This window comes from Bufo gargarizans, chromosome 4 (assembly GCF_014858855.1).
Source record: "Bufo gargarizans isolate SCDJY-AF-19 chromosome 4, ASM1485885v1, whole genome shotgun sequence".
NCBI lineage: Eukaryota > Metazoa > Chordata > Amphibia > Anura > Bufonidae > Bufo > Bufo gargarizans.
In genome coordinates this window covers 365657025-366094378 of record NC_058083.1, presented here as the reverse complement: position 1 = coordinate 366094378, position 437354 = coordinate 365657025, and the positions used below count along the sequence as shown (strand labels likewise).

Sequence of the window (437354 nt, the reverse complement as noted above, 5' to 3'; positions counted from 1 at the left end):
ATATCAGAAGAGATATTAAATTTAGTAATAAAAACTGCGAAATTAATAGTATAAAGGATAGTTCATATATTTCATCTGAGACATTAATTATGAATAACAGTATTAAAATGAGATCAGGTAAATACAAAATTAAATAACCAATGATGTATGAATCAGAACATGACTATTGATTTAAAATAAATTAAGGTGGTTAATTTACAAACATGATGAAATAATATATGATGAAATAGTGTCAAATAATAACAATTCATGATCTATTGGTAAAGTAGTTTATTTTATTTCTATTTAACTATGGGCATATAATATGGAAAATCATGAAAATCGATCCAATCATGATTAAAAAAATAGGGGAACAAGACATACTGTATATATGAGAATTTCCATCTAAGAAGAGAAGTAAGGAATGAAGTATTAAGACATGCACAAAGAACATGGCTGAATCGTGGGGAAAAGAGACTAAGTCCCCTGACATGTGCAGTGAACACAGGCTTGAGTTTTGTAGACCAAGTCTGTGTTCATGCGCAGGAGCTGATAGAGGGAGAAGGGCCGTGCACAAAGTGGCTGTCCGGTAAAAAGATGAGGGGAAAGGATGGGCTTTCTCTAATTAGAGCCCTCATAACTGAAGTCTAAAGGCCATATGGGAACATTGAGACTAGCGATATCGGTGATGTCACCAGCAGAAGGTTAATAGGGCTGTCCCTCTCAAGCAAACTGCCCAATTCCCCTGAGGACGCCAGTTTAGCTGGTGAAACATGTCGGGATGCAGTGTTTGAGCGATTTTAAAACACCAAGTGCACATAGGAAAGAAAGTAGCAACTTAAGGCATAGGAAAATTACTATAGCATAGGGATTGAACAGTAGTGAGCCGGTAGTAGTGCGCAGTAACCGGCTCCCTACTCCCTAGCTAGTGAAAGTACACTGTGAGTAAAACAGTATTTAAAAGAGCTATAAATACAAAGCAACTATGTGACACAGCTGATAGTTTTAAACATATTTATTTTGTTTATGGATATTTTAGTTTATGGATCCAATAAATGTTATGTTTTAATAATTGCCACATAAAATAAAAAGGTGTTTTTGATCTTATTGATCATTTGTAAATAGACAGTTTTTGTGCTTTTCGGCACTTTTCTAAGTGGTGATGAAAGGGGTGGGGCTTATTGGAAAGGGAGGAGTCCCCTGGATTTACCATAATGTACATTAGAAACTGGTGTAAACTATAGCTCAAGAATATGCCAGCTTTTCACTGGCTTGGATTTCAGTTTATTGTGCATATAGGACAGAGATATGCCTAATTTATTAAGAGGCATGCCTCTTAAGAAAATAGGGGCATCTCACTCCAGCGCACGGAAGATTAAGACTGGTGTAATAAACATCAGTCTTGATAAATCTCCCCCATTGTTTCAGTGAGATGGGAGACATTACTGTATATTTAGTGTGTCAATATATTAACTCCTTAACGTCCCAGGACGAGAACGCTCGTCCTAAATGGCAGGTAATTTGTGCCCCAGGACGCGCATTCTCGTCCTGCGGTCCTTCCTCCCCCCCATGTGCGCTGCTGCGATCAGCAGCACTGATACAGCTGTTACTGACAGCCGGATCAGTGCTGCATCCACCAGCATCAGTGATAATGCCGATGGATTAACCCCTCATATGCCACAGTCAGCGCTGACCACGGCATATGGGAGGTTTGCGCCCCCTCTCCTTAGCCATCGGGTCCTGCACTGCGGTGGCGGGGACCCGATGGTTGCCACAGGCATCGGGGCCTGCCAGCTACAGAAGCCCAGGAGATCCATCCTGAGGGCTGGGTCTCCTAGGCAGCTGTCAATGTGTTACTGTGTAAGACGCTGACAGTTCAATTCAGTACAATACAGAATGTATTGTACTGAATTGAAACAGGGATCAAACACTGAAAAGGTGAACAGTGGTACAAATATAAAATGTGAAAAAAAAGTGTTTTTAAAAAGTAGACATATTAAGTATCGCCGCGATCGGCTCTATAAAAATATCACGTGACCTAAACCCTCAACCAAAAATCATATGTACCCTAAAGTAACAACAAAACTGCCACCTTATCCTGTAGTTTCGAAAATGGGGTCATTTTTTGTGGCAGCTTAAAAAATACACCAGTTTAATCTGCCTTCCAAAAACCATATGGCATTCCTTTCCTTCTGCGCCCTGTCGTGTGCCTGTACAGCTGTTTACGACCACATATGGGGTGTTTCTGTAAACTACAGAATCAGGGCCATAAATATTGAGTTTTGTTTGGCTGTTAACGCTTGCTTTGTTACTGGGAAAAATGGATTAAAATGAAAAATTTGCCAAAAAAGGGAAATTCTGACATTTCATCTCCATTTTCCAATAACTCTTGTGGAACACCTAAAGGGTTAACGACGTTTGTAAAACTGTTTTAAAATACCTTGAGGGGTGTAGTTTCTTAGATGGGGTCACTTTTATGGAGTTTCTACTCTAGGGTTGCATCAGGGGGCTTCAAATGGGATATGGTGTCAAAAAAAACAGTCCAGCAAAATCTACCTTCCAAAAACCGTATGGCTTTCCTTTCCTTCTGCGCCCTGTTGTGTGCCCGTACAGTAGTTTAAAATCTGCCAAAAAAGTGAAATTTTGAAATTGTATCTCTATTTTCCATTAATTCTTGTGGAACACCTAAAGGGTTAACAAAGTTTGTAAAATCAGTTTTGAATACCTTGAGGGGGGTAGTTTATAGAATGGGGTCATTTTTGGGTGAAAAGGAATAAGGGGCAGTAACGTATTATAAAAAAACCAAGGTTTATTAGAATTAATTAAGATCCCAAATGGGGAAGACAAGCCCCTACCAGACAAACAAAACAGACAACAGTATGGGGCCCACGTGGATGAGTCCCCAAAAGGTAGGTCACTCAAGCAGAGCTGACCAACAGTTAAACACAAAAATTGGGTCTTTGGCGGATGCCGTAGACCTGAGATTATGCCATAAGGCAGAATAAAGGATAGATCTTACGGGAATGCCAGTCAGGACAGGTATAGTCCAATGCACAGGAGGTGGAGGGGCTTCTCGTGTTCTGAAAAACGTCCTCTTGTCAGTGGTACCTGGGTTCCAAGGGGCTACAGGGAAAACCTATCCCTGTTAATGCCCTACTTGGCCTGTGAGTCCCTATGGTATCCTCCTAACACAGGGTCCTGTCCCCGCAAGAGGTGGCCACGTCCGGAACCTAGCCCTATTAAGTCGCCCTAAGTAGCCCTAAGGGGACAAGAGGATGGTCCTGATGATGATAAGGGCTATCGGGGTAGGGTAGGGGAAATGGGTATAAAGGATATATTTATATAGAAGTCCCTACGTGTTTCGTTATTTCGGGAATATATCAGAGTATGAGAGATACCTCCACTTTACTAAAAGAGACCCCCTAACTCTTCAGGGGACAGGGATCAAAAGTGGAGGATAATGTCTCCGCTCCTGCCACCGTATGATAATATATCTAGATCAGAGAAAAGGGAAGGGCCTGTTGGTTACGCAGACCTCACTAGACCGGTATGGTCCAAATCAGCCCGAATACATGTGAATAACAGAATGACAAAGGGAAATCCGTTCAAGTACCAAACCTGACAACAGTCTTTACAAAGGTATCATGTAGTTGGTTGGTTTACTCACAGTTATGATCATGGAGCGCGTGTGGCATATGGCATAAGAAGCGGCGCTCCCAGCCCAATGTGATAATTATCTAGGTTGGAAGGAGGGATAAAGCAGGGGAAGCTCTGGGGGTTGCGCAGACCTGATTGGACTGATATAGTCCAGATCAGCCCAGATACCTATAGAAGTTAAGTGACAGAAAAATAATCCGTTCAGGACCTGTGTCTAACAACAACCCTCACAGATATGTCATAAGAATGGTGGGTTTACTTACAATTTCCAACATGGAGCGCGTGTGGCGAATACCATGTGAAGCGGCAGTGCAGATAGACTTGCCGCTTGTGTATCGGCGTCTGTCGGCGCTGCTGTGGGCGCCAATCGGTTTAAATGAGAGAAGCAGGCTAGCTGTGCGCCTGCGTGAGGAGTGCGGCCGGCGTCATGTGACTATGCGTATGTCAGATGACGCGACGGTCCGCCTCCATCCCAACACATGCGCAGTCGTCCAGTAAGCAGCCTGGCTGCCGCGTGGCTTCAGTAACGTGATGATAGGCGTCATTGCCTAGACGCGTCATCCTATACGGGGCGCGGCATCGGCTGTAAGGTGAGGATAGCGGCGGTGGGAGGAGTCGCTTAATAGATACAGCCAACTCCTACTACTTCACCTGTGTTGGTGACATTAGAATCACCGACAACATGGGACCTCAAAGAGGGGCATTAGATGGCAAGCCGCCCCCTTAGACCTAGGCAAGGTGTGATTGCCACATGAAGGCAATAAGACAATATAGAACTGTAAATCGTTTAGACCATAAAAAAATGGTAACATCTGGGTGGTGCCAACAGCATATGAATAGACCAAGATGGAGTGTAGTGGCCACTGAGAGACATTTAGACCATGTAAAACTCTAAATGATTGAGAACATCCGAGGCCATTTACATCTGGTGGTGCAGTCATACAATTAGCAATGTATAGTACAATCATAAGGCCAAGCGGCCCCTGTTGTATAGGGACAGGAGCAAGGTCTTAAGGTCGTGAAGACCACGACCACAACCGGAACAATAACAAAAAGTAACAAAGAGTGCAGATGGTGGAAAGTAAAAGGCAAGAGTCACCATGCGGTCCAACATCCATAGCACATGCTGGTGGGGGGGGGGGGGGTTTGACCCAGTCACAAAAAGCAACGAATTGCAACTGGTCGTTAAGACCAAGGGGGTTGGTGGTCTTCAGCCTGAAAATCCACCAACACTCTCTCTGGAGAATCCTCTTGTCCCAGTCCCCTCCGCGTGGTGGCTTCCTGATCACCTCCAGTACCACAAACCTGATCCCCGATGAACGCCCGTCGTGGGCAGAATGGATGTGTCTCGCTACTGGGGTATCCCTATTGTTGCGGATGTCGCCCAGATGCTCACCCATGTGTACCCGTAGCTTCCTACGGGTCTTACCAACATACCTAATGCCGCACTCACAGGTGAGGAGGTAAACCACGCCTGCGGTGCGGCAATTGATGAAATCCCGTATGCGATGGTCGGGGTCCGCAGGGCCAACTGCAACCACTTTGCCCTGGGTAACATACTTGCAGAAACTACATCTACCGCATTTGAAACATCCATTCACCGGTTGATCCAGCCACGTCTTCTTTTTGGGAGGATTGTAGTGACTATGTACAAATTGATCCCTCAAATTGGTCCCTCTCCTGAAGGTCACTGATGGATAAGGACTTACAACAGCAGTCAGATCTGGATCCATCAGGAGAGTGTCCCAGTTACGTGCTAGGATCTCCTTAATTTGTCTAGCCGCCGAATCAAATGTACCGATGATGCGTAGCTTATTTTGTTGTGGACCGATTATGGGGCCACCCGTGGGATATAGGAGTGTGGTACGTGTCTCCTGTCGGGCCCTTTGATAGGCCTTTCTCAGCGTGTTATCCGGATAACCCTGTGCCTGGAAACGCTGTCTGAGCTCGTTTGCCTGTCTTGTAAATTCCCGGGGTTCCGAACAGTTGCGCCTGAGTCTCAGATATTGGCCAACAGGGATCCCACGTTTCAATGGGACAGGATGACAACTGTCCCACCGAAGGAATGAATTTTTGGATGTCTTCTTGCGGAAAATAGTGGTCTGTAGACCCCCCTTGGTGTCTCTCGAGATGCAGATGTCTAGAAAGGGAAAGTTGTTATGTACGATCACTGACGTAAATCAGAGATTGATGGTGTTGATGTTAAGCTCATCCACCAGCCTCTTGAACTCGTCCTCTGGCCCGCTCCACAGATTAGCGTAGGACGAGATTAGCGTAGCACAAGAACTGCTCATCGCAGTGCCCCTGAGTTGGTGGTATATACGACCGTCAAAGAGAAAACAGTTGCTGGTCAAAACAAAGTTCAAAAGTTGAAGAACTAGTTCGTTATGAGCAGCAAACTGAAGTCCCCTTGCTTTCAGGAAGTATGCTGTGGCAGCAAGGCCTTTGTCATGGGGGATTGAGGAGTACAATGCCTGCCCAAGGTCCCTTGTGGACCTTGGGCAGGCATTAGAAGGTTGCCATGACCGGGTATGTTGGAAGGAGGAACTCAAGCTCGTTACTACTAATGAGGCCATCCCCCTTGGCTTTAGTCAGGATATCTATCAGTTCTTGCTGGAGTCTAGGTGTGGGATCAGATGGTAGTGTCTCATAACTTTGTTTATCACTTAATAGTGTGAGACACATAGCGCGATACGCGGAGATATCCAGGACGACCACATTACCCCCTTTGTCGGAGGGTTTGATCACAATGCTGGCCAAGGGGGATGGCCTCATTAGTAGTAACGAGCTTGAGTTCCTCCTTCCAACATACCCGGTCATGGCAACCTTCTACTGCCTGCCCAAGGTCCACAAGGGCACAGTGCCCCTCAAAGGCCGGCCAATTGTATCAGGGGTAGGTAGCTTGCCACAGAACAGCGGGGTGTATGTTGACCATATACTAGGTCCATTTGTGCAATCTCTCCCATCCTATGTAAGAGACACGGGGGACCTTCTACGGAAAACATCAATCTGGAACCCAACTGGTTCCTAGCATCGATTGATGTCGTTGGCATTGTACTCCTCAATCCCCCATGATAAAGGCCTTGCTGCCACAGCATACTTCCTGAAAGCAAGGGGACTTCAGTTTGCTGCTCATAACAAATTAGTTCTTCAACTTTTGAACTTTGTTTTGACCAGCAACTGTTTTCTCTTTGACGGTTGTATATACCACCAGCTCAGGGGCACTGCGATGGGCAGTTCTTGTGCACCATCCTATGCTAATCTGCTCCTGGGCTGGTGGGAAGAGACCATAGTTTTTGGTGGCACACCCAATTGGTATACGGAGTACATCGTCCTCTGGGCCCGCTACATAGATGACATCTTCATCCTGTGAAGCGGGCCAGTGGACGAGTTCAAGAGGCTGGTGGATGAGCTTAACATCAACACCATCAATCTCCGATTTACGTCAGTGATCGTACATAACAACTTTCCCTTTCTAGACATCTGCATCTCGAGAGACACCAAGGGGTGTCTACAGACCACTATTTTCCGCAAGGAGACATCCACAAATTCACTCCCAGTTGTCATCCTGTCCCATTGAAACGTGGGATCCCTGTTGGCCAATATCTGAGACTCAGGCGCAACTGTTCGGAACCCCGGGAATTTACACGACAGGCAAACGAGCTCAGACAGCGTTTCCGGGCACAGGGTGATCCGGATAACACGCTGAGAAAGGCCTATCAAAGGGCCCGACAGGAGACACGTACCACACTCCTATATCCCACGGGTGGCCCCATAATCGGTCCACAACAAAATAAGCTACGCATCATCGGTACATTTGATTCGGCGGCTAGACAAATTAAGGAGATCCTAGCACGTAACTGGGACACTCTCCTGATGGATCCAGATCTGACTGCTGTTGTAAGTCCTTATCCATCAGTGACCTTCAGGAGAGGGACCAATTTGAGGGATCAATTTGTACATAGCCACTACAATCCTCCCAAAAAGAAGACGTGGCTGGATCAACCGGTGAATGGATGTTTCAAATGCGGTAGATGTAGTTTCTGCAAGTATGTCACCCAGGGCAAAGTGGTTGCAGTTGGCCCTGCGGACCCCGGCGATCGCATGCAGGATTTCATCAATTGCCGCACCGCAGGCGTGGTTTACCTCCTCACCTGTGAGTGCGGCATTAGGTATGTTGGTAAGACCCGTAGGGAGCTACGGGTGCGCATGGGTGAGCATCTGGGCGACATCCGCAACAATAGGGATACCCCAGTAGCGAGACACATCCATTCTGCCCACGACGGGCGTTCATCGGGGATCAGGTTTGTGGGACTGGAGGTGATCAGGAAGCCACCACGCGGAGGGGACTGGGACAAGAGGATTCTCCAGAGAGAGTGTTGGTGGATTTTCAGGCTGAAGACCACCAACCCCCTTGGTCTTAACGACCAGTTGCAATTCGGTTGCTTTTTGTGACTGGGTCAAACCCCCCCCACCAGCATGTGCTATGGATGTTGGACCGCATGGTTACTCTTGCCTTTTACTTCCCGCCATCTGCACTCTTTGTTACTTTTTGTTATTGTTCCGGTTGTGGTCGTGGTCTTCACGACCTTAAGACCTTGCTCCTGTCCCTATACAACAGGGGCCGCTTGGCCTTATGATCGTACTATACATTGCTAATTGTATGACTGCACCACCAGATATAAATGGCCTCGGATGTTCTCAATCATTTAGAGTTTTACATGGTCTAAATGTCTCTCAGTGGCCACTACACTCCATCTGGGTCTATTCATATGCTGTTGGCACCACCCAGATGTTACCATTTTTTAATGGTCTAAACGATTTACAGTTCTATATTGTCTTATTGCCTTCATGTGGCAATCACACCTTGCCTAGGTCTAAGGGGGCGGCTTGCCATCTAATACCCCTCTTTGAGGTCCCATGTTGTCGGTGATTCTATTGTCACCAACACAGGTGAAGTAGTAGGAGTTGGCTGTATCTATTAAGCGACTCCTCCCACCGCCGCTATCCTCACCTTACAGCCGATGCCGCGCCCCGTATAGGATGAGGCGTCCAGGCAATGACGCCTATCATCACGTCACTGAAGCCGCGCGTCAGCCGGGCTGCTTACTGGACGACTGCGCATGCGTTGGGATGGAGGCGGACCGTCGCGTCATCTGACATACGCATAGTCACATGACGCCGGCCGCACTCCTCACGCAGGCGCACAGCTAGCCTGCTTCTCTCATTTAAACCGATTGGCGCCCACAGCAGCGCTGACAGATGCCGATACACAAGCGGCAAGTCTATCTGCACTGCCGCTTCACATGGTATTCACCACACACGCTCCATGTTGGAAATTGTAAGTAAACCCACCATTCTTATGCCATATCTGTGAGGGTTGTTGTTAGACACATGTCCTGAACGGATTATTTTTCTGTCATTTAACTTCTATAGGTATCTGGGCTGATCTGGACTATATCAGTCCAATCAGGTCTGCGCAACCCCCAGGGCTTCCCCTGCTTATCCCTCCTTCCAACCTAGATAATTATCACATTGGGCTGGGAGCGCCGCTTCTTATGCCATATGCCACACGCGCTCCATGATCATAACTGTGAGTAAACCAACGAACTACATGATACATTTATAAAGACTGTTGTCAGGTTTGGTACTTGAACGGATTTCCCTTTGTCATTCTGCTATTCACATGTATTCGGGCTGATTTGGACCATACCGGTCTAGTCAGGTCTGCGTAACCAACAGGCCCTTCCCTTTTCTCTGATCTAGATATATTATCATACGGTGGCAGGAGCGGAGACATTATCCTCCACTTTTGATCCCTGTCCCCTGAAGAGTTAGGGGGTCTCTTTTAGTAAAGTGGAGGTATCTCTCATACTCTGATATATTCCCGAAATAACGAAACGCGTAGGGACTTCTATATAAATATATCCTTTATACCCATTTCCCCTACCCTACCCCGATAGCCTTATCATCATCAGGACCATCCTCTTGTCCCCTTAGGGCTACTTAGGGCGACTTAATAGGGCTAGGTTCCGGACGTGGCCACCCCTTTGGGGGACAGGACCCCGTGTTAGGGGGATACCATAGGGACTTACAGGCCAAGTAGGGCATTAACAGGGATAGGTTTTCCCTGTAGCCCCTTGGAACCCAGGTACCACTGACAAGAGGACGTTTTTCAGAACACGAGAAGCCCCTCCACCTCCTGTGCATTGGACTAAACCTGTCCTGACTGGCATTCCCGGTAAGATCTATCCTTTATTCTGCCTTATGGCATAATCTCAGGTCTACGGCATCCGCCAAAGACCCAATTTTTGTGTTTAACTGTTGGTCAACTCTGCTTGAGTGACCTACCTTTTGGGGACTCACTCACGTGGGCCCCATACTGTTGTCTGTTTTGTTTGTCTGGTAGGGGCTTGTCTTCCCCATTTGGGATCTTAATTAATTCTAATAAACCTTAGTTTTTTATAATACGTTACTGCCCCTTACTCCTTTTCACACTTTCTGTTACAGAGCAGTACATCCCGGGAGAGTGCTTTTGCACCATCTCCCCCTAGGGACCACCCTCATTTTTTCTTGGTCATTTTTGGGTGGTTTCTATTATGTAAGCCTCGCAAAGTGGCTTCAGACCTGAACTGGTCCCTAAAAATTTGGTTTTTGAAAATTTCTGAAAAATATCAAGGTTTGATTCTAAATTTCTAAGCCTTGTAGCATCCCCAAATAATAAAATATCATTCCCCAAATGATCCAAATATGAAGTAGACATATGGGGAATGTAAAGTAATAACTATTTTTGTAGGTATTACTATGTATTATAGAAGTAGAGAAATTGAAATTTGTAAATTTTCTAATTTTTACAAGTTTTTGGTAAATTTGGTATTTTTTTGTAAATAAAAATATATATTTTTTACTTCATTTTACCAGTGTCATGAAGTACAATATGTGACGAAAAAACAGAATGGCCTGGATAAGTCAAAGCGTTTTAAAGTTATCAGCACTTAAAGTGACACTGCTCAGATTTGCAAAAAATGGCCAAGTCCGTAAGGTGAAATAGGGCCGAGTCCATAAGGGGTTAAGGTGAAAAATGGCTGGGTCCTTAAGGTGTCAAAATACGGTATAATTAATGGTGCAGATTTGAAGATGTACAATATTACCTAACATTTCTTTGTATTATTCACATTCTGTATCGTATGTTTTTGTAATATGGTACACTTATTCCATTTTATGACGTGGGACTGCAATACCAAAAAACACCTGCAGTGGTGAGCTACTAAGTGTAAGCAATAGAGATGAACCTTAAATACGTATTTGTTATCGATGGTTGAGTTTAAAAAAATAATGAAAATGCCAAGGAAGGTATAAAAATAATAAAAAATATATATATATATACTCTCCATCCTAAACATCCTTTGTTCCAGCATCACCGCTCTGATCCTACCCACCATGCTTTGTTTTCCTGATTGCAGTAGTGATGTGCCTGTCTGTTACTGTATACACCTGAAACCAATGGGCATTTGATAGAATTTAGAAACACGCATTAGCCCTAAATTTTGGAAATTATACCTGTCAAGGAATTTTTCAAGGGGCGTAGTGAACATTTTCACCTCACAGGTGTTTCCAGAAATAATGTGTAAGTGGATGGTGACAAGAGAATACGTAAGCTATGCGGAAAATATAAAAAGGTGGTTAAATTAAAGGATACATAAAGGATAAAATTAAGACTCTACGGATGTTTGGTATGCTTTGATGCAATAGAGAGGCTACATTGTTCAGGGCAGGTTTCACAGTAATAAATTGTGCCTTATTGCATCCCCATTTTGGACCATATTGTGTTTCTTTTCCTTTCATTTTGGGGGATTTCACTGGGGAAATGTTGCCATAGTGCAAAACGTCACCATCATTTTCAGAAGTCCTGGGGCCCTTCCTGGGTTTGAAAATTTAGGGCCACCTATTAAAAATGAAGGAATTTTCCTGTCTGGCCTACAGATAAAAACCTGTAACAGGTATACAGTGCCGTCTGTACAATGTGCTTGGCCAGCTTTTTGTACCACACCTTTGTTTTGGCTCTATGCGGCTTTAGCACTTGAAACCCATTCCATGTTTGTATTGTAGTCCAGGATGCAGTCTAGCTTGGTACCGTCTTAGTGGTATCTCTTACAGGGGCAGGGAAGTTGCCGTTACTGTGAACTGCGGTCAGTACAAGAACATCCCTCTTGTCCTTGTACTTAACCACCAACCACTCATTTCAGAGAGCCTTGCTGTTGTCCTTTTTTTAATGGTTGCATGAGTGGAGTGTCATGGTCTTACCTTCTTGCTGTTCTCCTTCGTTTGACATGTGCTGGCGGCCATCTTGGTTTCTGGGTTTCTTGTAGCCTCCCACCCTGCGGCTTCTCCTTCCCACTGGGAGGAGCTGGATGCCTAGCTCATATATATAGGAGGTCTGTGGCTTCAGTTCCTTGCTTGGTCCTCCTGTGTTCACATGCTTCTAAGACTGCTGCTGCTTCTGGTTCCTGATCCTGGCTTCGTCTGACTACCCTGCTGGTTCCTGATCCAGGCTTCGTCTGACTACCCTTCTGGTTCCTGACCTCTGGCTTCGCAAGACCCTGCTTCGGTTTAGCCATCCGTTTGGACTTTTGCCTTACAGCTTGATTTTCAATAAAGCCTTCTTATTTCCACTTATCTCTTGTTGTACGTCTGGTTCATGGTTCCATGACATTAGGACCAAGCCATGAATTCTGACGTACAGGGCCATCCTCGCTACCTACGCTGGTTGCCAGACTTGATCAGCAGGATCACCTGTTGGGTCGGTTCGCTGTGGCGTTGCAAACCCTGCTTGAACGCACGGCTCATTTAGCTTCCGTTACCAATGGGTCGGTTGTCGCTCCTGGGTCCGCTCCTACTGCCGCTCCGGTTGTTGCGCCAGAGTCTACCCCGACACCTGTTGCTGCGCCTGCGGTGTTTCGGGGTATGACCGGTTCTGCCCCCCTTCCACAGCGCTTTGGGGGAGAGCCAACTCAGTGCCGAGGTTTCCTTAACCAGGTGGGCATTTATTTCGAGTTGCTGCCACATGCCTTTCCTACTGAGAGATCAAAGGTGGGCTTCTTGATCTCGCTGCTCTCGGACAAGGCCTTGGCCTGGGCCAGCCCTTTATGGGAGAACAACAATCCGGTGGTTGCCGAGTTTTCCGGTTTTGTTGCTTCTCTTCGGAAGGTATTCAATGTGCCGGCTCGTGCTGCCTCTGCTGCGAAGCTCCTTATGTCCATCAGACAGGGTTCACGATCCGTAGCTGAATACGCCATTGAGTTTCGTACCCTGGCAGCAGAGGTGGGCTGGAATAATGAGGCTCTGGTCGCTGCTTTCTCTCATGGTCTCTCGGATGCCTTGAAGGATGAGGTTGCAGCTAAGGACCTACCAGTGGAGCTCGAGTCTCTTATTTCTTTCCTGATTTTGATTGACACCAGACTCAGGGAGAGACCTTCCTTTAAGGAGAGCCTGCGGAGGCCTTCTAACAGATTGGCGCCTACGTTTGCTGTCCCACCCGTGCCTCCCTCTCCTCCCACGCCTCCTGGGGATGACTTGTCTGGGGGTGAACCCATGCAGCTGGGGTTTGCTCGCCTGTCCGAGGGGGAGAGGGCACTCCGGAGACGCGAGGGCCGATGCATGTACTGTGGTCTCGGTGGGCATTTTCGGTTGGCATGCCCGAACCGTCCAGGAAACGCTCGCACCTGAGATCCTGTCGGGGGCAGATCTTGGGTGGAGTCTCCTCGTCCCCGGTTTCCCGTGTTGACAAACCACTGATTACTGTTGTCCTCTCCTGGGTCGGGGGCTCGGTGACGACCCAGGCGTTGGTGGACTCTGGTGCTGGTGGTTTGTTCATTGATAGTGTGTTCGCTGCCGCCAATTCCATTCCTCTGCAGCCTCGAGGTTCCCCACTGGCTCTTGAGGCGATAGACGGCAGACCCCTTCTGCCGCCACACGTGACTCATGAGACCCTTCCAGTGGGGATGGCCATTGGTGCCGTTCACAGAGAGTCGGTCTGTTTCCAGGTTATTTCGTCTCCACACTACTCGGTGGTCTTGGGGTACCCCTGGCTCCAGAAGCATAATCCGACTTTCGATTGGAGATCGGCCGAGATCCTCTCGTGGTCACCGCAGTGTGGGGCTAGTTGCATCCATGGGTCTGTCAAGTTGCTGTGTACTTCCTCGGACTCTCTGTTGCCTCCTGAATACGAGGAGTACCGGGATGTATTCGATAAGGTGCGTGCGGTTGCCCTACCTCCGCACCGCCCATACGATTGTGCCATAGAGTTACAATCTGGTGCCGTTCCTCCTCGTGGCAAAGTCTATCCACTGTCGGTAGCGGAGAATGAGGCCATGGAGGAGTACGTGAGGGAGGCGCTTTCACGCGGACACATTCGCAAATCCTCGTCCCCGGCAGGGGCTGGATTTTTCTTTGTGAAAAATAAGGGCGGTGAGTTGAGGCCTTGCATCGATTACAGGTGTCTCAATCGCATCAATATCAAGAACGCTTACCTGATACCCTTGATTTCCGAGCTGTTCGATCGCCTCAAAGGGGCCACGGTCTTTACCAAACTCGACCTGAGGGCGGCATATAACCTGGTAAGGATCAAGGCGGGCGATGAGTGGAAGACCGCGTTTAACACCAGGACCGGTCATTATGAATCCTTGGTTATGCCCTTTGGGTTGTGCAATGCGCCCGCAGTCTTCCAGGAATTCATCAACGATGTTTTCCGTGACCTGTTACAGCAGTGTGTGGTGGTCTATTTGGATGACATCTTGGTATATTCTGAATCCATGGAGGCCCACATTCTGGATGTCAGACGAGTGTTGCAACGGTTACGAGAGAACAAGCTGTTCGGTAAGCTTGAGAAATGCGAATTTCACCGATCCCAGGTAACCTTCTTAGGTTACATCATTTCCGCTGAGGGGTTCTCCATGGATCCTGAGAAGGTTTCGGCTGTCTTACAGTGGCCCCAGCCCAGTGGTCTTCGTGCCCTGCAGCGCTTTTTGGGCTTCGCCAATTATTATCGGAAGTTCATCAGGGACTTTTCCATGCTAGCCAAGCCTCTCACGGATCTGACCAGGAAGGGCAGTAATCCCCAGGTCTGGCCGCTCGAGGCCATCCGAGCTTTTGAGGCTCTAAAGTCCGCCTTTGTGTCGGCTCCGATTCTGTCGCATCCCAACCCTGGGTTGCCTTTTGTCCTCGAGGTGGACGCGTCTGAGACGGGAGTAGGCGCCCTTCTGTCTCAGCGTAGAACACCAGAGGGTCCTCTGCTTCCTTGTGGGTTTTACTCCCGGAAACTGTCTTCCGCGGAGTGCAACTATCAGATTGGTGACAGGGAGTTATTGGCCATCGTGCAGGCCCTTAAAGAATGGAGGCACTTGCTCGAGGGCTCGGTGGTTCCGGTTCTCATCCTGACGGACCACAAGAATCTGACCTACCTCTCTGAGGCCAAAAGATTGACACCACGTCAGGCCAGATGGGCTCTGTTCTTGTCACGTTTTAATTACATGGTCTCCTACCTACCCGGTTCCAAGAACATCAGAGCGGATGCCTTATCACGGCAGTACTCCGAGCTGTCCGGGGAGGAGTCGATTCCGACTTCGGTCATACCTCCGAATCAGATCCTGGCCGCCATTCGCACCAGCCTGACCTCTCCCCTGGGTGAGCAGATTTTGGCGGCTCAATCTGGTGCTCCCTCTGGGAGACCCAACGGCAGATGTTTTGTGCCTGAGGAGTTGCGCACTCGGTTGTTGCGAACCTACCATAACTCCAAGGCCGCGGGGCATCCTGGAAAGAATCAGCTGTCCTGGGCTGTTTCACATCTGTTCTGGTGGCCTTCTCTACGTTCCGACATCGCCGCATATGTAGTGGCATGCTCCGTTTGTGCCCAGAGTAAGTCCCCTCGGCACCGTCCGTTGGGCCTTTTGCAACCCATAGCCACCGGGGAGCGTCCATGGTCACACCTGGGGATGGATTTCATTGTGGACCTCCCTGCATCCCGAGGCCATACGGTCATTCTCATGATTGTGGATCGGTTTTCCAAAATGTGCCACTGTGTTCCTCTCAAGAAGTTACCCTCTGCACAAGAGTTGGCCACGATTTTTGCCAGGGAGGTCTTCCGGTTGCACGGTTTGCCCAAGGAGATTGTGTCGGATCGGGGGAGTCAGTTTGTGTCCAGGTTCTGGCGCTCCTTTTGCTCCCAGTTGGGGATTCATCTCTCTTTCTCCTCGGCCTACCACCCTCAGTCCAATGGGGCCGCAGAACGATCCAATCAGGCCTTGGAGCAATTCCTTCGTTGCTATGTCTCCGATCACCAAGACAATTGGGTTGACCTCCTGCCTTGGGCTGAGTTTGCCAGGAACACGGCGGTGAACTCTTCCTCTGGGACGTCTCCCTTCATGGCCAATTATGGGTTTCAACCTGCCGTGTTACCGGAGGTATTCTCTCCCCAGGATATTCCGGCTGTGGAGGATCACCTTTCCGTCCTACGTGCTTCTTGGGTACAGATCCAGAGGTCCCTTGAGGTCTCTGCGCAGCGCCAGAGACTCCAGGCTGATCGCAGACGAGCGCCCGCTCCTTCCTACCAGGTCGGAGACCGCGTATGGTTGTCCACCCGCAACCTCAACCTTCGAGTGCCCACTCCCAAGCTGGCGCCTCGCTTTGTTGGTCCCTTCCGAGTGCTTCGCAGGGTAAACCCGGTAGCCTATGCCCTTGCGCTTCCTCCTGGCATGCGGATCTCCAACGTGTTTCATGTCTCCCTGTTGAAGGCACTGGTGTGTAATCGTTTCACTTCCTTGGTTCCTCGGCCTCGTCCGGTCCAAGTGGGCAATCGTGAGGAGTATGAGGTGAGCAATATCCTGGACTCACGCCTGGTCCGCGGTCGGGTGCAGTTTTTGGTCCATTGGCGTGGTTATGGTCCAGAGGAGCGTTCCTGGGTTCCCTCTGCAGATGTCCATGCTCCTGCCTTGCTCCGAGCCTTCCACGCACGCTTCCCTCAGAAACCGTTCTTTACTCCGCGGAGGAGGGGCCCTTGAGGGGGAGGTACTGTCATGGTCTTACCTTCTTGCTGTTCTCCTTCGTTTGACATGTGCTGGCGGCCATCTTGGTTTCTGGGTTTCTTGTAGCCTCCCACCCTGCGGCTTCTCCTTCCCACTGGGAGGAGCTGGATGCCTAGCTCATATATATAGGAGGTCTGTGGCTTCAGTTCCTTGCTTGGTCCTCCTGTGTTCACATGCTTCTAAGACTGCTGCTGCTTCTGGTTCCTGATCCTGGCTTCGTCTGACTACCCTGCTGGTTCCTGATCCAGGCTTCGTCTGACTACCCTGCTGGTTCCTGATCCAGGCTTCGTCTGACTACCCTTCTGGTTCCTGACCTCTGGCTTCGCAAGACCCTGCTTCGGTTTAGCCATCCGTTTGGACTTTTGCCTTACAGCTTGATTTTCAATAAAGCCTTCTTATTTCCACTTATCTCTTGTTGTACGTCTGGTTCATGGTTCCATGACAGGATCATTACTGGTATGGCCTATGTTTACTAGCACATTAGGGTCACCAGTATTTTTTAGGTACAGAAAGATGAGTGCCTTGAGGACAACTTATTAGAAGATAAGGAATTTCAATGAGTTGCCTGCGCTCTTGGACAGCACCCAAAAACATTTCAAAAAGGCTACCTGTACCAAGTAGCCAGGAAATTTTAACTACCATGCCTTCGTTCGGAACATAGATATATATTGTTTGAGGAATTCAACACAGCGATCAACTCCTCACATATGACGATAGTTGTCAACAAGAAAATTGTACTTCATGACTATTGTTGCCGTACTTCGCACAAGTGGATCGTACAAGGGCATCCCTCTTGTTATTATATCTGACCAGCAACAGGATTCCACTGTTAATGGCACGGATCTCACCCCTGGGGATAGGTACCTGTAGGAGGTTAGGTGGGAGGCCGCATGTATTTTCACAAACGTTAACCAAAATTTACATGGATCTGGCGTAGAGGGACCTGAACAAGGATATACTATTATAAAAGTTATTCAACTACAGGTGTTTACATTTCTTTTAGAATAGGGTACATATGGTCCCAAAAAACGCTAACAACTAGATTGGGTTTAAATTCTGACTCTAATATACGTTAATCTCAACCCTTGTAGAAACTAAAATTGAAAGTGGAATCAAGTTACTCACACAAAGTTTTTACAGCATCAGCGCTTAACTTTCACAATTAGAATGAAAATACTGATTGAAAATGATTCTCAACTTGAACATTGGACAAAAAAAAATTGGACCGCAAAGTTTTTTTTAGATAGGACAATAAGTTTTACTGCCGATCATATGCATCATCACTTTTGGTAATACATGCTGCATTATCTGCATAATACTGCTATTTCCAAGTGGACTCTAACAGGGTACGTGTCAGGGCCTTACTGTAAAGTCTGTTCTGATAGAGGACGCAAAACACCATAAAATCATGACCATAACTATCTTACTTGGAATCATCTTTGAAGCTCCTATTAGGCTTTAAAAGCTAACACTCAATTTATAATTTTTAATAATTAAATTGAAAATAAACATTTAATTACACCTCAATTTTTTGTATAAAATACATAAAGCAGCATACATGATAAAAAAAATGGTGTGACAATTGAAAGGTGCTCAAGATGTCAAGGACTATTATAGTTACAGATAGCAGCATAATCACATAAGGATCAATGTTGCAAAAATGCGTATATATAATGCAATTCAACAATGAACAATAAAATCGTGAAGGGGGTTGACATATATCTGCATAGCCTAGTCAAATGATGCTAACAATAATCTCAACAATCAAAGTTACTGACCCAGCCTTGAGCTTGATGACCGAAAATCATTTATCTATGCCGTTACAAATGCAACGTGAGGAAGAGCATAGTGAACTGCTCGTCGTGCTTAATGCTTCAAGTTTTGTCCTAAAACTTTGATTGTTCCTATTATTATTATAAGCATTGTAAAAGGCTATGCAGATGTATCTCACAGAACTTCACAATTTAATATTTTTATACATACAACCTTATGTTATTATGCCACTATCTGTAACTATAATATTAATTGACATATGGAACTCATTAGAATTTCGCCACTTTATTTTTTCTCATAAGTTCTAATTTAAGTATTTTATAATGAATACTTCATTTCACCATATTTTTTTCGCCTATAAGAGACACAGGCCCATAAGATGCACCTAGGTTTTTCAGGAGAAAAAAAAATGTTTTTTTTTTTTTATCCAAAGGTGTGCTTTTGGTAGGGTTTTAAACTAATGGTAGCCAGTGAATGACACTGTTATAGGGGCGTCTATGGATTGCATGACACTGCTATGTGGTGGATCTGTGGATGCAAGATAAATAGCATCTTATTATATTTGACATCCACAGATCTCCCACCATAAAAGTGTCAGCCACTGTGAATGACCACCAATACAGGGGGTAGTGGCTGGCATCTACACTAGTTTTTAAATGGCAACGTGGGCCCAGTGCAGTCATTGTATTCTATTGCACCGGGCCCCGCTCACTGTACTAATCGTATGTACTGTAATTGCAGGCAGGCAATTTTTAACTATAGATATGTTCAATCCAGCACTGAGCATCCTGTACTTACGATCGTAGCAGGCTGGGCGGGCGGTCGGGCTTTACTGGCACCATGACTCACTACGTCACGTGCCTGCGCAGCTTCATTCATAAAGTGGGCGGAGCAGAAACATGACGTTGGAAGTTAGGCTGCCAGTGACCACCCGCCCACACATCCTCCTGCCTCCAGCTTGATTTTTTCTATTTCCTTTTTTCGGTAACCTCACGCCTTGCTGTGTTGATTGAAAATAAAAATGGCCTAATTACATACAGGGACATCGGTTCATACCTCAATTTCATGTGAAAATATTATTAGCTTATTTTAAATTACAAAATTTACAATATTAAAATAAAATAAGCAAGGTATAAATCATACTGTTCTGTACTGTTGATATAAACAAATCCTTACTTTTACACATCTACATAAATAATTATATCAATGATCGATATTTTTTAAAATAAAACAAAACAAACTTTTTTTTAACATTAGTTTTAATTCACAATATTTTGTATTAACTGGACAATAACAATAACACATTTAATAACAAAACAATAAATTTAAAACCATCGAAAAAATGAATAAATTGTTAAGCAGTTCATTTGAAATACAAAATGTTATTCAAAATTGGTGTCTTTTCTGCAATTGCCAGAGCCCTAAACCGAGTTAATTTTTTTTTTTTTTTTATGTCCTCCTTACATGGTCTCTCAGCATTCAGAAGATTTGGTGGTAAATTTGCCTTTTGCAATTGTTAAAGTTGTGCGAAGAGTTCCCTTTGGCTCTGTATTTTCTTTTTGACACTTGGACAACAGCTCTGTCACGACCAACGTTGTTATTGTGTGTCATTGCAGCCAGTTTTGTCTGTGCTTCCATCCCATCAATTCCAAAGTGAATCCGTTTACTGCGGTATTTAAAAGCTAGACTTAAAAAGTTCCCCTGTGTGGCAGTTATGTGCCAGATGAGGTAAATCAGTCAACATCTGCTTGCTATTTACTATTTCCTCAATCTTGGTGTAAGGTGGAGTTCCCAATTGTAACCAGAGTACTTCACGGTCAATGTCTTCAATTGGTTGGTGTGTGCGCATGATGAATACAAATCTCCTTCCCATGTGTGTACATTTTTTATATGATTCAATAGCGATAGCCATTTTTTTTTTTAAACAAATTTTATTGGCAGAAAATGACAATACAATATATGGCATGCCATGTCCCACCAAACAGATTATGTGGGAATAGATTGCATATCAGTAGATACAATAAACTACATCTGATCAAGAATCAATTACATTTCCATTTTTACGATTAATTGAGGGACAAGCCATCGAAAACAATGTATAATCATTTTCTCAATTTTTTGTTTTTTATATGCTAAACACCCCCCATGTATCCCAAACTAACAAAATTCGCTCCTTGTGGCTTACCATGTGTGTCACCTACTATCTGAACCTGAGTTTCACAGTCTAAGACATATCTCCTCCCTCAGGGCAATCGCTGTCCAGTTGTAACAGTCACGCACACACACACACACACAGGGGGGAGGCTAGTGACCACTGCGCTCCACCCTCACCCCTGGCCCTGCCTACTTGCCTCACGAGTCCTGATGACAGGGGACAACTGGACGGCAGTCCCTAACTTAGAATACTTGCGGGAAGGACAGACAAGACAAATAACAGATAGTGAACGGACCGGGTCAAAACCAAGAGGACAACGCAGTACAGAGGGATAAGCAAAGAAAGGTCAGGAGAAGCCGGGGTCATAAATACTAGGAGAGTCGAGAAGTACTAAAGGAGTCCGCAAAGAATAGTCAGGTGGAAGCCGAGGTCAATATACCAGGAAGGATGCACAGTACAGGAGGAGCAAAGGATCGTCAGGGAACAGGATCAGGTAAGTACACAGGTATCCAACAACTGCCAGGAACCTAAATTAACAGGCAACCTGTGACCAGCAGGCTGCCTGTATTTATAGTGGGGAGTGAGGATCATGTGACGTAGGAGCAAAGAGCCTCCCAGCTAGCAAAGCTGCCCTGGGAACAAGGTCAAACACAGATCCTCGCTCCCGAAGCTAAGCAGCAGGTCTGCAGCTGATGAGAAACCGAGTGCGCCTTCGGCACCCCGCTACGGTACCCCCCCTTTTATGAGGGGCCACTGGACCCAAGACTTCAGGCGATGGCCTTTCAGGGTGTTCTAAATGAAATTTTCAAACAAGTCTAGGAGCATGAACCTCCCTGGCTGGATCTCTCTTCAGGTCCATACCCCTTCCAGTGAATCAGGTACTGCAAGGAATTACGCACCTTCCTGATATCCACTATTAAAGAGACCACATACTCAACTGCATCATTAACAAGAACTGGCAGAGGCGAGGCTTTCGATGGTACTACCGGTTCAAAATATTTTTTAAGTAGAGATTTATGGAACACATTATGAATGTGGAATGACTCGGGCAGCTCCAACCTAAATGATACCGGGTTAATCACCTCCGTGATCTTATATGGTCGAATAAAACGAGGAGCAAACTTTTTAGAATCTACCTTAAGAGAGAGATTCTTGGAAGACAACCATACCTTATCCCTAACCTGAAAATTCACCCCCCTTGAACGTCTCCTATCGGCCTTGAGTTTCTGAGAACTTTGAGCCTTTTCTAAGTTCGATTGAACCCGGGCCCAAACTGTGCACAGTTCAGAGGAGAGCCTATCCGCCTCAGGGTTAGAGGAGGAGACGGATGACCCAGAATGAAAACGGGGATGGAAACCATGGTTACAAAAGAAAGGTGAAACCCCAGCAGAAGAATTGACACGGTTTTTTAAAGCAAATTCAGCCAATGGAAGAAATTTCACCCATAATTGTTGGTCATCAGCAACATACAACCTCAAGAATTGTTCCACAGACTGATTATGGCGTTCAGTCTGCCCATTACTCTCAGGGTGGTAGGCAGAGGAAAAAGACTATGAAATTTGACATTTTTGACAGAAAGCCCTCCAGAATTTAGACACAAACTGCACACCCCTGTCAGAAACAATATTTTCCGTGATACCATGCAATCGAACAATTTCTTTCACAAAAATAGATGCCAGGGTTTTGGCATTCGGGAGTTTAGACAGGGGAATGAAATGGACCATCTTGCTAAACCTATCGACACTACCCAAACTACAGTCTTACCCTCCGCCGGCAGTAGGTCAGTTATAAAGTCCATCGAGATATGGGACCAGGGTCTACTGGGAATGGGTAGAGGTCGTAGGTTACCAGCAGGGCAAGTCCTAGGTGTCTTGGACCTGGCACAAACCTAAATTAACAGGCAACCTGTGGCCAGCAGGCTGCCTGTATTTATAGTGGGGAATGAGGATCATGTGACGTGGCCAGCGTCACATGACCGACAGACCGACCAGTCGAGCACCGAGTGATCAGCTCGGCGCTCAAGGCAGACCTAGGAGCAGGGAGCCTCCCAGCTAGCAAAGCTGCCCTGGGAACGAGGTCAAACACAGATTCATCGCTCCCAAAGCTAAGCAGCAGGTCTGCGGCTGATGGGAGACCAAGTGCGCCTTCGGCACCCTGTTACACCAGTCTTCCAAGCGTGCCCTTTGTTTTCTCCAGGAGATACCACTGAGGACCTAGGAACGGGGCTACCAGCTCCTTTATCTCATCCTGGGGCAGTACCTTTACTATGAATCTTCTTCATTTATTGAAAAAATTATCCGTGGCTCTACCCTTACACTGTTCTGTATCTAATCTTTCCATATACAATATCTGTTTTACTATGCCCAAAACCTCCTCAATATTGGGCACCGAGGGGTACAGCCAATGTCTCAGTATACTCTTCTTTGCGGACAATAACATTACATGTATCCCCTTGATGCTGATCACCTGCGAAGTGTTCCCCTCCAGGTCTATCGGGATATAGTGAAAAATACATTGTTGGGGAGAGATCCAATCCAATGTCCCATATCTCCCTGATCTGGTCGACCACTTCTCTCCATAGTTGGGATATGGAAGGACACTCCCAGAGACCATGGAGAAGGTTGGCTTTAGGTGACTCACATTTTGGACAGGCTCTGATATAATGTGCCGGGGCATCCTTGTAGGATAAATCGAAAGCATATGTCGCCTTATGAAGGATTTTGAATTGCATCTCTCTCCAGTTCTCACAGCTCACATCCTGTCTCACTCTCTCCAGTCCCGCCCTTAGCTTTGTTGTCAGCAAGTCATCCTTAAGTTCTCTCTCCCAGTGTCTAAATACCTTGTTACCCAGCCCTATAGAGTGAGTACTTTGTAGTCTACCGTACATATCGGACAGTGTACCAGCCGGGTTGTCCCGGCCTATCAAGCCCTCAAACCAAGCAAGTCTGTCCAAGTCTCCCAAAACTTTTGCTTGGTCCATGCAATATGAACTAACTTGGGCGTATGCTAGAAAATGTGATGATGGTAGCTGATATTGAGTCTGGAGTTGGGTCCAGGGGATCAATTTGTGTCCCGTAGGGGTTAGAATATGTTTTAAAGTATAGATTCCTTTCTCCTTCCATTTATGGAATAGCAAGGATTGTCTCCCAACTTGGAAAGCAGGAAGCGTCCACAGGGGCATGAAAGGGGTGATATACATAGGTAATTTATACATTCTCCTGATTGCTCTCCAAGCAGCTGATGTATCTCTTATCAGGGTATAACGTTTTACTACTGGGGGCATATCTCAAACTCTAGAGTGCAAAAGAGCCACCAAGTCCTCCGGGGCTACCAGCTCTGCTTCCAGAGCCCTATTAGAAAAAGAAGGAGGTATGCCATATCCAGTCCTTTATATGTCTTGTCAGGGCTGCCAGATTATATCTTCTAATATCCGGTAAATGGATCCCACCCTCCCATTTTGTCAGACAAAGTTTTTTGCAACTAATTCTGGGGCGTTTTTTTTTTTCCACAGAAATTGTATGAAGGCTCTTCTAATTTTGCTTACATCTTGATGTTTTCTAAGTAAGGGGTATAGTTTGCATCGAGTACAAAAGTCTAGCAAAACTGATCATCTTCAAGAGGTGCGCCCTTCCGAATAGGGATAGTGGGAGATTAGACCATTTCTCCAGCTCCACTTCTATTTTCCTAATCAAAGGGTCATAATTTAGTGAGTAAAGAGAAATTGGATGCCTCCCTATTTCAACCCCAAGATATGTCAGATAGTTTGAAACTATCTCCACTCTAGGATTGGAGTCTGGTCGTGAATTGTGCCCCTGCAAGTAGAGGAGCTGGTTTTTGCTCACGTTTATTTTGTAACCTGTGGCCTCTTCATAGTAAAGGAAAGTGGTCTCTTGGGGAGTCAAGGAAAATTTTTATATCATCAGCAAAGCATATTAACTTTACCTCTTTCTTTCGTATTTTAATTCCCCTGAAAACATTTGTCTGTATTAGATATCGAACCAACAGTTCCAGAGCCAAATTAACAAGAAGTGGGGAAAGAGGGCACCCCTGTCTGGTACCTCTCATAAGTCGGAAAGTCTCAGATAGAAAACCCGGGAAGCTGACTCTTGCCTGTGGTCTTCGGTACAAAGCTTCCAGTGCATAGCGGATCTGGCCTTTAAAACCAAATGCGTCCGGGAACCATCGCAGCCACTGCCAGTTGACATTGTCGAAAGCCTTTTCTGCATCTAATGACAGAAGGGCCGGATGGTCCCCGGTGGCACCGCTCTGACCGAGATAGTCCTGGACAGCGAGCACCGTTCTTATATTCATAACTGCTGCTCTGCCCTTGGTAAATCCAACCTGATGACGTCCTATCACAACCGGCATATAGTCAGCTAATCTATTAGCTAAGATCTTCGAAAAGATTTTCAGATCTTGATTAATTAATGATATCGGCCTATAAGAGCCCATTAGGCTGGGGTCTTTGCCTGGCTTTAATATTACCTTAATATGGTCCGTGTTTCCCATAGGCATGACTTCCCCTCCTTGCATTATCGAGTTAAAGATGGAATTAAGGGGTAAGGTGATCTCTGAGATCAACATCTTATAAAATTCGCTCGGAAAGCCATCCGGCCCTGGTGCTTTCCCATTTGACAATTTTTTAATTGTTCTTTTTATTTCGTCTTCTGTGATCTGGGCATTAATATTAGTTAGAGCCTCCTCTGAGATCTGGGGGAGTCTAAGTTTGGATAATAACTTTTTGGCTTTATTGCTATCCCATGGGCTTTGTGAGTATAGTTTGGCATAAAATCACGTGAAGCAATCTATTATACTTTTCATATCCTGCAATTTCCCCCCTGACTCATCTAAGATATTGGTTAAATTTAATGTACCTCTATGTGACTTTGCCAAGGATGCCAGCAGCTTGCCAGCTTTATCACCAAATGTATAAAAAGTGGCAGCTTTTTGGTTTAGGAATAGCCTGGATTCCGCCTCTACATAATGTTCATATGTATGCTTGGCTGTCACCCAACCTGTTTTGTTTTGTTCCGAGGGGTCCTCCATGAAAAGCGTATAAGCTTTCTGTACATTTTCTGACTAGTTTATATTGCGCCTTGATCTTCTTCCTTTTGGCGGAAACGTGGGAAATGACGCTGCCTCTCAGCACTGACTTTGCCGTTTCCCAGAAGAGGACATGTTATTATCCTCCGAAAATTCCCACCACCACCCTTTTAGTCTATCTAAGAAATCCTCATCAGTAAATAGGTGGCTAGGGCATCGTCATGTGATATCTTGACCTCTGGGGATGGCATCTGCCAAAAAAATCATCACTGGGGAATGATCAGATATGACCATGTCTAATATCTCGGCCCTCTCCACCTTGCGCATTAGTTGCTATGAGGATAAAATGTAATCAATCCTGGACCATGAATTCTGTGCATGAGAGAAATGTGTGAATTCTCTCTCGATGGGGTTGAAAAATCTCCATACATCTGTCAGGTCTGTAGCCTGTAGAAATGGTTCTATCGAAAAGCCGCCTCTCGAAGTGAGTGGCTGTTCATTCTGCGTCTGCCTGCGATCTTCTCTTGCATCCCTGACTGCATTTAAATCTCCAGCCACCAGCAGTTGACCATCTCCCTCATGCAGTACCATCGGGGTTAGTTCTTTAAAATACGTTGCATGAGCTGTGTTAGGGCCGTACACATTAATGATCTTTAGCTTCCCCACATCCGCCTCTAGTGTAACAGATAGTAAGCGCCCAGAGTCATTGCTATGACTTTCAATAATATTATGCCGTACACGTCTATGTATAAGGGTTAAAACCCTGCCTTTCTTCCTACGGACAAGGATCCCAGGACCTGGCCTACCCACATGCGTCTTATACGCCAGAAGTCCGGTTCCTCCAGGTGGGTCTCCTGCAGGAGGGCAACATCTACATCCAACCGCCTAAGATGTCTGTCTCAATATACAACCCGTTTTTGAGGGGCTCTCAACCCCTTGACATTCCATGTCACTATTGGCATAATTTGATAAAAGCACGCGAATATGTCAAAATCCTAGCAGTAAACCCACCCGGAGGGAGTATATAATGGTTCATCAGGTTTTTTATCAATTGGACAGAATATCGGCGGAGCGAAACAGAACAATATAATAACATTAACCCTTCCCCCCAACAACCCATCATTTTACTCCTAGTAGGAGTTAACCAATACCAGCGAACCTTCTTTCTGAACTTCACTTTTTTCGCCCATCTCTGTCTAAACTGGCTGACAGCTAGAACAGCAGAATAACACATCCTTATAAAAAACATTTACCATACTATAGCCCCCTGTGCCCCTTGTTATTTAACTGGCACATCGCCCCTCAGCAATAACAAATATCTCACTTACGGACCGCCTTGGGTGCCGAACTTAACATTGATCTGTCCACTGGGTCAACCAACATTTAAAATCAGTCAAATTTCATGGCAAGCAAGAGTCATCAGTCCCAGGTAGGGCTCGAAGCTTGGCTCGGGCTCCGTCGTGGGGTGTGGGACGATGGACTCGGGGGGTTGGATCGCACCAGGCCTTGATGATGATTGCCTCTTTGAGATGCTCTGTGGCCGATCCTGTCTTGTTTCTCTCCCAACGCCTCCTTTGCATCCGACAGCGTGAGGTAGGTGTCGATGGATCCATCCTGTCTGAAGACTCTTAAAGTCGCCGGATATATCAGAGCAAACTTGATCTTCTCTTGGGCTAATTGAGAGCAAATCTCAGAAAAGGCCCTTCTTTTTCTGGCTACATCTGCAGAATAGTCACTGAACAGAAGGATTTTATGGCCCCGGATCTTTACGGCATTTCCAGTTTTCCTATATTTTGCTATGAGGGATTCCTTCTCTGCATAATTCAAGAATCTTGTGATCGTAGCCCTCGGCCTCTGTTTGGGGTCTGTCGCTGATGTCTCTCTCGTCGGGCCAATACGGTGAGCCCTTTCCACCGTCATGGGACCCGGCAGTCCCAGGGCTTGAGGGAGATCTACTGCACATATTTGGTCCGGAGGGATCGCTTCAGGGAGGCCCACTATCCTGAGGTTGTTCCTTCTGGAACGGTTTTCCAAGTCATCCAGCTTGTTCCTCAGGTACTGATTTGACTGGAGGGTTTCCTTCAGCAAAGATTGTGCTCGCTCCAGCTCATCCTCTATTAATCCCACTCGCTGTTCAATTTCTTGTATTTGGAGGGTATGCTGGGCAACCTCGCCTTGAATCTGTTTCAGGCAAGAGGCGACTGTGGCTTCCAAGGAGGCCTTGATATCCGGCGCCAAGAGTGTTGCTACCTCTATAGCTAATGCCTTGCAGGATATTCCTGCACCCTGTGATTGAGGTAGGGCTTGGTGGAGGGAGATTGCGGGTACCTCATTAACTGGCAAAGCAGGAGGCTGCGACGAGGATCGTGTGGGCCGTCTTCTCTTGTCTGCCATATTTGGCTCCAGCCGTGCTGCGCCGTTGTCACGCTGTGGGAGCGGTGAATTAGGAGCTGGGGAGCCGCTTCGTACCAGAAACTTCTCTATCCGTGGTCTCCCGATCACGGGTTCTAATTCTGGAGCTTAGTTGCCCCGATTAAGCGGTGAAACCCCTCCGTCTTCACATCGGTGCGCCGGAACCGGAAGTTGCCATTTTGCTTTTAGATGTTCTGGTGAGTTTTCACATGTTTGAAGGTAAAAATATCCTTTTCAACCATTCGGTTCACTCAAACACACTCAAAACCAAACTTCTCCATGGCCACAGAGAATGAGCTTTGAGTCCGCTGTACAACTTCGAAATCAACAATTTTTTTTTTGTCACAAAGTCCATGATTGTATAAATGCAGTACTTAGCACTATGGCCAGGACTGTCGCATTGACCATCACCGGAAATATATATAGTAAATTTATAATTTCTTAAAAATTAAAAATCATTTAAAATAAATTAAAAAATTGCTAGTTTGAAAAAAAAATTTGATTTCATTAAATTTAATTTATAATTTTTTATTTAAATTGTAAATAATTAAAAATTGTGTATTTAGCATATTATATATTTTTGTATATCTTAAAAAAATGTAATCACCATTAAGATATTTTTTATAAAATATATACAAATTTAAATGTATTAGTAATTTTTTATATTATTACCATATAATAATATTTACTATTGAAATTGTGTATATTTAGAAGGTTAGTAAAATATTTTTTACATTTTTTTAAATGTTTAATTCATTAAATTATATTTAAATAAAGTTAAAAACAATTAAAATATAAATATTTGTAAACTAATTTTAAAATATATAAAAAATAGAGACATAAATATATATATAAATTTTATTTGAAATATATATTTTTTACAAAATTTTTTAACTTTAAGTAATATGTAAAAGTGACTATAACTTTTATTATGTTTTTTATTTTAAAATCCCATTTTAAATAATATTAATTTGTTAAATATTTTTTAAAAATTAAATACAATAATTCTATATTTTTATTTTAGTGTTATAGATAAAAAAGGAAATTAAAATTAATTAAATTAAGTAAATATTTTTTCAATAATTTGATAACATAACTTGACCAATTTACAATATTTTATTTTATCTATCTGGTTTGGAATAGCTATTTTAAATACTAATAAAAAAATCTAGAATAAAATACATATCTAACTGACCTCCTTATCAGTGACATAAATAAAATTATATAGTGATATCAACATCACCAACATATAAGATACATAAAAGTGTTTCACATACAAGCATCAACAACTGTCGCATCATTTATTTCATGTCCAATTATTTCACACAAAAAAAAAGATATTACGTTTTTCAATTTATTTATAAATAGTTATAATATTAAAAATAAAGTTATTAGGGGTATTGCATATTATATCATAGAATAAAAAATAAAAATTACATATACTATTTTAATTTCATATTGCTTTAATATATATTTTAACAATCTATTACATATAATTATTTTTTATATACTATTTATATTTTTAATTTTTAAGCAATTTTTTCTAAATCTAAATATGATTTTAATATTTTAGATATCAAATTATTTATTTGTTGATTTATAAAATAAAATTGACTTTGATATGTGTATACATTTTTTTAGAAATAAAATTTGGTTTATTTTTATGTAAAATATAAAAAAAATTATATTTATATATTTAGTTTTTTAAATAAATAAGTATCTTTACTTCATAATTTTTTTTAAATAATCAATTAAATTGAAAAATTTATAAAAATATATTTGAAATTATTTTAATTTTGAAAGATTATGATTTTAAGAAACATTTGTTAAACACACATATATATATATATATATATTATAATGAAATTTTTAAATTTATTAATTACATTAAAAAAAGTTAGGTTATTAAGGTTATTTATAAGTTTAAATTAATTATAAAATTAAACATTTTAAACGATATTTTTTTATAAAGAAAAGAATTAGCATTTTGCCATTAAAATAAAATTATATAGTAGATAAGTATATATATATATATATATATAAATATATATATATATATATATATATATATATATATATATAAATAAAATTGTCCTTATTTTAAACATATATGTTTTTGTTTTATATAGATCCATAACCACTGTTGTGGATTTATTAATATATATATATTTATAATATCTTATATATAGCCCTTTGCCATTGACTTTGTTGGTGATACAGTGTTAATATAATAAAATATATTTTTTTTGTTTAAAATTTTTATAATATTATAGTAAGTGCCCCCTTTCAATCGGTGGTATAAGTGGTATTTTTAATTTTTTTTTGCTCTTATGAACTAAATACTTACCTAGTAAGAAGATCCAGCGACGATCGTCCACGCTGCTGCTTCCACTGCTTGAGGCCGGGCGTCGTCTGTTCCTGGGAGCACTCTGACATCATCGGCGCAGGCACAGTGGAGATGCCGGCGCAGGGAGCAGTCCGACAGTTACTGCGCCTGCGTCGAATACAGATGCATACGGCGCAGGCGCGAGAATTTGGCCGCGATGGAGGCTGTCAATCTACAGAGATGGGTGGCCTGGAGGGACGAGCTGGGCGGCAGACATGGTGAGTAGACGAAGCATCTAGGTGCTGAAAAGACGCCCCCATAGCACCTAGAGGCTCATTTGCATAGCAATAAAAGTTCGTTTTTTTAGGGTAATCACTGCAGAGAAAGGTATTACAATAGCATGGTTAGGTACAGCAGACACTAGCAGATCGCTAGTGTCAGACAGCTAATTAGGTCAAAATGTGGTGTTAGAAACCCTTTAAGCCACTCTTGACCAAGAGGCAAAGTCAGAAGTGTCTAAGGAGAAAAAGGACTGGACTGTTGCTCAGAGGCCCAAAGTCCTGTTTTCAGATGAAACTAACTATTGCGTTTCATTTGGAAATCAAGGTCCCCGAGTCTGGAGGGAGAGTGGAGAGGCACACAGTCCAAGTTGGTTGAGGTCCAGCGTTAAGTTTCCACAGTCAGTGATGGTTTGGGGAGCCACGTCATCTGCTGGTGTTGGTCCACTGTGTTATATCAAGTCCAAGGTCAGTGCAGCCGTCTACCAGAAAATTTGAGAGCATCATGCTTCCCTCTACTGTTTTCCAGCATGCTGTCTCACCCCCACTGATAAACAGGGCTGGTGCAAGGATTTTTGCCACCCTAGGCAAAAGCTAATTTTGCCGCCCCTTGACTTTGCCCATTGATCCACCCCTTTTTTGTCACTTATTTAATGATTGTAGCATGCAACATTTTACTCGACCAGCTAATTTTAGATATTCTACAGCAGTCCCCAATCAGCCTTTCGACCAAATAAAAATAGTAAAATAGAACATTTAAAGGGATTCTGTCACCTCCCCTAAGGCAAAAAACGATTTAAAACCAGCCATGCAGCACAGCTTACCTGGATTAGGCTGTGCTGTTCAATCTTGAAATCCGTCCAGCAGTTAGTTCAAAAAACGAGTTTGATCAATGAGGAAATGCGTCCTGAAGGTGCCCAGAGGGGCGTTTTTTTCTTCTGAGAGAGCCCAGTCCCGCCCCTTTTTCAGTGCCCAGCCCGCCTTCCTTTTACTTCCTAACTGCCGCCTCCAGCCTGCCACAGCCTCCCCTTCCTCTCCTCCCCCTCCCTCTTGCCGAACGAAGTCTCGCACAGGCGCAGTACCCACTGAGGGCTGCGCCTGTGCGATCATCAGGAGACTGAGGGCGGCAGCTTCATCTTCGTCACTGGGCATGCGCCGAGCCCAGTGACGTCCGATGCTCGCTCTTCCCTCAGCAGGGAAGAGCGAGCATCGGACGTCACTGGGCTCGGCGCATGCCCAGTGACGAAGATGAAGCTGCCGCCCTCAGTCTCCTGATGATCGCACAGGCGCAGCCCTCAGTGGGTACTGCGCCTGTGCGAGACTTCGTTCGGCAAGAGGGAGGGGGAGGAGAGGAAGGGGAGGCTGTGGCAGGCTGGAGGCGGCAGTTAGGAAGTAAAAGGAAGGCGGGCTGGGCACTGAAAAAGGGGCGGGACTGGGCTCTCTCAGAAGAAAAAAACGCCCCTCTGGGCACCTTCAGGACGCATTTCCTCATTGATCAAACTCGTTTTTTGAACTAACTGCTGGACGGATTTCAAGATTGAACAGCACAGCCTAATCCAGGTAAGCTGTGCTGCATGGCTGGTTTTAAATCGTTTTTTGCCTTAGGGGAGGTGACAGAATCCCTTTAAATAAAACATTTTAATTGTAAAGATTTTCTCATATGCAAAACATAAAATAGCAGCATTGCACATATACAGCAGCACGTACCTCTCACATCCAGGGCCTCCAGGTGACGTCTCCTCCAATGTAGATCTTCTCTGTCATCATCTTCTCCATTTGGTCCAGACACTTCTCTCAGCCACCTAGTCTCTGCAGAGTGTGACACACAGACATCTTAGTGTCCTCACTTTTCTATCATCCCCCAACCTGGAGTCCCCACAGTGTTATCCTGCTGCTCACTGTGCCCCGCCCCCAATACCACAAATACTATCCTGAAGAAATAATAGTGCCCCATAATAATAGTGCTCCTCATAGTCCCATCAATAGTAATTCCCTTCTAGAATGCCCTCATTATTAATACTGCCTCCCACTATGTAATTTCCCCCCCACACTGCCCCACATTATGTTGTTTTCCCCCACACTGCCCTCCATGATGTAATTTGCCCCCACACTAAGTAATTTTGCCCACACACTGCCCTCCATTATGTAATTGCAGCACACCAGACCTGCAGAGTATTGCAAAGTGAAGTCACGGTTATGGGCAATCAAGGGTTACTCACTGTTTGTAGGAGAACCCTGGGCAGACATGCGGCAGTGAAGGAGATGCTGACACAAAGTTCCTCTGGGGCACACTCTGTATGTAGGGACCAGGCCTGATGGTGGATGAGGTGCCCTGGATGTTGCAGGTGTTTTGAGTGCCTGGGGCAAGGTCCCTTTAAGGATCGTGACGCCAGTGCCTGTAACGGTGGCACACCGGTTCCAGTAGCAATAAGTGAGGTACACAGATGGTATGGTGAACCAAACGTTGCTTTACTTATAACAGTCCAACTTTGTACATCAATATGGTAATACAGTCCCTTATGTCATATGCTTCACAAGCAGGCTTATTTAAATAATGGCAGGTATAATCTTGCAAGATACTCGGAGGGTAATAATAATGCACACACTCAGACCAGGCTGTACATTCTCCTCAGAAATAGTGTGCACTGTTCCTGGCTGGCTTTCTATCCCAAGGCCCGGACGCCTAAATGTTGGCTTTTATCCTTGGCAAATAATCTTCCTCCCGTATTGACCCTTGCACTGTGTTTATAGGTCCTCTGCCCATCAGCTTACTTATCTTAGCTGGATACTCTGGCTCTGCTTGGCTGGAGGGTACTGCAGGTTTCTCCCAGGAGGCTCATCTCTTCTACTGGGGTTGATTCTTCTGAGCTAACATAGGCTCATTAACTGCAGGCAGGCTAGGATCCTTCCACTAGCCTCCTGGTGGCAACTAGAAGCCTGGACTATCTAGCTGCATGTCGGGAGGAGACCCTCAGCATATCTCTGGCTGGTGCCTTCTCACTTCTGTCTCCACAGACTCCTGACTACAGACCAACCCCTCCCTGCCTGGGCCTGAACATTTATACTAGGGCAGTGGTGGCGAACCTATGGCACGGGTGCCAAAGGCGTCACTCAGGCCCCTCTTTGTGGGCACTCGAACCTTGGAAAAAGTCTATGGTTTATGCTGTAGTATTCAGGTGCTGGCACTTTATGATAAATAAGTGGGTTTTGGGTGGCAGTTTGGGCACTCTGTCTGTAAAAGGTTCACCATCACTGTACTAGGGGCTCCCTATCTCCCTCTAATGTCTAGGATGCTACACTACACCCCAATAGGCCTGTTGTGCATGTCACAGGGGAACAATACATACCAAAATACATTGAAAATACATTAAAATGCATAGTTAAATAGAATGCCACTGTCCCTTAGGAGTAAGAGTAACACGTGACCCAATTGATCCTTGTGTAGTGCCCACCCCCACCTAGTGGGACACTACATAATTTGCCCTCCACATTACGTAATTTTGCCCCCACATTACGTAATTTTGCCCCCAGACTGCCCTCCATTATGTATTTTGCCCCCACTAAGTAATTCTACCCACACACGGCCCTCTATTATGTCATTTGCCCCCCAGTGCCCCCACTAGGTCATTGTGCCCCCCACAGTGCACACTGCCCTCCATTATGTAATTTGCCCCCACTAAGTAATTTTGCCCCCACAGTGCACACTGCCCTCTGTTATATAATTTTCCCCCTACTAAGTAATTTTGCCCCCACAGTGCACACTGCCCTTCATTATATAATTTGCCCCCCACTAAGTCATTTTGCCCCCACAGTGCACACTGCCCTCCATTATGTAATTTGTCCCCTCCCCGACCTTACTTGTTTCGCTGATGATCCTGTACTGTCTAGTCTGTACTTGCCGGCTGGCTGCGCGAGCCTGAGTTCACTAAGTTCAGTGTCTTCGGCACGTGATCCTGCGAGACCCACCTCGAGAGGTCACGGGTTTTGCGGGATTGCGTGCCAAAGTGACTGAACAAACTCATGCCTGCGCAGGCTCGCAGCCGGCAAGTACAGGAAGGATCAGATGTCAGATCAGCGACACAAGTAGGTGGTGACTGGGTGCTAGGTGGTGTTGGGATTCGGAACTTGGGTCCGGCGGTGCGGCCTGTCCCACCTCGCAATGCCACTAATGGGCGGCAGCCAGACTCCAGAGTGCTGGTGCCCCCAGAGTGCGCTCTGCGCGGTGGCCAACTCTGTTTATGGGTGGCGCCAGCCCTGCTGATAAAGGTCTTAAAACCTGGTTTAATAACCTCGTTATCACTGTGCTTGGTTGGCCAGCAAACTCATCTGACCTAAACCCTATAGAGAATCTATGGCAGGCATGTCCAAAGTGCGGCCCTCCAGCTGTTGCAAAACTACAACTCCCAGCATGCCTGGATAGCTTACAGCTATTTGGGCATGCTGGGAGTTGTAGTTTTGCAATAGCTGGAGGGCCGCACTTTGGACATGCCTGAGACACCAGACCCAAAAATGCAGATGAGCTGAAGACCACTATCAAAGCAACCTGGGCTTCCATACCACCTCAGCAGTGCCACAGGCTGATCTCCATACCATGCCACGTTGATGCAGTAATTCATGTAGGAGACCCAAGTATTGAGTGCACATACTGTATATACGGCTCAGTAGGCCGACATTTCTGTATTTAAATTATTTTTTAAATTGTTCTTATATAATATTCTAGTTTTCTGAGAGACTGGCTTGTATTTTCATTAGCTGTAAGCCATATTCATCAACATTAAAATAAATAAACACTTGAAATAGAGTTTCCCTTTTTGAATCAAATTACTTCTAATAATTTATTGAGCTGCACCTGTAAGGGGAGCAGATCTGCTGTTCCTTCACTGTATGGGACACCCTGTATCACTACAGTACCCTTGTTCCTGCTCTTTATTGCACTTTAGTTACTAACTTTATTGGACCTTCGGCACAGGGTGATCCCCATGGATCATTGACATCCCAGAATCCCCCCATTTCAGAACACAGCTTAGTTATAACCAATCACAGAATACATTTTTCTGTGCAGTTTACAATATGAAATCTCAGCTCTCCACGGTTGCCAGGGGTAACAAAGCCTATTTTCCCCCCAATCTTGATATAAATCCCATCATATCTCTTCCTGTGGGATGGTGACTGAGAGGGGAGTGCAGACAGCCCTCCCAACAGCCAGCTAAGGGCCAGCACAGCGTTGGCATCACGTCTCTCTAATTCCAGTCACACACGACCAGAGCTGGCAGAGGAGGAAGCGGGGAAGTGACAGACAGCCTAGAGCAGGGGGCAGGAGTGGGAGCAGAGTCATGTGACACGGATCACGTGTGCTGCGAGCTGAAGGAGGAGGTGAGGGAGGGGGAGGCGGTGGAGAGATAGGCCCTGTATAGAAGACACAAGACAGGCAGAGGAGAACCGCTTGTGCACTGAGGTAAGGTGCAAACATGTCTGTGTCCGTGCCTGACCCTCCCAGTGACTCCTCCGTCCCCGTCGCCTTCCTGCGGGGTAGTAATGGGCTGTCTAGCCGAGCATTGTGTGTGCGTGTTCTGGTGCGGTTAATGGGAGCTCGGCTGGCTGTAGCGCTTTGCTGGCATTACCCGGGGAAGTTGTTGGAGCAGCGGCCTCCTGGGGATTCATTCATCCAGTGCATGGACCTACCTGTGTGTGAGGTATGTACCTGCACCACCATGTCTGCCCCGTGCCAGGGACTAGGGCGTCTTTCTGCAGAGCAGGGGCTGCTGGCACACAATGCAGTGTATGCTGTGCCCTCCAGTCAGGCAGGTACAGTAGAACTGTCATCTGGCTCTGGCAGCGACCCCTGACTGTGCCCTACCTGAGTTCTAGACCTGTGCTCTGTGTATTACTATGTATTGATAAACATTTTAGCACGGCTGGCACTTGACCTTTTTTCTTTGTTCTCGGCTGCTTGTTGCTTTTTGCCATTGTCAATGAGCATTTTTTTTTTCAAGAACAGACAATCCGCTGGCTTTAACGGCTAGTGAAATCTATTGTCCTTTTAAGTACTGCGTAGAAAAGAAAGCTTGTTGCTTCTAACAATATTGCTATACTACAATATATACTGTACACACATTATGTAATCTTACCCATGCACCGGTTACCTGGACTTCGTAAACTCTGTCTGCGCCTTGTGTTCATGTTGTCCTGAATGATGTCATCCATTGTCTTCTGCATCTTGTAGTACCATCATAGTAGACCTGTGAGTCCAGCACAATGCCAGGGACGCTCGGGTAGCATGGTTTTCTGCCGTGTCTGCTTTGCTTGTTTTATTGTACTATATATAACATTTTCACTAGCCAACCTGGTGCACCACCAATGAGGCGAGGCGAGGTGATTGCCTCAGGCAGCATGAGGTAGGGGCAGCGGAAGGGGAATTATCTGTTTCTGCAGTAAAGTATTGGGAAGCTCAGTATGTAGTGCTGTATTAACCTGTATGTAATGTTTTCTAAGTATGACTTAACAGTAGGGGCTGGAGGGAAGGGGTTAGATTAGGAAATTGGCATTGGGGGGTTGGGGCGCCATTTCAGTTTTTGCCTCAGGCAACAGAAAGGCTAGGTGCACCCCTGTGGCCAACCATGTGTGCGTATTCCGCTCCGGGCTCCAAGTGTCCTGTAATGCATTTACCACCAGCCCTTGGGCAGCCTGGAAAGTGACACGTTCATGTTACCCTCTTTTCGATTCAAGGGTGGACAAAATGTAGACTTTGGGCTTCGTTGTGACTTTATTTTATTTCTTTTACCATTAACATCAATGGAAACCAATCTAAAACAAAGGAGTTTTTTTAGGCACATGAGTTACCTCCTGGGATTAGTCCACCTCTGTATTACTAAGGAGTATTCCAGACATAATCCATTTGAAAGGGTGACTCCGGTCCTCGGGACCCACCTACCGGTCAGGATTTGAGAGTATCCCACAGAATGAATACCTGAGGTAAGTCCAGATGCATGGACACTAATTCAATCACCTGCTCAATACTAAGGAAATCCTGAAAACATGACAGGTAGGTGGGTCCCGAGGACCGGAGTTGAGAAAGCTAGGGCTGCTCGGTGACATGTCACACAAGCTAATTTAATGGTGATGCAATGACTGTGACACAAATCCATCCAAGTCATTATTATTATTTTTTTGCAACTGTCACATCGTAGTAGCAGCATGCCGCCTTGTGACACCATTGAAATACATTACATGAAATGTCCCATGATCTCTGTCAGTGTCATATTAATTATGCAAGTCATTTGTACCTGAAGAAGGGGTATATCCCCGAAACACGTTGTACCGCTTGCTCAATAAAGAACCCTGCATCCCAATTGAACCATCGGGTGGTTTTTGCGCCGTGGGACACCTTTCCTCGCTGATCTACTGGCTTTCTGAGGGATTCCAGGTAGGGCTGAAACAATTACTCGATTTAATCGAGTAATTCGACACAAAATAATCCTCGAGGCAAATTTTTTGCATCAAGCATTCGTTTGTGTCATGTGACCATGGAGCGGGAGTGAAGCGCTTGCTTTTGCTCACCGCTCCCTGGTCACCCGCCGGCCCGCAAAGCGCTGTACTGTATCCTGACACATCGTCAGGTCATAGTGCACGTAAGCGCGCACTATGACCCGACGCTGTGTGCTGAGTGGCTGGCAGCGGAGGAGGCGGGGCGCGAGTGGCGGTACAGATTAGAACTGCTGGTTATCGGCGGAAGGCTGGTAAGTGGCTGCATGTGTGGAGGGGCATGTGTGATTAGTGCTCACCATGTGTGTCCCAGCACAGAGAACCCCTATGATAACACGTTTACCACCGTACTCCTGTAGTCTGTTCCCACAGAGGAGCAGACTACCAGAGTACACTGTATGCCGGAAACCCGCCGGATCCCATTGTAGTGAACAGGAGATGTGAATCTAGCCTTACTCACTCTCACAATCTCCCCACCTCTGCTGTTCTGATGCATCGGTCCCATCTGGTCCCTAGTCCCAGCTCAACAAACAGGAAATTCCCACTAAGGCAATCACTGGCTAAGGCGGTCGACGGTTGCGTCGCTGTGTGTCAAGCCAGAACCAGGAAGTGGAGAGCAGCGGGCACCAGAACAGCAGTGTCTGGGAATTGGTGAAGGCGAGCAATGCTTATTTTTCATTTCTAGCCTATGGTATTCTGGACCTTTTTTTTTTTCTCCACCTTTTTTTTTCTCCACCTTATTTCTTAGGTTTATAGATACTGTATGCCTCTTATGTAGCAACACAACTTCACACTGCTAGACACCAAAGCATACAATTTGTAACAGACCACCGCTTATCATGTGCTTTTTTAATTTTGTTTTCTTCTCATGTGACAGTGGGAATGTTGGGTGGAGCATGGACTTGTAGTTAGAGCTGTGTCACCTGTGCCGGAATGGCCAGAGGATGATAGGGGTAGTAGTGCTCACTGGTCTTGTTTAGAGGGGCTGATGATTGGCAGCATAGGGTGTTAGGCTGAGTTCACACGGGCGAGATTTCCGCGCGGGTGCAATGCGGTAGGTGAACGTATTGCACCCGCACTGAATCCGGCACCATTCATTTCTATGGGGCTGTGCACATGAGCGATTTTTTTCACGCATCACTTCTGCAATGCTTTAAAATCGCAGCATGCTCTATATTCTGCGTTTGTAACGCAGGACAGGCCCCATAGAAATGAATGGGGCTGAGTGAAAATCGCAAGCAAGTGCGGATGCGGTGCGATTTTCACTCATGGTTGCTAGGTGACAGTCTATTCACTGTATTATTTTCTCTTATAACATGGTTATAAGGGAAAATAATAGCATTCTGAATACAGAATGCTTAGTACAAGGGCAATTGAGGGTTAAAAAAATAAAAAATAAATTAACTCACCTTGTCCTCTTCATCGCGCAGTTCCCGGTCTCTTCTGATGAGCTGTCGGCTAAAGGACCTTTGGTGACGTCAGATCACATGCTCCAATCACATGGTACATCACCACGGTGATGTACCATGTGATTGGAGCATGTGATCTGACGTCACCAAAGGTCCTTTAGCCGACAGCTCATCAGAAGAGACCGGGAACTGCGCGATGAAGAGGACAAGGTGAGTTAATTTATTTTTTATTTTTTTAACCCTAAATTGCCCTTGTACTAAGCATTCTGTATTCAGAATGCTATTATTTTCCCTTATAACCATGTTATAAGGGAAAATAATACAATCTACACTACAACTAACCCAAACCTGAACTTCTGTGAAGAAGTTCGGGTCTGGGTACCACAGTCGGTTTTTTATCACGCGAGTGCAAAACACATTGCACCCGCGTGATAAACACTGAACATCGGAACGCAATCGCAGTCAAAACTGACTGCAATTGCGTACCCAATCGCGCGGGTTTGCCGCAATACACCGGGACGCATCCGGACCTAATCCGGACACGCCCGTGTGAACTCAGCCTTAGAGCACTCCCTGTCGTCAGTGGCTGGTTCAGCGTGGTTTTGGTTTTGTTTCCTTTTTAGTTTCTGATGTGGGTATATCCCTGCACTGTGACATCACCGTGCGCACTATCCCTGCACTGTGACATCACCGTGCGCACTATCCCTGCACTGTGACATCACCGTGCGCACTATCCCTGCAGAGCTGATGGCACAAGGGGAGAGAGCTGATGGCACTGGGGGAGAACGAAGGGCGTTGGGGACTGATGGCAGGGGGTCTGGTGAGTTTTTATAAAGGAAAACAGTCTATTAATTCATTTTTTCTTATTAGAATACTCGTTTAATCGTAAAAAATAATCGATAGAATACTCAATTTCTAAAATAATCATTTACTGCAGCCCTAATTCCAGGTATCCCTGACCAGAAGTACTTGCATCCCGGGCTGCATACCATCTGTTTTAAGGGGCTCTCCTTAACCCAGCATCTGCCTACACTAGAGTTGTCTACGTCTAGCACAATTTTGTAAGGTGAGCCTCCATTTTTGGAGATACTATTCCTTTTGCTTATCAGACGTTATTACCCTATGGCAGTGATGGTGAACCTTTTAGAGACCGAGTGCCCAAACTGCAACCAAATACCCACTTATTTATCGCAAAGTGCCAGCACGGCAATTTAACCTGAATACCAATATAGTATATCTTCCATGTACTTTATCATTTAGCTATAATAGCTTAATAGCCTACATTCAGTGCGCTGCCTGTGCTGTTCATAGTGTGTCCTGTGCTGATGAATGGCAGGAAAAGTCTAAAGCATATTGGTACACCATAGACTTTTTCCAAGGCGCAGGTGCCCACAGAGAGGGCTCTGAGTGCCGCCTCTGGCACCCGTGCCATAGGTTCGCCATCACTGCCCTATGGTGAGCCATTTTTTGTTCTACAGCTGAACAAAGCCTGTTATAACCAGTGTCATATTAATGGCCCCTCCAGAGAGAAGGCAGTCAGTATTCTGAGCTGGTTTACAGTGACTTATATACTGATAACCTATCCTCAGGATAGGTCATCATTATCTGATCAATGGGGGTCTGACACGTGGGACCCCTGTGGATCATCCCTTTTAGTGGACATTGGTGCTCGCAGTGACACAGCTTTTCCTAGTCCAGTGGCTAAATGTTTATCGGACACATGGCCTAGGCGCAGCTCAGACCCATAGAAGTGAATGGGGCGCGATACCAAGCACCACTGCTATACAATGTACGGAGCTCACAGGAGCGCCAGTGCCTTTTCAAACAGCTGATCATTGGGGTCCCAGGTGTCAGACCCCCACCAGAGGACAGGTCATCAGTATTTAAGTCCCGGAAAACCCTTTTAATAATGAGATCATTTCAAGGTTTCAGCATAGTTTCAAATTATTTAGCAGCCCAGAATTTTGTGTCTGGGTCCAGCTGAGTTGATAAAAGAGCTGGCGTCACAGCCAGAAAATTAGATAGAAAGTATTTTTTTGGACAGACTGGACATAAATTGTGGAGATCTGCAGCGGACGCTGTCGCTCTGATTTTGTAATTTAAAATAGTGCAGTATTCCAGACAATCTGCTAATGTGTATGATGCTTTTTTTTTTTTCTTCTTACAAAGTCTCATATTCCACTAACTTGTGACAAAAAATAAAAACTTCCATGAACTCACTATGCCCATCACGAAATACCTTGGGGTGTTTTCTTTCCAAAATGGGGTCACTTGTGGGGTAGTTATACTGCCTTGGCATTTTAGGGGCCCTAATGCGTGAGAAGTAGTTTGAAATCCAAATGTGTAAAAAATGCCCTGTGACATCCTAAAGGTGCTCTTTAGAATTTGTGCCCCTTTGCCCACCTAGGCTGCAAAAAAAGTGTCACCTGTGGTATCGCTGCTCTCAGAAGAAGTAGGGCAACGTGTTTTGGGGTGTATTTTTACATATACCCATGAGAAATATCTCTCTAAAAGTCAACTTTTCACATATAATTTTTATTTTATTTTTTATACAAAGTTGTCATTTTAGAGAGATATATTTCGCTCACCCAGCATGGGTATATGTAAAAAGACACCTCAAAACACATTGCCCAACTTCTTCTGAGTACGGCGATACCACATGTGAAACTTTTTTGCAGCCTAGATGCGCAAAGGGGCACAAATTCCTTTTAGGAGGGCATTTTTAGACATTTTGGATTCCAGACTTCTTCTCACGCTTTAGGGCCCTAAAATGCCAGGGCAGTATAAATACCCCATTTTGGAAAGAAGACACCCTAAGGTATTTCGTGATGGGCATAGTGAGTTCATGGAAGTTTTCATTTTTTGTCACAAGTTAGAGGAATATGAGAGTTTGTAAGAGGGGGGGGGGAAACATCATTTTCCGCTAACTTGTGACAAAAAATAAAAACTTCTATGAACTCACTATGCCCATCAATGAATACCTTAGGGTGTCTTCTTTCCAAAATGGAGTCATTTGTGGGGTGTTTGTACTATGAATACTAATCCCGTAGGACAGAGGGATAAAACTTAACATTTAATTTTTGGTCAATCTAAAATTATAGACACCAGAGGAGGAGCCTCTATACAAAACAAAATTTAACAAGACAGCCCAGCGGGCAAAATGGTACATATAAAGACAGTGTGACCAGAGGTTTGGAAAAAGCAGGAATGTTCTCACCCGGTTGTGGATCAGAATGTCTCATGAGGAAGACTGGAGGTGGAAACGGTCCCTTGATGCTTCTCGTTCACACAAAAAGGATAGGTGTGCCCCTTCGGATTGGGTGGGTAACGGGGTGGTTAGCCCTAGGCAACCCTAAGAAGGGGGGCAGGGGCTAGTATGCCCTACCTATCTACACGGGGACTTACCCCGCAAGGAGCGTCCCCGTCCGGATACCTGTCCCTGTGGGGACAGAAACCCTAGTAGTCCCTAAAAAAATGCTCCCTACGTGTCACGTTTCAGTTCGTCACAGAAAATCATCAGGGGAGATCAATGGTACACACAGGGCTATGGATTGGGCCCGTGCGACCAGAGAGACAGAGTAGTACGAAAAAAAGGGTTTTTAAAGTGGGTCAGAGGCCTGAAAACATGTGTAGCCAGTCAGGCTAAAACACACAGGGCATGACCGCATTAAAGAATATGTTAATCAATATAGATGCACCAGTGGGTGCCAGCTATAGGGTAACACTAGGCCACAGGATGGTTAATCCAAGGGCAGGCTGTCAGGTGTTTGTACTACCCTGGCATTTGAGGGTCTCCGCAATCATTACATGTATGGCCAGCATTAGGAGTTTCTGCTATTCTCCTTATATTGAGCATACAGGTAATGAGATATTTTTATTTTTTTTCCATTCAGCCTCTGGGCTGAAAGAAAAAATGAACGGCACAGATTTCTTCATTCGCATCGATCAATGTGGATGAAAAAATCTCTGCCCAAAAAAAAAAGAGGGGAAAGGCGTCTGCCAGGACATAGGAGCTCCGCCCAACATCCATACCCACTCAGCTCGTATGCCCTGGCAAACCCGATTTCTCCAGTCACATCAATCGATGTGGATGAATAAATCATTGCCCGTTTTTTTTTTTATATACAAAGTGTTTGCCAAAGCATATGAACACCTCCCCTCAGCTCATAAGCCTCGGCAAACATATCTTTTTTTTTACTGCAGAGGAGAAATCTCGTCTTGCAGTGCCGCATACACCGACTTTTGTGTAGTCTGACAGCAGCGCAATGCTTGTCAGAATGCACATCAGTGGTGCAGCTGGTTCATCGGTTGGTCCACCTAGAAGGTGAAAAAAACAGGCTGCAACGCAATAAATTTATTAACATGAACTTTATAATAACATTTGAACAGAACATTAACTTTTTTTTTTTTTTTTTTTTACCATTTATAGGACAAACCTCTCCTTCCCCATGGGACAATGTGCAAAGCGCAAATCGCCCAGAGATGTGGCGAAGTACATTATGCACTTTGTCCCAGGTGAAAGGAGAGGTTTGCAGCAGCTGTGAGTGAAATGGCCCTAAGAGCCCTGTGTGCCTGTCCTGTGAGATGCAATCCCTATGCTAATAGTGTACCTGTGTGTGGTACTTCTGGAAACACTCCCCTAAGCATAGGGCAGGGTGGTCAGGGCAGTCAGGACAGAAATAGCGGGTGTCACACCTTATTCCACTCCTGCTACAGACACAACATTTTTTTCGGGGTGGCGGTCGTTTTGAGGTACCAGCAACGACACTGGGGAAATGTCGCTCGTGTAAACGGCTCACTACACTGGTGGTTGGGGCCACAGAACCTCCTGAATACAGGAGGTTCTCGATGATCTCTTCCTGAAATTTGAGGAAGGATCGTGTTCTCCCAGCCTTACTGTAGAGAACAAAACTATTATACAGAGCCAATTGAATTAAATATACAGACACCTTCTTATACCAGCGTCTGGTTCTGTGGGAAAGTAAATAGGGAGCCAACATCTGGTCATTGAAATCCACCCCTCCCATGAGCAAATTATAGTCGTGGACTAAGAGGGGCTTTTCAATGACTCCGGTTGCTCGTTCAATTTGGATTGTCGTGTCTGCGTGAATGGAGGAGAGCATGTAAACGTCACGCTTGTCTCTCCATTTCACCGCGAGCGGTTCTTCATTACACAAGGCAGCCCTCTTCCCCCCCCCCCCCTTGCAAGACGGGTGGTAACGCGCCGTTTGGGGGAAGCCCCGGCGACTAGGTTGCTCGGTGCCACAGCAGCCAATCTGTTCTAAAAACAAATGCCTGAAGAGGGGCACACTTGTGTAGAAATTGTCCACATAAAGATGGTACCCCTTGCCAAATAAGGGTGACACCAAGTCCCAGACTGTATTCCCACTGCTCCCCAGGTAGTCAGGGCAACCGACCGGCTCCAGGGTCTGATCTTTTCCCTCAGACATGAAATTTGTGGGTATAGCCTGTGGCCCTTTCACAGAGCTTATACAATTTGACCCCATACTGGGCGCGCTTGCTTTGGATGTATTGTTTGAAGCCAAGGTGCCCGGTAAAATGTATTAGGGACTCGTCTACGCAGATGTTTTGCTCTGGGGTATACAAATCTGCAAATTTCTGGTTGAAGTGGTCTATGAGGGGCCGAATTTTGTGGAGCCGGTCAAAAGCTGGGTGGCCTCTGGGACGGGAGTGTCACTACCAGAGCTTTGAGACGTTCTCACAGCTCTGTTTCTCCACCCCTGTGATGATGTCACTACTAGAGCTTGGAGGAGTTTCCTCTGCCCTGTTTCTCCACCCCTGTGATGAGGTCTTTACTCTGTTTCCTTCCTTCCAGCTGTCCCTCCTGTGTTTGATTTCGTTGCCTTTAAATCACCCCTCCTCCTTTGTAGAGGTGCGGATTATACTTTTCATTTGAGCTGTATCTCTCGCTTGAGTATCTTCACCTGTGTGATATCTTTTCACTGGATCTGTGTTCGGCTGAAGCAAGTACTTCGGATATTGTCTGCTGACTTTGGATCTGTTTTCACTGCAGCTGCAGCACCTCCAGTTAAGTGTACATTCATTTGTGATTTTCTGTTTGCTGGATCCCAGGTGACCCTGACTCCCTCCGTGTCTAGTGTAGGGAGCCGGTGGTCGTGTCCCCTCACTATTGTAGGGTGTTCAGGTGTTATATAGTTGAGGTTCGAGGATATGCGATCATCCACCATTGGGGTGTTCGCATAGGCTGAGCAGCTTAGCGAGCGCTTTTAGGGTCTGACAGGGGTCACCCTTTATCCTCCCTAGTTTGGGTCCGATCAGTTGCTTTTCACTGTGTAGGCTCTTGTTGCTCGCTTACAGCCGTGACAGGGAGGTGGTGTTGTCGCTAAAGTGCAGGAAACGCGGGATGGCCTCAAAACGTGCCCTTGGCATGTGATGAATTGGGTTCGTGGACCAATATGACCGCAATTCATGCTTTTTGGTTAGACCCATGTTGAGGAGAAGGCCCAAAAAAGATTAAATTTTGGAAACTTGGACTGGTTTCCACCGGAAAGGCTGGGCATAATAGCTTCCCGGCTTGGCGGTTATAAATTGTGTGGCATACCGGTTTGTTTCGGCCATGACTATGTCCAAGAGCTCCGCAGTCAAGAACAGCTCAAAAGATCCCAGGGCCGAACCGATCTGAGCCGTCTCAACACGAACTCCAGACTGGGCGGTGAAAGGGGGAACTACAGGTGCGGCTGAAGTTGGGGACTGCCAATCAGGATTTGCCAGCACCTCAGGGATTCTAGATGGTCTACGGGCCTGTCTGTGCGGTGGCTGCGACGAGGTAACTACTGGACGTGTCACCGTACCAGCTTCAACTGCCCTTCTGGTGCTCGCCACTTCACCAGGTTGTACGGCAGTGCTGGTACTAGGTCCAGGGAGGGCTGCGCTGCTGGTGTATGCCTCACCACGTAATCCAACAGCGACAGCCCCACTCTGCTGCCCTTGAAGCGGATCCTGCGCAACCGGTGGTCTAGCGACACAGGGCCGGGTACGCCTGGTGCTATCGGTCACCTCAACCTCCTCGTCCGAACTTTGAGTCAGACTGCCACTGCTTTCTACAGGTTCATATTCTGACCCGCTAGATTCGTCAGATGAGGGTTCCCATTCCTCATCCGACTGGGTCAGAAGCCTGTAGGCCTCTTCAGAAGAATACCCCCTGTTTGACATTTGGGCAACTAAATTTAGGGGTATTCCCTGAGACTACCCAAGAAAAAAAGCAAGCCTGTCTTACAAATGGGAGGCTAGCGAAGTACCGGAGGCCGCTGCGGTTGATAAAAAATATCAAAGCTGATTTTTTTTTTTATCGCCACAGCGCGTGTAAAGTGAGTGTGCAGTGATCAAAAAAAAATATTTTTGGGTCACTGGGGCAGGTGTGGGTGAACGCACGTGTGGGCGACCGATCAGGCCTGATCGGGCAAACACTGCGTTTTGGGTGGAGGGCGAACTAAGGTGACACTAATACAATTATACATCTGACTGTGATCAGTTTTGATCACTTACAGATACTATAAAAGTACAAATGCTGATTAGCGATACGCTAATCTGTGAATAAGGGACTGCGGTGCGGTGGGCCGGGCGCTAACTGATCCCTAAACTACCTAACCAAGGGGCCTAAACTATCCTAAAACCTAACGGTCAATACCAGTGAAAAAAAAAAAGTGACAGTTTACACTGATCACTTTTTTCCTTTCACTAGTGATTGACAGGGGCGATCAAAGGGTTAATTGGGGTGCAGGGGGTGATCTGGGGCTAAAATGTAGTGTTGGTGCTACTCACTGTGAAGCCTGCTTGATCCAACCGACCAAAAGGACCAGCAGAGGAGCAGGGAAGCCATATAACACATCATATTTACTAATATGATGTGTTATCTGGCTTCTCATTGGATTTTTTTTAAATCATCAGCTTGCCAGCCACGATCATTGGCTGGCAAGCTGATGACGCGATCCCCCTGGAAGAAATGACGGCCCGCGAGATGACGCGTATATGCGTCACTCTGCCTGCAGCTGCCGCCTCCGGACCGCGGATCTGCGTTAGGCGGTCCGGAGGCGGTTAACCAGCTCAGCTCCCCTAGCTTAAACCCCCTTAATGGTCGATCCTTTTTACAATTCTGCACTACACTACTTTCACGGTTTATTGCTCAGTCATACAACTTACCACCCAAATGAATTTTACCTCCTTTTCTTCTCACTAATAGAGCTTTCATTTGGTGGTATTTCATTGCTGCTGACATTTTTACTTTTTTATATATTAATCGAAATTGACCGAAATGTTTGCAAAAAAAAGTCATTTTTCACTTTCGGTTGTAAAATTTTTCAATAAAAACTACATTTCTATATACATTTTTCTCAAAATTTATTGTTCTACATGTCTTTAAAAAAAAATGCAATAAGTGTATATTTATTGGTTTGGGTAAAAGTTATAGCGTTTACAAACTATGGTGCAAAAATGTGAACTTACGCACTTTGACTTTCTGAGCACCTGTCATGTTTCCTGAGGTTCTACAATGCCCAGACAGTAGAAATACCCCACAAATGACCCCATTTCGGAAAGTAGACACTCTAAGGTATTCGCTGATGGGCATAGTGAGTTCATAGAACTTTTTATTTTTTGTCACAAGTTAGCGGAAAATTATTTTTATTTTTTTCTTACAAAGTCTCATATTCCACTAACTTGTGACAAAAAATAAAATTTCACATGAACTAACCATACCCCTCATGGAATACCTTGGGGTGTTTTCTTTCCAAAATGGGGTCACATGTGGGGTATTTATACTGCCCTGGCATTTTAGGGTCCCTAAAGCGTGAGAAGTAGTTTGGAATCCAAATTCATAAAAATGCCCTGTGAAATCCTGAAAGTACTCATTGGAAATTGGGCCCCTTTGCGCATCTTGGCTGCAAAAAAGTGTCACACGTGGTATCGCCGTACTCGGAAGAAGTAGGGCAATATGTTTTGGGGTGTATTTTTACATATACCCATGCTGGGTGAGAGAAATATCTCTCTAAAAGTCAACTTTTTCCTTTGTATTAAAAAAAAAAAAAAGTTATCATTATAGAGAGATTTCTCTCACCCAGCATGGTTATATGTAAAAAGATACCCCAAAACACATTGCCCTACTTCTGAGTACGGCGATACCACATGTGCGCCACTTTTTTGCAGCCAAGATGCGCAAAGGGGCCCAATTTCCTTTTAGGAGGGCATTTTTAAACATTTGGATTCCAGACTTCTCACACTTTAGGGCCCCTAAAATGCCAGGGCAGTTTAAATACCCCGCATGTGACCCCATTTTGGAAAGAAGACACCCCAAGGTATTCCGTGAGGGGCATGGCAAGTTCACAGAAATTATTATAATTGTTTTTTTCTTCTTCTTTTTTTTTTTTTTTGCACAAGTTAGCGGAAATTAAATTTTTTTTTTTTTTTTTTTTTTTTTATTTACTCAGTCTCCCTTTCCGCTAACTTGGGGTGTCTTCTTTCCAAAATGGGGTCATTTGTGGGGTACGCATTTGGATTCTGTGAGGGGTATGGTGAGTTCATGTGAGTTTTTTTTTTTTTTTTTTTTTTTTTTTTTTTTTCTTTTTTTTTCTTTTTTTGTCACAAGTTAGTGGAATATGAGACTTTGTAAGAAGAAGGAAAAAAATAAATAAAAAATGGCCGCTAACTTGTACCAAACAAAAACTATGAACTCACTATGCCCCTCAAAAGTGATCTTTTTATAGCTCTGCAGCGATTTTTGCGGTGTTTTTGCAGTGATCAGAAAAAAACAATTCTGTCTCTGCGGTGGGGCGGACTGAACGCAAGATCAGGCCTGATCGGGCGAACACTGCGTTTTTTGTAGAGCCTATAGAACATGTCCTATTCTTGTCCGCAATTGCAGACAAGAAAAGGCATTTTCTATATAGTTCTGGCAATGTGCAAAATGTGGAAAGCACATTGCCGGTGTCTGTGTTTTGCGGATCCGCAAAACACATACGGACGTCTGAATGGAGCCTTACAGGGGGGTGATCAGGGGTTAATAAGTGACTGGGGGGGGGGGGGGTGTAGTGGTACTTGGTGCTACTTTACAGAGCTGCCTGTGTCCTCTGGTGGTCGATCCAAGCAAAAGGGACCACCAGAGGACCGGGTAGCAGGTATATTAGACACTGTTATCAAAACGGCGTCTAATATACCTTTTAGGGGTTAAAAAAAAAATCGCATCTACAGCCTGCTAGCGATTGATCGCCGCTGGCAGGCTGTAGATGCACTAGTTTACCTTTCCATCCTGTGAACGCGAGAGGACGCACCGGCGAGTCCAGGAGGGTTAACAGGGCCGCCTCCAGGATGCCATCCTGCATGTGGCGGTCCTGTAGTGGTTAAGCCAGAGGTGGCTTTTACTTGTCTAGTTAGAACCCTTAATCTATGGCTAGAACAATTTGAGATTCATCTAATCAATAAAACTCAGATCAGATTCTAGAGAGCATTCAGTTACTGAAAATGGCAACTAGTTTCCTAGCAGATGCTGCGGCTGAATCCGTAAAAAATCGGACACAGCCAGACGGGTTCTTTGGCTCAAGGCATGAGCGAAGGATATTGCATCCAAAAAAAGCTAATTTCCCTTTACTTTCACGGCCAATAAGTTTTAGGTCCAGATCTAGTAAAGATCTTGAAAAATGCCACCGACAGGAAGGAAAGGGTTTCCAGAAGATATAGATCAAAAAGACAGAATTTTCTTGGCTGTCAGTACCAATCTGAACAGAGGAGAGATGAAGGAAAAACGGGAAGGTGGAGTTATGCAAAAGGTTGTAGGGTTGAAAAAGAATTTTTATTTTTTCCCCAACAGAGGGGAAACCACCTCATCCTCTAATCCAAAACAATTAGCTCATCTCCTTTTTAAGCACTTGGGAGCAAGTAACATCAAATTCGTGGATTCTAAACATCAGAAGAGTGGGTTACCGTATACAATTAATATTCCCCACCAGAAAAATGTATTGTGTTCTGCAGCAGAATGCCATCCACCCATGCACAGCCGTATATAGGTATAGGCTGTACATGGGTATATCTATCTATCTATCTATCTATCCCACAGGGGTATATTGTCAGGCATAGTGTGACTTCCATACATTTTCTGTACAGTATACATTATAACCCCTGTACCATGCCGTTCAATATACAGTATAACACCTACACTGTGGGATTATATTGTATATTGTATGGATTATAATGTATATTGTACAGCATGGTGTAGGGATTATAATGTATATTATACAGCATGGTGCAGGGATCATACTGTATTGTACGGGATGGTGCACAGGTTACACTGTATGCTCTTTGATGTGACAATTATCTTAGGTTTTCCTATCGCCCACCTATGGTAACACTTCTTGTTACCATATCCTGATACACAAAACATCAACAAAATTCCTAAGATTTGCAATCCAGGTGAAGCATTTTTAATTCATGTCTCGCTTTCGGAATTTCCCCAGCGCCAAGAATCTTTACCGATATCATGGCAGAGGTGGTAGCAGCACTGAGACAAGAGGCAATCAGTGTCGCCCCGTATCTGGACAATCTTTTAGTGGTAGCAGAAAACGAATTACAGATAGTATCAGGCAAACACACGATATTAAGTATCCACGCTAAACTTTAGAATTGTACATAAAAACTACAATAACAAATGCAATTTAAAACACATACAAAAATATGTAAATATAAACCGCTAGATCCCAATATCTGTAAGTGCTATGACCGTAATGGGGGATTGGGTGTCCCAAATAACAATGCCGTCCAGATTAATTCAAACTGATGTTTGGGGCTGAAACAAGATCATTCTTCCATTTGCACTCTTTAAGAATAGCTAACAGGGAGTGCTATTGGTTATTAGTTCGTTGTACGTTACCGCGTCTTCATCCGGTAGTCGCCGGTGTGGTATTCGTACCAATTTTTCGGTTCGGTGAAGTCTCCCGCTCCTCTATGCAAAGCACAGTGGTGTAGTACAGCGATGTAGCAGGACCTTACGGCTTTGACCTTCCAGGACCTACTTGGCGTCCCACGTGGTTCACTGCTCGGTCATGTGGTGCTGACGTCTTCTGCGCGGAGATTCAAATCACCTGTATCCGAATATTTGATGAGTTCATGCGTAAATAGAGTTCATAGTAATATGAAAAGCGCCTGCTTCAATAATCCCTCACTGTTATGAGGGATTATCGAAGCAGGAGCTTTTTATATTACTATGAACTCTATTTACGTCTTCAAAATGCTTTCAGTGTTACTATGGCAGCCAGAACGCTATTAAAGTCCTGGTTGCCATAGTAGTAGTGGGGGGGGGGGGGGACAGTATACTTAGTCCGTGCGGCTCCCGGGGCGCTCCAGAATGACGTCGGCCATGTGATCACGTCATCCATGCGCGTGGGCCGCCCTGACGTCACTCTGGAGCGCCCCGGGAGCCGCACGGATGGTAAGTATACTGCTCTCCCGCTCCCCACTACACTTTACCATGGCTGCCAGGACTTTAGCTTTTTCTGAATGGTTACCATGGCTGCCGGGATGCTAAACGGCAGATCCGGCAATGTGCCGAAACAACGTTTAGCTTAAGGCCGGATCCGGATTAATGCTTTTCAATGGGCATTAATTCCGGATCCGGCCTTACGGCAAGTCTTGAGGATTTTTGGCCGGAGCAAAAAGCGCAGCATGCTGCGGTATTTTCTCCGGCCAAAAAACGTTCCGGTCCGGAACTGAAGACATCCTGATGCATTCTGAACGGATTTCTCTCTATTCAGAATGCATTAGGATAAAGCTGATCAGGATTCTTCCGGCATAGAGCCCCGACGACGGAACTCTATGCCGGTAGAAAAGAACGCAAGTGTGAAAGAGCCCTTAGATGGCTTTAGGAGATTTATTTATAATCTTTTAAAAAAGTCTATCAATAAATGTTAAATTTTAGTAAATAAACAAGCAGCACGTGTCAATCAAGGGACATTATTGGTCAAAGTGGCCATTTGTTAATAATAAAATATAGAAGTCTCAACACGTGCGAGTGGGTCTAATGTAAATGTAGTGTATTTCAAAATTTACACAAGTTTAGATGCTAATTGCGGTATATCTGGTTGCTCCCTCACTTCCAGGGCACTAAAGAGTCTAAATCTAAAGTGAGACTCCTAAAATGCAATGAGTGCTCCAAAAGGCTCCCTGAAAATTACAGAAAAAGGCTGTGTAGATTCTGCACGGCAGAGATCTGGAAAGAAGAACAACCAGATATTCTAACAGAAATGAATTCTTTCATTTTGGACGAGATTAAACCTTCTTTGGCCACTATGTCAGCTCCCGCCAGTAACCCCAACCCTCCCAAGAAACGCAAAGTGTCATTTCCTCCTCTGATGCCGAGGATGTAGAAGATGCCTCTGTCACTTCTAGACAGATACCTAACGAGGATCCCCTATCAGAAGCGGAGATCATGGAGGAAGATAAAAAATATTTATTCTCAGAATGGAGGAATTACTGAGGGCTGTTAGGTCCACAATGGGAATTGAGGATACCCCTAAGCCCCGTACTGTCCAAGACGAAATGTTCGGTGGTCTTAAATCAAAAACTTCCATTGTTCTTCCTATTAACGAAAACATACGGGAAATGATCATGGAAGAGTGGTCGGATCCAGAGAAGAGGCTAGGGGTCCCCAACGAGTTTAGAAATAGACTCTGCTTTGACCCAACGGAATGCAAATTTAATGAGACCCCTAAGGTTGATATACAAGTAGCCAAGGTGGTAAAGAGAACCGCTTTACCTTTTGAGCACTCCTCTCAGCTGGGTGATCCGATGGATCGAAAAGCGGATGGGCTCCTGAAAAGATCCTGGGAGTCTGCGATGTTCGGAGTTAAAACAAATAAATATTGCAGCAACATCTGTAGCCAGGGCCGTGTATATCTGGCTAGGAGAACTCGACGAACACCTAAAAAATAAAACTTCTAGAGAAGAGATTAGGGATTCTATCCCACTCCTCCGATCCACCACAGCATTCTTAGCAGATGCTTCAGCGGAATCCATCCGTTTTTCAGCTAAACATGCTGCTCTCTAATGCAGCCTGGCGGGCACTATGGATGAAAGCCTGGTCAGGGGACAAAACATTCAAAGTGAAGCTCTGCTCTATCCCATTTTTTAGTGAAATTTGTTTTTCGGGCCGACTTTAGATAAAATTCTAGAAAGAGCAGCTGATAAGAAAAAGGTTTTCCAGAGCATAAGGAAACTAAAAAGAAGCCCTTTCGTCAGTTTCAGCCTCAACAAAGATCTTACAGGGGTAAAGGAAAAAACGGCAGATGGAGCTACCCTAAAGGGGAAGAGGGAGAGGCTTCATCCTCAATCCCCAAAAGAGACAGACCAAACAACAATGACACCAGAGTAGGGGACAGACTGTTTTTCTATCCTCATGGGAACAAATCGCCTCAAATCCCTGGGTTCTAAACATAATCTCCCAGGGTTACAAGATAGAATTCACATCAGTTTCCCCCAAGAAGATTCTGTATCTCGGCCCAGAACAGAACTTCCAAAGATATGGCAGGGTGTCCGAGACCTTCTAGATCTAGGTGTAATTCAAAAGGTCCCAGTACTAGAAGAGAGGAGAGGATTCTATTCCAACCTCTTTCTAGTAAAAAAAACAGTCTTTTCGAACCATAATAAATTTAAAGCCTTTAAACAGATCCATTCTGTACAGGGAATTCAGGATGGAAACCATCCCATCCACAATTCCTCTGATCCAAAAAGGGGCATTTATGTCATCGATCGACCTCAAAGACGCATATTACCATTTCCCTATTCATCATCTCTCTCAAAAATATTTACGGTCCGCTCTAAAGGGTGTCCACCACTTTCAGTACTTTGCCTTTCCTTTCGGCATCTTCTCGGCACCCAGAATTTTTGCAAAAATCATGGTAGAGATAGTGGCGTATCTTCGCCGAGAAGGTATAACAATTATCCCATACCTCAACGATTTCCTAATTCTGGGCAGAACAGAAGTAGAAAACCTATCGACAACTCAAAGGTTTTCAGAGATTCTAAAAGTTCTCGGTTAGATTATAAACATAAAAAAAATCCACACTTACTCCATCCAGAAGAATAAGGTTCCTAGGTGTAGAACGGGACTCAACCTTACTAAAAACCTTTCTTCCTCAGGACAAAACAGCGGTGCTGATAGAGAAAATCAGGATGTTTCAGAGTTCTCACAGATGCTCCATCAGGAAAGCCATGAGCTTACTAGGAAGCCTAACCGCCTGCATACCCTCGGTCCCCTGGTTCCAAAGCCACACGAGGATAAACCAGAGTTGGATTCTAAGAGAATGGAAAACAGGTAGACCTAGACAGAAGTATATGGATACCACAGTCTGTGAATACAGATCTCAACTGGTGGAAGGAAAAAAGACTACTTGGAGGTCTACAGTGGCGGATCCATCCGGTTGTTCAGGTAATAACGGATGCAAGTCTTGAGGGCTGGGGAGCCAAAATAGAAGACCATCTGCTTCAGGATACTTGACCAGAAGACATCAAAAGGTCATCCAAATACAGAGAACTGTATGCTGTCCTCGAGGCGATAACAAAAGGAGAAGACCTGTTAAAGGGTCAACACTTAAAGATACTGTCCGACAACACCACAATGGTAGCATATTTGAGGCACCAAGGAGGGACAAAGTCACGCTTACTTGGAGGAGTGGCAAAAAGAATCTTTTCTTGGGCAGAAAAGAACACCTTATCGTTCCCCGCTGTCCCCTTAAAAGGATGCGAAAATACAGTGGCAGACTACCTGAGCAGAGAAAGAGTAGATCCAGGAGAATGGTCCCTGAACAGGGAAATCTTTCAGAAGATATCCGAAAGATGGGGTCAGCCTGAAATAGATTTATTCGTTTCCAGATGAAATACTCAGGTAGAGCTCTTCTGCTCCCTAAATCTAGAGGACGTACCTTGAGCAATAGACGCCCTGTCAATACACTGGAGATGGAAACTATCATACGCATTTCCTCTAATACCTTGAGTCATCCAGAAGTTCCTAGGAGAACCAACCACTCTCATCCTGATAGCCCCCTTATGGCCAAAGAGGAGTTGGTTTTCTACTCTGAAACAACTGTCGCTGGAAGATCCTTGGGAGATGCCTTTTCAGAGAGACATGCTAGTCCAGGGCCCTCTTCTACATTCCGACCCAAAAATATTCAGACTAGCCGTTTGGATCCTGAGAGCGAGACCTTAAGAAGTAAAGGCCTTTCAGATTCGGGGATCTTCACACTCAGCGCCAGTAGAAAAAGTTACATCTTCCATCTACCTAAAAATCTGGAAAAAAATACTGCTCTTGGTTAGGGGTGGATCACCCAGACACCCAGTGTTCCTTCAGAATGGCTTGGAATTAGGATTGAGACCTAGTACCCAGAAAGTACAAATATTGGCCCTTCTACAACTGCAGCCTAGCCAATCACAGATGGGTCAGGAGATTCATCAGAGCAGCAACCAGATTAACCCCATAGGGACACAGCCTTATTTCACCTTAAGGACCAGGCCATTTTTTGCAAATCTGACCACTGTCAATTTAAGTGCTGATAACTTTAAAACGCTTTGACTTATCCAGGCCGTTCTGAGATTGTTTTTTCGTCACATATTGTACTTCATGACAGTGGTAAAATGAAGTAAAAAAAATATATTTTTTTTGCACAAAATAATACCTAATTTACCCCAAAATTGCAAAAATTTGCAAATTTCAAAGTTTCAGTTTCTCTACTTCTGTAATACATAGTAATACCCCCAAAAATTGTGATGACTTTACATTCCCCATATGTCTACTTCATGTTTGTAGCATTTTGGGAATGATATTTTATTTTTTGGGGATGTTACAAGGCTTAGAAGTTTAGAAGCAAATTTAGAAATTTTTCAGAAATCTTCAAAATCCCACTTTTTATGGACCAGTTCAGGTTTGAAGTCATATTGTGAGGCTTAGATAATAGAAACCTCCCAAAAATGACCCCATCTAAGAACCTACACCCCTCAAGGTATTCAAAACTGATTTTACATATGTCGTTAACCCTTTAGGTGTTGCACAAGAGTTATTGGCAAATGGGGAAGAAATTTGAGAATTTCATTTTTTTGTCTAATTTTCCATATTAACCCATTTTTTCCACTAACAAAGCAAGGGTTAACAGCCAAACAAGACAGTATCTTTATTGCCCTGACTCTGCCGTTTACAGAAACACCCAATATGTGGCCGTAAACTACTGTACGGCCACACAGCGGGGCGTAGAGTGAAAGGTGCGCCGTTTGGTTTTTGGAAGGCTGATTTTTATGGACTGGTTTATTTACACCATGTCCCATTTGAAGCCCCCTGATGCACCCCTAGAGCAGAAACTCCCTAAAAGTGACCCCATCTAAGAAAGTACACCCCTCAAGGTATTCAAAACTGATTTTACATACGTCGTTAACCCTTTAGGTGTTGTGCAAGAGTTATTGACAAATGGGGATGAAATTGGAGAATTAGATTTTTTTTGTCTAATTTTCCATTTTAACCCATTTTTTCCACTAACAAAGCAAGGGTTAACAGCCAAACAAGACTGTATCTTTATTGCCCTGACTCTGCCGTGTACAGAAACGCCCAATATGTGGCCGTAAACTACTGTACGGCCACACAGCGGGGCGTAAAGTGAAAGGTGCTTGGAGGGCTGATTTTTATGGACCGGTTTATTTACACCGTGTCCTGTTTCAACCCCCCTGATGCACCCCTGGAGTAGAAACTCCCTAAAAGTGACCCCATTTTGGAAACTATGGGATAAGGTGGCATTATTTGGGGGACTATTTTTAGGGTACATATGATTTTTGGTTGCTCTATATTACATTTTTGTGAGGCAAGGTTACCAAAAATTGAGATTCTGAAATTTCATCTCCATTTGCCATTAACTGTTGAGGAACACCTAAAGGGTTAATAAAGTTTGTATAATCAGTTTTAAATACCTTGAGGGGTGTAGTTTCTTAGATGGGGTCACTTTTAGGGAGTTTTTACTCTAGGGGGGCATCAGGGGGGCTTCAAAAGGGACATGGTGTCAATAAAAAAGGCCATCAAAATCGGCCTTCCAGAAACCATGTCGGTCCTTTCCTTTTGCGGCCTCCCTTTTACTGATAAAGCAGTTTACGACCACAAATATGACATTTCTGTAAACTGCAGTATCAGGGTAATAAATATTAACTTTTGTTTGGTTGTTAACCCTTGTTTTGTTACCGGAAAAAACGGATTGAAATGAAAAAGTGCCAAAAATTGAGTTTTTGGCACCGTTTTATTTTTATTTTTTTAACCGTGTTAATCTGGGGGGTTAGGTCATGGTATATTTTTATAGAGGAGATTCTTACGGACGCGGCGATACCTAATAAGTCTACTTTTTTTTTATAATTATTTAGGTTTTTGACTCTATTATCCTTTTTGATACCCAAACATTTTTTGGTATCTCTAAAGTCTAGGTGTCATTTTTTTATTTATTTTTTATCTGATTATCTTATGTGGGGGCTCATTTTTTGCGGGACGAGCGGACAGTTTTTCTGGCACTATTTTGGGGGCTATATGACTTTTTGATCGCTTGCTATTAAATTTTTCGTTATGTTTCGTGACCAAAAAAATCTTTTTTTGCACTTTTTTTTTTTTTTTTGGACCGTGTTAATCTGGGGGGGTTGGATCATGGGGTATTTTTATAGAGGAGATTCTTACGGACGCGACGATACCTAATAAGTCTACTTTTTTTACATTTATTTGGGTTTTAGACTATATTATCCTTTTTGATACAAAAAATAATTTTGTATCTCTAAAGTCTAAGTGTCATTTTTTATTTTTTTTCTTATCCGATTATCTTATGTGGGGGCTCATTTTTTGCGGGACGAGCGGACGGTTTTATTGGCACTATTTTGGGGGCTATATGATTTTTTTGATCGCTTGCTATTAAACTTTTTGTTATGTAAGGTGACAAAAAAAAACTTTTTTTGCACCTTTTTTTTTTTTTTTTCCTTGACCGTGTTAATCTGGGGGGTTAGGTCATGGGGTATTTTTATAGAGGAGATTATTACCGACACGGCAATACCTAATATGTATACTTTTAATAAATTATTTTAGTTTTTTTTGGGTGTCAAGTCTGAGAACCAGTTTTTTTTTTTTTTTTTTTTTTTTTTTTTTTATCCGATGTCAGTCCTAAATTGGGATATAAATTTAGTACTCCATGGAAGTGTGATACTCCCTGAAGCAACCAATAATGCAGAGACCCGGATGATCGGGGCACGTGTCACATTGAGTTGTGGTGTCCTTCCGTATCCCCCTCCTGTGACACACTCTGCACCTTTTTTGGGTTCGTCCCTTCTTTCCAGTATGGGGGACCACACCTGGAAAGTGTTGGCCAGGGATGATCCGGGCGCCTACAGTTCCCGAGGTACTCCGGCCTGCTCTTTCCCGGTCCGAAAAGATCAGGGCCTTGAGGACTGCCTCATAGAACTGGAGGAATGTCCCTGTGCTGCCAGCGCTTCGGGATAGTACAAAAGAGTACATGGCAACCTGCACCAAGTAGACCGCAACTTTTTTGTACCATGCCCGGGATTGCGCATGGCGTTATATGGCTTGAGGACTTGATCAGAGAGATCAACTCCTCCCATATACTGATTGTAGGCGACGATACAATCGGGCTTGAGGACCGTTGCCACGGTACCTCGCACAGGGACAGGGGTGATGCCGTTACCATGAATTGTGGACAGCATAAGGACATCCCTCTTGTCCTTATACCTGACCAGCAACAGGTTTCCAGTGGTAAGGGCACGGGTCTCACCCCTGGGGATAGGTACCTAGAGGGGGAGGGCAGGGAGGCCGCGTTGATTTTTCCGCACGGTCCCACAAGCGAACGTGGATCTGGCGGCAAGGGACTGGAACAAGGGGATACTGGTATAAAAGTTATCCACGTAAAGGTGGTAACCCTTATCCAGCAGTGGGAACATAAGGTCCCACACAAGTTTCCCGGTAACACCCAGAGTGGGGGGACATTCTGGGGGTTGAATCCGGGAATCTCGCCCCTCGTATATACGAAATTTGTAAGTGTACCCTGAGGTACTCTCACAAATTTTGTATAGCTTCACGCCATACCTCGCCCGCTTGGTGGGCACATACTGGCGGAAAATGAGTCTCCCCTTGAACACAATGAGAGACTCATCAACCGCAACCTCTCTTCCAGGTACATAGGCCTCCATGAATTTGGCCCCAAAGTGATCGATGACCGGCCGTATCTTGTACAGACGGTCATGGGCAGGATCACCTCGGGGGGGACATGCTGCATTATCGGAATAATGCAGACATTTCCGGATGGCCTCGAACCGGGAGCGTGTCATGGCCGTACTGTAAAGTGGGGTCTGGTATAGGACGTCCCCACTCCAGTACAGCCTGACACTGGGTTTCTTGACCAGGCCCATATGCAGCACGAGGCCCCAAAATGTCCTCATTTCGGCTGCACTGACCGGCGTCCAGCCACCGGGCCTGGCCAAAAAGGAGCCCGGGTGTTGAGCGACGAACTGTTGGGCGTACAGATTCGTCTGCTCCACCATCAGATTTACCAGTGGGTCACTGAAAAAATGACGAAAAAAGTCATATTCAGTGTAGCCCACTGTGGAAATCTGGATTCCTGATTGGCCTACAAAATCAGGAATCACGGGCTCGTATCGCTCTGGGCTACACCAGACAAATTCACCGGCAGGGTGCTCCGGTGGATTTAACTGGTGGGCCGGGAAACCAGTACGAGCCCCAGAGCTGCTCGTACTAGGCTGGGCCACAGGGTCCCTAACATGGCGGTCCCCTTGCTCCGCCTGGCGGCGTCTCCGCCGCCTTGGGGGCTCATCATCATCATCATCGCTAGATGATGAGGAGGATGCGAATGACAACAGGAATGTGGGGTCATCCTCATCCTCACTGGGACTCTCGGATTCGGAGGCAAGCTGGGCGTATGCCTCCTCGGCTGAGAACGTCCAGCGGGCCATAGGGGAGTGTGTGTCTGCGTGTGTGTAACTCTTTATTTTGTGTGCGTGTGTGTGGGGGCACGGGTGTTCACGAACTCACCCTAAAACTAACAAAAAAAAAAAAACTGACAAAAAAAAAAAAGGCCAAAAAATGGGAATTTTTTTTTTCAAAACCGCTGATCAACCGTCCGAAGTTGATCAGCGGTGGGGTGTCCGATGCGCTAACAGTGGCCGGACGCTAAGAGTGCCGGCCACAGTCAGCGTACACAAAATAAAAAATAAAAAATCCTGCACCCCAAAAAAGTGGGGGTGGGGGGGGCAAGTGGCAGCACCCCTGGGGGGTCTAGGGTCACACAGCTGTGCTGTGGACCCCAGACACCCTAACTAGGGTGATGCAATGAAAAGTAAAAAAACTAACTTTCCCTTTTTTTCCCTGCCTAACCCAAACTTTCCCTAGCTGTCCCTATGTACCTGATGGGGGGGTGCTGGTGGCAGAGATCGGGTCCTGGGGGCACAGATCGGGTGCAGGCAGCGGTGCAGCAGTGGCAGACACGTGCAGGCAGCTCCTCTCTCCTCCCGCTCCGGAACACAAAAGGAGGAGGAGAGGAGCGCCTGCCTCTTTTGAATCTGCCGCCGGACCGCCCACTGACCAATCAGAAAGCGATCCTGAGTGGTGATGTCAGCATCACCACTCAGGATCGCTGGATGGTGATTGGTGGAGTGAAATCACACCACCATCACCATCCTGTTCCGGGTTATCGGGTCTTCAGAGACCCGAATAACCCGGAAACGCAGAAAACCGCAGGTCTGAATTGACCTGCGGTTTTCTGCGATCGCCGACATGGGGGGGTCACAGGACCCCCCCGGCGCATTTGCCCCAGGTGCCTGCTCAATGATTTGAGCAGGCACCCGGTTCCGATCACCGCCCGCCGAGCGGCGGTGATCGGAACCATTCATGACGTACCGGTACGTCATGTGTCCTTAAGTACCAGGACATCATGACGTACCGGTACGTCATGTGTCCTTAAGAGGTTAAGACCCACTCTAAGATCTTAGGCTCCAACTTGGGACCTAAACATTGTTCTAGAGGGTTTAACAAAACCTCCCTTTGTACCGCTGTCAGATATTTCTTTAAAGCACCTTTCCCTAAAAACTGCTTTGCTGATAGCAATAACCTCAGCCAAACGTATTGGAGAACTTCAAGCCCTTTCCTGCAAGGAACCGTATCTCCAAATCAATTGCAAATACCTTTTGTAAGACACTATCGTCTTAATCTTCCGGACTCGAATAAAGCTCTTTTTGGCCGGAAGGTTTTACAGGCGATATCCCCACCCACTTAGCCACTTGTTACATCTCATTGTGGGCCGTCATGGTGGATGAAATGGAAAAACCGCAACTAGACTTACCGGTAATTGATTCCCTGAATCCACCATGACGGCCCGTACTATTCCCATCCCAAAAAATAAATAAAATAAATAAGATAGATCTATCTATCTATCTATCTATCTATCTATATTCTCCTTTTAATTTTTGTTCCACCTTTCGGGTAATTTGTAAAGCACTGTGGATGGGGGGGGGGGGGGGAGGAATTTAAACACTCTTCTTGTGTTCCTGCCCCTACAGAGGTCAAGGGTCAATCTCATTGTGGGCCGTCATGGTAGAGTCAAGGAAACGGAATTACCGGTAAGTCTAATTGCGTTTTTTTTTTGTTCTTTTTTGTAGCAATAACATCAGCCACACAAGACTGTAAAACTCTAGGCCTTATCTATTCAGGATTCTTTCCTTTAGTATTTTTTAGGACAAATTACTGTTTAACCCCTTCCTGACCGCAATCGGTATATATACGTGATAGCTGCACATACCCCGTGCAGCTACCACGTATATAAACGTTCTGGCAGCTCTTTAATCCAAGCGCTGCAAAGCGCTTGGATTAAAACTTCTGCCCCTGCCCTGCTACTGTCACTGACGGCATACAGTGCAGTAATGCCGGCAAGGCACCAATCAGAGTGGCCCCTTGCCGGCAATCGATCCGATTGGTTAGTCTGTGCAGACTAACCAATCGGATTGCGGCAGTGAAAAAATGCCGGTTTCAGGCTCTGATCTGCACTCTGCAGATCAGAGCCTGAAATCACATGGAGTCTCTGTGCCCCTGCACCTGAAGCTGTCTGCACTGTGCACATTGAATCAGCCTGCCTGCCCAGTGCACTGATTCACCCGCCCCATACATTCAGTAACACCCCCCTCCCTTTCCAGCGCTGCCCCCTGCCCCCCAATACGGTTTGGTCCCCCTGCTGTGTGTGATGGCGGCGGCTCCATTCCTGAGCCGCCGCCATCATCAGAGTGTCAGGTCTATGTTAATAGAGGGAGGGGACTCCCTCTCTCCACCATCGGGGCTGCTGCGCTGCGTCCGCTGTTGCCACCTACAGGGCATCTGATTGTATTACACTTTGCAAAGTATAGTACAGCCCCACTGGATCTTCAAGATCCAAGAGGGACTTGATAAAAAAAAATAAAAAAATGTGAAAAAAATAAGTAAAAATAAATAAATAAAAATGTAAAAAATTAAAAAACTACACATATTAGGTATCGCCGCGTCCATAACGACCGTCTATCTCATGATAGACCCCGTCCGATAAACACCATAAAAAAAGTGTAAAAAAAAAAGGCATTTTTGTCACCTTACATCACAAAAAGTGCAACAGCAAGCAATCAAAAAGGTGTATCACCCCCAAAATAGTACCAATCAAACCGTCACCTCGTCCCGCAAAAAATGATACCCTATTTAAAGAGGACCTTTCACTACTGTACAAACTAAAAACTAACTAGATCAGTGGGCAGAGCGGCGCCCAGGGGTCCCCCTGCACTTACTAGTATGCCTGGGCGCCGCTCCGTTCACCCGGTATAGGCTACGGTGTCTGCGCTCCCTCTGACTGATTTTTTTTTTGTAGGAGGCGTGTCCCTTGCTGCAGTGATGGCCAATCGCAGCGCACAGCTCATAGTCCTCTTTAAGACAATCGCTCCAAAAATTTAAAAGCTATGGCTCTCAGACTATAGAGACACTAAAACATAATTTTTTCAGAAATGCTATTATTGTGTAAAACTTAAATAAATAAGAAAAAGTATACATATTAGGTATTGCCACGTCCGTAACAATCTTCCCTATAAAACTATCACATGACCTAACTCCTCAGATTTAAAAATAAATAAATGAAAACTGTTCCAAAACAGCCAATTTTTGGGTCACCTTGCCCCTTAAAGTGTTATAATGAATGATCAAAAAATCCTATGTAGCCCAAAATGGTACCAATGAAAACCTCAACACTTTCTGCAAAAAACGAGCCCCTGCACAAGACGATCGGCAGAAAAATAAAAAAACTATGGCGTTCAGAAAACCAGTCCAGCAAAATCTGCCTTCCAAAAACCGTATGGCATTCCTTTCCTTCTGCGCCCTGCCGTGTGCCCGTACAGCAGTTTACGACCACATGTGGGGTGTTTATGTAAACCGCAGAATCAGGGTAATAAATATTGAGTTTTGTTTGGCTGTTAACCCTCAATGTGTTAAAGAAAAAAAAATGTATAAAATGGAAAATCTGCCATTTTCCTTTATTTCTTGTGGAACGCCTAAATGGTTAACAAAGTTTGTAAAGTTTGTAAAATCTGTTTTGAGTAACTTGAGGGGTGTAGTTTCTACAATGGGGTCATTTATGGGGGGTTTCCACTATGTAATCCCCACAAAGTGACTTCAGACCTGAACTGATCCTTAAAAAGTGGGCTTTGGAAATTTTCTTACAAATTGTAAGAATTGCTTCTAAACTTCTAATCCTTCTAACGTCCTAAAAAAATAATAATTACATTTTCAAAATGATGCCAACGTAAAGTAGACATATGGGGAATGTTAAGTAATAAATATTTTATTAGGTATGACTTTCTGTTTTAGAAGCAGAGAAATAGAAAATTGTGAATTTTTTCAAATTTTGGGTAAATTTGGGATTTTTTTCATAAATAAAGGTGAAATATATTGACTCAAATATATGACTATCATGAAGTACAATGTGTCACGAGAAAACAATCTCAGAATGGCGTGGATAAGTAAAAGTGTTCCAAAGCTATTACCACAGCAAGTGACGCATGTCAGATTGGTAAATTTTGACCTGGACACTGGGGCATCAATGACCCTTGGTCATGAAAGGGTTAAGCTAGATCCCAGTTTTTTGCCATAATTTTTTATTTTTTTTCCCAACCCCAAAAAAAATTATTATTATTATTTTTTTTCATACCTCCTACTTACACACTAGCGTTTTAGTTTTCCGGTATTGCCATCTGCCAAGGTCAGCACTTACCGCGGCATGTAACCGTCCCCATCGGGTCCCCACAGTGCAGTGACTGGGACCCGATGGCTGGGAAGGCAGCCCAATGCCTTCCATAGGCATTGTGGCTGCGTTCTACGGAAGCCTGAAAGACCCAGGCCCCTGGGTCTCACAGGCAAGCAGGCTGTCAGTGAATTACAATGGTAATACAATGACAGCCACTGCATTACAATACACATGTATGTTAATGCATTGCAGAGGGGATCAGACCCCAAAAGTTGAAGACCCATAGTGGAACAAAAGAAGTTAAAAATAAATAAAATAAAAAATAAAATTCCAAGTATAAAGAGAAAAAAGCTCCCTTTTTCCATAATTAAGTTCTTTCAAATTGGAAAAAAAAGACAAGTAGACATTAGGAATTGCTCTATAAAAGTATTACATGATCAACCCAATCGGGTGAACGGTGTAAGGCTACTTTCACACTTGCATTCAGGGCGGATTCATCTGGGGTCTGCACAGATGGATCCCCTCATATAATGCAGACGATGGGATCCGTTCAGAATAGATCCGTCTGCATTGTATTTTAGAAAAAATTCTAAGTGTGAAAGTAGCTCAGATGGATCCGTCCAGACTTTACATTGAAAGTCAATGGGGGACGGATCGGTTTGAAAATTGAGCCATGTTGTGTCAACTTCAAACTGATCCATCCCCATTGACTTACATTGTAAGTCTGGACCGATCCGTTTGCCTCCGCCTGCTGAGCGGAGCGGAGGCCAAACGCTGCCAGACTGATGCATTCTGAGCGGATCCGCATCCACTCAGAATGCATTAGGGCAGTACGGATGCTTTCGGGTCCGCTTGCGAGAGCCTTCAAACGGAACTCGCAAGCGGAGCCCCGAACGCTAATGTGAAAGTAGCCTAAAAAATAAAAATAAAAACAGTGCCAAAACAACTTTTTGGTCATCTTGTCTCAGTCTAATACCAAGGTATCAAAAATGTGTTTGGTACAATTTTGGGGTACAATCAGTCAATCTTATCTTGTAAAAAAAATTAGACCCTATGTAAGGCAAAAAAATGACTCTTGGAAAATGGCAACACAAAAAGATGTAATTCTTTTCAAAAATCCTTTTACTGTGTAACAACACTAAAAAAAAGACGTGTTGGGTATTGCCGCCTCCGTAATAACCTGCTCTGTAAAATACAGTATCACATGATATACTCTGTCAAGTGAATGCTGTTAAAATAAATAACTAGAAACTTTGCCAGAACATAAAATTTTTTATTTTTTTTTTGTCACCTCACCTCACCAAAATATGGCGGCCCTTCCCTTCTCAGTCCTGCCATGGGAGTAGGGAGTGTTGCTGTAAGTGGAACCATGGAACCATATGTTTTGATATGCAGGGTCAAGCTTGCTGGTACCCATTTTACAAAATATTGAAGTTTACGTTTTTCTGTTGCATTTTTGGATTGTCTTCCTCCAATTCCCAGCGCCATAACATTTTAAAACCTTTCTTTTCACATAGACACATGAGGGCTTATTTTTTGAGGCACAGGTTGTATTTTGTTATGCCACCGTTTAATTTAACATATCTTGTACTGGATAAATGGGGAAAAAATTATACCACATAAGATAAAAAAATATCAAACGCAGTTCTGCCATAGTTTAGAACACCTTGATTTTGCAGCAGGAGCTCCAATCAGAGGACTGAGGCAACCGTCCCTCTCCGAGTCGTATCTGATCCTGGACATTTCGGCTTGGTTTCAACTGAGTTGCACAGACAGTATCCCCAGTGTGCGGAACAGGCTCTGCTTGTGATGCCTTTTGAGGCCTAGATCAGTCATGCATGACTATTTGGAGATTGTCCTGGTAAACCAAATAAAGTAGTGTATATTTTAAAGAGTAACTACACTCCATAGGGACATATCAGAATTGTTGATTGGTTAGGGTCCCAGCTCTTGCTAGAATGAGTGCTTCTGACACCACGTTCTAGCGACCCCCACGATCAACACTTCTGATATGTCCATATGGTTTATCATTATTATTATTATTATTATTATTATTATTATTATTAATAATAATAATAATAATAATAATAATAATTTTTTATTTTTTTTTATAAGCTTAGTTACTCTTTAAGTATATTGTGTAGTGATCGGAATACAACATATTCTCACTATTACTTCTGAGTTTGGCTTTAAAGACAATATCCCTATTTAAGAATATTTAATTGTGTATTGTCTATTTCTTCCTTTTCCATTTTTTGGCTCCCTTAGGTTGAATTGTGTCCTGATTGCTTACTCCCTGGGGGACAAAATTATGCTTGAAAACTTGCTTTGATCATTCGAAGCGCTATCTGTTCTCTGTAAGGGTTGTGTTACTGCTGTGTTATGTTTAGTTTGCGTTCTGGACCATATTATGCAAAGGCTTTCTTGTTCTTCAAAGATAAACTGGATTTTTTTGGGTAGTTTTTAAGTGGCTTTTAAATCTACATCCCTTTTCCAAAGTTCCATGCATTATTACAGGGCTGGCCATAAACGTAAGATCCCCTCATACACATACTTGCTTGGCTGAGCAATCATGTATTCTTGGTAAGAAGAAAGTGAGGAAGCTGCTGCCAGACTGCTCTGGCAATGGCTTCTCTCCAGGAGGTTGAAAGCCAACTTCCCTAATGCTTATGTCCCTCAATATCTATCTGCTGTTGGGGGAGAGTGGAAAGACAGCCATAAATATTTGATGGTCTGTCAATCCTGTCAGATTCAGCGATTTTTAGCCATCTAATGTGTGTGTGGCCTACTTAATGTTAATATAGCGTTTAGGAACTCAAAACATTTTACAGAAGCTTTGGCTTTTAAAGCTGCTCAGTTGGGATTCCTTATAAGTTATTTCTGTATTACTGCAGATTTTATTTCAGATGAAATGTTTAATTTGATTCACTCATGTTTGAGTCCCAAAGGTGGTGATAGTGGGCATATCTCTGAGCTACCAGATGTCATTCATCATGTCCTAATATGAACAGTCTATGCCATGTCTCTTAAATATTATGTCAATATCTCACTGTACAAACTGATCTTAGTCTACCTCTGTGACAGTAAATTTTGTTGCATATTTTAGGACCGTGTGTGCAGCTATGAATCTTCTAAATCCATTTCAAAGATCTTTAACCTCCTCAGGACCGCTGTACGCAGGATTACGTCCTGGCGGCGGCCCTGTTATTCCAGGTGGACGCGCCGGTGCGAGAAGCGAAATTTCGGGCAAAGCCGGCCCGTGCATGCGCATTGCAGGCCGGCAAAAGTTAGAGTTGTATTTCGTCACCAGCCTGCCAGCCAATGATCGTGGCTGGCAGGCTGGCGATTTTCAAAAAATCTAATCAGAAGCCAGTTAACACTTTATATTTGTAAATATAAGGTGTTAAATGGCTTCTCTGCTCCTCTGCTGGTCCTTTTGGTCGGTTGGTCTCAGCAGAGGTACAGGCATCACATTGAGTAGCCACCAAACGCTACACTTAGCCCCAGATCACACCCCCCCCCCCAGCACCCCAATTAACCCCTTGAGCACCCCTTGGGAAAAAAAGTGATCGGTGTAAACGTCACTTTTTTTTCCCACTGCTATTGAATGATAGTTTTAAAATAGTTTAGGCCCCTTGGTTAGGTAGTTTAGTGCCCAGCCCACCGCACCGCAGTCACTGATTCGCTGATTAGTGTATCGCTAATCAGCATTTGTACTTTTATAGTATCTGTAAGTGATCAGAACTGATCACAGTCAGATCTATAATTAGTATTAGTGTCACCTTAGCTCGCCCTCCACCCAAAACGCAGTGTTTGCCCGATCAGGCCTGATCGGTTGCCCACACGTGCGTTCACCCACGCCCGCCCCGCCGCAGTGACAAATCACTGCACAATCACTTTACAAGCGCTGCGGCGATAAAAATATCAAAACAGATTTTTTTTTTTTTTTTATCAATCGCAGCGGCCTCCGGTACTTCGCTAGCCTCCCATTTTTAAGACAGGATTGCTTTTTTTTTTTTCTTGGGTAGTCTCAGGGATTGCTCCCTAAATTTAGTTGACCAAATGGCAAACAGAGGGTATTCTTCTGAAGAGGCCTACAGGCTTCTGACCCAGTCGAATGAGGAATGGGAACCCTCATCTGACGAATCTAGAGGGTCAGAATATGAACCTGTAGAAAGCAGTGGCAGTCTGACCCAAAGTTCGGACGAGGAGGTTGAGGTCCCTGATGACACCAGGCGTATCCGGCCATGTGTTGCTAGACCACAGGTTGCGCAGGATCCGCTTCAAGGGCAGCAGAGTGGGGCTGTCGCTGTCAGATTACATGGTGAGGCATACACCAGCAGTGCAGCCCATCCTGGACCTAGTACCAGCACTGCCGTACAACATGGTGAAGTGGCGAGCACCAGAAGGGCAGTTGAAGCTGGTACGGTGGCACGTGCAATAGTTACCCCGTCGCAGCCACCGCATAGACAGGCCTGTAGACCCCCTAGAGTCCCTGAGGTGCTGGCAAACCCTGATTGGCAGTCCCCCAACTTCAGCCGCACCATTAGTTCCCCCTTTCACCGCCCAGTCTGGAGTTCGGGTTGAGACAGCTCAGATCGGTTCGGCCCTGGGATTTTTTTTTAGCTGTTCTTGACTGCGGTGCTCTTGGACTTGGTTGTGGCAGAAACAAACCAATATGCCACTGAATTTATAGCCGCCAACCTGGGAAGCTATTATGCCCAGTCTTTCCGGTGAAAACCCGTCCAAGTTTCCGAATTTAAAATTTTTCGGGGCCTTCTCCTCAACATGGGTCTAACCAAAAAGCATGAATTGCGGTCATATTGGTCCACAAACCCAATTCATCACATGCCCATGTTCTCTGCTGCCATGTCCAGGACACGATTTGAGACCATCCTGCGTTTCCTGCACTTTAGTGATAACAGCACCTCCCGTCCCAGAGGCCACCCAGCTTTTGACCGGCTCCACAAAATTCGGCCCCTCATAGACCATTTCAACCAGAAATTTGCAGATTTGTATACCCCTGAGCAAAAGATCTGCGTAGACGAGTCCCTTATACATTTTACCGGGCGCCTTGGCTTCAAACAATACATCCCAAGCAAGCGCGCCTGGTATGGAGTCAAATTGTATGAGCTCTGTGAAAGGGCCACAGGCTATACCCACAAATTTCAGATCTATGAAGGTAAAGATCAGACCCTGGAGACGGTCAGTTGCCCTGACTACCTGGGGAGCAGTGTGAAGACAGTCTGGGACTTGGTGTCACCCTTATTTGGCAAGGGGTATCATCTTTATGTGGACAATTTCTACACAAGTGTGCCCCTCTTCAGGCATTTGTTCCTAGAACAGATTGGCTGCTGTGGCACAGCGCGACCTAGTCGCAGGGCCTTCCCCCAACGGCTCGTTACCACCCATCTTGCAAGGGGGGAGGAGGGCTGCCCTGTGTAATCAAGAACTGCTCGCGGTGAAGTGGAGAGACAAGCGTGACGTTTACATGCTCTCCTCCATTCACGCAGACACGGCAATCCAAATTGAACGAGCAACCGGAGTCATTAAAAAGCCCCTCTGTGTCCACGACTATAATTTGCTCATGGCAGGGGTGGACTTCAATGACCAGATGTTGGCTCCCTATTTACTTTCCCGCAGAACCAGACGCTGGTATAAGAAGGTGTCTGTATATTTAATTCAATTGGCTGTATATAATAGTTTTGTTCTGTACAGGAAGGCTGGGAGAACAGGATCCTTTCTCAAACTTCAGGAAGAGATCATCGAGAACCTCCTGTATCCAGGAGGTTCCGTGGCCCCATCCACCAGTGTAGTGAGCCGTCTACATGAGCGACATTTCCCCAGTGTCGTTGCTGGTACCTCAAACCGACCGCCACCCCGAAAAAGATGTGTCTGTCTATTTCTGTCCTGACTGCCCTGACCACCCTGCCCTATGCTTAGGGGAGGGTTTCTGGAAGTACCACACACAGGTACACTTAGCATAGGGATTGCATCTCACAGGACAGGCACACAGGGCTATTAGGGCCCATTCACACACAGCTGCTGCAAACCTCTCCTTTCACCTGGGACAAAGTGCATAATGTACTTCGCCACATCTTTGGGGCAATTTGCGCTTTGCACATTGTCCCATGGGGAAGGAGAGGTTTGTCCTATAAGGTAAAAAAAAAAATCACCAGTAAGCAAAAAAGTTAACGTTCAGTTCAAAAATTTAATAAAGTTTATATGTTCTGTTCAAATGTTATTATAAAGTTAATAAAATTTATTGCGTTGCGGCCTGGTTTTTTCTTTGGCAAACACTTTGTATATATATAAAAAAAAAAATCCTGGCAATGATTTATTCATCCACATCGATTGATGTGAATGGAGAAATCGGGTTTGCCAGGGCATACGAGCTAAGTGGGTATGGATGTTGGGCGGAGCGCCTATGTCCTGGCAGACGCATTTCCCCCTCCTTTTTTTTTTGGGCAGAGATTTTTTCATCCACATTGATCGATGTGAATGAAGAAATCTGTGCCGTTCATTTTTTCTTTCAGCCCAGAGGCTGAACGGAAAAAAATTAATCTCATTACCTCTATGCTCAATATAAGGAGAATAGCAGAAACTCCTAATGCTGGCCATACATGTAATAATTGCGGAGACCCTCAAATGCCAGGGCAGTACAAACACCCCACAAATGACACCATTTTGGAAAGAAGACACCCCAAGGTATTCGCTGATGGGCATATTGAGTCCATGAAAGATTGAAATTTTTGTCCCAAGTTAGCGGAAAGTGAGACTGTGAGAAAAAACTTGTGCCAAAAAAAAAAAAAAAAAAAAATCTATGAACTCGCTATGCCCCTCATTGAATACCTTGGGGTGTCTTCTTTCCAAAATGGGGTCACATGTGGGGTATTTATACTGCCCTGTCTTTTTAGGGGCCCTAAAGCGTGAGAAGAAGTCTTGGATCCAAATGTCTAGAAATGCCCTCCTAAAAGGAATTTGGGCACCTTTTGCGCATCTAGGCTGCAAAAAAGTGTCACACGTGGTATCGCCATACTCTGGAGAAGTTGGGGAATGTGTTTTGGGGTGTCATTTTACATATACCCATGCTGGGTGAGATAAATATCTTGGTCAAATGCCAACTTTGTATTAAAAAAAAAGCTCTATGAACTCACTATGCCCATTAGCGAATACCTTAGGGTGTCTACTTTCCGAAATGGGGTCATTTGTGGGGTTTTTCTACTGTCTGGGCATTGTAGAACCTCGGGAAACATGACAGGTGCTCAGAAAGTCAGAGCTGCTTCAAAAAGCGGAAATTCACATTTTTAGTTTGTAAACGCTATAACTTTTACCCAAAGACATGTAGAACAATAAATTTAGCGAAAAATTTATATATGGATGTTTTTGTTTGTTTTTTTTTTTTGGAAAAATTTTACAACTGAAAGTGAAAAATTTCGTTAAATTTCGATTAATAACAAAAAAAGTAAAAAGTCAGCAGCAATGAAATACCACCAAATGAAAGCTCTATTAGTGAGAAGAAAAGGAGGTAAAATTCATTTGGGTGGTAAGTTGCATGACCGAGCAATAAACGGTGAAAGTAGTGTAACATAGTACATAAGGCCGAAAAAAGACATTTGTCCATCCAGTTCGACCTGTCATCCTGCAAGTTGATCCAGAGGAAAGCAAAAAAACCCTGTGAGGTAGAAGCCAATTTTCCTCACTTTAGGGGAATAAAAATTCCTTCCCGACTCCAATCAGGCAATCAGAATAAATCCCTGGATCAACGATATCTCTCTAGTAGCTATAGCCTGTAATATTATTACGCTCCAGAAATACATCCAGGCCCCTCTTGAATTCCTTTATTGTACTCACCATCACCACCTCCTCAGGCAGAGAGTTCCATAGTCTAACTGCTCTTACCGTAAAGAATCCTCTTCTATGTTTGTGTACAAACCTTCTTTCCTCCAGACGCAGAGGATGTCCCCTTGTCACAGTCACCGTCCTGGGAATAAATAGATGATGGGATAGATCTCTGTACTGACCCCTGATATATTTATACATATTAATTAGATCTCCTCTCAGTCGCCTTTTTTCTAAAGTGAATAACCCTAATTTTGATAATCTTTCAGGGTACTGTAGTTGCCCCATTCCACTTATTACTTTAGTTGCCCTCCTCTGGACCCTCTCCAGCTCTGCTATGTCTGCTTTGTTCACTGGAGCCCAGAACTGTACACAGTACTCCATGTGTGGTCTGACTAATGATTTGTAAAGTGGTAGGACTATGTTCTCATCACGGGCATCTATGCCCCTTTTGATGCAACCCATTATCTTATTGGCCTTGGCAGCAGCTGCCTGACACTGTTTTTTGCAGCTTAGAGTGCTGTTTATTAAAATTCCTAGATCCTTTTCCATGTCAGTGTTACCGAGTACAAGTACGGGTGACTTGCATTATTCCTTCCCATGTGCATGACTTTACATTTGTCAATGTTAAACCTCATCTGCCACTTATCTGCCCAAGCCTCCAATCTATCCAGATCGCTCTGTAGTAGTATACTGTCCTCTTCAGTGTTAATTACTTTACACAGTTTAGTGTCATCTGCGAAAATTGATATTTTACTCTGCAAGCCTTTTACAAGATCATTAATAAATATATTGAAGAGAATAGGGCCCAATACTGACCCCTGAGGTACTCCACTAGTGACAGTGACCCAATCTGAGTATGTACCATTAATAACCACCCTCTGTTTTCTATCACTGAGCCAGTTACTTACCCACATACAGACGTTTTCTCCCAGTCCGAGCATTCTCATTTTATATACTAACCTTTTATGTGGTACAGTGTCAAATGCTTTGGAGAAGTCAAGATACACGACATCCATTGATTCGCCGCTGTCAAGTCTAGAACTTACCTCCTCATAGAAACTGATTAAATTAGTTTGACATGACTGATCCCTCATGAAGCCATGCTGATATGGCGTTATTTGCTTATTTCCGTTAAGATGCTCTAACATAGCATCTCTCAGAAAACCTTCAAACAGTTTACCCACAACAGATGTTAAACTTACCGGCCTATAGTTTCCAGGCTCTGTTTTTGGACCCTTTTTGAATATTGGCACCACATTTGCCATGCGCCAATCCTGTGGGACATTCCCTGTCAATATAGAATCTGCAAATATCAGAAATAAGGGTCTGGCTATGACATTACTTAATTCCCTTAGGATACGAGGGTGTATGCCATCCGGTCCTGGCGATTTGTCTATTTTAATCTTTTTAAGTCGCTGTTGTACTTCTTCCTGGGTCAGACAGGACACTTTTAATGGGGAATTTATTTCAACATTCGGCATGTCATCTGACAGTTTATTTTCCTCAGTGAATACATTGGAGAAAAAAATATTTAACAGCTTTGCTTTCTCCTCGTCGCTCTCTGCGACTCCCCCCTCATTACTCTTTAACGGGCCGACACCTTCAGATTTATACTTTTTAACATTTATATAATTGAACATTTTAGGGTTAGTTTTACTCTCTTTGGCAATTAATCTCTCAGTCTCTAGTTTGGCCGCTTTTATTTGTTTTTTACATGTTCTATTTTTTTCCTTATAGCAGAATTATAAAAAGTGGTCTGGTCATTAAGGGTGTTTAAGCTAGCGGTGCTAAGGTGGTTACATTTTCACAACTACAATTTTGATAGATCCAACACTGCTAGGATTAAAAGGATTTTCCCAAATAGGGTTATGCATGCATTTATGCATTATTGCCCCATCTCCAGAATTGGGCCCGAGGGTCAAGGGAGTGAAATCCCATAGCAGTGAATGGAGAGCAAGCTGCACAAAGGTGGCCACTCCTCATTTACTTTGGGACCCCGTTTACAATATGCCATAAATGTTCCAGATGGAAATACAAGCAGATGGCATTATGGTTACAGCCTTTGCATAAAGTTTCACAAGAAACGCTGTTAATGGGGCATAATGCCTGGCAGACACTGCAGAGAGAGATCAAGTACCCTGGACTTGGCAGAAATACTTTTTTTATTTTATTTATTTTTTACATATCATCATTTTTCTACCCAGTGGTATGCAAAATGTCTAATTTATACTTTACGTGTTATAGAGATCATTGTAGTATAGAAAATGTAGATGGGTATACAGTTGAATCTCTCAAATGCTGTAGAGGATAAGTGATGATGCAATCTGTAGTGCATATACTGTATAATAGCATCAGCCATAAAATGTATACAGTAGCAAACCAAATGCATACGTTCAGCCTGCTAAAATACCAACATAATAAAAACCTTATTGACCCCCTCTATTATGTGTCACCCTAATAAAAGAAATGGTGCACGCAACCACAGTCGGGACATACACTACTCACAAAAAGTTAGAGATATTTGGCCTTCAGGTGAAATTTATGGAAAACGTAAAAAGTTCATGCTACAGTGATATATCATGAAAGTAGGGCATTTAAGTAGAAGTATGCAATGGTGATTTCCTCATCTCCAAACAATTTATTGAAGCAAAAGCCAACAACAGTGGTGTGTATACCCCCACAAAAAATGGCAATGTCTCACTTAAAACTTGCCATGTGGCCTTGAGCATCAATGACGTCTCATGCTGTTCACATGTTGACTTATTGTCTACTGAGGCATGGCATCCCACTCTTGAAGGGCGGTCCTCGGATCATTAAGGTTCTGGGGTACAGAGCTGCGAGCCTCTACATGGTGACTTAGCTGATCCCAAAGGTTTTAAATGGGATTCAGGTCTGGAGAAAGTTAAGGCCACTCCATTTGAGGTACCTTTTGATGAGCTGGCGCATTGTCTTCCATGAAATTAGGCCTGTGTTGTTCATACAGAGGCACAATGGCTGGATTTATTATGTTATTCAAGTAGTATGGGCTTGTCACTGTACCTACTACAAAGTGTAGAACAGTTCTGTATTGACTAGACACACCTGCCCACACTGTAACACCACCACCACCAAAGGCTAGTTTGGTAACAAGGAGAGGCTGGTGTATAGCGCTTTCACCAATATATTCTTATATCAAGAACATACCGGAGCCCGCGCACCCCGTCAAGGTCTCTTAATGTGCCACGGTACCTAATGCTAACCCAGGCATCCTCAAACTGCGGCCCTCCAGCTGTTGCAAAACTACAACTCCCAGCATGCCCGAACAGCTTACAGGTATCGGCCTACAGCAAGGCATTGTGGAAGTTGTAGTTTTACAACAGCTGGAGGGCCGCAGTTTCAGGATGCCTGTGCTAACCTATCTATGCCATATGAGCAATTACAGATAGGGGCCCCTATCCGTAATTTCTCATATGGCATAGATAGTTTAGCGCTTGGTCCCGTGTTACTTTGAGAGACCTTGACGGGGTGCGCGGGCTCGGATATGTTCTTGATATTAGAATATATTGGCGAAAGTCTCATTTTGATATCAGTGTGAAAGTTTTGCCATATATTGTCAATTGCATTTTCCATTGCAGTGCACAATTTTTTTTCTTCAAAAGGGTAGTGAAACCCTGAACAGTTTGAACATGTGCATTCAGAAGTTTAGGCTGGGTTCACACCTGAGCGTATTCGATAAGCGCTTTTTACAGGCGTTTTTGAGGTGTATTTTGGGGCGTTTTTATATTTTGGAAACTCGCGTAGTACACGTATTTGTGTGATTAATCACAGAGGCATCCAATGAAAAACTGCCACAGTACGCATGACAATATGCCCCAAAGAAGCTCCTGTACTTATAGGTGCGTAGGGCCTTTTACAGCGCGTAGGTGTGAACCCAGCGTTAGAGAAGGTCACATTAAGTTCACCTGTAAAGTGTAGAGTGCATTTTAGGTTCATCCTGAAATTTCACCCACAAGCCAAATGTCCCTAACTTTTTGTGAGTAGTGTACCATTTTGATATCAAACCTTATCCATAAATCCATTGATAAGTGCCCTTGGCCATACTTACCAGTGTTCGTTTTTGGGGACATTTATGCCCTGCCTCGAGGGAATGCCCCAATCCTTTCAGGAGTGCCCACTTATTGGTGAGGCTTATATTGGCCTCGCCCATTTTCATGCGACATTAAAAGAAGACTGTGTGAGGTGGTAGGTTTTTCAAGTCTTTAGATAAATATATGGTATGGAGGTCCTTTGTACTACACACAAGTGTTTACACCATTCTCGTTAAAAGGTGGCTGACGGTGTGGGCGTCTGGACATGCTGACCAGTGTGGTAAGCAGCAGTGGTGATGCTGAGTGTCTCTCATTGTCTTGTGGTATTCCTCTGGTTGTTTGTCGACAGTCTTCCGGAGTATCTGAATAAAAAATGGCATCAGCTGCACTGACTACTCCATTCTGATCAAATAAACCTACAATACCACTGCACCAACCACTGTAATATAGGTGAGTACATTATATATCCCTGCGGTGACTGAGATGTCTTACCCCATGAGTGCCTTTCTCTCAATTCTATTCACATTTTCAGGCCAGGGCAACCTGAATTTGCTGGGACTGTCTCTGAAAATCGGGCATTTCCAGCAGATTTGGGACAGTTGGTAACTATGCAAGTCCACTAAATAATAGTCCAATGATTACCACTTGCAGTTCCTTTTGTGACGAGGACCCGATGGCTGGAACGGCAGCCCGATGCCTTCCTTAGGCATCGTGGCTGCCTTCCTGTAAGCCTGTGAGATCAAGCCCCCCTGGTTCTCACAGGAACTGACCTGTTAGTGTGTTACACTGGTAATACACTTAAACCAATCCATTACAATACAGAAGTATTGTAATGCATTGTAAAGGGCATCAGACCCCCAAAGGTTGAATTCCCAGAGTGGGACAAAAAATTTAAGTTTTGCAAAATAAAAAAACTAATGTTTCAATAAAAAAAAAAAAAAAAAAAAAAAGTGAAGAAGAGAAAAGTACACATATTGGGTATCGCCGCGTCAGTATCGGCTCTATAAAAATACTACATGATCATCAGGTGAATGCCGTAAGAAAAGAAAAAAGCATTGCCAAAGCAGCCATTTTCTGGTCACCTTGCCTCACAAAAAGTGCAATTCCAAGCAATGAAAAAGGCCTAATTAGCCCAAAATGGTGCCGATCAAACCGTCATCCCATCCTGCAAAAAATAAAATGCTAACTTAGGGTTCATTCATACGTCCGTGGTGTGTTGCGGACCCGCAACGCACCCGGCCGGCAGCTGCTATAGAAATGCCTATTCTTGTCCGCAGCTGCTTTTTGCGGAGCTGCAGACCGGAAGTTCGGCACCGAAACCCGGAAGTTCGGGGCCGCGCTACGCAAATGCGGAAGCGAAGAGCACATGGTGTGCTCTCCGCTTGACGTCCGGGCCCATAGAGAATGAATGGGCCCGCACCCGTTCTGCAAAATTGCGGAACAGGTGCGGACCCATTTGCGGACGTGTGAATGGACCCTAAGACAATTGTCCAAAAAATAAAAATAAACTATGGCTCATAACACAAAAACAAACAAGATTTTATTCTGTTCAAAAAGGCTTTCACTGTGTAAAACTTAATAAAAATAATAGACCTATTAGGTATCGCTGCGTCCGTAACAACCTTCCCTATAACATTATCACATTATATGCCCACTCGGGTGAATGCTGTAAAACAACATAAAAAGAACTATGCCAAAACAGCCATTTATTTTTCTCCTTGCCTCACAAAAAGTGTAACACTAAGCAATCAAAAAGTCTTATGTACCCCAAAATAGAATTAATGAAAACGTCACTTCATCCCGCAAAAAAATTAGCCCCCCCACTTAAGACAATTGCCCAAGAAATAAAAACCAATGGCACCTGTAAACCAATCCATCAAAATCTGCGCTGCAAAAGCCATATGGTGCTCCCTTTGTTGTGAATTGTGCCATGTGCCCCACAGCAGTTTACCACCACATATGGGGTGTTGCCATATGCAGGAGAAAGTGGGTAGAAAATAATGGGGTGCTTTTTCTCCTGTTATTCCTTGTGAAAAATGGGGCCTAAAACAACATTTTATTGCGAGAAATGAAACTTTTTGTTTTTACAGCCAAGTGTTTCCAAATTCTGTAAAACGCTTAGGGTCAAAGTGCTCAGTAACCCCCTTACTATATTTTATAATTCAAGAAAAGAAAAAGAATACCGAGATAAAAGCCGCACATCTAAAAAAATGTATCAAATTTATTTAAAGCAACAGACACAAGAAGAAACGAGTTAAAATTATTGTATACAATATATCAGGGCCATGTGGACCAATTGCACATGCCACACTGACTCTCCACAAAAGCATGAACATACCCCCACATGAATAGATGTATAACAGTTTAAAGTGCATGAAATCCATCAACAAAATAGAAAGCTGTAATACTTATCATTCAAAGTAGCATAGTGGGGGTGTGCATGGTGGTCAGGAAAGAAGCCCAACTATATTTAAGGGGGTAGTTTCCAAAATGGGGTCACTATTTGAGGGTTTCCGCTGTAGGAGTACGTCAGGGGTTTCTTCAAATACAAAATGGTGCCTAAAAACAATTTTGGCAAAATCTGCCTCCAAAAGCCATATGGCGCTCCTTTCCTTTAGACCACTGCCACATGCCCATTGAGCAGTTTACCGTCACATATGGGGTATTTCTGTAAACTGCATAGAGTACTGTATATTGAGGTTTATTTTGCTTTTAACCCTTGCTGTGTTGCAAGAAAAAATGAACATACATTTTGAAATTTCACCTCCATTTTCCTGGAGAATTAACTTGTGGAAAACGGTTAACAAAGTTTATAACATCAGTTTTGAATAATTTTGAGGGGTGCAGTTTCTAAAATGGGGTCATTTATTGGTGGTTTCCATGATGTAAATCACTTTATAACTGAATTGGTGCTTAAAAAAATGGTTTTGGAAATTTTGTTAAATTTTAAAATTGCTTCTAAAAATCCTAATGCCCTAAAAAAAATTACATTTTCAAAATGATGCCAACATAAAGTAGACATATGGGAAATGTAAAGTAATGCCTATTTTATGAGGTATCACTATGTGCCTTAAAAATAGAAATTCAAATTCTAAAAATTGAGAACGATTTACCACCCCTCTGTTACCCTCATGCTGACTGCTAGCAATTTATAGCTTCTAGTACAAATAATAGAGGAATGGCACAACATAGTCATAAGAATAGATGTTCCAGAATTGTTATTACATGGGGAATGCATGAAGCTATTAAAACGGGCACAGTAGGAGAGCGAATTGAGCTTTGAATCATAGATCTGAAATGGATTAGTTCAAACACTGTGGAGACCTGTCTCTGTAAAGCATTAAAATGTATTGCCTCTGTGGAGACTAAATCTGTTTCGCCCGAAGTGGTGCGAGACTTCATTGAATTAATTTGGTATACGTTATTTTTTTTATTTTTTTTAATCTTTTGATACCGGATTGCTAATTTGAAATATCTGATCAGATTGCTAATTTGGAATATTGTAAACGGGGTCCCAAAGTGAATGAGGAGTGGCCACCTTTGTGCAGCTTGCTCTCCATTCACTGCTATGGGATTTCACTCCCTTGACCCTCGGGCCCAATTCTGGAGATGGGGCAATAATGCATAAATGCATGCATAACCCTATTTGGGAAAATCCTTTTAATCCTAGCAGTGTTGGATCTATCAAAATTGTAGTTGTGAAAATGTAACCACCTTAGCACCGCTAGCTTAAACACCCTTAATGACCAGACCACTTTTTATAATTCTGCACTACACTACTTTCACCGTTTATTGCTCGGTCATGCAACTTACCACCCAAATAAATTTTACCTCCTTTTCTTCTCACTAATAGAGCTTTCATTGGGTGGTATTTCATTGCTGCTGACTTTTTACTTTTTTGTTATTAATCGAAATTTAACAAAATTTTTCACTTTCAGTTGTAAAATTTTTCCAAAAAAAACCAAAAACATCCATATATAAATTTTTCGCTAAATTTATTGTTCTACATGTCTTTGGGTAAAAGTTATAGCGTTTACAAACTAAAAATGTGAATTTCCGCTTTTTGAAGCAGCTCTGACTTTCTGAGCACCTGTCATGTTTCCCAAGGTTCTACAATGCCCAGACAGTAGAAAAACCCCACAAATGACCCCATTTCGGAAAGTAGACACCCTAAGGTATTCGCTAATGGGCATAGTGAGTTCATAGAGCTTTTTTTTTTCCCCTTTTTTTTTTAATACAAAGTTGGCATTTGACCAAGATATTTTTCTCACCCAGCATGGGTGGCGATACCACATGTGTGACACTTTTTTGCAGCCTAGATGCGCAAAAGGTGCCCAAATTCCTTTTAGGAGGGCATTTCTAGACATTTGGATCTAAGACTTCTTCTCACGCTTTAGGGCCCCTAAAAAGACAGGGCAGTATAAATACCCCACATGTGACCCCATTTTGGAAAGAAGACACCCCAAGGTATTCAATGAGGGGCATGGCGAGTTCATAGATGTTCCAGAATTGTTTATTACATGGGGAATGCATGAAGCTATTAAAACGGGCACAGTAGGAGAGCGAATTGAGCTTCGAATCATAGATCTGAAATGGATTAGTTCAAACACTGTGGAGACCTGTCTCTGTAAAGCATTAAAATGTATTGCCTCTGTGGAGACTAAATCTGTTTCGCCCGAAGTGGTGCGAGACTTCATTGAATTAATTTGGTATACGTTATTTTTTTTATTTTTTTTAATCTTTTGATACCGGATTGCTAATTTGAAATATCTGATCAGATTGCTAATTTGGAATATTTTTTAAAGATGTACACATGAATACAGAATTCATTTCACCGAAGTTTAGTGTGACTCTGGAAAACAAAGTGCCCTTCTCTCCTCCTACATCTGCCATCCGAGGAGTGTTGGGTACAGAATAGATCTGCAGATTCGGATGACATATGTCGGGTATGGCCAGCTTTAGACCATTTCGGCATCTGCTAAAATTTAGATGTACACAGGTACTGCTAAATGTGAAGTGATGTAGTGATGGTACATGTTAAATGTTTCATATGACTGTTATGTGTAATAAAAATCACTCAAAACAGTGTAAAAAAATGTAAAAAAGATCTAGCAGCAGGCTCAGGATAAAATCCAATTTCTTTACTGCAATTTACTGTACGTCTTATTCATGGTGGACGTACAGGAGAAACGTGCAGACCATGCCTGTCTGGTTAACCTATGAAATATGTAATGAAGAAATAAAGAAATTGAATTTATCCTGAGCCTGCTTCTGTATTAATTTTTTTCCCTACTGTTTTGATTGATTCCTGGTCAAGGATCCGTGCACGGCGAAGGAGGACGGTGGGTGAGCTGAAATCCCCCCCCCCTTTTTTTTTTTTTATAAGAAAAATCACTGTTATACAGTATACCTCTCCCTTTTTGTTTGTATAAGTGTACTTTCATCTAAGGTGTTACATAGTTAATACGGTTGAAAAAAAGACATAAGTCCATCAATTTTGAGGAATGGAATTGCGGACCTATTCATTTCTATGGGGCAGCACATTGTGCTGCCCGGATACGGAATTGCGTACCCGCACTTCCGGGTCCGCAATTCTGTACCTGAAAAAAAAGGAACATGTCCTATTCTTGTCCGCAATCGCCGATGTCCGTGTTTTGCGGATCCGTGGAGCCACAAAACACACTCGGACGTGTGAATGGACCCTTAATGTTTTATTTTTAAGAATTCATGTAAACCCTTTTTAAAACTGTCCACTGTTCCTGCTGTGGCCACGTCCTGAGGAAGTCTATTCCATAGATTCAAAGTTCTTACAGTAAAGAAGCTTTAACGCTTTTGAAGATTTAACTTTTTCCTCTTGAATCGGAGGCAGTTCCCCCTTGTCTTTCGAGCGCATTTTACATATTTTTTTTGTATGGCCCATTTATATATTTGTATGGCCCATTTATATATTTGTATAGGTTAATCATGTCCTACCTTAGATGTCTATTCTCAAGACTAAATAACTTCAATTATTTAAATCTTTCATCATAACCAAGACCCTCCATGCCCCTTATCAGTTTAGTTGCTCTCCTCTGTCCTTTTTACTGCTGTATTGCGTCCTTTCTATGGACTGGTGCCCAGAACTGGACTGCGTATTCCAGATGAGGCCACACCAACGCTTTGTAAAGTGGTAATATTACATCCCTGCCCCACAAGTCCATGCCTAGTTTAATGCACGACAGTATCCTGGTCGCCTTAACATTGATTAACATTGTATGCTGTGATTTAATCTACCATCCACAAGGACACCCAAATCCTTCTCTATATGTGACTCTCCCAGTACTACATCAGCTAGGACATATGAAGCACAGAGATTATTACTACCAAGATACATAACTTTACATTTGTCCACATTGAACCTCATTTGCCAAGTCGATACCCAATCGCTCAGCATGTTCAAGTCAGCTTGTAGTTTATGGACATCTTCTGTAGACTGTACAGTACTACACAGCTTAGTATCTGCAAAAATAGAATATAGTGCTATTAATCTCGTCCTCGATATCCTTAATAAATACATTAAATAATAAAGGGCCCAGCACTAAACCTTGGGGTACACCACTTATAACCTGGGCCCATTCTGAATAGGAATCGTTGACCACAACTCTCTGGACATGGTCCTTCAGCCAGTTTTCAATCCAATTACAAACTATACTTTCCAAGCCTATAGACCTTACTTTACCTATTAAACGTCTGAGGGACTGTATCAAAAGCCTTTGCAAAATCCAGAAACACTACATCCACAGCTGCCCCTCTGTCCAGGCTACTACTCGCTTCCTCATAAAAACCAGGTTAGTCTGACAACTTCTGTCCTTGGTAAACCAATGTTGGTTATCGCTTATTTACAGTCACATACTCCTGTATACAGTCCCTTAAGAGCTCTTTAACCTCCTCACGACCGCCGTACGCAGGATTGCGTCTTCGCGGCGGTCGTGCTGTTCTGGCTGGACGCGCCGGTGCGTCCTCTCGCGAGACGCGAGATTTCCGGGTATGCCGGCCCGCGCATGCGCATCGCGGGCCGGCAAAATTCAAAGAAGAACTTCGTCATCAACCTGCCGGCCACGATCATTGGCTGGCAGGTTGATGATTTTCAAAAAAACGAATCAGCAGCCAGATAACCCATCATATTAGTAAATATGATGGGGTTATATGGCTGCTGTGCTCCTCTGCTCCTTCTTTTGGTCGGTTGGTTCCAGGAGAGGAGCAGAGGAGCACATCATTACTGTGAGTACCCACTACAGTACACTTAGCCCCCAGATCACCTCCCAGCACCCAATTAACCCTTTGATCACCCTGTCAATCACTAGTGAAAAGGAAAAAAAGTGATCAGTGCAAACTGTCACATTTTTTTTTTTTCACTGGTATTGACCGTTAGGTTTTAGGTATAGTTTAGGTCCCTTGGTTAGGTAGTTAGCGATCAGTTAGCGCCCAGCCCACCGCACCGCAGTCCGTTATTCGCTGATTAGCGTATCGCTAATCAGCATTTGTACTTTTATAGTATCTGAAAGTGATCAAAACTGATCACGGTCAGATCTATAATAGTACTAGTGTCACTTTAGTTCGCCCTCCACCCAAAACGCAGTGTTTGCCCGATCAGGCCTGATCGGTCGCCCACACGTGCGTTTGCCCACGCCCGCCCCACCGCAGTGACAAAAAAATTATTTTTTTTTGATCACTGCACATTCACTTTACACGCACTGCGGCGATAAAAAAAAATCTGTTTTGATATTTTTTATCAACCGCAGCGGCCTCCGGTACTTCGCTAGGCTCCCCTTTGTAAGACAGGCTTGCTTTTTTTTTCTTGGGTAGTCTCAGGGAATACCCCGAAATTTAGTTGCCCACATGTCTAACAGGGGGTATTCTTCTGAAGAGGCCTACAGGCTTCTGACCCAGTCGGATGAGGAGTGGGAACCCTCATCTGATGAATCCAGCGGGTCATAATACGAACCTGTAGAAAGCAGTGGCTCTCTGACCCAAAGTTCGGACGAGGAGGCTGAGGTCCCTGATAGCACCAGGCGTACCCGGCCCCGTGTCGCTAGACCGCAGGTTGCGCAGGATCCGCTTCAAGAGCAGCAGAGTGGGGCTGGTGCTGTCGGATTACGTGGTGAGGCATACACCAGCAGCCCAGCCCTTCCTGGACCTAGTACCAGCACTGCCGTACAACCTGATGAAGTAGCGAGCACCAGAAGGGCAGTTGAAGCTGGTACGGTGGCACGTGCAGTAGTGACCCCGTCGCAGCCACCGCAAAGACGTGCCCGTAGAGCCCCTAGAATCCCAGAGGTGCTGGCAAACCCTGATTGGCAGTCCCCAACTTCCGCCGCACACGTAGTTTTCCCTTTCACTGCCCAGTCTGGAGTTCGGGTTGAGACAGCTCAGATCGGTTCGGCCCTGGGATTTTTTGAGCTGTTTTTGACTGCGGAGCTTTTAGACTTAGTTGTGGCCGAAACAAACAGATATGCCACACAATTTATAACCGCTAACCCGGGAAGCTCTTATGCCCAGTCTTTCCGGTGGAAACCAGTCCAAGTTTCCGAAATTAAAACTTTTCTGGGCCTCCTCCTCAACATGGGCCTGACAAAAAAGCATAAATTGCGGTCATATTGGTCCACGAACCCAATTCATCACATGCCCATGTTCTCTGCTGCTATGTCCAGGACACGATTTGAGACCATCCTGCGTCTCATGCACTTTAGTGATAACAGCACCTCCCGTCCCAGAGGCCACCCTGCTTTTGACCGGCTCCACAAAATTCGGCCCCTCATAGACCATTTCAACCTGAAATTTGCAGATATTTATACCCCAGAGCAAAACATCTGCATAGACGAGTCCCTAATACATTTTACCAGGCGCCTTGGCTTCAAACAATACATCCCAAGCAAGCGCGCCCGGTATAGGGTCAAATTGTATAAGCTCTGTGAAAGGGCCACAGGCTATACCCACAAATTTCGGGTCCATGAGGGAAAAGATCAGACCCTGGAGCCGGTCGGTTGCCCTGACTACCTGGGGAGCAGTGGGAAGACAGTTTGGGACTTGGTGTCACCATTATTCGGCAAGGGGTACCATCTTTATGTGGACAATTTTTACACAAGTGTGGCCCTCTTTAGGCATTTGTTTCTAGAACGGATTGGCGCCTGTGGTACCGCGCGAACTAGTCGCGCGGGCTTCCCCCAACGGCTCGTTACCACCCGTCTTGCAAGGGGGCAGAGGGCCGCACTGTGTAACGAAGAACTGCTCGCGGTGAAATGGAGAGACAAGCGTGACGTTTACATGCTCTCCTCCATTCACGCAGACACGACAATCCAAATTGAGCGAGCAACCCGTGTCATTGAAAAGCCCCTCTCAGTCCACGACTATAACCTCCACATGGGAGGGGTGGACTTCAATGACCAGATGTTGGCTCCGTATTTAGTTTCCCGACGCACCAGACGCTGGTATAAGAAGGTGTCTGTATATTTAATTCAATTGGCTCTGTACAATAGTTTTGTTCTCTACAGTAAGGCTGGGAGAACTGGATCCTTCCTCAAATTTCAGGAAGAGATCATCGCGAACCTCCTGTATCCAGGAGGTTCCGTGGCCCCATCCACCAGTGTAGTTAGCCGTCTACACGAGCGACACTTCCCCAGTGTCGTTGCTGGTACCTCAAACCGACCGCCACCCCGAAAAAAATGTCGTGTCTGTAGCAGGAGTGGAATAAGGCGTGACACCCGCTATTTCTGTCCTGACTGTCCGGACCACCCTGCCCTATGCTTTGGAGAGTGTTTCCGGAAGTACCACTCACAGGTACACTATTAGCATAGGGATCATCTCACCAGGATAGGCACACAGGGCTATTAGGGCCCATTCACTCACAGCTGCTGCAAACGTCTCCTTTCACATGGGACAAAGTGCATAACGCACTTCGCCACATCTTTGGGCGATTTGCGCTTTGCACATTGACCCATGGGGAAGGAGAGGTTTGTTCTATAAAGGTAAAAAAAAACAAAAAAAAAAAACAGGTAAGCAAACAGGTTAATGTTTAGTTCCAAAAGTTAAAGTTACATGTTCTGTTCCAAAGTTAATAAAATTATTGCGTTGTGGCCTGGTTTTTTCTTTTCTTTTTTTTTTTTTTTTTGTCTTTTTACTAGGGCTGCAGCTAACGATTATTTGAATAATCGATTAGTTGCCGATTAATTTCTACGATTAATCGATTAATCGGGAAAAACGACAATTACAAAACAGAGAGGTTTATATGATCTTACTTGAAAAATTATGTTCAAAGGCCATATTAAAACAAATTGTGGACGACACTATTATGGGGATCTGTGGACGACACTATTATGGGGGATCTGTGGACGACACTATTATGGGGGATCTGTGGACGACACTATTATGGGGGATCTGTGGACGACACTATTATGGGGGATCTGTGGACGACACTATTATGGGGATCTGTGGACGACACTATTATGGGGGATCTGTGGACGACACTATTATGGGGGATCTGTGGACGACACTATTATGGGGGATCTGTGGACGACACTATTATGGGGGATCTGTGGACGACACTATTATGGGGGATCTGTGGACGACACTATTATGGGGGATCTGTGGACGACACTATTATGGGGGATCTGTGGACGACACTATTATGGGGGATCTGTGGACGACACTATTATGGGGGATCTGTGGACGACACTATTATGGGGGATCTGTGGACGACACTATTATGGGGGATCTGTGGACGACACTATTATGGGGGATCTGTGGACGACACTATTATGGGGGATCTGTGGACGACACTATTATGGGGGATCTGTGGACGACACTATTATGGGGGATCTGTGGACGACACTATTATGGGGGATCTGTGGACGACACTATTATGGGGGATCTGTGGACGACACTATTATGGGGGATCTGTGGACGACACTATTATGGGGGATCTGTGGACGACACTATTATGGGGGATCTGTGGACGACACTATTATGGGGGATCTGTGGACGACACTATTATGGGGGATCTGTGGACGACACTATTATGGGGGATCTGTGGACGGCGTAGTTATGGAGAGGGGGATATGTGCACTGTTATGGGCATAACAGTGCACAGATCCCTTTCCTCATAACAGTGCACAGACCCCCCTTCCCATAGCAGTGCCATACACAGACCCCCCCCTCCTCCCCATAGCAGTGCTATACACAGACCCCCCTCCCCATAGCAGTGCCATAGACAGATCCTCCCCCCTCCCCATAGCAGTGCTATACACAGACCCCCCTTCCCATAGCAGTGCCATAGACAGATCCCCCCTCCCCCTTCCCCCTAACAGCCCCGGCCCCGATGCTTGCATCTTTATTTTACCTTTTTACAATGACGCTCCCGCTCCTGTAACAGCCAGGCAGAGTGGACGGCGGCGTAACGTCACTCAATCACGTGACGCGCCTGCTCCGCCCACTTCATGAATGAAGGAGGCGGAGCAGGCGTGTCACGTGAGTGAGTGACGTTACGCCGCCGTCCGCTCTGCCTGGCTGTTACAGGAGCGGGAGCGTCATTGTAAAAAGGTAAAATAAAGATGCAGCGACCGCCCGCCCGCCCGAATAGCAACGAATCGGCGATTATTCGATAACTGGATTCGTCGACAACGAATCCAGTTATCGAATATAATCGATTACATCGATTAATCGTTGCAGCCCTACTTTTTACCTTCCAGGTGGACCAACCGATCTACTAGCTGCAGCACCGATGTGCATTCTGACAGAAGCATTGCGCTGCTGTCAGATTACACGCAAGTCGGTGTATGCGGCGCTGCAAGACGGGATTTTCTCCTCTGCAGTGACAGATACGTTTGCCGAGGCATACGAGCTTTGTGTGTGTGTGTGTATGTATGTATGTATGTATGTATATATATATATATATATATATATATATATATATATATATATATATATATATATATATATTAAAAATCCCGGCAATGATTTATTCATCCACATCGATTGATGTGAATGGAGAAATCTGGTTTGCCAGGGCATACGAGCTAAGTGGGTATGGATGTAGGGCGGAGCTCCTATGTCCTGGCAGACGCCTTTCCCCTCAATTTTTTTTTTTTGGGAGAGATTTTTTCATCCACATTGATCGATGCGAATGAAGAAATCTGTGCCGTTCATTTTTTTTCTTTCAGCCCAGAGGCTGAACGGAAAAAAAAATCTCATTACCTGTATGCTCAATATAAGGAGAATAGCAGAAACTCCTAATGCTGGCCATACATGTAATGATTGCGGAGACCCTCAAATGCCGGGGCAGTACAAACACCCCACAACTGACCCCATTTTGGAAAGAAGACACCCCAAGGTATTTGCTGAGGGGCATATTGAGTCCATGAAAGATTGAATTTTTTTTCCTAAGTTAGCGGAAAGTGAGACTTTGTGAGAAAAAACAAAAAAAAATCAATTTCCGCTAACTTATGCGGAAAAAAAAAAAATTTTCTATGAACTTGCCAGGCCCCTCATTGGATACCTTGGGGTGTCTTCTTTCCAAAGTGGGGTCACATGTGGGGTATTTATACTGCCCTGGCTTTTTAGGGGCCCTAAAGCGTGAGAAGAAGTCTGGGATCCAAATGTCTAAAAATGCCCTCCTAAAAGGAATTTGGGCACCTTTGCGCATCTAGGCTGCAAAAAAGTGTGACACATCTGGTATCGCCGTACTCAGAAGAAGTTGGGGAATGTGTTTTGGGGTGTCATTTTACATATACCCATACTGGGTGAGATAAATATCTTGGTCAAATGCCAACTTTGTATAAAAAAATGGGAAAAGTTGTCTTTTGCCAACATATTTCTCTCACCCAGCATGGGTATATGTAAAATGGCACCCCAAAACACATTCCCCAACTTCTCCTGAGTATGGCGATACCAGATGTGTGACACTTTTTTGATGCCAAGGTGGGCAAAGGGGCACATATTCCAAAGTGCACCTTTCGGATTTTGCAGGCCATTTTTTACACATTTTGATTGCAAAGTACTTCTCACACATATGGGCCCCTAAATTGCCAGGGCAGTATAACTACCCCACAAGTGACCCCATTTTGGAAAGAAGACACCCCAAGGTATTCTGTGAGGGGCATGGTGAGTTCCTAGAATTTTTTATTTTTTGTCGCAAGTTAGTGGAATATGAGACTTTGTAAGAAAAAAATAAAAAATCATCATTTTCCGCTAACTTGTTACAAAAAATAAAAAATTCTAGGAACTCGCAGTGCCCCTCACGGAATACCTTGGGATGTCTTCTTTCCAAAATGGGGTCACTTGTGGCGTAGTTATACTGCCCTGGCAATTTAGGGGCCCATATGTGTGAGAAGTACTTTGCAATCAAAATCTGTAAAAAATGACCGGTGAAATCCGAAAGGTGCACTTTGGAATATGCGCCCCTTTGCCCACCTTGGCATCAAAAAAGTGTCACACATGTGGTATCGCCGTACTCAGGAGAAGTTGGGGAATGTGTTTTGGGGTGTCATTTTACATATACCCATGCTGGGTGAGAAAAATATCTTGGTCAAATGCCAACTTTGTATAAAAAAATGGGAAAAGTTGTCTTTTGCCAAGATATTTCTCTCACCCAGCATGGGTATATGTAAAATGACACCCCAAAACACATTCCCCAACTTCTCCGGAGTACGGCGATACCACATGTGTGACACTTTTTTGCAGCCAAGGTGGGCAAAGGGGCGCATATTCCAAAGTGCACCTTTCGGATTTCACCGGTCATTTTTTACACATTTTGATTGCAAAGTTCTTCTCACACATTTGGGCCTCTAAATTGCCAGGGCAGTATAACTACCCCACAAGTGACCCCATTTTGGAAAGAAGACACCCCAAGGTATTCTGTGAGAGGCATGGTGAGTTCCTAGAATTTTTTATTTTTTGTCGCAAGTTAGTGCAATATGAGACTTTGTAAGAAAAAAAAAATAATAATAAATCATCACCATTTTCCGCTAACTTGTGACAAAAAATAAAAAGTTCTATGAACTCACTATGCCCATCAGCGAATACCTTAGGGTGTCTACTTTCCGAAATGGGGTCATTTGTGGGGGTTTTCTACTGTCTGGGCATTGTAGAACCTCAGGAAACATGACAGGTGCTCAGAAAATCAGAGCCGTTTCAAAAAGCGGAAATTCACATTTTTGTACCATAGTTTGTAAATGCTATAACTTTTACCCAAACCATTTTTTTTTGCCCAAACATTTTTTTTTTATCAAAGACATGTAGAACTATAAATTTAGCGAAAAATTTATATATGGATGTCGTTTTTTTTTGCAAAATTTCACAGCTGAAAGTGAAAAATGTCATTTTTTTGCAAAAAAATCGTTACATTTTGATTAATAACAAAAAAAGTAAAAATGTCAGCAGCAATAAAATACCACCAAATGAAAGCTCTATTAGTGAGAAGAAAAGGAGGTAAAATTCATTTGGGTGGTAAGTTGCATGACCGAGCGATAAACGGTGAAAGGAGTGTAGTGCCGAAGTGTAAAAAGTGGCCTGGTCATGAAGGGGGTTTCACCTAGCGGGGCTGAAGTGGTTAAAGGGCTTCTGTCACCCCCCAAAACTCATTTTTCATTTTTGGGCATATTAACCTCCCTGGCGGTATGATTATGTCAGGAATTTTGTTCCAAAAGCGGTACCATTTTTTTGCATGGAAATTTGGTTTTATGTATTGTAGGCCTGCAATTCTTAGTAATTACTTACTTAAACCTGACCAAAGAAGACTCTAGTAGACCTCTCAGATGTGATAAAGTTCGAAAAAATAAAATCATGAGTTATAATCTAATAAATAATATAATTTTATTCAGTAATGTAATAAATAATGAAATTTGTCAAACAAAAGAAAATTCAGTAAACATCCTGGGTGTGGTAAATTTTGAAACATGGGACTTGCGTCACAATCACGGCAATGGAACCTGGTTTCCTTTCGGATTTTTTTTCCATATGTCCTCCTTACTCACCGGTTCCCATTTTCTGGTTCTGGAAAACTTGCTGTGCAGAGTAGTGGATTGCTGCTCTTTGTAGCGGTTTGTCTCCGTGACAATCTTTTCAATGACGTCATCCGTCAGAAATAATTTTAGGTACGCCAAAGGATCATTGTGATCAACGTCTACCTTCATCCCAGGCGATCCTGTAAACGGGAATCTTGGCGGTGGTACTGCATCCATACCGCAATCAATAGGGCACCAAGTGCGCACCTCACTGAGCTCAAGTGCAGATTCGTCGCTGTCGCCACTTCTCTGGTCAGTGTCAGAGTCGGATGACGAATCTTTCCACGAATCGCTATCGCTGTCACTCAATTCTGCGAGGGGCTCTGTGTCACTGTCACTTATCTGATCCAAACCCGCTTTGGTGATGCTTTGATGCCATGGTAAAAAATATATATTTTTTAAATAATTTTTTTTTTTGCTTAGAAAAAACAGCTAAAAGGGCAGCCAGGGCAGTGTAGAATGATCGGGTGTCAAATCTGTCAAATCTGAGGTGATACAGTGTAATCTGACAGGATTCCACTGTATCACCTAACTTTATGTGTGTGTTTGACTTTTATACAATGTATCTTTTTTAAATCTCCCGCCCAGTTCCGCCTCTGTGAGGCGCTGCGGCTCACAGAGACGGAACCAGGAAGAGAGATGAGACATCCGCCGGGGCTCTCACCGGCGATTACAGCGGGGAACATCGCTGGATCGCCGGGATTAGGTAAGGACACCCGCTGCTCCCTCTGCAATGTACCCAGAGCGTGACTCGGGGTTACCGCTTCTGGCAGCGAAAATTAACCCTGAGTCACGCTCGGGGATACCGCTAGGCAGGTTAAAATCCTTATTGGACGACTATTCCCTATATAGGGCTCTTACCTTGTTCTGTGGCTTGGTTTCACTAAACATCAATCTTTTAAAATATGCAAATGACCTCACTACCAGCAAGTAGGACATCTACTTCCTGGTAGCCGCCGCATCCTCCTTTAAAAAAAAAAAAAAAAACCCTCCTCCTGCTGATTGACAGGGCCAGGGAGCACTCTCCTCTTCCGGCTGGCCCTGTCTGCAATTCAAATCTCGCGCCTGCAGCTCATTCTGAGCAGGCGCTCTGAGAGAAGGACGCTCTCTTCCTCAGCACTTCCTCAGTGCGCCTGCACCGATGACTTCTTCTCTTTCGGGTTTAGAGGTGATGTCATCGGCGCAGGTGCACTGAGGAAGTGCTGAATGAGGTGCAGGCGCGGGATTTGAATTGCAGACTGGGCCAGCCGGAGGAGGAGAGCGCTCCCTGGCCCTATCAATCCGCAGGAGGAGGGGGCATTTTTTTTAAAGGAGGATGCGGCGGCTACCAGCAAGTAGATGCCCTACTTGCTGGTAGTGAATTCATTTTCATATTTTAAAAGCTAGATTTTTAGTGAAACCAAGCCACAGAACAAGGTAATAGTCATCCAATAAGGATTTTAATACGCCCAAAAATGAAAAATGAGTTTTGGGGGGTGACGGAAGCCCTTTAAACATTTTTTTTCCTCAACAGACGTTAAACTAACTGGTCTATAATTACCTGTGAAGGACCTTTTTTGATCCTTTTTTGAATATGTGCACCACATTTGTCTTGCGCCAATCACTTGGAACTAGGGCTGCAATGATTAATTGAAGTTATCGATAATATTCGATAACTGGATTCGTTGTCGACGAATCACGTTATCGAATAATCGGCTGATTTGTAGCTATGTGGGCGGGAGCCGGCAGTTTACTTTAACGTTAAATCAGCGCATCTTTATTACCTTACAATCAAGCTCCAGTAACAGGCAGAGCGGACGGCGACGTAACGTCACTTACTCACGTGACGCGCCTGCTTCATTCATGGCGCGTCACGTGAGTAAGTGACGTTACGTCGCCGCCCGCTCTGCCTGTTACTGGAGCTTTATTGTAAGGTAATAAAGATGCACTGAACCTGATTTAAAGTAAAAGTTACTGCCGGGCTGGGGCTGTTATGGGGAGGGGGATCTGTGGATGGCGCTGTTATGGGGGGGGGTGGAAATCTGTAGATGACACACATGGCGTAAGATGCTGTATGGGGTCAGCCATAGATTCCCCCCCCCCCATAACTGTGTCATCCACAGATTTCCCCCCCCATAACTGTGTCATCCACAGATTTCCCCCCCATAACTGTGTCATCCACAGATTTCCCCCCCATAACTGTGTCATCCACAGATTTCCCCCCCATAACTGTGTCATCCACAGATTTCCCCCCCCTAACTGTGTCATCCACAGATTCCCCCCCCCCTAACTGTGTCATCCACAGATTTCCCCCCCATAACTGTGTCATCCACAGATTCCCCCCCCTAACTGTGTCATCCACAGATTCCCCCCCCCCTAACTGTGTCATCCACAGATTCCCCCCCCCCCCCATAAGTGTCATCCACAATTTTTAATCTTGCCTTTGAACATAATTTTTCAAGTAAAATCATATGAACCCTTTTTTATTTTTTTTTCATTTTGGTGTTTTTTCCCGATTAATCGATTGACATTATCGACAACTACCGTATTTTTCGCCCTATAAGACGCACCGGCCCATAAGACGCACCTAGGTTTTTAAGGAGGAAAAAAATAAATTAAAAAATTTTAACCAAAAGGTGTGCCTAATGGTGTTATGTGGGATCTGGGGATGGCACTGTTATGGGGGGGGGGGGTCGGTGGATGGCACTGTTATGGGGGGGGTCGGTGGATGGCACTGTTATGGGGGGGGTCGGTGGATGGCACTGTTATGGGGGGGGTCGGTGGATGGCACTGTTATGGGGGGATCTGTGGATGGCACTGTTATGGGGGGGATCTGTGGATGGCACTGTTATGGGGGGGTCTGTGGATGGCATTGTTATGGGGGTCTGTGGATGGCACGGTTATGGGGATCCGTGGATGGCACGGTTATGGGGGGGGGGGGGATCTGTGGATGGCACAGTTATGGGGGGGGGGGATCTGTGGATGGCACGGTTATGGGGGGGATCTGTGGATGGCACGGTTATGGGGGGGGGGATCTGTGGATGGCACGGTTATGGGGGGGGGGGATCTGTGGATGGCACGGTTATGGGGGGGGGATCTGTGGATGGCACGGTTATGGGGGGGGATCTGTGGATGGCACGGTTATGGGGGGGATCTGTGTGGCACGGTTATGGGGGGATCTGTGTGGCACGGTTATGGGGGGGATCTGTGGATGGCACGGTTATGGGGGGGGATCTGTGGATGGCACGGTTATGGGGGGGGATCTGTGGATGGCACGGTTATGGGGGGGGTCTGTGGATGGCACGGTTATGGGGGGGGGTCTGTGGATGGCACGGTTATGGGGGGGGGGTCTGTGGATGGCACGGTTATGGGGGGGGGTCTGTGGATGGCACGGTTATGGGGGGGGGTCTGTGGATGGCACGGTTATGGGGGGGGTCTGTGGATGGCACGGTTATGGGGGGGGATCTGTGGATGGCACGGTTAGGGGGGGGATCTGTGGATGGCACGGTTAGGGGGGGGATCTGTGGATGGCACGGTTAGGGGGGGGATCTGTGGATGGCACGGTTAGGGGGGGGATCTGTGGATGGCACGGTTATGGGGGGGATCTGTGGATGGCACGGTTATGGGGGCACTGTGGACGGCACATAAATAGCATTTTACGCTATGTGTCATCCACAGACCCCCATAACAGTGCCATCCACAAATCCCCATAACAGTGCTATCCATAGAATGACCCCCAATAGGGAGGAGGGGCCGGCATCTAGCTCTGTAATTACAGAGGGCCTGGTGCAGTCACTGTATTCTGCTACACCGGGCCCGCTCACTGTAGGAATCCTAACAGCAGGCAATGCTAACAGTAGTCTTTTATGCAGCCTGTACTTACGATACTAAATTTCCGGCAGGCAGGAGGCTGGGCGGGGGGGCGCGCGCTGACAACGTAACTCACTATGTCACACGCCGGCTCTCCCTTCTTCATTCATAAAGTGGGCGGAGCCGGCGCGTGACATAGTGAGTTACGTTGTCAGCGCCGCCGCCCGCCAGCTCAGCCTCCTGCCTGCCGGAAAGTTAGTATCGTAAGTACAGGCTGCATAAAAGACTACTGTTAGCATTGCCTGCAGTTAGGATTCCTACAGTGAGCGGGCCCAGTGTAGCAGAATACAGTGACTGCACCGGGCCCGCTGTAGTTACAGAGCTGGGTGCCGGCCCCTCCTCCCTCATCCATGCCTACTAATACACCCGCCACCGCGCTGCGCAGCATGCGGTCGGCGGTATACAAACTGAAGTATTCGCCACATAAGACGCACTGCCCCCCCCCCCCAATTTTTTTGGGGGGGAAAGTGCGTCTTATAGGGCGAAAAATACGGTAATCGATTATTCAAATAATCGTTAGCTGCAGCCCTAATTGGCACTGTACCAGTACCTAGAGAATCTTAAAAAATTATAAATGGGGGCATAGCAATGACTGAACTGAGTTCTTTAACCCCTTAAGGACACAGGGCGTACAGGTACGCCCTTGTGCCCTGGTACTTAAGGACACAGGGCGTACATGTACGCCCTGTGCATTTTCGATCACTGCCGTGCGGCTGGCAGTGATCGGAACCCGGTGCCTGCTCAAATCATTGAGCAGGCACCTAGGCTAAATGCGCGGGGGGGTCCCGTGACCCCCCCATGTCAGCGATCGCGGCAAACCGCAGGTCAATTCAGACCTGCGGTTTGCTGCGATTTCTGCAGTTTCTGATCCCCGCGGTCCCTGACCGCGGGGATCAGAAGCTTTAGGATTCAAATTTTTTTCCAGTATCCCTCCCCCTGCACCCCTGAGTTATTTTTCACACGGTGGGAGGTGCAAGGGGAGGGTTGCGGACGGTGCGGGAGGCGGGCGGTGTGGTAGGCGGGATCGCGATCCCCCGCCCGCCTCCCATTGCGTCATCGTTGGCGTCTAGTGGGTATACCAGGGTGCCAGCACATTGCTGGCACCCTGGTATAAACGGCTGACATCGGTGATGCGATGTCAGCCGTTTAACCCTTTCCATACAGCGGTCCGTACGGACCGCTGTATGGAAAAGGTTAACAGCGCAGGGAGCTCCCTCCCTCTCCCATCGGGGGGCTGCTGTGCCTTTGCAGCCCCTCCGAATGGAGAGGGAGAGAGCTCCCAGGCAGCCCCCCAAGCCCCGTCCTTACCCTTCCCCGTCTGCGCAGTTCTGAACACTACTGAGCAGACGGGGAAGGTTCCCATGGCAACAGGACGCCTTCTCAGGCGTCCTGCTGTCCATGGTTCTGAACAGATCTGTGCTGAAAGCATAGATCTGTTCAGACAAAGTGTAAGTAAAATACAGTACAGTACAATATATATTGTACTGTACTGTATTATGCAGACATCAGACCCACTGGATCTTCAAGAACCAAGTGGGTCTGGGTCAAAAAAAAAGTGAAAAAAGTGAAAATAAAGTAAAAATCAAAAAACACATTTATCACTGATTAAAAATGGAAAAAAATAAAATTCCCTACACATGTTTGGTATCGCCGCGTCCGTAACGACCTGATCTATAAAACGGTAATGTTAATTTACCCGAACGGTGAACGCCATAAAAATAAAAAATTAAAAACTATGATGAAATTGGAATTTTGCCCACCTTACTTCCCAAAAAAGGTAATAAAAGTGATCAAAAAAGTCGCATCTACGCCAAAATTGTAACAATCAAACCGTTATCTCATCCCGCAAAAATCATACCCTACCCAAGATAATCGCCCAAAAACTGAAAAAGTTATGGCTCTTAGACTATGGAAACACTAAAACATGAGTATACATATTAGGTATCGCCGCGTCCGTATTGACCGGCTCTATAAAAATATCACATGACCTAACCCCTCAGATGACCACCGTAAAAAAATAAAAATAAAAACGGTGTAAAAAATGCCATTGTTTGTCATCTTCCGTCACAAAAAGTGTAATAGCAAGCAATCAAAAAGTCATGTGCACCCCAAAATAGTGCCAATCAAACCGTCATCTCATCCCACTAAAAATGAGACCCTACTTAAGATAATCGCCCAAAAATTGAAAAAACTATGGCTCTTAGACTATGGAGACACTAAAACATTTTTTTTGTTTTAAAAATGAAATTATTGTGTAAAACGTACATAAATAAAAAAAAATGTATACATATTGGGTATCACCGCGTCCGTGACAACCTGCTCTATAAAATTACCACATGATCTAACCTGTCAGATGAATGGTGTAAATAACAAAAAGAAAAAACGGTGCCAAAAAAGCAATTTCTTGTTACCTTGCCGCACAAAAAGTATAATATAGAGCAACCAAAAATCATATGTACCCTAAACTTGTACTAACAAAACTGCCACCTTATCCCGTAGTTTCTAAAATGGGCTCACTGTTTTGGAGTTTCTACTCTAGGGGTGCATCAAGGGGGCTTCAAATGGGACATGGTGTCAAAAAAACCAGTCCAGCAAAATCTGCCTTCCAAAAACCGTATGGCATTCCTTTCCTTCTGCGCCCTGCTGTGTGCCCGTACAGCAGTTTATGACCACATATGAGGTGTTTCTGTAAACTACAGATTCAGGGCCATAAATAATGAGTTTTGTTTGGCTGTTAACCCTTGCTTTGTAACTGGAAAAAAAATATTAAAATGGAAAATCTGCCAAAAAAGTGAAATTTTGAAATTGTATCTCTATTTTCCATTAAATCTTGTGCAACACCTAAAGGGTTAACAAAGTTTGTAAAATCAGTTTTGTATACCTTGAGGGGTGTAGTTTCTTAGATGGGGTCACTTTTATGGAGTTTCTACTCTAGGGGTGCATCAGGGGGGCTTCAAATGGGACATGGTGTCAAAAAACCAGTCCAGCAAAACATGCCTTCCAAAAACCAAACGGCGCACCTTTCACTCTACGCCCCGCTGTGTGGCCGTACAGTAGTTTACGGCCACATATGGGGTGTTTCTGTAAACGGCAGAGTCAGAGCAATAAAGATACAGTCTTGTTTGGCTGTTAACCCTTGCTTTGTTAGTGGAAATAATGGGTTAAAATGGAAAATTAGGCAAAAAAATGAAATTCTCAAATTTCATCCCCATTTGCCAATAACTCTTGCCAATAAAGGGTTAACAAAGTTTGTAAAATCAGTTTTGAATACCTTGAGGGGTGTAGTTTATAGAATGGGGTCATTTTTGGGTGGTTTCTATTATGTAAGCCTCGCAAAGTGACTTCAGAGCTGTAGTGGTCCCTAAAAATTGGGTTTTTGTAAATTTCTGAAAAATTTCAAGATTTGCTTCTAAACTTCTAAGCCTTGTAACATCCCCCCAAAAAAATATCATTCCCAAAATAATTCAAACATGAAGTAGACATATGGGGAATGTAAAGTCATCACAATTTTTAGGGGTATTACTATGTATTACAGAAGTAGAGAAACTGAAACTTTGAAATTTGCTAATTTTTCCAAATTTTTGGTAAATTTGACATTTTTTTATGCAAAAAAAAATTATTTTTTTGAACTTTTTTTTACCAGTGTCATGAAGTACAATATGTGACGAAAAAGTCTCAGAATGGCCTGGATAAGTCAAAGCAATTTAAAGTTATCACATAAAGTGACACTGGTCAGATTTGCAAAAAATGGCCTGGTCCTAAGGTGTAAAAAGGCTGTGTCCCTAAGGGGTTAAAGGGAACCTGTCTCCTGGATTTTGGGTATAGAGCTGAGGACATGGGTTGCTAGATGGCCACTAGCACATCCGCAATACCCAGTCCCCATAGCGCTGTGTGCTTTTATGGTGTAAAAAAACGATTTGATGCATATGCAAATTAATTTGAGATGAGTCCTGTCCCTGATATGAGTCAGAGCTTGATAAAAGCTTGAAAATATGACTCTTCTCTGGTCACACAAGTAAGATATGACTTTTTTTTATGTTAATTTGCATAAAAGACAGGAAGTACAAAAATGCATAATACTTATTGAATTCGTCTGCAAATTAAATTAAAAGTGTAATCTATATGTTTAGGGTAACACAATGAATATTTAGAAACGCTCAGTGAGGGTAGCATAGTAGAGGTGACAGGTTCCCTTTAAGCACTCTTGGGTTTACTTCATCTGGACCTGGAGCCTTGTTCACATTTACGCTATTTAACTTGTTTTGGACCATATCTACAGTTAGTACATCCAGTGATATACTCAATTGGCTAACAGCCCCAGCACCACAAATATCCGCTCCTTTCTCTTCTTTTGTATATACAGAGCTAAAAAAAACTATTTAGTAACTCTGCCTTTACCTTCCCTTCAGTGACTACCCCCCCCCTTCCTTTACAATTATTTAGTGGAACTACCTGCTCAGACCTAGGTTTTTTTAGCATTTATATATTTAAAGAATTTTTGAAGATTTGTTTTGCTACCAGCTGCTCGTTTTTGTATTTTTGCTAGTTTTATCTCCTATTTACAAGTTTTATTAAGCCCTTTGTAATCTTCAAATGCTACAGCTGACCCCTCAGATTTGTATTTTTTTAAATGCCCTTTATTTGTCTTTTATTGCCTTTTTTACAGTAGCTGTAAACCATGGGGGGTTTAATTTTAGCCGTTTATACTTGTTACCTAGATTAATACATTTGTTTGTGCAATTACTCAATGTAGATTTAAAGCTCTCCCATTTGTCCTCCGTATTTTTATGACAGTAGTTGCACCCAGTCTATGCCCTGAAATGCTGCCCTCAACCAGGGATATTGGCCTTTTTGAAATATAGTGTCTTTGCTCTGCCTGACAGTTTGCTTCTTATAGTTTAGGGCGAATATATGATATTGTGGTCACTATTACCTAGTGTTTCTCGAACAGTAACATTTTCCAACAAGCTCTGCATCATTAGAAATTACCAGATCCAACAGAGCATTGCTCCTAGTGGGAGCTTCTGGAAATTGGCCCATAAAGTGGTCCTACAGCAAGTTGAGGAATTTATTTTCCCCTTTGGGGTTGAGGCAGAACGATGACCCCAATGTTTGGGAAGTTAAAATCTCCCATTATGACCACTGTACCAGCCTGTGCAGCCCCCTCTATTTGGTTATACAGTTACGTTTCTATCTCTTTTGTGATGTTGGGGGTTCTATAGATTATACCAAGTATTTTTTTCTGTGTTTTTTTTATTTATTTATTTATTTATTTATTTTGGTATCCCTTTGAACTTCCACCTATAAGGTTTCCACATCCTCACCCACCATTGCCTCTTTCACACTTGTCTTCAGATCACTCCTCACATACAGGCACACACCACCACCTTTTCTATTTACCTTTATCTTTCCTAAATAGTGTAAAACCCTCAATTACAGCCCAGTCATGTGAAGAATCCAAGCATGTCTGAGCCACACCAACTACATCTATGTGTTCTTCTAGTACCATAGCCGCCAGCTCCCCCATTTTGCTAGCTAGACTTCTGGCATTTGTGAAAATACATTTTAAATTACTATTACCTGTAAAGTGAATATCCAGGATTTTTGGGTTACCTTGGTTGATGTTTGTATGTAACAGTTTCTGGTTACCAGCAATTCAATTTTTTTCATAAGTGTATAGTTATGCCCACTTTTCTCGCTAACCGCAGCCCCCCACTAAATCCACACCTTCCCGTCTTATATCCCACTCTCTATCTACATTATCTCTATCTACCCCAGATCCTAGTTTACAAGCTCCTCCAGCCGTCTAACCATTTTTCCCCCAGGGCAGTTGCACCCTCCCCACTAAGGTGCAGCCTGTCCCTACTGTAGAGCCTGTAACTGACCAAGAATTCGGCCCAGTTCTCTATGAACCCAAACTCTTTCTTCCTGCACCAGCTTCTGAGCCACTTATTTAACTCCCTAAGCTCCTGTTGTCTCTTTGGCAAAGCTCGTGGCTCTGGTAGTATTTCTGAAAATACTACCTTTTGAGATCCTGGACTTGAGCTTATCTCCTAGTTCCCTAAAATCATTTTTAAGGACAATCCATCTCCCCCTGACTTTGTCATTGGTGCCATTGTGTACCATGACCGCCAGGTCTTCCCCCAGCCCCACCCAGCAATCTGTCAATTCGATCTGCTATATGACAAACCCGAGCACCCGGCAGACAATACACTGTTCGGCATTCATGGTCTCGGCGACAGATGACCCTGTCTGTCCTCCTAATAATAATAGTTACATTTTTGTTAGGCTACATTCACACGATCCGTATTTTTTGAGGATTGCACGCGGACCCATTCATTTTCTATCTGGCCGTAAAAAAAATGCAGATGGCACACGGTTGTTACCCGGGATGCAAATTATAGATTGTTTTATGTCCGTTTTGCAGACGAGTAGCTATTTTTTCAATTGCGCCTGCGGAAAATGCAGGATGCACACAGACCACATCCATATTTTATGGATCCACGACTTGTAGACTGCAAAACATAAGACAGTTTCTGCCTTCCCAGTCATCTTATGAGTACCTTTATAAGGTTTGGCTAGTTATGTTGGAACCGAGGAGCCATATCTGTTTTCTTGCTGTTAATATTCAAGGTGGGTATACAGGGAGTGCAGAATTATTAGGCAAGTTGTATTTTTGAGGATTAATTTTATTATTGAACAACAACCATGTTCTCAATGAACCCCAAAAACTAATTAATATCAAAGCTGAATATTTTTGGAAGTAGTTTTTAGTTTGTTTTTAGTTTTAGCTATTTTAGGGGGATATCTGTGTGTGCATGTGACTATTACTGTGCATAATTATTAGGCAACTTAACAAAAAACAAATATATACCCATTTAAATTATTTATTTTTACCAGTGAAACCAATATAACATCTCAACATTCACAAATATACATTTCTGACATTCAAAAACAAAAACAAATCAGTGACCAATATAGCCACCTTTCTTTGCAAGGACACTCAAAAGCCTGCCATCCATGGATTCGGTCAGTGTTTTGATCTGTTCACCATCAACATTGCGTGCAGCAGCAACCACAGCCTCCCAGACACTGTTCAGAGAGGTGTACTGTTTTCCCTCCTTGTAAATCTCACATTTGATGATGGACCACAGGTTCTCAATGGGGTTCAGATCAGGTGAACAAGGAGGCCATGTCATTAGATTTTCTTTTTATACCCTTTCTTGCCAGCCACGCTGTGGAGTACTTGGACGCGTGTGATGGAGCATTGTCCTGCATGAAAATCATGTTTTTCTTGAAGGATGCAGACTTCTTCCTGTACCACTGCTTGAAGAAGGTGTCTTCCAGAAACTGGCAGTAGGACTGGGAGTTGAGCTTGACTCCATCCTGAACCCGAAAAGGCCCCACAAGCTCATCTTTGATGATACCAGCCCAAACCAGTACTCCACCTCCACCTTGCTGGCGTCTGAGTCGGACTGGAGCTCTCTGCCCTTTACCAATCCAGCCACGGGCCCATCCATCTGGCCCATCAAGACTCACTCTCATTTCATCAGTCCATAAAACCTTAGAAAAATCAGAGATATTTCTTGGCCCAGTCTTGACGTTTCAGCTTGTGTGTCTTGTTCAGTGGTGGTAGTCTTTCAGCCTTTCTTACCTTGGCCATGTCTCTGAGTATTGCACACCTTGTGCTTTTGGGCACTCCAGTGATGTTGCAGCTCTGAAATATGTCCAAACTGGTGGCAAGTGGCATCTTGGCAGCTGCATGCTTGACTTCAGCATCATGGGCAGTTATTTTGCGCCTTGGTTTTTCCACACGCTTCTTGCGACCCTGTTGACTATTTTGAATGAAACGCTTGATTGTTCGATGATCACGCTTCAGAAGCTTTGCAATTTTAAGAGTGCTGCATCCCTCTGCAAGATATCTCACTATTTTTAACTTTTCTGAGACTGTCAAGTCCTTCTTTTGACCCATTTTGCCAAAGGAAAGGAAGTTGCCTAATAATTATGCACACCTGATATAGGGTGTTGATGTCATTAGACCACACCCCTTCTCATTACAGAGATGCACATCACCTAATATGTTTAATTGGTAGTAGGCTTTCGAGCCTATACATCTTGGAGTAAGACAACATGCATAAAGAGGATGATGTGGTCAAAATACTCATTTGCCTAATAATTCTGCACTCCCTGTATATAATGCATTGTCATTCAGTAGGGTTCTGGTTGCAGCGCCTTCAGCTTGCTGTTCGCCATCTGCCTTTTATATTGTTGGAGCATAAACCATATTATTTATGATAAAAGCTACTGTAGGTGCATTTTATAAAGCAAAAAACTATTTTGTGTACATGAGAATAAATATAGCAAAAGAATGCAAATCAATAGAATCATTCACCGATGATCCCAAGCAATATGCATGTCTGGTGTGGTTCAGAAGTCAGACATGCATATTGCTTGGGATCATCGGTGAATGATTCTATTGATTTGCATTCTTTTGCTATATTTATTCTCATGTACACAAAATAGTTTTTTGCTTTATAAAATGCACCTACAGTAGCTTTTATCAGACCCCAATCTTTATCAGCCAACAACCCTTAGGCCCCCTTCACACGGGCGAGTTTACCGTGCGGGTGCGATGCGTGCGGTGAACGCACTGCACCCGCACTGAATCCTGACCCATTCATTTCTATGGGACTGTGCACACGAGCGGTGATTTTCACGCATCACTTGTGCGTTGCGTGAAAATCGCAGCATGCTCCTCTTTGTGCGTTTTTCACGTAACGCAGGCCCTATAGAAATGAATGGGGTTGCGTGAAAATCGCATGCATCCGCAAGCAAGTGCGGATGCGATGCGATTTTCACGCATGGGTTCTAGGTGACAGTCTATTCACTGTATTATTTTCCCTTATAACATGGTTATAAGGGAAAATAATAGCATTCTGAATACAGAATGCTTAGTATAATAGTGCTGGAAGGGTTAAAAATAATAAAAAAGTTAACTCACCTTCTCCTCTTGTTCGCGTAGATGCCGGTCTGTTCTTTAGCTGTGGGCTGAAGGACCTGTGGTGATGTCAGATCACATGCTCCATCACCACGGTGATGGACCATGTGATTGGAGCATGTGATCTGACGTCACCTCAGGTCATTCAGCCCACAGCTAAAGAACAGACCGGCATCTACCCGAACAAGAGGAGAAGGTGAGTTAACTTTTTTATTATTTTTAACCCTTCCAGCACTATTATACTAAGCATTCTGTATTCAGAATGCTATTATTTTCCCTTATAACCATGTTATAAGGGAAAATAATACAATCTTCAGAACATCAATCCCAAGCCCGAACTTCTGTGAAGAAGTTCGGGTTTGGGTACCAAACATGCGCGATTTTTCTCACGCGAGTGCAAAACGCATGACAATGTTTTGCACTCGCGCGGAAAAATCGCGCATTTTCCCGCAACGCACCCGCCTCTTATCCGGGCAAAAAACATGACGCCCGTGTGAAAGAGGCCTTAGACTTCAGATCAGCCCTCCATGTGAGACCTCAGATCAGATGCAGATCAGAGATAAAATAAATTCACTTACCTTTCCTGCTCCGTCGCTACTCACTAGGTCCAGCGGTGTTTGCTGCTGCCGCGCTCCCTGATCTTTCCCTGGGGCCACGCTGTACCTAGTTAGGACAATACAGTGTGGTGCCCAGAGAAGATCAGGCAGGGAGAAATGAATGTAGACAGCATTTCGCTCTTTTGACTTGCTTACTAATGAGCGCTTCCATAATGGAAGCGCCCACTAATATTTACTTTATAGGATGCACTGACCATTTCCAATTTTTTTGTGGAAAACTTGCGTCTTCGGCAACATTCACACAAATGTATTTTGTTTCCTTGTCCCTTTTTTGTTTTATTTTTTAGGGATTGTATGAGGACTTATTGATTTTAATGGGTCAGCAAAAAATGTGCTGTCCACATTAATATGTCTGTTCCGCAGCCCCGCAAAAAAGATCATGTTCTATCTTTGTCCATTTTGCAGACAAGGATAGGTATGGTTACAATGGATCCACAAAAAAAACTGATGCAACACGGATGTCACACGGACCGTATTTTTATTCCGGATCCACATTTGTGGACCGCAAAATACATACGGTCATGTGACTGTAGCCTTATAAAGCAGAAAAGACGGCAGTTTTTCAAATGTTTTCCATGCTGTTTACACATTTCTTACTAATGATCTTCTAGTAGTGAATATCAAACCATAGGATAACGCTCAGCATCAGTTAGACAAGAAAAGTAAAATCTCTCTACATCTCTCTGGTTAGGTTACAGTTTGTTTCGACCTTAGCCTACTTTCACACTGTCGGCAGCACGGTCCAGCAGGCAGTTCCGATGGGGGAAGAGCCTGCCAGATCCATGCTCACACTAGCCCACGTGCCGCCCATTCACTATAAAGCCCCTTTCACATGAGTGAGTTTTCTGCCCGGGTGCAATGCGTGACTTGAACGTATAGCACCTGCACTGAATCCTGACCCATTCATTTTAATGGGATTGGTGCTGTTGGGTGGTAAACATGAGCGTTTTTTTTCACGCCTTAGTTCTGTGTTGCGTTAAAAACGCATGTTCTATAATCTGTGTTTTTCAGGCAGGCCTGGCCCCATAGAAGTGAATGCGGATGCAATGCGTTTTTCACTGATTGTTGCTAAGAGATGTTGTTTGTAAACCTTCCATTTTTTTATCACGCGCGTGAAAAATGCATCAAAGTGCATTGCACCCGCACGGAAACAATTGAACGCAATCGCAGATAAAACTGACTGAACTTGCTTGCAAAATGGTGAGTTTCACTGAACGCATCCAGACCTAATCCGTCACGCTCGTGTGAAAGAGGCCTAATGACGGCAGGCTGGAGGTCCGGCCGCAGCATGCCAAGAGTCAGACGAACAAAAACTACAGCATGCTCCGGCCCGCCCCTATTATCGTGAAAGGGGCCAGAGCGGACTTCTGGCGGCACGGTGGGCTAGCGTTAGCACGAATCCGGCAGGCTGTTCCAAATGGGTTCCACCAGCCGTACCTGGAAAATCGTGTGACGTTTGGTAGCTGAGGATGAGCGGAGTTTCATCTTCATATAGCCTCTGGAGCGTGTAAGTGTGACTTTAAGCGTATAAACACCTGAACACCATTTTGCACAATATTACCAGTTAAGTGTACTGTAAGGGAACGGGTTACTGCATGGCCATTAATAATTAAAACTGATTCAGCCATTCGGTTCTAATTAATTAAAGGGGTTTTCCAGGCTTTTAATATTGATGACCTATCCAATCAGGTGTACGAAGGGGAGGCATATGTGTCTCCTGTCCGTCTTCCTGCTTCCCATAAACATAGCAGCGAGCAGGAAGAGAGACAGGAGACGGCACACGCGCATTAGGGTCCCCTCCTGACCATAGTGTCTATGGACCATGGGGTTGCTGTAAAGCAGTTTTCTTAATGCTTTCTAAACGCTGTTAAGAACGGCTCAGGCAAGATGGAGGCCCCCATAATCATATTCAAGAAATAGAGTAAAAAAAAGTATACAATCAGAAAATAAAAAATGGGTTAGAAAAAAAGGTGTTCATATTAGTAAGTGCCTTATATTAACTTTCTTTACATGATAAATGCTATTTGCTGATGTGAGACAACCCCTTTAAGAAGAGACCCTAGTGTAATTTTAAATTTTTCATGGATTTCAGGTGATGCGTGACTGACGGGATGCTCAAAGGAGGCTTTTTTAATATTTCATTTCAAGCAGGATAGTGAGAAATATCTGGTAAAAGGTTTTCTATGGAAGTTGAAGATTCAAGAGAACCTGTCTGCTCTCTTACCATGTTTAAAAAAAAAATAAACAGGGGACGTGGCCTGACTATGGCGGTGTGAGGACGCACTAGTGTGGAGCTCCCACCGCAGGTCTGAGAAGCCGAGAGCTACCTGCTTTCTGATGCACCTGAACCAGCTCATATTGTGCTCACACGCAAAGGGTCACTAACGGGTGATCCCTCATCCAGATCCCCCGGAGAAAGGAGTGGGCTGCTGAAGTATTTTGCAGCGGAGACTGAGGGAGACAAAACAGGCCGCAACCCAAACGCGGCTCCCTTCACGCCGGTGCACTGGAGCAACTCCTCGGAAACAGAGGTACCGCTGAGCTCGCAGGGGTCTCGAAATCAGACCCAGAGTCGTAACGCGGCAAGTCGCTCACCTGACTCGCTCCGGTCCAAGCAGAATCATCTGCGTGGCGGCACCACAAGGCAGAAGCCATCTTGGGACGAGGCCTCATCTCCTCAGCACTGCTATGCGACAGCAAAATCCCCTGGTCCAGTGGAAATGGCAGATGGAGAGAATTCCAGGGAAAGCTGGGACATAAGGGAGTATATTAAACTCCTCCCCACCAAGCAAGAAATTGAAAAATATGTGGAGCGCCTAGAAAACTCATACAAGCAGGGGTTGTCCACGATCAAGTCTAATGTGAAAGCTGTTGAAAAAAAGCTGGAGGAGGTGGCGTCCCTGCATGATCACACAGCTGCTCAGGTGGATGAGCTTATGATTCAAGGGGAAGTTAGAGATCGTCACATTGGTCACCTTTACCATCTTCACGATGATATTGAAAACCGTAACAGATGGAATAACATCAAGGTTAGAGGCCACTAAGACGGAGGACTTGATACCCACCTTGCAAGGTCTCTTTAGCATCATCCTGGGGGAACCTGTCACAGACCGGTTGGAAATGGACAGAGAGCACAGGGCTTTAGCCCCCATCAGTTCAGACCCCTCTAGGCCCAGAGACGTGCTCTGCGGTCTACACTATTATTCGGTGAATGAAGAAGGCGCGCAACCTTTCTACAATTGATTTCGACGGTGCCACGCTGACTATTCTTCAGGACTTATCCAGGAACACCTTAGCCCAGAGGAGGGCACTTAAGCCCTTACTGGACCTCTTGAGGTCTAAGGATATTCCATATTCCTGGGGGTTCCCATTTCAACTAGTGGTCTGTAAGAATGGTCACCGTGTGGAACTGCGGGATCCTGACGACCTGGACATGTTCCTGTCTGCATTGAACTTACCACCAGTTCATCTACCTGACTGGCAGGTCATTCCAGCTCTGCTATCTCGGTCCTCAAGCGGGCACCTTAGAAGAGCGGCTTCAGGTAGGATGCATCCTCTGCAGCCAGCGTCAACGTAAAACCTGAGGCTGAGTCGTATAAGTATTCGTCTCTCATGCTATTCCAGGGACACCCTCAGAAATAAGTGTTTATTTGGGGAGATTGAAATGTGCACTTATGCTTTCTTCTCTTCGATTGTGTTACTCTCATGCCTACGGCCAACTTTCCTATATTTTTTTTTCTTAGGTTTACAGAGTTTAGTTTACCTGAAGCTTAGTGTTACAGAAATGCTTTGCTAGATAATGAAAGTTGTATGTGATTGTTTTCATGTTCATCTATTAGTTGGGGCTCTCAGGGCTCCTCAGCCCTGTGGCGGCTTCCTTGGTCCGTCATTGGAAGTCCGTCTCCTATTGTAACCTTCGTTCTATTTGGTATAGGACGAGTCTGTCCCTCTACTTGGGACAGTTACCTGATATTGCAACTCACCCCTTTCTATCTCTTTCCTTTTTCCTTCCTTCCCTTTTACTTTTACCTTCCTGCCTGGATAGTCGGTGACTGCCAGACCTCCTCATTACGCAAGGTACTCTTGGGGTGGTTTGTGCGAACCCTTGACTATCCCCCTCTGCTGCACTTTTGAATATAGCCTAGGGTACAATCTGAGTTTCTCAATATGGTGGGGCCGCCTAACATGAAATTGACCTCTCTAAACGTTCGAGGTTTCAATACCCCGGAAAAGCGCTCAGGGGTTTTATACGGCATGCACAGGGAGAGGGTGCAAATTCTGCTGCTGCAGGAAACACATTTCAAAAGAGAGCAGGTTCCAAAGATCCTGTCAAAACATTACACTTTTTGGGTCCATAGCACTAATCCGGATTCTAAGTCTAAAGGCGTTTCAGTTGCTCTTCATAAATCACTGCCTTATACCTTTTTAGAGTCGCAATTGGATCCTCTGGGTCGGTTCCTGTTCCTGAAGCTGCGAATCCATGAGAGTGTGCACCATTGGGAATCTCTACCTGCCAAATACCAGACAAAGCAGAGCTCTATCAGGTATTCTCACTAAGTTGGATGCCTTTGCTGAGGGATTGGTGCTGTTGGGTGGTAACTTCAACATGATCATGGAGCCCGCTCTGGACTCCTCTTCGGGCAGAACTTTGGTTCCCTATTCGACAATTAACAGATCTAAACAACTGCTACATGCCAGACAGTTAGTTGATGTTTGGAGGATACTCTATCCTAAGGATAAAGATTTTTAAAGACTTTTCCCCGGCGCACCAATCCTACAGCAGATTAGATAGATTCCTGAAATCTCATCATGCGTTGTCCCTTTCTTCTAACCCACACATAGGCACCCGACTTTGGTCAGATCACGCACCAATATTTCTGTCTCTAGAATTACCGGACCTGGTAGCTAAAGAGTGGACATGGAGGCTAAATGAGACCCTTTTGAGGGATAGTGTATGTAGGGCTGATCTAGAGTCAGACAATTTATTGAGAATCACTCACTAGATGACACGGCCCTCCCCTTACAGTGGGAAGCGTTGAAATGTGTGTTGCGGGGCGTTTTGGTAAGCCATGGTGCCAGACTCAAAAGAGAGACGGGAGCAAAGATTCGGCAACTTTTGCGGCAGATAGCCGATCTGGAGCAATCACACAAGCAATCACTGGATCCACACGTTCTTTCTGAACTTACGGCGGCTAGAGACCAACTTAAGGTGTTACTCTCTGCCTCTGTTTTCAGGAACACTGAGCGGTTTTGCAGCTATTTATTTGCGCATTCCAATAAACCCGGGAAGGCGCTAGCGCATTATATACACCCTCGACAACAGGCTAGCTTCATTCCAAATATATTGGATGCTAGTGGTGCTCTGATGCATCATCCAAGACAAATAGCGGAAACCTTCAAAGGGTACTACGAGGGTCTATATAATATCCGGGGACAATTTGCGGACATGCCTGCAGAGGCGTTTGCTGACCGAATAAATACAAATATGGAGGATACAGCTCTTCCCACGATACCCATAGAAAAGGGAACAGAAATTGAAGAAGATTTTTTGGAACAGGAGATGGGAGAAGTTTTGAAGTCACTAAAAGGGGGTAAAAGCCCTGGTCCAGATGGTTTTACTGCACCCTTTTTTAAGGACTTTAAAGAACTATTATCGCCTTTTCTTTTAAGGGTATTCAATAGCATCTCTCCTCCTTGTCCATTTCCTAGACAGTCCCTGGTGGCTCATATAGTCGTAATACCGAAACCTAATGAAGACCCAAAAGTTTGCACTAATTATCATCCCATATCCCTGATCAACTGCGACATTAAAATATATTCCAAACTTTTAGTGAATCGTCTTAATAGAATTCTCCCTGGTGTTATCCACGGCGATCAAGTAGGGTTTGTACCTGGTAGAGAAGCCAGGGATAATACTATTTGCACGATTAACCTCATCTCTAGGGCTAAAAGTAGGGGGGTTCCTCTCTGTTTATTCTCAGTCGACGCTGAAAAAGCGTTCGACCGAGTTAATTGGGAATTTATGATTGCAGCGCTGAAACAAATTGGCTTAGGCCCTATGTCATCGCAATTCATGCGCTTTCCTTCTTCTTTGTGTGGTGCCAAATCAATGAGAAGTATTAGTATGTGTATGCCATACTGCTTTATAATGAGACCAGACACACTAGGTGGTTTCATGAAAGCATCTTCTCTCTTCCCTCAGCCATGGTAGAAGAGACGCGCCCCTTTATTCACATTACATTGATTTAAATAGCAGACATGACATCACAAAGGGGTGTTCCTTAAGAAGAGACTATTGGCTCCTTAACCTGATAGGAGTGGTTTCAGCAACTACAACTGTGTTCATAGGTATATTTGGAAACTGTAATGTAATCCCCCTCTTCCCCCAACCTTATTTACCTTAAACAAAAGAATGCACACATGGCTCAAACATCTGGCTTTCGGCCATCTTGTGGACAAAAATGTGTACTACAGCAATAATGTTTCAAACCAGATCCACGTCTCTCACAAATCCCTCCTTTTGCGGGAAATAGACCAAAGGTGAACAGGCAAAGTGAGGTACTCTCCCAACGCCCTAAACAGCGAAGAGCTGGACTTTCCTTATTGCTTCACCAGGTCCCCTCAACTCCCTTTCGGGTTTGCCTTCACCTTGTCCTATTTACCCCGCAACCATCAACAAGGTTTTATTTACTTCAGGATGGAATCATTTTTGTCTTTGACAGGGGCACAGCACACATACAGAGTATGGGCATGGATGTATTTTACGTTTTTAAAAACAATTTTCCTAAAATGTAGAACTATATGGCAGCCTGTTAAAACCAAATTCTAAACGCATTGTAGTTGCTGAATCAGTTTCCAAAACATTATTCGGCCATGATATTAATTTCATAAGTTTTTCCATCAGTTCATTTGATAAAGTCCATCAATTCCCTCAGATCCTTGGTGATCCTTCCATCAGAGGCAATGTTGTCCGGGATGTAGATGCAGCAGTTCCTGTAGACCCCTCCTTTTTCTGCTGTCAAGGACCAGTCGGTTCTGTAGAGTCATCACCGGAAAAGAGCTCAGTTGTTCCACCATTCCCTTCACAGCATCACAGGTGTAATTCACAAATCTGTTGATGACAATAGATATGTTAACCCAATCCAATTTTTTTTTTTTTTTTTACTAATCATGGGAGTTAATGACTCAAATCCTGCAACTATCTGACTTTTTGCTTTAAATTAGTCAGAAACTCTACTACAGACTCCTATGGCATCCATGTATACACGTGAGTCAAAGGATGTAGGAGTGACCTCTTTTGTCTTGACCGGACATTGTTTTCTGATTTGATCCCACTCAGGAGGTGAGAATAGAACAAATGGCATCAGTACTTGATCAGGGTACATTGGCCACTTCATTCCACCTGCATCCTGGGTCGGAGTTTCAAATCTCCACACAATCACCAGATATCTGCGTTCATAAACCAACTGTCAGAGTAAACTCATTCAGCTAAATTATGTAAGAACAATATCCTGGAGGGAAAACACCAAAGGGCTTTCCTGTATAAAATCCTGTTTCTAAGGCCAGTTTGTCATATTTTTAAATAGGCCAAATATTTAATTGTCAATTATAGGTAAGGACGTAGGAGCCACAGATACGACTGAACTTTGAGGTTTCTCCCTCACCAACATTCTAGATTTGCCTAGGGGATCTTTGTCACTTACACAGGCTCCTAACACATATATCCCCAAATCCTGTTGGATAGGATTTGTAATGGACAGGAACAGAGGATTACACTCATCATGTTTACAACTGTTTGGTGGTGTTCCCTTCAGGACAGTCATCCTTTGCAATATCCACAGTTGGTATGGTCATATCTAAACACAATTACCATAGACTGGGTCAGTTCCAGTCACACAGATGTACTTATCAGACCAAAACCAAGTGTCCTATCTGTCATCTGTCTTACAGTCCACTATACTGCAAAAGTCAACCTAGTTGTTCCTGACTCATCTTGACAATATAACTGTTGGAATTTGATTTGACTGTGATTTCCCTTTTGTACAATATGAAACAAACAATATGACATGAAACAAAACATTATGGCTCTTATAGTCCTGGCACTTGATTGCAATACGACCGGTTTCTCCTTGCAATTCGACAGCAGTTGCGGTTATCAGGACTTGATGTAGATCTTCAAACCGTAGCTCTGACCTTCCACCCGTCTCTCGTTTCACCACTACCCAATCTCCTGATTGTAAATAATGAATCGCTTCTATACAGTCTGGATTCTAGGAAACTACAAAAACTTGGAAATATACATTAGACAATTCATTTGTGCAACAGACAACATAATTTTGGAAAACTACTATGCTGCATCTGGAATTATTGGGGAAATAGACATCTAATCCAGGAGCATTCTCAAAGAGTACTTCATAAGGACTTAGACATATCTTCCGGTTAGATGTGTACCGGATGGAGAAAAGCCCCAGGGGTAGGTACTCTCACCTCAGTCAATATCTTTTAGCTGTAGCCTTTGCTACAGGCCAAATCTCTGAATATCCTGGAAAGAGATCAATATAGACACAGACGTATTCACACTGTTCCACCTTTGTTCTGAATGTAGTCAATCCGCAGTCTCTGAAATGGGTAAGATGACCTGGGCATATGCCTTCCTGGAACTCCCATAGTTCTCCCATCATTATTACAGTATTCATCAACTAACCTAGTGGCAGCATTGTTGAACCCAGGAGCCATCCACCACAGAACCCAATCACACCTCCTTGATTTGCCCATGTTCTAAATCCATCCTCTTTAGGTAGAGTGCCCTCTGAAGGAAGAGTTTATTACCAACTCTCCAGAGTCCAATCATCACTTCTACCTTTATCCTTTGATGTTTCCTTTCAGCCTTTGTAACCTGTATCTGAAAAAGGCAAACTTTTTGGAAGTCCACTGGCCCTAAGCCATCCTGTATCACACAGACTTCCACTCAGCGTGGACTTCAGGTAATAGCTTAGCCTCTACCTTCTCAGGCAGCATCAGGGCATTCATACACTCAGCATTCATTATTGATGGGTTTACCCATGGATCCAACAAAATCTCTGCTTCACCAGATTAGACCATAATAATGAGTGATACTGAAGGCATACCTGGATGTTAGTAGTCTTACCCTCAGCCATCTTACCAACCTCAGTGAGTGTCTTCAGCTCTGTCTCCTGCACTAACATTGCTGGAGCGAGTGGTTCTTTCTTGACAACATCAGATTAAGTAGGAACAGCATATCCTGTCCGAAATGATCCATCTTCCAAGAACCTGAAATTATCTACCAGAAACTCAAAAATGTGGTTATTAATTGGAGGCAGTTATTTGAATTTTTATTTACAGAGGTGGGAAAGTATTTTATTTATTACTCCCAGAAGGCCCTACTACTACTACTCCCCCTCCAGATGCAGCAGAATAGTTGGATCTAATTTTGCACACCCTTAAGATGGCAATTAATTGGTGAGAGCAGTAGGAATTGCATTAGTATATTGTATAGAATACTAAATCCAGTATTTGATTCTGGGTTGTTAATTCTCTATGGGCAGCATAAGTAAGTCCTATAAATTGGGAATTCTATTCATCATGACAAAATTGATGTTACTACTGGGTGTGGGAGATGTCAGACATCATACAATGATGCAGAGATCCCTACACTTTCACTCATATCTGAATAAGGACTAAGAATGGGTGCAACCTTAGATTGATAGGATTGGACACTTCCAATTGGCATCATAGGAATTATCTCTGCAGGCACATTTGTAACTGTTGGGACATACAATCTGGAAAGGTTATTGGCAGACATCACCAGATCTAATCCAGTGCTGGGAACTATGATAGGAATTGTGTCCTGTCTTTGAGATCCACAAACAACACACTTTATTATCTTCACAGTCTGCAGATGCATTACTAATTACCAGCCCCCCCCCCCCCCCAACCCCCATATGGAGGGGAGTTGAATTACTGAGCACAGAGGGGGATGTGAATACAGATGGGAGGAGTTCTTTTTGAGAGCACATTCCAGTACATGGTGTAGAGGAGGGCTGACAGAAGAAGACCCAGGATTACTTTTTAAAGTTACAACAGATGTGGTGGGGGAAGGGATGCCTCATGGCAACTTCTTTGTTCTCTGTATGATTCAAAATCCTCCATCTTGCAATAAGAAATGCTCATCATTTCTCCAACTTACTTCAATTTCTCTCAGTCACTTCCATAGACACTTTCCACCATAACTCAGTATGCACCAGCCTATTATAATCCTTCAACCAACGTCTGTTTTCCTTCAATACACTTATCCACAAACTTTCATTTAATCTACCGGTTTCTGGCATCTCAATTGCACACATGAACGATTTTAACTTCATAACTGCAACTTTAGTTTCGATATGCAGCCTCTAGGGGGAACTCTTACACAATACTACGTATTTCCGGTTAATACCGGAAATCGCTGCTACTTAGTATGACCGAATGCTTTCAACTTTTATTCCTAACTGAAACGTTTCCTTTATTTCTTTCATCAACTGAGCTGCTGTTTTCACTCTGTCCTGCAACATTAGAATTTCCCATTATTGTAGTTACACAAAGCTCAAACAATTGCTACTTATCAAACCCGCAAACTTAGCGTAGTTGCACAAAGCTCAAACGGTATCCGATTACTATAAGTAATCGCCACCGAACCCACTAACTTAAGTGCAGTTGCACAAAGCTCAAATGATATAATAGTATTGAACCCACAATCTCTCAAAGTGAAGACCCCTAGTCAATTCACCGGGATACAAAACCTTAATAACTGCCAATTGCCCATGACAATTGGTGTTAACCCTTTCCTCCAGATTCTCGTCAGAATCTGGGCTGGGATCCAATTCTACGTCACAGGATATCCGACTCAGCTGTCTAACAACTTCCGTTTAGTTTCAGTATGTTCCACCACACAAAGAAGGAATATTTCAACAGGTTCTTTCTAACGGACAGATCAGCTATAATTTGAACCCTTATATCGCGATAACACCAATTCAACTCTTGAGAAAACACCTGGGCAAAAGACTCAGAGGAGGTTGTAAGAATAAAAGCTTCTTACCTTTACTGCAGTTTATGCCTCGTCTGATGGTTTTGCGCAAGTCCTCTCCTGGCGTTTGAATCGGAAGTTACGCAAGCTGTCTGCCCCACGTTGGGCGCCAATTTGTCATCGCAATTCATGCGCTTTCCTTCTTCTTTGTGTGGTGCCAAATCAATGAGAAGTATTAGTATGTGTATGCCATACTGCTTTATAATGAGACCAGACACACTAGGTGGTTTCATGAAAGCATCTTCTCTCTTCCCTCAGCCATGGTAGAAGAGACGCGCCCCTTTATTCACATTACATTGATTTAAATAGCAGACATGACATCACAAAGGGGTGTTCCTTAAGAAGAGACTATTGGCTCCTTAACCTGATAGGAGTGGTTTCAGCAACTACAACTGTGTTCATAGGTATATTTGGAAACTGTAATGTAATCCCCCTCTTCCCCCAACCTTATTTACCTTAAACAAAAGAATGCACACATGGCTCAAACATCTGGCTTTCGGCCATCTTGTGGACAAAAATGTGTACTACAGCAATAATGTTTCAAACCAGATCCACGTCTCTCACACCTACGGTAATAGGGAAAATTGGTGCTTTATATACAATTCCCACTGCCAGAGTGAGAACCAATGGTATACTAGCCTCCTCTTTCTACATAAAAAATGGGATTCGGCAAGGTTGTCCGCTCTCTCCCTTATTGTATGTGATAGTAATGGAGCATCTGTCTAATGCATTACGAGCTAACCCAGATGTTACAGGCATACAATTGGGGAGTGCGCACCATAAATTGGCACTGTACGCTGACGACCTCTTTATGTATGTTTCAAATCCTCACGTCGCTGTCCCATCTATCCTACAAGAATTCCAAAGGTTCGGCCTACTGAGTAATTTTCAAATGAATCCCACTAAAAGTGAGATGCTCAATATTTCACTCCCGACGGAGGTAGCTTCCCAAATTCAAAGCAATTTTCCCTTTCAATGCAGAGCGTTAGTATAACATATTTAGGATTACAGATCCCAAAACAGCTCCATCTACTCTATCCTCTTAATTACTTACCCTTACAGAAGAAAGTATTGGAAGATTTTATTGGAAGATTTACAGAAATTCTCTTTGAAGCACATCTCGGGGTCGTTAAGATGGACATTCTTCCGAGATTTCTGTATCTTTTTCAAACTGTCCCAATAAGTGTACCAAGGGGATATTTTGTGGTTCTTCAGAGGGCCATTAATCGATTCGTTTGGAATTCAGGTAGGGTTAGGATTGGTTCTGGGGTGCTGACTAAACATAGGGATAGGGGAGGGCTGGGTCTACCAGATCTTAAGGTATATCATGCATCAGCATTGGTGATGAGGATCATAAACTGGTCAGATAGAGACTCCCCGAAACTTTGGATTAAGATGGAGATGGAGCTCTCCCCAATAGATTTATCGGTAGCACCATGGCTTACCAACCGCCCAGCCCAAGAGGGTTGGCCTTTCTTGGTGAGACACGCCTTGGCCTGCTGGGATTATTGGACCTCGAAGTTTCAGATTTCGCACAAAATAGGTCCTATGACCCCAATCATCAAGTAACCCTGGTTTCATGGTAGGAGAAAGGGCACTTAATTTTCTGATTTGGCACAAATCCCAATGTCCTAGGATCCGGGACGCTATGATACAAAAACGCTTGCAAAATTATGGTGCTCTTGTACCTGATGATAGGCGGAATGGCTCCACGTGGCTTGCATATGCCCAGATAAAGTCTTTCATACACAGCTTATTCGACCAAGGGTCATGTCCAGATATGACAGCTTTTGACAATATCTATGTGAAGCCTGATGTTCATTACAAGCTCATTTCACAGTTGTATGGGCCTCTAATGGACTGTAGTAGTCCTGATTTAGCCCCGTTCTTTAAAAAGTGGGAGTCTGACCTACGGCTATCCTTATCAACGGAGGATGTCCTGAAGGTGTGTACACTCTCTCTCATGGATTGTCTATAGCTGCACATGCGAAGGAGAAGAACTATAAGATTCTATCCAGATGGTATTATTGCCCCTCGACTCTAAGGGCTCTTTCACACCTGCGTTATAGTCTTCCGGCATAGAGTTCCGTCGTCGGGGCTCTATGCCGGAAGAATACTGATCAGGATTTTCCTAATGCATTCTGAATGGACAGTCCGTCCTTCAGGATGCATCAGGATGTCTTCCGTTCCGGAACGGAACGTTTTTTGGCCGCAGCAAATAGCGCAGCATGCTGCGCTTTTTGCTCCGGCCAAAAATCCGGAACACTTGCCGCAAGGCCGGATCCGGAATGAATGCCCATTGAAAGGCATTGATCCGGATCCGGCCTTAAGCTAAACGTCGTTTCGGCGCATTGCCGGATGCGACGTTTAGCTTTTTCTCAATGGTTACCATGGCTGCCGGGACGCTAAAGTCCTGGCAGCCATGGTAAACTGTAGTGGGGAGCGGGGAGCAGCATACTTACCATCCGTGCGGCTCCCGGGGCGCTCCAGAGTGACGTCAGGGCGCCCCAAGCGCATGGATCACGTGATCGCATGGACACGTCATCCATGCGCATGGGGCGCTCTGACGTCATTCTGGAGCGCCCCGGGAGCCGCACGGATGGTAAGTATGCTGCTCCCCCGCTCCCCACTACTACTATGGCAACCAGGACTTTAATAGCGTCCTGGGTGCCATAGTAACACTGAAAGCATTTTGAAGACGGATCCGTCTTCAAATGCTTTCAGTACACTTGCGTTTTTCCGGATCCGGCGTGTAATTCCGGCAAGTGGAGTACACGCCGGATCCGGACAACACAAGTGTGAAAGAGGCCTAAGCAAGATGTTCCCGAATGTCTCTAATCTGTGCTGGAGATGCAATTCGGAGGTGGGTTCAATGCTACATATATGGTGGCAGTGTCCAATAATAAAAAAAAATTGGGACCAGGTGTTCCTCATTTGCAACAAATTCACAGGTAAAACTGTTCCCAACTCCCCTAAGATTGCTCTTCTATCACTATCGATAGCTAGTATTAAGAAAAATCCGATACGGTTCTTTCTGATAGCAGCACGTATGGTAATTCCGCGCCAGTGGAAGAAGGTGGAGGCTTCCTCTCTCTGTGCATGGGCGTCCGAACTCAGATGTTTAAGAATAAAAGAAATTACAGCACTTTCGCAGGGCACGGAGAGTCTTTTCTATGGTAGATGGAATTCTTTGGTGGATTTTATCCACTCTTCTGATTTCTCAAGGCTATTAGGGGAACTCGGTAACACAGGGGAGGGGACGAGACCTGGGGAATAATAGTTTTGCAGCTTGCTTCTTATATTCCATTCTTTTACGCTAGCCATTTGATTACCAATACATCATATATAGATTACTTCCCGTTCACAGATCTGTTTGCTCTTCTTCTTTTTTTTTCTCCCCCCCCCCCCCCCCAAGGCTCTTTACAGGGAGGTATATCATCTATGAATGTTACATGCGTTTTGTCTTTCCTTGATTTCTGTAGGGTTTCTAGGGGTGAGGTACTAGATTCCTAATTTTGATGTATGGTATGTACAATGCCGTTTGAGTATATTCTCTACATTTTTATAGTGTTGTATGCTTACTTGTACCATTTTGTTTATACTGATTGTCACTGACATTGTGGATCCTGCGTGATCCTTTATTGGTATAATGTAATTTTGTCGATTTAATGCTCGTGTGCTTCTTGCGCAAGATTGACACTTTTTGAAAATAATAAAGTGAAGTAAACATAAAAAAAACTAAACAAAAAAAAACAAATTTTTCTTATATTTTATACCACATATAACCTTTTCAGATGCACTGATTGCATAGTGGCAGACATAGGAGGTAATTTATCATCAGGGGGATACTTGAAGTCCATTTTACTCGAGTCTGCTTTAGCATGCTTTGTGCCAGACGTATCAAATGTTGCACACTGTTAAATTTGTCATTTCTATAGAGGTTGCATCACTTCAGCAAATGACACTTATGTTGTAGACAAGGTTAATAGAAGGCACTTACAAATGTATTGTGATTGACCATATTGCCTCCTTTGCTCGCTTGATTCTTTTTTCGTATTATACGCTGCTCTTATACAGGGGTTATGCCCACTGCTTCAGCGCAGATACGAAATGACCAGGACAGGAGCTGCTGTGCATGCGTGCCTATGTGTGCTCCCACTGTCCTGGCTGGCAGAGAGATCGGTGCTTTTTCCTACAGTGTGCAATCATGGCCACTGCTACTGGATTGAAGGGTGGTCATAACCCCCTGATACAAGCAGTGTATAATGAATCAAGGCTGGAAAGGAGGCAATATGGACCAATAAATACTACAGTTTTTTTTATTTCTATTTTTTGCCACTCCCAATTGAAGTGAGTTTGCAAAAAAAAATTGAACTTTTTAAACCTCACCACACACATGATTTTGGTGTCGGCTTTTTTGTGAGTGGGAAAAAAGGAAGTGGAGTTTTTCTGGAATCTTTTGCATAATTTTGGCTTACCACTAGCGTTTTCTTCATGGCATTTTTTTTCCTATAGAGAAGGTATTTGCAAAACACCTGGAAAAATACCAAGTTCTACAGCGTGCTGCATTTTTGAAAAGAAGTAAGAAGAAAAATTGGCACTTAATGAACAAAAATGCCTGGAGCAAAAAAATGTTTGTGTCCTGTATTTCATATATCCCATAAACCTTCATCTGAAGCTAGAGTTTTTACTGCACAAAAAGCTGCAAAATGCCACTAAAAGTGCAGAAAACTGCTAGTAAAAAGCACCCCAAAGACTGGAAGTGATAATTCTAAATGAAACAAATGAACATAGATAACCACATTCTTTCCTTCTCTCTTTTCAAAACTGGAGTGAGGGATGTGAAAATGCAAAACTCCACAAATGTTTGTGCAAGTGTCCCCAAAAAGTCACAAAAGCCCTATTTTGGGATTTTTTTATGCCAGAATTCTGAAGAGCAGGGCTTGATACATTTTTCACAGTGAGATATGTCCCAGGAAGAACAAGAGAGGAACAACCAAACTGTGTACAGTTTTACAAACTGCGCTCCAGAATTCTTAATTCTAAGCATGTACGGTGGGCTCAGTGGTTAGCACTGGTGCCTTGCAGCGCTGGGGTTCTAGGTTCGAATCAGACCAAGGACAACATCTGCATGGAGTTTGTATGTTCTCCCCATGTTTGCGTGAGTTCCCTCCGGGTACGCCGGTTTCCTCCCACACTCCAAAGACATACTGATAGGGACCTTAGATTGTGAGCCCCATTGGGGACAGTTGGTTGCTAATGTCTGTAAAGCGCTACGGAATATAGTAGCGCTATATAAGTGTATAAAATAAATAAATAATAAATTCTATACAGACCTATGAGCGATAACCTGTCTTATTTGAAACCCAACTTTAATTATTTTATACTACAAGGGAAGAAAGTTTCTGTGCACATAAAAGTGGGCTGTCATGTATGACACTGATATATGGGTACGTAGACCATACTATGTTCCTGGATATAACTGTAGTTCGTGTAGAGCTAGCAGCTGTTACACAGAGCTTTTGTTGGCTTGCCACAGGCTCCAGCAGCCATAAGATGTCAGAAGTCATAATTTAGCTGAAGCCTAGCGTACCCTTATTTCCATGTTGGCACAGTAGTAATAATGCAGCAGAGATGATAATTGTAAATTATAATTTTTATTGCTTTTCCCTGCCCTGTGTTTGTGTGAATATAATGAACAAGGTTCTTTTCATACTAGTATCATCACTTCGGTTGAATGAAACCATGATCACTGTGTTCAAATGGACACTAATGTGACCCCATTGATTTTAGTTGCATCTGTTTAGGCTCTGGTATTTTTTATGACAGATATAGTGCTGCAGACCGCACCGTTCTTCTCATCCTGAATACTGTACTCCCTGATGGGAGCCACCCGAATAAACAGAACCTTACAGATATACCAGTGTTTAGTTGTAGAAGCTAATAAATATGCCAGTGATACAAGGTTCCTAGTTAACCAGGCGATGCAGGACAATCTGCACTTGATTAAAGGAAATGTGTTCTCAGAAAATTACTCGTTTAATAGTTTTTATGTTAAACATATTTTTTTAAGCATTATTGATGTCGTTTTTAATTTTCCATGTCAATATCTATTTAAACAAAACCCATAAAATCCTGCAGTTTTTGCAATGGCCACTAAGCCACAATAATTGGCGCATCTTCTTGGTCTGTACAGATCACCTTACTGCAGTTACCTGCTAATCTGTCATTCTGATCCTGCCTGTAATGATATCACCTCCATGTATAGATAAGACAGATGTATCATTCACAGTGGGCGACTGTCAAAGCTTATCTATTCTTTCCTTGTGCAATGACCTCTGCACAGGTCACAGAGCATGGCTAGAAAATTCTCCCATAGAAGTCAATAGGGTCCTGACCATTGTGTCTATGGACTATGTGGCGGCCGTAAAGTACTTTTCTTACAGCTTAATAAATGCTGTTAAGAATAGCTTATGCAAGATGGCCACCCCCATTATCGTATTCAGGAAATACAATGAAAAAAAATCTGAAAATAAAGGATATTTGTTGCTATATAGTTTTAAGTGGCAGATTAAAGTTTTGGTAACACATTTTAAAAGGACCTTTCACACAGTCTGCAAACTGAATGGAGGAAGAATGATTGGTTCACCCTCCTTTCAGTTTGAATATTGTCTACACAGGGTGATGTGGTCTGGCAAACGAGGAGTTTTGGTACCCTGTAAAACATGTAGTACTCAAAAAAGCAAGCATTTGCCCATTTTTGGGGTGAATGGTGGCATGCTTTCACGGGGCAGTGACTGGGTGTGAGCTTTTTACATTCCCGATCCTCAACCCATGTAAAAGGCCAGTTGAATACCGAAGAAAATACTTAGTGTGATTTTAATATTTATCTAGAGCCAACATCCTGAGGTATAGTCTTTTGCTTTCCATGTGCTTTTGCTGTTTGACTAATCCTTTTTATTTTTTGATAAATGTAAATATATAAGCACGATCTGGGTGGTTGAGCTGTTCCATTATGCATCATAAATGTCTCCGCTATTATGGTAAAAAGACCTTGGTCAACTATATAATATAGTTTTTTCGAGCTGTTGGGCCTAATCCTTGGGCCACATCTGCAGCAGAATACTGAATGTAATTTCACATTTGCATGCAAATCCAACACACTTAATATCAGGTTGCTTTATAAGTATGAGGGTTTAATAAGCATATGATAACTGGGTCCTATCTGAAGTTGGTGAATTCATGGTAGAAGATTGTTTATCCTACAAATAATTGACTTTTTGTAACACTTTTTTTTGTGTGTTTTTTTTGCAGGCAGCCACAAGGTTGCACCCTGTCGAACACGACTCCTCAAAATTCCCTACAACGCAACACTGTCAAAGCCAACTTTATTACATCCTATTGTTGACGCTGTGTGGGCAGCCATGCACACCTTCAACTTCATCAGGCCATTTCCACCGTCATTCCCAACTGCTAGACTGGAGTGCCATTTCCAAAATAACTTGAAGAACTGAAGCAGAATAACAGAAACATAGCTGGATTGTGATAAAACTGTTCCAGAAGTAAAATATTAAATTAAAATCACCCCCCCCCCCCCCAGTAGGATTATCCTAGCTGAATGTGCAAAGCATCAGTGAATAATACAGACCCCAAAACATATATACTTAAGAAATAGGAAATGTCCATGCGTCAAGAGACCAGAGGGCAGTAAATAACGATGCCTAATGTGTATTGATGGTGTGGAAGAGAACACGTTAGAAATAAGGCGAGGCAAGCCGGGCCATTCTTTTGACAAATAGACTTCACAGCACACTGTGTGAACTGGGTCGTGAAATTAATTTACTTTTTTTTTCCCCCCTCCATGTCTTTTGCTCGCCTCTTCTCGCTTCCTCAAATGGCTTAAATAGCATTTTAATCATAAGTTGGAGGTTGACTGGTTCTTGAAAGGGAGAGACATGCCTACTTTCTCCTGCTTCAACCTTGTGAATGACCAGAGGCTTTAAGCAGCAAGTTGCTTGTGCCAGTAACTAGTTTTAATGCCTGCGAGATCACTCATAAGATATAACAATTTTTTTTTTCTTTTTTCTTTTTTTTTTCTCAGTCTGCAGATTTATTTATGACTTTTTTATTTTTAATTTTTTTTATTGGCAGTAACACATTGCACTTCAGTCTGGGATTAAATTTTTTTCTTGGACAGAATATAGTAGGGAAATTGAACTGGCAAGGATAATGAATGCATTGTTCATGCATCAGTGTGTTAGGAAGAGTAGGAAAATTCTTAGCTAGTGGCAACATCTGAGCGGACATGGGAGAGTCTCTACCTGTACACAAATGTCTTGTTGGACCTAGTAAGGATCACTGCTTTTGGACTGTCGACATTTCTGATCGCTCGGCTTGAATGTTCTTATGAGGTCAGCTGCAGTCGCTGTACTGTAAAGACATAGCAGTGTAACATTTTCATTTCATTCTTTTTACACAACTGCTGATTAAAGCTGTTTGGGGGGAAAAAGGATTGGCCTGGAAATAATTTTGCACAGTTTGTGTGCCTTTTTTTCTTTCTGCTTTTTATGCAAACATGTCTTGGCTGCAAAAGCCTGCCCGAAAGTGAATTACTGTTAGAAGACGGAGTTATAGCAGTTTTGCTGTGCAACCAGAGGAATCTGGTGTCTGTACTTTAAGCCTTAATTACTTGAAACCTTTACAATCCTCTAATTTATGGAATAATGTCTGTGATGTTGTTGGACAGCTCTATCGCTATCCTGAAACTGGAATTTCAGGCTGCATACATTTTTGCATAGTAACGTGATGACTAGTCACATTGTGGAAGAAAGCGAAAAGAGGGGCAAGAAACCACGATTGTCCAAAGGGAAAACAACCACACAACCTTCATGACAAGAATCCAGACTGCTGGTTAATTTTATAAGCCAAATTTACATTATTGTGTTGTACATGAATAACTGTTACTATGCATTAAGAGGATCTTAATAGGCACTGACCGCTTCATGTACTCAAGGTCAGCTTTAACACTTTGAGAACTCTTAGGTCTTATTTAAATGCACCCAACTTTTGGAACTTGGTTTATTGACTTAATTTATTTTTAAAAAATTTTGCAAGGAGGACTGAAATCCCAACTTTGTAAAAGCATGTATGCATCCGTGGAGCACGGGCCTGTTCTTTGCAGTGATTCCAACATTTTATGCCTTTCATGGAAAGGAAGGGTTCCAAAAAGTGAAAAGGAGAAACCAGTGTGTCGCAGGCGCTACTATGAGGAAGGATGGCTAGCTACAGGCAATGGAAGAGGAGTTGTAGGCGTCACGTTCACCCTGAGCCATTGTCGAAGAGACCGAAACACCCCTCAGAGAACCAACTTCAACCTTCGAGGTCACAACAGTGAGGTAGGTGTTTTTGTTCTCCTATTCTGAATGTTATTATATTGCACAAGAGTCTTATAAAACCCTCTGTGAGGATCTCTCCGCTCTCCAGCCATGTCTGGCATAGTAAATACCATTTTGGGACCAATGAAACTCATGGCTATGGCTAGATATTTTTGAGACCAACAAATGAATGGGATCACTGATACTCTGCCATCGTGGCCACAAGACGAGCAGTGGAACCAGTGTCGCCATTTAGCTGTACCCTTGCTCTGCGTTGTGGCAGTTTTCCTTTTGCCAAGTTGTCCATTTGTTCATAAATTTGTATTGCTATTCATCTTGTGGAAGGGTGTGCCTCTACATATTCTGACACTGTCGGCACTAGTAAAAGAACTCATTTAGACAAGTGATGTTCACATAACCAACAGACTGAACACCGACACGCTAAAATCGATGAGCCAATTCACATGTCCTACTTTATTCATGGACCATTCGTCCGTGCACAGAAATGCTATTGGTATTGATTATCTTATGCAAATTTTTTCACTAGATTTGACCATTAAAATCATTGGATCAGTTAAGAAAAAAAAACAGTACACAGATCTCCTAGTGTGTGTGTGTGTATGTATATGTGTGTGTGTGTGTGTGTGTGTGTGTGTGTGTGTGTATATATATATATATATATGTGTATATGTATATATATATATATATATATATATATATATATATATATATATAAATGTATATGTGGTATTTTTTTTATTTTTTTTCCAAAAATGATGACTATACTGATTCCACATTGCAGTTTGTACTGCAAGTTTTTTTGTTGCAGAAAATACTTTATTTGTTATTTTTTACAAGCCACTTCACGTGTGAAAACTCTACATACATACCCCTCACACTAAATGCATCTTGGACTCCTAGGTCGCTGCTGGGTACAATGTTGTCCGAGTTGTACGCCACTTTCAGGCCTCTTTCACACGGGCGTCATTTTTTTTGCCCGGATAAGAGGTGGGTGCGTTGCGGGAAAATGCGCGATTTTTCCGCGCGAGTGCAAAACATTGTCATGCGTTTTGCACTCGCGTGAGAAAAATCGCGCATGTTTGGTACCCAAACCCGAACTTCTTCATAGAAGTTCGGGCTTGGGATTGATGTTCTGAAGATTGTATTATTTTCCCTTATAACATGGTTATAAGGGAAAATAATAGCATTCTGAATACAGAATGCTTAGTATAATAGTGCTGGAAGGGTTAAAAATAATAAAAAAGTTAACTCACCTTCTCCTCTTGTTCGCGTAAGATGCCGGTCTGTTCTTTAGCTGTGGGCTGAATGACCTGAGGTGATGTCAGATCACATGCTCCAATCACATGGTCCATCACCATGGTGATGGAGCATGTGATCTGACGTCACCACAGGTCCTTCAGCCCACAGCTAAAGAACAGACCGGCATCTACATGAACAAGAGGAGAAGGTGAGTTAACTTTTTATTATTTTTAACCCTTCCAGCACTATTATACTAAGCATTCTGTATTCAGAATGCTATTATTTTCCCTTATAACCATGTTATAAGGGAAAATAATACAGTGAATAGACTGTCACCTAGAACCCTTGCGTGAAAATCGCACCGCATCCGCACTTGCTTGCGGATGCTATGCGATTTTCACGCTTCCCATTCATTTCTATAGGGCCTGCGTTACGTGAAAAACGCACAAAGAGGAGCATGCTGCGATTTTCACGCAACGCACAAGTGATGCGTGAAAATCACCGCTCGTGTGCACAGTCCCATAGAAATGAATGGGTCAGGATTCAGTGCGGGTGCAGTGCGTTCACCGCACGCATCGCACCCACACGGAAAACTCGCCCGTGTGAAAGGGGCCTTACAGACTGACAATACTACGCACAAAACCGAAGTTAAAATCTATTTTAGAGGAACGATTGTTAGGAAACATTCTTTCCTGTATATTTACTTGTATATAAAGTGCAAGTGCTGCCATCTTCCGGCCACTTCACCGTCCCTTACTGCTCGCCTTCTTCATTTTAAATGTGATATATGCTTGAAAGTATGTCAGATGTACAGTGGCGTAGGATTTTGCAAAAAAATTTTGCATGTGGAAACGTCACACAGGAAATATCCCGCAGATGATGTCAATGCTGTCACCAGCGGCTAGTAAAAAATTACAGGGCATGTCACAGGTGTTTGGGATGAGGAAACGTTATACAGGAGAGGTACCACCGGTAATGTCACTGTCCGAAGCGTCTACTTAAAAAGTACCGTATAAGACGCACCTAGGTTTTTGGGGAGGAAAATAAGAAAAAAATTTTTTTTTACCAAAAGGTGTGCTGTGGGTTTGGTGGTCTGTGGATGACGGACACTGTTATGGGGGAGATCTGTGGATGACGGACACTGTTATGGGGGAGATCTGTGGATGACGGACACTGTTATGGGGGAGATCTGTGGATGACGGACACTGTTATGGGGGAGATCTGTGGATGACGGACACTGTTATGGGGGAGATCTGTCGTTGACGGTCACTGTTATGGGGGAGATCTGTCGTTGACGGTCACTGTTATGGGGGAGATCTGTGGATGACGGTCACTGTTATGGGGGGGATCTGTGGCTGGCACTGTTACAGGGGGGATCTGTGGCTGGCACTGTTACAGGGGGGATCTGTGGCTGGCACTGTTACAGGGGGGGATCTGTGGCTGGCACTGTTGTATATGTGCCATCCACAGACCCCCAGCCCATAACAGTGCCATCCACAGACCCCCCAGCCCATAACTGTGCCATCCACAGATCGCAGCCGCACCCCCCCCCCCCCCTGCCGCCGCCGCCACCATACAAATATAAGATGTGATATTCAATTAATAATTATCAAACATGCCCCCTCACTGTCTCCTATTACTACCTTACATCCTAATCGCTGCTGTTTTCAGGCAGGACGGTCGGGCGGCCGGCGCGTCTCACTGACGTCACTTGCCTGCGCCGCCTGCTTCATTCATAAAGTAGGCGGCGCAGGCACGTGACAAGAGTTACGCTGCCGCCTGCCCGCCTGGCCTGCATGAATTCAACAGCAGTGATTAGATGTAAGTTAGTAGTAGGAGTGAGGGGGCATGTTTGATAATTATTAATTGAATATGACATCGTATATTAGTATACTGGAGCGGCAGGGCGGTGCTATACTACACTGACTGCACCGCCCCGCCGCTATTGCCAGCCCCCAGACCCTCCTCCCAGTCCCTCCCCGAGTCCCCGCTCTCGCATACATCGCTGCCAGCGATGTAAAACTGCAAGTATTCGCCCCATAAGACGCAGGGGCATTTCTCCCCCATTTTGGGGGAAGAAAAAGTGCGTCTTATGGGGCGAAAAATACGGTACACTGTATGTCACAGATAAAAATTTAAGGCACACACTTTACACTGCAGATGTGGCTCTGGTAATGTCACTGTCCGCAGCAGACACAGTCTATTGAAAAAGTACACTGGATGTCAGATATTTTTGGGATGCACACTCTCTTTCAACTGGAGATGTGGTGCAGCTAATATCACTGTCTGCAGAGGACCCAGTCTACGGAAAAAGTACACTGGATGTCACTGATATTTTAGGGATGCGCAGAATTTGCACAGGAGATGTGGCACGGATAATTTACCTTCCTCCCAGGTCCTCAAAGACTTGGGCAGAGTGAACAATAATTGTATTTATTTTTATTTTTTTAATCCTTCCACCCCTAATTTACTAAGCATTCTGTATGAATAATGCTATTATTTTCCCTTATAACCATGTTCTAAGAGAAAATAATAATCTACACAACACCGATCCCAAACATGCCGATTTTTCTCACGCGTGTGCAAAACGCATTAAAATCACGCATTTTCCCGCAACGCCCGTGTGAAAGAGGCCTCATTCACACGTCAGTGTTTGGCCTCATGCACACGGCCGTTGTTTTGGTCCGCATTCGAGCCGCAGTTTTGGTGGCTCGGATGCGGACCTATTCACTTCAATAGGGCCGCAAAAGATGTGCACAACACTCTGTGTGCTGTCCGCATCCGTTGCTCCGTTCGGTGGCCCCGCAAAAAAAAATAAAAAAAAAATAACCTGTCTTATTCTTGTCTGCACTTTGCGGACAAGAATAGGCAGTTATATTAAAGGCTGTCCGTGCCGTTCCGCAAATTGCGGACCGCGCACGGATGCCATCCTTGTTTTGCAGTTCTGCGACTTGCGGACCGCAAAACGCACCACGGTCGTGTTCAATGTAGCCTTTTGGTCAGTGATTTCCATTAGTGATTGTGAGCCCAAACCAGGAGTGGAGCCTCCACAGACATTAGGGATAGGGGAAAGACCTGCACCTGTTCTGTGTCTAGGGCTGCACCTGGTTTTAGCTCAAAATCACTGACCGAACACTGACATGTGAATGAGGCATAACATGCTAGTTATGCTGCACTGTTAACATCATAAATTTAAAATGCAAAAAACAATGCCAGAACTGCTTTTTTTCCGTTTATCACCCTCCAAATAATTATAAACGTTAATAGATGTCATATATATCCCAAAATAATCTTACTAAAGAGATGGAATCCGACCTTCAAAAAGTTAGCTCTAAGGCTCTAAGTTATTGCTAGAATAAAATAGAGAAAAATCGTTAATCGTATGATGGGTTTTCTTTCATATTTATTTTTTAAATACCTTTTTATTGCCCAGACAAACCCTTTTAGCATGCTCCTATACAATTATGACCTGATATGTCTTTTTCTTTTCTACATTTTGTATAGCGTGGTCCTTGTGCTGCTGCTTTTGTGTATTATTCTTGTAATGGTGAAACAGTTGGTACATTTTCTGTCTTTGGATAAGGGTATGATGCACACTGCACCTAATCAGGAGTATCTTTCCGGTCAGAAATATATTGCTGACGTTTGAGGGTCTTTTTTTTTTCTTTCTTTTTTTTTCTCATGCCTTTTGATCAAGACTAATCTTGTTTTGTTGTGGAGTGAATAAATGTTCTGCACCTTGGTGCTTGCAGTGAATTTTTCCATACATATTCTAAGTGGGAGGATAAAGGAAGCTTTGCAGGAGAAAAAATACGAAATCCACAGCTATTTATGGCTTCTGCTCCTGAGGGCATTGAATGTCTGTGAAGAGGGATGCCCAAGGTTTGAAACCTGCTTGATTTTGAAGGCTGAAGTACAGTGATTCATTATGGTTCCAGCAAACAAACGATCAGTTTTACCCTAAGGCCCCTTGCAGACGAGTGTGTCCTGATGCGTCCCGATGCATTACGGCAAACCCGTGCGAGTAGGTACGCAATTGCAGTCAGTTCTGACTGCGATTGCGTTCCGTTTTTATCGCGCGAGTGCAATGCGTTTTGCACGCCAGTGATAAAAAACTGATTGTGGTACCCAGACCCGAACGTCTTCACAGAAGTTCAAGTTTGGGTTCAAGGTTGTGTAGATTGTATTATTTTCCCTTATAACACAGTTATAAGGGAAAATAATAGCATTCTGAATATAGAATGCCATAGTACAATAGGGCTGGAGGGGTTAAAAAAAAACAACAAAAAACAAAAAAAAACATGGTGATGGATCATGTGACGGACCATGTGATGAGCGTAAGTATGCTGACATGTAGAGAGGCGCCCGGCGATCTCACTGCACTTACTATTATCCCCGTGCGCCGCTCCGTTCTCCCGTTATGCCCTCCGGTATCTCCGCTCTGTAAGTTATAGTAGGCGGTGTCTGCCATTGTCCTGTGGGCGTCTCCTTCTCCTAGGCTGCAGCGCTGGCCAATCGCAGCACACAGCTCACAGCCTGGGAGAAAAAAACCTCCCAGGCTGTGACCTGTGCGCTGCGATTGGCCAGAGCTGCAGCCTAGGAGAAGGAGACGGCATTACGTTACAATTCAATGTAACGTAATGCCGTCTCCTGATACAATTCAATGTAACGTAATGCCGCCTCCTGATACAATTCAATGTAACGTAATGCCGCCTCCTGATACAATTCAATGTAACGTAATGCCGCCTCCTGATACTATCAGTAGACTGCATTACGTTACATTGAATTGTATCAGGAGGCGGCATTACGTTACATTGAATTGTATCAGGAGGCGGCATTACGTTACATTGAATTGTATCAGGAGGCGGCATTACGTTACATTGAATTGTATCAGGAGGCGGCATTACGTTACATTGAATTGTATCAGGAGGCGGCATTACGTTACATTGAATTGTATCAGGAGGCGGCATTACGTTACATTGAATTGTATCAGGAGGCGGCATTACGTTACATTGAATTGTATCAGGAGGCGGCATTACGTTACATTGAATTGTATCAGGAGGCGGCATTACGTTACATTGAATTGTATCAGGAGGCGGCATTACGTTACATTGAATTGTATCAGGAGGCGGCATTACGTTACATTGAATTGTATCAGGAGGCGGCATTACGTTACATTGAATTGTATCAGGAGGCGGCATTACGTTACATTGAATTGTATCAGGAGGCGGCATTACGTTACATTGAATTGTATCAGGAGGCGGCATTACGTTACATTGAATTGTATCAGGAGGCGGCATTACGTTACATTGAATTGTATCAGGAGGCGGCATTGTGTTACATTGAATTGTATCAGGAGGCGGCATTGTGTTACATTGAATTGTATTAGGAGATGGCATTGTGTTCCGGACAAACTGATCCGGCTTTCCGGTCTGCGCATGCGCAGACCTTTTAAAAATGCAAGAAAAATTAAAACCGGATCCTTTTTTCCGGATGACACTGGAGAGACTGATCCAGAATTTCAATGCATTTGTCAGATGGATCCGCACCTGGATCCGTCTGATAAATGCTATCAGTTTGCGTCCAGATTTCTGGATCCGCCAGGCAGTTCAGGTGACGGAACTGCCTGCCGGAATTCTCTGATGCAAGTGTGAACGTAGCCTAAGTGTCTTTCCATTTTAAAAATAATTTCCCTGTGTGCTCGGGTCATGTCAGTTCCTCAGTTTCTTTCCTCTTGGTTACTTCTGTTTTGGTTAGTTAGGGATCTCCTAGGTTGCAAAACCTAGACCTGTATAATCAAAAATGGAGTAGCTGACATGCAAGCTAGCCAAGGGATGCCATCCACAATGTATTCATTCTCCTTGGTTGCGATAAAGTGGTTCCCCAGACTTTTACAAATGTCTGTTCAGTACCTGTATTTTTCGCCCCATAAGACGCACTTATTACTTGTTTAGTGACTGTTTATAGCAGTAACTTCTAATCTAGGGTTTTTGATTATATAGAAGAGCACGTGTATGGATGAAGGGGGACATTTACTAAGACTGGTGATTTAGACACTGGCGCTTGATGTGCCTGTTTATGCAAAGGCGCTGGCTGTACGACTGCTCCCTTGCTGGTGTAGAAAAGGGCGTAGAAAATGATAAATGAGACCGGTCAGCCAGCACGCTCCCCCCTTTTTTCTGTCCGCTTGGAAAAGTTGCAGATTTGGCCGCAAATTCCCTTTGTGACCGAATCATTAATGACTGCCTTAGTTCCTTGAAAACTTCGCTCCCTGTGGTTAACAGCATACAGGTGATAATATGTTCTGGTCTGTCGGTGGAGACAAAATGAATGTCATAATAGTCTGCGGATCTCACTTTCTCCTAGAACAGTGACTGACTGGATTCTGCATGCCGAAAAATCAGATTATTGGCTGATTATCTAAAACATGATGTTATTATGTATATCGGTGAGATTGCTGTGCCCGTACACATTTAGTAGCTGTAAGTTTCCCCCTACTCTTCATACACATGCAGCATCTATATTTTTTCATTGGCAAGAGTTCAGGCACTTCTGCCTATAAAAAAGGATGGGGCGTTGATGTTTCATTTGCTAGAGCCTCCTTTCTTCCTGACCTCATCTGTCAGGTCGGTAGGCCCCCATACACATTAGTTAGTCGGCAGGTTTGGCCTATGATAATGTAGCTCTCATGTCACTGTGACCTCCTGCTGGTAAGAGCACTACCATATACTGTACGTGGTGGCCAGAGATCTTCTGATTCACCTCTAAGGCTACTTTCACACTAGCGTTCGATCGGATCCGTTCTGAACGGATCCGATCATAATAATGCAGACGGAGGCTCCGTTCAGAACGGATCCGTCTGCATTATATTGGCATATAAAAGCGAAGTGTGAAAATAGCCTCGGTCGTATCCGTCCAGACTTTCAATGTAAAGTCAATGGGGGACGGATCCGCTTGAAGATTGAGCCATATTGTGGCATCTTCAAACGGATCCGTCCCCATTGACTTACATTGTAAGTCTGGACGGATCCGCACGGCCAGGCGGACACCCGAACGCTGCAAGCAGCGTTCAGCTGTCCGCCTGTCCGTGCGGAGGCGAGCGGAGGCTGAACGCCGCCAGACTGATGCAGTCTGAGCGGATCTGCATCCATTCAGACTGCATCAGGGCTGGACGGAAGCGTTCGGGTCCGCTCGTGAGCCCCTTCAAACGGAGCTCACGAGCGGACAGCCGAACGCTAGTGTGAAAGTAGCCTAACACCAATCGGGTGCTTTCAAGTCAATCAGGAAATGGGGCTTGAAATATTGTGGAATGATCTATTACTGTATTGTCTCCAAGGTGATCTCCTAAAAGGCTCTGTATGTACAGGCAGTGATGTGACAATTAGCAGAATTCAATGTATTATCATTCACCGTATATGAACTACAAACGTTGGTCATATATAGCCTTTCTAAAGGAGTAAAATTTGTTCTTATGCTTTGCTTCGAGTCAATGTTCTGTAACTGTAGAAGCTTCCTTCAGATTATAAAATATCTCTGCATAGCCATAGATACCGCTATTAGGAATAGACAGAAATTTTTCGTTTCTACTATTTTATTTTTTGAGAACTAATCGGCATTCCGTGCCACTTCCAATTGTAGACATATTTAAAGAGAAAGTGAATGCCTTGTACAGATGTGCAAAGACTGATACTTTTCAATAATTTAATTAAATCTCAGCAGGCTAATGTGAAATTCATGCTGGTATAATATGCAGATCAGAGGGCAGCTCAGCATGCTCATGAAGAGCAACTGCATTAGTTATTAGCCAGGGTTTTCCATGATGTGGTGGTTCTTGTTTAGATACCATGCATAGACTTTTAGGGGGAGATTCCGCCTTAAATTTTCCAAAGGTGCTGTGAAAAGTGGAATCTGGTTGCTATGGGCAACTAAGCCAGTTCTACTTTACACCTCTTTGATAAATCTCCCCCTTAGTGTTTCATTTTCTCTGCATTCCCTTTTAAAGAAGCACTCCCACAAAAATTTAAATTCTTTGGCCCATTAGAAAGGTACATGATATAAACTGTAGTGAAGGTAATCTTAACAGTGACTTTTATAACCTCCCTTCTGATCCTCAGCTGTGTCATGTGGTCAGGGCCGGTTTTAGACAAAATGTGGCCCTGGGGGCGGAATTAAAAGTGGGGCCCCAAATTCTGAAGTACGTTTACATTTATTCTTTTGGCGCAAGGGGAGAAGTCACTGCAGTCGCCCACGATTGGTTGCAGGCAGCGTCAAAATGGGACCTGAGCAGAGGTCAGAGAGCATCGGAGCCGAGAGCCAGTGTCAGGAAGCAGGTAAGGCCCAGTTAACACTTCAGTTGTTTGGTCAGTTATTTCCATCAGTCTTTGTGAGCCCAAACCAGTAGTGAAGACTACTCAGAGATATGGTATAAGGGTCCATTCAGGGTCCATAAACATATCACATGAACTAACCCCTCAGATGAACACCGTAAAAAATAAAAACCGTGCTAAATAAACCACTTTTTATCACCTTACATCACAAAAAGTGTAATAGCAAGCGATCAAAAAGTCACACGCACCCCAAAATAGTGCCAATAAAACCGTCCTGTCATCCCGCAAAAATCATACCCTACCCAAGGTAATCGCCCAAAAACTGAAAAAATTATGGCTCTCAGACTATGGAAACACTAAAACATGATATATTTTGTTTGTTTTTTTTTTTGCTTCAAAAATGAAATCATTATGTAAAACTTACATTAAAAAAAAGTATACATATTAGGTATCGCAGCATCAGTGACAACCTGGTCTATAAAAATATCACATGATCTAACCTGTCAGACGAATGTTGTAAATAACAAAAAATAAAAACTGTGCCAAAACAGCCATTTCTTGTTACCTTGCCTCACAAAAAGTGTAATATACACTCGCCTAAAGAATTATTGGGAACACCATACTAATACGGTGTTGGACCCCCTTTTGCCTTCAGAACTGCCTTAATTCTACGTGGCATTGATTCAACAAGGTGCTGATAGCATTCTTTAGAAATGTTGACCCATATTGATAGGATAGCATCTTGCAGTTGATGGAGATTTGAGGGATGCACACCCAGGGCACGAAGCTCCCGTTCCACCACATCCCAAAGATGCTCTATTGGGTTGAGATCTGGTGACTGTGGGGGCCATTTTAGTACAGTAAACTCATTGTCATGTTCAAGAAACCAATTTGAAATGATTCGAGCTTTGTGACATGGTGCATTATCCTGCTGGAAGTAGCCTTCAGAGGATGGGTACATGGTGGTCATGAAGGGATGGACATGGTCAGAAACAATGCTTAGGTTGCCCGTGGCATTTAAACGATGGCCAATTGGCACTAAGGGCCTAAAGTGTGCCCAGAAAACATCCCCCAAACTATTACACCACCACCACCACCACCAGCCTGCACAGTGGTAACAAGGCATGATGGATACATGTTCTCATTCTGTTTACGCCAAATTCAGACTCTACCATTTGAATGTCTCAACAGAAATCGAGACTCATCAGACCAGGCAACATTTTTCTAGTCTTCAACAGTCCAATTTTGGTGAGCTCGTGCAAATTGTAGCCTCTTTTTCCTATTTGTAGTGGAGATGCGTGGTACCCGGTGGTGTCTTCTGCTGTTGTAGCCCACCTTTCTTTCCCATTCTGACATTCAGTTTGGAGTTCATGAGATTGTCTTAACCAGGACCACAACCCTACATGCATTGAAGCAACTGCCATGTGATTGGTTGACTAGATAATCGTATTAGAGAGAAATAGAACAGGTGTTCCTAATAATTCTTTAGGTGCGTGTAGAGCAACCAAAAATCATATGTACCCTAAACTAGTACCAACAATGCTGCTACCCTATCCCGTAGTTTCTAAAATGGGTCACTTTTATGGAGTTTCTACTCTAGGGGTGCATCAGGGGGGCTTCAAATGGGACATGGTGTCAAAAAAAAACAGTCCAGCAAAACCTGCCTTCCAGAAACCGTATGGCATTCCTTTCCTTCTGCACCCTGCCATGTGCCCATACAGCAGTTTACAACCACACATGGGGTGTTTCTGTAAACTACAGAATCGGGGCCATAAATATTGAATTTGGTTTGGCTGTTAACCCTTGCTTTGTAACTGGAAAAAAAAATATTAAGATGGAAAATCTGCCAAAAATGTGAACTTTTGAAATTCTGTCTCTATTTTCCATTAATTTTCCATTAATTCCATTAATTAAACCTAAAGGGTTAACAACGTTTGTAAAATCAGTTTTGAATACCTTGAGGGGTGTAATTTATAGAATGTGGTCATTTTTGGGTGGGTTCTATTGTGTAAGCCTCGCAAAGTGACTTCATACCGGAACTGGTCCCTAAAAATTGTTTGTTTTTACATTTGCTTCTAAACTTCTAAGCCTTGTAACACCCCCAAAAAATAAAATGTCATTCCAAAAATGATCCAAACATTAAGTAGAATGTAAAGTAATAACTATTTTTGGAGGTATTACTATGTGTTATAGAAGTAGAGAAATTGAAACTTGGAAACTAACAATTCTTTTATTTTTTATTTATTTTTTATAAATAAAAATTCAGTTATTAGACTTCATTTTACTAGTGTCATGAAGTACAATATGTGACAAAAAACTGTCTCGGAATGGCCTGGATAAGTCAAAGCGTTTTAAAGTTATGAGCACTTAAAGTGACACTGGTCAGATTTGCAAAAAATGGCCAAGTCCTTATGGTGAAATAGGGCTGAGTCCTTAAGGGGTTAAAATAGCTGTTTCAGCTAGGGCTAATGTCTAATTTTGTGTAATGGCTTTCTTCTACTTTTGTAATTTTTTTGTGCAATGAAACTGATAAGAGCTATGTGTTCCCTGTGAGTTACCATTATTATAGCATTTGCAATACAAAGTGTGCAGGATGTTGTTCATATGTGTTTTTTTTTTTTTTTTAGTTAACTTTGAATTAGTCAAATGGTCTCCCATTCATCGTTTTTACAAGCCATATAGAAGTTTGAGGAAATAATTCATGCATTCCCACCTTAGCTGTTTTACCTGGGTATGGTGCCATAATTTTTTCCTCAAAGCTGCACGGTATTGCTTATTCTGCTATGACTGTATAGTATGTATTTCCATTTATTGCACCCTCTTCTTCCGATGGACCTTGCCTCTGTGTTACCATAAAGAGCACCAAAATGTATTGGGTTCTAAGTAAAGAACAGGGATAAGAACTTGGGGGGGAGAGACACAAAACGGCACTATGATCAGGGGGCCAGTGGGAATCGTGGTCATTAAGCCAATTTGAATCCATAAAAGGTCCTCTCTAAGGCAGGGAAACCAGCAAAGCACAAATGTCCAACAGCGGGAGTTCTAAAAGGCCACGTGTGGTGCTACAGGTTACAGAAAAACCTGGATATTGGGCTTGTAGGGAAAAGATACAGAAGGGATGAGGAAAGAGTGTGGGAGAACACAGACAAGGAGCAAAATGTGAGGGGGGAAAAAAAATAACAAGACAGCAACATAGACAATAACTAAATATAGTTATATAAGTCACTACAGCTGTATCACCATCAAAAAGGGGTAGCCTTTAAATCAAGTCAGATAAAGGGCGATCAAATTTATTTCCAGTCCATAGACTATCAGGCTTGTGTCTTTGTCCTTTATCGCAAATAATCTGCATAGATAACCTCATACTGCATGTTTTGATTTACTAAACCCACAAGATTCTAGAGCGCCGGTGTGTTTTGTTTTAATGCCTTTAAAAATAAAGGCATCTTCATATTCTGAAATCCATAATGTTTTTACTTTTCGGTCTATGTTGCTTGGATCAATATAAAAACGACAGCTCCCCTCACACGGCTCCAAAGTGTTAACCCAGCACCAGGATAAAAACTCTTCTTATTGAAAAATGACCTTAAACATTTCCTGTACTACATTGTAATGCGTTTCTATCATACAGTTGATCTTACTCATGGTATGTTATAGTGCCATGTCTAAAACTCCAACTGTTGCTGGAGGGTCAAAATGTGCACTGTAGGTCAATTTATGCTGTGAATTCTGAATTCCACTGTAAAACGTAGCAGATTGCTTGTAAACCCACAATGACAAATTGACTAAAAGAAAAACGTATTTGCTGTAGCAACCAAATACAGTTCAACCTTTTTTTGAAGCGCAAGTAAGAAGTGAAAGCTGCACTTTGATTGTTTGCTACAGGCAATAAAGGTAATTTTAGACATAAATTTCCCCCTATTGGACATCTTCCAATCACTAGAAAGTAGCTGCCTGTGTGAATGATTGTCCTATACCGGTCTAACCTTTCTAAACCATAGCAACTAAAAAATATAGTCTTCCTTCTCAGTACACTAGTCAAAGTTAATATGAGTGTTTGTTAAAGCCCGCCCATTAGTGACGGTGACGTCACCGGCAACACTGCTATGCAGAAGCCTCTGCCTAACACTGTTAATAAAAGATTAAAAAATAAAAAATTTGCCCTGAACCTGGACAATCCCTTTAATGTCACCCCCTAAATGCCCCTTTACACAAGTAGATAATTGATTCGATTGAGTCATTATTCGAGTCATTAACGTTCTAGTGACAGCCCTTTCGATGCACAGATTATGGTGTTAGTGTGATTCTTTAATACATAGTTTGTCAAGCAAACAGTTCCCACCGTGGAATCGTCAAATGAACAACCACTAACCGATTTTCGCTTGTCTTTCGATCGATCTTTTACACTACTCTATAATTAATGACTAGCTTGTTTTTGCAATAAAAAAAAAAGATGATTAATCATGTAAACAGGCCTTAAAGGGAATCGGTTACCCAGATTTTTGACCATTATCTACAGCAGTACATGAGTAGTATTGCAGATGAGGAGTCCAGATCACTGTTTGTTTTTTGTTTTCCTAATGTCCTCTGTTCCCCTGCTGTCAGTGCTCGGAGATGCATTCAAATGCATTATCAGGACTGCCCTGAATGTGTGGTATTGCCGGGGACAGTAGATAAGCAAAACATAAAAAACACAACAGATAAATGGGCTCTTTATCTGCAGTACTTCTCATTTACTACTGTAGATAATAGTCCAAAATCAGAGTGACAGATTCCCTTTAAGTGGGACTGCAACTTACTGCTTGTTATATCTGCATTACTGCTTGTTATATCTGCAGGTTACAGCTGACTGGGTAGTCTCACTAGCAGTGGTGAAAAGAAAGACAGACCATGAATTGGAATTGAAGATGAATGCAGAAAATTAAGGGGTACATTGATTAGGACCAGCGTTTTAGACGCCGGACTTAATAAAGGCCCTGCGCTAGTGGTGGTTCCACCGAAGTTATGAAGAGGCGCATGCCTCTCCATAACTTCGGCACATCCAGCGCCAGTTCTAAATGTAACAGCTTCCTAGCTGGTTTACATTTAGACCATTTTCTACGCCTAAAATAGGCGCAGAAAATTATGAATGAAACGGGACTGCCAGCCTCTCCCCACCCACGCCACCCCACAACTTTAGACTTTCCGTGAGCGGCGTGAAGTTGCACATAGCACCTGAAATATACCTAATTTAGTCTACTTTCACACTCTCGTTTTGGCTTTCCGTTTGTGAGATCCATTCAGTGCTCTCACAAGCGGTCCAGAACGCATCAGTTTGCATTCTAAATGGAAAAGGATCCGCTCAGAATGCATCAGTTCAGTCTCCATTCCGCTTTGGAGATGGACACCAAAACACTGCTTGCAGCGTTTTGGTGACCATCTGATGACCAAACTGATCCGCCCTGGCACACAATGTAAGTCAGTGGGACAGATCCGTTTTGTATTACACAATCTGGCACAATCTTGGCTATGTTAAAGATAATACAAACGGATCCGTTCTGAACGGATGCAGACGGTTGCAATATCTAAACGGATCTGTCCATAACTGATCTGCACAAAAGTAGCCTTAGGCGTATTTCATAATAGTAAATGACTTTTTTTTTTTCCAAACACTGTCAGGTCCATAAGCCTTGAACATTGACACAATTCTAAATTTTTTGGCTCTATACACCACCACAATGGATTTGAAATGAAACTAACAAGATGTGCTTTAACTGCAGACTGTCAGCTTTATTTTGAGGGTATTTACAACCAAATAAGGTGAACGGTGTAGGAATTACAACAGTTTGCATATGTGCCTCCTACTTGTTAAGGAATCAAAAGTAATGGGACAGAATAATAATGATAAATCAATATCTCTGTAAAAGACAACTTTTCCCTTTTTTTTTTTTTTTTTTTTTTCTTTTCTTTCTTTTCTCTTTCTTTTATACAAAGTTGTTATTTTACAGAGATATTTCTCTCACCCAGCGTGGGTATATGTAAAAAGACACCCCAAAACACATTGCCCTACTTCTCCTGAGTACGGCGATGCCACATGTGTGACACTTTTTTGCAGCCTAGGTACGCAAAGGGGCCCAAATTCCAATGAGTACCTTTTAGGAGGGCATTTTTAGACATTTGGATTCCAGACTTCTCACGCTTTAAGGCCCCTAAAATGCTTGGGCAGTATAAATATCCCACATGTGAGCCCATTTTGGAAAGAAAACACCCCAAGGTATTCCGTGAGTGGCATGGCAAGTTCATAGAAGATTTTTTATTTATTTTTTTGGCACAAGTTAGCAGAAATTTTTATTTTATTTTTCTCACAAAGTCTCCCTTTCCGCTAACTTGGGACAAAAAGTTCAATTTTTCATGGACTCAATATGCCACTCGGTGAATACCTTGGGGTGTCTTGTACCTGGCCTGTTTGTACTGCCTTGGCATTTGAGGGTCTCTGCAATCATTCCATGTATGGCCAGCATTAGGAGTTTCTGCTTTATATTGGGCATACGGGTAATGAGAATTTTTTTTTTTCCCGTTCAGTCTCTGTGTTGAAAGAAAAAATGAACAGCACAGATTTCTTCATTCGCATCAATCAATGTGGATGAAAAAAATCTCTGCCAAAAAATGTGCAAAAAAAAAAGAGGGGAAAGGCGTCTGCCAGGACATAGGAGCTCCGCCCAACATCCAAACCCACTCAGCTCGTATGCCCTGGCAAACCTGATTTCTCCATTCACATCAATCGATGTGGATGAATAAATCATTGCCGGAAATTTTTTTATTTTTATTTTTTTATATATACAAAGTGTTTGCCAAAGCATATGAACACCGCCGCCCCCTCAGCTCATAAGCCTCGGCAAACGTATCTTTTTTACTGCAGAGGATAAAACTTGTCTAGCACTGCCGCATACACCGACCTTTGTGTAATCTGACAGCAGCCCAATTCTTCTGTCAGAATGCACATCAGTGCTGCAGCTGGTTGATTGCGTGGTCCACCTAGAAGGTTAAAAAAAAAAAAAAAAAACAACAAAAAAAAGGGAAGTACGGGAAGCCGCTGCGATTGTGCAGTGATAAAAAATAAAAATAAATTGTCACTGCGGCGGGGCAGGCATGGGTGGACGACCGATCAGGCCTGATTGGGCAAACACTGCCTTTTTGGGTGGAGGGAGAGCTAAGGTGACACTAATACTATTATAGCTCTGACTGTGATCAGTTCTGATCACTTACAGATACTATCTACCAAAGGGGCCTAAACTAACCTAAACCTAACAGTCAGTCAATACTGGTGAAAAAATAAAAAGTGACAGTTACTCTAATCACTTTTTTCCCTTTCACTAGTGATTGACGGGGGTGATCAAGGGATTAATCCATTGTGGTGGTGTATAGAGCCAAAAATGTTAGAATCGTGTCGATGTGCCAATATTTATGGACCTGACTGTAGAAACAACTTCAGAACAAGGCAGTGATTAGACCCAGGTATCAAAAGCTGTTGGGAGTAATGTCTAAATAGTCTGTGTGTGAGGAAGCAGGAGTCAGGATGTTAATCTGCAGTACCGCATCAGGAACAGAAGTTAAATGATACTGTACAAAATCTAGGTAACAGGTCACCAGGGATAGGACCAGACTAGACTACACAACAGGATGCAGTGCCCAGAACTGACGCCTTGGCTCAATATCTGAAACAAAAGTGGAATCCAAACAGGAATACAGCAGGTCATTGTAAAGTATGGGGACTAATTACAGTATTTACTGAGACAAATAACCTGAAAAACCAGGACCACTGACTAATATATATTTCTTTCACCTCTATGGTAAGGAAAGGTCTCTTGATTTTTGGCTTTTTTTTTTTTTTTGCAGTATTTTAGATTGTTGTTTTTCTGGCCCTATGTCTTCCAGCTAGGCCCTAGTGTATGTTCACGGTAACCATGGTGATGTTTATAGCAAGATGGAACAAAAAGTAATAAATCAAGAAGATAGAGCAAGAAGAATGAATATAACATGTGTAGGGATCCCAGAACGGGCAAAAGGGGATCATTGTACTGAATTTATGGAGAGATGGATAAAGGAGAATTGTAGAGAAGGCACCCTTTCCCCTTTGTTCGCTATTGAGAGAGCACACAGGGTTCCCACAAAAAAAGGGCCACCAGAGGGATACCCTAGACACATGTTGATTAAATGCTTACTGGCTAAGGATCGTGATACAATATTGTCGGATGCTCGAACTTCTGAAAAATATCAGATACATGGCGAAAAGATAAGACTCTTCCCGGATTATTCAGCTGATACTAATGCCTGTAGAAAAGAGTTTAAAAAGTGTTAGGGCTCTTTCACACTTGCGTTCTTTTCTTCCGGCATAGAGTTCCGTCGTCGGGGCTCTATGCCGGAAGAATCCTGATCAGTTTTATCCTAATGCATTCTGAATGGAGAGAATTCCATTCAGGATGCATCAGGATGTCTTCAGTTTTGGCCGGAGAAAATACCGCAGCATGCTGCGCTTTTTGCTCCGGCCAAAAATCCTGAACACTTGCCGCAAGGCCGCATCCGGAATTAATGCCCATTGAAGGCATTAATCCGGATCCGGCCTACAGCTAAATGTTGTTTCTGCGCATTGCCGGATCCGACGTTTAGCTTTTTCTGAATGGTAACCATGACTGCCGGGACGCTAAAGTCCTGGCAGCCATGGTAAAGTGTAGTGAGGAGCGGGGGAGCAGTATACTGACTGTCCGTGCGGCTCCCGGGGCGCTCCAGAGTGACGTCAGGGCGCCCCAAGCGCATGGATCACGTGATCGCATGGCACGTCATCCATGCGCATGGGGCGCTCTGACGTCATTCTGAAGCACCCCGGGAGCCGCACGGACGGTAAGTATACCGCTCCCCACTACTACTATGGCAACCAGGACTTTAATAGTGTCCTGGCTGCAATAGTAACACTGAACGCATTTTGAAGACGGATCCATCTTCAAAGGCTTTCAGTTCACTTGCGTTTTTCCGGATCCGGCGTGCAATTCCGGCAAGTTTTTCCGGATCCGGACAACGCAAGTGTGAAAGAGGCCTTAAAAAGAGATTAAGGGAGGCAGGCCTGAAGTATAGTTTTTATTTTTTCCAGCAAAATTAAGGGTGGAACATAACGGAAGGGTAGAATTCTTTCAGACGCCACTGAAAGAAGATGGATAGTGGGAGGGTACCACTCGGTATACTTATTCAAGAGGGGTCTCAATTCTGATACACGATAAGATTAAGTTTGAGTGTGTCGCATATGAGGCTGACGACTGTGGCAGGTACCTCTTTTTGCAATGTAATATAGAAGGGGTTAAAATGGTAACTGCAAATATTTATATTCTACCACCATATAATCCAGATGTTTTGTATGCAGTGCATAGATTCATGTTGAACAGGCAAGAATGTATAATGGTAGCGATAGGAGACTATAATGCCGTAATGGATCCACTCAAGGATAGAATGTCTAGCAGAGGGAGAAGAATACAAAATCCAGATTTGTTTAAATTGGCCTTGGAATTCAACTGGATAGATGTTTGGCGCTATCAGAACCCGGAAGAAACCATGTATTCTTGCTATTCTAAAACTCATCAAACATGGTCAAGAATAGATATGGTCTTGGGAAATATAAATCTAATGTCTCAAAACAGGATTAAAATAAAGTATTCACCCATGGCTCTGTCTGATCATAGTGCAGTGGTAATGGAACTGGATTGGAATAGAAATAAAAATCTTCCATTGTTTAAGTTTAACGCTCATTGGTTATCATTGATTTCAGATAAAAGTATAATGGAGGAATAAATTTTTTTTTTTTCCAGGAGAATAATAATTCCGCTAACAGATTGATAGTCTGGGATACCGCTAAAGCATACTTCAGAGGACTCTTGTTTAAAAAGGTGAATTACTGGAAAAAAAAGTAATAAGGAAAGAGGTAATCTATTGGAAAAGAAATTAGAAGAAGCAAGAATAGCATGCATGATGAATCCTACTGAACATAATAGGAAGGAGTGGGAGGAGGAACAAGAAAAGCTAAAAACATATCGGCTAGAGAAAAGTAGGAAAGATGTGTTCTTTGAAGGGTTTCGGTTAGCTTCAGAGGGAGAAAAAGTTGGAAAAATGTTGGCAAGTATTGTAAAAAAAAAAAAAGGAAATCCTGGATAGGGGCAATTAGAGATAATAGGGACAAAATAATTAGTTCACTGGAAGGAGTTAAAAATGATTTTATGGAGTATTTCCAGGAACTCTATAAATCTAGGGTACAATATTCAAGAACAGAGTTGGACCAGATTGTCTGGAGAAAGATATCCCAGGTTCAAATGGAATATTTGGATAGAGAAATATTAATTGGGGGAAATCCCATATGATGTTATTGGGAAATGGGCAATTACAGAGGGACTCAAGGGTGCATGTGCTTGAGAAACACGAGAGTTTCAAATATTTAGGTATACAAATCTCCGGCAATATAGAAGAACATGAAAAATTAAACGTACTTCCCGTAATAAAAGAACTCAGAACTAAAATACATATTTGGAAAAGATTACCACTCTCAATTCAAGGTAGGGTAAATCTCATAAAAAATATTTTTCTCCCAAAAATGCTTTGTTTTGCAAAATGCCCCAATAAGACTGCCACAGAAGATTTTCAGATTATTGAATCGCCTAATGGGGGAATTTATTTGGAAAGGTGCTATCCCTAGGATAAATTGGTGAAAGACCCCTAGATCAACCACATGAACTTTCCTCCAATATATGCTGGAACTATCCAAGGCTGATTTCCACTAAAAATACGAACACCCTGTGAGTAATCAAGTCCTGACACGCCGGTGGCTAAAGTATGCAGCACGAGGATACATAGTATCGTGTTTGAGTAAAGTCAACGTGGGAGAAGGCGTTTTGAGTCTCAGGGAATACCGGCTTTCAGGAACCACGGAGCGGTACCCAGAGCACTTGAGAGTGACGGTAGTGGAAGCCTGTGAGTTTAACAACTACAGCATGATTTGTGACCGCAAGCACATCAGTAGAAGATTTTCAGCGCTGCGCAGTGAGTATAGCGGGACACCGCGATAATACACTCACCAAGTGATAGCTATCAAAACTGCAGTATCTTAAATCCTCAAGAGGGAACTTTAATTGTGGGCAACAAAGGACTTTCAGAGAAGATAATCATTATCCACAAGGTTCATTTCAGCGGCTAGTCTGGTTACAAACCCCACTGTTCACCTACTTTTATATGGACTTGTCAGTCCTATAGCCATATTGTGTTATTTATCATTTAGCGATTTATTGTACGATTTTAGTCAGTTTTTTTTTAGTGTTTTATACAATCGTATTAGCGTTAAGATATTATGTTTTTATATAAGTCATGATTTTATGTCTATATGTCTAATAAATTGCGTGGTTCTACATAAAGAGTGAGTGCCCAGTATTTTTTACCTTCATTTTGCATATTTGTCAGAGGAGGGGCGAATCCTCTTTACTGTGAGCACCTCCACCTGATTTTATTCACTCCTGTGCGTCACACGAGCTAGCTCTTTGGTGTCAGATAGGGGTTCACATAAAATATCACAGTTTTTTTTTATAGTACATAGATTATATCGATCTCCTATGATGCTAAAGAAAATGGGTGTGAGAACTTCAGATAAGTGCCCAAAATGTAGGGGAGAGAATGCAGATCTAATACACAGTTTGGAGATGCCCCAGACTTTTTAGATAGCAGAGATTGTACTGGTATTCCTGGATGTTCAGGTGCTTGAAGATCCAGTAGTTTGTATATTGGGAGCAACTGAACATTTGAAATTAAAGAAAAAAATACGATTGGTTCTGAGTAAAGTAATATTTCAAGCTAGACTTCTTATACTTAGGAAATGGGTAAAGGAAGACCTGCCTACAGTGGGACAGTGGCGCGAATCAGTTGTTAATCTTATTAAAATTGAACGGGTTACTGAGTGCTATACTAAAAATTCAGAAGAAATGGAGGAGATATGGAAAAAATGGCCATATTTAGGTTGAGATTTTTTTTTTTTTTTGTTTCGCTCTCTCGCTCTCGTCTCCATTAAAAACAGGATCCATGAAGTTAAAGGGGTTATCCAAGAGTAATGCAGACCTCTCCAAGTGAATGACCCGCGGTATAGATTATACTTGCCTGGTTCCCGCCACTGGGTTCAGTCTGTCACGCTCCCAGACCGGCTCTTCCTCTCCCTGCTGTGCTGAGATCAACTTCCGTCGGTGGAGGGGAGGGGGGACAAATGACGTGATCCACTCTCCATGCGTCATGATAGCTGGTCATGTGACATAAGTAGAGCAGGCTGCTGTTGCGGTCTGTGATTGGCTGCAGTGCTCACATGTCCCCCCATCAGTGGCTGTTGCTTTCAGCACGACAGGGAGAGTTTTATAGTTAAACAGAATGTCGTCAGATTTATGCTGCTGCAGAGTCACTTACTTTTTTTTGGTGCACCCTAAGTGGGAGGTCTAGGGTCCATTCACACGTCTGTATGTGTTTTGCAGATCCGCAAAACACGGACACCGGCAACGTGCATTCCGCATTTTGCGGACAAGAATAGGAAATGTTCTATATTTTTTATTTTTTTGGCGGATCCGGAAGTGCACATTCTGGCCCCATTAAAAATGAACGGGTCCGCACCTGTTCCGCAAAATTGCAGAACGGTTGCGGACTCGTTTTGTGGACATGTGAATTGACCCTTATTTCCTTTTTTGATGGAAAAAAGTATTTTTTATTTTTTAACCACTACAGGACCACCGTACGCAGGATTGCGTCCTGGCGGCGGCCCTGTTCTTCCTCCTGGACGCGCCGGCGCGTCCTCTCGCAAGGATATATTTATAAATATAAGGTGTTAAATGGCTTCTGTACGCCTCTGCTGGTCCTTTTCGTCGGTTGGTCCCAGCAGAGGAGCACACATCAGTGAGTACACCAAACAGTACACTTGGCCCCCAGATCACCCCCCATCACCCCAATTCACCCCTTGATCGCCCCTGTCAATCACCTAGTGCAGGGATCAGCAACCTGCGGCTCTCCAGCTGTTGTGAAACTACAATTCCCAGCATGCTCCATTCATTTCTATGAGAGTTCTTAGAAGAGCAGAGCAAGTATGCATACTGGGAGTTGTAGTTTCACAACAGCTGGAGAGCCGGAGGTTGCCTACCCCTGACCTAGTGAAAGGGAAAAAAGTGATCAGTGTAAACTGTCACTTTTTTTTCCACTAGTGTTGACTGTTAGGTTTTAGGATAGTTTAGGCCCCTTTGTTAGTTAGCGCCCAGCCCACCGCACCGCAGTCACTGATTCGCTGATTAGCGTATCGCTAATCAGCATTTATACTTTTATAGTATCTGTAAGTGATCAGAGTCAGATCTATAATAGTATTAGTGTCACCTTAGCTCGCCCTCCACCCAAAACGCAGTGTTTGCCCGATCAGGCCTGATCGGTTGCCCACACGTGCGTTCACCCACGCCTGCCCCGCCGCAGTGACAAATTTTTTTAATTTTTTTATTATCACTTTACAAGCGCTGCGGCGATAAACAAATCAGTTTTGATATTTATCAATCGCAGCAGCCTCCGGTATTTCGCTAGCCTCCCATTTGTAAGACAGGCTTGCTTTTTTTTCTTGTGTAGTCTCAGGGAATACCCCCTAAATTTAGTTGACCAAATGGAAAATAAGGGGTATTCTTCTGAAGAGACCTACAGGCTTCTGACCCAGTCGGATGAGGAATGGGAACCCTCATCTGACGAATCCAGCAGGTCAGAATACGAACCTGTAGAAAGCAGTGGCAGTTTGACCCAAAGTTCGGACGAGGAGGTGGAGGTCCCCAATACCACTAGGCGTACCCGGCCCCGTGTTGCTAGACCACAGGTTGCGCAGGATCCGCTTCAAGGGCAGCAGAGTGGGGCTGGCGCTGTCGGATTACGTGGTGAGGCATACACCAGCAGCGCAGCCCATCCTGGACCTAGTACCAGCACTGCTGTACAACATGGTGAAGTGCCGAGCACCAGAAGGGCAGTTGAAGCTTGTACGGTGGCACGTGCATTAGTTCCCCCATCGAAGCCACCGCACTGACAGGCCCCTAGAGTCCCTGAGGTGCTGGCAAACCCTGATTGGCACCCCCAACTTCAGCCGCACCAGTAGTTCCCCCTTTCACCGCCCAGTCTGGAGTTCGGGTTGAGACAGCTTGGATCGGCACTGTTTTTTTTTTTTTTTTTAAGCTGTTCTTGACTGCGGAGCAGTTGGACGTAGTCGTGACAGAAACAAATCGATATCCCACTCAATTTATAGCCGCCAACCCGGGAAGCTTTTATGCCCAGTCTTTCCGGTTGGAAACCCGTCCAAGTTTCCGAAATTAAAACTTTTCTGGGCCTAACAAAAAAGTATGAGTTGCGGTCATATTGGTTCACGAACCCAATTCATCACATGCCCATGTTCTCTGCTGCCATGTCAAGGACACGATTTGAGACCATCCTGTGTTTCCTGCACTTTAGTGACAACAGCACCTCTCGTCCCAGAGGCCACCCAGCTTTTGACCGGCTCCACAAAATTCGGCCCCTCATAGACCACTTTAACACCAAATTTGCAGATTTGTATACCCCTGAGCAAAACATCTGCGTAGACGAGTCCCTTATACATTTTATTAGGCGCCTTGGCTTCAAACAATACATCCCAAGCAAGCGCGCCCGGTATAGGGTCAATAAGCTCTGTGAAAGGGTCACAGGCTATACGCACAAATTTTGAGTCTGAGAGTAAAGATGAGAACCTGGAGCCGGTCGGTTGCCCTGACTACCTGGGGAGCAGTGGGAAGACAGTCTGGGACTTGGTGTCACCCTTATTTGGCAAGGGGTACCATCTTTATATGGACCATTTTTACACAAGTGTGCCCCTCTTCAGGCATTTGTTTTTAGAACAGATTGGCTGCTGTGGCACCGCACGACCTAGTCGCCGGGGCTTCCCCCAACTGCTCGTTACCACCCATCTTGCAAGGGGGAGAGGGCTGCCTTGTGTAACAAAGAACTGCTCGCGGTGAAATGGAGAGACAAGCGTGACGTTTACATGCTCTCCTCCATTCACGCAGACATGACAATCGAAATTGAAAGAGCAACTGGAGTCATTGAAAAGCCTCTCTGTGTCCACAACTATAATTCGCTCATGGGAGGGGTGGACTTCAATGACCAGATGTTGGCTCCCTATTTACTTTCCCGCAGGACCAGAAGGTGGTGTCTGTATATTTAATTCAATTGGGTGTATATAATAGTTTTGTTCTCTACAGTTAGGCTGGGAGAACAGGATCCTTCCTCAAATTTCAGGAAGAGATCATCGAGAACCTCCTGTATCCATGAGGTTCCGTGGCCCCAACCACCAGTGTAGTGAGCCGTCTACACGAGCGACATTTCGCCAGTGTCTTTGCTGGTACCTCAAACCAACCGCCACCCTGAACAAAATGTTGTGTCTGTAGCAGGAGTGGAATAAGGCGTGACATCCGCTATTTCTGTCCTGACTTCCCTGACCACCCTGCCCTATGCTTAGGGGAGTGTTTCCGGAAGTACCACACACAGGTACACTATTAGCATAGGGATTGCATCTCACAGGACAGGCACACAGGGCTCTTAGGGCCATTTCACTCACAGCTGCTGCAAACCTCTCCTTTCACCTGGGACAAAGTGCATATTGTACTTTCCCTCATCTCTGGGCGATTTGCTCTTTGCACATTGTCCCATGGGGAAGGAGAGGTTTGTCCTATACAGGTAAAAAAAAAGCAAAAAAACTTTTTTTAAAAATCACCGGTAAGCAAAAAAGTTAATGTTCTGTTCAAATGTTATTATAAAGTTCATGTTAATAAATGTATTGTGTTGCGGCCTGTTTTTTTTTTTTTTGTTTTTTTTACCTTCTAGGTGGACCAACCGATGAACCAGCTGCTGCACTGATGTGCATTCTGACAGAAGCATTGCGCTGCTGTCAGATTACACAAATGTCGTTGTATGCGGCGCTGCAAGACGAGATTTCTCCTCTGCAGTAAAAAAGATATGTTTGCCAAGGCTTATGAGCTGAGGGGCGGTGGTGTTCATATGCTTTGGCAAACACTGGTTATTTTTTTTATATACAAAAAAACTTGGTAATGATTTTTTCATCCACATCGATTGATGCGAATGGAGAAATCGGGTTTGCCAGGGCATACGAGCTAAGTGGGTATGGATGTTTGGTGGAGCTCCTATGTCCTGGCAGACGCCTTTGCCCTCTCTTCTCCTTTTTTTTTTTTTTTTTTTTTTTTTCTTTTTTTTTGGGCAGAGATTTTTTTCATCCACATTGATCGATGCGAATGAAGAAATCTGTGCCCAGAGTCTGAACGAAAAAAAAAAATCTCATTTACCTGTATGCTCAATATAAGGAGAATAGCAGAAACTCCTAATGCTGGCCATACATGTAATGATTGCGGAGACCCTCAAATGCCAGGGCAGTACAAACACCCCACAAATGACCCTATTTTGGAAAGAAGACACCCTAAGGTATTCGCTGATGGGCATAGTGAGTTCATAGAAGTTTTTATTTTTTGTCACAAGTTGGTGGAATTTTTTATTTTTATCTTTTCTTACAAAGTCTCATATTCCACTAACCTGTGACAAAAAATAAAAACTTCCATGAACTCACTATGCCAATCACGAAATACCTTGGGGTGTCTTCTTTCCAAAATGGGGTCACATGTGGGGTATTGTACTGCCCTGGCATTTTAGGTACCCTAAAGCATGAGAAGAAGTCTGGAATCCAAATGTCTAAAAATGCCCTCCTAAAAGGAATTTGTGTCCCTTTGCGCACCTAGGCTGCAAAAAAGTGTCACACGTGTGGTATCGCCGTACTCAGGAGAAGTTGGGCAATGTGTTTTGGGGTGTCTTTTTACATATACCCATGCTGGGTGAGAGAAATATCTCTCTAAAATGACAACTTTGTATAAAAAAAAAAAAAGTGAAAAGTTGACTTTTAGAGATATTTCTCTCACCCAGCATGGGTATATGTAAAAATACACCCCAAAACACGTTACCCTACTTCTTCTGAGTAAGACGATACCACGTGTGACACTTTTTTGCAGCCTAGGTGGGCAAAGGGGCACAAATTCTAAAGAGCACCCCACAAGTGACCCCATTTTGGAAAGAAGACACCCCAAGGTATTTTGTGATGGGCATAGTGAGTTTATGGAAGTTTTTATTTCTTGTCACAAGTTAGTGGAATATGAGACTTTGTAAGAAATAAAAATCATCATTTTCCGCTAACTTGTGACAAAAAATAAAAACTTCTATGAACTCACTATGCCCATAAGTGAATACCTTAGGATGTCTACTTTCCGAAATGGGGTCATTTGTGGCGTGTTTCTAGTGTCTGGGCATTGTAGAACCTCAGGAAACATGACAGGTGCTCAGAAAGTCAGAGCTGCTTCAAAATGCGGAAATTCACATTTTTGTACCATAGTTTGTAAAAGCTATAACTTTTGCGCAAACCAATAAATATACACTTATTGCATACATTTTTATCAAAGACATGTAGAACAATACATTTAGAGAAAAATGTATATAGAAATGTTGTTTTATTTGAAAAAATTTGCAACTGAAAGTGAAAAAATTTCATTTTTTGCAAAAAAATCTGTAAATTTCGATTAATAACAAAAAAAAGTAAAAATGTCAGCAGCAATGAAATACCACCAAATAAAAGCTCTATTAGTCAGAGGAAAAGGAGGTAAAATTAATTTGGGTGGTAAGTTGCATGACCGAGCAATAAACCGTGAAAGTAGTGTAGTGCAGAATTGTAAAGTGGTCTGGTCATTAAGGTGTTTAAGCTAGGGGGGCTGAGGTGGTTAAACAGCACTTGTGACAAATTTTGCTGAAAATGCAGTTTCTACACCACCCTCTCAAAAAAAGGGCCGTGGGTAGAGGTCTCTGCACATTTATCTTCATTTACGTCAGTTTTCTGTTGTAAATGAAGACAGAAATCTATGACCTCTCAGAGTTGCAGTAAACTTCTGTTTAGGCGCATTCACTTGCAGGGATATCGTAGACTGGTGTACAATGCTGATTTACAGTATGATACATCTCTCCCTACGTTCTCTGATGGTAGCCCCAAGTTACTTGCTGCCCCTTGGTACCTCCCCTTTCCAGAGCTGGACACTCACACCTCAACTTGCATGTCCCTGTTGGGCATTATAAGAATCATCTCGCCTCGCACTATAATTATGCTCCTACAGTGTACAAAACACCATCAGCACATGTGCAGTAGTCTGTAGACCCGGCCACCCCGTATCTGCACTGTAGTGGTGGTATGGAAACGAGCAGTGTATAATGTGATTGAAAAATTAATTAAGCCAGCAAAGGACACAATATGGACAACCACAATACATTAGTAAGTGCCTTGTATTAACGTTGTCTACATGCTAAATGCCCATTGCAGAAGTGAGACATCCCCTTTAAGGGGATTTCAGAGAGATTTTCCTCTGAGCGCCGTGGCCTTCTCACTACTTTTACTATACTATATATGCCACTGTGCTTGGAGAGCTGTCAGAAAGCAGTGCCGCCGCAGATACTAATGATCTATCCTGAGGATAGGTCATCAGTATTAAAATGTTGGAAGACCCATTTAAAGTTCATTCTGTAAATTCGAACTGTAAACGATTGGGGAACTTGACTGTAGCTCTAGGGCTAAGCTAAGGCTAAGGTCACACTCATTTTATGCTCCATATAAAAGGGTTTTCTATGAGTAGAAAATTGATGACCTATTTCTGAATAGGTCATCAGTATCTGATTGGTACTGGCCTGACTCACACCCCCAACAATCAGCAGTTTAAAGAGGCCACAGGGCTCCTGTTCGTGCTACCACCTCTTCCTTTCATAGGCCAGTGACATCACATTCATTGGTCACATAGCCTATGTACAGCTCAGTCTCGTTTAAGTAGGTGGGCTGGGCTGAAAAATCATGCACATCGATTATACATTATATGGTTCAGTATGGTATGAACAGGAGCGGCACAGTCTCTGCAAACAATTGATCAATGGCGGTGCTGGGTGTCTGTACCCACCGATCACACATTGATGGCGTATCCTGAGGATAAGTAATTAGGATTTCACTCCTGTCATAGGCACAGAACAGCGAAAATAATGTAAGTACTGGATCCGGCACATCTTGGACACCAACAACAACGCCTAAAGCCCCTTTCACACGGGCGTTGCGGGAAAATGTGTGGGTGCATTGCGGGAACACCCATGATTTTTCCGCGTGAGTGCAAAACATTCTCATGCGTTTTGCACTCGCGTGAGAAAAATCGCGCATGTTTGGTACCCAAACCTGAACTTCTTCACAGAATTCAGGCTTGGGATCGTTATTCTGTAGATTGTATTATTTTCCCTTATATCATGGTTATAAGGGAAAATAATAGCATTCTGGATACAGAATGCATAGTAAAATAGCGCTGGAGGGGTTAAAAAAATAATAATAATTTAACTCACCTTAGTCCACTTGTTCGCGTAGCCGGCATCTCCTTCTGTCTTCATCTTAGCTTTGTGTAGCAACAAGGACTTTTTGGTGATGTCACAGTCATCACATGATCCATCACCATGGTAAAAGATCATGTGATGACTGTGATGTCACCAAAGGTCCTTGTTGCTACACAAAGCTAAGATGAAGACAGAAGGAGATGCCGGCTACGCGAACAAGTGGACTAAGGCGAGTTAAACTATATTTTTTATTTATTTTTTAACCCCTCCAGCGCTACTTTACTATGCATTCTGTATTCAGAATGCTATTATTTTCCCTTTATAACCATGTTGTAAGTGAAAATAATAATGATCAGGTCTCCATCCCGATCGTCTCCTAGCAACCGTGCGTGAATGGGTCGGTATTCAGTGCAGGTGCAATGCGTTCAACTCGCACATCGCATCCGTGCGGAATACTCGCCCTTGTGAAAGGGGCCTTATTGAATGTAATGGGGTCTATTATGTTTCCATCATTTTACTAGAAAAAATAGTGCAACATTCTGTGCAATTGATTCTGGCATTTCTGAGCAGATCTCTGATGGAGGCTTCTAACAGAGCCTCCAAGGCAGATGAGAATAAAGCCTGACAGCATCTGCTCAGCCTCATGCTGTGGGACAGCTATGTTTCTAATTATCTGCTATCCGACTACTCTGACAGTTATCCCCACTGATTTGGCAATTGTCATTTTTCATTGTGGGAGTCATTTTTGTGAACCTTTCTGAGCTCCTCCCTAGCCTTTGCCTTCCTGAAAATTGATCTCTGAATGATCCATTAAAATATTTGATAAAAGTAGTAAGAAAGGGTCTCCATTAGGCATCCCTCATTAATATTCTGAGGCCATACTGTTGCTCTGAGCCAAGTGACTAAGCTGAAAGCAGAGCTTTTTAACATTCTTTGTTTTAAAAAAAAACAACCTGTTTACTCACAGGTAAAACCTGGCACGTGAGCCCTAAGAGTGTATATAGAGAGTTGTCAGTCACTGATAGCTGTACAGAAAGAGCAGAGATAAATGTATGAATCACAAGTTTTAGTGAATTTTCCCCACACAACTATATATTAATCTGCTTGGCTCCTGCTGCTCTATAACCTGCTGCATTTGAGTGGTGGCAGCACCAATACTTGTGAATCAAGCAGTAAAGAACTTTTATCTATAATCAGCATATATGAATTAAAGTACTTTACTGCTTGATTCAGAAGTATCAGTGCTGTCTTTTCTACTATTTGGATTGTGAAGGTGATTTGGACATGGCTACAGTGTAGGTGGGCACTGGCATTTCCATGTCTGTATTGGAGTGCCGTGCAAACTTCGGGGGTCATTTATCAAACTGGTGTAGAGTAGAACTGGCTTAGTTAGTTAGAAAATGAAAATACTCATCAAAAATTGTTTTAACATAAAATCATGAGCTAAATAAGTTTTTTTCTGCTGACAAATTTCCTTTAAAGGGAATATGCACATATGAATTAACTCATTACGGGAAGTAAAACCAGAGCATAGTAGCTATTTCTATAGAACACTCCATAGGTTTATGCTACACAAAAAACTGTGCTGTTAAAGATAACAAAATATAACTACTTGGCACACAAGGTGTGTTCCATTATCAACAGTAGTGTCAAAAGAATAATTTCAATTTTAGAAACTTAAACATAGTATCACATGTACAGTGGAGCCTGAAAGTTTGTGAACCCTTCAGTATTTTCTATTTTTCTTCATAAGATTAACCTAAAACAAATTTTCACAGAAGGCGTAAAAGTAGACAAAGATAACAAAATCAAACAAATGCATCAAAAATATTAACTTGGTAATTTATGTCTGTGAGTGGTAAAAGTATGTGAACCTTTCATTTCAGTATCTAGCGTGACCTCCTTGTGCAGTAATAGCTTCAAGTAAATGTTTTTTAGTCCTGCACATTGGCTTTGAGAAATTTTGATCCATTCCTCCGTACAAAACAGCTTGAACTCTGTTATGTTGGTGGGTTTCCTCCCATGAACAGCTCACTTCAGTTCATTCCACAAAATTTCTGATGGATTAAGGGCAGGACTTTGACTTGGCCATTCCAAAACTTTAACTTTTATTCTTTTTTTTAACCATTATTTGGTAGAACAACTTTGTGCCTTAGGTCATTGTCTTGCTGCATGACACACATTCTCTTGCGATTCAGCTCATGGACTGATGTCCATAAATTTTCCTTTAGAATTTGCTGGTATAATTCAGAATTATTTCATCATGTTCACAAGTTATCTTAGCTTAGATGCAGCAAAATAGGCCCAAACCATAATACTACCACCGATTTATAAAAAATTCTGAATGTTTCTCAAACTTTTAAGTATACACTGTATGAATAAATGACCAAAATTAGTATAATCCAAAACCTTAATAATGGTAGATGATAATCCGTTTTAAATTACAACCCTTCATCTGTCGAGTAAAGAATTTGGCACCCATGTTCATTCCTCATAGTAAAGGAAATAATCTTCAATAAACAAAAAATAACTTGCAAATGAAAATCCACTGATGAGGTCTTCCAGGGGCGGGGCATTCAGCATGGCAGCATTTTAGCAGGGTTCCTCCGCACCGCCAAGGAAAACTAAAATACATGGGCACCTGCCCCAGGAGACACCGGAGAGACTGCAACTTCATCCCTGAAGCCCGGAACAGCTCCTGTTCGGCCACGCCGCGGCTGCCTGTGCTGGGCGGCAGCGGCCTGCAACGCGCCGTTGTGAACCCTGGAGAAGTGTCGGTCTGGCTCTACTGGGGAAACAGCCGAAGATCTCCTAGCAGAGAGGCGTACAGGGTCGGTGGTGCCCCAAACCCCTGGACCCACGGAAAGGACATGTTGCCCTGCCATACACTTCCTGCCCCCCTCCCCTGACCCACTGAAATTCACTGCAGCCAGGGTGCCTAGCCTCTGAGCAATTAAGGCTGCAAACACCAGTGCTGAGGCAACCTCGTGGGGGATAAGCTGTGAAAGCCATCTTGTGGCTTGTGTATTCGGCAGGAAACTGACCATGGCAGCAGCAGCAGAGTGGGCTGAAGTGTTAAAAGGATACACCCCTGAAAACGCAGTACTCCACACAATACGGATAGATATTATTAACCCCCACCTGTCCACCGACTTCATGCTGCCGTGTAAATTTTTTTTAAAACAGTGGACATATGCTGCAGACACCATAACCGGGGTGATGATTAGCACCCCTATGTAAACGATGAACTCAGTGACTGCCCCCCCCCCCTATTACTCCAGCCCCCTTTGTCTTGCTGCGGGAATGGACAAATACCTTATGGGACCCCGACCACAATGACTGCTACGTAAAACGCTACCAACCCAATCCATATCCAGATCCAAAATGCCTAAATCTCAGCAAAAAAACCCAATGAAGAACAAAAATGTGCACTCTGCCACCCCAGCAGATGAATCAGTTCTGGACTCGCCGGAGTTGCGGTCAAAAGACATCACGCCTTCGAATCTCTCACCTCCACACAGTCTGTAACCCCCACCCCCGTCGTCTCCAGACAACCTGCAAGCCATGGCGGTAGCACAAGAGGTCTCTCGTCTTTGGTTACCGCTTTTTCACAAAAGACTGGACAACTCTGCGTTGGCCCAGATTACTTCTAATGCACAAAAGATTACAGAACTGGAAATTGGCTGCTAGAGAAGTGAACATGCTGATGGTAATGACCTCACTGCGTCAACAAGAGACAACAGAAGCACTGCTTAGAGAGAAATTTGAGGGTCTGGAAAACGGAGATTGACAAAACAATCTGAGGTTTGTGGGAATCCCAGAGTCAGTGACTCGTGAAGCCCTGACGTCCTTCCTGGCTGTCCAAATGCTACAGGCCCTGAACCTTGAGGTGCCAGCGGATCCTATGATAGAGAGGGCACACCGAATAGGACCATCTAGAGATCAAGGGGGAGGCCGCCACAGGCTTACTTTTGCTAAATATGTTCATTAGGCCGCGAAGGAGAGGATTCTGCGAGCGTATCGCAACCAACGTCAACTTGTGGTAGATGGACATGAAATACTCCTTTTCCAGTGCTTTTCTGTTTATGGTGGCACAGAAGCGCAAATCCTTTTGTAGGTATATGTAGTTATTTGCACAACCAGAATATACACCTCCAGCTACTATACCCAGCTAAACTAGAAGTGCAACATGAAGGTTTCAGTCACTTCTTTGAAGACCCAGTAGACGCCAGAAGATTCTTTGGCCAACACGATGCAGGCTGACCGTGTACAGTGATCTGATGGAGCGAACTATCACCCGCAAATTGTTCTTTTCCCTTTCATCTCTTATTTTCTTGATTTCCTTGATTGTTATATTGTAGGGATGCCAATTGGTATCTACTGATGTCTTACTTTTTATATGTTACATGTTATGTTCCATGTTACAGGTTGATAGCTGTAATTCTCGGATCCTGGGACCCCCTCTTTGCTACTAAGGATCGCTCGCTTGCTGGGATGGGTGGGAGAGGTTAAAAAATATATGTGGTAACCCTTTAAAACATAACGTTTATTTAAATCAATCAATAAAATAAGCCCCACCACTGTGAATGGTGAGTATGAATACCAGTAGCATGCAAGGCGCGTATACATTGTTAATTAGAGACCAAGGGAGGCATAAGAGGTGAAAATGGAAAAAATACAGGATCGGGTCTCTGACATGTAGCTTCTCTGCATCTACCTCATAAACAACCCTCTCAATCTCTCCCTCAGACTATCCCTGAGTGCGGCGCCAAGGTGGGCTGCCCGATCATTCGCCCAAAGCGAATTAACAGTGTATACGCACCTTATATGCTACTGGTATTCATATTCACCATTCACAGTGGTGGGGCTTATTTTATTGATTTAATAAACATTGTTTTAAAGGGTTACCACATATATTGTTGTATCCTAGGTACCTCGCTTTGCAAGGTTAGATCCCCTTATACGGGGTCAATTCTCTTCCTTGCGTGATATATATATATATATATATATATATATATATATATATATATATATATAATATATACAGGGAGTGCAGAATTATTAGGCAAGTTGTATTTTTGAGGATTAATTTTATTATTGAGCAACAACCATGTTCTCAATGAACCCAAAAAACTCATTAATATCAAAGCTGAATATTTTTGGAAGTAGTTTTTAGTTTGTTTTTAGTTTTAGCTATTTTAGGGGGATATCTGTGTGTGCAGGTGACTATTACTGTGCATAATTATTAGGCAACTTAACAAAAAACAAATATATACCCATTTCAATTATTTATTTTTACCAGTGAAACCAATATAACATCTCAACATTCACAAATATACATTTCTGACATTCAAAAACAAATCAGTGACCAATATAGCCACCTTTCTTTGCAAGGACACTCAAAAGCCTGCCATCCATGGATTCTGTCAGTGTTTTGATCTGTTCACCATCAACATTGTGTGCAGCAGCAACCACAGCCTCCCAGACACTGTTCAGAGAGGTGTACTGTTTTCCCTCCTTGTAAATCTCACATTTGATGATGGACCACAGGTTCTCAATGGGGTTCAGATTAGGTGAACAAGGAGGCCATGTCATTAGATTTTCTTCTTTTATACCCTTTCTTGCCAGCCACGCTGTGGAGTACTTGGACGCGTGTGATGGAGCATTGTTCTGCATGAAAATCATGTTTTTCTTGAAGGATGCAGACTTCTTCCTGTACCACTGCTTGAAGAAGGTGTCTTCCAGAAACTGGCAGTAGGACTGGGAGTTGAGCTTGACTCCATCCTCAACCCGAAAAGGCCCCACAAGCTCATCTTTGATGATACCAGCCCAAACCAGTACTCCACCTCCACCTTGCTGGCGTCTGAGTCGGACTGGAGCTCTCTGCCCTTTACCAATCCAGCCACGGGCCCATCCATCTGGCCCATCAAGACTCACTCTCATTTCATCAGTCAATAAAACCTTAGAAAAATCAGTCTTGAGATATTTCTTGGCCCAGTCTTGACGTTTCAGCTTGTGTGTCTTGTTCAGTGGTGGTCGTCTTTCAGCCTTTCTTACCTTGGCCATGTCTCTGAGTATTGCACACCTTGTGCTTTTGGGCACTCTAGTGATGTTGCAGCTCTGAAATATGGCCAAACTGGTGGCAAGTGGCATCTTGGCAGCTGCACGCTTGACTTTTCTCAGTTCATGGGCAGTTATTTTGCGCCTTGGTTTTTCCACACGCTTCTTGCGACCCTGTTGACTATTTTGAATGAAACGCTTGATTGTTCGATGATCATGCCTCAGAAGCTTTGCAATTTTAAGAGTGCTGCATCCCTCTGCAAGATATCTCACTATTTTTGACTTTTCTGAGCCTGTCAAGTCCTTCTTTTGACCCATTTTGCCAAAGGAAAGGAAGTTGCCTAATAATTATGCACACCTGATATAGGGTGTTGATGTCATTAGACCACACCCCTTCTCATTACAGAGATGCACATCACCTAATATGCTTAATTGGTAGTAGGCTTTCGAGCCTATACAGCTTGGAGTAAGACAACATACATAAAGAGGATGATGTGGTCAAAATACTAATTTGCCTAATAATTCTGCACTCCGTGTGTGTGTGTGTGTATGTATGTGTATATATATATATATATATATATATATATATATATATATATTATTATTATTATTATTATTATTATTATTATTATTATTTTATTTTTTTTTTATTTTTTTTTATATATATATTTTTTTTTTTGTTATCGGTGGGAGAGAATTTCCATGTGATTTGATCTTTCTGTTGACTACCATACACCCCTTTGGCCAGATGAGTGCTCTAATTAATGACGCTATGTCCACCTACGACACCACATCACACCTAGAACTGCTAACTTGGAAAGTAGCTAAACGATTCAAACCAGACATTGTGTTCCTCCAGGAAACACACTGGAAGACATCCTCACAGTCCACTCTTAAAGCTGCTTGTATCTCTGAGTGCTTAGTGGTCTCGCACATTTTCTAAATCAAGAGGAGTAGCGACATTGTTCAAGAAAGGCCTGCGCTACGAGATACAGGACTCATTAGCGGATCCTGCAGGTCGTTGCCTCCTCATAGATATTTTCATAGAGCAAATACCATACACTTTAATGAACATATATGCACCTAATGCTACAGACTCTGCCTTCTTCACTAAAATATCAGAGACTCTCGCCAACCGTGTAACACGAAAACTTGTACTACTGTAGCAGGAAATTTCAACACCATGCTTGATCCACAATTAGACAGATCCCATGCTAGAACACAATGATCCCCAGCTTCTTGGGCGGTGATGCGGTTATGGAAAGATTACATCCATGTGGCATATGTAGAACAATACCCGTGAATACAGCTGCTAAGGTACTCTATTCATTCTCACGCATAGATTTAATACTTTCCTCCATAGTATGGTAGATGTTACTCTGCATCCCATAGCAATATCGGACCATGCCCCAGTTAGTCAAAATCCAAGCACTACAGGCGCAAACACGCTCCAGTCTGTAGAGATTCTGCACATATTTATTCAAATCAGAGGACTTTAGGACATATCTTAAAGTCAATTGGATTAATTATCTAGATGATAATGATGTGCACCTAAATGATACTCTACTTTTATGGGTGTCCTCCAAGGCATGTAATGGCTTATGCAATCAAAGTGGGTGGTTGGCTCTCACCTGGTGGACTATGATGGGTGCTACTAACTCACAGCTTGGGTGCCCGACCCAAAAGAGAATTAAATGGAAAAAGGAAGGGATTGAGCACTCAGGTCCTATTCTAATAAATTTACTGTATATCCTACGGTCCAGGTGCTGTGAGTGCTCACTCCCTTCCTTTTTCCATTTAATTCTCTTTAGGGTCGGGCACCCAAGCTGTGAGTTAGTAGCACCCATCATAGTCCACCAGGTGAGAGCCAACCACCCACTTTGATTGGATTTTGTGTTACGGCCCGTAATTGCGGTTGAGCTCCCCGAAGTGGACTATGGACATTTGGCACCATATGGATAGTAAGAGGCAGAAAGCTGAGAGATTTAAGTTTATTGATTTTAATTATAATGAAATCCCAGAGAACAATACAATGACGGAGAGCTTCAGGAATCTGGAAATTTTGTTACAAAAGCAACTAAGACAGCATTGGGAGATCCGTTCCCTACAATATTATATAGAAAAAACCAAAAGGTCTACTAATTAATAAGAGCCCAGCACAGGATCTTGTTAATGATGAATTCACCAGGGAATGGAACAATCTGTTGACCAACCAGTCCATTGCCTTGATGAATTTAATCATTAAAAGAAGAATAGAGATTTTGGGAGATTTGAATTAAAAAATTGGGACCTTAAAAGATCATATTGAAAAATTCCCAAAAAATTCAGAATTTAATCTATGGCAAGATAGACTATGTAAAAGTTTGGATAAATTGGAGGTGGATATAATTAAAAAGAAAAGTAAAAAACATACAGAATTTTATAAAAAAAACAGCAAGAAAGACCCATAGAGACCCAGGAGGATGCTAATAACTCCCAACAAGGACTGATAGATATAGAACCAAGGAGCGAAGAAAGAATAAACCCCTATAATGTACCTGTTAATAATAGGTACGAGGAATTGGCAGGACAACATTTTTTAGATCTTACCCCGGCACATCACAGGACACGCACGAGATACAGAGACCGAACACCACCAAAACACAGGTCACCATACAATTTGAGGCACAAGAATACCAGGTACCCACACCCAATAGGAAAGGACTTTCAAACAAATTACCAAGCACGGAATCCACACACATATTATCACAACGACACAAAGCACTATCAACAACACTACCCAGTAAGAGAAAGACAAGGAGGAGTAAGAGAAAGGGAGCCACATCACCGGAGACACTCACAAACCCAGAGGTGGGATCAATAAGTAATTTAAGTTAAAAAAAACTCTCACTATTCCACAAATTAATTCATTAAATAAGGGGTTGAAGTTTGCCCCATCCAATACTTTAAATAAATTTTCAACATATAGGTGTCCAAAAATTTATTAGGAATCTTTGCCTTAGGAAATACTATATAAAAAATCCCATAATCAGAGAATCCCCAAATGGGAATTTAATGGAGTCATTTAAACACACCTCCTTAAAAAAGAAATCCAAAATGTTTCCACGAAATGAAATTAGTAGAGAAATTGCAACATTTCAAAAAATGCGTGGAAGATGATCTTAGGAAGATTGCAGAAAGGCCCCCTAATAATAACAATTTAACTAAACGAGAGATAGAGGCCATTAAGTCACTACAAAAAGATAATAAAATAACGATACGCCCGGCCGATAAAGGCGGAGCAACGGTGATTTTGGACACTGAACAATATAATAGGGAATGCCTGAGGCTGTTGATGGATCAAAAGACATATACAAAACTTAAAGGGGACCCAATACAAGGATTTAGTCATGGTTTTAAGGACCTCTGTGAGAAAGGGTTGGAGAGGGGAATCTTTTATTAAAACAGGAGGCTGAATTCATCTTGGGCACAGAGGGAAGGTTACCCACCTTCTACTGTCTGCCCAAGGTGCATAAAAGTCTGACGGATCCTCCAGGACGCCCTATAGTGTCCGGGATAGGATCCATCACCTCCAACTTATCTAGATATATAGATACACAGCTCCAACCCTTGGTGAAAAATACTAGATCCTATTTGAGGGACACCACACAAATTATCCGGATCCTAGAAGATCTGGTCATTGAACCAGGTTGGATTATAGGGACTTTGGACATCCAGTCCTTATACACAGTTATAGACCACCAACAAGGAATAGAGACTGTCAAAGAACAATTAAGAAAAAGTGGTGTATTTGAAGATTCCCAAATCCAACTAATACTGGAAGGGATCCAGTATATTTTACAACACAATTATTTTTATTTTGAAGGGGAATATTTTTTGCAGAAATGTGGCACCACCTTGGGGACCAGATTTGCCCCAAGCTACGCCAACTTGTTTTTGGCAGAATGGGAATCAATTACCATCGGGCCCAGACTTGGGGCCGATCTGGTCCTATGGCGGCGCTACATTGATGATGTGATATTTATTTGGAGGAAGGGGGAGTCCGAACTGTTGTAATTTCTAGAAGAGATTAATAATAATAATTTAAATCTAGTTTTTACATCTAACATTAAGGAAGAAACCGAATTTCTGGACCTACTAATAAAAAAAGGAGGATGATCGCTATTCCTGCAGTACCTACTAAAAACCGACTGCTAGGAATGGCTTCATCCTCTTCAACAGCTGCCACCTACCTAGGTGGCTACTGAATGTCCCCCTAGGACAATTTCGCTGAATCAAAAGGAATTGTACAGAACCAGATAAATTTGAAGAAGAGGCAGCGAAAATGAAACTCCAGTTTTTAGAGAAAAAATACCCAGTCACTGTTTTGGACGAATCACTAACCAGAGTGAGAGAACTAGAAAGAAAGTCCTTTTTTGATGATAAAAGGATAATTGAGACATCAAAAGAGTCCAAAATGGACATTAAAATGATTCTGCCTTTCAATAGCAACTACAAAAAAATTAATAATATTATATCAAAACATTGGTATCATATATTAAGTGACAAGGTAATTGGTTCACAATTGCCGAATATACCCAAGATTGTGTATACAAAGGCCCCCAGTTTGAAACTTAAAGTAGCACCATCAGTAAAGGAATTAAGACCCATAAAAACACATTTGGGCTCTTTTTTGAATCTAAAGGGTTTCTTTAAATGTGCGCGTTGTATGGGATGTAAAGTGAGCTTGCAAGAAAAGAAAATAACAACAATACATTCAGCTCACAATTCTTTTACTTGGGAAATCAATGATTGCCTTACATGTAATTCATCTGGAGTCATTTATTTGATACAATGCCCATGTAAACGCCAATACATTGGCAGGACAAAAAGGCTATTGAAAACCAGAATCAGTGAACATGTCTCAAATATAAAAAAGGGATATGCAAAACATTCACTCTCTAAACATTTTGATGAGGTTCACAATAGGGATCCGTCCAAATTATTTTTTGTGGCGTTGGAAAAAATCAATAAACACTGGAGAGGAGGTGATTTTATCAAGAGGATGTCCAGAGCCGAATCCAAACATATTTATGAATTTGGCTGTTTACTTCCAGCAGGCCTAAATTCGGACCTGGAGATTTTTGGCTTCTTGTAGGGCGGCGGTCCCTACTCTGACGGTGGGTCCCAGGTTGGTCGCCTATCGACCCTGGGACCCCCCTCGGAGTGGGGATCACCGCTCCTTAAACCTCTGAAACCCCAATATGTATTGCTGGTAGAAATTCAGCTCCTCTTCATTCATTTTTATATATATCTATTTCTGCGATGTCTCCCATTTAGGATAGGATTTTCTCAGCTTATTTTAAAATATATAAGATGTATTTATATTTTTACATTGTGAATCCCATGTTTTTAATAATTTTTTAATAATGTTTGTACATTGTTTATTAAAATGTGATGTATATACTTAATTTGGCACATTTTTGCAATATGTCAGTTGCATAAATATGAGAAACGCATATGAACCGTAACTATACTGCACTATAATTGCACCTAAACCACAATGAAAATCTAGTACTCAAATGATCCGGAATCCAGGATTTTTGGGATACCAAATACGCTATAAAAGGTGGAGTGAGATGTTGAGCGCTTCAGCCACTGAGGAAGGGGTGCAGACACCTCGAAACGCGTCTGGTGACAGGAGGAAGCGCTCACTCAACCAACGGAACCTCTACTTGTAAACCACATGGCCATGTGAGATTTAAATCTTCAGCTTTATACAGCAAACATTCGCCACTGCTAAGGGACCTATCCCGCTTATCCAGCCCAGCAAGCGTGACGTCATCAAGCCGAGACATATGTGACAGGACGCCGAAGGAATCGGCATCTCGTGCACCTCGTGGAGAGATTGGCTGGCTGATACGGCAGTGAGACGCGGTGTCGGGATTCAGGTAGGAACCTGTATTACTGTTTGAAACAGTGGCGATATAGAACTATCGGCTGGAGCGGTTAAATTCATAGCTGCATGAGGAGAACCATTGGAGGGTTTTCATTGTGTTTTACATTGGAACTTTATATGCGCTGCAGAGAAGCGATCTAATTAACACCTGCGGAGACTGATCACAGACCTTTTTTGGGACATTTTCAATCGATCTGTGAATTGTTACTACCAACAGTAACTCTTTGAAATTACCATTGAACTGTGGAAGGACGTGCCATTAAGGGATTTACCCCACCAACAGGTTTTTATTGGTACCAATTTGTATTTTATGTCAATCATATTTTAGTGTTATGTATTTTATCTATTGGACAACTTAGGTCCTATTCTAATAAATTTACTGTATATCCTACGGTCCAGGTGCTGCGAGTGCTCACTCCCTTCCTTTTTCCATGTAATGGCTTATGTAGCACATAACAGGCACCCTCAAACTGTGGCCCTCCATCTGTTGTAAAACTACAACTCACACAATGCCCTGCTGTAGGCTGTTCAGCCATGCTGGGAGTTGTAGTTTTGCAACAGCTGGAGGGCCGCAGTTTGAGGATGCCTGACATAAAGCAAAACAAAGTAAAGATCGCTTTGACTTGTTGCACTCTGGCCTTTTGTCGCCCAACCAGCCCATGCAGAGGCTCCTACACCCCTTACACAACAAGCGTATTTAGTCGCAAAATCAATATTTAAATTATAATTATATTTTCATCCGTACAATGCTCAGTTTTGTGTAGGATGCCTTTGTGGTGCATGTGGACCGCGCCAGCATCCTCTATTGTACGCATTTTTGCTGGGATTGTCGTTTGCTGCGGTCCACATGCGGTGGGACTGCTCTCCCAATGAGAAACACGCTACAGTGTTTGGGGTTTGAGCAGTTAACCCCCCCCCATTTGCCACTATATTTCTGTGATTTTGCTAAATCAATATTGGACACATTTATTCAGGGACAGACACACTGGTTCACTCGCTGTATGCGGGCGTGGACCGCTTCAGAGTCTAGGGTCATTGTGATCCAGATTACAACCTACCGCAATCCTATAGGCCAGTAATCCTTATCTAATCAAGACTATAAATTCCTAGCCAAAATTGTAACCAACTGATTTCAATCCTTCCTCCCAACCCTAATCCACCCTACTTCATTGGGCTTTACCCAGGGTAGACACGCTGTCAGTAATGTTTGGCAAGCTGTGGCATCCACAGTTGTGGCCCAGGACCCCTTGCAACCCCAAACACTTCTCCTTAGACTAGATGCTGAAAAAGCATTCGACAAGGTGTCATGGCCCTGCCTTCACACAGCCTTAGCCCCATGCAGTTTTGGAACTTTAGAGAGAATAAATTCGATGATATCCCAAAGGAAAAATTGAAAAAAATTGGATAAGGATGATCTCCTTTGGGAGATGTAGAGATCTACTTTAGTCCCAGATATAACCTTCAGTTAGTCAATAGTCCAGTGTGAGTGATGGTCACTTATATCTCAGATATATAGCATCTTTACCTCCGATTTCCTTAATAGAAAGTGGTCCAACAGTCATAGATTAAATGAAAAATACTGCTGGTTGAGCAGGTACATTACCCTCCCGAGGTAGGCTGATGAGCGGCTCCCGATCGGCGTGTGGCGTCCACGTGTGTAGTTCCCGCTTGCGGGGCTGAATGCTCTGCCTATTGGTTCCTGAAGGTGTTCGTCACTTCCGGTGACGTCACTTGTACTCACTGGCTTTCCCGCTCAATTGTCGTCGGCGTTCCACGTGGGACCCGGTGGCGGGAAAGCCGCTGAAGTTTTCAAATAGATACTTTGCTCCGGAGCTGTGTAGTTTTTAGGATCCTTCTGGTGCTAGCTAGCTTGACTCGAGTATGGCTGCCTCAAAAAAAAAAAACATACGCGTTTCGGGGGTCTTGACTGTATCCAATTTTACATTTTTTCTTATATTATAACTATATAATTTCCATTTTTTCCAATTTTATATGCAGTATTTTATATGCACTACTACTATATATGCACTACTACTATATATGCCAGATTCTTCCTAGGAGTATCTAACCGAAGACCTACCAGTTACATTCTATTGCACTGTTTATTGCAAATTTTATACTTTTAATTGTCGCAATCAGCCATTTATAACAACTAATAAATATTCTGTTTCCATACACTACCTATGACCAGAGTCATCCCTCTACTTTATTCCACATTTCCTACTACAAGTGTTGGGTACGCTTTGTTTTGATTGAGCACCTTACTCCATTTTTTGGGCCGTAGTGAGCCGCCCCACTACAATTATCTCAGTTTTGGAACTTTGTTTAGACATTTTATTGACAACCTGTACACTGAAGTAATGACTGCTATAAACACTAACTGGAAAAACTCCAGATGTTTAGGGATGCCCTCTCTCCCTGATTCTATGTAATCTGTCCTTGGACCCACTCCTGTACCACCTCCATACAACAGTTGGCTTTAGAGGGGTGACAATTGGTAACTGAAATGAGAGCAGCACATTTGTGGACGATGTTCTACTGATTATCACTGATCCTAGGAACTCTCTTGAGACATTGCTAGCCGAACTTCAGGATATTGGTTCCTTATCGGGATATACCATTAATTTAGATAAAACAGAGGCGCTGCTTTTGAGGGGACCTAAAAGACTGATTTGGACTAGGGTCTTTCCTTTTTCGTGGAAGGACACAGCCATAACATATTTGGTGGTCTCTATAACAAAAAGCCTATCTCAATTATATAGCCATAACACAAGACCTTATCTCTTTTCTCTGGAGTCTACACTGGCAGTCTGGAAACTTCTTTTTTTTTTTTTTTCACTATCCTATGTGGGACGAGCAAACTTGTTGAAAATGACTGAGTTCCCCAGGCTTCTGTATATCCTCCAAATGTTACCTATATAACTCAAGCCCAAAGATGAAAAACACACACAAACTGCCTCTACGGGAAATTTATCTGGAACAGAAGACTCCCTAGAACAGCTTGGCAGATACTACAACAACCTAAAATAAATGGGGGTTTTAACTTCCCTAACATTAGAATGTGTAACATGGGGAACTTTGCGTAAATCGCAGAGTTTGTTCAAATTGCACCCTTCATTCTCGATACATCTAATATTAGTGTTGAATGCCTCCTTCCTAAATGGGTCTTCACATTTTTTTAGACACTGGCAAACACAATATAGATACATTTATAAACAAACAATCTAAATCGGTTAAAACGCTACAAGAACTTCATGGCGAATATCCAGGCATTGCTTTTCTCCTTCTTTCCATACTTACAAGCTAAGAGTTTTATATATTACTAAAGATATCGTTGATCCAGGGATTTATTCTGATTGCCTGATTGGAGTCAGGAAGGAATTTTTATTCCCCTAAAGTGAGGAAAATTGGCTTCTACCTCACAGGGGTTTTTTGCCTTCCTCTGGATCAACTTGCAGGATGACAGGCCGAACTGGATGGACAAATGTCTTTTTTCGGCCTTATGTACTATGTTACTATGTTACTAAGGTAATTTCTTCTATGCTAGACAATGACTGGAATTCATACCTAAGAGTGTTACTTGAGCTCCAATGGGGTGAAATAGTACCCATTGACTATGCTGAGACCCAGACTTGCCTAACTAAATGGAAACAAGAGGTACCGCAGGCCACCCCATCAGTAATACTTAAGGCGCTGGCGCTCTCCTATAAACACCTGCCCTCAATACGCTATGTAGAAATGGACTTACAAACCTGTCGCAGATCTTATTTAACCCCGAGAAGAGGACACAAAATGGGTACCGTATTTTCCGTGTATAAATACGACCCCTAACTTTTCCAATTAAAATATAGGGTTTGGGCTATACTTGCCGTATGAGACTACCCCTCCAACGCTATTTACTTTCGCATCAAGATCTGCAGGTAATTGTGTAATTTTCGTCTTTTACCTCAGTACCATATTATGCCTTTCCAAGAATCTAATACACCAGGATACAGTGGCCTTAAATCTGTTGCTGTGACCTGGGTTAGATTTGGCCCACTGAAGTGCAAACAACTTATTTTATTTCGTGTAACTACATAACCATTTTGGTGATGCTCATTCACCATGTCTGCTGCCTCTTCTTAATGCACACTTACCCCTTGGCATGCTTTTTAATTTGCTTTCCAGTTCCGAACCATCTTTTCTGTTGCTCCATGTTGTCTTGCAGCAGCGCAGTTATGTTCCATGGCAAAGTTTACAACTGGCTTCATATTTCTTTATTCTTGCTGTAGAGCCATGATGGGGTCTTGACTGTTAGCCATTTGTATACTGTACTGTATGTAGTGGTGCTGTACTGTACGTATTCACCACATATATCTGCTCCCAAGATGGACTGTTTTTTCACCACAGATAAGATGCACACCAAACTTCATTAGAGATCGCCATTCCAACATTAGAATTGGCTGAAGTGCAGATGCTCCTAATTCCCCTTGCCTTCCCTCAGAATCGCCAATCCAACCCAGTATACAACAATTATATACAAAAATTATCTCCATGCACCAGGTGCGTATGTGCAGAGATATGTCACACCTCTTATAAACTTATTTACCACGTGTGGACTGAGTATATATAAAATTTAACTTTTACTATAATTTCAATTAAAAACGTTGGTGGTAGCAGTGAGACAAAGATGAAAAACATACATACATATAAACACTTATTTTACCACCATATAAGACCGCGGTATGGTAATACTGGGTGGGTCTTACCCCGTCCTGTAGGTGCACGGCCAGGGTTGGTGGGTGGCGTCAATGCTCCAGTGTGGTTATAGGCACTGGTGTCCAATTGTTCCGTTGATATGGCAATTTGGATACTCCTATAATGCCCGGGTCTAGAGCCCTCCCTATATGGATGGTCAGGGGCTATCCTCATAGACCTGCCTCAACGACACTGAGCACCCGCCCCCCACAGGGGCGACCCCATACGGAACCTGTCCCTGAATGGGGCCTATTCCCTGTAAATCCCTTACTGTATGGCCCTACATGCCATGTTTCGTTCCATGAAAAAATGGAGCTCATCAGGGGCTGATTGGAATCAGAAGGTTTCTATAAAAAACGCACAAGGAAAAATATGCAAAGCGTGGTCACTATAATGTGCCTATTTTGATGTACATTTAGACAGCATTAGGTATGTAGTCTCAACTTACTGTTTTAGTAGAGAGTTTCTTGTAAATACAAGGTGGTGTGGACGGTCAGTGGTACACGTCCCTGCCGGGGTATGGAGAAGTGTCCCCAACAATACCCTTGTCTCACCTCACTGCTGAATGTCAGCGATGTGGGAACACAGCCCATTCAACCTCCTAACCTTTTAAAGATCAGCGCCTCCAGCTGTTTCTGCCCTCTTGTTCCGCCCTCCTATGGTGGAACACACATGGAGCGCACGCCATTTCCATGTGCTTCATTCCACCGGAAGTCAGTATCACGTGATCGCTCGGGCTGCCGGAAGTTATGTGCCGATGTGTCTAAGTGTCGCCCAGCAACCGGATGATGCGCAGACACTGCACGCTGATCGACAGTCTCAGATGCCGGACGGCAAATTTAAAGAATACAATCATTTGAAGATGGATTTCTTTGGTGGGTTCTCATCCATACATGTTCCCACATGCAGTTGACCATGTGGTGCGGATAAGAAGAGTATATTAGACACAACAATCTATTCCTATACCGGAACAAGGATTATCAGTTTGTCATTATTCTATCGTCAGATACATATGACTAGAAAGGGTATTTTTTACGCTATCCTGATCTTTACTATAGCTAGGGGGAGTGTTTTGGCTTTACACCATTATATCATCCGATAGGACGATTTCTCGCACCTATATTAGATCTTAAACCTACGTTTAAATGAACAATAGTGTTATAGTTGTCGTAGTAGCTGGCCATTCAAATAAAGCATGTATAGCTCTGTTGTTCATTAAGGCCATTGGGATATAGTGTAACATAGTAACATAGTACATAAGGCCGAAAAAATACATTTGTCCATCCAGTTCGGCCTGTCATCCTGCAAGTTGATCCAGAGGAAGGCAAAAAAAAACTGTGAGGTAGAATCCAATTTTCCTCACTTTAGGGGAATAAAAATTCCTTCCCGACTCCAATCAGGCAATCAGAATAAATCCCTGGATCAACGATCTCTCTCTAGTAGCTATAGCCTGTAATATTATTACGCTCCAGAAACACATCCAGGCCCCTCTTGAATTCCTTTATTGTACTCGCCATCACCACCTCCTCAGGCAGAGAGTTCCATAGTCTCACTACTCTTACCATAAAGAATCCTTTTCTATGTTTGTGTACAAACCTTCTTTCCTCCAGACGCAGAGGCTGTCCCCTCGTCACAGTCACCGTCCTGGGAATGAATAGATGATGGGATAGATCTCTGTACTGACCCCTGATATATTTATACATATTAATTAGATCTCCTCTGTCGTCTTTTTTCTAAAGTGAATAACCCTAATTTTGATAATCTTTCAGGGTACTGTAGTTGCCCCATTCCAGTTATTGCTTTAGTTGCCCTCCTCTGGACCCTCTCCAGCTCTGCTATGTCTTCAAATAGAAGATCCACCTTGCCTCACATTGGAGGATTCTCTTATCCCAATCGCCACCTCTTAGAGGTGGCCTCACTTTTTCGATTCCCATAAAAGAAAGGCACCTTGGGTCCCCGCCGTGCTCAGCACATACATGGTGTGAGACCGCGGTGTCCCTGCTGTTCTCGACATCATTTATGTGCTCACCAACTCTTCTTCTCAACTCCCTTTTTGTTTTGCCGACATATTCCTTATTACAGGTGCACGTAATTTTATAGACAACCCCCGTATTTTTACAGTTTATCAGATCCCTGATAAGGTTTTTCCTGTATTACAGCTCCTAAATGATTTTCCGCACTGCATGTACTTACAGGCTATGCACCCCCCACATCTGTAGTTACCATGAACACCTTTTTACAACCAGGTTTTTTGTGCCGGTTTAGGGGAGAAATGGCTATTCACCGTCCAATCTCGTACACTCTTCCCCCTCCTATATGTTATACTTGGGTGTTCTTTTATGGTGGTACAGAGGTCCAGGTCCATCCTGAGTACATGCCAGTGTTTGGCAATTATTTCTCTTATGCCTGCGGAGGCCTCATTGAATGTGCTAATTAAGCGTGTCTCCTGGATTCCTGCTGTGGGAACATTATCGGTATTGCTTATCTTGTTAGGGGTAAGGAGCGAGCTGCGGGAGCGGGCTTTTGCAGACTTGTAAGCTGGTGTTAATGTGCCAACGGGGTAACCCCGATCCATAAAACGTTTTTTTTTTAGGTTTGTTGCCTGTCTCTGGAATGCCATCTCCTTGGAGCAATTTCTCCTAATTCTCAGATATTGGCCGCAAGGAATTCCCCTCCTGAGGGGGAAAGGGTGGCAACTGTCCCACCTCAGGAGAGAATTCGTCGAGGTTGGCTTGCGGAAAATTGTGGTTTCAAGACAGCCGTCCTGATTTTTGGTAATAAGGATGTCTAGGAATGGCAACCGCTTCTCGTCACACTCTGACGTGAAGCGTAAGCCAATCTGGTTATTGTTTAGGCTTAATGCCCAATCTGAAAAGGACTTACGGCCACCTTTCCAGACAACCAAAAAAATAATTCCTGCATAATACAAACTCCAATAGTTAAAGGACAAAGCTGTTATGTTTTATGAATTTGAATAAAAACACAATCTCTGTATAGGAAATTAGTCCCCTCAGGCCCTGCACATCCTAGGACAATGTGGGAAAAAGTCCATTGAATATAGTGATAAGAGAAAGGATTGCGCTGCAAGAGAAGATTCTTTTAAATGTTCTATTTTTCTTATTACATTCGGAAAAATCTTCAGTTAGATGGACCACATTCAGTCATTAATTCTCAACAGTTGCATGGAAACCTGAAATGCAGTAACAAAAACGCACTATGGTGTAGTATGTTCTGGACACCTGTCGCATCGAGTGCATGCAATATACTCACAAAATTCCACTCCTAACGCGCATACAGAGAGACCTGTATATCTTCAATATAGAAGCTCTAGTTGTGGAGCAGGCAGGAACCGTCGATTCAGTAGATCTTAATCCGAACCACAATCCCACCAGCAGAGTGTCACTCGAGATATCACCCGTCTCACACTTCCATGGAACTCGGAGAGGAAGGAAGGCGCAGGAATAATGAAGTACGTACCAATTGTTGCGGATAAAAATGGTTTAATATACTCACAAAATTGCAGGAATAAAATCGTGTTAAGAACAATCTATGTTGCCCGGCCCGGGTTTTGCCATAATGCTTCATGGCAAAACCACAAAGCATTATGGCAAAACCCGGGTCGGGCAACATAGATTGTTGATAAGAGAATCCTCCAATTGAGGCAAGGTGGATCTTCTATTTGAAGTCACTTTATCCCAATGGCCTTAATGAACAACAGAGCTATACATGCTTTATTTGAATGGCCAGCTACTACGACGGCTATAACACTATTGTTCATTTAAACGTAGGTTTAAGATCTAATATAGGTGCGGGAAATCGTCCTATCGGATGATATAATGGTGTAAAGCCAAAACACTCCCCCTAGCTATAGTAAAGATCAGGATAGCGTAAAAAATACCCTTTCTAGTCATATGTATCTGACGATAGAATAATGACATAAACTGATAATCCTCGTTCCGGTATAGGAATAGATTGTTGTCTGATATACTCTTCTTATCCGCACCCCATGGTCAACTGCATGTGGGAACATGTATGGATGAGAACCCACCAAAGAAATCCATCTTCAAATGAATGTATTCTTTAAATTTGCCGTCCGGCATCTGAGACGGTCGATCAGCGTGCAGTGTCTGCGCATCATCCGGTTGCTGGGCGATGGGTGACGCTTAGACACATCGGCACATAACTTCCGGCAGCACGAGCGATCACGTGATACCGATTTCCGCTGGAATGGAGCGCATGGAAATGGTGTGCGCTCCATGTGTGTTCCACTATAGGAGGGCGGAACAAGAGGGCAGAAACAGCTGGAGGCGCTGACCTTTAAAAGGTTAGGAGGTTGAATGGGCTGTGTTCCCACATCGCTGACATTCAGCAGTGAGGTGAGACGAGGGTATTGTTGGGGACACTTCTCCATACCCCCGCAGGGACGTGTACCACTGACCGTCCACACCACCTTGTATTTACAAGAAACTCTCTACTAAAACAGTAAGTTGAGACTACATACCTAATGCTGTCTAAACGTATATCAAAAAAGGCAAATTATAGTGACCACGATTTGCATATTTTTCCTTTTGCGTTTTTTATAGAAACCTTCTGATTCAAATGAGCCCCTGATGAGCTCCATTTTTCATGGAACGAAACATGGCATGTAGGACCATACAGTAAGGGATTTACAGGGAATAGGCTCCATTCAGGGACAGGTTCCGTATGGGGTCACCCATGTCGGGGCAGGTGCTCCGTGTCATTGAGGCAGGTCTATGAGGATAGCCCCTGACCATCCATATAGGGAGGGCTCTAGACCCGGGCATTATAGGAGTATCCAAATTGCCATATCAACTGAACAATTGGACACCAGTGCCTATAACCACACTGGAACATTGACGCCACCCACCAACCCTGGCTGTGCACCTACAGGACGGGGTAAGACCCACCCAGTGTTACCATACTGCGGTCTTATATGGTGATAAAATAAGTGTTTATATGTATATGTTTTTCGTCTTTGTCTCACTGCTACCACCAACGTTTTTAATTAAAATTATAGTAAAAGTAAATTTTTTATATATACTCGGTCCACACGTGGTAAACCAGCATACAACAACCAGCCAATCCCGGCAAGGATGTACCGGTATTTTCTGTGCACACTGCATACAAAGCCTGCTTGGATTGGTGGGTCAGCTGTCCCTGCCTGCCCAGCCTTCCCTGTCTTTAAGACGATCTGAGCGGTAGTACGCAATGTGATACTGCCGGCATGAGAGAACCACTGAGAGCAGGGAGAGGGGGCTGCTTTAGGAGCGGCTGGCCCGGGATGCAGCGCTCGGTGGCTCAGCTAGCTAGCTAGTTTCAGCACGCCGTATACCGGCATATAAGACGACACCCGGCGTATAAGATGACCCTAGACTTTTGAGAAGATTTTCATGTCTTGTACGCAGGAAAATACAGTATACAGGTCCTTCTAAAAAAAATAGCATATTGTGATAAAGTTCATTATTTTCTGTAATGTACTGATAAACATTAGACTTTCATATATTTTAGATTCATTACACACCAACTGAAGTAGTTCAAGCCTTTTATTGTTTTAATATTGATGATTTTGGCATTCAGCTCATGAAAACCCAAAATTCCTATCTAAAAAAATTAGCATATCATGAAAAGGTTCTCTAAACAAGCTATTAACCTAATCATCTGAATCAACTAATTAACTCTAAACACCTGCAAAAGATTCCTGAGGCTTTTAAAAACTCCCAGCCTGGTTCATTACTCCAAACCGCAATCATGGGTAAGACTGCCGACCTGACTTCTGTCCAGAAGGCCATCATTGACACCCTCAAGCAAGAGGGTAAGACACAGAAAGAAATTTCTGAACGAATAGGCTGTTCCCAGAGTGCTGTATCAAGGCATCTCAGTGGGAAGTCTGTGGGAAGGAAAAAGTGTGGCAGAAAACGCTGCACAACGAGAAGAGGTGACCGGACCCTGAGGAAGATTGTGGAGAAGGACCGATTCCAGACCTTGGGGGACCTGCGGAAGCAGTGGACTGAGTCTGGAGTAGAAACATCCAGAGCCATGGTGTACAGGCCTGTGCAGGAAATGGGCTACAGGTGCCGCATTCCCCAGGTCAAGCCACTTTTGAACCAGAAACAGCGGCAGAAGCGCCTGACCTGGGCTACAGAGAAGCAGCACTGGACTGTTGCATGTCATTCGGAAATCAAGGTGCCAGAGTCTGGAGGAAGACTGGGGAGAGGGAAATGCCAAAATGCCTGAAGTCCAGTGTCAAGTACCCACAGTCAGTGATGGTCTGGGGTGCCATGTCAGCTGCTGGTGTTGGTCCACTGTGTTTTATCAAGGGCAGGGTCAATGCAGCTAGCTATCAGGAGATTTTGGAGCACTTCATGCTTCCATCTGCTGAAAAGCTTTATGGAGATGAAGATTTCATTTTTCAGCACGACCTGGCACCTGCTCACAGTGCCAAAACCACTGGTAAATGGTTTACTGACCATGGTATTACTGTGCTCAATTGGCCTGCCAACTCTCCTGACCTGAACCCCATAGAGAATCTGTGGGATATTGGGAAGAGAAAGTTGAGAGACGCAAGACCCAACACTCTGGATGAGCTTAAGGCTGCTATTGAAGCATCCTGGGCCTCCATAACACCTCAGCAGTGCCACAGGCTGATTGCCTCCATGCCACGCCGCATTGAAGCAGTCATTTCTGCAAAAGGATTCCCGACCAAGTATTGAGTGCATAACTGAACATAATTATTTGAAAGTTGACTTTTTTTTGTATTAAAACACTTTTCTTTTATTGGTCGGATGAAATATGCTAATTTTTTGAGATGGGAAATTTGGGTTTTCATGAGCTGTATGCCAAAATCATCAATATTAAAACAATAAAAGGCTTGAACTACTTCAGTTGGTGTGTAATGAATCTAAAATATATGAAAGTCTAATGTTTATCAGTACATTACAGAAAATAATGAACTTTATCACAATATGCAAATTTTTTTTAGAAGGACCTGTACAGGTCCTTTTTTTTTCTTCAGTTTTTTTGCGGATCGTAAAAAAAAGGAAGACATACGGAACACCAACGGAAGTAATTTGTCCGCAAAATGCAGAGACATGGTTATTTGCGGATCACAAAACGGAAAGGATTACACACGGTTGTTGTTTTACTTTGCCCAATGCTATGTATATGTTTCTATGGAATACACCTGGATAGATTGTCTGTCATTGAAAGATCGTGAGTTTTTTAGATACCTTGGCGTCACCAAGGACAGGCGATGTGTACTGCTTTCTCAAGATTGTTGCTTGTTCTTCTTCTTGAAAATGTTATAAAGTTTATAATAAAAAAATGAGAATCCACTGACCTCACAATAAATTCCTTGAAGAAAATGTGTCCTCTGTAAATGACCTGTTTTAATATATTTTTAAAGAATCTTTTATGTTTTTAATTTTCCATGTTAATATATTTAAACTAAAACCATAAAATCCTGCAGTTTATGCACTGCAGGGCTCCAGATGGCGACCAATGCGACTTAGAATTTACAAATGGCGACAAGCCTTTTTAGTCTTGTCACCATTTGCGAATAGACCCGCCGCCGCAGCTCTGCCGTTGAACAGCGGCGGGCACAGAAGATGATAGTTCTCTGTCCCGCCGCCGATGTTCTTCTCAGTAGCATGCTGCGGTTTTCTCTTTTGCCTGATCAGTCAAAATGACTGAACTGAAGACATCCTGATGCATCCTGAACGGATTGCTCTCCATTCAGAATGCATGGTAATATACCTGATCAGTTATTTTCTTGTATGGAGCCCCTAGGACGGAACTCTATGCCAGAAAAGAAAAACGCTAGTGTGAAAGTACTCTAAAATATTAAGTTTAAATCCCCCCCTTTCCCAATTTTACATATAAAATATATAAACAATAAATAAATAAACATATTACACAGCGCTTTCCAAACTATTACATTATTAAAAAATATCTCTTATGCGGTGAGCATTCGCCATTTTTTAGTCACCTTGTCACCCCAAAAAATAGGATAGGACTGTTCTATTATGGGCCAAATGTTTTATAAAATGCAAAATGCACGCGACTTTTTTTTGGTGGTTTTGCGCGGTATTGAGTATCGCAATACTTTTTTATGGTGTGAATCAAAATTTTGGGATCAAAACAACCCTACGCCGATCTGATCGGCGTAGCGTTGTCACGATACCAAAATTTTGATTCGGTTTTGATTTGGCGACTTAAAATTTGATTTGGCTTCAAAATTTTCGTCTGGAGCACTGCACTGGCCACTAAGCCTAATAATAGGCGCCTATTTTTAGTCTGTACAGGCCGCTTTACATCAGTTACTGGCCTATATGTAACATTAAAGGCAAGGACCTCTTCCAGGGTATGAGGAGGAGCGATCGATATTGCCATCTCTCAACCCCATACTGACTAGTTCTTTGCCGGCAGCAGATCGTGATTACAGAGCACGATTGGCTGATGGCAAACAATGTGTTTTTTTAAGCCTGCTTAAAAATCACAATTGCCCATTGAACGAGCGTTTGCTTGTTCATTGGGTAATCGGCAGGATTACACTGCCAGATCATTGCTAACGAGCGTTCATATCAATGCTCATTAGTGATGATACACTCTCTATACAGGAAAGACAGAGAAGGCAAGAAGGGGGAGGGGTGGCCCTGTATGTGAAAGACCGCATAAAATCTAATTTGATACAAGTTAGCGAGAACAATTTAGAGTCAGTTTGGGTTACCTTGCTGCTTGATAATCATAAGGTAACTTGTGTGTGTGCGTTATATAGACCACCTAGCCAAGTCAAAGAATTAGATGATCTACTAGTTGAGGAAATAGCTAAAATGACATTGAAGGGGGAAGTTATCATTATGGGAGACTTCAATCTTCCTGATGTAAACTGGAAAGCCAAAATAGCTAGTTCTGCCAGGAGTACAGATATTTTAAATTCCCTACTGGGATTATCTCTACAACAAGTAGTTGAGGAGCCAACCCGGAAGGAGGCCATTTTAGATTTAGTATTCACAAATGGGAATTTGGTGTATGATATTACTGTAGGGGAAAGCTTGGGATCTAGTGATCACCAGTCAGTGTGGTTTACTATAAGTACAGTGACTTAGTCACACCACACAAAAGCAAAAGTTTTAGATTTTAGAAAAACTGACTTTTCTAAAATTAGATTAGTGGTATACGAGTCCCTATCAGATTGGAACAGTTTCATTGGAGTCTAGGAGAAATGGGACTACTTAAAAGAGGCACTATTGAAGCCAACAGAAAATTGCATTAGGCTTGTCAGTAAAAGCAAAAAAGGAAAAGACCACTGTGGTTCTCAGCAGAAGTGGCAAAAATCATTAAAAACAAAAAGATAGCATTTAGGAATTATAAAAAAAACAAAAAACGAGGATGACAGGCTAATTTACAAGATTAGGCAGAGAGAGGCCAAACAAGTTATAAGAGCTTCTAAAGCACAGGCAGAAGATACATTAGCTCAGTCAGGGAAAAAAGGCGATAAGGCATTCTTCAGATACATAAATGAAAAAAGGAAACTAAAACAAGGAATTACAAAATTAAAAACAAAAGAAGGAAGGTATATGGAAGAAGATAAAGAACTAGCTGACTGCCTCAATGAAGGAAAATGAAGGAAAAGGACCTCAGTTAGGAAAGAAGACTAATGAATCTTTTGATGCATGTGTCTTTACAGAGGAAGAAGTTCTAAGTCAGCTGTCTAAAATCAATACAAATAAGTCACAGGGGCCTGATGGGATACACCCAAAGCTATTAAAAGAGCTCAGCGGTGAACTAGCAAAACCATTAACAGATTTATTTAACCAATCACTGGCAACAGGAGTCGTCCCAGAAGATTGGAAATTAGCAAATGTTGTGCCGATTCACAAGAAAGGTAGTAGGGAGGAATCGGGCAACTATAGGCCCATAAGCCTGACATCAATAGTGGGGAAATTAATGGAAACCATACTTAAGGAGAGGATTGTGGAACATCTAAAATCCAATGGGTTGAAAGATGAAAAACAGCATGGGTTTACTTCAGGGAGATCATGTCAAACTAATCTTATCGATTTTTTTGATTTTTTTTTTTTTGATTGGGTGACTAAAACAATAGATGGCGGAGGTGCAGTAGACATCGCTTATCTAGACTTCAGTAAGGCTTTCGATACTGTCCCACACAGAAGGCTTATCAATAAATTGCAGTCTTTGGGCTTGGACTCCCATATTGTTGAATGGATTAGGCAGTGGCTGAGGGACAGGCAACAGAGGGTTGTAGTCAATGGAGTATATTCAGACCAAGGTCTTGTTACCAGTGGGGTACCTCAGGGATCTGTTCTGGGACCCATATTGTTTAATATCTTTATCAGCGAAATTGCAGAAGGCCTTGATGGTAAGGTGTGTCTTTTTGCTGATGACACAAAGATTTGTAACAGGGTTGATGTTCCTGGAGGGATACACCAAATGGAAAAGGATTTAGGAAAACTAGAGGAATGGTCAAAAATCTGGCAACTAAAATTTTATGTGGATAAGTGCAAAATAATGCACCTGGGGCGTAAAAACCCAAGAGCAGAATATAAAATCAGTGATACAGTCCTAACCTCAGTATCTGAGGAAAGGGGTTTAGGGGTCATTATTTCAGAAGACTTAAAGGTAGGCAGACAATGTCATAGAGCAGCAGGAAATGCTAGCAGAATGCTTGGGTGTATAGGGAGAGGCATTACTAGTAGAAAGAGGGAGATGCTCATGCCGCTCTACAGAGCACTAGTGAGACCTCATTTGGAGTATTGTGCTCAGTACTGGAGACCATATCTCCAGAAGGATATTGATACTTTGGAGAGAGTTCAGAGAAGAGCTACTAAACTGGTACATGGATTGCAGGATAAAACTTACCAGGAAAGATTAAAGGACCTTAACATGTATAGCTTGGAAGAAAGACGAGACAGAGGGGATATGATAGAAACTTTTAAATACATAAAGGGAATCAACAAGGTGAAAGAGGAGAGAATATTTAAAAGAAGAAAAACTGCTACAAGAGGACATACTTTTAAACCTTTCCCCCGCTAATTTAAAACTAACATCAGGAAGTATTACTTTACTGAGAGAGTAGTGGATGCATGGAATAGCCTTCCTGCAGAAGTGGCAGCTGCAAATACAGTGAAGGCGTTTAAGCATGCATGGGATAGGCATAAGGCCATCCTTCATATAAGATAGGGCCAGGGGCTATCCATAGTACTCAGTATATTGGGCAGACTAGATGGGCCAAATGGTTCTTATCTGCCGTCACATTCTATGATCTGGCAAACAATCTGCCAGTGTAATAAAAGCTTAATGCTGCCTGTAATAATATCACCTCTATGTATAGATAAGACAGAAACCACCAATCACAATAGGGGATTTTCAAAACTTATCTATTCTTCCTTTGTACAATGATCTCTGTACAGGTCACAGAGCATGCCTAGAAAACTCTCCCATAGAAGTCAGTGAGGTTCCTTCAGTCCATTGTGTCTATGGCCATATTGCTGCCGTAAAGCAATTTTCTTAATACTTAATAATGAGTGCTGTTAAGAACATCTCAGTCAAGATCGCCCCCATAATCCTGTTCAGGAAATAGAATAAAAAAGTCTGCAATCAGAAAATAAAGACTAGAAAGAAGGATATGTGTTACTATCGGGTTTTAACTAGCAGAAAAAATATATTAGCGACACAATCCCTTTACATTCACTGCATGGTATAGGTATTCAGAAAATGAGACCATGCAGTTGTGGACAGATATTGTGGAATAGAAAAATATAAGGATGAGACCTCACATGTAAACCATAGAAAAAAATCTTCCCTCCAGTGTGTCATTTGTAAGGTCTGTAATGCGTGTTTACTGTCCTTGAACTATCCTGACAATTTTCTTTAGGTTTGAAGGAAGGAATCTACACATTCTCCAAGTCTTACATTGAAAGGAGGGAATCCTTTTTTTGTGTGTTTTTGTAGCTATGGAATGTTCTATAGAAACTTTTATCATCCTCTGAGTCAATTCATATGTGTTTTTTCTTTAATTATTATTACTTATTTATTAGTTAATTATTATTACTGATGTCCTGGGATTGGACGGTAATTTTCATAGCCTTTTTCAACCTGTGTAGTGGCACGTTATTCTATGATTAAGACCTTTTTACAGCAAGAAACATGTAAGAACATGATCTCCCTCATCTGTATGCAGTTTTTAAAGGCTTTTTTCAACAAAGACTAATGTGAGATGCAGATTTTTGGTGTCTTTTTAAAAAAAATTCTGCACTGTAATGACCTATCCATATCCAAGACACACTTTTTTCCTCGGCAAGGCAGACAATAGGGTTATGGTTATTACTAGTATCTGACCACAGTTACTGCATTGGCTCCTTTTTACTGTCCTACTGATATTGGAGTCAACTCTGAAATAGAAGTTACATTGTTTGAATGGTCATAACTTTTGCATCCTGAAGGACGGACTGTCCATTCAGAATGCATTAGGAAAATCCTGATCAGTATTCTTCCGGCATAGAGCCCCGACGACGGAACTCTATGCCGGAAGACTATAACGCAGGTGTGAAAGAGCCCTAACTATATGTTCAACCATATCTCTCCACACCAAATAAGTAAAGTGCCTAGTGCAATATGGATACAAAAGTAGCAATGGAGGACTGTAATAGGCAAAAAAGTGCAAACTGGATTCCAAAAAAGTTGGGACACTATACAAATAGTGAATAAAAACTGAATGCAATGATGTGGAGGTGCCAACTTCTAATATTTTATTCAGAATAGAACATAAATCACGGAACAAAAGTTTAAACTGAGAAAATGTACCATTTTAAGGGAAAAATATGTTGAATCAGAATTTCATGGTGTCAACAAATCCCCAAAAAGTTAGGACAAGGCCATTTTCACCACTGTGTGGCATCTCCCCTTCTTGCAACACTCAACAGACGTCTGGGGACCGAGGAGACCAGTTTCTCAAGTTTAAAAATAGGAATGCTCTCCCATTCTTGTCTAATACAGGCCTCTAACTGTTCAATCGTCTTGGGCCTTCTTTGTTGCACCTTCCTCTTTATGATGCGCCAAATGTTCTCTATAGGTGAAAGATCTGGACTGCAGACTGGCCATTTCAGTACTCGGATCCTTCTCCTACGCAGCCATGATGTTGTGATTGATGCAGAATGTGGTCTGGCATTATCTTGTTGAAAAATGCAGGGTCTTCCCTGAAAGAGATGACGTCTGGATGGGAGCATATGTTGTTCTAGAACCTGAATATATTTTTCTGCATTGATGGTGCATTTCCAGACATGCGAGCTGCCCATGCCACACGCACTCATGCAACCCCATACCATCAGAGATGCAGGCTTCTGAACTGAGCGTTGATAACAACTTGGGTTGTCCTTGTCCTCTTTGGTCCGGATGACATGGCGTCCCAGATTTCCAAAAAGAACTTTGAATCGTGACTCGTCTGACCACAGAACAGTCTTCCATTTTGCCACACTCCATTTTAAATAATCACTGGCCCAGTGAAAACGCCTGAGCTTGTGGATCTTGCTTAGAAATGGCTTCTTTTTTGCACTGTAGAGTTTCAGCTGGCAACGGCGGATGGCACGGTGGATTGTGTTCACTGACAATGGTTTCTGGAAGTATTCCTGAGCCCATTCTGTGATTTACTGTAGCATTCCTGTTTGTGGTGCAGTGTCGTTTAAGGGCCCGGAGATCACGGCATCCAGTATGGTTTTACGGCCTTGACCCTTACGCACAGAGATTGTTCCAGATTCTCTGAATCTTCGGATAATGTTATGCACAGTTGATGATAGATGATAGAAGTCTTTGCAATTTTTCGCTAGGTAACACCTTTCTGATATTGCTCCACTATCTTTCTGCGCAACATTGGGGGAATTGGTGATCCTCTACCCATCTTGGCTTCTGAGAGACACTGCCACTCTGAGAAGCTCTTTTTATACCCAATCATGTTGCCAATTGACCTAATTAGTGTTAATTGGTCTTCCAGCTCTTCGTTATGCTCAAATTTACTTTTTCCAGCCTCTTATTGCTACTTGTCCCAACTTTTTGGGGATTTGTTGACACTGTGAAAATTTGAATCAACTTATTTTTCCTTTAAAATGATCCATTTACTCTGATTAAACGTTTGATCTGTCATCTACGTTCTATTACAAATAAAATATTGACATTTGCCATCTTCACATCATTGCATTCAGTTTTTTTTCACAATTTATTTAGTGTCCCAACTTTTTTGGAATCCGGTTTGTAAGAGACCACTTAGAGGTGCAAGTAAAATGTAATCAGACAATACACAGTCCAAACATAGCCCATATGGGAATACATAATAGTATTGAAACACTGACCAGTAGCTCCAACCCTGACGTACGTTTCACCTCAAGCTTCCTCAGAGCTTCGAGGTTGGAGCTATACCGGTCGATATTTCATTACTATTATGTATTCCCATAAGCTTTTCTTAACGTTGATTTAGACTGGACAATTCTCCAGCTGATGGTCGGGAAGGAGGTGTTCCTTCTCGACAGTTGGCTGCTCATTCAGGGAGCAGTTGTAGAGCTGACAGCCTGCAAGAGAAGAGAAAAAAATAGTAAAAATATATACATAGAAATGTGGTATTATCACTGTACGGACCCACCTAATAAAATTATTTTTACCACTCCCTTAAAACCATTAAAAAAAATCCACAAAATAAAGTACATTTTTTTTTAAAATCTTTCCCTTAAAAATAAAATAAGTTATTTAATACACTATATATACCCCAAAATGGTTCCTAAAAAAGCTACAACTAAGCCTGCAAAATAGAATAAAAAATTAAGAAGAAACAATTAAAAAGTTATGACTGCTAGAACACAAAAGGGGGAAAATGTTATTGGTCTTTAAGGCAAAAATGTATGATGTCACTAAGGTGCTAAAAATGCAGTAGTGTCCCCTGAGTTGTGCACCAACAGGATTTACGGCCCACACACACTAAAAATGTACACTAAAAAAGTGACATTTTTGGGAGGGTTTTTCCAATTTTAACATGACTGTTAGGCCCCCCGGGGCATTTAGGGAAAATTGTGTGAGTAGGCATGTTTTGTCTGCGATAGCGTTCTGTTCAGTTTTTTTTCAGCACTGGTGCAATGCGTTTTGCATGCGCATGAGAAAAAAATGAATGTGGTACACAGACCCGAACCCGGACTTTACTGAAATTCGGGTTTGGTGTAGATTTTATTATTTTCCATCATTATAATGGAAAAATAATAGCATTGTTTAATACAGAATGCTAAGTATAATGTCAATTGAGAGTTAAAAAATAATTAAAACATAACTCGCCTCATCCACTTGATTACGCAGCCGGGATCCTCTTCCTTGTTCTTATTGAAGGATCTGCAAAAGGATCTTCGCTAACGTCATCGCGTTCACCACGTGGTGAGCACAATGACATCAGCGCAGGTCCTGCTGAATAAAGATAGAAGGACCTTCTATCTTCATTCAGCAGGACCTACTGGACGTTAGCGAAGGTCCTTTTGCAGGTCCTTCAGCAATGCAATGGTTTTTTGGGGTTTTCTGTTAAGTGTTCACATACCACATTCTTTGTGGTATCCTCAATCCTGCTAGAGGTTAACAGGTTTATCAGAGATATTCCTATACCATTTGTATCAAATTTCCCACAGTAATGGTAATTGATTGCAGTCTATGGCAAAAGTGATCAAACAAACACATGTTCAAGTGAAATAAGTAAAAAAATAAAATAAATATATATATATATATATATATATATATATATATACGTAAGGTATCATTGTATCCCCAAATGCCTGAACTATTTAAATAAAAAAATATTTTACATGCACTGTGAATGCTGTAAATAAAACTACACAATTTTTCTTTTGTCACCTTATCCTCCCCCAAAAATGTATAAAAATGATCAAAAGTGGGAATAACACACACCTGGCCATGGAACAGCTGAAAAGCCAATTGTCCCATTACTTTTTGCCCCTTAACAAGTGGGAGGCACATATGCAAACTGTTGTAATTCCTACACCGTTCACCTGATTTGGATGTAAATACCCTCAAACTAAAGCTGACAGTCTTCAGTTAAAGCACATATTGTTTAATTTCAAATCCATTGTGGTGGTGTATAGAGCAAAAATGACTGTAACTGTGCAGATTTGCTTTTCCGCAGCTTTGGACAGCTGGGCAGCATAGATGCATAGATTGTATATGACATATTTTGCACTTGGTACCAACACCAATACCCTTGTCCCATGTATTTCAGGATGGAGGATGGTATTGGGTTAGCCTTCATCTTGAAGAACCCCTTCGGTTAGACACTGGTGTCTAAACACCCGATCATAACTGCCTTGACAGAGGATAGCATTCTCTTTTCTCCAACATCCATCTGTGTCAAACAGATAAGAATGGTTGCCCTCATAGGTTAGGACGTCCGAGGGGAGCTATGGATGAAACACCGATCTGTTATTCATTACAATCCCTTATGTTAATGGAACTGTGTCCATGTCTGAGGTTACCGGATATGGTTCCGAGGACGATTCGGTACAGATGAGATTTTGACTACCATGCCACTTAATCTCCCACCAGTTAGCATGGCTGGCTGCCAAAGGAGAGATCAGGAGACTTACTCATTGTCTGAGGTTGAATGGATAGTGGCCACTGTACAAAGAGGACACTGTTTCAGTTTATCAGCGTTGACTTTGGACTTGTGTACATGCTAGGGGCAAGCTGAACTAGCTCCTCCATAAGACCCATAACTAACCTTCTAAACTGCTCTCGTAGAGCAGAAGATAGAGAGGTAGTGGCCTCTATGAGCAAATGTTGTAAGCCCTCTAAAACGTGGTTTACATCAGGTTGGATTTTAAATCCTTCCCTGGCATATCTTGCAAAATCCCCAAGTTTATTTCTCAGGACTTCCAGATCCATAGTGTTAAGGGCTCCCATTCCCAATGCACCTCTGCCCAATCCCATAGCAATCAATGTCTTTTCCCCCTGTATTTCCTGTGCCTGGAATAATCTTTTCTTACCGCTTGCCTCGCCTCTACCCAAGCTTTAATTATATCAGTTTGGTTTTTCACAAACTCCTCACATCTGATATCCCAGTAGTCTTCTCTAAAGTTATCCATGGAAATTCTCTATGTATATAGGACAAATTTAGTTCCTGTAATGATTTTCCAAGGAGATGACAGTTGAGGAATTAGGATCCGCTAGATAATGGGTATGGGCGGAGCAAGAATTCAAGTACGTTTTGACTGGCTGGAGTCCTTCAGTTTCATTAGAGACCCTTACCACTGTCACACATACTTGGCCTCTACCTCTGAACTGGTACCACTGATCGCTGTCTCCAGCTTATATCACAAAGTTCCAGGATGAGTTTTGATTTGAATATATGGACACTCTATATAAATGTCCGGCACACTTCATCAATTGCCTCACAAAAAGGCCACTTAAACGGACCATCTATATTTTTATTAAAGTTAATAACCCTGCCTCTGTATTTTTTTTCCTATCGGGAAACGCACATCTGTGCTGGTATTCTTCTGTCATGGGGTACCAACTAATCATACATAAATTGTAGGGGTATCCACCCCGTTACATGCGCCAAGGATTAGTATCTAACATCAGAATCTGTGTATCTGGGTCCCAGTGGGTATAGTTAATTAACTAGTAATCCTTGACTTCCAATACACAGTTGTGTTTCATATTCGTAATCATGAAAGACCATATGAATGGAGACTCCTCTACCTGAGTAAATTTGTTAAATATCATTCCGTACATTTTAGAATGGTCTCACTATATAAGCCTTCCAGTGTCACCAGACCACTCTGATCATTCCATAATGCATGCACACAGTTACTGCAGTCTAACTTTAACATTGAGATGCTTGTTCATTGTCCGTGGACATACTGTATTTTAATTTCCTGGTGAATAATCATCTGGGAATCCCTTAAAGGGGTATTCTCATCACGCACTTTCATACTTACCTGCTCCCGGTGCACGTCGCTGCGCATGCGCCCTTGGTGACTTCTTCCTAGCAATTATACTATACTGTCCAGGAAGAAATCACCGTAGCGCATGCACGGCCTCGACGTGCGCTTTCGGGACTGCACGCGGCCGGCCGGGAGAAGAGAAGTTGTCGTCTGCGCAATCGCGGCCACCGCGATTCCCGAGAAGAGCAGTGGCCGTAACCAGGGGAGACGGAAGACAACAGTCAGGTTTATTTTCTTCTAAGGGGTGGGAATTAATTAAATATATTTAGAAAAATGATCACTGTTAAATCATTAACAGATTTAACAGTGATCATTAAGATGGGAATGCCCCTTTAAGCTTTTAGGATGCCGTTTACATGTACGGGTCTATCTAAAATACATCCTTGCTCTCGTGACCAACTTAAAAAAAAACTAAAACATAACATGGACATGACTGACAGTAACAAATGGTACAGGGGCATTAAGCATTCTCATTCTTCTCTAGTCTTAATTGGACATTTTGACGCACAGGGAGTCCTTTTATGGCCAAGCTCTCTAGACCACAATGTACAATTTGTTACTTTGTTTCTATTACCGGACACATTACAATTACTTGCACAGTGCCAATTCCTTGCAATGTTACTGCATCTAAAACATCTAACCTGGTGGCATACCTTGTGTGATTACTGACTGATTTGCAGTGCTTAGCTATATAACTTAAGCCAGCACATGCAAAACATCTGATGCCTGCCATGTATGGCCTAGGTCTGTCTATACTGCAATAGTGCTCACCAGGGATGCACATTTAACAATGTTTGATTAACCCCTTAACGACCCAGGACGAGAATGCTCGTCCTAAATCGCGGGCACTTATCGCTAGAGGACGAGCGTTCTCGTCCTGCAGTCGAGCAGTTCTCGTCCTCTGTGCGGTGCCGCGATCAGCGGCATATGGGAGGTTTGCGCTCCCTCACTTCATCCATCGATCCCAATGCTGCTGTGGCGGGGACTGTTAGTGTCTTACACTGTAAGATGCTAAGGCCCATTTCACACGGGCGAGTATTCCATGCGGATGCGATGCGCGAGTTGAATGCATTGCACCCGCACTGAATCCCGACCCATTCATTTCTATGGGGCTGTTCACATGAGCGGTGATTTTCACGCATCCCGCGTTGCGGGAAAATGTGCAGGTGCGGGGACACGCGCGATTTTTCTGCGCGAGTGCAAAACATTGTAATGCGTTTTGCACTCGCTTGAGAAAAATCACGCATGTTTGGTACCCAAACCCGAACTTCTTCACAGAGGTTCGGGCTTGGGATCGGTGTTCTGTAGATTGTATTATTTTCCCTTATAACATGGTTGAATACAGAATGCATAGTAAAATAGCGCTGGAGGGGTTAAAATAATAATAATAATATAACTCTCCTTATTCCACTTGATCGCGAAGCCGGCATCTCCTTCTGTCTTCATCTTAGCTGTGTGCAGTAACAGGACCTGTGGTGACGTCACTCTGGTCATCACATGATCTTTTACCATGGTGATGGATCATGTGATGACCGGAGTGACGTCACCACAGGTCCTGTTCCTCCACACAGCACAGAAGACAGAAGAGATGCTGGGTTGAGCGATCCAGTGGATTAAGGTGAATTAAATTATTTTTTATTTTTTTAACCCCTTCAGCGCTATTTTACTATGCATTCTGTATTCAGAATGCTATTATTTTCCCTTTATAACCCTGTTATAAGGGAAAATAGTAATGATCGGGTCTCCATCCCGATCGTCTTCTAGCAACCGCACGTGAAAATCGCACTGCATCCGCACTTGCTTGCGAATGCTTGCGATTTTCACGCAACCCCATTCATTTCTATGGGGCCTGCGTTACGTGAAAAACGCACAAAATACAGCATGCTGCGATTTTCACGCAACGCGTAAGTGATGCGGGAAAATTACCGCTCATGTGAACAGCCCCATAGAAATGAATGGGTTGGGATTCAGTGCGGGTGCAATGCATTCAACTCGCGCATCGCATCCGCGTGGAATACTCGCCCGTGTGAAATGGGCCTTAGCATCTTACAGTGTAAGACACTAACAGTTCAATACAGATGTATCGTGCTGCATTGAAACAGGGATCAAGCCCTGTAATGTTGAGGTCCCAGAGTGGGATAAATAATAAAGTGAAAAAAAAAAAGTTTTACAAAAAATAAAATACATTTCAAATATTTAAAAAAGCGTACTTTTCCAAAAATAAAGTACAAAAATAGGGAAAAGACATATAGACATATTGGGTATTGCCGCGTCTGTATCAACCAGCTCTATAAACATATAACATGACCTAACCCCTCAGATGAACACCGTAAAAAAAAAAAAAACTGTGCTAAATAAATAATTTTTTGTCACCTTACATCACAAATAGTACAACAGCAAGCGATCAAAAAGGCGTACGCCCACCAAAATAGTACCTTTCTAGCAGTCACCTCATCCCGCAAAAAATGAGCCCCTAACTGAGACAATCGCCCAAAAAAATAAAAAAAACTATGGCTCAGAATATGGAGACACTAAAACATCATTTTTTTTGCTTTAAAAAAGCTGTTATTGTGTAAAACTTAAATAAAAAAAGTATACATATTAGGTATTGCTGCGTCTGTATCAACCGGCTCTATAAAAATATCACATGACCTAACCCCTCAGATGAACACCGTAAAAAATAAAAACCGTGCTAAATAAACAATTTTTGGTCACAAAAAAAAATCACAAAAAGTGTAATAGCAAGCGATCAAAAAGTTATATGCACCCCAAAATCAAACGGTCTTCTCATCCCGCAAAAAATTAGACCCTACCAAAGATAATAGCCCAAAAACTGAAAAAACTATGGCTCTCAGACTATGGAGACCCTAAAATATGTTTTTTTTTTTTTTTTTGTTTCAAAAATGAAATTATTGTGTAAAACTTGCATAAATAAAAAAAAAGTATACATATTGGGTATCTCTGCGTCCGTGACAACCTGCTATATAAAAATACCACATGCTCTAACCTGTCAGATGAATGTTGTAAATAACAAAGAAAGTAAAATAAAAAAAATAAAAACTGTGCCAAAACAGCTATTTCTTGTTACCTTGCCTCACAAAAAGTGTAATATAGAGCAACCAAAAATCATATGTACCCTAAACTAGTACCAATAAAACTTACACCCTATCCCGTAGTTTCTAAAATGGGGTCACTTTTATGGAGTTTCTACTCTAGGGGTGCTTCAGGGGGGCTTCAAATGGGACATGGTGTAAAAAAAAAAAACAGTCCAGCAAAATCTGCCTTCCAAAAACTGGATGGCATTCCTTTCCTTCTGTGCCCTGCCGTGTGCCCGTACAGCAGTTTACGACCACATATGGGGAGTTTCTGTAAACGACCAGAATCGGGGCCATAAATATGAGTTTGGTATGGCTGTTAACCCTTGCTTTGTAACTGGAAAAAAAATATTAAAATGGAAAATCTGCCAAAAAAGTGAAATTTTTAAATTGTATCTCTATTTTCCATTAATTCTTGTGGAACACCTAAATGGTTAACGACGTTTGTAAAATCAGTTTTGAATACCTTGAGGGGTGTAGTTTGTAGAATGGGTCCATTTTTGGGTGGTTTCTGTAAAGGGGGAATATTAATCACCAATATTTATGCAAATATCGATCATTAATATTCATTCTATTGATGACTCCGCCCATTTATACCTTTATATAACAATAACACAATACTTTCACTATACTTTACGCTAACTACTATGCTAGCTGCATGCGCCTTACTAAACGATTGCTAATAACTACACGTTACACAGATAGTTGTACATAAAACACAGTATTTAATAATACCTAATACACTAAGCACGCAATGTACTAACAACACAACACTAAATATACAGTACTAAACTACACTACACGTTCCAAAATTCCACCCGTAAACTAACTATACAGTTCACACATGCAAGTATTAGCAGCCCACCCCCCTGGCTACTTTCTGTCCCTATGGGGTACAATAAGGGTTAACAGTGGCGTTGCAGGGGCGAGTGCAGGCCACAGACAGACGGCGTAGTGGACAGCGATGCAAGGGTTAATGCTCTGCAACAGAAGGTTCAGCACTGCAAGGGTTAATACCCTGCAAGTGAGTGCTGAGGTACACAATGATGGGGGTGGAGAACTGGGAATCAGGGGTGAATGTTGGTGGGACAGGGTAGGTAAGGGTTAATCAAAGGGGAAATCGTTGGTGGGATAGGGTAGGTAAGTGGGTGATACTTAGTGCTCGTTCCAGGGGTCTTGCTTGTTCGTCCAGGGGTAGTCTCCTTCTAAGGGGGGGGGGGGGGGGGCGGCGGCACGGCACGGCTCTTCTTCCTAGTGCTGGGGCCGCTGGATATTTATGTCCGGCGGCCCGCACTGCCGCACCGCCCACAAGGTGGCGCGCGCGCCCGCCACCATCTGAGACCCGTGACCCGTGGGCCGGCACAGAGATGGCGTCACTGCGCCGGCCCGAGCGTCTCCTGGACGAGCGCATCGGGGCTGCGCTATATGCCAACAGGCGGGACAAGCTTTTGATCTCCCGCCTGTGGCACTCTGCATTCCAGCCAGCGAGATGTTAATTTCGCTGCCGGAATGCGCATAATAGAACGAGGGGAGGCTTCTCCCTTCCTTCTATCATGCGTAATTATCTTCAGCAGCGCTGGAGATAATTTCAACAAAGGACTCGGATTCCGTTGAATCTGAGTTCTTTGTAGTCTTCAGGATGGTCCGGTCATTCTGATGTAATCATCCAGATTGCATCTGTGTGAATGCTTGGGGCACATTCACACCGATGCACCTGGTTTCAGGTATAGGGAGGGGTAAATACATACATATTATATATATATATATATATATAATCAGGAGGATCTATATTATAAGGGGCACAGTTACCGTATATACTCGAGTATAAGCCGACCCGAATATAAGCCGAGGCCCCTAATTTTACCCCCAAAAATTGGGAAAAATTGACTCGAGTATAAGACTAGGGTGGGAAATGCAGCATATGTGGGGGATCTGTGGAGGACGCTGTTACAGACGTGGACAAAATTGTTGGTACCCTTTGGTCAATGAAAGAAAAAGTCACAATGGTCACAGAAATAACTTTAATCTGACAAAAGTAATAATAAATTAAAATTCTATAAATGTTAACCAATGAAAGTCAGACATTGTTTTTCAACCATGCTTCAACAGAATTATGTAAAAAAATAAACTCATGAAACAGGCATGGACAAAAATGATGGTACCCCTAGAAAACACAGAACATAATGTGACCAAAGGGACATGTTAATTCAAGGTGTGTCCACTAATTAGCATCACAGGTGTCTACAACCTTGTAATCAGCCATTGGGCCTATATATATGGCTCCAGGTAATCACTGTGTTGTTTGGTGATATGGTGTGTACCACACTCGACATGGACCAGAGGAAGCAAAGGAAAGAGCTGTCTCAAGAGATCAGAAAGAAAATTATAGACAAGCATGTTAAAGGTAAAGGCTATAAGACCATCTCCAAGCAACTAGATGTTCCTGTGAGTACAGTTGCACATATTATTCATAAGTTTAAGATCCATGGGACTGTAGCCAACCTCCCTGGACGTGGCCGCAGGAGGAAAATTGATGACAAATCTAAGAGACGGATAATCCGAATGGTAACAAAAGAGCCTAGAAAGACTTCTAAAGAGATTCAAGGTGAACTTCATGCTCAAGGAACATCAGTGTCAGATCGCACCATCCGTCGTTGTTTGAGCCAAAGTGGACTACATGGGAGACGACCAAGGAGGACACCATTGTTGAAAACGAATCATAAAAAAGCAAGACTGGAATATGCCAAACTACATGTTGACAAGCCACAAAGCTTCTGGGAGAATGTCCTGTGGACAGATGAGACAAAAATCGAAGTTTTTGCCAAGGCACATCAGCTGTATGTTCACAGACGAAAAAATGAAGCATATCAAGAAAAGAACACTGTCCCTACTGTGAAACATGGAGGAGGCTCTGTTATGTTCTGGGGCTGCTTTGCTGCGTCTGGCACAGGGTGTCTTGAATCTGTGCAGGGTACAATGAAATCTCAAGACTATCAAGGAATTCTAGAGAGAAATGTACTAGCCAGTGTCAGAAAGCTTGGTCTCAGTCGCAGGTCATGGGTCTTGCAACAGGACAATGACCCAAAACACACCGCTAAAAACACCCAAGAATGGCTAAGAGGAAAAAATTGGACTATTCTAAAGTGGCCTTCTATGAGCCCTGACCTCAATCCTATTGAGCATCTTTGGAAGGAGCTGAAACATGCAGTCTGGAAAAGGCACCCTTCAAACCGGACACAACTGGAGCAGTTTGCTCATGAGGAGTGGGCCAAAATACCTGCTGAGAGGTGCAGATGTCTCATTGACAGTTACAGGAAGCGTTTGATTGCAGTGATTGCCTCAAAAGGTTGCGCAACAAAATATTAAGTTAGGGGTACCATCATTTTTGTCCATGCCTGTTTCATGAGTTTATTTTTTTACATAATTCTGTTGAAGCATGGTTGAAAAACAATGTCTGACTTTCATTGGTTAACATTTATAGAATTTTAATTTATTATTACTTTTGTCAGATTAAAGTTATTTCTGTGACCATTGTGACTTTTTCTTTCATTGACCAAAGGGTACCAACAATTTTGTCCACGTCTGTATGTGGGGGATCTGTGGAGGACAGTGTTATGAGGGATTTGTGGAGGACACTTATGGGGACCTGTGGATGGCACTGTTATGGGGTGGATCTGTGGAGGACGCTGTTATAGGGGATATGTGCTATGACACATAGGGCCATGAGAGGGGGGGCAGCATAAGACATATAGCATCTTATGCTGGTCCCCCTCATGGCCCTATGTGTCCCCTCATGTGTCCTAAACTGCGCACATAACTGGCTTTGTGTGTAAAGTAATTTTACTAGTGTGTAAAACAATCTCTCTCCTATTGATAACAGATCCGGCCTCTGTACTCACGGTCACGATGAATGCACTACAGCGAGTGGGAGCTGGCTCGCCGGCGCGTGACTGACATCACTTAGTAATGCTCCTCCCACTTCAGGAAGCAGGAGCGTTACTAAGTGACGTCAGTCACGCGCCGGCCGGGCCGCTCGCTGCAGTGGCATTTTCGGGTCGGCCAAATCGAGACTCTAGTATAAGACGAGGGGGCTTTTTGAGCACAAAAATATGTGCCAAAAAACTCGTCTTATACTAGAGTATATATGGTATATATATTCTAAAGGGGGATTATAGGTATATATTATGATAAGGGGTCACAGCAATATATATATATTATATAAGGGGGCACAGTCTAAAGGAGGCACATATTTCCCACAGGGGCCACCATGAGCCCCTGTGGGTCACCATGGGCAGACGTCCGCAGATGCTGGGCACATCTGCGCACATCATCTCATAATGCGGTGGTCAATGTATGCATATATACCATACATGCCAGCACGTGTTTGCATGCATGCATGCATGCATGCATGGATATATATGCATACGTCTCAACGCTTCCTCAACAGTTTCTATTATGTAAGCTTCACAAAGTGACTTCAGACATGAACTGGTCCTTTAAAAAGTTGTTTTTTGAAAATTTCTGAGAAATTTCAAGGTTTACTTCTAAACTTCTAAGCCTTGTAACGTCACCCAAAAATAAAATGTCATTCCCAAAATGATCCTAACATGAAGTAGACATATGGGGAATGTAAATTAATAACATTTTTTGTAGGTATTACTATGTATTATAGAAGTAGAGAAATGGAAACTTGCTAATTTTTTGAATTTTTGGGCAAGTTTGGTATTTTTTTTATAAATAAAAATGATTTTTTTTACTCCGTTTTACCAGTGTCATGAAGTACAATATGTGACGAAAAAACTCTTAGAATGGCCTGGATAAGTCAAAGCGTTTTTAAAGTTATCACCACATAAAGTGACACTGGTCAGATTTGCAAAAAATGGCCTGTCCTGAAGGTGAAAATGAGCCCGGTCCTTAAGGGGTTAAAACTATTTCTAGATTTCTGGGTAGGATCATATTTTGGGAAATTTGGCCTATCAGTGACTGAACTCTCCTTTTATGCCCTGGACAGGGCAAATTTTCTAGGGATTGTTTTACTTTATAGTAACACAGAAGGCCAGAAAAATTGTTGATGTTTTGCATGCTTGATATCGGCTGATACCTAGCAGCAATTTCATCATTCAGCTTGGCTATTTTCGTATCGGATGCTGCCTGATCTTTGAAGGCCTTGATCTCAGCATATGACTGAGTCAACGGAGTCTCAATTTCAGCATTATGTTTCAGCATCTTTATTAATTGTGATTCAATTAAACCCATCTACCTGACATGTCACTTTATGTGGAAATAACTCTGGAATGCTTTTACTTATCCAAGCAATTCTAAGATTGTGTTCTGGTGACAGATTGAAATTCTGAAATCTCATCTTTATTTTCCATTATTCTTGTGGAACATCTAAAGGATAACAAAGTTTGTAAAATCGACTATAATCGCTGATCTCACATGTTGGGGAGTAAGAAGATGATACCCTACTCATCCAATCACCACTTAAGTTTTTGAACAAAACGATTACACCACAAACATACACAATAAAGTTCATATTTTACACTTTTTCCTAGTCTGTCCATTCCCGATCTTCAGGGTAAAAATTTGCAGATCTCTTCTCTAGTGATTTATTTTACATGCAACAGTGATAGCAATAAGACATTTTCACCCCACCGTTTGCAGCCAATGGCAGGCAGTGACCGGAACGAGCCTCCCTAGTGTCACCCGAGATGCTCCGACTCCGGATGTTTTCATCTGTGAATGGAGAGAAGCAGCAGCGGCGGTGCGGGGGACCAGGTGAGTATATTCAGTGTGAGGGGAGCATTTGTGAGTGTCAGATAACCCCTCTAATGCCTATGTTTTTTGTGCCAATATAATGAAAGGCACATCTAAATCTTTTTCTGAGGAAGTTCAGATGTTGTGTCCAAAATACGACAACTATAAAGCATCTACATTACGCCTGTCTGAAAGCGGTCTTAGTTAACGCATTACATTAGGTTTAGCGGTTCATAACTTTCTATCAGGATTGCTGTTTTTGACGTTCCGTTCTTGCACAAATAATTACTGAGGCCTGTGTGTGACCTCGGTGGAAACAAAGGGCCTACACGACTTTCGGTCTGTCTGGGACAGCCAGCAGCCATGGCTCTGGATTTGTAAGGTGTAAGGGATTTTTGTTTTTAGCTTTGAACACAGTGCGCTTGCCCATTTAGTTTTTAAATTAGGCCGGATAACTTATTTAATAAGTTACTTTGTAATAACTAAAATAAATTATTTGCATAACTATTTATTTATTTTCTCCGTTTTCTTTTAGTGTTTTTTTTCAGTCTTATAAATCATATACTTGCAGAAAGTAACCCAATCTTTCAGTGGCAAGTGCATGATGCAGTTGAAATCTTCTGTAAAAAGTCTCTTTCTTACTCAGATTATTTAATTTCTTTTGTGTGAATCACGGCAGAAGTGTTGTGGCAGTATTAGATTGTTGGCGAACCCCATTTGTGGTGTCTGAGGTCCAGACTGGACACTAACCTCTCTGGCCTTCTGCCTGTAATCTTCAAGTGATAATGGTTTATACCGCAAAGTAATAGTTGTTCCTTCAAAGCATATCCAGTTCACTTCTATGGGGAATAACAAAAGATGATGAAAAGTCATCTCATTTTTTTTCTGCCATGGTTGATCAGATGTTTTATACTTTGAGTTACTTATTAATGCTATCTGACTTTTCTTTATTATACTTTGATGTAGGGATGGACAAAAATATTGAAGAAGTTAGGGTTAGTCCAATCCAGGGAACAGTTGAGCTCTCTTAGCTCTGTTCACACTTGCAATAATTATTTTCTATTAGGCTGCAGTTGCTGTATGATGGGCAGAATAGTGAGGTATGCTACAGTTATAAATCCAGCACAAAAAAATAAAAAATGCTTTTACAGTCACTGTCCCACATTTGACAGCAACCACAGAAGAACCTAAAGGAACCAATCGATCAATTAGGTCCATTGAGTATTGTGACGCTTTGCGATCCACAGCGATACTAGGAAATCGCAAATGCGCCATATCAACATAGAAATATAGAAACATAGAATGTGTCGGCAGATAAGAACCATTTGGCCCATCTAGTCTGCCCAATATACTAAATACTATGGATAGCCCCTATCCTATCTTATTTCACAATCACAAAGACAAAAGAGCCTTTACTAAGAATCTTCTCTTTTGACTAAAGGAGTAATTCACAGAGCAGAGGTGCCATTATCACCACCTTGTGACAAACCTTTCCTGCCCATGCCAAGTTGAGTAGCCATCAATCTAGTTCTCTGCACCACTGAGAGAGTGCCTAGTGAAATAGAAATCTGTAATAATCTGTTGTAAAAAAAAATCATAGTATAATCAGCTCGCATCAAAGTTTGTGTAAGGAAAAAGGTAAATCCATTCTTATCAGCTGCAGTCAGAGACACTCAGTCGTTACCATCTTGATTGAATACTCCTGAGCATCTCCTCCCGCCTTGCTCAGTGTATTCACTTTTATTAACTAAACAAAAGGTGTAAAAGGGGCTGGCCCAAGACAAGGATGCAGGAAGTGATGACATACAGGAAGTGATGACATAGGAAGGCAAGAATAACAGCTAACAAACACATGTATACAATACCACTGGAGCGAACTTTATCCAGCCTTGCTCAGTGATCAATGCCAGATAAAGTTACCATGATCCACATGCATGTTTATTTACAGGACAGCGTCATTATCTCCAGCGGCTGATCAGGCGCATTAGAAACAACAAACGCACGTTCCTTTTGTTTATATTGTTCTCTTAACAAATGCATCCACGCCAAGCCAATAAATCCACGTTTTGCGCGGGGGCCCTAGCCGGCGGCAATACATGAGACAACAAAACCCTGCTCTGAACACATCAGTCTCCCCCGGCCCACAGCCCAGTGCTTAGCACATAGACCATTCGGCCATGGAGACCCCTGCGCCCAGCAGCTGTGACAGGACATACACGGGAAGATATCCACTCCAATGGTTTACCCTGACACTGAGAGACATGATGGCAATACACAATATATCAAATACACATCCTAATAAAATTTCCACAACAGTCCCTCCTCTTTGTCATATGCTCCCCAGTGTCCCTTGACGAATCTCGATCGTCTTCTTTGGAAAAAAAAAACAGTCTTGTCTACGAAAAGTCCTGAATCCATAAAACAAAACAGATGATGGAAAACAGAAAGTCAATCTTGACACGTAGCTTCTTTTCTTCGGGAGCTGACTCAGGATGTGGTGTTTCGCGCTGGTCGCCGGCTGGTTTGGAATCCTCTGCATCTGGTCCTTGGTCTTCAGGGTATCTTGTCTGTTCGGGATTAGACATCAGGAACATCTCACTCCGGCGTATAGAAGGAATGGAAACAAAAAACATAAGTACATGTCCTATTTCCTTTTGCCCGGATCCAATGGAAAACCAGTGAGCCCCAAGACCTCCCAAAGCTTTAAAAAGGATTCCAACCCTCACTAGTCATAGCTCTGCCCTGCTCCTGTCATTTTGGGCCTGACCCTTGTCAATGGTGTCTGCCAGCCAGGCATAACTGTCATCTAATTTACAGAAACCCTCCTCTGGACGCTTTACTGATGTTTCTCGGGGATCTCTCTCACTGCCTCAACAGTTTCTTTGAACATCTCATCCACTATGGACGAGGAATTGTTCAATTGCTTCATAATTCCAACTCCCCATCCCGTCCAGCCACAAAACAAATCCCTTCCAGCTCTCCCTGCCCTTCTTACCTCCTTCCACACCATCAGTTTCTCCCAATCGGCTGCAAAGTAAGATGCAGGGACAAGCTTCACCAGGACACATGAACCTCTGGCATTAGGGGGAATTGCCTTATAAGTGGCTAAACCGCATAGGAAATAGTACGGACCCGTCAACTCCACACAAGAACTTATGACTGTCACGGGCTTCCAGTAATAACTGAATAGACTGAGGGATCGCTCCCTGAGTCTGAACATCACACCCTTCTTTCCAGCAGATATAATCTGGTCTATGGGTGTTATTAAAGAGATCGGGGGTTTCATTAGTAAGCTTGTCCGTTATACCTTCCTCACAACTGGAGGATCCCACAAACGTATGCCCTTTACCACATCTACGGGCCGCCTAGCTGCCCGGACACCCATACAGGATTAACAAGCGAGGAGCAGGAGCCAGAGCTATTATTAAACCTATAGCTGATATTACCCTATAGGAATCTAAAACCAGTGCTATCAAAAAACATTAAACTAAACAAATAAACAAAAGTGATACTCTGCATTCTTTGACTTAGTTGAGCAGCTTCTTGCAGTGACCGGTGTGGATCCAGTTGTCTTGTCCCTCGAACTTCAGAGAGGTTGTCGTCATCAACAGCACCTGGAATGGCCCAAGATATTTCTGCTCTAGTCCCGTCCTCGGATGTTTCTTTAGCACGACCCAATCACCTGGTTGACTAAAAATGAACACTGGTTATTGAGTCTGGGTCCGGGATAGAGTCCCGAACCCGGTGGTGGACATCGGGTGATAACCCGTGGGGCTGCCTGGGGGCATACCTGATGGAATAAAGGGGTTACAGCGGAACATTCAGGCCATGGATCTGTAGTGATTTTTACCTTCTTTGCAAACATCTGACCCAAGTCCCAGCAAAGAAAAGGCAGTTGTGATGGTTTAGAAATTGATTGACATTTGAGAGGTTAGAAAGTTTGAAGATTGTTGTTTTCTGTACCACTTTTCCCCCTTCTCATCGTCCTTAAAACCAGGATGAAGAGAGGCTGGATTAAACAAAACATGGTGCATGGTCTCAAGGTTAGATAGAGGGATGAGAGAGGGATGAGAGAGAGAGAGAGAGAGAGAGAGAGAGAAAGAGAAAGAGAAAAGCAACCCTTTCAGTAGTGGAGGTGGAAGTGACAGTTAGGGACTCACTTACCTCGGGTACTGGTTGTTTCAGTAGGCCCGGGTTTAGTGGATCCGGCCTGTTTCGGCAAAGTCAGCCCAGATAGAGCCTCCTCTGCTTCCTGTATCGGATCCCTAAACTCAGTTTACCCCTCAGGCCAGGCGTACATCACTCGGTTCTTCCGGATTAAAACTGGGTTCTGTACGTCCTGCTTAATTACCATGATTGACTTTTGCAGCCACAATTGCGCTACCTAACGTCCAGAGGGATACTCCAATTAGTTCCCTTGGACCACCTACTCTATTCTTTAAGGGGCTTTGTGGCCTTCACCCCATAACTAGATCTCATGTACTGAGCAGCCGTCTGACCCCACGAGGGGAACTATGTTTTCCCCCCCGAAAATGGATCTACCACAACCCATCCTTGGTTAACCAAGCCTTACCACTGTTGCCTGCGTCCAGGGACACGCTTTTGACCGTACATGGAGGGTACCACCCGGCTCATTCTTACGGTACGTCTGCCCGACCCCGACTTTTACACAGCCTATGTCGGACAGCTAGAAATCTCCTGCACTGAGGACAGCCTATTGCTACTCTCAATGCTATTTCCACTCCCACAGGGCATTTAAGCCAGAGCTCCTTTTGCTGGATTCCCAGTATGCCTCTTAAAGGGCTATACACACAGCTGAGCTACGCCTGCGTTCGGCTAGCATGACTAGCCAATAATTGAGACCCGCTTTACTCCAGCTCAATGTGGCACCTCCAGTCAATCTCCTGCTGATAAAGTAAAAATAAATACGGGGTTAATCTTTGGTTGTTAAAGAGAGGAGTCCTGGAGTGGAGAACCGTCACTTGGAAAAGAGTAATAGAAGGAAAAAAGTATGTTAAGATTGAATATAGAACTGCAGAAAAATGTCAATGTAAATTAATCAAAGCAATACCCAAACAAAAATAGACAAAAATTACTGTAAAATAAAAAAGGAAAAAAAAAACACTTGATTACATACATTGAGCTTCAGTAAAAAGTTAATTTTAACATAAAACCCAACACTCAAATACAAAACCTAAACCCTTAGGAACACATGCAATTGTATAGGACTGAATTAACAAATCAATGTCCTGGAGGGTTCCCCTGAAACCGTACAAGAGAAATTCCTACCCACCCAGTAATTGAAATGTTAATTTGCCCAGCTCCAAACAGCTTCAGATTCATTTGACCAGAGAAGCAGGATTTAACATCACAAGGTCCCAAAACCGGTTTCTTTCACATTTTAACCGTTCATATTGTGATTTAAAATCCGCTTCATTGATCCAAGACCTTGTCTGTCCCTGGGTTCTCTGCCTTTGCAAAGAAGAATATCTGGGACCATTACCCCATCTCGCCGAATAAGCCACTTTACTTCTAGGTGTGGTTCTGGGGTACTTAACATACCTGTGTCTGTTGCCATTAGTAACATTACAATATCGTGCAATGTGACAGTATTCCCTGCATGCGAAACAAAGGATAGCTCGCCTCCCTCCACAATAACTTGCACATGGCGATTTGAACTGGCGCACAACATTAACCATCCTAGCATGAGTAGCTCCCACATTACGATCTGTATTGAGTCCACTTACCACGGACTCATCTGAGGAATCTTCTGGCATTGTGTTAACACTTCCAACTCCAGGGTCAGACAAATTGCCCATCTCCATCCCTGAATCTGTTCCACTATCTGAACCACAGACTTCTCCATGCCCACAGCCCATACATTGCCTCTAATCCCAGACACATTACTCTCCAACGGTTGTTTCAATAACTCTGGCATCAGTCTTTCAGATAAACTTTCATTCTCCTTGCACAGCTCAGTATTACACCTCACAGTACATTCATACTCAGCGCTAGCTTCAGCTGCCTGCTGGACAAGAGTTCTCAATTTAAGAATTTCCACTTTTAAATCTTCCACTTCTCCTTCCAAACTCAGCTTCAGTCTACAAGACTCCTGATATTTATCCGCTATCCACCCAGCAGCAAAAATCAGAGCATACTTGCCTTTCCTTTTGCACCATTTTTTTGTACTGATCAGGTTTTCTACACAATTCTGGGCCTGCAGCCATGGATCAGTAGATCCCTGCATAGCCTGAAGAATGGACGCCGTGTCCTTCAACTTTGCTACTTCTTTAAAAATACTTTCCATTGTTACCAGAAAACAAACACCACAATGGTTGCTACAAAAAACAAAACACTAGTGCCAATTTCTAGGAGTTGTCCCAATACTTTTGACACAGAACCTTTCTACACTGTAGTACCCGTATTAATTATGCCAAACAAGTCTACAATTCAGTGTAACAGCCACAGATATACAAACATTAAGCAGAATCATCAACTATAGGACTATTTCACCACTAAACTGCCACTAATGCTCACACAATGGTTCCTGTATCAGACTGGTCACTGCGCTATACTATAACCAAACACTAAACCGATATCACAAAACTTATCAAAACAAAATCAAACTGTACATAGAAAGGTTACAAAAAAAAAAGATAACTATTCAACAAAACTAACACTTCCGGCAAAAACAATCAAATCGCTTCCCATAGCAAAATAATTAAGATGGCCGACAAACTTAAAGATGGCCAACAAGCATGGTCAAGATGGCCGACAAGCACATGGTCAAGATGGCCGACAAGCACATGGTCACGCAAAGGAAATCAAGATAGTGTCTACAATATCCAGCAATAAAAACAGTTTTTATATTTCCCTATGTTTAAACCAGAGCAAAACCTCCACTCTATGGGTGATTTACAGGCTAACAATACAAAAACCACTCTGAACGCTGTCTCTAATGTACAGACACTAAAACCAATTGCTGCCTCTATAAAATCGCCTCTTACAAAATCACAGTAACATAAAAGTTAAGAAGTTACAAGAAAACACAATACCCTGTCCTGCTCATCATGCAATCCCTGTACAATCAACACAATGGAAAAACACTTACCTTATCCCCACACCCCTTGATGCGGCAGACAACAACCACATAGGTTGTTTGAACAGATTTTTCTTTCCTCTGATAGCAGCAGATTGGAGTACACCGATTTCAGTTCTCAAAGAGCAAAACTTTCTCAAAAATGAGAGTAAAGAAAAGGATATTACCTTATGCCGGCCTTTTTTGCTTTTTGAAAATTAAATTGTGTCTCCTTTTAAGTTCTGCTGATAACAGGAAAAAAAATATATTTCCTTCCTGAGCTCGCCATCTGTTGTGGTAAAAATATTAATAGTTGTAATCAGCTTGCATCAAAGTTGTGCAAGGAAAAAGGCAAGTCCATCTTCCATCAGCTACAGCCAGAGAACCACCCAAATGCTACCATCTTGATTCAATTCTCCTGTGCATCTCCTCCCGCCTTGCTCAGTGTATTCACTTTTATTAACTAAACAAAAGGTGTAAAAGCGGCTGGCCCTAGACAAGGATACAGGAAGTGATGACATACAGGAAGTGATGACATAGGAAGGCAAGAATAACAGCTAACAAACACATGTATACAATACCACTGGAGCGAACTTTATCCAGCCTTGCTCAGTGATCAATGCCAGATAAAGTTACCATGATCCACATGCATGTTTATTTACAGGACAGCGTCATTATCTCCAGCGGCTGATCAGGCGCACTAGAAACAACAAACGCACGTTCCTTTTGTTTATATTGTTCTCTTAACAAATGCATCCACGCCAAGCCAATAAATCCACGTCTTGCGCGGGGGCCCTAGCCGGCGGCAATACATGAGACAACAAAACCCTGCTCTGCTGAACACATCAGTCTCCCCCGGCCCACAGCCCAGTGCTTAGCACATAGACCATTCGCTGATGGAGACCCCCTGCGCCCAGCAGCTGTGACAGGACATACACGGGAAGATATCCACTCCAATGGTTTACCCTGACACTGAGAGACATGATGACAATACACAATATATCAAATACACATCCTAATAAAATTTCCACAACACTAGCGATCGTATGGGCCCTACAGAAACTACAATCGTACCTATATGGATGATCCTTCATGGTCATCACAGATCACAACCCTCTCAGCTGGCTGAAACATACTTCTGGTACCAACGGAAAACTTCTCTGCTGGAGCTTAGCGCTCCAACAGTACGATTTCATGATTCAGCACAAATCGGGAAGTCGCCATCAGAATGCCGATGGACTTTCTGTTCTTTGCTAGCTGTGGGCTTGGGCTAAAGGACCTGTGGTGATGTCAGATCACGTGCTCCATCACCATGGTGATGGACCATGTGATTGTAGCATGTGATCTGACGTCACCACAGGTCATTCAGCCCAAGCCCACAGCTAGCAAAGAACAGACCGGGAACGAACTACGCGAACAAGAGGATAAGGTGAGTTAACTTTTTTATTTTTTTAACCCTTCCAGCACTATTATACTATGCATTCTGTAGTCAGAATGCTATTATTTTCCCTTATAACCACGTTATAAGGGAAAATAATACAATCTTCAGAACATCAATCCCAAGCCCTGATTTTTCTCACGCAAGTGCAAAACGCATGACAATGTTTTGCACTCGCGCGGAAAAATCGTGCATTTTCCCGCAACGCACCCGCCTCTTATCCGGGCAAAAAACATGACGCCCGTGTGAAAGAGGCCTTAGTGCCCCCTGTAGAGCCAATGTCCCCATAGTACCCTCATAATGTGTGCCAATGCCCCCTATTGTTTGCCCAAAAAACCCTCTAAGTGCCCCCAGTTGAGCCAAGGTCCCCATAGTGCCCTATAATTTGTGCCAGTATAAAATACTCCTATATCGTGCGCCTCCCCTTGTCCCCATGGTGCCTGACAATGTGCCAGTATAAAATGCCCCCATAATGTGTGCCAGTAGATGCCCCCATAGTGCTCCCCATGTGTGCTAGCATATAGGATAGGGTCCCCATATTGCTACTCTCCCTCCATAGTGCCCCCCCATGTCTGCCAATATATAAGATAGAGCCCCAGAAGATAAGGTCCCCATAGTGCTCCTCCCCCTCCAGAGTGCTCCCATGTGTGCCAGTATATAAAATAGGGCCCCAATAGTACTCGCCCCCCTATGAGAGGACTGGGGAAGGGAGACGCCTCTCCCCTGCCCCGCCGCAGCATCCATCCGTATCGCCGTCCTAAGGACAGAGAAACAGATGAATAGAGATGAGCGCTTCAACAATGGAAGCACTTATCTTCCCCTGCTGCCAGTAAGAAGGGGCCCCCTCCTGCTCTGGGCCCCTGTGCAGCCGCATCGGCTGCACAGGCGGTATGTCCGGCCCTGAACGGTAGGTAGTATGAGCTGATCTGACAGAGCATTGGCTCTTCTACAACAAACGGAAGCCAGAATGTAAGCAAGAACAGAGGCTTATTCAATGGAGTAATAAAAATGTATCTGTCAAATGGATCATTACAGATCATAACGGATCTGTCATGTTCGTAATGGCTTCTCTTCGTTTTTTTTATTAAAAGAGAAAATACCTGTTGTTCTATTCATTTTATTAGAAGAACAGACTTATAAAAATATACTTAAAAAGAACCATGCACACTTATGTGTGTCAATACCTCTTTTTAAAGGTTTTGTCCAATATTGGAAAAGATGGCTGCTTCCGTCCCCTCACCTGTCCATGTTTGGTATTGCAGTTCAGCTCCAATGTAATACCACACAGCCTATGGACAGTTTTTGATAGAAAGTAACTACGTTTTTGTACTCCCTTTAAGTATATTTTTATAACTATGTATTTATTATAATAAAGATGAATTGATATTTTCTACTATTATCTGTGTATATTGTTTGATAGGAGGGCTTAACTGCAGGTTCTCACAGAACACCCCATGTACAATTTACAAGCCTGTTTTGTAGATCTGTGTATTGTTCTTTTAAGTAAGGATTAGTGTTGAGCGAACTTGTGTTTTAGGTTCGGCGTCTAAAGTTCAGGTTATCGAAGTATACCGTTATGGATTCTAAATTCCGTTATGGTCCATGGTAGCGGAATCCATAACTGGATACTTTGATAACCCGAATTTTAGACACCGAAGTTATAACACAAGTTCGCTCAACACTAGTAAGGATGCCTTCACGGAAAATTCTGGCACAAAATCTGCAGGATATTATTATTTTTTTTTTGGTGTGATGTATAGTGCAGATTTTCTGTATGCGAATCTCTCCATTCAATTCAATTGCAAACTGATTTTGCAGTAGAAAACACTGTGGAAGAATCTGTCATAAAATCTGTGTGGATTTTGTGCACATTTTTCCAGTGCAGAATCGGTTTGCCATAGGATAACATGGTGGAAGTCTTAATGTGTCAAATTTTCTTGAAGAATTTTCCACAACCTATGAAGACACCCTAACACTCCAGACAAAACAATCCATACAGTCGTTGACAAAAAATAAATAAAAATGCTTCCAGATACAAATGTCAGACTTCTACAAAATGCTGCATGCAGTTATACCTCAGGCAGATATGTAAATGACTACAGGTGGGTAGTGTACCTTTTTGGTGAGAGATGGACTATTAGACTGCCTCTACGACGCATTCAAACTCATTTTGTCCAGTTAACAGACTTTGAAAGGTGGACGAATCACTGAACTGAGAAAGGCAGGATGGTCATTTAAACAAATTTGTTGTCATATACATTTTCTGTCTGACCTTAGCTGTTAGACCACCAGTGGAGAGGATCGTTGACAAGTACAAGCAGCTCGTAATAGTATCATTGTCCACTGTCCAGACACGTCACCTTTATTGCACGTCTCTGCCTGGACCATTTCCAGGTGTTTAGCAGAAGGAACTATAGTGTCACAGCACCCATTATGTGTCCTGCCATTGACAGCCAGACACTGTTGCCTTCATTACCAGTGGTGTAGTAAACAAGAAAAGTGGACTGCTAAGGACTGGAACTTATCGTGTTTCGCAGCCAATCTGGTTTCTGTTTGGGATCCCACAACAATCAGTTTTGAGTATGGAAACCTTGTGGTAAGCGCTTCAATCCTGCCTTTGCTGTGGAGTGACACACTGCCCCATCTGCTGGAGTGATAATCTAGGGAGCCATAGCATACTACAGTTGGTCAGCCCTAGTAGAGATATGAGGGACACCAACAGTTCAGTGATATGTGCAGGACATCTTGTGGACATATATTGCCTCTCATTGCAGGGCTTCCAACTGGCATTTCTCAGCAGGATAATGTCCAACCACACAAAGCAAGGGTTTCCCAGGAATGTCTCTGCCAGATTGCAACGCTTCTTTGACCTGCCTGGTGACCAGATTTATTTCAAATCTAGCATTTATTGGACCAGCTGGGATGCCATATTTGTCAACCTATGAGTATGCAGGATCTACAGGCCCAGCTGCAAGATCCGTGGGCAAATGTGCCCACGTACAGCATACTATACGGAACATGTATGCCTCCATGCCCCAACCATACCTCATCTTGTATCCAGGCTTGAGGAGGCCCAACAGGGTACTAAAGCTTCCTGTCAAGTGTACAGTTTTTCCCAATAAAATTATACTTTCGCTTAAACATTGTAATCACTTACTTATGTTTATCATTACTTTTACACCAGCTCCTTGTAAATTGTAGAGCAAAAGAACCCATCAAATACAGCAAAAGCACTCTCTATACCCACATATATATATTTTTTTTACTTATGTTATGTTACTCCATCTTTATTTTCTGGACAGGATTTCACACTTGCGTCAAACTTTTCCGGTATTGTGTTCCGTCCTAGGGGCTCAATATCCGAAAAGAACTGATCAGTTTGACCTAATGCATACTGAACGGATTGCTCTCCATTCAGAATGCATCAGGATGTCTTCAGTTCAGTCACTGTATGTTTTTTGGACGGAGAAAATACCGCAGCATGCTGTAGTATTTTCTTCATCCAAAATTCCGGAGCAAATTCTGGATCCAGCATTATTTTCCATTTAAATGCATTAATGGCGGATCAGGCCCCAAGTGTTCCGGAAAAACTGATCCGTTTCTGCGGTCTATGCATGCGCAGACCTTTAAAAATGTGAAAAAGATAAATACCAGATCTGTTTTGAGAAACGGATCCGGTATTGCAGTGCATTTGTGATGTGGATCTGTCGACAAATGGTATCAGTTTGCATACAGATTGCCGAATCTGGCTGGCAGTTCCGGCGACGGAACTGCCTGCCAGAATCCAACAACGCAAGTGTGAAAGTACCCTAAGTCTACCATGGTCTTCTGAATGACGACAAAGAGGGAAATGAACAGTAAGGAGGTCAAGTGGAGTCCAAAGATAAATCCTTTGGTGTCTGACTTATTGAAGTGAATATAATTGTTGCACTATACATGTGAATAAAGTTTTGGGCTATTAAACGTATACTCCAATGAAAAAGCCCAGCAGGATGCTCACATTCAGCATTTTATAGTAAACGGGTTGAATGAGGCATTGTCCCAAAAATTTCCCCAAATGCAGCAATTGTCATAAAATAAGAAAAGTATGTAAACTCGCCTTTTCATCCCCCACCACTTCCAGTGCCACTGCTCAGATCATTCCAACTGCTTCAGCCATGACCTCATTACAAGGAGTGTAAGGGCATGTCATCACTGCAGCCAAACAAACAAAACCAAGTGGGAAGGATCATCGCTTGTAGAGATGGGGAATTAAATTGATGAGTATACATTCTTATATTATGACAGTTGTTGCCTTTGAGAAAATGTTTAACACTTTGGGCAACCCCTTTAATATTGTCCTTCAGTGTTTTACACTGTGCATTTCTAGGAATTAAAATTTGCAAAACCGTTGATTGCACTTTAGATCTGAATCACTTGTTTGACTGTTTTTTATAGAATCTTATTAGTAGGTTTGGCATTTTACAGTACTTAAAGGAAACCTGTCATCACTTTCTAAGCCTATTTATACGCTCATTTTTCTATAAATATGTTTTAATACATTAATAATGATATTAAAATCAATTCTGAACGAACTATCAGTTCAGAGAAAAACCTAAAATAAAAACCTTAGATGAGTCCTGTCTCCTCCATGCTTCAGAGAGGAGTCCAGCGTTCTGACTCTTGGAGTCCAGCCGTGCTCACAAACGAATAAGACACACCCTCTACGATTGCTCATCTTCACTTCTTCTTCTCCAAGTCTTGCAGCTGTGTAGTATACATTATATGATCTGTAGTAATGTTGATCACTAATATTCTAATCATGAATTTTTATCGTGAATATCGACATTTTGTAATAGCGAATATTCTAGATTTTTTCATCAGTGAGTGAGGTGACTGGTTCTTCCCATGCGCAGGATTTAGGACGGGAATTCGGGAGGAGGGTAGGATCTTTAGAATCTGTCACTCTTATAACGAGAGGTGGGGTTAGGAATGGGAAGTGATGAGGTAAGCATTTAATTTGCATAACTTGGAAAAAGCAAAGTGGACTTTAAAAGAAGTACTTGGAGGTGTTTAAAAAAAATCGCTAGGATGATTAGGGTGGGGGAGAACTATCTCAGGATGCCAATGATTCTTGGTTAAAAACCGGTGACAGGTTCCCTTTAACAGAACAAATGTGTTGTCTTCCCAGAATTGTAAATGCATCAGATTAAATCTTAAAATGCTCAACCACTCTGTTTATTTGCCCACCTTTTAAAGCTCACTCTGAATATCGTTATTAATGGTTGACAGCTCCAACGTCAAGAGACAAATTAGAAGTTAATGAATCATAGCAAGGGAAGATGTGCTAAACTCATGCACAGAGTCCTTGGTAATGTTGATTGATCTTGTTTTTGTTGTTTTTCAGGTGGTGCTAGTGAGATGGAACGAACCTTTCCAAAAGTTGGCAACTTGTGATGCAGATGGAGGAATATTTGTGTGGATCCAGTATGAAGGCAGATGGTCTGTAGAACTGGTCAATGATCGCGGGGCACAGGTGGGCAGTAAATCTGGTCTCCATTATGAATTCATGAGTTTTGGTATATGGAATTAAATTTTCCTTTAAAGACGTAAAACTTTTAGGGATGACAGCTAATTGTGTGCAGATGTCGGTTCAGTAGTGTCAAAAAAAAAAAAAAATAAATCACCTTTAAGGCATAGTTTTACCATTATGTCTAGGTAAACACCACATATTATGTTGATAAATTTACAGTTACTTTAATTACAGTTTCTTGAAATTCTTTTGAGCTACTGATGCTGCAGAAGTCGGTCATTATCAGATACCCTTCTTACAGCTCTGCTGAGATCCTCGGGCCTAGGAAAAATGTATAGGAATAGTGAGGATAACACTGTGACCATTATCTGAAACCTGGCACTATTGAGACCTTGGATGTCCCTATCTGGGGGGGGGGGAGGGGGAAGACAGAATGATATACTGTAGGACTATTGTCAGCTATTAGCTACATTATATCTCTTGGGGTTCTCTCAAAAAGTACATCACATACACTGAGCAAAAATATAAATGCAACACTTTTGGTTTTGCTCCCATTTTGCATGAGCTGAACTCAAAGTTCTGAAACACTTTCTACATATACAGAAGACTCATTACTCTCAAATATTGTCCACAAATCTGTCTAAATCTGTGTTAGTGAGCACTTCTCCTTTGCCGAGATAATCCATCCCACCTCACAGGTGTGGCATATCAAGGTGGTGATTAGACTTCTTAGTCGTACTGACACCTCAGCACACGTCTTGAGTGGCTTTTGTGGGTGCTCGTCTCCTGGTACCTCCTTCCACCCGCGGAGTGAGATTATGGCTTTAAATGAGTTTTTCAGAGACAGCACACCAATGTAGTTTGCAATTCAATCTTTATTTTACCAGTGGTATATTCTCAAGTTATTTCATGACATTTATTGCTGTTTGCAACGTTTCGGGCCCATTTGGTGCCCTTTGTCAAGCTATAAATGCAAGAAATAAACACAAGACAATATTAAAAACAAAAGGAAGAAAAATTCATATCTTCATAATTCAGAATTAATATACACATATATATACGTATACATAAACGTACACACACGTATACATATATATATACACATACATCTCAATTCACTTGAACCATATTGTGTCATTACTCTTTAGTAGATGGGAATTTCATTCATGATATAACTATTTTCTCAATGAATCGTTCATAATTCATATCCTTCAAAGGACTATAGTTCATATTTAAGTACTAGGTTACTAGCATGATAAAACAACTGTATGGGAATTGCCCGCATACATCAATTCATAAAGAGGAGTTGCGGGGGAGGGGGTTAATTCCCTGCACGTATGTGCATCAGAATCAAAAACAAGCATGATTCAAGCAAAATTCATGAGAAATCACAGTTCATAATTCATAACAAAATTCATGAGAAATCACAGTTCATAATTCATAACAGATAAGACATGATTGGACAACAGCACGTGATACATGATTCGACGGCAACCTGGTTGAGGCACAATTTAAGTAGTACATGATTAGGGTAGAATATATACAAAGAAAGGTTCCATGGGAGGCAGTAATAGTGGCTGATTAGATTCATAATTAAACACATGGTGACAGTGTCGGATAGCAGGTTGTGTCCTTACACATTATATTCCTATGAGCACTTCAGTAGGGGAGAGAGGGGCGGGCATACATGATCCAATAAGGTGCAATGCAATGTGGGACAGCAGAGACATGTGGCACAAGCGAAGGCCGTAAGAACACCAGTTATGTGTGTCATCTATCTGCAGCGCAGGGTAAGTGAGAGTGGGGCTGGCGTACTCTGAGGCAGAGTTACATACCTGATTGACCGGTCCTCATGTTTCCACGGCGTGCGGTAGCTGCAGTGCACGCCGTGGTGTGTTTTATTCAGAGGTCCCGGCGGATATCCGGCAATTGCCGGCACATAAGGGGCGGGTCCAAGGTAGTGAGATCGGCCCCAGGGGGGAGGAGTGAAAAGGCTTCAGGTTCGGAGGTGCCTGGCGCATGCGCAATGTTGTCCTGTGTGCGCCGCGCCATTTTAGTTACTGGCACTAGAATGGGAGAGGGCATAGCATATTTCAAGCGCTGCCATAAGGTTCCCTATTATGATTTAGGATAAAAAGGGGCTGGATCCACTATTGGATTATGACTTCACATAGGTGTATGTGGTAATCCTAAAACAATCATTAAGGTGCACGATTTTCTGTGGTGCCACAGGTCTCTGTGTATCGAACATGTACATTTTCATTTCAATCTATAACTACAGGCATACTATACCCAGAGTGAGTGATGTATAAGTAAGGACTAAGGAGGTCTAAAGTAGACGTTCTATATGGGCCCCAAGGGGATTTGTAGTAAGTGATGATCCTATTAAAAAGAAAAAGGCACATGGGTTAATCATTCACGAAGATAAACTGGTTTACGCATATTTATAATCCTTATTTAAACCTCCAGAGCCCAATGTCCCCAGACGGCGGATCCATTGCATCTCCCTCAAGTGCAGCATTTCATCACGATTCCCCCCTCTCCTGGGAGTCGGGACCCAATCTATAACCTGGAAACGTAGTTGACTGGGCGTATGCTTGTGTTCCTGGAAATGGTGTACTAAAGGGGCATCCTTTTTGTTAGTACGGATATTGGATTTATGTTGACTGATTCTGTCTTTTATTTTTTGTGTGGTCTCGCCCACATATCCCAGGCCACAAGGGCATTTAATCAAATAAATGACATAGTTTGTCATGCATGAAAAGTGGCCCTTGATGTAGTACTTTTTACCTGACGAGGGATGGGTAAAGGAGTTACCTTTTGTGACATTGCCACACTGCGCACATCCCAAACACGGGTAGGTGCCCAGGTTGGGGGATCCCGTGATGGTGCGTTGTGCATCCATTTTTGCGGACCCAAAATCGGATCTCACTAGTTGATCACAAATTATTGGTGGGCGTTTGTAAGACATCAGGGGTTTGGAATGGAAAATGCTGGGAATACTCCTTTGTAGGATCTGCCAGTGTTTGTATATGATTTTTTTAATGGAGGTACTCCAAGTGGAGTAGGTTGTTACACAAGGAATTCTACCATCCTGTTTTGTACCAACTCTAGTTTTAGATCTTAGTAGATCTTCTCTTTTTACATCATTAATTCGTTCTGCGTGACCCTTCAGTATTTGTGCTGGAAAGCCACGAGCTGCGAATTTCTGATTCATTTCTGTGAGTCTTTTTTCCGCCATTGTGGGGTTGGAGACAATTCTTTTTACCCTCATTAATTGTGAGAGTGGGAGTGAGTTAATTAAACCTGGTGGGTGGTAGCTTTCATATAGTAAAAGGGAATTTCTGTCTGTGGGTTTTGTGAACAGATCGTAATGTAGGTGACTATCTTCTACCTGAAGGAGGACGTCTAGGAACGGGATTCCAGTTTGGCTGGTCTCAAGGGAGAGGGCAATGGATCCCACCGCTGCGTTCAGGTCCCCGTGGAAAATCTGTAGATCTTCTAGTGATCCCTGCCACAAACAGAAGATGTCATCAATATAACGTAACCAAATCTTAACACATTTGTCGAATAGTGGATGGGTGTAAACAAATTGTTCCTCAAAAGCATTCATATAAATGACCGCGAATGTCGGTGCCACATTGCATCCCATTGCGGTCCCTGCTATCTGTAGAAAAAAGTCATCTTCAAACAGAAAATAATTATTTTTCAAGACAAAATTCAATAGGTCCTGAATGAACCGGTTTTCCCTAGGTGAGTATTCCTGGTGTTGTACCAGGACCTCCATAACCGTCCGAATGCCATCTTCCGTGGGGATGTTTGTATATAAACTGGAGACATCCATGGTAACCAGAGTAAAGTCAGTTCCGTGGATATCTAGGCCTTTGGTCTTATTAATGAAGTCTGTGGTGTCCAGAATAAAAGATTTCCCTAATTGGGCATAAGGGCGTAACAGTTTATCTAAAAGGATGGCCGCTGGTTGGAAAACGGAGTCGCACCCTGATACTATGGGACGGCCAGGTTTTTTTTTGAGATTTAGGTAAGATGTAAAATACAGGGGTTCTCGGGTGTTCAAGCACAAGGAATTTGGCTAGTTTGTCTGAAATTATTTTTTCTTCCTTTGCTTGTGATATTAAATTACTTAGAATTGTTTTTATTTCGATTATTGGATCATAGTTGATCCGTCGGTAGGTCTTTCTATCATCGAGTTGTCTAAGAATCTCTCCCCTATAATCCTCTCTGTTTAAGATCACTATTCCTGAGCCCTTGTCTGCCGGTTTAATAATTATTTCCTTATTCTGTCTCAGGTTGTGCCTCACCTTTATGGATGCTCCCTTTTTCTCCAATTCCAATAGGTCGGCTTTGACGAAAGAGATATAGGTCTCCACTGCGTCGTGAACATGTGGTGGTTCAAAGGTGCTCTTTGGTTTGCATTGCTGAGTTCTTGAGTGAAAGATAGTCGGAGTTGATGTAAAAAAAAAAAAAATGGCGCGGCGCACACAGGACAACATTGCGCATGCGCCAGGCACCTCCGAACCTGAAGCCTTTTCACTCCTCCCCCCTGGGGCCGATCTCACTACCTTGGACCCGCCCCTCATGTGCCTGCAATTGCCGGATATCCGCCGGGACCTCTGAATAAAACACACCACGGCGTGCACTGCAGCTACCGCACGCCGTGGAAACATGAGGACCGGTCAATCAGGTATGTAACTCTGCCTCAGAGTACGCCAGCCCCACTCTCACTTACCCTGCGCTGCAGATAGATGACACACATAACTGGTGTTCTTACGGCCTTCGCTTGTGCCACATGTCTCTGCTGTCCCACATTGCATTGCACCTTATTGGATCATGTATGCCCGCCCCTCTCTCCCCTACTGAAGTGCTCATAGGAATATAATGTGTAAGGACACAACCTGCTATCCGACACTGTCACCATGTGTTTAATTATGAATCTAATCAGCCACTATTACTGCCTCCCATGGAACCTTTCTTTGTATATATTCTACCCTAATCATGTACTACTTAAATTGTGCCTCAACCAGGTTGCCGTCGAATCATGTATCACGTGCTGTTGTCCAATCATGTCTTATCTGTTATGAATTATGAACTGTGATTTCTCATGAATTTTGTTATGAATTATGAACTGTGATTTCTCATGAATTTTGCTTGAATCATGCTTGTTTTTGATTCTGATGCACATACGTGCAGGGAATTAACCCCCTCCCCCGCAACTCCTCTTTATGAATTGATGTATGCGGGCAATTCCCATACAGTTGTTTTATCATGCTAGTAACCTAGTACTTAAATATGAACTATAGTCCTTTGAAGGATATGAATTATGAACGATTCATTGAGAAAATAGTTATATCATGAATGAAATTCCCATCTACTAAAGAGTAATGACACAATATGGTTCAAGTGAATTGAGATGTATGTGTATATATATATATATATATATATGTATACGTGTGTGTACGTTTATGTATACGTATATATATGTGTATATTAATTCTGAATTATGAAGATATGAATTTTTCTTCCTTTTGTTTTTAATATTGTCTTGTGTTTATTTCTTGCATTTATAGCTTGACAAAGGGCACCAAATGGGCCCGAAACATTGCAAACAGCAATAAATGTCATGAAATAACTTGAGAATATACCACTGGTAAAATAAAGATTGAATTGCAAACTACATTGGTGTGCTGTCTCTGAAAAACTCATTTAAAGGTGGTGATTAGACAGCATAAATATTGCCCAGGTGGGCCTTAGACTGCCCACAATAAAAGAACACTCTGAAATGTGCACAGTTTTGCCTTACTGGGGGTGGGGGGTCAGAAAACCAGTCAGTATCTGGTGTGGCCACCATTTGCCTCACGCAGTGCAGCACATCTCTGTCGCATAGAGTTGATCCGGTTGTTGATTGTGGCCTGTGGAATGTTGGTCGACTCCTCTTCAATAGCTATGCGAAGTTGCAGAATATTGTCAGGAACTGGAACTCGCTGTCGTATACGCCGGATCCAGAGCATCCCAAACTTGCTCAATGGGTGACATGTCCAGTGAGTATGTTGGCCATGCAAGAACTGGGATGTTTTCAGCTTCCAGGAATTGTGTACAGATCCTTGCAATATAGGGTTGTGCATTATCATGCTGCAACATGGTGATGGTCGTGGATGAATGGCACAACAATGGGCCTCAGGATCTCATCATGGTATCTCTGTGCATCCGCAAACCGCTGCCCCACACAACGCCACACACCCTGTCTGCCATCTGCCCTGAACAGTGAAACTGGGACTCATCCATGAACAGAACTCCTCTCCAACGTGCCAGACGCCATTGAATGTGAGCATTTGTCCAACAAGTCTGTTACGACGAGGAACTGCAGTCAGGTCCAGACCCCCGATAAGGACAACAAGCATGCCGATGAGCTTCCCTGAGATGGTTTCTGACAGTTTGTGCAGAACTTCTTTGGTTATGCAAACCGATTATACTGCAGCTGTCCAGGTGGCTGGTCTCAGACGATCATGGAGGTGAACATGCTCGATGTGGAGGTCCTGGGCTGGTGTGGTTACACATGGTCTGTGGTTGTGAGGACGGTTAGATGTACTGCCAAATTCTCTGAAACGCCTTTATAGATGGCTTATGGTAGAAAAACATTCATTGCATGGGCAACAGCTCTGGTAGACATTCCTGCAGTCAGCATGCCAATTGCACGCTCCCTCAAACGTTGCGACATCTGTGGCGCTGTGCTGTGTGATCAAACTGCACATTTCAGAGTGGACTTTTATTGCGGGCAGTTTAAGGCACACCTGTGCAATATATATGCTGTTTAATCAGCACCTTAATATGCCACACCAGTGAGGTGGGATGGATTATCTTGGCAAAGGAGAAGTGCTCACTAACACAGATTTAGACAGGTTTGTGAACAATATTTGAGTATTGGGTCTTTTGTGTATGTAAAAAATGTTTCGGATCTTTGAGTTCAGCTCATGCAAAATGGGAGCGAAACCGAAAGTGTTGCGTTTATATTTTTGCTCAGTGTATATTAACCATATACATTATCATCTAGTGTTGTTGTCCCCCCACATTCTCTGTGGGGTTTTTCAGGTGCTCTTCGTGGTAAGAAATCAACCAGTTAGTATGCCAAGATAAAAAGAAAAATCGCATCTAAACCAGCCTGGTTGTGTCACCCACCCCACAGAAATAAAAACATGGGGGTAAGAGGCCAACCTCAAAACTATTATAGGCAGAAAATCTCAGTCGTACAACAATATACGATCACTACGGAACTGTAAACCAATAGTTACATCCTCTCAATGATGATACTTAGCTTGGGGCCTGGATGGTGTGTACCCTATTTGTATGATGTATGATGACCCTGTCTGTCCATAGAGATTGACTACAATGTCTATTCAGACAGGGAAATGGCATTGGAAGCCCTGTCATGGGACCATAATGCACAAATGGCATGCATCCCATTGTTGACCTGCATAATCTCAGACTGGTGCAGTACACACTGTTGAGGTCGCTAGCTAAGTATTATTGAGTGGGGGTTACTATTGGTTTACAATTATGTGGGCATAGTATACTGTTATATTGCCTGTGAGATTTTCTCCCCATAAAAGTGCTGAGGTTGGCTCCATGCCCCCATGCACTTTTTGATTAATTAGTGGTTGATTACTTACAACTAGGGATGAGCGAATCAACTTCGGATGAAACATCCGAAGTCGATTTTGCATAATACGTAATTTGAATACTGTACGGAGCGAGCAGTATTAGAATGTATTGGCTTAGATGAGTCAAAGTTATTTGCGAAGTCTCGCAAGACTTCGCATAACAACTTCTTAAATCCTGTCATAAACTTTATGCTGACCTCACGGAGGGCAGTATAAAATAGTGACAGAAATTCTGATTTCAGCGGTGTGTCACTCATGAGCTAAAAGTAAGTGTTTGCTGAGAACCAGCATCATAATCATTGCAGACTAGGCCTTGAAAAGAGTCACGGCCACCTGAGAAGAATCATGGTTATTCAGGAATTCCTGCTCTCTTTGCGCACCTGCTGATGACTGACAGTCTTCTACCTAGTTTTCTCCCTTTCTTTCTAGGAGAGAACTGCCAATCATCAGCAGATGGGTGAGAGTGCAGGAGATTATGAATAACCTTTACTCTTGTCCGGTAGATTTGACTCTTTTCAAGGCCTGGGCTGCAATGATTATGATGCTGGTTCTCGGCAACCACTTACTTTTAGCTGATGAGTGACACACTGCTGAAATCAGCATTTCTGTCACTAATATATACTGCCATCAGTGAGGTCAGCATAAAGTTGATGACAGGTTACCTTTAATTTCTACTGTAAAAAAACATTTCCCGTAGTCTGGTTGGGTTCTAAGTGGTACCTTGGAACCGAACCAGAGTTTGGGAAATGGTTTTCTACAGTACAAATTAATTTATGAAGTTATTATGCAAAGCCTTGCGAGAGTTCGCAAAGTAATAACTTTGGCTCATCTGAGCCAATGCATTCTAATACTGTATGGGGCGCTTGCTCCGTACAGTATTCAAACAAAGTGTTATGCAAATTGTCGATTCGCTCATCCCTACTTACAACCAAGTGCCTCTGATGAACCTCATGAAGGTTGAGGGGAGAAACGCATTGGGATTATTGCTGTATCAGGATTATATTGTTCTGTATATGGTTGTTATATGTGATGTACTTTTGAGTGACCCCTAAGAGATTCAGGGTAGCACTAATACCTGACCATAGTTCTACAGTATAACATACTGTCTTTTTTTTTCTCTTGACACTGAAATTCCTGGACTTGACAGGGCCAGGTTCGAGATAGTGGGATCGTCCTTATCAAGGCAGGTGTCCTGATTTATGCAAGGTTGTCTAGGGACATGAATAGAGGTCAGAATGTTACGATTAACACAATTATATTTACTTTTTTCTTGCACCAGTTTTTGCAGTTGACTGTATTGCAATGCCACTGTTTGTACCTACCATATTATCAGACCTCAGCAGGGACCCTCAGCAGGGTAATCTCACTACCTGGAGTCTTCCCCTAGAACACACTACCCTAGTAGTGTGTTCTAGGGGAAGACTCCAGGTAGTGAGATTACCCTTATCATGGGTCAGTTCACTATATAGGATTACTGTGATATTGAAAGTACTTATTTTATAGATTCTCATTAAAGGTGTTTTCTGACATTTTACTACTGATGACCTATATTCAGGATTGGTCATCAGTACCTGATCGGTGGGGTTTCAACACCCGGGACCCATGATGATCAGCTGTTTTAAGAAAGCATCGGTGCTCCTGTGAGCACTCTGGCCTTCTCTCAGCTTTTCCTATGCCAGTGAGGACACATTTATTGGTAACGTGGCCTAGGCGGAGCTCAGTCACATAGAAGTGAATGGGGCTGATCAGCTATAACAAGCACAGCTGCATACTATGTACAGCGCTGTTCTTGATAAGCACAGAGAATGCCATGGTGCTCACAGGAGCGTCTCCTCTCAAACAGCCGATGTGTTGGACCTCCAACGATCAAATACTAATGACTTATTCTGAGGATAGGTCATCAGTAGTAAAATGTCAGAAAGCCCTTTTAAAGGTTAAAGGGGTGGTACCAAGTTTATAGGTTATCTTCATCCATTACTCTACCAGTAAGGCCTCTTGCACACGACCGTGGGGCAGCCACATGCAGATCGCGCACCCATTCACTTGAATGGGGGTTCGCGATCCGTCCGTTCCGCAAAAAGATAGAACAATAATTTTTTTGCTGAGCAGAAGCACGGAACGGAACCCCGCGGAAGCACTCCGTAGTGCTTCCGTTCCGCACCGCATCTCCGGATTTGTGGACCCATTCAAGTGAACCGCAATACAGCCACAGAAGCAATACGGCCGTGTGAAAGAGGCCTAATTATCATAAGCTTTCATTATGGCTAGCTAAAGGGAGCTATGAGCAGGATGCCTACTAGTACAACCTCTATATGGCCTAATAGGGCATATTAACAAGGGTTTTACTGAGTGGACACCCTCTGTAACCCCCTCCCACCTCCGGCATTATAGCCTCTTTGAAAATTGGACTTTTGTATTGTCCCATCTAAAGTTAAATGGGGTTTCCCAAGATATTTTTTTATTGATGACCTATACTCAGGTCACTTTTATTTTATTTATTTTTACATCACCATATTCTGACTCCTATAACTTTTTTATAGTTATATCTACTGAGATGTGTTTCGGCTTATTTTTTGCAGGACAATCTGTAGTTTTTATTGATACCATTTTGGAGTAACTTTTTGATCACATTTTATGACATTTTTTGGATAAGAGAAGCGATGAAAAAATGCCAAATTGGCTATATTGACCCTTTTTCCCGTTACATCATTCGCCATATTAAAACAATATTTTTATATTTTAATAGTATGGGCGTTTTCAGTCGTGGTGTTTATTTTTTTGTCTTTTATGTGTTTATTTTTTATTCTACAGAATATTAGATTGAAAACTTTTATGTTTATATATTTTTTTTTTCTTTATTTTTTTTTGTTATGATTTTGAAGCTCGAATTTGAGCCTACAAAATGCAATTTTTTGTTTTTAATTCTGAACATTCATGGATTTTTTTTAGAAAGAGAGAATCCAGCTTCTTGTGGAGTAAAAAATAGTCCTTTATTGGCTCATCGTATAAAATCCCACCAAAATCACAGGAAAAAGGTGTACAGTAACATGTTTCTTCATAAAGACTGGATTCTGTAGCCTGAAACATGTTACTGTACACCTTTTTCCTGTGATTTTGGTGAATTTTATACGATGAGCCAATAAAGAACCATTTTTTACTCCATAAGAAGCTGGATTCTCTCTTTCTATTGGATATTCTATTAGGCCCAGTTCTGGCCTTTTTTCCGTGCTTCGTGGATTAAAGTCAGAGGTGAGAGCTGCAGCCATTTCTATCATTGTTATGGATTTTTTTTTTTAACATCCGTTTATATGTCAAAATTGCTCATTTCTTACAGGATGTTGGCTGACCAAAATAGGAATTGTAGCTTTAATGCCATGGGCCTTTTCAGGCAGACCCAGCATATTTAAAATCAATTACCGGTATCCTCATTTGCTGCAGAGGATGGTGGTAAGAACCCTGGAAGTGCGGCATCTAAAGGCTTTAATGACTGCGATCGGCATTATTGCCGCGGGTCGCTCCAGCGCCCTACATGTGTAGTACTGGTTGTGAAAGGTTTAAAAAAAAATAAAAAAAAATATAAATATATATATAATATTTTTTTCATTTTTACAGCCAAGTGTGATGTGCTCACTACACCTCTTAAAAATTCCTTAGGTGGTGTAGTTTCAAAAATGTGATTTTACTTTTTGGGGGTTTCCACCTCAGGATATTTTCAAATGCAACATGACGCCCAAACACCATTCCAGCAAACAGTGCCCTCCAAAAACCTTATGGCACTTCTTGTCTTCTGAGCCCTGCCATGTGCCCATACAGCAGTTTGCAACCACATATGGAGGTGCTCATGTAAGCTGCAGAATCAGGGGGATAAATATTGAGGTTTGTTGTGCTGTTAACCCTTGCTGTGTTACAGTAAAAAAATTATTAAAATGGACAATCGCAGTGGACCACGTAACAGCCAGAGAGAAGATGAGCTGTTTATACTCAATGGCTGTGATGTGGTCCGCTGCGATTGGACAGCTCACAGCCAGGAAGAAGGAAACACCCCCTAAGAAACTCGGCCATCTCCTCCCCCCTGTACCGATGCTATTGATTTAGCATACAGGATGCCAAAACAAAACGGGCACAGCGGGGCAACTGAGCCGCGTATCAGTAAAAATATAGTGCAATGACCTCTCCTAATCTTGGACTTCAACGTGATGTATTGATTTTAGAAAGTACAAACTGATGAAAGATCCTCTTTAAGAGCCAGAGAGAGTGCACGCCCCCTATAGGCGTTGACAGGCATTGCTGTCAGGAAGCAGGCCTCAGCCTGCATGAAGGAGGGAACATTGCTACTCCAGTGGCTGAGCACGCTAGGCAGGGCAAGATGGATACTGGCAGGTCCAGGCATTCGGAGAGCTGGAAAATTGAAGCGGCTGAGCAGAGAGGAGCAGCGGTGGGCACAAACTACCACCATGACAGTACCCCCTCGTCCTTATGCCCCTTCTTGTTTAGTCTGGTGGTCAGGGCTGTTGCAAAAAAAATAAAAATTCAGAAGGACTGGTGCATTAATGTTTTGAGAAGATTCAAAGGATCTCTCCTCTGGACCAAAATATTTCCAGTCCACCAGATAGAAAGTCTTGCCTCTAGATTTGCTTGAATTATTATTATAAGAAAGCTAGGCCCGAGTGAGCAGGAACACCCAGTTGTCAGTAGGCAGAAAAGTCCAATATAATGTCCAACAGTGGAGGTGAGCGAAGATTCAAAGATTTGATTTGGACGCTTTGCTGCGTTCCAAATTAATTTGTCACTAAATGTGTTAAATCAGTTATATCCCACATAATCACAAGTATTTATTAAAGCAATCAATCACAAGCATGGATCAGTCAGGATTTCCACACATCCGTGCCTGATGCCTCAGACTAGATCATTCTGGCAGTAATGTTCTGACTGCATAAAACTTAAAAATGGAGAATACTTTAGTCAGGTACAATTGGCACAATTCATGTTCATTAACCACTTAAAGTTTTGTCCAGGCTTTTTAATATTGATGACCTAGGGTGGCAACAGCATGAGGAGTAAACATAGTGACCCAATCACAGAGTGGGGAGGTGGGGGGCAGTGGCAGTAGGCAACAGCAGTAACATCACAAGATAATGGCGGTAGGAGAAGATGACAACAGAGGCATCAAGTGTGTGGTAGCATCAGAATAGTGGCTGACGCACATGGCCAGAAGTAACTGGCTATTTTTCACAATGTTCTGGTGTGGCAGCACACTGCAGTCAGAACATTACTGCCAGAATGATCTAGTCTAAGGCATCAGGCACGGATGTGTGGAAATCCTGACTGGTCCATGCCCGATTCATCTTCATAAAGGTTAATCTCTCAATTATTTGTGTTGAAAGACAAGTTCTCTTTGGTATAACTATGCCCTCTGTGGCACTAAATGCCCACTTTGATGCCACACTACTGGCTGGGCAAGAAAACCGCTGCCACAATTCAACTTTGGCTGCCCAGTAGTTCAAGGGATCTTGGATCTGGGGTGACAAGGTACAATCCAAGTATGCCACCACCTGCTAGTTCAGATTCTTCTACATGTCCTGCTGCTGGCTGGTTTCTTCAGTAGGCAGGTGAAAAATAGTAGTTGTTTATCATCCCTCTTAACAGGTGTGTAATAAAAAAAAAAGCGAGGGTCTCATGGAGAGCCAGTAGTCATCCCTCTACCGAATGTTGATAAAGCATCTGTCACTACGCAAGGAACATAGCATGCATCTGACCATTTGTGCAAGGGACTCATCTCCACTGCTTACTGCCACTGTCTGTCGGTGTAATCTGCCTGGTCTTCCTCATGGCCTTCCTGATCCTCTCTTGTTGTTTGTGCAGATAAACCACCCATTTCTGTATACATTTTGTGGGCATCATTTCTTTGTCCTCCTCCCCACAAGTGGCCGTGAGATGTAGGCGCCACGTCCATGGCCAGCCAGTTTTATCAGCATCTGCTTTAGGATGTGAAGGAGTGGAATGATGCAGTTCATCTCGTAGTCTTAAGTGGCCTCCTCAAAGGGCCTGAGCAAGTGGCAGATGTCACGCATGAGCTGCCATTGGCTAACATCGAAGTAAGGCTACTTTCACACCAGTGTTTTTTCTGGATCCGTCATGGATCATCAAAAACGCTAACAGTCTGCATCTGTTATGAACGGATCCGATTGTATTATCTTTAAAATAGCTATGACAGATCCGTCATGAACACCATGACAATGGGGGACAGATCCGTTTCTATTGTGCCAGAGAAAACTGACCCATCCCCATTGACTTACATTGTGAAACATGACAGGTGCTCAGAAAGTCAGAGCTGCTTCAAAAATTGTAAATTCACATTTTTGTACCATAGTTTGTAAATGCTATATTTTTTTTTACCCAAACATTATTTTTTTTATCAAAGACATGTAGAACAATAAATTTAGCGAAAAATTTAGATATGGATGTCGTTTTTTTTTGCAAAATTTTACAACTGAAAGTGAGCAGAAGTGTAAAAAGTGGCCTGGTTATTAAGGGTGTTTCAGCTAGGGGGGGGTTGAAGTGGTTAAAGGGATTCTGTCACCTCTTTTTACCCTATAGAGATGCGGACATGTACGGCTAGAACTCCTCTAGCATGTCCGCAAAATACCTGTCCCATATCTCTGAGTGGTTTTATTGAGTGTAAAAAATTATTTTATATATATATATATATATATATATATATATATATATGTGTAAATCAGCCTGGTAAGGAGCCCTAGGGGCTGTACTAACGGTTCTAGAGCCCAGACATGCCCCCTGTGAAGGAGCTCAGCACCGCCTCGTCGTAATCTCGAGGTGCGCAAGCTCGCGCAGTGCTGGCATGGTGTTCCTTTCTTGTGCTGGCATCACCGCGAGATTACGGTGATCTGACTTTGTGAGCAAGGAAGAGATTTGTGGATACAGGCGGTGCTGGGCTCCAGAACGGTTAGTGCAGCCCCTTTGGCTCCTTACCAGGCTGATTTACATATCTATAAAATCATAAAAAAAATAAAAAAAAACTCTGAGATATGGGACAGGTATATTGCGGACATGCTAGCGACGATCTAGCCGTGCATGTCTGCATCTCTATAGGGTAAAAATAGGTGACTGAATCCCTTTTAAGGTTTACTTGCTTTTTGCTTTTCAGCAACAGATTTTTTTTTTTTTTTTAATTTTTTCTTTGTAGTAATTTTCTTAAATGAATTCCAGAATCTAGAGATAAGGTGGCTCTCCTGCACAGGTGAGGAAAGGGAGCACAAATCTCTGACTCACCCTTTCACTAAAAGTAAGGCCTCATGCACACGGCCGTGTTCCGTGGCCGAGAGCGGACTGTGGAAACCCGGCCGGGATTCCTGCTGACAGCATGAGCGCACGGCATCATTGGTTGCTATGACGCCGTGCGCTTCATGCAGCCGCTGCTGTACAGTAATACACTAGTATTGTGTATTACTGTACAGCAGCGGCTGCATGAAGGGCATGGCGTCATAGCTAGTATAGTGTATTACTGTACAGCAGCGGCTGCATGAAGCGCACGGCGTCATAGCAACCAATGACGCCGTGCGCTCATGCTGTCAGCAGGAATCCCGGCCGGGTTTCCACGGTCCGCTCTTGGCTGCGGAACACAGCCGTGTGCATCAGCCTAATTCAATTAAAAGTGTTGGAAGAGATTGGCACTCCACCTCGTGGATCACTCTGAGAAACAATTTATTTCATAGACCATTCACATATAAATAATCAACATAAAATAAAATAAGAAAAGGTAAAAACAGCAAAAATACTTAAATGATCCTCTCTATTTGTCTCAATTGTATCTTAATTTTTTATTCTTGTGTGTCATCTTTTATTGCTATATTCTTTATTACTGACAAACTAATGGTGTTCTATTAAATCCTTAATAGGTTAGTGACTTTACTTGGAGTCATGATGGCACTCAAGCTTTGATATCCTACAGAGATGGATTTGTGCTTGTGGGCTCCGTGAGTGGTCAGCGACATTGGTCATCAGAGATAAACCTGGAAAGTCAAATTACATGTGGTATTTGGACACCGGATGATCAACAGGTAACATAGATCAACTAAATGGCAAAAATATAGTGTATTTAACTTCTGAAAAATATTTTCAATATGCAACTGATACGGCTTTAACATTAATTACTGTGAATTTTCTCTGAAATTGCGGGTTCCCATCAGAGCTCTTTACATTTGATAAGAATAAGAATCCATGACATGTACCGTATTTCCTTCCGAGTCCGGGTCACTACTGCAATAGGGCTCTCCTATTCACAGGATAGAGAATAACTATTAGATCAATGGAGGGTCCTACCACTGAGTCACCCAGCAATCACAAGAACAAGGACCCTGTACCCCACAGGACCACCCAAAATGAACAGAGCAGCAGGTTGGCATGTGCACTGCCATTCCATTAATTTCTAGTGCTGTACTCTATCTCCAGCCGCCCCATAAAGATCAGTTAAGGTCCTGGCGGTAGGAACCCCAGCGATCTAATAGTTATCTCCTATCCTGTGGCTAGGGGATAACTTGAAATTACTAGAATACCCCTTTAAGTAGTGACTTTGCCCACTGAGGCCATGTACCTTTCATATAAAAGAGACACACCTTAAAGGCACATGATGTGTGTAAATCTAACGAGTTGAAGAGGTTGTCTCACCTCCTGATTTCAGTCCTCTGCGCACGGCTCCTGGGGCACTTCTTGAGCTGTAGTGGGGATGATTCCTCTGCTGTGAGTGATGAAGCAAGCAGTGTTGGGATAATATAATACCACCTTTGCCTGTACGTGCACGCTCCTGAGACTGCTAGTTCATCAGAATCATTAGCAGTCTCAGCGGAACAGGCCCTGTGCAGATCGTAACAACCAATGGTAAGTGGTTGGGGCAATCTGTTTCTTACAGGAGAGGATGACGGAGTTTGAGAAGTGGCCAGGAATGGGAGCTAATGCACGTGCGTGCAGTCCTGTGCATGCGCGCTCCATCAATTCCCAGCCACCAGAAAGGCTGTCTTTTTTTTTTCTTGTGTGCGCAATCACACACCGCTGCTCTATTGTCCATAACCCCTACAAACATGACCATAACCCCTAGAAACGTGCAGTCAATAAAATGGAAGAAAAAGATACGGGGGAACCAGAACCATTACTGCTAAAGGAACTGCATTAGTAAGTTACTTATATTAATGTTATACACTTAATAAATATAACTTGATTAAATAAATTCCTTTCCTGCCAGGAAATCAACAGGTAGGCTGAACAAACAAGAGTTTGTGCATAGGTAGTGCAAATAAAGTTGTTGTAGATGGAATAAATGTGTATACTTCTTTACTCATCAACATATTTTATGAGTACCATGATAGCTGACATTTTCACTATATAAAGCCTCTACACAAACATGATAAACTCACAAGGTCAACAATCGTAAACTGGCTGCACATCTCTTTCCAGTGGACACTTCTAGAAAGTCAGTTAACCAATTACATCGGGACTTCCCTTCTGCACAGAACCTTTTCTTCATAACTGGATTTTCTGTAAAACGTCTCTTCTATCCTGTCACTTCTAACTGATTTTCATAAAATATACCCAAAAACACATTCGAGCAGCCCTGATTTTTACAAAAACTGCAAATTGTCGTAAATAAGAGGATGAGCTCTGCATAGCTGTACAGATTTAGGGGTTTCTGTCACCAGAATTAATCCTATTAAACTAGCTGACATTAGTCGACGTGCTAATATCATCTGAACCTAACTAGTCTATTCCTACTTTTATCTATGCCCCTGTTACTCCAGAAATATAACTTTTATCATATGCTAATAAGCCTCTAGGAGCAGTGGAACGTTGCCCCTGCTCCTAGAGACTCCGTTCTCCCACCTCTGGCCACACCCTGCTACACTAGATTGACAGGGCAAGGCAGCGTTGAACTCCTACTGCCAGCCCTGTCTGCTGTGTAAATAATGTGCCTGCGCCTTCCCGTTCAGTATTCGGCATAGTGAGTGAAGGGCCCTCTCCTGCTGCCGGCTTCCTCACTGCGCCTGGGCCGAATACTGAACGGCGCAAGATTTACCCAGTGCACAGGGCCGGCAGTTGAAAGTGAAGGCTGCTTGGCCCTGTCAATCTAGTGTAGCAGGGCGTGGCCAAAGGTGGGAGAACGGAGCCTCTAGGAGCAGGGGCAACGCCCCCCTGCACCTAGAGGCTAATTAGCATATTATAAATTATATTTCTGGAGTAATAGGGACATAGATAAAAGTAGGAATAGGCTAGTTAGGTTCAGCTGACATTAGCACGTCGCTAATGTCGGCTAGTTTAATAGGGTTTATTCTGCTGACAGAAACCCTTTAACCCTTTCCCGACCTTTGACATACTGTTACGTCATGCGAACCACGCGAGTTCCCTCAATTTGACGTAATAGTACGTCATAGGGATCGCGCGGGCACGGCAGTCCGTGGTAGCCGGGCCCCTGCTGTATCCACCTGCATCGCTGTAAAAGCCGATGCCAGCGGATTAACCCCTTCTATGCCTCGATCTGCGCTGACCGCGACATAGAAGAGGTTTGTGTCGGGTGAGGGAGAGCGGAGAGTCCCCGCGCTGCTGTGGCGGGGGCCCGATGCGACACAAGGCAGCCTGATGCCATGCAGAGGCTGCCCAATTCCTTGCACGGTATCGGGAACTGCCTTCTACGGGAGCCGAGGAGGCAACCTGTTATTGTATGACTCGGTGTCATACACTAACAGGCAATGCATTACAATACAAATGTATTGTAATTCATTGCAGAGGGGATCAGACCCCCAAAAGTGAATGTCATAAATAAAGTAAAGTAAAAAAAAAAAGTTTTTAATGAAGTAATAAAATGTATAGTAAGTAAAAAGAAAAAAAAAATTTCCCCTTATTTTATAATAAAAAAAAACTGAAAACAAAAACAAAACCCACACATATTAGGTATCGCCGCGTCCGTAATAACTGGCTCTATAAATATATCACATGATCCACCCTGTCCGCTAAACACCATAAAAAATAAAAACTGTGTAAAAAAAAAAAGCCATTTTTGTCACCTTACATCACAAAAAATGCAACACCAATCGATCAAAAAGGCGTCTGCCCCCCAAAATGGTATCAATAAAACCATCACCTCATCCCGCAAAAAATTAGCCCCTACCTAAAACAATCGCCAAAAAAATAAAAAATAAATATAGCTGTCAGAACATGGAGACACTAAAACATCATTTTTTTGTTTCAAAATTGCTATTATTGTGCTAAAGTGAAAAACATAAAAAAAAATACATATTAGGTATCGCTACATCCGTAACAAACAGCTCTATAAAAATATCACATGACCTAACCACTCAGATGAACGCCGTAAAAAAACTAAAGAAATACGCTGTAAAAAAAATATTACATCACATTACATCACAAAAATTGCAACAGCAAGTGATCAAAAAGATAGTACCAATCAATCCGTCACCTCATCCCGCAAAAAATTAGACCCTACCTGAGAGAATCGGTCAAAAAAAAAAAAAACTATGGCTCTCAGACTATGAGACGCTAAAATATCATTATTTCGGATAAAAAAAATGCTATTATTGTGTAAAACTTAAATAAGAAAAAGTAGACATTTTAGGTATTGCCACGCACTACTGTCAGACCTGCCCCTCTAAATCGGGCCTCTGCATTGGAGAGTGCTTTCAAGTTTATCACACCTCCACTGATATCCATTAAGTCCATTTCACTAATTTCTTAATTAATTCATGGCAAGACATTTTCAGTTGAGCATTTTTCCATTTGGCAATCCAATAATAGCTCCCCCCAAAAAATAAAAAAATAAAATAAAAACCTTAAAAATTCCCATTATACCCCTAGATGAATACATTGAAATGTGTCATTTTATTAAATGAGGCAATTCTTCAATTTTCTTTTATGTTCTGGCACCCCTAGAGCCTCGATTTTGCGGTTTTCACTGTTGGGGTGAGTGTCTTCAAATGCGACATGGTGCCTGAAAATTATTCCAGCAAAATCTGCCTTCCAAAAGCCACACGGTGTTCCTCCCATTCTGAGCCCTGCTGTGTGCTCATACAGCACTTTACAACCACATATGGGGTGTTGACGTATTCAGGAGAAAATGGGTAACAGATTATGGGGTGCATTTTCTCCTGATACCCCTTGTTTAAATGACAAATTTGGGCCTAAAGCGAGATATTCTTGTAAAATATGACATTTTTCATTTTCACTGCCAAGTCTTTCTAAATTCTATGAAACTGCTATTGGGCCAAAGTGCTCAGTGCACCCCTTGAAAAATTCCTTAGGGGGTGTATTTTCCATAATGGGGTAACTTTTGGTGTTTTTTAACTGTTGGAGTGCCTCAGGGTGTCTTCAAATGCGACATGGTGCCTGAAAATTATTCCAGCGAAATCTGCCTTCCAAAAGCCACACGGTGTTCCTCCCATTCTGAGCCCCGCTGTGTGCTTATACAGCACTTTACAACCACATATGGGGTGTTGATGTATTCAGGAGAAAATGGGTAACAGATTATGGGGTGCAGTTTCTCCTGATACCCCTTGTTTAAATGACAAATTTGGGCCTAAAGCGAGATATTCTTGTAAAATATGACATTTTTCATTTTCACTGCCAAGTCTTTCTAAATTCTATGAAACGGCTATTGGGCAAATTTGGGCCTAAAGCGAGATATTCTTGTAAAATATGACATTTTTCATTTTCACTGCCAAATCTTTCTAAATTCTATGAAACGGCTATTGGGCCAAAGTGCTCAGTGCACCCCTTAAAAAAAAATCCTTAGGGGGTGTATTCTCCATAATGGGGTAACTTTGTGTTTTTTTTTAACTGTTGGGGTGCCTCAGGGTGTCTTCAAATGCGACATGGTGCCTGAAAATTATTCCAGCAAAATCTGCCTTCCTAAAGCCACACGGTGTTCCTCCCATTCTGAGCCCCTCTGTGTGCTCATACAGCACTTTACAACCACATATGGGGTGTTTCTGTAAACTTAAGAATCAGGGTAACAAATATTAAGATTTATTTTGCTGTTAACCCATGCTGAATTGCAGGAGAAATGGATCTAAAGTGAAAGATCTGCAAATAAATTTGAAATTTTAAAAATTCACCTCCATTTTCCATTAATTCTGGTGGAACACTTAAAGGGTTAACAACGTTTGTAAAATTAGTTTTGAATACCTTGAGGGGTGTAGTTTCTAAAATGGGGTCATTTTTGGGTGGTTTCTATTATATAAGTCCCACAAAGTGACTTCAGACATGAACTGGTCCTTAAAAAGTGGGTTTTGGAAATGTTCTGAAAATTTTTAAAATTTGCTTCTAAACTTCTAAGCCTTCTAACAGCCCAAAAAAATAAAATTACATTTACAAAATGATGCAAACATGAAGTAGACATATGGTAAAAGTAAAGTAATAACTAATTTGTAAGTTACCACTGTCTGTCAGAGAACCAGAGAAATTCAAATTTAGAAAGTTGCAAATTTTCTCAAAATTTTCTGTTAATTTTGGCATTTTTTAAAAATAAAGGTGAAACATATTGACTCAAATTTACCACTAACATGAAGTACGATATGTCACGAGAAAACAATCTCAGAATCGCTTATATAAGTAAAAGCGTTCCAGAGTTTTTACCACATAAAGTGAAACATGTCAGATTTGCAAAATGTGGCTTGGTCCTTATGGTGGAATCTAGCTTGGTCTTGAAGGGGCTAATAAATCTGACTTAGCCAAAAGTGACTTTGGACATATGTAAAAGTGGAGTAAGATGTAAGTGTAATGATAAATCTGACAGTTTGTGCGTGAGCGTTTAACATGTAATGGCACAGTTCAAAGTATGTAGTAATCTCTGCATAATACTGTGGTAGGTTTATGTTATTTAAAATATAATGCCAGAATTCCAGTGTATACTGTGACAAAATCTATCAAAATCATAGTATACGTTATATAGAATTGTAGTGAATTCTGCCATTCTTTCCTACAGAGATTTTTGTTGTTTTTTTTCTTTTTTTTTTTAAAGTTTATTAAAAACAACAAATCCAGTTGAAATACACAGCACACCTCTGAGCACTGAGAGTTTCGAAACGCAGTTTGAACGGAGTCTGTACATTAAAGAGAAACTAAACTTTTGACATTTTTAACATGTCCCTAATGCCCTAACAGTTTTTGTAATATACTTTATTAATGTATTTTGAATTGTTAATGCACTTTTCCCTCCCTAAAGTGCGTCTTTCCCTGTGCGCTTAAAATTCACTTTTCTGTACACCACTGACTTCTCAGCTGTGTACGGACTACACATTTTCTCAATGGGGCCGCAGTGGAGTGAGTACGGGCAGGAGCGCATATTGCTGCTCCTACCCGTGCCCCCCGGAGGATTACTAAATGCTGGCATAGCACATGGGTACCCTGTAACAATGTGCTATGCCAGGATTAGCTGAGTGGGGCCGGCTCCTCCCTGTGCACACTTTACGAAGCTAAATATAAGAATATGAGGAAAAATAGTACAATGCTTTTCAAGCACTATAATAATGTGGTTGCATAAGTGAGAAAACGGTCTTATATTTGGGGATGTGGTTGTGTTCAGAATTGGCCAATACATTTAGGGCTCATGCACATGACCATAGTTTCTGTCAATATCCGATCAGATCTGATGCAGACCCATTCATTTCACCGGGGCTGCAAAAGATGCAGACAGCACACCGTGTGCTGTTCGCATCCGCACATCCTTTCCCATAAAAAGATAGAACATGTCCTATTCTTGTCTGTTTATGCTAACAAGGATAGGATATTTCTATTGAAGTGAAAAAGAAAATGGCGATCTGTGTATTGCGGATCTGCAAAACACTTACGACCATGTGCATGAGCACTTAAACTAATGTTAAATAGTAGTCAGTACCCAGCTGCCATCATGTAAGGTGAGTCTGATGAAGCCCATATAAAGTTTAGCTGTTCTAGGAGGTGTGGTAAGGTGAACAGAAAAGTGTATGGTAAAGTCCTGGAAGGGGTGTATATCCCACCCAGCTTCCTCAACTGGGTGAGGTAAATAAAATCCAGTCGGTTAAAATGGTCTCAGCAATGTGTAGGTTGCTGAGACAGTTTTGTTAAGTTTATGGGCTGAATTTTATTGGACTGGGAGAAGGTAGGCTCAGTAGAGGGACCACCCCAGTCCACCCCATTCCGGGACAGGTTTTCACCTAGCCTGAGGGAACCCCAGCTGAAGCCAGCTGAGATCATCAAGGGGAAATAAAGCACAGTCCAGGCTGTGAGTCTAGGGGAGAGTAATGCTCGGATCTCGGAACGTCAGGGACAGCAGAAGCCACCCAGCGAAGTGAATATTGATGAGCTGTGCGGCTTCTGCTGTCCCTGACGTTCCGAGATCCCATAGCTTTCTACTGGGCATGCACGGGATCTCGGAACATCGGGGACAGCAGAAGCGGCCCAGCGAAGTGAATATTGATTAACTGGGCGGCGCTTCAAAGCGGCAGTTGGGGCGAGGCTGGCTGGGCGCACGTGAAGCTGAAACGCCGCCCCTTGGGAAGAAAGAAGACGATTCTATCAGGTTATGTAAAAACATGAGTTTACTACAGGGATACTCAACTGGCGGACCGCAGTCCAAATACGGACCACGGCCGCCAGTTGTCCGGACCCCGGCCATCCTTCAGAGCACTCCTCCTCCTCCTGCACACTGTACCGTGCAGGAGGAGGAGCTTACGGCACACTTCCTCCTGTCCCAGGGGCGCAGTGAGAGACGGCTCCTTCCACATGCAGACACCAGCGCTTTCATCCGGCACCTGCACGTGGAGGGAGCTTTCTCCCTCAGTGCGCTCACAGGTCCCTCCTCCCCTGCAGCAGCGACAGCACGTAAGGGAGCTTCAAGCTCCAAAGGACACTTACGTGCTGCTGGAGAGGGGAGGGACAACACCACTGCATTAATGAAATAAATGTCACATTTGGGAAGGAAGGGGGGCGTGGAGAGGGCTACAGAGAGACGTCACTGACTGCAGGAAAGGACTCCAGTCAGTGTCGTGTTCCCATCTCTCCTGGGCCATCTTCTTTAAAATTAAAGGTAACCTGATTAAATAAAGTGATAAAGCTCCATCAAACCATGATAGTTTTGTTCTGCATCCAATTCCCATTATTGGGGCATTGGATGCGGAACCCTTAGTTTCAATGGAGCGGAAAAAAATGCAGACAGCACACAGTGTGCTGTCTGCATCTCTTGTGACCCCATTGTGATTAAGGGGTCCACATCCAATCCCCCAAAAATGGGAATTGGATGCGGAACAAAACTATCATATGTCTGTTCTGTGGCTTGGGTTGCCACCCGGCCAATAGTTCACCAGCAAGGCTGGTATTTTAGTTCCCTTGCCGGTGCCAGAATTTTCCTGTAAGGACTGTTAGGGTACTTTCACACTTGCGGCAGGACGGATCCGACAGGCTGTTCTTCACCCTGTCATATCCGTCCTGCCGCTATTTTGTCAGACTGCCACTCCCCATGGACTATAGCGGGAGTGGAGCTATGGCGCAGCACGGCAGTGCGCGGTGGTGATCACCACACTAAAAAGTTGGACATGCAGGACTTTTAGTCCAGCAATCTCTGGCCGTGCTGTGCCGTAGCTCCGCCCCCTTCCCCTATTACGGTCAATGGGGACGGAGCGGCAGCACTTGCGGCATGGTGGATCCGGCGGGCTATTTACCTGCCAGAACAGCCTGCCAGATAGCCATGCCACAGGTGTGAAAATACTCTAAAAGACATTAAAAAATTTTTGGTCTTCTCCCTGCAGGAAAAAAATAAATCTGTGATAAAACTTAATAACAAAGAAAGTGTCACAGAAAATTGAGTCATGTAAAAATAAAAACAACTCCAAAATTATTTTGGCATCCCAAAAAATTAAAGTGGCCCATTACACCACCACATCGCTAAATCACAAAAAAGTGTCTGGCCATTAAATGGGCTGTTCAGTTTGAATAAGAAACCAGACAACACTTAGGAATAGGATGCAATAAAGAACAGAGCATTACCTACCTAGAAAATCCAGCACTGCTGTTCTGGTTCTCCCTACTAGGCTCTGTTTACTTGGGTGCAACAGCAACTTCACAAGTGACCGCTGCAGCCAATGGGCCAGCTTGGCTGCAGTGATCACATGTTATGGACATGACATCACCATCACAGCTGAGAAAACAGAACCCAGATTGGAAAACTTGCGCGGCAGTTCTAGAGTTGCAGGGTAAGTACCATTCTATTCTTTATTCAGGCTAATCTTCAGTGTTGTCCGTATACTTTCTGAAACTGGACAACCTTTTTTTTATTTGGTTCATTGGAGATGTTTAAAATGCAGTATGCTCCAAGTCATACTTTTTGACATTTTTGACATATCCATTGTAATAGAAATGTAAGAACATATAAAAAAAAAAAAATTGTGAAAAACACGTGAAATCCATGGGATTCGCAAACCAAAAATAAAAACCACTATAAGCAAGTGTGTATTTTTAATGGAGACCTAAGTGTACTATTATCTCATTCTGTTGCAATATTTAAAGATCATCAAAATTTTATTTTTAGGTCATAGCATCCAGCCCTAGGCTTATGAGGGATAGAATGTAGCCTAAGATAGAACACCAACGCTCAGACAGCAGGAGCAGGAAAGTTTCAGAGTAGCACACTAAAAACAATTATACATCAGAATGTAAATAGTTCTACAAAGTTTGCAAGACATTAAAAAGATGGCATCTTTACTGTTGGCATTCAGCTCGGACCTTCACCTGACTGCAGACCCACGTATGTGGACCTTTAATAAAAACTAGTTGAGTACCCCTGGTTTACTGTATTTATCAGGTGGACAGGTGGTATACTTACGATTCTAATACACATTAGAAGACTTGTGCAGTCATATATATAGCTAAATATGCTTATTGGGCCTGTCAGTGTCCCTTTAACCCTGTGGTCTGCAAGAGAATCTGTCATCACTGCCCTAACTGAGAGTGTAACCCCTTACAGAGGATTTTCCTGACATTTTCTTTGTTGCATTTTACAACAAAAGCCATGGTCCATAAACAGCTTACGACACATAAAAGGGATCTCATTGTTGAAAGGTATCAATTAGGAGAAGGGTAGAAAATAGTTTCCAAGGCATTAGTTATACTATGGAACACAGAGAAAAAGAATTAATGAAAAGACAAGGGGCCTACAGCAACAGGTAAGAATCTCCGGGAAGTACTGGTTAGTTACTGCGTGTGACACAGTCTCCTGTATTCCTCATATGTTTAGACTCTGGGGTAGGGGGGCAAGATGGAAGCCTTTTCTTAAAAAGAAACATCCGACAGAATGGCGTGGACTTCCGGTTCCGGCGCCCGCATGTAAGGTTGCAGCAAGGAAGAGCTCCCGCCACCCTCGACTATATCGACCGAAATACAGCCAAGATTATCGACTGTGGAGCGCTGAGAGAGGAACGTTTGTGCAGTAGAAGCCGTCGGGTTCTGTATGGACCATTTTGTGCTCAATATGGGCAGAAAGCAGAAAGGTAAAGGCGCCAGTGATCCGGCGGTACAGGGGCCGGAAGTAGCAGACAAGATGCCGGGCACAGTGACAGACAATTCCGAGGTTAGTAATAACTCTGATACTGGCCAGCGCGCATATATGTCGGACCTGAAAGAGTTGGATTATAAATCCCTAGCTATGGAGGTGGCAGCACACTTAGCCACGGATTTACAAACTACACTGGCAACAGCCATTAAAGCTTCGATGCAGCAGATCCAAGAAGATCTGAAACAGCAGAGTGCACGAATTGAGGAGACAGAGTCCCGAGTGCATGTGCTTGAAATTAACACAGAGGCTAACCTGGCGCAGACGAGACGGCTGATCATAGAAAACAGGAAGCGGTGGGAGCGCATAGAGGACCTTGAAAATAGGTCCCGACGTAGCAATCTAAGGATTGTAGGAGTCTCAGAGGAGGTTCCGGCAAAGGACTTGCTGAATTTTTGTGAGTCGGTGCTTCCTGAATGACTAGGAATATCGGAGAAATGTATTGTGGAGAGGGTGCATAGAGTTGGCCAGGGTGCCAGAGTGATAAGCAAAGATAACAATAGAGACAAACGGATGGACACTCGACCCAGGCAGGTCATTGTTAAATATTTGAATTTTCAGGACAAAGAGAACATCTTGCGTCAGTTCAAAAGAAGAATGGGAAGCCTTGAATGGAAAGGCGCTAGGCTCCTCATATTTGGAGATTACTCCGCAGACGTGTCCAAGCGAAGGAGAGCTTTCTCTAAAGTGTGCTCGGAGCTATACCAATGCAGCACCCGATTTGCTTTAATGTATCCGGCGATCCTGCGGATTTATAATGCCGATGGGAGCACGGACACTTTTGAATCCCCAGAAGAAGCGGTGAAAGTGCTTCAACTACAGATAGACATGATGGACTCCCCCTGGAACAGAAGGGCGGAAAGAAGAAAGAGTTCCGAGAGAGGCCGGATAGGTCCCCACAGATGAAACGATCCAGGAACCATGTGGAGGGGTCCACATCACACGAACCAGTTGAAAATTGTGACTGGGCAGAGGATTGAGCGGAATAAGAGGTGCCTCTCGATGGCGCAAGGGACGTACAAAAAATGTTGGTAATTGGGGCTGAAAAGGTGAACATTAAGTCTAGGGGTCACCCAAGATGGTTGGAATATTGCCTATGTTTGGGGCATGCATACATTTAATGTTTGTTACAAGGGGGACCTGGGATAAGGCTTACGTGGGGATTATATTGGTCGGGGTTGGGGGAGGGGGAAACTGATAATAATGTTCGATATTGCTGCTTCAAGGCAGGAAAAAAAGAAGTCCAGAGGGACAGTTATGGTTTTTTTTGGGGGGGGGGGGGGGATAAGGTTATTCTCTGGTTGTGCGCTCATGCTTTTTATGGACAGCTTTTCCATGTGCTGGGACCCTAATGCGTGTGGTCTCTTGGAATGTTAGAGGGCTGCGATCGCCCTCAAAACGGAGTATGATCCTTCATCACCTGAAAAGATGTAAACCGGACATAGTACTTCTGCAGGAGACACACTTGTTGGGAGAAGATTTTAAGCACATGGAAAAGATGTGGGTAGGAAAAGCACTGGAGTCACCTGCACAGGGACAGAAAGCGGGGACTCTGATCCTGTTTCATAAAAAATTAAAATTTCAGATGATAGACCATATTGTGGATGCAGAAGGGAGGTGGCAGAAGGCGACCATAACGTGTCAAGGAAAACAGATATGTATTTATAATATATATGGTCCTAACGGAGAGAATAGCTCTTTTTTTAATTCCCTTAGTCGGTTAATGAGTGGAGAAGCAACAAGAAGTATGATAGTAGGTGGGGACATGAACACAGTAGTAGATTGTAGGGAAGATAGGAAAACCTCTCATGGAAGGAATATTTCTCAAAGATCACGCAGCAGGATTTTAGACAGATTTATAAAAGATAATGTTTTAGTGGATGCTTGGAGGAGAAATAACCCAGAGGGGAGGGAATATACCTTCTAATCAACGCCGCATGATTCGTGGTCTACGATAGACTTTATTCTGGTCTCCTCAGACCTGATTCCTCAAACTAGATCCACTACTATACTAGATATGGTCATCTCGGATCATTGCCCAGTCCAGGTGGAATTGTATGACAAGGTTCAGAGAGGTACTGACTACATATGGCGTTTCCCTACGTACCTAGCAAATAATGAAAACTTCCAAGAGTTAGTGAATGCATGGTTCCTAGAATATGAGTGACAACGAGGGGCATTTAGACAACCTGTCTTTGCTGTGGGATACCGCTAAAGCGGTATTAAGAGGTAGAATAATATCACATGTATGTTCTATTAAAAAGAAAACAAAGCAGAAAGTGGATGAGTCCACAAACACGTTACGAAAAGCGTACACAGCTTTCTTGACTGATGGCACGGCAGAGCGTAAGCAACCTAGCAATGGGCAAAGAAGGATTATGATCTCTGGTATGCTAGGTGGGAAGAGATGCATAGAAATAAGAAGGAATCCGTGTTTTTTTAATATGGTAACAAAGCTGGTAGAATCTTGTTAAGGCTATCAAGAGGTCCCAGGGAACAACTGTGCATACCCTCTTTGAAAGACAGGTTAGGCCAACTGCAGACGGCTCCGGAAGCAGTTCTATAAATTTTTAGATCGTATTACCAAAGCTTGTATTCCAGAGAAGATATGACACAACCACTAAAAGATACTTTATTAGATAAAATCTCCCTCCCAAGAGTAACAGCAGAACAATTAGAAGACTTAAATAGGGTAATCTCACAGGAGGAGGTAATACGAACGATACAGTCTTTAAAATCGTGGAAGGCTCCTGGGCCTGACGGCTACACGGGCGAATTTTACAAGATTTTAGGGAAAGATGTCGCTCAATTATTGATGAAACAGTATAATAATATACTGAAAAGGGATCAAGCGACATTGACAGATAATACAGCGTATATTCGGCTGCTACCAAAGCCGGGGAAAGATCCAACACTGCCGGCATCCTATCGACCTATTTCTCTCATAAATGTGGACCAGAAAATCCTATCAAAAATCATGGCAGACAGACTAGCCAGTATTTTACCAAATTTGATTGGTTTTTCACAGGTTGGATTTGTCAAAGGTAGGTCGGCAGTATTCAATATACGAAGGGTACTGACGATACTGGATCACTCTTATAGCAAGACGACTGACTTGGCAGGTCCAGCTCTGTTGACCATCGATGCTGAAAAAGCTTTCGATAACGTGAGGTGGGATTGGTTGACAGCAGTGCTGGAAAGAATGGGGATCATGGGAGTATTTAGAGTTTTTCTGAGGGAGTTGTATGCTGATCCAAGGGCACGGATAGCTTTGCCAGGATTTTTGTCTAGTCCCTTTCTGTTATTAAAAGGCACAAGGCAGGGATGCCCATTGTCAACGTTGCTGTTAAACATCGCATTGGAGCCATTAGCAAGATATCTGGAGTCAAAAGTATTTGAAGGAATCACAATAGGAACAAAAATGGTTCATACGTCCTTGTTTGCAGACGATATTATAATGTTCCTAGCTAATCCTCAAAGAGATTTAGCAAAAGTATTGGGAGCACTAAACGAATTTGGGGAGTATTCAGGTTTTAAGGTAAATATTGCTAAGTGGGAGTTATTATTCCTAAGGGGAAAAGCTGGGAGGAAGACAGTTGATTTGCGACAGGTCCCAGTCAAAGTAGCAAAGGAGTATATTACATACCTCGGAATAAAAATAGGTAAATCCCCTCACTCCCTGTACACTCAACTACTCACCTTTAATCCGTAAAATACAGCAGGAGCTAGGTAGATGGAGGAACTTGCCCCTATTACTATTAGGGAAATGCCATTTAATAAAGATTAGCTTTCCAAAATTGCTGTACACGATGCAAACAATACCGATTCTTTTGCGCCACAAGGATATAATGGCACTCAATAAAGCCTTTGCAGACTTCATGTGGTCAGGGAGAAGTAAACGTATTGGAATGAAAATGTTATGGCGGGCACAGAAAGCGGGAGGCGTGCAATTTCCAGACATAAGGAGATATAATCTTGCTGGGATATTTCGACACTCTAGAGATTGGATTAACCAAACAACACATTACTCGAAAATAGCTTTGGAAAGGGAGTTAGCAAAGGGCCTTGACTTAGGGGGACTTTTGCACTCCAGATTGGCTTTATTACATCCAGATTTGGAGAACTCGGTGGTGATCAGGGACACAGTAGTTACATGGAAAGAAATGAGAAAGGTTTATGGCTTGTCCTTCTTGGCATCTAAACACATGATGTTATTTGGGCATCCAGAGTTCGAACCAGGTAGGTCTAATACTCTGTTCAAAATCTGGAGGCACAAGGGAATAAATACTATGCGACAGGTAATGCATGACAAAGAATCTAGGTACTTGTCCTCCAGGAAGAGCATATTTGTCTTGCATCTCTCCGAATGTCAAGTCCTTCCTTATATGCAGGTAATTCATTTTTGCAAACATAGACTGAATGAGTATGTCATGAATCAATTTGATAACTTATTGAAAAATAGGGAGCGTAAAATATCCCTTTCTGAAGTGTATAGGGAGATTAGGGATAGGGAGGATAAGAGAACGGAGGCCAAGTTGTTTCAGCGTTGGGAGGCGTTCCTGGGAACATCAGTATGGAGGGATAAGATGGTAGATGGATGGATGAGAGTGAGAAAAGTGGTGACCTGTGAAAGATGGAGGGAAAGCCATTTCAAACTACTCCATAGGGCTATATATTCCTTTAATATACCTCAAAACAATGCCTGTCCCAATAGACTGGTGATGTGTCCGAAGTGTAAAATGCCAAAAGCAGATCTTGATCACTGTGTGTGGAAGTGTCAAAAGACACTAGCGTATTGGAAGGAGGTGCTCACATGGATTAAGCAAACATGGAATGTTGATTTGGTTTGTGAACCACAAGTGGTGCTCTTTCATATATATGAGGATAATTTAAATGTTCCAAGATTGGTGGATGGATCATTATTAGTAGCATTGAGGTGTCTACTCAATAAGTGGCTAGACCAGGAGACTCCATCCATGGTTGAATTTGTAGGTCAGATGAAACATTTCTTGTTGATGGATCAACTGGAGGCAGAATCGCACAAGAATAGCACGTCAACACACTTTTTAAACAAGTGGAAAACATTTATTAGTAAAAATCTGTCAGAGAGAGACATACAGAAGATCATGCAGAACTTTAGGCATACAGAATGGTATCTAATGAAGGATCTAAGAGGGACTTTAGGGAACTTGAAAGTGAACGAATGAGTTCAGAAAAGTAGGAGGGAAGGTATAATGAGACACAACCAGAGAAAAGTTAGGGGTGGGGGGGGGGGTGGTTGGGGACATATTTTGTTGAAAGCATGCATTGTGTCCGTACAAATGTATACTTGTCTAGAGATATGTGATGTGCAGGTATATCATCAAGAATGTATATTGATTTTGTACATTTATAAGTGCATTTATACCTAAATGATGTCAAAGATTTTAATGGAATGACATGCTTTGATAAAAAAAACACTAATAAAATGTTATTACAAAAAAAAAACTTAAAATCTTAACCTCTTCCGGACACGTGACGTACCGGTACGGCATGTTGTCCCGGTACTTAAGGACACATGACGTACCGGTACGTCACATGTATTTCCGATCACCGGCGGGCGGTGATCGGAACAAGGTGCCTGCTCAAATCAGTGAGCAGGCACCTTGCGTCAATGTGCCGGGGGGTCCCGTGAAAAAATGACCCCCTACCTGAGACAATCGCCCAAAAATAAAAATAAACTATGGCTCAGAATATGGAGACACTAAAACCTAATTTTTTTTTGTTTTAAAAAAAGCTGTTATTGTGTAAAACGTACATAAATAAAATAAAAAGTATACATATTAGGTTTCCCTGCTTCCGTATCGACCGGCTCTATTAAAACTTCACATGACCCCTCAGATGAACACAATAAAAAATAAAAACTGTGCTAAATAAACCATTTTTTTGTCACCTTACTTCACAAAAAGTGTAATAGCAAGCGATCAAAATGTTATATGCACCCCAAAATAGGGCCAATCAAACCGTCATCTCATCCCCCAAAAAATGAAACCCTACCTAAGATAATCGCCCAAAAACTGAAAACACTATGGCTCTCAGAATATGGAAACACTAAAACATGATGTATTTATTTTGTAAATAAGGTATCGCCGTGTCTGTAATAACTTGCTCTATAAAAATCTCACATGACCTAACCCCTCAGGTGAATAATGTAAAAAAAAAAATAAAATGTAAAAAATCCTTTTTTTTCACCTTACATCTCAAAAAGTGTAATAGCAAGCGATCAAAAAGTCATACGCACCCTAAAATAGTGCCAATCAAACAGTCATCTCATCCTGTAAAAATCATACCTTACCCAAGATTATCCCCGAAAAACTAAAAAAAAATATGGCTCTCAGACTAAATGAAATCATTGTGTAAAACTTGCATAAATAAAATAAAAAGTATACATATTAGGTATCGCCACGTCCGTGACAAACTGGTCTATAAAAATACCACTTGAGCTAACCTGTCAGATGAATGTTTTAACTCTAGAGGTGCATCAAGGGGGCTTCAAATGGGACATGGTGTAAAAAAAAACAGTCCAGCAAAATCTGCCTTCCAAAAACCGTAGAGCATTCCTTTCCTTCTGCACACTGCTGTGTGCCCGTACAGTGTTTTACAACCACATATGGGGTGTTTCTGTAAACTACAGAATCGGAGCCATAAATATTGAGTTTTGTTTGGCTGCTAACCCTTGCTTTGTAACTGCAAAAAAAATATTAAAATAGAAAATCTGCAAAAAAAAAATGAAATTGTATGTCTATTTTCCATTAATTCTTGTGGAACACCTAAAGGGTTAAAGTTTGTAAAATCGGTTTTGAATACCTTGAGGGTGTAGTTTCTAGAATGGGGTCATTTTTGGGTGGTTTCTATTATGTAAGCCTCACAAATTGACTTCAGATCTGAACTGGTCCTTGAAAAGTGGGTTTTTGAAAATTTCTTAAATTTCAAGATTTGCTTCTAAACTTCTAAGCCTTGTAACATCCCCAAAAAATAAAATGTCATTCCCAAAATGATCCAAACATGAAGTAGACATATGGGGAATGTAAAGTAATAAGGTAGGTATTACTATGTATTATAGAAGTAGAGAAATTGAAACTTGGAAATTTGCTAATTTTTCAAGCATTTTAGCAACTTTTTGTATTATTTTTTATTTTATTTTTTTATAAATGGCCTGGATAAGTCAAAGCGTTTTAAAGTTATAAGCACTTAAAGTGACACTGGTCAGATTTGCAAAAAATGGCCAAGTCCTTAAAGAGGACCTTTCACCAAAAAAAAAAAATGTAAACTAAGACTATAGCGTTACTTACATGCCCCCATGATTTCTTGAACGTTAATTCTTTTTTCATTCTGTGCCCCCGTTTGTCCGCTATGCCCCCCGGAATAATTCCCGCCGTCTATGCTAATGAGCCAGCCTCAAATGGGCTGGCTTTAAAAGTTCTCCCGGTCGTGCCTTCCATCTTCTCCCTGGCACGGAGCGCATCCAATCAGCGCGCTCCGCTCTTAGCCAGGGAGAAGACGCTCCAGTTCTCGCGAGACTTCAGAGAACTGGAGCGATTTCGTCTATCACGACCGGGAGAACTTTTAAAGCCAGCCCATTTGAGGCTGGCTCATTAGCATAGACGGCGGGAATTATTCCGGGGGGCATAGCGGACAAACGGGGGCACAGAATGAAAAAAGAATTAACGTTCAAGAAATCATGGGGGCATGTAAGTAACGCTATAGTCTTAGTTTACATTTTTTTTTTAAGTGAAAGGTCCTCTTTAAGATGAAAATGAGCCAGGTCCCTAAGGAGTTAAGAGTTAAAAGAATGAAACCATCACATGGCATACACACAGGTGTAGCAAGACTGACATACCGTGGAAGCTAATAGCAACAAATTACTTCTAATCTTTGGCAGAGCGCCTCAGGGACTCTAGTCTGTAATACTATCCAAAATGTTTCTCAAGTAAAAAGTTTTTAGCATGATTCCCTCCACTGTATGGTTAGGACACACTCTATACGCTGGACAATGAGGAAAGGTCCCTGTGATGAGCAGAATTATTACGCCTACTAGAGAATACATCAGACATATGGTAGCAAATATGTTCCTTCAGGTCAGGTCAACAAGCCAAATGTGTATTATGTGGTACTGTATTATAATTAATGTATGATTGCATGTTATATGTTTGTCCAATAACTTTAAAACTTTTTAATTTATTTTTAATTATTTATTTTTAATTATTTATTTTATGCTCTTATATAGTGCTGCATTAATCTGTCCCCAATAGGGCTCACAATTAAAAATAAGCGAATTTCATATTTTGAAATTCGTTCACGTGGTAAAAGCAGAATTGCATTATGGATTTAGTTACCACGGACCATAATTAAATTCTATGACGGAATGCCTTTAGATGCATTCCGTTATTCATTCCGTCATAATAGAAGTCTATGGGCTGCAAAACAGATCCGTCCCATTTCAGTCATGTGGGGGAGTCCTCTCCTGCATAATAGAAACGGGACAGATCCGTTATGTAGGCCATAGACTTCTATTATGACAGAATGCCTCTAAAGGCATTGCGTTATGGTCCGTGGTAACTAAATCCATAACGCAATTCTGCTTTCACCACCAAATGAAGTGTGAACGAATTTCATAACATTAAATTTGCTCTTCTCTACTCACAATGTAAGTTCCCTATCAGTATACAGTTGCAAGAAAAAGTATGTGAACCCTTTGGAATGATATTGATTTCTGCACAAATTGGTCATAAAATGTGATCTGATCTTCATCCAAGTCGCAACAATAGACAATCACAGTCTGCTTAAACTAATAAAACACAAATAATTAAATGTTACCATGTTTTTATTGAACACGCCATGTAAACATCAAAAGTGCAGGTGGAAAAAGTATGTGAACCCCTAGACTAATGACATCTCCAAGAGCTAATTGGAGAGAGGTGTCAGCCAACTGGAGTCCAATCAATGAGATGAGATTGGAGGTGTTTGTTACAGCTGCCCTATAAAAAAACACACCAGTTCTGGGTTTGCTTTTCACAAGAAGCATTGCCTGATGTGAATGATGCCTCACACAAAAGAGCTCTCAGAAGACCTACGATTTAGATTTGTTGGCTTGCATAAAGCTGGAAAGGGTTATAAAAGTATCTCCAAAAGCCTTGCTGTTCATCAGTCCATGGTAAGACAAATTGTATATAAATGGAGAAAGTTCAGCACTGCTGCTACTCTCCCTAGGAGTGTCCGTCCTGTAAAGATGACTGCAAGAGCACAGCGCAGAGCTCTCAATGAGGTAAAGAAGAATCCTAGAATGTCAGTTAAAGACTTACAAAAGTCTCTGGCATATGCTAACATCCCTGTTAGCGAATCTACGATACGTAAAACACTAAACAAGAATGGATTTCATGGGAGGATACCACAGAGGAAGCCCCTGCTGTGCCAAAAAAACATTGCTGCACGTTTACAGTTTGCACAAGAGCACCTTGGATGTTCCACAACAGTACTGGCAAAATTTTCTGTAGACAGATGAAACCAAAGTTTGGAAGAAACACACAACACTATGTGTGGAGAAATAGAGGTACAGCAAACAAACATCAAAACCTCATCCCAACTGTGAAGTATGGTGGTGGGGGCATCATAGTTTGGGGCTGCTTTGCTGCATCAGGGCCTAGACGGATTGCTATCATCGAAGGAAAAATGAATTCCCAAGTTTATCAAGACATTTTGCAGGAGAACTTAAGGCCATCTGTCCACCAGCTTAAGCTCAACAGAAGATGGGTGTTGCAACAGGACAATGACCCAAAGCATAGACGTAACGCAACAACAGAATGGCTTAAACAGAAGAAAATACGCCTTCTGGAGTGGCCCAGTCAAAGTCCTGACCTCAACCCGATTGAGATGCTGTGGCATGACCTCAAGAAAGCGATTCACAGCAGACATCCCAAGAATATTGCTGAACTGAAACAGTTCTGTAAAGAGGAATGGTCAAGAATTACCTCCTGACCGTTGTGCACGTCTGATCTGCAACTCCAGGAAACGTTTGGTTGAAGTTATTACTGCCAAAGGAGATTCAACCAGTTATTAAATCCAAGGATTCACAAACTTTTTCCACCTGCACTGTGAATGTTTACATGATGTGTTCAATAAAAACATGGTAACATTTAATTCTTTGTGTTATTAGTTTACGCAGACTGTGATTGTCTATTGTTGTGACCTAGATGAAGATCCGATCACGTTTTCTGACCAATTTGTGAAGAAATCCATATCATTCCAAAGGGTTCACATACTTTTTCTTGCAACTATATCTTTGGAGTGTGGGAGGAAACTGGAGTGCCCCGAGGGAACCCACACAAACACACAGAACTACAAACTCCATGTAAATGTGATCCTTGGTCAGACTTGAACCCCAGCACTGCAAGGCACCGCTGCTAACCACTGAGCCGCTGTGCTGCCCTGTTGTGTTGTTGCAACTGTTGTGATCTAGTCACAAAAGGTCAAGTCTTACATATTCTCTGGCCACACCATTCCGCACTTAAAGGGAACCTGTCACCAGTTTTATGGTGTCCTAACTAAGGGCAACATAAATAAGTGATTGATTCTCTTAGCAAAATGCTGGGTCACTGTCTTTAATCAATTGTCAACATTTGTCAATCTGCCAACATCTTGTATTGAAAAGCTCCAGCTCATAATGATGAGTCATAAATACCGGCTGCAGATTGACAGTTTTTTTCCATATGAATCAGCAGCAGGTGGGCAGGGGAGTGGCTATAGCTCTGAATTAAATAAACGCTGGACTCAATGACATCATGCTGGACTCAGATCAGCTCATTAACATGCGGCATGTTGCATCTTTGTGTGTATATTATCTGGTAACCATCTGTCACACCAGTAAGTGATTACATCTAAGGCACTTTTTAGTAGTTAATGATTGTATATAATTAGTTAGATTATAATCAAATAACCACATGACAGGTTTCCTTTAAAAGACAACTCTGATCTGGTGGTAAGAGCAGCAGATAATGGGGCATGTTTGTGCTACTTAATGCCGGTTTATATAAACCCTGTTGTTCACACCTCAATGTTTGGTCAGTGATTTCCATCAGTGATTTAAAACCAGGTTTGGGTCAAAACCACAGAACAGGTGCAGGTCTTTCCATTATACCTGATCTGTCACTTCTGGTTTTGGCTCACAAATCACTGATGTAAATCACTGACCAAAAAGCTGAAGTGTGAACGAGGCCTTATGATGTAAATACTTACCACAGAGTAGCCACTCACAGTACGAGAATAGTACAGAACAAATGAAGATATCTTGGAAGAGGGAGTGACTATTGAAGTGTTCAATAAAACAAATACTGACTATTTGTCTCCCGTCATGCCAATATTCCACTCCATACCCAAGATTCATAAGAATTTGTTTCTGCCCTCTCTAAGACATATATTCCTAGTTTTATTAGAGCTGGCAAAACATGTTTTGAGTGGCAAAGTCATTTTTATTTTGCTACTATTCGTTGTTATATTCATCAATTCCACACACCTTGAGTCTGGTTGAACTGGCGCACCATCTGAACAGCTACTGCATGTATGGTTCCGATTTGATACAGTTTCTTGTTGTTGTTTTTTTTTTTTTTTTTTTTTTTTTGCTTTTTACTCCAGCATACTTATTTTCAGACTATTTCTTTCACATAATAGTGTGTCTATGGGAGCCCCGTCCTACACCTAGATTTGTGTGCGAGTGGGAAGAAAAATACATTTGTAACCCGGATAATCCCCTTTTTTTCCTAAAGTGAAATGGTTTGGTTGTTACATTGACAACGTGCTGTTGGTATGGAATGGCACGGAATTCATTTATTTAAATAAACAATAACACCATGAATTTAGGCTTCACATCCCAATTCTCGAATTCTGTCATTTTTGTGGATTCAAAACTGTCAATTGAGAATTTATGATAAAACTGCCCTTGATATGAAAGATAAGGCAGGTACCGTATATACTCGAGTATAAGCCGACCCGAGTACAAGCCGAGGCCCCTAATTTTACCCCCCCAAAAATGGGAAAAATTAATGACTCGAGTATAAGACTAGGGTGGGAAATGCAGCTATAATGCAGAGTGTATGTGTATATAATGCACACACTCTACATGATATACACACATCTGCAAGAGGGTGACTCAGATTGATGGGAGTCTGACTCCTGCATTATATACACACACACTCTGCATTAAATACAGGGAGCCATCCACAGATCTCCCCCCTAAACAGTGCCATCCACAGATCCCCCCCCTAAACAGTGCCATCCACAGACCCCCCCTCCCCTAAACAGTGCCATGATGGCACTGTTTAGGGGAGGGGGGATCTGTGGATGGCACTGTAGGGGGATCTGTGGATGGCACTTTCATCCACAGATCCCCCTACAGTGCCATCCACAGATCCCCCTCCCATACGCTCACAGCAGTATATTTATAAAGTAGTATTTATCAGTAACCTTTAACTTTGGATATCTTACTTTGTCTTTGCTCCGGTAATTGCAGGCAGTGCGGGGAGAGGCGCTCACTCACTGACGTCACGCGCCTGCTCCTACTAGGCGGCGCAGGCGCGTGACGTCAGTGAGTGAGCGCCGCCCCCCGCACTGCCTGCTATTACCGGAGCAAAGACAAAGTAAGATAGTAGACTCGAGTATAAGACGAGGGGGCTTTTTGAGCACAAAAATATGTGCCAAAAAACTCGTCTTATACTCGAGTATATACGGTAATTCTTTCAGACGTCCCTCTCTGTGCCATCTGAGACACGTGATGCATGAGTTCACCAAATGTAATATTATGTGTGTTCGCCTTGGCTGTTCAGATGATTGGGCTTTTCACCATGTCTCTTCTTTGCTTTTTGATAAGGCTCCATGATTGACATTATCTAGACATGATACAGTAACTACTATTTTCCTAATATATTTGCTATTATTGGAGCAATGGTTCATTGAGTCTTTTCTGGTGGAGGCAAAACCTTAGTGTCTATTTTGTCCCCTAGTTTTGTTTTTGGAAGCAATGTCACAGGTGCAACTATGGGAAGGATATATAGGCTCATAACTGTGTGGCCACAGAATGTGTAAGACTTGTTCTTTTGTGACTAGACAAACATATAACATGGAATCATACATTATAATTGTAATACCTCATGTGTCGTGGATTTGGCTTGTTGCCATGTTTGTCCTATAACAATATGTAGGAGACGCATCCAATGCCCTGAAGGAGCATATTTGCCACTGTATGTCTGACAGGATAATATTTCTGCTCATCACAGGGACCTTTCCTTACTGTCCAAAACATACAGGGGAGGGAAATCATGATAAAAAAACCTTTTACTGGAGGAACAGACTACAGTCCTTGTGGCTCTCTGCCAAAGATTAGATGTAATTTGTTGCTATTAGCTTAGGTAACTCCGCCCGCTACACCTGTGTATGTGCCATTCCTTTAACCCCTTCCTTAAAATTAGTCCTTACCTAAGACAATTGGTCAAAAAATAAAAAAGCTATGGCTCTTGGACTATGGATACACTAAAATATAATTAATTTAATTATAATTTCGGTTTCAAAAATGCTATTATTGTGTAAAACTTAAATAAAAAAGTAGACCTATTAAGTATTGCCACATCCGTAACGATCTGCTCTATAAAAGTCACATGACCTAATCCCTCAGGTAAATGCTGTAAAAATAAATAAAAACTGCGCCAAAACAACCAATTTTTTTTGTCACCTTGCCCCATAAAGTGTAATAACGAATTATAAAAAAATCATATGTACCAAAAATGGTACCAATAAAAACTTCAACTCTTCCTGCAAAAAAAGAGCCCCTGCACAAGACTATCGGCAGAAAAAAATAGGGCGTTCAGAAAATGGAGATACAAAAACCTAATTTTTGTTTTCAAAAATGCTGTATTATGTAAAACTGAAACAAACCTCATAGAAAGTAGACATATTTGATATCATTGCGTAAAAACCTGCTCTATAAAAGTAGTGCATGATCTAACCTGTCAGATGAGTGTTGTTAAAAAATAAAAACGGTGCCAAAGCATCCATTTTTTTTTTTGTTCGCTTACCTCACAAAAAACATAATATAGAGCAATTAAAAATCATATGTACCCCAAAATAGTACCAACAAAACTGGCACCTTATCCCGTAGTTTCCAAAATGTGGTCACTTTTTTAAGTTTCTACTGTAGGGGTGCAAGCACAGGGCTTCAAATGGGACGTGGCATCTAAAAACCAGTTCAGCTAAATCTGCCTTCCAAAAACCATATGGCGTTCCTTTCCTACTGCGCCCTGCCGCATGGCCGTACAGCAGTTTACGATCATGTGGGGTGGTTCTGTAAACCTCAGAAGCATTATAATAAATATTGAGTTTTATTTGGCTGTTAACCCTTGCTTTGCTACTGGAAAAAAGTTAAATTCTGAAATTTCGTCTCCATTTTCCATTAATTCTTGTGGAACACCTCAAGGGTTAACAAAGTTTGTAAAATCTGTTTTTAATACCTTGAGGGGTATAGTTTCTAAAATGGGGTCATTTTTGGGTGTTTTTTTCAAAATTTTTGGTAAATTGGGGATTTTTTTTCACACGTTAAGGTGAAATATATTGACTCAAGTTTATGACTATCAAGAAGTACAATGTGTCACGAGAAAACAGTCTCAGAATGGCGTGGATAAGTAAAAGTGTTCCAAAGCTATTACCAGATAAAGTGACACATGTCAGATTTGCAAACAATGGTCTGGGCAGGAAGGTGAAAACAGGCCCGGGGTTGAAGGGGTTAAATGTTATACATGTTACTTGTTCATATTGGGTTTTGATTAAGACCCTGAGGTTTGAAATTCACTGACCAGCTATGTAGTATGTGTTCTTGAAGTTTTTTCATGGACTTCATTAAACATTGGATTTTATTTTGAGACCTCGAGTGCTGCATTTTTCCTTTCTTTTTCTGTCATCCAGCTTTCTTTCTGGCTCAGTTATGTGATGAGATGCCCTATGTAATCCTGCCATTTCACAACAGCAGATTCCAATTCTCATACCTATAAAATTGTTTTAATACTGTAAATTTGTTTAGTATTCTACTGATCCTGCACCTTGATGAAATGGAGATGCCAGGGACTGATTAATTTAAAACTTGTAGGTAAGGGAAGCTTTTAATCCAGGCACTGTACATTGTTTTTCTTCAGGACCAGGTTTTACACAGTAATTTACAGCGTTATTTAAAAAAAAGGTTCATATACAGGGAGTGCAGAATTATTAGGCAAGTTGTATTTTTGAGGATTAATTTTATTATTGAACAACAACCATGTTCTCAATGAACCCAAAAAACTCATTAATATCAAAGCTGAATATTTTTGGAAGTAGTTTTTAGTTTTAGCTATTTTAGGGGGATATCTGTGTGTGCAGGTGACTATTACTGTGCATAATTATTAGGAAACTTAACAAAAAACAAATATATACCCATTTCAATTATTTATTTTTACCAGTGAAACCAATATAACATCTCAACATTCACAAATATACATTTCTGACATTCAAAAACAAAACAAAAACAAATCAGTGACCAATATAGCCACCTTTCTTTGCAAGGACACTCAAAAGCCTGCCATCCATGGATTCTGTCAGTGTTTTGATCTGTTCACCATCAACATTGCGTGCAGCAGCAACCACAGCCACCCAGACACTGTTCAGAGAGGTGTACTGTTTTCCCTCCTTGTAAATCTCACATTTGATGATGGACCACAGGTTCTCAATGGGGTTCAGATCAGGAGAACAAGGAGGCCATGTCATTAGATTTTCTTCTTTTATACCCTTTCTTGCCAGCCACGCTGTGGAGTACTTGGACGCGTGTGATGGAGCATTGTCCTGCATGAAAATCATGTTTTTCTTGAAGGATGCAGACTTCTTCCTGTACCACTGCTTGAAGAAGGTGTCTTCCAGAAACTTGCTGTAGGACTGGGAGTTGAGCTTGACTCCATCCTCAACCCGAAAAGGCCCCACAAGCTCATCTTTGATGATACCAGCCCAAACCAGTACTCCACCTCCACCTTGCTGGTGCCTGAGTCAGACTTGAGCTCTCTGCCCTTTACCAATCCAGCCACGGACCCATCCATCTGGCCCATCAAGACTCACTCTCATTTCATCAGTCCATAAAACCTTAGAAAAATCAGTCTTGAGATATTTCTTGGCCCAGTCTTGACGTTTCAGCTTGTGTGTCTTGTTCAGTGGTGGTCGTCTTTCAGCCTTTCTTACCTTGGCCATGTCTCTGAGTATTGCACACCTTGTGCTTTTGGGCACTCCAGTGATGTTGCATATGTCTGAAATATGGCCAAACTGGTGGCAAGTGGCATCTTGGCAGCTGCACGCTTGACTTTTCTTAGTTCATGAGCAGTTCTTTTGCGCCTTGGTTTTTCCACACGCTTCTTGCGACCCTGTTGACTATTTTGAATGAAACACTTGATTGTTCGATGATCACGCTTCAGAAGCTTTGCAATTTTAAGAGTGCTGCATCCCTCTGCAAGATATCTCACTATTTTTGACTTTTCTGAGCCTGTCAAGTCCTTCTTTTGACCCATTTTGCCAAAGGAAAGGAAGTTGCCTAATAATTATGCACACCTGATATAGGGTGTTGATGTCATTAGACCACACCCCTTCTCATTAGAGATGCACATCACCTAATATGCTTAATTGGTAGTAGGCTTTCGAGCCTATACAGCTTGGAGTAAGACAACATGCATAAAGAGGATGATGTGGTCAAAATACTCATTTGCCTAATAATTCTGCACTCCCTGTAATGTGAACAAAGTGTTTAGTTAATTTGCATATACAGAACTAAATTCAGAATAGAAAAAGATGAGTATTCATTTTTTGGGAAAAAATAACAATTCTCCCTTTATAGTGAAGGTTCTGGAGGGAAATATCCATATAAATGGCAAAAGTCTCAGCATGAAGATTTAAAATGCACCAGCGTGAATTATTATTATTATTATTTTTTTTTTTGAGGTGTATCCACTTGTTGTGCATACAATTGACCCAGAAAATATAAACCGAGAATCTTGGTATTTTCCTGTTGCTGTTGTAGGGATACATTTGAAAAAATAAATTTGCGTGTAAATAACTTACAAAAGTTAAGTCAGAGCTGTTAATTGTGATAATACATACAACTACTGTGTTGTCTGCTCTTGTTTTGTTTGATAGGTTCTTTTTGGCACAGCGGATGGGCAAGTAATAGTTATGGACTGCCATGGCAGGATGTTGGCACATGTTCTCTTACATGAGTCAGATGGCATTCTGAGCATGTCATGGAATTACCCCAACTTCCTGGTGGAAGATAGCAGCGAAAGTGACACTGACTCTGATGACTATTCTCCACCTCAAGGTAATTAACTAGCCAGGGCAACGTATGAATCTCTATAACATATAGTAGACATAAATATGAAGTAACTTGAACTGGGCTTGCAAATGGTATTGTGTATCAGTCTACATGACTCCAGTAATGCGCTATTTTGTATTTCATTGACATACATAAATAAAATCCATATCAGATCTAACGAGACTAAATACAGCCCATTCCTATTCAGACATATATACAGTATGTCCAATAAGACTGAGAAGTGGGAATTGTGTTGACAAGGTAGTCATAGACATGACTTCAAAACGATTATAAAACAGCCAGTGCTGGATGTCATTGGTGACAAGTTACATTGTCTTTGCAAAAGATGTTCTTATATACCGCAGCATTTAAAAAACAGTTGAGTGGTTTTAGGATAACCATGGCACTACCAGTGGTCCTCATATATTCTACATGCAAGCTTTGTACAGCTTGCAACAAATCACCAGGCAGTTTTTCTCCATTGCTCTAGAGCTGCAGGTTGATGACTACGTGGTCTGAAGGTTTATACTCTTGCAATGTGCCTCCCCCAAGGGCCAATCGTCTACCAGGATTTTAGGAATTGCCGAGTAGTGATACGGCCTTATTAGTTTTGTGTGTACCACGGTGCTCCTACCTGGATACAGTCGCTCCCCAGGGTTAGGCTACGTAGCAATAAAGAGGGGGAGTCAATAGTTGGTGGAGTAAGAGTCCAGGCTTGGTAAAAGTTGAACAGCTTTCTTTGCATCCAGACAATAAGTGGTCTTTCTCTTGGCTCCAGCAGGCTTTGGGGTAAAATGGCAGGCAAACTTGGATACCTTGCTTTATCTTTCTCTGCTGTGCTAGACTCTGCCTTCGGTTTAGTAGCTGGACTTTCTGACAGTTTTGGTACCTTTTGAGTGGGGTGCCTTTGGCTGTTGATCCCATTGTAATACTAGTCTGTAAGCTATAAGGAGTCAGAATGCTTTGCAAGCTGCTTCTCCTGAAAGAGTCCTGCTGCATGAGAAACTCCCCAATGAACTGCAACTCTTCCCTTGGTAGGAAGCAGGACTAGCCCACTTCTGCCCAAAAGGGGGAGAATGGAATGGTAAGTTCTAAAGATCTCTGCCAGATACACTGCCACCTGTTCGACAACCAGATAGAATGCATGAAATACCTAGTTAAATATCAATATTATGAATGCACAGTGTAAAAGGACCTGGAATTAATACACAGATCAGGGCTGGGCAATATGGCCTAAAATCTATATCGCGATATAATTTGAAGCATGTGCGATAACGCTATATATATCAATATATTATTCTGTGGTCATCGATCGCAGTAGGGCGATATAGACAAAATCTATTTCATTGCCCAAATTCATTTTGTTTATATTGCATATTGTTTTTATCGCCTAGTCCTAGCCCTATGCCATTGCTATTTGTCATCATCCATGTCCCCAAGCCAGCGCCATCAGCCCCTTCAAATCACAGGTGCCCCCCTTCAAAACACCACATTTTTTTGGCGCGGGGGGGGGGGACAAGGTGACCAAAAATTGGTAAATTGCGGTTTTTTATTTTTTATTATTCTGTTACCGCGTTCACCGCATAGGAGATATTTTATATATTTTATTTATTCTGACTTTTTCGGGCGTGGCGATATGTAATTTATTTTTTATTGTTTATATTTTTGTTGTTAAATCTCTTTTTATTGTATGTAAAGACAAAGCAAGTAACACAGAGCATTATAGACAATATGGACATTAAATGCCACCTCTTACCAGCTTAGGGTAAAGGCTTCTATGGTTTAACAGTAATGCATAACAACATAATCCCCAAGTCAAAGCACAGTTTGAGACATGGTAATCTAGAAATTCCTCCCAAATTAACAGGTATTGTGGGACTTAGGTCCCCTGTAAAATTGTGGGCGTTCAAATAAGGTAAACCCTGACTTGAAAAATTATTAACTCTCTAACTGAGGAAAGTGAGTCGTCTCGAGTTCTATACCGTGTAATCACTTATATTGGCGAAAAAGGAGACAAAAAATGCCTGTTATATGAGCCAAATATACTGGAAATAAATGTAACAAGCACTCGCGTTGGGTGCCTAATTTACATATTAATAATAAGGGAAATAGAGTGCTTCTAAAATCGTGACTCAGGGAAAGAAACATGAAAAGTCAACAAACAAAGGCAAAAACAAGACAAAGACAGACAATAGGCCAGGGGAGGGAAGAGGGGGAAAAGGCGGGCGGGGGGAGGGAGGAGGGACATCTGGAGGAATTGTCAAAGATGCCATCGGGTGTAATCACCTGTATCTAACCAGGTTTGGAAGCGAGAGGAGCTCCTAAATTGTAGCCAGGGCTCCCATGTCAGCGTGTAGATTTGGGTTTGGTTGTGGGCCTCGGCCTCTAGCTCCTCTATTTGGACCAAGGCGTCCAAGGCACGTACCCACGTGACTCTCCACAAGCTATCCGATGATTTCAAGACTTTGCCAGAGTTTGAAGTAATGGAGAGCGAAGAGTATGGAGGAAATTATTTTGTGTGGCAGCAGGAAGCCAGAAGATCCCTGGCACCAAATGCGGGGCAAGGGTATGTTCTATGTCTACCCAGAGTTTCAAGGTACGATTATGAATTAGAGCCAACACACAGTTTGCAATGGAGGCTCTATAGTATGCCTGAAAATTAGGAAGGCCTGCTCCCCCCCAAACTCTTTGCTCTAGATAATACTTTATAGCTCACTCTGGCCCTGGAGCCATTCTAAATAAACCGAGAGGCTATTGACCGAAGTTGGATAAAGAATCTGTTAGGGATATTACAGGGGGCTGTCTGGAACAGGTAGAGGAGTTTGGGTAAAATGTCCATCTTCAGGGCATTAATTCTACCGAACCAAGAAATCTGAAGGGGGGACCATTTCTGGAGGGTAGATTCAACGGTTCTAAGCAACGGTTTGTAGTTAAGCTTAAAGAGGTGGTTTGGATTAGCAGGGAGATTTATGCCCAGATGGCGGTTCGAGTCAGAGGCCATTTTAAACTAAAATGTTTCTTTGATGTGGGTGACTTCTTGATGCGCAAGTGAAATGTTAAAAATTTTCAAATTTCTGGATGTTTATTTTGAAATTGCTAAGCCTGCCGAACCTCTCAAATTCCCAGAGGACCGAAGGCAATCCTATCCTAGGGGAGGAAAGGTATAGATGCAAGTCGTCCGCAAAAAGGGACAGTTTGTGCTCCCTGGCCCCAACTGCCACCCCTTTTATAGATTAGTTGTTCCGTAGTGCATTAGCCAATGATTCTATGGTCAGGATGTAAAGGAAAGGGGAAAGGGGGCAACCCTGGCGTGTTCCGTTTTCTTATAGTGAAAGATGTTGAAAGAAGGCCATTGACTCGGACCTGGGCTGAGGGAGAGAAGTATAGTGCCATGATACGAGTAATCCTTTTAGAGCCGAGACCCACACACTCTAGCGTTTTGGCCAGAAAACTCCAGTTGACTCTATCAAAAGCAGGCACAGAGGAGACCCGGTAGACCTAGCTCTAGCTATAATGCCCAAGGACTTCAGGGTACTATCGCGTGCTTCCCTCCCCGGGACGAAACCCACCTGTTCCTGATGGATACATTTTGGAATAAGGGGATGTACCCGCAGAGCGATTAGTTTGGCATAAATTAAGTCCACATTTAAAAGGGATATTGGCCTATAATTGGCACAATGGGAGAGATCTTTATCAGGTTTGGGTATGACTGTTATATGAGCCTGTAGGGATTGGGGTGGGAATGGGACTTCCGATGATATGGAGTTAAGTCTGGAGGAGAAAAGGGGATATTTCTTCCGCGAGAAGTTTATAAAAACGTGGGGTTAGGCCATCTGGTCCCAGACTCTTCCAGTTTTTAAGATCTTTCATGGCTCCTATGAGTTCCGAGTAGGGGTGCACCGAAATTCCAGCGGCCGAAAATATTGGTACATATCGGCAGAAAATAGCGGGGAGGGACTGGGAGGAGGAGCTGGGGGCCGGTGCGTTCACTGTGCTCCGGCCCCCAGCTCCAGTAGTTATAAAATGTGTACAATTAATAAGGATTCTATTCATGAGGCCCCCTCTGCAGTAGAACATTCAATATAGCCACATCCTACTCACAGGGCTGTTATCTTAATGCTGGCCGCCCAGGCAGACGAGCGGCAGCGTCACGACTGACGTCATGTGCCCGGCCTACTTTCTAATTGAAGGAGGCGGCGCAGGCATGTGACGTCAGTCGTGACGCTGCCGCTCGTCTGCCCGGCCGGCCAGCATTAAGATAACAGCCCTGTGAGTAGGATGTGGCTATATTGAATGTTCTACTGCAGAGGGGGCCTCATGAATAGAATCCTTATTAATTGTACACATTTTATAACTACTGGAGTGGCAATGGGGGGGGGGGGGTTCTGTGGATGGCACTGTTATGGGGTGGGTGGGGGTCTGTGGATGGCACTGTTATGGGGTGGGTGGGGGTCTGTGGATGGCACTGTTATGGGGTGGGTGGGGGTCTGTGGATGGCACTGTTATGAGGTGGGGGGGGTCTGTGGATGGCACTGTTATGAGGTGGGGGGACTGTGGATGGCACTGTTATGGGGTGGGGGGGTCTGTGGATGGCACTGTTATGGGGTGGGTGGGGGTCTGTGGATGGCACTGTTATGAGGTGAGGGGGTCTGTGGATGGCACTGTTATAAATATCATTTAAAAAAAAAGTATTTTAAAAGTATTTGGGCAAAAAGGCAGTTTCGGTTTTCGGTCAAGGGCATCCTGAATTTTCGGTTTCGGACCAGAATTTTAATTTCGGTGCACCCCTAGTTCCGAGGATGAGAAATCATCTTCCAATGCCAATGAGTCCTCACTAGAAAAACGTGTGGGACCAAATTGGCTCAAATAATACCTAGAGTCTAGTGTATAGGAATCAGAGGTCGGATCTCTCCCGGTGTTAAGGTCATAGCGGGAGCTATAAAAAGTTCGGAACTGTGATGAGATTCCGGAAGGAGTATGTACGGTGCCCTGATTTGGCGTGTTAATCGAAGTAACCTGCGTCTGTGGGAGGGAGCCGAGGGTGTAGGGCCTTAACAAGCCCCTTTCCACTTTTATCTCCATATTCAAAGAACCCGAATTTAACCTCATCACGGAGGCATAAAGTTCTCTGAGCAAGGATTCGGAGAATTTGCTGCTGGATAAGAGAGATGTCAGCTTTCAACTGGACGGATGGGGCGAGCCTGTTTGATGTTTCTTTACTGTCAAGTGCTATCAGGAGAGAGGAAAGTTTCATGGAGCGTTCCTTCTTGAGTCTGGCACCATGGGATATAAAAATTCCTCTAAGTACACATTTTAAAGCTTCCCATTTTATCGGAGAGGGGGGGGGGGGAACGCGTCATTTTGATAGATACTGGCAAATTCTATAATGGCAGTGCGAATGTCAGTCATGCAGACTAGGTTATTTAGAAGGTTATCATTCAATCTCCACGTGAAGGGGCGGGGGCACGTCTGTTGGAACCTGAGCAGGCCATACACAGGTGCGTGGTCTGACCAAAGGAATCCGTCCATCGAACAGAGTGGATCTGCGTCCAATAAAGAATGTGAGACAAATAGATGATCTAATCTAGCATAACTGTTATGGGCCTGAGAGTGAAAACTAAAATCTCTGACTCCCGGATGCAACACCCTCCATAAATCAACTAGGCAAAGAGAGGACAGGTCTTCCCTAAAACAGCGCTGGGATGTCGGAGAGATAGCGGACTTGCCAGTCGAAGAATCTATGGCTGGGTCCATCACCACATTGAGGTCGCCACCCAGTATGATAGAGGAACCAGCTGCAAAGCGAGCCAGTTTCCTGAGGATCTTGGAGCCAAACGGTACCTGCCCCTGGTTAGCAATTGTATACACACGATGACTATCAGACAGCTTGAGGAAGATGTAGCGCCCCCTACCATCAATGTCCGAAGACAAAACCGTAGGGCGGAAGGACTTGTGGAAGGCTATGGAGAGACCTCCTGATTTTTTTACTCCTTTTTCCTTGTAAAAATGGATGCGGCATATGATGTCTCTAGGGCGGTTCGGATCAGATGGTTTGGGGCCGAGAGCCCGATTTAATACGATCAATCTCAATGGTTGTGGTAGGGGCTACCTTCATTAATGCTGTAAAGTGGTTTTGTGCCCAGGCGGCAAGATCATCCACAGATTCAGGGACCCCTCTGATCCAGAGGTTATTCCTCCGATTATGGTTTTCAATGTCGTCAATGTGGGTCAGAATGTCCTGCAATTGTGCAGCGTGTTCATTTATGACTTTGTGGTGGCAGTCCAAGGTATTGAGGATCTGTTTCTGTTTTCTACATCCTCCACTCTTTGCCCTACATGCTTGATGTCTTGGTGTAAGGCCGCCATATCCTGCTTGTGGGAGGCTTCCATCCTACTAAGCAAGGCGTCCACTTCTGTGGTAGTGGGGACAGATTTGAAATGCATCTTCTAGTCCCACTCATCGTCTTGAGAGTGGGTGGTAGGTATCAGCAGCTGATAGGGCTGGGGAACCACGCCTCTAGACGCAGGCGAGGTGGACGTGGCCACAGAGGCAGGACTCACCGCTGCTGCATATGAAGCCGGAGGCCCTCCGGTGAGATGATCTCCCTGGATGCGGGAACGGAGGGCTGCGTTCTTCCCTCTGGTCATTGGTTCATGCGCCAGCTCTGCCATCTTGGAAGCGGTGATTTCGGAGCCTGGATTCCCAGGCTGGCTGGACAGGCCAAAAAATCTTGAAATGTCGCCCGGTTCACGTACTGCGGGTGCTGGGGTGGAAGGTGGACCCCTCGTGCGACCCATGTAGGATCCTGCGGTCCTCTTTGTGCTATGGCTGAGTGTTATAAGCCGGCGGTGTTCAGGAGCTCAAGCTGCGTGCTGCTTACTCCGCCATCGGCAAGCTCCGATTTAAAAAATCTAATTATTTTTAAAATCCAAATATTTTTTTTACTTTTTATTTGCTATTAGCCCCCTTGGGGGCTAGAACCCTTGTCTATTCACCTTAATAGAGCCCTATTAGGGTGAATAGGACTTTACACTGTCCCTGCTGCCCTGTGCATAGTGCACACAGCAGCAGGGATTTTACCATGGCAGCCAGGGCTTCAGCATCATCCTGACTGCCATGGTAACCAATCGGAGCCCAAGGATTACTCTGCTGGGGCTCTGATCAGAAGCTGCCACTGCGCGACTAATGGGTGAGGAGGGGGGGTGTCCCTGGGGCCACTGCCACCAATGGCTATAATACTGTGGGGGTCGGGGAGGATAATACTGAGAAGAAGGGGGGAGTAGAAGGGAGGGACTGTGGCCACTGGACCACCAATTAATATGTGGGGAGGGACTCCCTCCTTCTCCACTGTGCCGGCTCAGAATAACATGGTGCGCACCAAGGGTGGCGCATGCCATGTTCAATCGCTGTAGGGCGATATAGATAAAATCTATATCATTGCCCAAATTCATATAGTTTATATTGCATATCGTTTACTCCTAACAAAACTCCTAACAAAGATGACATTATTGGTTAGCCATTAGAGACAGTAGCAGGGTGTAGGAATGGTAGTTGTATTTCACTTTGCTATTTCAAACTTTTGAAAGAAACCCCTCCCCCCCAAAAAAAGTTAAAAAGTATGTATCAAAATGTATATATCAGACTTTGAATGTATCGATCAATGCGCTTCAAGTTTCACAAGCGGTTAATAGGCTTTTTCCATTTTTTTGTACATACAAATTCTGCAAGCATCATGTTAGGTGGTAGGTGGAGCTGGACAGGTTGAAACCCCTGCTGTGTCTATACTTAGGAGTCCAGAGGGCTGTCCTCATTAGTGATTGACAGCTATCTCTCTCTACATACAATTATACAAGGAAGGCCGTCAGTCATTTAGTAGGACTGCCTACTGCACTCCTAAGCATATGAATAGCAGGGATTTCAATAAAATACAAGTTATGCTGAATCTTCTCTCTCAAAGCTATGCATCATTCTGCTCTGTAACATAATGCCAACAGATCGGATAGCATCCTCATGGTGGCAGGTTCTGATTAATAGTCTGGACTCCAGACTATCATATTTTACCTTTCACTCCAGTACTGCACAGTTGTAGAATTTTGCATTTCACTGAGAATATGAAAATGGAAAATAATTAAAACACAACTGGTATTTGAAAGTTGTAAAAGGATGTTGCAGATTCCATCATTATTGATGGGGAAAAAATAACATTGCACGCACGCACGCATATAAAACTTGAGATACCTCTGTCAAACCCAGTAAACCCCATTTTAAAGGGGGTGTCTCCCTTCAGCAAATATCTATCTTGTAGACAAAATTAATATAAAGGCTGCATTAGACAGCTAAATTATGCAGGCAATTGTCAGAAAGAAAGCATTCCTTCCCTGCAATCGCCTGCTCATCAGAGAAGGAGACCACTGCTATTACATTTAGCAATCTCCTCTTAAGTATGTGGACAAATGATCGCTAATGCCATCGCTTGTCCCCATACTGAATCATTGTTTGCCGGCAGAAGATCGTGATTAGACACTACAATCTGCCGCCAGCAAATAATGATTTTTAAATCTGTTGAAAGATTGGCATTGACCGATGAACAAGCATTTCCTCATTCATCAGATAATCAGCAGCAGTGTTACACTGCCTCATCACTAATGGGCATTACTATGAATGCTTATTAACGATGATCTTTCAGACAATCTGCCTGTCTAATACACGCTTAAAGGATAACTGTCACACTTAGACCCTAATTTCAATTTTGATATATGTAGTTACTAATAACATGATATTCCAGAATCAGTTACTATTAGACTGACTTACCCCATATTTAATAAGATTCAGCCCTTAGCAACCAGTCTGCATAAAACTGCAATTTCACTATTCAGTTAAGATGGCTGCCACTGCCCTCACCCTGAGGCTAATCCCGCCTGCCCTCACTAGCCAGTAACAATAGCCCCCCAAAAGTGTCAGTAACCAGAGGCCTCCCCCCTAAAGGGTTAATCTCCTGCAGCACAAAGGGGTCCTCTTACCACATGTTGCTTTCATTTATACACTGAGCAGATGGCAGATCTCCCTTCCCTGTTGTGCGCTGCTCCAACTCTGCATTCTCCAGCTCTGCTGAGTGAGGGAGCGTCTTCCAAGTGCAGGGACAGGGAGAAGTGCACACAGCCCAGGCACTGTTATTAGCTGCTGGGGAGGACCTGGCTTTAATCATTTACTTACAGTCCCTGGCTGTCTGTAATCTGACCTTGCAGGCTGCATGCGTCCTCCGTCCTTCAACACAGAGGACCCTGCATAGCAACCTGATTTTAAGCACAGATAAAAATAGGCAGTACAGGGAACAAAACTGTGGAATTAAGGGGTAATTGAATACACAGTGAAATGTTGAAATAGAGCCACCAAGGAGATATTAATCACCACAATTCAATACTCCCAAAAAAAAAATATGACAGTTATACTTTAAGGCACTTTCTAATGTGTTGTGATTGACTATGTTGCCTCCTTTGCTGGCTTGATTTTTCCATCAAATGACAGTGCCTTGAAAAAGTATTCATACCCCTTGAACTCTTCTACTTTTTCCACACCCACAAACTTAAATTTATTTTTTAGGGATTTTATTGTGGTAGACAAACACAAAGTAGCACATATGTGTGAACTGAAAAGAAAATTATACATCTGTTTCAAAAGTTGTAATAAATAAAAACCAAGTGTCGTGCATTTGTATCCGGATCACGAGTCAATACTTTGTATGACCACCTTTCTCTGCAGTTACAGATGCAAGTCTTTTGGGGTATGTCTCTACCAGCTTTAAACATCTAGAGGCTGACATTTTTGCCCATTCTTTGCAAAATAGCTCAAGCTCAGTCAGATTGGATGGAGCACGTCTGTGAACTGCAGTTTTTCAGTCTTGCCACAGATTTTCAATGGGACTCAGGTCTGAACTTTGACTAAGACATTCTAACACATAAATGTTTTGCGCTGAACCATTCCATTGTAGCTCTGTCTGTATGTTTGAGGTTGTTGTCCTGCTTGGAAGGTGATCCTCCGCCTCAGTGTAAAGTCTTTTGCAGCCTCTACCAAGTTTTCCTCCAGGATTGCTATGTATTTAGCTCCATCCATCTTACCATCAACTCTGACCAGCTTCCCTGTCCTGGCTGAAGAAGAGCATCCCCACAGCATAATGGTGCCACCACCATGTTTCACAGTGAGGATGGTGTGTTCAGGGTGATTTGCAGTGTTTTCTGCCACACATTAATTTTTTGGCCTAAATGCGAAACACCAACCTTGGTCTCATGGTTTGTGACAAACTGCAAATTGGACTTCTTATGGCTTGCTTTCAAAAATGTCTTTCTTCTTCCACTCCTCCATAAAGGCCAGATTTGTGGAGTATATGACTAATAGTTGTCCTGTGGACAGATTATCCCACCTGAGCTGTGGACCTCTGTAGCTCCTCCAGAGTGACCATGGGTCTCTTGTCTGCTTCTCTAATTAGTGCTTTCCTTGCCTGGGTTGTCAGTTTAGGTGGGTGGCCATGTCTTGATAGGTTTGCAGTTGTGCAATACTCCTTCCATTTTCAGATGATGGACTGAATAGGGATGAGCGAACTTGTGTTTCAAGTTAGGCATACAAGTTAGGCATACTTCATTATGGATTCCCGTGGTAGCGGGATCCATAACGGAATTCTTAGATAACCTGAACCTTGTACGTCCAACTTGAAACACAAGTTTGCTCAACACTACGATTGAATAGTGCTCCATGAGATGTTCAGAGCTGGGGATATTTTTTTTATAACCTAACTCTACTTTACACTTCTCCACATCTTTATCTCTGACCTGTGTGGTGTGTTCCTTGGTTTTCATGATGCTGTTTGATCACTAATGTTCTCTAACAAACTTCTGAGGCCTTCACAGAACAGATGTAGTTATACTGATTATAAATTACACAAGTGGACGCTATTTACTAATTAGGTGACTTCTGAAGGCAATTGGTCACACTGGATTTTATTTAGGGATATCAGAGTAAATACAAATGCACGCTACACGTTTCAGATTTTTATTTATAAATTTTTTTGAAAACCATGCATCATTTTCTTTTCACTAAACACATACTTGTGGGGGCGTGGCCGCGACGCTGAGGAGTATGGCCGCTTGATTCCAAAGCTCCTGCTCCAGACTAGCATTTCAGCCCAGCAGACATTATTTTTTGCGCTATACTCTCTACTTTGGTGCCGAACGGCATCGGAACCCTCCCCGATGATGACCAGGGGAAAAAAGTATGAAAAACCAGGGGAACCTGGAGTTTTTCTTCAGCCACGAGCAAGGCAAAGATAGTGCCGGCACACGAGCCCGGCAGACAGGGCCCAACTCCAGCCCGACATCCACGTCCAGTGAAGGATCTCCCCGTGCCTCAGATGATGGCGGTTCGCAACACAGCCCTCGTGGATCCCTGCGACACCCCCGGTCGGGTAAGAACCAACTTAACGAAGTGGACATGATGGTGCGCGGCGCGGAACCGCCGGGGGCCATGGTGTCACAACAATCTCCCGGTACAAGTCCGGCTAAGAAGAGACCCAGGTTGCAAGACCCGGGAGCGGATGCCCATGTGACAAGCGGCAGCCAGAGTACCTTATCAGATGCGCTTGGCAACTTCCCCACAGATGATAAACCGGCATCCAGCTTATTGTTAAAGGACATGCTTTTGGCATTTAACCGCTCTGTGACTGGCCATATATCGCATCTAATTTCGCCTATCCAAGTGTCAGTCTCAAACCTGGATAATAGAGTCCAACATGTGGAACAGAAAATGGGATGAATTCGCGGATTCGCATAATAACCTAATAGACTTGCATGATACTCAATCGGAGAAAATCGCTTACCTCCGGGCGAAGGTGGCGGACCTTGAAGATCGGTAAAGCATAAACAACTTAAAGCTGCGTGGGGTGCTAGAATCGGTCTTGGCGGCAGACCTGCAAACCTACATTAAAAATCTGATTTAAGCTCCTTCTGCCTGATTGTACTGAGCAAGACCTCATCATTGACCGGGCACGTAGGATTGCCAAGCCGAAACAGTTGCCTGATGATACACCTAGAGATGTGTTAGCTCTTCTGCATTTCTTCCAGGCCAAGGATGATACCCTTGCAGCAGCAAGGAAACGAGCGACTCTACCGGATCCATACCAGTCGGTTAAGCTTTTCGCGGATCTCTCTGCAACTCCGACGCACGCTAGCCCCAATTACAATGGCTTTGAGATCTCATTCAGTTCCTTACCGTTGGGGTTACCCCATGAAGTTGCTTGTGCAGAGAGATGGAGCTATTCGCACGGTGGAGGAAGGCAAAGCTGTCCTGGCAACCTGGGGCATCTCGGTGTCGGGTCAGCACCCGACGGAAAATGGAGAGTGGCACCGAGTGGAGAGACGGCGTCAGAAAAAACACCGTTGATAGTTTCTTCCAGCTGTCCTGCATCTAAAGGAGCGGATTGTGCTCTTACTTTGAATCCTCATGAGGGGCATTTTGAGTCCATGAAAGATTTAAATTTTTGTCCCAAGTTAGCGGAAAGGGAGACTTTGTGAGAAAAAAAAAGCAAAAAAAAATCAATTTCCGCTAACTTGTGCCCAAAAAAAAAAATTCTATGAACTCACCATGCCCCTCATTGAATACCTTGGGGTGTCTTCTTTCCAAAATGGGGTCACATGTGGGGTATTTATACTGCCCTGGCTTTTTAGGGGCCCTAAAGCGTGAGAAGAAGTCTGGGATCCAAATGTCTAAAAATGCCCTCCTAAAAGGAATTTGGGCCGCTTTGCGCATCTAGGCTGCAAAAAAGTGTCAAACATGTGGTATCGCCGTACTCAGGAGAAGTTGGGGAATGTGTTTTGGGGTGTCATTTTACATATACCCATGCTAGGTGAGATAAATATCTTGGTCAAATGCCAACTTTGTATAAATAAAAATGGGAAAAGTTGTCTTTTGCCAAGATATTTCTCTCACCCAGTATGGGTATATGTAAAATGACACCCCAAAACACATTGCCCAACTTCTCCTGAGTACGGCGATACCAGATGTGTGACACTTTTTTGCAGCCTAGGTGGGCAAAGGGGCACACATTCCAAAGAACACCTTTAAGATTTCACCGGTCATTTTTTACAGATTTTGATTTCAAACTACTTGGCATGCATTTGGGCCCCTAAAATGCCAGGGCAGTATAACTACCCCACAAGTGACCCCATTTTGGAATGAAGACACCCCAAGGTATTTCGTGATGGGCATAGTGAGTTCATGGAAGTTTTTATTTTTTGTCACAAGTTAGTGGAATATGAGACTTTGTAAGAAAAAATAAAATAAAAAAAAAAATCATAATTTTCTGCTAACTTGTGACAAAAAATAAAAAGTTCTATGAACTCACTATGCCCATCAGTGAATACCTTAGGGTGTCTACTTTCCGAAATGGGGTCATTTGTGGGGGGTTTCTACTGTCTGTGCATTGTAGAACCTCAGGAAACATGACAGGTGCTCAGAAAGTCAGAGCTGCTTCAAAAAGCGGAAATTCACATTTTTGTACCATAGTTTGTAAACGCTTTAACTTACCCGAACCATTTTTTTTTATCCAAACATTTTATTTATTTTTTATCAAAGACATGTAGAACAATACATTTAGCTAAAAATTTATATATGGATGTTGTTTTTTTTGTTGCAAAATTTTACAATGAAATACCACCAAATGAAAGCTCTATTAGTGAGAAGAAAAGGAGGTAAAATTCATTTGGGTGGTAAGTTGCATGACCGAGCAATACGGTGAAAGTAGTGTGGTGCAGAAGTGTAAAAAGTGGCCTGGTCATTAAGAGTGTTTCAGCTAGGGGGGTTGAAGTGGTTAATAACATAGTCTATACCCTAGTGGGAGTGTATGCCCCGAATATACATCCGGTGCATTTTCTTAATAAGCTTTTTAATAAAATGCAGTCCCTAAAAAAAAAGTAATTATCTGCGGCGACTTCAATGTAGCACCTGACCCATCCCAAGACTCCTTTTCTATTTGTAGGTCGTATGCAACATCCCTCATACCCTCTTTGCTAGCCAACTACCTATTTGACGTATGGCGTATTCACGGTAAGGTACTTTACATATTTCTCTCCTGCACATAGAACTTATTCCCGCATAGACTTGTTCCTTGTGGATAGAATGTCACTGAGTGTTTCTGAAAATCTTCTATCGGGACGATTACTTGGTCGGATCATGACCCGGTAACCTTAGAAATAAGAGAGGAGTTTACTACCCCACCAAATCCGTTATGGAGGGCTAATGACTTCATATTAGCCAATACCAAATATCAATCTGAAATATCTGCAGCATTACAGGAATATTTCAAATTTAACGCTGCCTCTGTATCGGACCCTACTATAGTATGGGCAGCTCACTAAGCGTTTATTAGGGGAATCCTATTGAAAATAAGTCATAGACACAAAAAATTGAGGGAAAAACATTAAAATGATCTTCTATTACAAGTACAGAATACAGAAGCACTAAATAAGACCTCCCCTTCTTTGGAACTCTCGGAAAAGCTGAAAGTTCTTAGGTCTCAACTTAGGGAAAGTTTCCTGCACACATATGAGTTGTCGCTCAAGAAGACTTAGGCTAGGTCTACACGACGACATTTGTCGCGCGACATTTTGTTGCACCAATGTCGCGCAACAATTTTTATAATGGCAGTCTATGGTGTTGCACTGCAACATGCGACATGCTACGACTGCGACGCGACAGTCGCAGAAAATCCATTCAAGATGGATTTTTCTGCGACTGTCGCGTCGCAGTCGCAACATGTCGCATGTTGCAGTGCGACACCATAGACTGCCATTATAAAAATTGGCGCGCGACATTAGTGCAACAAAATGTCGCGCGACAACTGTTGCGCCCTATCTGTCAAGTCGCGCGACAAATGTCGTCGTGTAGACTTAGCCTAAAGCTACTTATTACTCTCAAGCCAATAGGGCAGGGAGGCTCTTGGCTAGTCGGGTAAAAGCAAGAGCTGTGAAATCGAAAATAGCATTCCTTTGGGATTCTTACAAGACTAACAAGTTGTTTGATCCAAAAGGTATAGCTAATGGATTTAGATCCTATTATTCTCAACTATACAATTTACAAGAGGAACCTGGCTTTGTTCCGGTTTCTCCTGGGGACATGGAGAACTTCCTGGGATCCCTCAACGATACCCGCTATAGACAAACGCCAAAGTGAATCCCTTAGTGCCCCTGTCACTCAGGCCGAAATTTATAAGGTAATAAATAAAGGGTCTGCCATATCACAAAAGTCCAGGCTCCCAAATTCTTATTACAAGATCTTCTCTGATCACTTGTTACCTCACCTCCACGCATCTCTGTTTCGTGCCATGGACATTGGTACTATGCCTAATGAAATGTTGGAAGCGGTTATAGTGACCTTACCAAAGCCTGGCAAGGATCCTTCTATACCTCAAAATTTCCACCCCATTTACCTATTAAATACTGATCTTAAAATGTATGCGAAAATTTTAGCATCCCGCCTAGGGAATATCATTTCATCTTTAGTGGCCCCTGACCAGGTGGGCTTTGTTCAGGGACGCCAAATCACAGACAACTCAAGAAGAGTACTGAATCTAATTGACTTTGTAAACCGTGCCCACATCCCAACGGTTAACCTGGGTTCAGACCTGAGCGTTCTGAAACTAGCACTCTGTATGCGCGATTGTACGGGCGTTTACAATCGCGCAGAGACAGGCGTGCACACATTGTCGCGCGTTCCCGAATATCTATGTGCGGGAACGCGCGACAAATGCCCCAAAAAAAGCTCAAGAACTTGTTTGAGCGTCGGGCGTTTTACAGCGAGATCGTACACGCTGTAAAACGCCCAGGTGAGAACCATTCCCGTAGGGAAGCATTGGTTTCTCCTTGTTGAGCGTTTTGCAGCGCGTGGGAATGCGCTGTAAAACGCTCAGGTGTGAACTTAGGGTAATGGTTACCCTGGACGCAGAGAAGGCTTTCGACCGAGTGAATTGGTCGTTTGTCTTCTCTGTACTCCGTAAGATGGGGTTCCCTGAGTCTACCATGCAAGCCATACGGGTGCTATATTCTAATCCTTCAGCCCGTGTCTTCACGAATGGAGTATTGTCTGACCCGTTTACACGTTCTAATGGCACGAGACAGGGATGTCCTCTATCTCCCTTGATATTTATCTTATCATTGGAACCCTTGGCACAGGCGATCCGTCAAGCGAATGACGTGTCTGGAGTACAAATCGGAAATAGGCAACACTGTATTTCAATGTATGCAGATGACATTATTTTGTCCCTAACGAACCCCAGAAAATCCTTGAGAGCGGTGATGGATATCATTCGTTCTTATGGAGCCTTATCATATTACAAGATTAATGAAGGCAAATCCCAGGCTCTATCGTTGGGGATCCCAGGAACAATCTTGGCTCGGATGAAAGCAGAATTTTCTTTAGACTGTCAGGATTCTATGGTCCAATACCTAGGTTTTAAAGTGACAGTTACCCCCCAAGAACTGTATAAAGCTAATTCCCCCCCTCTGCATGCACTTCAACCGGACTTGGATAGTATGGCCAAAGCAGAGCTATCTTGGTTAGGGCGTATTGCTGCGTTCCAGCAACATATTTTGCCAAAATTATTATATCTGTTCCGCACTATCCCTATTCCAGTTCCAATTTCTTTTTTTAACCTAGCTAGAACAGAATGCTAAGTGCTTTTATCTGGAATAAAACTAAACCACGAATAGCGAGAAGCATCATGTGCCGACATGAAAAGTGTGGGGGCCTGGGTATGCCTAACTTGCATGATTATCTGGCCTCTAGAATAAATCAACTGAAAGATTGGTGGAAAGGAGAGGTGGGAAAATATTGGGTGCACATAGAACAAGCACAAATTCCAGGTCATAATTTACGCGCTCTACTCATGGCTGCGCTACATGATGACTATTTGGGCCTTCACCCCGCTTTTTATGTTTCTACATCAGTGGCTTTGTGGAAAAAATACCATGATTCAAGTCGAGCTACCCCAACATCAGTGGCACACCTGACCCCCATAGAGTCTCTCCAATATCTGGTTCCAGAGTTAAACATCAAGGTGTGGTAGAATAGTGGAATTTCCACCGTGGAGGATGTGGTGTCTGGTTCAGTTTTAAAAACCTTTTAAGGATATTGAGCAATCTTATAATATTCCTCCACAGGAGGTGTTTTCGTACATCAAAATAAGACATGCTTTGTCGAGTAACCCCTCTTTTATCCTCAAAAATCATACTCAACTGCTGGTCCACTGGTCTATTCAAGGTTCAGCTCAAAAAGGGATTAAGCCGTTATATATGTTTTTGGGGGATAAGGATCGGTTTAAAAAAACTTCCCCATTTCTAGCATGGGAGAATGAGCTTAAAATAACCTTCTCCACGGCTCAATGGTCAGCAGCAAACAAGCTTGCTATCTCCACTCTTAAAGGGATTCTGTCACCTCCCCTAAGCCAAAAAACGATTTTAAAGCAGCCATGCAGCACAGCTTACCTGGATTAGGCTGTGCTCTTTTATCTTGAAATCCGTCCAGCAGTTACTGCAAAAAACAACTTTGATTGATAAGGAAATGTGTCCTGAAGGTGCCCAGAGGGGCGTTTTTTTCTTCTTAGTGAGCCCAGTACCGCCCCTCTTTCAGTGCCCAGCCTGCCTTCCTTGTACTTTCTAACCGCCCCCAGCCTGCCACAGAGGGGGAGGAGAGGGAGGAGAGGCTGTGGCAGTACAAGGAAGGCGGGCTGGGCACTGAAAGAGGGGCGGTACTGGGCTCTCTAAGAAGAAAAAAACGCCCCTCTGGGCACCTTCAGGACACATTTCCTTATCAATCAAAGTTGTTTTTTGCAGTAACTGCTGGACGGATTTCAAGATAAAAGAGCACAGCCTAATCCAGGTAAGCTGTGCTTCATGGCTGCTTTAAAATCGTTTTTTGGCTTAGGGGAGGTGACAGAATCCCTTTAAGTGTTCTGCACATTTAGAAGCTTTTCTTAAAACGACATTGAGATGGTATTATACTCCAGTTAGGTTACATATGTTTTTTCCGAATACTAGCATTGACTGTTGGAGGGGTTGTGGACATAAAGGTACATTACTGCTGGCAGCCCTAAACAAAAATTATATTGCTGTCCACACAACTGTATGAAGGCTTGTTGTTTGCAGCATGAATGTAGCTTTTATTGGTACCATTTTTGTGGTACATACGGCTTTTTGATCACTGTTATAAAATTTTGGGGGGAGAAAAGGTGACTAAAACCATCGAATCGTGTGTTTTTAAGTTTTTATTATTGCGTTCACCACACTGGAATAATTTATTTTTATATTTTAATACTTCAGACATTTTTGGATCCGGCAATACCTGATGTTTTTTTTCCCCCCATTGTTTATATATTTTTATGTGTGAAATTGGGAAAGGAGGGTGATTTAAAATTAATATTTTTAATAGGTTTTAAATTTTTTACTTTTATAATAACTTTTAACCCTTGGGGCTCGAACCTTGGACCTTTTGATCCCTTGTCCCATTCACCCTAAAACAGATTCTATTGGGCTGAATGGGATTTGGACACGCTTCCTGTTGAGCTGTGCTCCGTACCATAGTAAGCCTGGGAAGCTTCAGAAGCGTCCAAACTGCCATGGTAACCGATCGTAACCCCACAATTTCACTGCAGGGGCTCCGATTGGAAGGCAGAGGTAGACACATCCCTCTACCTTACCTCACAGATGCCGCATTCGTTGTTGATCGCGGCATCTGAGGGGTTAGATAACGGGGTTCGACGTGATTGCCTTTCCTCGCCATTACATTCAGGTGTCTGCATTATTATACAGCAGGAACCCGCTGCGTACGGATTACCACAGCATCCAGCTATATACATTCCCTCAACTATCATGGGGTTTACTACTATGCTAGTTTCCTAATCAAATATGATGGAAACTGAACAGATTGATGTATATTTTTGTGGGAAAAAATTCAGTAAAACCTCTAATTATATACATTAATGGGTGTTTTTTTACACCATCTGTGAACAGCAATCGGTACAGGGAGGAGGGGGTTATTAACTGACAACAATCGCTTATGTACACAAAATGCCAACAATTACTAGTAACACTTCCCTCCTGTACCGATAGCTGTTCACAGGAAGTGAAAAAAGCAAAAATGTATAAATTTATTTTCCATCAAAAATATAAAAATATATTTCAATTTGCTAGCTGATCCTCCTCTGTAACATGGAGCTTTCTGATTTTCAGATTGCATTGCGTTTTGTGGTGACAGGTACTCTTCAAAATTTCATTATTACTGCATAGTAGAAGCAAAACACTAAATACAAATTTCTTAAGTTATAGAATTATAGAGTTAAAAGAATACAACCTGACCTGCAAAAAAAGGTTATGGTTATGTCAATGTAAAAATAACATTTAGATTTTATTCTGTGGGTCAGTATGATTATGTTTTTGCTGTGTTTTACTACAAAAAAAAATTGTTTTTGTCTTGTAACAATACATTAGTGTTTTTGCATATTCTGACACCCATAACACATTTTTCTGCTACTTTTTTTTATAATTTTTTAATTCTTTTTTTGAGTGAAGCAAGGTGATAAAAAAAAAAACAACATAATTACGGCCTTAAGATACTTTCACACTTGTGGCAGAGGATTCCGGCAGGCAGTTCCGTCGCCCGAACTGCCTCCCGGATCCATCAAAACGTTTGCAAACTGATGGCATTTGTTAGAAGGATCAGGATCTTGATCCATCTGACAAATGCATTGAAATGCCGGATCCGTCTCTCCGGTGTCATCTGGAAAAACTGATCCGGCATTTATTTTTTTTCACATGATTTGCGGTCTGAACATGCGCATACCGCAATGCCGGATCTGTTTTGCCGGCACACTTAATGCATCTCAATGGGAAAAAATGCTGGATCCGGCATTTCGGCAAGTGTTCCGGAATTTTGGGCGGAGAAAAAAACGCTGCATGCTGCAGTATTATTTCTGTCCTGAAAAGGCAAAAAGACTGAACTGAAGACATCCTGATGCATCCTAAATTGATTGCTCTCCATTCAGAATGCATTAGGATAAAACTGATCAGTTATTTTTCGGTATTGAGCCCCTAGGACGGAACTCTATGCCGGAAAAGAAAAACACTAGTGTGAAAGTACGGTTAGAGGTACAGATGTGTGAATATATATATATATATATATATATATATATATATATATATATATTATACAATATACTGTGTGTGTGTGTGTGTATATATATATATATTTGTATTAATTTTTTTTTTAGTTAACAATGGGATATTTTAATTGATTAGGTCCTAAAAAAAAAAGTTATACTTTTTTTTTTTGCACTTTTATTTAGTCCACTTAAGGGACTAAAATATTCCTGTATTACAGTGCATAGTCATTCTCACAGGTACACTTATATGTCCTGCTGGGACATTACAAGCCTAGGGCCCTTCAGAAGGCACCAGGCTTCCATGCCAAACACTTGCACCCCATATTTGCATCTGCGGAGTATTTATTGGAAGACAGAGGGAGTTCCCTCTGTCTAACTGTTCAGATGCTGCTGTTGCTTTTGAGGGTTTAAACTGCAGCAGAGAGGGCACAGAGTTTTAAGTGCCAGCATTCTGTGACGTAATAGTACGTCACAAATTGGGAACGGGTAAGTGGTTTCACACATGTCTTCCATCTTATAAAGGGGAAAGTGAACTGCAGAGAAACATAGTAAATTCCTCATTAAATATTGCACAGGAGAAAGTGCACTATTAAGTTAAAGAAAACTCTGCCACTCTGCTACTCTGACAGCTTGATCTATAGCACTTATCTGTTCTTTTCAAACAGCTCATTTAAGCTAATTTTTTATCAAATATATTAGCTTCAGCTTAAAAAGGACGTGTCACCTTTCTTGACATGTCTGTTTTGTCTGATCCAGGAATATTTTCTATATGCCATATTTGGAATTGTGAATGAATTGTATTTCTCTAAGATGAGAGAAATTGTCTTCTACCTCAGATTTGTATTTATTTATTTATTTTTAAATTTAGGCCTCTTTCACATGAGCATGTCCCTTGTGGGAATCGCGCTCCGTGTGAGCAAGGAACTGTGTGTTCTGGACTTGGGAAGCACAAGGCATTATCATGATAGATAATGCTGTGTGCCTCTGCTTGACCTTTATTCTACAGAATCATACTGGCATAAAGCTGTAAGTATGATTCTGTAGAAGAAAGGTCACGCAGAGGCACACAGTATTCTCTAGATCATAATTCTGTGCACTTCCAAAGTCCAGAACGCATGATCCCACATGCACGGAGTGTGATTCCCGCAAGGATCAACTTTGAAGGAAATTAGACTGAACTAGATAGACACATGCCTTTGTTCAGCTTGACAAACTATATAATTCTCCTGAACAGGCTCGGACTGGCACGGGAATCCCCCGGTGGGCCCCCCTGAGCAAGGTGGGCCCTAGTCTCTCACCCCCTGCACAAGTGGCACATAACACATTAGATTTAGTACACTACATGCATATATTCAATGTATAGCACATCAACAAGCTTATGTTCATATAAAAAAAAATGTTAGATTATTTATTATATTTGAATGTATCCGTACGATGGGCCTCCAAAATAGATTTTACTGGTGGTCCGTAGGTGCCCCAGTCCGACACTGCTCCTGCACACAAAATCGTATGTACTCTGTAAAATATTTAGATGTAAAGTAATGTGAATTCAACAGATTGGGAATGAATAAACTTATGTACGCTAAGTTAATAAATATATTTACTAAATGTGATTAAATGTACCATAACACAAACAAATCGCATACAGAATAATAAAAAGTAAACTGCAGAGGACCCTAACCTAAACATGCAACATGCAATATGGTATAGGGATCCTGTTGATCAAGCTATAACCTATGGCTGTCTTCCATGGTTTAACACATGACCAACACCCCAGGGTGTACAGTCGTGGCCAAAAGTTTTGAGAATTACATAAATATTAGTTTTCACAAAGTTTGCTGCTAAACTGCTTTTAGATCTTTGTTTCTGTGATGTAGTGAAATATAATTACACACACTTCATATGTTTCAAAGGCTTTTACCAACAATTACATGACATTTATGCAAAGAGTCAATATTTGCAGTTTTGGCCCTTCTTTTCAGGCCCTCTGAAATTCGACTGGGCATGCTCTCAATCAACTTCTGGGCCAATTTCTGACTGATAGCAACCCATTCTTTCATAATCACTTCTTGGAGTTTGTCAGAATTAGTGGGTTTTTGTTTGTCCACCTGCCTCTTGAAGATTGACCACAAGTTCTCAATGGGATTAAGTTTCCAGGCCATGGACCCAAAATGTCAACGTTTTGGTTCCCGAGCCACTTAGTTATCACTTTGTGCTCCATCGTGCTGGAAAATGCATTGTTCTTCACTAAACTGTTGTTGGATTGTTGGAAGAAGTTGCTGTTGGAGGGTGTTTTGGTACCATTCTTTATTCATGGCTGTGTTTTTAGGCAAAATTGTGAGTGAGCCCACTCCCTTGGATGAGAAGCAACCCCACACATGAATGGTCTCAGGATGCTTTACTGTTGGCATGACACAGGACTGATGGTAGCGCTCACCTTTTCTTCTCTGGACAAGCCTTTTTCCTGATGCCCCAAACAATCTGAAAGAGGTTTCATCGGAGAATATGACTTTGCCCCAGTCCTCAGCAGTCCATTCACCAAACTTTCTGTAGAAGATCAATCTGTCCCTGATGTTTCTTTTGGAGAGAAGTGGCTTCTTTGCTGCCCTTCTTGACACCAGGCCGTTTTCCAAAAGTCTTCGCCTCACTGTGCGTGCAGATGCGCTCACACCTGCCTGCTGCCATTCCCGAGCAAGCTCTGCACTGGTGGCACTCCGATCCCGCAGCTGAATCCTCTTTACTTACTTGAAGTTCTTGATGATCCTATAAATTGTTGATTGAGGTGCAATCTTAGTAGCCACAATATCCTTGCCTGTGAAGCCATTTTTATGCAACGCAATGATGGCTGCACGCTTTTCTTTGCAGGTCACCATAGTTAACAATGGAAGAACAATGATTTCAAGCATCACCCTCCTTTTAACAGGTCAAGTCTGCCATTTTAACCCAATCAGCCTGACATAATGATCTCCAGCCTTGTGCTCGTCAACATTCTCACCTGAGTTAACAAGACTATTACTGAAATGATCTCAGCAGGTCCTTTAATGACAGCAATGAAATGCTTTGGAAAGTTTGTTTTGGGATTGAGTTAATTTTCATGGCAAAGAAGGACTATGCAATTCATCTGATCACTCTTCATAACAGTCTGGAGTACATGCAAATTGCTATTATAAAAACTTAAGCAGCAACTTTTCCAATTTCCAATATTTATGTAATTCTCAAAACTTTTGTCCACGACTGTACAAGAGATGGGGCAAATCAATATGTACATCCTACCTAGGAGGAAGTTCCTGGTGGAATCTCAATTGCCCCTCCACCAGTATGCATTGCCGATGTCTCTGAGATCACTCAGATGTGGTCTTATCAGCACAATGGGGGATAGGTACTACATTTACAAGGCGCATCATTCATTACACAGAATGATGATAAAAGGGAACAGAATTAAAGTGACAGAACCGATCAGTACTTAAAAAAAAAAAATACCCTTACAATACAGTAAGCTTGTGTTTATGAATTTTTTTTAAACAAGTCTGTATAAATTATATGTAGAAGGCTTATCTTGGGCTTGAAAATTAGAAGTATACATTGAAGCAGGTGAATAAAATAATGTTCCATCAAATAAACAGGTTTTCAAAAATACGGTAAGTGTTTTAATCTGGTACATAGAGTAGGGTTCCAACCCCATCGCACTGCAAAAGCTGCGTTAGGATCCAAAAATGTACTTTATTCACAAGCGGTTGTACGTAACACATGACGTTCTGTCCACAAACAGACCTTTATCAAAAGTGCCGATGTAAGGAGAAACATTAAAGAGAAGTGATGTGCAGCACACAGAGTAAACATCTAAACATGTGTACTCTGCACTGCAAACGACTTCTCTTCAATGGTTCTCCTTACATCCGCACATTTGATAAAGGTCTGTTTGTTGACCGATACATCACATGTAAAGTACAGCCGCTTGTGAATAAAGTACATTTTTGCATCCTAACTCTGTCTTTTGGAGTGCAAGGTTTTCAAGAATAGTCCATGGATTGTGAGTCTTATAAAACTTCTCTGGTTAGCGGATGAGGTACTAGGACCAGTCCTTGCCATGGTGCCCAGAAGAATCCAAATTTATTATTTAGCATACCTAACCTTTTCTGTACTAAGTATACAGTTCACCTTGAATACAAAACTTCTGGCAAAATTGTGAATTCTCCTCCGTCCAGTGTTGAGCTACAACCTTTCTAGCATGATACAACAATCTGAGAACAGATGTTTTTTTAACTGGGACCAGGTAATTTTCATTTTTCTGTTTTTATTTTTCTTCCCTGCATTCTAGTAGCCATACCTTTTTCACTTTTCCAACCACATTGCCATATAAGGGCTTTTTTTTGGGGGGGGGGGGGGGAGGGGGTGAATTGGGCTCTTAAATAGCAGCATTTACTTTACCATATTTTGATTAAAAACTTTTATTTTTATTTTGTTGTTGCAGCATTCACCCTGTACTAAAACTGACATGACAACCTTATTCTGTGGGTCAGTACAATCATGTTGTTTTTTTCTACATTATATATAAAATTTGTAAAGGGTGGGGTTTTGGATTTTTATTTATTTTTTGTTCATTTTATTCAAAGTTACCGGAAGCAGCTTGTTCCATACACCCTTCTTGTACTTTGGATAGTAAACACAACATAGAGTTAGACGTTATAGATATATTGAATCGATGAAGCCCAACACCTGATGCCAGTACCGCCGTAGTTGTGGGCAGTTCTGCTTAGGTGAATCATGTCAGTCTGAGGGGTTTTAAAACTCCAGTCAGCATTTACTTGCAGCAACCTTTGCTTCTGTATGGGGAAGAGCCATCGTTACAGCATTCATTTGTCCTTACAGTTTCATGGTTTGTTGGCAGCTCATCCCTGTTCACACAGCCAGCAAATCATTTTATGTGCCACACAAATAATCAGATAACCTGACATGCAAACATTTTGCTTGTTTGATGGTTGGCGGATTCTCCCAGGCCTGAATTCCTGAATGAATAAGCGTTCGTATGAACGTTCGTTCCTAATAATTAGCCAAATAAACTGCCCCTGTAAATGGAGCTTAACTTGTGATGAGCCAATTGCTTTTAAGTTAAAGAATCAATTTGTGTCAGTAGCCAGACTTCTTCAGAAGTAGCTGCTCCCAAAGCCGAATTTGAGCTCCGACTCGTAGAGAAGTCTGGCTAATGAGACAAATTGATTTGTCTCTAGGGTTAACCCCTTAATGACTTTTAAAGGCTTTAATGACTAGCCAAATATTAAAATTTACTGAGACTATTAAGATATATTGAGTAATTATTTCTCTCTATTTCCCTCTTTTCACTTATATTTTCCCCCCAATTCCTCCCTAACCCAAAACCTGTTAAACATATTAACATACCCTGCTGCATGGATGTTGTTCTTCTACCTTCCGCATGTTTCCAGACTATTATGATTCGAACCTCAGTATCCATTCTACCTAGGAATTCATTTTCCCAATGTTCCTCAAGATACCACCTGGTACTTTGAAATGTTATCTTCACTTCCTTCACTTCTTTGCGTGTGATAGAATATACAGTACTATGAATTTTTTTTATTTATGAAAAAAGTTTAGTCGCCTTTTCTGCATCTAATCTATCCATATATAAGATTTGCTTCATAGTTCCTGTTACTTCCTCATGGGTGGGTGTGGTGGGGTATAACCAATGCCTAAGTATATTTTTCTTCACAGATGGCAAAAACAGATGAATACCCTTTAGCACCTCTAGAGCTTAAGGGTATATAATGAAAGATACAATATTGGTGGAGAGAGTTGTGGTTCTATATCCCAAACCGTTTTTATTTATTCACTGGCTTCCTTCCATAACTGAGTTAGATTAGGACATTCCCATAAGCCATGTAATAGATTCGCCTTCGGCATTTTGGGCAACATCGAAGATAGTGTGCCGGTGCTTCTTTGTACGAAAGATCAAAAGCACATGTTGCCTTGTGTATTATTCTAAATTGCATTTCTCACCATGTCTCACTATTCATAGCTTGTCTTACCCTGTCCATTTCGCCCTAATCTTAGGTGTCAATGAGTTGTCATTTAATTCCCTTTCCCATTTCCTGAATATACTTTCTCAAAGTGGTATTGAGATAATGAGCCTCCTTGTCTACCCACCAAGGCCTCAAACCTTGCCATTCTCTCGGAGTCTCCTAGTTTATCTGCCTGTGCTGATCAGTGTGATTTTGTCTATATGGCAGGAAGTGAGACTCTGGGAGTTGAAATTTGCTCTTTATTTCCTGCCATGTAAGTATTTCTGTTCCTGAGGATGACCATATCTGTTTTACTGTAGTAATACCCTTTTCTCTCCATTTAACATACATCTTGGATTGTCTCCCTGATGGGAAGGCCTGTAAGGACCACAGTGGCATATATGGTTTTATGTACATGGGCAGTCTAAAAAGTTTCCTGATCCCTCTTTAAGCCGCTGTTGTCTCTTATCAGTGTGTAGATTTTGATTGACGGTGGTATATCTCTCGTCTAGTGTGCAGAATCGCTACTAGATCCCAAGAGGCTGTTGGCTCATTTTCTAGTGATGTATTTGTATTTTGAGAAATATGTTTTCCAGATCCAGATTTCTGACATGCTGAAAAAGAGCTGCCATATTGTATCTCCTGATATTTGGTAGCTGTTTACCCCTTTTCCATTTCTTTAAGCATAGTTTTTCATTAGCTATCCTCGGCCTCTTCCCTTTCCACAAAAATGATGAAAAGGCTCTTTGCAGCCTGTTTATATCTATATGTCTGATTAGTAGGGGAATTGTCTGCATGGGATAAAGCAGTCTAGCAAAACTAATCATTTTTAGTAGGTGTGCCCTACCAAACAGCGAAAGTGGTACGTTTAACCATCTTTCCAGCTCCTATTCTATTTTCTTAATGCTGCATAGTTTAGCTTGTATATGGAGTTTGGTTCTTTACCTATCTTGATACCTAAATATGTCAGATAATGTGTTATCACTTCCACCTCATGGGCTATCGACCTATCCAATGCTGGGCTTTGTAGGTACAACAACTGGCTTTTGTTCACATTTATTTGATATCCACTGGCCTTTCCGTAGTAAATCATGGTTTCTAGGACTTTTCCTAGTTCAAAAACAACAATATATCATCTGCAAAACAAATTAGTTTTTATCTCCCTATTTCCCACCTTTATGCCCCGAAATGTGTCTGATTGGATCAGAAATTGGACTAATGGTTCTAGGGTCAGGTTAAAAAGAAGGGAAGAGAGAGGGCAGCCCTGTCTAGTACCTTTATGGACATTAAAAGGCTCTGACAAAAATCCCAGGGTATTTACTCTTGCCTGGGGACTCCTATACATGCTGTCTAACACAGACCTGAACGGTCCTTTTTTGGTTCAATAGTTTTTTATTGAGTTTATCAAAATACAAAAGAACATAAAGCCTCGGGCATTCCTGATTGGCAAACAATAAAGTGTATCAATACAAATACAGTAACTGCCCATTGTATGGCGGCGTTATCACTATATGGCAGTGGTATCCAATAACTGCATGGCCATAACTGTATCCCCTTCCATGCCCACACCACCTTTTTTAGACCTGGCATGAGCGGGAAAAGATACTAACATAGACGTATTTCTATATAATAAATGACCCCCTAATTGTATTATTATTTGGGGGTAGGGCTAATATCTTTATTATATAGATTCTAGTGTATTATACTGTGCCCTGTATTTCCCAGTAGAAAATGATCCTTGGGAAGCACAGCCCTCACCCCTGACCACCAGGACCAGGTAGCGCTCTGTCAGTACATGGCGGCCTCCCCTCCTCGCCACGCTGCTCCGCTGTGTACGGGTTCTTATTCTGACACTAGGGCTGGGTTCACGTCCTATTTTTGCCATCCATTTAATGTATACCAAAAATGTGTGCGTTAACAGATGCCTCAGACTGTTCCATTGTAAAAAAACATATACGTTAACGTATGCATTTTTTACTTGTTTCTGCAGCATGCAAAAACGTTGAGTGCTGCACATTTGTATACATCAAACCGATAGGAAAAACGTGATGTGAACACACATTGGGGGGGAGGGGGGCGTACTAAAATTTGCTGTGGGGCCCAGTCAGTTCTAGCTACATCACTGCACATCTCCTTCTCTCCTCCAGGCCTGGCTCACTGCTGCAGCGGGCCGCCGGAGAGAAGGAGCGCAGGGATCTGCGGTTAGTGAATGACAGGACCGCCGGCTCCCTGCTCTCCAGCAATGATGGGTATGTGAGGGGGCCACTGGGGGGTCATTCATCACACTGTGAGGGCCCCTTACACAGTATAATGACTCCCAGTGCCCCCCATTTAGTATAATGATCCCCATTGACCCTCCATTTAGCATAATGACCACCAGAGCCCCGATTAAATATAATAACCCCTCGTGCCCCCTCCATACAGTATAACCCCCAGTGTGGGGGCGACTGGGGGTCATTCTTCTGAATGGAGGGTCACTGTGGTGTCATTATACTGTGAGGGCCCTTTACATAGTATAATGACCCCCAGTGTCCCCCATTTAGTATAATGATCACCAATGACCCTCCATTCAGTATAATGACCCCCAGAGCCCCCTCCATACAGTATTCCCCCAGTGTGGGGGCTACTGGGGGTCATTATTCTGAATGGGGGCGACTGGGGGTTATTATTCTGAATGCAGGGCCACAGGTGGTCATTATACAGTGGGGGGGGGGAAGAAATTGGGGGTTCATTATACTGTGTGAAGGGCCACTAGTAGTCATTATGCTGTGTGAAGGGCCACTAGTAGTCATTATACTGTATAGGGGCCACTGGGGGTCGATATACCGTGTGGGAGCCACAGGGGGACATGTCAATGTAAAAAAAATGCCTCATAGGGGCCCACTTGAACCCCCAAGGGCCCACATGAACCTGGAGCCGGCCCTGATTCTCTCATATGTATACGAGGTGTTAAGTGCAGCTGTCAATTCAGAGATATCTGGTATATCTTGGGTTTTCCACTCACGCAACAGTAATAGTTTCGCTGTTACACAAAAGATACAATGAATGACCCTTAAGCAGACAGGTAGAGCATCAAGTCCAATCAGTAACAGGACCATTTGTGGTGACCAAACTACTCCGCGAGGTACAATTTCGGCCAATAATTCTTTACAGTGCGACCAATATGTTTGTATCTTAGGACATTGCCATAACATGTGGTACAGGGTACCCCTACTTCCGCATCCCCTCCAACATCTGTCTGAGACTGAGTCATACATAATTGCTAGTTTATCCGGCGTATAATACCACCTTAAAACTGTTTTAATCGCAGATTCTACATGAGATACGCACTTCAAATACTTGTGTATCATTCTGAGGGCCTGCAGCCATTCCTTTTCAGAAATAGACAGATTCATGTCCTTCTCCCACGCCACCATCAAGTGTGATATTATAAAGGGACTTCAGGCCTTTCAGACCACTTGTAAGATATAACTTTGCCAATCTGTCCATTTTTACTCCGGATGGCTGCAGGCCTTGCAGTAAGTGACGAAGCTGGAGATACTTGAAAAACTCCTGGCTAGGAATAGAAAATGTGTCTCTGATCCACTGGAATGGCTGCAATACCCCCTGTATCAACAAGTCTCCCACATTTTGTATGCCTGCTGACGCCCAATGTGACAGATCTGTTTGGGGAAGCAGTGTGCGAAGCATTGAGAAGGGGAGAGAAGCGATTGTAAGGGGATTGTCTGTGTCTGCTAAAACATGATATCTGGACCACGCTTTCAAAGATGCTGACACCGTCGGGCGTAGCTGTGTGGGAATGGGTATTTTCCAAAATGGCAAGCTTAACAGACCCTCTAAAGAGTATGGAGCAGCTTGGGAAGCTTCAAGCTGGACCCAGGGCAGATCCTGGGAAGGTTTTGTCCACCCCTTTAACGTGGAGACCAATGAAGTAATATAGTACAGTTTTAAATCTTGCAACGCTAGACCTCCCATGCGGCGTTCCCTTATCATAATGTCTCGGGCTATCCTAGGGTGTTTTTTGTCCCATACATATTTCTGGGACGGGAATTGGCAGGGTGCGGTACATATATAAGAACTTGGGCAGGACAAACATTTTAAATGTGGCAATCTTCCCCATCCACGAGGTGTCATGTTTGGCAAAGTCTGAGAGTTCCTTCTCTGTGGACTGTAATAAAGCGTCATAATTTTGAGTGTAAAGCAGGCTTTGGGAAGAGGACATATTTACTCCTAGATACTTAATGCTATCTAATCTCCAGTCTAACTTCCATGTGTCGTGAAGGGTCGCCACCTGGTGGTCCGGCATGTTAATAGGCAGGGCCTGCGTCTTTGAGGCATTAAGATGATAATATGAAAGATCCCCATATATGGAAATTTGGGCCATTACTTCCTTGAAAGACTCCAGAGGATTGGTTAGGGTTAAGCAGACGTCATCCGCATATAGGGATATGACATGAGAGCACCCACCTATATTAACCCCTGCTATGTTATGGTCCCGTCTAATCGCCTGGGCTAGTAACTCCATGGCTATTATAAATATAAGGGGTGAGAGGGGACACCCTTGTCGAGTCCCGTTTGTGAGCTCAAAAACCTCTGACAAGGCTCCATTCACATATGTCCTGGCCGTGGGGTTGCTATAAAGTGCCTTAATGGCCATGAGCATGTGTCCTGTTATCCCCATTATTTCCAGTACTGAAAAGGCAAAGGCCCATCATAACCTATCAAAGGCCTTTTCCGCATCTAGAGCAAGAGCCAATGTAGGGGTCTTATTCTTCTGGATATGGTGTAGAATACCCAGGAGGCGTCTTGTGTTGTAGTAAGTCTGCCCGGTTGGGACGAATCCCGCTTGGTCTACATGTATGATTGAGGGGAGAAGTTTAGCTAAACGGGTGGCCAGTAGTTTCGCATAGATTTTTACATCCTGGTTTAGCAGGGATATTGGTCTAAAATTTTGGGGCCTGTCTGATTCCTTGCCTGGTTTATGGAGGGTTATTATTAGAGCTTGCAGATTCTCCACTGGCAGGGATCCTTGGGTCATAGCCATCTGGCAGAAGTCTTTTAGAAAGGGGCTGATGATCTGTTTAAGCTCCTTATGATAGTGGCTAGCAAAGCCGTCAGGGCCAGGCGCTTTGTCTCTTGGAAGAGACGCAATCACTGCTTCCACCTCCCCGGTCTCAATCGGAGAGTTGAGACCTAGAAGATGGGAGCTATCCAATGTGGGCAATTGCAGAGACCGGAGATATTGGTTAACTTGGTCATTGAGCACACCTGGCGTAGGTTGGGCATTGCGCAAATTGTACAGGTCAGCATAGTATGCCTTAAATCCATTGGCGATATCTACGGAGGAATAGACCTTCTCCTGCGAGTGTGGGTGGAAGATGTGAGGGATTCAATTTTTTGTGCACCGGGCCTTAAATCGCGATGCCAGCAATTTACTCGCCTTATTATCCTGTGAGTAGTAAGACGCCTTCGATTTTCTATGCATTTTCTCAAAGGCGGAAAGCATATACCCTCTCAGCTCCTGTCTGAGGCATCTAATTTCCTCAGCCAAAAGCGGAGAAGGGCCTGGCTTGTTATTTGTTTCTGCAAGTCGTAATTGGGCTAAAATGTCTGTCATTTTGGCTTCCATACGTTTTTTCCTAATTGCCCCCTGCTGTATAAAGGATCCCTTAACAAATGCTTTGTGAGCGTTCCACAGGACTACTGGCTCCGTGTGTGACGAATCATTTAGCTGGAAGAACTCCTTCACATCTGACTCTATTTTTGACCTGTATTGGGGATCAGATAATAAGAATGGGCTACTCCTCCACATATATGTTTGGGGGGAGCTAACCCTTTCTGATATTGATAAAGTGATAGCAGCATGATCCGACCATTTGATAGTTTCTAGGGAGGAGGCTTGGGCGTGTGGAAAAAGTTCTCTGTCCACAAGAAACATGTCTAATCTGGAGTACACATTGTGAACTCCAGAATGAAATGTATAGTCGCTAGCAGACGTGTGGCGTATACGCTAAACATCATAAAGTTTTTCTCTCCAGAAAGTATCAGCTAGGGAGGGGGTGGCCCTTGTCGTGAGCGAGGAGGTGTCAACTGAAGGATCTGAAGTCAAGTTAAAATCCCCACAAACCACTAATTTTCCCTGTTGTTTTTTCTTGACCAACTTCAACACTTTGTGGAGAAAATGCAATTGGCCCTTATTAGGCGCATATAAGGATACTATCGTGAAAAACACATTATTCTGGGTACAGATCAGCATGACATATCTCCCCATAGGGTCCGCATGATCAGCTATATGCTTAAACGCAACTGTGTTTTTAACTGCTAATATGACCCCTCCCCCCCCTGGATTTAGAATGAAAGTGTGATTGAAATATGTGGGGAAACAGCGGATGCTTCAGTCTGAACGCATCCCGTTGAAGCAAGTGTGTTTCCTGAATTCCCAAAATGTCACATTTCAACAATTTGGCTTCCTTCCACACATGGGAGCTATGCATAGGACTGTTTAAGCCATTGGCATTCAGACTAGCAAAGGTTATTACCATTATATATCAGAATAAACAACAATTGCATAGTAGTAGGTAATAAGAGAGATATTAAACACGGGTCGTCTCCCAGCGAGGACGTCCGTGTCTTCCTGGCGAAGGTAGCACTAGTAGATACAGGCATGTCATGAACACCGAACAACTGAAGCCCCCCAGAAACATAGGAGGTAAGGTAGCAATAACATTTCAACAAAGAACATAGAGAGCCTGATGAGACTCAGTACTAAATGTAGGGCAAATGTCCTGTCTGCAACCTAGGACAACAAGGTATGTTAGGGCGACAGAACCTGTACTAAAGTACAGCACCTGATTGGTGAAATACACTCGCCCTGGATGAAACTGTATTCAGCGAACTCTCGACCAGTCTTTCCGGACTTTAGCAGGGGCCTGGCGAGTAGCTTCTTCGGCTGTGCAGACAGGTATATTCCAACTATGCAGTAGCGCCAGCCCCTCTTCCAAAGCTTTGACAGCATGGATTTCTCCACTATGGTGGATTAGCAGGCGTACCGGGAAGCCCCACCGATAAGGTATGTCCGCGCTTTTGAGGGCCAACGTGACTGGTAAAAGGGCTCTTCTCAGTCGCAGGGTAGCTGCAGACAAATCAAAAAATAGGAGCACCTTATGGAATTGCGCAGGAAGGCCTCCGTTTTTCCTCTGCAATGCTCTGCAGCGAGGTGGCCGGCCGGCGCGTGACTGACGTCACTTAGTAACTCTCCTCCCACTTCAGGAAGCAGGAGCGTTACGAAGTGACGTTAGTCACGCGCCGGCCGGCCACCTCGCTGCTGCTCACTGCAGAGCATTGCATTCATAGTGAGTACAGAGGCCGGACCTCTTAGGAGCGAGATTGTTTCACCCACACACACACTAGTAAAACACTTTACATGCAAAAGGCAGTTATGTGCCCAGTTTAGGACACATGAGGAGGACCAGCATAAGATGCTATATGTCTTAAGCTGGCCCCCCTCATGGCCCTATGTGTCCTCCACAGATCCCCCATATAACAGCGCCCTCCACAGGTCCCCCATATAACAGCGCCCTCCACAGGTCCCCCATATAACAGCGCCCTCCACAGGTCCCCCATATAACAGCGCCCTCCACAGGTCCCCCATATAACAGCGCCCTCCACAGATCCCCCATATAACAACGTCCTCCACACATCCCCTATAACAGTGCCATTCACAGGTTCCCCATAAGTGTCCTCTACAGATCCCCCATATAACAGCGTCCTCCACAGATCCCCCATATAACAGCGTCCTCCACAGATCCCCCATATAACAGCGTCCTCCACAGATCCCCCATATAACAGCGTCCTCCACAGATCCCCCATAAGTGTCCTCCACAGGTCCCCCATAACAACATCCTCCATAGATCCCCCATATAACAGCGTCCTCCACAGATCCCCCATATAACAGCGTCCTCCACATATCCCCCATATAACAGCGTCCTCCACATATCCCCCATATAACAGCGTCCTCCACATATCCCCCATATAACAGCGTCCTCCACATATCCCCCATATAACAGCGTCCTCCACACATCCCCTATAACAGTGCCATCCACAGGTCCCCCATAAGTGTCCTCCACAGATCCCCCATAAGTGTCCTCCACAGATCCCCCATAAGTGTCCTCCACAGATCCCCCATAAGTGTCCTCCACAGATCCCCCATAAGTGTCCTCCACAGATCCCCCATAAGTGTCCTCCACAGATCCCCCATAAGTGTCCTCCACAGATCCCCCATAAGTGTCCTCCACAGATCCCCCATAAGTGTCCTCCACAGATCCCCCATAAGTGTCCTCCACAGATCCCCCATAAGTGTCCTCCACAGATCCCCCATAAGTGTCCTCCACAGATCCCCCATAAGTGTCCTCTACAGCAGTGTTTCCCAACCAGTGTGCCTCCAGCTGTTGCAAAACTACAACTCCCAGCATGCCCGCACAGCCAAAGGCTGTCCAGGCATGCTGGGAGTTGTAGTTTTGCAACAGCTGGAGGCACACTGGTTGGGAAACACTGCTCTACAGACCCCCCATAAGTGTCCTCCACAGATCCCCCATAAGTGTCCTCCACAGATCCCCCATAAGTGTCCTCCACAGATCCCCCATAAGTGTCCTCCACAGATCCCCCATAAGTGTCCTCCACAGATCCCCCATAAGTGTCCTCCACAGATCCCCCATAAGTGTCCTCCACAGATCCCCCATAAGTGTCCTCCACAGATCCCCCATAAGTGTCCTCCACAGATCCCCCATAAGTGTCCTCCACAGATCCCCCATAAGTGTCCTCCACAGATCCCCCATAAGTGTCCTCCACAGATCCCCCATAAGTGTCCTCCACAGATCCCCCATAAGTGTCCTCCACAGATCCCCCATAAGTGTCCTCCACAGATCCCCCATAAGTGTCCTCCACAGATCCCCCATAAGTGTCCTCCACAGATCCCCCATAAGTGTCCTCCACAGATCCCCCATAAGTGTCCTCCACAGATCCCCCATAAGTGTCCTCCACAGATCCCCCATAAGTGTCCTCCACAGATCCCCCATAAGTGTCCTCCACAGATCCCCCATAAGTGTCCTCCACAGATCCCCCATAAGTGTCCTCCACAGATCCCCCATAAGTGTCCTCCACAGATCCCCCATAAGTGTCCTCCACAGATCCCCCATAAGTGTCCTCCACAGATCCCCCATAAGTGTCCTCCACAGATCCCCCATAAGTGTCCTCCACAGGTCCCCCATAAGTGTCCTCCACAGGTCCCCCATAAGTGTCCTCCACAGATCCCCCATAAGTGTCCTCCACAGATCCCCCATAAGTGTCCTCCACAGATCCCCCATAAGTGTCATCTACAGATCCCCCATAAGTGTCCTCTACAGCAGTGTTTCCCAACCAGTGTGCCTCCAGCTGTTGCAAAACTACAACTCCCAGCATGCCCGCACAGCCAAAGGCTGTCCAGGCATGCTGGGAGTTGTAGTTTTGCAACAGCTGGAGGCACACTGGTTGGGAAACACTGCTCTACAGACCCCCCATAAGTGTCCTCCACAGATCCCCCATAAGTGTCCTCCACAGATCCCCCATAAGTGTCCTCCACAGATCCCCCATAAGTGTCCTCCACAGGTCCCCCATAAGTGTCCTCCACAGGTCCCCCATAAGTGTCCTCCACAGGTCCCCCATAAGTGTCCTCCACAGGTCCCCCATAAGTGTCCTCCACAGGTCCCCCATAAGTGTCCTCCACAGGTCCCCCATAAGTGTCCTCCACAGGTCCCCCATAAGTGTCCTCCACAGGTCCCCCATAAGTGTCCTCCACAGGTCCCCCATAAGTGTCCTCCACAGGTCCCCCATAAGTGTCCTCCACAGGTCCCCCATAAGTGTCCTCCACAGGTCCCCCATAAGTGTCCTCCACAGGTCCCCCATAAGTGTCCTCCACAGGTCCCCCATAAGTGTCCTCCACAGGTCCCCCATAAGTGTCCTCCACAGGTCCCCCATAAGTGTCCTACACAGGTCCCCCATAAGTGTCCTCCACAGGTCCCCCATAAGTGTCCTCCACAGGTCCCCCATATGTGTCCTCCACAGGTCCCCCATATAACAGCGTCCTCCACAGATCCCCCATATAACAGCACCCTCCACAGATCCCCCCACAACACAGCGTCCTCCACAGATCCCCCATATAACAGCACCCTCCACAGATCCCCCATATAACAGCACCCTCCACAGATCCCCCACAACACAGCGTCCTCCACAGATCCCCCACAACACAGCGTCCTCCACAGATCCCCCATATAACAGCGTCCTCCACAGATCCCCCATATAACAGCACCCTCCACAGATCCCCCATATAACAGCACCCTCCACAGATCCCCCATATAACAGCACCCTCCACAGATCCCCCATATAACAGCACCCTCCACAGATCCCCCACAACTCAGCGTCATCCACAGATCCCCATAACTATGTCATACCCAGCCGCGTCAGTGGCTCATATGGGAAAATCCAAGCAAATAGACCTCTAGCACAATTCCTTTAAAATATCGCATCGCATATCGTTATCGCAATTTTTAGGGCCCTAATCGCACAAAATTACCATATCGTGCAGCCCTAGTGCGCGTCAATTAACGCATTATGTGAAGCAGCAAAGTCTCCAAATTTGTTTTCTAGGTGGTCCGTCCGGGCCCCCAGATCATCAATGTCTGAGACGTAGAGGAGCTATAATGGACTTTATGTCCAGCAACATAGAGCGACTTTGTAAGATGAGCATGTCCCTCATGGCAGTGTCTGTGAGGGCGGTATTAGATACCGGTAACGCTTGCAGCGCCGATTCCCCATCTTCATCTGGGGTTGTTTGGGCAGGCTTAGCGGCCCCCTGCGGAGGTGTAAAAGCAGCCCCCCAACTGGTCTTTGACCATGAAATGTCCTGGTGGCCCGAGGCGAGTTCCCGCGATGAACTCGGCTCACCTGGCCTTGTGTGTCGTTCCGGCTTGCGGTTTATCCGGTCCCCTGCTTGCGTCTATGTCCCCCTCTTCCAGATCCAGCTGGGAATGTAGTGCCAAGTCGGACAGCGATCTCCACAGGCTTGTAGTGGGGGAAGTCAGCGGCATGTCTGCATTTGCCGCGCACTTACCAGGAGGGACCGTTTCGCTTCCGGCGCCATCTTGGATTTCTCCGGCATCTCTAGAGAAATAGAATTTCGTGAGTTTGGGCTGTTTGGCCGCTTTTTTTCTTCGGCCTGTCATGGCTAGAAAGGATTTCTTCCTTTTGTAAGTGCAGAAGGGTATCGCTGCTAATCGCTGAATTCGCTTTCTGCCGCTTTATTCGGTGCTGGCACGGGAGCTCAGGCTCTATGCACCCATCCGCCTAGGCAGCCAGACCACGCACCCCCAAACGGTCCTTTTGATCCCAAAAGCATCTAGAGTCTGTCTGAGCCATTCCCAGTTCACATTATTGAAAGCCTTCTCCGCATAAACTGACAAAAAGGCTGGGTGGCTTTTTCTGTCCTGATTTATAGATTTGGCGTAATCTTGGACTGCAAGTACAGTTCTTATATTTGTTACTGCTGCCCTTCCCTTTGTAAACCCTACTTGGTGTTGGCCTATAAGGTCTGGCATGTAGTCCGCTAGTCTATGTCATTAGTTTTGAAATTGATAATGTTGAGTGCAAGATAATGCACCTGGGGCATAAAAACCCAAGAGCAGAATATAAAATCAATGATACAGTCCTAACCTCAGTAAGGGATTTAGGGGTCATTATTTCAGAAGACTTAAAAGGTAGGCAGACTGTCATAGAGCAGTAGGAAATACTAGCAGAGTGCTTGGATGTATAGGGAGAGGCATTAACAGTAGGAAGAGGGAGGTATTTATGCCGCTCTACAGAGCACTAGTGAGACTTCATTTGAAGTATTGTGCGCAGTACTTGAGAGCATATCTCCAGAAGGATATTGATACTTTGGAGAGAGTTCACAAAAGAGCTACTAAACTAGTACATGGATTGTAGGATAAAACTTACCAGGAAAGGTTAAAGGACCTTAACATGTATAGCTTGGAAGAAAGACGAGACAGAGGGGATATGATAGAAACTTTTAAATACATAAAGGAATTAACATGGTAAAAGATGAGAGAATATTTACAAGAGGACATAGTTTTAAATTAGAGGGGCAAAGGTTTAAAAGTAATATCGGGAAGTATTACTTTACTGAGAGTAGTGGATGCATGGAATAGCCTTCCTCCAGAAGTGGTACAAATACTGTGAAGGAGTTTAAGCATGGGATAGGCATAAGGCCATCCTCCCTATAAGATAGGACCTGGGGCTATTCATAGTGTTCAGTATATTGGGCAGACTAGATGGGCCAAATGGTTCTTATCTGCTGACACATTCTATGTCTATAAGAACTAGTTAAGGTTAAATCTTTGCCTGGTTTAGAGATTACTTTTCTATCGGCCGTGTTTCCCAAAGGCATTATGTCACCTCCCTGCAGACATGAATTAAATATTATCTGTGCATTTAGTTGTGTCAGCATGTCATCCGAGGCCTGTGGAAGGTTTGGCAGTAATTCCTCTGCTCTAGAGAAATCGCATGGGTCTTGGTCATATAGCTTGGTGTAAAATCGCCCAAAGGAATTTGTCATGTCCTTTGGGTCATGTACTTTTTCACTGAGTATGCTATTTATCCCTGGACAGTAACTCTGTGTTTTTCCGAGATTTACTAGCAATTTTCCTGCCTTATTGCCAAATTTAAACAGTTCTGCTGATTTATAGTCTAGGAACATTTTAGTTTTTTATTCTTGATCATGTTCATATGTATGTTTTGCTGTTACCCATTTAATCTTTGATTCTATGGGATCCGCTAAAAAAGGTCTATGCATTTCGAACCACTTCGGTAGCTTGTTTGTATTGGGCTTGTACTGTTCTCTTTTTTGCTAGAGTATATCAGATTATGTTTCCTCTTATTACTGCCTTTGCTGTCTCCCAGTACAGGACATGGTCATCTTTATTGTTCATATTATTTTCCGAGAATTCCCACCACCACCCCTTCAATCTATTGATGAATTCTTCATCTATGGCCAGAAAACTAGGTAAATGCCATATGTAGTCAGTTCCTCTGGGAGTATTCTCTGCTATATAAATTGCTACCGGTGCATGATCTGATATAACCATATCTGTTATTTCTGACAGATCTACCCTCTTCATAAGTTGTGGTGAGACCAAGACATAGTCGAGCCTCTACCATGACTGTTGAGCGCGAGAGTAATGTGTGTACTCTTTCGGATTGAAAAACCTCCATACATCTGTAAGATTTTTGGATCTCAAAAAGGGTTAGAGAGTGTGCCCTGCTGCAAGTTTAGTGTGCATATCCCGTCTATGATGGCGGCAGTCTTCCTTTACATCGTGCACCACATTGAAATCTCTGGCCACTAGTACCTGACCCGTTCCCTCCTGCAAGATTGCTAGTTCCAGCTCTCTGAGAAAGGGAGCTTGAGCTGAATTTGGGCCGTATACATTAACTATTATTAACTGCCCTGCATCAGTGTCTAAGTTTACCTTTAATAGTCTCCCCTCTTTGTCCCGGTCTGTCGAGATAACCTTATGGTGTAGTCGTCTGTGAACAAGCATCAGCACTCCCGCCTTTATGCCTTCCAAGGGAGTGCCTACTACAAAATCTACCCAATGGCGCTTCATGTGCCAAAAATCAACCTCCTCCAGGTGTGTCTCCTGCAACAGCTCAATATCCGCATTCAGTCTCCTGAGTTGTCGGAGGATCATTATACTTTTTTGTGGGGCTCTCAAGCCTTTTACATTCCACATTGCTATTTTCATGTTCTAATATTAATGTGCAATATATAGAGATTTCCACCTGGAGGAGGCTTCCCATTTTCAAGCTTAGCTTCCCCTTTAATAATATTACATCCATGGAGCATAACCAAACATAAAACTTTTCCCCTTCTCCCCTCCCGCCTTTCCCCAATAAACTGCCTCTCCTGTTTAAGGTGCGACAACCAGCCTTTCATTTGTCTGGACTTCCCTTTTTTCGCATTTGTCCAGCTAGAATTGCTGACATCTACTGAATCAGAATATCTTATTGATTTTACAGTGACTTTCTAACTCCCGCTCCTTTGAACTCAGATGTTTCCTCATCTTTTGCCCCCTTTCCCAGCTAACCTTCCCCTATACCTATTCAATTATTTCAAACAGAAGTGGCTTATAATGCGTATATAACTTATTTGTCCCAGCCACTCTCAACTTTCAGTAATTCCAGCAACAACCATCTGTTACCTGTGAGTCCCTCTGCGAATATAAGTCAATAGCTGTTAGGATCCAGTATACTTTAATTTCAGTCCCATTCCAGGCTCGAAACTTGGTTTGACTCCATTCTAGGTGAACGAGGGAGGGATCCGTGAAGTTGATTGTGGGATTTCCCTTGATGGTGGCTGCCTCTCGGTGATAGATATTTCTCTATTGTGCCATTCTGTCTGAATATTTGCAAGACGGCAGGGTAGTTCAATGCAAATTGTATTTTTTTTCTGTAACATTTGTGAGCATATAGTAGAGAAGGTTTTTCTCTTTTTAGCAACTTCCACTGAATAGTCTCCAAACAGACTTTGTGTCCCCTCACTTTGAGTGGCTGAGTTGTACGCCTGTATTTGGTCAAGAGGGATTCTTTCTCTGCGTAATTAAGATATTTGACAATCGTGGTCTCGTCTTAGACCCCTCTTTGGGTGGTTCTCTCATAGGGATAATTGTGTGTGCTCTTTCCACAGTCAATGGGCTTTGGAGCCCCAGTGCTTGAGGCATCTCCACTGAACATATTTGAATAAGCGGACTTGAAGAAATCGTTTCCGGTGAGCCTACTATACTGAGATTGCTCCTTCTTGAGTGATTTTCTAGGTCTTCTACTTTGTCCCTTAGAGTTTGATTTGTCCGGAGCGTATCTCTGACCCGAGTTTGTGCCTTCTCCAACTCGTCTTCTATGAGCCCCACTCTCTGCTCCAACTCCCGTATGTGCATTGTATGCTGGGCCACCTCGCTCTGTATTTGCTTCATAGATGCAGCAATTCTGGCCTCTAATGTGGCTTTGATGTCTTGTGCCAACAAGTTGGCCATCGCTATCGCAAGTTCTTTGCAGAGTAATTTCAGCCCCTGTATTTGTGGGAGCATGTCCATCTTTGTGTTCCTAGACTCACCAGTTTCTAGAAGAGGAGCGTGTTGATCTCCTTCTCCTGACGGCCATCTTGCCTGTCTGCTGCATGTCGTTCTCCCGCTGCGGGAGAGGAGACTCTGCTTGCGGGGAGCTGCTGCGCACATTAAACTTCATTCACATCCGCTTAGTTGCGGGAAATATTATTCTAGGATTTTGCCTCCCCGATCTGTGGCTTATTCCCCACTTTATGTGCCTGAGGACACGGAGCCCTTCCTCTGCTCAGCCTCGCATGTGCCCGCTGGAACCGGAAGTCCCATAACTTTATTTTTTTCATTGACGTGGCTGTCTGAGGCTTTATTATGCGGGAGAAATGTTGCTATTTCTTAGATTACTTTGGGAGTAAGTATAAATTACAGTGTAAATTATATTTCTTTTTTCCTGCACAAATGTAGAAAAAAAGCTTTTGTTTGCTTTACTTTTTTATATATTTTTTGTAAATTCATTTCACACTAAATAGCTTGATAAATTCTTCAGGTTATTATGGTCATGTGGATGTGTAATATGTCTATTTTTTTCTTTTTGTTTAATGTGTGCACAATGAAATGCATTTTTCACTAAATAATGGCAATATTCCTTAGTGTTTTTTGGCAGGTTTAGGCCTCATGCACACGGCAGTGCCTTATTTTGCGGTCCGCGGATCCGCAAAAAACGGTAGCCGTCTGTGTTGCCTTCCGCAATTAACAGAACAGGAGTCGGCAATACAAATGCCTATTCTTGTCCGCAAAGCGTGGACAAGAGTAGGACATGTTTATATTTCTTTAACGGGGCCGCGGATGCGGACAGCACACGGAGTGCTGTCCGCATCTTTTGCGGCCCTATTGAAGTGAATGGGACCGCATCCGAGCCACGGTTTTGGCAGCTCTGATGCGGACCCAAACAGCGTTCGTGTGCATGAGGCCTAACTGAACAGTCTGCCCTGTGGTCCTTCATAGGTCCTCAGGGCAGACTGTTGAAGGCTCCCCCAGATCTCATCAAGTCAATGGGAAACCAGGTGACCCAATCTTAGAGGGGAGTCCCCTTCATTATGAAAGTTTTACACACACTCTGGCAAAATGGATATAAAAAAAACATGCATTTACATATCTATAGAGTGTGTTAGGAAATTGCATGTCTACTTTGCAATAAAGAGCATTAAAAGTATGAAAATATCAAGACAAATAGTTCAGAAGGAAGAAGGATCTTATTAAATTTGCACATTCTGACTCTGACTGAGATTGAAAGCCCCATAAAATCTGAAGCCTCCAGGTAAATTGGATTTAATGTTGAGACGAATTCAGCCAGATGATCTTTTCATCTCATTAAAACAATTTATTTATTAATTTATTTTTAGGAATATTAATATAAAGAATGTTAGAGTAACGGAATTTAATACTTGATAATGTTATTTGGGAAATGAACATATAGCAAAGCTAATTAATTGCAGAAAAGGTCATTTTGTTTTTCCTAGTTCTGAAAAAATAAATCACGGGTAGTAGGTGAAAGAAGGTAAATGCCTCTTGTGTAATTTATCACGGTATGAAAGAGGCATTAAAAAATAAATAAAAATTCTTGGTAATACACAAACAAAACAAGCAAAGAGGGGGGTGTATATAGTCAAGAAGTACACAAAGTGCAAAAAGTACAAAAAAGGCACTTACTAACCCAATATAATCCGGATAAGACAGAGGACTATCAACATATCAGTCGTGTGTGTCCAGAGAAATGTGAGTGGATCAGTGTAAAAACTTTGATCACTTGATCAGTATGAGCTAAATACCAAATTGTCAACAACACCATATATATCTTGCATGGAACCATCCGTACAACACCTATCAAGATCAAAAACCTCCACGCAACAAGATAGAGAGATTCATAATTTATTGGCAGATCCACATACATACACATAACAGTAATCAATTGTAATAAAATACATATAGCAGCAATATGGAGAAGCTGGAATGTGATGACCATAAACACTCCAGCCATAAGGGACTAGTATTAATTACATGTATTTGCATAGTATATTGTGGCTAAGGTGGTAAATCATGCACACATGTTGTCAGGATACACCGCCCACCACTGTGCACAGTGGGGAAAAGCGATTAACCTTATACAAAGCCTATAGTAGCAATACTGTGAAATGATGATAATAAGTATGGCTCCATCCTGGAGCGTACCACCCACTTGTCCGAATACTGAACGGAGCGAGATTTACACTGTTTGTAAATATAATCATGGTAACCATGATATACTATAGCAAATTACATCAGTAGTCAAGCATATATGATTGATCAGCAGAACAGGTACCCAAAAAGTATATTAAGGGAATACGGTGAACTAACCAGAATAACTGACTGTATGCTAGATCGCGACCAATTACAAATCGATGCCCCCCATTTAAGAGAGGGCTAATTAGATTCAAGACCAGAAAGTTGGGGGCATAACTACAGGCCGAGTCACCACCTAATTGATGAAACAGATATAAGACATAAGAAATATGGTCATTAAGTCCTTGGGGACGGACCGTGCCCAGCCTAAAGTTCCACTGGGCCTCTTTTTGGAGGACCCTTTGGTCAAGATTGCCCCCCCCCCCCAGGAGATGGTTGCACGATCTCTATTCCCTGAAACAGAATGGATCGAATTTTACCCAAATGGTGTGTGTTGATGTGGCGCGCAATTGCAGTGTTCGCATTTTTCCTGACATCATTTGGATGCTCTGCATTTCTATAGCAGAACTCACAAATGATCTTGCCGAAATATTACAAACCACAGACACAGGTGGCCAGATAAACCAGGCCAGAGGACCTACAATTGACAAAACATCTAATGCTGTAAGATTTCGAAGTGGTTGCACTTACAAAAGTGCGTCCCAGCTTGATCGAGTTACAAGCAGCACAACCCCCACAGCAAAATGTCCTCTTCGTAGGGCTGTCTAGCCAATTGCTCAGGAGAGGGGTTTGAAAGAAACTGGGAACAAGTTGATCTTTCAAGTTGCAAACCCTGCGAAAAGTAATGGCATGAGAATCCTAAACCAGATGTCCAACATCAGTATCCATTTGGAGGATACCCCAGTGTTTACGTAGGATATCCTGGACAAAGTTATTTGCTGCATCAAAAGTCACTATCAAGCAAATTTGCTCATCATTCACTTCCCTTCCACTGGGGTTGAGCAGGGACTTGCGTGTGGATGATAGCGAATATTGATAAGCAGATGTTAAGACCTTACGGGGATAACCGCGTAGCAGATATCTGTTCTCCAAGTCTTTGGCTTTTGTTTGGAAATCTGAGACGGAGGGGCAGTTACAGTGAACTCGGAGTTACTGTCCCTTGGGTATACCTCTTTTCAGAGGGAGATGGCGACGGCTCTCCCATTGCAAGAAACTATTAGGGCTCTTTCACACGAGTGGATGCCGTACGGGTAATCTGCCACGTGAAAGAGTGCCAATCCCCGTTCCAGACAGCAGAGGCACGGAGCATTAACATGATTAATAATGCTCCATGCCTCTCTGTGATCTTTTTACTACAAAGTCACAGTGAGATAAAGTTGTCACTGTGATTTTATAGTAAAAAGGTCACAGAGAGGCAAAGATCATTATCAATAATGTTACTGCTCCGTGTCTCTGCTGTCCAGAACGAGGCTTGGTACTCTTTCACGCAACAGATTACCCACACTGCATCTGCTCGTGTGAAAGAGCCCTTAGTCGCTGTGTTGTTTACAAAAAAGGCTAGTTATGAATCTGGCCATCATTGGCCTTAATTTTAATTTTAAACTAGTTGATATTCTGCCATGAAACACAAGGCATGAATTCTGAGTGCTTGTGTTTAAATTATCTTGCAAAGTAGTGTATATCACAGAAATTTTTCTGTACCCAGTATGGCCTGCCCAAACTCTGCCTATTGCTAAGGTGATGGAAAGACATACCTAAATATTAACCTTTATTCAATTGTAATTAGATGTTGTATAAACAGTAAAAGAAGTAGTCGAATAAATCTGTTGCAATTGTCAAGTTAATTCAACCCACTAAGGGTACTTTCACACTAGTGTTTTTCTTTTCCGGCACTAAGTTCCGTCATAGGGGCTCAATACCGGAAAAGAACTGATCAGTTTTATCCTAATGCATTCTGAATGGAGAGAAATCCGTTCAGGATGCATCAGGATGTCTTCAGTTCAGTCACTGAACTGCGTTTTGGATAGAGGAAAGGTATTATCTCCGTCCAAAATTCTGGATCAGTTGCCGGAATGCCACATCCGGCATTAATTTACATTGAAATGTATTCGTGCTGGATCCGGCATTGCGGTATTTTTAATGGCAAACTGAAGACATCCTGATGCATCCTGAAAGGATTTCTCTCCATTCAGAATGCATTAGAATAAAACTGATCAGTTCTTTTCCGGTATTGAGCCCCTATGACGAAACTCTGTGCCGGAAAAGATAAATGCTAGTGTGAATGCGCAGACCGGTAAAAATGTGAAAATATATATATAATTGATCCGCTTCTCCGGATGACAAATGCTGTCAGTTTGCATGCAGATTGCCCAATTTTGCTGGATTACTCTGCCGCAAAAAAAGTAGCTTAAAGGGAACCTGTCACCGGGATTTTGTGTATAGAGCTGAGGACATGGGTTGCTAGATAACCGCCAGCACATCCGCAATACCCAGTCCCCATAGCTAATTTAATACATATGCAAATTAACCTGAGATGAGTCCTGTCCCTGACTCATCTCACATACAGGACTCATCTCAGGTTAATTTGCATATGTATCAAATAGTTTTTTTTACACAATAAAAGCACACAGAGCTATGGGGACTGGATATTGCGGATGTGCTAGCAGCCCATGTCCTCAGTTCTATACCTAAAATCCAGGTGACAGGTTCCCTTTAAATACAGCGTATACATTGGTGGAGGGGGGGGCAGTCAACAGAATAGTTAAAGTGTAACTGCAATTTCCATAAATGAAATTCCTAACATATGTGATGCTGAAGGGAAGATATTCGTGAAACTTTATTTTTCAGTTAATTTTACCTTTCTAGTGTCTGTATTCAGCCCTTAGCAACCCTATTTATCTTTGCCTCTATTTCAGTATCTTCCTAAGATTGCCTCAGCTGCGCTTTCTGTGGTGATCTTTGCCATGTCTTTTGAGGCCGTCCTGTATAGTTCCCTCGCTTTCCATAATCCCTTGCTCACCTAACATGAACTAGCAGACCAATCGGAATGCAGATAACTTCCCCCACTACCCCAGAGCAGTGTGTATCCTATCGCATACAGCTAGCCAGAGACAGACAAGACCAATCAGAATGCAGGTAACTTCCCGCGATACCCCACAGCAGTGTGTATTGTCTCACATACAGCTAACCAGAGACCAGAGAGTCATTCTCCTCCACACTGACATGGAAGGGGGAAGGGGGGGCTGGTTTTATCTGCTCATATCTCTAGTTTGGGGTCTGCTTTGTATCATTTGAAAGCTGACATTTCAAGCTTTCAGACAATACTAGAATGACGGCAATATGTTCAGTACAGGGGAAGATATCACTGATATAAATTGGGATGCAGTGATTATTGCTGAAAGTAAAAGCAGGTTTTACCCACGATTATTCCCGACTCGATTTTTAACAGTGATTTCTCATCTGTTGCTTGAATGTCAGCTTTCAAACAAGAAAGCAACAAGTTGCATGTTTGTAGCTGCTATCATTCAGGAGAAAGCAGCATCTAAAGCAAACCTAGACTTTCTTCCCAAGCTCAGCTTCAAGGCACTCAGGGCTGTGCTCCTCCCAGTGCTCTCCCGTCTCATGTTTATAACTGGGGAGACTGCCAACACGTGACAACACTGTGGGAAGATGCCTGCAGAATAGCAAAGTGGCATGCATTTGTTGGAGTTATGAGGTGAAATGGAAAATGATTAAAATGTATATATACTGTAGGGTGTGCTATACCTTTTGCTGTATAAAAAAAAAGAAACTGCAGTTGCACTTTAATTTTTACATCTCTAGGCAGTCAGTATTTTCCATTTTTTTCACACTACTGCAAAAGCAGAACTTAGAGCAAATGCATATGGCAATGATTCCTAAGGTCATTATTATAGGGAAACCCCTAAAATATTTCCACTTCAGGGAACTTATATTACTGTTTCAAAGGACCTTGGTAAAAGAGTGAGTAAAGCGTTATATAATGTTAGGTTCTGGCTGAGCTTTGTTGCTTGCTTTGCCTACCCTTTGTGCTAGACATCCTTGGGCAAGCTTAAATATTCTGGGGAAACTCTGATTGGCTTCTGTGAAAGTCTGGTTGGGAGTCAATGGCTTGCAGAGTAGGAGTAGTATGTAGAATGGTGGGAATTATCTAATTAACATTTACAAAATTATCTAATGAACGTTTAAAAGGATATTCACATCTTAGACATTTTTAGCATATGCAGATGATATGCCACAAATGTCTCATATATGTGGATCCCACCTATGAGACCCTTGCCTTTCTCCTTTAATTCCACCCCCCCTCCCCTATTTTGTGTAGTGAGGTGACCTCTGTCTGCCACATCTGGTAGTAGACTAGATGGCCACTAGAGATGAGCTAATTGATTCCTTCATCGAACAGACTTCTTGGGCAGGGAGAGACCGGCCCCACTGCTGAAGAGGCTCCCCCTTCCCCCTGGATCATGAGAGCTGGACAACTTGCCTGTCCCCGTCAATCTCGCTCCTGCACTGTTGTTCCAAGAGGTCGCACAACTACTACTGGAGCAGTGCATGCGCTGCCACAGTTCTGGTTACAGTCAGCAGCAGAGCCTCTGAGCTTGCGCTACTACTCAGAGCAAAGGTGTAGGCACAAAATTGACAGGGAGATGTCTGGCACTGTCAATTAAAGGTGAGGCGGAGCTTCTGGAGTAATAGGGTCAGCCCCTAGCTGCTCAAGAAGTTTGATGGATGAATCGATTTGTACGAATCGATTCTCTCACCTCTAGGGGCCATGCAGGTCACATAAATAGCTAATACCCATAGAAGTGAATAGAGAGAATCATGCACATATATGGTGTATCAGTGCAGCTAACCAGAAGGCTTTTTTGTTGCAGAGTTTGTTTGTTAAAATCCAGAAAATTGGACGATTTGCCATGGAGGGAAGAGAAAAGAAGGTTCTACAAAGGGCAGTCCAGGGTTGGGGCTGTCTCAAGAAACTTGTTGGATGTCAGAAGGCCCCTTAAGAAAGGGCTCCCATCCTGGGGAAGAATAAATGATTCTAGTCAGTAGGAGTCTGGTATGGATAAATGTTTGTGCAATGAGCAGGACACTGGTACAGTGGGTCAGCTATGCAGTGGGTCAGAATATATGTGTATAAGTTTTTATAGTTTGTTCGTGACGCCAATTGCAGCTTGCGCAGGTACTGTAGCAGGGCCCTTTAAGATGTTATAACTCACGTACCAGGTGAGGAATGCCAGAGAGGGATAATGTCTCTGTGTAGTGTCAACGGTGTCTCCTACCTTGGTACGGCTGGACGCCTGGATCCTGGCTCACTTGCAATAAATTAAGTGTGGTCAGTAGGAGTTATGATGGAATGATTGAGAACCAGACAGGAGATATAATCCAACTGGTCTTTACTTAAAGGATGGCAACATGAATCCATACGAGTTACAGCAATAGTCTTGGGTCCCAGCAGGTATTGGCAATATGTGGCAGGAATCTATATATATTCTGCTTCTGATCATATGCCTAGAGAATCTGGCAGGTATTAATCTTCTGCTCTTTCTATCTTCTGCTTTATCTGGGCCTGACTAGTTGAGGAGGAATTTGGCTTCTCCTGGACTCTGGATTGGTACTCACAGAACTGCTCGCAGGGTATGGTTTCCATCCTGGAGATCGGTAATTCTGGAGGGTGTCGCTTGCTTGTCAACCAGCTGAGATAGATGACTCAGGCTGGGAAGATGGATCCTTGCCTCAGCCGAGGCGGGCTCCAGGTTTGGGATCCCTGGGTCTGGGAGCTCCTACTAACACAACCTACCCCAGCAGGGGGTGGCTGGAACACTGACTACACTTTTTTCTCCTCCTCATGAGACAGGACATGGGAACATCCCACTTCTGCTCACACAGGGGAGCCTAGACTGGAATGGACTATTCCAGACTAGATATACTAACTAACCTTGGTCTGCTTACATATTGCTGCCACCTGCTGGCGGACAGGGAAATTACAGCAAATACATGATACAAGCCTGGAAAGTACATATACAGGAAAATGCAAAGTTAGATTACACAAGATGATAAGAAATATACACTTGACATATTATAGCAGGGAGACGGAGTTTAGTGACATACTCTGGGAAGATACATTTGTTTTTAAGGACGCTAGGCAGTAGGCCTTCTTGATAGCTAGGGAAGCTTTGATGTTTAGTGGCCAAATGGCTTAGAATTTTCTTTGTACTGTTGATATGAGTTGCTTTGTCTGTAGGGCAAACAAATAAAGCTGGTTGAAGCCAGTCTTAAATGAGAATCCTTTGCATTGGACAGAATTTTTTTTGGTCTGAGCATATTTTAACAGTATTGTTATGCCAAAAATGTCTAAGATGGGTATAACCATTTATTTTAACTGAATTATTAAAACCGTTAATACATTATTTAAAAGGGTATTCCGGTTATAACACATTATACCCTATCCATAGGATAGGGCTCAGATCGGTGGGAGTCCTACCGCTGGGACCCCACTGATCATGAGTGGAGGCCCCATACCCTGTGGAACCCCCCTGAAATGATTTGAAATGCTCCGCCACTCCATTCATTTCTATGGTAGTGCTGGAGATAGCCACTTCTATAGACATAAATGGAGTGGAGGTGTGCATTTTTGACGAGCTGCTTTGTGCCTATCAGGGGGGCTTCTCATGGTTTTATGGTCCCAACAGTAGGACCCTTGCCAATCCTGTGGATAACTTTATTATAATCGGAATTCCCCTTTTAAATTAGTTTTCTTGATACAACAGTCACAAACTATTGGACGTATCTTTCCTGGGAGTAATTTGTGTGTTAGTTAATACTATAGCTGCAATTATCACTACATATACACATTTCTAAAAGTTGATGAATATTCCTTACCTAAAGATTCTTTTGTTCTAATACCTTTTTAAATTCAGTATGATTATACGGTGTTCTGTGGATACAGTTTCATAATTTATCTACCATTCTAGCTTGACAGTAATGCACATAAATAACTTGTTGACAAGTCTCTGAGTCACCTTAAGGAGTGGGTGGCAAATAACATCTACTGTACTAAGAAGTAAAAATGGAAGCTGCAGTTTCCAAGCAAAAAACTGTAAGAAATAAAGGGTGTTCATTTCTAGCAGGAAGTCATTTTGCTCTAATCATACTCTGTATAACAGTTGGGAGCAGCAGGAGAGCATCATGAAAGCATATGTAAAAGATTCAAGTAATCCAATATTGCAAAGATTATGCTACTGTATTCTGCCATACAGCTGGTCCATGAGAAACACACAGGGTGCTGTTTGTACAGTCCAACATAACAATTTAGGTGTATCGAGAATCACATACATCACATCTGGATGGAAATGAGATTTTGTACCAATTCAGAATAATTTTCAACATTTTTATTTATAAAGTAGTCCGTAATCAGGAATGAGGAACGTTCATTGATGATCATTATCTGCATGTTATCTGTTACTACGATCGATCGGCCCCATTTAGTTTCATTGTTTGTTGACAGGACGTCCCTATTTACACAGGGTTGTGTGTGGACACTGATATTTTGTGTCACATAAACAAATTGATCATACAGCAAATGAGTGTTTGCTCGTTTGTCAGGAGATTGGCAGGACATTTACATAGGCCATTTGTTGGAAATAAGCATTCGTGTGAATTGCCTTTCCCGATAATTGAACAGATCTACCATTGGCACATGTAAAAAGGCCCTATTGTTCCTTTGCCTAAACTCTATAAAGATAGGGCATTCACAGCGCCGTAACAAAAAACACATGAGCAATCTGCAGACTGTGTATGCCACTCAGAAAGATGAAGTATTTTTCGAGAGTCTATTCTGGTTGTGACCTTTTTTTTTCCCCAAATATGTACAGCCTGTTTCATAGCGTTTTTTTTATCCGTGATGAATATGTTGTTGTTCAGCATTCTATAAATAAAGAGAACACACTGTATCCTAGTTTATCTTTACTTTACTTGTGCATCTCAACCACAGATTTATTTTCTAACCCAGTAACTTTAGATGGCCAGTGTACAGCTTGAAAAATAAACTTACATTTTACATTTCTGATTATAATAGTTACATTTCTCCCTTTACCGTCCTTCTATTTCAGTTTTTGATGCTATTTTTACCTTGTGATCTCTAAGAAGCTTTTATGTCCATTATGTTGATAAATTGCTTTTATGCATATAGACACATTAGCACAGTAAATTAAACAGCTTTCCAAATCTTCAATAAATATTTCCTACTATTTTGCTACTGTAGATGGAGTCTGTGGAACTCCTTCACATAGCTGCGCTTGGCTGTGTCAGCTTTACCCCTCTCCTCTTGCAGAGAAGCCAGAGCCCACCACCACACACTCTGCAGGGGTGTTGGGGAAATCACACTTTCCTCAGCATTTGTGTCTGTCAAAACAAGGAAAAGAGATGCCTCGTGGACTGTAGAAGATAAATCTGTACAGGAATGAAGCTGTGCTAATACATGAGATAGTAAAGGAAGTAGCATCCTGGACACACATACCTCACACAATTAAAACTCAACATTGGGGATCTCTGTTAATAAATGAAGATTTAAGAACCTTAGTGCAGCTAGTTTTAATTTAAAATACTATATGTAAAAAATGTTTCCGTGTCAAAGGTGCCCAAAGCCTTTAGAGTAAGGGCTGTTTCACACGAGCAAGTCCATTGCGGGAATCGCGCTCAGTGTGTGAGTGTGATCCTCTGCTCTGGACTTGCAGGAGCACACAGCATTATCATGATTTATAATGCTATGTGCCTCTGCTTGACCTTACTTCTACAGAATCTTACCGACAGCTTTATGTCACTATGAATCTGTGGAAAAAATGCCATGCAGAGACACATAGCATTATAAATCATGATAATGCCGTGCACTCCTGCAAGTCCAGAGCGGAGGATCACACTCGCACACAGAGCGTGAGTCCCGCAATGGACCCTCTCGTGTGAAACAGCCCTAAGGGTTCACCATCTTTTTATGGTGTAAGGGTCATACTATAGAAAGGGAATTATGGTCAGAAATTTGCATTCAAATTGGTGTTTTATGATTTGAAAAAAGTTTGAGATGTTTAAAGTATAAACACACAGCAGAGGACTGAGCATAAATCCTAATAGCCCAAAAATAGTCAATAAAAACAACACAACACAAATCTGCTTGTATCACCAATGTTTATCAAAATAACATCAGTGACATAAAGAATACAGCGGTGGTCCTATAGTTAAGAGAAATTTAAAAAAAAAGGAGAAAAGAAAGAAAAGAGGGGAGGGTTGTGGAGCCAACTTTCATTTTTACTAACAAAATGTCCATATGAAACAAAAACTTTTGCAATCTGTTTTCATACTCTGATTTTGTTCTGTTTTCTTTACATGATGTAGAGAAGTCACATTGTTCAAGTTGCAATTCCAGTGGCTTTTAAAGGGGCATTCTGGTTGTTATACAATAGAAAGGGGTAACTTTTATATCAGTGGGGGTCCTACAACTGGGATATCCACCGATCATGAGAACATGGATGTCATACCCTTCAGAGCCCACTGAAATAAGCAAACCAACAGCAGGTTGAGCAGGCACACTGCTGCTCCATTCATCTCTGCAGATGTTCAGGAAACGGGCAAGTACAGAGCTCAAACCCTTTAAGAATCCATAGATATGAATGGCGCTGCTGTTCACATGCTCAACCTGCCGCTTTGTTCATTTTGGAGAGGTACTGGGTTCCTTTTCTTGTGAACAGTTGGGGCCCTAATAGTAGGACTCGCACGATCTAATAGTTATCCCCTATCTTGTGCGGATAGCAGATATCTTGTAACAACCAGAGTACCCTTTTAACCGCCTCCGGACTGCCTAAAGCTGATCCGCGGTCCGGAGGCGGCAGCTGTAGGCAGAGTGACGCATATACGCGTCATCTCGTGAGACGCGAGATGACGCGCTTAGCTGGCCCGCGCATGCGCAATGCGGGCCAGCGTTTCTTCAAGGGGGGTCGCATCATCAGCTTGCCAGCCAATGATCGTGGCTGGCAAGCTGATGATTTTAAAAAAATCCAATCAAAAGCCAGATAACACATCATATTAGTAAATATGATGTGTTATATGGCTGCCCTGCTCCTCTGCTGGTCCTTTTGGTCGGTTAGATCCAGCAGAGGAGCAGGCTTCACAGTGAGTGGCACAAACACTACACTTTAGCCCCAGATCACCCCCTGCACCCCAATTAACCCTTTGATCGCCCCTGTCAATCACTAGTGAAAGGAAAAAAGTGATCAGTGTAAACTGTCACTTTTTTTTTTCACTGATATTGACCGTTAGGTTTTAGGGATAGTTTAGGCCCCTTGGTTAGGTAGTTTAGGGATCAGTTAGCGCCCAGCCCACCGCACCGCAGTCCCTTATTCACTGATTAGCGTATCGCTAATCAGCATTTGTACTTTTATAGTATCTGTAAGTGATCAAAACTGATCACAGTCAGATCTATAATAGTATTAGTGTCACTTTAGTTCGCCCAAAACGCAGTGTTTGCCCGATCAGGCCTGATCGGTCGCCCACACGTGCGTTCACCCACACCCGCCCCAGTGACCAAAAAATATTTTTTTTTGATCACTGCACACTCACTTTACACGCGCTGTGGCGATAAAAAAAAAAATCAGCTTTGATATTTTTTATCAACCGCAGCGGCCTCCGGTACTTCGCTAGCCTCCCATTTGTAAGACAGGCTTGCTTTTTTTCTTGGGTAGTCTCAGGGAATACCCCTAAATTTAGTTGCCCAAATGTCAAACAGGGGGTATTCTTCTGAAGAGGCCTACAGGCTTCTGACGCAGTCGGATGAGGAATGGGAACCCTCATCTGCCGAATCTAGCGGGTCAGAATATGAACCTGTAGAAAGCAGTGGCAGTCTGACTAAAAGTTCGGACGAGGAGGTTGAGGTCCCTGATAGCACCAGGCGTACCCGGCCCCGTGTCGCTAGACCACAGGTTGCGCAGGAACCGCTTTAAGGGCAACAGAGTGGGGCTGGCGCTGTCGGATTCCGTGGTGAGGCATACACCAGCAGCGCAGCCCTCCCTGGACTTAGTACCAGCACTGCCGTACAACCTGGTGAAGTGGCGAGCACCAGAAGGGCAGTTGAAGCTGGTACGGTGGCACGTGCAGTAGTTACCCCGTCGCAGCCACCGCACAGACAGGTCCGTAGACCCCCTAGAATCCCTGAGGTGCTGGCAAATCCTGATTGGCAGTCCCCAACTTCAGCCGCACCTGTAGTTCCCCCTTTCACCGCCCACTCTGGAGTTCGGGTTGAGACAGCTCAGATCGGTTCGGCCCTGGGATTTTTTGGGCTGTTCTTGACTGCGGAGCTCTTGGACATAGTCGTGGCCGAAACAAACCGGTATGCCACACAACTTATAACCGCCAACCCGGGAAGCTATTATGCCCAGCCTTTCCGGTGGAAACCAGTCCAAGTTTCCGAAATTAAAACTTTTCTGAGCCTTCTCCTCAACATGGGTCTAACCAAAAAGCATGAATTGCGGTCATATTGGTCCACGAACCCAATTCATCACATGCCCATGTTCTCTGCTGCTATGTCCAGGGCACGTTTTGAGGCCATCCTGCGTTTCCTGCACTTTAGCGACAACACCACCTCCCGTCCCAGAGGCCACCCAGCTTTTGACCGGCTCCACAAAATTCCTTATAGACCATTTCAACCAGAAATTTGCTGATTTGTATACCCCAGAGCAAAACATCTGCGTAGACGAGTCCCTAATACATTTTACCGGGCGCCTTGGCTTCAAACAATACATCCCAAGCAAGCACGCCTGGTATGGGGTCAAATTGTATAAGCTCTGTGAAAGGGCCACAGGCTATACCCACAAATTTCGTGTCTGAGGGAAAAGATCAGACCCTGGAGCCGGTCGGTTGCCCTGACTACCTGGGGAGCAGTGGGAAGACAGTCTGGGACTTGGTGTCACCCTTATATCTTTATGTGGACAATTTCTACACAAGTGTGGCCCTCTTCAGGCATTTGTTTCTAGAACAGATTAGCTGCTGTGGCACCGCGCGAGCTTCCCCCAACGGCTCGTTACCACTTGTCTTGCAAGGGAGGAGAGGGCTGCCTTGTGTAACGAAGAACTGCTCGCAGTGAAATGGAGAGACAAGCATGACATTTACATGCTCTCCTCCATTCAGGCAGACACGACAATACAAATTGAGCGAGCAACCCGTGTCATTGAAAAGCCCCTCTCAGTCCACGACTATAACCTTCACATGGGAGGGGTGGACTTCAATGACCAGATGTTGTCAGTAAGGCTGGGAGAACTGGATCCTTCCTCAAATTTCAGGAAGAGATCATCGCGAACCTCCTGTACCCAGGAGGTTCCGTGGTCCCATCCACCAGTGTAGTTAGCCGTCTACACGAGCGACATTTCCCCAATGTCGTTGCCGGTACCTCAACCCAACCATCACCCCGAAAAAGATGTTGTGTCTGTAGCAGGAGTGGACACCCGCTATTTCTGTCCTGACTGCCCTGACCACCCTGCCCTATGCTTAGGGGAGTGTTTCCAGAAGTACCACACACAGGTACACCTAGCATAGGGATCACATCTCACCAGGACAGGCACACAGGGCTATTAGGGCCCATTCACACAGAGCTGCTGCAAACGTCTCCTTTCACCTGGGACAAAGTGTATAACGCACTTCGCCACATCTTTGGGCGATTTGCGCTTTGCACATTGTCCCATGGGGAAGGAGAGGTTTGTCCTATAAAGGTAAAAAATAAAATAAAATCACCAGTAAGCAAAAAGGTTAATGTTCAGTTCAAAAAGTTAAAGTTTATATGTTCTGTTCCAAAGTTAATAAAATTATTGCGTTGCGGCCTGTTTTTTTTTTTTTCTTTTACCTTCCAGGTGGACCAACCGATCGACTAGCTGCAGCACTGATGTGCATTCTGACAGAAGCATTGCGCTGCTGTCAGATTACACACAAGTCGGTGTATGCGGCGCTGCAAGACAAGATTTCTCCTCTGCAGTAAAAGATAAGTTTGCCGAGGCATATGAGCTGAGGAGGAGGCGGTGTTCCTATGCTTTGGCAAACACTTTGTATATAAAAATAAAATAAAAATCCCAGCAATGATTTATTCATCCACATCGATTGATGTGAATGGAGAAATCTGGTTTGCCAGGGCATACGAGCTAAGTGGGTATGGATGTTGGGCGGAGCTCCTATGTCCTGGCAGACGCCTTTTTTTTTTTGGCAGAGATTTTTTCATCCACATTGATCGATGTGAATGAAGAAATCTGTGCCGTTCATTTTTTTCTTTCAGCCCAGAGGCTGAACGGAAAAAAAAAAATCTCATTACCTGTATGCTCAATATAAGGAGAATAGCAGAAACTCCTAATGCTGGCCATACATGTAATGATTGCGGAGACCCTCAAATGCCAGGGCAGTACAAACACCCCAAAAATGACCCCATTTTGAAAGAAGACACCCCAAGGTATTCGCTGAGGGGCATATTGAGTCCATGAAAGATTGAAATTTTTGTCCCAAGTTAGCGGAAATTGAGACTTTGTGAGGAAAAAAAATCAATTTCCGCTAACTTATGCCAAAAAAAAAAAAAAATTCTATGAACTCGCCAGGCCCCTCATTGAATACCTTGGGGTGTCTTCTTTCCAAAGTGGGGTCACATGTGGGGTATTTATACTTCCCTGGCTTTTTAGGGGCCCTAAAGCGTGAGAAGAAGTCTGGAATCCAAATGTCTAAAAATGCCCTCCTAAATGGAATTTGGGCACCTTTGCGCATCTATGCTGCAAAAAAGTGTCACACATGTAGTATCGCCGTACTCAGGAGAAGTTGGGGAATGTGTTTTGGGGTGTCATTTTACATATACCCATGCTGGGTTAGAAAAATATCTTGGTCAAATGACAACTTTGTATAACGAAATGGAAAAAGTTGTCTTTAGCCAAGATATTTCTCTCACCCAGCATGGGTATATGTAAAATGACACCCCAAAACACATTCCCCAACTTCTCCTGAGTACGGCGATACCAGATGTGTGACACTTTATTGCAGCCTAGGTGGGCAAAGGGGCACACATTCAAAATAGCACCTTTCGGATTTCACCAGTCATTTTTTACAGATTTTGATTGCAAACTACTTCTCGCGGATCTGGGCCGCTAAAATGCCAGGGCAGTATAACTACCCCACAAGTAACCCCATTTTGGAAAGAAGACACCCCAAGGTATTTTGTGATGGGCATAGTGAGTTCATGGAAGTTTTTATTTTTTGTCACAAGTTAGTGAATATGAGACTTTGTAAGAAAAAAAATAATTAAAAAAATAAATCATCATTTTCCGCTAGCTTGTGACAAAAAATAAAAAGTTCTATGAACTCACTATTCCCATCAGTGAATACCTTAGGGTGTCTACTTTCCGAAATGGGGTAATTTGTGGTGTTTTTCTACTGTCTGGGCATTGTAGAACCTCAGGAAACATGACAGGTGCTCAGAAAGTCAAAGCTGCTTCAAAAAGTGGAAATTCACATTTTTGTACCATAGTTTGTAAACGCTATAACTTTTACCCAAACCATTATTTTTTTTTGCCCAAACAGTGTTTTTATCTTTATTTTTTATCAAAGACATGTAGAACAATACATTTAGCTAAAAATTTATATATGGATGTCGTTTTTTTTGCAAAATTTTACAACTGAAAGTGAAAAATGTCATTTTTTTGCAAAAAAAACGTTATATTTCAATTAATAACAAAAAAAAAAGTAAAAATGTCAGCAGCAATGAAATACCACCAAATGAAAGCTCTATTAGTGAGAAGAAAAGGAGGTAAAATTCATTTGGGTGGTAAGTTGCATGACCGAGCAATAAACGGTGAAAGTAGTGCAGAAGTGTAAAAAGTGGCCTGGGGGTTTAAGCTAGGGGGGTTGAAGTGGTTAAGGGAGAGTGTTGGCTGAGCTGTTCCTATTACCAATTGTCATCCACCTTTATAATAGAGCTGTTACCTTTCAATTATAACATTGCCTATGATGGTACTGAAATGATTGCTCATATGTGACCTCTTCAAAACTGGAAGTATCAGGCTACTTTGAGGGTTGATGGCCACTAAATATTTGTGGACTTTTTCTAATGTAATTACTTGGGGGAAAAAAATAATGAAATAATTCATGGCTCCATCAGTTATGACCATGAAACTGTAACATCCCAGTATTATGTGATTTTGTCCAAATTGCATCAGACTATGGCCTTTGTAAAAAAAATAAAAAATAAACTTTCTCTGTGACACTACCCTATTTTTTTATGTGTGAATCCCATTAAACTTGTACTTTTTTTTCTACAAGTGTTTTTTGAGTGACTTTTTATTCATATTTTGAGTGTTTTCAGATTTTTGTTTCCCACAGAGAAGCCTGTGGGAAAATGCCTGAAAACAATGGCACACCCAGAGCATAGTGCTATTTGAAAAACATACCATGACGTTTTTGTTATTTGCCAACATGTGACATCTGCATTTTTTTTTTTTGTTGCTTAAAAAAACACCACTATGGCGTGACCATTTTGGGGGAAAAAATTCATATGTAGCCACCCTGGGGTATATCTGACATATCTTATATCATTTTATCACATCATAGTTTTTGTCACAATTTGGGGGAAATGGCAGCAAAATTATTGTAATTTGGAGAAAAACAAAAAGGTTTATATGCTGCAATGTGCGAATACACCCTTTTAGTAGTCAATTCATTAATATTTTTTTATTAAACACATGGCAGTTTTTTGGATACTGTTTTTCGTTCAATAAATGAAGTGTAGTTGGTCTCCTTTAATTGTTGCTTTTGCTTTTATCCTCTTTTGTTACAGAACCTTTGCAGAGCGCTATTGCAGAATATTGCCAGCTCTCAGCGTGAGTGATAGAAGCTGAGGGAAAGGATTATTAGTTTATGTACCTGGTCTAATGATGTTTCAGCAGTACAGGGAGTGCAGAATTATTAGGCAAATGAGTATTTTGACCACATCATCCTCTTTATGCATGTTGTCTTACTCCAAGCTGTATAGGCTCGAAAGCCTACTACCAATTAAGCATATTAGGTGATTTGCATCTCTGTAATGAGAAGGGGTGTGGTCTAATGACATCAACACCCTATATCAGGTGTGCATAATTATTAGGCAACTTCCTTTCCTTTGGCAAAATGGGTCAAAAGAAGGACTTGACAGGCTCAGAAAAGTCAAAAATAGTGAGATATCTTGCAGAGGGATGCAGCACTCTTAAAATTGCAAAGCTTCTGAGGCGTGATCATCGAACAATCAAACGTTTCATTCAAAATAGTCAACAGGGTCGCAAGAAGCGTGTGGAAAAACCAAGGCGCAAAATAACTGCTCATGAACTGAGAAAAGTCAAGCGTGCAGCTGCCAAGATGCCACTTGCCACCGGTTTGGCCATATTTCAGAGCTGCAACATCACTGGAGTGCCCAAAAGCACAAGGTGTGCAATACTCAGAGACATGGCCAAGGTAAGAAAGGCTGAAAGACGACCACCACTGAACAAGAAACACAAGCTGAAACGTCAAGACTGGGCCAAGAAATATCTCAAGACTGATTTTTCTAAGGTTTTATGGACTGATGAAATGAGAGTGAGTCTTGATGGGCCAGATGGATGGGCCCGTGGCTGGGTTGGTAAAGGGCAGAGAGCTCCAGTCCGACTCAGACGCCAGCAAGGTGGAGGTGGAGTACTGGTTTGGGCTGGTATCATCAAAGATGAGCTTGTGGGGCCTTTTCGGGTTGAGGATGGAGTCAAGCTCAACTCCCAGTCCTACTGCCAGTTTCTGGAAGACACCTTCTTCAAGCAGTGGTACAGGAAGAAGTCTGCATCCTTCAAGAAACTCATGATTTTCATGCAGGACAATGCTCCATCACACGCGTCAAAGTACTCCACAGCGTGGCTGGCAAGAAAGGGTATAAAAGAAGAAAATCTAATGACATGGCCTCCTTGTTCACCTGATCTGAACCCCATTGATAACCTGTGGTCCATCATCAAATGTGAGATTTACAAGGAGGGAAAACAGTACACCTCTCTGAACAGTGTCTGGGAGGCTGTGGTTGCTGCTGCATGCAATGTTGATGGTGAACAGATCAAAACACTGACAGAATCCATGGATGGCAGGCTTTTGAGTGTCCTTGCAAAGAAAGGTGGCTATATTGCTCACTGATTTCTTTTTGTTTTGTTTTTGAATGTCAGAAATGTATATTTGTGAATGTTGAGATGTTATATTGGTTTCACTGGTAAAAATAAATAATTGAAATGGGTATATATTTGTTTTTTGTTACGTTGCCTAATAATTATGCACAGTAATAGTCACCTGCACACACAGACATCCCCCTAAAATAGCTAAAACTAAAAACAAACTAAAAACTACTTCCAAAAATATTCAGCTTTGATATTAATGAGTTTTTTGGGTTCATTGAGAACATGGATGTTGTTCAATAATAAAATTAATCCTCAAAAATACAACTTGCCTAATAATTCTGCACTCCCTGTATGTCATGCTGCACAGTATATGGTCTGTTGTATTGACATAATTTTATTTATTGCATTATTAGTTTCCTGCTTACTTTGCATTGATTCATCATTGCAGATGGCCCTGCTGCATATCCTATTCCAGTGGAGAATATCAAGCCGCTACTCACTGTTGGATTTACATCTGGGGATATTAGCTTGATGAACAACTATGACGACCTGTCACCAACCATCATTCGCTCAGGACTGAAAGGTAAAGCCATTGCTTACATTTATTATCATTCTTCATAAGTGAAAGTCTTGTTCCTTTTGTGTAATTGATGACACCTGTTGGCAATGATTTTTTATGTATTGCAAAGCAGCAGTATGAGAGCATGATAAATGACTAAACTGCATATCATAGATGCAGAGTCATATTGGAGAAAGAATTTAAAGAGAACCTGTCACTATCACTGAGCCATTAAATAGCAACGTATTTTCAGGCTCCTCTGGATTCTCAGACCACCTCTCAACCAAGCACAGTATTTTGATTTGCTTTCCCCTCTTCTGTGTAGCCAGACCCCTCTCCCCTCCTCTTTATCATTTAGTGAGGTCATTTGATTTTATCTGCTGATGGAACCTTATGGACCCTTATATAGAACCTTGAAAATATTTTCTAAGTTGTGTATGTTCTTTCAAGACTTAGGGTCTATTCACACATCCACAATTTTGTTCTGCATTTTGCGGAACGGAATTGTGGACCCATTCATTTCTATGGGGCAGCACGATGTGCTGCCCGGATCCGGAAATGCGGATCCGCACTTCCGTGTCCGCAATTCCGATCCCGAAAAAAATAGAACATGTCCTATTCTTGTCCGCAATTGAAAAAAAAAACTCCCAGGCTGTGAGCTCTGCTCTGCGATTGGCCAGCGCTACAGCCTAGGAGAAGGAGATGCCCAGGAGAACAAGGGCAGACTCCGCCTACTATAACCAAGTCCCCTAAGTCTCCGCCTACTATAACCAAGTCCCCAAACGTACTGGAGAACGGAGCAGTGCCCAGGGATAATAGTAAGTGCAGTGAGATCCCTGGGCGCCACTGTATATGTCATGATACTTAGTTCACAATGTTTGGACCGATGAAAGGTCCTCTTTAAGCAGGAGCAGTACTTTGGTAACTAGTTCCCTCCACTACAAGGTAAACAGTGCTGTGTTATTCCAGTTCCGACTTCTGGCTACACCTGATCAGCTTATCGTCAGGAGTGTGGGATGTCTGACCGCTACCTTTCAGCTAGTGATGGCCTAGCCTGAGGATAACCCATTACTTAATAAAATCTCGACAACCCCTTTAATGACCTAGTAGACCAGTTAAACCCCCACTGAACTCCCTGGGATGACCATGCTGCTGCTTCACATTTACACTTCCTTTCTGTCTTCTCTGTCCTACATTCTACTCAGTTGTATGATGTGATGGCTAGCTCTCCTCAACTTTCCATCTATGCTTCTTAAAGAGATTCTGTAACCAATTTTGGGCTGCTCTAACTAAGGGCAACATAAATTAGTTACAGATCCCATTATCAAAATGCTAAATTGTTTCCTTTAATTCACCTAGCCATTTTGTTAAAATCTTGTACTGAACAGCTCCAGCATAGACTGTTTAATATACAGCACAAGCCCATGAGTCTGGGTCTCCATGAATATCGGGACATGGGCTTGTGCTGTGTATGGGACAGTGCTGGAGCTGTTCAATCCAAGATTATAGCAAAAATAACTGGGTCAGTTAGGCTACTTTCACACTGGCTTCTTGGCTTTCCATTTGTGAGATCCATCATGGGCTCTCACAAGCGGTCCAAAGCGGATCAGTTTTGACCTAATGCATTCTGAACAGAAAAGGATCCGCTCAGAATGCATTGCAGCGTTTTGGTGTCTGTCTGACGAAACTGAGCCAAATGGATCCGTTCTGACACACAATGTAAGTCAATGGGGATAGATCTGTTTTCTATGACACAATCTGGCACAATAGAAAACCGATCCATCCTCCATTGACTTTCATTCGTGTTCAAGATGGATCCAGAGGGTTGTATTATCTGAACGGATCCGCACCAAACACGAGTGTGAAAGTAGCCTTAAAGAACCCAGCATTTTGCTAAGGGGCTCACTAGTTTATGCTGCTTTTGACGTGGTGCCTAAAATAGACATCTGTTGGTGGCACATTCCTTGTTTACACAGGTTAAAGAGCTAACAACAGTATGCAGACTGAATGGGGGATGAATCGGGTACTGTGAAAAGCTTGAATATCATCAACAGGCGCTCAATAGAGGCCTGGCATGGGTCCATGTAAGTGAACCTAAAGGCCTAGTTCACACTTCACTGAATTGGTCAGTCATTTCCATCACTGATTGTGAGCCAAAACCAAAAGTAGAGACTACAAAGAGATAAGGTATAATGGAGAGATTTACATCTATTCTATGTTCTGGACCAACGCCTGGTTTTGGCTCACTATCACTGATGGAAATTACTGACATATGAAGCCTAAGGCTCCATTCAAACGTCTGCAATTCTGTTCCGCGTTTTGCAGAACGGAATTGCAGACCCATTAATTTCTGTGGGGCCACACGATGTGCTGCCCAGATCCGGAAATGCGGATCCGCACTTCCAGGTCTGCATTTCCGTTCCCCCAAAAAATAGAACATGTCCTATTTTTGTCTGAAATTGTGGACAAGATTAGGCATTTTCTATTAAGTATCGTCACTGTGCGGTCCACAAAATTCGGCACGCACATTGCCGGTGTCAGTGTCTTGCGAATCCGCGGATCCACAAAACACACACGGATGTGTGAATGGACCCTAACACTTATTTTAGGTAGGTAATGGGAAACTCATCCATGTTTTAAACAGTGAATATGGACTGGTTTTAAAACAGTCCGCACACGGATGAAGTTTTCCCTCCCATCCATTCATTTGAATTATTGAGTCTTGCAGGAAAAGCTGACAAATTTAGAACATCCTGCATTTCTCTTGACACAGACTGATGGTTCAAATGGAAAATCAGTCATGTAAAGATACCCAGAGTTCAGCCTAGGTGCTGTCCAGTTTATACTAGACAGCACCTGGATGGAAACATCACCCTTCTGAAACCAGCAGGCTTACTTGTTGGGTGATAACTTGTTATAAATACCTTCTGCTATAGGAATGCTCTTACTCCAGCTTTGTTCTTCAGTTAGTAGCATAATAATCTATCCTTCACTTGTTCACTTCCCAGCTGGTCTTCCTGGCAGCACAAGCTATGCAAGTTATTGTAAAGCAAGAAATCAGAGACTCCCATCTTTTCTACAACAAAGATGGATCTCTCTACTCAACACAAAACTTAGTCAAAATTTAGTTTTTTACTACAGTATTTCTTACATAGATCTGTTCATCAGAAGAAGCCAAAGTTGTCTGACGATTACAATGGTGTCTTGCCGTATAGGTTTCATGGTTGGTTTGTTTGATTTTCAGATGTAGTGGTTCAGTGGTGCACACAAGGAGATTTACTAGCTGTTGCAGGGATGGAAAAACAGAATCTTCTACCTGATCTTAGCAGTGGTCTATCCCTTAAAAGTGCCATCATCAAGTTCTATAATGTCCGTGGAGAACATATCTATACTCTGGAGACCCCAGTGCAGGTAGGAAAATGTCTGAAAAACTTTTAATAAATGAATGGGGGATATTTATCAAAACTGGTGTAAAGAAAAACTGGCTTAGTTGGCCATAGTAATCAAATGGAAAATTAAAGGTGGAATCTGATTGGTTGCCATTGGTAGCTAAGCCAGTTTTCCTTTAGACCAGTTTTTACGAATCTCTCCCAATGTGTATGTACTAGCTTAAAGTCTAGAAACTGAAGAGTAATCACAATAAACCTCAATATCTAACTCGCAATCGTACGGGCTTCTGAAAGCAGATATATTGAGAGAGATTTTTAAGGCTACTTTCACATTAGCATTCGGGGCTCCGCTTGTGAGTTCCGTTTAAAGGCTCTCACAAGCGGCCCTGAATGCATCCGTACTGCCCTAATGCATTCTGAGTGGATGCGGATCCGCTCAGAATGCATCAGTCTGGCAGCTTCTGTCCTCCGCTCAGCAGGCGGACACCTGGACAGTGTAAGTCAATAGGGGCAGATCCGTTCGAAGGTGACACAATATGGTGCATTTCAATGTAAAGTCTGGACGGATCCGTCTGAGCTACTTTCACACTTAGATTTTTTTCTAAAATATAATGCAGACGGATCCGTTCTGAACGGATCCCATCGTCTGCATTATATGAGCGGATCCGTCTGTGCAGACCCCAGACGGATCCGCTCTGAACGCAAGTGTGAAAGTAGCTTAACATGGTCCTCACAAGGAGTAAGCTAGTGTCAATCAGCGAGTTTCTATCTCTGACTTATAAGATAATGGCTTTGCAAGGTTAAAGTCTCAGAAAATGTAGAATCTCTCCAAACAACGGTGATAGACCACTGTGGGATATTGGTAATAACTGCAGTGCATTTTCAATCAAGATAAACTTTGTTGAATACCGTACTCGTATACAAAGAAACCTTTCTGATGCGACCATCCTAAAACTGCACTAAAAATGCTCTACTAGAGGAGGTTTTTTTCAGAGAATTTGGGCACTATGCACAGTATATGATGTAAATGAAAATGTGGGACCAGGAGCGGCGTCGGGAGCCAGGTATGTAGGTTCTTTGTGGATTGCCCAGCATATGGGGGAGCTTTTTATAGTCTCGGATAACCACGTTAAGTAATTTTAAAGTACTGTACAAAAACTTGTCTGCCAAACAAAACCAAAGCTTTTGCAATTCGCTTTGGATGAATCGTGTAAAAACAGTGCCCGGCAGCATTTTACTGTATTCATAGATTGAAAGCTCTTGTAAGCAGGGACCTCGTTCCTCTTGTTTTAATTGTTGACCTGTTTGCTGATATGTTATATATGACTCTGTACTTGAACCCAAATTGTAACGCGCCGTGGAATACGTTGGCACTATAAAAATAAAGATTATTATTATTATTAGTGGGGAACACCATATGAGAGGAAGAAGACTGAGGATCACATGACATGGGGAGGAAGAGGGGAGAGGCTGAAAGACAGCCTGTATCAGCAAATCCGGGGGGGCAGTAGGCAGGGAAACGCTTAGCTGAACTAGCAAAATTGGCATAGTGTGTTCAGCTTACACCCTGGAAGGACTGTGTGTGACTATGTCTGCCCAAAAAAAGGATTACAGGGTCACAAGCAGCTATTATAGTGTGGTAGGGATACTATAGGGACAGAATAGAAAGATTTAGTAGCTTGTGTAGATTTTAGGGAATTTGATCAGGGAAAGCTATGAGGGAGTGAGGGGCTGGTCAGCAATTCATCCTAGAAGTTCTACATTACAAAACTGTCTGCAACAAAAATAATTTTGTGATATTAAACGCGTAGCATTATAGAAAACATATTTTACAGCAATAACGCTATTTGTATCACCACCAGTAATATTAAATGCAGAAAGACATTTTTTTCCCCAAAAAATCTCAAGTTTCTACAGTTCATTATTTCTAGCACAGCACCCCAATAGCATTATGCTGCAAGCGCTGAGCACATTTTTTTTTTTTTTTTTTTTTTTGTGCATTACATTTGTCTGTATTATTAATCATGTTGCACTATAGCAAAAGCATATTTTAGCAATGATGTCATCTTTATACCCAGGGCTGCACCTAGCCTTTCTGCTGACTGAGGTTAAAATTGAAATGGCGCCCTCTAATGCCAAATTCTCAACCTACCCCTTTCATAATTTTGTTCAAAATGTGAGAACATTTCCAATGCCAGATCCTGTATCTAAATGAGCGTATTTTAACAATGAGAAGCGTTGACAATATGGAAAATGGTTAGCTGCTCCATGAACAGACACTCTATGGGGTAGATGAGGGGAAGGGGGGTAGTATGCAGGATCAGGAAAGTTAGGTAGGTATCTGGAAAACATTTAGAAAGCAGGGTAGACCCCAACAAGTTTGCAAGGTTGGCAGATGAGGGAGATGTTGGTTCAGGGATGGCACTGCTGCAGCAAGACACTTCCTCTGCCAGTCAGGGGAATGTCTGCTCCAGTAAGCAGGGCAGACCAGACAGCAGAAAGGCTAGGTGCAGCCCTGGATATAAAAATGGCATCATTGCCATAACATGCTTTTTCTATAATTCAACACGTTTAACAACACAGACGGCTATAATGCACTGGAAAAGAAATGTGCTCAGCATTTGTAGCATAATGCTATTGGGATTGTGTGCTAGCAATAATGAACTGTAGAAACTTTTTGAAGAAAAAAAAAAGCTGGTAGTTTGAGACTTGATCATTAGAGAAGATGGCGAGAAGGTTGGAGGAGTGTTTATACTAGGGAGAGGGTAATTACATTATTGAAGGAGAAGATAGTGCAGATTGTGTCCTGCGGTGAGGTAATGAAACTGTGGGTGAAATGGAGGGAGGGACCAGAACAGTTCATAAGGAAAGGTGTGGGGTAAAAAATATCCCAAAAACTCTTACACGGGGGAAAAAACTATAATAAAATACTGATACAGGTTTGCTATAAGCCACTTAATATAACAAAGTCCACAGAAAATCTACTACTAAGGGAAATAGATGAGGTGGAAAATCATAATGAGGTCACTATTTTGGAGAACTTCAGCTACCCAGATATAGGCTGGGAAACTGAAAATTGTAAATCCCATAAAGGAAACAGGTTCTTGACAACGACCAAAGACAATTACATTTCCCAACTTGTTCAGGATCTAACTGCAGTGGTGGGCAACCTGCGGCACTCCAGCTGTTGTGAAGCTACAGCTTCCAGCATGCATACTTGTGCTGCTCTTCTCTCTCAGAAATAAATGGAGCATGCTGGGAATTGGAGTTTCACAACAACTGGAGTGATTCAGGTTGCCCACCCTTAAACTAGAGGGACGAGCATATTCGACTTATTAAGTAATAGCCATGACAGAACAACAGATGTGCAGGTTGGGGGACGCATGGGAAATGGTGATAGTGGCTAGAGATGAGCGAATTTCCGCTTATGATATTCGTTCACACTTCGTTTGGTGGTAAAAGGTGAATTGTGTTATGGATTCCATTACCACGGACCATAACACAATTCTATGACGGAATGCCTTTAGAGGCATTCCTTTATTCATTCCGTCATAATTGAAGTCTATGGGCTGCAAAACTGATCCGTCCTGTTTACGTTATGCAGGGGAGTCCTCTTCTATTATGAAGGAATGAATAACAGAATGCCTCTAAAAGCATTCTGTTATGCATTCCCCAGTAGTAATAATTCACCTTTTGTTTCTTATGTAATAATTCACCGTACATGTGTCAATACAAAAATTTCCCTTGTAATGTGTGCCAGTACAAAAGTACCCACTTGTGTGCCAGTACATACATGCTTCCTTATAATTAAACACTACAACTTGGCCCACAAAAATCAAGCCCCCATATGGCTACCTAGATGGAAAAATAGCAAATTTATAGCTCTTAAAAGGCGATAATTAAAAAATGGAAAAAAAAAATCTTGGTCACTAGGACCCAAAACAGGTTGGTCACTAAGGGGTTAAATGATGACATGCACAATGTGTCCTATAACAGTGTCATTCATAGTTCCCCTATAACAATAGCATCCACAGTGTTGCCATAATAGTGAAATCTACTGTACCCCATAACCGTAAAGTGCACAGTGCCTCTATAAGTGACATTTACAGTGCCCACTTAACAGTGACCCATAGCGCCCCAACCCCTTAACATTGACCTCCACTGCAGGTCCACCCCTCAAAGGGTTTATCCAAGACAATAAAATGCCCGTCCCCGCCTGCCATTGGCTGCTTTCCCCGACACCGGATGTTTTCATCTGTGTGGACTGGTGATGTGGTCAGGTACCCTGGCAGGTCATCTAGCGCGCAGACCACGCTGATGTAAGCTGTTTCGAATGGTCTGATGTGACACTTGGGTGCCCTTTCACTTCCCTTAAATGTGCCTGGAATTGTGTGGCATTCATTATCCAACTCCACAGGGCATTGTTCACAATGAAGCGGATATCAGTGTGGGATGTGGACAAAGGACGTCCACTTCTACGCCTTTCTGTGACTCTTCCAGTCTCTCTGTATCTCTGTTGCAACCTGCTGATGACACACTGTGACACTAGGGCTGCAGTAAACGATTATTTTAGAAATTGAATATTCTATCGATTTCTTTTTTTACGATTAATAAAGTCATCTAATAAGAAAAAATGAATTAATAGACTGTTTTCCTTTTTAAAAGCTCATCAGACCCCTACCATCAGTCCCCAACACCCTTCATTCCCCCTATTGCGATCAGCCCAAATGCATCAGTTCCCCCTGGTGCTATCAACTCCACTATCCCCCAGTGCCATCAGCCTCCTCCCTGTGCATTCAGCTCTCCCCCCCCCCCCCTCCTGGTGCCTTCAGCTCTCCCCCACCCCCCTGGTGCCTTCAGCTCTCCCCCACCCCCCTGGTGCCTTCAGCTCTCCTCCACCCCCCTGGTGCCTTCAGCTCTCCCCCACCCCCCTGGTGCCAGCAGCTCTCCCCCTCCCCCCTATGGTGCCAGCAGCTCTCCCCCTCCCCCCTATGGTGCCAGCAGCTCTCCCCCTCCCCCCTATGGTGCCAGCAGCTCTCCCCCTCCCCCCTATGGTGCCAGCAGCTCTCCCCCTCCCCCCTATGGTGCCAGCAGCTCTCCCCCTCCCCCCTATGGTGCCAGCAGCTCTCCCCCTCCCCCCTATGGTGCCAGCAGCTCTCCCCCTCCCCCCTATGGTGCCAGCAGCTCTCCCCCTCCCCCCTATGGTGCCAACAGCTCTCCCCCTCCCTCCTATGGTGCCAACAGCTCTCCCCCTCCCCCCTATGGTGCCAGAAGCCCCCCCCCCATGGTGCCAGAAGCTCTCCCCCCCCCCATGGTGCCAGCAGCTCTCCCCTTCCCCCCTATGGTGCCAGCAGCTCTCCCCTTCCCCCCCCCCTATGGTGCCAGCAGCTCTCCCCTTCCCCCCCCCCTATGGTGCCAGCAGCTCTCCCCCTCCCCCCTATGGTGCCAGCAGCTGTCCCCCTCCCCCCTATGGTGCCAGCAGCTCCCCCCTCCCCCCTATGGTGCCAGCAGCTCCCCCCTCCCCCCCTATGGTGCCAGCAGCTCTCCCCCTCCCCCCTATGGTGCCAGCAGCTCTCCCCCCCCCTCCCCCCTATGGTGCCAGCAGCTCCCCCCCCTCCCCCCTATGGTGCCAGCAGCTCTCCCCCCTCCCCCCTATGGTGCCAGCAGCTCTCCCCCCTCCCCCCTATGGTGCCAGCAGCTCTCCCCCCTCCCCCCTATGGTGCCAGCAGCTCTCCCCCCCCCCATGGTGCCAGCAGCTCTCCCCCCCCCCCCCCCCCCCGTGCCAACAGCTCTCCCCCTTCCTGTCCCCCCGGTGCCAGCAGCCCTACCCCATGGTGCCAGCAGCTTCCCCCCCCCCTCCGGTGCCAGCATCTCTGCCGCTTTTCTCCCCCCCCCCCTATGCCAGCAGCTCCCCCCCCCTCCCCAGCAAACCTGCTGGAAAGGTGAATATTCAGAGCGCAGCGGGAGACCGCAGAGCAGGAGTAATGGCAAGCGCTTCACTCCCACTGCATGGTCACATGATGCAAACAAATCGCATTGAGGATTTTTTTTGTGTCTAATTACTCGATTTAGTCGAGTATTCGTTGCAGCCCTATGTGACACTCTAAGCTCAGTGGCCACTTACGCCTGAGAACATCCTGCTTGAAGCATCACAATGGCGACGTCCTGTTGATCAATTGTTTGGTGTCATCTTTGTCTCATAATGTCAAAATGTGAACAGCACAATGAGGATGACTGTTTAAATGCCAATTCTAATTTAACCATCTCCTGACCGCCTAACGCAGGGATGCATTCTGCGGGCGGCCGGGTTATTCTTCCTTGACGTATCGGCGCGTCATCTCGCGAGTGGGGAGATTTCGCGTGAACGAGCGTGCGCATTCACAGTAACGCTGAGCTCAGAAGTTGATTTACAGCCTGCCAGCAGCGATCAACAGCAATTGCGGACAAGAATAGGACATGTTCTTTAGGCTCTACAAAAAACGCAGTGTTCGCCTGATCAGGGCTGATCTTGTGCGCACACTTGCGTTCAGTCCGCCCCACCGCAGTGACAGAATTATTTATTTTCCCCTCCCCTCCATGACGGCACCTTACTTGGAGATTATCTTCCTCCAGCCAGGCAGGGACAGGAAGGTTCAAAGGGGCCCGCCTCCTCACTTATCTTCAGTGTCTTCCTGTCCCTGCCAGGCGGAAGATAGGTCTACGTTCGTGCTCCGATCGGTAGCCATCGGATGGAGGGTGCATTGCGCCAGCCACGGTCTTACCTTGGGCAAGTAAGTCCGTTCCTTCGGATGCCTGCCGCTGTCCTTATTTCAAAACTCGCGTGCGCCAGTTCGTAGTGGCAGGCCGCAGCAACCGGGGACACAGGGAGTTCTTCCGGTTTCTCCGCTGCCCGCTGCCCGAGATTCTCGGCTCCGGCGGGTGACGTCATCTGGGGGCCTAATTATGGTAGCCAGAGAGTTGCTGGCCCGGATGACGTCGGAGGTCCTGGGGAGACTTCCGGCCGCACGTAGTTTTTAAAAACTGCCACCCTGGTCAAGTCGGATGTCGGCCTCTGACCAGAGAGTTTGCAAGCTTCCTGCAGCCTCAGACATCCGCACAGATCAATCAGGAGGAAGCTAAGTTACTAAGTCTTTTCCCTCTCCTCTCTTTTTTTTTTTTGTATGGTAAAGTGACAAAGATGGTTCTGTAAGGCCTAAAATATCGCCAAAATCTAAAATTCCTAGATGTCGCATATGTTCGGCCAAACTCCCCGATAATTATGCTAAAAAACTTTGTGGAAAATGCATTTATAGCATTGTTGGGGTAGAAGCCCCGTCCCTGAAACAGGAATTGCAGTGCCTGATTAAGCAGGAAATAAAAACGGCTTTTTCAGATTTTTCTGCAGCTGCTAACGTTCCATCAACGTCCAAACAGGGGCCCAGGAAAAAATCCCCCTTAAAAACCTTGTCATCTTCCTCTGATGTCTCTTCAGATAGCGACGAGGATAGTAATAATTCCGACTCTGATGGAGACTTTAAAAATTATCTATTTTCATCTGACGATATAAAGGATTTGTTAAAAGCGGTCAGGGATACCATGGAAATTAAGGAAGAAAAAGTTCATAGGTCCGCCCAGGATAGAATGTTTTCAGTATTAGAACCCAAGAAGGAAAGGGTATTTCCGGTACACAAAAATCTGCAGTCTCTTATCTTGAGGGAGTGGAAAAATCCTGACAGGAAGGTTTTTCTACCCCGAACAATTAGGAAAAGGCTTCCTTTTGACGAGGAAGAATTGTCCCCGTTCTTGAGTTGTCCTAAAATCGATGTTTCACTCTCCAAACTAGCTAAAGGTTCTTCTTTACCATTCGAAGATACAGGATCATTGCGTGACCCTATGGACAAAAAAGTGGATGCTAACCTTAAAAGAACCTGGGATGCGGTCGCGGCTTTGTTTAAACCGAATATCGCGGCCACGTCAGTTGCTAGATCCTTAAAAAATTGGTTGGAACAACTAGATATACTATTGAAATCCAATACCCCATACGAGAACTTTGCAGACTCCTTCCCTCTCTTATTAAAAGCAGTGGATTTTTTGTCAGACACAACAGCGGATTCTGTCAGGCTGGCCGCAAGAGCTACGGCTCTAGCCAATAACTGTAGAAGGGCACTTTGGCTAAAAACCTGGTCCGGGGACACAGGTTCCAAAGCAAAACTATGTAACATTCCGTTTTATGGTAAACTTCTCTTTGGGCAGGACTTAGATAAAATTCTAGAGATAGCTTCTGATTCCAAAAAGAACTTCCCAGAGGATAAAAAGGAGAGGAAAGCTCCCTTTTTTCGTCCCCCAAAAAAGGCTAGTTTTCAAAATAAAAGGAGTAAAACGGAGAACTGGAGATCGGGAAGACAGAAAGGGAAGGGCTTTTTGTTCTCTCCCCGTTCCGAAGATTCTTCCAAAAAATGATGCCAGAGCCCCAGTGGGGGGAAGACTGGGAAAATTTGTGGATTGCTGGGAAAAATACTCATGCAGCCACTGGTTACAAAATACCCTCCACAAGGGGTACAGTATTCCCTTTGTCAAGAGTCCCCCCTCTCTATTTATTCAGACTCCAGTTCAGAGCTCGGAACATCTCCAGCTTTGCATGGAGCAAGAAATCGAACTGCTAGTTCAGATGAACGTCTTAGGCTACTTTCACACTAGCGTTCGGGCGGATCCGTTCTGAACGGATCCGTCTGCATTATTTTTAGCATAGAACAGCTAAGTGTGAAAATAGCCTAGTACGGATCCGTCCAGACTTTCAATGTAAAGTCAATGGGGGACGGATCCGCTTGAAGATTGAGCCATATTGTGGCATCTTCAAACGGATCCGTCCCCATTGACTTACATTGAAAGTCTGGACGGATCCGCACGGATCCGCACGCCTCCGCACGGCCAGGCGGACACCCGAACGCTGCAAGCAGCGTTCAGCTGTCCGCCTGTCCGTGCGGAGGCGAGCGGAGCGGAGGCTGAACGCCGCCAGACTGATGCAGTCTGAGCGGATCCGCCTCCATTCAGACTGCATCAGGGCTGGACGGCTGCGTTCGGGTCCGCTCGTGAGCCCCTTCAAACGGAGCTCACGAGCGGAAACCCGAACGCTAGTGTGAAAGTAGCCTTAGTTCCGGTACCTACGGATCAAGTTGGTCTGGGCTGTTATTCCAGGGTGTTCTTGGTAAAAAAAACAAACGGGAAAATGCGTCTCATTATAAATATGAAAGCCCTGAACAGGTCCATAAAGTACGAGAATTTCAGGATGGAATCTATAAGAACCACGGTCAAAGTTCTACAAGAAGGGGCGTTTCTAGCATCCATAGATTTAAAAGATTTTCACGTACCCATTCACCCAGGGTCTCAACCATTCTTGAGAATAGCGGTTTGGGTCCAAGGGCATCTAAAACATTTCCAGTTTCCAGCTCTACCCTTTGGGATAACGACTGCCCCCAGGCTTTTTACAAAAATTATGCTAGAGGCAATTACCCCTCTGAGGAGGGAAAAAAATAATGATAGTTCCATACCTGGACGACCTCTTGATAGTAGGGGACTCCCAGAAAGACCTAGAGTCCAATCTATCCAAAACGATAGACAGACTGGAGGAACTGGGTTGGATTTTAAGTTCCCACGCAAAAAATAGTTTTTCTGGGAATTCTTATAGACTCAGTGAGACAAAAATGCTTTTTACCAGCAGAAAAGATCACGAAAATCCAATCCCAAGTAAAACAGTTCAGGCAACAAAGATCCCACACCATAAGACAAACGATGGCCTTGATAGGATCCTTTACAGCTTGTATCCTGGCAGTGAAGTGGGCGCAAATACATTCCCGTCCGCTTGAGACGCTTATGTTAAAAATATGGAACCGGAAACAAGATTCCCTGGACAGTCTTATAATAATTCCGGATCACATTCGGTCCTCACTAAAATGGTGGGAATCAAATTTAAATTTACAGAGGGGAGTTCCATGGATAGTGAGAGATCAGGTGATCCTCACCACGGATGCCAGCCTATGGGGCTGGGGGGCACATCTCCAAACAGTGTCAGTCCAAGGGGAGTGGTCACAATCCCAGAAGAGGTACTCATCAAATCACTGGGAACTTCTGGGGGTGTGGAAGGCTCTGAGTCACTTCTCAGAGGAGTTAAAAAGGTCCAACATACAGATAAGATCCGACAACAAGACGGTGGTAGCATATATAAACCACCAGGGAGGAACAAAAAGCAAACAACTACAAGCCCTAGCCAACAAGATTTTCTTGTGGGCAGAGGAGAATCTCTCCCTATCAGCGGTCTTTCTAAAAGGGACGCAAAACATCCAAGCGGATTTCCTCAGCCGCAGGAAATTAGATCCAGGGGAGTGGAGTTTAAAAGAGGAAATTTTCCAGGCCTTAACACAAAGGTGGGGTCTTCCCCAAATAGACCTTTTTGCAAACAAAATAAATGCAAAATTACCAACTTATTTTTCCCTGGATCCATGGGATCCGAGAAGTGCAGGAACAGATGCGCTAGCTCTTCCTTGGAATTTCCAACTGGCATACTGTTTCCCACCTCTGCCTCTGATTCCAAGGGTTCTCAGGAAAATAAAAGAAGAAAGGGCCGAGGAGATCCTGGTTTCCTCTCCTGGCAAAGATGTCCAGGGAAGATCCATGGATTCTACCCTGGTCGGAAGACCTCCTCTGTCAAGGGCCAGTCTTCCACCCAAAGACGCAAAGTCTGCACACCTCTGCTTGGATCCTGAAAGGGCAGTCTTAAAATCTAAGGGTTTATCGGACAGAGTAATAAATACCATGCTAGCCAGCAAAAAAGAAGTCACTAATAAAATTTACAGCAAAATCTGGAATAGATATGTTTCCTGGTGTTCAGAAAATACTTCTAACTCTGGGGGGAGTATTCTGTCTATTCTAGATTTTCTTCAAGAAGGTTTTAATAAAGGGTTAAAACCTAGCACTCTTAGAGTTCAAATTTCAGCATTAAGTGCCTATTTAGAAAATAGCTCTTAATCCGTGGATCATTCGCTTCATGAAGGGAACCGTCAGACTCAGACCCCGGAATAGACCTCTGGTCGCTCCGTGGGATTTAAGCTCTGTCCTCTCTCCGGTCTCACTAAAACCCCCTTTGAGCCATTAGAGTCAGCAAATATCAGATATCTGACCCTTAAAACAGTATTTCTAGTGGCCATTACTTCTGCACGTAGGGTTAATGAGATACAGGCCTTCTCGGTTAAAAAACCCTTCATGACGATCAGGGACGACAGAATAATTCTAAAGTTCGACAATTCCTTCCTTCCTAAGGTAGTCTCGGAGTTCCATAGAATGGAGGAGGTGGTCCTCCCTTCATTCTGTGAAAATCCCAGATCTAAAAAAGAAGATGATTTTCACTCCTTGGATGTCAGAAGGTGTGTTCTGAAGTATATATCAGAAACTAAAGACTGGAGAAAATCTAATAACCTATTTGTCTAATTCTTAGGGGGTAGGAAAGGGTTAAAAGCGTCCAAACCTTCTATTACACGCTGGTTAAAATCGGCCATCTCAGAAGCCTACATAGCAATAGGAGACCGACCCCCGGTAAATATCAAGGCTCATTCAACAAGGGCAGTATCGACTTCATGGGCAGAGGAAGCATCCGCTTCCTTGGATCAGATCTGTAGGGCAGCAACCTGGTCGAATCCCCATACCTTTGTAAAACACTATAGGATAGATATTGATTCTAAAAGAGACCTATCCTACGGTAGGAAAGTTTTATAAGCAGTTGTCCCTCCCTAATTGACTAATCTGTTAGTTCTCCAAGTAAGGTGCCGTCATGGAGGGGAGGGGAAAAGTTGAATTAGTCTTACCGGTAATTCCTTTTTCGCGAATCCTCCATGACGGCACCGCTTATATTCTCCCCCCCCCCCCCAAAAAAAAAAAAAAAAAGACTAGTTATAAAATTAATTAATTAGTCCAGAGTTATATGTTTGAGGTTTAATATGTATAACAGAGAATAGATAAGTAACTGGTGAAGGTCACGAATGGGTGTGTAAGTTTAGGGCCTGTCAAGTCCAGAAGACACTGAAGATAAGTGAGGAACCTTCCTGTCCCTGCCTGGCTGGAGGAGGATAATCTCCAAGTAAGGTGCCGTCATGGAGGATTCGCGAAAAAGGAATTACCGGTAAGACTAATTCAACTTTTTTTCTGATCACTGCAAAAACACTGTAAAATCGCTGCGGTGCTATAAAGATTACTTTTGAGGGGCATGGTGAGTTCATAGAAGATTTTTTTGGGGGGGCACAAGTTAGCGGAAATTGATATATATTTTTTGTTTGTTTTTGTTTTTTTCTTACAAAGTCTCATATTCCACTAACTTGTGACAAAAAATAAAATCTTACATGAACTCACCATACCCCTCACAGAATCCAAATGCGTAAAAATGCCCTGTGAAATCCTAAAGGTACTCATTGGAATTTGGGCCCCTTTGCGCATCATGGCTGCAAAAAAGTGTCACACATGTAGTATCGCCGTACTCAGGAGAAGTAGGGCAATGTGGTTTGGGGTGTATTTTCACATATACCCATGCTGGGTGAGAGAAATATCATTTATCAGTTGTCATTTACAGATATATTTCTCACACAAAGTATGGGTATATGTAGAAATACACCCCAAAACACATTGCCCTACTTCTTCTGAGTACGGTGTTACCACATGTTTGACACTCTTTCTGCAGCCTAGGTGCGGAAAGGGGCCCAAATTCCAATGAGTACCTTTTAGGAGGGCATTTTTAGACATTTGGATTCCAGACTTCTTCTCATGCTTTAGGGCCCCTAAAATGCCAGGGCAGCATAAATACCCCACATGTGACCCCATTTTGTAAAGAAGACACCCCAAGGTATTCAGTGAGGGGTATGGTGAGTTCATGTAAAATTTTATTTTTTTGTCACAAGTTAGTGGAATATGAGACTTTGTAAGAAAAAATTAATAAAAATCAAATAAAAATCATTTTCCGCTAACTTGTGCCCAAAAAAGACTTCTATGAACTCGCCACACCCCTTACAGAATACCTTGGGGTGTCTTCTTTCCAAAATTGGGTCACTTGTGGGGTATTTATACTGCCCTGGCATTTTTGGGGCCCTAAAGCGTGAGAAGTATTTTGGAATCCAAATGCCTAAAAATGCCCTCCTAAAAGGTACTCATTGGAATTTGGGCCCCTTTGCGCACCTAGGCTGCAAAAAAGTGTCACACATGTGGTATCGCCGTACTCAGGAGAAGTAGGGCAATGTGGTTTGGGGTGTATTTTTGTATAAAAAAAATGGGAAAAGTTGTCTTTTACAGAGATATATTTATCTCACCCAGCATGGGTATATGTAAAAATACACCCCAAAACACATTGCCCTACTTTTCCTGAGTACGGCGATACCACATGTGTGACACTTTTTTGCCGCCTAGGTGCGCAAAGGGGCCCAAATTCCAATGAGTACTTTTAGGATTTCACAGGGCATTTTTACGCATTTGGATTCCAAACTACTTCTAACGCTTTAGGGCCCCTAAAATGCAAGGGCAGTACAAATACCCCTCATGTGACCCCATTTTGGAAAGAAGACACCCCAAGGTATTCCGTGAGAGTTATGGTGAGTTCATGTAAAATTTTATTATTTGTCACAAGTTAGTGGAATATGAGACTTTGTAAGAAAAAAAATCATTTTCCGCTAACTTGTGACAAAAAATAAAAACTTCCATGAACTCACTATGCCCATCAGCGAATACCTTAGGGTGTCTACTTTCCAAAATGGGGTCATTTGTGGGGTATTTCTACTGTCTGGGCATTGTAGAACCTCAGGAAACATGACAGGTGCTCAGAAAGTCAAAGTGCGTAAATACATTTTTTTGCACCATAGTTTGTAAACGCTATAACTTTTACCCAAACTAATAAATATACACTTATTGCATTTTTTTTTTTTTATCAAAGACATGTAGAATAATACATTTAGAGAAACATTTATATAGAAATGTAGTTTTATTTGAAAAATTTTACAACAGAAAGTGAAAAATTACATTTTTTTGCTAAAATTTTGATATAAAAAAAAAAGTAAAAAAATGTCAGCAGCAATGAAATGAAAGCTCTATTAGTGATAACAAAAGGAGGTAAAATTAATTTGGGTGGTAAGTTGTATGACCGAGCAAAAACCGTGAAAGTAGTGCTGGATTGTAAAAAGCGGTCTGGTCATTAAGGGGGTTTAAGCTGGGGGGGCTGAGGTGGTTAAGCAAGAAATGTATTGGGCGATTCATGGATCAAGTACCTGTTGTGAGTTTTGCCCTTAAAGGGGTATTCTCATTTGATTAATCATTTTTGATTAAAACATTTATCCCCCATTCTTATAAATCAAAATTTCGAAATCCATGGTTTATCTTCGTGGCCCATGGATACGGCCACGTTCAATGCGCGGCCGGTCTCTCACTCACAATGTGAGCGCGCACGCCGCCGGCTGGCCGCGCATGCGCGGATCCATATTCTTTTGAGCTGCATCTAAGAGAGCCGCGCATGTGCGGTTCCAACGCAGCACAAAAGAACATGGTTCTGTGCGGCCGCCTGAGATGATTCCGGACAGCGTTGGAGAGGAGACAACTTCATAAGCGGTGGGTAAGTATTATTTTTACATGCACCACCAATTCCATCAACGATTGGAGGCTATTTGAGGCACTTGGGGGGCTATTTGAATGGGGGCTTATGGAGGCACTTGGGGGGCTATTGGGGGGCCTATGGAGGCACTTGAGTCGCTACTTGGGGGCTTATGGAGGCACTTGAGGAGATATTTGGGGGCTTATAGAGGCACTTGAGGGGCTATTTGGGGGGTTATGGAGGCACTTGGGGGGCTATTTGGGGGCTTGTGGAGGCACTTGGGGGGCTATTTGGCGGCTTATGGAGGCACTTGGGGGGCTATTTGAATGGGGGCATATGGAGGCACCTGTTGGGGCTATTTGAATGGGGGCATATGAAGGCACCTGGGGGGCTATTTGAATGGGGGCTTATGGAGGCACGTGGGGGGCTATTTGAATGGGGGCATATGGAGGCACTGGTGGGCTGTTTGAGGCATATGTGGGCTGATGGATGTAGCAGAGCTGAATATGCTGCTGCTCAGCCATAGTTCTAGTAGGGAAGGGAATAGACAGATGTAGCAGAGCTGTATGTGTCGGGTCAGCATCAATGCTGGTGGAAGAGAGAAAATGATGTAGCAGGGCTGTATATGTTGCAGGTCAGCATCAATGATGGTGGAAGAGGAAAACTAATGTAGCAGATCTGTATATGTGGCGGGTCAGTATCAATGTTGGTGGTAGAGAGAAACAGATGTAGCAGAGCTGTATCTGAGTCTTTTCATACACAGTGCTAGTGGGAGAGTAGAATAAAGATGTAGCAGGGTTGTATAGGAAGCCATTCAGCCAAAGTGATGATAGGGGACAGGAGAAGACACATGTAGCTGAGCTGTATATGCATCTATAAAGATACATAGTGTGAGGTTTATACACAACTGGAGTACAGCTGTAATGGAAACAAATCTGCATCAGTGCTGGTGAGTGGGGGTTGGTCAAGCTTTTGAGCTAATGTATATGGAAAAACTAATATGGAATTATAGATTTTGATGCACAGAATGGGTTTGTAAAAGATCAGAGATTTTGTGTGTAAAACTGCAGAACAGCCAGGTGTTACTGTACACTGAGCTCACTTATCACAGTTCTCTGATGATACCCCAGCACACACACACAAATGCAGGCTGCCAGACTGATGAGTCATACTATCCACATGAACTAGCACGTAAGAACTCAGCTCTGTGTGATGTCATAAGGAGGTGTGGCCGGCCTTCCCTCTAGCTGCCTAAGCCCGCCCAGCCTTAGCAGCAGAAAACCAGGAAGTGAACAGCTAGCTGGCAGCAATTGAGGATGAAGTAGCAAGATGAGAAAACCCCTTTAACCACTTCAACTCCCCTAGCTGAAACCCCCTTAATGACCAGGCCACTTTTTACACTTCTGCACTACACTACTTTCACCGTTTATTGCTCGGTCATGCAACTTACCACCCAAATAAATTTTACCTCCTTTACTTCTTACTAATAGAGCTTTAATTTGGTGGTATTTCATTGCTGCTGACATTTTTACTTTTTTTGTTATTAAGTGAAATTTAACGATTCTTTTGCAAAAAAATGACATTTTTCACTTTCAGTTGTAAAATTTTGCAATAAAAAGACATCCATATATAAATTTGTCGCTAAATTTATTGTTCTACATGTCTTTGATAAAAAAAAATGTTTGGGCAAAAAAACAAACTATGGTACAAAAATGTGAATTTCCGCTTTTTGAAGCAGCTCTGACTTTCTGAGCACCTGTCATGTTTCCTGAGGTTCTACAATGACCAGACAGAACAAACACCCCACAAATGACCCCATTTCAGAAAGTAGACACCCTAAGGTATTCGCTGATGGGCATAGTGAGTTCATAGAACTTTTTATTTTTTGTCACAAGTTAGCGGAAAATAGTGATTTATTATTATTATTATTATATTTTTTCTTACAAAGTCTCATATTCCACTAACTTGTGACAAAAAATAAAAACTTCCATGAACTCACTATGCCCATCACAAAATATCTTGGGGTGTCTTCTTTCCAAAATGGGGTCACTTGTGGGGTAGTTATACTGCCCTGGCATTTTAGGGGACCATATGCGTGAGAAGTAGTTTGCAATCAAAATCTGTAAAAAATGACCTGTGAAATCCGAAAGGTGCTCTTTGGAATGTGGGCCCCTTTGCCCACCTTGGCTGCAAAAAAGTGTCACACATGTGGTATCGCCGTACTCAGGAGAAGTTGGGGAATGTGTTTTGGGGTGTCATTTTACATATACCCATGCTGGGTGAGATAAATATCTTGGTCAAATGCCAACTTTGTATAAATAAATGGGAAATGTTGTCTTTTGCCAAGATATTTCTCTCACCCAGCATGGGTATTATGTAAAATGACACCCCAAAACACATTCCCCAACTTCTCCTGAGTATGGCGATACCACATGTGTGACACTTTTTTGCAGCCTAGATGCGCAAAGGTGCCCAAATTCCTTTTAGGAGGTCATTTTTAGACATTTGGATCCCAGACTTCTTCTCACGCTTTAGGGCCCCTAAAAAGTCAGGGCAGTGTAAATACCCCACATGTGACCCCATTTTGGAAAGAAGACACCCCAAAGTATTCAATGAGGGGCCTGACGAGTTCATAGACTATTATATTTTTTGGCATAAGTTAGCGGAAATTGTTTTCTTTTTTTTTTTTTTTTTTTTTTTTCTCACAATGTCTCACTTTCCGCTAACTTGGGACAAAAATTTCAATCTTTCATGGACTCAATATGCCCCTCAGCTAATACCTTGGGGTGTCTTCTTTCCAAAATGGGGTCATTTGTGGGGTGTTTGTACTGCCCTGGCATTTGAGGGTCTCCACAATCATTACATGTGCATTAGGAGTTTCTGATATTCTCCTTATATTGAGCATACAGGTAATGAGATTTTTTTTTTCGTTCAGCCTCTGGGCTGAAAGAAAAAAATGAACGGCACAGATTTCTTCATTCGCATCGATCAATGTGGATGAAAAAATCTCTGCCAAAAAAAAAAAAAGGGGAAAGGCATCTGCCAGGACATAGGAGCTCCGCACAACATCCATACCCACTTAGCTTGTATGCCCTGGCAAACCAGATTTCTCAATTCACATCAATCGATATGGATGAATAAATCATTGCCGGGATTTTTAATTTTTTTTATATGCAAAGTGTTTGCCAAAGCATATGAACACCGCCGCCTCCTCAGCTCATGTGCCTCGGCAAATGTATCTTTTACTGCAGAGGAGAAATCTCGTCTTGCAGCGCCGCATACACCGACTTGTGTGTAATCTGACAGCAGCGCAATGCTTCTGTCAGAATGCACATCAGTGCTGCAGCTAGTCGATCGGTTGGTCCACCTGGAAGGTAAAAAAAAAAAAAGAAAAAACCAGGCCGCAACGCAATAATTTTTATTAACTTTATAATAACTTTTGAACAGAACATATAAACTTTAACTTTTTGAACTAAACATTAACCTTTTTGTTTACTGGTGATTGTTTACTGGTACTAGGACAATGTGCAAAGCGCAAATCGCCCAAAGATGTGGCGAAGTGCATTATGCACTTTGTCCAGATGAAAGGAGAGGTTTGCAGCAGCTCTGTGTGTAAATGGGCCCTAATAGCCCTGTGTGCCTGTCCTGGTGAGATGTGATCTCTATGCTAGGTGTACCTGTGTGTGGTACTTCTGGAAACACTCCCCTAAGCATAGGGCAGGGTGTTCAGGGCAGTGAGGACAGAAATAGTGGGTGTCACGCCTTATTCCACTCCTGCTACAGACACAACATCTTTTTCGGGGTGACGGTTGGGTTGAGGTACCAGCAACGACATTGGGGAAATGTCGCTCGTGTAGACCGCTAACTACACTGGTGGATGGGGCCACGGAACCTCCTGGGTACAGGAGGTTCTCAAAGATCTCTTCCTGAAATTTGAGGAAGGATCGTGTTCTCCCAGCCTTACTGTAGAGAACAAAATATTATACAGAGCCAATTGAATTAAATATACAGACACCTTCTTATACTAGCGTCTGGTGCAGCGGGACACCAAAATACGGAGACAACATCTGGTCATTGAAGTCCACCCCTCCCATGTGAAGGTTATAGTCGTGGACTGAAAGGGGCTTTTCAATGACACGGGTTGCTCGCTCAATTTGTATTGTCGTGTCTGCGTGAATGGAGGAGAGCATGTAAACGTCACGCTTGTCTCTCCATTTCACCGCGAGCAGTTCTTTGTTACACAGTGCGGCCCTCTGTTGCTGTTATCACTAAAGTGCAGGAAACGCAGGATAGTCTCAAATCGTGTCCTGGACATAGCAGCAGAGAACATGGGCATGTGATGAATTGGGTTCGTGGACCAATATGACCGCAATTCATGCTTTTTAGTTAGACCCATGTTGAGGAGGAGGCCCAGAAAAGTTTTAATTTCGGAAACTTGGACTGGTTTCCACCGGAAAGACTAGGCATAAGAGATTCCCGGGTTGGCGGATATAAATTGTGTGGCATACCGATTTGTTTCAGCCACGACTAAGTCCAAGAGCTCCGCAGTCAAGAACAGCTCAAAAAATCCCAGGGCCGAACCGATCTGAGCTGTCTCAACCCGAACTCCAGACTGGGCAGTGAAAGGGAAAACTACAGGTGCGGCTGAAGTTGGGGACTGCCAATAAGGGTTTGCCAGCACCTCAGGGATTCTAGGGGGTCTACGTGCCCGTCTTTGCAGTGGCTGCGACGGGGTAATTAATGCACGTGCCACCGTACCAGCTTCAACTGCCCTTCTGGTGCTTTCCACTTCACCAGGTTGTACGGCAGTGCTGGTCCAGGATGGGCTGCGCTGCTGGTGTATGCCTCACCACGTAATCCGACAGCACCAGCCCCACTCTGCTGCCCTTGAAGCGGATCCTGCGCAACCTGTGGTCTAGCGACACGGGGCCGGGTACGCCTGGTGCTATCAGGGACCTCAGCCTCCTCATCCGAACTTTGAATCAGACTGCCACTGCTTTCTACAGGTTCATATTCTGACCCGCTAGATTCATCAGATGAGGGTTCCCGTTCCTCATCCGACTGGGTCAGAAGCCTGTAGGCCTCTTCAGAAGAATACCCCCTGTTTGACATTTGGGCAACTAAATTTAGGGGTATTCCCTGAGACTACCCAAGAAAAAAAGCAAGCCTGTCTTACAAATGGGAGGCTAGCGAAGTACTGGAGGCCGCTGCGGTTGATAAAAAATATCAAAACTGATTATTTTTTTTTAGCACCGCAGCGCTTTTCACAAGCGCTGTGGCGATAAAAAAATAAATCAGTTTTGATATTTTTTATCAACCGCAGCAGCCTCCGGTACTTCGCTAGCCTCCCATTTGTAAGACAGGCTTGCTTTTTTTCTGAATGTGCAGTGATAAAAAAAAATAAAAAATTGTCACTGCGGCGGGGCGGGCGTGGGTGAACGCACGTGTGGGCGACCGATCAGGCCTGATTGGGCAAACACAGCGTTTTGGGTGGAGGGCGAACTAAGGTGACACTAATACTATTATAGATCTGACTGTGATCAGTTTTGATCACTTACAGATACTATAAAAGTACAAATGCTGATTAGCGATATGCTAATCAGCGAATAAGTGACTGCGGTGCGGTGGACTGAGCGCTAACCGATCGCTAAACTACCTAACCAAGGGGCCTAAACTATCCCTAAAACCTAACAGTCAATAACAGTGAAGAAAAAGTGACAGTTTACACTGATCACTTTTTTCCCTTTCACTAGTGATTGACAGGGGCGAAAAGGGGTGATCAAGGGGTTAATTGGGGTGCAGGGGGGTGATCTGGGGCTATGTGTGGTGTTTGGTGCTACTCACTGTGAAGCCTGCTCCTCTGCTGGAACCAACCAACCAAAAGGACCAGCAGAGGAGCAGGGAAGCCATTTAACACATCATATTTACTAATATGATGTGTTAGATTGCTTCTGATTTGACATTTTAAAAATCGCCAGCCCGCCAGCCACGATCATTGGCTGGCAGGCTGGTGACGAAATTGTTCTTGTTCATTTGCCGGCCCGCGATGCGCATGCGTGGGCCGGCTCAGTCCGAAGTCTCGCGAGATGACGCACCGATGCGTCCAGGAGGAATGAATCGACCGCCTCCCGGACGCATCCGTGCGTTAAGCGGTCGGGAGGCGGTTAAGCTCCTTGTTAGAGAAAAGCAAGTTGTTCAAAAAGTACTGAAACATTAAACAGTTAGACATGTGCATTAAAAAGTTTAGAGAAGGTCACATTTAGTTCACCTTTAACCTGCTCACGACCGACGTACGCAAGATTGCGTCTTCGCGGCGGTCGTGCTGTTCTGGGTGGACCCGCCGGTGCGTCCTCTCGGGAGACGCAAGATTTCGGGGAAAGCCGGCCCGCGCAAGCGCATCGCGGGCCGGCAAAATTCAAAGGACAAGTTCGTCATCAACCTGCCAGCCACGATCATTGGCTGGCAGGTTGATGATTTTCAAAAAAAGAATCAGCAGCCAGATATCACATCATATTAGTGAATATGATGTGGTTATATGGCTGCTGTGCTTTTCTGCTCCTTCTTTTGGTCTGTTGGTTCCAGCAGAGGAGCACACATCACTGTGAGTACCCACCAACACCACATACTAGCCCCAGATCACCTTCTTGCCCCTGTCAATCACTAGTGAAAAGGAAAAAAGTGATCAGTGCAAACTGTCACTTTTTTTTTTTCACTGGTATTGACCGTTAGGTTTTAGGTATAGTTTAGGCCCCTTGGTTAGGTAGTTTAGCGATCAGTTAGCACCCAGCCCACCACACCGCAGTCCCTTGTACTTTTATAGTATCTGGAAGTGATCAAAACTGATCACGGTCAGATCTATAATAGTATTAGTGTCACTTTAGTACGCCCTCCACCCAAAACGCAGTGTTTGCCCGATCAGGCCTGATCGGTCGCCCACACGTGCGCTCACCCACGCCCGCCCCACCGCAGTGCCCCAAAAAATTTTTTTTTGATCACTGCACATTCACTTTACACGCACTGCGGCGATAAAAAAATCAGTTTTGATATTTTTTATTAACCGCAGCGGCCTCCAGTACTTCGCTAGCTTCCCCTTTGTAAGACAGGCTTGCTTTTTTTTCTTGGGTAGTCTCAGGGAATACCCCTAAATTTAGTTGCCCAAATGTCAAACAGGGGGTATTCTTCTGAAGAGGCCTACAGGCTTCTGACCCAGTCGGATGAGGAATGGGAACCCTCATTTGACGAATCTAGCTGGTCAGAATACGAACCTGTAGAAAGCAGTGGCTCTCTGACCCAAAGTTCGGACGAGGAGGCTGAGGTCCCTGATAGCACCAGGCGTACCCGGCCCCGTGTCGCTAGACCGCAGGTTGCGCAGGATCCGCTTCAAGAGCAGCAGAGTGGGGCTGGTGCTGTCTGATTACGTGGTGAGGCATACACCTTCAGCCCAGCCCTTCCTGGACCTAGTACCAGCACTGCCGTACAACCTGGTGAAGTGGCGAGCACTAGAAGGGCAGTTGAAGCTAGTACGGTGGCACGAGCAGTAGTGACCCCGTTGCAGCCACCGCAAAGACGTGCCCGTAGAGCCCCTAGAATCCCTGAGGTGCTGGCAAACCCTTATTGGCAGTCCCCAACTTCAGCCACACCTGTAGTTTTCCCTTTCACTGCCCAGTCTGGAGTTCGGGTTGAGACAGCTCAGATCGGTTCGGCCCTGGGATTTTTTGAGCTGTTCTTGACTGCGGAGCTCTTGGACTTAGTCGTGGCTGAAACAAATCGGTATGCCACACAATTTATATCCGCCAACCCGGGAAGCTCTTATGCCTAGTCTTTCCGGTGGAAACCAGTCCAAGTTTCCGAAATTAAAACTTTTCTGGGCCTCCTCCTCAACATGGGTCTAACTAAAAAGCATGAATTGCGGTCATATTGGTCCACGAACCCAATTCATCACATGCCCATGTTCTCTGCTGCTATGTCCAGGACACGATTTGAGACCATCCTGCGTTTCCTGCACTTTAGTGATAACAGCACCTCCAGTCCCAGAGGCCACCCTGCTTTTGACCGGCTCCACAAAATTCGGCCCCTCATAGACCATTTCAACCTGAAATTTGCAGATTTGTATACCCCTGAGCAAAACATTTGCGTAGACGAGTCCCTGATACATTTTACCGGGCGCCTTGGCTTCAAACAATACATCCCAAGCAAGCGCGCCCGGTATGGGGTCAAATTGTATAAGCTCTGTGAAAGGGCCACAGGCTATACCCACAAATTTCGGATCTATGAGGGAAAAGATCAGACCCTGGAGCCGGTCGGTTGGCCTGACTACCTGGGGAGCAGTGGGAAGACAGTCTGGGACTTGGTGTCACCCTTATTCAACAAGGGGTACCATCTTTATGTGGACAATTTTTACACAAGTGTGGCCCTCTTTAGGCATTTGTTTCTAGAACGGATTGGCGCCTGTGGAACCGCGTGAACTAGTTGCGCGGGCTTCCCCCAACGGCTCGTTAGCATTCGTCTTGCAAGGGGGCAGAGGGCCGCACTGTGTAACGAAGAACTGCTCGCGGTGAAATGGAGAGACAAGCGTGACGTTTACATGCTCTCCTCCATTCACGCAGACACGACAATCCAAATTGAGCGAGCAACCCGTGTCATTGAAAAGCCCCTCTCAGTACACGACTATAATTTGCTCATGGGAGGGGTGGACTTCAATGACCAGATGTTGGCTCCGTATTTAGTGTCCCGCAGAACCAGACGCTGGTATAAGAAGGTGTCTGTATATTTAATTCAATTGGCTCTGTATAATAGTTTTGTTCTCTACAGTAAGGCTGGGAGAACTGGATCCTTCCTCAAATTTCAGGAAGAGATCATCGCGAACCTCCTGTACCCAGGAGGTTCCGTGGCCCCGTGTAGTTAGCCGTCTACACGAGCGAAATTTCCCCAGTGTCGTTCCTGGTACCTCAAACCGTCCGCCACCCCGAAAAAAATGTCGTGTCTGTAGCAGGAGTGGAATAAGGCGTGACACCCGCTATTTCTGTCCTGACTGTCCTGACCACCCTGCCCTATACTTTGGAGAGTGTTTCCGGAAGTACCACTCACAGGTACACTATTAGTATAGGGATCACATCTCACCAGGACAGGCACACAGGGCTATTAGGGCCCATTCACTCACACAGCTGCTGCAAACGTCTCCTTTCACCTGGGACAAAGTGCATAATGCACTTCGCCACATCTTTGGGCGATTTGCGCTTTGCACATTGACCCATGGGGAAGGAGAGGTTTGTTCTATAAAGGTAAAAAAAAAAAAAACACCAGTAAGCAAAAAGGTTAATGTTTAGTTCAAGTTTATGTATTCTGTTCCAAAGTTAATAAAATTATTGCGTTGCGGCCTGGTTTTTTCTTTTCTTTTCTTTTTATTTTTTTACCTTCCAGGTGGACCAACCGATCGACTAGCTGCTGATGTGCATTCTGACAGAAGCATTGCGCTGCTGTCAGATTACACGCAAGTCGGTGTATGCGGCGCTGCAAGACGAGATTTCTCCTCTGCAGTAACAGATACGTTTGCCGAGGCATACGAGCTGAGGAGGAGGCGGCGTTCCTATGCTTTGGCAAACACTTTGTATATAAAAAAAATAAAAAAATAAAAATCCCGGCAATGATTTATTCATCCACATCGATTGATGTGAATGGAGAAATCTGGTTTGCCAGGGCATACGAGCTAAGTGGGTATGGATGTAGGGCGGAGCTCCTATGGCAGATGCCTTTCCCCTCCTTTTTTCCCCTCCTTTTTTTTTTTTTGAGCAGAGATTTTTTTCATCCACATTGATCGATGCGAATGAAGAAATCTGTGCCGTTCATTTTTTTCTTTCAGCCCAGAGGCTGAACGGAAAAAAAAAATCTCATTACCTGTATGCTCAATATAAGGAGAATAGCAGAAACTCCTAATGCTGGCAATACATGTAATGATTGCGGAGACCCTCAAATGCCAGGGGAGTACAAACACCCCACAACTGACCCCATTTTGGAAAGAAGACACCCCAAGGTATTCGCTGAGGGGCATATTGAGTCCATGAAAGATTGAAATTTTTGTCCTAAGTTAGCAGAAAGTGCGACTTTGTGAGAAAAAAAAATAATCAATTTCCGCTAACTTATGCCAAAAAAATACATTTCTATGAACTCGCCATGCCCCTCATTGAATACCATGGGGTGTCTTCTTTCCAAAGTGGGGTCACATGTGGGGTATTTATACTGCCCTGGCTTTTTAGGAGCCCTAAAGCGTGAGAAGAAGTCTGGGATCCAAATGTCTAAAAATGCCCTCCTAAAAGGAATTTGGGCACTTTTGCAGCCTAGATGCGCAAAAGTGTCACACATCTGGTATCGCCGCACTCAGGAGAAGCTGGGGAATGTGTTTTGGGGTGTCATTTTACATATACCCATGCTGGGTGAGATAAATATCTTGGTCAAATGCCAACTTTGTATTAAAAAAATGGGAAAAGTTGTCTTTTGCCAAGATATTTCTCTCACCCAGCATGGGTATATGTAAAATGACACCCCAAAACACATTCCCCAACTTCTCGTGAGTACGGCGATACCAGATGTGTGACACTTTTTTGCAGCCAAGGTGGGCAAAGGGGCACATATTCCAAAGTGCACCTTTCGGATTTCGCAGGCCATTTTTTACACATTTTGATTGCAAAGTACTTCTCACACATTTGGGCCCCTAAATTGCCAGTGCAGTATAACTACGCCACAAGTGACCCCATTTTGGAAAGAAGACACCCCAAGGTATTCCGTGAGGGGCATGGCGAGTTCCTAGAATTTTTTTTTTTTGTCGCAAGTTAGTGGAATATGAGACTTTGTAAGGAAAAAATAAAAAAAATCATCATTTTCCGCTAACTTGTGACAAAAAATTTAAAATTCGAGGAACTTGCCATGCCCCTCACGGAATACCTTGGGGTGTCCTCTTTCCAAAATGGGGTCACTTTTGGCGTAGTTATACTGCCCTGGCAATTTAGGGGCCCAAATGTGTGAGAAGTACTTTGCAATCAAAATGTGTAAAAAATGGCCTGCGAAATCCGAAAGGTGCACTTTGGAATATGTGCCCCTTTGCCCACCTTGGCTGCAAAAAAGTGTCACACATCTGGTATCGCCGTACTCACGAGAAGTTGGGGAATGTGTTTTGGGGTGTCATTTTACATATACCCATGCTGGGTGAGAAAAATATCTTGGTCAAATGCCAACTTTGTATAAAAAAAATGGAAAAGTTGTCTTTTGCCAAGATATTTCTCTCACCCAGCATGGTTATATGTAAAATGACACCCCAAAACACATTGCCCAACTTCTCCTGAGTACGGCGATGCCAGATGTGTGACACTTTTTTGCAGCCTATGTGGGCAAAGGGACCCACATTCCAAAGTGCACCTTTCGGATTTCACCGGTCATTTTTTAACGATTTCGATTGCAAACTACTTCTCACACATATGGGCCCCTAAATTGCCAGGGCAGTAAAACTACGCCACAAGTAACCCCATTTTGGAAAGAAGACACCCCAAGGTATTCCGTGAGGGGCATGGCGAGTTCCTAGAATTTTAAATTTTTTGTCGCAAGTTAGTGGAATATGAGACTTTGTAAGGAAGAAAAAAAAATATCTTTTTCCGCTAACTTGTGACAAAAAATTAAAAGTTCTATGAACTCGCTATGCCCATCAGCGAATACCTTAGGGTGTCTACTTTCCGAAATGGGGTCATTTGTGGGGGTTTTCTACTGTTTGGGCATTGTAGAACTTTAGGAATCATGACAGGTGCTCAGAAAGTCAGAGCTGTTTTTGTACCATAGTGTGTAAACGCTATAACTTTTACCCAAACCATTTCTTTTTTTTTTTGCACAAACATTTTTTTTTTTTATCAAAGATATGTAGAACAATAAATTTGGCGAAAAATTTATATATGGATGTTGTTTTTTTTGCTAAATTTTACAGCTGAAATTGAAAAATTTCATTTTTTTGCAAAAAAATCATTACATTTTGATTAATAACAAAAAAAGTAAAAATGTCAGCAGCAATAAAATACCACCAAATGAAAGCTCTATTAGTGAGAAGAAAAGGAGGTAAAATTCATTTGGGTGGTAAGTTGCATGACCGAGCGATAAACGGTGAAAGGAGTGTAGTGCAGAAGTGTAAAAAGTTCTCCTGGTCATGAAGGGCATTTTAGCTAGCGGGGTTGAAGTGGTTAACCACCTCAGCCCCCCTAGCTTAAACACACTTAATGACCAGACCACTTTTTACAATTCTGCACTACACTACTTTCACCGTTTATTGCTCGGTCATGCAACTTACCACCCAAATTTATTTTACCTCCTTTTCTTCTGGCTAATAGAGCTTTCATTTGGTGGTATTTCATTGCTGCTGACATTTTTACTTTTTTTGTTATTAATCGAAATGTAACTAAATTTTTGCAAAAAAAATGACTTATCAATTTCAGTTGTAACATAAAAAAGAAAAAAGACATCTATATATAAATTTTTCACTAAATTTATTATTCTACACGTCTTTGATAAAAAAAACGTTTGGGTAAAAGAAAAAAATGGTTTGGGTAAAAGTTATAGCGTTCACAAACTATGGTACAAAAATTTGAATTTCTGCTTTTTGAAGCCGCTCTGACTTTCTGAGCACCTGTCATGTTTCCTGAGGTTCTACAATGCCCAGACAGTAGAAAAACCTCACAGATAACCCCATTCCGGAAAGTAGACACCCTAAGGTATTCGCTGATGGGCATAGTGAGTTCATAGAACTTTTTATTTTTTGTCACAAGTTAGCGGGAAATGATGATTTTTTTTTTCTTTTTTCTTACAAAGACTCATATTCCACTAACTTGTGACAAAAAAAAAAAACTTCCATGAACTCACTATGCTTCTCATGGAATACCTTGGGGTGTCTTCTTTCCAAAATGGGGTCACTTGTGGGGTAGTTATACTGCCCTGGCATTTTAGGGGCCCTAATGCGTGAGGAGTAGTTTGAAATCAAAATATGTAAAAAATCCCCTGTGAAATCTTAAAGGTGCTCCTTGGAATGTGGGCCCCTTTGCCTACCTAGGCTGCCAAAAAATTCCACACATGTGGTATCGCCGTACTCAGGAGAAGTTGGGCAATGTGTTGGGGTGTCTTTCTACATATACCCATGCTGGGTGAGAGAAATAGCTCGGCAAAAGACAACTTTTCCCATTTTTTTTAATACAAAGTTGGCATTTGACCAAGATATTTATCTCACCCAACATGGGTATATGTAAAATGACACCCCTAAACACATTTCCCTACTTTTCCGGAGTACAGCGATACCAAATGTGTGACACTTTATTGCAGCCTAAATGCGCAAAGGGGCCCACATTCCTTTTAGGAGGGCATTTTTAGACATTTGGATCCCAGACTTCTTCTCACGCTTTAGGGCCCCTAAAATGCCAGGGCAGTATAAATACCCCACATGTGACCCCATTTTGGAAAGAAGACACCCCAATGTATTCAATGAGGGGCATGGCGAGTACATAGAAATTAATTTTTTGGGGCACAAGTTAGCGGAAATTATTATTTTTTTTTTTCACAAAGTCTCCCTTTCCGCTAACTTGGGACAAAAATGTCAATCTTTCATGGACTCAATATGCCCCTCAGCGAATACCTTGGGGTGTCTTCTTTCCAAAATGGGGTCATTTGTGGGGTGTTTGTACTCCCCTGGCATTTGAGGGTCTCCGCAATCATTACATGTATGGCCAGCATTAGGAGTTTATGCTATTCTCCTTATATTGAGCATACAGGTAATGAGATCTTTTTTTTTCCATTCAGCCTCTGGGCTGAAAGAAAAAATGAACGGCACAGATTTCTTCATTCGCATCGATCAATGTGGATGAAAAAATCTCTGCAAAAAAAAAAAGGAGGGGAAAGGCGTTGCATCTGGTTTCAACTTACAATGGGTCAGAAAAGACCATTGTATGTTGAAAATCTTGTATCCTGAGGTCATTGTATCTTGAGGGATTACTGTATAGGACTGGACTGGTACTTTAAGGCTATGTGCGCATCACATTTATGACCTCCATTTAACTTATACAGTGGGATGTATATGTTAAAGGGATGCCTCCGAGTAGTTTAAACCCTGAGTAGTTTAATCTGCCGTAATAGTACTTTAAGTTCCTTAAAGATGTCTTTAATATGGCGCCCACTCTGAAACGGAGAGAGCACCATAGTCCAGTTCCTGCAGCAGACACCCAAGGTGAATGCCTGCGATCAGCGAGTGTGAACATTTAACCCCTCAAATGCCGTCGTCAATTGTGACCAGAGCATCTGAAGGGCAAAAAAAAACACAAATGGGCACGAATGAGATTAGTGAAAGCTTTACATAGTAATAATAGGCCAGAGCCTATACAAGGCTTCTAGGCCTATTACTGGAATATTTCACTGCAGGTGGCAGCACTGCATTGGAATATACAGATTCTTGTATTCTGTAATGGATAACTTTTCAAAAAAATAAATATAATGGGCATCTTTGTGTCCAAAAATGCCCATACTATTAAAATATAAAAGTATCCCATATGGCCAATTCGCCACATGGCGTTGCAGCTCTAGGGTGCTAGGTATGAATCCCACCAAGGATAACATCTGCATTGAGTTTGTGTGTTATCACAATTCATGTGATTCTCATCATCTTTGTGTGTTGCCAAATCAATTAGAAGTATAAGCATGTATGTACCATACTGCTTTCATAATGAGACCAGACACACAAGTTGGTTTCATGAAATCATTCTCATTTTCCTGAGCAAGAGAGCTTTATTCAAGATGCATTCCACTTAAATAGCAAGTTTAGTGCTCTCATTAAGAGAAACAAAATAAGAGTATTGCAGGTTTGATACCTTTTGAATGGTTAACAAAAATAGAAGTACGTACCGTGGCTAACACGGTACCAGACTTTTTTCTTTTTCTTTCAACTTAAATAGCATCCATGACATCATAAAAGAGGTGTTCCTTAAGAAAAGTCTATTTATTGGCTCTTTAAAAAAATGGGAGTAGTTTGCTAATTTTCTCATTCAAGAATTTATTGAGTTTTTCAAATAAGTATATGAAAATGCGAGGCAACATATTGTAATGACATGCAATGCCATATACATTATAGAGTAATCTCCAGACAAAGGAGGTAACAAGGTACAGCTTTCCACACGTAAAGGCAGCAAGAACATGTGGCAACACATGAGTAAGAGGATTACAGTGTGTACATAAAGCAAAAAAGGCTATAAGAATCTAAGCCTAGTAAAACATGTACATAACACAAAAAAAAAGAAAAAAAAAGAGACAGACAAAGGTGGGACATAACAGCAGATCACGGACAAAAAGGAAAGGTACAGGGGAAGGGGAGGATAGGGGAGTGCAGGACTATAGACGGGCATTACGAAACTCATCTGATCCACAGAAAGTTTCCCAAGGGCCCCAGGTTTGAACAAATCGAGAGGTGTCCTGAGGAGAGACGCAGATGAGATCCTCCATCCGCTGATGTAGGGCAATTTCTTCGAACCATTCCTCCGGGGAAGGAGGCGTAGGTGATTTCCAGTGGCGAGGGACGACCGTTTTTGTGGCCTGTAACATATACTTAAGGAGCGAAACCTTGAAAGCAGGGATAGTCAGATCAAAGATAAACAGCAAAAGTGCTTCAGGAGCGTTGGGAATGGGTATTCCCGTCACTGCCCGCACAATGCGATGTACAAAGTTCCAGTAAGGCCACAGGACGGTGCAATGCCACCAAATGTGTAACAGGGTGCCTTCGTCAGTACCGCACCTCCAGCAGCGGTCCAAAACCGATGGAAACCATCTGTGGAGCACAGACGGCACTCTATACCACCTGGAGAGGACTTTATAGTTCGTCTCCTGCGCCTGAGTGGAAATTACCGCTTTATGAGAAAGAAGAAAAGCCCGTTTCCATTGAGATGGGGTGAAGTCCCTCCCCAGGTCACTATTCCAGGCGTGGCAGAAGGAGGGAAGCTGGTCAGAGGTCTGGAGAGCAAGCAAGTTGTATATTGTGGAAATGTCCCTGAAGACAGCAGAGGGGGCAAGACACATTTGTTCAAACACCGTAAGGCTCCTGCGTAAGGTGTGGGTGGCACGTATAGAGGAGTAAAAATGTTGGAGTTGTACATACTCAAAGTTATGCCTAGGGCGTATTAGAGAGGGCTCCATCAATTGGTTTAAATGTTTCAATCCCGTGGTAGCGAGGACATCGCAGAACCGAAGGGGGCGCAATTTAGTACCAGTAAGGAAGGGTTTTGAGGATAGTCCGGGGTGAAATGCCGGGTTATCAGTAATCGGCGTTAGGGGGCCAGACACATCAATGAGGAGTGTACGCCGGTTAATGGATGCAATTGACGCGAGAGTATGATGGGCTGTGAAGAACAACGGGGGGATTTTAAAACCCGGTTTGCGGCTAACCAAGGAAGGACCGTGAGCGCACATGAGGAAGAGGAGCGTGCAATATGGACCCACATTTTACTGGAATCTGAACGCAGCATATCCAAAAGTCTGGCGTATACCGCGGAAAAGTGATATAGCTTACAATCTGGCAAACCAACACCCCCAAGTTCTTTAGACCGGGTCAGAACCTCCCATTTAATCCGCGGCTTACCCGGGGCCCACACAAAACGCGTGAAACAGCGTCTGAGTTGTGACCAAAAATTGAGCGGTAATCGGATGGGTATGGTTTGCAAGAGGTAAAGCAGCTTGGGGAGTAGGTTCATTTTCAAAATGCTGACCCTGCCGAACCAAGAAAAGTCTCGGCGGTGCCAAGCATCTAGATCCTTCTGAAAACTTCGCAGAAGTGGGGCAAAGTTCAACTTAAAAAGGGCGGGCAGCACTGCCGAGATTTTAACCCCAAGGTATTTAATCCCCGCCGATGGCCACTTGAATGGGAACGTAGATTTAAGCAATGTGACTAGTGTTTGAGGTAAGGATACATTCAGCGCCTCCGACTTGGACATGTTGATCTTGAAATTTGTCCATTTACCGAAGAGTGCAATCTCTCACAAAAGGGAAGTGAGGGCGACATGGGGGTTGGTGACATACAGCAAAAGGTCATCCGCAAAGGCCGCGCACGTGTGTTCCACATCGCCAATCGTGACCCCTCAGATGTCTGGGTTGGCACGAATCGCGGAGAGGAGGTGCTCCATTACCAGAACGTATAGAAGAGGAGACAGTGGGCATCCCTGGCGCGTGCCGTTGCGGATGAGAAAGGGCGGAGAAAGGGTGTTATTGATTCTAATTCTGGCCGAGGGCTGGTGATAAAGACTAAGTATTTTTCCCAGAAAGCTTTGGCCCAGACCCAGTTTAGACAGAACAGATCGAAGGGAATGCCAAGATATGCGATCGAAGGCTTTCTCTGCATCTAGGGACAAAATCATAAGAGGGGTGTTGGAGACTTTTGCATGGTGTATAATGTCTAAGGTCCGGAGAGTGTTGTCGCGAGCCTCCCTTCTCGGGACAAAACTCTTTGTCGGGCTTAGGGATAACCGCGATGTGGACCATAGTGGATTGGGGAGGAAAGGGGACCTGGGGAGATACCGCATTGAAGACCTTCACCAAAAAAGGAACAAGGATGGTAGAGAGAGATTTAAAGAAGCCAGCGGTGAACCCATTGGGGCCCGGGCTCTTACCACCCGGAAGAGAAGCGATCACTTCCTTTAATTCCCCTTCCAAAAAAGGCGTCTCCAAGGTAGTAGCTTGTTCGGTGGACAATTTAGGGCAGTTGCTCAACGGGTAGGGAGAGTCGTCGGATTCCCTAGCAGAAAGGTCCGGAAGGTTGTACAAGTCAGTATAAAAGGACTGAAAGGACGAGATAATCTCCTCCGTCGTGTGCACTAATTGATCCCGGGAGTTTTTGACCGCTGGAATATGAGAGGCAGCGATATGACCCCTAAGCGCCCTAGCCAACAAGCGGCCACACTTATTACCGTATTCGTAGAACTTACCACGACATTTTTGAACTATTCGTTTGTAGGAAGAGTCCAGTAACAAACGCGCGTCCATTCGTGCATTATGGAGTTCTCTGAGCACCGGTAGAGAGAGGGCATGCTTGTGGGCTAGTTCCAAGGAAGCCACTTTCTGCAAGGCGGCTCTAAGGGAGGCAGCTTTTTCTTTTTTAAGGCGAGAGCCATGTTTAATGAAAGTCCCCCTAAGAACACATTTAAGGGCCTCCCACTGCATAGGGAGGGACGTGGGGTCCGAGGCATGATCAGACAGAAAATTAGCAACAGTGTCAGAGAGATCCTGTGTGCATACAGTGTCGAGGAGGAGAGACTCATTTAGTCGCCATGTCCATTCACTTTTAGTTAAGAACGGAAGGGTGAGGGAGCAATACACCGGGGCATGGTCAGACCACAAAATGTTGCCAATGGATGTGGAGTCGAACCATGACAGGGCGGGTTGCTGGATTAAAATGTGGTCTATTCTACTATAGGAAGAGTGCAGAGCCGAAAAAAAAGTGTAGTCTTTGTCCGAAGGATGTTGCAAATGCCACAGGTCGAGTAATTGTAGCTGCAACAATGCTCTTTTCACTTTTTTAATAGCCGTATAGGAAAGGGTTGCCCGTCCCGAGGAGTTATCAAGCGTGGGGTCAAAAGTGAGATTAAAATCCCCATTAAAAATGACCGTTCCGCGAATTAGGGGCAGGGCCCTGTCAATTAAGTCAATTAGGAATGCAACCTGGTTTTGGTTTGGGGCATAGGCGTTAATAATGGTGAATTCCCGGCCTCCCATCAGAAGCGTGAGGATAATATAACGAGCACCGGGGTCGATTACACAGCCCAGTACCTGGTGAGGGAGAGATTTATGTATCGCTATGGCGACACCTTTTAACTTAGTGCCTGGATTGTCTGCAAAGTGCCAGGAGGTGTAATATTTATTACGAATGGCAGGAGCCTTACCGTGCTTGAAGTGGGTCTCCTGGAAACACACGATCTGGGCCCTTTGTCGGTGGAAATGGTAAAGCACCTGGGATCTCTTTTCCGGGGAGTTGAAGCCCTTCACATTGAACGATGCCAGCTTGAGTGACGTCATACCTGTGACAGGAGGGAGGGGAACACACAAGGAAAGAACACTAGGGAGAAGGACAAGGAGGGGAAGAAGAATCGACAAACAGTAGAGAAAGAAAAAATAAGTTAACTATTAGGGTCCAAGAGACCAAAGGAGGCAGTCGCTAGGGAGCTGAGATTCCCCAGAGGGTGCCTCAAACTACGTGGGAAAGGTGACCACTTAGGAAGAGCAAACCAGCCACATTTCCTGACATAAAAAAAAAAAAACAATGAACCAATAATAAGTCCCGCCATCCAGACTGGGTCCAGAAGAGAGAAGAGAGCATGGCTAAGCGTGGAACAAAAGTGTCCAAGACCAGAAAAGTAACAAAAGCCGCCTAAGGGCAATCAGTCAGACGGCCCGACCAGTGTGATGTCCTCAATGACGGCCCACCTGTAAAACACTAGAACTACAATTCCTAAAACAGGAGGAGGAAACAAGGTTAAGCATTATTATTAGTGCCAATGGAAAGCGAGTACAGGGCTCCAAAGGGCGTTCAAGTGTCCCAATCAGCTGAGGATCTTCGGCGACGGTTCATAGGACGCCGTCTTCTTTGCCCAGGAGGGGGCAGCGTAGATGCTATGGGCAGACCAGATCTGTTGGATTCAGGTGAACGGGGACGACCCAGTTGGGCAGGTTTAGGATTCAGTATGGTGGGCCAAGGGCCAATATTGACAGGCGGCAAGTCCAGAGCCAACAAGAAGTCCGGCAAGTCCTCCAGGCCATGTAGAACCACTGCTTGTTTCCTGGGTCCAGCAAAAAGGGCAAATGGATAGCCCCATCTGTAGGGGATTTCGTGTTCCCTCAGGAGATCCAGTAAGGGTCGGAGCGCAGCCCTCTGTGCAAGGGTGTGGCGAGAGAGGTCCTGTAGTAGTTGCAGGGAGGATCCCTCATAGGACAAAGGCGACAACTGACGTGCGTAGTTCACGATCTGATCTTTAAGAGCATAAAAGTGAACTCTGCAGATAACCTCTCTTGGCTTAGAGCTATCTGGATTGGGAGGTCTGAGAGCTCTGTGTACTCGATCAATTTCAATGTGGGTGCCCGGCGGTCGTCCCAGGATTTTATTGAACAGTCCGACCACAGTGGGCATGAGGTCAGGTGTCGTGACAGATTCAGAGAGGCCACGGATCCGCACATTATTGCGTCGGTTGCGGTTCTCAATATCATCTAGGTGGTAATGAAGCGCGTTGAGTTGCTCGCTATGGGAATGGACCGCAGTTTGGAGAGAGGACACTGTGGCTGATTGGGCCTCATGGTCACGGACTGTGGAGTCTATTTTAGAGTCCAGTACTTTCATGTCAGAGCGGACCTGAGAGAATTCTTGACGGCATTCTTGCAATATGTTAGTACCCTTAGAGGGTAACGTGCTAATAAGAGTCCGCAAGTCCGCCAGCAATGGAGGCCTGGTTTCCTCACTATGAATGGTCGCCGATGGTGACGGTTGCACGCCTAAAGGAGCAGGGGATGCAGCGTGTAAAGCGGGCCGAGCACTGGCCGAGGGACTGACAGCGGTCGCCTGCACTCCCAGATGGTGATGGCGCGGACTGTCCCATGATGATCCAGAGGACCAGTGTGGTGAGGCGGCTAAGGAGTTCACTGGAGAGCGAGAAGGGATGCGGAATGGATCCATGACCCCCCGATGAGTGGCCTCCGGGGCGAAGGGAGTGGAGGGCAATGGATTTGTCAGCTCATCGAATAGCCCCATCGCAGGAGGAGTTGTGGCTGCTGGCAAGCAAGATGGCGCGGGGCCCGTCCCACCGTGAGTTGGCTCAATAGTGCCCAACAGAGGCTCATGTGGCCAAAAAGAAGGGGCTGTAGGCCTCAGGCCTAGTCCACATGTGGGGGCAGTAGTGTGCGGGACCAGGTCCTCATTAGGAGGCATTGATAGGTGGGTCGACGGCTGCGTTTGCGGCCCTGCAGCCGGGCCTGAGTTTCCGGTGGGGGTCCCCGATCCAGGGTCTTGGGCGGCAGGTGGAGAGAGCGCCTGAGACGGCATGAGCGGGCGGGGAGACGAGCTCCGGGACCCACCGTTACCTTTTGCCGGCGAAGAGAGAGGGAGTGGAGGCACCGAGGAGGATCGCTGACGGCATGAGGACCGGGTCGGGCTCTCCAGGGTGTCCGGGCGCACAGGCGGTGAGTGCAGCAGCGGCACGGCGGCGCCATCTTGTAGGCCAATGCGGCGGTCTTGGCAGGCTGGAGACAGGGCGGCCGATTGTCTGGCGAAAAGAAGAGGCAGGTCTCCTTGGGAGGAAGCCAGGGGAGCCGATGGACGGGCTCTACCCTTCTTAACTGATTTCCCCATCAGGATGGCTGCGGATTTCTGCAGGAATGTGGCGAAGCTCTCAGAGAGCACGTCCTCACTCTTCCATGGCTGGCCACGTTCCCTAGTTTGCTAATTTTATCCCTGAGTTTCATTGGCACATTCCAAAATGGCAACCTAACTGCCCCTCCCCCAGTGACTATAAGACAAAGGAATGCACATGAGGCTCATACATCTGGTTTGCTGCCATCTTGTGGACAGAAAAGAGTAATACAGTACATATATAGAGAGAAATAAAACCTACCTCTCACAAATCCCTCCCTTTGCGGGAAATAGACCAAAGCTGAACAGTCAAAGTGAGGTACTCTCCCAACGCCTTTAACAGCGAAGAGCTTGACTTTCCTTATTGCTTCACCAGGTCCCCTCAACTTCCTTTCGGGTTTGCCTTCACCTTGTCCTATTTACTCCACAACCATCAACAAGGTTTTATTTACTTCAGGATGGAATAATCTTTGTCTTTGACAGGGGCACAGCACATATACATAGTGTGGGCATGGATGTATTAAACATTTTTTTTTTTTTTAGCAATTTTCCTAAAAAGGAGAACTATATAACAGCCTGTTAAAGCCAAATGCTAAAAAAAAACTGTAGTCACTGAACCAGTTCCCCAAACATTGTTCTGGCCATGATATGATTAACACTTTCATGACCAAGGGTCATTGATGCCCCAGTGTCCAGGTCAAACATTACAAATCTGACATGCGTCACTTTGTGGTAAAAGCTTTGGAACACTTTTATTTATCCAAGCCATTCTGGGATTGTTTTCTCGTGACACATTGTACTTTATGACAGTCATACATTTGAGTCAATATATTTCACCTTTATGAAAAAATCTCAAATTTACCAAAAATTTTGAAAAGTTAGCAATTTTCTAAATTTCTATTTCTCTGCTTTTAAAACAGAAAGTGATACCTCATAAAATATTTATTACTTAACATTCCCCATTTGTCTACTTTATGTTGGCATCATTTTGTAAATGTCATTTTATTTTTTTAGGACGTTAGAAGGCTTAGAAGTTTAGAAGCAATTCTTAAAATTTTAAAGAAAATTTCCAAAACACACTTTTTAAGTACCAGTTCAGGTATGAAATCACTTTGCAGGGCTTACCTAGTGGAAACCCCCCATAAATGACCCCATTGTAGAAACTACACCCCTCATGTTACTCAAAACTGATTTTGCAAACTTTGTTAACCCTTTAGGTGTTCCACAAGAATTAAAGGAAAATGGAGATTACATTTGGGCAATTCTCTTTGTGACGGAATCACTATTTAAGTATGTGCTTCCACATTTGTTGGTAAATAAGTCTGCTACTAAAGTATATGCATTTTGGCATTGTGTGACATAGCATATATGAGACTGTACATTTTAAGCAAAAATACTTATATTTTTTGCTTCTGTTACAATGTGTAAACTGTCCATAACATATTGTGACGGAATTACTTTTCATGGATAATTAAGTATCTCCAGGCAGACAAAGGGGGAGACCTGTGAAGATATGCATATTGTGTGACCTGTAATGTACCATGTAATTTTCGTGGGTTTGTTGTCTGGAGATAGTTTATACAGTGTCTGGACTAATTGTCTCCAGGCAAACAATGGGAGGAACCAAACTGTAACGCCTGTACTATTGGTTGTTTCTTGCCTCCCCCGGGGAAGGCTCCCCCACAAGTTCGGGTCAATAAAAACAGAGTCTTCTTACACCCTTCATCACGTTTCGGCTGTTGTTTGGGTACCTGTGATGTGTGTGGGAGTGATACCGCTGGCAGTTACACCTTGGGAATCTACCGAACCAGCACCGAATGGAGGGCTATACTCACTGCGTGCTTCTCTGTTTGGGTAAACCAGACGAACCAGACGCTACTACTAACGGGGTTCGTTACATATGTTATACATTACTGAGTCTATAGCCTAGTAGCAGATATAAGTTTTCTCACTTTGTTATACAACACAGCTTACCATCGATTTCAGCACTGTGACAGAATCACCCTGACGGAATCACTAGTTGTCCTTCACAGTGTAATGAAAGATTTTATTCAGCTTAAGTTTTCTTTGATGAATATTTAAAAACCTATAATTTTCTTTTATACAAGCAGCACTCATTCTGCATTAACGGAGTTTGCAAATACATACAGTACAGACCAAAAGTTTGGACACACCTTCTCATTCAAAGAGTTTTCTTTATTTTAATGACTATGATAATTGTAGATTCACACTGAAGGCATCAAAACTATGAATTAACACATGTGGATTATAGACATAACAAAAAAGTGTGAAGCAACTGAAAATATGTCATATTCTAGGTTCTTCAAAGTAGCCACCTTTTGCTTTGATTACTGCTTTGCACACTCTTGGCATTCTCTTGATGAGCTTCAAGAGGTAGTCACCTGAAATGGTCTTCCAACAGTCTTGAAGGAGTTCCCAGAGATGCTTAGCACTTGTTGGCCCTTTTGCCTTTACTCTGTGGTCCAGCTCACCCCAACCATCTCGATTGGGTTCAGGTCTGGTTACTGTGGAGGCCAGGTCATCTGGCGCAGCACCCCATCACTCTCCTTCATGGTCAAATAGCCCTTACACAGCCTGGAGGTGTGTTTGGGGTCATTGTCCTGTTAAAAAAATAAATGATGGTCTAACTAAACGCAAGCCGGATGGAATAGCATGCCGCTGCAAGATGCTCTGGTAGCCATGCTGGTTCAGTATGCCTTTAATTTTGAATAAATCCCCAACAGTGTCACCAGCAAAGCACCCCCACACCATCACACCTCCTCCTCCATGCTTCACGGTGGGAACCAGGCATGTAGAGTCCATCTGTTCACCTTTTCTGCGTCGCACAAAGACACGGTGGTTGGAACCAAAGATCTAAAATTTGGACTCATCAGATCAAAGCACAGATTTCCACTGGTCTAATGTCCATTCCTTGTGTTCTTTAGCCCAAACAAGTCTCTTCTGCTTGTTGCCTGTCCTTAGCAGTGGTTTCCTAGCAGATATTCTACCATGAAGGCCTGATTCACACATTCTCCTCTTAACAGTTGTTCTAGAGACAAACTTGACAAAGAACGCACCATCTGTGCAAGCAAATCGTCCCTCTTGGTTTACAATGTTGCTACATCAAGGCGCCCTTTTTTTTAAAGTTACAAAACAATATTTCCTTGAACTTTAGATTGTGTACATTAATATTCCACACATATTGTGTTTTTAAGTCCAATTTCATTTTTGTGTGATGGGGTTGACATTTCTATGGAATTGCCAATTTGAAAATTTCACTTTTTTGGCAGATTTTCCATTTTAATAATAATAAAAAACAAATCATTAACACATTCAGGGTTAACAGCCAAACAAAACTCAATATTTATTACCTTGATTCTGTGGTTTACAGAAACACCCTGGTTTTTAGATGCCATGTCCCATTTAAAGCCCCCCGAATGCACCCTTACAGTAGAAACTCCCAAAAAGTTTTTGAAACTAGGGGATAAGGTGCCAGTTTTATTGGTACTATTTTTGGGGTACATATGATTTTTAATTGCTGTATATTATGTTTTTTGTGACGCAAGATCACCCAAAAATGGCTGTTTTGGCAGTTTTTTTTTCTTTTTTACAAGATTTGACAGGTTAGATCATATGCTATTTTTATAGAGCAGGTTGTGACGGACGCAATTATATCAAACATATCTACTTTCTTTGTTTCAGTTTTACATAAAAGCATAAAGCATTTTTGAAAAATAAATTGTTTTTGTGTCTCCATTTTCTGAACGCCAGATTTTTTATTTTTCTGCCGATCGTCTTGTGCAGGGGCTTGTATTTTGCGGAAAGAGTTGTTTTTTATTGGTACCATTTTTGGGTACATAGGATTTTTTCATCATTTTTTATTACACTTTGATTTTTTTGAACATTTTTTATTCATTTGTACAGCGTTTATCTGAGGGGTTAGGTCATGTTACAGTTTTATAGAGCAGATCGTTAAGGACGCGGCAATACCGAATATGTATACTTTTTCTTATTTATTTAAGTTTTACACAATAGCATTTTTGAAACCAAAAAAGATGTTTCAGTGTCTCCATAGTCTGAGAGCCATAGCTTTTTTGACCGATTGTCTTAGGTAGACAGGTACTGACTGGTACTATTTGGGGGGGCATACTCCTTTTTACGCTTGGTGTTGCACTTTTTGTGATGTAAAGTAACAAAAATGGCTTTTTTGCATTGTTTTAATTATTATTATTATAATATTTTTTTATTATTATTTTCACTTTTTACTCTTTCGCTCCTTTTTTTTTTTTTTTTTTTTTTTTTTTTTTTAACTAATCGTGGGAATTAATGACTCAAATCCTACAGCTATCTGGCTTTTAGCTTGATTTTTTTTTTTTTTATATTTGTCAGAAACTCTTCTACAGACTCCTATGGCATCTATGTATACATGTGAGTCAAAGGATGTAGGTAGTGACCTCCTTAGTTGTGACCGGACATTGTGTTGCTTACTGATTTGATCTAATTCAGGAGGTGAGAATAGAACAAATATTATCAGGACTTGATCAGGGTACATTGGCCACTTAATTCCACCTGCATCCTGGGTTGGAGTTTCAAATCTCCACACAATTACCAGATATCTGCGTTTCTTATTCAGCTGAATTATGCAAGAACAATATCCTAGGGTAAAAGCACCAAATGGCTTTCCTGTATAAAATCATGTCTCTAAGGCCAGTTTTTCTTCATATTTTTAAATTGGCCAAATATTTAATGCCAGTTATAGGTAAGGATGTAGGAGCCACAGATGCAACTGAACTTTGAGGTTTTTCCCCTTACCAACATTCTAAATTCGCTTACGGGATCTTTGTCACTTACACATGATCCTAAAACATATCTCCCCGAATCCTGTTGGATAGGATTTCTAATGGGCAAGAACAGAGGTTTACACTCATTGGGCCAGATTTATCATGACTCTGACAGCTCACTCCACTTTAACATATGGCTAAAGTCAGTTTTAGCCAAGTCAGATTTGTGATCGGCCCTTTAAGACTGTAATAAATGTGGTTTGACGGTAGCAGTTTATCCGTCAGTAAGCAGCTTTGCAAAAGTCGCACATCTTTACGAAAAAGTTGCACGTTTATATGAAAAAGTCGCATGTTCTATTAAAAAGTCTCATAAGATAAGCATGGTCCTCACTGGAGTGAAATTGCAACTTTTTTGCGACTTTTTAAATAGTCCCAATAGTAAATCTGTCTAGAGATTCATTTACATAAGAAAACACGCCCACTTTCAGAAAACTGTCGAGCATAGTGCGGATCAGAAAAAAGTCGCAAATTTGTGCGCAGTTTTAGCGTTTGCAACTTTTTGGGGACTTTTTCACTCTATTATTCTGACCTGAGCTAATGATGAATCTGGCCCATTATGTTTACAACTGTTTGATGGTGTTTCCTTCAGGACAGTCATCCTTTTCGACAAACCTTCAACTTTACTGACTCTAGAGGTAGTTTCTATTGGTTTATATTCCCAACACTTCAGACTAGTGTTTCTGCACTATCAACAGTTGGTATGGTCACATCTAAACACAATTACCCTAGACTGGCTCAGTTCTAGTCACACAGATGTACTTATCAAACCAAGACCAAAACCAAGTGTCCTATCTGTCATCTGTCATCTGTCTTACAGTCCACTATACTGCAAAAGTCAACTTAGTTGTTCCTGACTTATCTTGATAATATAACACCGTTGGAATTTGATTTTATTGTGATTTGCCCCTTGTACAATATGAAACAAACAATACGACGTGCAAAAACATTATGGCTCTCATAGTCCTGGCACTTGATTACAATATGACACGTAGATCCAATCAGGCTTTTCTTCCAATTCGACAGCAGTGGTAAGGGTACTTTCACACTAGCATTTTTCTTTTCCGGCATAGAGTTCTGTCACAGGGGCTCTATACCGGAAAATAACAGATCGGGCATATCCCCATGCATTCCAAATGAGTAATCCGTTCAGGATGTATTCAGTTCAGTCATTTTGACTGATCAGGCAAAAGAGAAAACCGTAGCATGCGCAGACTGGTAAGGGCTCTTTCACACTTGCGTTCTTTTCTTCCGGCATAGAGTTCCGTCATCGGGGGCTCTATGCCGGAAGAATCCTGATCAGTTTTATCCTAATGCATATGGAGAGAAATCCATTCAGGATGCATCAGGATGTCTTCAGTTCAGGACCGGAACGTTTTTTGGCCGGAGAAAATACCGCAGCATGCTGCGCTTTTTGCTCCGGCCAAAAATCCTGAACACTTGCCGCAAGGCCGGATCCGGAATTAATGCCAATTGAAAGGCATTAATCCGGATCCGGCTTTAAGCTAAACGTTGTTTCGGCGCATTGCCGGATCCGACGTTTAGCTTTTTCTGAATGGTTGCCATGGCTGCCGGGACGCTAAAGTCCTGGCAGCCATGGTAAAGTGTAGTGGGGAGCAGTATACTTACCGTCCGTGCGGCTCCCGGGGCGCTTCAGAGTGACGTCAGGGCGCCCCACGCGCATGGATGACGTGATCGCATGGCACGTCATCCATGCGCATGAGGCACTCTGACGTCATTCTGGAGCGCCCCGGGAGCCGCACGGACTGTAAGTATACTGCTCCCCACTACTACTATGGCAACCAGGACTTTAATAGCGTCCTGGCTGCCATAGTAACACTGAACGCATTTTGAAGACGGATCAGTCTTCAAATGTTTTCAGTTCACTTGCGTTTTTCCGGATCCGGCGTGTAATTCCGGCAAATGGAGTACACGCCGGATCCGGACAACACAAGTGTGAAAGAGCCCTAAAAATTTGAAAAAAGATACAAGACGGATCCGTCTGTCCGCATGACAAGCGGAGAGACAGATCCGTTCTCGCAATGCATTTGTGAGACAGATCCGCATCCGGATGCGTCCCACAAATGCTTTCAGTCACATCCAGATTGGCGGATCCGGCACTGCTTTCCGGATCACACTGCCGCAAGTATAAAAGTAGCCTAAGTCCTCTGAATTGGGAATTCTACTCATCGGGTAAAATTGATGTTACTACTGGGGATTCTGGGTGCAGCAGATTTCATACATAATAAAATTATGCTAGAAATCTCACATTTTCTGACTCAAGTCCACTCATATCTCAATAAGGACTTAGAATGGGTGCAACCTTAGATTGACTGGATTGGTCAGGGACACTTCCAGTTGGCATCATAGGAATAATCTTTGCAGGCACTTCTTTTTTTTTTTTTTTTTCTTAAACCCATTTTATTATTAGGATTCCAGCACGTCAATTGATATACATAGTAATAGTAAGGAATACATTACTGAGGTATACAAATTGTTATTCAGTATAAACATGTTATGCATTTTTGGCTTTTTCAGGACCCCCCTCCTAAAACTCCCAAACCCCCTCCTCCCCCATCCTGTCCTCCCCCCTACTCATCTCAGAAATGGAGAAAGTACCATCTTTCTGTGAAGTGGTATTTGCCGCCTACATGAATAATGCTAACACACAATGTTACAAAGTATGTCAATAAAGATAAATCATATTTTGTATTCAGACATCTCATTTTTCATCTTTCCTGAACTTTAAATAGCTTGTACCAAGGATCTGCTGGGTCCGATAAGCAGGGTGGATAAAAATCTATGATTTAAAAAAAAAAAAAATCAGATTTTTTTTTTATTTAAATCTTTTTTTAATTTTATTGAAATCTGATTTTTTTTAAATATAAAATGCTTTTTGAGGAAAATATATTACCATCCAAAGGTTATTCCATCATGAAATAAATATTTGTTTTTTAATTATGTAGAATAAGGCTGTATATGTTAAATTGTTTGGGTAAATAAATTCCATTAATCCATTCACAATGTTATGCTCTTCTAGAGGTTTTTGTAAGATTGGGCAGTTTCTCTGCCTACAAGATATTATCAGATGCTTGGTTTACTTTTGCAGTTCTCAAAACTGAATTTGACTCAGCAGAGATCACATGCCTCTTCTTCACAGCAAAAATGTTATAACATGAACAGAGTTGAGAAAAATACCTTAATCCTAACTTCTACAAACCTATTAATACAGACTCAACCTAATCAAACTAATATGAAAAGTTATTCTAAAAATCTTCATCTACTTGCATATTATAAGTTATGCCAGCAAGAATTAGTCTTTATGTAGAAAACTATGATTTAAATCAAGCCTTACTGACTAGTGATTTCAATCATGATTTAAATCAGTTTGATTTAAATCAAGTCCATCCTGCCGATAAGCCTAGCTTAAGAAACCATTCTGTACTTGAAAACGGTCTAATAGTCGCAAGAATCTCCTCATTTGAGAAGAAAGTTATCATGTATTTCTTCCATTTATTAAAAAACTGGAGGGTTAATGAGGATTTACAATGTTCTGCTTCTATACGCTCAATTGTTAGACATTTGGTCGTGTGACCTCGATCAGTGGAATAGAGTCAGGTTTGAGCCAATGACTCAAGAGACATCGTTTGGATGCCAATAGTATCACATGTGTTGCTGCTGGTATTATAGTGATAGTTAAATCTCTTACGACATGGAATAATAGTAATTCTGGGTCTGTCAGTATCTTGGTGAGACCTTTTTTGGTTGACCATTAAGACCAGGGATTGCCAGAATAGTTGTACACTTGTGCAAGACCATAAACCATGAGTGACATCTGCGTTAGGTAATTAGCATTTTGGACATTGAGTTATCCTGTCTTCTAATAATTCTACAGTGGCATCTCAGGGCTTATAAAAACCATATATGGCTCTATGGATCAATTTGAAATATTACTCTCTCCAGACTTCGCTACTCATCACTTGCCTGATCAGTGACCACCCCTCCAGTAACTGCTCCGGAAACTGCAGATTCGGGATGTCTTTAAGCCAAGGCCTAAATAACTGGGAGTCTCCTATTTTAGAGGTCAGATCCCTCATAGATCCATATATGGTAGATAGGTCTTTTCTAATGTTGGAGTCTATGAATATGTCAAAGTCGTTAACATTAATCTCTCTCGTCATATTCACTGCCCTAGACAGTAGGAATGCCATGATCTGGTGATTAAGCCAGAAAATTATTAGAGGGTAGCCCATATTGGGACTGAAGTTATAATATCCTTTCTCCTATTGATGCCATAGATGCTTAACTTCCTTCAGTCTCCTTTCTGCCCAATTAGCGAACTGTTTGTTTATTTATTGAGGTTGCTCTAAACAACTGATGCCTCCATAATGACATCTTTTTAGATATCAAAAATGGAAGGTCGTATATTTTTCTAACCGCTTTCCATGTTGCTATTGTGTCCCTCATTAGTATACTATATTTTATTGCGTTAGGTAACAAGGCATATTTAATATGTAGTAAGGTGTCAAGGTTCCAATGTTTAGCCATCTCTTCCTCTAATGGTAACACTGAATAATGTGAGGTTTTAGCTAACCAGTCTAGACAATATCTCATGAGACTGGCTAGATTGTATTTCCTGACATCTGGAAACCTCACAGCACCTTTGTTTTTGTGCTTAGTTAAAGTTGCTAGAGATTATCTGCTCCGCTTAGATTGCCATGTCAGTATGCTTCAGCAGAATAGGGAGTGTTTGCTTGGGATAGAGGAGTTTTCCCATACTCATCATCTTCAATAAATGACACCTGCCCAGGAATGAAATGGGGAAAGGTCCAACAATTTGCACTTACATATTCACTTTAAACCCAGAGTAATTGCCAAATTGCCTGAGAAGATTGAACAGATTGTGGAGGTCTCTCTGGGGATTGGCTAAAAACATCAGCAGATCATCCGCAAACAGTGTGTTTAATTGTATGTTTACCTATTGTTATGCCCTCGATATTCTTATTTTAAGTTACAGCCCTCGAAAGTGGTTCTAGAGCAAGATTGAATAACAAAGGTGATAGTGGGCACCTCTGCGGGGTGCCCTTTTGTAGGGCAAAGGGACGTGAAAGGAAACCTGGGATAGAGATCCTTGCCATTGGGAATGGTATAAGGAAGGAATATATGTTCTGAATTGGCCTGAAAATCCCATGGCATCAAGTACTTCATTCAACCAACCCCAGCTCACATTATCAAATGCTTTTTCTGCATCTATGGCCAGTAAAGCTGGGAATGGGTGAAGGTGGGGGTAGAGTTTTACATTGTCTTGCACTGCCAATACTTCCCTAATATTATACACTGCCGATCTTCCCTGTATAAATCCAACCTGGTGAGGTGTTATCATTTTGGGCATGAACCTGGCCAACCTATCCACCATTATTTTGGACATATACTTAAGATCATTGTCAATAAGAGAAATGGGCCGGTATGAAGAAGCTAGGGTAGAGTACTTACCCTGTTTTGGGAGTACTTTGATAAGTTCCGTATTCATATCAAGTGGTATTATTTGGCCTTGGAGCACCTGATTATATAGGGACGTGAGGACTTTCACTATTTTCGGGGCTAGTATTTTGTAAAATGTATTTGTGTAGCCATCTGTGCCAGGGGCTTTGCCATTACTCGATTGGCTTATAACCTTCTGGACTTCTGCTTCCGTAATGAGATCTCCCTGATTGAAATCCTTCTTTGGGGGTCGCATATAGTTTTTCATAATATTCCCTAAGAAGGTCTAATATATCTTTTGGGTGGTGACATAACTTACTCCATGGGTTCTTTAGCGTAGGGATTATAGCTGGGGGTTTCATTCCTTTTGCTAGGGAGGCTAAAAGTTTGCCCGACTTATTCCCATATTTGATTAAACGTGCTTCCCTCCTTTTTCCGGCTAACTCTTCTTTTATATTAAGACACCTATAATATTCTGTTTTAGTATCAACCCACTTTTGTTTATTTGCGTTGGAAGGGTAAGATTGAAAAGCAGTATAAGTGTTTCTAAGATTGATCGTCAGATCTCTCTATCTCTGTTGTGATTTATTCTTTATGCCTTTTATGTAGGCTATGATGTTCCCTCTCATCACCGCTTTCCCTGCTCTCCAAACTAATTGTGAATCCCCGGAACCTGAATTTCTGTCCCAATATTCTCCCCACCAATGATTCAGCAGCTCCGAAAAATTCTTCAGTAGAAGCCACATCGGAGTGGAATCTCCGCAAGAAATCTGTCCCTTTGGGTATATGTTCTTTTGTTTCCAAAATTACAGGGGAATGGTCTGATATTATCATATCACCTATTTCAATCTGTATTGTTTTCTGAAGGACCGTATCTGTTATTAAAAAAGAATCAAGGCAAGGCGAGGAATTATGCACTGCTGAGAAATGAGTATATTCCCTCCCTTCAGGGTTGAGTTGTCTCCATGCATCAAATAGCCTAGTGTCGGACATTAGTTTGGATAGGGCTGTATCTCTCTGTTTTGCTATTGCGCTGTGGTGGTCTTCCTTGTGTACAATACAATTACTGCATTTATGTCTCCTGCCACTCTTTGCAGGCACATTTTAAACTAATGGAACATACAATTGGGAAAGGTTATTTGCAGACATCATTGAATCTAGTCCAATTCTGGGACCCATAACATGAATGTAGCCCAGTTTGGAAAATCTATAGATAACACACGTATAGATCTTCACAGTCTGCAGATGCATTACCAAATACCAGCCTCCACCATAAGGGGGATTGAATAACTGTGGGGGGGGGCTTCGCTAGAGCACAATAGGGGGATGGAAAAGAAAGGAGCAGAATACACGATGGGAAGGGTTCCCTCTGGAGGAGCACATTCCAGAGGGAAAAGCAAACGGGAAAAGTTAGGCCCCTCTCACACGGGCGAGAATTCCATGCGGGTGCACTGAGTGAGGTGAACGCATTGTATCCGCACTGAATCTGGACCCATTCACCTCAATGGGGCTTTGCACATGAGTGCACAGCCCTATTGACTCGTGTGTTGCGTGAAAATTGAAGCAAGCTCTATATTGTGCGTTTTTCACGCAACGCAGCCCCCATAGAAGTGAATGGGGCTGCGTGAAATTCGCAAGCATCCGCAAGCAAGTCCAGATGCGGTGCGATTTTCACATATTGTTGCTTGGTGACGATCAGGATGGGGACTCTATCTTTATTATTTTTCCCTTATAACATGGTTATAAGTTAAAATAATAGCATTCTTAATACAGAATGCTAAGTAAAATAGGAATGGAGGGGTTAAAAAAAATAAACTCTCCTCATCCACTTGTTCGCGCAGCCTGGCTTGTCTTCATTCTTCTTCTTTGAGGACCTGGGAGAAAAGGACCTTTTGGTGACGTCACTGTGCTCATCACATGGTCCATCGCCGTGGTGATAGACCATGTGATGAGCGCAGTGATGTCACCAAAAGGTCCTTTTCTCCCAGGTCCTCAAAGAAGAAGAATGAAGACAAGCCAGGCTGCATGAACAAGTGGATGAGGCGAGTTAAATTTATTAATTTTTTTTTTTGACCCCTCCATCCCTATTTTACTTATCATTCTGTATTAAGAATGCTATTATTTTCCCTTATAACCATGTTATAAAGGAAAAAACAATAATCTACACAACACAGCTCTGGGTACAAAACATGACAATTTTTCTCATGCACGTGCAAGATGCATTAAAACGCTTTGCACTCGCGTTGAAAAATGATGCATTTTCCCGCAACGCAGCCGTATTTTAGCCGGACCTCACATGCGACGCCAATGTGAAAGAGGCCTTACTGTAGAACTATAAGACACATAATAACCAATGTGAGTTACAGTAGATTTTGAGAAAGGGTGATGGGATGCCACATGGTTACTTTGTTCTCTCTAGGATTCGAAATCCTCCATTTTGAAATAGAAATGCTGCTCATTTCATTTCTCCAACTTAATTCAACTTCTATCAATCACTTTCATAGACAATTTTCACCATAACTTAGCTTGCACCAGCCTTTTATCCTTTAATCAACTTTCCTTTTCCTTCAATACATTTATCCACAAACTTTCATCTCCCACTGCACTTTCCTTCTTATGCAGTTCCGATATGCAGCCTCTAGGGGGAACTCTTACACAATACTATGTATTTTCCGGATAATACCGGATATCTCTGCTATACAATATCACAAAATGCTTTAAACTTTCTAACTGGAACATTTTCCCCTCTTTCTTGCATTATCTGAGACGCTGTTAACATTATATCATTATATCCTGTAACATTAGAATTGCTCCATTTACTTTAATAATATTTTACTAATATTCTTCCCAATAAGGACACATAGTCTTAAAAATATGCAACCGTTATCAACCCTTCGGGACTCGTATAGTTTTAAAAAATATCCAAGCAATACTTATCCTACAGAACTCACAGTTTTAAAGATAATCGGCTGCTATCTAAACTGATTAGGGTACACACATTACTATTTATCCTTCCTAATCTGGAAACCACAAAAATATTTTAACCTAGATTCTTCCTAACCGGGAAACCACAAAAAAAAAAAAAAAAATTCATACAATTTAGGGGAACTTAAAAACGACAATCTAGATTCTTCTGATTAGGGAATACAATCTCACTGGGATCCAGTTCTACATCACGGATATTAAGCTGTCCACTGTCTACCAATTTCCACTTCGTTCCAGCACATCCTACCACACAAAGTAGTAATATTTAATTGAGTTATTTCATTCTAAAGGACAGATCAGCCATAATTCGAACCCTTCTATCGTAATAACACAAATTCAACTCTTGAGAATCCACTTGGGCAAAAGGCTCAGCGCAGGTATGTAAGAAATAAAGCTTACTTACCTTGCTGCAGCATGTGACCTCGTCTGATGGTTTTGTGCAAGTCCTCTCGTGGCATTTAAATCAGAAGCTACGCAAACTGTCTGCCCACCCAGGGACGCCAAAATGTTATCGCAATTCATGCGATTCTCATCTTCTTTGTGTGGTGCCAAATCAATTAGAAGTATAAGTATGTACGTACCATACTGCTTTCATAATGAAACCAGACACACACATTGGTTACATAAAAGCATCTTCTCATCCCCCTGAGGGGAGCTTTATTCAAGATACATTCACTTAACTAGTAGACATGATATCACAAAAGGGGTGTTCCTTAAGAAAAGACACAAACATTTGGCTCTTTGACAAAATGGGAGTAGTTAGCTAATTTTATCCCTGGGATTCATTGGCACATTCAAAAATGACAATCTAACTCCCCCTCCCCCAGTGACCTTAACCCCTTAGGAATGCATAACGTAGCGGTACGGCATGTTTCCCGAGTCCTTAAGGACCCATGACATACCGGTACATCATGAGTTTAAAATAAGATTGCGGCGCTGCTGGGGTTAATCCGAACGGGATGCCGGCTGAAGTTATTAAGCCGGCATCCTGTCACAATGCCGGGGGGGGGGGGGGGGGGGGGTCATGTGAATCGGCGATTGCAGCAAACCGCAGGTCAATTCAGACCTGCGGTTTGCTGCACTTTCAGACGATTCTGATCCCCCCGGTCAGATCAAACTTTAAAATGCCCCAAATAAAGTTTTATTAACCCCCCCCTGCACCCCTGAATGATATTATGTGGGCAGATGGTTCAGGGGGGGTGTTGCGGGAGGCGGGCGGTGCGGCAGGCGGGATCGCAATCCCCCGCCCGCCTCCCCTTGAATAATCGTTGGTGGTTAGTGGGTATACCAGAACATTGCTGACACCCTGGTATAAACAGCTGACATTGGTGATGCAATGTCAGCCGTTTAACCCTTTCCATACCGCGGTCCGTACGGACCGCTGTATGGAAAAGGTTAACAGCTCAGAGAGCACCCTCCCTCTCCCATCGGGGGGCTGTGCCTTTGCAGCCCCCCGATGGAGAGGGAGAGAGCCCCCAGACAGCCCCCGACAGCCCCGTCCTTACCCTTCCCCGTCTGCGAAGTTGTGGCTACAAATGAGCAGACGGGGAAGGTTCCCATGGCAACAGGACGCCTTCTCAGGCATCCTGCTGTCCATGGTGCTGAACAGATCTGTGCTAAAGGCATAGATCTGTTCAGACAAAGTGTAAGTAAAATACAGTACAGTACCCTATATAGTGTACTGTACTGTATTATACAGACATCAGACCCACTGGATCTTCAAGTACCAAGTGGGTCTGGGTCAAAAATGTTAAAAAAAAAAGTTAAGATAAAAAAAACACATTTATCACTGAATAAAAATAAAAGAAATAAGATACACTACACATATTAGGTATCGCCGCGTCCGTAACGACCTGATCTATAAAACGGTCATGTTACTTTCCCCGCACAGTGAACGCCATAAAACTAAAAAAATAAAAACTATGAGAAAATTGAAATTTTGCCCACCTTACTTCCCAAAAAAGGTAATAAAAGTGATCAAAAAAAGTTGCATGTACGCCAAAATAGTACCAATCAAACAGTCATCTCATCCCACAAAAATCCTACTCTACCCAAGATAATCGCCCAAAAACTGAAAAAACTAGGACTATGGAAACACTAAAACATTATTTTTTTTGTTTCAAAAATGAAATCGTTGTGTAAAACTTAAAGAAATAAAAAAAAGTATACATATTAGGTATCGACGCGTCCGCATTGACCGGTTCTATAGAAATATCGCATGACCTAACCCCTCAGGTGACCACCGTAAAAAAAAAAAAAAAAAAAACGTGTAAAAAAAAAAGCAATTTTTGGACATTTTTATGTCACAAAAAGTGTAATAGCAAGCGATCAAAAAGTCATATGCACCCCAATATAGTGCCAATCAAACCGTCATCTCATCCTGCAAAAAATCAGACCCTACTTAAGATAATCGCCCAAAAACTGAAAAAACGATGGCTCTTAGACTATGGAGACACTAAAACATTTTTTTTGTTTTAAAAATGAAATCATTGTGTAAAACTTACTTAAATAAAAAAAATTGTATATACGCCGCGTCCGTGACAACCTGCTCTATAAAATTGCCACATGATCTAACCTATCAGATGAATGTTGTAAATAAAAAAATAAAAAACGTGTCAAAAAAGCTATTTCTTGTTACCTTGGCGCACAAAAAGTGTAATATAGAGCAACCAAAAATTAGTACCCAAAAAACTGCCATCCCACCGCGTAGTTTCTAAAATGGGATCCATTTTTTGGAGTTTCTACTCTAGCGGTGCATCAGGGGGGCTTCAAATGGGACATGGTGTCAAAAAAAACAGTCCAGCAAAATCTGCTTTCCAAAAACCGTATGGCATTCCTTTCCTTCTGCGCCTTGCCATGTGCCCGTACAGCAGTTTACGACCACATATGGGGTGTTTCTGTAAACTACAGAATCAGGGCCATAAATATTGAGTTTTGTTTGGCCGTAAACCCTTGCTTTGTAACTGGAAAATCTGCCAAAAAAGTGAAATTTTGAAATTGGATCTCTATTTTCCATTAAATCTTGTGCAACACCTAAAGGGTTAACAAAGTTTGTGAAATCAGTTTTAAATACCTTGAGGGGTGTAGTTTCTTAGATGGGGTCACTTTTATGGAGTTTCTACTCTAGGGGTGCATCAGGGGGGCTTCAAATGGGACATGGTGTAAAAAAAACAGTCCAGCAAAATCTGGCTTCCAAAAACCATACAGCGCACCTGTCCCTCTACGCCCTACTGTGTGCCCGTACAGTAGTTTATGGCCACATATGGGGTGTTTCTGTAAACGGCAGAGTCAGGGCAATAAAGATGCAGTCTTGTTTGGCTGTTAACCATTGCTTTGTTAGTGGAAAAAATGGGTTAAAATGGAAAATTAGGCAAAAAAATTAAATTCTCAAATTTCATCCCCATTTGGCAATAACTCTTGTGCAACACCTAAAGGGTTAACGAAGTTTGTAAAATCAGTTTTGAATACCTTGAGGGGTGTAGTTTATAGAAAGGGGTCTTTTATGGGCGGTTTCTATCATGTAAGCCTCGCAAAGTGACTTCAGACCTGTAGTGGTCCCTAAAAATTGTTTTTTTTGTAAATTTGTGAAAAATTTCAAGATTTGCTTGTAAACTTCTAAGCCTTGTAACATCCCAAAAAAATAAAATATCATTCCCAAAATAATTCAAACATGAAGTAGACATATGGGGAATGTAAAGTCATCACCATTTTTTGGGGTATTACTATGTATTACAGAAGTAGAGAAACTGAAACTTTGAAATTTGGTAATTTTTCCACATTTTTGGTAAATTAGGTATTTTTCTATGCAAAAAAAAAATATTTTTTTTACTTAATTTTACCAGTGTCATGAAGTACAATATGTGAAGAAAAAACAATCTCAGAATGGCCTGGATAAGTCAAAGTGTTTTAAAGTTATCAGCACTTAAAGGGACACTGGTCAGATTTGCAAAAAATGGCCAAGTCCTTAGGGTGAAATAGGGCTGAGTCCTTAAGGGGTTAAGACACAGAAATGCACATGAGGCTCACACATCTGGGTTGCTGCCATCTTGTGGACACAAAAGAGTAATACAGTACATATACAGTACAGACCAAAAGTTTGGACACACCACCTCATTCAAAGAGTTTTCTTTATTTTAATGACTATGAAAATTGTAGATTCACACTGAAGGCTTCGAAACTATGAATTAACACATGTGGAATTATATACATAACAAAAAAGTATGAAGCAACTGAAAATGTCATATTCTAGGTTCTTCAAAGTAGCCACCTTTTGCTTTGATTGCTTTGCACACTCTTGGCATTCTCTTGATGAGCTTCAAGAGGTAGTCACCTGAAATGGTCTTCCAACAGTCTTGAAGGAGTTCCCAGAGATGCTTAGCACTTGTTGGCCCTTTTGCCTTCACTCTGCGGTCCAGCGCACCCCAGACCATCTCGATTGGGTTCAGGTCCGGTGACTGTGGAGGCCAAGTCATCTGGCGCAGCACCCCATCACTCTCCTTCATGGTCAAGTAGCCCTTAAACAGCCTGGAGGTGTGTTTGGGGTCATTGTCCTGTTGAAAAATAAATGATGGTCCAACTAAACGCAAACCGGATGGAATAGCATGCCGCTGCAAGATGCTGTGGTAGCCATGCTGGTTCAGTATGGCTTCAATTTTGAATAAATCCCCAACAGTGTCACCAGCAAAGCACCCCCACACCATCACACCTCCTCCTCCATGCTTCATGGTGGGAATTAGGCATTTAGAGTCCATCCGTTCACCTTTTCTGCGCCGCACAAAGACACTGTGGTTGGAACCAAAGATCTCAAATTTGGACTCGTCAGACCAAAGCACAGATTTCCACTGGTCTAATGTCCATTCCTTGTGTTCTTTAGCCCAGACAAGTCTCTTCTGCTTGTTGCCTGTCCCTAGCAGTGGTTTCCTAGCAGATATTCTACCATGAAGGCCTGATTCACACAGTCTCCTCTTAACAGTTGTTCTAGAGAGGTGTCTGCTGCTAGAACTCTGTGTGGCATTGACCTGGTCTCCAATCTGAGCTGCTGTTAACCTGCGATTTCTGAGGCTGGTGACTCGGATGAACTTATCCTCCGCAGCAGAGGTGACTCTTGGTCTTCCTTTCCTGGGGCTGTCCGCATGTGAGCCAGTTTCTTTGTAGTGCTTGATGGTTTTTGTGACTGCACTTGGGGACACTTTCAAAGTTTTCCCAATTTTTCGGACTGACTGACCGTCATTTCTTAAAGTAAGGATGGCCACTCGTTTTTCTTTACTTAGCTGCTTTTTTCTTGCCATAATACAAACTCTAACAGTCTATTCAGTAGGACTATGAGCTGTGTATCCACCTGACTTCTCCACAACGCAACTGATGGTCCCAACCCCATTTACAACGGCAAGAAATCCCACTTATTAAACCTGACAGAGCACACCTGTGAAGTGACAACCATTTCAGGTGACTACCTCTTGAAGATCATTAAGAGAATGCCAAGAGTGAACAAAGCAGTAATCAAAGAAAAAGATGGCTACTTTGAAGAACCTAGAATATGATATATTTTCAGTTTCATACTTTTTTGTTATGTATATAATTCCACATGTGTTAATTCATAGTTTTGATGCCTTCAGTGTGAATCTACAATTTTCATAGTCATGAAAATAAAGAAAACTCTTTGAGAAGGTGTGTCCAAACTTTTGGTCTGTACTGTATATAGAGAAATAAAACCTATCTCTCTCACATGTGTTGTTCCTGTGTTTACATGGGTTTCCCAGGTATTCTGTTTTTCTTTCACACTCCTGCTGATCATTTTGTTTGAGAAGGCACTGGTGCTCACATCAGTATAAAAGCCAATAAAAGAATTAGCAATTTTTTAGGTCCATGATTAGTCTGCACAATCAAGACTTAGACAGTGCCAGTGAATGAGGCAATACAGCTTTTCGGATTTGGAAAAATTGCAACTTGTCCCATGTGGTCCATGTTTATGGACAAGAACAACCCGCGTCAATGTGCAGTCAGATTTCCTGCACACAATGCAGCTGCACATAATTTATCAAGAATTTCTTTTTAGTGTCAGTCTTAATCTCAAGTTCGGTGGTGCGATATGTGCCAAAATTACCACTTTATAATATCAAATCATAAATCCCATAGAAGTGAATTGGGCTGAGTGCAATACCAAGCACAACTGCTATACAGTGTACAGCTCTGTGCCTGGTAAGCTGCTGTGCTCACAGGAGCGCTGTGCCTTCTGAAACAGCTGATGAGAGGTGATACCTGGTGTCAGACTCCCACCAATCAGATACTGATTACTTATCCTGAGGATAGAGAATTTATATATGTAGAGTAGCACAACAGTACCTTTGTATGGGACTCTAGGAATGCATCAGCCAATCCAAGGCCCCAGATCCACAGGGGTCAGTACGATAAAGTCCAAAAAAAGGCGATGGCAGCATCTCCAATCCAGCAAGGTTTATTCACAAGTGGTGCATGAGACAGTACAAGAGGTCCAAGAATGCAACGTTTCGGCTACATGGTAGCCTTTTTCCTCTACTTATGAAGTGTAAAACAGGAGTATATAAAGCACATTCGATCCCTCCTCCCATACCATTATGCCAATAGAATAGTTAATTACACCTTGTTAACACATGTGTTAAATACATCCATCAATGGCCAATGTTTGCGCCGTAATAGTCATCACTGGCCACCAATCAGTAAAAACCCCATTACCTCCGGATGGATGGCTGCAGCTGGAAACCCCACATTGTGTACATATGTGTCATTTTGGCGTTTTTCTATTCATAATTCGCATGCTCACTGAGTTTCTGAGTCTCCCACCTCCAAAGCTGTGACGGCTCCTCGTCATGTGCTTCAATACAGATCACATGATCACAAATGCTCCAGTCCACTTGACTTCACCAGGAACCTCCTAGTATTAGAGGCGTCTCACCATAGAGACCTGCCTCTTTGTGCAATATATCCACCGATTCACCCAAACAATATATCTAGCGGGTGTCCCGGCATATTGATCATTACAGGATGGCTATTCAATCTAATGGAAATGTAAAACAAACCCTAAACTTGTGTTTCTTGGTAATCACTAAATTCATATCATGCTTGATGGGGATCCAGCCTTCACTAATTAAAACACAAATACAAAATTAGAAAAAGACATATTAAAAACAAACTTCAAAGATAATACCTTCATTATACACTGTTATGACTGAATAACATTATTCAATACTACTTACATTAAATTCCATATGGTTGCAACATTTTCTAAGTAAAAATCCACTTACGTAAGTTCCTTCTTCCTGAGTATTGCTTCTCTATCTCCTCCTCTCCTCAATATTCCTACAGAGTCAATCACGCAAAATCTAAGTTGCTTAATTGAATGTCCACTCTCCACAAAGTTTTTAGCCACTGGTTTAGCCATCTTTTTGCTGATGGTACTTTTGTGTTTGTTTATTCTCTCCCTGATCTGCATAGTTGTCTTGCCAACGTAAATTCGAAAACAGGGACACTGGATCAAGTGGATCACATCCCGTGATCTGCATGTATAGTAGCCATTGGTCTTAAATATTTGCCCAGTATATGGATGTCCAAAGGTATTCCCTTTAGGCATCATGGACACGACCGTGCCATTTTCTGCAGTCCGCAAACCGCGGTTCCGCCTGTGTGCCTTCTGCAATTTGCAGAACGGAATGGGCGGACCATTGTAGACATGCCTATTCTGATGCGGACCATAACTATGGTCGTGTGCATGAGGCCTTAATCATATTGCCACAATTACAACAGCCTAAGGATGGAAAATTGCCTAACTTACGTGGGGCTAAATATCGTTGTCTATCCACCTGTACACTACCCACATCTGATTTTACCAATCTGTCTCATAAATTAGATTGTCTTTTTATATGTCATCAGGGGTTGTACTTGAAATTCCTTCATTGAGGGTAGACCTTTTTGTAAAATGTGCCATTCTTTTTTCAAAATTTGTGCTATTTGGCAACTGAGTATCATAAGTGGTAACAAATATTGTATTTGTATTTCACAAACTTTAGGGTTCACTTATAGGGTAGTTTCCCTCGCTGTTTTAATCACTCTGTAGTAATCTATGTGGATAACCCCTATTAAACTTATTGCACATTTCATCTATTCTCAAGATGGATCGTTGTTCATCCAATACTACCCTCCTCACTCTAAGTAATCTAATCTCCATTAGATTGCATAGCCGTCCTGTAATGTTCAATATGCCGGGACAGTAGAAAATGTGATAATGTTCTACATGTAAGAATCAATGTTAAGGCCAGCGATCATCTGCCATGTGGTCACTGCAGCAGGACAGTTACCACTGGAGTGTCAGCTCTGGAATGATGGAAGGATTTAACATGCAAGTATGGGTTAATGTTTTCATTTATCACGTTCTTTATTGTTTTGCTAAATTATAAAACTCCCCCCAAAAAGCTTCATGCACACAGCAGAGCGCAACTTTGCCCATATTATTCCTGATAGAGGAAGAGGGCATACACAAGTTTGCTCATAGGACCAACCATTCCTAGTTACATCTTTGTGATATAAGCTGTATTGCAAAGGCTGAAAAACGCTTTTTCCCCCTCCACGCTGATTGTTAAAACTTCACCTCCTTTATTGTTTAACATTAGTACCTAAATCTACCAACTTAATGAGAACCTAAACGTTAAAACTTTCAGGGTGAGCTATTGGTCGCTCACTGAGATTCTGTATACTCTTGAATAGCGTCTGTGGCTGCCCGCTTCCACAGGCGCTTATATTAATTCGCTCTACTATCTATATTGATACAATTACGCTCACTACCTGGGCTAAAAACATAACTCAGAATCTGTCCTCCCCCCCCGACATGTTTCGCCAAGTAACCTGCGTCTTGAGGGGCTGGGCAGTCTATGAATCCAAGCTAGCGAGGACTGAATCTTTTAATCCCTGTTTGCGACATCATTCCTAATAGGCTAGTACTGATCGCTGTACCTTAGCAATCCCCCCCCCTTGTCTATCTATTCTTTTTTCTTATTGGTTGATCCTTAGTGATGCTAAGTTCGCGTTCTCTCCCGCAAGGTCTCGCGCCAGAACTTGAGATATTCCTCATGCGCATGTTCGCGAACTTTGTCAAAATCATCTTTCTTTTTCTTTGCGCATGCGCCAGGTCTTGAAACATTTTCTGCCTCCCTTTGCCTGTTGCGCATGTGTTGGGACTTAATCTCTCTTCCTCTGGGATCGACTTCTAATGTGCATGTTCTTAAACTTGGTATGATAGTGATTTATTTGTTCCTACTGCACGTGCGCTTGGACTTAGCTTTTCTTTCCACTTTTTCAAGCGCATCCTTGTGAACTTATCACACTAGGTTCACGCTCTCTACTATGCGCTCTCGCACATGTGCTAGAACTTAGGACATCTCACCTATTCCATTCGTTGCGCCCGTTCTTGAACTTTGAGTGATATCCTTATCACTACCGCGCTTGCGTTAGGACTTAGACTTAGTTGCCTGGTTGTTTGCAAGACGCATTCTTGCGAAGTCGTCTCTACCGCTTTTTTACTAATGCGCATGTTCTTGAACCTAGTGTGATGATGTGATTTTCTTATCACTACTGCGCTTGCGTTAGGACTTAGATTTTCTTGCCTAGTTATTTCCAGGCACCTTTCTACAAACTATCTTCTAATGCGTAAGTTTTGGAATGCAGTGTAATAATATGATTATCCTATCACTACCGTCTTGCACTAGAACCAGGGACAGAACATTGCTGCTAAATGTATCAAAATAATTATTGACTAAAGCCCATTAGTTAAAAATGGTATCACTTTGGCTTCATACACCATTGACAACCTATTATGATCCTTTGAACGATAGGAGTCCTCTCTTTATTTCTCATTCTATTATGTTTAACTATTTTCTCCAACAGATTATATCCTTCCACTTTATTCGTTTTACTTTGTTGTCTGTCATATACATATTGGGCCTGAGAGATCTTAATGACGGGTTCATCTACTCTTCATTTATATAAAAGATCGCTCATTCCCAATATGTATATGACAGACAAAGTGGAAGGATATAATCTGTTGGAGAAAATAGTTAAACATAGGAGTCCATTCTTTATTTCTCATTCTATTATGTTTAACTATTTTCTCCAACAGATTATATACTTCCCTGATTTCATCATAAAAAAAAAAAAAGAATAAACACACACATTAGGTATCACCGCGTCCGTAACATCCAGCTCTATAAATATATCACATGATCCACCCCGTCCGATAAACACCATAAAAAAAAAAAAAAAAACGGTGTCAAAAAAAGCTATAGCTCTCAGAACATGGAGACACTAAAACATCATTTTTTTTGTTTCAAATATGCTATAGTATTAAAGAGAAATAACCCCTGAGGTGAACACTGTAAAAATACTGTAAAAGTGGGAGGAAAATGTCAGTGCGTCTTATGGGGCGAATGCACTGTTTACACTGATACACCACCGACTGCATGCTGCACAGCGCGGAGGGGCTGGGGGCTGGCCTCTAGTTTAGCTCCGCCCACTTTATGAATGAAGCAGGCGGCGCAGGCACGTCACGTAGTGAGTTCGCTGCCAGTGCCCGCCCAGCCCTCCTGCCTGCTATGCTCGTAAGTACAGGCTGCTGGATCGAACATATCTATAGTTAAACATTGCCTGCAGTTACCGTAGATACGATTAGTACAGAGAGCGGGCTCCGATGCAATAGAATACAATGACTGCACAGTGCATCATCCACAGACCCCCATAACAGTGCATCATCCACAGATCCCCCATAATAGTGTCATTCACAGGCTACCATTAGTTCAAAGCCCACCAAAAGCACACCTTTTGTTTCAAAATATATTTTTTCTTATTTTCCTCCTCAAAAACCTAGGTGCGTCTTATGGGCCGGTGCGTCTTATAGGGTGAAAAGTACGGTAAACTGTATTAAAAAAATAATAATTGCATCACTAAAATTGCAACACCAAGCGATCAAAAAGGCATATGCCCCCCCCCCCCCAAATAGTACCAAGAAAACAGTCACCTTATCCTGCAAAAAATGAGATAGATCCTACTTAAGACAATCTGTCAAAAAATAAAAAAGCTATGGCTCTCAGACTATGGAAACACTAAAACATATTTTTTTTTCTAGAAATGCTATTATTGTGTTAAACTTTAAGAAAAAGTATACAAATTAGGTATTGCCATGTCCATAACGATCTGCTCTATAAAAATATCACATGACCTAACCCCTCAGGTGACCACTGTAAAAATAAATAAATAACTGCCAAAATTACCAATTTTTTGGTCACCTTGCCCCATAAAGTGTAATAATGAATGATCAAAAAATCATATGTACCCAAAAATGGTAGCAATAAAAAAACGTCAACTCTTCCTGCAAAAAATGAGCGTTTAGAAAATAGACACAAAAACATAATTTATTTTCAGAAATGCTTTATTATGTAAAACTAAAACAAACAAAGTAGACATATTTGATATCATTGCGTCCGTAACAACCTGCTCTATAAAAATAGCACATGATCTAACCTGTCAGATGAATGTTGTAAAAAATAAAAATGGTGCCAAAACAGCCATTTTTGGGTTACCTTGCCTTACAAAACACGTAATATACAGGTCCTTCTAAAAAAATTAGCATATTGTGATAAAGTTCATTATTTTCTGTAATGTACTGATAAACATTAGACTTTCATATATTTTAGATTCATTACACACCAACTGAAGTAGTTCAAGCCTTTTATTGTTTTAATATTGATGATTTTGGCATACAGCTCATGAAAACCCAAAATTCCTATCTAAAAAAATTAGCATATCGTGAAAAGATTCTCTAAACGAGCTATTAACCTAATCATCTGAATCAACTAATTAACTCTAAACACCTGCAAAAGATTCCTGAGGCTTTTAAAAAGTCCCAGTCTGGTTCATTACTCAAAACGGCAATCCATGGGTAAGACTGCTGACCTGACTGCTGTCCAGAAGGCCATCATTGACCCCCTCAAGCAAGAGGGTAAGACACAGAAAGAAATTTCTGAAGGAATAGGCTGTTCCCAGAGTGCTGTATCAAGGTACCTCAGTGGGAAGTCTGTGGGAAGGAAAAAGTGTGGCAGAAAACGCTGCACAACGAGAAGAGGTGACCGGACCCTGAGGAAGATTGTGGAGAAGGACCGATTCCAGACCTTGGGGGACCTGCGGAAGCAGTGGACTGAGTCTGGAGTAGAAACATCCAGAGCCCCCGTGTACAGGCGTGTGCAGGAAATGGGATACAGGTGCCGCATTCCCCAGAAACAGCGGCAGAAGCGCCTGACCTGGGCTACAGAGAAGCAGCCCTGGACTGTTGCATGTCATTCGGAAATCAAGGTGCCAGAGTCTGGAGGAAGACTGGGGAGAGGGAAATGCCAAAATGCCTGAAGTCCAGTGTCAAGTCCCCACAGTCAGTGATGGTCTGGGGTGCCATGTCAGCTGCTGGTGTTGGTCCACGGTGTTTTATCAAGGGCAGGGTCAATGCAGCTAGCTATCAGGAGATTTTGGAGCACTTCATGCTTCCATCTGCTGAAAAGCTTTATGGAGATGAAGATGTCATTTTTCAGCACGACCTGGCACCTGCTCACAGTGCCAAAACCACTGGCAAATGGTTTACTGACCATGGTATTAATGTGCTCAATTGGCCTGCCAACTCTCCTGACCTGAACCCAATAGAGAATCTGTGGGATATTGGGAAGAGAAAGTTGAGAGACGCAAGACCCAACACTCTGGATGAGCTTAAGGCCGCTATCGAAGCCTCCTGGGCCTCCATAACACCTCAGCAGTGCCACAGGCTGATTGCCTCCATGCCACGCCGCATTGAAGCAGTCATTTCTGCAAAAGGATTCCCGACCAAGTATTGAGTGCATAACTGAACATAATTATTTGAAGGTTGACTTTTTTTGTATTAAAAACACTTTTCTTTTATTCGTCGGATGAAATATGCTAATTTTTAGAGATAGGAATTTTGGGTTTTCATGAACTGTATGCCAAAATCATCAATATTAAAACAATAAAAGGCTTGAACTACTTCAGTTGTGTGTAATGAATCTAAAATATATAAAAGTCTAATGTTTATCAGAACATTACAGAAAATAATGAACTTTATCATAATATGCAAATTTTTTTAGAAGGACCTGTAGAGCAATTAAAAATCATATGTACCCCAAAATAATACGCATAAAACTGTCACCTTATCCCATAGTTTCCAAAATGGCGTCACTTTTGGGAGTTTCTATTGTAGGGGTGCATCAGGGGGTGCTTCAAATGGGACATGGTGTCTAAAAGCCAGTCCAGCAAAATCTGCCTTCCAAAAACCATATGAAGTTCCTTTCCTTCTGTGCCCTGCCGTATGCCCTTACATCAGTTTACAACCACATGTGGGATGTTTCTGTAAACCGCAGAATCAGGGTAATAGAGTTTTGTTTGGCTGTTACACCTTGATGTGTTAAATAAATAAATGGATTAAAATGGAAAATCTGCCAAAAAAGTGAAATTTAGAAATTTCATCTCCATTTTCCTTTAATTCTTGTGGAACACCTCAAGGGTTAAAAAAGTTTGTAAAATTAGTTTTGAGTAGCTTGAGAGTGTAGTTTCTACAATGGGGTCATTTATGGGGGGTTTCCGCTATGTAAGCCCCACCAAGTGACTTCAGAACTGAACTGGTCCTTAAAAAGAGGGTTTTGGAAATTTTCCTAAAAATTTAAGAATTGCTTCAAAAATTCTAAGCCTTCTAACATCCTAAAAAAATAAAATGACATTTACAAAATGATGCCAACATAAAGTAGACATACAGGGAATGTAAAGTAATAAATATTTTATGAGGTATCACTTACTCAATTTTCTTTTTGTAAATTTGTGATTTTTTTTCATAAATATAGGTGACATATATTGACTCAAATTTATGACTATCATGAAGTACAACGTGTCACGAGAGAACAGTCTCAGAATGGCTTGGATAAATAAGTGTTCCAAAGTGACACATGTCGGATTTGCACAAAATGGCCTGGGCAGGAAGGTGAAAACTGGCCCGGGGTAGAAAGGGGTAATAAAACCCCAACAAAAAACATTAATTTGTTAGACATCTGGGTCATTGCACTTCCGTTGTCTTGGGAGTGATTGTCTTATGTGTACTGGGAAACTGAGTAGGGCACTGGGGCTCTTTTGCTTATGGCCCTATTAGATGTGTGCACACCCTGCTTTCTATTCATTGTTTCATGGATTTTCTTTTTTACAGTGGATCATCACTTAATCTTTACCCTGCAGATAATGTTAATTCCTTCTAATAGGAATTATTGATTTTGAGTTTGAAATATTTTGTATGATGCTTAGGCTGCTTCCACATCTCCGGTGAAAATCTCTGCCTGAACAGCCTGCCAGATAAGTTTATGCTGAAATTTATGCCAAAACAGCCGGCCTTATCAGACATGCCTGAGATGTGAAAGTAGCCTAAACCGGTTTGTATACCTAGTGAGTTCAGTTAAGGGTTTTAACAGCAAGACACTTTCTGATGTAGACAAACTAACTGCCGTGTCACTTGTGTTCTTTAGCGTCCAATCACTTCCATCTGTTGGGGCCACAGAGATTCTCGCCTCTTCCTGGCTTCTGGTCCAGCACTTTATGTTGTTCGGGTGGAGCACAAAGTCGCTAATTTGCAACTTCTCTGCCAGCAATCAATTGCCAGCTCTCTCCGTGATGACAAAGATATCGTCAAACTCTCCCTGCCTCCTCGTCTCTGCTCTTATCTCACCACCGCCTTTATGTCTACCATTAAGGTAATTCTGAATGTTTACCTGCTTGGCTGCCCTCTAGTTTAAGTAGAAAATAAATGAAATGTCTTCATGCTTTTTCCTTTTAGTCGTCACCAGTGTGATTTTCTCTCCGTAATATAAGAAGAACCACCAGGTTGGAAATAGTCTAAAAAGTTCCTGATATATTGTAATAATTATATTTGCTAAAAATAATTTACTTTACTAATTAGATTTGTGGTTACATACAGGTTCTTGTAAGAGATCCTCTTTAGCTGGTCACTGTATAACTGTCTCCTGTGATATAAGTCAGTTTTCTGTCTTTATTTCCTCTGTTCTCACCCTTTCCACCCCCAAAATGTGATGACTGTTGAATTACTGTTTATAAATATTTCATTGTCTCTTTTATTAAAGGGATTGTCCAACAGATATATATTTTTCATAGGATTAGAATGGCATAACAAGTGAAACTCACCTCATTAATCCCTCACCACTCCCGTTCTAATGCTTATAAAGTTGGCCTCTAGTCTCCACTTCCTGATCCTGCTGGTCCTGCCTTGACACACAGGAAATACATACTCAGCTAGTCATTGGCTGCAGAGGTAACCTGGCTGGGCGTCGATTTTCCTGCATTTTGAGAGGGAACGGGAAGCGGAGAACCTTGGGGACCAGGCACTGCAATGGAGGATTGTTGAGGCGCATATCTTATGTTTTGTTTTGTTTTTTCCTTTTCTTTACGCAATTCTGACCCAATTTTAAAAAATCAGCTACACAACCCCTTTTTGTTTTACATGTTGTCCAACTTTCAGGCTGTTGCATCAACATAATTGAAATGTTTCATGCAAAAGATGTGTTTTTTTTATACCGACTAATGGTAGTGAGGAAGTGTTAAAACAAATACATAATCTATCCGTAAGAGAAGCAGGTATGTTGCGGTTTGAACCAAACAGTCTGCTTATATTGTAACTGGTAAGCTTTGCATTGACTAAACGTAGCACATAAGGTGGCTGTAAACCAAATGCTCAGCTCTGCCTTACACCTGCATGCTCTGCCAAGTGTGCAAGTGTATGTCAGCGGAAAGGGAGGGATAAGCCACTGCCAGGTATTTCTGGCAGGAACAAACAATATTATATGTTGAAATCCAACATTCTTGATGTCTGTTTTGTAAAGCCGCCTTACGTAAGATTTTAGTTTAGTTGCGCCAAAATTGGATCCTTAACATTTCAAAATATAGTAACATAGTACATAACATAGTACATAAGGCCGAAAAAAGACATTTGTCCATCCAGTTCGGCCTGTCATCCTGCAAGTTGATCCAGAGGAAGGCAAAAAAAAAAACTGTGAGGTAGAAGCCAATTTTCCTCACTTTAGGGGAATAAAAATTCCTTCCCGACTCCAATCAGGCAATCAGAATAACTCCCTGGATCAACGATCTCTCTCTAGTAGCTATATCCTGTAATATTATTACACTCCAGAAATACATCCAGGCCCCTCTTGAATTCCTTTATTGTACTTACCATCACCACCTCCTCAGGCAGAGTTCTATAGTCTCACTGCTCTTACCGTAAAGAATCCTCTTCTATGTTTGTGTACAAACCTTCTTTCCTCCAGACGCAGAGGATGTCCCCTCGTCACAGTCACCGTCCTGGGAATGAATAGATGATGGGATACATCTCTGTACTGACCCCTGATATATTTATACATATTAATTAGATCTCCTCTCAGTCGTCTTTTTTCTAAAGTGAATAACCCTAATTTTGATAATCTTTCAGGGTACTGTAGTTGCCCCATTCCAGTTATTACTTTAGTTGCCCTCCTCTGGACCCTCTCCAGCTCTGCTATGTCTGCCTTGTTTACAGGAGCCCAGAACTGTACACAGTACTCCATGTGTGGTCTGACTTATGATTTGTAAAGTGGTAGGACTATGTTCTCATCACGGGCATCTATGCCCCTTTTGATGCAACCCATTATCTTATTGGCCTTGGCAGCAGCTGCCTGACACCGTTTTTTGCAGCTTAGTTTGCTGTTTATTAAAATTCCTAGATCTTTTTCCATGTCAGTGTTACCGAGTGTTTTACCATTTAATAAGTACGGGTGACTTGCATTATTCCTTCCCATGTGCATAACTTTACATTTGTCAGTGTTAAACCTCATCTGCCACTTATCTGCCCAAGCCTTCAATCTATCCAGATCGCTCTGTAGTAGTATACTGTAATCATTGGAGTCGGAAAGGAATTTTTATTCCCCTAAAGTGAGGAAAATTGGCTTCTACCTCACAGGGGTTTTTTGCCTTCCTCTGGATCAACTTGCAGGATGACAGGCCGAACTGGATGGACAAATGTCTTTTTTCGGCCTTATGTACTATGTTACTATGTTACCATGTTACTATCAGTGTTAATTTGAATTTTACTGATTTGTTTTGTAGTTTTAATACACTAAATCTGCAATACATAAAACAATTATGGGAAAAATATAATATGAAACTGGTTAGTAAGACAGCTATCAATTCTTCCCGATTACATTATATTTCTTATTTGGTGATTATATTTAATCCGTGTGTATAAATGTTTACATCCCTTCTAGCCTCCCATACCTGACCCCAATAATATGCGGGATTTCGTCAGTTACCCAACATCAGGAAATGAGAGGTTACACTGCACTATGAAGAGGACAGAGGATGACCCAGAGGTTGGGGGCCCATGCTACACACTTTATTTGGAATACCTGGGTGGATTGGTACCTGTTCTCAAAGGGCGTAGGATTAGCAAGCTGCGCCCTGAGTTTGTTATCATGGATCCTAAAACAGATGGAAAAACAGGTAATTTTTTATTTTATTTTTATACTTCTAGCTGTCTCCTAGAATGTGTTTCTTGTTATATCACATTAAAGTAACCTTACGGAAAATGACAGATGGTGACACATCTGCTGGTCCATGAATCCATGTGCTGCATTCCACATGCGACCACATTCTCTTCTGATTGGGTTCCAACCACATCCACACTTTTAGAATATGTAACATGCCATTCTAGTGGTATTTGGAATAATCGTTGACTGCAGTACATTGGGACAGATTTACTAATGGTCTCTAAGCGCATACTTAGACTAGAAAGCCTATAAATACACCAGATTTATCACTCTGGCTGATGCTGGATGATACATTTGGTGCATCTATACTGTCTGGTCAAGGTTTGTACAATGTATTGGCACGTCTTAAGCCATGCCACCTCCACTGCTAAGTGACAACTTTCTTCCGTCCCGTTCCTTATCAGGCAAGGCAGACAAAGTGTCCGAGATGCAATAAATTTGGCTTTTTTGGGAAGATATACTGAATTTTTAGCTAGACATTTAAGCCAATCGCATATTTGTCCTGGGGAGTTAGTGTAAAAGTCAATAGTGATATGTTGAGATAGAAGGTGCATATTGAGACTACAGTAATTGAACATGGAAGGACTCAAAGTTAAAAGGCTATGTACACCTTTTAGGGCAATTTTTTTATGATTGCTGTTTACTCATTTTGGGCAAGAAAACTATAACTTTTTTCAATTGGTCTTTATTAGATATATTGAGCCGTTCTGTTACAAAGTGCTGAACCCGGACGTAACCCCTTCTTCCCTCTTTCAACATGAATAAGTGGAGCAATACAGAGCAGGGCAAGGGCTTTTTATTTTTTTTTTTTTTTATTTTTTTTTTTTTATAGATCCAGTGACGTACCGAGTCTCTTTATGGGAGCTTGGTGATGTCAACAGTACTAATGGGCAGTCTTTAGTGTTGCCCTAACCTGTAAAATCGCCTAAGGCAGCACTGTAGACTGCCCATTAGTGTTGGTGATATCACCGGGATCGCTGTTAGGCAGAAGCTTCTGCCTAGCATTGTAAAAAATGTAAATAAAATAGCCTTTACTCTCCGCAATGCAAAATGAAATACCCCGATGCTCCACTCCTACTAGCTGAATGGGTGAAGATGTTAGGTCCGGGATCTGCTCTGAACCCGGACAACCCTTTTAATAGTTTGTCTAGCTGTGTCAATAGTGCTTTATTTTTCATTGTGTGCAGGCCATCTAATAAAAACCTACTAAAAGGTCATAAACTGAAAGATTTTAAACACTTAATTAAGCCACATTCTTATTAATGTAACAACGCCTCTGTTCCCCTGCTTACCGCCGCGGTCCCGGGCGCAGTGTTCAGCGGTGATCTGCCATTGTTTCCTTTCAGCCCTGGCCACAGCATGCTTGCTGCATTTCCTTAAAGGGGTTGTCTGAGTTATTTTTTTTGTTCTTTATATGTTTTTAACTAATCAAATGTAACTGTTTTGCCATGCACTTATGCATCTGCAGTTGCTCCTTTCTCAGATTTCACTGAGGGTCACATGACCTGTGATGTCACTTCTCTCCCTGCTCTGATAATAATTCGTGCACAAGCCTGAGAAAGCTGTACATGAGATGTCAGTGTTCTAGCCACGCCCCCCTGCTCTGCCGTCTGCTGCTGCTGCTCTCTGCCCTGTGTCTCCCTCCCACTGGATACTTCAGGAAAGATTAACCCCTTCAGGAGCACAGGCCCAGGGCTGAAGGCTTTACTGAGTAGCTGCAGGCAGTGAAAAATGCTGGGCACAGGAACTGACAGAGAAGTTCTGCAGAGTATTGCACAACAGGTAGGGGAAGATCCTGTGTGTATCAGCAGTGTCATTGTACAGCTGGGACCTGTAGTCCTACACATACAACATGCTGCCGAGTCTCCCAGCATGCAGACATGTCACTCAGGGCAAACTTATTCACTCCCTTTGTAGAGCAGGGGGAAGGGCAGAGATTGTTGTTATTGTAGGTAAACAAAGGGCCAGAAAGGAACCAGGGAAATGAGGAAAAAAATATATTACAGTACAGACCAAAAGTTTGGACACACCTTCTCATTCAAAGAGTTTTCTTTATTTTCATGACTATGAAAATTGTAGATTCACACTGAAGGCATCAAAACTATGAATTAACACATGTGGAATTATATACATAACAAAAAAGTGTGAAACAACTGAAAATATGTCATATTCTAGGTTCTTCAAAGTAGCCACCTTTTGCTATGATTACTGCTTTGCACACTCTTGGCATTCTCTATATGAGCTTCAAGAGGTAGTCACCTGAAATGGTTTTCACTTCACAGGTGTGCCCTATCGGGTTTAATAAGTGGGATTTCTTGCCTTATAAATGGGGTTGGGACCATCAGTTGTGTTGTGGAGAAGTCAGGTGGATACACAGCTGATAGTCCTACTGAATAGACTGTTAGAATTTGTATTATGGCAAGAAAAAAGCAGCTAAGTAAAGAAAAACGAGTGGCCATCCTTACTTTAAGAAATGACAGTCAGTCCGAAAAATTGGGATAACTTTGAAAGTGTCCCCAAGTGCAGTCACAAAAACCATCAAGCGCTACAAAGAAACTGGCTCACATGCGGACCGCCCCAGGAAAGGAAGACCAAGAGTCACCTATGCTGCGGAGGATAAGTTCATCCGAGTCACCAGCCTTAGAAATCGCAGGTTAACAGCAGCTCAGATTAGAGACCAGGTCAATGCCACACAGAGTTCTAGCAGCAGACACCTCTCTAGAACAACTGTTAAGAGGAGACTGTGTGAATCAGGCCTTCATGGTAGAATATCTGCTAGGAAACCACTGCTAAGGACAGGCAACAAGCAGAAGAGACTTGTTTGGGCTAAAGAACACAATGAATGGACATTAGACCAGTGGAAATCTGTGCTTTGGTCTGATGAGTCCAAATTTGAGATCTTTGGTTCCAACTACCGTGTCTATGTGCGATGCATAAAAAGTGTCACGGAAGGTGTACAGGAAACAAGACAATGCAAAATGAATATATGACTCACTGGATCCAAAACTAAGGAACAAAAGGGAGACCCCTGCATAAGACCTGGCACTCTCCCTGCTTGCTCAGCCTATGCGAAAATCCCAATGGTGGATGATCGCATATCCACGTACCTCGACTATATACCACCTGAACACCCTACAATAGTGAGGGGACATGACCACCAGCTCCCTACACTAGACACGGAGGGAGTCAGGGTCACCTGGGATCCAGCAAACAGAAAAACACAAATAAATGTACAGCACTTATTTTGTAGAAGGCTGGAAAATAGGATCAGCATGCACACACACTCCAGGAAGCTGTATAAGCCGCACACTAATGCATTATGGGGAGGAATTTAAAGGGATGCAATCAGTCCAACTACATGACAGCTGAGAGAGGCTAACGAGATGAGGAACTGAAATTCAAAACAAAGAAAACTCAAGGAGGAGGTTCTGAAAGGCTTCTGTCAGAGCTTCTCAGCTGTCTGGTTGTGACAAAAGGTGAACGAATGGACTCTACATGCCTGGTTCCCACCGTGAAGCATGGAGGAGGAGGTGTGATGGTGTTGGGGTGCTTTGCTGGTGACAGTGTTGGGGATTTATTCAAAATTGAAGGCATACTGAACCAGCATGGCTACCACAGCATCTTGCAGCGGCATGCTATTCCATCCGGTTTGCGTTTAGTTGGACCATCATTTATTTTTCAACAGGACAATGACCCCAAACCCACCTCCAGGCTGTGTAAGGGCCATTTGACCATGAAGGAGAGTGATGGGGTGCAGCGCCAGATGACCTGGCCTCCACAGTCATCGGACCCGAACCCAATTGAGATGGTTTGGGGTGAGCTGGACCGCAGAGTGAAGGCAAAAGGGCCAACAAGTGCTAAGCATCTCTGGGAACTCCTTCAAGACTGTTGGAAGACCATTTCAGATGACTACCTCTTGAAGCTCATCAAGAGAATGCCAAGAGTGTGCAAAGCAGTAATCAAAGCAAAAGGTGGCTACTTTGAAGAACCTAGAATATGACATATTTTCAGTTGTTTCACACTTTTTTGTTATGCATATAATTCCACATGTGTGAATCTACAATTTTTATTATTATTTTTATTTATTTTTGCCTAAAACTTGCTTGGCTCAGTTTTATTTATTGCTGCCCATCAGATTTACAGTGCTATATATTTTTTCCATAACTCGGACAACCCCTTTAAGGGCCGGCGCACGTCACTTTCTGTGTTTTATGAGTTGGATCATGTGACCGCGCCACCAATCCTAGCCCTCCTGCACATATATAAAGTGGCTCAGCCCCCTTGCCAGATGCCTCAGTGTCAAGGTCCTTGTGTCCTGCTAAGGTTCCTGATATCTGATAAACCGACCCGGATTGCCTGACCTGTACCTGTACTGCCTGACCTGTACCTGTACTGCCTTCCCTGACCTATTGCCTGTCTGACTTCGCATCTGCCTCATCCTTCCGTCCTGCACTGTTGCTCCTGGTTATGACTCGGCCTGCTGACAACGCCTGTACCTCTGGTACCTTCTCAGGTACCTCCTGGTCCGCCTGGACCAGCTGCCTCATGTGTCTATCCTCCTCAAGAGGTAGCGACCTGGTGTTCCCCTCGGGAAAGTCTATCCCCACCATCAGGGGTACTGTGAAGATCGAGGGGTTCACTTAGACAACGCCCTTAGAGGAGGTAAGACACATGGCACAGTGGGTTCACACAATTAATAAAATAAGAATTGAGCTATAATGAGTGTTTAGGAGGTCAGAGATGAGGAGATGTCAGCTGAGCTGCCTGACCAACAGAGTGAGAGAATCTCAAGGCTGCACAGACAGGGGTTCAACATTTTTAATAATGACCAATTGAAAAAAAAAATGATTTTATAGCTCAAAATAAGTACAATGCAATAATATATATATTTTTTTCCCCCGAAGGTATACATGGTCTTTAACTCACCGTTAGAAGTTATGTTCGCTCTTCTATTATTCACCAAAAAACAAAATTGAACTTAATATGGGAAAGAATGAAAACATTACTTATCTTTTCTTTTGGGAAGTGTTTCTCTGTGTAGGGATCGGTTTGTGTATATATTTTTCCTTGAAAAATTCCGTACATTTTTTTTTCTGTTTTGCCAGATGAAATCTACAGCAATGGTTTGATTTCTACAGTTATCGACAGCTGTAATTGTTCTGACTCCAGTGACATCGAGTTAAGTGATGACTGGGCAGCCAAGAAATCTCCAAAGATTACAAGAGCGAGTAAATCTCCTAAATTACCCAGGTCTTTTGAAGCCTTATTTTATCTTTATCTATTATGCATTAAAATTGCAGTGATGTCCATAGCAGAGAATCAGATCACATACTTCATTTATTAAAATTTGTTTACTTTTGGCAGTTTTTAGATTTATTATTAGATCAGTTTTATGCATTGTGTTAGCTGGTGAAAATTGGCACATTACCTGCATGTGTTTCTTCTCAATGAAATATGTGAATTAGATAATATATCAGCCAAAGAAGAGAGTTTCAGGAGTACATTCCTCTCATCAATACAAAACAGAGTGCAGTTGGATGGATAGTATGAATTAAATGTAGTTTTAGCCGGACTCTATTTCTCATTAAAGATATACGGCAGCTTATGGAGACTTATTTTTCAGGCAATGCTCCATAGGAAAAAGTATGCAGATAAGATCATAACAGCCAAACCATAGACACCCATCTGTAGACGGCTCTTTTGTGTTTATTGCACTTTAGGCTGTGTTCACATCAGAGCTATAATTTTCTGTTCTGCTCTTTTATTCGGCACATAACTGACATGAACAGATAACATTGACTATAATGGGACGCGTTCAGTTTCTGTTCGGGAGAACATTTTATTAGTGGAGAAAAAAGTTCTGCAGGCAGAACTTTTCTCTCTCCATTTTTAATGAACTCTGTGATAGAGGCTCCTAGCGGAGCCTCCACGCAGATGTGAACATAGCCTAGTACAGAGCAGGTTGCCTTTTCTGTACACAAAGCAATTTATTGTTTCCCACGGTGCATTGCCTGCATATGGCACTGTGTCTCTTCAGTGATTAATGGTACCCCTCAAGCTGCATCTGAAACATTTCATCCAGCCAGAAAGTACCCTGCTCTGTTCCTATGAACAACATTAAAAACAGCTATTCATAGTGTCCATGGACAAGCATCCAAGGTCTGCAACTGGAATAATAAAAAAAAAAGCCTTTGTGTCTAGATATTGCTGTTATATACTTGTTATGCTGGTCTTTAGTTTCCATCTCAGAACGTCTACCTAATTAAGTCGAGTGCTGGTGACCACACATATTCAGTGGCTCAGTCCCATTGACCATTTCCACGTGTATTTGGGCAGTAGAATGTTTTCTCTTCTTGTGGCCAGCAAATGAGAATCAATGACCTAGAAGTGGCTTCTTTTCACCCATACTGGACACATTAGATAGAGTCAAATATTCTCTTGCATCTCTTCAATGAGAAACAGTACTCCTCTGGAGTGGCATCTAATTTATGGCATCTAGTTTTTTACTTGGACACTTCCTACATGCACACATTTTTCAGATTAAAAGTTTTTATTAATTTTGTAAGTAAAACATTTGTAGAAGAAACAAATGTACACCAACAACCAGACATCCAGATATACAACAATGTGAATGTCTGAGTACAGAGGAAGTACAGCAAAAGTGACTTGTAAGTGGTCAGTTATAGCAATATGCCTTACGGTAACCTAAAACAATAAAAACCAAACTTTATACAAGTAAAAAGAAAGAGGAAAGGAAGCAAAAATGGAGGGGATAGTAGGGAATGGGGGCCATGGAGAGCAATAAAAATGATCTTCCAAAATGGAATGGATCAGTAATAGAGTAAGATTAGTTATTGTTGTGTCACTATAAGAGTGAAGCAAAGGAGAATGGGGAGGAGAGCCTGATTCACGGGCAAGCTTTATATCTGAGGAGAAAGCTAAGTGGTGGACAAACGGAAAACATTCTAATGACACCTTGTATTATTATATCACATGATCTCAGTTGTCTGAGCTTTGAGTTCCTCCTTGTCCTAGTCTTCTTTTCTTTTCAAAGTTCTTTTTATTAATATATAAATTATAAGAACATGAGTAACAATACGACAGTACAGTATTTCTTACACATTGTACAGCTTTAATCATCAAGCAACAGAGGTTTACAATCTTGTCTGGTACATACTAAATAAACATATTTATCACTACAATACTACATTCACATTAGTACAGTAATAGTGACCTCTGTAATGAATTGATGGAAAAGCAACATATGCGGATAATTGACTGCGAAAAGTGAGTTGGTTAACATCAGGGATAAAAAAGGGAGAGGGGGAAGTAAAGGCTACAAAGCTGTGTCTCTTTACCATTAGTCTCCTATCTAAATAGTCTATGGGGGAGAATGTGAGAAGATACCGTAAGCTGTAGGCTAATATTAACCACTACAGGACTGCCGGATTGCATCCTGGCGGCGGCCCTGTTATTCCTCCTGGACGCGCCGATGCATCCTCTCGCAAGACGCGAGATTTCGGGCAGAGCCGGCCCACACACGTGCAGTGCGGACCGGGAATCATTAAAGGAGTATTTCGTCACCAGCCTGCCAGCCAATGATCAGCGCTAGCAGGTTGGTGACTTTTAAAAAAAATCGAATCAGAAGCCATATAACACCTTATATTTATAAATATAAGGTGTTAAATGGCTTCTGTGCTCCTCTGCTGGTCCTTTTCGTCGGTTGGTCCCAGCAGAGGAGCACACATCACAGTGAGTAAACACCAAACACTACACTTAGCCCCCAGATCACCCCAATTAACCCCTTGATCACCCCTGTCAATCACTAGTGATAGGGAAAAAAGTGATCAGTGTAAACTGTCACTTTTTTTTTTCACTAGTATTGACTGTTAGGTTTTAGGATAGTTTAGGCCCCTTTGTTAGGTAGTTAGCGTCGGTTAGCGCCCAGCCCACTGCACTGCATTCACTGATTCGCTGATTAGCGTATCGCTAATCAGCATTGGTACTTTTATAGTATCTGTAAGTGACCAGAACTGATCACAGTCAGATCTATAATAGTATTAGTGTCACCTTAGTTCGCCCTCCACCTAAAATGCAGTGTTTGCCCGATCAGGCCTGATCGGTCGCCCACAAGTGCGTTCACCCACGCCCGGCCCGCCACAGTGCCAAAAATTTTTTTTTTGATCACTGCACAATCACTTTACAAGCGCTGCAGCGATAAAAATAAATAAATCAGTTTTGAGATTTTTTATCAATCGCAGCGGCTTCCGGTACTTCATTGCCTCCCATTTGTAAGACAGGCTTGCTTTTTTTCTTGGGTAGTCTCAGGGAATACCCCCTAAATTTAGTTGACCAAAAGGGGTATTCTTCTGAAGAGGACTACAGGCTTCTGACCCAGTCGGATGACTAATGGGAACCCTCATCTGACGAATCCAGCGGGTCAGAATACGAACCTGTAGAAAGCAGTGGCAGTCTGACCCAAAGTTCGGACGAGGAGGTTGAGGTCCCTGATACCACCAGGCGTACCCGGCCCCGTGTTGCTAGACCACAGGTTGCGCAGGATCCGCTTCAAGGGCAGCAGAGTGGGGCTGGCGCTGTCGGATTACGTGGTGAGGCATACACCAGCAGCGCAGCCCATCCTGGACCTAGTACCAGCACTGCCGTACAACATGGTGAAGTGGCGAGCACCAGAAGGGCAGTTGAAGCTGGTACGGTGGCACGTGCAATAGTTACCCCGTCGCAGCCACCGCACAGACAGGCCCGTAGAGCCCCTAGAGTCCCTGAGGTGCTGGCAAACCCTGATTGGCAGCCCCCAACTTCAGCTGCACCAGTAGTTCCCCCTTTCACCGCCTAGTCTGGAGTTTGGGTTGAGACAGATCGGATCGGCACTGTTTTTTTTTTTTTTAGCTGTTCTTGACTGCGGAGCTGTTGGACTTAGTCGTAGCAGAAACAAACTGGTATGCCACTCAATTTATAGCCACCAACCCGGGAAGCTTTTATGCTCAGTCTTTCCAGCGGAAACCCGTCCAAGTTTCCGAAATTAAAACTTTTCTGGGCCTTCTCCTCAACATGGGCCTAACTAAAAAGCATGAATTGCGGTCATATTGGTCCATGAACCCAATTCATCACATGCCCATGTTCTCTGCTGCCATGTCCAGGACACGATTTGAGACCATCCTGCGTTTCCTGCACTTTAGTGACAACAGCACCTCTCGTCCCAGAGGCCACCCAGCTTTTGACCGGCTCCACACAATTCGGCCCCTCATAGACCACTTTAACACCAAATTTGCAGATTTGTATACCCCTTAGCAAAACATCTGCATAGACGAGTCCCTTATACATTTTACCGGGCGCCTTGGCTTCAAACAATACATTCCAAGCAAGCGCGCCCGGTATGGGGTCAAATTGTATAAGCTCTGTGAAAGGGCCACAGGCTATACGCACAAATTTCGAGTCTGAGGGTAAAGATCAGACCCTGGAGTCGGTCGGTTGCCCTGACTACCAGGGGAGCAGTGGGAAGACAGTCTGGGACTTGGTGTCACCCTTATTTGGCAAGCGGTACCATTTTTATGTGGACAATTTCTACACAAGTGTGCCCCTCTTCAGGCATTTGTTTTTAGAACAGATTGGCTGCTGTGGCACTGCGCGACCTAGTCGCCGGGGCTTCCCCCAACGGCTCGTTACCACCCATCTTGCAAGGGGGGAGAGGGCTGCCTTGTGTAACGAAGAACTGCTCACGGTGAAATGGAGAGACAAGCGTGACGTTTACATGCTCTCTTCCATTCACGCAGACACGACAATCCAAATTGAACAAGCAACCGGAGTCATTGAAAAGCCCCTCTTGGTCCACGATTATAATTTACTCATGGGAGGGGTGGACTTGACCAGATGTTGGCTCCCTATTTACTTTCCCGCAGAACCAGACGCTGGTATAAGAAGGTGTATATTTAATTCAATTGGCTCTGTATAATAGTTTTGTTCTCTACAGTAAGGCTGGGAGAACAAGATCCTTCCTCAAATTTCAGGAAGAGATCATCGAGAACCTCCTGTATCCAGGAGGTTCCGTGGCCCCAACCACCAGTGTAGTGAGCCGTCTACCCGAGCGACATTTCCCCAATGTCGTAGCTGGTACCTCAAACCAACCGCCACCCCGAAAAAAATGTTGTGTCTGTAGCAGGAGTGGAATAAGGCTATATCGCTATATCTGTCCTGACTGCCCTGACCACCCTGCCCTATGCTTAGGGGAGTGTTTCCGGAAGTACCACACACAGGTACACTTAGCATAGGGATTGCGTCACACAGGACAGGCACACAGGGCTCTTAGGGCCATTTCACTCACAGCTGCTGCAAACCTCTCCTTTCACCTGGGACAAAGTGCATAATGTACTTCGCCACATCTCTGGGTGATTTGCGCTTTGCACGTTGTCCCATGGGGAAGGAGAGGTTTGTCCTATAAAAAGGTAAAAAAAATCACTGGTAAGCAAAAAATGTTAATGTTCTGTTCCAAAAGTTCAATAAAGTTTATAAAAGTTAATGTTCTGTTCAAATGTTATATAAAGTTCCTGTTAATAAATTTATTACATTGCGGCCTGGTTTTTTCTTTTTTTTTACCTTCTAAGTGGACCAACCGATGAACCAGCTGCAGCACTGATGTGCATTCTGACAGAAGCATTGCGCTGCTGTCAGATTACACAAAAGTCAGTGTATGCGGCGCTGCAAGATGAGATTTCTCCTCTGCAGTAAAAAAAAATACGTTTGCCGAGGCTTATCAGCTGAGGGGCGGTGTTCATATGCTTTGGCAAACACTTTGTATATTAAAAACCCCCCAAAAAAACGGCAATGATTTATTCATCCACATCGATTGATGTGAATGGAGAAATCGGGTTTGCCATGGCATACGGCTGAGTGGGTTTGGATGTTGGGCGGAGCTCCTATGTCCCAGCAGACGCCTTTCCCCTCCCTTTTATTTTTTTTGGCAGAGATTTTTTTCATCCACGTTGATCGATGCGAATGAAGAAATCTGTGCCGTACGAGGCTGAACGAAAAAAATATCATTACCCGTATGCTCAATATAAGGAGAATAGCAGAAACTCCTAATGCTGGCCATACATGTAATGATTGCGGAGACCCTCAAATGCCAGGGCAGTACAAACACCCCACAAATTACCCCATTTTGGAAAGAAGACACCCTAAGGTATTCGCTGATGTGCATATTGAGTTCATAGAAGTTTTTATTTTTTGTCACAAGTTAGCGAAAAATGATGTATTTTTTTTGTTTGTTTTTTCTTACAAAGTCTCATATTCCACTAACTTGTGACAAAAAATAAAAACTTCCATGAACTCACTATGCCCATCAAGAAATACCTTGGGGTGTCTTCTTTCCAAATGGGGTCACATGTGGGGTAGTTATACTGCCCTGGCATTTTAGGGGAAAAGTTGACTTTTAGATAGATATTTCTCTCACCCAGCATGGGTATATGTAAAAATACACCCCAAAACACATTGCCCTACTTCTTCTGAGTACGGCAATACCACATGTATGACACTTTTTTTGCAGCCTAGGTGGGCAAAGGGGCCCAAATTCTAAAGAGCACCTTTAGGATTTCACAGGGCATTTTTTACACATTTGGATTTCAAACTACTTTTCACGCATTAGGGCCCCTAAAATGCCAGGGCAGTATAAATACCCCACAAGTGACCCCATTTTGGAAAGAAGACACCCCAAGGTATTTTGTGATGGGCATAGTGAGTTCATAGAAGTTTTTATTTTTTGTCAGAAGTTAGTGGAATATGAGACTTTGTAAGAAAAATAAAAAAAATCATTATTTTCCGCTAACTTGTAACAAAAAATAAAAACTTCTATGAACTCACTATGCCCATCAGCGACTACCTCAGGGTGTCTACTTTCCGAAATGGGGTCATTTGTGGGGTGTTTCTACTGTCTAAGCATTGTAGAACCTCAGGAAACATGGCAGGTGCTCAGAAAGTCAGAGCTGCTTCAAAATGCAGAAATTCACATTTTTGTACTATAGTTTGTAAACGCTATAACTTTTGCGCAAACCAATAAATATACACTTATTGCATTTTTTTTATCAAAGACATGTAGAACAATACATTTAGAGTAAAATTTATATAGAAATGTAGTTTTATTTGAAAATAGGGGGTTTAAGCTAGGGGAGTTGAGGTAGTTAAATGGAAAGACAAATAACTGTAAGTATCTCCCTCTCTATTGGCACCTCATCAACTCTCAGATAGGGAAGCATCTAAATGTATCCCAAGGGTACCAAATCTTCTTAAAGAAGGTGTAAGTCTTAGTCTCCCAACTTGCCAGCTCCTCCAGACGGAACAGAGTGTCAACCTTTTCCAACCACTGTCTGAGCGTTGGGGGAAAGAGTTCCAATTAGTGGGGACTAGTATTCTGGCAGCTGCAAGGTGTTTTACTAGTTTGTGTATGTTTAGGGAGTTTCTCTGGGAATAAATGTAACAGGCAAATCTCTGGAAGTAATGAAAGATTCTTACCTGCAACTAGATAAATCTGGGGTAGGACTGATGACCAATATTTGCTAATGAGTGGGCATGTCCACCATAGATGGAAATATGTGCCTGTCTGTTGTCCATATCTCCAGAAATGAGGGTTATAGTTAGAGTTGTATTTGTTTAGTGTTGCTGGGTTAAATGCCATCTAGTTAGGATTTTATATCCAGACTCTTGCATTCTTATGCATTTAGAAGATTGCTTGGGAGCTAAGAAGAGTTTACCCAAGTCCTCTTCTGAGAATTCTTTGTCCGGGTCCTTTTCCCATGCTGTAATAAAGGGGAGTTTAAAATTAGCCAGTGGGGAGAGTAAAAGTTTACTAAGAGTCAACACTACCTTCTTCGGTGTTTTAAATTGGGTCAGGATAGTTTCAAACCTTTTTTAGTGTTCTCTGAGCTGTTTGCAAGAGAGAATTAGTTTATTATACATACAGTAGAGGAGAAAGGAGTTGACAGCCTAGTCGTTCAGACAAAGCTTGGATAGTGGGAAGCGTCCCGTCCTCCATTATAGAGTCAATAGTGGAAACCTTGAGTTTAATCTCTTTTGGTATGGTACTATTATATTCAACGTCAATATTATAGAGTAGATCTTTAATGTGAAGTAGGGGGGATGGGAAGGGGGAGCACAATGTGCACGCACATCTCTCATACTCCAAATTCTCCGGGTTTCAGCTATAAAGGTATTCTATATTGTACCGGTGTCGGAGTGGCTGGATCAGTGAAAACAATGTGACGTAGCGGGTATCGCACAATGTCCTCTTCAATAGGAACCCAAAGTTTGTGAGGGGGTCTTCTAATCCAGTTCACTATCCTGTTAAAGCTTTAACAGCTTTAACAAAAATTATTGGAGCAGGTAGATCTATTCCACCATATCTTTGCAGAAGCTGTAATGTAGCATATTTTATTCTTCGTTTTTGGAATTTTTTTTTTTAGACTGAACGACGAGCTATACAGTGTGTGGGCCAGGAAGATAGTATTTAAAAAATCTCTTAGAGCAAGTGCTCAAGATTGTTTTCATATAGTTGGCCGGGTTCAGAGGATATTTTGATTCCCAGAAATTTAATAAAAGGTTGAGACCAATCGAAAGGTGAGGTATTTGATAGTATGGAAGCCTGTCACATAGGGAGAGAGAGATATTAAAACCTGTGACTTGCCCATATTTACTTTATCCTTGTACCTTCTAGACCCCTCTAGTGAACTTTTTGGCTGCCTATAGGAGATACTTGGGGAAATGTATCATTCCCTCTACTTGTGTTGTTGGCATAGTAAAGTTGCAAAACCCAGGTTTTGCAACTTTTTCAGTGCCATTAGTCACAAGTTCCATTTTACTCCAGGGGTGGTGTGGGCGTGACCATCGCCCCCCCAGATCATTTATTCATATTTACCCAAAAAGCTGGGGTAAATAGTGACTGAATCTACTGCAGCTCCAAGCTGCTATAGATTTCACTTTGGCGCATGGAGAGACGGAGACGGCATGTAATTTATGACGAGGCCTGCGTCTCATCATAAGTGGCATGTCTCCTCCAGCAGTGCAGGCCTTATTAAGACTGGCACAGCACAAGCTGGTCTTGATGAAGCAGGGTCACTGTATTAAAGATTTTTTGCAAGTGGATCTGGTCAATTCTGCCATATGCAGTAACACCAATTTAGAGAAATATGGTATAGGATCTCTAGATCCATCCACTATGACATGTATGTTGGCTTCACAGAAGCATCCTGGCAGAGAGCTGCCCCATGATGCGAGTCATAGTGCCTTCTGAAAACCGCCACACCCAGCATCTTATGACCTCTCCTAACTAGCATTTTGTTTACAGAATTAACATAGAAGCTAGAAAATCTCCAAAGCTGTCTCGTGCTGCACAAGAGATTACAAGGTCCCCTCGATTACCTATAAGGAAGCCTTCAATTGGGTCACCAAGTTTAACTCGGAGAGAATTTCCTTTAGAAGATATCACACAGGTGAGATTGTTAACATACATAGAATTTGTATGTTGCTAAAATCTATATTCCAGTGACAGATACAAAAATGGTTCAAGCTACTCCATAGTCTTATATGGGCAGCATGTAATCTGTTCCTTCAGTGAGCTGGTGGCCATCTTGTCTCTCAAGACAGATTCAGAAAATAATGTTCCTTTGGGGGGGAGGGGGAGAAGATATTTTTTGTCTGATAAGATATATTGCAAAGTTTCTTATATTCACCTGCACTTTAGATATATGCAAAGTTTGTTGAAACAGCAACTGTTTAAGCTATTTAAATTAAAGTTAGCCTGTCACCTGTACTATGCTGCCCTCACAGAAATGAAAGCCTGCTGAAATCAGAGATTCTGTCAGTAAACTACACTGCCCTTAGTGAGGTTCACTTTAGACTTAATTTCATCTTAGCATTATTTGCGTAAATTGTTGCATTTCAGCACATGGGAATTCTCACTGTTTTCAAAATATTTTTGATAGTTTCTATTCAGTGGAAACAATAGGGCACAGTATTATAATCTTAGACTATTTTAAAGCATTGTTAATGACTGAATAATCCACATGATATTTGGATATTACTTGAAAAATCTACTTGAACCAAATCACTATTTTAAGTAAATTATGGAATTTATTCATAAATATATTCATTTATTATTACAGCATAACTACCTTGCTCAGGTTACATCCAATATATGGGGAACTAAATTTAAAATAGTTGGGTTAGCGGCATTCTTACCAGCAAATCTTGGAGCGGGTAAGTACTTTTCAAAGTTTTTATTATGTATCCAAAATATTATTTAGAGCTGTTCACACCATGGGGAAGATTTATCAAAACTGATGTAAAGTTGAGTACTGGAAAATCTTTAAATGACTCCGGTTGGTAAAAATGCAATTGACAACGTATAAAACTGAAGAGTTATGAGTTGGGATAAGATGAACATGTGTGAAGATAAAGTTAACTATTACTACACAACAAAGTGAACGTAAGAATGTGCCAGCAGCCATTATAGGCATGGCCTGGTTAAGAAAAGCCATTATAAAGTTACGTTAAAAGGCTATACAGAGTTTGTCATGGGCTGTTAATGTTCAGACGCATTTACATGCACTGACTGAGCAAGCAATTATCGGGAAGGAACCGTTCCAGTGAGTAAAGAATTGCAGTTGGATGAAGCCATCTCCTTCACTGTATGAGAACAAGTGATGGCTACTACCATTGCTCATCCTCATACAAACTCAGTTTTTGGGCAGAAGATCACAGTTAACACAGCATGAACTGCTGCCCAGAAGCAATGACTTAATGTGCTGCAGGAAAGATAATTTCACCCGATGATCAAGCGTTTTGCTGAGTCATCAGATGACCTGCAACACTTTTACATGGTCCTATTACAGGGAACTAGTGTTTGTAGTAATATCTGTTCCCGATAATCGGCCTGGCAGTTTTGCGGTATAAGGGTGCCACAGCAAAATCTCCAGATGTGGATTTTACAGTTTTCAAAGTTGCATTCAACTACAGGAAATCTGCAACAAAACACTATTTGCATTCTGTTCCACTGTGGAATTAATAGAAAGCTAATTCTACAAGTGCGAGGGCACCCTTAATCCACCGATGGATTAGATGATTAGTTAGATAGAGACACCAGAGGACATGCACAGATGTGCATTACCTCAGTCATATTCCCATTTTCTTCCTGAGTCACCATTTTTTGTCTGCTCTAACCTGGCCTTTTTTTTGCTTTTGTCATGCTGGTGCTGAGTGTAAAGCTAAAGGGGTGGGGGTTCGATACATTGTAAAATTAAAAACATTTTGAAAAGAATAAGGCGTTAAGAAAATAATCACCTTTTAAATTCCATTATTCCTACATCAATGTTCTAAACATTTCCAGTCAAGAAATTTATAATAGAACATGTCTGTCAGTGTGTTAATAAGTAAATACTGTTTTACTTTCCAATTTAAACTGTAAAATAGATTTATATTCAGAGCCTCACAAATATACATTGGTTGCTGCTATTATAAATACATGAACAACCAGATGTCTCTGTATGTATTCCTTAAAAGGGTTTCCCATCACAGAGAGTGGCTAGGATATCCTGTCACAATTTGATTGATCCTGATCCTTAGAATGACGGAATACATAGTTTTCCTTCTCCAGTCACTTGAATGGAGCTATGTTGCAGTTTGCCACATAGCTGGTGGTCAAGGGAGCAGCTGCGTAGGAAAAATGCCAAAGAGACTTCTGTCCAAGTGATTGGAATCCTGACGGTCATGGTGTTATCAGATTTGCTAGCAACATGCCATAACATTCAATAATGGGAATGACCTTTTAATTCATTCACTTTTAGTCTATTATGCATACTAACACTCTTCCTCTATCATATAGTTATTTATAAAACGAGTTTGCTGCACCTCCAGCCAAGACAGATGACTATTTACCTTCCAGAAGTGAGAAAAATTTCGATGGACTATATTAATTTGCCAGTATTTAATACTAATGTTTTCAGTGAAGATGAGGATGATTTACCAGGTTAGTATTTCCAAATACTTTGACAGATTCCCTGAATTCTTTCCCACCAGAAAACAAAGATATGAGATAAAAATTTAAATCCCAGACGCCTGAAAAACTTGTAGTATGGGCTGCTAAATGTATTCTTTATTACAGTAGGGCTTACTTATTCATGTGTTATTATCATTGAGTCCCGGATAAGTTTATGTAAACATAGTAACATAGTTTAAAAGACGTCTGTCCATCTAGTTCGGCCTGTTATCCTGCAAGTTGATCCAGAGGAAGGCAAAAAATAAATAAACACTGTAAGGTAGTAGCCAATTTTCCCCACGTAAGGGGAAAGAAATTCCTTCCAGACTCCAATCAGGCAATCAGAATAACTCCCTGGATCAACAGGGATATGTAATATTATTACACTCCAGAAATTATTCCAAGTCCCTCTTTAATTCTTGTATTGTACTCACCATCACCACCTCCTCAGGCAGAGAGTTCCATAGTCTCACTGCTCTTACCATAAAGAATCTTCTTCTATGTTTGTGTACAAACCTTCTTTACTCCAGATGCAGAGGATGTCCCCTTGTCACAGTCCTGGGGATAAACAGATGATGGGAGAGATCTCTGTACTGACCCCTGATATATTTATACATAGTTATTAGATCTCCCCACAGTTGTCTTTTTTGTAAAGTGAATAACCCGAAATTTGATAATCTTTCAGGGTACTCTAGTCCACCCATTTCAGTTATTACTTTAGTTGCCCTCCTCTGAACCCTCTCTAGCTCTGCTATGTCTGCCTTATTCACAGGAGCCCAGAAATTTACACAGTACTCCATGTGTGGACTGACTAGTGATTTGTAAAGTGAGAACAGTGATGTGTAATTGAGAACATAGTCCTGCTACTTTACAAATCACTAGTCAGTCCACACATGGAGTATAGTGTACATTTCTAGGCTCCTGTGAACAAGGCAGACATAGCAGAGCTAGAGTGGGTTCAGCTATGCCCCTTTTGATGCAACAAATTATCTTATTGGCCTTGGCAGCAGCTGCTGTACACTGGTTTCTACAGCTTAGTTTGCTGTTCACTAAAATTTAGAATTTGCACATCTCCAGCAATCACTGGAGCTACACAGATTTATTTTTTTATTTTTTGTTAGAAGGGCATTCAGTACTAACAAAACAAAAGTTTGTATGATTTTCTAGAATTTTTTTTTTCATCTGGGAAAGCCTTGAGAATGTGTCAATATGGTCCTTAAATGGATTCTGTCACCCCCCAAAACTAATTTTTCATTTTTAGGCATAGTAAAATACTTATTGGACGACTATATAGGGCTCTTAACTTGTTCTGTGGCTTGGTTTCACTAAAAATCTAGCTTTTAAAATATGCAAATGACTTCACTACCAGCAAGTAGGGCATCTACTTGCTGGTAGCCACCGCATCCTCCTTTCAAAAAAACGCCCCCTCCTCCTGTTGATTCACAGGGCCAGCGAGTGCTCTCCTCTTCCGGCTGGCCCTGTCTGCAATTCAAATCCCGTGCCTGCGCCTTACATGTCTTCATTCGGTACAGGCGCTCTGAGAGAAGGACGCTCGCTTCCTCAGCACTCCCTCAGTGCGCCTGCACCGATGACGTCACCTCTAAACCCGAAAGAAAATATATATTAATCTGTTTCTGTTTCTTCCTACCCTATAGCATGTTACCCACAAACAGGACTGTGCCTACAACATGACAGATCCAATTTAAACACTGAAGAGGACGGCCATACAGTTAAATCCTGCTGCAGGGAACGAGATTTGCTGGCTTCCTGTTCTCCTGCTCACCCTCATATGCTTCAGGCTACTAGGCCTGCCTATGTCGGGATGCAGGTGTCCCAGAAAAATAACCAAATAACACAATGCAGCCAATATACCGTCCAAGCAGAAGCTCTGCTGGGACAGTATACTGTGCTGCACTGTAGTCCTTTAGTACTTTGTTCTGCACTGTGGTGTTTGGCTCTTTTGTGGCAGCACTGTGGCATTTGGTTATTTTGCTGTGGCAGTGTATTGTGCTGTACTTTAGTATTTGGTTTTGCTGCAGAACCAAAATACAAAAGTGTAGCACAATACACTATCCTTCTATGGCATTGCTGGACATCCTCACTTCCCAAGTTGACCCAGTTACTAATGCTGGCTCCACCTTCTATCAATCTGAGCCTGCCTACAACATGGAACCACTTTAGCTTTTTTCTAGGGCCTCTCTAAAATCTCCAGTCTGGCCCAGGGGAGGACAGCCGAATATTGTTGGATCTTCAGCCTTGTTGGTGTTAGTCCACTTCCTAGGTAACAAATCTAAATTTGAATTCTTAACCAACTTTGGTAACGTTTTTATGTTTAGTCTCTTTTGCTACTTCCTTATCATTAACAACTCAGCCGGTCTTAAAGGAAACCAGTCAAATTAAATCCGATCTGCGAGCAACATATTACAGAGCAGGTGAAACTGAGCAGAATGATACATATTTACATACTGTAGTATTGTGGAAAAGGCTCAAGGATTGACCTACTTTCCCTGCCCAAACCTTTCATACACATGAAACTATAAACAAACGTGCTCTCATACTACCATACTGGCTCTCTGGTGCTCGACCCTGCCACTAAGGACAACCTCAATCACTAGCATACTTACCTTAGGGTGGGTTCACATCATGTTTTCCCCTTTTAAAATATGCAAATTACTTCACTACCAGCAAGTAGGGAATCTACTTGCTGGTAGCTGCCGCATCCTCCTTTAAAAAAAACACCCTCCTGTTGATTGACAGGGCCAGCGAGCGCTCTCCTCTTCCGACTGGCCCCGTCTGCAATTCAAATCCCGCGCCTGCACCTTACGTGTCTTCATTCGGTGCAGGCGCTCTGAGAGAAGGACGCTCGCTTCCTCAGCACTTCCTCAGTGCGCCTGCACCGATGACGTCGCCTCTAAACTCGAAAGAGAAGACTATGGTTCCATGTTGTAGGCAGGCTCAGATTGATAGAAGGTGGAGCCAGCATTAGTAACTGGGTCAACTTGGGACGTGAGGATGTCCAGCAATGCCATAGAAGGATAGTGTATTGTGCTACACTTTTGTATTTTGGTTCTGCAGCAAAACCAAATACTAAAGTACAGCACAATACATTGCCACAGCAAAATAACCAAATGCCACAGTGCTGCACAATATGCTGCCACAAAAGAGCCAAACACCACAGTGCAGAACAAAGTACTAAAGGACTACAGTGCAGCACAGTATACTGTCCCAGCAGAGCTTCTGCTTGGACGGTATATTGGCTGCATTGTGTTATTTGGTTATTTTTCTGGGACACCTGCATCCCGACATAGGCAGGCCTAGTAGCCTGAAGCATACGAGGGTGAGCAGGAGAACAGGAAGCCAGCAAATCTCGTTCCCTGCAGCAGGATTTAACTGTATGGCCGTCCTCTTCAGTGCTTAAATTGGATCTGTCATGTTGTAGGCACAGTCCTGTTTGTGGGTGACATGCTATAGGGTAGGAAGAAACAGAAACAGATTAATATATATTTTTGGGGGGAAGGGTTCAGTATAAGCCCCACAGAGTGTATAAGGAAATCTTGCAATGGATCTGCAAACCTGGTACTTTGGTTACCGGAATAATTTATTTACATTCATTTTAGTTACATTTTAAGAAATGGTTTACTTTAGCAGAATATCACAATGTAGTAATATCTTTTGAATGTTTTTGCCTCTCTTACAGTAACTGGAACTTCAGGGGCACCTGAAAATAACCCACCTTGCACTGTGAATATTCCCATTGCACCTATCCATAGCTCTGCCCAAGCTATGTCACCAACTCAAAGCATCGGCTTAGTTCAGTCTTTGTTAGCCAATCAAAATGTACAACTAGATGTCCTGGCCAATCAAATGGTAGCTCCAGCGCCACCAGACCATCCAACAGAAAATACTGTTCAGTATCCAACCCAGAATCGATATTCTAATCCAGGGCAAGTGATATTTGGTGGAGTTGAAATGGGCCGCATGTTGCTACCTCCCCAGCCTCCTTTGCCTCACCCAACCCAAAGTACAATACAAATGTCAGTTGACCACAACGAGCGAGACCACGAGCATTCCCAGAAGTCAAAACCTGTACGCCCAATTCCTCAATTTGCAGAGGCAGATGCTGTTGTTTTCACCACTGTTAAAGAAATGCAGTTGAATAAACTCAATCCTCCACCTCCATACCCAGGAACGATCCCAGCTCCCCCAACTTCAGCAGCACCTCCACCACCAATCCCACAACCTCCAGTAGATTTCTGCCTGAAAAAGGGGGAATTTTCCCTGTTTTCTAGTGGGCATTATCAGACTCCACTAGGTTATGAACGAATCACAACATTCGATAGCAGTGGCAATGTTGAAGAAGTGTGCAGACCACGAACTCGAATTCTGTGTACGCAAAATACCTATACACTTCCTGGCCCAGGAAGCTCTGCAACACTAAGAGTTTCTGCAACAGAGAAGAAGATTAAACAACCTTGCACTAGTGCCACACTGAATAGGCTGACTGTTCCACGCTATTCAATACCCCCTGGAGATCCACCACCATACCCTGAAATTGCTGCACAGCTTGCTCAAAGCAGGGGTGCAGCTCAAAGAATAGACAGCAGTCTCATCCATGCTACTCTGCGGAGAAATAGTCGTGAAGCTACTCTTAAAATGGCTCAAATGGTTGATAACCAGAGGGCAACACTACAGCATCCACCCAAATCAAAGAGTAATGTTGTGACTGGACAGTACCAACAAAGGACACCAACAGCATTGTACACATGTAGCCAGTGTAGCAGTAGCACTGGAGTTATCAGCAGTAGCATCAGTAATCATAATAGTAATATAACCACTAGTACCATTGGTGCTGGTAATATTCGCCCTGACCTACCCTCAGCTTGTAGTCCACAGCAGAGTACAGTTATAGTTCACTCCGCCAGTACAGCTCCTTTGGCATCTCAGTCCTCTTATAACCTTTTAAGTCCTGTTGAAAGTTGCAGAGACAGAACAGACTATATTAACTCTGCATTTACAGAAGATGAGTCTGTTTCCCAGCATTGCCACATAGAAAAGACAGTCAGGCATATGAACCTGGCTGAGGCAACACTTACAATAAAACGTCCCCCACCATACCAATGGGAGCCAATGGTAAATGAGGACATATGGGTTCCACAGGAAAGGACAGCTCATAACACATTGCCAATGCCGCAGAGGCCTCTCCCTCTAATACTTGGACAGGGCCAACATCTAGATATGTCACGTGTTCCATTTATTTCCCCCAAGTCGAGTTCCAGTCCCATTTCAACATTCCAATCAAATTATGGTGTTGGGATGCCTTTTACTGGTGCTTATAATGTACCACCTCCTCTCCAACAAGTTCAGAAACCGTGCTCCCCAAAGGAAACTCTAACACCAGCACAGTTTGTCCAACAGGAGCCCTCTATTTTAGTACAGCCAGCATATCCACCCAACCTGCCTTGTTGCCCCTTGCCACCAATGTATCCAGGAAGTAGTAATTGCAATGGTTTGCAGCTTCCTGCAATAGCTCTGCACCCATGGAACACATACAATGCATGCCCCCCAGTTCCAAGCTCACAGGCCACACTTCCACCAAAGTCTCATTTGTTGCCAGAAAAACCTGTCCTTTCTCCTCCTCAGCCTGAGCTCCAAAGTAATGTGGGTACTGAAGTAATGGTGGAAACTGCTGATAATTTCCAGGAGGTCCTTTCCTTAACGGAGAGCCCTGTGCCCCAGAGAACAGACAAATTTGCTAAGAAAAATCGAAAGCGTTTGGATAGCAAGCCAGAAGAAGGAAATGTTCAAGCAATTACCGAGGGCAAAGTGAAAAAGGAAGCAAGGACTTTGGGTGATTTTAATTCCCTCATATCTAGCCCACGGCTTGGAAGAGAAAAAAAGAAAGTCAAAAGTCAGAAAGATCAGCTAAAATCCAAGAAATTAAATAAGACAAGTGAATTTCAAGATAGTTCAGAAAGTGAACCAGAGCTTTTCATCAGTGGAGATGAGCTAATGAACCAGAGCCAGAGCAATAAAAAGGGATGGAAAACCAAGAGGAACCTTAGGACAGCTAGTGACTTGGATGAATTTAAGTGTCGAAAAGCAAATGATAAAGAAGATGGCAGATTGGGAAGCCAAGGATTTGTATATGTAATGGCCAACAAGCAGCCTCTTTGGAATGAGGCAACACAGGTCTACCAGTTGGACTTTGGCGGTAGGGTGACTCAGGAATCAGCAAAAAATTTCCAAATAGAACTGGAAGGAAGACAGGTATGGGAAAACTTTTATATTTTTCATATTAAGAAATGTATTATATAACTACCATTCATGAGCTATACTTCAATGTATATGCACACTTGCATAAATTTTTATTGCAACACTGCTTAAAAAAAAGCATTTTTTTTAATTAACTTTTTTTTTTTTTTTTAAGCAACTGACTGACAGACTACAGTAGAATGAAACCCACGCGTTGAATGATCCTGTGGTCGTGTGTCAATCTAATCCTTCTGCCCAGGCTTCCTAATAATCTAAGGATTGTAGACACATAGCGGGTCATTTATGAATATCATTTTTTGGCGTATGTCTGACACAGATTCGTTCGCAAAGTGGATTTGTGTCCATATCTGCGACTTCTTCCCCATCCACGCCACGTATGGAGGGGGGACAGGCCGACTGGCCCATCTTATTTATCATTTTCTATGCCGTTTTTGCGTGTAGAAAATTATCTAAATCTACGCCAGAAAGGGAGCTGTCGTAGACTTTATGTAGAGGCCAGTGCACTAGGGTGCAGAGTTTTGCAGAAAAGGGGTGCAGAACCTATGATGCGTCATTTTGCACCAAAATCGTGCCAAAGACATAGTGTGAGATGCATCCTTGTTAACTAACAAGTCTATCTCAGGCTGTCCAAAGCAAAGAATCTAAGCTTTAAAACAACATTGCAGTACTAGCTGCCATACACACATGTAGTGGGAACTGCAAATACCTGCAACTCTCACTCGCCGCCCAGTTTCTCAAGGTGACAAACATTGTTTGAAAGATTATCTGGTGATTACTTTTATAAAGGTGTTATCCAGATTTATTAAAGAAGTTATTTAGCAGGCAGTGTAATGTTTAAAAAAAATATGTAGATATTTTTTTTTTTTTTTTTTTTTTTTAACATCCTATTACTCCTGTGCACCAGCTCCTGTGCTTGCTGGACCCGTACTGATTATGTTCATCGATTCCATGAATTTTGTAGCAACTCATTTGCTGCAGCAGTTACGTGCAGGAACTGAATGTGATCAAAAGAAAGGATGAGATTAAGTGCAGAAGTTTTCTATGCTTAGTGTTAATTTGGTTAACTGATGGCTGCAAAGGGAAATATAAATATAAGTAGTTTCCAGGTACATATTGTTTATAGCACTTTGCCACCATAAAACCAACAACCTTTCGGGTCTTCTGCTGTCTCCATGAACATAACCCCCACTCACGTCCACGCTTCCACTGCTGCGGCTTCTAAGTCCTGCAGGGCCAGGAAGTTACTTGGTCCCGTCATCTTTGCCCAATCACTCAGTGGTCACAGTCGCTTGAAAGCCACGTCACTGCGGGGATGTGCCTGTATATTGAGACATTATGCAAATTGTTGTCCAGTCATTATAAATTGTCTTGTTTCTTCATTCCTTGACAGGTTATGCAGTTTGGAAGGATCGATGGCAACGCCTACATTTTAGACTTTCAGTATCCCTTTTCAGCCGTCCAAGCCTTTGCTGTTGCTCTGGCAAATGTGACTCAGCGTCTCAAATGAGCCTAGACTATGGCACAGGAGCATTTCAACTACAGTGGAAAAATTAAGCCTTCAATAGAATGGATAGCTCAATGGGACAACGAGAAACAACAAAACATTAAATAATGTCAACTGGAAAGAACCATGACTTCCCGTGTGAAGGCACTCTTGTCATTTTCTTAATTTTTTTACATGCAATATTGCTGATGGTTGAACAGGAGCCATTTTGTCATGATGGGAGCGTGCCTGTTGACAGTTCTGTTTTGTTTGGTGCAATAGATGTTAGAATATTACATGGAAAAACTGCCTTATTTATAATATTATTTTTTGAAAACTGTAAGCTATGTGGTTCATTGACCTGTTTTTTCCAGTTTGTAGAATCACAAACAAAAATGCAACTAAGAATATTTTTTAATACTTGAATGCATTCAAAATGGGACGGTAGGTACTGAAGGTTAGATAGATTTGCGTAGCTATGAGTTCATGTTTGCAGAAACCAGAGTGTTTTTGGTTTGGTTTTAAGAGAATCTCTATACTGAACTGAAAAACTCTTGATGTTTTTCATTTCTAAATTATAGTCTTTGCCACATTGGAGTAGATCTGTTCTTAAATGTGTATATATTATTACCCACTGTATTGTTGAAAGAACCAGAGTTAAGTCTACCCTGGAAGGGTATTCAAAATGTGTTAAATTAGGCCTTGCTTTACTGTTCATAGTAATATATTAAAGGGGCTTTATGACTTGTAAACTTAGCTTGAATTGATCCATAATGTAAAAATGCCTAATGTTTGCCATCAATAGCAACAGCTTGTCATGTGGTACCCTGGTAATACATGCCTGCATTCGAAACAAGAACATGTGGGACCCAGAGAAGATAGTTTGGATAACCTCTTTAACCTGCTTGAAGTTCCCCTGTTTGAAGGTTGGTAATAGTGGAGGGTACAACCCTGTTTTATATAAATAAGATAATCTGCCACTAAAATCAGGCCTGGTCGCTGTGCTCCTACAAGTGAATTAGATGTGGCCCCTGACGTAGGGAAGGGGGTTTTACTGTCTTGAACATAAAATTCCCTAGGCCCAGTTTAAAAGAGGGGTCTGGACATATGCAACAACCCCTCATATTGAAATCCATGGAGGTTACAGGAACATACCAGTATGGAGTAAATCATCAGAAAATGACATGGTAAAAATCTGTGAATTAACAACTTTAATTTACTCTTGCCTTTGTAAATGTAGCTATGAAAACCCATTTTGATATTCAAAAAATAAATTTGTTATGAAACAGATAAAAGGGCAGCAAAATTTGGAACTAGGACACACATTCTCATGGTGTCCACAATTCTACCAAAACACTCTTCTTTTTTTATAGCTAGTTAACTTGTACTATCCCTATAAATGGCTGCCTGTATATTTCATATGGACTTTTCCCCCCTTAATTTACAGAGTTATGCACCCTTTGCTCTAAATGTAGGAGCATAATTGTTGTTTCCTCTACCGTCTAGTTTAATACAAAAATGTCTGCTTGATGTTAAACCAGTCCTGCTGAATTACACCTCTAGGCTTCACAGCAGTGACATGGATAACTGAAGGGTATTTACTACTTTACTGAAATTATTTGATTCAGAACTGCATTGAACCATTCTACTGAGGGTCTTGAGAACTTGAAGGTCAATTAAATATCGACTTTTTCTTCATATGATCAAATGTAGATAAAATAATCTACTACGATTTATCTGTTTCTAAGATAGAAGGAAGGCAACTTAATTGGTCGCCATTACAGCTCCCACAGGAGTTTGCATCCAGGCTACTCGCTCTTGGATGGTATATCTTCTTAGGTATGCTATACTTCCTTTATCCTGGTATCACTGCCTAACAAAATTAGTAATTAAGAAATCTAGGTGAAAAAAAACTGTACTGTATTTATAGTGGTCATAATGCGTGTCGCCAATTTAACAGCAGATAGAACTAGGAAACTAATTCAATTTTTTACAGTCTACAGAAGAGGACTACTGAAGGAGGGCTGTGTATGAATATTGCAGTTCTGACGCTATTATCCTTCTCCCCACAATATGAGCAATCTCATCTACAGTGTCACTAGCGTAGTTGCAGTCATTATAAATGACATTCGACTGAAACAGCACATTGACTAATGCATCTCTACATGTCAAGTCAGTGTATATGTAACATGACCTTTTTTGGTATCCACATTGATTAGGATAAAATACAATGTGAAAATATATCATGGGGTTTATGATCGTAAAGGGAATCTGTCACCATAAAAATGCAGTGTATTCTGCAGGCAACATGTTTTAGAGCTGGATGAGCTGAGCAGATTGATTATATAGTTCTGTGAGAAAAGATTTAGTGTAAATTGTATTTTATTCATTTAAATTCCCGCTCTTTCTGGGCTTTAAAGTCAAGGAGGCAGTCCTATCAGTGACTGAAAGCTATCTCTGTATTTACAGTCAGAAGGGGAAGACTGTCCACCAATTAATAGGACCGCCTTCTTGTCTTCAAAGCCCAGACAAAGCAGGGATGTAAATGGATAACTACTTTTTTACTGTATATTTGCCCATGAAACAATGCATCAAACTGCTCTGCTTCACCTTCTCTGTAACATGCTGCCTTCACTGTGTTCAGTGTAACAGTTCCCTTTAAGTGACTTCTCACTATGGCACTATAGGGAAATTATTCCTTATAATTGATTACATGAATAGCATATTAATTGCATCTGGTACAAATGTTTGACAGAGGTAAAACCACTGGGGCCCCCAATAGGCACCTTTTCCACATCTCCCATTCACTTTAATCAAAAGGAGCTGTGAACATGAGATTAATGGGAGACAGGCATTTATATAATGCCCGTTTGATATGCCCTAAATGTCTATGAGCAGGAAATAACTTTAATATATAAAGTACAACATCTTCTGAAAGTAAAATGACTTTTGTGGCTTGACAAGAAATATTATTGTAAAAATGATTGTCAAATAACATCATGCTGAAGAGTTGGACTGGCCATGTATGTATGTATGTGTGTGTGTATATATATATATATATATATATATATATATGTGTTATATTGCTTTATTGTGTGCGGCATTCACTAGTTCTCTGATTGGGCAACAGAGGATTTTTTTTTGTTTTAATGACCATCTGAAATGCAAAATGCGTCTATGCAAAATTTCAAATCTGAATTGTGGATAAAGTTTAAATGAATCCTTTCAAATTGATCCTTTTTAGCGTCAGCCCATTTATTTCTAAAGTCTGATACCTAATTCTGATTAATATTGACATTTAATTGCTGATCTTATTGTTATTTTAACATTTTTTATGACAATATAGATCATGAAGAAAACTATATGTTCTGGGCAAATAATCAGTCGTCAACATTTTTTTACTGAAGAAGTTCACCTTGAAGTCACACATGTTATAGCATGGACAATGCCAATTTTTCATCAGCATGGTGGTAATCCACTTGAAGCTGATCTATAAGTTGTGTTTGACACTCTGGTTGCTAGGGATACACCGCCTAGTAACCATTTCTTTTAATATAGTTATCAAGCAGTAAGTCACTAGCGATTCGTAACGCAAGGTAGAAATGCTCTGGGAAGTTTTCAGCTTCCCCCTGGGCACTTTATTGCTGAAATATCTGCTCAGTTCCGGTCCACCATTATGCAATGTGACACCGCCAACCATGCGTTAGTCTGTCAGTGCAATCCTATTAGAGTCACATCAAGGCTCTTATAGGAATGCCTAGAGAGACTGATTTCCAGTCCACATAGTAGACACTGTAGGATATGACTGGAATCAGTAGCACTATGTTTTACATAATGTTCTTTACAAATGAAGTAGAAACATTTCCTAGAGTGCTTCTTGTATAAATTTGTGGAAGATATGGCACTCATATATCCGGAGGACTGCTCAAACTATTAATTTTATTATTTTAAAATGTTGTAATGTACTCCGGGTCACAAATATTAAAAAGTCATAAATCTAAAATGGTTATACAAGATACGTATATTGTACAGAAAATAAAACACACAATAATTAAAACATCACTAGAATGACGTTTGGATATGTGAATAACTGGGGTATAAGGTAACTAATTGAACCTATATGCCTAGCAGTGAGTAATAAGTCCACCACAATACAATCTAGGTCATTGAATATTGTGATCGTTATAGCAATATTTCGATCAAATCATCACCATATATTCGATAGCCGCAATATAATCGATAACCGCAATTCGTATGTCCACCACAATATCTTCTGGTTAACAAATGTAATCGTTCAGGCCGGATTTTCAATCGGGTGATCACCGGATATTCGGCGTTAGCGATCGCCGTTTAACAAGTTGAAATATATTTGTGTAATTTCAAGTTATCACAGCTTGAATAATTCGGGGTTCCAGCTCTCTGGTGGCGTCACACCTCTTTATGAGCTGTACTACTCCCTTACCTCCAAAGCGAAGTATGGCTTTTTTTTCCCCTCTGGTCTCAGTTGTTTCAGCGTCTCTCGTGCTCAAATCCTGGGTTGCTCCAATCAAGGTGGAGTGGAACAATAAGACTCCAGGCAGTTCTTTAGCAGGCACAGGACAAATCTGTTCTCAACCAGCAGATGGAAAAGAGGTACCAATCCTGGTAGTCTGTAGCGTACGCAGAAATAGTGGTATCGGGGGGTCCAGATTACTCCCAGACGCGTTTCGAAGTCTTGTGGGTTCTGACTTCTTCCTCAGTGGTGACCTGGCACCCACCATACCACCTTTTTATATCCCACATATATAAAATGGTGGTATGGTGGGTGCCAGGTCACCACTGAGGAAGAAGTCAGAACCCACAAGACTTCGAAACGCGTCTAGGAGTAATCTGGACCCCCCGTTACCACCATTTCTGCGTACGCTACAGACTACCAGGATTTGTACCTCTTTTCCATCTGCTAGTTGAGAACAGATTTGTCCTGTGCCTGCTAAAGAACTGCCTGGAGTCATATTCTCCACTCCACCTTGATTGAAGCAACCCAGGATTTGAGCTCGAGAGACGCTGAAATAACTGAGACCAGAGGAAAAAAAGCCATACTTCGCTTTGGAGGTAAGGGAGTAGTACAGCTCATAAAGAGGTGGGACGCCACCAGAGAGCTGGAACCCCGAAGTATTCAAGCTGTGATAACTTGAAATTACACAAATATATTTCAACTTGTTAAACGGCGATCGCTAACGCCGAATATCCGGTGATCACCTGATTGAAAATCCGGCCTGAACGATTATCACATTTGTTAACCAGAAGATATTGTGGTGGACATACGAATTGCGGTTATCAAATATATTGTGGCTATCGAATATATGGTGATGATTTGATCGAAATATTGCTATAACGATCACAATATTCAATGACCTAGATTATATTGTGGTGGACTTATTACTCACTGCTAGGCATATAGGTTCAATTAGTTACCTTATACCCCAGTCATTCACATATCCAATCGTCATTCTAGTGATGTATTAATTATTGTGTGTTTTATTTTCTGTACAATATACGTATCTTGTATGACTATTTTAGATTTGACTTTTTAATATTTGTGACCTGGAGTACATTACAACATTTAAAAAAAATAAAATTAATCGTTTGAGCAGTCCTCCGGATATATGAGTGCCATATCTTCCACAACTATCTCTTAATAATAACCCTCTGGTGTGTGGAGTTCACACTGAGATATTGAGCACCACTTCATCCCCATTGATTAGTAGAGCCACCCCATTCTGCCAACATAATTGCTTCTTATATATACCCCCAAGAGGAGTCAATAATGCTTGGCTGGAGTCAAGCTGCATCTTTTGTTTGTGATACAATTGCCATTTTCCTATGACCGCTCATTCCCAACAATCTGCCCATCTAAAGGTATCACAGATCACCCAATGAATGAATGAGGTGAAACAATAGTTCATGTGGACTACTAAGTTATCATTTCTGGGCAGCAGATCGTGCTGTCTAAACAACACTCTGCTGCTCAGTGAAAGTGCAGCCATAGGGAATAACTGTTAAATTAGTGGGAGTCCTATCGCTAGGCTGCCCACCGATCATGGGTACAGGGGCCCTGTACCCCATGGTGCTCTCTGAAAAATGAACAGAGTGGCTGATCAGGGCTATGATCTCAGCCGCCACTCCATTCATTTTTATAGGAGTTTTCCTAGTGCAGTCCCATTGGTAGGACCCCCATGATCTAATAGTTATCCACTATCTTGTGGATAGGAGATAACTTAATATAACTGGAATACCCCTTAATATATAAGAAGCTATTAAACTACTTTATATGCATTCCTTTAGCAGAAAATAGTCCATTTTGCTAAATCTCTATTTGCCCTGATGAAAAAAGAGGCAATTAAATTGTGATCTTGTTCTAGTACATAAATTAATAATATACGAAAACAAAATTTGTGATTGTGGTTAAATAAGATGTGTTATGTTCTAAATGAAAAAGCTACCCAAAGCTGAGCTATCCTTAGGGTTCTGGAGAAACCCTATTTCGTTGCTGGAATGGTCTGCTGGATCCGAACAACGCTAGTGTGAAAGTACCCGTAGTTATATAATACACTGATATATTAGAGTATGATGTACATGTACAATTCCTGGATATACTGGTATTATTGGAATGGTTTCATTTGCAAGTGTGAATAATCTAATAATATGAAACACACGCTACAGGGAATTTGAGCCTGCAGAATACAAAAAGGACACTGATGTAAAATGAGACTTTGACTTTTCTAATTGCTTCACATCACTTTGGCTATTAAATGTTGATGTCACCTGACCATTCTGTCAGTATAAATTCTGTCCATTCTGCATGCAAGTAGGTTCCAGGTAGAGTGTTCTCCTTTTTATTCCGCCCCTTGTATTGCATTAAAAAAATGTTCTTTCCCTTTTAAAAAGACAAAGCAGCAATCAGTTGATTACACCATGTATGATTTCTTTAGTCAGCTTGTATCACCATGGAAACCCATATCTAGGCATATTTTTCTCTGGCTGCAGCCACTGCCTGGACAGTGTAGTATTATGCGGCAGCCATACCCATGAATGGATGTACTTTGTCAAGTTGCTAGCACTTAGATAGGGTGCCTGAGTGGTACCTCTTTATAGCGCCCATATGTTATAATAAAGAACACAGACGTGGCTTGTCATTTTGAGATGGCCCTTTTAAAAGCCAATTGCCACATTTTTAGTGGTTGAGTTATACATGGGTGTATATAAATCACACATTTAAAGCTTAGTTTAATTATAATTTTGCTACATTGTCTCAATTAACCAGTATTTCATGTTTCAAGTAAGTTTCTTCCTCTTCTCATACTATTTTTTACACTAGATGTCATGGCCACTAGCTATGCATGGTATTGCAGCTCATTCCCATTCATTTGAATTGGGACTAAGCTGCAGAAAGGCCATGAGACCTATGGATGTGATGTCACAGGCCAAGGAAGAGGCGCAGAGCTTGCATAGGAGTCGGACCACCACCGACCCCTGAAGATAGTTTATCAATATTTAACTTGAGAAAAACCAATTTGAATGAACCCTGAAATAGTGAAACTTGAAAACACAAACAAATATCTTTGCACACTAGTCTTTAATCTCTTATTTGATTACATATTGTCATTAAAGCAAAAATATAAATATGTGAAGAAATCTTAGAGACATATGTGAGAATAGATATGTCTATACTAGGCATGTTAAGATTTACTTTAGATTTTCCAACCAAGTGAAAGTTTGTTCTGAGCATCAACTATGTAAAATTATATTTTCTGACATTGTTTCTGATCTTCCCCAGTCTTCTAATTTCTGTGCTAACTTATTTTTGTTATACTTCTCTGCCCCAATGGCCTACATTTGTCACTGTATTTGCACCTTTTGGGACATTTATCTTCTTGTACATATGTATTAACTGTGTGCCAAAGTTAGAGGCATTTGTGCCATGCATGATTTTGTAAAAGAGTAGAAAGTAGGCGTTGACTAATAGGTGGGTGGGGTAAAAATTTAAGAAACCTGTAGACATATTTAACAATGTAACATACTTAGCAACATTTTGGAACATTTGTTACAAATAACAATGTTGCTAAACTGACTAATTGTAAACTATAAATCCCCACTGACGTGTTCCAGGATCTCAGCAAGGCAAGTGGCTGGGGCAGAAGCTATTTTGCCTGGTCTGCAGTGGGACAATAGGTTCTTTAATCCCTGCCCCTTTGGTAATTCCCCAGCCAAAAAGGGAAGAAATCACTGTAATACTGCAAGAAAAAAAATTCCACAGGACTGTTTCAGAAACGTGCAGAAAGTCATGAAGAGTGAGAAAGTGTGGTGGGAAAATTACCTGTTTACATGCAAAAAATACTAAAGCGATATGAACAATTTTCCATACTCGAGCCGGTGGAAAACATTGCACGTTACCTGCTACTTATTCTATTACCTGTCATAAATTTTTGTAGTTTAAAAAAACAAAAAACATTTGCATTCACCTATTTTAAATGTTGTAATTATTTGTATTACTTCAAATTTACAACTGTGTGGCATGCAATGTGTTAAACGTCATGTTAGTTACCATTCCCAGGAGAATTTCTGGACATTGAAAGAAGGGTAGGTCGATAAAGTCCCACATCAATATGGCCATAAGGAAATAATTAAAGGTTTTTCAGAAATAAAATAATTTTTTATTTTGTATTGTTTAAAGAGCTGTTCCCATGCTGGACCTGTATGGCATATCCACAGGATATGTCTTAAAAGTCAGTAGGTAAGGGCTCCACCTCTGGGACCCACATCTACCTAAAGAATGGAGAGGTGGCCATGCATGCACGGCTCTCTCATTCCATTTTTATGGAAGTTCTGAGGACAGCCGAGCAACTGCAAGGTAGGAACAGCATGTATCTGACTTTTTCCATAAAAGCCTGAGAGAGGAATACCCAAGCAACCATAAACAATTGTATATGCCTTATGTATGCCTATGTGTGGTGTGGAGATTCGCTCTGGTAGCTAAGACTAGCGGATGCAGCCTAGAGGTGAGGTACACAGTTAAAACAAAATCACAGAACTATAGTGGCCAATATGGGGGAACTGCCCAAGCCCCAAACACAGTAGCGTGTTTCTCATTGGGCGAGCAGTCCCACCACATGTGAACCACAAAAATACAGTGGCAAGTATGGGGGAGCTGCTCAAACCCCAAACACTGTAGCGTGTTTCTCATTGGGGGAGCAATCCCACCGCATGTGGACCGCAGCAAACGACCATTCCGAGCAATTAATGCGTACAAAGGAGGACGCCAGCGCAGTCCACATGCAGCACAGAAGCATCCTACACAGACTGGAGCATTGTGCGGATGAAAATACAATTATATAAATCACTGAAAAAAGTTGCACCAAACGTAGTACACAGTACACAGTTCTTGAATCAAACAGCGGTGTTTATTCACACATTGGTGTATAACAAAATGCAGATAAGGTGTATCATAAAACACAGGTGGCTTGGTGTTTCACACACAAGGAAAGTCCATAAACAATAAAAGTCACCTTTTCTCTTGGGTGTTAATTAGCACCCTGTTAGCCGTTCAGCCTCATCAAGTCCATAGGTGGACTTTAGAGGGGCCTGAGTCACCCAGCCAGGCTCAAATCCCAGCACAGCCCTCAGTTCACAGCACACAGACCTCCTGAGCTCCACTGTCAGAGGGAGGTAAATCCACACACCTGGCAGTGCTGGCTGGTCTTTATGACTGGCCAAATCTGGCCTGGAACATGGGGAGTAGTCACCCACCCAGCACTTTGACTACTCCCAGTAAGAGCCATCCCGGAACAGCTATAACAGCCATGCTAAATCTTTAGGTGTTAATTAGCAATAGCTGCTGCTGACACATAAAATACCGGCTATTACTTCACCGATGCCAGGAACCTCGGTGACGCATACCTTCCATCCACAATGATTCCAGGTACCTTCTTACAGTGGATATAAAATAAACAATCTGGTCCACTTTTGACATGTCCCTTATTGGTGGCGATTCTGTGAGATAAAGTTTTCAATCTGTGTTTTCGCTAGGAACCAGTGACATCATTAACGCTGACATACATCATTTGTGGAGCTTCTATTCATGAGATAATTGCTCCTAGTTCACAGGTAGGTCACATATTTATAGAATTTACCTTTTATTATGTACATCTCATCATGATGTTCTGTGACCATCTGAGCCTAATTGTTATACCTGTACATACTTGGCATGCCGCTGACGTACAAAAAAAGACTGGTTTTTATTTACCTCTATTTTCAGAAAGAAATCACTTTGATACTGTATATTTACACATTATTTCTATTCATATTGCTTTGATTTCTCTGTTTTCTATTAAGAATTCAATCTGATCAGTGTGTGCACTATGAAAACCCTAAACAGACTGGTTATGCAGTCATTTATGACTGCGTCAGCATGTACTGTAGTATAACCCATATATTATCTTTTTACTTTTTATTTGTGTATATTTTTTAAGATGCATTTATGAATCATGGCTGATTGCATTGTACAAAGATAGAAAAAAGACTTTGCAATCTTTCATCATCTCTCTTTATATGTGTACTGTATTAAAATGTGCCACAGGCACTGGGAAGATGTAATGTGGTTTGTCTGGTCATGTAGATAGTTTATGGTCTTGAGGAAATGACTGCTATGTTTCTTCCATGACAACTTGGATTTGTAATGGTTATATAGCTATTGCTTAATAAAAGACTATAAAAAGGAAAATAAGTGTACATCTATTATTAAAAACACAATTGTAAAAATCTCAGTGGTATGTTAATTAACAGATTTTGGGAGTTATCAATCTTTAATGGAGTTATATCAATCATACTGTAGAGTATAGAGAGAACCTTTCCAAACACGTATATTATATGCAATTGAGTCAGATATATTCTGTACTGCCTGTTGCTTGGGTATTTTTCCATATCTTTGCATGCCTATCGGAAATGCTTATTTTCTCTGTATGCAAGCAGGATAAAAGGGAACTACAACTTGCAGGAGGGTAAAGAAGATACAAGTTTTGCCTTTTTATGTATATTACATAGTTACATTTATTGCAGTTTAATTTTATTTACCAGATTTGTTTTAAAAAAATTTAACCCAAGCTACTATTTCCTAGTATAAAAAAAAAAAAAAATTCCTAGTATACATGTCTCAAAGCTCACCCATCGACCATTTCATGGTCCATTTCACATTACATTCATACAGAGCTCACATAGAGATCATTGAGCAGTCTGTGTTCACTACACATCTAAAGGTATTTGTCTTGCTAAGGACTCGTTCAGTCTTTCCGTTTGCCTGATCTATCAGAAGAACAGAAAAATTAAAACTAACTGATCATCTTAGTTTGAGCATCAGTTGTGCTCAGTTTATTTCAGTTCCATCAGGCATCAAGTTTTTTCTAATAAAAAAATCTTGTTTCTTAACCCTTTCATGACCAAGGGTCATTGATGCCCCAATGTCCAGGTCAAAATTTACAAATCTGACATGTGTCACTTTATGTGGTAATAGCTTTGGAACACTTTTACTTATCCAAGCCATTCTGAGATTGTTTTCTCGTGACACATTGTACTTCATGACAGTCATAAATTTGAGTCAATATATATCACCTTTATTTATGAAAAAGTCCCATATTTACCCAAAAATTTAAAAAATTAGCAATTTTCTAAACTTCAATTTCTCTGCTTCGAAAACAGAAAGTGATACCTCATAAAATATTTATTACTTTATTTGGAAATGTTATTTTATTTTTTTAGGACGTTAGAAGGCTTAGAAGTTTAGAAGCAATTCTTAAAATTTTTAAGAAAATTTCCAAAACCCACTTTTTAAGGACTAGTTCAGGTCTGAAGTCACTTTGTGGGGCTTACATAGTGTATACCCCATAAATGACCCAATTATGGAAACTACACCCCTCAAGTTACTTAAAACCAATTTTACAAACGTTATTAACCCTTTAGGTGTTCCACAAGAATTAAAGGAAAATGGAGATGAAATTTCGAGATTTCACTTTTTTAGCAGATTTTCTATTTTATTAAAAATTTTTCTTTAACACATTAAGGGTTAACAGCCAAACAAAACTCAATATTTATTACTCTGATTCTGCGGTTTACAGAAACACTCCACATGTGGTCGTAAACTGCTGTACGGGCACACGGCAGGGCGCAGAAGGAAAGGAATGCCATACGGTTTTTGGAAGGCAGATTTTGCTGGATTGGTTTTCTGAACGCCATATGTTTTTTAATTTTCTACCGATCGTCTTGTGCAGGGGCTCATTTTTTGCAAAAAGAGTTGAGGTTTTTATTGGTACCATTTTGGGGTACATAGGATTTTTTGATCATTCATTATTACACTTTATGGGACAAGGTGGCCAAAAATTGGCTGTTTTGGAACAGTTTTGTTTATTTTTTTTACAGCGTTCATCTGAGGGGTTAGGTCATGTGACAGTTTTATAGTGCAGATCGTTACGGACGTGGCAATACCCAATATGTATACCTTTTCTTATTTAAGTTTTACACAATAATAGCATTTCTGAAACCAAAAAAATGATGTTTTAGTGTCTCCATAGTCTGAGAGCCATAGCTTTTTATTTTTTGGGCGATTGTCTTAAATATGGGCTAATTTTTTGCGGGATTAGGTAACGGTTTGATTGGTACTATTTTGGGGTATATATGCCTTTTTTGATCGCTTGGTGTTGCACTTTTTGTTATTTTTTATGGTGTTTATTGGACGGTGTTGATGATGTGATATATTTATAGAGATGGTCGTTACGGACGCGGTGACACCTAATATGTGTGTTTTTTTTTGTTGTTTTGTTTTTTTATAGGAAAAGGAATTTTTTTTTTTTACATTTTTATTTATTTATTTTTACTTTTATTATTTTCACTTTTTTTTTATCAGTTCCCTCTTGGATCTTGAAGATCCAGTGGGGCTGATGGTTGTACTATACTTTGCAATGCTCTTGCATTGCAAAGTATAATACAATCAGATGCCTGTAGGTGGCAGCACTGGACGCCTATACCATGGCAACCGGACGCCTTTGCAAAGCGTCCGGTTGCCATGGCAACCATCGGGCGCTGCGATCGCAGCAGCCCTGATGGTTGAGAGAGAGGGAGCCCTCTCCCTCTATTAACCCTATGGATGCCGCTACTGCGGCATCTATGGGGTTACAGCAGTGTCAGCATAGAGCTGACACACGCTGCTGATGGCGGCGGCTCAGGAATGGAGCCGCCGCCATCACACACAGAAGGGGGACCGCATCGGGGGCAGGGGACGGGGCATCGCTGGAAACTGGGGAGAGGAGAGGGTGGCAGCATTTCACTACTTACAGGAAGGGGCTGCAGGAAGGGGCGGACCGCATCGGGAGGAAGTAGCAGGAGAAGATGATGGACAAGAAGGGGGCGCAGGAGGGGGCGGACCGCATCGGGGGGGGGGGGCAGGACAAGAACGGGGCACAGATCGGGGGCTTCAAGGGGGCACGGGGGCTTCAGGACACATTACCGATTTCAGGCTCTGATCTGCAGACCGCAGATCAGAGCCTGAAACCGGCATTTTTTTCACACAGCGATCCGATTAGTTAGTCTGCACAGACTAACCAATCGGATCGATTGCCGGCAAGGGGCCACTCTGATTGGTCCCTTGCCGGCATTACTGCACTGTATGCTGTCTGTGACAGCATACAGGGCAGGGGCAGAAGCTTTAATCCAAGCGCTTTGCAGCGCTTGGATTAAAGAGCTGCCAGAACGTATATATACGTGGTAGCTGCACGGGGTATGTGCAGCTATCACGTATATATACAGATTGCAGTCGTGAAGGGGTTAATAACTATAGGTAAGTTGATTTTAGAAGGTGTCCAATTATTGCTGGAAAGCCACAATAAAACCTCCTAAAGAGAAAGTATCATATCTGTGGGTTTCATTCTTTGCTCGATAATCTTGTATGTCTCAGCAAAACCCAAAAATATGGCCTACTGTACCTTGCATAGCTTCACATCTGCATAACAAAAACATCTGATGCAGATAGACCCATCTGTTATATTCTAGGAATATTTATACTATCTGGTCATAGTTTTATATGAATGTGTCTGGGTGAATTAAGGCAATTTCAAGTTCAGTAAAAGTGCACCCCAGATCCCTCTCCCAGCCCCCGATGTAATCTGCAGTACCTTTTGGCTTTGAGAGAAATTGGAAATCTAGTACACTTCTTGAGTGTGGCTGTAGGAGATATGGTATGGGAATAGTGGCCATTTTCTGTTAGGGTTGAGACAATAAGGAGGAGGTTGTCAAATACCGAAAGGAGATACCTTTCAGTACCTGAGACCACTAGTGAGAGAAGAGGACTTCTTTACACTCCATAGCCCAGCCAATTGTTCCATCTTCAAATTTTGCTAGTTTTGTCCGAACCAAAAATGTGGAATTTAGGATATCAAAGATTAAGCTATCTCTTTACCTGAACTGCCCTACAATAAAACTACAAGTCAGGAAGAACAAGGCCTCCCATTGGATGATGGAGGACAAACATCTCATAAACAATACACGGCCTCTGACCATTTCACAAAAATGAAGAAATAAATGCTTTAACCTGACTAAAGAATGCTTCCAATAAAAAGGTAGAGACCATTTGTAGAAAGTAGAAGAATTTGGGTAGGATGTATTGTAAATTCAAAGAAAGAACTTGTAATTGCGCCTTAATTTTGTGCAACAAAGGGGGGCATAATTAACTGTGAAATGAGATTTCAGATGCTGTATTTAAATTGTATGGATTACCACTTAAAAGATGAATGTGAAATAATACTTTTTAGAGCCCCCAGCGAGGCAGAGATATTAGGCTTGTTTCATATTTACATTGGACATCTTCGGCAGGCTGTTCCGGCAGGGAGCAGCCTGACGGAAATGTCTGGATCTGGTACTGATGGATACTACCTAATACCCCTCGGCCCCATCAACTATAATGGGGACCTGTGGAGATCCGGAAGCAGCCCGGCAAACATACCAAGAATTGGCTAGATCAAAGCTGATACGTGCAGCAGTGTTTGTCCTGCAGTGATGGATCCGGCAGGCTATTCCTGGCCAGGACAGCCTGTTGGATCTATCCAACACAAAAGTTAAACAAGCCTTCAGGGCTTCAAATTCATTACAATTAATCTGAAAATTGGGTAGTGCAACAAAATTCTCAAAAAGATCCATAGTAAATAGTGTAGGTGACAGTGGGCAACCCTAGCTAGCACCATTTTGAATCTCCAAGATAGCTGACAGTGTGCCTTTAATCCTGGCTGTAGCACTAAGGCAGGTGTAAAGGGGCATTATGGCTGTAATTGACTCTTAACAGTATCCCAAAGCAAACGCTGCATAAATATCCAGTTAACCCGATTAAATACCTTCTCATCGTCAGTGTTGAGAAAGACCACTGTTTTTCTTATCCTGTGCATACTGGATAGCGTGAATAAATCTACTCAAGTTGAAATTACCCTACCTCCTCATGACAAACCCTGCTTGGGTGAATAGGAGCGATGACGCTCAATTGTCTTACCAGTATTTTTGCCCAAGTTTTCAAGTTGAAATTTAGGAGGGAGATTGGATGGTAGTTTCCACAATGTTCTTAGTCTTTACCCTCTTTTGGCAGTACCATAATGGTGGTTTCTAATGTTTGCTTTGGGAGGGGGGTGGGGGGGTTGCCTTACATAAGCGCATTGCACCATTGCATAAGGTGCCGGAGTAGAGTAGTAATAAACTTCTAGCCAGGAGAACACATTCTTCAAGCTTAATAGGTAGAGATGAGCAAAAATTCCATTCGGATGGTTCGTCGAATTTTCAGAAAATGAATCTCAGAGAATCGTGTTAAAAATGGCTATTTCCCGGCTGCAGAGAGCCTTTATAGTGGTGTAGAACACTGTGCCTTGCAGTACCACGCATAGCGGGTCTGCTGTGGCAGTGAAATAATACTGTGAGTCAGTATGACATTCAGATGACAGGTGTCGCTCTTAGAATCACTACACACTTCATTTATTTGGGCAGTCACGGGGCCAAAACTGACCTTCGGCCTTACAGGGCGATGTTAGCATCAAGAAAAAGTGCACTCCTTTTACACAGTCCTATGCTGATTCCACATAGATGTCTACAGAACCTGTTCTATTAAATGCTTATACAAGTTGAGCCCACCGACAAAGTGGAGAGGGTGTCAGCAGTAAGTTTGTGTTGACCTTACTAATTATTTTGCCCTTCCTCTGATCCATCAGAACAATAACCCCCAGAAAACTGATCCTGTCTGTGGAGCATCCGCCTTCGCTCAGTTAGCATCTGGTCAGTAATCCATCAGTATTGCTGATGCCAAATAAAACGGGAGTGGATCCAAAACAGAGATGACATGTGAATAGAATATTTGCATGTCTTTTGTCTTTTCTACCCACTCCTTCTTTTGGCTACCAAATCACAAGCCAATTCTGCTGGGACTACACAGAAGGATCCATTGTGAGTCTTATTTTTCCTTCTTTCTGACAGATCAGAAGAAGGGTCAACTAAATGATGTCAGCCATGCCAAAAGGCAAAATAGTGGCCCAGTCATAAAGTGGGGAGGGTGGGAACAGCATGAGAAGTCCACAGAGTGGCCCTATGACATAATGGTGAGGTGGAAGCAGCATGAGGAGGCTGCAGAGTGGCACAATGACAGTGTGTAGGTGGCAGCAGCATCAGGAGGCCACAGAGTGAGCAGGTGACAGTGTGGAGGTGGCAGCAGCATAGGGAGACCACAGAGTGGCAAGGTGACATATTGTGGAGGTGGCAGCAGCAGATCACAGAGTGGGGAGGTGGGTGGCAATAACAGTACCCTCTGACGATGGTGGGTGGGAGAAGGAGCACTTGGCATCAGGTGGGTGGCAGCATCAGAAAGTAGCTGAGGCAGGTAGCCAGAGAAACCGGTCTCTTTTGTCAAAGTGTTATATTATAGAACAGAAGACCGGCACTTCACTGGTAGAATCTTCTCTTTAAAGAGAAGATTCTACCAGTGAAGTGCCGGTCTTCTGTTCCATATTGTAAGTGGGCTTTCATACCCTGGACGCGAGCACCACGATTCTGCAAGAGGAGTGCCGACTGTTTTTCCCTTTTGTCAAAGTGTTGGTGTGGCACCATGAATGATCTAGTCTGATGCATCAGTCATTGGTGGGTGGAAATCCTGGCTGATACACGCCTGATTCATCTTGACAAAGGTCAGTCTCTCCACATTTTGAGTGGACAGGCAGATTCTTCTTGGGGTAACTATGGCCCCTGCCGCACTAAACACCCATTCTGATGCCACACTACTGGCTGGGCAGGACAGTTTTTCCAGGGCAAATACTGCGAGTTGCAGCAATAAATCCCGTTTGGCTGCCCAGTAGTCCAGTGGATCTTCAATGTGGGGTGGCAGGGTGCTGTCCAAGTATGCCACCACCTGCTGGTTAAGATCTTTCTCCAGGTCTAGCTTCTGCTTCTGCTGGTGAGTAGTTTCTTCACTGGGCAGGTTAAGAAAGCTGCTCATCGGCGACTCTAGACTCAAGTTGCTGCTGATGTAGCTTGAACTGCTCAGCAGCCATGGCAGAGGAACGTATGCAAGGCCCCACCCTACACTCAGACATGCAAGAGGATGAATAATAGCGCAGATAGGCAGCAGCCAACTGACTACATAGGATGTCTCTATAGTAGTTCAGTTTGTCCTCCCTGTCAGTGGGTGTAAAAAAGACCCCATCCCTCTGCCGAATGGTGACAATTCGGCTGTCACTACGCAAGCAAGTGAGCATGCATTGGGCCATTTGTGCAAGTGACTTGGAGGGACTCCCTGCCTTCATCTCCACTGCATACTGCCATGGTGTGTCTGGGTCTTCTGCCTCCTCTTCCTCATTGCCCTGTAGCTCCTCTGGCTGCTCCTCCTCTCCTGTGTATAAAAACCACCCATTTCGCTACACGTTACTTGTGCTTTACTGTCGTCCTCCTGCAGTTCAGCCCCCACAGGGTTCATATGGCCATGAGATCTAGGCGCCACGTCTCGAGTCCCGACCAGCCAGATTTACCAGTATCTGTTCCAGGACCTGAAGCAAGCAGTGGAATGACTTTGTTCATCTCGTAGTCCTGGCAACTAACAAATAAAGGGCCTGAGCAAATGGCAGGTGTCATACATGAGCTGCCACTGGCTGACATCGAAGATACATAGGGGAGTGCTCCTGTCCGCTTCGATCATCAAGAAATTGTTTATGGCCTTTCTCTGTTTGTATAGTCGGTACAACATATGAAGGGTGGAAACGTCGCATATCAGCCTGTTGAGGGATGCTGTTCTGCCACTGCAGCTCAAGGAGGGTGTGCTTTGCGGTGTATGAGTGGCTGAAGTGCATGCAAAGTTTCCTGGCCATTTTAGGATGTCTTGCAGATGGGTGGAAGACTTCAGGAACCGCTTGACAACCAGTGTGCAACACGTGTGCCATGCTCCTTGATGCAGCCCCAACATCATGTTCTTCCCGTTGTCAATCACCATGGTTCAGATTTTGAATTGTCACGGAGAAAGCCAGGATTCGCTTTCTTGATTAAGGACATGGAGCAGTTCCTCCCCTGTGTGACTCTGTTCGCCCAGGCAAACGAGGTACAGAACAGCGTGACACCACCGTGCCCTGCACATGTGGTATGCTGGAGGGGCACTGTGAATTGTCCCTGCAGTGGAGGCTGAGGCGGACTTTGTCGCAGGACCAATGGTGTGACAATGTGGAGGCGGAAGCGGCATCGCCTTGCCACGTTGCTGGTGTGGCTGTGCAGGAACCACATTCACCCAGTGGGCCATAAAGGACATGTATTGTCCCTGACCGTAGTTAGAGCTCCACACGTCGGTGCTGCTGTGCACTTTGGCAGACACTGACAGGCTTCTGTTCTGGCCCACCTTCTGTTCTACATGTGTGTGCAGGGCTGGTACTGCCTTTTTGGCAAATAAATGACGGCTTGGGACTCTCCACCTTGGCTCGGAACAAGCCATCAGTTCTCTGAAAGGTGCAGAGTCCACCACTTGGAAAGGGAGGGACTGCAGCACCAGCAACTTAGACAGGAGCACATTCAGCTTCTGTGCTGCTGGAGGAGTGCACACATACTGTTGTCTCTTGGCAATCGCTTTGGTGATCGATTGCTGACTGAATGACTGACAAGGAGTAGGAGAGCGAGGACCAGGAGCAGCAGATGATGGGAAGAACAGACAGCTCCCTTCGGCTGGGGTGGTGTAGCCTTGACTACCTGAAATCGGCTGCGCGTCACTGAGTAATGCAGCAGTTGCTGCGGCAGGCTGGACCACCACCACATCGGAGCCACAGTTCTCCCAGACCACTTTATGGTGACCCTGCATATGTTGACCTGAGAAGCTAGAAGCTGGTGGTCTACCCTGGGCATGTTTGGCTCCCGACCCTTCACTGCTGCCACCCTGCTGACTCCCGGCCAGGCTAGTGACTTGCTGGCTCCGCTGCTGCCTCACTGGCAAGCTGCCACTCTCTTCTTCCGATGATGATAAAGCCCCTTCCTCACCCAGCTCCCAAGTGCGATCAGCTACATCATTATCATCGTCACTGACGGCCTCCTTAACCGTCACTGGGGCAGGAGCCTGACCGCTCGCAACACCAGCTCCCACGCCACTCTCCTCATCACTACTTGCCCGCCTAGTGGAGGAAGTGGCAGATATCTCCTCCACATCTTGGCTTGCCAGTAGCAGCTGACTGTCTTCTAGTAGCTTGTCCTCCCTGTATAGTGAACCCACAGCATACAATACTTCTCTGGCAGAGGGAACAGAAAAGGACAGAGGCAGGTTGAGGACAGGCGAGGGCACAGGGCCTGCTTCTGGGCCATGCCAACTAAGGGTTGTGTCTGACGCTCCCACTGACTCTTGGCTGGGGGGTGTATGATGTCACTTGCGACTCAGTCGAAGATAAAGTCAACCATTCAAGAACCGCTGGGTTGCTGGTCAAGACACGACCGGTAGATGACACTGGGAGCTCAGGCCTCTCGAAGTGACCACGGTCCTTACTCTGTTCCGACCTCTGCCTGCGCCAGAAACATTTAGGCCTCTGTGCAGGGCCTGGCACTTCTCAGTCTGACATATTGTTAGATCAAATAAATAAATAAAAAGGAAATTAAAACACCCCCAAAAAAGTCTAATAAGCCCTTTTTTTTCCACACTAACACAGTCCTCAATCGTCCCTTTCCGTTTATTTCTTACTCCACATTGTTCCAATTTTGGGGGGATTGCTTAATTTAATGAAACCAGTATATAGGTGTTTAGTAGACCAATACACAGGGTAGTGCACAAAATTATATGTGTGTGATAACATGATATCAGGTGTCAGGCCTCAATCATTTATTTCCGTTTACTTCCATCTCCACACAGTTTCAATTTGTTTTGTTTTTGTTTGGGGGGGGGGGGTTGATTAGTTTAATAAAACAATCATATACAGTACAGACCAAAAGTTTGGACACACCTTCTCATTCAAAGAATTTTCTATATTTTCAGGACTATGAAAATTGAAGATTCACACTGAAGGCATCAAAACTATGAATTAACACATGTGGAATTATATACATAACAAAAAGTGTGAAACAACTGAAAATATGTAATATTCTAGGTTCTTCAAAGTAGCCACCTTTTGCTTTGATTACTGCTTTGCACACTCTTGGCATTCTTTTGATGAGCTTCAAGAGGTAGTCATCTGAAATGGTTTTCACTTCACAGGTGTGCCCTGTCAGGTTTAATAAGTGAGATTTCTTGCCTTATAAATGGGGTTGGGACCATCAGTTGTGTTGTAGAGAAGTCAGGTGGATACACAACTGATAGTCCTACTGAATAGACTGTTAGAATTTGTATTATGGCAAGAAAAAAGCAGCAAAGTAAAGAAAAACGAGTGCCCATCATTACTTTAAGAAATGAAAATCAGTCAGTCCGAAAAATTGGGAAAACTTTGAAAGTGTCCCCAAGTGCAGTCACAAAAAACATCAAGCGCTACAAAGAAACTGGCTCACATGCGGACCGCCCCAGGAAAGGAAGACCAAGAGTCACCTATGCTGCGGAGGATAAGTTCATCCGAGTCACCAGCCTTAGAAATCGCAGGTTAACAGCAGCTCAGATTAGAGACCAGGTCAATGCCACACAGAGTTCTAGCAGCAGACACCTCTCTAGAACAACTGTTAAGAGGAGACTGTGTGAATCAGGCCTTCATGGTAGAATATCTGCTAGGAAACCACTGCTAAGGACAGGCAACAAGCAGAAGAGACTTGTCTGGGCTAAAGAACACAAGGAATGGACATTAGACCAGTGGAAATCTGTGCTTTGGTCTGATGAGTCCAAATTTGAGATCTTTGGTTCCAACCACCGTGTCTTTGTGCGACGCAGAAAAGGTGAACAGATGGACTCTACATGCCTGGTTCCCACCGTGACGCATGGAGGTGTGATGGTGTGGGGGTGCTTTGCTGGTGACACTGTTGGGGATTTATTCAAAATTGAAGGCATACTGAACCAGCATGGCTACCACAGCATCTTGCAGCAGCATGCTATTCCATCCGGTTTGCGTTTAGTTGGACCATCATTTATTTTTCAACAGGACAATGACCCCAAACACACCTCCAGGCTGTGTAAGGGATATTTGACCATGAAGGAGAGTGATGGGGTGCTGCGCCAGATGACCTGGCCTCCACAGTCACCGGACCTGAACCCAATCGAGATGGTTTGGGGTGAGCTGGACCGCAGAGTGAAGGCAAATTTTTTGGGGTTGTTCAATTTATTAAAACCAGCATATATGTGATTACTACACCAATACACAGGGTAGCGCACCAAGTTTTATGTGAGTGATAAAAAATTTAGGCCTAAATCTGATTATTTTTGTCTCCACACGTTTCCAATCAAATTTTTGGGGGATGTTGAATTTATTAAAACCAGCATATATGTGACTACTACACCAATACACAGGGTAGAGCACAAAATTATATGAGGCCCAAAATTGTCAGGGCTAAGAAAGGGTTCCGCATGAATGACCCAGAGCCAGAATATGGGTAGTTGGCGCACATGATATCTGTCCAAAAGTAGCAGCAGTCATAGTAGGCAGCAGTTACCCTTGCTTACAGAAGGGTGCAACATTATCATTGAGGAGAAGGAGGATAAAGTTGTTGATTGGATCGCTCAGTCCTCCTCTCAGTCACAGCAGGATGATGTGGAGGTAACTTTGGAGTCTGACACCATGCCGTGAAGCCAGGGATCACTGTGTTCCTCCTGCTCTTCCTCCTTGCAGCCCCAGCGAAAGCTTTCAGTGGAGTCCTCTCTGTTCCTTCCTAGTGGAGCACCTTCTTTTTCCATACGATGTGGCAAGAAAACCCCACCACAACCTATAGCAGATGATCAAGAGAGAGTCTCCCTGTTGATGACTTGTGTGAGCGCTGTTGCCTTTTGGGTTGCCCTGGGGTCCCCATGAAAGCTGTGTTGATGGTAGTGGTAATAGTTGCACCTGTGGGCATGGCATTGGTGGTGGGGGCAGTGACAGGGAAAATGCAAAGTAGGGGGGGCCCAGAAGCCCACCATGATATCTCACAGTCTGATAAAAGTGGTAAGAAGGATAAGGACTCTTATGACGATTGGGTGCTGGACAGGACCTGGGAGCTGGATTGGGATGCTGAGGAGGAGACATCAGTGGAGAAGGGTGGTAGTGGCAGCAATAAAGAGCAGAGACGACATACCTCCCAAAAAGCAGCCAGAGCCACGTCTGCTTCAGGATTTGGTGATGCCGGTGACACTTTGGGTGGATTAGGACGAAAACGTGCCAGAGAAGCTGACCTGTAGCTTTGTGCAAGCAACTCCCATATGACATTGTTTTCTCCACAAGGCAGGCACACAAAACCACAGTGCATGATTAAAATAAGCTGTGGCCGTTCAAACAGAATCATAGGTACCAGAGCTCTATCGCAGCACATGAAGTGTTATCACCGGATCCTGTGATAGAACACAACTGGCCAGCATATCCCACTCAGAACAAGTCTGTCCTTCTCCTGGTTCTCCTTATGGCAGCCAACCTACATCCCTAAGCAATACAGTATCTTTGTCATCATCATCACTTTCTTCTCCTGCTAAGACTTCTTCTTGTCCTCAGCTCCGAAGTGAGACATCTCTGAATGGAATGCTTGACCATGATCTTTTTTTCTCTATCAGCAATTAGCTTGTCTACAAAGCTAAACCCCCACCTGGCTACGTTGCTGGCATTGCAGTTGCTGCCATGTCATTGTATTAGGGCCTTGTAATCTCACATAATGGACCATGTGGGCTGTTGCATGCAATTCTCTTTGTGTAGCAAGGTTTACACAACAGTGGACACCTGGAGCAGCTGTTATGGGAAGAGACAGTACATGTCTTTCACTGCCCACTTAGTCAATTGTTTTTTTTGTATGAGTGGAGAGGTAGCACTACAGCAACATGGCCAGGACCTTTTGACCTCGTCCTCATCATATCATCCGGCTGGCTCGTACAGCAAGCACTTATCTGCCTCCTCCACTATGAACATGGCCCCATCCCCAACAGCTGCAGGGAACAGCTTTGCTGGCATACCCCTCCTTCCTATCACATGTGTCAAGTCAAACGTTGCCACACCGTATTGGAGCTGATCAGCCTGGGGGAGAGTAGCCACACCAGTGAGCAGTTGATAAAGTACATCAAGCAGCAAACCTCCCGCTGGCTTTCACCCCCATGACTCCAACTGGAATAGTAGGTCAGTGACAATGGGCGCAACATCCTAGCCGCCCTAAACTTGGGGGAAATAACACATGATCCCAGCATGGCCTTTTTTTTTTTTAAATGCACTGGCTTGCGCAAGGTGCTGGCAATGACCAGAAAACTGTCCCTCTTTTCAGCCATTCTCACGTGGTGAGGAATGCTCTCCTGGACTTGCAGTGTCAGAATGTCTACAGCTACACCACTTAATTTGCGACATTCCAACTCGCTGGAATTCAAATGCGTTGCAAGCAGCTGAAAGTGATTAATAATTTTGTTATGCACCAGACTGCCTCACCAGAGAGAATGTGTTGATCATAGGTAGTAGTAAAAAATAAAGTATTGGAATCGCACTCACCAGATCTTGCGGTCAACCGGAATGCAACAGCCCACCTGGAGTCCAAGATTCTTCAGGGCTCCCTCATGATGAATCCGAAAAAAAGCAATGGAGGCAGCATGTCCGGTAAAAAACCCTTTAATGGGCACAGCCAAGTGAACTTAACGTGCAAAAAAGTTGTGACGTTTCGGCCGCTTCACAGCCTTTATCAAACACACTGTGCAATTTAAAAGTACCTGCTTAAATATACTAAAACACACCCACTATCAATGGGGTGGCCAATGACAGAGACAAGAGATACTGATGTCATACAAAGTGCGCCCACAGGTGCTTCTACAAAGTGTCTCATTCATATATGTTAGGTCCCCTATCCCACATACCTTCACATCGCACGTGTATCACGGCGTACCCAGGCCTCTGGCGCGCATGTCGGGAGAGAGGGAGCAACGTCACTGGCCGCTTTACTCCGAGTCAGCTGACCGCAGGAAGCTCCGCTCCTTCGTCGCACGTCATCACCAGTCTCCCGGCATGTGCGCCGTTGCCAGGGACGCCTAGGAGTCACCTCCTCCCCGTCGCTTGCAAGCGATCGCTCCACCGCATCATGTCCACAGCACCAGCAGCCAAACCCCAGAACAGGTGGTGCAAATCAGGTGACTCCCCTAACTCTTGCGCCCTCTCACACGAAGGGGGACATCCGCACATGGGCCGGTGG

The 437354-nt window shown here is 42.9% G+C and overlaps 1 protein-coding gene across 3 annotated transcripts; it reads left to right on the top strand.

Moving 5' to 3' along the window:
- Positions 1-36059: 36059 nt before the first annotated feature.
- Positions 36060-415775, top strand: TULP4 (TUB like protein 4). 3 transcript variants are annotated; one of them, XM_044288805.1, is made up of 16 exons: positions 36123-36157; positions 40543-40659; positions 123700-125780; positions 212341-212469; positions 228056-228217; positions 255958-256138; positions 317330-317464; positions 320685-320851; positions 384688-384912; positions 387469-387703; positions 392856-393000; positions 402098-402242; positions 402915-403008; positions 404633-404776; positions 408483-411052; positions 412449-415775. In XM_044288805.1, exons 3-16 carry the CDS (start codon positions 125529-125531, stop codon positions 412563-412565), a joined length of 4701 nt encoding a protein of 1566 aa, XP_044144740.1. In that variant the 5' UTR covers positions 36123-36157; positions 40543-40659; positions 123700-125528; the 3' UTR covers positions 412566-415775. The 3 variants fall into 3 exon arrangements, with proteins under 3 accessions (XP_044144739.1, XP_044144740.1, XP_044144741.1); XM_044288804.1 differs by lacking the exon at positions 40543-40659 and having other exon boundaries at positions 36060-36157; XM_044288806.1 differs by lacking the exons at positions 36123-36157; positions 40543-40659; positions 123700-125780; ... (1 more) ...; positions 228056-228217; positions 255958-256138 and adding exons at positions 304667-304763; positions 315558-315600.
- The last annotated feature ends 21579 nt before the right edge of the window (positions 415776-437354 follow it).

What these genes read in the sequence shown, in the direction of transcription:
- TULP4 (XM_044288804.1), top strand. Translation starts at nt 125,529, where the DNA reads ATGTATGCATCCGTGGAGCACGGGCCTGTTCTTTGCAGTGATTCCAAC. An exon ending in TTCGAGGTCACAACAGTGAG is followed by an intron (nt 125,781 to 212,340) that starts GTAGGTGTTTTT and finishes GTTGTTTTTCAG; the next exon opens with GTGGTGCTAGTGAGATGGAA. An exon ending in CATTCGCTCAGGACTGAAAG is followed by an intron (nt 317,465 to 320,684) that starts GTAAAGCCATTG and finishes TTTGATTTTCAG; the next exon opens with ATGTAGTGGTTCAGTGGTGC.